Below are 576,716 nucleotides of genomic sequence, written 5' to 3' on the forward strand. Positions count from 1 at the left end.
GTTTTGAGTTTTTGGGTCATGTGACCGATTTTGTCTTGGTTACAGAACATTATATGTAAACCATAAACAGCTTATATATATATATATATATATTTTGATTTTCGGGGTTTCATTCTGGTTGAGTTATGTGATCCACATGTACAACATTGATGATGTGTTTCTTTTTATAAATGTCGCAAATGTCTATCTAACACATAGTTTGCTAATGAGTCGGTTAATGTGTTTAAGTTTCTGGAAATGTGTTGGTATTGAATTAAATCAAAGTGTCTCTCCAAAATCTTAACCCTTAGGAACATGCGATAAATAGCTGGGTTGCGGACGGAATATATACCATTGAGTTGTAGTATTACGAGTTGTGAGTCTAGCCTGACGATTAGTCAGCGTATACCATGGGTGATGGCATCAGAGAGCAGTTCTACCAACGCGCTATACTCAGCGATGTTATTCGTTGATTGCCCAATACATACACCTCTGAAACTTACTAACTCGCCGCTTGGATCAAAAATGGCCCAGGCTGCGGAGGACAGGTTCCGCGAACTACGACTCGCTCCGTCGGCATATCCAACACATGTCTCCAAAAGGTTTGACATCTGCAATAAATGTAAAAAGGTGGATTACTCGACCAAAACAAACACTTTAGCGAAAACAAAATACAACAAAAGCATACTGGTTACTATTTAAGCATAGTAACGCTTGAGGTACAACCCATTACGGGGTTGCGCCAGTGGAAATCCGTCATAATCCATTAACTCGTAGGCTCCTTTCGCTAACACTCGTTTGACAATATAGGGGCCCATCCATAAAGAATTAAATTTACCTGCTCCCAATTTATCGGATTCTTGGTCGTAAAGAAAGACCAAGTCACCTTCTGAGAAGACACGGGGTTTGACATTTTTGTCGAATTGCGCCTTGACTCGTTTCTTATGGGCTTCGTTAGCCAAAGTGGCATCACGACGGGTTTCATCCAATTGGATTAATTCCAAGAAACGGGCCTCTTCTTCTGAAGTTTCGGGGAGGAGATCAATTGAGAGTTTAAGAGACGATATTTCACACTGGACTGGTAAGACTGCGTCCAGGCCATATACCAGTTGGAAAGGCGTGAACCCGGTCGCATTCCTTACCGACGTTCGGTAAGACCACAAGGCTGAGTACAGGATTAGGTGCCACCTTCTTTTGTGAAATCCGATCATCCTTTGCAACATACGCTTCAGGACCTTGTTGATCGCTTCAACTTGTCCGTTGGCTTGCGGATAATACGGGGTAGAGCTGTCGTGAGATAGCCCTAGCTTGGCAGCTAATTCAACCATCATGTGATTGCGAAAATGCGATCCATGATCCGTAACTATAGCCTGTGGTACACCGAATCTGGCGACTACATGATTGAAAAAGAAAAGGGCAGCTGTTTCACCAGTGTTATCTAATGTAGGCATCGCCTCGGCCCATTTGGTAAAATAGTCAACGACGACTATAATATACCCATGCCCCCCGGTCGAGGTGGGGTTACATGTCATGAAATCGATGCCCCATTTGGCGAAAGGCCCAACAGCAACTATTGGCTGTAAAGGTGCGGGTGGTCTTCTGGTTTTGTTATCAAAAATTTGACAAGCATGGCAACTTCTGACTGCGGTTATGCAATCTTTGAACATGGTTGGCCAGAAGTATCCTGCTCGTAAGATTTTTTGTGTTGTAGCATATCCAGATTGATGCCCCCCACACGCGCCTGAATGACACTCATTCAAGGCTTTTTCGGCCTCCTCATGAGTGAGGCACCTTCTCAGAACTGTATCGATACCACGACGGTAAAGCGTATCACCGACGATCATGTAGTCTTTTGCTTGGTATCGTATACGTTTCTGTTCTGAGTGAGAGGTGTTAGGCCTAAAATTTTGGGTTTGGAGATAAATTATTATATCTCCATACCACTCATTGCTTGTAGATATCAGAAACAAATTCTCGTCCACGATTGATTCTTCGGATGTTTCATCGTTGGACGACGATGGGAGATCGCACAATAATTCTGCGAAAACTAGAGCTTTCTTTGATTTGGATTTTACAAATTCCAGATCAAACTCTTGAAGGATTGCTATCCATTTTGAATATTTGCCCCCCAGCAACTGTCGCGACAATATATAAGTCATGGGGTTGCAATCAGACAAAATGGTAGTTTTCCAAAAGAGGACATAGTGTCGAAACCTTTGTATCGCTTGAACAGCTACAAGCGCTAGTTTTTCAACATAAGAATATTTACTTTCTGTATCATTTAAGTTTCTACTTAAATAATATATAGGGTGTTTGATTCCATCGACTTCTTGAACTAAAACCATTGCGATGGTCGTATCTGCTGCAGCCAGATACAGGTTAAAATCTCTTTGATAATCGGGTGCGTACATTAGTGATTCTTTTATTAAGGAATCCTTTAAAGCATCAAAAGAAGCTTGCGCAACCTGATCCCAGACGAAGGGTACCTCCTTTTTCAAAAGACGTGTATAACCTTTAGCAAGTTCGGCGTAATTTGGAATGAACCTCCTCAGAAAGTTTGCTTTCCCTTGGAGTTTCTGAATCTGAAGCAAATTTGAAGGTGGAGGCAAATTGATGATTGCCTGGACCTTGCAAGGGTCGAGACGAATCCCATCCTTTGAGACTACAAAGCCAAGTAAACGACCAGAACTGACGCAAAATACACATTTGTGCGGATTGAGTCGTACCTTGTAGTGTCGGCAACGTAGAAATATCGCTCTTAAATGCTGCGGATGATCAGTCCGCTTTCCCGAATGAGCCGGAAGGTCGTCGAGGTATGGTTGAACGATGTTCTTGATGTCATGGAAGGCATAATTCATTGCCCTCTGGAACGTCGCCCCTGCGTTCTTTAAACCAAAGGGTAATTTTCGATATGCGAATGTGCCTCACGGACAAATGAATGCAGTCTTTGACTGGTCCTGTGGGCGGATATTTATTTGATTATACCCGTAAAATCCATCCATGAATGAAAAGATTTCACATCCGGCGCATTCATCAATTATCTGGTCGATGAAGGGTGTAGGGTAGTTGTCTTTTGGACAAGCTTGGTTCACATCCCTATAATCGACACACACTCTAATTGTCCCTTGTTTCTTCATAACAGGGACAATATTCGGTACCCAATCGGTTAGAGGAACCGGGTAGATGAAACCAGCATGGAGAAGTTTTTCAACTTCTGCCTTAATGGCAGCGGCTTTCTTGGGGTGCACCTACCTGAGTCGTTGTCGTACCGGTTTGATATCTGGATACATCTTAATTTCGTGTTCAACGATACTCGAGTCAATGCCTGGCATTTCATCATATGACCAAGCAAAGACATCTCTGAACTCGCGAAAAAGAGCGTTATATATTTCCAGTTCTGAAGGAGAACAACCTTTGCCGACATAAATATTCTCTACAACATTTGTTTTAGTCGAGATATTTATGGCTATGGTCTCTTCAATATTGGATAAGTTTCGCTCGGAATCCACCGTATTTACAGTATTTGATAGGAATTCAAAAATTGTAGGGTGATAAAGGTCATCTTGAGTACCTTCTTCATAATCTGGAAGAAGGGAACGATGGTGGAAATCATTCCATGGTGCCCCTTCAATCAACATTGATTGTAGAATTCCTTCGTCGGTTCCATGCACTCTCGACCAAGGATCTAAAGGGGTACCATATTCCCTAGACCTATCTACCCAAACACTTGATGAGCGTTGATTTGGGTTCGCCTCCCATGCCAGAAACATTGATTGCTACAATATTTCTATTGGGCTTGGGGGCAAAACCATTGCATGGTCCATGTTGATATCGTCTTCTGAGATCTTCGTGGAAGATATCATATTGCAGGTACCTATCGACGCTACTTCCGCCAAGTCGATTGGAGGTGGAAGAGCGAAAGTTCCCATTAGTATAGGATCTTTTAGTAGGCCTACTCCGATATTCTGAAGCGAATGGGGGCTTCCATGGATCATGGGAATGCTTCCTGTAACTTGTGAACCATTAGGGAGGAAGTTTTGTTGGTCGACAATCGTAATCCCCCCTTGAAAGGGGAATGCAATCTTTCTAAAATAGGTCGACACAACAGCTGCCATGGCATAGATCCATGGTCTTCCTAGTAGGATGTTGTAATCAAGATTCCCATCGATGACTTCAACATCTATTTCTACTGTTTTTCCCCCTAGTTCAACCTTCAAGTTATTTAGGATACCATACGGGGTATATGTCCTTCCGTCGAATGCTTTTAATGTTGTCGAGGATCGCGACAAGGTCGGAGATCCTAAAGTTTTCTAGCAACTCATCGACATAATACATGTAGATGCCCCCTCATCAATAATTGTTCGGTGAACAGTTTTGTTGAGGGCTTTCACTTGGATAAGGAAAGCTAGTTGAGCTGGTAACTGAGGATCGTATCCTTTGTGGTCGAAGGATACAAGATTGGAATCCTTAGGATCAACCCCACCAATGGCTGATAACAAAGCCTGCCTTTGGGATGGGCAATTTTGTAGTACTTCAAGAGTCGACATAGCGGATGGCGATTGGGCCAAATCTTCCACTATGTTATAATGCTACGCTGCTCTGGCGCGAGGATTAAATGTCGACTTATGTACTACTCCCTTTGGCGGTTTTATTGTTAATTCAGGAATCATGGGTGGTACAACTTCTGTCGAAGTTGTTGTTGAACTGCTTGGTTGATCTTTTTCCTTGCCGTTCGACAGCTGCGGATTCCCGTAATCTTTGTTTCTTATCGAAATCAAAGCATCATTTTGTTGCTTCGAAATCGACAACATTAGCACTTGCGACGGGGGAGCATTTCCACTGTCAACCAGATTTGTGCCTGGATTTGGAAACGGATCAGTCAACACGGCTGAGGTTTGCGAACTCTTAAAGAATCTTTTAAGCTCAGCTTTGTATGGACATTGTGAGGTCCAAAGATCTTCATCACATATGTGACATCCCGTTGAGGGTGGTTTCCTATTTCCAGGAGGATTTGAAGAAGTTTTTTCAAGAGATGACTCACCTGTTTCTTCTTCTTCCCCTTGTTTTGCTTCTTCTTGCTTCCTGGTTGTTTGGTTTCTTTGCCCTTATCTGCTGATACGGCATTTACCTCCGAAGCAAGAATTTCGTCTTTTGCATTTTGATCCGAAATCTTACGGGCCTTCTTGGAGTTGGCCTTTGTCGATTTCGCGTTTGTCGTGCCAATCACGCCATCACCGGCATGAGAGTCATTGTTTGATTTAGGAGGAGGAGGAATTGAGAATTCCGGTCTAGGGGAGTCAGGTATTTTGTCGTAGAGCGTGCCAGACTGAGTATAGACCAAGTCTAGATATTGCGCACGAGCGATAAATTGCTCTTCCGTTACGACCCCCCCCCCCCTTCGCCACATCTTCCGTTATGGCAGGAAGTAACGACTTGATAAACCATTCAGCTAATAGCTGATCGGGAACGTATGTTTTTACCATCCTACGACGACGTCGCCACTCATGTATATGATCAGATATGTGAGTGGCCGTTGTTTGTTTGAAGTTGGTTAAGATTTCCATTCCCGTTTCATACCTTATCGGTAATTGAAAATGGGTTAAGAAAGTCGTGGCTAAGGTGCTGAAATTGTTGAACGAAGCTCTAGGCAATTCAATATACCATTTTTCCGCTAGAGCCGTTAACGTCCTCTGAAAAAGGCGAAGCCTTATCGAATCATCGTTTAGGGTGTTCGATGAACACCATAGATGAAATGTCATCACGTGATTCGATGGGTCCTCACCTGGATTTCCATTAAATTTAGGAATATCTGAAGGAAGTTTGTGAGGAATCGCTGGCCACCAAGGGGCGTAAGCAATTGGATCGTTTGTTAACCGGTGTAAATCGGGTAACTCTAAAGTTGCCACGAATGGTAACTGTTGATTCAGGTTAGGTGAAGCATACCCAGGATATGATGGAATTGCCTGAGCAGTTGGCCTTTGCATACCAGCATAATGTAATTGATGCTGGTATGACTGATACGGTTGGTGGACATGACCACCGTAAAGTGGTTGATTTTGACCGTTTTGAATGTACGGTTGTCCACTGTTCGCAAAGATCTGCTGCTCAGAACCTTGGTATACTTGTTGGAATTGTGGTTGTTGATATTGCACCAGCCACGGTTGCAAAGCCATGTTCTGTTGCGCTATACTAACCGTTGGACCAAGGTGTGGGGTAATTGTACCCGTTTGGACCTGTGTCGCCCCACCAGTAGGCGATTGTGGTTGAGTCACAGGGTCAAGGGGCTGTTGCATCACAACCTGAGAAATCTGAGGTTGACATACAACAGGCAACGTTTGAACTTGCGACACGGTCACAATAGCTGGTGTAGTTGGGATGTTCGACATAGGTACACATTGTTGCATAGAATACACAACCCTTGGTTGTTGGGGTAGTATAGGTACCTAACCACTTGATGTAACTCCAATATAACCTGAATACTGTTGTGAACTCCCGTATGGATATCCTCCTGGAGGGGGTAATGAAAGGGCATACTGCCCCCCATACAGTGGCAATCCGGAACACAAGGGGATTGTCTGCCCTTGGGGATTGGATTGCCCAAATTGACCTCCAAAAGCATCAATTTGGCGAGTCTCAACATAAGAGTTGCTGGATATTATTCCGGAGGAACAAACAGGAACGAACCACACTGTCGAAATAGTCCCTGGGTGGACTCCTTCTAGCGGTTGTGAGCTAGTCGGGACAGATGGTATGCCGACAAACATTGTCGGAGTGACGGCAGGGAGTTCTGTTGTCGCTGTGTCATTCGACACAGTCCTAGATGTTGACGGTTGTTTAGACATTTTGAGTCTATCCAAAATATTACCTAGCGATTCTACAGGAACTTCCACTGGTAGTAGACTAACTTCTGATGTCGAAGGAAATAGAGTGACCCCGACTCCAAAATGTGTTGGAGTACTTGCTTGCGGATCTTCTACAATTTCCTCTATCGCAATCAAACCAGGTGGAAGGGGAAGACCGTCAGGTCCGTAAAATATTTCTGGTGTCGAAGAAGGTGTTGAATCAACAACGACAGATGTTTGAGGAACAAGACTCTCTGAACCGGTTACAGATGGAACTGGTTCAGTAACACAAGTGTTTGCTCTCAGACTAGGATCAGTATCACTGTCCCTCTGTGGCTGTTGAACTTCTTCTGTAGAGGCAGGGTTTCCAGAAATGTATGGAGTAACAGGAATCTCGGACGTTGTTGGAACACTTGTTCTAACTTTGATAGGAGATTTCGAACTGGTTAAACGAGTTCGCTTTGTCCGTACTGTTTTCGATTCCGAGACAAAGATGGTTGACTCGTAAGCCTCCGCGAACGAAGGGGTTTCAATTGACTTTCTTCCACGATTGCGTATTACTCGATCAACCAAAATACAAAAAGGGGAAAGTGTGTTTCCAAATTAAATGAATTTTTAGACGCTTTAGACACAACTTGCTTTTTCAATTTTAAAGAGTCGAGAAAAAGCTAAAGATGACTCTAGTCTCCTTCGATGTTTTAACGAGCCCGAAGTGACAAATGCTCGGATGGACTTTTTCCGTTATAGAGTCTGAAAAAGGCCAAAAGGAACTGCTCTGGAGTTCTAGGTAGAGGGTGTGCCAAACTTTTCGCAAAACCGCAGAATACTTTTTAAGGTACGAGCGGTCAATCTTCCCGAATGCTGTGTTCAGTGCATTGCGATCAGTAGGGCGGCCGACACGGCTTCCTAAGGATAAAGGTTTTATGCCTATAGGGGTCTCCCAATATATACTCGACGGTACGTGGGAGCACAATCCATACTGGCGCTATCGTCCCTCAGGAGGAATCACCCAACCATCAGCGAGATCGACAGTCACCAGGTTTTACGACGCCGGAACACGTCTCTAGCTTAGACCTCTATGTTGTGCGTTAAGTTACAAAGCGTTGTTAAGTTCATTCAATTTATTTTAGGTTGATCTTTCTTAGAAGTTTGCCTTTTTGGATCACCACGAGATGTATGATACAATTCCTAAATGCAGTCTAAAGATGATAAGCAAGCTTTTATATCTTTTCAACAATGAAAATCCTAGCTACAAGGGGAAAAGAAAGACACAATCTTTTCTCAAAGAGCATAGAGCACACTGTAATGCACTTTTCCCTAAATCAAAGCATGCAAACTATCAAAATGCAAATGCACATATGTATGTATTTGTTTTCGCTTCCTTAATATTGATGCCTAAAAAGAAAGCTGTTGTATAAATTTGAATTCGATTTCAAGTAAAACATAAACATGTTCCTTTTTCAAAATCAAAAAGACGATTACGACACTTTATGACTTACTTGTTTCGACACTAGAAATGCATAAATTCAAACCAAACGACAAAAGTAAAAGCTCAATCAACTGTGAACAGCAAACAAACTCACTCCTAAGATCAAAACGACACTTATGACAGGTCTAGATCTAAGGGCGACAGTATGACTAGTTTACTTTTGTAATGGGAAACTGCAAATGATGTAACAAATACACAAAGAACAAGTACAGTTTCTTTATACAACTGAGGCGGAATTGAGGCAAAGAAAAGGGGTTTCAAATAGGTACACTGACTGATAACAGGCTGCAAAAGACAGAGATAAAACTGAGCAAAAGGAAGCAGGGTACCACAGCTGCACAAGGCAAGGGCTGATCAGCGCACCCTCAACACAGAGAAACTGAACTTCAGCACAGGTATCCTTCACGGGACCTGCGTTGAAATGCAGAACCTCTTCACAAAGTCTGCGCTGAAGTAGAAACGAGAGTTGTTTCTGGGTTCTGGATCACGGTTTGCAGTTAAATCTACAGTTTTTGGCCGGATAAAAGCTATCAATTAGGTACAATTAGGAGGATGATCTAAAGGAGGACTAAGATCTATCACAAAGGGCTGTTAGAGCACTTGTGGATCAGCTTGTTCAGATCATAAAAACAGGCCTAGTGAGTGGACTAGAGTGGCAGATCTCTACTTTGCATTTGAAAATGGCAAATGCATTTCGATTCAGCACTCCTGAGTTTATGAGAAGAACAACAATAGAAACACAAATAAACTAACAAGATACTCTCCCCAGCGGAGTCGCCAATTTGTTGTTGGGAAAAGTATCCAATTCGGAATGCCCCTATCCCACTCTAAGAGGTGATAGTGCCTTAGCAACAAACAAGGAAACTTATTAGAGTATTCTTCTTTATGAAATGTAAATGAGGAAGAAGGATCTAACTAACCTGTGTCTTCTGCTAGTTTTTCGATCCAAATCACTCCTCTCTTCAGTAACTCCCAGCTTCTTGCTCCTTCACCGGCCCAGCTTCACCGAATTCCTGCAAGATCACAAGAGAGAGAAACTACACAAAGATACAGATATACATTCATAAAAAGCTCAAGATCAGATTAAGCTAAACATGTAAGCATAACAAAACATCATTGGTACACAGCATGTAGGAGAAACTCAAATAGTTTATTGATGAAATAAGAAAGTCCAAGAGGAGATACAACCAAGCGAGTTCTGATCCAGCATCTACCTCCCGGCAAAGGAATCCCTTCCTCTCCTCCAACAAAGCATAAATCACCCAATGTACTAATCTCAATCTCAAACCAACAACAATTCTCTGCAAAGTACAAAATTCCAGCCTCCTGAACCTCTGGGTGAGAGATCCATATATAGATGTAAGCAGAGAGGATGAGTCAGCTTATGTTTTGACTTGTGGCTTCTCTCTGTCAGTTCTTGCTTCCACTTGGAGGTTGAGAACCTCTTACTCATCACTAGTCGAATTAGTCGAATTCATTGAGGCAAGTGTCATTGGAGAAGATTCTGGAAGCTTCCAGGGTCTTTCCACCTCGTTGAATGAGCTTGCCATTTGTCATTTCCCGCTCAGCGCACCCTGGTAGTGCTTCCACCTGCGTTGCAGTGCACCTAGCCAGTGTAGTCTCTGCATTTCAACGCAGGCAACTAGTGGAGCCTCTGAATTGATCCTGAATTGACTGTTTCTGAGTGGTTTTTGGTGGAGAACTTCTGGGAGAAGCTGTCATTGGTTGACTTTGTTCCTTTAGGAGTTGTAACAACATCTTTAGGGACTTTGGATCCCTTGAATTATGGACATTTCATGCTTATAGCTGTAAGGCACAAAAATGTCTATAACAGTTGCCCCCTAAAGTATGAGGTCGTTTATCGGGTGAAATGCTTTATTAGGAGGATCTGAAGTTCATTCAATGCTGGGAGGAGACCTGTAATAAGATACAATACAATACATTATTTTTCATATTGTTTTCATCATCTAGCTGAGGCGGGCATTCCCATGCTTAACTTTATAAATTCATTTTTATGTACATAGGACAGACAATTGTCTGATGATAGACTGATGATCTTGCTGAAATCATCATCTTTTCATCTGACTCGTAAAACATGAAAAGATTACCGAGTTTTGGCCTTCCAGCTCGTTAAAGTGACCGGAAGTGCTATCCCTCCTCTAGATTTTAATCTTTTTGGACCTGAGGGATTATTGCACAAAAAGATCGAGCACTTGTTTTGTTCGGCTCGTGAAAACTATCAAAAATTCATCCCTTCTGTATTGTTTTATACTTTTTCGGACTTAAGGGATTAGATGACGAAAAAGAACTTTCAGAGTTGACTTTACGCACCATTTCTGACTCTCTAAAAATGAAAAGGACCGAGTTATCTTTGTCGTTAGACTCATTAAAAACATTAAATAGCGACAAACTTGTCTTTAGACGAGAACGAGTTTCACTATCGCTAGGTTCGTTAAAACATAGCGATGGGTTTGCCCGAAGGGCAAATTATAGAACAAGCATATGTTATCCTCCTCAAGCTTGACAAAAATAAAGAGGTACTGGTCAGCAATGACTGGGGAAAAATTGGGAAGAAACTCAAAGAACTTTATTGGTAGCAAGTCGCTCTTGAACATGACACTTCCACTCCGTGCCTGAGTCGTGTTGGGTTGTTTCATTCACTGGTCACATCGCCATGGTCTCGCCATACCATCCACCTTTGGGGTAAATGCTACCAATCCATCACACAAGTGTCGCCGATATGTTCAAGAGAAGTCATCCAGAGAAGTAAACCGTGTCCCATCCACTACCATACATTATCCTTCATTCTTTCATGACCGCCACCCTGAACCATATATCATCAGATCGTTTTCACCTCCATCAAAATCATTTGCTCCGTTCCGTGTCACTGATGTGGGATACATTAAGGCCCTCCTTTGACGGATTGCTTCTTGTCGACATCAGCTCATTATCCAAGAAGTTGATCTAGGGACACCCCCTCCAGTACTTTGAATCTTGCATGCCTCAATGGCAAGTTTCTCACTTCCGGCGACAGGTATACATCAATGACCTTCGACCGAAAGATTTTGCGTGGTGTTCGACGCCAAGTCCTTTATTCACACCACGTGAATTGTACTGCAGTACCTTGAGGGTCATTATCATTATCGGTGATTCCTCTCGCGCTTGTTAACGATTTACCTCATTGACTGGTAATCAAGCGATGTCTTTCCATGTTCGACTTCAGAACATTTCTCACATGGATCGACTTGTACTTAGAGTGAAGATCGAACGAGTTTGAAGACCCCGGATCTAGTTTCATCCATCCGGGCTGCGATATATATTCAGGAAAAATAAAGACATTGACATGTACAGCATTGCAGCACAGACAATCATCCTACCAAAGGATGATGATTTCAGCAGGATCATCTGTCTGTCATCAGACAATTGTCTGTCCTATGTACATAAAAATGAATTTATAAAGCTGAGCATGGGAATGCCCGCCTCAGCTAAATCATGAAAACAGTATGAAAAATAATGTATTGTATTGTATCTTATTACAGGTCTTCTCCCAGCATTGAATGAACTTCGGATCCTCCTAATAAAGCATTTCACCCGATAAACGGCCTCATACTTTAGGGGGCAACTGTTATAGACATTTTTGTGCCTTACAGCTATAAGCATGAAATGTCCATAATTCAAGGGATCCAAAGTCCCTAAAGATGTTGTTACAGCTCCTAAAGGAACAAGGTCAACTAATGACAGCTTCTCCCAGAAGTTCTCCACCAAAAACCACTCAGAAATAGTCAATTCAGGATCAATTCAGAGGCTCCACTAGCTGCCTGCGTTGAAATGCAGAGTCTACACTGGCTAGGTGCACTGCAACGCAGGTGGAAGCACTACCAGGGTGCGCTGAGCGGGAAATGACAAATGGCAAGCTCATTCAACGAGGTGGAAAGACCCTAGAAGCTTCCAGAATCTTCTCCAATGACACTTGCCTCAATGAATTCGACTAGTGATGAGTAAGAGGTTCTCAACCTCCAAGTGGAAGCAAGAACTGACTGAGAGAAGCCACAAGTCAAAACATAAGCTGACTCATCCTCTCTGCTTACATCTATATATGGATCTCTCACCCAGAGGTTCAGAAGGCTGGAATTTTGTACTTTGCAGAGAATTGCTGTTGGTTTGAGATTGAGATTAGTACATTGAGTGATTTATGCTTTGTTGGAGGAGAGGAAGGGATTCCTTTGCTGGGAGGTAGATGCTGGATCGGAACTCACTTGGTTGTATCTCCTCTTGGACTTTATTATCATATCAATAAACTATTTGAGTTTCTTCTACATGTTGTATATCAATGATGTTTTGTTATGCTTACATGTTTAGCTTAATCTGATCTTGAGCTTTTTATGAATGTATATCTGTATCTTCGTGTAGTTTCTCTCTCTTGTGATCTTGCAGGAATTCGGTGAAGTTGGGCCAGTGAAGGAGCAGGAAGCTGGGAGCTACTGAAGAGAGGAGTGATTTGGATCGACAAACTAGCAGAAGACACAGGTTAGTTAGATCCTTCTTCCTCATTTACATTCCATAAAGAAGAATACTCGAATAAGTTTCCTTGTTTGTTGCTAAGGCACTATCACCTCTTAGAGTGGGATAGGGGCATTCCGAATTGGATACTTTTCCCTTAGGAGTTGTAACAACATCTTTAGGGACTTTGGATCCCTTGAATTATGGACATTTCATGCTTATAGCTGTAAGGCACAAAAATGTCTATAACAGCTAGGTTGTAGCTCGGAGATGCTCGGGAACATTACAAACTCAACTCAATGTTGGAAATGGATGAATGGAAGGAATGATGCTTGTTGAAGCCAGATAACCACTTCTACTTTGCTTGACTCTAGACATGCGTGAACACCCCCAGACTACAAGGCTTTAGACCACCAATTACTCACAGTTCAGAGATCGGGTGAATATTGAGAATACTAACCACACCAGCAGATGCACAGGACCTTGTGATGGCTGGCTGCAACCAGTAAAAAGGTCTGCAAATCTAATTCCCTAGTGTACAAACAGGATGACAACTCTCTATCACTAGGTTAAAAGAAACCTGATTAACACATTCAATGATACATGCAATATTTAACCACGGAGGTAGGATGACAACTCCTCTAATGATAAACATCAGGAGTTCATGAATACTGCATATCAGGCACAACCTAGAACATAATAGAAATGGAAAGTGAGAAATTAACAACAAAATCCGTTTGTATTAGCTGAAAATGAAGATGAGACGCTGCAAGTATCAAAGCAGTTACAATCTCCAGAAGTTGAACCTTACATCAAAGCAACAACCATCAACCCTGATTACATATACTTTTTGGGTATATATAGAGTTTCATTACAAAGACGTTCTGCTATTCTAGGCGTGGAGGAGTCATAATTGACCACAACCGCTTTAACTGCTTGATGGAGTCTCTGGTGCAATCTGCTTGCTTCAGTGAACGAATTTGATTTTCTTGGGTGCTCTGTTCTACTTCTCGCGCAGGTGGAGTGTTGTATGGATGAAATTCCATAACTGCTAAATGCATTTAATTGCTCGAGGCTTGTCCTTTTTTCCTTCTCGACCATCCTTCCTGTTGAATGTGGTTTTTGAGGATCTACTGTGCCGAGTACTGGATGCAGGCTGCTTTCGTCCTTTCGGGTGTATGGGACAGGTCAAAGACGTGGACTACACAACATATTGATGAGCTGGATGGAGGAACAAATTGTCCGCTAGATTGAACAGATGGACGACGGATACAGCTTGGTAGGGGCTATCAGGAAGGTGAGGTGGAAGATGATCGTGAGCCATTGGATCTCGGGCGGACAGATCCAACGGTCGCCGGGCGTCGAAGATGTGCAGAGGTTATTGGGCGGGAAGAGTGGTTTCGGCGGTGGGTGGTATTGTTCGCACCGCCGTTGGAGGTTAGGCGGTAATCGTACAACGACATGCGAGACCACCCGGAGGGCGACGCATGGCGAACGGGGCAGGATGAAACCGCTTTTGATCGCAAGTTATCATGTGGTCAGTTTGCGGGTGCGGGTGGAGCGAACGATGTTGGATCGCTTGGTAGGCGATCGGAAGGTAGGGTTTAAACCGCACGGTTTCGTCAGATGTGATAGGGAAATGTTAAGTCGGGGTTACGTTGAAGGTTTTATGGAGGCGCAATGGTCGTGCGGGTGCGGATTTTTATAAGGTTTTGTGTATTGCTACCCGGGGCTTTGAAAAGAGCTTTTTAATATGATTTTCAACATAAGCACGGGAAGTTAAGAAAAAAGGAGGGTGAGAGAGGTAGAGGGGAAGGTGAGGGTAACCATTATAAGCCCCCTTTTTGAGCATGACCATGGACAAAGTGGCCCCCAGCTTTAGAAAATCCTGATTATATAGCAAACACTGGCTCCTTCTGGGGATGAGATCCTCCCTGTGAGGTTTCAAGAACTTGCAGATCAATGCCTTTCATGTGAAAACAAATTAGCAAAATTTCCTAGTGTTCCATTGGGCATGGAGTCTAGCTGAGCTTACACTAAAACTGATAAGCAACATATTTACAATTTTAAGGCCAAAAGACCTTAAATAACAAAAAATTTCAGAAAACGCCCATTAACCGGGCCATCAAAAACTGTCTCCCCTTCCATACTTTGTAGCATGAAGGTATTGTTCCCTTGAATCCGAGAAATGATAAAAGGCCCTGTACAGAAAGCATCAAACTTCCCATGGTTGCCTTTCTTCTCTTTCAGTGTGTCCCACTTCAGAACCAGATTTCCAACCTGAAAATTATCTGCTTTTGTCCTCCTGTCAAAGACTTCCTTGATCTTCTTCTTATGTGCTGCAAACTTTTCAACCAGTTGTTCCCTGATTTGGTGTACCTCTGCTAAATCAGTGATCTTTTTTGCCATATCTTCTTCTTCGTCCTGCTCTTCTTGTAGGAACTTTGCCACAGGTAGAGTTAATTAAATGGGGAACACGGCCTCAGTGCCATATACCAGCTTGAATGGAGAATTCCCTGCGGATTTCTTGGTGGTCACTCTGTCAGCCCACAGTGCAAATTTGAGCTTAGAATCCCAATTCTTTTTGTTATCTTCCAATAGATTTTTAATTATCCTTATAAGGCTTTTGTTGGAAGATTCTACTAGACCATTGCCTTGAGGGTAATATGAGGTGGAATGAACCAGTTTAATGCCCATTGAGTCACACATGTCCACCAATTTTTTTGCCCTGAAGGCTGCTGCATTGTCTATAATTATTTTATGTGGACAACCAAATCTGCTAAAGATATTATCTGTCAAGAACCTCATGACCACATGATGATCAACCTTTCTAGAAGGGATTGCTTCAATCCACTTAGTGAAGTAATCAGTGGCTACTAAGATCCATCTGTGCTGGCCACTGGAATGTGGATTGATTTCTCCAATGAAGTCTAAACCCCACTGCTAAAAAGGGCCATTTGCATATATTGGTTTTAGGCACAGGGACTTCAATTGTTGTTTCCCTTCAAATATTTGGCACCTGTCACAAGATTTAACAAATGAAAAGACATCAACAAACAAGGTGGGCCAATAATACCCAGCTCTAAGGATTTTGTGCGCTGTAGTTTTACAACAATGATGCCCTCCACACAGGCTGGAATGAAATTGATGCATTACCTCAATGGATTGTTCTTTGTCCAGACACATTAAAATAATTCCAGAGGGGTCCCTCTAGTAAAACAGATTTTCATGAATGCAATACTTTGCTACCCTGAGCTTAACAGTTCTGACTTGTCTTGCACTAAGACCTGGAGGGATTTCTAACTTCAACGAGAATTGATCTATTGCAGAGTACCAATCACAAGAAGCTAGATTTTTTTTCCAATGACTGATTTTTTCCTGGTTCAACTGTTTTTTCTTCTGTTTGGCCATTTTCTGAAATTGTGCCCATGAGATTTATGTCCAGCGTTCTACAATTTTCTTCTGCCATCAGTCTAGCAAGGCCCTGACCTCTGACAAGCTTGGTGGGCTTCAGTTCTATATTAAATTCAATAAGCCTTGCAATCCACTTAGCCCTTCTTCCATCAGCATCAGGCTGCGTTAGAACATTTTTTATTGAAGCATAGAGTTCATATGCAATTATCTTGGAATGCAGAATGTAAATTCTGAAAGCTTTCAAAGACTTGATAAGAGCATATGCCTGTTTTTCAATGATATCATAGTTCAGCTCAGCATCCCTTAATGTTTTGCTGAAAAATGCCACTGGATGCTCTGAGCCTTCTTCGTCTGTCTGTAATAAAACTGCTGCAAGGGTGTCTTCAGAGGCAAATGAAAATATATGGAACTCCTTGCCGTAATCCAGACTTTTTAAAGTGGGAGCTTCCATAATAGCTTTCTTAATGGACTCAAAGGATCTTCTTGCTGCATCAGTCCATTTGATCTCTGACCCCTTTTTCAACATGGAGGTAATATGCTTTACAAGTTCTGCAAAATTTGGGATAAACCTCCTCACAAAATTTATTTTGCCCAGAAAGGACTGGATATCCTTCTTTGATCTTGGGACAGACAAGGTCTGTATTGCTTTTACTCTTTCTGGGTCAATTCTAACACCCGCAGCAGAAACGACATGTCCTAATAGCTTGCCTTCTTCTAAAGCAAACTGTGACTTTTTAGGATTGACTGAAATCCCAAACCTTCTGTACTTCAGGAACACTTTCTTCAAATGATGTAAATGGTCATGATGGCTGCTGGAATACACTATTATATCATCAAGGTAAACAAGGACAAACTTATCCTTCTCCCCCACAAATGCTATATCCATAGCTCTCTGAAAGGTGGCTCCAGCATTCATCAGTCCAAAAGGCATCTTGGAATACATAAAAGTACCCCAAGGAGTGGTGAAGGTAGTCTTCTCTTGGTCATCTGGATGTACAACAACCTGATTATAGCCTGAAAATCCATCCAGGAAAGACATTACTTTGGCCCTTGAGACCTTCTGCAGCAAATGCTCCATCTTGGGCAGAGGACAATTGTATTTCTTAGAGCATTTGTTCAAGTTTCTGAAATCAACGCAAAGCCTGATTTCTCCACTTTTCTTCCTCACTACTACTAGTTTGGCTACCCACTTTGAATATCTGAGAGGAACTATGATTTTGGTAGCTAGTAACTTCTTTATTTATTTCTCAATCAAAGGAAGGAGCAAAGGATTTATTGGTCTCAGCTTCTGCTTGAAGGGAATGGTGTCTTTCTCTAAAGGGATTTATGTTGGATGATCTTTTTGTCATATGTTTTCAGGTCACTATATTCCCAAGCAAAGACATCAGCAAATTGCTTCATTAAATTGTAGTATTCAGTACTTTAAGCAGCAGACAGATGAGTGGACAGATTTATGTATCTGGGTTGATCTGGACTTCCTATATTATGCTTACAGACTGCAGATTGGTCTTCTTTTTGGGCAGCCTTATAAAGCACATCATTTTGGTCAAACAACTTTTCTAATGGAACCAAACCTTTAGGTATATGATTTCTGAGCAGTTGGACAATGCTATCTTTGCCAATTTTGTTTCTAAGTTGGGATTAGGGACTTTCTTCCAAGGCTTCATTCTCTTGGTTAGTTTGCATTTCAGAAAATTCATCAATGACTTGCAGAAACCTGTTCACTTCATCATCATCTTCAAAGACTTTCCAATGCTGGACATTATCAGGTAAGGATGGTCTATATTTCATTTGAACTTCATAAACTAGTCTAGGAGGCATGGGAGGGATAAACATGTTGGCAGAAACAGCAAGGGAATTGGTAAGCTGATTTTTTACTCTGGGGATATATGAGATACAAAAATTATCAAAAGAATCTTTAAGTCTCCATACCTCATCTCTGTATGCTTTTAGCCTTGGGTGCTTTGCTTGAAATGTTTTTTTTACTTGCTAAATGATAAGATCAACATCTCCAAACACCTTTATGTTCCTGATCCCTCTGTCTTTGGCTACATTAAGGCCCAATAACAGAGCCTCATACTCTGCTATATTGTTTGTGACTTGAAAAGCCAGCTTAAAAGACAGATGTGTGCTTTCTTGTTCTGGAGATATCAGCACCACCCCTGCTCCTGTAGTCTCCCTGGAACATGCTCCATCAAAGAACATCTCCCAAACCTGACTTCCTTGCTCTCCCTCGGCCTGGTTTACTGGTTTCTTGATCTGCATTGAGGCCTTCTGGGATTCTTCAATTTGGAGAATACAAGCTCCAAAGTTTGTGTCCACGGTATATATGGGATGATTAAAAGGATTACTCTCATCACTGATGATGTAGGCCAGCTGTGCTTTTTTGTACAACCTTCTGCTTTCCCCTCCAAAGACTGGGACAGTGGCATAAGATAAATCATTTTGTAGTGTCCCACCTAGTCTCTTAATCCACCCTCTGGACAACAGCATGCCAAACTTGGGAGGGACATCTGCTACCACAATATCCATCATCATGCTCTTCATGGGCAACTGAGTTAGGGTAATAGCTAAATCTTTGATCAATCCTAGGCATTTTACCTTTCTTGAATCAAATGAGAATAAGTCATGATATGGTCTAGTGATATCAAGGCCTAACTCTTCCATGACAGCTTTAGGCATCAAATTGTGGCTGGCCCCTGTGTCTAGTAGGCAATTGTGGAGGATTTTGTCATGAATGGTCAAGGAGACATAAAATGATGGAGAATTATTATCAGCAGGTTCGATCATTGGGCTAAGCACAACTGCAGGCTTATCATCTTGCAAATTGACATAGTCAGTGGAGGTTTGTGTGGCTTTCAGCTCAAGAGCATCAAGGATAGGCTTTCTAAAAACTTCATGCTTTACAAGTTCTATCAGAGGTACATATATTTTTAACTTCTGGACTTCTGATTCGAAGCTGAAAGGGGAAGGGGACTTGTCAGGACCTCTTACCTCTGGAGCTGGTGCTTTGAGGATGATTGGATCAGCTGCTGGTCTTTTCTGTCTGACATTCTATTGCTCTGTCTGGACAACAACTCTCTAGGCAGGATTCTCCTTGACATTGTTTGCTTTTGACCTCAGATTATATCTTTGTTGTTCTCCAGTTTGCAGAACAACCTCTCTGTCCCACTCTTGACTGGTTTGGTCCTGTAGCAATGGTTCTTCATATGCAGTCAATGTCAAAAAGGCAGCGCTGCCTTTGTCTTCTATGCAATGGATTTCATCCTCTTCTTCAAACTGTTCTTCCTCCATGACCACATTCTGGAAAGGAGCCTTAACTTTTTGTTCTTCATTTGTCTCTTTACCCCTTTGAATGATTTGCAACTGTTCATTTGCTCTTCTGAATGGGTTTGGATTTCTTGGAGCAAATGTGTTTTGAAACCTTGCTTTCCCAGAACTCTGCTCAACTTTCAGCTTAGATATCTCAGCAGCCAATGACTCTATCATTTTAGTCATTTTATCTAATTTGGGTTCTGAAGATGAAGCAGAGGAAGAAGAAGCCTCACCTCTTTTCCTCCTTCTATCGGCATGACTTTTAAGATTTTCTGCTGCCATAATATTTGATTCCACCTCCAACGCTGCATCTTGCATATCAGCGAGAGTGGCACATCTTCTTTCTCTCAAAAGCAGGCAGAAATCAGAGTCAAAAGCATTGGCATAAGTGAGTTTGGCAGAGGTGGGGGTAGGCTTTACTTCAATTGGTATCTTACTATACATACGGTTAAATCTTTTATTAAAATCAGGCAATGATTCCCCATTCTCCCTCTTCAGGTTTCCAAACTCTGTATGGTAATAGAGAAGATCTTTCCTATCTCCCCATTGCTTCAGGAATGCATCATCCAATGCTTCAATGTCTGCTATGGACCTATGGGGCAATTCTCTGAACCACTTTCTAGCCTCTCCATCAAGGCTCTAGACAAACACTCTCATCCACACATCATCTTCACTGATATCTAAGTTATCAGCATAACTATAAAAAGACTCAAGGTGTTCTTCAGCTGTTACTCCCTCTGTACCAGTGAATTTGGGCATATATTTATGATATTCTCCTATAGGCATGGCATTCAAAGGAACAGGCAAGACCAGGGGTCCATACCTAGCAGCTATGATTCTTTCCATCTTCGTGGGAGCTTGCTGACCTGCCATGACTGGGATAGGTGGAAGGATACTGGCAGATTGAATGGTAGGAAGTAATGAAATAGATGACAGACACAAAGGAATATGATGGACTGTATGGGAGGCTTTCTTTGGACTGAGATCCAAAGGGGAACTGACTGAACAAGGAGCTTTATGAATCTTTGAAGGGATTCCTTTACTAACAAAGCTAGGCTCTAAATCTTCAAACTGTATATCCTCAGCTGTAATATTTTCTTTCAGAGATGCATAAGATTTCTTAGGCTTACCTGATCCTGATGCTCCTTTCTGTGATGTTTTCTTTTGCTTAACAATCTTCTCAGGGTTAGGCACTGAGTCAGCTGGTGATTTCTGAGGATTTCTCTAGGTATGTCTCACAAACTGAGCCAGAACTGAATTGTGGAGTCGCCACTAGGTAAGTTCTCCAGTAGAGTCGCCAAATAGATGATTACAACCAAAAATGTGTCTAGACTTTGTCTATCATCAAAGCATGGAATTGTGTCATTTTCCTAGGGAAGCTGAGCTTCAATCTCCTCTCCCCAGCTACGGCGCCAATCAACGTTATCACCCCAAGAAACTCTCCTAGGTTGTAGCTCGGAGATGCTCGGGAATATTACAAACTCAACTCAATGTTGAAAATGGATGAATGGAAGGAATGGTGCTTGTTCAAGCTAGATAACCACTTCTACTTTGCTTGACTCCAGACATGCGTGAACACCCCCAGACTACAAGGCTTTAGACCACCAATTACTCACAGTTCAGAGATCGGGTGAATATGGAGAATACTGACCACACCAACAGATGCACAGGACGCTGTGTGGCCGGCTGCAACCAGTAAAAAGGTCTGCAAATTTAATTCCCTAGTGTACAGACAGGATGACAGCTCTCTGTCACTAAGTTAAAAGAAACCTGATTAACACATTTAATGATACATGCAAGATTTAACCACAGAGGTAAGATGACAGCTCCTCTAATGATAAACATCAGGAGTTCATGAATATTGCATATCAGGCACAACCTAGAATAGAATAGAAATGGAAAGTGAGCAATTAACAACAAAAGAAGCTTGTATTAGTTGAAAATGAAGACGAGACGCTGTAAGTATCAAAGCACTTACAGTCTCAAGAAGTTGAACCTTACATCAAAGCAACAACTATCAACCCTAATTACATCTGTTTTTTGGGTATATATAGAGTTTCATTACAAAGACGTTTTGCTATTCTAGGCATGGAGGGGTCATAATTGACCACCAACCGCTTTAACTACTTGATGGAGTCTCTGGTGCAATCTGCCTGCCTCAGTGAACACATTTGATCTTCTCGAGTGCTCCGCTGTACTTCTCGAGCAAGTGGAGTGTTGTATGGATGAAATTCCATAACTGCTAAATGCATTTAACTGCTCGAGGCTTGTCCCTTTCCTTCTCGGCCATCCTTCCTGTTGAATGCGGTTGTTGAGGAGCTACTACGCCGAGTACTGGATGCAGGCCGCTTTCGTCCTTTCGGGTGTATGGTACAGGTCAAGGACGTGGACTACACAGCAGATTGACGAGCTGGATGGAGGAAAAAATTGGCCGTTGAATTGAACAGATGGACGGCGGATACGGCTTGGGAGGGGCTATCGGGAAGGTGAGGTGGAAGATGATCGTGAGCCATTGGATCTCGGGCGGACAAATCCAACGGTCGTTGGACGTCAAAGATGTGCAGAGGTTATCGGGCGAGAAGAGTGGTTTTAGCGGTGGGTGGTATTGCTCACACCGCCGTTGGAGGTTAGGCGATAATCATACAGCAACGTGCGATACCACCCGGAGGGCGACGCGTGGCAGATGGGGCGGGATGAAACCGCTTTTGATCGCGAGTTATCGCGCGGTCAGTTTGCAGGCACGGGTGGAGCGAATGACGTTGGATCGCTTGGTAGGCGATTGGACGGCAGGGTTGAAACCGCACGGTTTCATTGGATGTGACAGGGAAATGTTAAGTCAGGGTTACGTTGAAGGTTTTATGGAGGCGCAATGGTCGTGCAGGCGCGGGTTTTTATAAGGTTTTGTGTATTGATGCTCGGGGCTTCGAAAAGAGCTTTTTAATATGATTTTCAACATAAACACAGGAAGTTAAGACAAAAGGAGGGTGAGAGAGGTAGAGAGGAAGGTGAGGGTAACCATTATAAGCTCCCTTTTTGAGCATGACCATGGACAAAGTGACCCCCAGCTTTAAAAAATCTTGATTATATAGTAGAGCTAACAGTGCCTATGAATGGATCTGCCTTTTTCTTCCTTCTTCACGAAAGCTCTGATACCATGTTAGAAAATCAGAAAGGCAATAAATTTTTTCTTGATCTTAATAATTACTAGTGATGTTTCTTATTATTATTATTCTTTATATCTTCTTTCTTTAGTTCATTAAGCAATTACCAAAAGCAACAACACATGAAACAATAAACACCAGATGGGTACTCATTGGATGTAGAATCTAATCCACATCCAAGGACTACCCACTTTTCATATCTTTGGGTAGATCCACACTAAGAAAAAATCAAAGTGCATGAAAACTTGTGTTTCTTTTGTTATACCTTATGAGGCTTATTTTAGACCTTGAAATTCCCCTAATGTTGATGTTTATTTTCTTGGGCCACCTTGTGTATTTGGTTAAGAACAATAAAGTATTTGCTATTGTAAATTAATATTTCTTATTCATCACTTCAATTAAAATCTCACATGGAATATATCTGGAGAACCTCAAGGTTAGGATGAAAAATCTGAATTTTCATTAATTTCCCTACAATTAAATTTCTACAGGTAATACCTTGCTCTCGCCAACCTAGTTAAACTCAAGTGGATAAATCAAAAGGACTTTGACTACAAAGTGTACATGATTTCTCTATTGCCTTAGATGATGAAGAGTCATCGAATTTGGAGATTTAAATTTAGAATATACAAATTTTAACACGACACATTAGGGAATTTTACTAATGCAGTGTGGTTATCCACAATAGGTTAGACACCAAATCAAAGGGTTTTGGCTTGAAATAATTATTAATTAATTTGTGTATTCATAGAAATTGTTAGAAGCAATGATTTTCTCTTTGAATAACCTCAATGGGAAACTTAACAATTGTGAAGAGAAAATATAGTAAACAACTCCATCAATTTATGTTTCTTTGAGTAAGAAGTGTACCCAATTTGCTAGTTGTAAGAAAACTAGAGTATTTAAGTGTCAAGTTCATTTATGATATCTTTGAAAACATAGTTATTAGTTCATTGAAAAAGATAATTTTTCTAAATATTTTGTGTAATTAATAATGATTTAGAACTTCTTTGACGTCTTATAAATTCATGTAATTGTGTGATCCATTTTGCATAATATTTCATTATGATGTAAATCATAGTTAGGGTTTTAATTGTCAGAACAAGAGAAAAATACGTAACACATATATTGGTTATAATTTCAATTATTTCCACGAGGTTGATTGAGATTATAGACTTGCAACACATTCCAAAGAAATAGGAATCAACTAACTTTTCAAGAACCTATTTTATCAAGCCTTTATGTTTTTATTCTTCTCTATACATATATTTCTTTGAGATTCTTCTTGAAAAAACTCTCATTTTCGTTTCTTTAATTCCTCTTCCCCTCTATGTTTTATCAATTATGAACCAACTAATAAAATACATACTACAAACTCCAACTATTTCTTTGGAGCTAATCTGATTGGGCAGATAGAGAATGCAATTCTTCGAGCTGCAAATGCTAGTGTAAATCGTTCATCCTCTGTTAAAGGCCTTTCAATCACTTTAATGGTGGTAGGATCCTGCAAAAGAGATAAAGGGGTTAAGCTCTCCAATTGAAGTAAACTAGATCTCTACAGTTTTATTATAAATCCACCATAATCATAAGATGACATTATAGAGAGGTAGATTGGGTAAACAATGAAAAACATTTATCATTATCATCATCATTTCTCTCACACAAACATAGACACAATGACACTCATTCAAAGTCAAATTATTTGCTTCTTATTGATTCTTATTAACTTATTTAATTGTTAATTTCTATTAAAAAAAAAGCAATAAACACCCTATTAAATTATAATTCCTTAAAAATATTATTTTCCTTTATTAAATAAATATTAATAACATTGTAATCTTGTAATTTTTTACTATAATTTCTTATATACCTAACAAATTTATATTATTCACCTAGATTTTCTTTATTTATTACTTTCCCATATATACTATTATTATTATTTTCCATATCTGTATAAACCTAGTTTTATACTAATATTTTAATATAAATTTAAAATTTAAAAATATATAGATTCTCTTTGTTTATTACTTTCCTTGCTATATACTTTTCTTTTCCATATTTATATTAACCTTAAGTTTCAAATGTCTCCATAATTAAACCAATTCTCTGCCTTATACTTTATATTAATATTTTAATGTAAATTTATAATTTAAGAATGAAAAATCAAAATAAACTCCTCATCAACTTGACTTTTACATCTGCCTTTTCTTTTTTATTAAAAAATGCATTAGATTGAATGAATTTAAGATCAATATAATTAGTTAAAATAAAACTTGTGGTTAAAGAATCCAAAAGTGAAAGTAGCATTTTATTAAGTTGTAGCTGTGATTTATATTGGAATCCTATTACGTTGGAGGCATGGTTTACATTGGAATTGGGTTTGAGAATTTTTTATTTTTAAATAAATAAATAGACAAAATTTGATTTTAAAATAATATTCTTGGTCTATATTCAACCGATCACATAAAAAAACATTTTAAAAAATCAGTCACAAATAAAAAAAAATACCAATTTCATTTATTTTTACCTGTTAAACACTGTGGAATCAAATAGTTTCATTTGGAATTCATAGCGTTAGGCATACTGTCGTTGAATATGACAGTTTAGAAGCATATAGCCAAGGAGATATAACAAATGCTCATTTTATATTGTGGGAATTCCTCTATCGTTCATTCAAGTAATTGACACTTTGTCGACCAATTCTTTTAAAGAATAATTTCTTTAGGGCCGGTGATGGAAACACTTCTTGGTTTGAAATCAGATCAATGATACCACTTGTTGGTCACGTCTTATTCATCTTACATTAAGACAAATATCATCCTGAACAAGAATTGTGAACTTTTGGCGTTAGGGTTTGTTGTCAACTCTTATTAACGTCAGATTTTTCTCGTTAGGGTTTTAGGTTGATGTTTTAATGGTTTTAAGTTAAAGGCCTACGTTTTATATTTTAATATTTTAGGTTGAGATTAAATCTTTTAGGTTTGATGTGTGATGGTAATGGTTAATTTTTTTTAATATTTTTTAAAATAATATCTTTAAATAAAATTTAAATTTAAATAGGAGTGCATAATTATAAATTCAAATATGTTGAGGTTTATGAAATATATTAACTATATTGATTAATGTGGTTGTGTTAATATTTAATATTTTCATGTAGATATTTTTTTTATAATTATTTTTATTCTATCATATGTACTATACTTATCATGCAGATTTTTTCTCTATAATTACTTTCATTTTTTAAGTATAAATGGTTCTGTTTTGATGTTAGAATTTTTAATTCTTGTAGAAAGAAGAAATTATATACAAATATGGTAGAAGTAGAACTCCGTTAAAGAATCCAAAAGTAAAGGTAGCATATTTTCAAAGACAAAATCCCATTACCAAATAGGACAAATATATGGGCAATCCATATTGTCTTAACCTAACAAATTTTGATGATTTCTTTGTTAATTCAATGGAATCCAATAGGAAAAAAGCATGAAAGAAACTAAATTTGTATCAAATAAGGAAGTGGGCTTTGCGGAAGTGGAGATTCCTAACATGCATGCACTTTTACAGTGTCTAATTCATTATCTTTATCTAGTTCTACATTAACGTGCTTTGATAGCTTTGATTTTAATACTATTATATGAGGCAATGGCATACTTCACTTTGTCATGCATGCATAAAAAATGGACATCACTGAAGATTGAAGAAAAATGATTTAGGTTGTACAAGGAAAAGAATCAAAATGCAAGAAAGGAAATGAAACACACACATAAATATAATAGAGAGCATGGTGATATAGTGAAAACCCAACTTCTATTAATAAATAAAATAACAAAATATAGTGGAACACAAACTAGCTAGAATGGTGGTAGCTATCTCGTAAGAGAGAGAGATGGTGGATACATGCATTCTCAAAACCTATTACAAGAGGTCAAAAGAACAACCTTTTAACATTAAAAAAGAACCTTAGAGGTACAAAACCATCACCTTAGAAGATGAAGCACCAAAAGGTTTCAAAGCCTTGAGGTGGCTACTTGATACATCAAGCTCTAGGGGGCACAACTTTTGCATATTAAAATCTTTGTTTGGGGCACATAGTGTTGAAATATGTAACTAGGTTCGATCTTCACAATGACATATGTAATCATAATTTTATGTATTTAATGAAAAGAGAAAAATATATTTATTATTATTCTTGACGCATGGTTTTCATGCTGAAAGGAACTTTATTTTTAGGTCAGGCACCCATTGAGTGCTTCTACGTTTGTCATAAAGTTAAGTGAGTCATTGTCATGTATTCAAGACCCATTTGGGCATGTTACATATTGTAAAGAAAAAATTATTGAGTCAAAATAAAGTCAGAAGACCCTCCAAGACCTCGTCATGGCATAAAGATTAGGTCAGCCTACATGAAGGGACAAATTGGCCTAAAGATAGCAATTTATACCCTACAAAAGCCTATATATAAGAAGGAACTCGACCTCATTTGGAAAGACTCTCAAGCAAGTTTCATCTCCTCAAGGTAGAAGCTGAAAAAGGACGAAGAAGGAGAAGAAGAACAAGTTCGAATTTTTGGGTCTCCTCTCTCTCTCTCTTTAGGGTTTCTACAGTTACTGAGCAAGACAAAATTATGAAGCTGCATTGAAGGTGTGAAGCTGCAAGGTCAAAGTTGTGAAGCTGCTTCTAGGTTGAAGTTGTTGAAGTTGCATCAAGGTCAAGGTTGTTGAAGCTACTAGGTCGAAGTTGCATAAATTATTGATGGGGTCAAAGTTATTGTAGAAGTTGCTAGAAGGTTGAATTTTGCTGTTAGCAGTTGTTCAAAAAATAAAGTTGACTTGGTCTTGGAGGGCCTTGGTCAAGGGTAATAGGTCTTGGAATTCGTCAATTGAAATTGTATAAGAAGAGAAGAATTATGGTGGGTTTTCATCTCATTTGGAGAGGTTTTAGCCCTGGATGATCACCTACATTTTGTGTCCCATTGTCTCATTGTTCTTTATGATTTGGTAGTTGTTTGATGATAGAAAACGCTAATAATAATAAAGGAAAGAAGAAGTTAATCAAGTAAAGTAAAAATACATCACAAGCACTTATCAAAGTAAGAGAAATCCCCTACACTTGCTACCCCTAGATTTCTCAACATTGTATCAAAGCTAAGGTGACAAGACAAGGAAAAGCAACTTAAAGAAGGACACTTAAGGGCCAAAGCACCAAAAGATCATCAATATTATCAATCGTCAAGAAGATAAAAGGATTGAAGTAATTTTGGGTATGTTTTGGGCTATTCTTGTTCACACGTGCAAGGAGATTAGGGCTCATTTGTTGCAACAAAATTTGAATTATTTTAGTCACCTAAGTAGGTCAAAACAAGTGGAAGACAAGCCATCTTGCAAAAGAAGAAGCCTTTGTCCAAGTGAAGAAGAGAGAAGGGTAAAATTTGTCTTTCTCTCACATGTGACCGAAAATTGCAGTGAAATTGTAGGGGTTGAAAAACAGGTCGAATGAGAAGTTGCAACTACTGGAAGGAAAATTTGACTGAAGTTGACTTTGAGAAAGGGAAGCTCATCAAGGAGAAGGCGTTGGCATCATCATCAAGGAACCAAGGTGATCTCCCTGTCTTTGAAGGAAGACATCTTATACTATCAACATCATCATCAAAATCAAGAAGTCATCAAGCTGAAGATATTGTCATCAAGAAGTATCTTCACAAGTAAATATCTTTATGTTCACATCTGAATCTATCAAAATGACTTCATTTTGCAAGGAAAACAACAAATTGGTTGGGCAATCAAACTTTCTTGCATGGAAGAAGAGGACAAATTTGATACTCATAGAAATCAAAGTTATTGATCATGTTAAGAGTTCAATCACTAAACCTTCAAAGGAAGAAGTTCAAGCTCTAGAAAAGTACATGAAAGGGGAAGTAAGGGCTCAAAGGATCCTTATAGAATCCATCAAAGATACCCTCATACCATATGTATCAAATTTGGAGACATCAAAAGAAATATTCGAGAATCTAGTACTGTTGGAGAAGTGATATCATTAAGACAATAATTCTACAAGATGAAGATATCAAATGAAGATGGAATAACCTTATACTTTATGAGGATATCAGAAATAAGAGACCAACTACAAGGGTTGGGAAAATTAATGTCTGATAAAGAAATGACCACCATAGTGCTCAATACACTACTAGAGGAATGGGGCAACTTTACATCAAGCATCTATGGAAAGAAGGAAGCTACCCCATTCAATGAACTTTGGTCATTATGTAAGATTGAAGAAACCAGGTTGAAGGAAAAAAGTGACGTGGGATCAAATGAACAAGTTCAAGAATTTGTCACCATGGCTAAGAGAAAAGGAAAGTTTGGGAAGTTTGGTCCTCGAAAAAAAAAATTACGACAAAGATCCAACGCTATGGTTGTCAAGAATATGGGCACTACAAGAGAGATTGTCCAAAGTTCAAGAAGGACAACAAGAGGAAAGAAAAAAATGAGGCTCATATCATTGAAGAAGCAGAAGAACATGATGAGAATAAATCTAAAGGAATAGATCTTCACTATTAGTGTTTCTCCAATACATAGCAAGGAGAAGTGGAAGGTGAAAATACCTCCACCATGGAAGTCAAGATGAGAAGCATTATGATGAGATGCATCTTAGTAGAAGATGACATCATATTAGAAGCATACGATTAAAGCAAGAGCTCGAGACATCCTTATAAAAGCTTGAAAGATAGTTGAAGTAGAAGTCTACATGGTTGTAGCAGTCATCATAGAAGGAAGTAGCTCTTGGTAACCTCATTGAAAAACATAAATAGTACTTATGGTTAGAAGAAAGTCATCTAGTGTAGAGCTCATCATACATCATAAGGAAGAAGCATTTGCAGGATGAAGATAGTCAAGATCCTCTGTTGGAATCTTCATTCAAACATTCACCTCTTGAAGGAAGCAAGTGCCTCACTAAGAATTCCACATTGTATGGGATTGATAGTTTGGAAGAATGACAATATGATGACAAAGGAATGCAGCATGTCAAGATGGTTGAAGTACTCTCAATCAAGGAGAGGAAGTTGTTGAAGGAAGCCTAGATGATCAAAAGAAGGAAAGAGGTATGTATGCATATGTTTAATTGAGTCATGTTGTCATATGGTTGCATGGGTAAATGTTTTATCTCATGAGCATGGTCAAAGAAAAGGGATCTCCTCCTTTGGAAAGATGCATGAGGGCATGGTTCACATATTGACTAGACGAAATCAACATAATATGTCCTCGTGTGGAATATGAGGTGGTTGACAAAGATGAAGGAACTATGGATGAAAGTTCCCGGGGAGCAATATGTGAAGAAAAGAAATAAGAGATCGTGAAAGATGCAACTATTAGCACATAGAAAAAGGAAATCAACATCCGATGACTAGGAGAATTGACCATGACATCTCCTTGCAAAAGGTCTAAACACTCTGATGAAGTCTAGAAAGAAGGAGACCCTTAACATTGAATATCTTGGAGATGTGTCAATATGTATGTAAGATGTTGATGTTGCTACAAGTAGATGTCATGATGAAGGGCCATCATAAAGGTAACTTTGATTGATGTTCATTTTTTTATTTTTGAACAACATCTGGATGGGTTGATAAAGGGTTATCGAAAGAGAGTTGTAGATGTCACTTATAACTAGCACTCATGTGGTCGGATGAAAGATCCTAAACAAAAACATGAATTGGAAGAGGTAGCCATATGGAGAAAAGCCAGATGTGGATTAGAAGACCACTTTCCGATGAAGAAAAGGATGACATGAATGACATAGTTCATGAAGGAAAGTGATGGATGGTTGATGCCCTATGAAAAAGTCCCAAAAGATGAAGGCTCCATAATGATGAAAATGAAACTCATGACATCAAAAGGAGCTCTTCAAGCAGCTGAAGGTACCATGATCTCCACTGAAGAACAAGTGGGTTGTTGAAAACAAGTCCCTAGTTAAGAGGGAGCTTGGACAAGTCCCTAGTTAAGAGGGAGTACATTCCTTTCATAGGAATGGGTTGGTCATCCCTGGTTAAGAGGGAGTGACAAATATGGTTCTCTAATTCATGTGTCATGGATTAGACTAGGACTAACGACCGTAAATCTTAGTGAAGGCCATGAAGAGAGATAGACACATCATTCTTATCTTCACTTTGGAAGAAAGAATAGAGGATTGGGTAAACATCTAGCATCCAATACTCTTTGAGGATGAGGTAGGGCATCCATGATAAGAGTAGTCGTAGAGGACTAGTATTCTTTGAGGACTGTGAATCAAAGATAAGAATAGTCTTGGGAGGACATACCCTATGAACACCCGGGTGGGTATGTGCCTTGAGAGACAATGATGATGGTGTCTATCAGTCATTGGTCTCACCAACATTGTGCTCTAATCTTATGGAGAGATCGAGTTATTAGTCAAGGCCTTGCTACGTGACAATGTTGGATGATATGAAGCTAAACAGATGGATTACCAATCCAACTCTTCTTATGAGAATTCTTCAGATTGAGAATGTCTAAGTACCTTGTATGGATTATGAATACCTCTCTGGTTAAGAGGGAGTGTTGAAATATGTAACTAGGGTTGGTCTTCCTAATGATGTATGTAATCATGATTTTATGTATTGAATGAAAAGAGAAAAATAAATTTATTATTATTCTTAAGGCATGGGTTTCATGCTCAAACGAAATTTATTTTTAGGCCAAGCACCTATTGAGTGCTTCTAGGTTTGTCATAAAGTCAATTGAGTCATTGTCATGTAATGAAGACCCATTTGGGCATGTTACATATTGTAAAGAAAAAATTATTGAGTCAAAATAAAGTCAACGGATCCTCCAAGACTTTGTCATGGCACAAAGATCAAGTCGGTGTACATGAAGGGACAAGTCAACCTAAAGATAGCAATTCATACCCCTCAAAAGCCTATATATAAGAAGGAACTCGACCTCATTTAGACAGACTCTCAAGCAAGTTCGATCTCCTCAAGATAGAAGTTGAAAAAGGACGAAGAAGGAGAAGAAGAACAACTTCAAAGTATTGGGTCTGTTAGGGTTTCTACGATTACTGGGAAAGATGAAATTCTGAAGCTGCATCGACACTGTAAAGTTACAAGGTCAAATCTGTGAAGCTACAAGATCGAAGTTGTGAAGCGGAAAGGTCAAAGTTGTGAAGCTGCAAGGTCAAATTTGTGAAGTTGATAGGTCGAAGTTGTTGGAGTTGCATCAAGGGCGAAGTTGTTGAAGCTACTGGGTCGAAGTTGTAGAAATTATCGCTAGGGTCGAAGATATTGTAGAAGTTATTGGAAGGTCGAAGTTTGCTACTGGAAGTTGTTCAAGAAGGAAAGTTGACTTGGTCTTGGAGGGTCTTGGTCAAGGGTCATAGGTCTTGGAAATCATCAATTGAAGTTCTATAAGAAGAGAAGAATTATGGTGGGTTTTCCTCTCAGTTGGAGAGGTTTTGGCCCTCGCTAATTGCCTACATCTTATGTTCTATTGTCTCATTGTTCTTTATGATTTGGTAGTTGTTTGATGATAGAAAACACTAATAATAATAAAGGAAAGATGAAGTTAATCAACATCACAAGCAGTTATCAAAGTAAGAGGAATCACCTACACTTGTTGCCCCTAGATTTCTCAACACATAGTAGCTCATTGGATAGAACTGATCAAAACTAGTGTTTTAAAAACCGGTCGATCTGAACCGATAACTGGTCAAACCGGCCGGTTAGCTAGCCCATCAGTCAAACCGTCAGAAAAAATCGGTTTGACCCTCCATTTGACCAAAAAAGTGGACAAACCGGTCCTAACTGGCTAGTTTAGGACGGAATCGGCCAGTTTGTGGTCAACCGGTTGGTTCCATCCTAAACCGGTTGGTTCGTTGCCATGGTCGCGGATGACCCACTCAACATTATTTTCCAAGTGTTTAGAGTGTTTTGGAGGGAAAGTAAGGGTTCTTTCCCTCCAAAAACACACTCTCCAAGCCTTTAAAAAGCCTTCTCCGTCTCATTTGTCTCACACATCTTATTTGGAGAATTTGTGACTTTGATTGGGAGTTTGGAGAGTGTTGAGTTTTTGTTGTAGTAGTCATTTTGGAGGCTTGGAGTTGGAGTTGGAGCTATTTTGGAGATAGTTTGGAGCTATCAGTGAAGTTGGCATCTTCAAGAGGAGGCTAAGGAAGCTAGTTTGCATTTCCAGGTAAGGATTTTCACTTGAAAATTCCTCATTTGACTACTGTCCATGTATTAATTTTTTTATATGTTCTAAACTTCTAACTTCTATCATCTATGCTATCAAATCTCTAGTTATATGCATCAAATTTTGTAGGCTACATGTGCATTTGTTTTCCTAAATTTAGCTTTGGTTTTCCATGTTTCTTAGCTTCATTTTTTTTAAATGGCAGATTTCTTTACAAATTTTAATTATTTCAAGCAAACATGGCTCCAAAAGGCAAGGACAGTGCATGGGCTCATTGTGATGTGATTGATGGAAAAAAGATATGCAAATTATGCCATAAACCTATTGGAGGTGGAGGTATTCTCAGATTCAAACAACAATTGGTTGGGGTAAGAGGCCAAGTAAAGCCACGTGATGCACCAAATGAAGTCTTAGGTCGTATTAGGGTAGAATACCTTTCCAAGCTTAAAAGTTTCATGAGGATAAGGATAGGGAGAAGGCCATCCAAGATGACATTACAAAGAAGAGGGAATTATTAGAATCCATGAAAGAGAGTGGGTATGATGATTATGAGATTCAAGACTCCTCTTCTATCCCTTCCACCAATGACACCTTTCACTATGTTCATCCTTCTTTTGGCCAACTATCAAAAGGAACAAAGAGAACAAACATCCAAAGTTATTTCTTATCCTCTGCCAACATTGCCTCTTCTAATCCCACTTCCTCTCAGCGAAATCATCAACCCACTTTGGATCAACATTGGAAAAAACAATGCAAAGAAACTTCTCATCAATACATTGCTAGATGGTGGTATGATGCAGATATCCCATTAAATATTGCTCACTCACCTTATTACCAAGCTATGTGGGATTCTGTTTTAGCTGCAGAAAAGGGATTCAAAGGCCCTAGTATGCATGACTTCAGGGGAGCTGTTTTGCAAAAATAGATTTCTTCCATTGATGAATATTTGGCTAAGTATAAAGATTCATGGCTCAAAACAGGTTGTTCCATCATGTCAAATGGATGGACCGATGGAAAGAAATGCACTATCATTAATTTACTTATTTCTTGCCCTCGAGGAAACATGTTTTTTTATATCAGTTGATGCATCTGATTAGGTGAAGGATGCAACCCTTCTATTTGAGCTTTTGGATGACATTATTCAGGAAGTTGGGGAGAAGAATGTTGTGCAGATCATCACTGATAATGCCTCAAACTATGTTCTTGTTGGATAGATGCTTGAGTCCAAATATAGGACCATATTTTGGACTCCATGTGCTTCACATTGCATATACCTCATGCTTGAGGACATAGGCAAAGTGGAGTGGGTAAAAAACATTGTAGAGCATGCCAAGTGCATTACAAAAGACATTTACAACCACTCATGGGTATTGAACCTAATGAGGAAAAATACTGGGAGAAAAGAGCTTGTTAGGCCTACAATTACGAGATTTGCAACTCACTTCCTCATGTTGCAATGTCTCAATGCTCAACATAAAAACTTGCAAAAAATGTGTTATGATGATTGGACTGAATCTCGGTGGGCTCGTAGACAAGATGGCAAAGACACCAAAAAGAAAGTGTTTGACAATTATTTTTGGAAAAGGTCTACAAAGCTTGTGAAAATTATCGAGCCCCTTGTTAAGGTGCTAAGGATGGTAGATGGGGAAAAATTGGCCATGGGCTACATTTATGAGGCTATGGATTAGGCAAAGGAGCATAGACGAGCAACTTACAAGGACATGTTAGCTAAATATGGTCGTATATGGGAGATCGTTTGCTAACAAATGGAACAATCAACTCCATTGCCCTACACATGTAGTTGGGTATTTTTTGAACACAAAGTATCATTATAAAGCTCATCTAGGAGATCTGCAGGATGGGGAGGTCAGAGATGGATTGATTGATTTCTTGGAGTGCATGGTCCCTAGCCATGCAAACCAGTTGGAAATACATAGACAACTTACTCTTTTCAGTATGGCAGCTGGTATCTTTGGAAAAAACTTGGAAAGATGGCAAGAGATGTGGATAATCCAGGTAGGCAATTCCAATTTCCAATTTGTTTTTCTTTTCAAGTTAAATTGTTTACAAATTTACAATTCAAATTATCTATAAATACTTGTAATTTGTAAATAAGTAATGAAATGAACTAAGTTACTAAGTAATGTATTTTTCTTTGCAGCACATTGGTGGGAGTCATTTTGCCGCCAGTGCCCTCAATTGCAAAAGTTTGCAATTAGAGTCCTCAACCAAACTTGCAGTGCTTCAGGTTGTGAGTGCAATTGGTCTGTTTTTTAGTGCATACACACGAAGAAGAGAAACCATTTGGAACAAAAATGGTTAAATGATCTTGTTTTCGTGCAATACAACCTTCGACTAAGGAGGAACCAAATGATGAAAAAAACACCTGATCTAGATCCCATTGTCTTGGACGATATTGATCCAACATCAGAATGGGTGGAGGAGACTGAAGATCATGTGTTTGATGCTAATTTTGATATTGACATGGCATTAGCAGGGGAAGAACCAGATTTGGTGGCGCCATTAGAACCAAGATCAATAGAGGCATCAAGGAAAGGCAAACAACCAATGGAAGGCACTAGTCGTGCAACTCAACCAACTCGTGCTTCCATTAGGTCCACTTCTATTGTTATTGGTGGCATTGCTACTGAGGTTGTAGATGAGGTTGAGGCATCCTCAGACTCTGAACCAGATGATGTCTATGTAGCTCCTGATGATGATCCTGTGTCTAGTAGTGGTGATGAATTTGATGATTGATCATGTGTAGGCTTGTAGTAGGCCAATGGCCTCATAGCTTGCAACATTATTTTTTGACTTTATAGCCATTTAGAGCCTCATTGCTTATGTATTTTTTCGATAATATGTATTGCACTCAGTGCCATTTTGATATTTCACCTTTACATGGTATATAAATGAGAAAACTTTGCATATTTTGTCTCTATTGGCTTGGAATCATGGTTTTAAATCTTAAAAACAATTTTTTTCATTAAAAAATAATTATTTTATGTACTTTTTTAAAATCGGTTTGTTTAGACCTGCCCAGTCCCGGTTCCACTGGTTCCGGTTCGAAACCTGATTCATTAGGTGGACTGGTCCGGTCACCGGTTCCAGTTTTTAAAACATTTTTCAAAACACACATGCAATCCATATTGTCATGCAATGAGAACACTCACAATAATAACAATAGGGAGAATACACTAATAATAACAATAAGGGGCACATTATGCACTCAGTTCGATACTTATGGTTTTGTACTAGGTTCGGTACTTTCGGTTTCACACCTAGTTCGGTACTTATAGTTTTGTACCCAGTTTGGTACTTTTGGTTTTGCACTCAGTTTGATACTTATGGTTCCACACCCAGACAAGAGAGAGAGAAGTGATGATGTCCAAATGAGCTTTAGGTCACTTGTATTTATCGTCTTCTAAGGGTGTCCAATTTGCTTTAGGGCTGACCTAATCAAATATGCACATGTGGGTTTTAATTCAAAAATACACTTTCTCATTGAATTCACAAAAACAAAAACCCAACAGCTACAGAATTGATTAATTTCAGAGTATCTCATTAAGTGGAAGAACTTACCCGCTGAAGATTCCACATGGGAGGATGAGAATTTTATACAGAAGCATCCAAAACTACTCAAACATTGAGGACGACACTTTTTCGAAGGAGAGGGGCATGTTAGGTCCCTATAATACTACTGTATTCCCCTTATTTTTATTGTTAGTGTAGGCCTCTATTGTTATTGTTGTGCCCGTGCATCCAATGAGAACACCTAGTTCGGTACTTACAGTTCCGTACCCAGTTTGGTACTTACAGTTTTGTACCCAGTTCGGTACTTTCGGTTCTGCACTCAGTTCGGTACTTATGGTTCCAAACCCAGACAAGAGAGAGAGAAGTGATGATGTCCAAATGAGCTTGAGGTCACTTAATTTATCGCCTTCTAAGGGTGTCCAATTTGCCTTAGGGCTGACCTGATCAAATATGCACATGTGGGTTTTTAATTCAAAAATACATTTTTTCATTGGATTCACAGAAACAAAAACCCAACAGTTACAAAATCGATTAATTTCAAAGTATCTCATTAAGTGGAAGAACTTACCCAGTGAAGATTCCACATGGGAGGATGAGAATTTTATACAAAAGCATAAAAAATTACTCAAACATTGAGGACAACACATTTTTGAAGGAGAGGGGCATGTTAGGTCCCTATAATACTAGTGTATTCCCCTTATTTTTATTGTTAGTGTAGGCCCCTATTATTATTGTTATGCCCATGTATCCAATGAGAACACTTAGTCAAAACACACATGCAATCCATCTTGTCCTCATGTATGGGAGGTTGTGATGCCAATTGTTGGAAGTTACAGTTTCGATTGTTGTCCATTTGGAGGAGAGAATAGTTGGTCTCACCTGCTGCTTATAAGCTAGCCAAAAGGCTGGTTGAGCAGAACATAAATTTGCTTAGGGGGCAATTGACCAGGGAGGAGCAACTAAGAGTTGATGAGACATGCAACAAGAATGAGTTAAGGAGAAACGATCTTTGCTTCATCTGCAAGGAACATTGGGGACTTGACCACTCATCCTTGAGTGACATCGAGGGGATGACATAGGTAGATTAGGGGGGACTCATTCTGACCTTCTAGATGAGGACTCTTCTGAAGAGCATGATCAGACCTATAGAGATCCTGACAACAACCCAGCTATACATCCATGTTTGATGAGTCAGCATGTGCAACACAAAGTGGAGAACAATATGCATGATGGGACATATTTGGAGATTCAACTAGTGGCTCATATTGAGCCCATGATGGAGGAGGATGAGTAGCAATCCCTGGGACCAACCATTAATGAGGGGTATACGAATGTGCAGGATGCTCGCAGGGAGGTAGTATTCATAGACATTGGTCATTAGGAGGTGTTGGGACCTGACAATATAGTTTTGCAAGTGACGAGCGGACCGACCGAGCATGGAGTTTTCAGTCAAATGAGGGAGGCTCTTTTGGAGATAGTGATGCATCCATTCTTGGGTCTACCCATTGACGAGGTGCAGGTATATGCAGCAGAAGCTAGAAAAGTTGCAGTATTTCCAGGCAGCAACCCTCTCCAAGAGTACTCAGAGAGAGCGTGCAACATGGGTTTCCCACTTATAGGGGAAGAGGGAGGGATTCCTAGACGTATCTAGTTGATTGGTTGGGCAGAGTTGTATGAGTTGAGCATGGTGCAACATAATGGACTCGTACCATTATAGGTGCACATGTATCTGATCCTTCCCACAGGTTGGATTGACTAGAGCATTGGAGAAATTTTGAGGTCTAAAATGGGCCTCCTAAGAAAAATGTACAACCAAAATAAACTTTATAAGAACCAATAGAATTCAAGATGATGATGTCAACCATGGGGCATGATTCACTATTTTTGGAGTAAAAAAGTAAAAAGACAAAAAAATAATAAAATTATTTTTTCAACTCGTATTTTCAACTTAGCTCCCTAAGTTTTTACTCAAATTTCGAGTGGGAGTACTCATTGGATGCAAAATTTAATACTTCATCCAAGGAGTACCCATGTTGCATACTTTTGATGGACCTTGCTACACGAAAAATGAGAAATACATGAAAAACGTGATTGCAATCATGTTTTTCGTGTATTTCTCATTTTTCGTGTAGCAAGGTCCATCGAAAGTATGCAACATGTGTACTCTTTGGATGAGGAATCAAATTATGCATCCAACGAGTGTTCTTGCTCCAAATTTGAGTAAACCCATAGGGAGATAAGTTGAAAAATGGATCAAACTAGTTGAGACTTCTAACAGCAGTGGCAAGGCTTCCCATGTTGAGAAGGAGGAGGAAAATCTTGCTATTGTAAGAAAAGTGAAAGGCAAGAAAGGCAAAGGGAAGAGAGAGAACAATCAAAAGGGTGACAAGAAGAAGACGAATCTAAGTAAGATCAAATGTTTCCATTGCCATGCTTTTGGACACTATGCTTCTAAGTGTCCTATCTGAAAGAAGAAGGGGCCGAATAAGGAGCATGTAGCTACACCGACTAAGGTAGATGAGTTTGCCTCTCAGTTTGAAAAGGACTTCTCATTGATAATTTGCATGGCAAGCTCAATAGGGAGCAGTACATGGTATATTGATTTAGGAGCCTCTTCCCATATGAATAGGAACAAGGAGTATTTCAGCCAGTTGGATGAGAATGATATGCAAGTGAATATTGAGCTTGGAGATAATGGCAAGTATGCTACCAAGGGAGTTGATACGTTTAGCTTTGAAAGGGATTTAGGTAGTCCTCTTCATCTCAAAGATCTTACAAGTTGCAGGTAGAAATAGATGCAACCTTGAGCAATGAGGCAGGATGTGCAGATGTTGGTGAACTTTGGCATAGGTGCATGTGACACTTGCATCATGGGGCGTTGAAGATTCTGTAGTAGATTGCCGCAAGATTACCAACAAACATCCTTAACAAGAGTGAAGTGTGCAAGGGGCACACACTTGGCAAGTATGCCAACTATTCTTTCCATGGTAAGGATAATCGAGCCAAAGGGATTTTGGAGCTAGTGCATTTAGATGTTTGTGAGCGCTTTTCTTCTCCATCACTGATGAGACACATGTATTATGTTACTTTCATTATTGATTTTTCTCGGAAAACTTGGATTTATTTTATGAAAAAGAAAGATGAGGTCTTAGATAGGTTCATGCAGTTTAAGGCCTTGGTAGAGAAGCAGACTGGGAAGAAAATCAAGACAGTGAGTAGTGACAATGGTGGAGAAAATATCTCCAATGCCTTCAAAGAGTTTTGTGCAAACAAAGGTAGTAGGAGAGAGTTGATATCACCTCATAACCCTCAACAGAATGGGGTGGGTAAGACAAAGAACAAGAGTATTATTGGAGCAGTTAGATCTATGTTGCATGATCATGATCTGCCTAGGTTCTTGTGGGCAGAAGCATGTAACACTACATAATTTCCACAGAACAGGAGTCCACACATGGTGCTTGGACAAGTCACACCATAAGAGGCTTTCACATGCAAGAACCCTAATGTTTCACTTTTAGATCTTTGGCACAAAGGTCTACTGTCATGTGTCCAAGGATAATAGGAAGAAATTGGATCCCACAACAAAGAAGGGTATCTTTGTGGGGTATAGTGAGACATCTCAAGCATAAAGGGTGTATCTTCCAAGACTTAGGAAGATAGTTCTTAGGTGAGATGTGAGATTCCAAGAGGATTAGGCTTCGAGAGTTTCTTTAAAGCATGAACATATTGCAGTGTCTGAGGAGGAGCCACTTGCTCCCAAACAAGAGTCACAACCAACAACTCAGATTTAGCCACAACCACAATCTATTGGCAAGAGGGTAGTGTAGCAATATTTGTAGTAGGATGAGGAGGAAAAGACAAGCCGAGAGTAGACAGATTAGCAAGAGCCACCCACCACAAGGAGGAAGAAGGCCAAGTGGGTTGAGAGGTTGATTCAGGAGGCTTAGGAGTAGATTGAGGCTCCTAACACCATGTTTAGGTAGAGTAAACAACCACATAGATACACATGTTATATGGCACTAACGACAAAATTGGTGGACATTGAGCCTTCTTCTTATAAGGAGGCAACTTCTCAACAGGTTTGTCATGATGCCATGATGCAAGAGTATTCCTCTATTATGAAGAATGATGTTTGGGAGGTTGTTCCACGACCTGAGGGGAAATCAGTAGTTGGATCCAGATGGGTGTACAAGCTAAAGCATGGAGCAGATGGGAGCATGGAGAAGTTCAAGGCCAAGTTTGTCACCAAGGGCTTCTCACAGATTGAGGGCATGGACTATGAGGAGACTTCTGCCCCAATAGCACAATATTCATCCATCATGACTATTCTAGCACTTGCAGCACAAATGCGGTGAAAGATCCACCTCTAGACATGAAGACAACATTCCTCAATGGAGTGGTTGAGGAGGACATCTATATAGAGCAATCAGAGAGGTTCGAGCAGTTCGGTAGAGACACACATGTGTCTAGGATGAAGAGATCTCTTTATAGGCTCGAGTCGGCTTTAAGAGCATGGTACACTCAGCTCAACGACTACCTTCGAGGATTGGGCTTCACTAAGAGTGAGGTAGATTCCGACCTATAGTACATCTTGGTTGGAGGGCTTTCGCTCATTCTAGTTCACTATGTCAATGATCTTATACTGATTGAAGATGAGAGCTTGATCTAAGATTGCAAGGAGGACCATGGAAGGGAGTTTGAGATGAAGGATATGGGGCTTATGCATTATTTCCTTGGCTTGGAGGTTTGGCAGGATGATGGTGAGATCTTTGTGGGACATCGCAAGTACACAACAAAGATTCTCTAGAGATTTCATATGTAGGATTGTAGGCCCATGACCACACCTCTAATCACAAATTGGAGGAAGGTGGATGCTGGAAGAGGAGAGCAAGTGGATCCTATAGTATATAGACAACTCATTGGGTCATTGATGTACTTGGTGAACACACGACCTGATATTTGTTTTGCTATCAACTAGTTGAGTTTGTTCATGGTGGAACTTGTTATCCTCCACAATGTCCCAGGCTGAGAGGAGATCGATGAAGGTAACCACATACCAAGCTTTCAGTTTGGTAGCTAGCCCTACCAAACCAAAGAGGGTTGTCTCTGATCACAACCAATGAATTGACTAGAAAAGGAATAGATTTTAGGTTAGGTATACTAGGCTCAGATAGGGTTTGATGCTGGATAAGTGAGAAAAACTAGGTAGCCAGGTCAAAGGATCAAAGGGTTACAACAACAAAGATATGGAGGAGCAAGGTAGCAATAATTATGTGATGGATTTAGGGTTTGTCTATTCTGTGTAGTGTTTGGAAGATGCAAAAGGGTCTTAATGAGCATGAGCACATGAATTCATTAAACATGAAGGAAATTAACATAATGATATTCCCATAAAAACATAGCTTTATGCAACGAATTATGTTTATAAACTTTAAGGAAAACCAATGAAGAACTCATGAATGGAAAGAGAAGATGAATATCTTTCATATAAAGCTATTACAGAGAAAAAACAACATCACAAAATTATTACACATGAATTCCTAGATAATAGCCGCAAACTGTATCTTTTGATTTCCAAAAAATGTCCAAGTACAAGCTACAATGTTCTCTCTTCTGATGTCCAACCTATTCTATTACTGAGAAAATGATACATAAATACCAAAATCTCCCCACTCTCAGGGGTCAAATCCATGACTTGTGGAGTTGTTCCCAAAAGGTCTCAACCAAAACCCTAATGACTAGGGAGGTTAACAAACTCTCCCTCAATTCGAGAAACTATTTCATTTGACCAAAAACAAGTGAAATTTGCATGTATCTACCTAATTTGACATTCATCTAGCATAATTACACCTCAATTGCTCAATTACATCATTTACATAGGTAAAAAGTCAAACCAGGTCAAACTGATGAAGAAAAGCAGCGAATCTAGAAAAAGCGCAGCATGAGATTGCATGCCACTTTTGGAGGACTTCATATACTCGAAATTCAGCTCATGATAGCTCATTGGAAATCTCTCTCTGTGTAGTTACCCATAGAGCCCTCAAGCACTGAAAATGATGAAGTATAGCTCCTCAAAAGTGGCTTCTCCCAAGACTAGTCAAAAAGCATAGCATGGCCTCCAAAAGCAGGGCAGAAAGGTGTTTTTTAGGTGGGTTTTGGCCTTTTTCACCCTGTAAAAGTTGATGACTTGGGTTGCCAGGTGTCCAAAGTTGATGTAGGGGTCAAAAGTTATCCAACCATGTAGAGTTTTTTCCATTTGGAGCTCTCCAGAAAAAGCGCAGCATGGCCCATGCTACGCTTTTGGCAAGGTGACTATGCCAAAAATTGCCAAATTTGACCAAAAATTTGCAAATGACCAAAATGTTCACCAAAACTTCTCAAAATTTGTGTATAAGGTCCTAATATGTTGTACTACACTATCATAGATGCATCAACCAACAAATCAAGCTTACCCTTATCCATAGTAAACTTGTGAGTGCAAACCCTAGAGGGAAAACCGGGGAATGAGGGGATAGGATGAAGGGGTATAGGGAGAAGGAATGGCTGTAGGACAAAATTATGAGATGGGGAGGGATGTTAGGGAACTTAGGGAAGTGGAGGGAAGTGAAAAGAGTGAGGGAATAGAGCTAGATAATTTATACACAGTCCCAGTTATGAAGGTTGCCAAAAACGCAGCGTAGGGCTTGAGACCAATTATTTGGAATGTCTTTGGCCATAAAAATGTTAAGGAAGTGGTTGGTGATGAATGAGATCTCTTTAGCAATGAAATGAGTGAGGAAATGAGTTATGATGGTCTATTATATCTTGTAGAAGTCAATTCCTTTTCATAGTAGTGGGGTGCCCCACACTATGTCTTTTTCACTTTTGCTTTGGAAACTATGTAGCTTAGGAACATTCAATGTAGTTTTGGAGCATTAGAGCTTATTACATCATATTTGAAATGATTTTCACTTTGAAATAAAACATTTTTGACAAATTCCCTATTACTACTCCTTTGTTTGCCAAATCTATGAGTGAAATGACAAATTTTGATGATTATGACCCTAATGACCTAATGGTGACACTTAGCTGAATGAGGACCATGATGGTGTGATTGAGATGATGATGATGATTTTTTAGTGATGGCACATCCAACTGAGTGATGGCGGTGTCCGGACCATGAAAATTTTGAAGGAGAAGTAATAGACCTAGACACACTAGCTAGTGACCGAATTCTATTCTAAAATCCTAGTGACATGATAAAATTTGACTTTGAGACTCTAACAAAACTTGGTAAAAACATATTTGATCACTGGTGACAGGCAAAACTGGTTGCCACTAACAAAACTAACCAAATTGCACTGGGTTGTTGCAAAACGTGTGTTGAGATATCTCAAAGGCACATCGGACTATGGATTGTGGTACAAATAGGTTGATGGAGTGAGGCTTGAGGACCTCACGGATGCAGATTAGGTAGGGAGCTCCACAGACAAGAGGAGTACTTCATGTGGCATCTTCAACATTGGGTCAGGAGTTGTTTCTTGGTATGATAGGAAGCAGGGATCAATTGCATTCAGTTTAGCAGAGGCTGAGTACATGGCTGCCAGTTAGGCATCTTGCGAGGTTATTTGGATGAGGAATTTGCTTGTGGGACTTTTTAGACAGAGGATGGAGCTTCCCATGATACATTGTGATAATTAGAGTTACATCCATTACAGGAAATTTCAGCCTAAAAGTGTCCATGAAAATTTCACGTACATAACATGTAAACTAATCAAAATCCTTTAAGTTTAAAAAGAGGTACATCTTGTGAGGCTATTTAGATCACTGTTTTACAACCCGCCCGTTTCGACTCCGACTCGGCCGTTTCGAACCGAGTCATTACCCTGAACATCGACCCGGCCAGCTACCCGGCTCGGTTGACCGAGTCACATATGACTCGGCCGAGTCATCCAATGACTCGGCCGAGTCATATGTGACTCGGTCAACCCGGCCGGGTCCGTTATGACTCGGCTGAGTCAATGCATTCCGGCTGGGCAACGAAACAGTTAGAAAAAATTCACTTTTTTTGTGATTTTTGATAAAGTTAAATTCAGTTTATGGATTCCAAAGGGTAATGGTAAATTGTTAAATGCTTTTGGGGTCCATTTCCCCCTCCCAAACCCTATTTAAGACAACCAAATGCTCTCATTCACTCACAGCAGTCTTATGCATTTGAGTGAGAGTCTTCTTTGAGAATTAGTGAGCAGTTCTTGAGCTTGTTTTGGAGCAGCAGTGAGGAGTCTTGGAGGAGCTTTGTAGCTGGAGTGACGAGCTTCTTGGGCAGCCATTTGGAGCAGCATTGAGGAGCTGATTCTTGGAGCAAGCTTGAGGAGGGAGTTTGTGCCTGGAGGTATTTTTTTCAACCTCTATAAATCTATTTTTGCTTAGTAAATTTTAGGTGCATATCAAGAAAGCTTAGAGAGTGTTTTTTGTCAAATAAATGAACATTAAATCAATTTTTTTTTTTTTTTCATTTTCAGATTGTTTTCCTAGTCAAAAAATGGCACCTAGAGCAAAAGATCCTGCTTGGGCATATGTTGAAATGGTTGATAATCAGATGCATTGCAAGTTTTGCCATAGGAAAATTAAGGAAGGTCCTGGGGGGATTAATAGGCTGAAACAACACTTGGCAGGGATTAGAGGCAAATTTCCGCATGTACCTCTGATGAAATTGATGAGATTAGAAAGAATTTGTTGGCCAGCTTTGAGAAATTTAAAGAAGATAAGGCTAGGCAAAAAGAGATACAGGCTGAGATTGGGAGGAAGAGGGAGATACAAAGAATGATGGCTACCAACCCCCACTATGATTTTGAGGGTTCTTCCTTTATCCCTCAAACTGAGGCATCCAACCCTTTCCGTTATGTTCCTCCCTCTTTTGGTTCTGTTCAAGATAAGGGAAAGGGTAGAATGAAGGGTGATGTGACTATCAAAAGTTATTTCACTCCCTCCTCTCCATCAGATGCACATGGTCCTAAAGTTAGTAAAGGTCAAATTCAGCCCACTTTAGATGACCATTGGAAGAAATAATTGAGGGAGACTGCTTGTGACTACATAGCTAGATGGTGGTATGATGCTGATATCCCCTTTAATGCTGCTCGTTCACCATATTATGAGCCTATGTTTGATGCCATACATGCTGCTGGAAAAGGCTTCAAAGGCCCTACTATGCAAGAGCTAAGGGGGTTTCGTTTGCAGAAAGAAATTCAATCCATTAATGAGTATTTGCAAGAGTTCAGGGACTCATGGGCAAGAACAGGGTGTACCATCATGTCAGATGGATGGACTGATCAAAGAAACCGTACCATCATAAACTTTCTTGTCTTCTGCCCACAGGGAACCATGTTTTTAAAACCAGTTGATGCATCTGATAAGGTAAAAGATGGCCACTTGTTGTTTCAGCTATTGGATGAGATTATTGAGGATGTGGGGGTGGCTAATGTTGTTCAAATCATCACAGACAATGCCTCTAACTATGTTCTTGCTGGTAAAATGTTAGAGGAAAAACACAAGACCATCTTTTGGACCCCATGCGCTGCACATTGCATAGACCTCATGCTTGAGGATATTGGAAAATTAGATTGGGTCAGAAACACTGTAGATAATGCCAAAAGCATAACAAAATTTATCTACAATCATACACTGGTTTTGAGTCTCATGAGGAAACACACTGGAGGCAAGGATATTATTAGGCCTGCCATCACTAGATTTGCTACACATTTTTTGACATTGCAATCTATGCTTTCCCAACATAGAAACTTGCAAAAGATGTTTTCCAGTGATGAATGGAATCAAAGCAATTGGTCTAACAAACCAGAAGGCAAAGAATTGAAAAGGAAAGTCCATGATGAAACTTTTTGGAGAAAGGCAGCAGAGATTGTGAAGCTTGCTGAGCCAGTAGTTAAGGTGTTGCGGTTGGTGGATGGGGAAAGGTTGGCTATGGGCTTCATTTATGAGGCTATGGATCAAGCAAAGGAGCAAATAAAGACAGCATACAAGGATAGAGTGGCAAAGTATGGGCCCATTTGGGCAATCATTGATGAAAGATGGAACAATCAACTCCATCGCCCTATACATGCAGCTGGGTATTTTTTGAACCCACGGTATCATTATAAAGCTAAGGAGTCAGGAGCTTTGAGGGGGGAGGTCAGAGATGGACTGGTTGATTGCATTGAACGCATGATCCCATCGGAGTCTGATCAGCTGGAGATACATCAACAGGTCACATCCTTCAGCAATGCAACAGGTACCTTTGGGAAGAACCTAGCAAAGATTGCAAGAGAAGCAGATGAGCCAGGTAAACAAAAATTTCAATTTTCAATTTCTTAATGGTTTTACAGTTTTACTTTTTTTATTAAAGTTTGTTAAATCATTTATAATTTGAAAGTTAGATACAATTTGTAATTTTGTTGAGCTTCAGCCTTCATCTAACTCATAATTCATTACACTCCTATGTTTTTTGCAGCACAATGGTGGGAGGCCTTTGGTGGCCAGTGCCCTCAATTGCAAAGGTTTGCAATTCGTATTTTGAGTCAAACTTGCAGTGCATCTGGGTGTGAGCGCAATTGGTCTGTCTTTGAGAGGATTCACACAAAGAAGAGAAACTGTTTGGAGCAAAAACGGTTGAATGATCTAGTTTTTGTCCAATACAACCTTCGGCTCAGACGGAACCAATTGTTGAACAAAAGACCTGATTCAGATCCCATTGTGTTGGAAGACATTGATCCAACATCAGATTGGGTAGTGGAGAGTTGTCAACCAGAGTTTGATCCTGATGAGGATCTTGATGAACTTGAACTGGAACATCCACTTCAGCCTGTTCAGTTGAATGCAGATCCTAATCCACCAGCCTCAGTCTCACAGCCAGCAAGGAGTAGGACTCCAGTTGTAGGTGCTTCCTCTACTCAGCCACGACAGAAGCGCAGCCGCATATCTACTCTATCTCAGCTTGCATCTGCTGCACAGCCTGCTAGTGGTACTGGCACCACTTCTACAGTTGCAGTTGGAGACGATGATGATGAGGAGGAGCCATGGGGCCCCTTGTCTGACTCTGATGATGATGATCCAGAGATTGGTCGAGATGATCTTGGCTCCTCTGGCAGTAGCTACTAGCCAGTAGTACTAGTATTGGAGTCTGGTCACCATCACAGTTTACTTTTGTTGTAGAGGCCATTTCTAGCCTCCTTGGTTATTTGTATTTTGTTTTGAGTCTTTGATCATGTATGACAGTTGACTATGTATTGCCATTGGGTACCATTTTGATATAATGGATTGGTTCATGAGCCTACTTTGATCATATGTTGTCTTCCATCTATATTATAATGCTGTGTGTTTGGAAACATGAATGAAAATCTTTAAAATTATGTTTAAAATATTTAAAATTATGTTTTTTTATAAAAAAAATAAATATTTAATGTATTTTTTACAACGACCGAGTCATTGAAATCGAGCCGGCCGAGTCATTACCGAGTCGGAGTCGGAGTCAGAGTCGATCCTCGGCCGAGTCGGAGTCGGAGTCGGAGTCGTAAAACATTGATTTAGATGAGGAATTTGCTTGTGGGATTTTTTAGACAAAGGATGGAGCTTCTCATGATACATTGTGATAATCAGAGTTACATTCATTAGAGGAAATTTAAGCCTAAAAGTGTCCATGAAAATTTCACGTACATGACATGTAAACCAATCAAAATCCTTTAAATTTAAAAAGAGGTACATCTAAATATTTTGGAGGGAAAATAAAAAAACTACTTTTTTAATTGTATTTTTCGCTTATCCTTATAGGTTTACTCAAATTTCAAGTGTAAACACTCATTGGATGCATAATTAAATTTCTCATCTAATGGGTACCCATTATGCATACTTTTGAGAAGACCCACATTGATAAAATTTGAAGATACATTAAAATACATTTTTTTAATGTATCTTCAATTTTTATCAATGTGGGTCTTCTCTAAAGTATGTATAATGGGTATTCGTTGGATGCATAATTTGATTATGCATCCAACAAGTGCCTACATTTGAAATTCGAGTAAACCTACAAGGATATAAGCCAAAAATATAATGAAAAAAATAGTTTTTCTTTTCTTTTTCCTCCAAAATTCATAATTGTTATTTTATTATTTTCCTATTATTTTATTATTTTTCCGTAGGAGACCACTTTTAGGTTGAAATTTCCTCTAATGAAGCTCTTTAAAAACCCAATGTTTCTTGATCATTCAAAGCATATTGAGATCATGTATCACCATCTTAGATATTACGTGCAGAAGAGGTTGGTGAAGCTACCATACATTCCAAAAGGGGAGTAGACATCTTGACCAAAGCATTGGCAAGAAACAATTTTGTTCATCACAAAGATAAGTCGGGAGTTGTACAAAATCCCTTCCTCGCTAAGAGGGAGTGTTGAAAAGTAGCGTAGGAATGGATTCCTTGATTTGTTCCTTAATTCAAAGAATCGATCTTTTGATATTCTTAATCATGCACGAGTCCCAATGATGTGGACGAGTTTAGGAAGCAATTTGACTAGTGCGAATTTGTGGAGGATCTAGTTATTTGTCTTGTAGTGTGAGTTAAATTTGGAACTGAAGGAACAAGTGGAGTTAGTCTCCTAAATTTTAGGAGAATCCAGTTAACTAGTTGTGTTGACTTTTGTTAACTAGAAAAGCTCTAGTTCGACTTCCTAACTTAGAAACTCACTAACAATAGCCTAATCAAAGAGCTTATAAGGAGATCAAAGGCACACACATTGAAACAAGATTGTATTTGTATGAGACCTATTGCTCATTTCTCCTCAATAAAATTCTAAAGCAAGCGAGGGTTTTCCCAGTTGGGTTCCCTAGAAAAATTGTGTTGTTTATTGTGTGAAATTGTGTCTTTTATTTATGTTCTATTCAACTGTTATTTGGTAAAGAAATTTTGAGTCTATGTGAAAAGAAAAATTGTTTTCAGATTCTTCATATTAGCAGATAATAATTTTAAGGAATTCTACAACTCTCAGGCATTCGACGAACTCGTGGACACTCAGCTGGTACTCAGCCCTATCCCCAAAACTAATTTTTTCTTTCTCACCTTTTTTTCCTTGTTAAAGTTGGCATCTTTTGTGCTTGCTCACACTCACCTCACTTGGAAATGAGCTCTATTCTATCATCCAACCTTCAAGATCCAACATCCAACCTTCACGATATGGCAACAAGCCTTCAGGTACGCATCGATTCCCTAGTATTTCGTTTCATTTTGAATTTTTTATTTTTTTTTATTTGTTAATGGAGGTCATTGTAGAAGCATATTGCAGGCTCTGTGGGGTTGACTCAGGGTCGTAGAGGCCTGCAACAGGCCCCTTGTCTAGGCAAAGGGCCTGTTGCAAGCCTCTGCAACCCTGAGACAACCCCACAGAGGCTTGTAACAACCACACTGTGGCCGTTACAAGTCATTGTGGGGACTTTTTGTTGTTGCATTTCCTATTACAACCCTTAACAATTAAAAAAAACTACATTTTCTTAATACAATTTTCTTTCCGAAATCAAATTGTCATCTTGTTCATAAATTCCATGGATCTTGAATCAAAGTCTAGAGTGCCTCTTGATGAAGCCTGGGAATATGGTTCCTGTGAATTTCTCGATTCTAACACGAGAGTCAAATGCAAATTTTGTGCCTTTGTGGTGTCTGAGGGCATAAACATAATGAAATATCACCTGGCTAGAATAATATACAAGGATGTGACATTTTGTGATTATTTCCCTCTAGAAGTCACAGGAAAAATGCAAGCTAATTTGGATGCCATTAAGGAACATAATGATAAGAGAGCAAAAATAAAGCATGAAATAACAAGAAAGGGTGGATCTCAGACACAGACATAGGGTTAGCATGTTCATACAGGTACTAGCTCATCAAATGTTGTAGGAAATGCATCTCATATAACCTCTCATTCCTTCCTTCCTCACGCTAGTCTAGAATCTTAGCCAAGCTTGGAAAGCTTTAACAAAAAAAGAAAGGAGGAAGATATGGTAGTGAGGAGGTTTTGATATCACGATAACCTCCCATTTAACTTTGCAAAGTCATGTTTCTTTTAGCCCATGGTAGATGCACTTGCATGTGCTGACACTGGCTACAAAGCACCTTATAATTCACTTATGGAGAAAGACCATAATGAGGATTTTGAGTGCGTCAAAGCATAGTTTGTGAGCATTAAAAACTCATGGAAGACCATTGGGTGCACAATTATGTCAGATGGGTGGACAGATCAAAGGGGTAGAACAATCATCAACTTTATTGTTGCTTGCTCTTAAGGAACAATTTTCCTAAAGTCCATTGATGCATCTTCACATGTAAAGGATGTAAATATGTTTTTTTCAATTTTGTCAAAGGTTGTGGAGGAAGTTGGAGTAAAAAATGTTGTCCAACTAATCATGGATAATATTGCAAATTATGTGGCAACTGGAAGAATGCTAACCTAAAAGTATCCTACCATTTTTTGGAGCCCATGTTGTTCTACCCATTGCATAGAATTGATTTTGGAGGACATCGAGAAGTTGTCGTGGGTGCATGATGTTGTTGCAAAGTGCAAAAAATAACAAAGTACACTTATAACCATGCTTGGGTGATGAGTGTTTCCCTTCAGGCAACTCCCACAAGGACACACTCAGTGCAATTTGTTGTTGTTTGGATGAGATTTCTTATCAGCTTGGACCTACTATTCTCCACTCATTAATTACATTCTTGGTGCTCATCAATCAATCACAATGGTGTTGAATTTGTAATTATGCTCAGTCTTCATAATGTATAATTGGCCACTTGATGTATTTGTATTCATTATTGTAAAGCATATTTTTAAATGCTAGAGTCAAAGGAAAATTTATTGAGTCAAAGTCCCATTACGACTTATAAAAAGAAAATTGACTTTTCAAATTGTAATTTTTGGCTCCAAAAGTTGTCAAGTTGCCCTCCCTCCAAGTCAAGTCAACCTAGGGTGAAGGACACACCCATTCGACCCAACAAGGCACTATATAAAGGCAACTCAACACCCTCCAAAAGGGCAATTTTTGCATCTCATATCATAAGCATTTTCTCGGCAAGAAAGCAAAAGACAAGAAGGCTGAAGAGGATGAAGAGGTCGAATTAGCTCGCTTTCTCTCTCTCTCAAGCTTGCACATGCCGATAATATCTCTCTTTTCTCGCTCATAGTTTTTTCTGGGAATTTTTGTTACAAGGCACCAAAATTCTAGACAGTTGCAGGGGCCAAAATTCTTAGGTAATTGGCAGCTGAAGCGAGGTTAAAATTCTAGACCAATTCATGTAGAGTGAAGTTTTGGATCGGATTGGGAGGCTTGACTTGGAGGGGTTGACCAGGTTTGACCATAGGTCTAGGTGTGTCTCTTGTTGAACAAGATAATTTTTCTATTGAACCCCTTGGTGGGGTTTCCCAGGGTAACTATTGTCTTGTCTTTGTGCATTGTGATTTATATTGTTCTATTGTTCTTGTATGGTTGAATTTATGAAGTATAATTGTTGAATGATATATTAGAATAATTTAAAAGAAGATCTACATAAAAAATAATTGTTAGTGTTTCAAAAATATTGTGCTAATTTATATTGCACTTAGAAAATCAACAAGTGGTGCATCATTCCCCATGCCCCTGATATCAAATGTGCTAGATGATGTTTCATGCTACTTTGTTTGATGGTCGGTATGTTTTTATTTCTTAGCCTCTTCTCGCTGAAAATGATGTCAAGGTTTCATCTTGTTGTTTAGTTGTTAACATCAAAGGGATTCTTTCTCACTTTTAACTTAGTAAAAATGTTAACATGTTATTACTTCTAACCATTGGGACTTATTACTTTTGGATAAGTATACCATTAAGCTAGACCATTGGGTACTACCGGGAGTTCGAGTTTGGTAGCGTGTTCATATCCTTTCCATACTTAACCCTTTCCATTAATGCCTTCCATTTTCTATTCCAACCACAATTCCCTTAACATATGGTTAACACACCAAAGATCATCCAAAGAGGGTCAAAAAAAAATTTGCAAGCCTCAAAAAATTCAAATTAAGCCAAATAAAGGGCTAAAGAGGTCAAAGAGCAAAATAAACTCAAGAAAAGAAACTACTTCATCATGCCCCCCATTCCCAACACCCACCCTCCCCACTTTCAAAAGTCCCAAGAGCAAAATGTCTATCCAAAGAAAGAGGACTTAGAAAAATCAAATGAAAAAAAAAAAAAAGTAAAACGAAGGGAGAGTGAATGTAGGTTGAAGTGGTAAGAGCTCCCTCTTACAAGGCTTTGCAAATACAAATAAAGTTCCTATCCATAGTTTGATCTGCTGGTTGAACCATAATTATACCCTCAACACACTTTATGAATTTGGAAGTTAATCGATACATTATCCCTTATTCTCCTAAAACAAAAAAAAATCATCATCCACCTACTTGAGCTTAGAAAACTTAGGAAATACTTTGTGTTTAAGCCCAAAGGTATGGTTATCTCCTTGGTCCGGTTCTTAAGTAATTTGGTTACATTAGCTAAGTTTCTTGTGATTAATTTATCATATCTATGTTGGTGTCTAACCACTTGTTGAAGCTAAATTTTTTGTTGAAAGTATTTAGGTACGCATTTTCATCTTATCAACCAATATGAAGCACTACATGATATTCCTGGTCTACATCAACATTTGTTTGGAGCATTTGTTCCTTATGTATGCAGTTTACTAGCATACACATGGGAAATTTTAATAACCCATATGCAATAAGAAAAATGAGAAGGGGAAGAAAAAATTAATGTAAAAGAATCAGTCAAATGAACACAACTAATTCTATTTTTCTACGTGTTTTTATTATTTAAAATTTATCTTTTTGAAAAAATATAATATTTTATTATTATTTTATTTTGACCACATCAAAAGGTTTGGTTACCATTGGTATTCTCACATGGTATTTGAATGACTTATTAAATTATAACTAATGAGTTAGAAGCCTCCTAACTCTATAAAATGAATACATTATATCTCATTCAACATGAAATCTTTCATATTTTTAGAGGAATAATATATTATTGCCAACATTCTTCTTTACCTCTTCCATTTTATCCTTTTGAGTATTCTGATTTTTCTTTCATTCCTCCCGTGAGAGGGATTCATAATATCGTATTTAGAATAAATGAGTGTGAAGAAAGGATTTATTACTATGACAAATATTTTGTACGTCTCTGATTTTTCTCCTATACCTTAGGTGGGAGAAATTAGTGATATTGATTTAGAACTGAATAATTTCAAAGCGATTATCACCACAAGGATTGTTTCATTAATTGTTTTTTTGTAAACTTGGTAGGACTACATTTTCATCATGTCCAACTTCTCATCTCGATCAGGGGAAGGATTGTTTCATTAATTAAGTACACAATGAGGATTGTTTCATTAATTAAGTACACAATGGTTTTTATTTTATTTGCTATAGATTTTTTAGACTTTAAGTTTATTAAAATTAGATTTTAGGATACATTTAAATTTTGAAATATTTTTATATTTATATCAAATTAGATTTGATTAGTAGTTTTGGGATTTTGTTTAGTTTAAGTTATGTTCTAGTAGTTAAGATTTTAATATTGTTATTTAAAAAGAGTATTTTTTTTTGAGTTTAGACTTCTATGATCCATATTAATAATAACAAAATCTTTTGGAAAAAATCACATAGGAGTAATATCGTCGAAGCGTTTCGAACCAACCAGTATGGTTCATCTTCAGGACAAGATGATGAATCAAATCCAAGCAATGAAATAAATAGATGAAAAGAGCATATTTATTTTTTTATTTTTATTTTTTAGGTTTTTATCCAGATTAAAAAGAATTTTAATTATTATTTTTTGAATAAATCAATTTAAGTTATAATGCTATAATAAAAAAAAAAAAAAAATATATATATATATATATATATATATATATATATATATGGGAAAGTTTGAATTTTAAATAACATCAAATTAAATAATATTTATATTATAATAAAAATTAATATAACTATGGAGGCACTATTAGGGATTCGTATTTTAATAACTAATCAACGAAGTGGCTAAGATGTTAAAAACTTAATAAAGAGATTTAAAAAAAAATGAAAATTTTAAGAATTCAGGGCAGATCCAACACCTGTTGATGCTCCAATTATCGTCTCTGTTTAGATTAACGAGCCTTTTTCCAATTTTTAAGACCTCTCTAAATTGAGGATAATGAAAATGGTCAACCCTCGCTATGACTTTAGCCTCTTCTATACATATGTGATGATTGGTATTTTTTGCATGCTCTGCCAAAGCGGAGGAGTGAGACCTCCCATGTTTGGTGTCTGCAGCGTGTTCACAGATACTCTGATTTATTGATCAACCAGTCTCACCAATATAAGGGGTCCACAGGAACAAGGAATAATATAAACCCCCTTAACATCCTTGGGGTTAAGGGCTCCTAGTCTCACCAATATAAGGGGTCCACAGGAACAAGGAATAATATAAACCCCCTTAACATCCTTGGGGTTAAGGGCTCCTTGACTGAACGAAGAGAACTTCGAATAGTGTGAAGGGGTATAAAGAAAAAAGGAAAATAAAAATAAAAATAATAATAAATAAATAAATAATTATTTTTAGTCAAACTAGCTGTTTTTTCTTAAGGCTAGTTCGCTACTCTCTTCATCTATTTATTTCATTGCCTAGATCTGATTCATTATCTTGTCCTCAAGATCTTCATCTATTTATTTCATTGCCTAGATCTGATTCATTATCTTGTCCTCAAGATCTTCATCTATTTATTTCATTGCCTAGATCTGATTCATTATCTTGTCCTCAAGATCTTCATCTATTTATTTCATTGCCTAGATCTGATTCATTATCTTGCCCTCAAGATGAACCACACTGGTTGGTTCGAAACACGTGGAGGATATTACTCCTCTATGATTTTTTCCGAAAGATTTTGTTATTATAGAGTATATTTTTATTTAAAAAAGAGTTATTTCAAGTTAAATTTTATTTTAGTTTTACATTTACATTTTTTTTAATCTTATTTTAGTGTTTTTTTAATCTTATTTTAGTTTTAGGGTTGGATTTTTTTTAAAGATTTAGAGTTAGATTAATTTTTTAGTTAGAGGTAAAAAAAATAATTGATTAGAAGTAAAAAAAAATAAAAAATAAAAAATAAAAAATTATAACATTTCTTTTTTAAATAAATATTTATAACACTTATTTAAAAATGCTACATTTTGGACTTCTTTAGTGTAATATGGTGAAAATTTCTTTAGTTAAATTTTTTGTTGTTTAAAATGAATTTTATGAGTTTTCGATAATATATATAGATTAAGCATCTAGAAAACCCTTTGATCCAAAAAAAACCTTTTAATATTCAACTCAAACCTATAATTCCAAAAAAAAAATATATCCAAAAGTTTCCCAAAAAATACATACCCAAAAATAAATGGCTGAATATTCAACCCAAAAAGGATAGTCGCCACTCAAATTTGTAATTCCAAAAAAAAAATAACCAAAAAATTTCGAAAATTTCTAAAAATATCGCAGGTACCCAAAACATACACCCAAAAGTTTCAGCACAGGTACTGTGCCACACTACGGTCTTCATAAGGTGCATCGACCCCTTCCATTTTCTTTCTTTCTTCCACGGCCATCGAGCCACTGTTTATCCGCGGACTTCTCCCCCGCATCGACCACCATTTCCTCTGCAAGGCACCTTACTGGTCGGGCTTTCACCCTATAGAGCCAGTAGGCGGCATACCCCTGTCATTCTCCACACTTTTGGCATTCTGCTCCCATAATTTGATTCACGGCCACAGTTGGCAATACATTCCACGTTACAACAGCGCACCAAGGCCACAAGCGTCCCACAAAGTCCACACTCGCTTCAGCAGTAAGAGAAATCCTGCAGTTTCTTTGTGACTCGGGTATTTCGCCGCTTCATTTTCGTGCAGCACTCATTTCCATCTCCAAGCCAAACACGACGGCACTCCAAACCGCGGCCAGGCCCCTCCGAGTCACCAACCAGCGTTAGATCTTGCCAATGCAGCCAAGGCCATTTTGGTGCAAAACATAGTACTCTGTTTATATGCGATTTTGGTGCAAAACATAGTACTCTGTTTATATGCGATTCAGATTCCGGCAGAATGAAACCCCACTCAGTCCAAATCCAAGCCACCGCTTCATATGATGAGGGAAAGATCATAAATTTTGCTTTGGCTGTACAGATAATTTTACTTGGCAAACGAAATTCTGGTAAACTCTCATTGATTAACTTGCCGAAATTAGCTTTAATGCCGTATAGAATTTGAACCCTAGCCATAACATATCAAAACCTAAAATTTTAAAAAAGTGCGATATTTCCTGAGCGATATCTTTTGCCTGGGCATTTTAATGTCAATAATTTATGTACGAAATATTATTCTCTGATCGCTGAAAGTGATCTGAGGTATTTTCTGCTTATGTGTCATTATTGAGACAGTGCTAATATACGCGAAATGTTTTGGTACCTTTGAGCTTTATGCATCGATTTGCATACTGATAGTAACATCGATAGCATTCAGATTTGATTTAGCGAAAACAAAAAAATCGAAACAATTACACATGCTTCAATCCATTGAAGACACGAATACAAAAGGAATAACTCTTTGCTGCGTGGCACGGAGATAAATTCGCTTATATTTTCTTGATGACCAATGTGCCCCATTTTATATCATGTCAATAGCATCGCGACAAGACAAGACATCCTTAGTTACAATTTGCATGTATTGGGGATGGTGTTATAAAATAGTTTCTTGGACCGAATAAGGTTTACTTAAATTTAAGCATATGCATGATGGAATGAGCTTTGCATTAAATATTAAATCATGAGAACTTTGATGGTGAGGTCCATAGTATTGTATAAATGACTTTCCTACTCATTATCAAGTACACGAAGGAAATATTAAATTGGAAAATCAGCTTGGTGTATGTAAAACATATTAATTCCTTGGTAAAACTTCATGTCATATATTCTAACCTGATACGATAAATGGATAAAATGCTAAATGATTGGTTTTAAAAGGTTTCTTGGAACATTTTCAATTGTAACAGTCATTTACTATTTCATTTGAGTGATCATATTTGGTGATCAAGCATATTTTTTTAAATGATGATTATACATGATAATTTGCAACATTTTAAGTCATGGGGCTGAATGAACACATTTTCGTTTGTACTATAATGCCTTTTGTTGGAAGAAATAATTGAATGAACCATCATTATTTGAGGAAGCAATCATTATCCAATCTAAGACATACTATCACTTCTACAACTATAAACTTAGAATTAGAATTAAATGCAGAGAAACCCCCCGGTTAGAAGAACTAGCCTAGAAGTGAGGGGCAAGATTGTAAATTTTGCCCATTTGTGTCCATAGTTTTTCCCCTTTGATAAGACGGGACTTTGTTTTAGGGAGAACTTGTGAGATAACACAGAGTCTTATGCGAGAATTCATAGAGGGTGAGCTCAGTCAGCCCACTGTCACACAGTTTGCCACTAATTTCCTCCCCCTCCAAAGCCTTTCGAATGAGTACCAAGCTTTAAGACAAATGTTTTGTAGCCAACAATGGCTATTTTGGAAAGATAGCACAAAACAAGATGCCATGGGTGTGAAGGTGTTTCTCTTCAAAGAGGACTTGTGGGAGAAAGTCACTGCAATTGTTAGCTTAATTAAGCCCCTTGTGTAAGTCTTAAGGATCATGGATGGAGACAAGCCTCCAATGGGCTACATCTATGAGGGCATGGGCAGGGCCAAAGCGGTCGTCAAAGCTTTTTATAGGGTATACTCATCTAAATATCTCCCTATATGGGAAATTATTGATTGCAGGTGGAACGTGCAACTACATTCACCGTTGCATGCAGCGGGAGCATATATAAATCCAAGCATAATCTAAATGAGGGGTCTAATATTTAAAAAGATCCCGAGGTGATGAAGGGTGTCATAATATACATTGAGAGGATGTTCCCAAGCCAAGAAATTCAAGACAAAATTAGTTTGCAACGAGACATGTACAAGGAAGCGTTTGGTATGTTTGGATTTAGCACATCCATACTGCCTAGGGACAAGAAAATGCCATGTAAGGTTCAATTTTTAAATTTTATAAATTCTTTAAGTTTGACATTGCAATTTGCAACACTCTATAAACTTTTTGTTGTTTTTTTCACAGCCAACTGGTGAATAGATTGTGGCACTGAGGCACCAAAATTGCAAGAATTTGCAATCAGAGTTCTAAGCCAACCTTGTAGCACTTCAAGATGTCAGTGCAATTGATCAGTGTTTGAGCACATCCATAGCAAAAGGCATAATAGATTGGAGCATGAGCGGTTGCAGAGTCTGGTCTTCATCTATTACAACCTTCCATTGCTCACTAAACAAATGCTTCTAAAGGATTTAGATCCAAATGTATTTGATGACATTGATCTAGAGTTTGAATGTATTGTGGTGGAGTTGCCTACTAATGTTTGAGTTGGCTTTGTTGAGGAGACACACGATCCCTCTAGTCTACCATTTTCTCAAATGGAAACTCCAAACACACATGCCTCACATTTATTGTTTCGACCCACTGATGTTGGCACTAGCTCCTCGAGGGCCTATTCTAGGTGTTCTCATGTTGATGCATGAGACATGACATTGCACATGGAGAAATTGTCTATTTTTGGTTTTCTAATTATGTTATGACTCATGGAGAACTTGTAAATTGCTACCATATGTGATTTTGTTTATGAAATCATTTTTCAGTTTACTTTTAAAAATTTTGAATACAAATATCACTTGCGTTGTGTTGTATGACCATATTTTATGAGATGATGTTATGAATTCTTGTGTAAACCATGGTTTTATAACTTGTATGTGTTGGAAATGCCATTAATTTATCTTTTATGCAAAAAAATGATATATTTTTTTAATTTTTTGCTATTTTCCAAGTCTTTTCCGAGTCTTCCCAAGTTGACAAGTGATATGCCAACCAAGTATTTGTTGAGTACTAGTCGTGCTCATCTAGCAAGGTTGCTAGGACCTTAGCAACCCTACTTAAAGATTGGTAACGTCCCATTGAAGGGCAAGGAAATACAAAAGATGTAGTTGGTGGACAACCTGATTCTGAAGGTAAATCTCAAGACAACCTAGTTGATGAACCAACCAATTCTGAAGGACCTACTCATTCCAACAAGTCAAGATCTATGGAGAAACCAAACCTTTCCAAGACCAATATGGCAAGAAAAGGTGATGAAGAGGTAGCCTCTAATATGATTTTTAAATTTCCAATTAGACATATTGAGGGGGAAGCCCCGATGAAAAATAGTCCTCTTTCAACTCTCCCCAACTTTCATCGGTTATCAAATGAAGATCTTGATATCTTTCTGTTTGAGTTTGATGTTTTGTGTTGAAGCTATGACTATGTTTCAAATGTTGAAAAGTTGACACTGCTTCCTACCACCCTTAAGAATGCCACATTATGCTCGTTTATAGGCCCTGATGGACAATCTATTAACACATGAAACGACGTGAAACAAAAATGCCCTTAAAAAATACCAAGATTATTGAAAGGCAAGAGATCTTGGAGAGGAGATATTTAAAATGATTCGAAGGGAAGGTGAAAGCTTAGAAGACTATGTAGAATGATTTTAGTATAACCTACAAAGTTCCAAAGATTATATTGGGAATAAAATATATTGGGAATATCCCTCATAAGGGGATAAAGGATGAATGTATGAATCTCTTGAACATAATGAGTGGGGGAAGTCATTTCCCAAGAATAATATGCTAATATTTGTGGGGTTCGCAAAATGTATTCAAGAGGAATCTCCAAACATGAGAAAGGATCAAGACATGTTTCTGCTAGAATCATAAGGTCAACCATAGAAATAATTACTTGTATATGTTAGTTTTTGTAGCATCGGAGGTGTTATAGTCTCGAAACTTTGTGGAGAGGCTAAAACACAAGAGTTCAACAAAACCCAGAAATAGTTTCTGGAAATTCCACATAAAAATGTCCCAATTATGTCAGGCCAGGAGGTAACTCCACAATGCAAATTGTGTTTTTGCATTAAGATTGCTCATGGAGGGAGAGACTCTTGGGCTTCACCTTTTAGTGTCTCTTTATATTCATAATTTCTTTATTTTTTATTTAGATTATTTACATAAATTTCTTAATCCCAAAGATACGGTGTCAACATTCCCCCCCTCCCCCCCCCCCCTTAACCTAAAGGGATGTTGGTGAGTCTAAGCATCATTCTGAATCTTCCAAACTTTTCTCTTCCAAGCGCTTTGGTGAAGATGTCTGCAATCTACTCATTTGTGGAACAATGGCATAGATGGATTGTCTTGGCCTCAACATGATGTAGAATTAGATGGTATTTTGTATTGATGTGTTTCGTTCGATCATGGAACATTGGGTCTTGACCAACTTTATTGCAGTAGTGTTGTCAATTCTGAGTGGAGTTGAATGCACTTGTTTCACGTGCAAATCTTCCATAATTTTCCTGAGCCACAAAATTTCCTTTGTTGCTTCAGTTGCTGCGACATATTCTGCCTCCTTTGTGGAATATCTTGGAACTACTTGTTTGTGTGACCTCCAAGAGACAGCTCCCGATCCAAGACTCATAGCATAACTTGAAGTAGATACTCCAGTTTCTTTATCTCCATCAAAGTTTGAACCAGAGTATCGAATCAAGATGAAGTCGCCCACCTGTGTATACTTCAGTGCAAAGTCTTGAGTTCCCTTCAAATACTTTAGAACTCTTTTTGCACCAGACCAATGTCCCTCACAAGCCTTTTGCATAAACCTGGAGAGGATTCCAATAGTAAATGAAATGTCTGGTCTGGTAGTAGTCAGGTAGTTGAGACTTCCTACAAGCTATCTATACTTTGTTGCATCCTCAAATTCTTTTCCTTCTTTGGATGTGAGCTTCAAGTTCTGTTCCATTGGAGTAGTCACGGAATTGCACTCCTATTCAACAGATCTCCAATGTACTTCTTCTGAGAGAGGAATATAAACTTCGGATGTTGAGTTACTTCAATACCAAGATAGTAGTAAACATAGCCCAAGTTAGTCATTTCAAATTCTTTCATCAATTCTTTCTTTATGGATGCAATGTAGCTCTCATTGTTCCTTGTCATCAAAAGATCATCTACATACACCACAAGATATACAATTGTTTTTCAAACTTTCTTGACAAACACAGTTGCATCATCAAGATCATAATGTTTGAAGTTGAGTTTCAAAATATGCTTAGTTAAATTTTCATACCAGGCTCGCAGTGCTTGCTTGAGGTCATACAAGGATTTCACAAGCTTGCATACTTTGTGTTCTTGGCCCTACACAACAAATCCTTCTGGCTGGGACATAAAAACATTCACTTTCAAATCTCCATTCAAGAAAACATTTTTTTACATCCATTTAATGGACTTTCCAACCGTTCCAAGTTGCCAAGGCAAAGAGTATCTGGATGGTAGCCCATTTTGTTGTGGAGGCAAAAGTCTCCTCATAATCGACCCCTTCCTTCTGTGTAAAACTTTTTGCCACAAGCTTGGCTTTGTGCTTGTCAAGTGAGCCATCAGCTTGATACTTGTTCTTGTAGACCTACTTGCAACCAATCAGTTTGGTTCCCAATGGAGGATCAACTAGCTTCCAAGTGCCATTCTTTATCAAGGTATCATATTCAATCTGCATCGCTTCTTTCCATTCATCATGAGAAGTGGCTTCTTTGAAGGAAGTTGGCTCAAAATTTGTAGACAAATTCTGTTCACAATCATAAGAAACATCCATATCAACAGGTGAATTAGAATCGTTTACATCACCTCCATTTTTCCTGGTTGAATTTATTGTTCATGTCTTTCCAACCTCATCAGGATGAACACTTTCAAGTGTCTTTGTTAGCCATTTTGGAGGACCTTTATGAGATGGCCCTCGCTGCTCAGTTGACTGAGTTGGGATTGAATCAAGATTGTCAATCACATCACTCAAATTGTCATCAGTGGTTGGAGTTTCATGTGGGGGAGAGAGTACTTCAGAAAAAGATTCCACAGATTGAACCAATATAGGAATCCCCCCTTCAAGATGTGGAATCTGATTATCAAATTCTTGAAATGACTTTGCATGTCTGAATCTATCCAAGTGATCAAGCTACCGCTCAACAACATTGTCAGCCTTGGAAGATTCAAGAAAGATCACATCTCTAGATACAACGAACTTATTATTAAGTTCATCATAAAGACAATATACTTTGGAGATATTTGAATACCCCAAGAAGATACACTTACGACTCCTTGCACCAAGTTTGTTTCTTTGTTCCTTTGGAATCAAGGCATAACAAGTGGAACCAAAGACCCTGAGATGCTTTACCAAATGGGTGTGGCCATACCACATTTTATAAGGAATCTTATTTCTAATAGCATTAGATGGACACCTATTCTTTACATATACAACACATAGAATTGCATCAGCCCAAAACATCAATTTTACATTCTTGAAAAGCATCATGGAACGTACCATATTTAAGATTGCCCTATTCATTCTTTCAGCGACTCCATTTTGTTGGGGATTATAAGGCACAATTGTTTGATGTTTGATCCCATGCTGGCGAAGATAGTTTTCAAATTCATTTGAAGTGTACTCTTTTCCATTATCAGTGCGAATAGAGCAAATATGAGATTGTGCATCATTTTCAATCCATGCATGAAAGTTTTTGAATGTTTGAAAAGCATGAGATTTGTTCTTCAATAAATAAACCCAACACATTCTAGTGTAGTCATTAATAAATGTCATCACATATTTATTTCCATTTGCAGAAGGAACAAGTATTGGGCCACATAAGTCTGAATGAATAAGTTCAAGTTTTCTATGTGCTCTGGGATGAGAATCACGAAAACACTGTTTGCTATGCTTTCCTAGGAGACAAGCATCATATTGCTTAAGTTTCCTAGGAATTGTAGGCAAACCAGTAACACCACTTTTCTTCAACATACGAAGGTTGTCATAATTCAAGTGTCCAAATCTAGCATGCCATAAAAGACTTGATGGAAATGTACCTTCATCATAATGAGAATTGTATGAGAAGTTTTGTGCACGAGCAGAGGTACCTTGCAGCTTCAGAAGTCTTTCTTCTTCTATCCCCGTCATGACAAGTGAGCGATCTGATGCTTTTTTGACCTCAACCTTGCCATCAAACATATGAATGGAGTGTCCTTGCTGGCAGATGTGGACCAAAGACAACAAGTTTCTCCTCAGCTCTGGGAGATATAAAACATCATGCAAAAGAAAGTTTGGAAGACCAGGCAATTTTAGCCTGATGGTGCCAAGCCCTGATGCATTGACTTTTGATTTGTCTGTAAAGTATACTTCTTCATCAACATTGTCAGTAAATTCCTCAAAAAAATTTCTTCTAAAAGTCATGTGGCAAGTTGCTCTGAATCAAGCAACCAATCATTTTTCCAAGAAGCAAGTGAAGCATTAAACAACTTTTCAGTTACTCCAATATTACAATGTGCCACAACATAGTGAGCGGATTCAGGTGCTTTACCTTTCTCTTTGTCATGGGTTTTACCTTTGGCTTCATTTCTTTCCTGCTCAATTCTGTCCCAAGGCAACTTACATGTGGATGCATCATGCCCATCTCTATTGCAACATATGCAATGAAGATCAAACTTTTCTCCTTGAAATTGTCTGCCCCCCTGCCTCTAAAATTTCTTCTTCCTCTTCCTCTTCAACCACAACTTCCTCTAGAAGAATCTTGAGCATGATTCTTCTCTCTATGTGCAAGACACAACTTCTTCAGAAGACTGAGGAGTTGTCTTCTTCCCAAAATCCTTCTCTCTCTCAACAAATGTCTTCTCAAGGGAGTCAAAGGTAATCTCCTTGAGGTTTCCACTTGCTTGCAATGACTTAAGATAATTTGAATAAGTGGGATATAGTGCCTTGACATAAGCTATGAGAGGAATGTCTATTTGAACACCAATGGTCTTGCGTCTTCTCAAGGGAGTCAAAGGTAATCTCGTTGAGGCTTCCACTTGCTTGCAATGATTTAAGATAATTTGAACAAGTGGGATATAGTGCCTTGACATAAGCTATGAGAGGAATGTCTATTTGAACACCAGTGGTTTTGATATCATGCATAATAGATCTTACTTCTCATGCTAAAGCAAGAGGGTCATCATTTTTCAATTCAAGACTGAACAATTTAATTATTAATTGGACAACTTCAAGTTCAGAGTGTGAATCATAGAGTTCCTTCAACTTTTGTAAGGCTTCAAAAGCATTTGAAAATGGTGAAATATGGCAACTCAACTCTTCATTTACAGATGTTGCAATCAAGGCATAGACCTTGTTGTTCTTGTTTTCCCAAATGGTGATCTCCTTATCTAAGGTGGGTTTTGCAGGTTCATTATCTCCTCCTACACAAACTCCTTTCCACAACTCATTGAAAACGAGAGTGTGTTTTATCTTCCGTGACCATTTAGGATAGTTCTATTTTCCAGAGAGAACTACTCCAACAATAGATATCAATTAATGCATTTAAAAATGTCTACTGCAAAAACAAATAAAATGTACTTCTGGTGTAAAAAATTGCACTCTGATATATGGGACAGAGGTATTACTTGGGGGAGTTGTTATAAGGGCGAGGTTGTATGTGGGGGAGGTGTTATATGTTACGGGAGGGCAGAGGTATCAATATAACCGGGGGTATCAATAAAACTGGGAGGAAGAGTTATATGGCGGAGGTATCCATATAACCAGGAGGAAGAGTTATATGGTGGAGGTATCGATATAACCGAGGGTAAGGGTGTTGTGCAACACGGTAAGTAGTGAGAAGTGTCAAAGATGACAGTTAGAAGGAGAAATGTGCAGCTGAGATCGGTCAGGCCAGTGGGGCCGAGGCTCGATGGAGAGGGCCATGTTGAAGGAAATGTAACTGGGCCAGGTCTTCATAAATGTAATTTTGATATTTGTATTTATTCAACAAAAGGGAAATTATTTTATATGATTTGTCAATGAATTTCTTGCTCATTGAAAATAGGTCAAGCACATTTTAAAGTGCTTCTAGAAAGTCAAAGTCAAAATGTAATTATGATGAGACACTTTGAGGACATGTTACATCATATATGTCAACATACAAGGTCATGGGAACACCTCCAAGCATAGTCAAATCCTCTCCTAGCATCAACGAAGCCTCCAAGCAACAAAATAATGAATAAAAGATGAATTACAGCGAAACTGTCAAGTCGGCCTAATGGACGATCAAGTCGGCTTGAAGAAGAGGGACAAACCTTTATTTATAGAGGTTGTCCACTCAAAAGTATAACAAATTCACTCTGAAACCCACAAGCAAAAACAGGAATAAGAAGGATGAAGAAAAGCCAAAGAAAAGGGTTACAAGGACAACAAGATAAGGACGTAGAACAACGAAGGCAAGGAGACGTTTTCTAGGGCATCAACGACCACACATGAGGAGATAAAGGAGGCTTCCTACAGCAGGAAATTACAGTGACAAGTATCTTGGTTTTGGGCTAAGAGACTAGGACTATAAGGCCTCCTCAACCAATGAAGAAGGAAAAGACAGCGAGAAGGACACTGTTTTTAGGATTTTTGTCCACATGTGCGAAGATTTCAGAAGTCAACTTTTGCAGATTTGACAACAGTTGAAGGCAGTACACTTAGAGGCCTCAATTAGATATGTATCTAGGCCTAAAAGGTATCCAAAGGAAAACGAAGAAGGTTCTCCCTATAACGAAGTAAAGAGGCCCTAATATTCTAGGGTTTCTCCTAAGAAGAAAAGAAGTCTAAGCAACAGAAGAAGGACGAAGTGTTGAGGAGAAAAGTGCCAGAAAATAGAGGTCCATGTGCCGAAAGATATAGTGCAGAAAAGGGAAGGATTTGACTTATGCTTAGAGGATATCCTAGTCAAGGGTCTAGGGTTTCACAGTTGTTTAAATAAGAAGATTCAATAAGAGAAAACTTACCAAGGGTTTTCCTCTCAAGAGTGGAGAGGTTTTGTCCCTGGCAGAGAGCCAAACTTTGTGTTCTTGTTATTTTGTTTTGGTAGCAGTTTGATGAAGTACACACATATGCACTAATAATAAGAAGAAGCATAACCTAACAAGAAAAGTAAAATGACTCCAAATTATTATCAAGTAATGAAGAATCACACTACACTACTTTGCCCTAGATTCTTCAACATGGTATTAGAGCGTAGGTGACACATCAAGGATAGGGAAACTCAAGAAGACTCATCAAGGGGAAGTATTTACAAAGTTGAAGCATCAAACCTAGAAGTCTCAAATCACTTCAAGGACAAGAAGGGTCTACAATCCATCATTCATCAAGGAGGTCTACAAAGCTAAAAGAAGAGCCTTACATAAAGGAACATACAAAGAAGAGCAGATTAAAGCAGGACCTACATCAAGCTACAAGTCTTCAAGCAAATCTCATCATCAAGCAAGTCCACTTGGAGAAGGCAACTTGAAGAACATCAAGATCCAAGGAAGACAAGCCATCAAGCCTTCAAGGAGGAAGCAAATCCATTACATCTTAAAATATATCAAGTAAGTACATGTCCCCTTCTAAATATGCATCAATGTCTTTTTGCAAGGAAAGCAATAAATTGGTAGGTACCAATAACTTTCTTGTTGATTTGGGGTAGCATCAGATATGCTCTAGCCACGAAATTTGGTGGAGAGGTTGGAGCACGTGAGTTCTCCAATACCTAGAAAGGGTTTGGGCAGATTCTAAACAGTTCAGGGGATTTTTAAGACATGGATCAAGCCAACTCTAATCTTAGCTGTTGATAGGGACTTAATCTCGGCTATTGATTTGTCAACGAGAAAAGTATAAGTGGAGGCTTGAGGGTAACTTGGAGAACACACTGAGGGAGACTAGTCAGTTCAATTTCTGGAGGGGTTAGCTGAGAAATTGAACCAGTGGTCTGGAGAGTAGTCAGGAGGCATCAAGTACAGAACAGAGAGACGGGAGATCAGCGCAGAGGTAACAGAGATTGCGCAGAGCCAGCAAGTCCTGTCATCCCCACGCAGAGGCTGCACAAGTGATGCAGAAGGCAAAGAGCTCGCAAAGCCCCAGTAGGCTGACGCAGAGGATTTCAGGGTGACACAAAGGTTAGTAGGGCCTACGTCGGGTTCAGTAGAAGTGCTGGAGAATTTGTCTATCTGTGGGTAAGCCAGTTTGGCACCCTATTGTACTAGAAAATTGCTGAATAATAAAATCCTCCCTTGCTGCACAGGTTTTCCCACATTGGGTTTTGTTGGGTACATTAGTCCAAAATAACTGTGATAATGTATTGATTCTTGTGCATATGTTTGTTTCTATATTACGGTGTGATATCTGCAGCAGTGTTTATTTTAATGTTTGTTGAAGTAATTTCATGAATAACTTATGGTGAAATAAGTAGGAAAAGTAAATCAGTTGCTGTAGTGATAGAATTTTCACATAGTATCAGAGCGAGTAATTAGAGACAGAAAGGGAAAATCAGTTATGGGTCGAGACCACGATGCAGAGGCATCTACCTTAGGGGACTCACACAAATTTTCAGAAGATTGCACAAGAGGAAGAGATTTCAATTTCTCTATGTTGGCTTCCAAGTTGGAAGAAGAAGTGGCATGCATGACTAGTGTTGCATCATCAGAAGTATGGTATATAGATAGTGGAGCCTTGTGGCATATGACGGGAATCAGGGAGTGTTTCTCAGAATATCGAGAAGAGAAGATGAACTTTCATATCACCATGGGGAATAAAGAAATGTGTACTCCAGTAGGAAAGGGAACCATAGTTTTTCAGACAGAATCGGGAGAGCAGTTCCGTGCCACAAATGTGCTGCATGTACCAGGTGGGGATGAACTTACTTTCTGTGTCACAACTACAAGGCAACGACTATGGCGTCTACTTCATCAAGGAAAAGGTATACGTCAAACACCTGAGCTGGAAAAAGAAAGTGCAGATTAGGATCAAAAGTAATCGGTTGAATAGATTACAACTAGAATCTCCAATGGCACTAATAGACAGTCATGGGGATAAGGACTTGAACGAACTATGGCACAAAAGGATGGGTCACTTGCACCATGGAACTCTGAGAATTCTCAGGAGCACTATAACAGGAGTTCCAGATCTGAGTACGGAACAAGATGATGTATGAAGGGGATGCACTCTAGGAAAGTATGCCAGGAGGCATTTCCTAGGAGCAAACACAGGGCCAAGAGTGTACTAGGATTGATACACTCAGATATCTGCGGACCTTTGTCCGTCAAAGCTCTTAGTGGTGCCGAGTATTTCCTTACCTTCATTGGTGACCACTCGAGGAAAACTTGGATCTATTTTTTGAAAACCAAGGATGAGGTTTTTTGTCAATTCAAGGAGTTCAAGGCTCTAGTGGAGAATCTGACTAGTAAGAAAATAAAAGTCTTGCGCTCAGATAATGGTGGAGAGTATGTCGATAAGAACTTCACTGATTATTGCACTAAGGAGTGCATCAAAATAAAGTGGACAACTCCCTACAATCGGGAGCAGAATGGGGTGGCAGAAAGGAAAAACAGAACCATTGTAGAAGCAACTAGGGCCATGTTGTATGATCAGAATATGCCAAAATTCCTGTGGGCGGAAGCACGCAACACAACTGTCTCCGTTCAGAACAAGACTCCTCATCGGGCATTGAGCAAGATTACTCTAGAGAAATTCTTAACTGGGAAGACGCCTGAAGTCAGTGATGTCAGGATATTTGGGAGTTTAGCATATTATCGTATACCCAAAGAAAAGAGGAAGAAGCTGGATTAGATTGCAGAAAAGGGGTATCTAGTGGGATATAGTGAGAACGCTAAGGCATACAGAATCTATCTTCCAGGGAGCAAAAAGGTAGTAGTACGACGAGATGTAAAGTTCATGGAGGACAGAGCTTTCAGAAGATCTCGCGAAATGCCTTCCAAAGAGCAGTTGAAAAAGGATCCATTGGTCATGCCTCTCAAACCAACGGAAGTGAAGAATCCTTCCTCAGATCAGGAAGACTCTTAGGATGAGGAGGAGAAAACAGAAGCACCTGCTAGCAGAGGAAGAACTAGTAGAGAACTTCATCAGATTCTGCGTGATGCAGAGAACTTCATCGGTGAGCCAAGGAACAGTAAGAGGGAGCGAAAACAACCAGACAGGTATCAAGCGTTAGTAGCTCAGGATGGGGAGCCTGCCAGTTTCATGGAGGCAGCTTAGCATTAGGTCTGGCTAGATGCGACGGTGGAGGAGTATAACTCCATAATGGTGAATGATGTCTGGGAGGTGGTGTCAAGGCCTCAAGACAAATCTATGGTAGGTTCAAGATGGATCTACAAGATCAAATATGCTGCAGACGACAGTGTTGAGAAATATAAGGCAAGGTTTGTGGCTAAGGGGTATGCTCAAAAGGAAGGGATTGACTATGAGGAAACCTTCGCCCCGGTAGCCAGGTATACATCTATTAGGACCGCGATATCTCTTGCAGCCCAGATGGGATGGGAGATCCATTAAATGGATGTCAACACATTTCTAGACGGGGTAATAGAAGAAGAGGTATACATTGAACAACCAGAGGGCTTTGAAACTCATGAGAAGAAGTCTCATGTATGCAGACTGAAGAAAGCCTTGCATGGGTTGAAGCAGGCACGAAGAGCGTGGTATGATCGAATAGATTGCTACTTGCAGAAGATGGGGTTTGTCAAGAGTGACGCGGATTTGAAACTCTACTATCTAGTCGTAGAGAACGAGCCACTTATCTTAGTATTATATGTGGATCATTCTTTCTGACAAGATCATCCAAACTCATTGAGGACTGCAAGAAGAATCTAGCCACAAAGTTCGATATGAAAGATCTGGGACGAATGCACTACTTCCTAGGGTTGGAAGTTTGGCAGCAGAAAGGAGATATCTTCCTTGGGCAATGGAGATATGCTACAGAGATCCTGAAAAGGTTCGGGATGGGACACTGTAGACCTATGGCTATGCCAATGATCACCAACTGGAAGAAGATTGATGCATCAGAAGACAAGGATGTCGATCCCACCCTATACCGACAACTCATAGGGTCCCTGATGTATCTAGTCAATACCAGGCCAGATATTTGCAACGCTGTCAACACCCTATGTCAATTCATGGTGAAACCAAAGAGGGCACACTGGGCAGCAGCCAAACACGTTTTCAGATATTTACAGGGAATAGTTGATTATGGGCTCTTATACACCAAGGGGAAGGATATCAGGTTGAATGGATTTACTAATGCAGATTGGGCAGGAAGTTCAGTGGATCAGAAAAGTACCTCTGGGTATTGTTTCAACATTAGATCAGGAATGACCTCCTCATGCAGTAGGAAACATAAGTTCGTGGCTCTGAGCTCATCTGAGGCAGAATATATGGCAGCAAGCACAGCTTTATGTGAGGCCATATGGCTTAGAAAACTATTGGTGAACCTATTCAGAAGAAATATGGAGGTGACCAGGATCATGTGTGACAATCAAAGTTGCATCAAACTCTCTGAGAATCCAGTATTCCACGATAGGTCGAAACATATTGATATTCGGTGTCACTTTGTCGGAGACTGTGTCCAACGAGAAGCTGTACAATTGAGCTACACTCCTACAGGAGAACAAGTGGCAGATATCCTCACTAAGGCCCTTGGGAAGTCAAAATTTGACTACTTCAGGGAAAAGATGGGGATGGTAAAGAACCCCTTTTAGAAGTAGTGTGTTAGTAGCACGAATGAAGAGGGAGTTGTAGTGCAGATGCAGCATTGGCAGAAAGGACCAGCAACAACATAGATGCAGATGGAGTTGCAGTGCAGATGCAGTGTTGGGAGAAAGGACCAACAACAACACTGATGTAGAGGGAGTTGTTGTATAGATGCAGTAGTGGCAGTAGCAGAGTCATGGGCAGTAGTACAGGATGCAACAGTGCAAAGGATGTTGGGCAGAGAGGTTTAACATCAACACAAGGACCGATGTCGGATGATCAGGGTGATACTCAGTGAGGAGTATTACTAGAGCACAGTCTTCACTAACAGGGAGTGTTGATTTGGGGTACCATCGGATGTGCTCTATCCACGGAATTTGGTGGAGAGGTTGGGGCACATGAGATCTCCAATACCCAGAAAGGTTTTGGGCAGATTCTAAACAGTTCAGGAGATATTAAAATAATTAATATTTTTAATGGAGTCCCTAAGTCTAAACTTAGGGAAAATAAAATATTAATGTGTATTAATATGAAACTGTGTTAGAATGGTCCAAAAGACATGGATCAAGCCAGATCTAATCTTAGCCATTGATTAGGGACTTAATCTCAGTCGTTGATTTGTCAACGAGAAAAGTATAAGAGGAGGTTTGAGGGTCACTTGGAGAACACCTTAAGGGAGACCAGTCAGTTCAATTTCTGGAGCGGGGTTCGCTGAGAAATTGAACTAGTGGTCTGAAAAGCAGTCAGGAGGCAGCAAGCATAGAACAAAGAAACGAGAGATCAGCGCAGAGGCAGTAGAGATTGCACAAAGCTAACAAGTCCTACGTCATCCACGCAGAGGCTACAGGAGTGACACAAAAGGCTAGAGAGGTTGCACAGAGCCTCAGTAGGCTGACGCAGAGGGTTTTAGGCTGACGCAGAGGTCAGTAGGGGCTACGCTGGGTTCAGTAGAAGCGCTGGAGAATTTGTCTATCTATGGGTAAGCCAGTTTGGCACCTTGTTGTACTAGGAAATTGCTGAATAATAAAATCCTCCCTTGCTACACCGGTTTTCCCAAAATGGGTTTTTCCAAGGACATTAGTCCAAAATAATTGGGTCAATGTATTGATTCTTGTGCATATGTTTGTTTTTGTATTACGGTGTGATATCTGCAGCAATATTTATTTTAATGTTTGTTGAAGTAATTTCATGAATAACTTATGGTGAAATAAGTAGGAAAAGTAAATCAGTTGTTGTAGTGATAGAATTTTCACGTTTCTTGCATGGAAGAAGAGGATTGACCTACTACTCAAGGAGAATGAACTCCCAGAGCATGTCAAAGGGAATATCACTATCCCTGCTAAGGAACAGACTCAAGGCTTAGCCAAGTACAATAAGGATGAGACAAGAGCTCAAAGGATTCTAATAGAATCAATAAAAGACTCTATTCCCTATGTCTCCAAGTTTGAGACATCAAAATAAATTTATGATAAGCTAGTAGAGCTATTCTTGGTATCCACCACTAGAGAAGTAATATCTCTAAGGAATGAATTGTACAAGATGAAAATCTCTGAAATGAGAGATCAACTTTAAGAGCTTGGGGAAATCATGTCTGAAAGAGAGATGACAATTGTAGTACTCAATGCTCTACTTGAGGAGTGGGGAAACTTCACATCAAGCATATATGCCAAAAAGGAAGCAACCACTCCCAGTGAAATGTTGTCTCTATGTAGGACAGAGGAAACCAGATTTAAGGCAAAAGAAGAGGTGGGATCAAAGGAGAAAGCATTTGCTACCATGGCCAAAAGAAACGGCAAATTTGGCAAGTTTGGTCCACGAATAAGAAACAACAAAGACATGTCCAAGATCCAATGTTTTCGATGCCAAGAATATGGACACTACAAAAGGGATTGTCCTAAGCCTAAAGAGGACAACAATAACAAAAGGAAGAGGGAAGAAGCTCACATAACTCAAGAGATGAAAGAAGAAGGAAAGAAGCAAAAGAAGGAAGATCCTCTGAATCTCTACTATGACTAGGCCAAACTCTTTACTTCTAGACTTCTTTCAAAGTTTTGAGTAGATAGGAGAAAGTAAGAATAAATTAAAATTGCATGGCTAGAAACATCCTCTAGAATCCAGCAACATAATGTACATAGAGTTCTAGATACTCATGAAGATGTAGGATTTAATAATGAGAATAAAAATGCATGGGTAGAAATATCTTCTAGAATATAGGAGCACGTTAGACATAGTTCAAGATATTCATATAAAAGGAGCATTCCTAGATTAGGACCTCATACATGATGAAAGAAAATTTGATCATGATAAGAATCTTAGAAGACCTACAACATCAAAAGAAAAGAAACATTTGCAAGGCAAGGATCTTTAAGATCCTATGATGGAATCTTAGAAAAAAAGGTTCATGGACCAAAACAGATGTCTCATTGGGAATCCTGTGACCCTAAGTAGGAATACAAGTGATATTAAACATACAATTTGTTCAACAAATATAAAAACGAAATATATATTAAGCACCCATGGAAATGCTAGAAATAATGAACTATTGAGCCATTTTATTACTTCTTTGAGGGAAAAATACAATAGATAATAGAGTGGTGCACCTGGGCTTGTCTCAATGGACAAGCATGACCAAACCTAGGTGAGAAATGGCTGAATTGATGGTTGCCTCAACTGCTGCACCAATCTGCACTGCGCTGCCCAAAAAACTGCCCTTTCTGCTGACTTCGAATGGCTAGAAACACCACTTCCCGTGCTCAGAAAATTACGGAAAGTTAACCCCAGCCTCTTCAACAAATGCCCAGAATAACCCATGAAGGAATTGGCCAAACGTTGACTTCAAAATTTTGGCCCAAATTCCCCTTAGCTCCTCTAGCTGCTTGATGAGTTGGGACCCCTATTTGACCAATTAGATTTGTCCAGAAAATTCTATAAAATTAGGAGTGTGATCCTTGCCCAAAACCCAGAAAACCCCAGAAAGGGTTTTCCTTGGTTCCAACCTTCAAAGATTGACCCTTCACAGCTTAGCCCTCCAATTTCGAATTCTGTTGTTGTGAATGATCTTGTCAATCTTTGCTCTTCTAGCTCCAACAATCCTCCTCAAATGGCCCTCCAAGTGATCTCCTACTCCCAACCAACTCCAGCTCTACAATTCCTTCCTCTAACTCCCACGTGAGCCCAGTGATGGCTCTTTGTGCAAGCCCAAGTTACTGTAAATTGAACTGCTCCAATGCAACAACTTCCTACTCCAAAACTCTCCCGGAAGGTTCATCCTCCACTGTAGCTTCAATGCCGAAACTCCCTCGGCAGTTGCTAACTGAATGAACCCACAAAAAACACCTACATGTTCCCCTTCTACGTCCTCCAGAAACACGCACTGGCTGAGACAAATGCTGAATGATATGACTATGAAACTCCACTGGCTCTCCTCCATGGTAGTACAAATTGCCTTCATAGGGTGGCACTCGAAGTCCACCGAAGCAAAGGTTGAGATCATTGCTCGGAGACACTCGTGTGCTAAATAGCACAGTAACCCAACTAAGTAGCTCGAGCAACTAAGGTTGAGTTCAATATGTCAAAAGATAAGATGCTGAAATGAGGAGAGTTGCCTTCTTAATATAGGATTCATGGAGCACCTTTCCCTCCATCGTGGTTCCCTCACTTAACCATCGATTTCCCCTCCATGCAAATCGAACTAGGGAATGCGTGTTCTCCTAGTGTGGGGGCCCCCACGTACAAATTAACCAGATCAAAATAACTTCTACTAAGTCTAGCCTCCCAATAAAATTGAATGGGCCCCGTGACCTCCAAAATCAGCCCCAAAATGTAGAAATTAATCTTGTTCCAAGATAATTTAGGAAGGGACATTACAGTCCTTCCCTCCCAAATGTTGCTTGTCCCCAAGCAACATCAGTGTTGGATGCTCAGGTATTCGCTCGCTCTCCCAAGTAGCATCCTCTTTCGGCAAGCTCCTCCAATGCACCAAAAATCACTTGTCCTCAAGCAAGGCCTGAGAAAGTATCCTCTCTAATTGTTGCTTCCTACTGTCACTACAAAATGTACAAAGGTCCCAGATGTGCCACTGGATCGTGCCTGACTTCTGCACTATCCTGATATGAAAGAATCCTTTAATACCAGGATCCCACGCAATCCTGTCCAACATGAAGCTCCCCTCGCTCCACTCGCTATCCTGCCCGGTGACTCGCTAAAGCCAAGTGGAAGATCTCTATCATCTCCCCCTGTAGTAGACGGCACATCCCTAAAGTTTATTGAGCTGTGAAGAGTTGTGATGCCCCAGTGCCCTACTAGTCCCAGGGTGGTGTCACCATGTTGACGCTACGCTACTCTGACTATATCATACTCCCCATCATGTGTAGTCAGTATCATCCTCTCATGGAACTCGATGGTGGAATACTGAAAGAAGCGAGACACATCCTGCCTGGGCATCTCCACGGCATCAAGGCCTACCCATCCAAATCTAACTCCAAGCCTCTGCAGCAATAGAGAATGTTTACCTCCCCATATGATGAAACCCTTTGTGAACCCCCATGTGTCATCCCAAGATCGAACTATATCACTCTCTGCCATGACTCTGTTCATCACAAGTAATACTGGAACTGTTGAGCCATATATTATGAAATATGAGAGCATGAGTACAATATATAAATGGAGTAGTGCACCTAGGCTTGTCTCAAGGACACGTTAGACCAAACCCAAGTGGTAGAATAGCTGTAAAGATGGCTACTCAATTGTTGCTCTACTATGCTCTGCGCTGTCCTAGTAAACTACTGAGATGCTAACTTCGGCCTACTGGGAAGTGCCCAAAGACCGCCCAGAAAATTATGCTTTTTCAGCCTTAGACTCCTTGGACAAAAACCAAAAAAACCCAGAAAAGAATTTCTTTGATTTTGGCTTTTGATTTTTGGCCTCTTGGGAGCTGCTCTTCGGCTACTGCTACCAAATTCAATTTGCAGGAAACACCCTGCAAATCCACCTAGAAACACCCCTCAAATGTTGTTTACCCCTGTACTCTCTGATCCCTTGCTTCCCGGATGGTCCTTGGCCCTGGTGGCTGCACAATCAAGCCCCACGAATTTGCTGCTGGAGGCCACTGCACAGTCTCTCTGCCCAGAAATGTGTACTGTTGCATGTACTGGCTGCAAAACACTGAAAAAATACGCTTAATCCTCCATCTTCTTTGCTCCCAAAAGCTTCAAGCAAGTTAGTGGCCCCTTGGCTAGCTGAATCAACCTCTGCGTATTTCTGGCTGCCCATAAAACACGCAGTTCCTTCCTCTGCATGAATGGCTAAGATGTGAATCATTGCTGGAAACTCCTGCAATCTCTGTGGAACGACCTCCCTAGGGTGGGCACAGATAGTCCCTTGAAGTAGAGGTTGAATCTTCCTTGCAGAAGACTCGCAGCTAAACAGTCCGTAGACTCGCTAAGCAGTAGAGCGTACAAGAGTGAGTTTGTTTGTTAAATGTTCAGAATGCTGGAAAATGAGAGCTCCATCCTCTTTTATCACCTTGGCCCCTCTTAGCCTCTTGTGGGCCCCTCCTTCCACTAGCTCGAATTCCCTCCAACGTCCTCCTTGGCCAAAATCGAATTATGCATGTGGTGGCCCCCACATCCACTAATTGCCAAAAATAATTCGAACTGCCTATAGTTCTTAAGTTTTTGCGTGTGGGGTCCTCCTAAACCAAAATTGCTACCAAAATTGTGTTGCTGCATCCCGTGACTAATTCTTTTGAGAAGGCACAAGACAGTCCTCCCCTCCCAAATGTTGCTTGCCCTCAAGCAACCTCAAAGTTGGGTCCACTAGTATGTGCTCACCCTCCCAGGTGGCATCCTCATCCGATAAGTTCTTCCAGTGTACCAAGAACTCCCTAATGGTTCTGCTCAGTTTCCTCTCCCTGCTCTCCAATATGGCCTCTGGGTCCAGCACCAAATGGCCCTCATCATCCAATGGGGGTAGATCAGTTGCTTAGTCACCTGCTGTCCTAGCACCTTCTTCAAGCGTGAGACATGAAACACGTTGTGGATCCTGCTCCCCGGAGGCAGTGCTAGCTCATAGGCCACCTCCCCACCCTTCCTGGTCATCTGGTAGGGCCGATAGAAGCGTGGTTGTAGCTTCTCGGCCCCCTTCTATTTCAGCGTGGACTATCTGTAAGGCTACAACCGGAGGTACACTAGGTCCCCCTCCTCAAAGTGCCCCTCCTCAAAGTGCCTCTCTATCTTGTGCCAATCTGCATTCAGTTTTTGCTGATTCTGGGTTGTCGCTAGATTATCCTTGAGAGCTTTGAGGATATTTTGGCTCTCTTGGACCCAATGTTTGGCCTCTGGGGCCCGACTGTCTCCGAAAATAATATTAGCAAAAGTTAGAGCATCATAACCATAAAGGGCACGGAAAGGAGCCATACCAATAGACATGTGGTGCATGGTGTTGTAGCAGAACTCGCCCAAGTGCAACCACTGAATCCACGTCCTCTACTGACCCATCACATAGTTCCTCAGGTACCCCTCCAACCACTAGTTGACCCTCCCTGTCTGGTCGTCCATCTAAGGGTGGTAATTGGTGCTAGGAGTAAGCTCTGTCCCAACCAACTTGAAGAGCTCTTGCCAAAAACCACTCATAAATCTGTTGTCTCTGTCGCTAACAATGTTCTTGGGGAGTCCATGTAGTCGGAAAACCTCCTGGAAGAACAACTTGACAACCTGGGTAGCCATGAATCTAGTGGGGATGGCAAAGAAATGGGAAAATTTGGTCAGTTTGTCAACCACCACATATATGCAATCTTTCCCCTGTACTGTGGGGAGCCTTGTGATGAAATCCATCGAGATACTTTCCCATTTCCCCTCTGGAATGGGAAGTCATCTCCCCCTTGTTCCGCTGGCAGGCCTCACACTCCCTTACGTGCTGCAGCACATCCTCCTTGAGGCCTTTCCACGTGAACCTCTCCTGAACAGCCATGTAAGTCTTCCGGAACCCTTGGTGTTCGGACAATGGTGAATCGTGAATTGTCTGGAGTACTCTCTCCCTCAACTGCGAGTTGGGTACTAAGTCAATGCGCCCCTTGTAATAGATGACCTCATCCATCACACGGTAACGCTCATCTGCATGTGTCCCCTCTAGCACCTCGCATGCCTTCCTGTCCTTAGAGTACTCAACCAACAACTGAGCCTTCCGATCCTAGCAGATGCTCATAAGAGATAACCCAACTAGTCTCCTGGATAGAGCATCGACCACCACGTTGTGCTTGCCCCACACATACTCAATATCAAAGTCGTAGGCCTGCGCCTTGCTGACCCATCTCTGTTGCCTGTCACTGAGGACCTGCTACGCCATGAAATGTCGAAGACTATTGTGATCAGTCTTCACTCGGAATTGGTTGCCCACCAAGTACTGGTGGAACTTGGCCAATGCATGCATGATGGCCAGCATCTCCTTGTCATATATAGAATATGATAGTTCATGCAATAGGAGCTTTGGACTCTCGAAACCTATGGGGTGCCCCTCCAATGACAAAAGGGCCCCAACTCCCACCCCTGATGCATCACCCTCCACTGTGAATAGCTGGGAAAAATCTGGGAGTGCAGAAACAGGGCAACTGCTCATCACCTCCTTGAGGCGATCGAAAGCAGCCTGTGCTCCCTCAGTCCATTCAAAAGACCCTTTCTTGGTCAAGTCGGTCAAGGGTGCTGCCAGCGGCGAGAAGTTGAGAACCCTTCGACAAACTTCCTATAGTAAGTGCAAATGCCCAAGAAGCCTCTCAGCATAGTCACGTCTCGGGGAACTGGCCAATCCTGGATGGCCCTAATCTTCTCCTCATGAACCTTCACCCCATTTGCTCTAATGATATGTCTGAGATAAAGCATCTCTATCAACCCAAACTCGCATTTGGAGAGCCTGGCATAGAGCTGCTGCTCCTCCAGAATGCGCAGTACCTCCTCTAAGTGCTAGAGGCATTCCTCCCATGTCCGACTATAGATCAAAATGTCATCAAAAAACACTAGCACGAACCTCCTCAGTTGCCCCCTAAAGATGCGGTTCATGCAAGACTGAAATGTGGCGAGAGCGTTGGTCAGCCCAAATGGCATGACCAGAAACTCAAAGTGCCCATAGTGGCACCAGAATGTTGTCTTCGGGATGTCCTGATCCTGAACTCTGATCTGGTGGTACCCCAAACGCAGATCGATCTTAGAGAAGTACTTGGCTCCTCTAAGCTCATCCATCAGCTCATCAATGCAGGGAATGGGGTACCGGCTCTTGAGGGTCTAAATGTTAAGGGCTCTGTAGTCTATGCACATCCTGAGCATCCCATCCTTCTTCTTCACCAGCACTACGGAAGAAGCAAAAGGACTGGAACTAGGCCTGATGTGACCCAAAGCAAGCAACTCCTAAATAGCTTTCTCTATCTCGTCCTTATAGGCTTTGGGGTGCCTGTAAGGAGTAGTGATGATTGTCTGTATACCCGGCTCTAGCTCAATGGTGTGCTCAAACCCTCTATCCATTGGCTGCCCTGGTGGAATGTCCTCGAACACCCTTTCGTACTTGTCCAAAAGAGCTTGTATTTCTGTTGGTGGTCACTATGCCTGACCCCCAGCCTCTGAGATCCTCAACTCGATTGCCCATGTGATGTCGCCATGTCGAAGATATGCCTCCATCCTGTGGGCCGAAACTATCTAAGGCAGATAAGACTACATGCCTCTCAAAACCACCAATTTGTCGTCTAGCCACATGAACTCCATCTCAGGGTTCCACTAATCAGTTGTAACTCTCCCAAGGAAATACAGCCACTGGACACCCATCACCACATTGGTGTCTGGCACATTGACCACAAAGAAATGGTCCGCCATCAAGTAGTTTCCCATAACTACTGTCAAGGAGGGCACGTATCTGGTACACTAGATGGTACGGTCACTTGGCACTAGGATGGAGAATCCCTCAAACTCTGCCATGGTGAGGTCCCTCCTTTGGACCAGTTGTGCATCTATGAAGTTGTGGGTAGCCCCACTATCCACTAGTACCGACACTCTCCATCCCTGCACCGTACCTTTGATCCGTAGTGTCAAAAACTTAGGAATCTTGCATAGAAAAGCAAGGATCCCCCTGATGAGGCAAGAGATGCCCCTCCCTGTGGAGGTGGTGGTGGTGGTGGCACTCTATCCCCGGAACTCTCTCCATCTGTCCCACCAAAATCTTGCTCCATCTCGTCCTCCTGGTCACTGTCAGAAAAGACCTCAATATAATGTTCTCTACTTGTTGTGCACCTATGACATGGTGCCCAAGGCTTTCTGCATGTGAAGCACAGCTTCGTCCTCCAGAGGTCCTTCTTTGTCTCCTCATCTAGCTGCCCCCTCCCCTGTGTGGCCCTCAGTGGCGGGGGTCTAGACTCATGCCCTTTCTGTGGGAAAGGGGTCCGTGCAGGGAATGGCGCTCTGGTCTTGGGGATGCCCCCCTGCAAATCTCTGGCGCACACCACCACCTCCTGCAGCATAGAGGGTTTGCGTGAATTCACCAGTCCATGCAAAGGCTCAAGCAAACCCTCAATGAAGGTGTATACCCTCTTGGCCTCGGACAGATTTGGGACCATCACTCACACACAAAAAATCAGAAAAATACTGCTCTAGGTTGCCTGTCTGGCGCAGTTGTGCTAGCTCCCTGAAGGATACCTCTAATCAAACCGCTCCACCACCCTCTTGTGAAGTCCTCATATGAAACTATCTGGGCATGCCCCAAAGTGGTTAGGTCATGAAACCACCAGTCATGGGCTTCCCCCTCCAAGTGCAGTGTTGCCATCTTAATGGCCTCTTGTTCTGTCATCTGGTTGAGCTAAAAGTATGTGTCCATCTTTTCAACCCAAGCCCTGGCTGTGCACTTGGCAGTGCCATCAAATGTAGGGAAGTACTTCCTCCCTGTGGTTCTCTGCAACTCATAGTTTTTGGTCCCCTATCCTCCGTACCCCTTGTTCCTCTCACTCTGCTTGAGCTTGCAGTAATCTCTGAAGGAGAGGGCTTCTTTGAAATCTTTGTCCATTGCCTGCCACTCTCTGAAATGATCCCCTATATAGGGAGTGTCTTCCTCCCTTGCTGGTTCGATCTGTGCTATTGCCATGAAGTAGGGTAGTGTGGCCCTAGTGGCGACACTCACTAAAGGGCGTTGTGCCGTTGGTGAGGGATGATTGAAGGGCTGAGAAGCCCCGGAAGTCTCTCCACACAAAAATCCTCTAGGTGTGGTTGTGTCTCAGCTCTGTGATTTGATCTCCTCTAGCATGTTTTTCTGCCCCTTGGCCAAGTCACTCAGATCCCTCAAGCGGCTATCGAAAGCCATCTCCTCCCTACTCTTGGGCTCTATCGTTTCCTCCTCTCCGGCCACTGTTTTCCCTCTTTCCTCTGTGTCTGGAGTAATTTCCAGCTCCCTTTCTCTGTACCTCTACCTCTGCCTCTGGTAAGTGATGTTCTCCCAGTCTTCTCCTCTCATAGGAACCCAACCCCACAATTGAGCCAAGAATTAGGCTATGATACCACTGTAATGTTCCTAAACAGGAAATTAAGTGATAATCCAATTAAAAAAATAGTGCGACAGTGGACAATTAAATACATTTAGCAAACACCCATGAGATACTGTAATACTTGAACTGTTGAGACATATATTATGAAATATGAGAGCATGAGTACAATATATAAATGGAGTAGTGCACCTGGGCTTGTCTCAAGGACAAGCTAGACCAAACCCAGGTGGTATAATAGCTGGAAAGATGGCTGCTCAGCTATTGCTCTACCATGCTCTGCGTTGTCCTAGTAAACGGTTGATCTGCTGACTTCGGCATGTTGGAAAGTGCCCAAAAACCGCCCAGAAAATTCTGCACTTTCAACCTTAGACTCCTTGGACAAAACCTAGAAAAACCCGGAAAGGAATTTCTCATATTTTGACTTTGGATTTTCGGCCTCTTGGGGTTGCTCTCCGGTTACTTCTGCCAAATTCGATTTGGCAGGAAACAACCTACAAATCCACCTGCAAACACCCCTCAAATGCTTCTTTCCCCTGTACTATTTGATCCCTTGCTTCTCGGATGGTCCTTGGCCCTGATGGTTGCACAATCAAGCCCCATGAATTTGCTTTTAAAGGCCACTCCACAGTCTCTCTACCCAGAAATGTGTATTGTTGCGTGCACTGGCTGGTTGGCTGCAAAACACTGATAAAATACCCTCAATCCTCCATCTTCTTTGCTCCCAAAAGCTCCCAGCAAGTTAGTGGCGCCTTGGCTGGCTAAACCAACCTCTGTGTATTTCTGGCTACCCAGAAAACACGCAGTCCCTTCCTCTGCATGGCTGGCTGAGCTATGAATCACTGTTGGAAACTCCTGCAATCTCTGTGGAACATCCTTCCTAGTGTGGGCACGGATAGTCCCCCGAAGTAGAGGTTGAATCTTCCCTGTGAAAGGCTTGGGGCTAAACAACTGATAGACTCACTAAGCAGCAGAGCGTACAGGAGTGAGTTTGTTTGTCAAATATTCAGAATGCTGGAAAATGAGAGCTCCATCCTCTTTTATCACCTTCGGCCCCCTTAGCCTCTTATGGGACCCTCCACTAGCTTGAACTCCCTCCAATGTCCTCCTTGGCCAAATTCGAATTATGCATGTGGTGGCCCCCACATTCCACTAACTACCAAAAATAATTCAAACTGCCTATAGTTCCTAAGTTTCTGCGGGTGGGGTCCTCCTAAACCCAAATCACTGTCAAAATTGTGTTGTTGCATCCCGTGAATAATTCATTTGAGAAGGGACATGACAGGTACCATGAGAGACAATGACGAAGGTGTCTATAAATCATTGGTCTTGCCAACAGTGCAGCTCATGGTCTCGTAAAGAGATGGAGTTGTTAATCAAGGCCTTGCACTATGACAATAATGATCGATATGATGCTATAACCAATGGATTGCAAATTCGGTTTCTCTTATGTGAATTCTTCAAGATTGAAAATTGCCAAACACCTTGTAATGTTGTATGAATACCTCCCTAGTTAAGAGGGAGTGTTGAAGGAAATGTAACTAGGCTAGGTCTTCATAAATGTAATTTTGATATTTGTATTTCTTCAAGAAAAGAGATTATTTTATATGATTTGTCAATGAGTTTCTTGCTCATTGAAAATAGGTCAAGCACATTTTAAAGTGCTTCTAGAAAGTCAAAGTCAAAATGTAATTATGACGAGACCCTTCGAGGGCATGTTACATCATATATGTCAACATACAAGGTCATGGGAACACCTCCAAGCATAGTCAAATCCTCTCCTAGCATCAACGAAGCCTCCAAGTAGCAAAATAATGAATAAAAGATGAATTGCAACAAAATTGTGAAGTCAGCCTAATGGACAGTCGATTCGGCTTGAAGAGGAGGGACAAACCTCTATTTATAGAGGTTGTCCACTCCTCAAAAGTATAACAAATTCACTCTAAAATCCGCAAGAAAAAAGAGGAATAAGAAGGACGAAGAAAAGCCAAAGAAAAGGGTTACAAGGACAGCAAGATAAGGAGGCATAACAGCGAAGGCAAGGAGACGTTTTCTAGGGCATCGACAACCACACATGTGAAGATAAAGGAGGCTTCCTATAGCAGGAAATTACAATGACAAGTATCTTGGTTTTGGGCTACGAGACAAGGACTATAAGTCCTCCTCAACCAGCGAAGAAGAAGTAAAAGATAGCAAGGACACTGTTTTTAGGGTTTCTGTCCACACGTGCGAAGATTTCAGAAGTCAACTTTTGCGGATTTGACAACAGTTGAAGGAAGTACACTTAGAGGCCTCATTCGGATATGTATCTAGGCCTAAAAGGTATCCAAAGGAAAGCGAAGAAGGTTCTGCCTATAACGAAGTAAAGAGGCCCTAATTTTCAAGGGTTTATCCTAAGAAGAAAAGAAGTAAGTAGTAGAAGAAGGACCAAGTGTTGAGGAGCAAAGTGCCAAAAAACAGAGGTCCATGTGCCGAAAGATATAGTGCAGAAAGAGGAACGATTTGACTTATGCTTAAAAGATACCCTAGTCAAGGGTCTAGGGTTTGGCAGTTGTTCAAATAAGAAGATTAATAATAGAAAACTTACCAAGGGTTTTCCTCTCAAGAGTGGAGAGGTTTTGTCCCTGGTAGAGAGCCAAACTTTGTGTTCTTGTTATTTTGTTTTGGTAGTAGTTTGATAAAGTACACATGCACTAATAAGAAGAAGAAAAAGCATAACCTAAGAAGAAAAGTAAAAAGACTCCACAAATTGTTATCAAGTAACGAAGAATCACACTACACTACTTTGCCCTAGAGTCTTCAACAGGCCAAGAGGATGAGGCCCTGAGCAATTTTGGAGGGGAGTCACTTGTGCCAACTGAAGGGAGGTAGCGTTGTGGGAGGCCAACCGAATGTGGTATGGCTAGCTGCAATGACTTGAACAGAGCTTGATAGTGAGGGGTCGATGTGTATTAATAGTGAGGGGATTGTCGGAACAGTGAGGAGCATAATGTTGTGCAGTGAGAGGGAGGGTGTCAAGGGAGGTGTGGGAGTGAGGTGAGGAGTCACCTGTGCAGGGAGATATTGAAGCCGAGTGTGGTATGCCGAGGGACCGGAGCATAATCCATCGATCCGTCTTCCCTACTCAGATTTCCACCTCGATTAACCACCAATTAGACTTCCTCAACTCGTTCCAGTGATCTTCCTTATCACAGAGCCACGTGAATAGTCATCTCATTGCTCCCCTCTTTCTTGTTTTAGGTATGTTCACCGACCTCCCACTTCCTTTTCACTCTATGGAGTCGGACCTGGGTGTGCAACTGGAGTGTGACAGTGGATTGCGAGGGCCGAGGGAGTGGTATACTGAGGGGTCGATGAAGATATGCGAGGAGGAGAACCGTAAATGTCGTGTGTGTATTGCATTAAACAAAACTAACGCAAATACAAAAGGACATAGAATATGGTAGACTGCAGAAATGGCAGAAGGGAGTTACAAAGGCAGAAAAGCCAAAATGGAGTTGGCTCTGATACCATGTCAGGCCAGGAGGTAAACTCCCCAATGCGAATTGTGTTTTTGCATTAAGATTGCTCATGGATATATACATGGAGGGAGAGACTCTTGGACTTCACCTCCCAGTGTCTTTTCATATTCCTAATCTCCTTATTTTCTATTTACATCATCTACATAAATTTCCTAATCCCAAAGACTAGGTATTAACCAATTTTTAAATATTTGTTAATTAATCAATATGAATTGAGAAAGGTGAGAATTCCCTAGAAACTCACACGAATCGACCAATGAAAAATAGTCTTCTTTCAACTCTCCCCAACTTTAATGGGTTATCAAATGAAGATCTTGACATCTTTCTGTTTGAGTTTGATGTTTTGTGTCGAAGCGATGACTACGTTTCAAATGTTGAGAAGTTGACACTAATTCCTACCACCCTTAAGAATGCCACATTATGCTCGTTTATGGGACCTGGTGGAGAACCTATCAACACATGAAACGACGTGAAACAAAAATGCCTTTAAAAAGACCAAGATTATTGGAAGGCAAGAGATCTTTGAAGGGATATATTTAAAATGATTCAGAGGGAAGGTGAAAGGTTAGAAGACTATGTAGAATGATTTTAGTATAGCCTACAAAGGTCCAAAGATCAGATTGGAAAAAAAATACATTGGGAACTGTCCCACATAAGGGTATAAAGGATGAACGTATGAATCTCTTGAACATAATGAGTGGGGGAAGTCATTTCCCAAGAATAATATGATAATATTTGTGGGCTTTGCAAAATATATTAAAAAAGAATCTCCAAACATGGGAAAGGATCAAGACATGTTTCTGCAAGAATCACAAGGTCAACCATGGGAAGAGTTACTTGTATATGTTAGTTTTTGTAGCATTTGAGGTGTTTTAGTCTTGAAACTTTGTGGAGAGGCTAAAACACAGGAATTCTCCAAAACCCATAAATCCTTTCTAGAAATTCCACCTAGAAATGTCTCAACTAGATTATTAACCAATTTTTAAATATTTCCTAAGTCTAAACTTAAGAAAATTGGTTAATTAATCAATATTAATTGAGAAAGGCGAGAATTCTCTAGAAACTCACACAGATCGACTAGGAAATAATCTTAGCCATTGATTAGGATTTAACCATGGTCGTTGGAATCCCACAACGAAATTATAAGAACACACTTGAGATCAATTTCCTTGGGCAGTTCGATTTTTCAAGAGAGCAGCAATAGTTGCCGAAAGATTTTGAGCCAGAGTAGGGAAGCAGAGACAGAGAGGGGCAGAGACAGTGAGTCCGGAGGAAGTCTTCCAGTTCCAGAGAGTCAGCTACAGGAAGGTCAAGTTTCCTCAGTGAGACTGCGCAGTGCTGACATAGAAGCTTCAGAGGCAGAGTTTGATTTGGCTAGACAAAGGGTCGATTCAGTGGTTGGAGGCCGGGATAATTTTCGGAAGAGGCCAACGAGTCATTCTCAGAGGTTGGATTGGGCAAACGACTTGACCAGTTGCAGTTCCAAGTAGAGCGTACAAGTGCCTGTGTAGATTTGATGCAGAGGATGACATTGGGGTTTCGTGGAGCCCATTTGGAGCTAGTTTCGAAGCTGGGCCAATGTCGGGTGAGACAAAAATTGTCTCACTAATTTTTGTGGCTAGTGTTCCTATAATGGGTTGCCAGTTTGGGCATCTAGTTGTACTCAGAATTTTCTCATTGCTGCTTAATAATAAAAAACCTACGCTGTTGCAACTGGTTTCCCAAGTTGGGTTTTTCAACGACTTTTGTCACAAAATAACTATGTTAAATTTCTGTGTGTTAGTGTTTTTTCTCAATTTCCAATTTATCTTCTGCAATATATTTATTTGTGAAGATTGCAGTATGATTAATTCGTTGTTTCCGTAGAAATAAACTGCATAATTAATTTATCAGTTAGAAGAATTAATTTCAGATGCTACAGTAGAATTTCAGTAGTGAAATTTTCACAGTATATGGATAGGTAATATGTTGGACAATTTTAAAACTGACTTTCTAAGTTCATTGGATTCACAAATTGACACCTTGTAGGTTCAACAAAGGCAGGTTGAGTCTAAGCAAATATTATCTATATTTTCTCTGAAATGTATACAAAAGCACCCCTTAAGGAAATGCCCACTTATTACAATTGAAATTCGTGGCATTTGTAAACAAGATCACTTGACCAACAACTTCCCTTCCCTGCTAGGATTAAAAGAATCCTACCAAGGTACTAATGAAGGGGCGAAACAATTTTTCTTCACCTCTCAAAAATGAACCTTGGCAGTGTCAACCACCTAATATGGATCAGGACTCTTCTCCAATTTTTATTGCTTAATGGCTTAATCAGCAATTGCAGTATCCTTCCCAATCCCAACCATGATATCCTTATATACCTTGGCAACAATGACCACGACATTCAACCCAGGATCTCAATGATCGTAAGGATGGAAGGGATTTATTCAAGGAGGACAACAACTTCCTCACCACCAATAAGTCCTTCAAGGAGGCCAACAATTTCCCCAACAATTACAATTGCCCCAACAAAAACATTTAGAATCTCCTACAAATAATCCCCCTCCAAGACTTCAATTTCCAGCACAACCCTTGCTAACCCCAACAATAAAGCCACCCAACCCGCTTACAGTACTGAGTGGCCTAAATATCCCACATACTCTATCTCCCCTATGGAATGTCAATACATTCAATTACGATTGGGGAAAACAATAGGTAATAAGGCTTCCCCAATTATTACTAGGCATGTTGAAGAGGAATCCAATGAATTGATGGCAAATAATTGTCATGAACGACCCATGGATTGTTCTTTTACCAAACCACACTCCACTACACTTCATGTTTCTTTATCAAGCATTTATGTTCAACTAGTTTTTAATATTCCTAATTAGCCATGGCTAGTTGGAATATTCGATTTTGCTCAATTTTGCCTTCTATAGTTATTTATAAATAAAAGGGTGAGGAATGGGGGACATAACTCACTTTTTGAATAAAGTCACTCCCTAGTAGCACAACGTTGTAACTTAAAAGGGGAGCCAAGGGGGCCAAAGGACCACGTAGAGAATGGGGCCCACGTAGACACTTGGAGGGACTGCGCAGATGGAGAAGGACCACGTGGCAAGAGAGAGGCTACATTGGAGGAGGTGGGCCTTAGGGTTTTGAGAGAGGCCAACGCTATAAAGGAGAGAGGAGCCTCATCATTTGGGCATTGGATTATGTTGCATTTGAGCTAGTCACTTCGACTTAGAGTACGTTGGCTGTTTAGCCTGTCTGCAGCACTGTTTAGTGCATTGATTGTCTCCGTTCGGAGATCTCGCCCTTCGCCCTGGGGGACTTCGAGTGCCTGCTCGGGCAAGGTAGTTTCATCAGTATTTTGCAGGAGGAGTAATCTCTGGAGTTGAGGACGAATTGGGCATTTTGATGACTGCACAATCTTGAGAGGGGAGGGCGTAGTCTCTTTTGGTAGGAGCTCCGGATTGAGGTTATGTGGAGGATTTGAGCTTGGAGATTGAGCAAGGGATCAGCCCTTGCATATTGGAGGATTTTGGCAGAGTCTCGGGTAGAGTTTTGGAGAATTCTCTTTAGGGGCATCGCAGAGCCTTGAGGGATAGCATAGATCCTCAAGGGGGTGATTTTCGGGGGTCAGCTATTTTAGAAAAGCTTTCTGGGCTTTTCTGGGTTTATTGAGCAGAGGCTGATTCCAGAGTTTCAGCATTTTCTGAGGAGGGGAACAGCCCCAAATTCTCACTTGATTCCAGTAGTAGTAGCAGCACAACAGTTCTCCGGTAGCTTGGACGCAGTTCAGAGAGAGGCCATTACCTTACCATTCTGAGTGTATTTCTCCACTTGCCTTGTGCAAGTCGAGGTGCTACCTTTCTGATCACCTCTTGTACTCTTTCCATTACTCAATATAATAAAATGGCTTAACATTTCTCTCTGCATTTCTCGAGCGTCTGCTTATATTCCATGTATACATTATTGTATGTTGCACTACTGTTATTTTTATCTCTTTGAGTTCCTTGGCTACTATACCACTTGGTTGGAGTTTGCTTGTGTTTGAGGGATACCCTTGGTAAGGGATATTACAGTGGTATCAGAGCATAGATCTAGCTCAGCCTGTGGAGCTAGCAGTCTATGACACCGAGGGAGAAGCCCTACATCTGTTACAGAGGTAGGAAATACAGAGATATTGAGCGTAGGTTGGAGAACACCTACGGAGAGGGAGATTGTGTTCGGGTGGTGGACATAGAACAGGAGGAGCCTGTAGTGAACACAGAACAGGAGGAGCCTGTGGTGGACGCAGAGCAGGAGGATCCGATGGTAGATGAGGATGGGAAGAGATTTGCGGACATGCTCCTCAAATCAGTGCAGGATTTGTCAAGGCCGATTGAGGTGATGGGGCAGAGATTCACAGCGATGGAGGCTAGACAGCGTGAGAACCCACGGGTTTTCCAAGTTGGTGAGGGCTCAGGTACACCCACCATTTGCCAGAGCAGGGTGCCTCTCAGCGTGATACTACTCAGCAGATGGCCTCACATGCCCCTACACGCTCTACCATGCCCACTATCCTAGGAGCAGACACGGCGGCCGGAGCCCAGCAGGAGGCAAAGCCCGGTCATATGGGCAAATTATTTTGCAGAGTACCAAGCCTATGGGCAGGAGTTCAGGGATTCTCTCTCATTCAGAGACTTTGTTCAGCTCTAGTGGGATAGTAGACCCCGCGACCATCACAGAGGATACTGGGATTATCAGGATGGAGACATCCACCGCGCAGCTAGTAGATTCCACTTGCCTATGTTTGATGGCTCATCAAACAGTTCGACAAAGTCTTGGGTGGAGAAGCTGGACATCTATTTCCAGCTTAACCAGATGTCAAAGACAGAGGCCATCAAGGTGGTGACATTACATTTGGATGGTGAGGCCCAGGACTAGTGGTTCCATGGGATGGTTACACTCGGACACTCCACAGTGATGATATATGCCGAGTTCACTAGGAGATTGATAGAAAGGTTTGACCAGGGGGATCTGGAATAGCAATTTGTTGAGCTAACAAGGCTCAAACAGACCGAGAACCTAGAGACCTACATTGCAGACTTCTTGAGGGTTTCAGTGATGGTTCCAGATCTATCCGCGGCACGAAGGATCTACATGTTTGTTGAGGGGTTAGCAGAGCCACTTCGGGCTCTAGTCAGATCCACTAGACCAGCCACACTCCAGGATGCTATTAGCAGGACCTGGGACTTACAGGATGCCTTACCCAGGACCCAGACATCTTACCCCTAGAGACAGGCTTTCCAGCCTAAGGGGAAGGATGTGAGGATTCCACCTCCAAAGGGGAATCCAGGACGAGCACAGATTGATGATGATGCCAGGAGGGAGCTGAAGAAGAAGCGGTTGTGCTTTACTTGTCAGGAGTCGTGGGCACCGGGACATAGATGTGCTACTGGCAAAGCACATTTTATTGAGGTCTTCTCTGAGAGTAGCGGAGAAGAGGATGAGGAGGATGACGTGGGGGCAGGAGATAGTCATGCCGCACAGGATCCTTTGCCACCTCCACCACCACCAGCAGATGGTGCAGCTTTGGCACCTACCGGAGGGGCCCTTGCAGCATTGCGAGGAGTTCCCAAGTATTTGACGCTGCGCGTACAAGGGACAGTATGTGGCAGTATCAGTTTTGGTTGACAGTGGGGAAACCCACAATTTCATCGATGCAGAGATGGTTGAGCGGAGAGGTATACAGACAGAAAGCTTCGATGGCTTTTCAGTTTTGGTCCCAGGAGATTAGACCATGGTGTGTGTTCGTTATGTCCCAGAGTTATCAGTGACAATGGGCACCTATACACCGACTGACCACTTTTTCGTGGTCAATACTCCCAACACCAACATGATACTGGGTGTTCAGTGGCTTATTACTCTAGGGAAGGTCACGACAGATTGGAAGACCCTAGAGATGGAGTGGGATGATGAGAAGACAGGGAGGCATGAGAAGATACGAGGACAGCACACATATCTGCCTCAGACTGTTTCGGCTCATCGGATGGAGGCAGTCTTCCAGAAGGGAGACGTAGAGTGGGCAGTGGAGTTGTGTGCATCAGAGGCAGGGGCTATAGGGCAGACGGTGCACCCAGAGATACAGTCCATCCTTGACCAGTATGCCACAATGTTTAGGGAGATTCCACCGGGGCAGCCACCAAACCGGGGGTTTGAGCACACCATTGAGCTTGAGCAGGGCATACAGGTAGTCATTACTACCCCCTATAGGCATCCCAAGGCCTTTCGGGATGAGATTGAGCGAGCCATTCAGGAGTTGCTGGCTCTTGGGCACATTCGGCTGAGCATGAGTCCTTTTGCTTCTTCCATGGTGTTGGTGAAGAAGAAGGACGACACATTGAGGATGTGCATTGACTACAGGGCCCTGAACAAGAAGACCCTGAAGAACAGGTACCCCATACCCAGGATCGATGAGTTGAGAGGAGCACGGTTCTTCTTGAAGATTGATTTGAGATCTGGGTACCATCAAATTCGCGTGAGGGAGCAGGATATTCCCAAGATCACCTTCAGGTGTCACTATGGGCACTTTGAGTTTTTGGTGATGCCCTTCGGGCTAACCAACGCCCTAGCTACATTCCAGTCCTGCATGAATCACATCTTCCGCAGTCACTTAAGGAAGTTTGTGTTGGTGTTCTTTGATGATATTCTCATTTACAGCAGGACTTGGGAGGAGCATCTCCAGCACATTGAGACAGTGTTGCGCATCTTGGAGGAGAAGCAATTCTATGCCAAGCTCTCCAAGTGTGAGTTTGGGTTGACGAAGATGTTGTACTTGGGACACATCATAGGGGTGGATGGAGTGAGAGTCCACGAGGAGAAGATCAGGGCCATCAGAGATTGGCCGGAGCCGAGGAACGTGACAGAACTTCGAGGATTTGTACTTACTACCGGAAGTTCGTCAAGAGTTTCTCACAGCTTGCTACACCCTTGACAGATCTGATGAGAAAGGGTGCATTCAGTTGGTCGGATACAGCGCAGCGAGCCTTTGACAGGCTCAAGGAGGTTATGAGCAGCTGCCTAGTGATTGCATTGCCGGATTTTTTGCAGCCATTTGTTTTGGAGTGTGATGCGTCGGGAGAGGGGATCGACACAATGTTGATGCAGGGAGGTCACCCTATAGCCTTTGAGAGCCGGAAGCTCCTTTCACATGAGAGGTTGTATTGTATATACGACAAGGAGATGCTGGCCATTATGCATGCATTAGCCAAATTCCGGCAGTATTTAGTGGGTAACAGGTTCAGGGTGAGGACTGATCACAACAACCTCAGGTTCTTTTTGGAGCAGAAACAGCTACAGGAGAGGCAGCAGAAGTGGATAAGTAAGATCCAAGCGTATGACTTTGACATTGAGTATGTCAAGGGTAAGAAGAACGTGGTAGCAGATGCCCTTTCACATAGACCAACCACGTTGTCTCTTATGAGCTTGGACACAGACTGGAGGGCTTGACTCTTAATAGAGTACTCCAAGGATAGATTTGCATGTGAGGTTCTGGATGGGCAGGTGGCGGATGACAGGTACAGGGTAATCAATGAGATCATCTACTATAGGGACCAGATCTTCTTGACTGAGGGATCTCAGCTCAAGAAGAAGAGACTTCAGGCATCACATGATTCACCATTGGTCGGCCATCAGGGGTTTACCAAAACCTATAGGGCCATTAGAGAGAGGTTCTCATGGAAGGGCCTCAAGGAGGACGTACTCCAGCATATCCGGGAGCACGATATTTGCGAGAGAAACAAGGGGGAGATGAGCCATCCCGCAAGATTATTGCAGCCTCTTCCCATTCTGGAGGGGAAATGGGAGTGTATTTCGATGGACTTCATCACAGGGTTGCCCATGGTGCAGGGCAAGGATTGTATCTTTGTCGTCGTTGATCGACTGACAAAGTACGCACATTTTTTTGCCATATCCGCACACTACACAGTAGCGCAAGTGGTCGAGTTGTTCTTCAGAGAGGTCTTCAGGCTACATGGTCTTCCTAAGACCATCATCAGTGATAGGGACAGCCGTTTCATGAGCGGGTTTTGGCAAGAGCCTTTCCGGTTGGTGGGGACGGAGTTGACACCGGGTACCAGTTATCACCCACAGATAGACAGGCAGACAGAGATAGTTAACAAGTGGCTGGAGGGCTACTTGCGTAACTATGTGAGTGGGCAGCAACAAGCATGGCTGAAGTGGCTGCATCTGGGGGAGTACTGCTACAACACTACACATTACATGTCCATTGGTATGCAACCATTCTATGCTTTGTATGGATATCATCCTTTATCTTCTGTTGACGTGATGTTTGGTGATAGCAAGGCTCTGAGAGCCAAGATTTGGGTCCAAGAGAGTCAGGATATTTTGCAAGCTCTCAAGGATAATATGGCTACACCTTAGAACTAGCAGAAGTTGTATGCTGACAGGGGTCGGGTGGAGAGACAGTTTGAGGTTGGGGACTTGGTCTACCTACAATTACAACCATACTGACAATCATCATTGAAGCAGAAGGGAGCTGAGAAGCTCAAGCCCCACTTTTATGGGCCATACAGGGTGATACGCAGGATTGGACAGGTTGCGTATGAATTGGAGCTGCCCCAAGGCAACAAGATTCATAACATTTTTCATGTATCATGCCTGAAGAAGGCATTGGGGCAGCAGGTGACAGTGACCAATGAGCTACCACCATGGATGATGAGGGGCATTTGGTGTTGCAGCTAGAGGCTATTATTGATACTAGGGAGAGGCAGCGGTGGAGCAGGACGGTCTGGGAATTCTTGGTGAGGTGGAAGAATTTACTGGATGAGGATGCCACTTGGGAGAGTGAGAAATTTTGCAGCATCCATCACTTCAGTTGCTTGAGGACAAGCAACATTTTGCCGTGGGAGACTGTAATATTCCTAATTAGCCATGGCTAATAGGAATATTCGATTTTGCTCAATTTTGCCTTCTATAGTTATTTATAAATAAAAAGGTGAGGAAAGGGGGACATAACTCACTTTTTGAATAAAGTCACTCCCTAGTAGCACAACATTGTAACTTAAAAGGGGAGCCAAGGGGGCCAAAGGACCACGTAGAGAAAGGGGTCCACGTAGACACTTGGAGGGACTGCACAAATGGAGAAGGAGAACGTGGGAAGAGAGAGGCTACGTTGGAGGAGGTGGGCCTTAGGGTTTTGAGAGAGGCCAACGCTATAAAGGAGAGAGGAGCCTCCTCATTTGGGCATTGGATTATGTTGCATTTGAGCTAGTCACTTCGACTTAGAGCACGCTGGTTGTTTAGCCTGTCTGCAGCACTGTTTAGTGCATTGAGTGTATCCATTCGGAGATCTCGCCCTTAGCCCCGAGGGACTTCGAGTGCCTGCTCGGGCAAGGTAGTTTCATCAATATTTTGCAAGAGGAGCGATCTCTGGAGTTGAGGCGGAACTGGGCATTTTGATGACTGTGCAGTCTTAAGAGGGGAGGATGCATTCTCTTTTGGTAGGAGCTACGGATTGAGGTTATGTGGAGGATTTGAGCTTGGAGATTGAGCAAGGGATCAGCCCTTGCATATTGGAGAATTTTGGCAGAGTCTCGGGTATAGTTTTGGAGGATTCTTTTCAAGGGCAACGCAAAACCTTGAGGGATAGCGTAGATCCTCAAGGGGGTGATTTTCGGGGGTCAGCTATTTTAGAAAAGATTTCTGGGTTTTTCTGGGTTTATTGAGCAGAGGTTGATTCCAGAGTTTCAGCATTTTCTGAGGAGAATAGCCCTAAATCCTCACTTGATTCCAATAGTAGCAACAGCGCAGAAGTTCTCCGGCAGCTTGGACGCAGTTCAAAGAGAGGCCATTACCTTACCATTTTGAGTGTATTTCTTCACTTACCTTGTGCAAGTCGAGGTGCTATCTTTCTGATCACCTCTTGTACTCTTTCCATTACTCAGTATAATAAAATGGCTTAACATTTCTCTCTACATTTCTCGAGTGTCTGCTTATATTCCATGTATACATTATTGTATGTTGCACTACTGTTGTTTTTATCTCTTTGAGTTCCCCGGCTACTATACCACTTGGTTGGAGTTTGCTTGTGTTTGAGGGATACCCCTGGTAAGGGATATTACATAGTTATCATATTGTGCCATTCTCATTCACACAAGAAATAGTTACTCTCAAATATTCAAAATTTTATGGACTAGTTAAGGGGTAGCTAAACATGATTTTTCCAAGAAAAGGGTTGACCAGCAGAACATTTGTAAATGTTTAGTGCGGAAACAACTAACGCAAGTAACCCACTTCTACAAAAATTAGCAAGAAATCAAAAAGGAATTTTTTTTCCAATTTAGAAAAATCTTATAGTATGTTTAAAACATTAAATATGGAAAAAAAAAGAAAAAAACATCAGATAGAATAAAATTTATTTAGCGTGGAAAGGGAATATCTCCACTTCGTCTCGCACATATTTTATGGACTGATACATCATAAACATATAACTTAAGAAGGAAAAGAAGCTTTGAGATTCAAATTAAAGACATTTTCAAAAGAAAAACGCTTGAAAATGATAAATATTATGCAATGACATTACAAAAATAAATGTCATACCTTCACTTTTTTCTGGGCAGGGGATTCAAACTTCACACTAGCGACATCACCGATCCAAATAACATTATTTACATTTCCCCATTGATCAGTTTCCGTTGGTAAAAGAGTTGAGTGTCGCCATTGCCCACCAACAATGAACTTGTAGTTGTACCTATACATCATGAAAATCATAAATCACTAAGAATAATATCGCTTAAATACTACAAGTAAACAAAGGAAAGCAAGATGTTTCTTTTCATTTTTTTGTAAATATGTCAAATGTTACAGAAAAATATATACATCAGCAACACAAAGGAACGGAAGGGTATATAAAATGGAGCTTATAGCATTCTCCATGTGATTAAAACAGAAACAAAATCAGTGTATGAGGCTGCATCTAGAGACATAGCATCCATGATGATAAAAACTCATTTGGTTAGCTGCTGCATACAAACCTCATCCTGCAATAGATTGCAAAAAGACAACATAGTATTGACCTCATGATAAAAAATAGACTTACACCATATCTTCTTGAAGGAAAATAGAGCAAAGACATGCAAACAGTGCCATATATCCAGAAAGAACATTGGACCAAATAGTTGGATCACCAAGAAGAGCTGCACACCAATGAACATTCTACTGTAGGAAGACTGAATATTGAGTTGGAACATAATGCCAATAGCACCTGGCAATTGACAATCCCAAGACATCTGCTTCACCATTTAAAAACAATTACAAACAGGTCGAAGGCCATTATCAAATTTTTACCAATGAACCTTGGAGGGGAGCCCCTAATAAACAACAAGCCATGCAAACACCCTAAACTTGTAGCACAACCTGTAATGTCCTAAATGAGAAAATTATGCTCACTATGCAGAAATTTACTCAACCCAGAATTTCACCATAAAATCAACATTTTATTAACAAAAGATTGCCATGTAAAATATAACAGTTAGAGTACATGCAATTTCATAACACGATAAGCAAAAAATAATCTCATCATTTATTATGATAGATAAACTGGGTTACATGCAAATACAACCAATGTAGCTGAGATGAAAAGCGGGCTTCGACAAATCTGCTCCAATGCTGCACTAGCCTCCCAAAACTGAACTGAAATCAATCACTGCACCCGTGAACTCTGGCTGAATCCACCAAGAAGATGAGATGGGTTTCCATCCACTCTCACCAAAGTCACCCGAGGGTTTCCGTCTTAGGGCTACCCATGAGGTAGAGAACCGGGTTCTCAACCTCTCATACAAGAAGTAATGTCAAATCCAAGATGCCCTCCAATAGTCTCCTCCTCCTCTTTTATAGATTTGATGGACTCCTCTAGAACCTCCTATATTATTATTTCAATCATGGAGCACTTTTCCCTCTTTTATTTTAATTAAAATATTCTTTTTAACATGGGAAAAGGGTAAATTGACCACCATGTCTCCTCAGGGCACTGAAACTCATATCTAACCATCTCATCCTATAAATCTTCTCATTCTGGTTCCAACGAGCTATTACACTAAGGTGTTTTGTCACATATTCCTCCCGAAATGCCATTTTAAGTGTAATTAATTGAGTCAGGCCCAATAATAATTTTGTTTTTTTGAAAGTTGTCGGAATGGATTGGAACGGAAGGCAAATTGTGCGGATGATGGAATATACCAAGAGAATGCCATCAGACCCCATAGAAATTCCTCAAAACCCCTCCAAAAGCCTCTGGGCCGGTTGATGACACCAACTTACACCTGTGATTTGTTTGCCCCCAACTCTAAAAGTCCATCATAACCATGTCATAAGGAACACCAAAGAAAGGGACATTACACAACCACACAGACCATACACTATGCAAGCAATAAATCCACATATTTTCTAGATATGAAGCCACCCAATGTGCATTTAGAATAGGAGTTAGATCTTGGTGTTGATGCAAGATGGAGTAGAAATTTTGGGAGTCATGTTCTCAAAGGGGATTGTTACCACAAAATCTAGCAGGCCTAGTGCAACGCCTCACTAGGGGACCTAGGTCCTATGATAACAACAAGATCAATCACCGCTATCACCTTAGTGGCCTCTCTCCCACTATTGAGTGGTGGATATTATTCCCACAAGGAAGGCTTCCCATGCAAGTTTTTAGAGGATAGATGACCTAGGGATCCTAAGGCCAATGGTTTTCCAAGGGACTTGCAAATAAAATCACATAGACAAATCTTCAACAAAGGAGGGTTCGTAAGGGATGATAATCTAATGGTTTATGGGAGGAAGTATCAGAAAAATCTTGAAGGAAAAGATACAAGTTAAAAGTGTTCAATGTAATATCCTAAGGAAACTTGACAATGATAAACAAAGCATGCATAGGAAAAGCACCCACAAAAATCACACACAAATCAGACACCATGAAATAAGCTGAAAATTGTGATGCTCTGAGCCATTTTATTAGCAAAGTATGGGATTACAATAGATGTTTGGAAAGTGTGCACCTGAGCTTGCCCAAGGCAAGCTAGCAAAGCCCAAGTGATGGAAGTGTAGAAATTTCTGTTTTCCCACCCCGGTTTTCAGTTTCTCCTTATTTCTCCCATATAGTTAAATGCCCTTTCCCATAACCATACATTTAACAAGCTGAAAAAAATAAATTTGTTGAAAACACAAATTCTGGAAATTTTACAAAATGCTGGAAATTGCAGAAATAAAAATCAGCAGTAATAAACAGCCATTAGAACACATTCAAACACTGAGATTTTTGGTCAATGTGACCCTGGAAAAACCCCCTACAACTCCTGGGGAAAACCAGTTTGAGAGCTCTTCTTTATTTCTGAAAATTGCCTTTTACAGTGAGAAATTTTCAGCAAAAAATCAGCAAGCAAATTTACAACTTATCTCTTTTCCCATGCTTCACAGCAAACTGGAAATTACAGCAAACAGGACAGCAATAAATGCTGTACGGTCTCCTCGATTTTCGTGCCCACTTTCAACATTAAATGCTGTTGTATGGCCCTCGTTTTGCGTGCAAAAAAATCAGCAAACTGCTCCTCGATTTTTGTGCAAACCTCTCCTCGAAAATCGTGCCAAAATCTGCCTTTCACTGTGTGCTGAATCAGCTATACAAATCTGCTCAACTGCTGCCTTGGAATGTGTGCCAAGCTGCTGTCTCCTTCTCCTCCCTGCTCAGAAATCTCTCTTGCTCTCTTGCTCTCCTTCTCCCAATCTGCTCATGAAAGAATTGAATCGAATGTGATCCTTTCCTCCTTTTCCTTCCTTAATATAACTCCAAATGACTTTTGGGTGACCCAAGCGACTTTTGGGTGATCTCTAAATCCAATGGCTGAAATAGATTTAGATCAATGGCTGAGATTAAATGCTCATTTAATCTCACTTTTTATTTTTTTAATTCACCCCACTTTAATAAAGACCCACTTAGTCATTTATTTCCAAAGTCACTTTTCCTTTCTAATTTTTCATTGACTTTATAAAAGTCAATTTAAAATTAGACTTAGTAACTTTATCACTTAAAGTCACTTTTAAATTAGCTTTAACTTTATAAAATTATAAAGTCACTTTAGGAGAAAAATTAAATTCTTTTGGACACTTTTCCCTAGGCCAAAGATCAAAGCCTAAGGGAACCACCTGTCCTCCGGTACCAAATTTCAACACTCCCTCTTACCGAGGAAGGTGTTCCTCACCACACCCATCTTGTCTCTGAAGTAGACATGCTTGCCCCGTGGTAAGGCTTTGGTAAGGATATCTGCAACCTGCTCATCAGTGGAAATATACTCAAGCTTCACAACTCCCTTCTGAACATAGTCTCTGATGAAATTATATCTGATCCTGATATGCTTTGACCTGTCATGAAACACTGGATTCTCCGTGAGTTTAATGCAACTCTGATTATCACAGTAAATCACTGAAGGTCTCAACGGCTGACCAAATAAGCCAAACAACATCTTGCGAAGCCAGATAGCCTCACAACTAGCTAGACTGGCTGCCATATACTCTGCTTCCGCTGAACTCAGTGCTACTGACTGCTGCTTCCGGCTGAACCATGACACTACTGCTGAACCCAACCCAAAACAGCACCCTGAAGTGCTCTTCTTATCAGAAGCACAACCTGCCCAATCAGAATCAGTGTATCCTGCCAATCTCACTCCATCTCCCTGCCTGTAGTCCAAACCATAATCCACTATCCCCTGCAAGTACCGCAAAATGTGTTTTGCAGCCACCCAGTGAACCTTCCTAGGCTCACACATAAACTGACTCATCGTGTTGACTGCAAAAGAGATATCTGGTCTAGTGTTGACCAAATACATCAAGGAACCAATCAACTGCCTGTACAATGTGGGATCCACCAACTCGGAATCCGAAGCATGAAGCTTCTTCCAGTTGGTGATCATTGGTGTCGACATGGGTCTACAATCCTCCATGTGGAATCTACTAAGGATGTCCACAATATACTTCCCCTGCCCCAGGAAGAAATGCCCCTCCTCCTGCCACACCTCCAAACCCAAAAAGTAATGCATCAAGCCGATGTCCTTCATCTCAAACTCCGTTGCAAGATCTCTCTTGCAGTGCTCTATGAGTCTCTCTGCACCTGTAATGATCAAGTCATCCACATACAGCACCAGAATGAGAGGCTCCTCACCAATCACAATAAAGTAAAGGTTCGGATCTGCCTCACTCTTTGTGAAACCCATCCCCTGCAAATATGTATCTATCCTGGAGTACCAAGCTCTGGGAGCTTGCTTCAGGCCATAAAGGGCCTTCTTCAGTCTGCACACATGGGACTTCTTCCCATGCACCTCAAAGCCCTGTGGCTGCTCAATGTACACCTCCTCCTGTATGAAGCCATTGAGAAATGCGGTCTTCACATCCATCTGGTGGATCTTCCAACCCATCTCTGCTGCTATCAATATAATGGAGCGGATCGAAGTATATCGAGCCACGGGAGCGAAGGTCTCCTCATAATCAACTCCCTCTACCTGGGAGAACCCTCTAGCCACAAACCTCGCTTTGAATTTCTCAATGCTGCCATCTGCAACATGCTTTACCTTGTAAAGCCATCTGGAAGTAACCACGGATTTGCCCTCAGGCCTCAGCACCACCTCCCAAACATCATTCTTCATGATAGAAGAATACTCCTCCTGCATGGCCTCTCTCCAGACCTGCTGGCTAGCTGCCTCCTCATAGCTAGAAGGCTCAGAGTCAAGGATGCTGGTAACCATCGCCATATAGCTACAAAACCTCTCGGTGGTCTACTCTCTTTGACCGGCCTCTTCGGCTCAGCAACAAATGTGGCATCTCTCAAGGTGTCCTGAAGTCACTTGGGCTTTCTCTTCCCTGAGCATGCTTCTCCCATAGGAGAATGAAACTCCTCCTCCTCATCACCATCAGTAGCCTGAACTCCTGACTGTCTGTCTGCTGTCCTCCTACCTGCACCTGAACCTGTAGAAGCTGAGGTACCGTGTGAACTGTCCATCAATGGACTCCCTAGTGAACTGCTCTGCATGCTGCCCGGAGCACCACCCCTCTGGCTCGGCGAGCCACTGCTCACTGACGGACCTAACATCCTCATAGATGTACCTCCGGATCCTCCTGATCCCTGCCCACTGGATCCCTGCGACTGACTCAACTGCTGCTGAGGGTCTGGCTGATCCTAATACTCTAACTCCCGTGACCTCCTAAAGGCCCTGTCCTCCTTGAACTTCACATCCCGTCTGACAACAACTCTCCTCCCTGCAGGAATGTAAATCCGAAAGGCCTTTGAGGTCTCACTGTAGCCCACAAAGATACCCTTCTCTGCGGTGGGCTCTAGTTTGGTCCTCTTCTCCTTGGGTATATAGGAGTATGTAATGCATCCAAAGATATGAAGATGACCAATATCAGGCTTCTTCCCAGAGAAAGCCTCCTCCGGAGTCATATGCCCCAAGGCACGATGCGGACTCCTGTTCTGCAAGTAAACAGCTGTGTTGCAGGCGTCTACTCACAAGAACAATGGCAACCCCTGATCATGTAACATGGCTTTGGCAGCCCCTATGATGGATCTGTTCTTCCTCTCCGCAACCCCGTTCTGCTAGGGGTTGTGAGGAACAGTGAACTACCTCCTAATGCCTGCCTCCGCACAATAGTCAACAAACTCTCCAAGGGTGTACTCTCCTCCATTGTCCAACCTCAAGGACTTGATCTTTCGACCTGTCTGAGTCTCCACAAAAGCTCTGAACTCCTGAAACCGCTTGAAGACCTCACTCTTGGTCTTCAAAAAATAAATCCAGGTCCTCCTCGAGTGATCATCAATGAATAAAACATAGTACTCATATCCACTCAAGGAAACATGAGACATCCGACCGCTCACATCGGAATGAATCAAATCAAGTATCCTCGTCGCTCTGCTGTCACTGCTGGGAAAAGGGGATTTGGCAAATTTGCCCATCGCACAACCTCTGCAAGTATCAAAGTGAGCAGTACTGAAATCTGGCACACCTGTAGTGATCTCCCGCAATGTCCTCAAGGCTCCATGATACATATGTCCCATCCTGCGGTGCCAAATCTCACACAGCTCAGAACTGCTAGCTCTGCTGTCGGTACTAATGCTCAATGCCAAAAGGGGCTGGAATGCAAACTTGTACACCTTTGCATGGCGTACACCTATCACTCTAGCTGAATCAGCTGGAGTGCCCCTGGGATACATCAACACTTGTCCTCCCCTGAACAGTACCTCATATCCTCTGTCCTCCAAAGCTGGAAATACTCCAAATCTTCAGCAAATGGAGGCCCTAGGTTGTCCTGGAAAGCCCAACAAAATCCCCGCTCCACAACCAACTTCACCAAGAGCAGCGTATTCCTCTTCTGTGTCCCACCTGTTCTCCCAACTCCACAAATTCAATGGATAAACTCCCTGGACAGATCTGAATGGATGCAAAACACCTCCTAGGGCTAGCACTCTAAGTCCACCGAAAGTAGGGTGAGATTCTCACTTGAAAATCTCAAGTGCTCAGCAGCACATGCAGACTTGGCTCACAGCTCAAGCGTGTTAGACAAGAGTAAGTGTTCAAATCATCAAAGATGCCCAGGAATGAGTGAACCCTCCTCTTTTTTCATTGCGCCTCCAATTTCCCCCATGTGGGACCCATCCATCAATTTCCTCACTTTCCCTCCAAGAGTGCATCTTGCCAAGAGGAGAGCATATCCCCTTTTTGAGGGTGGCCCCCACTATCCACTAGCAATCCGATTTTCTCCCTTTCTCATATGTTGGGCCCTTAATTTAGCTCAAAAATCCTAGGCCCCCACAACCCACTTTTCCTAAGTATTAGTACGAAATATGACAAAATTGATATTTCTTCTTAGCAATATTGCTAAGTGGGAATATCACAGTCCTCCCCGCCAAAATGTTTCTTGTCCTCAAGCAACTGCAATGTTGGATGCTGAAGAATCTACTCACCCTCCCAAGTGGCATCCTCCTTGGGTAGGTTCTTCCACCTGACCAGAAACTCCCTGATGATCCTAATCCTCAACCTCCTCTCCCTGCTGTCCAAGATGGCCTCAGGCTCTAAAACTAGATGCCCATCATCATCTAATGGAGACAACTCTGGAACTGTTGTCATCTATTGGCCCAGTACCTTCTTGAGGCACGACACATGGAAAACATTTTGCACTCGACTTTCGGGTGGAAGCTCTAACTTGTAAGCCACCTCACTGACCCTCCTAATGACTCGGTAAGGCCCATAAAACCGTGGTTGCAACTTCTTGGCCACTTTATGCTTCAACGTAAACTGCCAGTAAGGTTGGAGGCACAAAAGGACTAGGTCCCCCACCTCAAGGTGTCTCTCCACCCTGTGCCTTTCTACATACATCTTCTGTTGGTTTTGGGTTGTTCGTAAGTTATCCATGAGAGCCTTGAGAATGTCTTAGTTCTCCTGGATCCAATCTTTGGCCCTTGGGGCTCGACTGTCTCCAAAAACAATTTCAGCAAAAGATAAAGCATCATAACCATATAGAGCGCAGAAGGGTGACATACTAATGGACATGTGATAGGTTGTATTGTAGCAATATTCCCCCAAGTGTAGCCATCTCGCCCATGCATGTTGCTACCCTGTCACGTAGTTCCACAAGTAACCCTCTAGCCACTTGTTAACGATCTCAGTCTTCCTGTCAATCTGGGGATGGTAACTGGTGTTGGGTGTAAGCTCTATTCCCACTAGCCTGAAAAGCTCCTGCCAGAAAGCCCCTACTGTAAGGTATAGCAGTGGATATCCCCTTTAAGGTAGGGTGGTTCATTGCCCACCAGGGATTGGGACAAGCATGGGTTCTTGAATGATAAAGAAGGCTCATCTTGAGCCTATAGGAATCAAGGTGATGGCCATGAGAATGGGGTAGAGCTCATGCATTGGCTTTTGCCCATGTGCTAAATGTGTTTGTCCTGGCCGTCTTTTGCATTTTGTGGTACATTTTCTTGTTGAATGTGGCCAATTATGCTTTTACTTTTCTTTTCAGCTACATCAATCTCCAGGGCATCATTCCAAGTCCGACCCAAGGTGTTAGCAAGGGGAGGGGGAAGGCATAACCCTATGTGGACCCACCAAAGGGATGTGGACCCAGGTGGGAGAAATGATGAATGGGGTTATAATTAGTGGAAGGGGAGTGATATATGTGGATGAGGGAGTGGGCACTAGGACCACGCAAACAAAATCAGGGTTTCCCATGTAGTACCATCCTTGAAGCCCAAAGGTCAGTAAAAGAGATCCCACGGGACTAGGGTCCAAGGTTAACATCCAAAAGAGGTCTGGGGGACAAGAGCACAAACCTAGCCCACTCTTTCCGCCAAATCTACCCATTATTCCATGCCTAGAAGTATCCATGATAAGCAAACTACAATACTCAATGACCAAATGACAAGGCACACCTTTAGGTTCGAGATGCCCACCTTCAAACATATGATCATGACAAATGGGTGACAGAACACATGGTTGGCTCAGGTGGCGGAGAAATGATACAATGGGCTAGTTGGTGGCTGCAAGGGGTTGCTAGCTACCAGTTGAGGACCATCTTGGAGAAAAATTTTCTCCTAGGGATATCACCCACAAAATGGTGGGTAACATCTAACTCCAACTGAGACGTGATCTCTTGAAAAAGTGGACGAAGATACTTGAACGGGACGTCACGAGAACTCCAACAATCTCTTGGTTACCGCAAACCTGTTACCTGCAGATATAATAGATGAAAAATATAGGGCATCATGCTTCGTGGTGTCTTATGATAGCAAATGCCTGGATTAGACCCATAAAATCAACTCATATAAATAAATTTTCAAATGTAGTCTTTAAATCTAAATGCAGCTAATCTATCATGAGAAATATCATATGACATTAGTTCTAATGCAAAAATCAGCATGCAATGCATCCTACTCTAACATGCATATGGTGCAAAACTAATACTAAGTGTAATCATAAAGCCAGTGCAACCAACATATCATCAAAACAATATAAATATGTCGGCCTATATGATTACTCATGTAGCAAATGCCAAAGCAAATGTGGATAGAATCACATGGATGATAAGGTTGGTGGGAGGTAGGAAAATAGAATGCCAACACATAGGTAATCATGCGAGAAGAGGTAAGAAAATGATGTAATCTAGTCCATGAGATCCTCTCTTCTAACCAAAATATAGAGATGTCAATGATTAGGCTCATAAACTTTTGATGGATGGCAACCTCGGGCATATTATTATGGTCCTTATTATTTATGTCATATTTCATGGCCTCTACAGGGTTATGATTAGTAGGGAAGGGAGACTGATGAGATGGAGAGGCACAAGTAGGTTTCCCATGATGATCACACTGGAAAGGGGAGATTATAGATTGATCATGATCCTAAGGGGGTGCCCAAGGAGATAACGAATATTCAATGAGGGGTTCTTCATCGACACTACATTCAAAAAGGGGAAAGGGATCAAGATCACTTGAAATCATATGAGAACAGGTGCGAGAATCACTCTCAAAGTGACGAACAAGAGAAGAAGGCAAAGGGGAGGGTGGAGTGTTATATCCAATAGGTTTCTCTTCCCCAACAATTTCCCATTTCTCCTTTTCAATATGGAAGTAATCTCCAATGTCATCTTCTAAGGGGAAAATGGGATCACCTTCCTCAAGGTTCTCAAAAGGAGAGTCATCAGGAGTAATATCCCCGAGAAAGGTAAGGTTGGTCTTCATCCTTTTTGTCATGTGGACCCGAGAGGACTCGTCTTCATTACTTAGATTCTCAATGTTTTGATGATGGTCACTGAACACTTCCTCTTGGATGCTTAATGTGGGGCATACTTGAAAATGCCTAAGAAAGCCATCAACGAACTCCTCAATAGATGAGATGCTCTTAGGTTCATGATCATGCAACCATGAGTTATGACCACCGAGAGATCCCATGAACAACAACATAAGGACATCTTGGTGAACAACCTCCTCTCTTGAAGCATGTACATTAAATCTTTCTATGTGGTCAATTGCGGAGAGTGGATCACCATCAAACACGGGCACCCCATGTACCATCCTTCCCGTGACATGATTAGGGTGCCCAAGGATGCTAGCAATGTCCAAAGTGGGAAATTTATCAAAGAAAGACAACCTATTTGAGATATACATGAAAAATATGTAGGAGTCACCAGGGTGAATTTAAAGATGCCTAGAAAAATGCTTGCTTCACCCTACAAGCATTGACCTTAAAGTTCAATGAAGAACTAGGGCTTCGTTCTTCCAATGGAGTCGCCAATAATGTTATATCAATATGTCGTATGGGGAACAAAACACAATTGAGTACAACTGGATGTCGAAATCTGGAAATCCTACAGAGAAAAACACTGGCAAAAATCTAGTGAGGAATTTTCCTCACCCCACAAGCAAACTCCTAGCACAACTTGCCTTTAGAAATTCAGCCCTTTGACCCTCTGAGTTAGCCTCTACGCAGCCTGTTGATCATCTAGCCTCAAACTGGTCTCTGATGAAGTCGTTTTTCCTCCTGTTGACTGGAAAGATGCTTCTTCGACACTCTGGGACTCCTTCTTGGCCTTTGGAACTGAAGACGTCTCTTCCTCTCAGCGAATCGATCTTTCCTCTAGAGGTTACTGCGCTGCCCCATCATCAACCTATCTGTGGCTCTTTTTCCTTTCTGCAAATGCACTCGCTAGATCTGGAATGCCTCCTCCAGCTTTAGTGTCTTTGTTCCTCTCTCACTGCTTCAATCTCTAGCTCTCTCTCCGGCAACTGGATGTTGCTACTTTGGAAATCAATCTTCCAAGAAATTGAACTGCTGAAGTGTCTTCTCCATCACCACATCGACCTCCTCTTATAATCCTATGTTGGAGCACCAACGGCCAAGATTAAAACATAATTGATGGCTAGGATCATCTCTGGAATGGTCCGTGTGAGTTTCTAGATGATTCTCGCATTATTACTTTGTTGTTTTATGTTTGTTATGAGTTGCTAATTTGGAAGCAACATCTTTTAATTTTCTGCATATTGAAGAAGATGCATGTGGTTGGTTGGAGCATATTGTTAACAGCTTAACCATGCCATTGATCCATTCAAACCCTCTTGCTCACTGATCTTGACTCCATGGCCCAATTGGATAATCACTAGTATTGATAAATTCCACAATCCATTTTATTCTAAATAAAATCTTAAAACAATCTTTCCTAGGGGAACCCTCCTTGCAACAAAATGGACCAGCCTAAAGTGAGAGGAGTATAGTAGTGCTGACATCGGGCAATCTTCCTAAGTACCCTTGTTGTTGCACTTTGTTAAAGGACTTTGTAACATTTAAAGTATAGGTTCGGGAGGTAACAAGTTACAACACCCACAATGCTTTCAGATATTTATCTCCTTCAATGTGCCTTCCAGATGCCAATTATTCAACTAAGCTTTAATACCACTATAAAATCATGCACATACACAATAACAGAAATATGCAGAGAGGAGGAGAGAGATTCTATATGATATTCAATGTATGAAAGTCAATACATAATAATAGTCTCAGATGAGAGACATGGTTAGTTAAACTACCCATGTAACTACAAAAGTAATGTGTGACTAATTAAGCATTAAGTTACTTTATTGAATCGACATGACATAGAGTCATAAGGAATATTGCATAATATAACTATTATGTAATATTAAACTTATCACATGTAGAGAAGGTAGTGCAGCAATGATCCTTAGGCCCATGGTAATTTGAAATGACTGCAATTTGCCTCTTATTAAAATCTACATTAATATGGCATGTTCGCTAAAAAAGAGAACCAATCTGAGTGTGTTTGCAAACAAAGGAGTGAAAATGTCAAAGTGTCATTTGCATATTTTCCTCATTAAAATCTAAAACATTATCATAGCATGCTGCATGTGCACATAACAAGTGAGGCAATCAAACTAAAGTAAGTTTGCAAACAAAGGAATGAGAATGAAGAATGTCAAAAGCATTCTTATGCCACAACAGGTTTTATTTAATTCTACAAAGATGATAGTGAAAGTGTTATGAGCAGGAGATTGCTTATTCCTTCTCCTATCCTCCAAGAGTAGAGTATGGAATAGGTTACTAATTATGATGAATATGCCTTGTAAGTCAATTGAAATAGATATATTTATAGCAAGAAATATAAACTGAGCATGTTTTTAATAGGAGTTAAGTTATTCGTCCAAGGTCACAGTTTCAATTCCCACTAATGCCCATTCAACCTTTAATGGAACTTAAGTATCTTATGGTTTCAAAAATCAATTCCAACTATAGTCTTTATGCCTTCTAGCCAGTTTCTTTAGTTCAACGGATTTCTATCCATTATATAGGTCATCAGTTTCATACTCTCTGCCAGAAGAACAAAAATTGCATTAAAACATTCACCTAGTCTAATTGGATATATATCATGCTTATTGAGGCATTTTACTTGGTCTCCATTTCACAATTTTTTTCCATTTATATGTCCAAAATGGGGGTGAGGCTTATTACTTGCACAAATGAGTACACAAAATTGATATGGTACCTGGGTCCCCCACTCTCGTGGAGTCTCGGCTCTTGCTAGGTCATAAAATTCCTGGTATATCTGGCTTATGGGTTGTTGGATATACTCTTGGTGTTATAGTGGCAGCCACTAGTTATAATCTTGGGCCTCACCCAGATTACTCCAACAAGTTACCAACTCACCATGGTAATATTAAAAAAAAAAACTCGATATGGTACCCAGGGGTCCTGAAGATGATAAAAACTTGAGAATATGAAGGATTTTAACAAGACAAAGATCTGAGAATCAAATAAAAATCACACCAACATCTCACCACCATAAGAGAAGCTGTCAAGCACCACAAAAATATAGCCAGACTTAAAGGACCAACAAGTCTAAATTTGGAAGTATCATTCTCCAAATGCAAGCCGGCCAGTCTCGGCTAGCAGGACAGCTTTCCACATCTTTGCTTATAACGTTATGTTATTTTATATGTTCATACAGAGTGTTATAGAATATCAGCCATTAGCCAGCATTATAATTTGTCCAGTCTGTAAGGCAATCAAATTTAAGAATTCTAAATTATTAAATGCCTACCTGCTTTTATCCAATAGACAAGTTAACTATCAGACAAAATAAATAGTAATACTGCTACAATCCAGACTTATTAGTGAGAAAGCATACTTTCCCTGAGGAAGCCGGAGATCAATAGCATACTTTGGTCCTGTTACATGAACTGCTTTGATGGGTTCATTCCAGTTACCTTTGAAATCTCCAACCAACTGTACTTCTTCTCCCTGATCCATTAAACGACACATAATAAGATAATATGAAAGATTTTTGAGTTTTAAATATTTGTAGTTGTCAAAAGCAACTTACTTATCAGAATAATATTAATTCTAAAATCAGTATCAATTTTCTTCCATGCTAAACAGAATATCCATAAGAATTGATATGTATCAAAGCATAGAACTGAAAAATAGATACAATAAATGCGGTTACCCCTCCTTTAGGCAGGATTACCTTTTAAAACATAAAAAATAGCCATAAATAATGAAAAATCAGAGATTTTTTCTTGAAGTTGGTAGCAAGGAAACCAAGGACATGCAGCTGTTGAGGCAGATTTTAAGGACAATTTTTGCATTATTCTTTCAGATCAATGTTCCAAGAGTAGGTCTGTATTTTAATCAACTTCAAAAAAACAGTAAAGATCATATAAAATGGCTGGGAACAGTGTTCTATTTTCTTATTTCAGCTTTAAAGTCTGGGCAGATTTCAGTTTTGGCAGATGTCAATGTTGGTCTTCTGTATCCTCTTATTTCTCTGTGGGAGACATCACATACGGAATTATCTACTTTAGCTAAAGAGATTTAGCACTATTAAAGTGGCAGATAATTTCACAGCCACAACTGTCAACATCCATCACTGTACTTATATCTGCAAGTAATGACTCCAGTTAGCATACCAGAAGTTGCAACATGCAATCCTTCACCTACAGGCATAATTTCCTCTTGTACACCTCTGAGACAAAAGCTGTGTGGATCAAATACAAAAGCTTCTAGTAGACAATCAAGTTGAGGTTAGAGAGCAAGCAGCCTTTGTGCTTTCAGGTTTAATGAGAGGACGCAGATTATTATTTCTATTTTTATTCAAAATGGTGGCAAAAAGTCTCAAGATGGAAAATGGACCCCACCAATAAAATAATCGGAAAAAGGAGTCTACAAGCTAGAGGAAGACTCATTGGAGAATTATAAAAGAAGGATAGGCTCAATTGCAAACCATTCTATTCCTATCTATCTCTTGACATAGAAAAGAAGCTCAAGCGAGTTTCAAGCGAAACTCAACTTAATTTCTGTGGACTCCGAGTGCAACCCTAGTTAGCTCTTGGAAAAGATTATCTCAGATCTTCCATTGTGCTTACTGCAGAGATCTCACTACTATTGTTGCAGGAGACCCTAGCATTGTGTTGTTTACAAGATCCCCAAGAAGGCCAAGTTTCCCCTCTCAAGTAGGAGGTCGACTTATTCATCATTAAGGGGACCGAATCTAGAGGTCGAGTTCCTGCACTATTCACATTACTTAAGGTGGAGTTCCTGCACTGAAATTTTCAGGTCCCAATTCTCTTATTATGGTGTGAAGGAGGTGCTCCAATCAGTTTGTAGAAGGACTGCATAGTGTATGCTTGCATTAAGATTATGGTTCCAATCTCAAAAGAAAGGGCCGAATTTTGGGTTAAAAAGAGATAGCTAGCTGATAATAGATATATATATATATATATATATATATATATATATATATGTGCCCATAATGATTCTAGTGCCAAGACCGAATCTCTTTCTGTACAGAAGAGACGAGTTCAGAGCTGCAGGCCCTTCTTCCTTGGTTTCATGGGTCGAAGTTTCAGTTGAAGAAGGACGAATTGTCTACTGCTACAGAGGTCAAGTTTCTATTATTTACCTTGCTAGCTGTGCACATCATTTCTGGGTCAAATAACCAGGATAAAGAGGGGACTGAAGTTTGCTATTCAAGTGGGATTGTGGGGCAAATATATTCCTAGAAAAAGGACTGTGTATACCTGTTCCAAAGGGGTCGATTTCACTGTGGTTTGATGTTAGAGTTTGGCTGTTTCTCATTGCCACGTCCTCTTTGTTCTGGGTCAATTTTATGGGTTAATTCAGCTAAGGATAGTTGTTGGTAAATGCATAGAAAGGCGACTGGTTAAAGAAATTCTGGGTTGTATTTTTCCATCAGCAAGTGACATAAGTTTCCTCTCCTGCGTGGTGACTGTAGTGGCTAGAAAAAGGGGCAGACCTCTTGTCATCTTGGTGGCTGAACTTAATATCTTGTAAAGGCATGTTTTGTTCACATGGAACTCATTTGATACCTGTAGCCATCCAATATAAATCAGGTTCCTCTCATTCTGTTGTTATCACTTATTTATACATGTATGCTAGCTTCTAGATTCTTATTATCTCTGGTATAACTAGTATAAATTCTGAGCTTTAATGAAAGAATATATGATGTACTGAATGCGCTCCATGAGCATTCAAGTGACGGGACAGTATTCGATCAAACCAAAAATATTAAGTTACACCTATAGCAGTATGTTCCCCAAGTGTTTGACCAAATACCCACTAAAGACTCATTAAAACTCACTTAAAACTCAGAAACTTAAGTGCAAATTTGGAATATTTTAGCTGGGAATATTACAAAATTTCTCTGCCTACAACGAGTAGGAAGCTACTCCCTAATTTATCAGCTACAACTGAAAGGAGCAACAACCCCTAGTTTATCAGCTAACATTGAAAGGAGCTCCAACCCCTGATTGTTTATCAGCCACTATTGGAAGGAGCTACAACCACTGATCTACAAACTGCTACTTGCTTGACCTCCTTGATTCATCTTTCATACAATTTTCAAACTCAAATCATGAAGACAATTTTAAATAGTAGTGATGAGGATTCATTTTAGCATCATCACTTGGATTTGGAACTAGTATCTCTTTAGAGATTTTCGCTATCCTTCTTGGAGGACGAATTTTTGGAGCATGGAATGAATTTTGATGTTTGAATGATTTTCATGTCTTGGAGCTTCTTGATGGCAAGTTTTTTGGATGGTTGGATACATGTAAGTATATTTTAGTGCTATACTTTCTTTCTAATTTGGTCACAGACATTGTTGCTAGGATTTCCCTATACTAGGGGTTATTTGCTGCATCTCTTATGCGAAGTTGTGGAAATTTTGTTTCTAGATAGTGAATGCTTCATGTATGGGCCATGTATAATGAACGAATGTTCCTAGGGATGTTTCATTACTGAAATTCATCTTGACAAGCCATTTAGCTTGCAAAACAAAGTATAAAGTCTTTGAAGCTGCTTTTGTTTCTGCCCTAATGCCAAGCAAAGTTGTCTTTGAGGTCTCCTTCACCTAGAAAATTCAAAGGTCCATACTCATAATTATACATGACTCCAATCTCCCCAAAGGATTAGGGACTGGTCCACCCAAAGGTGATCACCTTAAACCTATTCTCCTTCTCCCATTTCCTCTTCTCTAGGTCTAGTCCTTTAGGTCACCTAGGGAATCAATTATCTCATGATCTAGCCATCCAAATGCTTTGATTTTTAGTCCACAACTGCTTTGGTGTCCCTCAAGAAGCCCTCCAAATTTCATGGGATTCTGATGCGGGGATCTTGAGATATCGCAAGCCCTAGCTCGAAGACCAATTCTTGCCCTTGGTTTCCCTTAGGCTAGAAACCTCACTAGGATCCTTGCAATGCCTTTTATTGAAAATTCATTCCTTGATCCCTTTCCCCTTCCTAATTAGGTCAATCATATCAGTCATTGCTAAATCCTATCCCCTTGACCTAACCTCGGGTCCACTTGGTCCTGTGTGGTCCCATGCACTATCAAGGTTAATTCTTCAAAGATCACCTGAGACCCAAGTTTGCACAAGAATTATAGGGCTTAGGGATCTCCTTTAGAAGGCACATACTCAAAACCTGACCCTTGAAATTCTCCCCAAGACCTTCCTTGAGAGCCTTCCATCTTCTCTTCCAAGACAGGCAAGCCATACATTTGAGCCTCTCTTGTCAATAGGCTTCCAGAATCACCCCTTGCCCTATCATTGGTCCATCCATTTCGTGATCCTTATCAGAACAGGTCTCCTCCCATCGATGAAAGTCCATAAAGAGTAGAGAGCCTTAACCGAGGTAAGAATGAGTTATCGCTCCATTGTTTCCCTTACCCTAGTAGTAGCCCTTCAAGGATCCCCTTTTAGGAACCCTGCTAGTTTGAGCCGTAACATTTTGGCGTTGCTACCAGGGACACGAAACGTGTGCTTTGTTCCCCATACGACATATTGACATAATACTATTGGTGATTCCATTGGAAGAACGAAGCCCTAGTTCTTCATTGGACTTTAGGGTCGATGCTTGTAGCATGAAGCAAGCATTTTTCTAGGCATCTTTGAATTCATCCTGGCGACTCCTACATATTTTTCATGTATATCTCAAATAGGTTGTCTTTCTTTGGTAAATTTCTCGCTTTGGACATTGCTAGCACCCCTGGGCACCCTAATCATGTCACGAGAAGGATGCTATGTGGGTTACCCATGTTTGATGGTGATCCACTCTCCGCAATTGACCACGTAGAAAGATTTAATGCACATGCTTCAAGAGAGGAGGTTGTTCACCAAGATGTCCTTATGTTGTTGTTCATGGGATCTCTCGGTGGTCATAACTCATGGCTGCATGATCATGAACCTAAGAGCATCTCATCTATTGAGGAGTTCGTTGATGGCTTTCTTAGACATTTTCAAGTATGCCCCACATTAAGCATCCAAGAGGAAGCCTTCATTGACCATCATCAAGACATTGAGAATCTAAGTAATGAAGATGAGTCCTCCTCGGGTCCACATGACAAAATGGATGATTGTTGGGAAGGATGACTTTGAGACTAACCTTACCTTTCTCGAGGATATTACTCCCTATGACTCTCCTTTTGAAAACCTTGAGGAAGGTGATCCCATCTGCCCCTTAGAAGATGATATTGGAGATTACTTCCATATTGAACAAGAGAAATGGAAAATTGTTGGTCCTCAATTTGATTGTGCTCCCATTTACGACACCGACAAGGAGGATGAGGCTAAAATTGGTCCTCACTTTCTGTCGGATATTATTTATGATGACATATCCATTGATGCCCTTGGAAAGGAGAAAATTTATTTTCCCTTGCATAAGGAGGGGCAGTTGGAAGTGATCAATTTTCCTGTTAGGAAAGGCCCAATCTATGATACTAAGGAAATCGATAAGGCTCCTCCTTATGATTCTATATTCAAATCACCTGAGCTTTTAGATTATGATTTTGGGGAAGAGAAACCTATTGGATATAATGCTCCACCCTCCCCTTTGCCTTTTTCACTTGTTCATGATTTTGAGAGTGATTCCCACGCTTGTTCTCATATGATCTCAAGTGACCTTGATCCTTTTCCCCTTTCTGAGTATAGTGTCGAGGAAGAACCCCTCATTGAATATTCTTTATCTCCTTGGGCGCCCCCTCAGGATCATGATCAATCTATAACCTCCCCTTTCCAGTGTGATCATCATGGGCAACCTACTTGTGTTTCTCCATCTCATCAGTCTCTCGTTCCTACTAATCATAACCTTGTAGAAGCCATAAAATATGACATAAATGATAAGGACCATCATATGCCCGAGGTTGCCATCCATCAAAAGTTTATGGGCCTAATCATTGACATCTCTATATTTTGGTTAGAAGAGAGGATCTCATGGACTAGATTACATCCTTTTCTTACCTCTTCTCACATGATCATCCATGTGTGGGCATTCTATTTTCCTACCTCCCATCAGCCTTATCATCCATGTGATTTTGTCCACATTCGCTTTGGCATTTGCACCATGAGTAATCATATAGGCTGGCATATTTATATTGATTTAATGATATGTCAGTTGCACTGGCTTTATGATTACACTTAGTATTAGTTTTGTAACATATGCATGTTAGGGTAGGATGCATTACATACTAATTTTCGCATTAGAACTAATGTCATATGATATTTATCATGGTAGATTAGCTGCATTTAGATTTAAAATTGCATTTGAAATTTTGTTTTTATGAATCGGTTTTATGGGTCTAATCCAAGCATGTGCGATCATTAGACGTCGCAAAACCATGCTGCCCCGTGCTTTTCATCTATGTGTAGGTAACATGTATGCGGTGTACTAAGAGGTTGCTAGTGTTCTCGTGACCTCCTGTTCATGTAGCTTTGCCCATTGTTTGATAGATCACGTCCTAGTTGGAGCCAGATGTTAACCACCATAAGGTGGGCGAATCCCCATGATACATAGGAAAAATGGGAGGCGATTTTATCAATAATATAAATGTATATATAATTTTTTTGGCGAATCTCTCTCCAGATTATATTATCTTGTAAAGTCATGGCGAATCTTTCTCTGAACTATAAAATCTTGTAAGATCTTGGCAAATCTTTCACTAAATAATAAAACATTGAGAAGTCTTGGCAAATGTTTTGTTAAAGTATGAAACCATATATGATAATAGGAAAACATATTCACTAAATTGTAATATACTAACATACATGTTTGGAAAAAATAAACATAATTTTCTCTTCCTACAAACAATGTTGCAAGTTTCAGTGGCCGTGTTGTCAAGGTTCTTACTGTACACTCTTTCATATCCTTCTATTAGTTTTGATAATATTCCACAACAAGGTTCTTGCAGGGGTTGATCTTGACCACTAGTTCTATCAAGGTAGGAGAGATTAATCTTTTCTCTACCACTTTTGTCAAGCTATGAGAGATTAATGTTTGTACAAATTTTGTTTTACTTTTCTCCCAACTTTTGTTTCCTTGAGTGTTTCCATCACTACCTTGTTGATTCCATATCAAACCAATTTCTCAAATGCCAGCCTAACTGTGACAAAGGACTTTCTTGCTTCTACAAATTTGTAGCCTCATTGTAAGGAGAAGTTGTTATATTTGCAGGGGCAATTTATAAACACTTTCATTCGCTCTCCGGGTAGTTTTTAAGCCATCGACCTTTAGGTAGTTCATCCTTCCATATGATATTTGGTCATTACACTCTGTTCTTCAAGAAATATATATGTTATGTAAGTCATTCTACCATGTCATGAAGTGTTCAATTGAGGGAATCCCATATCCATGAACCTTACCTATGGTCTTATGATGCAATCTTCTGTTTTGAGTCATTGTATTAAAGTCCCTCCCCTTCAAGCAGGATTTATGCAAGTAGGAAAATGAAACAAGGCCCCCTTACTTACGGACCTTCCTTTCTCTTACCTAAATAGTTGTATCTTACCCAACCAACAAATGGTTCCTACCTTGAATTATGGAGTTTAATAGACCAAAAATAAAAGATTTATGTAACTCTGGTCCCCACCACCTAAACACCTTATGGACCAACATGAATGAAGGCATGTTAAGGATTTCTTCATTAGTCTTCGTAAAGATCATTTCAATTCATATTCATCATGGCTTCCGCTAACCACTCATGTAGGGTCACTTGGCTTGGCAATGCAAATTGCTCATTAATGCTTCCCATCACTCGACCACCTTCAATCATATTCATTTCAACAATTTCATTTTGATTAGCATTTGTAAAATTTGTATGTGGTTTTTGTCATCAACAACTACTATTTTTTCTTGAATTGCTCCATCATATTCTTAAGTAGCATTTCCATGTTCATCATCATCACCTAATAGATGATAACATCCTTGAGGTAGACTCAACATGTTTATAACAACTTTTGCATCTTTATCACCAGGTATTTCAAAAACTTGGCTACAAGCCTCATCATTGGTAAGAGCATCATAATTGACTAGCCAAATTCCATTGCACCTACATTCCACATTAATATTAGAGGGTGTCAAGGTCCTTTCAATAGATATGCTAGCAATTTCAACTGTTTCAAACCTTTTTACCTCTCTCCATGGGTTCTTTGCCATCCAATTTATTCTCTCAAACCTTAAATAATTCTTAAAAGGCCCAAACATACTATGTATGCCTATCGTGTTTTCCTCTATGGTTTGTAAAACTATGTTGTTGTGATGGCCATAAAAAATTAACAAGTATATTTTTGTAAGATAGACGCTTCTAGGTAAAAAGTGACAAAATGGTATAGCCAAATCATAAACAATTATTTAGTCATCCATGCATTAGGATGTGCAACCACGGATATTCCTTGCTCACAATTCTTGACATGGTTCTTCATATTTTTATTTCCCTAAAACAAATATAGCCTAGACATTGATAAACCAATTGTAATTGCACAACAAAATATAGTTATCCACGCTATTGTTAGGAAACACTTTAGCACATATTCACTCATCCTCTTGGCATTTATCCACATGCCACAGTTCCTTCCAACTTGGAAAGGAAACTCATCACAATTGCATATATATTTTGTAAACTGTATGAATGATCTTTGTATGCCTTGGATAGAGTGTAATAGAACTTGGTCAGAATTGTAGGGTGTAAATCCATAGCTTTGTCTCTATTTAGGATTTCAATTGTTCATAATGCCAACTCTTGATATATTTTCTTAACTCCTGCACACCTTGATTTCCCCAAAATCCATCTTTGAATGGACTCAAAGTGGAGCAATGTTAGCCTTAAGTTGTATCAACTCCAGGTCATGGCCAATTTCAAGTATCTCCTTACACCAATCAACTATTTCCTCCTTTTGTTCAATTAACACTGTAATAACTCCTTTCTTCTTCTTCCTTGCATGAGGTATTTAGCCAATAATGTATTTACGCTGGTGAGTTCCATATTTTCTCATAGCAACTCTTATTAAGCATCCATTGAAGTCAACATCATCAATTTCCTTCAGCATATCCTCTTTAGTTTGACCTCTGTTAACACTAATATTCTTGGTTAAACTTGCACCTTGCACTATAATTCATGTAGAAGCAACACCTTCAACATCTACATCATATGCTCTCCAGCCTTTGTATCATTATGCTCTTCAAAACCTAGCGGATTTAACTCCTCATTTGAGGAAGAGTTTTGTAGATGATCAACCCTTGTCACTTGCGAGCAACACTATTTCCTCGTGCATGATAGAAAAACATTAAACAAACAAATATTGTAGAATAATAGAGGTTGATGCGGTGCATAGCAACAACTAAATGAAAAAATTTAAGGTAAACATAGGTGACAATGAACAAAAATTTAAAAGGAGAGAGTTTATGATATTAGAATTACGGCCAAGGTTCGATTTTCTGAAGCCAATAGGTTGAGGTCGACGTCATTATTGTTGCGACGACTGATCCATCCTCCATGCGAAAGTCTTGCCTAAGTAAACCCGCAAAAGACGTCGGATTCGGTTTTTTAATTCCCGACCAATTTTTAATTCAACGGTGGACGCAGGCAACATCGATGTTCTGGTGACTTTAGCGTGTTGTTACTGTTGTTGTAGCAGGAGTCTGAGCAACTGACGGATCACCGTCTGGCGGCATCTTTTGACCGATTCGAGTGTGTGGAGAAAATCGAACCCCCGACGTGTTTTTTTTTTGCGCGTTTGGTAGCGGTATTTCGTCTGGATGATCGACATAGTATCCAGAAGACAAACCACTGAAGTCGTATCAGATCGGTTTTGTTCGATTTCTCAAAATTCGATTTTTTTTAAGCCATTTTGATTTCTGCAAGTGATCAACTTTTGAAGGACAAAACCTAACGCAATATTGGCCTGCGTTTGTCACTATTTGCAATTTCTCAGATTTTTGTCATTTTCTTACAACTCGATATTTGCTAGCTGTTCAGGATAAAGTGAAGTCAAAACAGGACAAAGAGTACTTGGACGGTTTACCTCTGCAAATCAATCTGTGGCAACGTCCTTATTTGTGGCAAGCACTATGGCAGCCTTGGAGATTAGAGGCTAATAGAGGCAGCAGATTCCTTTTGGGTCACTTTGTGACAGTGGATCCCAACTGAGGGGTTACTGGAAACAGCAGATTTTTTTTTAGGAGGTCAGCAGAGTCTTGCTGAGGCAAAGGTCAGGATACGCAGAATTCTACATCTTCCAGCAGGGGAGCACCTATCAGATTTTTGTCCAAGATCAGCCGGCATCTGCATTAAAATCCGTGCCAGATTTCTTTGGTATTTTCTGTGTCTTGGGAAACGTGCAGATGGCTTCGCTAACCAATATGATGTTGGAAGGCAGTCAACGCTTTAATGGCACAAATTATAACATCTGGAAACAGAGAATGTTGACCATTTTTTAATATAGGCGTCTTGACCAGCTTGTTTTGGCCAAAGAGCTCCGTCCTGGTACAGCTGGTACCGATCAAGATAAGTTTGATGATCGAAATCGAGAGGCTGTTATGCTTCAAAAACTTTTTGTAACTGATGATCAGTTACCGCAGATTCCTTCCGGCAAAACAGCTGCTGAAATTTGGCAACATCTTAAGGAATTGCACGAGACATCCGACAAGAGCAGAGCCTTCTTTCTCAAGAATCAGCTGTTCTCCATCATGATGGATGAACATATGTCGTTACAGGAACATCTTAACAGGATTAAAGACATTCGAGATCAGCTTGAAGCCATTGGTCGGACCATGGAGGAAGAAGATATGGTAATCATTACTCTTAAAAGTCTACCGAAATCTTATGAACACTTCATAGAAACACTCAACATTACTACCACAAATGTTGATCTGAAGTTTCCAGAGTTATGCACCAAACTCCTGCAGCAGGATCAGTGGAAACAACAGTTTGGTAGTGGTGCTTCATCAGTGTCCTCGGAAAATGCTTTTGCTGCCAAATATCAGTCCTCTCAGTCCTTTCAGTAGAAAGGTTCTTCGCAGTCGTTTGATCTGGCTAGGAAGAAAAGTGTGCAGTGTAATTACTGTCACAAATTTGGCCAAATGAAGAAAGATTGCCGACAGAGGATTGCTTCTGAACAAAAGAAACAGGGAGGGCCCCATCAGACAGCAAATGTTGCAGAACATTCCGAGCAGACAGATTCTGCCTTTTATGCCTTTATGGCTAAAAAGTCTTCAGATCATGTCCCGTCTTCTGCCTGGTACATTGACTCTGGTGCATCACGCCATTTCTCTCACAGGCGTGACTGGTTTATTGACTTCTCACCTTTTAGTGATTCTGTGGTATTTGGCGGAGGTGAAAAGTACACAGTGGTTGGCAGAGGTACAGTTCAGATCTAGTCTGGTGGGCGCACACTCATCTTCTTGAATGTGTACTATGTTCCTGGTATGGAAATTAATCTGTTGTCTGTCAGCCAGATTATGAGGAACTCTCCTCAGCTTGATGTAGTGTTCAGTGCGCACAAGTGCTCTATTATCGACAGGGAGACTAGTCTTACGGTTGCTGTTGGCCTCGAAGATCATGGTCTATACAGGCTTCTTGACACTGGTGATTCTCCAGAAGTGGCTCTAGTGGCTCGTGTTTCTCCAATCAGCACTCTGTGGCATCAGCGATATGGGCATCTAAACATGCAGTATCTCTCTCAGCTTTCTCGGGAGGGACTTGTGTCAGGGTTACCTGATATTCAGACTCAGCAGTTGGGCGTATGCGGCGCCTGTCAAGCTGGCAAGCAACATCGGTCTTCATTCAAGGATGGAGAATCTTGGCGCGCATCTAAGGTACTCCAGTTAATTCATGCTGATATTTGTGGTCCTATGAATACATCTTCTATCACTGCTTGCAAATATTTTTTGCTTATTGTAGATGATTTTAGTAGAAAGATGTGGGTGTATTTTCTAAAATATAAATCTGATGCATTTAGTACCTTTCAGAAGTTTAAAACCTTAGTTGAAAAAGAGTCTGGCTGTAATATCATGACTCTTAGGACAGATAACGGGGGGGAATTTTGTTCTTCTGCTTTTTCCAACTTCTGTGATACTCATGGCATCAAACACCAGTTAACTACACCCTACACTCCTCAGCAGAACAGTGTTGTCGAACGTCGCAACCGCACGGTTGTTGAAATGGCTCGTTCCATGTTACAACACAGGAGTGTTCCGAACAAATTCTGGGCTGAAGCAGTATTTACTGTTGTTTATCTTCTTAACCGATCACCCACTCAGGCTGTTAAGGGGAAGACCCCCGAAGAGGTTTGGTCTGGCCGTAAGCCTACGATCAGTCACCTCAAAGTATTTGGCTCAGTTGCATATGTTTGGATTCCAGCTGCTAAGCGTTCTAAGTTGGATTCCAAAAGCCAGAAACTCATGATGACAGGGTACAGTGATCATCACAAGGCCTATAGACTAATAGATATAGCCACTGGTCGTCTTAGCTTCAGTCGGGATGTAGTATTTGATGAAGACAGAGGATTCTTTCAGTCTTCTTCTTCTGAGCAGTGTTCTGAGGATCAGCCTCACAGTGTTCTTCTTCCGGTAGGTCCACCTGATGGGAGGGATGATGCAACATCAGTGTTTGATAATACACTATCTGAGCTTCCTCCGGAAAATAACCCTCCTCTTGCTGCACCTATTGTTCTTGAGCCTTCTCCACCTCCTCCCGATATTGGTTCCTCTACTCTTCGGCCAAAATGGTGGGCTAAAACCATTGGTGATCTCCGGGATGATGAGCTCCTTGAAGGTAGAACTTCTAGACATAAGAGCAAACAGCAGTCTACAGTAAATTTTGCTCTTATGGCTAACCTACACAGTGTTTTTGAGCCTCAACCCTATTCAGAGGCTAAGGGTACATCTCAGTGGGAACAGGCTATGGAAGTTGAATTCCAGAGTCTTCAGAAGAATCACACGTGGACCCTTTCTGATCTTCCTGCAGGGAAAAAGCCCATCAACTGCAAATGGGTGTATAAAGTGAAATACAAAGCTGACGGAACCCTAGACAAGTATAAAGCTCGTCTTGTGGCTCGAGGGTTCTCACAGAAGGAAGGCATCGACTATGAGGAGACTTTTGCTCCTACAACCAAGATGAGTACCATACGGCTTGTCCTTGCTCTAGCAGCTCAATTCAATTGGAAAGTTCATCAGATGGATGTAAAGAGTGCTTTCCTAAATGGTGACTTACAGGAAGAAGTCTACATGATGCAGCCTCCAGGATTCAAGATTGTCGGTCAAGAACAGAAAGTGTGTAGATTAGCTAAAGCACTCTATGGATTGAAACAAGCTCCTCGGGCTTGGTACATGAAAATTGATCAGTACCTGACAGATCATGGCTTTCAGCGGAGCCCATCTGATGCAAACCTGTATATCAAGCATACTGGTGATGATATTTTGTTTGTGGTTGTCTATGTGGATGACCTTATCATTACTGGGAGCTCTGCACATTTGATCCATGGGATCAAACAAGACTTATGCAGCACCTTTGATATGACAGACTTGGGACTTCTTCATTACTGTCTGGGGGTTGAAGTTTGGCAGACTGAGAACAACATTTTTCTCTCTCAGTCCAAGTATGCCAAAAATCTTGTGGACAGGTTCAGAATGCAGGATTGCAAACCGGCCACGACTCATATAGAACCAGGGCTCAAACTTTCAACTCAGTCATCCTCCCCCCTTGTGGATGAAACTTTATTCAGGCAATTAGTGGGCAGCCTCATCTACCTTACTGCCACTAGACCTGACATCAGTTTTGCAGTGAGCTACATTTCCCGCTTCATGTCAGCCCCTAAGGCTGATCATTGGATAGCAGCAAAGCGTGTGCTACGATATGTGCGTGGCACTTCTGATTATGGACTCCTATACACTCGAAGTTCTGATCCTATACTCAGTGGTTACACAGATTCTGACTGGGCCGGTTCGGTGGATGACCGTAAATCTACAGCTGGGTATGTATTTAGTCTAGGATCCGGTGCTGTCACCTGGACTAGTAAGAAGCAACAGGCAGTGGCTCTCTCCTCAACAGAAGCAGAGTATCGGGGAGCAGTTAAGGCATCCTGTGAGGCAGTTTGGCTTCGACGTATGCTTGTGGATATGCATGTTTCCCAGACTGGTCCTACTCCCTTGTTTTGTGATAATCAGGGAGTGCTCAAACTTGCCAAGAATCCAGTCTTTCATGAACGAACAAAGCATGTGGAAACTCATTGCCACTACATTCGCCAGCTTGTTGAAGACGGATCCGTTCAGTTGCGATATGTCCCCACAACAGAGCAGCCCGCAGACATCTTCACCAAGCCTCTTGGTCCTGATAAGTTTGTAAAATTCAGAGGGTCTATTGGTGTTGTAAATAGATTGAGCATTAAGGGAGGGTATTAGAATAATACTATTTAGTGTTTAATGCTCATTCTTATTAGCTGTTGCTATTTTTATCTTTTTAGCAGTTTCTTAGATGAAACTGATTGTTTCTATTTCCTAATAGAAACTTGATGTTTCTATTACTGTAAATATCTCTGTATTATTATTGAGCTTCATTTTTGTTCATCAATTCATTCATTGGAAATCCATATGCATGTTTCGCACTATTTTATATGAAATAGTGTTGATCCCTAACTAAAGATTCGTGGTGAGAGAAATGTTTGCAGTGACCTATAGAGCAGTATTGTAAACTGAGTTGAAGAATTGGTGCTTCATTTAATGATGGTTTAGATTTATAATGCTCCATTGGAAAACTTGATTGATGAGTCCTAAGAATAAAGATAAATTTTATGAAATTCTAACGGTGATCTTGAGAGCAGTATTGTAAACTGAGTTTCCGCAATGGTGCTTCCATGAATTATAGATTAAATGTATAACATTCCATTGGAAAGTTGAGTGGTGAATGGTCATCGACATGGATTGCATATGCAGAATGATGATATCTATGTCTAGGATTGATTTGATTATGATCTAGGGGCTCTTAGTTTCTCCTAGCCAATGTTGGTGCTTCTAAAATGTTTAATGGCCCTAGAAGATTGATTTGATTAATGGTCATTTTGAACATAGTTGAATAAGTTACTCCTTTGCATTATAGATTGCAAACTTAGGGGTGGGTCATGGAAAGCATTGAATGATAAGCATTACCTATTCATGTCTGATCAAATGCACAAGGGGAAAGAAGCATTGGGCTCTATATGGACTTGAGGTTATACATATTGGAACATCATTTACTGCAGACATTCTCCAGCAATCAACCTCTCTGTCAGATGTGATAGGTAATCTGTACATCAAAACTGAACCTTGTTGGACTAAACATTTGATGGTTCTTAATGTCTAAGGATTTGAAGTGTCTTTACGTTAGAGCATTTAAAGATGTGTTTGGACATGATGTTTTGTATGGTAGTGAACTAAGAGTCACTTTCTAGACAATTGTATGCCTAGTGATTTTATGGACTATTTTTAAACTTGTGAGCATTCTTCATTATTTTAATACCACTTTTATAATGTGTTATCGGTGTGCTGTGTTCTGATTTGTTATAGCTTCAGAGGTTAGGTTCTATCTCCACTATTGGTCCCCATTCCACTATTGGCTTCCCTCCCTTACTTTATCAGTTGCTCTAGAATCACAAACTCATGAGGCATTGATTACAATTGAATAGAACCAATGAGAACTTGACAATAATATCAATGGAGTTGCAACAATAAAAAAACATAATTAGGTCACTGTATCAGGACAATACATTAAGCATGCAATAATTCTTGCGAGAACGATCTCCATTACAGCAGGAACGACTAGGGATCATGACATCAAATACAAAAAGATTCAAAGCATTGATCAACAAGAGGTGCTACTTAAGAATAATGTATTACCCCACAAACAACACCTCATGTTTAATTTCAAATGTATTACAATGAACAATAGAGGAACTGCCAACATAAAATCCCAAGAATCAAATACATGCATAACCCAGCAGAGACTTCTGTGGTTTGGCAGCGAAGTAATGAAAAATAATCCAGACTGAAAAAAATGTTATCTTTTGATCAATGATGTATCACAATAGTTGTGTAGGAATTAAAACAAATCATGTACAATCACCACATTATCAAACATAAATTCCCATTGAAAAATCAAAGTAGCTGATCAAAAGCAAAAAACTCTCAATTTTGCAGTCTGCACCAAAAAAACCAAGCACAAGAATTTGAGATGATGACTAGACACAGGAAAATCATGGCTGCTATGCAATAACCAAGTTGCCTAAATAATGTTACCTTATTCGACCAATAATACTCAAAACACAAAAGTACATTCTACCATTTCTGAAAGAGTCAAGTTGGAATGTACATGCAGATGAAGGTTTCTCATTAAAACACCATTACTATTTGATAAACCACCACGGTTGTAGACGACTTTCAATCCTAATCTTCAACACTTGACCTAATGAAAACTTGAGCTAATTAAATCATATTACTTTATGCCATCCATGACACAACAACAAAAGTTTTATATTCTGCCATTTTCGAGAGAGCCCAGCTAGGATGTATATGTAGATGAAAATTTTGCATTGAGAAAGAAATTATTACTAATTCAAAACATGCCAAGTTTTTACCTGTAACCTGACACTCAATCATGATGTTCAGAACCTGAGTTAATGGAAACATCCCAATACACCATGCCCACCATTCACAAAAGCTTTTACATCCTGCTAATTCAAGGAGAGATTAGTTGGAATATATGTATATGCAAATGAAAGTTCACCAAGGTATAGAAGCAGTTACTCATATGTTTCACAATCCTAGTTTGGCAAACTCCCATTATGTTTCGCAATACCAAGTGGAAAGAAGAAACTGCCAAGCAGCTCAGACACAATCACAATCATGATGGTGCCATTCTTCACATTCCAAGTTACATCTTTCGGCACTTACCCCTTACCAGGGAGTCCTTCTGAATACTTGTTTGTTAGACATGATCCAACAGCTTTCATAACCACCCAGGATGTAAAATTTTCATAAGAAATAAGTTCCAAGCCACTGAATTGTGACTGCTTTTCTTTCTCAATTATCAAATTCATTTCAGGATTGAGCTCACTCAGAGGAGGATCTACAAAGCTCTGCTTTCCCTTTGCACGGAGTAATTTACAAACTAGATAAAGAAATCACAATAAATTTAGTAGCCTCGGTAACTGAGGCACGGTTTGATAGGAGCATGAATTGTATTATTGAGGTCTACAATTTCTGTTTGTTGGCATCCAAGGGGAATCCAGATCAAGAACAAAGTCTTTATCAATCCATTCACTAACCATTAGCTCAACAAAACTATAAATAAAATCGAGGTATTTGACATAGTTCATTAAATGAAGATAAGAAGCTTATTTGCAGTAACTGAATTCACAAATGAATCTTCTAAACCAATGTTGCACGAAGCGGGAGCGAAGCGGAAACGGTTTTTGGAAGCGGAAGCGTCATTTTCCAAAAATCTGGGAAGCGAAGCGTCTGCTATATATATATATATATATTTTTATATTTTTTTGCATTTATACTCAAAACAAACATCCCAAATAGCAAATTAATTGTAGAAGACATGAAAACATGCATATTTTTGCATAAATCAAGATAGATATGGCATCCATTGTACATTAATGATTAATTATTCGAGCATCAACCATTTAGAATCTAGATTCTTCTCCTCTTGTCTAGCCTTTGCCTCTACCTCGATTATCTAGGGATATTAGTCAACATTGCCCAATTTTGATCAAACTACCTAACTCAAGACTTAAAATATGGTAGAAAAAGCTTAAGATGCTTGATCGATGATTTTGACTTGATTGAAAGGTAATTTTTTGCTAAGGGCGTACCACGTGATAAAGGAGTTCAACAATTAACACCACCAACACTAGGTACATATAGGGCTTGGTGCTCTTGATTAAATGCTAATCTCATACCTTCATACTTGATATAATCTAATGAAATGCCACAATCCCATTGATCCTGAATTCCTGAAAACTATTAAGTCTGCTGAATTTTGAATAGGATATGAAATTCTATTTTCTCCATATGAAGTCCAATGAGGCTGGAACCACTCTCAAACATCCTGAGTCATTTCATGGTAATGTTAAAAATTTAAGTAAAAGGATGAAAATGAAAAATAAAGGAGAATGCCACTTTTACTTTAAGAATTTAACATTACCATGAGGGAGCATCTGCTATATTTATATTTTTTTTTGCCTTCATTCATCACCCTAACCCAAGGTGGACCCACCTGGAACCACTCTCAAACATCCTGAGTCATTTCATGGTAATGTTAAAAATTTAAGTAAAAGGATGAAAATGAAAAATAAAGGAGAATGTCACTTTTACTTTAAGAATTTAACATTACCATGAGGGAGCATCTGCTATATTTATATTTTTTTTTTGCCTTCATTCGTCACCCTAACCCAAGGTGGACCCACCCCCAACAAGCAAACTCACCAAAAATAAAAATAAAAATTGAAAAAAAAACGATTTCCTAAACGCTTTTCCGGAAGCTTTTCCAGAAGCGTACGAAAAGCGTACGGAAGCGTGCGCTTCCCCCTCCGAAGTGCCACGCTTCCGACGCCCGAAGCGTCGTACAAAGCACGCTTCGGCGCTTCGGAAGCGCCACGCTTCCGAAAAGTCCAGGAAGCGGCAAAAAATGCCGAAGCAGCGCTTCTGAATTCGGAAGCGCCGCTTCCGGCCAAGCTTCCTAGGCGCTTTCGTACGGGACGCGCTTCGGGGCTTGGAACCGTGGGGGGGGGCGCTTCGTGCAACACTGTTCTAAACACCTCCAAGTTAAACTATATTCAACTATGATATGTGCTTTCTTCACTTGGTCTTCAAATGGCAAGATTATCAAGGATGTCACATAGGCTATCTATACATGTAGCAATTTCAACCAAAAACAAATACATAAATAAATAAATCGTAGCGTGAATTGTGAACAACATGCACACCTAGGAGGTTGCAGGGTTGCGCTAGCATGAAACCCAAAGGATTTCCCATTGTCAAGCTTGTTGTGATACAAAAAGGTTTATATGATGAGCGCGGCCTCAAAGTTCCAAACCTCCTAATTTATTTCTTTTCTATTGCCAGGGAACCCCCAAAACTAGTTGTGAAGTTTTGGGCATCAAATTTGCAGTTGGATTCAAATTATATTGACCCAAAAAATCCATCCCTACTGCTCCACTGCCCATTATGACCTACAATGAATATGTTTGCACCTAAAACAAGAGCTATCCTCTGTACCCACTTCAAAATGTGAAAAGTAATCAAATATTGGGAAACATGTGAAACTAGAACTTGATGTATTGTGGATAATTCTCAGGCAGAGATAGACATGAAAGACACCAAAAGCAGCACCAGTTCGAATTTTCCTCCTGCATGTTGTTGACTTGGGTTCGAATCGCAGATAATATACAGAACAAGAATATCACACATGCAGGAGCAGCTGACTTGGGTTCAAATCGCAGATAATATATAGAACAAGAATATCACACATATTTGCAGATAATATATATAACAAGAATATCACCTTGGCAAGCACCAACAAATAAAGGCCATGGATAAGTTTTATCAACCTCTACATTGCAACCCACCTTGGAACTTTAACCTTTGGAGTCATTTTTATGCCTTCATATACGTATTTTATTTGATGATGTACCTGAAAACGAGGGATCTCCTTGTTTGCAAAATTGTTATTCCTTCTTTCATGTCCAAATGGCTCTAGAGGCAATCAGGGGCAAGAAAGAAAGAAGAAAGAAAGAAATTATTTTAACATCCACAAGGCTAAAGATATCCTATGGGACAGATTGCTTCTTCATCTGCTTGATGTATTCGGCCCTTTTTTTGTGAAGCTTCATAATAAATGCTTCCAGCGTCTCGAAAAACCCCTCGCTAAATAGATTATCCCAAGAGCTAGCTGCTAGCATATCTGCATAACTTTCCCTGTTGTCTTTGAAGGCCTCACATTCTAAAATGAAATGTTTTTCTGTTTCCACTTTTCCGGAAGAACAAAAAATGCATACCCTTTTCTCCCACACTTCCTTTGGCCTTTTCCAACACCCTGTTTCACAACAGAGTTGATGAGAATTAGTCCTTAACTAAGCAATAAGAATTTTGGCTCTCCAAGAGATATTGGCCTCTATGCATGCTTTTGGTTGATGATTATGAGTGGGATTAAACACTTCAATATAGTAATTTTTCTTTCTTCCTAGCTCCTTATCCCAAGTATGTTTGTGGAACTTTTCCATCACAAAAGCTTTTATCTCTTTGTTGTTTATGGGACACGCGTTCAAGCAAATACCCCATTTACTAAACCATTTGTTATTTTGCTGCATCCAAATTTTTTGCTCTTGCACAATCTATCATTAAAGACAACCTTAGGCCATCTACCCTCTTCCATTTGCTCAATTTTTTTTAAATACCTTATGACTCGCACCATAGCAATTGCTTCAATAGGAGCAATCCCTGTTTCACTTAACAAGATATCATAAGGAACTGCACTTTTAATCTTAAATTTGTTTGTAATCAAACACTTCTGAATTTTCTCAATTTGTCTCCACTACATGTCGAAGGCACTGCTAGCCCACAGTTCACAACCATAGAGAATCACCAGAATCACTAGAAGCCCAAAAAGAGTTTGAGTGGTCTTCCAGTCCCATAACTCTGCCACTCTGCACCTATTTTGAAATGCATAAAATGCTTTCCAACCGCCCAAAGTTCTTTTCTTTCTACAACCATTCCAGCTTAGATTTTTGTTGAAGTCAATTCCGAGGTACTTGTAATCCGCAACTTCTTCCAAAATGTTGCCTTGAAAGTAGAACTTACGCTGGTTATGTTTTCTTTTCTTAGAGAAGACCACTACTTATGTTTCGCTGATATTGACTTGCATCCCCACACTTCTACAAAAATGCTCAAGGGATAGTAAGTGCTCTTGCAAACCAAGAGCTGATTTAGCAATCAGAATAAGGTCATTTGCATACAAAAGAAGCCTTATAACAAACTTGCACAAATAGATACCATCACCCCCTTGCGAATTTAACCACTCCTCAAGCTTGTCGATATATAAACCAAAAAGGGTAGGAGACAGTGGGCAACCTTGCTTAACCCCGATATCACTTCTAAAACTTTCAGAAATGCCTGCTAAAGTTCTAATTTTGACTTTCACCTCTTCATACAGCCTATGCACAGCTGCTCTCAAATGATTAGGAACCCCAAGTTCCTCCATTCTCTGCCAAAGTTTATCCCTAGGAACCGAGTCAAACGCTTTTTTGAAATCAACAAAGCAACAAAAGACTTCTTCCTTTTTCTCCCAAACTTTTTCAATAATGTGTCTTAAAGTTATGCAATGATCAACTATGGAATGTTTAGGTCTAAAACCTGCTTGCCCTTTAGCATTTGTTTTCTAGCATGCTTCCAAATAGCTTTGCAAACAAAGGGTTTATCATGATGGTCCTATAATTGGAGGGATTATTGACGTCACCGCCCTTGAAAAGAGGTATTGCCAGACTAGTTGTCCAATCTGTGGGGAGCCCTTGTTGTATGATGTTGTTGAAGATTTTTGTAATGTGAAGTGCAAGAATCTTTGAGCCCCACTTTAGAGATTCTGCTTGGAGTTTAGCTAAGTCTTTTGCTTTTCCAACACCCAACTTCTTGATACCCATCTCTACCTCTTGTATCGTGAAGAGTTCAATATCAGTGTTGACCAAGGGAGGAGGGTCAACCTTGGGAACCTGCTCATAGAGTTGTCTTGCATAGTCAAACCATTTAAAAGCTGTAATATTATTTCCAATTTATATCTTTTTTCGGTTGGAGTTCCTTCCAAAATATTTTGGGATTATTTTTCCCAAGGAAGATTAGTTCTTCCCTCCTTGAAACCATGAAATCAACTTTTTTCTTGCTTAATAACTGCTTGTAAGATTTGAGCTTTATGCTATCCTTGTTTGACTCTTTCCACATTCTCCTTGCCTTTTTGCATTCATCGTCAAACCAAACATTAACCGGAAAGCAATTTGTTTCAGAGTTCTTAATTTTTGTTCTTTTGCACTTTGCAAGTGCGCATTGAATTAAATGTATTAATTCATGACTATGAAGGCTGTGAATTGTAATTTTCTCCTTCTCAAAGAGCCTCTCTAGCGTCATTTTGAAGGTATTACAATTTTCTGGGGTCAAAAGAATTCTGCCCTGTGGGAGATTTTGTTGGACATGCTAAATTTTTTACTCTAATTGTTTCTTTCCAATCCAAAAGAAACATAAATAAATTGGCTTGTGATCTGATTTCAAATCCCACAACTGATCTCCAACCAAAACTTCTTCCATTTTCTCTCACAAACCATGCGAGCAAATTACATACTCTACCACACTTGCTCCATTGTAAGTATTGCAAGTGAAATTACCGGACTTTGCCCATCTATTCAAGCCATTACAAATGACTAAATCAAAGGCCCCACATAGAGTAAGCAATTGTTCACCAAAGAGATTGCAGCCCTTGTCCTCTGAAATTCTTTTCCGCTGATGATTACTTTCTTCTGTAAGCCAAATAGGGTCACAATCATCTTTACAACAAAGAATGCTAGCTTGCTCACTTGCAGTCCTAGCATTGAAATCACCCACTATAAGGACTTCACCTAGCTGCGAATATGTTGCAATATGCGCTTTTAAAGTTGCAAATGGGTCTTTGTGGTCAGGCCATCTACCTTTGTAGATTTTTGAAACTTGTGGCGAAAAATAGCATGCTGCAATTCTGATGTGGTTTCCATTTTTTGATATTTTAAACCAAATGAATTGCTTAATTGAGTCTTCTTTTTCTAATTGAATGAGAAGACCTTCTTTCTCTCTTACTAAAACCATGATACCCCCATGCCCTTTGCCATTCCCTGTTGCCTTGTTCCACACTGCCATCTTCCAATATCCTTCAAACAAAGGTGTCTTGCACCCTTCATGCTCATGTGTTTCTATGAGGCAAATTATTTCTCTATTTTCCACAATAGGCCCTAACCCAAGTCCTCGTCTCCATGGGTAACCTTTTCAATTCCAACAAATTAATCTTAAGGAAACCTAGGTATGACTTGATTGCTATTTATTTTGATATGCAAGACTCACATTTGAGTCTTTGTCCCTGTTTTCCCATACCAACTTTGCTTTCTGATTTCCTGTTGAAGAGTTTGTTGCCTCTTTTTTATTACCATCTTGCAGCTCTGTTATGGAAGGAGGTCCAAATTGCGCTATCACAGCTTTGCCTTTATAAATCCATGCTCTCTTTCCTTCATCTCTTACTGCCCTAACCTTTAAAATTTCCTCCCTTCTTTCCTCCTGTTGTTTTACTATTAAATCTTCTTCTAGGAAAAAACGAGAACCCCTCAAGAGATGTTTCTTGCTTAGAATAATATATTTATCACGCAAGCTAGGCATAATGACTTTTATGGGCCTGGCTCTCTCCCCGTTAAACTTACCCACCCTCCATGCTTGGCATATTTGTCCTTGCCATAGCAACTTGTCTTTCAAGAAGTCTCTTGCAAGGTCAAGAGTACATTTATTTTTCCCATAGTCTTTCACCCCTTTAATAATTTTGTTTGTTCCCCTATTTTGTCTTTCCCTGCCTTCACTATCTTGCATGTTGTCAACCTGAATATTTGTTTCTCCTTCCTTATTAGTAGAATGGCTAATAACTTGAGCCCAAGTTTTGGAAACTTTGGTGGAATCTCCTTTCTTTTCTTCTCTTGCGTTCTCTTCATGGTTGTTTATTCGGGCAATCATTTTCCCTTTATCCTGGGATGATTTCACATTCACCGCCTCTGTACTTTCCACTACACATTTCTTTATGTTTTGCACATCTACCTTTATGCGTTGCTATTCTGTCTTCCCTATCAGGAGAGCTTCTTGTAGCAATGCCACTTGTTCTTTTAAAATTTTATTGCTTTCTGCTAACGCCTTGTTCTCAGTGGTTATTATATGAATTTTATGATCTCTTTCCTGCCCTTTAGCTTCTAAAACCTCCAACCTTTGTTTTGCATTTAACATTTCTTTCACATAAAGATCAGATGACAAGGTGAGAGGTGTGGATGTGGGACTATATAAGACAGAATCATCAATGACTTTTCCTTTGGAATTCTTGTTGCCATGTTCTTTTTAGACTATTTCTTCCTTGTTTGCACCCATTTTAGACGGGCTATTCTTCATTTTAAAATGCCCCGATATTTTTGGCATTGACCCAAACCCACTTCCCAACTTTGGCTAATGAGGCAATTTTTACTTGTCCTAAATCATTTGTCTCCACATGTTCTGAAATTTCTGGTTCGTTTGTCATGTTTGAATGCATTTGTTGTTGCTTGTTCACTGCTCGATACTTCTACTGCATAAAAACTCCCTGCTCTCACACTGCTCACTGTTCACTACTCGTTGCTCTCACTGCTGCCCACACTGCTCACACTGCTATGCTCATACTGCTGACCACACTGCTCACCACGTTGCTCTGCTCATAAATGCCCTAAAAATTTCAACTGACATATAATCACTATGTATAGCGCTTCACCTAGAAAAACCCTCGTAATGTGTTCTCCCATCAATCCGTCTTGTGTCGCACTTCCAACCACGCTGAAGATAGCTGAATATATGTTGTTAACCAGAATTCACTCAAGAAACTCACACGAACGCCCCATTGAAGTGCAAAAATAGAACACCTTACCTGTTGGACAAGCTAATACTCTGCAATTACAACTTGTTGGCTTTTCGTTCGTTATGGCATCATTTGTTACTGGCAAGCTACTTATTGCTACGATTAGAATTGTTCTTTACATGTCAAATCTTTTTGTTCGGTCTTAGAGTATTAGAACACATTACCTGTTGGACAAGCTAATATTCTGCAATGACTGCTTGCTGGCTTTTCGTTGGTCTTAGAGTCTCAGAAGTAGAATGCATTTAATTCTAGCAGGATCCGACTCCTTGATGGGACTCGTCTGATACAACTTGTTGATGTCTTCCCATCAAGCACTTAAGAACAGGGGCTGCTGCAAATGACGACAAGCGTTAGTCAGATTTCATAACTCAAAGCTCGCAGGAACACTCTTCCCTCTTATGCATAACTGTCGCCCACTCCCCTGATCTCAAACCCCCGACCTCGCTTTACACCCCAATGATCTATGTTATTTGAGTGCTCTATCATCAAACAGTCCAACAAGGAAGCCTCCTGCCAAGTACCCTATCCTCAAATAAGGGGAGAATAACACCCCATACCTCCTGAGCAAAAATACAAATGAACACCAGCACGTGGTCTATTGTTTCCCCTTCACATTTGCATAGAGTACAAATTCCAGGACCCTACCTTGCCCTATTTTGTAGAACCTCTCACGTCAAAACATTATTCATTAGGGCCAACCACATAAAAATCATGGATTTCATTGAAGATTTAACTTTCCAAATCTTCCCCACCACCAAGCTACTACTACTGCTTCATCATCAAAGATAGCCTTGTACCGCAAGCTAGCTGTCAACAGTCATATGGCAGGATCGTTGGACCATACAACTTTCTTGCGTGAAGAAGACATGGAGACAACTCTTTGCTCCTAAATGCAACCAATGTTGAGTTTTAAAAAAAAAAATTGCTTGATTTTGTACTGAGCAACAACAAAATATACAGAATTTCCTTGTGACAGAGTTGCTAAGATGGAATCTTCATCTACAAACATTTACCTATCAGGATGAGAAAATGCAAATCAAATTTCTTTCTTATTCCATAGACTCCAACTACGAGATAAAAAAAAAACACATCAAGTTTGTTTACCCCAACACGCCAACAAGTAGCAAGCCCCAACTATATAATATAAGAAAGTAGTAGGTATCCCAAAGGCCTAAAGGGGATCTAATGGAAAGAAGTGATCGTTGTCAGAAGCCTTCCAATCAATATATATATATATATATATATTTATTATTATTTTAATTGGAAATCTTCAATTCAATAATAAAATTTAATTACATCTCTCCCAATCTAAATTTCTTATTAGCATAATTCACTACCTTCACAGGTCTTACATTTTTTAACAGCGTTGTAACATGTGGATTAATTTCCTTTTTGGTGCACAATCTCCTCCTTTTAGGACAATATGGTGCAGTGGCCCAACCCCTACAGATCATTATGACAAAGTAAGAATAACAGAGAAGATGAAAGGTTGTACAAACCAACATATTTTTCAAACATCAGTACCTTAAATTTTTCATGAAGATATCATATTGAGAATGTTTTGAAAATGGTGGGAAATCTAGGCAGTGAGTATCTCTCTTCTGCGAGGGTGATCCGGAAAGAGTGATAAGATTTCACTGTCTTGAATTTTTTTTCGTTAAATCAGAAAAACCAATATTAATGGAAATATTGGTATTTTTTACTAAATTTTGTGAAGTGACTAAATGTGGCTTTAACCATTCACCTTAAGATGTTTTTTACAATATAATTTCCTAAGTCTATTTAATATCTTCATTATCATAAAAACCAACCTATATCCATCTTAACTCCACATCTACCACTCTTAGAGGGATGAAATCTATTTATCCCTCTTAGCACTTGGTAGACCCGGAATTAAGATGGATCTAAGCTAATAGAATTTCCCCTTTAAATAGTCTATGCTCACATGAATACCATGGGTCAATACCATGGGTTATCATAAACCTGGAGCTTAAAAACTACTATTAGTAATTTATAAAAATTAATAAAATTAATAATTGATTTTTATTTTATTTTTTTATTTTAACCGAGTTAAAATGTTTAAGTGACATTAAATTACAAGATCCATTTTTACTCTTGATCTACCAAGCCCCGAGAGGGATCAAATATTTTTTCACTCTATGCTAGTTTGCATATCACGATATTTGATCCCTCTCGGCACTTAGTAGATCCAGAGTAAAGATGGATCTATGTTGGTTTAATTCCCCCCTTTAAATAGGCTACATTCCACGTGAATACCATGGGTCAATACCATGTGCCATCTTTATTTTTATTAATACTAATATTAGGGTTAATAATGTTTTTTTGCATGGTATTAATAATAATTTGGCCCATGGTATTTGGCCCATAGTATTTGGCCCATAGGCTTCACCTAAATATAACACATTTTTTGAGTGTTCGTAAATATAAGGTGACTTATGGAGTAAATATAAAAAAATGTTTTATTTATTTACCATACCTCTCGTTTATTTATATTTTTATTAATTTACCATACCTCTTTTATAAATATGGTATTTGGCCCATAGGATTCACTTAAATAAACCTCTTTTTCTAGCTTTCTTAAATAGAAAGAGGGTTATGGACTAAATATAAAAAGAGGTTTTATTTATTTACCATACCTCTAGTTTATTTATATTTTTATTTATTTACCATACCTTTGGAGTAAGTATAAAAAGAGGTTTTATTTATTTACCATACCTCCACTTTATTTATATTTTTATTTATTTACACCCTTGCGTGTTCGTAAATATAAGGTGACTTATGGAATAAATATAAAAAAATATTTTATTTATTTACCATACCTCTCGTTTATTTATATTTTTATTAATTTACCATACCTCTTTTATAAATATGGTATTTGGCCCATAGGATTCACTTAAATAAAACCTCTTTTTTGAGCCTTCTTAAATAGAAAGAGGGTTATGGACTAAATATAAAAGAAGGTTTTATTTATTTACCATACCTCTAGTTTATTTATATTTCTATTTATTTACCATACCTTTGGAGTAAGCATAAAAAGAGGTTTTATTTATTTACCATACCTCCACTTTATTTATATTTTTATTTATCTACACCCTTGCCATCGATGAAAACCAGATTTGAAAATAGGGAGTCGTTCACAGAACAAATCAGGGCGATTAGGACCAAATACAGCGTCCCAAACCAGAAAATGGGCGATTGCAAACAAATTTAACATTGCAAAGCAGAAAATTGGGTGATTGTAATGGAATATAACCTCCCAAACTAAGCAAATCGGGTCAAATGAGTCTTTTCATAGTTTATCTGCCCCTTTTTTTGGGTAAAATGAAAAAAAAAAATTATTTTCTAAATAAAAGTTGGCTAAATATATGAAATGGGTGTTTTATAAAACTTTCGCCCCTCTAAAATGAAAAACCCCTTAAATTTCGCCCTTGGGCTAAAATTTGCTCCTTAAATTTACCATGCCCACCATTTTGTGGGTGATATCCCTAGAATTGCTTTTCTAGAAGATGGTCCTCAGTCGACAGCCAGCAGCCCCTTGCAACCACCAACTAGCTCATTGTGCCACTTGAGTCAGCCATGTGGTCCCTCACCCATTTGTCATGATCGTTTGTTTGAAGGTGGGCCTCCCAAACCTAAAGGAATGCCTTAACATTTGGTAATTGAGTATTGTAGTTTACTTATCATGGAAACTTTTGGGCATGGATTAATGGGGGGATTCGACAGAAAGAGTGGGCTAGGTCTATGCTCTTTTCCCCTAGACCTCTTTTGGATGTTAAACTTGGATCCTAGTCCCATGGGATCTCTTTTACTGACCTTTGGGCTTTAGGGATGGTACTTCATGGGAAACCCTGATTTTGGTTGCATAGTCCCACTCCCTCATCCACATATATCACTCCTCTTCCACTCATTATAACCCCATTCATCATTCCTCCCACTTGGGTCCACATAGGGTTAGCTTTCCCCTTCCCCTTGCCCACACATTAGGTCAAGCTTGGAATGATGCCCCAAAGGTTGATGCAGCTAAAGAGAAAAGTAAAAGCATAATTGGCCACATTCAACTAGAAGATGTACCACAAAATGCAAAAGATGGTCGAGACAAACACATTTAGGACATGGGTATAAGCCAATAGATGAGCTCTACCCCATCATCATGGCCATCACCTTGGTTCATATAGGACCTAGATGAGCCTCCTTTATCATTTAGGAACCTGTTAGCACTTGAAATTTCACCTCAGGCTGAGAAAGGCAAACTCCAAGGCAACATCAAACCACTTAGCCTCGTAGCTAGCCCTACGGGGCAGGAGAGGGTTATCTCCGGTATATCTCGGTAAAGATCTTCAATGGGCAAGATAACCAAAAAGGGAACACTGATTTTAGGCTAGTAAACTGATAAAAAAGTTTGAATTGGGAAGTTTTAGGATTTTGGTGGAAAATCAGGGTAAGGCAATTTTGGGTGCGGGGATTGGACACAGTTTTTGCAGGGGGTTCTTTGGGGCAAGGTAGGAGACTGTATTGATGCCTTTGAATTAAGTGAATGGATAGGAATGACCGGTGAGGAGCTAAAGAGAGCAAGAAACCTTCAAGAGTTCTCTTTAGACAGATGAAAACATAAATATTAAGCAAACTTAAGAGCAGAGCATGAAAATCATGAATTCTACTTTAACACTTCATTCGCCTAATTTGCAGAAGGAAAAGTAAGATGATGAATCACATAACAAATTTACAAGTACAAAGAGATACACACCATCAATACATGTAACCACAAGAATCCCAAAAAAGACTGCAAAACCCTGGTCTTTCTTCTTTTGCCAAAACTGCAGAGATACAATGAATAATACAATAGTAGCTTCTCCCTCAAGAGTCCAACCCTCCAACCCCTGAAAATGACTAAGAAAATACATAATATAGGCAAGCTAACACCTTTCCTTGCCTCTAGGGGTCGAGCTCATCCTTCTAGGAACTGTTTCAACCAATTCTAAACTGAGTACTAAAAACTAGGCAGTCAAAACAACTTGCCTCTACAAACTAGGAAACCAATTCATTCATTAAATTTTTACCTATCACATGAGTGAATCTTCTAGAATAGGTAAATAAGTGTCATGTCATCATGAAAATACATTAATTACATCAAAAAGGGTGAAAAATCCCATCACAAGTCAAAACTGGTCAAAGCTGGGTGAATTCCTGAGCTGTAGATGAATTCCTGTGAAAACTGCCCAACGGATCGCGCCCTCTTTCTGAACGGGTCGCGCTACTTTGGAGCTGATTTTGAGGTACTTCCAGGTGTCCAAATGAGGCAAAAGTTGGCTTCTTGGAAAGGTCTGGATGTCTATTTTCCAACCCAAGTGGAATTTCTGAATTTGGTGGTCATTTGCCCCTCCAAAATTGCAATCTCCCAAGACTGCTTCCTGTGTGTCAAAAAGGTGGCAGAAAGTCATTTTTTGCTTGTTTTTTGACTTTCTGGAAGCCCAAAACTTGGTGAAATTTTTTGGCAATGGCTGAGCAAGTGTATCTTTGCATGACAAATCCAAAAATGTTGAGTTTTCCCAAAAAGGAGTTGCCCAACGAAAAGGTCGCGCGCCGTTGGTGGAGAAAACCTGTGTTTGACACAAAAAATTCACAATTGACAAAATTTTCTCCAAATTTCTTGAAATTTGTGCTGGGAGTCCCCAATAAAGTACCATGCTCAGTCAAAGAGGCTTTGGCCAAAATTTGGAGTGGATCGGGCATTTTCCGTCGTTTTAGTGCCTTGGCCAACCTTCTTGGATCTGGCGATTACAATTTTGACATTTCTCTAAAACCATGACACCTGTGCAAAAAGTGAAGGAGATTTTTCTTCTTTTGCATGTTATGGACAAAAACCTCTCTCAGTTTTCCAAAATTCATCTTTGATTGCTCTGAAACGGCCTTTGAGTGAAACTTGTCCCGATGTGTGGAACAAGGGATTTCGTGGAAATGAAGCGAACTGAAGGGGATAGGGGGCTTCTAAATTCTTGGGGAAATTTTTGGGAGTGGGGAGGGATGTTAGGAAGCAGGAAAAAGTGAAATCTCAGAGATTGAGCGAGGGGAAGGGGTCCAAAAAATCAAAACACAGGCCCAACTTAGAAAATTGCCAGGTTGTAGCTAGAAACTAGGGTTTGTGCAAAAATGAGGATTTTGGGGGATCTCAATGATGGAAAGCATTTGATAAGGTATATGAAGGATAGGGGAAGGTGTATGAACATCTGGATACAAGTTTTGCCGATGATTTGACCGTCCAAGATAAATTGCCTTCAAAACCCTAGGAGAGGGAAATGACCTTACCTAGGCGCAACTGAAGCATGAACAAGGTGTACAATGACTCATTAGACACTGAGATGATAATGACAACCCTATGAATGATGATAGACTCAGCTGAATGATGACATGGACTGACATTTGGACAACTTTAGAAGGAGTGAAAGCAAACCCTAGACCTAATGCCTAGTGACCAAATTTTGCTTGAAGACTCACTGAAATGACAAATTTTGACCTTGACACTTTAAAATCACTTTGTAAGAGCATATTTGATCACTGGAGGAAGGCTGGAAAGACTGACACTAACATTGGCTCCAATGGGGATGGTAGCTCCTTGGAGGTGCCAAGAACCGCAGATCTCTGCAATAGCTAGACAGTGCCTTTATGCATTGGGCGATGGAGTCATTATTTGACAAACAATACAAGACTTTGACTCATTTATTGACTGAAACCTGACTCAAGCCGACACAATTATGAAACCAACATGACTGAAAACTGACTCATAAATGACTCATGACTGACTTAACTAAAACAAAAACTTACAAAGCTTATTGAAGGGCAGCAGTACATCAAGATTTGAAATCATGATGACAACCACCTATGTTTCTTACAAGACAATATACATCAAACTATATCAAAATGCCAATGCAACCAATCAAGAAGATGGCTTCTTGACTGATTCTTCCTATCAGAACTTCTGGTCAACAATACAAACCTATCACTGGGCATCCAAAAACATAGTTGACCATATTCTCCTTCATCACTGAATAATGCAATAATCACCTTCACTGTTGACTGCAACAGAGCTGCCATTGGATCTTGAAAAACATGAAGTTTTGCCACTGCCACCTCCTGCTGAAAGATCAAGGTGTCCTTTGTTTCAAATTCTGATCTGCCTTCATCATGTGCTTCAGTAAAAGTATGCTCATAAGCTTCAAAAAACTCCGAACAAATGGATGAGCAGATCTCTTCTTGGAAAAACATTTCAACACATGAAACATATGAAGAATCTGAAAGGTAATCCTGTATGCTTTGATCTTCTGTAGTTTGACAATATGGTGGGTCATCTTCAAATGATATGACAGCCGGATTATCATCTTTGTGAAGGAAAGCATTATCTATTTGCTGATCTACAAGACAGTCATCTTTTTCAACAGAGGAAGAAGTTTCCCCAACACTTTCCTGACTATGTGTGCATTGCAAATCTGCTGTAGCTTGGGCTGTAACAAGACCTTTCAAAAGCTGATCTATCTCCTCTTCAGACAAAGAAGACAATGCCTTTTGTTTTCTTCTACTTAAACAGTAATTATCTTCATATGATAGGGCACTCAAACTATCATTTATTACTGAATTATTGAAATGAGATTCATCACTTACTTGCACAAAGATCTCACCTTGCTGTTCATGAACATCTGAATCCAAAACTCTGTCTATGATCTCAACAGTAGAGCTCTCTTTGATGGGCTTCAGCACAAGATATTCCTGGTCACCATAATCTAAATGTTGTTTTGAAGTAGTTGTCCTAACATTATCACATTCTGCAATCTGGTCTTCTTCTGTGGGCAGATCTGAAACAAGCTCTTCTCTTTCATCATCTTCCACTATATGACCATCTTCAGCCTGCTGATCTTGACAAGTATCCTCTAAGATTTTTGTGTGCTGCTGAAATGGATTCTCATACAGAGCCTCCATGATCTCACCATCCATAAAATTATCATCTTCATAATATTTCTCAAGGCTTTCAATAAAACTATAAGCATGCTTGCAACAGTCTTGAACTAAATTTAATGATGGATAAGAGTCCATATATCTTTCAATTAACATAGCATGAAAATCCTTTAAACAGTAAATACAAGCAGGCGGCAAACTTTCATACCAAGATTGGGCTTCACCTTCCAGAGTGGCCAGGAATATCTTCATCAAGCAATCTTCAGGAAAATCCACCTTCAACTTGCGAATATGCATATGAAATCTAACTAGATGTAAAGCAGCATCATTCTTACCATCATCATTAAATGTAGGCAAATTCCTTGACCAATCTACCTTCGGAACTTTATTTGGAAAACCAGGGATGTGATCTCGGCTCAGGGGAGCGTATCTTCTTGCAATCCAATCCATCTTGAAAATCTCACAGCTACTAATCTCTCTGCAATGAAGTCACCATGAAGCATTGATCTCTGGAGTTTTCCGTGAAGGAGTCGCTAGTGAATGATTTCAGCCTTGTCAGTGTCTGATCGTTGTCCACTATCAACAATCAGATCTGAGCTTGATACATGTACTGGGGTGAAATGCAAATGAAGTGCTGTATTCACAAGCTCACGGAGATTGACTGAAGCAGCGTTTATCTACTTCCGCTAATGCAAAAAAAAACGTTTCGAAGGCTACCTGGCATAACTTCAGGCTCCGTCTAAGACTTATGAAACAAACACATCAACCCACAAACAAGTTTGTTCTCCTCAGTATGGTCGCCAATATGTTAGCGCTTGAAATTTCACCTCAGGCTGAGAAAGGCAAACTCCAAGGCAACATCAAACCACTTAGCCTCGTAGCTAGCCCTACGGGGCAGGAGAGGGCTATCTCCGGTATATCTCGGTAAAGATCTTCAATGGGCAAGATAACCAAAAAGGGAACACTGATTTTAGGCTAGTAAACTGATAAAAAGGTTTGAATTGGGAAGTTTTAGGATTTTGGTGGAAAATCGGGGTAAGGCAATTTTGGGTGCGGGGATTGGACACAGTTTTTGCAGGGGGTTCTTTGGGGCAAGGTAGGAGACTGTATTGATGCCTTTGAATTAAGTGAATAGAAGGAATGACCGGTGAGGAGCTAAAGAGAGCAAGAAACCTTCAAGAGTTCTCTTTAGACAGATGAAAACATAAATATTAAGCAAACTTAAGAGCAGAGCATGACAATCATGAATTCTACTTTAACACTTCATTCGCCTAATTTGCAGAAGGAAAAGTAAGATGATGAATCACATAACAAATTTACAAGTACAAAGAAATACACACCATCAATACATATAACCACAAGAATCCCAAAAAAGACTGCAAAACCCTGGTCTTTCTTCCTTTGCCGAAACTGCAGAGATACAATGAATAATACAATAGTAGCTTCTCCCTCAAGAGTCCAACCCTCCAACCCCTGAAAATGACTAAGAAAATACATAATATAGGCAAGCTAACACCTTCCTTGCCTCTAGGGGTCGAGCTCATCCTTCTAGGAGCTGTTTCAACCAATTCTAAACTGAGTACTAAAAACTAGGCAGTCAAAACAACTTCCCTCTACAAACTAGGAAACCAATTCATTCATTAAATTTTTACCTATCACATGAATGAATCTTCTAGAATAGGTAAATAAGTGTCATGTCATCATGAAAATACATTAATTACACCGAAAAGGGTGAAAAATCCCATCACAAGTCAAAACTGGTCAAAGCTGGGCGAATTCCTGAGCAGTAGATGAATTCCTGTGAAAACTGCCCAACGGGTCGCGCCCTCTTTCTGAACGGGTCGCGCTACTTTGAAGCTGATTTTGAGGTACTTCCAGGTGTCCAAATGAGGCAAAAGTGGGCTTGTTGGAAGGGTCTGGATGTCTACTTTCCAACCCAAGTGGAATTTCTAAATTTGGTGGTCATTTGCCCCTCCAAAATTGCAATCTCCCAAGACTGCTTCCTGTGTGTCAAAAAGGTGGCAGAAGTCATTTTTTGCTTGTTTTTTGACTTTCTGGAGGCCCAAAACTTTGTGAAATTTCTTGGCAATGGCTGAGCAAGTGTATCTTTGAATGACAAATCCAAAAATGTTGAGTTTTCCCAAAAAGGAGTTGCCCAACGAAAAGCGCGCGACCCGTTGGTGGAGAAAACCTGTGTTTGGCACAAAAAATTCACAATTGACAAAATTTTCTCCAAATTTCTTGAAATTTGGGCTGGGAGTCCCCAATAAAGTACCATGCTTAGTCAAAGAGGCTTTGGCCAAAATTTGGAGTGGATCGGGCCTTTTCCGTCGTTTTAGTGCCTTGGCCAACCTCCTTGGATCTGGCGATTGCAATTTTGACATTTCTCTAAAACCATGACACCTGTGCAAAAAGTGAAGGAGGTTTTTCTTCTTTGGCATGTTATGGACAAAAACCTCTCTCAGTTTTCCAAAATTCATCTTTGATTGCTCTGAAACGGCCTTTGAGTGAAACTTGTCCCGATGTGTGGAACAAGGGATTTCGTGGAAATGAAGCGAACTGAAGGGGATAGGGGGCTTCTAAATTCTTGGGGAAATTTTTGAGAGTGGAGAGGGATGTTAGGAAGCAGGGGAAAGTGGAATCTCAGAGATTGAGCGAGGGGAAGGGGTCCAAAAGGGCAAAACACAGGCCCAACTTAGAAAATTGCCAGGTTGTAGCTAGAAACTAGGGTTTGTGCAAAAATGAGGATTTTGGGGGATCTCAGTGATGGGAAGCATTTGATAAGGTATATGAAGGATAGGGGAAGGTGTATGAAAATCTGGATACAAGTTTTGCCGATGATTTGACCGTCCAAGAGAAATTGCCTTCAAAACCCTAGGAGAGGGAAATGACCTTACCTAGGCGCAACTGAAGCATGAACAAGGTGTACAATGACTCATTAGACAGTGAGATGATAATGACAACCCTATGAATGATGATAGACTCAACTGAATGATAACATGGACTGACATTTGGACAACTTTAGAAGGAGTGAAAGCAAACCCTAGACCTAATGCCTAGTGACCAAATTTTGCTTGAAGACTCACTGAAATGACAAAATTTGACCTTGACACTTTAAAATCACTTTGTAAGAGCATATTTGATCACTGGAGGAAGGTTGGAAAGACTGACACTAACAGAACCCATGATTGTCCCAATCCCTAGTGGGCAATGAACCGACCTACCTTAAAGGCAGTATCCACTGCTATACCTTACACATCATGCTCTTATCCCTTGAACCCCGAGCAGTTAATTAACGAAAAATTATAAAAGGCAAAAGGCATATAAAGAAGGGTGGAAAAATCAAGGTCATGGCACTTCATGCACCATGATTGCTCCCTCCTATACATTATATACCCAAGTGTGCGCTTCCCTTTTATTAGTTACCCTTGTACCCCAACATGTGGCCCAGGGCTACCCCTTTCATTCCCTACTCTATTCATCTCTTTATCACATGCCACCACCTTTTGAAGGATGTACCTTGAACATACTATCCCCATTAAAAGTAGAAACCACCTAATAAGATACTTGGTTAAACCCATTTGGAGCTTGGAGACATTAACATATGCCAAAGCCCATTATGGAAGGGCATGCCATTATGAAGTGCCCACCTGTTGTCCATGGTTTATAGGCCCTTTAACTCGATTTCCTTAAATGACTTGTTGTACTAGAAGGTTGGGGGATGCATTGGATCTTATGAAAGATTGCAGATGGTCTCTATATTGGGTTTCGTCTCCCTATACAGGGTCCTAACCCTCCAGAGAGTTGCATTGGCACATGTACGGTGTGTGTTGAGAGCCATAGGCTTCCACAGCAATAGACAAAACTCCATGGATCCCCAAAGATGTTCAAAGATTGCTTGAGATTCACCTATTGGATGAGGAAGATGCACCTGGTTCACCATGCCCAGCTTGCCCCACAATTGTAGCATGCACTTGGCAGATGACCCATGACCTATATGTTGATGTGGCATCCCTTACATCATCATTTGAGCCATTACAAATGGTCTACAGGAATCTTCTATAACGTCCTCACTACAACTTAAATCTAACAACTGTAATTTTTTAAACAGGAACTCATCACTTTGATACACAGAGACATACCTTGCTTTCGAGTTTGAAGTCAATCCCGCATTGTTATTGCTCCAATTTGCTTCGGTTACCAAATGACCAAAACCTCCCTGCCAAACTGGACACAATTTGTGTACCCAACTCCAAAATATTTCCAATTTGAAGTAATTTGGCCCCCATGCCCAAAAGCTTCAAGAATAATTGCTCAAATCTCCAGTTCTAGATTCCAATCTCTCAACTTCGAATTCCAATCTCCAGTTCAAAATTCCAATCCTTTGTTCCCTTCCTCCCCCTTCCAGTTATCTACGTACTTGTATAAGTACCTTTCACAGGTGGTCACTGCCTTTTTCCACCGCTCTCGACAGATTTGATTTAGAGAATCATAATCAATGTTGCACAGGTACCGCTCTCGGTCATTGGAGAGAAAATACCCCAAGCTCTGGCGCTCTTGGGTGTGAAAATTCTATTACTACAACAACTAATTTATTTTACCTACTTATTTTCCAATAAGTTATTTCCGAAAACCCTTACGTAAATATTAAAATAAATTCTACTACAAATACACACCATAATACAAAAACAAATACATGCACAAGAATTAAACATATCAACACAGATATTTTTGTACAATTGTCCCCAGAAAAACCCAATGCAGGAAAACCGGTGCAGTAGAGGAGGAATTTCAATTTATTATTAAGCTTTCCTCGAGTACAACTGGGGTGCCAAACTAGCTCACCCAACAGAGACAAATCCTTCGGTGCCTCCCCTAGGCTCAGCGTCTGTCCAGCTAGCCTCTATGCGGCTCCTAGACCCTCGGCGTCAACATCTACCTCACTGCGTCAGCACTTGGGATCTCTATGTCACCCACGCAGGCCCTCCAGTGACTACGCAATCCATCTGCCTCTGCGTCTGCCTCTCTGAACTCTGCGCTGGTCCTCTAGCACTATTCTTGCCTCTCTGTTATGTACTCACTACCTCTTGCTGCAATCCGGACCTCTAGTTCGAATTTCTCAGCAAGCCACGCTCTAGAAATCGAACTGACAGATCTCCCTCAGTATATCTCCAACTGACCCTCAAGCCTTCTCTTAGACTTTTTGATCTGAAAATGGGGCACTTAGGCTTCTTTTTCAACTTACAAGAACCTCTCCCACTTCCAAAGCTTTAAATTTTCCCAAGTCTTAATGATTAACCAATCCGGAATTAAGAAATGCTTCAAAATATGGGTGTATGCTTGTATTTGTTTTCAACTGATTACTTGTTTTAATTTTTGTTGTTGTGCTGTAAATTAGTGTGCTGACACTGACGTATCAATACATATAACAGTAAATAAAACAGCAGAAATAATGCAGCCATAAAACACACACAGAAACGACAATTTAATTAGGAGTTCACCCACACTTCTTGGGCTACCTCTTCGTGAGCTCTAGTCAACTCAACTAGGCTCTCTGAGATTATGGTATAAGTCTTTTTACAAGCTCTTTGGCTCAACTCCTGCTGTTCTACACATAAATAGTGGGTTCATACACCATTTTATCCCTTAGCTCTTGAAGCTCTGGCTCTTGGCTCTTGGTTCTGGCTCTTGGCTCTGACTCTGGCTCTTTGGATCTTGCCTCTAGTTCTCGGCTCTTCGCTCTTCGCTCTGGCTTCTTTCTGCCTTTTATCAAGTTACAGCTCTCTCTGGGCTTTTCACTTGAACTCCAAGTGACTCCCTTGGCTGCCTTTTGCTTCTGCACTGCCTTTTTGGCTTCTGCACTGCCTCCTTCACCTTGGCTTCACTTTCAGCAACAAAAACCCCCAACAATCAACAACAGCAACCATCAACAACTCAGCCAGCCCCTCTGTCTTTGACATCCATGGCTTTTAAGCCAAAACGGCGTTGTTGATTCATTTCCCTCTCGGGCTCTTCGTCTCCCTGTTTTGGTCTGCTCGAATCCCTTCTTTGAGCGTTAGCAATCATTGCTAAATGCCCTCGGGGATGAATGCCACCTATTCCACAATGGAAGGAGCCACCGACGCTTTGAATCCTTCAGAAATAGTCGCTCTGTGTTTACACAGAGAACGTTGTAAAACACGGGAAAGTTTGCAGAAAACACAGTTCCGGACTTCAAAGTTTCATAACTGCGCCTTATTTTCCTATCGGGTCTGCTCGTAAGTCACCATTGCATGTCGCAATGCCTGCTCCATGGTTTCCCCTTTGTATTCAAAAATACACTAAAACATGGAAAAATACCGCTTATCGGACTTGAATATATATGCAACAGTGTTGATAAACCCTTTCGGGACTATAATAATGCATCGGGGCTTTACCCCTTTGTATTTCGTTTAATAAATGAATTACGCAATTACAAAGGAAATTGATGTTTTTTGGATTTAAAAATATATAGAATGCAGTCTATATTTCCATCGGGTCCGGCCATCACCGATACCGATTCACCGATACAATCATCGGCAATCGACATATCGCACCGCATATATACATAGAGCCCGCTCCATTATATTCGCCGATTGTGATCTGCCGATATCGGTGATCGTGGTATCACATCGGCCCGGTTCCATCGTGTTATGCCTCCGACTACCTCCGCTTGGCACCGCCGACTGCGATTGCCAATCGGATCTGGACCATTGATCGGCCAAATCCGACAGCCCTTCTGTAAACACTGTTCAAGCCTCCAATTGCCTCATTTTTGTTGTTTTCTCATGTTTTTAGGGTTCCGATAGTGTAATCCGATATCCTTAAAACTTCCCCTTTTTTGGTGGTTTTGAACTTTTAGGAAATTGATGAAGACTTAGAGGGTTTTAGGACCCATTATCAAGGGATTTTGCCTCTTTTTCCTTTAAAAAAGGGCAGCTTCATTTTATGATAGTTTTTGCATCTGAAGTCCGTTTTTGCCCATTCAAGTTGCAATAAATTCAGAATGAGACGATCTATGCAATGGGGCTAGTTCCAAGAACTTCTTTGGACTTTCATTTTCTTCAATGAGGAACACTTAGACTTAAGAGTCTATCCAAAATCCATTTTGGATCACGCCTTCCCACTAAAAGAACTTTTGGTCTCCAAAAGATTGATATACTGATCTGAACAATAAATGAGAGTGACTCACCCTCTTCTTTCAGCCTCTCTTCGCTTGCCTTTGCATAGTGCCTCTGAACCAATAGTTTCTACCACTTCCCTTCTTAGATGGGTTGTCTTCTTGGGAAGAACTGTCTTCCTCCTTGCCTCCCTGCAGAACTTTTGCTGAGATGGTCATAGAAGATAGTTTGAACTTCTTTGCCTTGATCATTGATCCAAGGTGGCTCAAACAAATGTGAAGTTCATCTGCTCCACAAAACTTTCATTTCTATCTATTTGACAAGCTGTCAACAACAACAGAAATATAGACAACAACTGGAATGGCCTAAACTCCTGCTTCAACAAAAGAAACAGATTTTCACATCTTGTGAACACCTCCATGTCTTACATCTGCATACAAATGATGGACTAGATAACAAGCCCACAAAACATGCCTTTAAACAAATGACTCTTCAAGTTAAGCATGTAGAAAAGACCATTAAGACTCTTTTCAAAAGATGAAACACTTCATCATTATCTCCATTTGGAGACCAAGTTAACTTCTTCCAAGTCAACATGACATCACATGCATGTCAAAGCAATCAACCCTGCAAGTTAATTACACATACATGTTCAAAAACAAGGAAATCATCAACATCCTGTATTCATGCATCTCATGCTCATGCATGCATTTCATCCTTCAATTTTCCCTTAAGCACACTGTACTTTCGAAGCTGAAATGAAATATAATGTAGATGCATCAATAGACATGCAATCTTAATCGAATAAGAACTCTAACCATTTCTTACCAATCCCTTCCACGTCAGCTTCATCATGTGAATCACTTTGAGACACATCATTCATGGAATCTTCACTTCCATTTCTGCCATCTTCTCTTTCCACTTTCTTCAGTTTTTGTGGAAGAATTGTTGTATTCAAAGTCCAACATTTTGCAGCAAGATGTCCTTGCTTATGACAGGAAGTGCACTGCATGTGCATCCTCTTGATAGCATGATTTGCCTTGTCCAATGGACCTTTGGCTTCTTTCTTCTTTTCCTTCTTCTGCTTCCTGTATGTGGCCATTCTCTTCCAACATCTAGAAACATCATGGTTATCCAAACCACAAAAGGAACATGCAATTCTTTTCCCATATATATGTGGAAATTCATCATGCTTTGCAAAATCAAAAGGAATATGTTTAGAACCAGATTTATACCTTTCTCTTTCACCTTTATTGCCTTCATCCGGAGGTGAAGCAAATGAAGAAATGGCTCCCTTTGGAACACCATCAATCTCTTCAAGGCTGTTGGAGTCTCCCCAACTCTCTGGTTCAAGTGTGTGCTTCTGAACACCTGCATCCTGCAAATGATGTTTCAAACCATTGCATTCTTCTTGAATACAATCTTCACACTTTGTAATGCAACCCCTCCTTGGAGATTTTTCAATGGCCTTCATGGCAGCCTTAGAATTTTCTCCATAAGCTTGTCCATAGCCAAGACCCAAATACTTAGGCCTTTCCTCAATCATTATTGGCTCAACAATACCTTGTGCATGTCTACCCAAGCCTTTTCCTTCATAGCTCATCGTGGACATTAGCTTGGAACCTATGCCTCTAGTATGTTTCTCAAAAGAACCAATATAAGCATCCTTAGAGGAATTTGAAGACAAACTGGAATGGTTTACCTCTTCTTCAAGTTGATACTTGATCAAGGCTTCTTGGGCAACAAAGAGTTGTGTCTCCAACTCATGCATCCTTTTCAGGGTCATATTTGCAATAAGAAGTTGCCTCTCCATTTCTTGCAATTTGTCAGAAAGCAACTGCTTCTCTTCCTTTATGGAATTCAGCTGCTTTCTAAGCATGCTGCTCTTCCTTCCATCCTCATACATTTCTCTCACCATATCCATCATGGTGGACAATTCTTGCTTCATGTCTTCATCAAGGAATCTTGTGAAGAACGCAGAATTTGAGGACCCACTTGTAGAAGTTGTCATTATGCCAATGAACAAAAAAACTTCAACAAGATAAATAAAGAGCTTATTTAAGCAACCTCTTGCAACAAACCTCTTGTGCTTTGGATTGCCTTGAGGTCCTTGGGATAGAAGAATGCCTTCAGCCCTTCTTCCTATTTGTCCTTCCTGGACTGAGCTATCAACAACTTTCCCTTTACCTCTGCAAACTCAGAAAATAGTCAGTCTGCAAAACAAGCATACAATCAGCCTCTTGCTGTTCAAACACCTTTCAGACAAGCAGTCTTTGCTTTGTCAATCAAGCATTCTGATATAACCTTCTTTGAAGGTGAGGTCAATCAATCTCAAGCTCTGATACCACCTGATCTGAAAATGGGGCACTTAGGCTTCTTGTCCAACTTACAAGAACCTCTCCCACTTCCAAAGCTTTAAATTTTCCCAAGTCTTAATGATTAACCAATGCGGAACTAAGAAATGCTTGAAAATATGTGTGTATGCTTGTATTTGTTTTCAACTGATTACTTGCTTTACTTTCTGTTGTTGTGATGTAAATTAGTGAGCTGACATTGATGTATCAATACATATAACATTAAATAAAAACAACAGAGATAATGCAGCAATAAAACACACACAGAAATGGCAATTTAATTAAGAGTTCACCCACACTTCTTGAGCTACATCTCTGTGAGCTCTAGTCAACTCAACTAGGCTCTCTGGGATTATGATATAAGTCTTTTTACAAGATTTTTGGCTCAACTCCTGTTGTTCTACACATAAACAGTGGGTTCAAACACCATTTTATCCCATGGCTCTTGAAGCTCTGGCTCTTGACTCTGGCTCTTAGCTCTTAGTTCTGGCTCTTGGGTCTGACTCTGGCTCTTTAGCTCTTGGTTCTGGCTCTTTGCTCTGACTCTAGCTCTTTGGCTCTGGCTCTCGGCTCTTCGCTCTTCGCTCTGGCTTCTTTCTGCCTTCTATCAGGTTACAACTCTCTCTGGGCTTTTCACTTGAACTCCAAGTGACTCCCTTGGCTGCCTTTTGCTTCTGTGCTGCCTCTTTGGCTTCTGCGCTGCCTCCTTCACCTTGGCTTCACCTTCAGCAACAAAAACCCCCAAAAATCAACAACAGCAACCAACTATCACTTAGCAGCGATCAACAACTCAGCCAGCCCCTACTGTTTTTGACATCCATGGCTTTTAAGCCAAAACGGCGTTGTTGATTCATTTCCCTCTCGGGTTCTTCGTCTCCTTGTTTGGTCCGCTCGAATCCCATCTTTGAACGTTAGGAATCATTGCTAAGTGCCCTTGAGGATGAATGCCACCTATTCCACAACGGAAGGAGCCACTGACACTTTGAATCCTTTAGAAACAGTCGCTCTGTGTTTACACAGAGAACGCTGTAAAACATGGGAAAGTCCGCAGAAAACACAGTTCCGGACTTCAAAGTTTCATAACTGTGCCTTATTTTCCTATCGGGTCTGCTCGTAAGTCGCCATCGCATGTCGCAATGCCTGCTCCATGGTTTTCCCCTTTGTATTTAAAAATACACTAAAACATGGAAAAATCTCGCTTATCGGACTTGAATTTATATGCAACAGTGTTAATAAACCCTTTTGGGTCCGTAATATCGCATCGGGGCTTTATCCCTTTGTATTTCATTTAATAAACGAATTACGCAATTACAAAGGAAATTGATGTTTTTCGGATTTAAAAATATATAGAATACAGTCTATATTTCCATCGGGTTCAGCCATCGTCGATACTGATTCGCCGATCCGATCATCGACGATTGGCATATCGCACCGCATATATACATAGGCCCCGCTCCATTGTGTTCGCCGATTGCAATCCGCTGATATCGGCGATCGCGGTATCGCATTGGCCTTGTCCCATCGCATTATGCCTTCAACTGCCTCTGCCTATCACCGCCAATTGCAATTTCCGATCGGATCTGGACCGTTGATCAGCCAGATCCGACGGCCCCTGTGCAAACACTGTTCAAGCCTCCGATTGCCTCATTTTCGTTGTTTTCTCATATTTTTAAGGTTCCAATAATGTAACCCGATATCCTTAAGACTTCCCCTTTGTCGGTGGTTTTGACCTTTTAGGAGATTGATGAAGACTTAGAGGGTTTTAGGACCCATTACCAAGGGATTTTGCCTCTTTTTCCTTTGAAAAAGGGTAGCTTCATTTTATGATAACTTCTGCATCTGAAGTCCGTTTTTGCCCATTAAAGTTGCAGTAGATTCAAAATGAGATGATCTCTGCAATGGGGCTAGTTCCAGGAACTTCCTTGGACTTTCATTTTCCTCAGTGAGGAACACTTAGACTTAGGAGTCTATTCAAAATCCATTTTGGATCACTTCTCCTGTTGATGGATCAACAGTCGAGATTAAGTCCCTAATCAATGGCTAAGATTAAAATAGACTTGATCTTTGTCTCTTAGAAGCTTCTCATCCTTATCTTTATTAATACCCATTAATAATTTTGTTTTCCTATATTTAGACTTAGGAACTCATTAAAAATATTAATTATTTTAATAACTCTTCATCCGGATGGAATTTTCCAAAACGATTTATGGGCCTTGGAGATCTCATGCGCTTTAGCCTCTCCACCAATTTTCATGGTTAGAGCACATCCGATGCTACTCCAAATCAACACTCCCTCTTAGCGAGGAATGTGCTCTAGTAATACTCCACAACTAAGCATCACCGTGATCATACAGCACCGGTACTTGTGTTGATGTTTGGCCTTCCTACCCAACATCCTCTACATTGCTACATCTTGTACTGCTGCCCATGGCTCTACCACTGCCACTGCTACATCTGTACTGCAGCTCCCTCTGCATCTGTGCTGCTACTGGTCCTTCCTCCCAACACTGCCTCTGCACTGCAACTCCCTCTGCATCCGTGTTGCTGCTAGTCCTTTCTCCCGACACTACATCTACCTGCAACATCATACCCATTTCTACTACTGAAATGGATTCTTTATAATCCCCATCTTTTCCCTGAAATAATCAAACTTTGTTCTTCCAAGGGCCTTGGTAAGGATGTCTGCCACCTGTTCTCTTCTAGGAGTGTAGCTCAACTGTACAACTCATCGTTGGACACAGTCTCTGACAAAGTGACGCCGAATATCAATGTGTTTTGACCGATCATGAAATACTGGATTCTCAGAGAGCTTGATGTAGCTCTGATTATCACACATGATCTTGGTCACTTTCATCCTTCTTTTGAATAGGTTCACAAGCAGCTTTCAAAGCCATATGGCTTCACATGAAGTTGTGCTAGCTGCCATATATTCTGCTTCAGCTGAGCTCAGAGCTACAAATTTCTGTTTCCTACTGCACCAGGAGGTCATTCCGGATCCAATGTTGACACAGTACCCAGAGGCCCAACGACAAGTATTATTGACCATTCGACCTCTTAAGACGCTTATTCTTTTGTTTATGAGCTAGTTTGGTGGGCTTGTCACCAAAAGTTAGCTATTTTGGACATTATTTTTACTTTAGGGGCTAATGTAGGCCCAAGTAGCTAAATCAAAATCATGAAAAGTGTATAAATAGTAGTAATTAGAATTCATTTTAGCATCATCACTTGGATTTGGAACTAGTATCTCTTTAGATATTTTTGCTATCCTTCTTGGAGGACGAATTTTTGGATCATGGAATAAATTTTGATGTTTGGATACTTTTCATATGTCTTGGAGCTTCTTGATGGCAAGTTTTTTGGATGGTTGGATACATGCAAGTACATTTTAATTCTATTCTTTCTTTATAATCTTTTCACATACATTTTTGCTAGGATTTCACTATAATAAGGCTTATTTGTTGCATCTCTTATGTGAAGTTGTGGAAATTTTGTTTTTGGATAGTGAATGCTTCATGTATGGCCCATGTATAATGAATGAATGTTCCTAGGGATGTTTCATTAATGAAATTCATCTTGAAAAGCCATTTACCTTGCAAAACGAAGTATAAAGTCTTTGAAGTTGCTTTTGCTGCTGCCCTACTGCCAAGCAAAGTTGTCTTTGAGGCCCCCTTGACCTAGAAAATTCAAAGATCCATAGTCATAATTCTACCTAACTCTAATCTCCCCAAAGGATTAGGCACTGGTCCACCCAAATTTGATCACCTTAAACCTATTCTCCTTCTCCCCTTTCCTCTTCTCTAGGTTTAGTCCTCTAGGTCACCTAGGGCATCAAATATCTCATGATCTAGCCATCCAAATACTTTGATTTTTGGTCCACAACTACGCTGGTGTGTCCTCAAGAAGCCCTTCAAATTTCGGGGGATTCTGATGGTGGGATCTTGAGATATCGCAAGTCCTAGCTCGAAGACCAATTCTTGCCCTTGGTTTCCCTTAGGCTAGAAATCTCACTAGGATCCTTATAATGCCTTTTATTTAAAATGCATTCTAATCCCTTTCCCCTCCCTAATTAGGCCAAGCATATCATTGGTTGCTAAATCCTATCCCCTTTACCTAACCTCAAGTCCACTTGGTCTCGTGTGGTCCCATGCACTATCAAGGTTAATTCTTCAAAGATCACCTGGGACCCAAGTTTCCACAAGAAGTCTAGGGCTTATGGATTTCCTTTATAAGACACCTACTCAAAACCTAACCCTTGAAATTCTCCCCAAGCCCTTCCTTGAGAGCCTTCCATCTTGCCTTCCAAGACAAGCACGCCATATATTTGAGCCTCTCTTGTGAATAAGGCTTCCAGGATCACCCCTCACCCTATCATTGGTCCATACATTTTGTGATCCTTATCATAATGGGTCTCCTCCCATCAATGAAAGTCTGTAAAGAGTAGGGAGCCTTAGCCGAGGTGACTGTGGGCTATCACTCAATTGTTTCCCTTAGCCTAGTCGTAGCCCTTCAAGGATACCCTTTTACGACCCTTGCTAGTTTGAGCAGTAACACTACCAATAGCAGACCTCCTACTATTATCCCTCGAGCGGCCATGCCCCCCTGCATTTTCTATGATGACGTTAAGGAAATACATGGCGCGCATCCATCACCAAAGTTACCCTTAGGTTAATGATCACTCTACTCTGCCAATCTTCGGGCAAATGCCAAAATTTCACCATTTTGGCAAGCTCCACCAAGTTTAGTTGCAACCTTTGAATTTAGGGCTTCTGATCTTTGACTGGCAATAACTTCTAATCCAACAGGCCATTTGCAAACTTCTATATACAGCTAGAAAGCTCTTTCGGTGCTCTATCCATATGAGTAGTTTCCAAGTGCACTTGAGATGATTTGTTATACTGAAAATGGCTCCAAAGTCTCTGCACCTTGACCATTCTTCTTGCAACCACTTGTTCCTTTGCCATCATCTTCTTTGCCTTTTCCATCAATGACAACATATTTCTAACATTCTCCCCCTTTGGTATTGATGGAAACACCACAAAACACAAGCATAAAAAAAAAAGAAAAGCAAAGTATACTTCTTACTTCTCCTTCTTCTTATCTTTCTTCTCCCCTTATGGATGTTGCTCCCCCTATGATGCACTTCTCCTTTGGTGTACTTATATGATGGGTTGTCGATGGAGGAGCAGTTGGGGACTCAAGTTAAGGTCGTGATGGAGGAGGATGTGCAGCCGTACTTGGAGCTAGACATTGACGAGGGGCAACGCGAAGAACACACGTTGCGATTTCAGCAAAGTTCGCTTCAGAGGCACACTAACAGGGTCCATAGTGTTATTATCTCACCCTTATGCATTGGATTGAGAGAGGCGGAGTTGTCGAGACATATCGTAGGGGATGATCGTGTTAGCAGGGGCTAGTGGCTTGAGTTGAGTATGGCATAGCGTCAACATGGAGGGCTCGTCCCATACTTAGGAGATTGTACATTCGATCCCTCATTTGGGATTGGGTGGCAGAGGTACTGAGTTGGTACCTGATGGAGTAGGTTAGGTGGTTGGGTACATTCATGGCCGCATTTCAGGAGAGGCCATGGATTACCAGAGGAGTATGAGGGCCAAATTGTTGTAGGGATCCAGTTGAAATTCCCCATCACAACATGGGTTGGGTTAGTGATGGTATTAGCAGTGTGATGGATCTGGTGACCGAGCACCCACACACTTTCAGCTCTCTATCAACACTAGCGTCGGGTTGGATTAACATGGGGGCAGGCAAACTCTGTGGGTTGTCCAGGGAAGTTGGGCGTACATGGGACTATAGGATGTTCAACATACTTTGGCAGGGGCTAGTCGGAGGAGGTGGCATTAGCAGGCTGTCAGACAGGGCATTGTATGGAGACAGGGCTCTCTTATTGGCATATTGGATGGAGAGGCTACCAAGGCTAGGGACAATATTATCATTCCCGTTAGCATGTGAGGAGCTATGTCTCTCAAGTCTACTAGGGCAGAGGAGGAGGTGTAGCCCACATCATGGTGGATTCACTAGCAAAGTAGTGGATGCATTGACGCGTCTAGGATGGTTGAGGGTGTACGGGGGTGCGGCAGTTGGCGTAGGTGTTCAGTGGCGAATAGAGTTGTTCCACAGATTTTAGTGTTCTGAGAGGAGCACAAAAGTGCATGGAGTGTCGTGTTGTGCGGGCTTGCACTGCGAAGTAGGAGGAGAGATTCACACCACCTCGAGGTTTCGCATGGCATGACAACTACTTCGTCACAAGAAGGATACCACATGATTCAGGATGATATGTTGACTAGTAGTGGTGTCCAACAGTGCACAGAGGTGTGCAATTGGGTGTAGTTATGTGCCAAGGGGCACGGAGATACATGTTCTTATGCAGGGGAGCATTGGGATGCTTGGCTGTATGTAGTGATGTGTGCTTCCCATCGGGATTTTGGAGTGTTACAACCAGGGAGACCGCTTGATAGAGACGACAGGCATGCCATTGGGTATAGTTCATCCAGGATAGATGAGGATGCAGATGAGCATCATTTGATGATATCCATTGGAATTCGCGTGCCTCTCTCACTTCTACATTATTTGCAGGCATAAAAGAGTTGGATGTTGCCCGTTGATACTGTTAGTGTCAGTCTTTCCAGCCTTCCTCCAGTGATCAAATATGCTCTTACAAAGTGGTCTCAGAGTGTCCAGGTCAAATTTTGTCATTTCAAAGAGTTTTCAAGCAAAATTTGGTCACTAGGCATTAGGTCTAGGGTTTGCTTTCACTCCTTCTAAAGTTGTCCAAATGTCGGTCCATGTCATCATTCAGCTGAGTCTATCATCATTCATAGGGTTTTCATTATCATTTCAGTGTCTAATGAGTCATTTTACACCTTGTTCATGCTTCAGTTGCGCCTAGGCAGGGTCATTTCCCTCTCCTAGGGTTTTGAAAGCTAATTTCTCTTGGACGGTCAAATCATCGGCAAAACTTGTATCTAGATGTTCATACACCTTCCCCTATCCTTCATATACCTTATCAAATGCTTCCCATCACTGAGATCCCCTAAAATCCTCATTTTTGCACAAACCCTAGTTTCTAGCTACAACCTGGCAATTTTCTAGGTTGGGCCTGTGTTTTGCCCTTTTGGACCCCTTCCCCTCACTCAATCTCTGAGATTCCATTTTCCCCTGCTTCCTAACATCCCTCCCTACTTCCAAAAATTTCCACAAGAATTTAGAAGCCTCTTATCCCCTTCATTTCGCTTCATTTCGACAAAATCCCTTGTTCCACACATCGGGATAAGTGTCACTCAAAAGCCGTTTCAGAGCAATCAAAAATGAATTTTGGAAAACTGAGAGAGGTTTTTGTCCATAACATGCCAAAGAAGGAAAACCTCCTTCACTTTTTGCACAGGTGTCATGGTTTTAGAGAAATGTCAAAATTGCAATCGCCAGATCCAAGGAGGTTGGCCAAGGCACTAAAACGACGGAAAAGGCCCGATCCACTCCAAATTTTGGCCAAAGCCTCTTTGACTGAGCATGGTACTTGATTGGGGACTCCCAGCCCCAAATTTCAAGAAATTTGGAGAAAATTTTGCCAATTGTGAATTTTTTGTGCCATACACAGGTTTTTGCTCCCAACAGGTTGCGCGCCGCGCACGACCTATTCGATGGGCAACTCCATTTCGGGAAAACTCAGCATTTTTGAATTTGTCATGCAAAGATACACCTGCTCAGCAATTACCAAGAGATTTCATCAATTTTTGAGCCTCCAGAAGGTCAAAAAACATGCAAAAAATGACTTGCTGCCACCTTTTTGACACACAGGAAGCAGTCTTGGGAGATTGCAATTTTGGAGGGGCAAATGGCCACCAAATTCAGAAATTCCACTTGGGTTGGAAAGTAGACATCCAGACCTTTCCAACAAGCCCACTTTTGCTTCATTTGGACACCTAGAAGTGCTTCAAAAGCAGCTCCAAAGGCGCGCGACCTGTTCAGGATCAGGGCGCGACCTGTTGGGAAAGTTTGCCAATTTTTCATCTACAGCTCAGGAATTCGCCCAGCTTTGACCAGTTTTGACTTGTGATGGGATTTTTCATCCTCTTTGATGTAATTAATGTATTTTCATGTTGACATGACACTTATTTACCTATTCTAGAAGATTCATTCATGAAATAGCAAACATTTAATGAATGAATTGGTTTCCTAGCTTATAGAGGCAAGTTGTTTTGACTGCCTAGATTTTAGTGCTCAGTTTAGAATTGGTTGAAACAGCTCCTAGAAGGATGAGCTCGACCCCTAGAGGCAAGGAAAGGTGTTAGCTTGCCTATATTATGTATTTTCTTAGTCATTTTCAGAGGTTGGAGAGGTTGGACTCTTGAGGGAGAAAGCTTCTATTGTATTACTCATTGTATCTCTGCAATTTTGGCAAAGGAAGAAAGCCCAGGGTTTTGCAGTCCTTTTTGGGATTCCTGTGGTTACATGTATTGATGGTGTGTTTCTCTTTGTACTTGTAAGTTTGTTATGTGATTCATCTTCTTACTTTTCCTTCTGCAAATTAGGCAAATGAAGTGTTAAAGTAAAATTCATGATTGCCATGCTCTACTTTTAAGTTTGCTTAATATTTATGTTTTCATCTGTCTAAAGAGAACCCTTGAAGGTTTCTTGCTCTCTTTAGCTCCTCACCGGTCATTCCTATCCATTCACTTAATTCAAAGGCATCAGTACAGTCTCCTACCTTGCCCCAAAGAACCCCCTGCAAAAACTGTGTCCAATCCCCGCACCCAAAATTGCCTTTCCCCAACTTTCCACCAAAACCCTAAAAATCCCAAATCAAACATTTTATTAGTTTACTAGCCTAAAATTAGTGTTTCCTCATTGGTTATCTCGCCCGTTGAAGATCCCTACCGAGATAGACCGGAGAGAGCCCTCTCTTGCCCCGTAGGGCTAGCTACGAGGCTAAGTGGTTTGATGTTGCCTTGGAGTTTACCTTTCTCAGCTTGAGGTGAAATTTCAAGCGCTAACATATTGGCGACCATACTGGGGAGAACAAACTTGTCTGTGGATTGATGTGTTTGTTTCATAAGTCTTAGACGGAGCCTGAAGTTATGCCAGGTAGCCTTCGAAACGCTTTTGCTTTGCATAAGCGGAAGTAGATAAACGCTGCTTCAGTCCATCTCCGTGAGCTTGTGAATACAGCACTTCATTTGCATTTTACCCCAGTACATGTATCAAGTTCAGATCTGATGGTTGATGGTGGACAACAATCCGACACTGACAAGGCTGAAATCATTCACTTGGCGACTCTAAATCATTTTCGAGATCAGATCCAAAGACTCCACTGGAGGATGATCCCGACCAGCAAAAACATGAAAGGACAACATGGACAGATCAGGTATTCAAGTTGGAATTTCATCCAAGACATTTTGTTCTTTGTCATAAATTATTTCTTCTCTTTTCCCAAGAATGTAAAGAAGGCTTTGCAAAGTATACTATGCTTGAGAAAAGATCCCAGGCCTGCATTTGATTCCTTCCCTTTGAAGATTGTAAATGCCAAAGATTTGCATGCCTTTGAGCTTGATCAGGATCCTTTTTCCGAATTTTGTGATGACCATCTTCAAATTGATGAACCTCAAAAAACCAAGACTGATTCTATACCTGCTGTACATACCCCTACACCTTGTAAAATTCCAGATCGGTATAAACCTCTTGTTTTACCTTCTGTTCTCCATGCTTTCCCCAAAAATTATGATCTATACTTGCCGAGGTTTGATGGTGAAAGTAAGAATGTCAACGCTTAGCAACATGTGCAGAATTTTGAGAATTTTCTAGATCTTTTTGAAGTTGATGAAGAAGATGTTAGTATAAGGCTTTTTGCTCTTTCTTTGCAAGCCAAGGTCAAGAGTTGGTTCAAAGCCTTGCCTGATGCGAGCATCTCAGATTTCCAGCAGTTCATCAAAGTTTTTCTCGACAGGTGGATGATCGGGCAAAACCTTTTCTTGATTGTAGAAGAGTATAACCAGCTGAAAAGACTACCAGGGGAGACAGTACAGCAGTTTTCGGCCAGATTTAACCAAGTCTATTATTCAATGCCAGTTGATATAAGGCCTACTCCTAGATCGGCTCTCTTGCACTATCCGGGTGCCTTTGATCCGGAGATGGAGTTTGAGCTGAGAGAAAGGGATATTGCAACGCTTCATGAGATGCAAAACAGTGCAGTAAATGTAGAGGCGCATCTGCTGATCCGACGGGCAAGGTTGAAGGAAGAAGAGATGAAAAACATAGATCCGGAAAAATCAACATCTCTAGAGGTGAAGCTTGACATTTTGGTAAGTGCAGTGGAAAAGATGATGGACAAGATCAATGCAAGGAATGATTATGATGTTCAAGGCTTGCTGATTGAAGAAGAACAAGTTGTTGATCCAAAACATTTTGTTTCTTATCCTAGTTGTCATAGATCTGATAATGATTGTTTTGTAGATCACCTTGGAGAAGAGAGATTTGTTGATATGACATGTATGCTTGATGATGTCTTTTATACTGATGATTTGCCTCAGTTTGATCAGTATGAAGATGATTATGTTCTCCAAACAGAAGCTAATCTTGCAATCAAACAAGTAGCTAGTTTGTGGGAGGAAAAAGTTCATTTTCAGCAGCTTGAATACAATGTTCAGCCATCACATATCAGCTATGACATTGACGAGGAAAGTGCAGCAAATTTTGAAGTGAAGGATCTTTGCCTTTTTGTTTTGATTCGTTTCAGTTCATCAGAGATAACTACCATGCAATCAGAAATCAAATGTCAACAAGTCTTGATTTGAATCATCTTGAGAGCAATGAAAATTTTGTTCAAGACTTCTCATATTCAGATATCCAGCCCCCGAAAGCCATTGATTGTCAAGTTGCAGCTGAAGACTTGGAAGTGGACACGCATGATTTAATGATTCAAGGTGAATCCGTACCATTCTGTTTTGAATCATTTCAGTTTTTGAAGGGTAGATTGCATAGTAAATCTTCAAATGAACAGCCTATAACAAATCAGCAATCTCTCAGTGTTAATGTTGAGGATGAGACAAACAACAAAATTCTTGAGCAGCCTATAGCATCAGATTTGCAACCACCAAATGAAATTGAAGGGCAGATTACAGATGAAGTTGTGGAGGATGAAATACATGATTTGATGATGCGGGAAGATTCTATACCCTTTTGTTTCGAAGCATTTCAGTTTATAAGGCAGAATCTTTGTAAAATCTCTCAAGAAAAAGATGAACAGCTAGAAGGATGTCATGTGTTTTCAATGGATACATTATAGCAGTCTTTTCAAGTTTTTTATGATCCAATAGCTGATGTTTTGGATGAGGTTTGCAGTCAAAGTCTTTCTCCATTGACTACATGTGAGCTTGAAAAATGTGCTGATATGAATTTGATCCGGCAGCCGGTTTCTTTGTCATTTTCAGCAGAGGTCTCGTCACAAGGCTCAGATCAAAGTTTGCATTCATGGTATGAGGAGAAAAGAAGTAATCCATTGGATGAGCTAAGTTCCAGTGTGCTTGAATTTCAAGATCCTTATGCAGTGTTTTTGGAGGCGGATAGAGAATTCATATCATTCTACGGATCTGTTTCTAAGTTATCATGGGAGTTGCCTTTCAGTAGTTCTCTCTTGTTGTTCATAAGTGAGCACTTGTGGAGAATTCGAACAGCAGATGGGATACTTACTTGGTTGCATTGGTTGTTTCATTTCACTTGATCAGGTGATGAATGAAACTGTTAGAGTAGGTTTTGATGAATAAGCTCCCCTTTGAGCATCATTTCCAGTTTGTCGGTTGTGTTTAAGTATTGAGTCAGTTTTTAGTTGAGTGAGAGTCAATTTGTGTTGTCAAGTCATCAATTTTCAGTCATGCATTTTAGTTTGAGTTTTTGACTCCATTGCCCAATGGACGAAGGCACTGTCTGCTCTCCCAAAGATCTGTCGTTCTTGGCACCTCCAAGGAGCTACCATCCCCATTGGAGCCAATGTTAGTGTCAGTCTTTCCAGCCTTCCTCCAGTGATCAAATATGCTCTTACAAAGTGGTCTCAGAGTGTCCAGGTCAAATTTTGTCATTTCAAAGAGTTTTCAAACAAAATTTGGTCACTAGACATTAGGTCTAGGGTTTGCTTTCACTCCTTCTAAAGTTGTCCAAATGTCGGTCCATGTCATCATTCAGCTGAGTCTATCATCATTCATAGGGTTTTCATTATCATGTCAGTGTCTAATGAGTCATTTTACACCTTGTTCATGCTTCAGTTGCGCCTAGGCAGGGTCATTTCCCTCTCCTAGGGTTTTGAAAGCTAATTTCTCTTGGACGGTCAAATCATCGGCAAAACTTGTATCCAGATGTTCATACACCTTCCCCTATCCTTCATATACCTTATCAAATGCTTCCCATCACTGAGATCCCCCAAAATCCTCATTTTTGCACAAACCCTAGTTTCTAGCTACAACCTGGCAATTTTCTAGGTTGGGCCTGTGTTTTGCCCTTTTGGACCCCTTCCCCTCACTCAATCTCTGAGATTCCACTTTCCCCTGCTTCCTAACATCCCTCCCTACTTCCAAAAATTTCCCCAAGAATTTAGAAGCCTCTTATCCCCTTCATTTCGCTTCATTTCGACAAAATCCCTTGTTCCACACATCGGGATAAGTGTCACTCAAAAGCCGTTTCAGAGCAATCAAAGATGAATTTTGGAAAACTGAGAGAGGTTTTTGTCCATAACATGCCAAAGAAGAAAAACCTCCTTCACTTTTTGCACAGGTGTCATGGTTTTAGAGAAATGTCAAAATTGCAATCGCCAGATCCAAGGAGGTTGGCCAAGGCACTAAAACGACGGAAAAGGCCCGATCCACTCCAAATTTTGGCCAAAGCCTCTTTGACTGAGCATGGTACTTGATTGGAGACTCCCAGCCCCAAATTTCAAGAAATTTGGAGAAAATTTTGTCAATTGTGAATTTTTTGTGCCATACACAGGTTTTGCTCCCAACAGGTCGCACGTCGCGCGCGACCTATTCGATGGGCAACTCCATTTCGGGAAAACTCAGCATTTTTGAATTTGCCATGCAAAGATACACCTGCTCAGCAATTACCAAGAGATTTCATCAAGTTTTGAGCCTCCAGAAGGTCTAAAAACATGCAAAAAAATGACTTGCTGCCAACTTTTTGACACACAGGAAGCAGTCTTGGGAGATTGCAATTTTGGAGGGGCAAATGGCCACCAAATTCAGAAATTCCACTTGGGTTGGAAAGTAGACATCCAGACCTTTCCAACAAGCCCACTTTTGCTTCATTTGGACACCTGGAAGTGCTTCAAAAGCAGCTCCAAAGGCGCGCGACCTGTTGGGAAAGTTTGCCAATTTTTCATCTACAACTCAAGAATTCGCCCAGCTTTGACCAGTTTTGACTTGTGATGGGATTTTTCACCCTCTTTGATGTAATTAATGTATTTTCATGTTGACATGACACTTATTTACCTATTCTAGAAGATTCATTCATGAAATAGCAAACATTTAATGAATGAATTGGTTTCCTAGCTTATAGAGGCAAGTTGTTTTGACTGCCTAGATTTTAGTGCTCAGTTTAGAATTGGTTGAAACAGCTCCTAGAAGGATGAGCTCGACCCCTAGAGGCAAGGAAAGGTGTTAGCTTGCCTATATTATGTATTTTCTTAGTCATTTTCAGAGGTTGGAGAGGTTGGACTCTTGAGGGAAAAAGCTTCTATTGTATTACTCATTGTATCTCTGCAATTTTGGCAAAGGAAGAAAGACCAGGGTTTTGCAGTCCTTTTTGGGATTCCTGTGGTTACATGTATTGATGGTGTGTTTCTCTTTGTACTTGTAAGTTTGTTATGTGATTCATCTTCTTACTTTTCCTTCTGCAAATTAGGCAAATGAAGTGTTAAAGTAGAATTCATGATTGCCATGCTCTGCTTTTAAGTTTGCTTAATATTTATGTTTTCATCTGTCTAAAGAGAACCCTTGAAGGTTTCTTGCTCTCTTTAGCTCCTCACCGGTCATTCCTATCCATTCACTTAATTCAAAGGCATCAGTACAGTCTCCTACCTTGCCCCAAAGAACCCCCTGCAAAAACTGTCTAATCCCCGCACCCAAAATTGCCTTTTCCCAACTTTCCGCCAAAACCTTAAAAATCCCAAATCAAACCTTTTATCAGTTTACTAGCCTAAAATTAGTGTTTCCTCATTGGTTATCTCGCCCGTTGAAGATCCCTACCGAGATAGACCGGAGAGAGCCCTCTCCTGCCCCGTAGGGCTAGCTACGAGGCTAAGTGGTTTGATGTTGCCTTGGAGTTTACCTTTCTCAGCCTGAGGTGAAATTTCAAGTGCTAACAGATACCTTCATCACGAGCAGTAGGTCATGGGAGGCTTGCTCAAGACAATTAGTTGAGACACAGAGTATCTAGGGAGAGACTTCTCAGTGGTGGCATTTGGTCAGGGCACAAGCTAACGGGTGTAGGCTTAGGGAGGTGACCGTGAGTCAGCTGCAGGGTGCATTATCAACAGGAAAGCCCGAGGTGTTATGCGAGCATGAGGTACAGGGGATGGTATTTCTAATTGGCAAGAGGATGCCTAGGCTCCAGGCAGTATCCAAGTACATCATCAGAAGCTAGGATAGCATCTTTCACTATGTGGTCTGGCAGGAACAGAGCAGTTTGTCATACGCGGGATAGATTCTTGATGCTTGGTGCCCATCTATTGGATACATACAATTGTCAAAGACAAGGCACAGAGGATTCCCAATAGCTAGTTGCATGTCACAGTAGCAAGTAGTGAGGATTGGCAGTTGTGGACCTCTAGATGGCTCTGGGATCTAGGGATCCAGTTGATTGGTAGGACACTCCATTTCTTAGTGAGTATGGTTAGGATGGCAGTTGATCTGGTTCATTTTCAGGTTGACACATGAGGTATCACCAAGGTTTTCATCATATGGCGAGGTAGGTTGTTGCTCAGGATTGGGGCTAGCAATGGACTGATAGGCTCTAGCATTGCTAAGTCGCTTGGGTATAGCCTTGATCATCACATATATTATGGTCAAGAGTAACAGGACAAGAGACTCTGGTATGAGCGTGTTCGATAGTCAATTATGACCAGTTCCAAAGGCTCAGAAGGATAGTTTCTTCCTGCAATGGGCATGGGACCTTAGCGTCACAGTACTTGATAGTTCAACTACCTTTAGAGATGAGTTGGTTTCAATAAGGAGAGATCATTCCGATCTTCCATTGGATTTTAGTAATTCGTTGTTGGCATGGGGGATTTCCCCAGCATGGAGGGATGATCAGCAGGACGAGATCAAGGGAAGCTCATGCGAGCGAGGATTCATCTCCATAGGGGTTGGATTGTATCTTCAGGAGTTCACCCTGGGAGTGCATGAGATGGATGACACAATAGAGCAGCTACACGACGACTTGATCAAGACTTTATATTATCATGATGCTCTATTTATTGACAGTATGCAAAGGACTTTGGGTGCTTGTACCAGGTTAGACAGCAAGTGGAGCAAGGGTTACTTCACATTGATCAGGATGGCTTGGGACCCTGGTATCGAGGGACTCCTTCATGACAAGATAGTGCTAGGGATAGGGATGACTCAATGGCACATTTGGGACCCCGGTATCATTTGCAGTAGCCATTTGGGTCAGTGGATGGAAAGAGTGCTTGTTCGGGCATTGCTTGAGGACAAGCAATTTTTGGCGGGGAAGATTGTAATATCCCCAATTTTGTGAGCATGGAAATTTTGCCCAATTTTTGTAATATTAATTAAAAAGGGGCAACTAGTATTTTGGAGAGGACGACAAGTATTATTTTATTGCAGATTAGTGGCAAATTATTATTTTATTAAAATGGTGGAAAAAGTAACTAAGTGGAAAATTGCCCTCATCAATAAAATAATATTAAAAGGAGTCTAGAAGGATGGAAAGAAAACATAAAAGGAGGGACTCATTTTGTGGATCATCTTCTAAGTATTACATTTAACACTTCATCTTCTCTTGGAGTTGTTTAGAGTGTTGTTTCGCACAGGAATTCCAGGCGGGATTCCACCTCATCTTCGGAGGACTTCGAGTGCCTCCCTAGTTGGGAATTCAGAGAGTCCATTGCTAGGTTTTCATAGAGATTTATTGACAACAATATTCACATCTTTGCGTATTTCCTAGGCATAGAGGCAATTCAATTTATTCATTGTGGTCTAGCATACAGTGAGTTGGAGTCTGGGCTATTTGCAGGAGGATTTTCCTAGTTGGAGCCAGGAATTTTGTGCTGATTTTTCAGGGAAAAAGAGCAACAATTATGTTGGACGAAATTCTCTTCATTTGGTAGTGCGTAGGGGTTTCTGGCTTAGCCTACGCAAGGAAGGGAGATGAATTGTGGAGCGATAAGGGTCAAAGATTTGATGTAAGCGTTACGGAAAATATAGCCAATGGTAGATTTTGGCATAATTCCGTAATATCAAACTATGGGGTGTTTTCTAGCCAGATTTGGCAATTTGCACTTATTGGGGGTCACACGAGGGTGGTGGATTCATCCCAAGCCCTTTCTAGGTTTTTGTGGGTTTGGTGAGAGGAGTTCAGGGCTAATTTTGTAGAATTTTCTGGGCAATATTTCTGGCAGAAATCAGTGTTCTAGTCAGCGGTCAGTAGCAGCAATTATTGGAGAAAGGCGCAGTTCACTCTAAGACCATTTCCACCACTTAGGTCTTGGAGGATTTTCTGGGTTATTATGGTTTCCTTGTGAAAAGGCTCTAGTTGATTTCCTATAATTTTCTGAGCAATTTAGAGGCCCGAAACACCAATTCCATTCTAGTCAGCAATAGCCGAAATTACTAGGCCAGCACAGAGACTTGGGGTAAGCAGTTTCCATCACTTGGGCAGCTCCATTTTCACCTGGGACTTGACTAGCTTGTTATAGCAAGCCCGGGTTCTCCTTCTTCATTTATATGTACCTTGTTTTCTCAGTTAATGAAATGGCTCAACTCTTGGTGCAATTTGTCATTATGCTGGTGTGTTAGTTTTATGGTTGCATTTTTATGCTTTATTTGTTGTTATCACTTAATATTTCCCACTAGGAATATTATAGCAACATGCTTGATCTTTTATATCCACTTGGAAGTCACCACTACCTTCCCGTCATGCCTTGGCAAAATTTCCTAGACATCATTCTTCATGATCAATTGATATTCTCCATTCATAGTTTCCTTCCACACTTGCTGGTTGGTTGCTTCTTCATAAGTGGAAGGTTTTGCATCAATCAGGTTAGTCATGACAGCTACATAGCTAGAGAAGCTCTTAGTTTTCTTAATTTCTTTGGATGTGCCATCAGGAGCTGTATGTCATTCTGCTTCTTCCAATGTAGATTTAAGCCATGTTGGTCTTTTTCTAATTCTCTAGAACAAAAATCAGTTTCACTGGTTCATGAGGCCCTTCTAGCTCTACATGACCTTCTGTATAACTCGAATGCTCATCCTCATGCTTTACCTCATCAAGGGAATCCATGTAAACTTCCTTGGACTTCCAATATGCCACTTTCTCATCAAAAGTGACATCCCGACAGACCTCAACCAGTGGTTGCTCTGGAATGTAGATTCTATAGGCCTTTGATGATTCATTGTAACCAACAAATATGCCTTTCTTTCCTGAAGGCTTAAGTTTGTTCCTCTTATCCTTAGGAAAATGAATATAGATCGGAAAACCAAAGATTCTCATGTGCCCAACCTCTACCTTCCTTTCAGAGAATGCTTCTTCAAGAGTCATACCTTCCAAAATATGATGAGGACTTTTGTTCTACTATCAACGAGGCTTCTCCCCATAAGAATAATGGCAAATCATGGCCATGCATCATCGCCTTGACAGATTCTTCAATGGACCTATTCTTTCATTCTGCTACACCATTTTGTTGTGGATTACAGGGAACAATCAGCTCCCTCTTAATCTCATCTTTCTTACAGAAAGCCACAAGCTCTTTCAAAGTGTATTCTCCCCCATTCTCAGATCTCAAAATCTTGATCTTTGTAATATTCCTAATTAGCCCCAGCTAATTGAAATGTTCGATTTTGCCAAAACTTGCCTTCTATAGTTATTTTGTAAATAAAAAAGTGAGAAAGGGGGACATAACTCACTTTTAGAATAAAAGTCACTTCCTAGTAGCACAACGTTGTGACTTAAAGGGAGAGCCAATGGGGCCTGTTGTCGCGCAAATTGACACGACAACGCTCAGACCGGGGGCTGTCACTCTGATCCCCGATCCCTCCGTTTAAGCCTGTCTCCCGCGGCTAAGGGGGGTAGACCCTGTGAGATGATGTGACCAACTGTCGACCAGTTGGTTGGGAGACACGAGACACGATGTAAAAAAAAAAAATCACGCGATGATTTGGTTAATTTAACAGACCAGTGCCTTATGGAGTCAATTTTTAAATGATTACTTTTTAAATGATAAAGAAACATGGACCATGAACAGCAACCATCTATCATCAGCTAAATCATGATGCTCTTAGAATGACAAACACGATATCCAGCAGCTAAAAATTTGAAAAGATGAATGCTTTAAATCACCACGAGAATCATACACCATCAACCAGATATCAATTTTGCATCTCGGCTTGAAAACTTTAGATCTCAGCAATAAAGATATAACGTGAAAGCAACTGAAACCTGGCAAAAATAATTTCCCAAAAATTTTAATATTTTTTCAATTTTTTTTTTTTTTTTTTTTTTTTTTTTTATAATTTTTTTTGGACCCCAAAGTCTTCCTTTATTAACCAGAAACAGATTTACAAGAGAGCTTCTTTAGCCTTAGACTCACAGATCAGATGATCTGAAATGACCACCTAAGACCCTATATAAAGGAAATGATCCCAACGGCTAGTTTTGGGTGATCCATGTAGAACTGATCTCGACCGTTGATGAGGATCAAGACATCTCTTGATCTCATCCGTCGATTTATTAACTTAAAATATTATTATTTTATTAGTTAGGGTTTTTGCTTCATTTTTTAATTTTTTATTATTTTTTATTATTTTATTATTTTTATTCATTTTTTTTTTTTAATTTTTTAATTCATTTTAAGATGGATCATCAAACTGAGCCGTTGGAAACATCACCTAGGACCTAGGACCTAGGACTCATGAGGGGATTTACAACATTTCTCGACCCTCAGGACACATTACATCATGACTTTTACAAAATTACATCTTAAGGGACAAGCCCATTTAACACAGACCCTCACAAAACACCCAGTTCTGCGACACAACGATAATCTAGCAGATCAACACACTAGGATTCTCCTAAAGTTCTAATGACAAAATCAATCCCGGCTTTGGGGTCAGGTTTGAAGGAAAACTCTGCCGATCCGTGGATCGGTGAGACAAAAAACCTTCCGGGACATAGATTATCATAGAAAGTTAGGTCCACCTAGGCAATTTTACATACATGACTCCGATCTGCTTAGATTATTTACAATTTTTTCATGCAGACTGGGTTTACAACAAAAATGATAAAAATGTTGATGACTGTAGGCTGGCACGGACACGTCGCTCAGGAGCTCCCCCTTTCTGCCAAGCAAAGGGGGGAGTACTGCATGGGTAGTTGACCAGTAGTGGTCAACATCTGGCTCCACTTGGGGACACGTTGCTGCTTGCAGGAATGTGAGAATCCAGAATCTGCATCCATACAACACAAAAATAAGTAGCGTCCATCCAAAAATCATCATATAACATTAAGCACAATAAAGATAAAAGCTCTTCATTTATTAACTATCTAAAGCAGAAATGAAACTCTAATCCTAAAAACAGAAATGAAATGCTGAAAAGACAAGGAGTAGAGTTAGAAATACGATACAAAGGATGCCCTACGGCATCAGATGTGTTCAATATAGTGCATACTGAGCATTTGCCTGCTTTCAGGCAAATCTGTGGGCTGCTTGTCGAATGTACCATGTCCCATTTTGCATATGGTAGGACTCCTTCCTATCCGAAAATCAAGCTGCTCACGGCCGTCTGATGCATCAAATCTTCGTCTAATCTTCTTCCTCTTGCGCTTCTTCTTTCTGATAGGATGAATTACTGATGATCTGGAACTTTCTGTTTCAAAACTATCAGATGAAGTGTGTAAGATATGCATGCTAAGTCTTTTTGTGTCTTGCATCTGATTTTTATCATTCTTAAGTCTGTCTGGATTACCCTCAATCAACCGTCTTTCAATCGAATCAACAACCTCCCAATAATAAGATGAATCTTGTTGCAGCAAATGAGAAGGCTCCTGATCTGTTGATGTTCCCTGGTTTCTCTCATTTTCCAATTGCTGAAACCTTTGAACCTGTATTCTAATGTCATCTATCTGACTAGAGTGTTCAACCTTTATATCACTGATTTGTCTGGCATGGTGTTCTTGCATATCTTTTATTACTTTAACATTTTCTTCCTTTATGTCCATCAAGCAATGCTGCATAAAATTTATTTCTTCTCTATGATTCGCTTGCATGTCAGCCAACTGATTATTATGATTGAATGTCATGATAGTCATTTCCTCATCCATAGTGAATAACTTGTTTTGCATAGAGTCAATTTCCCTATCATGATCAGTTTTAATGGTCACCATATTTTCCTCTAAGACTGACATCTTGCTTTGCATGATTCTGATTTCTGTTTCATATTTAGTTTTCATGGCCTCAATTTCCTTAGCATGCTGATTTTGCGTGACTTCAATCTCCCTATTACGTTTTTCCAGGTGGGTGCATAAAGTTTTCACATCATTGACATAATTAGTTTGATTGATTTCCATATTTCTCACCAGCATCATTAAATCTTGTATTATTTGCTTTTGCTCCTCCTTTTCATTGTTATGAACTTGATCTGCAATATTTTCGGTGGATGACACATTCTGACATGAAGAATCGTCTTCAACAGCTGAACCTTTAATATGATTACTTTTATTCTGTTGCACAATTTTAGAGGCAGAAGGCAAGCTGCTTGGATAACCATATCTATTTTCAAAAGCATTTATAATGTCTTTTAAAGAAGTAAAAGAATCGTTAGGAAAACTGTTAAACCAATTCAAAGCATCATCTTCTAGAGAAAGGACAAATAGACGCATTTTGATATCACCGTGACTAAACTGAGGGGGTCTGCAATATATGATCATGAAGCGAATAAACAAGTCTAGATGCCTTTTAGCAGCAATTGGATCACCATCTGAAAAAATAGGTAATTCAGGAATGGCCTCCTCCGGAAGATCATGGAGACGGTGAGTAAAACGACATGGTTTAAATGAATAATCCATTATGAACAATAAGGGATCAGATGGATGATAGAACTAGCTCTGCTCAAGAAAATCAAAGGATGCAAGAAGTGGAGTCGCCACTTGAACAATAAAACTGATTCTAAGATCCAAGAAGAAACCACAAGCAAATACGAGGAAAGATTCTTGTCTGGGAAAAATGAGAAAAGTGGAGTCGCCACCCAAACAAGAAACAAAACCGAAGAGATGCTGCTGATATATGATGAAAAGATGCCAGAATATTGAATCTGCCAGCTCAAATGAGAGGTGAGAAGATGAGAAGCTGAATGTCGATGAAACCCCAAGAACAGAAAAACTCTGTCCCCGGCAACGGCGCCAAAAAATGTTGGCGTTGCCGGGCCAGATGAAGAGATAAGAAATGAGAAAAATGATTTGTCGTTTGAAACACCGAGAAAAAGTATCCCCGGCAACGGCGCCAAAAATGTTGTCGCGCAAATTGACACGACAACGCTCAGACCGGGGGCTGTCACTCTGATCCCCGATCCCTCCGTTTAAGCCTGTCTCCCGCGGCTAAGGGGGGTAGACCCTGTGAGATGATGTGACCAACTGTCGACCAGTTGGTTGGGAGACACGAGACACGATGTAAAAAAAAAAAAGCACGCGATGATTTGGTTAATTTAACAGACCAGTGCCTTATGGAGTCAATTTTTAAATGATTACTTTTTAAATGATAAAGAAACATGGACCATGAACAGCAACCATCTATCATCAGCTAAATCATGATGCTCTTAGAATGACAAACACGATATCCAGCAGCTAAAAATTTGAAAAGATGAATGCTTTAAATCACCACGAGAATCATACACCATCAACCAGATATCAATTTCGCATCTCGGCTTGAAAACTTTAGATCTCAGCAATAAAGATATAACGTGAAAGCAACTGAAACCTGGCAAAAATAATTTCCCAAAAATTTTAATATTTTTTCAAATTTTTTTTTTTTTTTTTTTTTTTTTTTTAATATTATAAAAATGAAAAAAAAATCTAAAATAATTAAAATTCTAAAACTAAATTAAACTAAAACCTAAATTACTTTAAATTAAAATCTAAAATTAAAAGCTATAAAACGATAATTACAAAATCTAATTAAATGAAACCTTTTTTATTTTTATTTTTTTTATTTTTTTATAACCAAACTAAAATCAAAATTAAAATCTAATTAAAAATTCTAATCTAAACCAAAAGAAATAAATGAAAACTAATTACAAACTGCACATTAAAATGAAAATCTAACCCCTTTTTTTTTTTTATGTGAGACTTTATAAAGGAAAATGACAAACCCTAACTAAACATTATCACACCTACACCTACGCATAACAAACACATCGAATTCATTTTTTAGTTTTTGATTTTTTCATAATATAAAGAAAACTAAATGTAATGAAACGAAACTACGACTATGCTAGCCTACGCTACAGAAAACCGCAAATATCCAATACGCATTTTTTATTTACCTGTTACGCATTTTCGATTTCGATACCTGGAGTCCACTGTGGCTTGAGACGTGTTTTCCAGATCCGGACGGCGGAGGTGAATGCTGCAACGAATCTGGCGTGTTTTGGATTGGTGCCGACGATGAAACCGGCTCAATGCGAGGGTCATCAAAATCGAATTTGCATGCGTGATGGCCTGCGATGACGGGCTTAACACATGATACCTCCTGCGTAATCTTTCCAGAATTCTGACGGCGGTTGATTTAGAAGCTCGCTCCTTGCGTGGATGCAGTGATAGCCTCACGTGCAGGATACTAGAAACCCCGGCGTTCGATATAAAATATTTGGCAATCGATTTTCACCTGATACACAAATCGAGAAGAGTTCATCTGCTGCCAATGCCCTGAGCCTTTGATACGCAGGCTGCCTGGCTTCGAGACCTGGATCTCCCGCTGCTTTGATACCTCCACACACAACGGGATTCTACGGCGGCCCCTTTTTTAGAATTTATGTACCTCTGATCGCAATTTGTTAAGGCTCCATCGTCAGTATATCACCTTCCCACCAGGCTTTTGATGATTTGACAAGGGTAAATGCGGAAGGCAGAGCTGAGGGTTTGCAAATGGAACGAAGAGGCTGTAGGAGATACGTTTTTGAATGAACGGGTTTCTTGACTGTCGCAGCAGCGTGAGTTTTCTGTAGGTTCACGAATTGCTCTGACAGTGGCAGCGTATGGCAACGATTTGAATCAGATTTCTCCACTTGATGCTCACAGGATAACACAATTTCGAATTTTTACTTGATAATGCTCAATGCAGTGAGGGTCAAGGAGATGGACTGCGGTCCTGCAAAAAAAAACAAAACCCTATATCAAAACTGTATAAAGCAAACTCTTGAAACCCTAATAAAAATTTGTGAAAAGCAGAAGTTTGAAAACCCTAATAAAAAAAATGATTAATGTACAGATTTAGCCCCTTAGCAGCCAGATTTAGCAGTAAACACAGAAAATTTTTAAAGATAAGAAATTTCAGATTGTCACTGTGAAAAAGCTTCAGAAATTTTCTCATGCAGATCAGAAACATAAAACCGAATGATAAACCCAGGATCAAATCCACTGGGCTCAGCAGAAAATGCTTGCGGGAGTTGGCTGGTTCAGCCGAGAACTTCCCCGAACGCCCACAAATTCCTTCAGAAAATGTTATTCTGCACAGCTCAAAACAATCGTCAATAAAGAGGGCAAAATGCTGCTAGATCTCAAACAGTAATGGAGATACCTGCCATTACTCCTGAAACCCTAGCAGCACCCAAACCCTAGCAAGTGAGCAAGATACCTGTACCCACAATACTCTAGAAAAGCTCTTATTAACAGCTGAAAATAACATATGCAGAAAATGAAATGATCTCACAGCATTCCAAGAGAGTAACACCAGCAAGATATGGACCCCAAAGTCTTTTTATTAACCAAAAATCAAATTACAAGAGAGCTTTTTCAGTACAGACTCACAGATCAGATGATCTGAAATGACCACCTAAGACCCTATATAAAGGAAATGATCCCAACGGCTAGTTTTGGGTGATCCATGTAGAACTGATCTCGACCGTTGATGAGGATCAAGACATCTCTTGATCTCATCCGTCGATTTATTAACTTAAAATATTATTATTTTATTAGTTAGGGTTTTTGCTTCATTTTTTAATTTTTTATTATTTTATTATTTTTATTCATTTTTTTTTTTTTTTTTTTTTTAATTCATTTTAAGATGGATCATCAAACTGAGCCGTTGGAAACATCACCTAGGACCTAGGACCTAGGACTCATGAGGGGATTTACAACATTTCTCGACCCTCAGGACACATTACATCATGACTTTTACAAAATTACATCTTAAGGGACAAGCCCATTTAACACAGACCCTCACAAAACACCCAGTTCTGCGACACAACGATAAATTAGCAGATCAACACACTAGGATTCTCCTAAAGTTCTAATGACAAAATCAATCCCGGCTTTGGGGTCAGGTTTGAAGGAAAACTCTGCCGATCCGTGGATCGGTGAGACAAAAAACCTTCCGGGACATAGATTATCATAGAAAGTTAGGTCCACCTAGGCAATTTTACATACATGACTCCGATCTGCTTAGATTATTTACAATTTTTTCATGCAGACTGGGTTTACAACAAAAATGATAAAAATGTTGATGACTGTAGGCTGGCACGGACACGTCGCTCAGGAGCTCCCCCTTTCTGCCAAGCAAAGGGGGGAGTACTGCATGGGTAGTTGACCAGTAGTGGTCAACAGGGCCAAAAGGGGAACGCAAAAATGGAGTCCACGCAGACACATGGAGGGACTGCAGAGGAGGGGAGGAACACGTGGCAAAAGGGGAATCACGCAGGAGGAGGTGAGCATTGGGATTGAGAGAGGAAAAAGCTATAAAAGAGAGAGGAGCCCCCTCATTTTGATCATTCGATTATGTGCATTTGTGATAGTCGTTTTGGCTTAGAGCATGTTGGCTGTTTAGCTAGTCTGCAGCACTGTTTAGTGCATTGAGTGTCTCCGTTCAGAGATCTCACCTTTAGCCCCGGGGGACTTCGAGTGCCTGCTCGGGCAAGGTATTTTCGTTGGCATTTCAGCAGTAGTATCTTCATCATTTCAGCAGTGGTTTTATCAGTGTTCTAGAGGACTGTGCAGCACTGGGAGAGGGACACAGTTCTTTTGGGAGCAGTCTGGATTGAGGGTTTGTGGAGGATTTGCGCTGAGGGATTGAGCAAGAGATCAGCTCTTGCATATTGGAGGAGTTTGGAAAAGTTCTGGGCTGAGCTTCGGAGGGTTCTATTCAATGGCAACGCAGAGCAGTGAGGAACTGCGCAGAACCCCAAGGGAGTGATTTTCGGGGGTCGGCCATTCTAGGAAAGCTTTCTGGGTTTTTCTGGGTTTCTTGAGTAGAGTCCGATTCTAGAGTTTCAGCTTTTTCTGAGGAGGGGAGCAATCCCAAATCCTCGTTTGATTTCTAGCAACAGCAGCGATGCAACAGTCTTCCCAGCAACTTGGATGCAGATCAGAGAGGGGCCATTCCTTTGCTATTCTGAGTGTATTTCTTCACTTGCCTTGTGCAAGTAGAGGTGCCATCTTCCTGATCACCTCCTGTACTCATTTTATTACTTAGTATAATAAAATGGCTTAGTATTCTCTCTGCATTTCTTGTGTATGTTTATGGTTTATTTGATATATATAGTATCATTGTCACTTGTATCTCTATGAGCATTCTTGGCTATTACACCACTTGTGTGTTTCTATTATACTCTTAGAGAGAGTCTGGAAAGGGCCAGGTAGCCTCCGGATCTCGTCCTCTTTTTAGAGGCGACATATCTGGTAAATGCCCTCCCAGTCCATCTCTGGTTGGAGTTTGCTTGTGTTTGGGGTATATTCCTGATATGGGATATTACAGTGGTATCAGAGCATAGATCTGGCTCAGCCTGTGGAGCTAGCAATCTATGACACTAGGGGAGAAACCCTATATCTGTTACAGAGGTCAGAGATACAGAGACGCTGGGCGTAGGTTGGAGAATACCTACGGAGAGGGAGACTGTGTTCCAGTGGTGGACGTAGAACAAAAGGAGCCTGTCGTGGACGCAGAACAGAGGGAGCTGATGGTGGACGCAGAGCAGGAGGCTCCAATGGCAGATGATGACGTGAAGAGATTTGCAGATATGCTCCTCAAATCAGTGCAGGATCTGTCAAGGCAGATTGAGGTGATGGGGCAGAGATTCACGGCAGTAGAGGCCAGACAGCGTGAGAGCCCACGGGTTTTCCAGGTTGGTGAGGGATCGGGTGCATCCCACCATTTGCCAGAGCAGCGTTATACTGCGCAGCAAGTGCCTCACACGCCCCTACACGCTCTACCATGCCCACTTTCTTAGGAGCAGACACGGGGGCCGTAGCCCAACAGGAGGTAGAGCCTGGACACATGGGTGATTATTTTGTAGAGGCCTATGGGCAGGAGTTCAAGGAAGCCCTCTCATTCCGTGATTTTGTTCAGCTCCAACGGGATAGTAGACCCCGTGACCATCATAGAGGGTATCGACATTATCATGATGGTGACACCCACCGTGCAGCGAGCAGATTCCACTTGCCTACATTTGATGGCTCATCAAACAGTTCAGCAAGGTCTTGGGTGGAGAAGCTAGACATTTATTTCTAGCTTAACCAGATGTCGAAGACAGAGGCCATCAAGGTGGCGACATTGCATTTGGATGGTGAGGCCCAGGATTGGTGGTTTCATGGGATGGTTACACTAGGACACTCCATGGTGATGACATATGTCGAGTTCACCATGGGATTGATGGAGCGATTTGATTGGAGGGATCTAGAGTAGCATTTTGTTGAGCTGACAAGGCTCAAACAGACAGGGAGCCCAAATACCTACATTGCATATTTCTTGAGGGTTTCAGTGACGGTGCCAGATCTATCCACAGCACGAAGGATCTATATGTATGTTGAGGGGTTAGCAGAGCCACTTCGGGGTCTAGTCAGATCCGCTAGACTGACCACCCTTCAGGTTGCTATCAGCGGGACCCAGGACCTACAGGATGTCTTACCCAGGACCCGGACACCTTACCCCCAGAGATAGACTTTCCAGTCTAAGGGGAAGGATGTGAGGATTCCACCTCCAAAGGGGAATCCAAGACGAGTGCAGATTGACGATGATGTCAAGAGGGAGCTGAAGAAGAAGCGGTTGTGCTTCACATGTCAGGAGCCATGGGCACCAGGACATAGATGTGCTGCTGGCAAGGCACATTTCATTGAGGTTTTCTCTGAGAGCAGTGGAGAAGAGGATGACAAGGATGGTGTGGAGGCATGAGATAGCCATGATGGACAAGGACCTTTGCCACCGCCACCGCCACCGCCAGCAGCAGGTGGTGCATCTTTTGCACCCACCGGAGGGGCCCTTGCCGCATTGCGAGGAGTTCCCAAGTATCTGACACCACGCGTGCGAGGGACAGTACGTGGCCAGCGAGTGTCAGTTTTGGTTGATAGTGGGGCGACCCACAACTTCATCGATTCACAGATGATTGAGTGGAGAGGCATACAGACAGAGAGCATCAATGGGTTTTCAGTCTTGGTCCCAGGAGATCAAACCATGACGTGTGCTCGATATGTTCCAGAGCTTTCAGTGATGATGGGCACCTACACATTGACTGACCACTTTTTCGTGGTCGATATTCCGGACACCAACATGATACTGGGTGTTTAATGGCTCATCACTCTAGGGAAGGTCACGATTGATTGGAAGACCCTAGAGATGGAGTGGGATGATGAGAAGACAAGGAGGCAGGAGAAGATACGGGGATAGTATACGTATCCGCCTCAGACTGTTTCGGTTCATCGGATGGAGGCGGTATTCCAGAAGGGAGACATAGAGTGGGTCGTAGAGTTGCGTGCATCAGAGATAGGCACAACAGGGCAGACAGTGCACCCGGAGATACAGTCCATCCTTGACCGGTATGCCATAGTATTTGGGGAGATTCCGCCGGGTCAACCACCAGACCGAGGGTTTGAGCACACTATTGAGCTTGACCAGGGCATACAGGCAGTGATTACTACCCCCTATAGGCATCCCAAGGCCTACCGGGACGAGATAGAGCGGGCCATTCAGGAGTTTCTGGCTCTTGGGCACATCCGACCAAGCACGAGTCCTTTTGCTTCTTCTGTGGTGTTGGTGAAGAAGAAGGACAATACATTGAGGATGTGCATTGAATACAAGGCCCTGAACAAGAGGACGCTGAAGAACAGGTACCCCATACCCAGGATCGATGAGTTGATGGATGAGTTGAGAGGAGCACGGTTCTTCTCAAAGATTGATTTGAGGTCAGGGTACCATCAGATTCGCGTGAGGGAGCAGGACATTCCCAAGACCGTCTTCAGATGTCACTATAGGCACTTTGAGTTTTTGGTGATGCCCTTCGGGCTAACCAACGCCCTAGCCACATTCCAATCTTGCATGAATCACATCTTCCGTAGTCGCTTGAGGAAGTTTGTGTTGGTGTTCTTTGATGATATACTCATTTACAGCAGGACGTGGGAGGAGCATCTCCAGCATATTGAGACAGTATTACGCATCTTGGAGCAGCAGTTCTATGCCAAGCTCTCCAAATGTGAGTTCGGGTTGACGGAGATGTTATACTTGGGACACATCACTGGAGTGGACGGAGTGAGGGTCCACGAGAAGATTAGGGCCATCAGAGATTGGCCGGAGCGGAGAAACGTGATGGAACTTCGAGGATTCATTGGCATTTGTACTTTCTACTGGAAGTTCGTCAAAGGTTTCTCATAGCTTGCTGCGCCCTTGACAGATTTGACGAGGAAGGGGGCATTCAGTTGGTTGGATACAGCGCAGCGAGCCTTTGACAGGCTCAAGGAGGTTACGAGCAGTTGTCCAGTGCTTGCATTGCCATATTTTAGGCAGCCATTTGTTTTCGAGTGTGATGCGTCGAGAGAGGGGATCGACGCAGTATTGATGCACGGAGGTCACCCTATAGCCTTTAAGAGCTGGAAGCTCCTTCCGCACCAGAGGTTGTATTCTATATACGACAAGGAGATGTTGGCCATCATGCATGCATTCGCTAAGTACCGACAGTATTTGGTGGGGAACAGGTTCAGGGTGAGGACTGACCACAACAGCCTCAAGTTCTTTTTGGAGCAGAAGCAGTTACAGGAGAGGCAGCAGAAGTGGATCAGTAAGATCCAAGCATATGACTTTGACATTGAGTATGTCAAGGGTAAGAACAACGTGGTAGCAGATGCCCTTTCACGTAGACCAACCACGTTGTCTCTTATGAGCTTGGATACAGACTGGAGGGCTCGACTCTTAGTAGAGTACTCCAAGGACAGGTTTGCATGTGAGATTCTGGACGAGCAGGTGGCAGATGACAGGTTCAGGGTGATCGATGAGATCATCTATTACAGGGATTAGATCTTCTTGACTGAGGGGTCTTAGCTCAAGAAGAAGATACTCCAGGCATCACATGATTCACCATTGGCAGGCCATCAGGGGTTTACCAAAACCTATAGGGCCAGTAGAGAGAGGTTCTCCTGGAAGGGCCTCAAGGACGACGTACTCCGGCATATCAGGGAGTGCGATGTTTGCTAGTGGAACAAGGGAGAGATGAGCCATCCCACAGGTTTATTACAGCGCTACCCATTCCGGAGGGGAAATGGGAGAGCATTTCGATGGACTTCATCACAGGATTGCCCATGGTATAGGACAAAGATTGTATCTTTGTCGTCGTTGACCGACTGACAAAGTACGCACATTTCTTTGCCATATCCGCACACTACACAGCAGCACAGGTAGCCGAGCTGTTCTTCAAGGAGATCTTCAGGCTACATGGTCTTCCTAAGACCATCGTCAATGACAAGGACAGTCGTTTCATGGGCGGGTTTTGGCAGGAGCTTTTCCGGTTGGTGGGGACAGAGTTGACTCCGAGTACCAGTTATCACCCACAGACGGATGGGTAGACAGAGATAGTTAACAAGTGGTTGGAGGGCTACTTACGTAACTATGTCAGTGGGCAGCAGCGAGCATGGCTGAAGTGGCTGCATCTGGGGGAGTATTGCTACAATACTTCACATCACATATCCATTGGTATGTCACCATTCTATGCCTTATATGGGTATCATCCTTTATCTTTTGTTGACGTGATGTTTGGTGACAACAGGGCTCCTAGAGCCAAGATTTGGATCCAAGAGAGTCAGGATATCCTCCGAGCTCTCAAGGATAACATGGCTACAACGCAGAACCAACAGAAGCTGTATGCCGACAGGGGTCAGGTAGAGAGGCAGTTCGAGGTGGGGAACATAGTCTACCTACGATTACAGCCATACCGACAGTTGTCACTGAAGCAGAAGGAGGCTGAAAAGCTCAAGCCCCGCTTTTATGGGCCATACAAGGTGATACGCAGGATTGGGCAGGTTGCATATGAGTTGGAGCTGCCCCAAGGCAACAAGATCCATAACATTTTTCATGTATCATGCCTGAAAAAGGCATTAGGGCAGCAGGTAACAGTGACAGATGAGCTACCACCTATGGATGATGAGGGGCATTTGGTGTTGCAGCCGGAGGCTATCATTGATACCAGGGAGAGGCAGTTGCGGAGCAAGACGATCTGGGAATTCTTGGTGAGGTGGAAGAATTTGCCGGATGAGGATGCCACTTGGGAAAATGAGAAGATCTTACAGCATCCATCACTTCAGTTGCTTGAGAACAAGCAACATTTTGCTGGGGGAGACTGTAATATTCCTAATTAGCCCCAGCTAATTGGAATATTCGATTTTGCCAAATTTTGCCTCTTATAGTTATTTTGTAAATAAAAAAGTGAGAAAGGGGGACATAACTCACTTTTAGAATAAAAGTCACTTCCTAGTAACACAACGTTGTGACTTAAAGGGAGAGCCAAGGGGGCCAAAAGGGGGACGCAGAAATGAAGCCCACGCAAACACATGGAGGGACTGTGCAGGAGGGGGGAACACATGGCAAAAGGGGAATCACGCAGGAGAAGGTGAGCATTGGGATTGAGAGAGGCAGAAGCTATAAAAGAGAGAGGAGCCCCCTCATTTTGATCATTCAGTTATGTGCATTTGTGATAGTCGTTTTGGCTTAGAGCACGCTGGCTGTTTAGCTAGTTTATAGCACTGTTTAGTGCATTGAGTGTCTCCGTTCGGAGATCTCACCCTTAGCCCCAGGGGACTTTGAGTGCCTGCTCGGGCAAGGTATTTTCATTGGCATTTCAGCAGCAGTATCTTCAGCATTTCAGCAGTGGTTTTATCAGTGTTCTGGAGGACTGCGCAGCACTGGGAGAGGGACGCAGTTCTTTTGGGAGCAGTCTGGATTGAGGGTTTGTGGAGGATTTCAGCCAAGGGATTGAGCAAGAGATCAGCTCTTGCATATTGGAGGAGTTTGGCAGAGTTATGGGCTGAGTTTCAGAGGGTTCTATTCAATGGCAGCGCAGAACAGTGAGGAATTGCGGAGAACCCCAAGGGGGTGATTTTCAGGGGTCAACCATTCCAGGAAAGCTTTCTAGGTTTTTCTGGGTTTCTTAAGTAGAGTCCGATTCCAGAGTTTCAGCTTTTCCTGAAGAGGGGAGCAGTCCCAAATCCTTGTTTGATTTCTAGCAGCAGCAACAGCGCAGCAGTTTTCCCAGCAGCTTGGACGCAGATCAGAGAGGGGCCATTCCTTTGCTATTCTGAGTGTATTTCTTCACTTGCCTTGTGCAAGTAGAGGTGCCATCTTCCTGATCACCTCCTGTACTCATTTTATTATTCAGTATAATAAAATGGCTTAGCATTCTCTCTGCATTTCTTATGTATCTGTTTATGGTTTATTTGATATATATAGTATCATTGTCACTTGTATCTCTGTGAGCATTCTCGGTTATTATACCACTTGTGTGTTTCTATTATACTCTAAGACAGAGTCTGGAAAGGGCCAGGTAGCCTCCGGATCTCGTCCTCTTTTTAGAGGCGACATATCTGGTAAATGCCCTCCCAGTCCATCTCTGGTTGGAGTTTGCTTTTGTTTGGGATATATTCCTGATATGGGATATTACAATCTTCTTACCTGTCAAGTTCTCTACTTCAACTTTGAATTCCTGAAACCTTGTGAAAGAAGCAAGGTTGCACGAAACGGGGAAACGCGTACGAGTTTCCGAAACGGGAAGCAATACGAAACGCGACCTCCCCAAATTTTGGAAACGGGGAAACGCGTATATATATATATATATATATATATATATATATATATATATTAGGACATTTAAGAAATATGTGCAATCATAAAGCATATATGATACATTCTAATTTATTACATTATGATAAAATTGTCAATTGTCAATGCATAAACTATAAGTATCTAAATTTACATCACATTTACTCATGAATAATCACATAATGAAAATAGAAATATCCAAAATCAGCCACGAGAAATTTCTAATTTTTTGTCTCGTGCTTGATTGGGAGTCTCCTCCTACATAGTCGAATGACCTTAGTGCTCTTGATTAAATACAAGTTTCATACCCTAGTACCCTACAATCTCTTGATTATTGGGAGTCTCCCATGCATAGAGGGCTTTGTTCTCTCGATTAAATACAAGTTCCATACCCTAGTACATGATAAAATCCAATGGAAAAATTGCAATCCCCCAATCCTGAAATCCTGAAAAACAGATAAGTCTGCTGGATTTTGAGTGAGATCTAAAATTCTACTTTCTCCATATGAAATCCAATGAGGGCGAAACCACTCTCAAACATCCTGAGTCATTTCATGGTAATGTTAAAAATTTAAGTAAAAGGATGAAAATGAAAAATAAAGGAGAATATCACTTTTACTTTAAGAATTTAACATTACCATGAACTGCATATCAACACTAGGGCAAAAGTTCACTTTTATAACTTTAGACAGGCATCTGGAAGCAACTAGAAGTCACTAGGCTAACGTAAAAATAGATTAGAAAACAAATAATAATAAAAATAAATAAAAAACACAAGTAAATGCTGAAACGTGGGTCGTACGGCCCTGAAACGCGTTTCAGGCCGTACTGGCCACGTTTCAGTTTCGTGAAACGTGGCAGTACGGCCTGAAACGCGTTTCAGGGCCGTACCAAACACGTTTCAGCGTTTCTTACTCATTTCCGTACGGAAACGCCCTCCTACCCCACGTTTCCTGCAACATAGGAAAGAAGTCTTCAAAAGTTAACTCCATGTCTTGTGAGAGAAGTCGCCAATAAATGTCACATAGTACAGTGAAACTCCAAGTGGTCTTATAGACACCACACACATCAGAGTGTACCAAATCCAAGACTTCTTTAGATCTGTTGTCACTGTTTGGAAATGGCTTCTTAATATTTTTCCCAAGAGCACAACCTTTACAGACACCTTCATGATCTATATGCAATTCAAGGATGCCTGAAATTATTTGATTCAATTCAGGTAACGCTCTATAATGAAGATGTCCATACTTTATATGTCATAGCTCACTTGGTTGAATTTCATCATGAACTAGGGCTTGAGCTAGTTGACTCACAAGCCTATATATATAATCTTCCTTCATGAATCCCAATAACCCTGGCATCATCAATACTAGAGCCCTTGGACCATACAAGTACTTTGTCATTGACAAAAGCAACTCTATCTCATTTATCTTCTAAACTTGAAATAGAGACAAGATTCTTTTCAAACCTAGTAAATGTAGGACACTGTTGAGATGCATATTATTACCAAATTCCAGCTCTATGGATGCCATTCCAACTCCTTTGACTGCATAGTTGTGATTGTCTCCAAGCTCCACCCTTTGGGACAACCTCTTTTTCGTTATGCTAGAAATATTTCCACGTGCATCAGTCATATGTCTTGATGCTCCATTATCTACTAGCCACATATCGTCATCATATGTAATAGAACCTATTAGAGTAGAAAAGTAGAAGAAATCCTTGTCACCTTTGAGCTTCTTTGGGTGTTCATCTTCAACATCAGTTGCAGAAGGATGTTGTTTTCCCTTTTTATTTTTGTTGTTAGCCAATTCAGGACAATCCTTCTTGAAATGACCATATTTATGACAACCATAGCATTGAATTCTTGACATGTCCTTCTTCTTTCCTAATCCTTTGCCTTGAGAGCCACCCTTCTTCTTCGAAGAAGACAAGGACAAATTTCCTGAGATATGGTTTGAGAATGTGGTTCATAAGGCTTTGAAAAGTAGAGGGGGAGTTACAAAGACCGAATGGCATGACCAGGAACTCATAATGGCCTTCATGAGTTCTAAAAGCAGTCTTTGGAATGTCAACTTCCTTCATGTGAATTTGGTGGTAGCCCGAGCGAAGATCCGGCTTAGTGAAGAATTGAGCCCCATTGAGTTCATCCAGCAAATCGTCAACCACCGGGATGGGAAATTTATCTTTGACTATCAACTTATTGAGGGCCCTAAAGTCTGGACACATCCGCCACTCCCCATATTTCTTGAGCATCATGACCATCGATGATGAATAAGGACTAATGCTGGGACAAATGACACCTGCTTCCAAAAGTTCCTTGAATATTTTTTCTATTTCATTCTTTTGGGTGAACGGATATCTATATGGGCGCACATTTGAGGGTTGGGCCCCTGGAACCAAGGTGATGCCATGATCATGTTCCCCTCTCGAGGGTGGAAGCTCATGAGGCTTGTCAAAGACTGGCAGTTGGTTATTTAAAATCTGTTGCATCTTAGGATGAATCGGCAGAGACTTGGTTTCGACTGCCTGGATGGCATTAAATTGAGCTATAACTCCATGATGGCCCTTTTTTAGCAATTTTTCCATCCTATGCGAGCTGATGATAGAGGGAGCTCTCGCCTGGAGTCCACGGAGGGTATGTGTGGAGTTGTTCTGCTTAAAACTCATATATAACTTCTGGAAATCCATTGTGAATGGCCCAAGAGTGCGAAGCCATTCAGCACCGAGGACAATGTCACACCTTCCCATGTGTATGGCAAACATGTGGGTCTTCAACTGATAATCCCCCATTTGAAGTTTGACATTTTCACAGCAGCCTTCACATTTAATTGTGCCCCCATCCGCAATTTGGACTTGGAAGTTAGAAACTGCTCGTACAAAACAATGCACTGCTTCCGCGACTTTTTGATGGATGAAATTATGTGTACTTCCACTATTAATCAAGACTACTACTGGGCGATGTTTAATAAAACCTCTAATTTTGAGAGTTTGAGGTGAAGAAACCCCTGCCAAAGCATGCAGCGAAATAACTGGTTCGTCAGGGACATTGTCCTTTTGTTTGTCCTCTTCCACTGCCTCATGTTCCTCCAGTGGTGGATCTTCCTCCGATGAGTTGTAATCAGTGGCATCAATTTGAAAAAATTTGGGCTCCTTGCATTTATGACCTGGGGAGTATTTTTCATCACAGTAGTAACATAATCCGTGCTTTCTTCTTTCGGCCATTTCTGCAGGTGACACCTTTTGAACCTTAAGTGTTTGAGTCGTGCTGTGAGCCTGTGGGGGGCGACCCTTAGCGGTGAAATTTGGGCGATTGTACTGGGCTGCTAACGCATGTTCCACGTTACGAGCTACCTTACAAGCCTCCGTCCATGTGGGAGGGTGGTGCAGTAAGACGTGGGCTTTTATGGCTTCTTTAAGACCGCTGATAAAACATTCCGTGTAGAACACATCTGAGAGACCCCTAGTGCGGAAGGCTAAGGCTTCAAAGGCTGTAATATATTCATCCACTGTGCCAGTCTGTCGGAGCTTAGTAAGACGACCCAAAAAAGAAGATTCCTGGTCAAAGCGTTTTGTAAGAGCTTTTTTGAAGGAGTTCCAAGTCCTAAAAGGTCCATTGCAACGTTGATGCCATTCCCACCATTGCCACCTTTCATTGTCCAAGTACATGCTCCCCAAAATAAGCTCAGTCTCATTATCTAAGATGTTATTCAGATTGAAACACTGCTCCATTTGTGCTATCCATGTTGCCGGGTGAGAACCATCAAATTTATGCATATCCAACTTGGGAGGTCGCGGACGGGATTGTTGGTGGGGGCCCCCGAGGTGAAGAGAGTGGCTAGACTCACCCTCACTGTGTCCATTGCCAATATACGCCTCCTCATGGGCTTCCTCCTTGCCCGTCGGGATTATGCTCGGGATCATGCTATTTAGTCGGTCAAGCTGAATGTGGAGGGATTGCAAGGATTCTTCAAGTTTGTCCATCCTTTCATTGGCCATAGCTTGAGCTCTAGTTTCTACCATGCATCGACCTGATGTTCTTGAAAATTGGGACCGCCTAAAAAAAAATTTTCACTAAGAATTGAATGGTACCACCGTGCTCAACTCGTCGTCCTGATTCTGATGGGCTAGATCACCAATAAGCGCCCCGGGAGATTTTTTTTTTTTCTCTGAAAACTCCTAACGGAGTTTTACTCCTTCCTTATGAATACTGCAGTCGCCAAATCCTCAAAATGTCAATGCGGCCAAAAGTCCTGCGAAAATTATACCCCAGTATAGGAACCCCACACAACTACTCAGATCTGGTGGATCTGAGAGATCTGAATGGCGGATCGGATAGCTCTGGGCGGCGGAACAGACTGTTACTGCGGATCTGATGGATCTAATAGATCGGAATGGCTAGTCTGCTAACTCGAAACTGCGGGACTGATGTCTGCTGCTGTTGCACCTCTTTGCACGCTGATCTGGCAGAGATGATACGTGATCCCCAGATAGAAAAGGGAACTATGGTCTCGAGGAGTGTCAGGTGCTACAGATCGCAATATACATAAGGGTCTGAGAGTAGTACTCGGCCCAATGTTTTAGGGCTCTAACTAAGGAGGATCAACCGTACCCTTAGCCGTACAACCCGACTACCTTATCGTAAGGGCGAGTAATCTCTCCGAGTGTTGTTCTCAGTGTACTGTAGCAGCAAGACGGCCGACGATTTATCTATGGCGAGGTTGCAGAGGAGCTAAGGGGCTTCTGATATACCCAGAAGGTACTTGGAAGACAATCCGTATGCGGTTCTGTCTAATGCGCTACTACTCGAAGGGGTACCCATAGGGGTTACAAGGGAGTCCAACAAGCGTAACCACCTCTTGTATTTCCTGCGTGCATGCCTCCCCAAATTCGCAGGTTTATGCGCTCAACGACAAATCCCATGGTTTAAAGACGCCGGAACACGTCTCTAGCCAAAAAAAAAATTGCTAAGAAATGGAGATCCCACTGGCCCTGGAAAGTGCTCTGATACCACTTGTTATGCTCTTAACCAGCAAAAAGATACCCAAATACAGAATATGCGAAGAAAGATACCGAGAACATAGAATAGTGAGAGACAACAGCAAATATTTTATTATTCAGAAAGCAATGTTCACTGGCCTCTTCGAGGGGGCAACCTCCAATAGAGCAGACACAAATAAGACACAATGCTCCTCGCAGGGAGTCTCTATCCTTTATATATGACTCATACATGCAATACCAAGGATCAATACCATGGGTTTTATTAATACCATCTATCTAATACTACGGCCCATTTGCAACTAACTGTGGTCCCGTCATTAATTGCGGGTTAATCACTTACAATTATTAATATGGGCTTTATTGACTCTTGACTGTGATTCGATCCCATTACATAAATAAGGGGGTTAGGGTGGGACCCTAACAGATGCATATTATTACCAAATTCCAGCTCTATGGATGCCATTCCAACTCCTTTGACTGCATAGTTGTGATTGTCTCCAAGCTCCACCCTTTGGGACAACCTCTTTTTCGTTATGCTAGAAATATTTCCACGTGCATCAGTCATATGTCTTGATGCTCCACTATCTACTAGCCACATATCGTCATCATCTGTAATAGAACCTATTAGAGTAGAAAAGTAGAAGAAATCCTTGTCACCTTTGAGCTTCTTTGGGTGTTCATCTTCAACATCAGTTGCAGAAGCATGTTGTTTTCCCTTTTTATTTTTGTTGTTAGCCAATTCAGGACAATCCTTCTTGAAATGACCATATTTATGACAACCATAGCATTGAATTCTTGACATGTCCTTCTTCTCTCCTAATCCTTTGCCTTGAGAGCCACCCTTCTTCTTTATTTTCCTTGAAGCAAGTTGCAAATGCTTGAGTAGTTTCTTCCTTCCTATCTCTTGATATGATCCTTGATTCTTCTTGAGCACAAGACGTCCATAGTTGTTCAAATGTAGGAGCTTCTTTCCAGCTACTTATACCAATTGCAAATGCATCCCATGATTTAGGTAGGCCATTGAGTGTTGTAGTCACAAGTTCGCTCTCAGATATAGTTTTTCCAATTGCTGAAAGTTGGTCTCTTATTTGTGAAATCTTATGAAGTATGAAGCCATGGTGTCATCATCTGTCATTCTTACATCACAAAGCTCATTCCTTAGACTCATGGCTTGACCAACATTTTTGATAGTGAATAGATTAGTTAGGGCTTCATATATCTTCTTGGAAGTATCAAGCTTTGCAATGTAGGGAATTAGATGATCTCTAATGGAGTCTACAATAAGACTCATAGCAATGATGTCATCTTCCTTGAACTTCCCCTTTCCTGTATCATATGTTGGCTCTACAACTTTTCCTGTTACAATATCTAAGACCTTGTTCTTTGCAAGAATAAGATCAATCCTAAGATTCCAAACTCTAAAGTTGGATGCTCCTTCCAACTTGTTCTCAGATTTCATAGAGGAAGCCATGGATGTCAATCAACAAGAAGGTCTTCAACAATAGAAGCTCAAAGTAGGGTTTCTTCAAAGGTGATCTTAGTGTTCCTTCCTTCACCAAACCTCGATACCATGTTGATTTTCTAAGTGCAATAGAAACTAGAACATTGTTTCTGGAAAACTAATAATTACTTTTGATGCAAATCTTCTTTTAGTTTTATTCAATATATCATTTGGTAATTATACTTCAGAAATTCAACCATAAACAATAGTGCAACAGTAGCGATCACAATGCAAAAAGATGTAATATCCCCAATTTTGATTTTCCACATTAGAGACGATTTTTGGAAGAGGAGGCATTTCCGACATTGGGACTTAGGAGGAAAAAGGGAAATTGCAGCTCTATTGGAACGTAGGGCCCACAAGAGAGAAATTTGGCCCAAGAAGGGAACTCGCACTCTTGGAGGAGAGAGAGAGAGGAGGGGGTGCAAATTAGGAGAAGGAAAGAATGAAGGCCACCAAGGGAGAAAAGGAGGCCAACAATTATAAATAAGGAGAAAAGGCCTTCATTTGTATCTTTTGTCCACTTTACTTATGAACTCAAGTTCTCTTGAGTTGTTTAGCACAAGGAATTCCCAAGCAGGAATTCCACCTCTACCTTCGGTGAACTTCGAGTGTCACCCTAGGAGAGTAAGGGGGAGTTTGTTCCGGGTGTTTGAGGAGCTAATTTGCAGATCATTCATCAGCTTGGGCATGTTTTTTCTTAGGGCACAGAAAGGGAATTCATGGGTTGAGAGGAGCTAGCAGGAAGTGGAGATTGGGTCAGAGATTTTGCAAGAATTTATCCATTGGAATGGAAAGTTTCCTCTTGGTATTTTGTAGGGCTGAGACTGTTGTATTTTGGAGGGCCAAATTGTTTAAAATTTGGGCTTCCGCAGAGATCATTGGATATCTACTACACAGCTAGAAAGAGCAAGGAAATTTCATGGGAGTTGGGAAAGGAGAGATAAAGAGATTTGGAGGAATGGTTGCAAGGGTTGGAGGAGATTTTCCAGGAACTGATTTGGCTTCCTACAACAGGATTCTTCTATAGGGCGTATTTCCAGCAAGTTGGAACCACACACACTTCTTGGGGATCACAAGGGCATGTTGGATTCAGCTTGAAGCTTTTCTGGGTTTTTGTGGGTTGGCTGAGAGGAGGCTAGGATTAATTTTACAAAAAGAATTGAGCACTTCGGGCAGAAATCCTAGTTCCATTCAGTAGCCAGCAACATAAATTGTTGGAGGGGGCGCAGTTTACCCTGGGACCATTTCCACCACTTGGGTCCGTGAGGTATTTATGGGTTTGGTTGGAGCTGGTGTGAAGAGCCTACATTTAATTTTGCAGAATTTTTAGAGCAGAATTGAGGGTGGAAATCCCAGTGCGCCTATAGCAACAATGGCAGTAATTTTCTAGGTCAAAGAAGAGATTTTTTTGTCGAGTCATTCCAACACTTGGGCATCACAGTTCTAACATGGGTCCTTGCCATAGCTTGCAGTAGCAAGCCTAGGTTCCTCTTATCTCATTTATTGAACTCATATTTTTCAGAACTAATAAAATGAATCAGAGTTTTTAACCATATTTGCGTGTTCAAATGTGTATGGTTGTGCATTTTTTAATTTAGTAGTTGTAGCTAGTTCATTTCTTCTATTATCTATGGTGTTTTTTCATTTGGAATATTACATAAGACATAAGATTTACCTTGGGAAAAATCACCAAGGGGAAAAGCCCAGCAACCTTTTCAATAGAAAAATTATTTTGTTCAACAAGAAACACACCTAGACCTATGGTCAAACCTGGTCTTCCCCTCCAAGTCAAGCCTCCCAATCTGATCTAGAAATTCGCTCCTCCTGATCTGACCTAGAAATTTCAGCCCTCCTGCAGCTACCAGTTTCCCCAAAATTTCAGCTCCCTGCAACAAAATGCCTAGAAAGATTGCAAACTAGAAAGAAGAGAGTATATTCACACATGTGCAAGGGAGAAAAAGAGAGCCAATTCTTCTTCTTCGTCATCCTATTCGTCCTTCTTGTTCTTCGCTTGCTTGCTTAGAAGATGTCTTGTGAGAGGGATGTGAAATGCCCTTGAGGAGGAGGTCAAGCTGCCTTTATATACCGATCTATCTTGCCCGAATGGGTGTCCTTTGCCAAGGCCAACTTGACTTGGAGGGCGACTAACTTGGACTTCTTTTGGAGCGAAAAATTACAATTCAAAAATTCAGTTTTTCTTTTAAAAGTCATAATGGAACTTTGACTCAAGACTAAATTTTCTTTTGACTCTAGCATTTAAAATATGCTTTACAAGAATAAATATATGTACATCAAGTGACCAAATATACACTATGAGGATTGAGAATGGTTAAAAGTTCAACAGGACAGACTTGGTCAAACTTCAGACTTCTTTTTCTCTCTCTCCTTCATATGGACGAACAGAAAATCAGATGATTTTGTAATTTGAATTGGCTCCAAGTGAAGAGAATGAATGGTAATACATAGTGGATGAATGAGCCTGAATTGGTGTGTCTTTAGGGTGGAGGAAAAAACTTAATATTCCTTCTTTTGGAGCCCACTTGAATTCAATTTTATATTTTCATTTTCTTTTAATTTTGTGGGCTATTACAATTAAGCAATACCAACCATAGCTACCAAAATTGAACATTTCATTCATAGCTATGATATTTATTAAAAACGGAGTGCTTGAAATTATGATGTTATGACTCATTCCACTATGGTGCATGCATTGTAAACAGAGGGAAAAGATTCATAGAACTTTAAGTGTTAGGATAATGGTCAAACATTCATCAATCTTTGTTAAAATTGGCAACTAGGGCCAAACTCTATGTGAGTATACTTATTCATGGCAGCTGATATTTGTCTTGGATTCATCTCGTCAAGAGGTGTAGGATTGATCTAAAGATCATCCAATTATGATTGTAATATTCTTAGCCCAGAATATTCCTCAAACCCCAGCAAAAACTCCAACCAAATATATGCAAATGATATAATAACCCAGAAGTGATAAAATAACAGGGGAACAACATATAATAATGTAAACCAGAAATATAAGCAGATATACGAGAAATGCTAAGCCATTTTATTATACTGAGCAACAAAATGAGTACAAGAGGTGATTAGACAGATGGCACCTCGACTTGCACAAGGCAAGTGAAGAAATACTCTCAGAATGACAAGAATGGCCTCTCTACGTGGATGCTACTGCTGTGCTACTACTGCTGCTAGGAAACAAATGATGATTTGGGGTTGCCCCCCCTCCTCGGAAAAAGCTGAAACTCTGGATTCGGGCTCTACTCAAGAAACCCAGAAAAACCCAGAAAGCTTTCCTAGAATGGCCGACCCCTGAAAAACACCCTCTTGGGATTCTGCGCAGTTCCTCAATGCCCTGCGCTGCCACTGAAGAAAACCCCTCTAAACTCTGCCTGAAACCCTACAAAAAATCCTCCAATGAGACAAGAGCTGGACCCCTGCTCAATCTCCCAACATAAATCCACCTGCAAAACCCCAATCCAGCACTACAACCAAAAGGAACTGCGTCCCTCTCCAAGTACTGCGCAGTCCTCCAAAAATGTTGATGAAACTGCTGCTGAAATGCTGATAAAACTACTGTTGAAATATCGATGGAAATACCTTGCCCAAGCAGGCACTCGAAGTCCCCCGGGGCTAAGGGTGAGATCTCTGAACGGAGACATTCAATGCACTAAACAATGTTGCAGACCAGCTAAACAGCCAGCGTGCTCAAAAGTCGAAACGACTAGCTCAAAATGCACATAACTGAATGATCCAAAATGAGGGGGCTCCTCTCTATTTTATAGCCTCTGCCTCTCACAATCCCTAGGCTCACCTCCTCCTGCATGCTTCTCCTCTTGCCACGTGTTCTTCCCTCCTGCGTAGTCTCTCCATGTGTCTGCGTGGGCTCCATTTCTGCGTCCCCCTTTGGCCCCCTTGGCTCCCCTTTAAGTCACAATGTTGTGCTACCTAGGAAGTGACTTTTTATTCTAAAGTGAGTTATGTCCCCCTTCCTCACTTTTTATTTACAAATAACTATAGAAGGCAAAAATTGGACAAAATTGAATATTCCAATTAGCCATGGCTAATTAGGAATATTACAGTCTCCCCCGGCAAAATATTGCCTGTCCTCAAGCAACTGAAGTGATGGATGCTGCAAGATCTTCTCATTCTCACAAGTGGCATCCTCATCCGACAAATTCTTCCACCTCACCAAGAATTCCCGAACCGTCCGACTCCGCAACTACATCTCCCTAGTATCAATGATAGCCTCCAGCGACAATACCAAATGCCCCTCGTCATCCATGGGTGGTAGCTCATCTGTCACTGTCACCTGTTGCCCCAATGCCTTCTTTAGGCATGATACATGAAAAATGTTATGAATCTTGCTGCCTTGGGGCAGCTCCAACTCATATGCAACCTGTCCAATCCTGCGTATCACCCTGTATGGCCCATAAAAGCGGGGCTTGAGCTTCTCAGCCCCCTTCTGCTTCAGTGACGACTGTCTGTATGGCTGTAATCGTAGGTAGACCAGGTCCCCTACCTCGAACTGCCTCTCCACCCGACCCCTGTCGGCATACAGCTTCTGCTGGTTTTGTGTTGTAGCCATGTTATCCTTGAGAGCTCGGAGGATATCCTAACTCTCTTGGATCCAAATCTTGGCTCTAGGAGCCCTGCTATCACCAAACATCACGTCAACAAAAGATAAAGGATGATACCCATATAAGGCATAAAATGGTGACATACCAATGGACATGTGATGTGAAGTATTGTAGCAGTACTCCCCCAGATGCAACCACCTCAACCATGCTCGCTGCTGCCCACTGACATAGTTACGCAAGTAGCCCTCTAGCCACTTGTTAACTATCTCTGTCTGTCCATCCGTCTGTGGGTGATAACTGGTACTCGGTGTCAACTTCGTCCCCACCAACCGGAAAAGCTCCTGCCAAAACCCGCCCATGAAACGGCTGTCCCTATCATTGACAATGGTCTTAGGAAGACCATGTAGCCTGAAGATCTCTCTGAAGAACAGCTCAGCCACCTGTGCTGCTGTATAGTGTGCAGATATGGCAAAAAAATGTATGTACTTTGTCAGTCGATCAACAAAGACAAAGATACAATCCTTGCCCTGTACCATGGGCAATCCTGTGATGAAGTCCATCGAAATACTCTCCCATTTCCCCTCCGGAATGGGAAGAGGCTGCAATAATCCCGCGGGATGGCTCATTTCTCCCTTGTTTCTCTGGCAAACATCGCACTCCCGGATGTGCTAGAGTACATCCTCCTTGAGGCCCTTCCATGAGAACCTCTCCCTAATGGCCCTGTAGGTTTTGGTAAACCCCTGATGTCCTGCCAATGGTGAATCATGAGATGCCTGGAGTATCTTCTTCTTGAGCTGAGACCCCTCAGTCAAGAAGATCCCGTCCCTGTAATAGATGATCTCATCGACCACCCTGTACTTGTCATCTGCCACCTGCCCATCCAGAACCTCACATGCAAACCTGTCCTTGGAGTACTCTACTAAAAGTTGAGCCCTCCATTCTGTATCCAAGCTCATAAGAGACAACATGGCAGGTCTACGTGAAAGGGCATCTGCTACCACGTTGTTCTTACCCTTGACATACTCAATGTCAAAGTCATATGCTTGGATCTTGCTGATCCACTTCTGCTGCCTCTCCTGTATTTGCTTCTGCACCAAAAAGAATTTGAGGCTGTTGTGATCAGTGCTCACCCTGAACCTGTTACCCACCAAATACTGTCGATACTTAGCCAGTGCATGCATGATGGCCAACATCTCCTTATCGTATATGGAATACAACCTCTCATGCGGAAGGAGCTTCCGGCTCTCAAAAGTTATAGGGTGACCTCCCTGCATCAATACTGCGTCAATGCCCTCTCCCAACGCATCACACTCCAAAACAAATGGTTGCATAAAATCTGGCAACGCAAGCGCTAGGCAGCTGCTCATAACCTCCTTGAGCCTGTCAAAGGCTCACTGCGCTGTATCCGACCAACTGAATGCCCCCTTCCTCGTCAGATCTGTCAAGGGTGTAGCAAGCTGTGAGAAACCCTTGACGAACTTCCGGTACTAAGTACAAATGCCAATGAATCCTCGAAGTTCCGTCATGTTTCTTGGCTCTGGCCATTCTCTAATGGCCCTGATCTTCTCCTCGTGGACCCTCACTCCGTCCACTCCTATAATGTGTCCCAGATACAATATCTCTGTCAACCCAAACTCACACTTGGAGAGTTTGGCATAGAACTGCTGCTCCTGTAAGATACGCAATAACGTCTCAATGTGCTGGAGATGCTCCCCCCAAGTCCTGTTGTAAATGAGAATGCCATCGAAGAATACCAACACAAACTTCCTCAAGTGACTACGGAAGATGTGATTCATGCAGGCCTAAAATGTAGCCGGGGCGTTGGTTAGCCCAAAAGGCATCACCAAGAACTCAAAGTGCCCATAGTGACACCTGAAGGCAGTCTTGGGAATGTCCTGCTCCCTCACGCAAATCTGATGGTACCCAGATCTCAAATCAATCTTTGAGAAGAATCGTGCTCCCCTCAACTCGTCCATCAACTCATCGATCCTGGGTATGGGGTACCTATTCTTCACGGTCTTCTCGTTCAAGGCCCTATAGTCAATGCACATCCTCAATGTACCATCCTTCTTCTTCACCAACACTATAGAAGAAGCAAAAGGACTCGTGCTCAGTCGAATGTGCCCAAGAGCCAGGCCTTGGGGTGCCTATAGGGGGTGGTGATCACGGCCTGTATGCCTTGCTCAAATTCGATGGTGTGCTCAAACCCCCGATCCGGTGGCTGTCCTGGTAGAATCTCCCCAAACACTATGGCATAACGATCAAGGATGGATTGTATCTCTGGATGTACCGTCTGTCCTATAGTCCCTGCCTCTGATGCCCGCAGCTCCACTACCCACTCTATGTCTCCCTTCCGGAAGACTGCCTCCATCCGATGAGCCGAAACAGTCTGAGGCGGATATGTGTGTTGTCCCCATATCTTCTCATGCCTCCCTGTCTTCTCATCATCCCACTCCATCTCTAGGGTCTTCCAATCCGTCGTGACCTTCCCTAGAGTAATAAGCCACTAAACACCCAATATCATGTTGGTGTCTGGAATATCGACCACGAAAAAGTGGTCAATCAATGTGTAGGTGCCCATCGTCACTGAAAGCTCTGGAACATAGCAAGCACACGTCATGGTCTGATCTCCTGGAACCAATACTGAAAACCCATCGAAGCTCTCTGTCTGAATACCTCTCCGCTCAACCATCTGGGCATCGATGAAGTTGTGGGTCACCCCACTGTCCACCAAAACTGATACTCGCTGGCCACGTACTGTCCCCCGTACGCGTAGCATCAGATACTTGGGAACTCCTCGCAATGCTGCAAGGGCCCCTCCGGTAGGTGCAAAAGATGCACCACCTGCTGCTGGCAGTGGAGGTGGCAAAGGTCCCTGTATGGCATGGCTATCTCCTGCCTCCACATCATCCTCGTCATCCTCTTCTCCACTGCTCTCGGAGAAGACCTCAATAAAATGTGCTTTGCCAGCAACACATCTATGTCCCAGTGCCCACGGCTCCTGACATGTGAAGCACAACTGCTTCTTCTTCAGCTCCCTCCTGGCATCGTCATCAAGCTGTACTCGTCCTGGATTCCCCTTTGGAGGAGGAATCCTCACATCCTTCCCCTTAGACTGGAAAGTCTGTCTCTGGGGGTAAGGTGTCCGGGTCCTGGGTAAGACATCCTATAAGTCCTGGGTCCTGCTGATAGCGTCCTGGAGTGTGGCCGGTTTAGTGGATCGGACTAAACCCTAAAGTGGCTCTGCTAACCCCTCAACATACATATAGACCCTCCGTGCCGTGGATAGGTCTGGCACCATCACTGAGACCCTCAAGAAATCTGCAATGTAGGTCTCTGGGCTCACTATCTGTTTGAGCCTCGTTAGCTCAACAAAATGCTGCTCTGGATCCCTCCGATCAAATCGCTCTGTCAGTCTCTTGGTAAATTCGGCATATGTCATCACTGTGGAGTGCCCCAGTGTAACCATCCCATGAAACCACCAATCCTGGGCCTCGCCATCCAAATGCAATGTTGCCACCTTTGATGGCCTCTGCCTCCGACATCTGGTTAAGCTGGAAATAAACGTCCAGCTTCTCCACCCAAGACTTTTCCAAACTGTTTGATGAACCATCAAATGTAGGCAAGTGGAATCTACTCGCTGCACGGTGGGTGTCACCATCATGGTAATGCCAGTACCCTTTGTGATGGTCGCGGGGTCTACTATCCTGCTGGAGCTGAACAAAATCTCTGAATGAGAGGGCTTCCCTGAACTCCTGCCTATAGGCCTGGTACTCTACAAAATAATCGCCCATATGTCTGGGCTCTGCCTCCTGCTGGGCCACAACACTTGCGTCGACTCCTAAGAAAATGGGCATGGTAGAGCGTGTAGGGGCATGTGAGGCCACCTGCTGCACAGTATCACGCTGCTCTGGCAAATGGTGGGATGCACCTGATCCCTCACCAACCTGGAAAACCTGTGGGCTCTCACGCTGTCTAGCCTCTACTGCCGTGAATCTCTGCCCCATCACCTCAATCTGTCTCGACAAATCCTGCACTGATTTGAGGAGCATATCTGCAAATCTCTTCCCGTCTTCGTCTGCCATCTGATCCTTCTGCTCTGCGTCCACCACAGGCTCCTCCTGTTCTGCGTCCACCACCGGAACACAGTCTCCCTCTCTGTAGGTATTCTCCAACCTACGCTCACTGTCTCTGTATTTCCTACCTCTGTAACAGATGTAGGGTTTTTCCCCTGGTGTCATAGATTGCTAGCTCCACAGGCTAAGCCAGATCTATGCTCTGATACCACTGTAATATTCCTAACCCAGAATATTCCTCAAACCCCAGCAAAAACTCCAACCAAATATATGCAAATGATATAATAACCCAGAAGTGATAAAATAACAGTGGAACAGCATATAATAATGTAAACCAGAAATATAAGCAGATATACAAGAAATGCAGCGAGAAATGCTAAGCCATTTTATTATACTGAGCAACAAAATGAGTACAAGAGGTGACTAGACAGATGGCACCTCGACTTGCACAAGGCAAGTGAAAAAATACTCTCAGAATGACAAAAATGGCCTCTCTGTGTGGATGCTGGTGTTGTGCTGCTATTGCTGCTAGGAAACAAATGATGATTTGGCGCTGCCCCTCTCCTCGGAAAAAGCTGAAACTCTGGATTCGGGTTCTACTCAAGAAACCCAGAAAAACCCAGACAACTTTCCTGGAATGGCCAACCCCCGAAAAACACCCTCTTGGGGTTTTGTGAAGTTCCTCAATGCCCTGTGCTGCCACTGAAGAAAACCCCTCTAAACTCTGCCTGAAACCTTGCCAAAAATCCTCCAATGAGACAAGAGCTGGACCCCTGCTCAATCTCCCAACATAAATCCACCTGCAAAACCCCAATCCAGCACTACAACCAAAAGGAACTGCGTCCCTCTCAAAGTACTGCTCAGTCCTCCAAAAATGATGATGAAACTGCTGCTGAAATGCTGATAAAACTACTGCTGAAATACCAATGGAAATACCTTGCCCGATCAGGCACTCGAAGTCCCCCAGGGCTAAGGGTGAGATCTCCGAACGGAGACACTCAATGCACTAAACAGTGCTGCAGACCAGCTAAACAGCCATCGTGCTCAGAAGTCAAAACGACTAACTCAAAATGCACATAACTGAATGATCCAAAATGAGTGGGCTCCTCTCTATTTTATAGCCTCTGCCGCTCACAATCCCTAGGCTCACCTCCTCCTGTGTGCTTCTCCTCTTGCCACGTGTTCTTCCCTCCTGCGCAGTCTCTCCATGTGTCTGCGTGGGCTCCATTTCTGTGTCCCCCTTTGGCCCCCTTGGCTCCCCTTTAAGTCACAACATTGTGCTTACCTAGGAAGTGACTTTTTATTCTAAAGTGAGTTATGTCCCCCTTCCTCACTTTTTATTTACAAATAACTATAGAAGGCAAAAATTGGACAAAATCGAATATTCCAATTAGCCATGGTAAATTAGGAATATTTCACTGATAAGTATTCATGGAGATATGAATTTATTTGTGTTATGGGACAATTCGTCAAGGTCGGCCAGCAACCAAATTGCCCCAACTTGTGCTCAATGTTTTAGCATAAAAAGAGGTGGCTTGCTAGTCATTTGCACACACACTCTTCTTGTAATCTCTTCCTCTCCACTTGTCTTTGGGTTTTGGTGGGAGGAGAGATCCTAAGAGAATACACTGCCCTAAGAGGAGCTGCCCTAGATGCTGCCATGGGAAAGAAGGATCTACACTACCCTAAGATGAAGATGCCCTAGCTCTACGCTGTCATGGAGAAGACATGCCCTAGATCTAGGACACAATCAAGCAGGTGACTAGAATATGTTGGTTGCAATAGCCCTCAACGCTGAGATGAAGCTGCCCTAAACACAGTCATGGTGAAGACCTTAACGCTGTCCATAAAAGATCTACACGCTGCCTTATCTAGGCCCTAAAAGAGATCCCTTAAACGCTGTTCTAGGCCGCAGTTTGAGGAGGGTTTTCATGTGCCCTAACTGCTGTGAGTGCAAGCCCTAGCTGCAGTCCTATTGGGAGGACTATAGGCTTAACCCATCCCTAGATAAGGAGAAGAGATAGCGCAGTCCTAGGGGATCTCTAGCCGTCAAAGAGAGTAACCAGACGCTGCCTAAACACTGTCCTAGTGGCGACATAACAGCAGAGAATGAAGGGATCTAAACCACAGCCTCTGAAGGCCCTAATGCTGCCATAAGAGATGACCCTAAAGAAATCAAGGAGATGACCTTAACGCTGTAAATAAAAGGCATAACGCAGTCCATGGAGAGGCCTTGACACAGGCAAGAAGACACCCTAGTCTCAGCTCTCATGACTGTGCAGAAATAAGAGGAAGACATTGCTGTTCAAGGGTAAAGATAGCTGGGTTGTCAACCTTACTTGCTGCTGGGCTAGGCCGTAGGCCATAGCCAGCAGCATAGAGGACTGAAGTTTGATATGTCAACTTGCTTAGGTACAGCACAATGGATGCAATGTCAGGTGCAGCACATGATGTAATGAGATGCAGCATGGTTGTATTGTCAACATGTGCAGCAGTTGGATGCAGTATGGTTGTATTGACAGTATGTTTGGATGCAGCATTCTTGTATGGATGCAGCATAGTATGGTGCAGCACAATGATACAGCATGGTAATGATGGGCACGGATGTCTAGCAACAGCACGATGCATTGCAGCAGCTTGTTGATGATGGGTACAACATGATGATGAGGTACTGCTCAGTGATGGGACCAACATAGTGATGAAGTGTAGCATAGCAGATGTGTGCAGCACAAGTGTAACAAAGTGCAGCACAGTGATGATGAATGCTGCAATGAGATGCAGCATAATGGGTACAGTGAGGTGCAGCATGATGATAAGGTGCAGTAGTATGATGAGTGCAGCATAGTAATGAGGTCCAACATGATGATTGGGTGTAGCATGGTGATGGAGTCACCTTGTAGGATCAGTTGAAGCAGTATGTCTTCACCGGAGTTCAGATCAGCTACCTCATGTGTTATCTTCATAAAGAAGATCTCTGCTCTTATCTTGTCAAGTCAAAGTGTTGACTTCTGATGTATATGTACTATCTCTCTCTCTGCTGAACTATTGAAGAATATATAAGAAGAATTGATCAAGGGTTTCTCCACATTGGGGTTTGTCCCTGGCTGGCGCCACATCTTGTGTCCTCTTGTCTTGGCTTGTTTTCTGATGTTTACGTTTATGTTCTATCTGCAATTTACTATCACGCTGATGTGATTGCTAATCTGGAATTGATATTGAGCTTAATGAAAAAATTGAAATAAATTGCTTTAAGCATAGAACATACCCAAAAATTAACAATCTTTGCACACATGAAATATAATAATCTTACCTCTCGACAGCCATGGTTCCAAATAAATTGCGCTGCATGTGTTGGAGGTCCTTTGTGATTTCCTTCAACAGCCATCGCGATAACATCCCAGGTTGCCCAAACAAGAGCTGGCCTGAATGAAATAAGCACTGCATGTTTGTCATTCAGGTTAAGAATATTGTGTCCAGCACTATCTAGCATATCTGATATCTGAAAATTATCTTAAATTGACATTTAAATGAACAAGGACGAAACACTACCAGAAATTATTTTCTCTAAATTAGTCGATGCTTTTATAATGAATGTCAAATAAAACTCCTGATAGTAGAATATGAGAATTTGGATCTATTGATGGCATAAATCAAATACAGTTAACCATAGTAGAATAATTGGAAGCATTATTTTCTTCGTTTCTTTGGGATCATGATTTGTCAGCATTAAAGATGAGCAGCAAATGAAGAATGGAAAAATCATGGAAGCCAAAATATTAGGAACAATCATCAAGTATATATTGATGATTAAGATAGTATACTAATTAGCAGAATAGAGAGTACTAATGTTTCTTTGGAGAAAAAGCAGATCAAGGATTGACTAGGACATATTTTGCTCAAACTCCTTAAAACCATAGCTGTGTATTGTGTGTTATGACCATTGTTAGCCCTCAAGGCTAACAAGTGTGATTTTACTCACACATGGGTCATTTTTCGTGTTGGTTCTATGTGCGTTTAAGGTGGTGCTTATTTCTTTTTTTGTTTGAACCCTGCAGATGGTGGCCATGGTTGGTTACCTTTTTCACGGTTAGACAAACTAGAAGAGTAGATCAGCATATCAGTAAGAACCTGTTGATTTATGCTTTTCTGTTGTCCTCATAGCACTGCTGCTAAAAAATTTTTAGGAAAGCATGTAATGAAATTTGTATAGGATAAGTCGCAGCAGCTCTGAAGGAGATGCATTTCTCCAGATTACTTGAGAAGCAATATAGACAGTTATTTCCAGCATGATTCAGGTTTTTATAATGCCAAAAGATCTGTTTCTGTCTTCCCTTGAGAATCACCAGTTTCACACTGTATTGCAGACTTATAACATGATTAACACTGAAAGAGAAAATTATTCCACATCTGTTCATCAACATGATCGCTCATATAAGAAGACATTTTCAGATTTGGTTGCAGACCTAAGAAGGAAAGCTACAGAGGAATTCTTAGTAGTTTAACAATGAGGGCTTTGAATTTTGTTTCCCGAGGGTACTGCAGCATATAGACCAGCATCAGTCTCAAGGAAAACTCTTATCAAAAAGGGATTTTATCCCAGATTCATGGCATACATTTGTAACAGGAATGTATGATTTTATGACCTGCACATAATATAAGATCATAAACCACCAGTTTTGAAACTCAGAAAGGGCACATATCAGACAGTGAAGAAACTCTTCAGCTGTAATATCCCTTGATATTATTTGTCTAAATTTTTCAGAAATTTGCTTTAGAAAAATATACCATGAATTTCTTTCCAAGAGGCAAAATAAAATTTGCACAATTTCACACGATAGAAATTACCAACATTTCAAATAAATTTGCAAATGCAAAAACCCATAAATTAGAAAGATGCTGCAAATCCAGCTATATATTATTAATGGAATTCTCTTGAGGAAATCTACATAACTATTCATAGCAAAACCTGGGGAATATCTCTTGAAAAATATGGCCCTTGATCCTTGCTAATTTGGACTCCCAATAGTCTTAAGAAAATCCTCAGCCTCAACACAACCCATGCCTCCTTAACAATTAGAACTCGGCCCTCTTTACTGAGCAACTCAGCCTGCAATTTGACCTCCCAAAACCTTGTCAATTTCAGCCTCTTGGATTGATTATTTTTCTCTCTTCCTGCTGATGTGATCCAGCCTCGACATTAGGATTCGATTTGGGCCCTCACCTAATGAAATTTGGCCCCATCTGAAAGATAGAAGCTTGTTCCTCCAATACAATCAATAAGCTGAAATTTCAACAATTCAACCTAAGAACTTGTCCCCCCCTATCACAAGAATTCATCCCACATAGATTGATGGCAAATTAACCAACTTGACCTTCAACAATTTCACTCCTTCAGGAACTGGCAACTTGCACCATTGAATTCAGATTTCAATGGATGGTGTTGCTGCCTAATCCACACCTTGGGTTACGTGGAAGAAAATCTTTAATCCACTAAGTGTGGCTTTGGGGGCAAGTCTCAAATTGAGTTGCTGTCACTCAAACTCGACTCCTTCATCTAGGCTAACTCCTAGCGAAACCAAGGGGGGTAGACACTAAGAAGAAAAGCTAAAGCTAAATAAGCTATTAGCAGTGATAAATGAATTATTCTAGTAGTTTTTTATTTAATTACCAAAAGCATGAAATGACAACATATAACTTATAGTCATACAAGTAAACCATTCATAAACAAAAAACATGTAATGATAGTAGAGACCAGCGTCAGAAAAGAAATACTTGCATGAAAAGTAAATGCGGGCAAATGGAGTCATGGCCCAAAAATGTTGTCACGGATGTTTTGAGTTGTGCTCTTAGTTAATTTCATTAATTTAAATTTTCACTTGGATTATTAGTGAGTGAAAAATGGAGAACCGGGTATGTGACTGTTGATTGCAAATATATATGTATATATATATTCTAATGTTTGTTTCCTCTTTCACTTTTATACTTCGAATGGGATTGAGAAAGTCACTCAAAGATCCAACGGGAAGAAGCTTAGCTTCAATGACTATTCCCCTGATTTCACAAGGCAACATTCTTTCCCCCAAACTTAATATAAATGGTTAAGAGGGCCTCCCTATTAGACTATTCAACCAAGGAAAGTATTCTCTAAATCATGCCAAGGTTCAAGCTTTGTTAATTTTCCACTGTTTTCCGCTATTACAATCACTTAGCCCAATCTTTTTCTTCAATTAGCAATCAAATTCAATCGTTCAATGATAAATAGCAATTGTAGATAGAATAGTAAATGAAAAATACAATAGAAGACAATCAAGAGCAATAACAAGAGACATAATATTTGGTCAAAGACTAGGGAGAATCCCCACAAGGGGAAAAACCCTTTCAAATTCTTCTTCTATTAGATTGTCATCAAATGTTCAGCAGAGAGATACAATGATTCAATTCATCAACAAAAGAATCAAAGGCAATTCTTTGACTATCTAAGAGATCAACCAACCAATATCCAATATATGAGCTTTGTTGTCACTCAAATTGTACACCAGAATGCGACAACACTAAGAGTAGGCGTTGTCACTCTGATCCTTGCCCTCTCCATTTAAGTTGTCTCCTAAATGCAGCGTAAGCGGGGTAGTCCCTGTGGATGAGATGATCAAAAACTTGTTGGGAACCAACAAGTCCAGCAGACATGATTGAATGACCTAGCATGTGATATTCCTACTTAGTCTTTCACTAAGTGAATATCGAATTTTGCTCAATTTTGGCGTATTGCATTGTTTCACTTAGGAGAAGTGGGCCTAGGGGACCCACATTTGATTTTTGGCATGAGAAGCACCCCAACATTAGAGTTAGATGGAAAGATTGCGGCTTTGGTGGAGTGTGGGGGCCACCACAAAGGATTTTCGACCCACATGGAGAGTACGCTCTCATTGGTGCGAAATAGGTGAGGGAAATTCGATGTGGGCCCACATGGGCAGCCTTGGAGGAAAATCGACAAAAGGAAGGAGGGGCTCTCATTTTGCTCATCATCTATCATTTTCAGAATTTGTCTTTTGACAAGAGCATGCTTGAGCAGTGAGCCAAGTCTGCGTGTGTTGTTCAGTACATCAGGTGTTTACGAGGGAAATCCCAACCCTTGCTTCGGTGGACTTCGAGTGCCAGCCCAAGGAGGAAGTTCTACTTCATCTCAGTTCGTAACAACAACACGGAGTCGAGTTACGACAGCAGTAAGTTGAGTTCCAGTAGCAAGGAGAGTAACAGCAGTGCAGGGATTGCGCAATCATAGCTTGAGGCACTCCAGGAAGTTGTGGAGATAGGGGAGTTTACGGAGGAAAGTAGGAGGGAAGGCTTGGCAAGCCTTCTAACAGGGATTTCAGGCATTTTCAGAGCATTCAGCAGCAGAATTTTCAGGAGAGTCGAAATACCCAGCAGGAGAGCCAGCGAAGCCCAAGAAGGTCGAAATTTCGAGGTCAAGCTTTGGCCAAACCCTTCGTGGGTTATTCCAGGTTTCTTGTGTAGAGGTCGAGATTAAATTCCTAGAATTTTCTGAGAAGTGGGGAAGGCACTAACATCAAATCATTTCAGGCAGCAACACCTTTCTGGGTATTGATAGCGCAACTCTTGGGCAGGATGAGTAGTAGGTTGGAGGAGGGTGTCCATTGTTCATTTTGGGCTTTTGCTAACTTGCCTAGAGCAAACCCAAGTGCACACATTCCAGCACCTCATTGTACACCTCTTTCCATTTAATAAAATGAGTAGACAATGCAATTGAATGTCAATTTTGTGGTCTGATGGTTTGTTTTAATTTCATGGTGTGTTTGTCTATTTCGCTTTGCATATTTACTGTTCATTTTCCCTTAGGGATATTACATAGCAAATTAGGTTAAAATTAAACGGCAAGAGAGATTATTAAGCACAATGTGATTAGATTCTTTAAGATTATGAATAAAACACCAGTGCCTTTGAGTTAATTACTCCACAATACAGATTAATGCTCCAAGGTACCAAATGAATAGTTGTTCCGGAATGCAAATTCTATCCTAAACAAAGTGCATGATCTAGATCTAATGTGTGACGCAGGATCTTGGTTAATTTTAATTAGATGCCTTATCTAGATGAATCCTTCTTCTCAATTCTTTTGGAACTAGTCTCGAACGCAAGTTGTAGAGAGAAGCCAAAAGGAAGGAAGCTAAGGCCTAATTTGTTGGAAAATCATTAAGGCAGAAAGATTTTCTTTATATTGATAATTACTTGTGATATTATTATGTTTTCTTATGTTCTTCTTTTATCTTTAGTTCATCAAGCAATTACCAAAACAATAACACGAAGATCACAGAGACCGAATGTAGGCAGACAACCAAGGCAAAACCCCTATCTAGGGGAAATCCCAATCAACAAATCTTCCTTTAATAATTTCACGAGATGATCCAAGACTCCTTGACCTATACACAGACTTCCTCCAATCACCAAGTCAGTGTAATATCCCCAATATTGATTTTCAGCATTAGAGATGAGTTTGGGGAGAGAATGCAATTCCGGCACGAGGACTTAGGAGGAAAAGAGAATATTGAGCTCTTGTGGAAAGTGGGGAAATTAACAAAGAGAAATTCGACCCAAGGAGGAAACTCGCACTCTTGGAAGAGCGAGGAAAGAGAAAGGAGTTCGAATTAGGGGGGAGAGAGAGAGAAAGAGAGAGGGGACCACAAGGAGAGAAGAAACCACGTATTATAAATAGAGCAAGAGGCACTCATTTTGGTCATTCATTCATCTATTCATAAACTTGTCTTTGACATAGCACGCTTGAGCGGAAGCCAAGTCTACAAGTGTTGTTTAGCACACAAGTGTCTTCGAGCGGAGATTTCAACCCTTGCTTCGATGGACTTCGAGTGCCAGCGCAAGGAGGGAGTTCCATCCTTTTCCGATTGTTTCAACAGTGGGAGTGCGAGTTTGTGTGGAGGACACACTAGCAGCAGCGTAGGGACTGCGTAATGCTTGGAGGAGACACACTTGGGAGTTGAGGAGTGAAGGGAGTTTGGGCCTAAAACTTGAGGTGGAGTCCAGGGAAGTGTTTTGGGGCCTTTTCCAGCATTTTTGCGAAGCAGCAAACACAACATTTGCTACAAGTTACATCTTCTGCTTGTGGAGGAGGGCCAAGCATTTGGCGTCAATTTTGGAGCGTCAAAACTAGGACAAACCCTTTCTGAGTTTTTTTGGATTTTTTACAAGGGCCTCAGAAATAATTTGGTAGAATTTTCTAGACAGATTTGTGGGGACAAACAGGGGTCCCAATTCAGCCAACAACTAGAGGAGCTAGGGGAAATTTGGGTCAAAATTCCGAGGTGAACATTTGGCCAATTCCTTCATGGTTTTTTGTGGGTTTTTGGTAGATAGGCCGAGGTTAATTTCCCAAAATTTTCTGAGCACCAGAGGAGGCCCTAGCGACTATTATTTGTAGCTAGCTGTGCAATTTTCACTAGGACAATGCAGAGTTTGTTGGGGACATACATATCGCATGTTAGAGCAGCTGATTTAATCACCTAGATATTGTTAGCTTGCCTTGAGCACACCCAGGTGCATGCTTTCTGATTTTACCTTTGGACTCAACAATTATATTAATAAAATGGCATAGCACAACGTAGTTTATGGAGATTTTTGGTTGTTTGATGTGCTACAAATTTTTGTATATGTTTTTACTATGTTTCTTTGTTTATCATTCTAAATTTCCATTAAGAATATTACAGTGGTACCAGAGCCATAACTTGGCTCAGCTTGTGGGAAACCCTTCATTCTATGACAAGACTAGAATTTAAAAAAAAAACACTAAGAAATCATGGGATCCAAAAGAAGGCTAGAATCAAACAACATGGTGGTAACCTTAAATGCGCTGATTAGGATGCAACAAATGATGATTGATGTCGGGGAGAAGTTGATTCATTCCGCAATTCGGAATCCAGACATGATTGCAACTGATGTGGAGTTATTGGGAGCAAACTGGAGGGCATACCAATCATTGGGTCATGGAATTCAAGCGTCCCTCTCTTTTTGGGAGTTCTATGAACTAAGAGGCATGCACAAACCAATGGAGATTCAGTGGAATTTTGCAGGGATGATGAGGAGGATTAAGGAAGAAGACGACAGAGTAGTTCAAGGAGCCATGGTTGGCAAGGAGACAGTTGAGCATACACCCATTGATGAGATGCCATCCATTGTTGAGGTATCCATTGATGAGGTATCTCGGGTTGTGACCGAGTTCTCAAGTGATAGTAGCGCACCACAGGTTGATGAGGTGCCGGGAGACATCTCCATTGTTGATGAAGAGCCAATAGGTACAGAGGCATCCATATCTATGACAGGGTTATCAGACGACAATCACCTACAGCAGACTAGCAAGCATGTCTTGCATGTTGGGTTGTCTATGGAGGAGTGATTGGAGATGCATGTCGAGCCCATGATGGAGGAGGATGTGCAACCATCCTTTGGGCTAGCCATTGATGAGCGGCAGCATAGACACCACATGTTGGGATTTCAGCACAGTTCGCTTCAGAGGCACACTGACAGGATCTACAACGTCATCAGCCCATCCCTACGCATTGGATTGAGAGAGGCAGAATTGTCTAGACATACCAAAGGGGATGACCAAGTTAGCAGCACTATTGGGTCACCTTTGCCCATTGGAGAGAGAAAGACAAAACTACCTAGTCAGATCTCATGTGTTAACCTGGGTAGCAGGATAAGACGATCAGACTTGCACAGGGTGCAGCATCCGCATGTTGGGGTTGTTCTATGTGCAGGAGTTTGTGCATTAGATCTCTCTCTTGGGGTTGGATGGTGAGAGATTCTGAGTTGGTACCCTATGGAGTGGACTATGGAGATGGTGCTCGATGTGGGTGTAGCTCAGTAGGAACTTCTAGGCAATCGGGATACCGGCAACACAAATTGGCACTGGGCTTCGAGTGGGACTTCCTATCATTTCCCGAGTATGCCAGTTGGCTACAACCTGGATGGTACAGTTGACCTAGCAGTTGAGCATGCATATTCACTAGGGGAGTCTCGATCAGCAACAGCGGCCAATTAGTTTATGGACAAACTCCTTTGGTTGTGTTGGTATGATGTTTCTACACGTGATCACGAGGTGATCAACATACTCGAGCAAGACTTTGTCAAAAGAAGTGGCATTGTCAGGCCACTAGATGGTGCCTTGTATGAAGCTGGGGACTCTTCACTTTTGTGTGGGGCACAAAGGATGCAGAGGAGCAGCGCAATGGTAGCATCACTGTTGACACAGAGAGATTCACTTCTCAAATCCCTCAGGGGGGATTTGGAGTGAAGATCCATTCTTCGATGGGTATAGTGACACGATGGTGGAGGTGATGATACCGATCAGGTGTGGGTCGACACATAGAGACACAGTTGTAGGCCATCACATCCAGGGATGTGTGGGAGCATCTAGTATTAAGCAGTAAACTGAAGGTGGACATGGAGATGCAGGGTGGTGTACCATAGTGTGTTGGATCACGTTGTGGATTAGGAGTTCCTTACATCACATTCAGTACATGTAGGGAGTGACTGGTGCCTTGACGCAAATAGGACGCAGGGCAGTACAAGATGGTATAGCCTTAGCCAAGGTTATCCAGTGGCATACAGGATAGGCTGTGGCTTACAGTGGCATGTCGAAGAGTATAGCCATACTTGGTGGTATGCGGTGATACATGAAGCAGCATAGCAGACTCTTGGAGCGTTGGCCCCACGGAGACTTATGGATCGGGGTATTGCCTGTCCAATTGGATGCAGCTCACCTAGGATCGATGGGGACATTGTTGAGAATGTGGGGACACCATGTTTAGCAGAGACAGGGCTTCATGGGAGTTATCAGTAGATCTGAGGCAGAGAGAGTCTCGTCCGTAGGATCACGCTTGAGCATTCCGGCAAACTTTTGATCATACCCTTTGTGACATACCCGCCCATCATCATCCAATGTTGCATACAGTCACAGAGCGTTTGGTTGTTTTCCCTTGACACTCTCCATTTAGGCAACTGTACCTGGGTGGCTCAGGCTACACAGTTGGATGAGACACCATGTGTCATGAGCCCGGAGGAGACTCTCCAATTGAGACCCTTGGTAGGTGCACGAGTTGCCGGATACAGGCTTAGGGATGACATGGTTGATAGCCGAGGTAGCATATGTTCCACCCTTGAACTCACAGTTGAGGGACAATGGATGGTAGACATCGTCTTCAGGAGGGTACCCAGACTCCGAACAGTGTCCAAGTGTATCGTCAGGAGTTGGGATAGCGGATTTCTCTGCATGGTCAGGCAGAAATAGGGCAAGTTTGCATGAGTGGGACATGTTACCCACCATTTTGTGGGCGATATCCCCAAGAGTAATCTTTTCTCCATAATGAGCCTCAGTCGGTAGCCAGCAGCCCCTTGGTGCCTCCTGCTAGCTCCTTGTGCCATTTCTTTGCTACCTGAGCCAACCATATGGTCCCTCACCCACCTGTATTGATCCTATGTTTGAAGTGGGCCTCTCGAATCTAAAGGTATGTCTTGTCATTTGATAATTGAGTATTGGGTTTATTTATCATGAATACTTCTAGGTATGGATTGATGGAGGGATTTGGCAAAAAGAGTGGGCTTAGTTTCTACTCTTTTCTCCTTGATCTCTTTTGGTTGTTACCCTTGAATATTAGTCCTGTGGGATCTCCTCTATTTGACCATTTGGTTCTAGGGTGGTACTACTTGGGAAACCCCGACTTTGGGTAAGTGGTCCTGCTCCTTTACCCGCATACATTACTCCCTTCCCACCCATTATACCCCATTCATCATTTCTCCCACCTAGGCTCACATTCCCATATTTTGGGTCCACATAGGGCTAGCCTCCCTATCCCCTTGCCCCCACCTGGGGTTAGGCCTAGAATGATGCCCCGGAGGTTGAAGCAACTAAAAAAAGAAGAAAAAGCATAATTGGCCACATTTAACAGGGAATTGTACCACAAAATGCAAAAGATGGTTGGGACAAAAATAATTAGCACGTGGGCAAAAGCTAATACATGAGCTCTACTCCAATCCATGGCCATCACCCTAGTTCCATAGGCCCTAGATGAGCCTCCATTATCATTCAGGAACCCATGATTGTCCCAACCCTTGGAAGGCAGTGAACTGCCCTACCTTGAAGGGGGTAATCACTGCTATATCTTACACAGCATGCTCTTGTCCTTTGAGCCTCGAGCAATTAATTAAAGAAAATTCATAAAAGGAAAAAGGCATATAAAGAACGGTAAAAACCAAGCCCGGGGCACCTCATGTACCACAACTGCTCCCTCCTGTACACTACATACCCAGGTGTGGGCTTCCCCTTATCTAGCTATCCCTATGCCTCGTTATGTGGCCCAGGACTGCCCCTCTCATTCCCTATTCCATCTCACTTATTTGTCACTTTCTACCCCCATTAGAGGGTTGTACCTTGGACATACTATCCCCTTTAAGCGCTGAAACTAGTGTGGAAAAAGTCTCGAAAAAATCGGGATTTATTCCTAAAATTATGATTTTTTGGGCAAAAGGATTAAATCAGGTGACTTTTTGGCGATTTTTTCATAAACGAAAAAATCGCGATTTTATCGAAATAATCCCGATTTAATCGCGAGTCGATGGAAAAAATCGGCATGAATTTTTTTTCGTGGATAAAGAGCCGCAAAGGGTGATTTCAGTTTAGTTTTTGCTGTGCGTTTTCATTGTTCGCTGTTTTGGCTGCTATGGAGAATCGAGAGAACGAGGGTTACATTCCAAATTCGCAAATCCAACTTCCATTTGCAACTGCCATTGCGTGGAGAGGAGCCGGCAAGGTATGTAAATTGTGACCTCGTTGATAGCATTTGCCAAGTATTCAACATTGCCGGTAGTAACACCTGCATATTGTTTTAAAAAGAAGCCACTTAAAAACATTTTAGCTGTAACAAGAGGCAACATATTAAGCATAAAGAACAAAGGAGGAGCAATGTAATAACTTAAAACACTCCCAAATTACCAAGTCCATTACAATACATGCCCATGCCCTAGATGATAACTTATATTCTTATCATTTCCTGAGGTACATTTGATTATTTCCAAAACAAAACAAAACAAGAAAACAAAAAACCAGTGTCTTACAGTGCTAATTCAAGAGCAGAGGTTAAGGAGTATTCGTACCTCCCTATCTTAATATATAACCCTGAAGCTTATCACTGTAATCTATGAGAGGAGTCGTTCTATTGAACTTTGAACTTGGGCAGGGATTTTATTGACAGCAGCCTAGTCTTGCAAAAGGGGTTAATTGTCAGCAGTAAGGGTTTCACAGTTAGTTGTCTCATCATCATGCAGCAGTAAGGGTTTCATCCACATATCATCTTACAGCAGTCTAGCAGTAAGGAGTACATTGTCTTATTATTGAAGTTCTGCAGTCAATGGTTTCTTCATTTGCAGTAAGGGCTTTATTATCATGATACCAAGAGAGAGGTATAGAAAGTTAGAAACCCAACTATTGATTTGCACTTTTAAAAGTGCTACCGCTGCCAGCATCGAACTCTGCACAAACTTATCCACAGCAATCTGCATCCCATGCCAGTAAACGTACCTCTACCAATTAGCCAGATTTATTCACAGTAATTATTTAAATAAATTCAAGAAAAAACTTATGATAACCAATTAATTTTTAATTCAAAAGCAAATTTTCTTTGATGATTATGGCAAATCAACAAAAGTCTATTCAATAAGTTCTGCCATCCATCTTAAAATACCTGAAGGAAGACTTCATTTATTTCATCCACATATTTTAAAGGGTTATTAAATAACCAAGCAACCTGTCCCTGTTAAATCCATTGTTTTCTTTAAAAAAAATCTCTTCTTCTTACAGTGACATTTTGTTTTGTCATTAAATTGATGGATCATTGCTACTATTTTGATGGATCATTGCTAATTTAATTTGTTTCAATTTTTTTGTGCCCAGGTTTAAACTTTAAATTCAAACTCAAAGTTTAAAACAAAATGCCAAGGATTTTGGATGCTATGTGGGAGTTTGGTGAGCCTAATATTACACCCGAAACTTGGGGGGTCAATAGAATGTATTTGACTTGCAAGTTGTGTGGCAAGCATATGTCAGGAGGCATCAACAGATTAAAATTCCATTTGGGGCAAATTCCAGGGAAAAATATTGAACTTTGCTCAAAAACAACTCCAGAAATCATCCGACGGGCCATTCAATCATTGATGGATAAAGAGGACGGAAAAGACACCAGGGCAGCACTAAGAAACCAACTTGTAGGGGGCTCAAGAGTGGGGGGAATTGAGAGTGGCAGTGCTTCTACAACAGCATCACCTTCCTCACCCATGGGTACTCATCCTTCTATCTCATCTTTTTTTGTTCCTAGAACAACAGCTGGTTCACAACCTGTGATCAAATCATCAATGAAAAACAGGAAAAGGCAAAAGCTGACAGGTTGGTTAGTAGGTGTCTTCTATGGAGTGATGTTCCTTTCAACATTGCCAAGACAAACCCATTCTACCAGCCTATGTTTGATGTTGTTGCTGTCGTTGGCCCGAGGTACAAAGCCCCCACCTTTGCAGAGTTGAGAGGGCCTCTTCTTCAAGATGAAAAGACTGATTGCACTGCTAGATTGGCAGAGTTTAAGGCATCATGGGAACACACTGGATGCACAGTCATGTCAGATGGTTGGACTGACCAGAAGGGTAGGACCCTTCTTAACTTCTTGGTTAGTTGTCCCAAGGGGACAATGTTTATGAAATCTGTTGATGCATCTGCACACATTAAAGATACACGTACATTATGCGAGTTGTTGGACTTCTTCATTCAAGAAGTAGGCCCACGCAATGTTGTCCAAGTCATAACGGAAAACGCTGCAAATTATGTTGCAGCTAGCAAGATGCTTATGGAGAGGTATCCTAACTTGTTTTGGACACCTTGCGTTGCTCATTGCATTGACTTGATGTTGGAGGATATAGGTAAGATTCCTATTGTGAGGGATATTGTTGAATCATCCAAGAGCATAACAAAATTTATATATAATCATTCATCTGTGCTTAGCTTGATGAGAAGATTCACCAAAAACAAAGAGTTGGTGTGGCTTGCCATTACACGATTTGCCACTACTTTCATATCTCTTCAGTCTCTGTTGAATTCTATGTGGGAGGTGAAGAGCATGTTTCTCTCAGCGGATTGGCGTTCTTTAGCTATTAGCCGCAAACCGGAGGGAGAGGGCATATGCAGACTAGTTTCATATGATCAGAGCTTTTGGGCAGGAGTAGAGGAGGTGTGTGCCATTTCAGAACCTTTGGTAAAGGTTCTTCGGTTGGTTGATGGAGACAAGCCCGCAATGGGCTACTTGTATGAGGCCATGGATAGGGCCAAAGAAGCCATTCATGCTTGTTATGCAAATAAGAGAGACGAGGGGTTAGAAAAACAACAGGTCATATGGAGAGTGATTGATCAGCGATGGAACAATACCCTCCATCGCCCCATTCATGCTGCAGGTGTCTACCTCAACCCTGCATTTTCTTACGCTTGTGGTTTTAGATTTGATGCCGAGGTGATGGATGGATTCTTCACTTGTGTCGAGAGGATGGTGTCATCTGACCAAGAACGTGAGGAGATTTCTAAAGAAATGGAGGTCTATAGGATGGGAGGTGGCACATTTAGTTTTAACATGGCTATTAAGAATAGGACGACCAAAATGCTAGGTAAGCTTCAATTTGTTTCAAACTTTCAATTTTAGAATTTCAATGTTTTTTTTTATGTTTCTCATTTTTTCTTTTAACTTGTAGATGCTTGGTGGACAAGCTATGGTGCTAGAGTACCCCATCTCCAAAAGCTTGCCATTCGAGTGCTCAGCCAAACATGCAGTTCCTCTGGGTGTGAGCGCAACTAGAGTGTATTTGACAAAATACACTCCAAAAAGCGCAACAGTTAAAAACTAAAAAGATTTCAAATTAAATTTTTTGAATTCATTTGATTAATTTTAATATTTAAATTTTCTAAGTACTAATTTACAATCTATGACCCTAATACAGATTGGAGTCCCAACGCCTCAATGACATGGTCTACGTCTACTACAATCTTCGATTATGGGTGAGACAACTTCAGAAACCTACTGATGTGGATGCAATCTCATTGGACAATATTGATACCACCTCTTCATGGAGAGTCGAGACTGAGAGGCTGATCTTGGACTCGATCCCGGATTGGTTAGGTGTGAATCTAGAGGATGTAGCAGTTGCAGAGGAGGGAGAGCCAGAGATAGAGGAGGAGGAGGCGGAGCAACATCAGGGTCAGGAGGCAGTAGCAGAGCTGGATGAGGATGCTGAGGAGGAGGTAACACCATCTAGGATGGGCAGCAGCAGCAACATAGCACAGAGGCCACCTCTTCCATCGACTTCTAGAGGACGATTGAGTCCATTTGATTTTGTATCCCTAGGGGCAGGGTCTTCTTCCTCTAGAGGAAAAGGCAAAGCCATTCCCTATTCCCGTAAAAGGGGGAGAGGGTCTCAGTGACTAATTACTTGATGACTTTTAGATGACTCAAGATGTACATTTCTTATATTTTTTTTGTTGATATTTTGACTCTTGAGAGTTGAGACTCAGACAGGACTCAAAATTCAGGAGTTGATTCACTATTTTGATATGTGATGTAGCACTATACTTCATATACATATTATATATTAGCTTTCTTTACATGTTTATGTGGAAAAGCATTTATTTGATGTTGTGGATACTCTAGATGTTAAAAAAGAAATTAAAAAATGAATAATTTTGTGTTTTTTTAATTTTGCCGACTTTTTCAAAAAACTCCCGACTTTGCCGAGTTTTTCAACTTTTGGACCCTTGCTAAATTAGTCTTGACTTCGACTTTTTCCACATTAGCTGAAACCACCTAATAAGGTACTTGGCTAACCCCCTTTGGAGCTTGGAGACACTAGTACATGCCAAAGCCCACTACAGAAGGGCATGCCATTATGAAATGCCCACTTTGTTATCCATGATTTGTAATCTCTTTTACCCTATAATTTTAATGACTGGTTGTATTGGAAGCCTAGGGAATGCATTGGATCTTATGTAGGATTACAAGTGGTTTCCATTTGGGTTTGGTTTCCTTATATGGGATCCTAACCCCCAGAGGTCTACGTTGGCACATGTAGGGTGTGCACTGAGAGCCATAAGCCTCCATAGCAGCAAACAGTACTCCACAGATCTTCATGGATGTTCAGAGATTATTAGTGGTACACTATGCCCACCAAGCCCCCACAGGAGCCCCACACTCTTGGCAAGTGTCCCAAAACTTGTACGATATCATGGCAGTTTTCATTCCACCACTTGGACCAGCGCAAAGGATCTACAAGTATTTCTGATCCATATGGAGACCCATGGGATCATTGATGTGCCCTCAAACCCACTAAAAGCACCACAGGTCTACTACTTGGAGAGTAAGGGGCCACCCCCTTGTCCCTCATATTCCAAGGAATTTATTCCTCAATATGGCACTACAGGATATTATTGAGCCTTTGTAGGGCCCTACGACATGCACATATTATTATTTGGCCCCTTGTGAGGCTTATTTTTACGTTTGGTGGGCTTGTCACCCATATGGGTTTTATTTGCACATTATTTTATCATTAGGGGCTAATGTAGGCCCATAGGCTAATTCGAACTCTTTAGGAGGCTATATATTGATGATAGATATATTAATTTGTATCATCACTCAACTTGGGATCTCTCTAATCATAGAGAATTTCACACTTTTTCAATGGTGGATACTTTTGGAGATGGATGAATTTTGATATATGGATTTGGGCTATTTATCTTGTCTTGGAGCTTTGTCTTGTGAACGAAATGCTGGTTGGATATACTATATAACGTTGTTTTGATGTTACTATTATTGTTGCTGCATATTGCTAAAATTAGGGCTAGTCACTGCATAATTGAAATGTGGAATTGAGCATGTTTTAGTTTAACGTATGGGTCAATGTTATATGAATGAAATGTCCTAGAGATTATTTGTCTCGATAAGCTTGCATCATTTGCTTTGAAGTATAAATGCTTGAAGGACACTTTTCTTGTCTTTCCCTCAATATTGGATGAATTTGACTTTCTAGGCCTCCTTGATCAAGAAACCAGGTCTTACTCATTATCATCTTTGACTCCATATCCCCAAGTGAATTAGGCACTAGTTCCTTAAAGGGGTGATCATTTTAACCTTCATTTTTACCATTTTCCCCTTTTTCCCCAAGTCTACCCATTAGGTCACCTAGGGCATCACTTTCCCGGGAATTGACCCAAGGAAGAACTTCGATCTCCTATAGGCTACTGCATTATTGGGTCCCCTCCCTCTCCTCCAAATTTGAGGCAATTCTAACTGTGGAATCTCTGGGAATCCCAAGCCCTAGCTCTAAAAAAGAATTGTGCCTAGGCATCCCCAAGGCTAGACCTCAATAGGATCAATTCAACCTTTTGAAGCAAGTATTCTTGCTTTGTCCTTTCCCCTCACCTATCCAGTATAGGAACATCATTGGTTGCTACATTCCATCCCCGAACTGGGACTGGGTCCACTTGGCCCCATGTGGTCCCACTTCTCAATAAAGATTATTTGTCAAGGACCATTTGGGAAACCAAGTTTCCCAAGGATTATAGGGATTGCAAAACTTGTTCATAAGCCTATCATTTATCCCTCAACCCTCCTGTTGATTTGGGGTAGCATCGGATGTGCTCTAGCCATGAAAATTGTTGGAGAGGCTAAAGCACATGAGATCTCCAAGACCCATAAATGGTTTGGGCAGAATCTAACCGATTCGGGAGATATTAAAATAATTAATATTTTTAATGGAGTTCCTAAGTCTAAAATTAGGAAAAATAAAATATTAATGTGAATTAATATAAAACTGGGTTAGAATGGTCCAAAAGTCATGGATCAAGCCAAATCTAATCTTAATTGTTGATTAGAGATTTAACCTCGGCTGTTGATGGACCAACGAGAAAAGTATAAGAGGAGGCTTGAGGGTCAGCTGGAGAACATATCGAGAGAGATCAAAAACTCGATTTTCTGGGGCAGGGTTTGCTGAGGGGCATGAATACATAACAGAGAGGCAGAGGTTGATGCAGAGCCAACTAGAGGCCATGCAGAGGAAGCTAGAGGCCACGTAGAGGCAGCCAGGAGCTACGCAGAGCGAGAGAGGGCCAGCGTGTGAGACGCAGAGGCTCCAGAGGCTGACGCAAAGCTCCGAAAGCCTAAAGCTGGGCCAAATAGGTTGATGCTAGGCCAGAGAGGCTGACACAAGCCCTAGAGGTAGTGTTGGGAGATTTTCGTGGGACAGATTGGAGCTGGAGAGCTGGATAGGGTGACACAGTGCCTATTAGAGTGACATAGAGCAGCAAAAGCTGCATTGCTGCTGTGAAATCGTTCATCCGGTGATTTAGACAGAATATCTATCTCCGACTTAGAGGTACTACTGCCGAGGGCATTCTCTGTTGGGTGAGCCATTTCTGGCACCCTGATTGTATTCTGAAACTGCATAATAATAAAACCCTCTAAATAGCTGCACCAGTTCTCCTGCATTGGGTTTTTCTGGGGACATTAGTCCAAAAAAAACAGTGTCACTTGTGTACTTGTTTCTTTCTGTTGATGATCTGTATGTGTTGATATTGTACTTGTATTTATTTTCAGTGTTTACATGGTAAATAACTTGTTAAGTAATTGAACAAGTAGGAAGAAATAAATCAGATAGTACAGGAAGAATTTCTAATAGTTAGACTTAGAAATTCCAACATGGTATCAGAGCGTGGTTGCAGATCACAGATAACTGAAGGCATCAATCGAGCAGAGCAGCAGCAGCAAAAACAGTTGTCCCGAGTGACAGAAGTTGTTCCTAGCAGAAAGCAGGAAGGGGTGACGCAGAGAGCCTGCGTCATTAGTTCGAGCCAGGAGGAGGATCGGCGCTGAGGCAGAGAGGAGCAGACCTGACCTACACAGCACTTGGTCATCTATCTCAGTTAGGAAGGATCGACGTTGTGGCCAGGAGGTGCAGATTTTGTTGGTGTCGGGATTGCGCAGAGCCTAGAGGCTTAGACCTTCAGATTGTTGAGGCATAAGAGGTTGTGGGTGAGTTGCAGAGCGAAGCTGGTGGGGTACTGTGGTCAGAACAGTACCTAACAGGGTAAGACCAAGGAGGAAGGAGTTGCTGTCGAGGACTTCTAGCCAAGAAATCTAGATCAGTGGTGCAGTTGCACAAATGATCGGAGTGGGGCATCTCGACATTGGCAAAGGGGTTTCCAGAAGTGAAATCGAGGCTCAAAGGGAGTCAAACCGATAACTTCCAGGCGAGAAGTTAAGAGACTCAGTAGGAGTCGATCAGAGGACTTCCGGGAGGGAAGTAGAGAGACTCGAAAGAGTCAAAAGAGGAGCAACGAAATGGCAGTGAATGGGCTGAGAAATCAGGATAGATTAGATGGAGCCTCCAACTTCGTAGTCTAGAAGGCCAAGATCTTGTCCATTCTAGACAGGTATTGTTGATTTGGGGTAGCATCAGATGTGATCTAGCTACGAAAATTGTGGAGAGGCTAAGGCACATGAGATCTCCAATACCCAGAAAGGGTTTGGGCAGATTCTAAACAGTTTGGGAGATATTAAAATAATTAATATTTTTAATGGAGTCCCTAAGTCTAAACTTAGGGAAATTAAAATATTAATTTGAATTAATATAAAACTGTGTTAGAAATGGTCCAAAAGTCATGGATCAAGCTAGATCTAATCTTAGCCGCTAAGTCACATGACACAAGGACACGTAAATACGAGTATTTGACACGAGACACAATGGCCCCGGAAACAGGACACGAGGGTCACGTCATATATATATATATATATATATATATATATAGTGCTTGATCCATATAGATATGAATCATGATGATATCTATTTAGTATTTAGTATACACTATTTAATAGTTAGTTTATTAATTTACTACATCAATGATGTTCATAGTTCTATGTTCATCGTTCATGTTATAGTTTTTGTTATTATCTTCAAACAAGTTTGATCGTGTTCAAACTTCACATAAGGTAGTTTATGAACTATAAATTTATATGTGTTTAAACTTCATTGTTAACCAGAGCATTAATCGAGCTTTCCCTCCCTTTAGACCTCAAAAGTGTAGTGACCAATGAGCACATGACGGGGAGTATGGATTTTTATTTCAACACACGATCTATACATGGTCACTCGTGTATAATTAAGTTAAGTTTTGTAGCAGTGTTGCAGGGGAGCGCGCCCCCCCCCCCCCCCCGAACCCGCTCCCTGGTCTGTTAGGGAGCGACACAGGGAGCGATCGCTCCAGCGCTCCCGGAGCGATTCGAGCCGGGCCGGGAGCGGTTCGGCGGAAAAAAAAATCCGCCGGACCTGAAAAAAAAAAAATTTAGAAATTTTTTTTAGTTTTATAAGCCCAATGGACCAAAAAAATTCATTATAACTTCATTGAGCTTGAGTTTGGAGCTGGAGCAAGAGCAAAGGAGTGAAGAGAAAGTGCTGAGGAGCGAGGAGCAAGTGCCAAGGAGCGAGGAGCAAGCCTGCAGAGGTAAGTAACTTAGTAATTTAGTTAGTTTAGCTGGTTAGGTAGTTAATTTAGTTAATTTAATTTAGTTGTTTGAGTTTAAAGATCATGTATTTAAATTAAATTAATTAATCCCAATAAATTAAATTAATTTGCAGATTCAAGAATCAAAACCCTACAAACATCAAACACCATGGACCTGGCTATATTTATTGGCATTTTCCTCTTCCTGGTCCCTTTTATGGTTATTATGGTGCTGGAGAGTAGGAAACGGAGGGGGCCCCAAACTGAAGAGGGGGATGAAGAAGCCGGAGAAAGTCAAATGGGTGAAAACCCCAGTGAGGAGGAGCTGGAGGAGGGTGAACATGACCCTCAAAAAACTAAACAAGACCAAACTCCATTGTGGAAATATGTTCACAGGGCTGAAACAGGGAGAGGGGGTGGAACCACTAAATTTCATTGCCCCCATTGCAACACTGATTACACAGGTTCATACACCCGTGCTAGAAGACACCTCTGCGGGAAAAGGCCATGGGATGGAGAGAAACAAATAGGAATCAAAACTTGTACAGCGGTGTCAACAGCAGATAGAGCCAAATACATAAGGGAAGAGGAGGAAGCCCAATACAGAATAAAAAAATCAAGGGGTTTCTTTGAACCAAGCTCACAATCACAAAGAACTCCTTCAGCATCCCCAAGGCAGTGGATATGGACATGGAGGCACAGGGTCATCATCTTTAAGGCGTAGAACCATATCAGATTTCCTTGATGAGGGGTGTAGGAATGATGTGGATTCAAAAGTTTACAGGTTTCTCTATGCATGTGGGATACCATTCAATGTTCTACGCTCACCTTATTGGCACGAAATGGTTTCTGCCATAAATGATGCCCCTAAAGGATACAAGAGCCCTAGGTATGACAAGGCAAGAACCGTTGGCCTTGATCATGAAAAAGCAAAAATATCATATTCTTTGAATAAAATGACAAGTTCTTGGACTGACCATGGGGTGTCCATTGTATCTGATGGATGGACAAATGTAAAAGGCAAGCCATTGATAAGTGTTCTTGCTGTGTCTGTTAGTGGTCCCATCTTTCTAGCTACACATGATTACTCAGACAAGTTCAAGACCGCCATCAACATTGCAGAAGCATTACTTGAAACAATTGAGCGTATTGGCCCATACAATGTCATCCAAGTCATCACTGATAATGCTCCTAATTGTAAGGCAGCGGGAGCAATTATTGAGGATAAATACCCGAACATATTTTGGTCTGGATGTTTGGTTCACACATTGAACCTTCTGTTGCATGATATTGTCAAAAACAAAAATGAACAATACCAATGGATTGGTAATTTGTACAAGAAAGGAAAACAAATGATAAAATTTATTACAAATCATAGCAATACCCATGGCCTTTTCCGCAGTCACTCGAGATTGGAGTTGCTGAAGATTGCGAGGACTAGATTTGGTAGCTATTACCTCACCTTCAGGCGCCTTTTGAAGGTAAGAGAGGCATTAGCTAGCATGGTATCAAGTCCACATTGGCAGGTGTTAAAGGAAAGGGCTACAAATGTAGCTGACATGCTAGGTTTTGAAATGGTGGAGGAGGCCGCTCTTGATGGGCAGTTTTGGACAAGTGTGAGGCAGGTATTGGATTTCACCAAGCCAATTTATCACATGATTCGGTTTGCAGATACAGACAAACCAGTGATTGGCGAGGTGTATGAGCAAATGGATACCATGTTGGGGGAAATAAAAGACATTGTTCATAATAGAGATCCCAACTTGTACAAACTGATTCATGATTGTGTGTGTGAACGGTGGAATAGGCTTAACCTTCCACTACATTGCTTGGCGTAAATCCTTACGCCAAAATACTACTCTACATCTTGGTTGGGCCAACCTGCAGCAGGGGGTGGGGTTAGGACCAAACCCCATTTAGATCAAGAGGTAACTAAAGAATATTTGGAAGCATTAGAAAAGTTGGTACCTGACAGGGAGGAATGTGCAGCTGTGCGCCTTGAAATAGGCAGATACTTCAGTGGCACTGGTTTGTATGGTAACTTCCATGAAATGGATGACAAAGATAAATTTGATTCTCTCACATGGTGGGAAACATATGGCGGCCACGGACTTTTGCCAAAATTGGCAAAAAAAGTTCTTTCACAGGTTGTAAATTCGTCTTCTGCAGAGAGGTGTTGGAGCACCTACAGTTATATACATAATGTGAAAAGAAATAGACTCAATGAAAACCGAGCGGAAAGCTTGGTTTATGTGCACTACAACTTGAGGTTGTTGAGTCATTACTGTGATCGGGCTAATGAGGATCCCACATATAAAATTTGGGACAATCACCCAGAGGATGACAATTTGGAGGATGGCATTGTACATATTGAAGAACTAGAAGAGGAACTTGTAAGGGATGAAAATGAAGCAGCAGCCATGCCACCTCCACCTCCACCTCCACCATCCAGTAGCAGTGCTCGAGGTTCGAGTCTTGTTCCTTTGCTGTCGCCACCTCCATCTACACCCTCACGTGGAGGTTCTAGTTCTGGTCGTCGGTCTGTGCGGGAGACTCCTAGAAGACCACCACGACCTGCTTATACTCCTGGAGACTCTCGTGGCAAGGGCCACATGTAGATTTACAGTTTACTTGTCTTTTTTAGTTTCTATTAGACTTTAGTTTTCATAACTGTTGAGTTTTGAGTCCTTGACTCTTGACTCTTGACTCTTTCATATCATTATGATATTTTTTGTAAACATTATATCACTGTGACAATGAAAATTTGAAGTTTGAATTTGGGCCTTGGCAGTTATAACTCATTGGTAATGATTGTGAATTATGAATATGATGCTTTGTGAAAGACTAAAGTTGTTTCATTTCATCTCATTTTTCATGTTTCATTTTATAAATTTTTAACATTTCATATCATGTTAACAGTTAGAAGTTAGGACTTAGAAATATCTTCGATATTACTTCTTGTAATGGTTAAACTTAGCTTACAAGTACAACTTTGGTGATCAATGATGACAAATGTTATTGAATTTTCAATTCTGAAAGCTTGAAGTTGAAACTTTAATATTGAATTTGATGAATCATGATTTATAAGACTCAATATGTTGCAGTTGTAATATGTATTTTACTAACTTGTGGACATGGTTGATGACGATTATAATTTCTAGATGATTGATGTGATATGGTTCAATGATCAATCTATGTTTTTTTATGTTTTTTATGTCTAATTCATCATTCTACATGTTTTTGTTGACATATATGTATCAAAAATTAAAAAATATAAAAATATATATATATTTTTAAAAAATCGCTCCCGGATTCGCTCCCAAACCGGGAGCTTCTGAAAATGGTCGCTCCCGCTCCCGCTCCCCGCTCCCAAGTAACATGGTTTTGTAGGCTATAACACAACTTACAGGAAATTTAAGTGCTCCAAACTCTCAACAAAGCATCCAAACACTCGTCTCCTGCATCTCCAAGTCCAGCTCGATGTGAAGTTGTGAGCATTGCGCTCGAATCTGATGGAATTCCTCACACTGCACAACAAATTTGATTTTGGCGGCGAGCAAACTCGACTTCGATGGCGAACAATGACAAAAAACCCCAAAAATAAACCATGTTGCAGGTTTTAAATGTCACTTTTCATAGGACACGTGTCCTAAGAACCAAAAATGTTAGGGCACATTTTCGCCAGGTCCAAACCATGTGTCTCGATTGGAGGACATGAAGAAAAATGTTTTCGACACGTTTTAGGGCACGTTTTGTGTCCGACAAGTGAAATACGGGACACGAAACCCTGAGGGACGTGTCCTGTGACTTAGCTTAGCCATTGATTAGGGACTTAATCTCAGTCGTTGATTTGTCAACGAGAAAAGTATAAGAGGAGGCTTGAGGGTCACTTGGAGAACACACCAAGAGATCAAGATTTCGACTTTCTGGGGCTGGGTTTGCTGAGAAAATCGAGAGAGTGATTTGGAGTTGCAGCTGAGGGGCAGTGAATACAGAAGCAAAAAGGCAGAGATAGTGTCAGGAGGATCAGCGTAGCAGTAGGGAAAGTTGATGAAGAGGGCAGAAGTCAGAATTGTCGGGAACAGCCGGAACTACCAGAACAACCGGTAAAGCCGACGCAGAGGGCAAAAGTCGAAACTACCAAGATTTTTCTCTGTTGGGTGAGTCGGATTTGGCACCCAAATTGTATTCTGAAACTGCTTAATAAATCAAACCCTCAAATAGTTGCACTGGTTTTCCCGCATTGGGTTTTTCTGGGGACATTAGTCCAAAAATAACGGTGTCATTTGTGTGCTTGTTTCTGTTTCCTTCAGTTGATGATCTGTAATGTGTTGAGCATGTACTTGTGTTTATTTTCAGTATTTACATGGCAAATAACTTGTTAATTAATCAGAACAAGTAGGAAGGAATAAATCAGAAAGTACATGGAGGGTTTCTAATAGTTAGACTTAGAAACTTCAACAGATATCGCGTCAAGCACTTTGTCTTGAAAACGATAGCGATCCCAGTTGACTTGGCTGAAAATGAGAAGTACGAAGAGGCAATGGCCAGGGCTAAGTGCATCATCCTTGACGAGGTCAAGGATCATGTGGTACCACATATTGCCGAGAAGGGTACGACAAATGAGATGTGGGATGCCTTGAAGAAGTTGTATCAACATACTTTCGTGCAAAGGAGGATGCTTCTAGAAAATAAACTGTGGTCATACCAGATGCAGAGGGGAGAGCAGATAAATATCTTCCTCGAGCGATTGACAGAGATCCGAGACCAGCTGACTTCCATAGGGGCCATGCCGGATGAGGAGATGTTGGTGAGGACCGCACTGAACACAGTCTTAGAGGACTGGGAGGTATTTGTCCAGAGCTTACTGGGCAGGTTGAAACTTTTGGATTGAGAGGAACTGTGGGTGGCTCTTCGTCAAGAAGAGATAGACGACTAACCAAGGCAGCGAGTAGCGGTAAGGGGGTTAGAATCAAGAAAGACGAAGAGAAGGATGTTGTTCTAGCATCTGCGGGAAAGCAAGAGAAACGGAAGAAGAAGGACCTCTCCAAAGTCAAGTGCTTCCGCTCTGGGTAACGGGGTCACTATGCGAAATAATATCAAAGGAAGAAGAGCAAGGGAGAGGCTTCTAAGACCAAGGCAGCGCCAGCGAGCGTGATGAAAGAAGTGGAGAGAGATGATGATTGTACCATGAGTGCTCATGCGCCACTTGAGAAGAAGTGGGGAGACATCGAGCTGTAGTCAGACGAACTACAGGAGATGAGGGGCAGGATCCTCGAGGTACCCAACTTCTTGGATTATACCTTGCTATGGGATCCCCGAAGAGGAGTAGCAGGATTGGTAGATGCCGGTAGAGACGGATGCAGATTGAGCAACAGAGGATGCTACAATGCAGGAGTCCCAAGATAACGTGAGGCAACAGTGCAAGATGCATGGAGTTGTTGCAGCAGCGCAGAGGTCAGTAGAGGGAGCACTAGTTAGCGATAGAGGGAGCTTCAACATCAGGAGTGTTTCTAGCCTAACAGAGATGTTAGAGTTGGGAGGATCAGTTACTCACTTCTCAGTAATTGAGTTGCAGTGCAGCAGTTAGTAATGGCAGTGCTATGGGCAACACGATGCAGCATGATGAGAGGGGATGCAGTGGCAGTGGCAGGGCCATGGGCAGCAGCACGGATGCAGAGGTAGTTGCCATACAAATGCAACAGTGGCAATGACATGGCCTTGGGTAGCAGTACAGGATGTAGCAGTGCAAAGGATTTTGGGGGGGGAGGCCTAGCTTCAGCACAGGGACCGATGCTGGATGATCAAGGTGATACTTAGTGAGAAGTATTACTAGAGCACAGTCCTCGCTAAGAGGGAGTGTTGATTTGGGGTAGCATCGGATGTGCTCTAGCCATGAAAATTGATGGAGAGGCTAAAACACATGAGATCTCCAAGACCTAGAAATGGTTTGGGCAGAATCTAACCGGTTCAAGAGATATTAAAATAATTAATATTTTTAATGGAGTTCCTAAGTCTAAACTTAAGAAAAATAAAATATTAATGTGAATTAATATAAAACTGGGTTAGAATGGTCCAAAAGTCATGGATCAAGCCAAATCTAATCTTAGCCGTTGATTAGAGATTTAATCTCGGTCGTTGATGGACCAACAAGAAAAGTATAAGAGGAGGCTTGAGGGTCAGTTGGAGAATATACTGAGAGAGATCAAGAACTCAATTTTCTGGGGCAGGGTTTGCTGAGAAAATTGAGTGAAGTGATCTGAGTTGCAGCTAAGGGGCAGTGAATACATAACAGGGAGGCAGAGTTAGTACCGGGAGGATCAGCACAGAAGCCAGGAGACGTTGACACAGAGGCAACTAGAGGCCACGCGAGGCAACCAGAGGCCACGCAGAGGCAACCAGGAGCTGCGCAAAGCCAGAGAGGGCCAACGTGTCAGACGCAGAGGCTCTAGAGGCTGACGCAGAGCCCCGAGAAGCTGACAATGGGCCACAGAGGCTGACGCAGGCCCTAGAGGTAGTGCTGAGAGATTTTCATGGGACAGATTGGAGCTAGAGAGCTAGATAGGGTGACGCAGTCCCTATCAGAGTGACGCAGAGCAACAAAAGTTGCATTGTTGCTATGGGATCGTTTATCTAGTGATTTAGCCAGAATATCTGTCTCCGACTAAGAGGTACAACTGCTGAGGGCATTCTTTGTTGGGTGAGCCATTTCTGGCACCCTGGTTGTATTATGAAACTACATAATAACAAAACCCTCTTAACAACTGCAGTGGTTTTCCCGCATTGGGTTTTTCCAGGGACATTAGTCCAAAAACAACATTGTCACTTGTGTACTTGTTTCTTTCAGTTGATGATCTGTATGTGTTTATATTGTTCTTGTATTTATTTTCAACATTTACATGGTAAATAACTTGTTAAGTAACTGAACAAGTAGGAAGAAATAAATCAAATAGTACAAGAAGAATTTCTAACGGTTAGACTTAGAAATTCCAACACCTCCAATCCTCGCCCCTTATCCCTGGGAACCAAGTCCCTTGCTTAAAGAGCAATAAAGTTCTATTCTTCACTCCACACTTGGGAAAGGGTTGTCAGGATCACTTCTCACCTATTCATTGACATATACTTTACAAGTGATCCCTACACTACCGAGACTCCTACCATCGATGAAAGTTCGTAAATAGCAGGGAGACTTAGCTGTGGTGAAAGTGGGCTAAGCCTCCACCATTATTCTTAACCTAGCAATTTCTCTCTTAGGAACCCCTCTAGGTCCCCTGCTGGTTTGAGTGGTAACATGACATATTCTTGATACTTGGGGTCCACCTAGGGGATACAAGGGTCAGAGATGAGGACCAAATGGGTCCCAGCAGATAGCAGTGCTACGTACTGACATGTTGTGAGGAGAGGGAGTTATGAGCTCCCCATATGTTTAGGGGATCAAAGGACCTAGTTGGCGGGTGGATCATTCCCCTTTGAGATGAGTGGGGTCATGGCAGAGGGTGATCCAATTCACTTTGGGTTTGACACATGGGGGATCACTGAGACCTCCATGGCATGGCGAGGCAGACTTATCTTGTTATGACTCATGGTCAAGATTGGCAGTGGAGGGGTAGATATTGGCATCATAAGGATACTTGGGCAAGATGAACTTGGCTCTCACAGATCTTTGGCCACTAGGCCACATGAGAGGAGGATACAGTCCGCACACAATGGGATGTATGTCATAATCAGAGTAGCGCAGCTTCAACATGGTCGCACCACTCTAAGATTAGTAGGGGACCTGATCATCCCCGCCCTTCATATCTCAATAAACTTTAGGGATGAGTTGGCTACTATAGGGGGAGATCATGTAGATCTTCCATTGGGCTCTAGCAAGTCACCGATGGCGTGGGGGACTTCGTTAGCATGGTTAGTGGGCCAACAGGATGATATCAGGAAAAGCTCACGTTAGAAAGACATTATCTCTACAAGGATTGGGTGGTATCTTCGAGATTATACCCCTGGAGTGCATGGGATGCCTACGTGGTAGGACAACTTCACGAGGAGTTGGGATGGTGCCGCATTATCATGATCCCCCACTCATTGATGGTATACAGGGGACTTCTGGTACTTATACTGGGTAGGATAGTGAGTGGAGCGAGGGGAGCTTTAGGTGGGACAGGATGGATTGGGATCATGGTATTGAGGGATTCTTTCATGTCGGGACAGTGCAAAGACCCGAGATGACTCAATGGCATGTTTGGGACCCCAGAATTACTGATGGTGATAGGGCTGATCAGCAGACAAAGGAGGCAAGGACAAGCAATTTTTGGCGGGGAGGACTGTAATATACCCAATTTTGATTTTTAGCATTAGAGATGAGTTTGGGGAGAGGATGCAATTCCGACACCGGGACTTAGGAGGAAAAGAGAATCTTGTGGCTCTAGTGCAAAGTGGGGACCACAAGAAAGAGAAAGCCGACCAAGGAGGGAACTCGCACTCTTGGAAGAGAGAGGAAAGAGAAGGAAGTGCGAATTAGGGGAGAGAGAGAGAGTGGGGGCCACAAGGAGAGAAGGAGCCACGAATTATAAATAGAGTAAGAGGCACTCATTTTGGTCATTCATTCATCTATTCAGAAACTTGTCTTTGACATAGCATGCTTGAGCGGAAGCCAAGTCTACAAGTGTTGTTTAGCACACGAGTGTCTCCAAGCAGAGATCTCATCCCTTGCTTTGGTGGACTTCAAGTGCCAACCCAAGGAGGGAATTCTATACTTTTACGATTGTTCCAGCAATGGGAGTGCGAATTTGTGTGGAGGAGACACTAGCAGCAGCACAGGGACTGCGCAATGCTTAGAGGAGACACACTTGGAAGTTGAGGAGTGAAAGGAGTTTGGGCCTAATACATGAGGTGGAGTCCGGGGAAGTGTTTTGGGGCCTTTTCGAGCATTTTTGGCGGAGCAACAAACGCGGCATATGCTACAAGTTACATCTTCTACTTGTGGAGGAGGGGCTAAGCATTTGGGGTCAATTTTGAAGCGTCAAAACTAGGACAAACCCTTTCGGGGTTTTTCTAGGTTTTTGACAAGGATCTCATGAATAATTTGGCAAAATTTTATGGGCAGATTTGCGGGGTCAAATAGGGGTCCCAATTCAGCTAGCAGCTAGAGGAGCTAGGGGAAATTTGGGCCGAAATTCCGAGGTCAACATTTGGCGAATTCCTTCGTGGGTTTTTGTGGGTTATTGTTGGATAGGACGGGGTTAATTTTCCAAAATTTTTTGAGTACCGGAGGAGGCCCTAGCGACTATTATTTGCAGCCAGCAATGTAGTTTTCACTGGGACAGCGCAGAGTTTGTTGGGGACAGCCATATTGCATGTTAGAGCAGCTGATTTCACCACCTGGATATTGTTAGCTTACCTTGAGCAAGCCCAAGTGCATGCTTTCTGATTTTACCTTTGTACTCTGTTGTCACACAGAGTGTCTAGACACCGCGACAATGCTCAGACAGGGGGCTGTCACCCTGATCCCCAATCTCTCCGTTTAAGCCGTCTCCCTAGGCTAAGGGGGGTAGACCCTATGGGATAAAGAAGACCAACTGGGAACCAGCTGGGTTGGGAGACACAGCGAGGCAAACAAGCACTTGATTGATTTTAAAACTTGATTCGATCTTGTTATGTTTAGTGCCAGTGCCTTATGGAGTTAATGAAAACCAAGTAATTAATTAGCTGTTGCTTATGAAGTAATTTAATGATTGCTTGAAAAAAAATTACAAAATATCCAACATGTAACCAACATTATATAATCCAAGCAATGATTAATATCACCAAATGCAAGATATTCGAAAAAATGCACAGAACTCTAGCAATTAAATTTCAAACAATCAAAATTCACTACACAACCCTGAAATTCAAATGCTGACTAGTTCATAAAATGATTCATCACTTTCAGATAGTTAATCTTTAGATAAAACTTAAGCGCATTTAACTATATAAAAATGACAAATATTAATCCCACAACAGAAAAAAGACATCAAAAAGAATTTTCAATTTTTAATTAGTCATTTTTCAAGATTATTTTTTGTGATTAAAATATAAATCAAGATCAATGACTAAATTCTAAAACTAAAAAACACCTCTTTCTGTTTTTTTATTTTTTTTCTTTTTATGATTTTTTTATTTATTTTAAAATCAAAATCAAAACTAAACTAAACTTAAAAATACCTAAAGCAAAGAACTAAAAAGCATACAAATCAAATAAACATGAAAAGAAACCCAAAATCGAAATTTTTATTTTTTGTTGTTGAAATCCTAAGTTAAAGATTAACAAATTATATTCATCCTAAATAAAACTAAAACAACGCATATATATGAAAGTAAAAAAATATACACTATGCTAATCCTTGCCATACGAAACACATACAAAAAAAAAGGAGAACATCGAATGAAATCCTAAAAATTACATATGTACTAACCCTAACTCGTTAAAATACAAACCGAATAAAAAGAACTGACCAACCCAACACAGAACTATTTTTGCTTGTCGTGCAAGTGAGTTCGACGAAAGGGTTCGAGGTTGAGTCTGCTTCGCAGCGGAAGACGCAGCGAGGAATGGAGCAGTGGATTGCAGGTGCGGATATGGTTTGGAACAATGCATGGGCAGCGTAGGCAGTGAGAGGATCGATGAGGAAGTGAGGATGTGGAGTAACCTACTGCGTGAGAAAAACCGCAACGAAGAGGAGGACTGCGGTGGAGAGAGGATAGGTATGGATGTTGGTTGTGGAAATGAAAAGAGGGATCCGTTGCAGTTTAGGAATGGCAATGAAAACAGCGTGGAATATGGGAGCGTTGTGATGCAGCGAGGTAATGGAAGGGCAATAATGAAATGAGAACGCAGGACCTCAGATGTCTAAGGACGGAGGGAGCTACCACAATGAGTGAGGAAAAGGGATGATACAGGTAGCGTAGAGGTTGAATGCAGATTTGCTGAAGGGAGGAGAAAACAACGCCGACAAGGGTGGAGCAGCACGCAGAAGCTTAGGCAGCGTTGGAGAAATCAAGGAAAGACTGTGTAAAGGATGAGGGCAAATAGAGGAATGATGAAGCAATTCGTGTGAAGAATGGCAACAGTTGAGGAGAATGCGATCTTGATAGTCGTCGGCAGAAAATAGATCGAACAACGAAGAGAAGAATGCTGGCAACAAAACCTTCATCAAAATTTTGAAATTTCTTCAACAAAAATTGCAAATAAAGACCCCAAGCAGTGGACCAAATAAAAGCCCAAAAATTTTCAGATTATAACTCTACTTGAAATTTAGCAGTGAGACCCTCAAAGACTTCTGAATAAAAATTATATGTTCTGCTTTAGAAACCCATGTAAGATCGCTTCTAGATAAACAAAAAATTTAAAACATTGGACTGCAAAAATGATACCCCTGCAAAAACTGGTTCTAAAGCAAATATTCCTGCTATAGCTAATCCTGAGGCCAGATCTTACCCTCCAGGGCCTAGATCTGGCTTCAAGATTGAATCTCACCTTCAAATCTGCAACCTGCAATGACAAAAACAAGCACCCAGAAACAAAATATACGAGAACTAGAACTAAAAACCCTAAAACCAGCTAAATAATTACAATATTCACAGTTTAAAGGCTCTAAGCAGCGAGATCTGTCATTATGCCACAAATATATTTTCAGAATTTTAAATTAAACATGAGATGCTTCAAAAAACCCTTCATGCATTCACAAGAAAAATTTCAAATGATAAGCCTGGGATCAAAACTGGCTGGGATCAATGAAAATGCCCTTTTTGGGAGTTCGCTAGTTCAGCTGAGAACTTCCCCAAACACCCGTTGATCTTCGAAATCTAGATTTTCTTGCATAGCTTACTTCAACCATTAATGAAGAAGGCGAAAACAATAATAAAATCCAAATGTAATGGAGATACTAGCCATCATATTCAGAAATTTAACTACCATTCAAACCCTAGCGACTAAACAAGATACCTGTGTTTGAAATCACTCTTCATAAAGCTATCATCAATGGCTGAAATTAAATTTATGCAGAAAAATAACATCTTACAGCATTTCCAGAAGAGTAACACCAGCAAGATTTCAACCCCAAAGTCTTTCCTTATTGCACATGAAAAACGATTACAAGAGAGATTTCTTTAGCACAAGACTCACAGATCCAATGATCTCAAATGACACCTGACACCCTATTTAAAGGAATATTTCCCAACAGCTAGTTCAAGTGATCCATGTCAAAGTAATCTCGACCGTCGATGAGGATCAAAATCTCTTTTAATCTCATCCGTCGAAATTTCAAATGCATTTTAATATATTAAAGAATTGAAATTTTGCATTTATTTCCTAAAAACTTTGACTTATTACTATTTTATTTTATTTTTTATTTTTTTATTTTTTTTAATTATATATATATATATATATATATATATTTTATTTATTAGTTATTTTTTTAATTTTTAATTTTATTATTTTTTATTATTTTTATTGGACCCTCAAACTTAGCCTTAGGAAAAATCACCTAGGACCTAGAACTTATGACGGGATAAAACATTTTCTAACCCTCAAGACACTTTACACCATGACCTTTACAATTTTACATCTTAAAGGGGAAAACCCATTTGACATAGACCCTCATAGACAACCCAGTCTTGCGACACAAATATAATCCAGCAGATCAAGCAATTTGTAATAAAATAACTTAACCAAATAGTTAAGATTATTCTCAAATCACTTTTACATAGACTCGATATAGCACACTAAGACTCCCCTAAGATTCTAATGACAAAATCCATTCCGGCTTTGGGGTTAGGCTGAAGGAAAACTCTGCCGATCATGGATCGGTGAGACAAAAAACCTTCCAAAACGCAGATCATCACTAGAAAATTAGGTTTACCTAGGCAATTACATACATGACACAGATCTGCTAGGATTATTTACGATTTACACATGTAGACTGCGTTTACAAAATAACGTGATCAGCCTGATGATGATAGTCGAATGGCACGGACACGTCGATCAAGCACTATCCCTTTTGCGAAAAAAGGGGGTGTACTGCTATGGGTCATTGACACGTAGTGGTCAACATCTGGCTCTACTTGGGGACACGTTGCTGCACTGTAGGAATGTGAGAATCCAGAATCTGCATCCACACAACACAGAATAAAACATAAGTAGTGTCCATCCAAAAATCATCATATAACGTTAAGCACACGAAATATATAAGCTCTTCAAACATGAAAAGTAAATCTAATCCTAAAACAGAGATGAAAATGCTGAAAAAAACAAGGAGTAGGGTTAGAAATACAGACGATGCCCCATGGCATCAGATGCGTTCAATATAGTGTATACTGAGCATTTGCTTGCTTTCAGGCAAATCCGTTGGCTTCTTGTCGGATGTGCCATGTCCAATTCTGCATATGGTAGGACTTTTTCCTATCCGAAAATCAAGTTGCTTGCAGTTGTCTGATGCATCAAATCGCCTTTTCGTTCTCTTTCTTTTGCGTCTTTTCTTTGTGGCAGGCTGTATCACTAATGATGTGGAACATTCTGCTTCAAAACTCTCAGATGAAGTATGTAAGATATGCGTGATATGTCTTTCTTCATCTTGCATCTCATTTTTATAGTTTTTAATTTTATCTAGATCACCTTCAATTAACCATTTTTCAATCGAACCAATGACCTCCGCATAATAATATAGAGCTTGCTGCAGCAAATAAGGAGTCTTCTAATCTATCAACATCTCCCTATTTCTTTCATCCTCTGACTGATGCTGAAGCTTTTGTACCTGTATTGTAATAGCATCCATCTGGCTAGAGTGTTCAACCTTCGTAGCACTGATTTCCCTGGCATGATCTTCCTCCATGCTCAATAACTTATTCTGAAGACACATTTGATTGGCTTCCATATCTTTTATTACTTTTTCGTCCTTTGCCTTCATGGTCATCAAGCAATGTTGCATAGAGTTTATCTCTTTCTTATGATTTTCTTGCATGGTAGCCAACTGATTATTATAATCGAATGCCATGATAGTCATTTCTTCATCCATACTTAATAACTTGTTTTGCATAGAATTATTTCCCTATCACAATTAGCTTTCATGGTTTCCATTTCCTTATCTCGCTTTTCCAGGTGGGTGTATAAAGTTCTCATATCATTGGCATAATTAGTTACAAATTTTTCTTCATTGATCTCCATATTTTTTACCAGCCGCATTAGTTCTTCTATAATTTGCTTCGGATTTTCCCTTTCATTGTCGACACTAATTTTACAATTTGTCCCTGCTTTTCCACTATCATGGATTTGATCTACAACGGTATAGGTGGATGGCACATTCTGACATGAAGAATTGTCTTGAAATCTTTCATCGACAGGACCCTTCATAAAATTACTTTTATTCTGTTGCATAATTTTAGGGGCATGAGGCGAGCTATCTTGATAACCATATCTATATTTAAAAGCATTGACAATGTCTCGTAAAGAAGTGAAAGAGTCTTCAGGACAACAATTAAACCAATTCAAAGCATCACCCTCTAAAGAAAAGACAAATAGACGCATTTTGACATCTTCATGATTATATTGAGGAAGTCTACAATATATGAACATTATACGAGAAAACTTGCATAAATGCTTTCTAACAGCGACTGAATCACCACCTGAGAACAAAGACAATTTAGAAATGGCCACTTCCGGAATATCATGGAGAACATCAGTAAAATGACACGGGGTAAACGAATAATCCATGATGAATAATGAGGGACCAAATGGATGATAGAGAGAGATCTCTGCTCAAGAAAATCAAGAGATGAAAGAAGTGGAGTCGCCACTTGAACATGAATCTAACTCTAGGATCGGATATAAGGAGGGCTTCCTATCTGGGAAAAACAAATGAAAAGAAATGGAGTCACCACCCAAACAAGAAATGGACTGAGAAGTCCAGGTGCTAAAGGTTCGATTAAACGATATGACAAAAGATAGGGTGATGAAAAGATCAAAATGATGCCAAAAGATGTTGGACGTTTGATAGGCTAATGAATGGTGGAAAATATGAGATGATTGAAAAGATGAATGTCAAGTGGACCAAGGACAGAAAAACTCTATCCCCGGCAACGACGCCAAAAAATGTTGTCGCACAAAGTGTCTAGGCACCGCGACAATGCTCAGACCGAGGGTTGTCACCGTGATCCCCGATCTCTCTGTTTAAGCCGTCTCCCTAGGCTAAGGGGGGTAGACCCTATGGGATAAAGAAGACCAACTGGGAACCAGCTGGGTTGGGAGACACAGCGAGGCAAACAAGCACTTGATTGATTTTAAAACTTGATTAGATCTTGTTATGTTTAGTACCAGTGCCTTATGGAGTTAATGAAAACCAAGTAATTAATTCGCTGCTGCTTATGAAGTAATTTAATGATTGCTTGAAAGAAATTTACAAAATATCCAACATGTAAAAAGCATTATATAATCCAAGCAATGATTAATTTCACCAGATGCAAGATATTCGAAAAAATGCACAGAACTCCAACAATTAAATTTGAAAGGATCAAAATTCATTACTCAACCATGAATTTCAAACGCTGACTAGTTCATAAAATGATTCATCACTTTTAGATATTTAATCTTTAGATAAAACTTAAGCGCATTTAACTATATAGAAATGACAAATATTAATCCCACAACAGAAAAAAGACATCAAAAAGAATTTTCAATTTTTAATTAATCTTTTTTCAAGATTTTTTTTTGATTAAAATATAAATCAAAATCAATGACTAAATTCTAAAACTAAAAAACACCTCTTTATGCTTTTTAATTTTTTAATTTTTTATGATTTTTTTATTTATTTTAAAATCAAAATCAAAACTAAACTAAACTTAAAAATACCTAAAGCAAAGAACTAAAACCTAATCTAACACAACTATATACAAATCAAATAAACATGAAAAGAAACCCAAAATCAAAATTTGTATTCTTTGTTGTTAAAATCCTAAGTTAAAGATTAACAAATTATATTCATCCTAAATAAAACTAAAACAACGCATATATATGAAAGTAAAAAAAATAAAAACTATGCTAATCCTTGCCATACGAAACACATACAAAAAAAATAAAAAGGAGAACATCAAATGAAATCCTAAAAATTAACATATGTATTAACCCTAACTCGTTAAAATACAAACCGATAAAAAGAACTGACCAACCCAACACAGAACTGTTTTTGCTTGTCGTGCAGGTGAGTTCGACGGAAGGGTTCGAGGTTGAGTTTTCTTGACGGCAGAAGACACAGCGAGGAATGGAGCAGCGGATTGCAGGTGTGGATATGGTTTGGAACAATGCATGGGCAGTGTAGGCAGTGAGAGGATCGATGAGGAAGTGAGGACGTGGAGTAACTTGCTGCGTGAGAAAAACCGCAAGGAAGAGGAGGATTGTGGTGGAGAGGATAGGTATGGATGCTAGCTGCGGAAATGAAAAGAGGGATCCAATACAATTTAGGAATGGCGATGAAAACAGTGTGGAAGATGGGAGCGTTGTGATGCAGCGAGGTAATGGAAGGGCAACAATGAAATGAGAACGCAGGAGCTCAGATGTCTGAGGAAGAAGGGAGCTGCCACGATGAGTAAGGGAAAGGGATGATACAAGTAGCGTAAAGGATGAATGCAGATTTGCTGAAGAGAGGAGAAAACAATGCCGACAAGGGTGGAGCAGCACGCAAAAGCTTAGGTAGCGTTGGATAAATCAAGGAACGATGAAGCAATCTGTGTGAAGAATGGCAGCAGTTGAGGAGAATGCGATCTTGATAGTTGTTAGCAGAAAATAGATCGAACAACGAAGAGAAGAACGCCGGCAACAAAACCTTCATCAAAATTTTGAAATTTCTTCAACAAAAATCGCAAATAAAGACCCCAGGTAGTGGACCAAATAAAAGCCCAGAAATTTTTAGATTATAACTCTGCTTGAAATTTAGCAGTGAGACCCTCAAAGACTTCTGAATAAAAATTATATGTTCTGCTTTAGAAACCCATGTAAGATCGTTTCTAGATAAACAAAAAATTTAAAACCTTGGACTGCAGAAATGATACCCCTGCAAAAACTGGTTCTGAAGCAAATATTCCTGCTAGAGCTAATCTTGAGGCCAGATCTTACCCTCCAGGGCCTAGATCTGGCTTCAAGATTGAATCTCACCTTCAAATTTGCCACCTACAATGACAAAAACAAGCACCCAGAAACAAAATATGTAAGAAACAAAACTAATAACCCTAAAACCAACTAAATAATTACAATATTCACAGTTTAAAGGCTCTAAGCAGCCAAATCTGTCATTATGCCACAAATATATTTTCAGAATTTTAAATTAAACATGAGATGCTTCAAAAAACCCTTCATGCATTCACAAGAAAAATTTCAAATGATAAGCCCGGGATCAAAACTAGCTGGGCCCTTCAGAAAATGCCCTTTTCGGGAGTTGGCTGGTTCAGCCGAGAACTTCCCCAAACGCCCGTTGATCTTCGAAATCTAGATTTTCTTGCACAGCTTACTTCAACCATTAACGAAGAAGGAGAAAATGATACTAAAATCCAAATGTAATGGAGATACTTGCCATCATATTCAAAAATTTAACTACCATTCAAACCCTAGCGACTAAACAAGATGTGTTTGAAATTTGATGAAAAGAGATCTTAGGGTATTGCCAAAATCCCCTTTCATATATAAATCTCGAACCTGGACCTGTGGGTTATGGCCCACGATCGGAACTAAAAAGTTCACTACGCAGCAATAAGATCGTTTTAAGAGGTTCAAACCATATATTCCACAACAAATCAATACGAGGTCTGCGCAACACCATTTGTTTCACGGCGAACTAATATCAATGCCCTTGCACACAAACTTCCATTATGGCAATCGATTCACATAAAACTCAGACTTAGTTTAAAAGCTGAATGCCGCAAAATTAACATTCTTCCACACAATTTCAACAGCGCTCCTCTGCACTATGAATCGACCATCGACTGGATTAAATCCCTGCACCGTTTCAAGGTCCATCTGTAATTATAATGATAACAAAATCGATTTAAAATTATTTCAGTCGAACCCGTCAACGCACAGCTTCAATTTAAGAACTAACATACGCGTATACATAATAAAAGAAACTCATAACCACAAACCACACGATTTATACTATTTCCGAATTCAGATTACAATACGTTTCTATGAGCCAGGTTGCCTTGGCAGCACTGGATATACCTACGTCTGGCTACCCCTACGAATGAACAAAGACTAGTTTATAAGAATGGAGGAAAATAGATTGGATCATTCCAGATCCGTTATTCCTTCATAAGATCCCTAAACTCACTCAACCGAGTCACAACAAACGCTATTAATAATATGAAGGTAACGAAAATATGGTTTTTGTAGCCACGTCAACTTCTGGAAGGCATGAAAAATAAATTTGATTTCTGCGGGTTGATGCTCCTGCATCAGACTCCCGAGTACAAAAATTTATGACCTCCTGGTCATATGCTTCTCCTGGTCCTTAGCAATTCTACCCACTGCATTTCTTCAGTAGAACTGCTTTCATGATCTTCTGTGAGCTGCAACCAACCTCTGCAGTAACAGTCTCCTCTGTTACACGATACCTCACCAAGCCCTCCGCACTCGGTCTTTTGGCATCCTTCTGGTTCTCTTCTCTGGAACCAATTGAGCACACCTTGCTCTAGGTTGCTGCAAATCTTCTCACCTTCCGCTGCCGCCATCTGCACGACAGTAAGACCATGAACTCTCCAGCTTTAACACAACTGTACCTCTTTCCCCTTCCGCTTGCATTCTTCTTCCTTCTCGCAGGAAATCCTTTCCCTGCTCTGATACCACTTTGATGAAAAGAAATCTTGGGGTATTGCCAAAATCCCCTTTCATATATAAATCTCGAACCTGGGCCTGTGGGTTATGGCCCACGATCTGAACTAAAAAGTTCACTACGCAGCAATAAGATCGTTTTAAGAGGTTCAAACCATATATTCCACAACAAATCAATACGAGGTCTGCGCAACACCATTTGTTTCACGGCGAACTAATATCAATGCCCTTGCACACAAACTTCCATTATGGCAATCGATTCACATAAAACTCAGACTTAGTTTAAAAGCTGAATGCCGCAAAATTAACATTCTTCCACACAATTTCAACAGCGCTCCTCTGCGCTATGAATCGACCATCGACTGGATTAAATCCCTGCACCATTTCAAGGTCCATCTGTAATTATAATGATAACAAACTCGATTTAAAATTATTTCAGTCGAACCCGTCAACGCACAGTTTCAATTTAAGAACTAACATACGCGTATACATAATAAAAGAAACTCATAACCACAAACCACACGATTTATATTATTTCCGAATTCAGATTACAATACGTTTCTATGAGCCAGGTTGCCTTGGCAGCACTGTATATACCTACGTCTGGCTACCCCTAGGAATGCACGAAGACTAGTTTATAAGAATGGAGGAAAATAGATTGGATCATTCCAGATCCGCTATTCCTTCATAAGATCCCTAAACTCACTCAACCGAGTCACAACAAATGCTATTAATAATATGAAGGTAACGAAAATATGGTTTTTGTAGCCACGTCAACTTCCGGAAGGCATGAAAAATAAATTTGATTTCTGCGGGTTGATGCTCCTGCATCAAAATCACTCTTCATAAAGCTATCATCAATGGCTGAAATTAAATTTATGCAGAAAATTAAAACATCTTACAACATTTCCAGAAGAGTAACACCAACAAGATTTCAACCCCAAAGTCTTTCTTTATTGCACATGAAAAACGATTACAAGAGAGCTTTCTTTAGCACAAGACTCACAGATCCAATGATCTCAAATGACCCCTGACACCCTATTTAAAGGAAAATTTCCCAATAGCTAGTTCGAGTAATCCATGTCAAAGTGATCTCGATCGTCGATGAGGATCAAAATCTCTTTTAATTTCATCCGTCGAAATTTCAAATTCATTTTAATATATTAAAAATTTGAAATTTTACATTTATTTCCTCAAAACTTTGACTTATTAAAATTTTATTATTATTTTTTTTAATTTTATATATATATATATAGATATATATATATATATATATATATATATATATATATATATTTTTATTATTATTTTATTATTTTTTATTATTTTTATTGGACCCTCGAACTTAGCCTTTGGAAAAATCACCTAGGACCTAGGACTTATGAGGGGATAAAACATTTTCTAACCCTCAAGACACTTTACACCATGACCTTTACAATTTTACATCTCAAGGGGGAAAACCCATTTGACATAGACCCTCATAGACTACCCAGTCTTGCAACACAAATATAATCCAACAGATCAAGCAATTTGTAATAAAATAACCTAACCAAATAGTTAGAATTATTCCCAAATCACTTTTACATAGACTCGATATAGCACACTAGGACTCCCCTAAGATTCTAATGACAAAATCCATTCCGGCTTTGGGGTTAGGCTGAAGGAAAACTCTGCCGATCATGGATCGGTGAGACAAAAAATCTTCCAGAACGTATATCATCACTAGAAAATTAGGTTTACCTAGGCAATTACATACATGACACAAATCTGCTAGGATTATTTACAATTTACACATGCAGACTGGGTTTACAAAATAACATGATGAGGCTGATGATGATAGTCGAATGGCATGGACACGTCGATCAAGCACTATCCCTTTTGCGAAAAAAAGGGGTGTACTGCTATGGGTCGTTGACATGTAGTGGTCAACATACTCAACAATTATATTAATAAAATGGCTCAGCACAACATAGTTTATGGAGATTTCTGGTTGTTTGATGTGTTGTATATTTTTGTATATGTTTTATGTTGCTCTGTTTATCATTGTAAATTTCCATTAGGAATATTACAGTCAACCCTTCCTTTCTTCTGCAAGTTATAAGCTTTCAACAATTCAACCTAGCACTTTGATCTCGCAGTAGCAGATTTCCGACTTTCCCAGCAACAGAACTTTGACCCAGCATCAACTTTGACCATGCAAAATCCAGAATTTTGATCTTGCCAGCAGAATTTCAACCCCGTAAATAGCCTAGTAAATCCATACATGTGAGGGAGAGACAACCCAAATTTTCCTTTCCCAACAAATCTTCTCCTTCTGCAACTTCGCACTTTTTCTGCTTCCTCTTCTTGGATACCAAACTTGTGAGAGAGTGTGTCTTCCAAATGAATCGAATTGCTTGTATGTATACCCTTTTCTGGAGTTCAATGTATCCTCTTGTAGGCCGAATTGGTGTGGATGTGACAAATGACTTATTTGACTCAATATTAATTCTTTTTACATGATTCAAAAGCCCCAGAAGGGTCTCTTTAAATGGACAATGACTCTAATGACTCCAGACAAGACCTAGAAGTCCTCAATAGGGACTTTGACCTAAAACATGATGACCCAAGCATGAAACCCATGCTTTAATAAGTCACAACAATAATAATAATAGAATCATTTTTCTTTCTTTTCATAGATACATTTCATTATGACTCAAATAGGATTATGAAGACCAAACCTAGTTACATTTTTCAACACTCCCTCTTAACTAGGGACGTATCCATACATACAAGTACATAAAACCCATGCTTTAATAAGTCACAACAATAATAATAATAAATTCTTTTTCTTTATTTTGATAGATACATTTCATTATGACTCAAATAAGATGATGAAGACCAAACCTAGTTACATTCTTCAACACTCCCTCTTAACTAGGGAGGTATTCATACATACATATACAAGTACAAGTATAGTGCCACAAACTAAATTCCTAACCAGGGCAATCTATCCCGATGGGTCTAAGATGGACTAAAGCTTTCAACTTCTCTAGGTACCATTAAGCTTACTTGCTAACCATCAACCCAGGGAACTAGGTACATAATGAAAGGTCAAAGCTCTATGACCAACGCCACCCTCCCTACTACTTCGGGAACTAGACATCAACTGATATGTCGATCAGATGTCCTCCCAGGCATTTTACACACACAATGCCGCAACACATCAAATCTCTCTAACCATCAACCCAGGGAACTAGGTGCATAATGAAAGGTCAGAGCTCTATGACCAACGCCATCCTCCCTACTACTTTGGGAACTAGACATCAACAGATATGTCAGTCAAATGTCCTCCCAGGCATTTTACACACACAATGCCTCAACACATCTCTCTAACCTCAAGCATGCTATTCAAAAAATTCGAGAGATTTACCTTAATATTCACAACCCTAATCAGTAAGAACTTTTCAAATACTCATGAGTAAACACAAACCTTCGAGGTCTTGGGACATCTTGATGTTGCTTCACAATTTATCATAGTAGGACCAAACAAATTTTGACAGAAGATTCTCAATCATATAGCTTCCTTTCCTACTTCACATGCAACATCCAAACCCTACTTTCCTTTATTCAACAACACCTCAATATGCCTATAATATGCCATCCCTCTCAACTTGGGAGATATCTTTCCTTTTATTTCGACTTCCTCTTAACTTAGGGAGATCAGCTTCTTTCTATGACATCGAAGAATCTTGCATGGCTTCCATCCTTCTTAATCATCATCATTCATATTACTTTATCATACTTTATCAACCAAATCAACTTTACTTGCGAATATCTTCAACATTTTGAAGATTATGTACCTTCACAACTTAGATAACAAGTACAACCAAATACATATATAGAAGCATGAACTTAACTATATCATAATCATACAATAATGGAAGCATTAGACTTTAGACTTCAAATACCTAAACCTAGTTAGGTTCACAAACAACAATAAACACACAATTTTATACTTCAACTTCTTACTAAGATTTTGTCATAAACCCTAGACTTAATCATCAACTTTGAGCAACTCAATCAAGATAACAATCTTCCTTCTATCTACGTTCTCAATATTTCTTCGAGAAAAATGACATACTCTACTATAATATATTGCAAACCCTAGAAGCAATTCAAACAAGTATATTTCTACAATGCATCCAATAACTTTAGAATTCATATGTTAGACTTCTACTAGGATTTAACGCAAACCCTACATTCCATCTTCAAGACACTGAGCCTTAGATGTCAACAATCAAAACCAATCACAACACAATCTAAGGTTTCAACAATAAGACCAACCTTTCTGTAAACCCTAGATTTTACAATATCATCACATCATATCCTAGAATATCAAACTTCTACTAGGGCTTAGTTACAAACCTTAGAACTTATCAACAAATAGGTTAGCACATATACATATCTAGGATACTTATGTACAAGCATATCATAACATATATAGGACAAACCCAAGATGCAAATATCAATACATTTAAAGTCATATATATAATGATCTTGATTAGACTAGGGTTTTGATTAGATGGACAAACATACACCTAGGGTTTCATTCCTAGGAGCTTACACTCGATACATAAGGGTTTTAGTCATAAACCCTAATTTACCAAAACCTCAAGGCCTAGGAACACTTCACCATCCAACCCTAAAGGACTAGGGATTCCATAACAATATTAAAACTCCAAACATGACATTCACCATCAAAACGCCAAAAATCAAAAGAATAGTATTTTCTAGATTTCATCAGTAACCTAAGTAGATTAGGGATTTCACATTAGCATTGGCATACCCTTAGGTTAGGGTTTTACAAAGAACCTATTAGGGTTCCACAAACATGATGTTTTTAATGAGGGTAGATTCAATCTAATGATTAATCACCCAAACAAGAATCTCTATGATTCAAAGGTCCTAGACATAACACTTGTTAGTAATGTCAAGCAAATTTAAATGAATATACCTTTATCACGAAGAGAACAAAACTTATGATCTAAAACATACCTTTGAGTTGTTTTCTAGACAAACCTTATAGGACATCAATTCCAATGCTTTGTCTTGTGAGATCTTCTCCATAGCCCTTGAGCATATCAACAAGCTTTTCTTAAACAAGGAAAACATAAAGAAGTGTTATTAGCATCTAATACAGACACATCTAAATAAGAAAAGGAAAACCAAATATAAAAGATAATACTAGGAGTAAGATACTTATCTTTGGAAAATGGTGAGGGCTCCCTCTTAATCCAATCTCGAGGGATACCTATAACTATAACAAAAACAATTCAATAGTGTTTTTCCAAAGCATGTTAAACCTATAAGTACTAAAAATCAAAATAAAAAACAGTTCAAAAACTTAGAGTAGAAGGACTTACTAGTACAAGTCCTTTATTTCCAATTCTTTGGTTTTGTTCTTCTTTGGAGATCCTTCTTCGGAAACATTTGCTTGATCCCTATATCTCCTTCTATTCCTCGGATTCTCGGGACAATTGCTTCTAGAGTGACCCATCTTGTGACAATTCTAGCGTTCGACTTTGGATAGGTCTATCTTCCTTCTAGGCCCTTTAGTCTTCTGGAAGGGTCCTTTGTTCTTGTGATGAGCAGAATAGGCATTTGAAACTTTCTCCTCTTCATTCTCTTTGTTGCTTACTAGAGAAATTCTGACTTCTTCTTGACTACATGCATTCCAAAATTGTTCAAATGTAGGAGTTTCCTTCCAACTGTTGAGACCTGATGAAAATGCACTCCAAGATGTTGGTAATCCTAGAAGTGCAGTGATTACAAGTTCCTTTTCAAGTATTAGATCATCGGTCACCTAGAATTAATCTCTGATTCTAGCTATTCTCACAAAGAAGGATGCCACAGTGTCTTCCTTTGTCATATTTATAGATCTCAGTTCATTCTTAAGACTTGTTATTTGACCAAGATTCTTTATTGTGAATAATTTGGATAATGCCTCATACATCTCTTGAGCAAAATCTATGTTGGATATATATGGGATGAGGTTATCCTTTATTCCATCCACCATTAGTGTCATGGCCAATATCTTTGATTCTCTGAACTTTGTCTTTCTTGCGTCACTTGACTCATTTGTAGGATTCTTTACTTTTCCTTTGACTAGATCCAAGACTTTATTCTTTTCGAGGATGAGGTCTATCCCCTTCTTCCATGCCCTATAGTTGGATGCTCCTTCTAATTTGTTTTCTCCCTTCATTGAGTTATATATTGTCCTTGAAGATGGTAGGCTTGACTTCTTATATGACCCTTTTGATGACCCTTATTCAAACTTCTTAAAATTCCTTATTCTTCTTTCAATAGATCTTCAAGATGCTTTTTTCCTCCTTCACCTTAGCTTTAATAACATGTTGGAAAATCAGAAAGGCAGAAATATTTTCTTTATATTGATAATTCCTTGTGATATTATTAATTTATTATGTTTTCTTATGTTCTTATTTTATCTTTAGTTCATCAAGCAATTACCAAAACAATAACATGAAGATCACAGACACGGAATGTAGGTGGACAACCAGGGAAAAAACCCTATCTAGGGGAAAACTCAGTCAACAACTCTTCCTTTAATAATTTCACAAGATGATCCAAGAGTCCTTTACCTAGACATCGACTTCCTCCAATCACCAAGTCAGCCCTTCCTTTCTTCTGCAAATGATAACCTTCCAGGAACAACGTCAACCTACCACTTTGATCTAACAACAATAGACTTTCGACTTTCCCAACAACAGAACTTTTACCCAACAATAACTTCAACCCAGCAAAAAACTTCGACCCAGCAAAATCCAAAATTTCGATCTTCCTAGCGGAATTTTGACCCAGTAAATCCATACGTGTGAGAGGGAGACAACCTAAAAAACTTTGATTTTCCTTTTCCAACAAATCTTCTCCTTCTTCTGCAACTTCGCACTTTTTTTGCTTCCTCTTCTTGGATATCGAACTTGTGAGAGAGTGTGTCTTCCAAATGAATCGAACTGCTTGTATATATACCCTTTTTTGGAGTTCGATTTACCCTCTTCTAGGCCGACTTGATCAAGTAAGAGTCGACATGGTGTGGAGGTGACAAATGACTTATTTGACTCTATTAATTATTTTTACATGATTCAAAAGCCCAAGAAGGGTCTCTTTAAATGGAGAAAAATAAAAAAAACTCTAATGACTCAAGACAAAACCTAGAAGTCCTTAATGGGGAATTTGACCTAAAACATGATGACCCAAGCATGAAACTCATCATTTAATAAGTCACAACAATAATAATAATAATTTATATTTCTTTTTTTCGATAGATACATTTCATTATGAGTCAAATACAATTATGAAGACCGAACCTAGATACATTCTTCAACATCATTAACAATACCTCCCGTGGGGTTCTAACCACCTAGGTGCCTTCATTCCTAAAAGGGATTTCCCACAAGAGAACTGCAAGATCACCTATGTTAACTGTGAATGAGGGTCTAGACTCCTCAAATTGTGTGAAGAAGGTGGTCCTATCTTTCTTTCAACCAAGCTTATGCTTGGAGGTAAATTTTAGAAATGCACTTCTAATCCTAGAATGAAGGTGTAAGATATAAGTGATTGCTTCAATGAGATTATTAATATGATCAAGATTAAGTTACTTGAAAACAAGATGCTCACAATGATATTCAACACAAGATGACAAGAGCAATCAATAGAGCACTTAGAGAACAATTTAGAAATTATTCCAATGAAACAAGATTAGCAATATCAATAATACAAGACGCTTACGCTTAATTAGATGTGTCAATTAGATCTCACTTAACTTCTCTTATGCAATTAGAAACAAGAGCAACTTTAGAGCACAATGATGAGACAATATCTACTTATCACTTAGATTATGAACTGATTAAACACAAGAAAAAGATTTTGCAATTTTAACCACTAAGCATAAGAAAAAATGAGATTGCTAAAAGTAATATGCAATGTGTTATGCAACCAGCTCATGAAATAGAAGAAAAGACAGATCAACGACATGAGAAATTATTCGAGGGGGCAAACTCATTTACATCTCATAAATGAACAATTGTTGGATGATACAAATGACAAGACCTCCTTCATATATATAGGCATCTAAGGGGCCACAATATAATTAGAGCCTACATAATAATAATAATGTAAGGACACAACAATAACAATAGTGAGCTTCTATCGAGTACAACAACAACAATATGGGGGCTATATGGGCACAACAATAACAATAGAGAGCTAAATGTTGATTTTGGGTAGCATCGGATGTGCTCTAGCCACGAAAATTGGTGGAGAGGCTAAGGCACATGAGATCTCCAATTCCCAAAAAGGGTTTGGGAAGATTCTAAACAGTTTGGGAGATATTAAAATAATTAATATTTTTAATGGAATCCCTAAGTCTAAACTTAGGGAAAATAAAATATTAATGTGTATTAATATAAAACTATGTTAGAATGGTCCAAAAGTCATGGATCAAGCTAGATCTAATCTTAGCCGTTGATTAGGGACTTAATCTCATCCGTTGATTTGTCAACGAGAAAAGTATAAGATGAGGCTTGAGGGTCACTTGGAGAACACACTGGGAGAGACCAGTCAGTTCAATTTCTGGAGTGGGGTTAGCTGAGAAATTGAACCAGTGATCTGGTGAGCAGTCAGGAGGCAGCAAGTACAGAGAAAAGAGGCGGGATCAGCCACTGGAGATCAGCGTTGAGGCAGGAGAGGTAGATGTAGAGGCAACAGAAGACTGTGAAGTCACTTGTTGGGGTTGTGTGGATGACGCAGAGAGGCCCAGGGCTGACGTAGTCAAGAAGGGGCTGACACATAGGGTTTGAGAGCCACGCAGAGGTCAGTCGAGCTCACGCTGGGATTCAGAGAACTGCTAGATAATTATTTCTCTCTGTGGGTAAGCCAGTTTGGCACCCTATTGTACAGAAAAATTGTTGAATAATAAAATCCTCCCTTGCTGCACCGGTTTTCCCACATTGGGTTTTTCCAAGGACTGTTGTCCAAAATATCTGTGTCAATGTGTTAATGCTTGTGCATATGTTTGTCTCTGTATTACGGTGTGATATCTGCAACAATATTTATTTTAATCTAAGTTGCAGGAAACGTGGGTTTAGAGGGCGTTTCGCCAGGGGAAACGAAACGAAACTCGTTTCCCCGTACCGTACGGCCTGGAAACGCGTTTCCGGCCGTACGGCCACGTTTCCCGAAACGGAAACGTGGCCGTACGGCCGGAAACGCGTTTCCAGGCCGTACGGGCCCTGTTTCCCCAAAAAAAACATTTGTTTTTTAATTTTTTTTTTCTAATTTGTTTTTAATTTTTTTTAGGGTTTCCAGGATGTTCTAGAAACCATTTCTAAAGTTATAAAAGAACAGTTTCTCTCATTCTCTCATCACACTATTCAGCAAGTCGTTTCTCTTGGAGATTGGCAGTTGTTTCAGCTAGGGTGTTTTGAGCAGTGAGCAAAGTAGATTTCAGCAGCGGGAGAAAGAGATTTCAGCAGCAAGAGAAAGAGATTTCAGCAGGAGATTTCTGTAGCAGCAGATTTGGCTCAGCTACAGCCATATTTCTCTTCTCTTTTCTGGCATTTCGGGGTAGTTTCAACCACAGAAAATTAATTTGGGTAAGCCACATTCATTTTGTTAGTTTTTTCTTACTATTTCTTCAATTTTTCTAGGGTTTATGCAGCCAAAAATATGAAAAACGTTTTTTATTTATAGATTTGTTTTTTAAATTTATTTTTGCAGCAGATTTGGCTCAGCTACAGCCATATTTCTCCTCTTTTCTGGCATTTTAGGGTAGATTCAGCCACAGAAAATTAATTTGGGTAAGCCACATTCATTTCTTAGTTTTTTTCTTACTATTTCTTTAATTTTTCTAGGGTTTATACAGCCAAAAATATGAAAAACGTTTTTATTATTTACAAATTTGTTTTTTTAATTTATTTTTGCAGCAATGGCTTCCAGCCAAAGTGCAGCTGCAACTTCAAACCCTAGGGCCAACCCAAGGGCTGAATATTATCCTCTTTGGAGGCATGTGACGAAGCTTCAAAGATGTGGAGGTGGTGGCTCATGGGAATGGCGATGCAATCTTTGCAATAATACGTACAAGGGCTCCTACCCAAGAGTGAAGGCGCATCTATTGCATGGAGGAGGACAGGGGATTTCAGGTTGCACAAAAACATCAGATCCATTGGTAAGGAGGGCATATCAAAGGGAGCAAGATGAGGCGGATGGTACTAAGAGAAGGCATGATGACCTTACTCAAGCTCCATCTAACATTGAGCCAAGGATTGTAGCTGAAGCAAGAAAGAGGAGAGCTGGTCACACTCAAGAACATGAACAACCAGCACCCAAAAATACCAGAGGCTCAGGGACATCCCATTCAGTTCAGGATAGCAGAATTGCTAGATTGGTGAATGTGCAAGCAAGAGAAGAAGCTGATTCCAGAGTGGCCAGGTGCATTTATGCATGTGGTATCCCATTCAATGTTGTTCGCTCTCCTTACTAGCAAGATATGATAAGGGCAGTTAACAAAGCTCCTCAAGGGTACAAGGGGCCCAACTATGAGAAAGTCAGAACCCAGCTTCTCAAAAATGAGAAGGAACTTGTGGAGGACATTTTAGCTCCAATTCGTTCTTCCTGGAGTAGCTCTGGGGTTACCATAGTCTCAGATGGTTGGACAGATATGAGGCGCAGACCATTGATAAATATCATTGCCACTTCCCCCAAAGGAGCAATGTTTATCAAGGCAGAAGACTGCTCAGGAGAGGTGAAAGATGCACAGTTCATTGTTGATGTTATTATAAAAGCTATTGAACAAATAGGGCCTAACAGGGTGGTGCAAGTTATCACGGATAATGCACCAGTTTGCAAAGCTGCAGGTTTAATTATTGAGGGGAGGTATGACCACATCTTTTGGACACCATGCATTGTCCATAATCTGAATCTGATCTTACAGGAGATCGACAACAAAGTTTCCTGGATAAAGGAAGTCACAGGGGAAGCAAGGGAGATTATCAAATTCATCACCAACCACCACCAGTCTCAGGCCATATTTCGAGAGTACTCCAAATTGGAGTTGTTAAAAGTTGCTGAGACAAGATATGCCTCAAACTTCGTGATGTTGCGCCGCCTTGTTGAGGTTAAGCATGCATTAGTTTCTATGGTGGTGATTCAACTTTGGATTGAGTGGAGACAAGCAGATTCAAAGCGGGGATCTATGGTGCGTAGATTGTGCATTGATGAGGATTGGTGGAGCAAGGTAGATTTCTTGCTAAAGTTCACAACCCCTGCATTTGAGCTTCTCCGGAGTGCTGACACTGACCAACCTTTCTTGGGAGAGGTATATGATGGCATGGATTCCATGGTTGAGAAAACTATGGAAATCATTTCGCAGGAGTCTCCACAACTTCTGTTTGTTGATGATCATTTTGCTGGTTTGATCAAGAAAATCATTGTTGACAGGTGGAACAATTTCAATACACCATTGCACACTTTAGCACATGCTTTGAACCCCAAATTTTATGATGAGGAGCTTATTGCTAAAAGCAATGGGAAGAGGAAGGCACCCCATAAGGATAGAGAGGTGGCTACTGGGGTGAAAAAAGCACTTATGAGAATGTTTCCTTCTCATCTACATAGGGAGGTAAAGGAGGAATTTGCCAGTTTTGCTGCAGGAATAGATGATTATGCAGATATATCAGCTTTGGAGGAGAGAAGCACCATGAATCCAGTTAGGTGGTGGATTTGTCATGGAGCAAATGGTGTACATTTGCAAAGCCTTGCCATTCGTATTCTTTCACAAGTGGCAAGCTCTTCATCAGCAGAAAGGAATTGGAGCACTTATGGTTTTATTCATTCTGTGAAGCGCAATAGGTTGGGCTCACAGAAAGCAGAGGATCTTGTTTATGTGCACTCCAACCTTCGCCTTGCATCTCGTAGGGGTCCAGAATACAACAGTGGTCCTTCTAAAGAATGGGATGTGGATGCAGAAAATCCTGATTTGGATCTCTCTCTTGCTGCCCTGAATATTGAGGACGATTCTGGAAGTGGAATTGGTGCATCATCTTCTTCAGCACCACCATCCACTGTTGAGCATTCTGCTGCTTCTATTTTTGATGAGGATTGTTATGATGAGGATTAGTCTTTTGTGACTTGTCTCTATAGTTCTTGCAGCCTTATAGTCTTTATTGTACTTGCAGCCTCATATACTAATATAAATAAAGGCTGATTTTGGATTTTCCAGTTCCTATATTTTTATTTTCATTATGTGATTATTCATGACTAATGAGTAAATGTGATGTAAATTTAATCTTAATGTTTAAGTAAATGTATCATTAATGCTTTATGATTGCACATATATATATTAATAATTTTAAAATATTTTAATATATATATTCGCGTTTCCCCGTTTCCAAAATTTGGGGAGGAAGCGTTTCGTTTCACTTCCCGTTTCGGAAACTCGTTTCCGTTTCCCCGTTTCGTGCAACTTAGATTTTAATGTTTATTGAAGTAATTTCATAAATAACTTATTGTGGAATAAGTAGGAAAATTAAATTAGTTGCAGCAATGATAGAATTTTCACATGGTATGAGAGCAAGTAATCAAAGACGGAAAGGGAAAATTAGTTATGGATCGAGACCACGATGTAGCGGCATCCAGGTCAGGGGACTCACACAGATTTTCAACAGATTGCACAAGAGAAAGAGATTTCGATTTCTCTATGTTGGCTTCCAGGCTGGAAGAAAAAGTGGCGTATATGACTAGTGTTGCATCATCAGAAGTATGGTATATAGACAGTGGAGCTTCATGGCATATGACGAGAATCAGGGAGTGTTTCTCAGAATATCAAGAAGAGAAGATGAAATTTCAGATCACCATGGGGAACAAGGCAAAGTGTACTCCAGTAGCGAAGCGTACCATAGCTTTTCAAACAGAATCGGGAGAATGGTTCCGTGCTACAAATTTACTGCATGTACCAGGATTGGGGATGAACTTACTTTCCGTGTCACAACTACAAGGCAAGGGCTACGACGTCTACTTCATCAAGGAGAAGGTATACGTCAAACACCCGAGCTAGAAAAAGAAATTGCAGATCGGGATCAAAAGTAATGGGCTATATAAACTGCAACTAGAATCACCAATGGCACTAATAGGCAGTCATGGAGACAAGGACTTGAACGAACTATGGCACAGAAGAATGGGTCACTTGCACCATGGAGCTTTGAGAATTCTCAAGAGCACTATAACAGGAGTTCCAGATCTGAGTACGGAACGAGATGATGTACGCAGGGGATGTGTTCTAGGAAAGCATGCCAAGGCAGCATTTCCTAGGAGCAAACACAAGGCCAAGAGTGTACTAGGATTGATACACTCTGATATTTGTGGACCTATGTCCGTCAAAGCTCTCAGTGGTGCCGAGTATTTCCTTACTTTCATTGATGACCACTCAAGGAAATCTTGGATTTATTTTCTGAAAACCAAGGATGAGGTTTTCTGTTGATTCAAGAAGTTCAAGGCTCTAGTGGAGAATCTAACTGGGAAGAAAATAAAAGTTTTGCACTCAGATAATGGTGGAGAATATGTCAATAAGAACTTCACTAATTTTTGCGCTAAGGAAGGCATCAGAAGAGAGTGGACAGCTCCATATAATCCGGAGCAGAGTGGATAGCAAAAAGAAAGAACATGTATTGTAGAAGCAGTTAGGGCCATGATGTATGATCAGGATATGCCAAAATTCCTATGGGCAGAAGCATGCAACACAACAGTCTATGTTCAAAACAAGACTCCTCATCAGGCAATGGACAAGATTACTCCAGAGAAAGCCTTCACAGGGAAGACACCTGAAGTTAGTCATTTCAGGATATTTGGGAGTCTAGCATATTGTCGCATACCCAAAGAAAAGAGGAAGAAGCTGGAGCAGACTGTGGAAAAGGGATATCTGGTAGGATATAACAAGAATGCTAAGGCATACAGAATCTATCTTCCAGGGAGCAGGAAGGTAGTAGTATGACGAGATGTAAAGTTCATGAAGGACAGGGCTTTCAGAAGATCCCGCGAGATGCTTTCTGAGGAGCAGTCGAAAGAGGAGTCATTGGTTAAGCCTCTTCAACCAACAGAAGTAAAGAATTCTTCCTCAAGACAAGAAGATTCTCAGGATGAGGAGAAGGAGCGAACAAAAGCACCTGCTGGCAGAGAAAGAACTAGCAGGGAACTTCGTCAGATTCTGTGAGATGCAGAGAACTTCATCGGTGCACCAAGAAACAAAAAGAGGGAGCGAAAACAGCCAGATAGATATCAGGCATTAGTAGCTCAAGATGGAGAGCCTGCCAGTTTCAACGAGGCAGCTCAACACCAGTTTGGCTAGATGCGATGGTAGAGGAATACAACTCCATAATGGTAAATGATGTCTGGGAAGTGGTGCCCAGACCTCAAGACAGATCAGTGGTAGGTTCAAGATGGATCTACAAGATCAAATACGCTGCAAATAGCAGTGTTCAGAAATACAAGGCCAGGTTTGTGACTAAGGGGTATGCTCAAAAGGAAGGGATTGACTATGAGGAGACCTTCGCCCCAATAGTGAGGTATACGTCTATTAGGACCGTGATATCTCTTGCAGCCTAGATGGGATGGGAGATCCATCAGATGGATGTCAAAACGGCATTTCTGAACGTGGTAATAGAAGAGGAGGTATACATTGAACAACCAAAGGGCTTTGAAACTCATGAGTAGAAGTCTCATGTATGCAGATTGAACAAAGCCTTGGTTGGGTTGAAACAGGCACCGAGAGCATGGTATGGTCGAATAGATGGCTACTTGCAGAAGATGGGGTTTGTCAATGTTGAAGTTTCTAAGTCTACTTAGTTAGAAACCCTCCATGCACTTTATTTGATCTATTCCTACCTACTTGTTATGTTACTTAACAAGTTATTTACAATGTAAATACTGAAAATAAACACTGGTACATGCTCAACATATTACAGATCAACAACTGAAGGAAACAAAAACAATCACACCATATGACACCATTATTTTTGGACCAATGTCCACTAAGAAAACCCAATGTGGGAAAACCGGTGCAGCTATCTGAGGATTTTCTTATTAAGCAATATCAGAGTACAATCTCGGTGACGAAACTGGCCTATCCAACAGAGAATTTCCTTGGTAGTAATACCTCTCAGTTTGAGACAAATCTCCTGGCTGAAACCCTGGATAATTCTTCCGACAGCTCCTTAGCACCAATCTGCCCCAGAAACCCCAGCGTTAGCCTTTTCTAGACTGCGTCAGCCCCTCTCTGCCCAATGCTGGCCCTGCGTCCCCCGGATGGATCTACGTCAGCCTTAGGAGGCCCTAAGTCAGCCTTCTGGCCCTCTGTGTCACCAGCACTGGCCTCCCTGAGGCTCTGCGTGAAGCCTTGGTTGGCTCTACGTCACTCTCCCCGGCTACTGCACTACTCTCCCGGCACTATCTCTGCCTCTCTGTCTCTCTATACTCAATGCCCCTCAGCTACAACACTCGATCACTAATTCTATCTCTCTTAGCAAACCCCGCTCTAGAGAATAGAATGACTGATCACTCTGGTGTCTTCTCTAAGTGACCCTCAAGCCTCCTCTTATACTTTTCTCATTGACATATCAACGGCTGAGATTAAATCCCTAATCAAAGGCTAAGATTAGATCTGGCTTGATCCATGTCTTTTGGACCATTCTAACACAATTTTATATTAATCCACATTAATATTTTAATTTCCCTAAGTTTAGACTTGGGGACTCAATTAAAAATATTAATTATTTTAATATCTCCTAAACTGTTTAGAATCTGCCCAAACCCTTTTTGCGTATTGGAAATCTCATGTGCCCCAACCTCTCCACCAAATTTTGTGGCTAGAGCACATCCAATGCTACCCCAAATCAACACTCCCTCTTAGAGAGGACTATGCTCTAGCAATACTCCTCACTGAGTATCACCCTGATCATCCGGCATCGATCCCTGTGCTGATGCTAGGCCTACTGCCCACCATCCTCTGCATTGTTGTATCCTGTACTGTTGCCCATGGTTCTGCCACTGCCACTGCTGCATCTGTATGACAACTCCCTCTACGTCCGTGCTGTTGTTGGTCATTTCTCCCAGCACTGCATCCGCACTGCACCTCCTCTCATCATGTTGCATCATGCTGCCCACTGTTGCACTGCAACTCAATTATTGAGAAGTAAGTAACTGCTCTCCCAACTTTGACCTCTCCGTTGGGCTAGAGACCCTCCTAATGCTGAAGCTCCCTCTGCCGCTGACAAGTGCTCCCTCTCTGACCTCTGCGCTGTTGCAACAACTCCCTGCATCTCACACCATTACACACCTCCTCCGTGCCATCCTGCACTGGTGCAACACTCCCATGCCTCTCGCACTGCTACAACCTGCTAACCTCGGGCTATATCAGAACTCCTGCACTGTAGGTCGCTCTGCCGCTCCATCCGCATCCATCTCTACTCGACTCAGCCAATCCTGCTACTCCTCTTCGGGGCTCCAGTAGCAAGGTTTAATCCAAGAGGCTGGGTACCTCAAGGATCCTGGCCCTCATCGCCTATAGTCCGCCTGACTACAGCTCGATGTCTCCCCACTTTCGCTCAAGTGGTGCATGTGTACTCATGGCACAGTCATCGTCTGTCCAAACTTCCTTCTCTACCCTTCCTAGCACTGTCTTAGTCTCGGAAGACTCTCCCTTACTCTTCTTCCTTGGGGACTGGGTTGCATAATAACCGAAATCCCCACAGTGGAAACACTTGATCTTGGAGAGATCCTTCTTCTTCCGCTTTTCCTGCTTTCCCTCAAGATGCTAGGGCAACATCTTCCTCCTCCTGCTTGATTTTGATCCCCTTGCTGCTACTACCCGTCTTTGACTGTCATCTGATCTCTCCTTGGCAAAGAGCAACCCACATCTCATCCCAAGGTGGAAGTGTCCCTTTGCCCAATATACTCTGGACAAATACCTCCCAGTCTTCTGACACTGCATTCAGGGCCATCCACACCATCAATTCCTAATCTGACGTGGCTTCTATAGCAGTGAACTGATCTCGAATCCCATTCAGTCCTCCGAGGAAGGTGTCAATCAGTTCTCCCTTCTTCATCTGATACGACCTCAACTGATTCTCAAGTAACATTCTTCTCTGCACAGAAGTATGCTGGTACAATTTCTTGAGGGCCTCCCACATCTCATATGTCGTTTCCTTCTCGGCAATGTGTGGTACTACATGGTCCTTGACCCCGTCAAGGATGATGCTCTTGGCCCTCGCCATTGCCTCCTCGTACTTGTCGTTATCATTGGGGTCGACTAGGATAGCTATAACCTTCAAGGCAAAGTTCTTGACACGATTTCTGTCAAGTACATATAAGATTCTAGCCTTCTAGATGGCAAAGTTTGACGCTTCGTCCAGCCTGTCCTAGTCTCTTACTCCGTGTAGTGACATGATGCTCTTCTACTTCCCTCCTGGAAGTTCTCTGTTCGACTCCTCCAAGTCTATACTTCTCGTCTGGAAGTTCTCTTCTGGACTCCCTCTGGGTCCCGATTTCCCTCCTGGAAATCCTTCTGCCACTGTCGAGATGCCCCCTACTCTGATCGCCTTGTGTAACCGCACCACTGATCTGGGTTCCTCGGCTAGAAACCCTTGGTAGCAACTCCCTCCTCTTGGCCTTGCTCTGTCAGGTACTGTTCTGACTACAGTACTTCACCAGCTCCACTCTGCAATGTTCCCACAGCCTTCTAATCCCCAGCAACCTGAAGGTAAGAGCTCCTAGGCTCTGCGCAATCCCGGCACCAGCAACCCGACCTCCTCAGCCAACTGCATCAGCACTCCCAGCTTCTGCGTGAAGCTCCCTTTGCCTTCCTCAACCTCTGCACTACCTCTTCCCGACTCACCCTTGATGACGCAAGCACTGTGTCACCCTTCCCTTGTTGCTGCTCTACTAGAAACAGATTTTGTCACCTCGGGACAACTGTTTTCTGCTACTATTGCTTCGCTCGACTGATGTCCCTAATCCTCCTGTGATCTACAATCACGCTCTAATACCATGTTGAAGTTTCTAAGTCTACTTAGTTAGAAAACCTCCATGCACTTTATCTAATTTATTCATACCTACTTGTTATGTTACTTAACAAGTTATTTACAATGTAAATATTGAAAATAAACACTAGTGCATGCTCAACATATTACAAATCAACAACTGAAGGAAATAGAAACAATCACACCATATGACACCATTATTTTTGGACCAATGTCCCTGGAAAAACCCAATGTGGCAAAATCGGTGCAGCTATCTGAGGGTTTTCTTATTAAGCAATATCAGAGTACAATCTGGGTGCCAAAACTGGCCTACCCAACAGAGAATTTCTTGGCAGTAATACCCCTCAATTTGAGACAAATCTCCTGGCTGAAACCCCAGATAATCCTTCCAGCAGCTCCTCAGCACCAATCTGCCCTAGAAACCCTAGCGTCAGCCTTTTCTGGACTGCATCACTTCAAATGGGTCTGCGTCAACCTTAGGAGGCCCTGCGTCAGCGTCTGGCCCTCTATGTCAACAACGCTAGCCTATATGAGGCTCTGCACAGCTCCCGACTACCTCTGCGTGGCCCTGCGTGAGCCCTGGCTAGCTCTGCGTCACTCTTCCCGGCTACTGCGCTGCTCTCTCAGCACTATCTCTGCCTCTCTGTCTCTCTAGAGTCTATACTCAATGCCCCTCAGCAGCAACTCCCAATCACTAATTCTATCTCTCTTAGCAAACCCCGCTCCAAAGAATAGAATGACTGATCACTCTGGTGTCTTCTTCAAGTGACCCTCAAGCCTCCTCTTATACTTTTCTCGTTGACATATCAATTGTTGAGATTAAATCCCTAATTAACGACTAAGATTAGATTTGGCTTGATCCATGTCTTTTGGACCATTCTAACACAGTTTTATATTAATCCACATTAATATTTTAATTTCCCTAAATTTAGACTTAGGGACTCCATTAAAAATATTAATTATTTTAATATCTCCTAAACTATTTAGAATCTACTCAAACCCTTTCTGGGTATTGGAGATCTCATGTGCCCCAACCTCTCCACCAAATTTCGTGGCTAGAGCACATCCAATGCTACCCCAAATCAACAGTCAAGAGTGATGCGGATCTGAATCTCTACTATCTGGTTGTAGAGAACGAGCCGCTAATCTTAGTGTTGTATGTGGATGATCTCTTTCTGATAGGATCATCCAAACTCATTGGGGACTGCAAGAAGAATCTAGCCACAGAATGCGATATGAAGGATTTGGGATGAATGCACTACTTCCTAGGGTTGGAAGTTTGGCAGCAAAAGGGAGAAATCTTCCTTGGACAAGGGAGGCATGCTATAGAAATCCTGAAAAGATTCGGGATGGAGGACTATAGACCTATGGCCACCCCAATAATCACGAACTAGAAGAAGATTGATGCATCAGAAGACATGGATGTCAATCCCACGCTATACAGGCAGCTCATAGGGTCCTTGATGTATTTGGTCAATACCAGGCCAGACATTTGCTACTCTGTCAACACCCTCAGTCAGTTCATGGTTGAACCGAAGAGGGCGCACTGGGTAGCAGCCAAACATGTTCTCAAGTATTTACAGGGAACAGTCGATTATGGACTCTTGTACACCAAGAGTAAGGATATCAAATTGAGTGGATTTACTGATGCAAATTGGGCAGGAATTTCAGTGGATCGGAAAAGTACCTCTAGGTATGGTTTCAACATTGGATCAAGAATGACATCTTGGTGCAGTAGGAAACAGAAGTCCATGGCTTTGAGCTCATCTGAGGCAGAATATATGGTGGCAAGCACAGCTTCGTGTGAGGCCACATGGCTTAGAAAACTACTTGTAAACCTATTCAAAAGGAATATGGAAGCGACCAGGATCATGTGTGATAATCAGAGTTGCATCAAGCTCTCTGAGAATCCAGTGTTTCATGATATGTCGAAGCATAATGATATTCGGTGTCACTTTATCAGGGACAGTGTCCAACGAGGAGCTGTACAGCTGAGCTACACTCCTACAGGAGAACAGGTGGCGAACATCCTCACCAAGGCCCTTGGAAGGACAAAATTTGACTACTTCAGGGAAATGATGGGGATAGTAAAGAACCCATTTCAGTAGCAGAAACGGGAGTGATAACTGCATGGATGCAGAGGGAGTTGCAGTGCGGATGCAGTGTTGGGAGAAAGGACCAGCAACAGTGATGCAGGAGCATTCAACCCAAGAGAAAATCATTGTAATTAAGTAGACATAGGGGGTCATGTATTTTTAGGAAGTTGGATTCCTAAGTGATGAATTAATGTAATATTAGGCTTTTGAGTGCATAGAATAGGAATTAAATTAGATAATGTGAGGATGTTGTAAATGCTCTCAAATAAATGAGAACATGAGTGGATAATAAAGACAAAAGAGTTAAAAGTCAATTAGGACTCTTAAAACAGTTCCATGATGCGAGGAACTAGAGAGAGCACTTAGGAATTAATTGAAGTAGAAGTGGACATAGAGGATTTAGGAATCAGTTCAGTAGATTTAGGAGGGGAACCAGAATTAGTTCAACAAAGCTTTCTGGTATAAATGTAAGCCTACAGGCAGAGTAGAGAAGGAGGCCATTGATATCGAAGATCAGGCCTGTGAGAGACAGAGAGTCTCGAATGTAATCAATTGTTCATATTTATATATAGAGGTTCATTTTGGTACTGTGTAAATGTGTGAAATAAGTGTGTAATGATTGATTATGCTTGAATTCGTAGGTTCTGTAACAGAGGTTGCAGGCAGAGTTCTGAAGAAATACGCAGAGGAGAAGAACGATTCGGAGGAATCGTAAGGGATCATTGAATCCACTTGGATGATTAGAGTGAAGCTCTGAAGAGAAGGCGATGTAAGAATTCACAGAAGACAAGCTTAGGAAGAGTGTGCAGTGAAATACCAGAAGACCCGGAACCTTTGAAGAAACTTGAATCACAAAGGGAAATTGAAGAAATAACGTAAAAATGTAAGTAAACAAAGTAGCGGAGAAGTGAAGTATGGTTGCACAGTAGCCATTGGATCTTTAAGATCAATGGTTGGGATCAAATCGGAACCAGAAGGTCACATCGCAAACATCCAAAGAGAAGAATGAACCTTGGGCAAAGGAAAGAGTGAATTGTGATTTGGTAGCCGGACCCTTATCAAACGTAACCGATAATCTTATCGGGTCCGTAAGACATATCGGATCAGGTTTCAAGTGGAAGAGGTCAGATAGTGGACATGTCGATACGCCGATAGCGATAAAGAGCCGATCAGCGATCGAAGGTCAAGGCGATTGGAGCAGCGCTGAAGAATGGTTGGAAAGTGCAGACCCGATGGAGTGATAGTAGTGAGTGTATAATATTTGAGATCCGCTATATGTGTTCGGAGCGGGTTTCCTGTGTGTTCCATGTATTTGCGTTAAAGTGTTGTGTCGAGTCTTTTAAGGCTAAAATATATATTATCGTTCTGATAGTCGCATATCGAAAGGAAACGGGTGATGATATATATATATATATATATATATATATATATATATATATATATATATATATATGGTGTGCCCGCAGAGGAGCGATCCCTGATTGCGATAAAGGTAATCTTGGGATCTATGCAGAGGCCGTATAAAGGCAAAAAGGTATGTTTATGCCTATATTTCCTTTGTAAACGAGTTATAAAGGATTAAGCGCGGTAGGAGGATTTTATGTGGAAGTCCACTTATAAATGGGGGTTAAATATATATGCGGGCTTAAGGGTTAATAAAGGTTAACGAAGGTTTATGTGGGGTGATAGAGTCCCGATAGAAGTGAATGAGTCCCGATAGGAAGAATTTAATGAAATGCTTTAATAAAGTCTTAAATGAAGGCTTGAAGGTTGATTTAAGTTCCGATAAGTGGATATTGCCTAAGGTTAGGCTATGATGGGTTTTTAATGAATTATTCCACAGAGATTGAGAAAGGGGCCTTAACCATTGATGGTTGTAGATTTGACTCCTTAGCGAGTTAAATTCCTGGGACAAGTGTGCTTATGCATTTTATATGCATACTGTGGGTGTAAGTGGGGTAACCCGGCCATCAAGCAGCACGGATGCAGAGGGAGTTGTCGTATAGTGGCAGCAGTGGCAGTAGCAAAGTCATGGGCAGCAGTGCAGAGGATGTTGGGCAGAGAGGCTTAGCATCAGCACAGGGACCGATGCATCAGAGTGATACTTAGTGAGGAGTATTACTAGAGCACAATCCTCACTAAGAGGGAGTGTTGATTTGGGGTAGCATCGGATGTGCTCTAGCCACGAAAATTGGTAGAGAGGCTAAGGCACATGAAATCTCCAATACCCAGAAAGGGTTTGGGTAGATTCTAAACAGTTTGGGAGATATTAAAATAATTAATATTTTTAATGGAGTCCCTAAGTCTAAACTTAGGGAAAATAAAATATTAATGTGTATTAATATAAAACTATGTTAGAATGGTCCAAAAGTCATGGATCAAGCCATATCTAATCTTAGCCGTTGATCAAGGACTTAACCTCGGCCGTTGATTTGTCAACGAGAAAAGTATAAGAAGAGGCTTGAGGGTCACTCAGAGAACACATTGAGGGAGACCAATCAGTTCAATTTCTGGAGCGGGGCTAGCTGAGAAATTGAACCAGTAGTCTGGGGAGAAATCAGGAGGCAACAAGTACGGAGCAGAGAGGCGGGATCAGCCACTGGAGATCAGCGCTGAGCCAGGAGAGGCAGACGCAGGGCTCTTCAGGCAGATGCAGAGGCAGCAAAAGACTGTGCAGTCACTTGCTGGGCCTGTGTGGGTGACGCAGAGAGGCCCAGGGCTAACACAGTCAAGCAGGGGCTGATGCAGAGGGTTTGAGAGCCACGCAGAGGTCAGCCGGGCTGCCGCTGATATTGGGAGAAGTGTTGGAGAATTATTTCTCTCTGTGGGTAAGCCAGTTTGGCACCTTGTTGTACAGAAAAATTGCTGAATAATAAAATCCTCCCTTGCTGCACCGGTTTTCCCACATTGGGTTTTTCCGGGGACTGTTGTCCAAAATATCTATGTCAATGTGTTAATGCTTATGCATATGTTTGTTTCTGTATTACGGTGTGATATCTGCAACAGTATTTATTTTAATGTTTATTTAAGTAATTTCATAAATAACTTATTGTGGAATAAGTAGGAAAAAGAAATTAGTTGCTGCAGTGATAGAATTTTCACACTACATTAATAATTGCTTCTAGAGTTCAAGAAAATGCATCTTTCTTTAGTAATGTTGTTAGAGACACTGCTATTATCTTATAATTCTTAACAAACTTGTGATAATACCCTGTCAAACTGAGAAATCCTCGAAGATTCTTTAGGGTTATGGGGATTTTCCATTCCTTAAAGGCTTTAATTTTGTTAGGGTGTACCTTAACACCCTCATGAGATACAATATGACTCAAATATCCACCTCTTGTACTCCAAAGAAACATTTTGAGGTTTTTGCATTAATTGTTTCTCCTCCAATAGTTTGAGCACCCTGTCAACATGTTGAACATGATCCTTCCAAGACTTGTTGTAGATTTGTATATCATCAAAAAATACTAACACAAATTTTCTAAGGAAGGGTTTGAAAATGGAATTCATCAAACCTTGAAATGTGGAAGGTGCATTAGTAAGGCCAAAAGGCATGACCAAAAATTCATAATGACCTTCATGAGTTTTAAATGTTGTTTTTAGAATGTCTTTAATCTTCATTCTAATTTGATGATATCCTAAACGAAGATCCAAATTGGTAAAGTAAATTGCTCCATGTAATTCATCCAACAATTCATCAATGACAGGAATGGAAAATTTATCTTTAATAGTGTGCTTGTTGAGTTTCCTATAATCCGGACACATATGCCATGATCCATCCTTCTTGTGCACCAATACTACTGAAAGGGAGAAAGAACATTGACTAGGTTGAATTATACCAGCCTCTAGCATTTCTGCAACCACATGTTCAACTTCACTCTTTTGGGCATAGGGATATCTATAAGCCCTGATATTTGGAGGAACACTTCCTAGAATCAAGTCAATAGCATGATCATAATCTCGAATATGTGGCAGAACTTTGGGAGTCTCAAACACCTTGGAATGGTTGTCCAATACTTTTTTGAGATCTGGAGAAATAGATGATTTCGATGTTTGAACCTCTAGTGAGCATAATTGTGCAATTACGCTCCATTGTTCTTTCTTCAAAAGCTTTGTCATGCCATTAGAGTTGATTATCTTTTCTTATTTCCCTGTACTACCCTTTAATTCAATTTTCTTTCCTTCCCAAAAAAAATCAAGAAAATTTCTTGAAAATTAAAAGCTATCGTCCCCAAAGATTGTAACCATTGGACTCCTAGTACAACATCAACACCCCCCATTGAAATGGAAAGCATTGGACTATTCAATACATATTCCCCCATGGTTAGCTTGATATTATGGCACTTTCCAGAGCAATTTATCGTTCCTCTATTTGCAACCATCACTTGACACTCTGGCGCTGGATATAGAAAGCAATTTAATTCCTTGGCTATCTTACAATGAATAAAATTATGGCTACTACCCGAATCAATCAGCGTTATTACCTTTTCCTTCTTGATACATCCTTCTATCTTGAGAGTTTGAGGAGTGGTAATTCTCACCAATGCATTACAAGATATGGTTGGATTCATTTATTCTTTCTCTGGGGTTAGTTCCTGGTGTATATCATCTTCTTTTGATGTTTCTTGTTCCTTTTCTTCCTCCTCTTCACAATCTATGTAAAATAATTTCTTCTCAACACACTTATGACCTTTAGTGTATTTAATATCACAACTGTAACAAAGTCCTTTTGCTCTTTCTTCCTCCAATTGTTGAGGCGTCTATCTTGTAGGTTGTGGGAGGCTAGGAGCAGCCACACTTCCATCTTTATAGTTGTGATTAGTAGACTTCCTTGTTGCTATAAATTTGCTTTCAACTTTCCTTGCCACCCTGGATGCCTTCTCCAATGAATCAGGTTCCCAAAGGAGAACCTCATATTGGATGTTATCCTTCAAAGTCCCTATGAAGACATCAATCCTGTGCTCCTTTGGAATATCAATTACCCTGATATTCAATTTTTGGAAGTCCTCAATGTGCTCCGCCATTGACCCCTTTTGTTTGAGATTTATCAATTGGCTAAAGAAGGTGTTGCTCTTTGTATCCTCATAATGTGCTACCATTTCCTCCGTAAAAATTGACCAAGTGATAAGTTGTTACGAGAATAGAGCCATCGGTACCATACAAATTGATTGGGTTCTAAATATAAAGATGCAATGCGTACCTTTTGTGCGTGTTGCAAATAATGTAGATCAAAATATTGCTCCATCTGTAGTATCCCTGTTACCAGGTCCTTGGTTATTTGGGGTAGCATTGGATGTGCTCTAGCCACAAAAATTGGTGGAGAGGCTAAGGCACATGAGATCTCCAATACCCAGAAAGGGTTTGGGCAAATTCTAAATAGTTTGGGAGATATTAAAATAATTAATATTTTTAATGGAGTCCCTGAGTCTAAACTTAGGGATATTAAAATATTAATGTGAATTAATATAAAACTGTGTTAGAATGGTCCAAAAGTCATGGATCAAGCCAGATCTAATCTTAGCCATTGATTAGGGACTTAATCTCAGCCATTGATTTGTCAACGACAAAAGTATAAGAGGAGGCCTGAGGGTCACTTGGAGAACACACCGAGTTGATCAAGATTTCGATTTTCTGGGGCAGGGTTCGTTGAGGAAGTCGAAAGAGTGATCAGAGTTGCAGCTGAGGGGCAGTGAATATGGAATTAAAGAGGCAGAGATAGTACCAGGAGGATCAGCGCAGAAGTCGGAAGAGGGACGCAGAGCCAGCTAGAGGTTCATGCAAAGCCAACCAGGGCTCACGCAGAGGCAGCCAGGAGCTGCGCAGTCCCTCAGAGAGCCGGCGTGGGTGACGCAGAGGCTCTAAGGGCTGACGCAGTGCCTCCAGAGGCTGATACAAGGCAAGCTAGGGTGACATTGGGCAGACGTTGGGCTAGAAAGGGCTGACGCAGTCCCTAGAGGCTGATGTTGGAGTTTCGTAGGGCAGATTGGAGCTGTCGTAGTGTTTATCCAGAGTTTCAACCGGAATATCTACTTCCGAGCAGAGAGGTACTACTGCCAAGATTTTTCTCTATTGGGTGAGCCAGATTTGGCACCCAGATTGTATTCTGTAACTACTTAATAAATCAAACCCTCAGATAGCTACACTGATTTTCCCGCATTGTGTTTTTCCAGGGACATTAGTCCAAAAACAACGATGTCACTTGTGTGCTTGTTTCTGTTTCCTTTAGTTGATGGTCTGTAATGTATTGAGCATGTACTTGTATTTATTTCCAGTATTTACATGGTAAATAACATGTTAATTAACAGAACAAGTAGGTAGGAATAAATCAGTAAAGTACATGAACAGTTTCTAACAATTAGCCTTAGAAACTTCAACTTGGTATCGGAGCGTGGTTGCAGATCACAGGAGAACTGAGGACATCAGCCGAGCAGAGCAGCAACAGCAGAAAACAGTTGTCCCAAGTGACAGAAGTTGTTCCTAGCAGAGAAGCAGCAAGGAAGGGGTGACGCATTCCTTGCATCATCAAATTCGAGCCAAGAAGAGGCAGCGCAGAGGCTGAGGGAGGCAAAGACAAGCTCACGCAGAGGCCAAGAGGGCTGACGCAGTTGGCTGAGGAAGTTGATTTGTCGGTGTAGGGATTGCGCAGAGCCTAGGAGCTCTAACCTTCAATTTGTTGGGGTTTAGGAGGCTGTGGGTAAGTTGCAGAGTGGAGTTGGTGGGGTACTGTAGTCAGAACAGTACCTAGCAAGGCAAGGCCAAGGAGGAGGGAGTTGCTACTGAGGAATTCTAGCCGAGAAATCTGGATCAGTGGTGCAGCTGCACTAACGATCAGAGTGGAGGCATCTCGACATTGGCAGAAGGATTTCCAGGAGGGAAATCGAGGTTCAGAGGGAGTCATACAGAGAACTTCCAGGAGGGAAGTAGAGGAGCAGCGAGATGGCGGTGAACGGGGTAAGAGTCCAGGACAGACTAGACGGAGCCTCAAACTTCGTAGTTTGGAAGACCAGAATCCTATCCGTTCTAGACAGGAATCATGTCAAGCACTTCGCCTTAAGGATGATAACTATCATAGTTGACCCAGCTAATAACGACAAGTACGAGGAGGCAATGGCGAGGACCAAGAGCATCATCCTTGACAGGGTCAAAGACCATGTCGTACCACATATCGCCGAAAAAGGAAACGACAAATGAGATGTGGAAGGCCCTAAAGAAATTGTACCAGCATACTTCAGTGCAGAGAAGGATGTTACTAGAAAATTAGTTGTGACCATAGCAGATGCAGAAGGGAGAAGAGATCGACCCCTTCCTCGGTCGATTGAAGGAGATCCGGGATCAGCTGACTTCCATAGGGGGCCACGTCAAATCCAGAATTGATGGTGAGAACAGCCCTGAACACAGTCTCAGAAGATTGGGAGGTGTTTGTCCAGAGCATACTGGGCAAGGAGACCCTTCCGGATTGGGAGGAAATGTGGGTTGCTCTTCGCCAAGAAGAAATCAGAAGGTTGAGCAAGGCAGGAAGCAACGGCAAGGGGATCAGAATCAAGGAGGAGGAGGAAGTGGATGCTGCCCTAGCATTTGAGGGAAAGCAGGAGAAACGGAAGAAAAAGACCTCTCCAAGGTCAAATGCTTCCACTGTGGGGAGCTCAGTCATTATGCGACCTAGTGTCGAAGGTAGAAGAGTAAGGGAGAGGCATCCAAGACCAAGGCAGTGCCAGCAAGGGCAGAGAAGGAAGTGGAGACAGACGATCATTGTGACATGAGCACTCATGTGCCACTTTAGGAGAAGTGGGGAGACATCAAGTTGTAGTCAGCGGGACTACAAGCGATGAGGGGCAGGATCCTCGAGGTACCCAACCTCTTGGATCAGACCTTGCAGCAAGAGCCCCGAAGAGGAGTAGCAGTACTAGCGATGTTAGTAGAGACAGATGCAGATGGAACGACAGAGGGAGCTATAGTGTATGATTCCCAGGACAGTGCGAGGCTAGCAGGCTGCAATGGTGTGAAAGGCACGAGAGTGTTGCACTAGTGCAGGATGGCACAAAGAGGTGTGCAACAGTGCGAGATGCATGGAGTTGTTGCAGCAGCGCAGAGGTCGGAGAGGGAGCACTTGTCAGCAACAGAGGGAGCTTCAGCATCAAGTGTGTTTCTAGCCTGATGGAGATGTCAGAGTTAGGAGATCAGTTACCTACTTCTCAGTAACTATGTTGCAGCGCAGCAGTTAGTAGTGGGAGTGCTATGGGCAGCACGATGCAGCATGATGAGAGGGGTTGCAGTGCAGATGCAGCGATGGCAGTAGCAGGGCCATGGGCAGTAGCACAAATGCAAAGGGAGTTGCAATACGAATGCAGCAGTGGCAGTGGTAGGGCCATGGGTAGCAGTACAGGATGCAGTAATGCAGAGGATGTTGCGTAGCAGGCCTAGCATCAGCACAGGAACCGATGCCGGATGATCAAAGTGATGCTCAGTGAGGAGTATTACTAGAGCAGAGTCCTCGTTAAGAGGGAGTATTGATTTGGGGTAGCATCAGATGTGCTCTAGCCACGAAAATTGGTGGAGATGCTAAGGCACATGAGATCTCCAATACCCAGAAAGGGTTTGGGCAGATTCTAAACAGTTTGGAAGATATTAAAATAATTAATATTTTTAATGGAGTCCATAAATCTAAACTTAGGGAAATTAAAATATTAATGTGAATCAATATAAAACTGTGTTAGAATGGTCCAAAAGTCATGGATCAAGCCAGATCTAATCTTAGTCGTTGATTAAGGACTTAATCTCGCCGTCGATTTGTCAACAAGAAAAGTATAAGAGGAGTCTTGAGGGTCACTTGGAGAATACATTGAGTTGATCAAGATTTCGATTTTCTAGGGCGGGGTTTGATGAGGTAGTTGAAAGAGTGATCAGAGTTGCAGCTAAGGGGTAGTGAATACAAAAGCAAAGAGGGAGACATAGTACCGGGAGGATCAACGCAGAAGCCGGGAGAGAGGGACGTAGAGCCAACTAGAGGTTCACGCAGAGCTAGCCAAGGCTCATGCAGAGGCAGCCAGGAGCTGCGCAGTGCCTCAAAGAGACAACGTGGGTGATGCAGAGGCTCTAAGGGCTGATGCAGTGCCTCCAGAGTCTGACGCAGGGCGAGCTAGGGTGACGTTGGGCAAACATTCAGCCAGAAAGGGTTGACGCAGTCCCCAGAGGTTGATGCTAGGGTTTCATGGGGCAGATTGGAGTTGTGGTGTTGCCGAAGTGTTTATCTGGGGTTTCAGCCGAAATATTTGCTTCCGAGTAGAGAGGTACTACTGCCAAGATTTTTCTCTGTTGGGTGAGCCGGATTTGGCACCCAAATTGTATTCTAAAACTGCTTAATAAATCAAACCCTCAGATAGTTGCACCGGTTTCCCGGATTGGGTTTTTCTGGGGACAATAGTCCAAAAACAATGGTGTCACTTGTGTGCTTGTTTTTGTTTCCTTTAGTTGATGATCTTTAATGTGTTGAACATGTACTTGTATTTATTTCCAGTATTTACATGGCAAATAACATGTTAATTAACAGAACAAGTAGGTAGGAATAAATCAGTAAAGTACATGAAGGGTTTCTAACAGTTAGACTTAGAAACTTCAACAGTCCTTGCCATCAAACTTCCTCATATCCATCTTTGGAATGTGTTGGCTCTTAAACCCCACATTGGAGTCTCTAAAATTAGAATTCATATTCATTTTGTCATCATCATGATTTTCACCGATTACCTTGTCACCACCGAGAAGTCTTTCTTGCAGCAACTTCGTCAACCCTTCCAAGTTGACATTCATCGCGTCCGTGTCTACTTTAAAAACCTCCATGTTGACTTTTATACCATCCATGTCATCTTTGGTTACTCTTTGTGAGAGCGAAATTTGTTGCACTCGGTCTCGTAATTTTGACATATCATGATGCAATTATTCTTCTTCATGCGTCATAGTAGATCTTTCTAAGCGCTTAATGGGTGTAAAATTCTTTAGATTTGGAGACATTTTAGAACCAAATACTAATATATAAGCCTCAATATGCCCTTTGAATCACTTCAAACTGATTTTTCAAACAAAAGTTATGCAAAATTTTAAAAAATACACACATTTTTCTTGCTTTTTAGGAGCTCGATGTTGCGATTGTTGTATCTCTGTAATTTTGGATTTCCAAGGTTTGAAATTCAATCTTCTTTAAAATGCCACAAGTCAAACCAATATTGGATTCTTCAATATATAGTTATGTCAAATCTACCACAATGACCTGATTACAGATTGGTTTAGTATAACGAAGTTTCACAGGATGTCACGTGTCACTATTTCAACATTCGGACCTGAAATTGCTACAAGAAAAACCAAAATCCATGCACTTTCACTGAATTTTTACAGAATCCAAATTCGATGCTTGAAATGAAAGTTATGACAATTTTTCCTAGGTCATCTGTTTGAGACTGAATTCTGGAGCCTGTAGAAACTTTAACTTCCCCGGATCATATCTCAAAAAATATAGCGAACCAACATCTGAAATTTGTACACAAAGTTCACGAGGATTTGGGGTCTATGTGATCGAAATTTCAGCTTCTGAAGCCTCGTAGGAAATTTTTTATAGTGAAAATGCCACGATAACCTGTTTGAAGAAGTGAAACCCTAGAATCCAAAGATCTGATACCAAATGTTATGCAACCAGCTCATAAAATAGAATTAAAGATAGATCAACGACTTGAGAAATAGCCTCTTAGAGGGGGCAACCTCCTTTACATCACATAAATGAACAGTTCTTGGATGATACAAATGACAAGACCTCTTTGATATATATGGGCATCTAAGCGGTAAACATATAATTAGAGACTACATAACAATAATAATGAAAGGACACAACAATAACAATAGTGGGCATCTATGGGTCACAACAATAACAATATGGGGGCTACATGGGCACAACAATAACAATAGGGGACTACACTAACAATAACAATAAAGGGGATACACTAGTATTATAGGGACCTAACACAATGCAAGAGAAGACTAACAAATGCATTCAACTACTAATGAAATGCTCACGCGAGAGAAACCCAATGCAATGATGCAAAATGCAAAGAGGGAATGGAACTATCAATGAAAGTGCAAAAATGCAAGAGACAAGTTACTGAACTAACTTGCTATCCTCAAGACGCAAGAATTATATAATTAATTTACCAATGATTCCTCACAATGCTATCACTTTAAAAATGCACCAGAATTGAACAAGTTAGATCAGATTGCTTTCACCATGAAATCGGTCCCAAAACTTGAATGACAAGTATGCAAAAACAAGTTATTTAAGCCCTTAGTTGATGTGTGTTACTTCTTAAAGTTGTTAGGCTTATTTAGAAGTGTTTTTAGGCTTCTTTAGGATGATTAAAACTTGATTATGCCACTATAGATTAGTCTTCAGATTTGGTTATTTATGAAAGCCAACAAAAGAGAGGGGAGAGAGAAACAAACCCGTTAGGCCTGCAACTCCCAAGAACTAGGTGTGATGCAAGGATCTTGGTTAATTTTAAATTAAATGCCTAATATAAGTTGAACCTTTCCCTTAGTTGTTTTGAGAAACAGTTTTCAGAGTAGGTTGTGAGATGGAAGCCAACGGGAAGCAGGCAGTGGCCTGATTAATGATACCTCCCCCTGTGTTGCAACCACCCAATGCCTTTGGTGTTGCAGAGACTGTGGCTCTGATGACTGCATGGTCATTGTATTAACCGCTAAGAAGGGTTGAATCCCTCAAGTTAATTGGAAAAGGGCTGCCCTCGGAGTCTATCAACCAAGCTTATGCTTGGAGGTAAGTTAGTAATGCAAACTAAATCCTAGGATGTTTGTTCAATGGTTATTAGTGAAACTATCTTGAGTTAAGCTTAGTTTATGTTATTTAAGTACTTAATGTGAATTATCTTATAGCAAGAGTACTTAGCAATGGTTAAATAACAATCTTAAGACAAGATAAGTTTTCAAGGATAAAGTGCAAGCTTCAAATATGGATTAATCCACAAGATACTTAACCAATTCATGACAAGAATGTAGAGCAATTTATCTACTTATCAATTAGCCCAAAAATTATAAGACGCCAATCACAATTGCCAAGATGATCCCAAACAATATTATGTGTGATCTTATTATTCAATACCAATTGTTAAGAGAAACTCAGTCAGATTCACAAGATCCCAATATGACCAAGAGACTTATCACCAAGATGATTTATGATTTAAGTGCTTTAGTGAGTGAGCCTATTAGATGTGAAATATGAATTCTTATAGCACATAAACTCACAAAAAAAACGGAATGTTAGCCACTTCCACAATGTAAATGCTAGGAACAAATAACCATAAAATGTAGAGCTTGTGAAAACACTTATGCACTTTATGTTCCAATGATCCTTTTATGAGCAATAAGTGACTATTATGACAGCAATAAGAGACTTATGGCAGCAGCAAGTAAATTCGCTTTAGATATCAAATTCAAAGTGTATATGCTTGCCCAATGTCATAAAGAGAAACCCAACTACCAAATTAACTTAGCCAACTCAAGAATCAGATGTATTAGTCTTCTTAGGATGTATTTTGCCACTGTTATATCAGATCTGAAATGTTAATTACAGCAGTAACAAAATTGTGTGAACAGTGAGCCATTAATTCTTGAACCAATGCCAAATTTGACCCAAAACTTGCAAAATTTTACCAAAAAACTGAATAATCAAGTTTTTAGGCCCTTTAGAGTGTGTTATTCATAAAACTTCAGATCTGATTCAATGATTTATGTAGAAAATTCCAGCAAACCAAACTTTAGATCTAGGTTAGATCTTTGATGCTCTATTGGCCAAACTTTAAGAAAAATCATATTTTGCACTTTTAAGTTATTTTGACCAATTTAAATGTGATTTTAGGGCTTATGATATCACTGTTATAAACTCAAAATTACAGCAGTAATAAAACAATGAAAATTAGGGTTTAGAGAGAAAACCCTATGCCCAAGGCTTTAAAGATCCCTTGGTCAAAAAGATCCCTTGGTCAAAATTTGTTGAAACTTTGGGATCAAGTTGCGACCTGAAAAATTGATTCATTGAGGCCCAAAACCTGCAAAACCACAAAGTATTCAGTCCAAAAAAATTAGAGATGAATTTAGGGCAAATTAGGGTCAAGGAGGGCCAATGTTAGTCCTAATAGGGCTATCATTGAGGGCTAAGGAGGCTAGGAGGCTGAAGAAAGGGTTGATGAGGAAGGAGAAGGCCAAGAAAAGTCAATGCTGGAGGGAGAAAGGCCTACAAATCTGGACGACTAGGGTTAGAGGGCCAAAATGGCTTACATACCAAGAGAAGGAAGACACTGACCCTAAGAGGGCTCGATTTGGGCCCGGGAGGCCTAAAATATGAAACCCTTGCCTCAAAAAATAAATTCTCTTCCAGATCTGAATTTTGCTGTAAATTTTCAATGGTTGGCCCTGCAAAAAAATTCTAGAGACTAGATCTTACCCTTGAGGGTCTAGATCTAGCTCTACTTCAACTTCTTCTCTTGGCTTCACCTACAAAAATGGAAATAAAACACCCAAAACCCCAAATATATATAAAATCTCAAAACCCCAATTAGCAAAAATAACTTACAAATTATTTTACAAAATATACAAGGGTTTTGAAAAAAAAAATCAGAATTTTTTTATGGATTTTTTTTTGATAAATGGCTAAAATATACTTTAGTAACCCAATGTACACTATAGCCTTAGCGAAGATTAAATCCACCACATAAATATTTAGGATCCAAGAAAAGTTGATCGTTGTCCATAGTTTGTGAACTTGGAAACCAAGGACTGAAGTACCTGCAAACACTATGTATTTATCTCAAGAAAATCCGTTAATCATATGGCGAATCAAATCACCTAAGATTAGCCCAAAACTATCTAATGAAAAACAAATCTTACCATTTATCAACACAACATAGGAAAGCCCGTAGTCAATACATACCACAAATCAATAAACATGGAACACCTTGAATTGCACCCCAAAGTCTTTATTATGATAAAAATAAAAGTTCCTAGCGAGACAATAATGTTACATCAATGCTTCAGCAACAATTTCTTGGCCAGAAAATCAGATGGCTAAAGACTCAAATGACTCTCTAATTTATGGATAAATCCTCCAAGTGGAAAAATAACAGCTAGTTAACTTGATCCTTGTCAAAATAATCTCGTTCGTCGAAAAATACTTGATCATCTTTTAATATTAGCCGTTGAATTTTTATTTTTGAGGAATTTTCGAATTTATCATTTAGTTCCATTTTTATTAGCTCAAAATTAATTGTTTTGAGTTAATTTCCTCAAAAATTCAACTTTGACTTAACCACCAAGTTCCAAGGGTCCAATTTTTCTTGAAATATCCAATATTCCTTGGTGGAAGACCTCCAAAAATTTATTCTTTTAAGACCCACGAGTTTTTCCACTTGAAAAATTTAAATCCTCTATGAATTTAATTTGAACTCACTAATTAAATTTTTGGCTTAAGATTTTAATTTAATTTTGCAAAAAAAATTAATTAATTGACACTTGAGGGTATTAATTATTTTTTCCACCCTCTAATATTTTAACCATGGTGTTTAAGTATGAGGGACTATGCATTAAAATATCTTTTACATAAGCCTTTTTACAATTCAACCCTCAAAGGGGGAATACCTGTTCGGCTTCGACCCTCACATTACATACCCAATTTGCGACACAATATGATCTAATAGACCAAGTGATTTGTAATAAAATAATTTAGCCAATTAGCTTAAATTATCCCTAAATCATTTTTACATAAGACTCGACTAAAACACTAGGACTCACCGAAAACTTTGACGAAGAATTCCACCCTAGCTTTAGGGTGAGGCTAGAGGGAAAAACTTTGTCGACCATCTGTGTTTAAAAACAAAAATGCATCAGTGAGACAAAAAGTCTTCTACGATGAAACTCTCACCAAAATAATAGGCTTACCTAGGTTGTTACATACACTCACGGTCTTACTAGCATCATTTACATTACATAACTTGTTGAACATGTTTACTATAACACATAAACTACTGATAGATGATTTGATCTTGTTGAAAAAATTGGTACCTCCACTTCATTGGAACTTTGACAAAAATTGTGCATTAGAAGAGAACTTCTAGAAGATATGTGGTGAAGCTGAGGGACCAAATCTTTTAGATTCTTCTTTGTACTAGCAGTTGATTGGGGCTCTAATATTTCTAGTCAACACAAGACTAGACATGTTTTTCTATTAACACCTTGAGCCAACTCATGGTGGAACCTTTGTATGCTCACTGGGTGGTCGCAAAACATGTGTTGAGATATCTACATGGGACGATCAACTATGGACTGAGATATACCTCCGATGATGAGTTAAGGCTGCATGGATATATAGATGCGGATTGGGTTGGGAGCGTTACTGACAAGAAGAGCACATTAGGGTGTTGTTTTAGCTTGGAATCTGCAATGATTTCTTGGATGAGCAAGGAGTAGAAATATATCACTCTCAATACAACCGAGGCAGAGTAAGTTGCAGCTAGTATGGGTAGCTGCAAGGCAGTGTGGTTGTGAAAGCTCCTTGCAAAGTTGTTTGAGCAGGTGCTTAGTACGACCATGATGTATTGTGACAATCAAAGAAGGATCCGACTCTCAAAGAATCCATTATTCCATGACAGGTCGAAGCACATCGAGATCAAGTACCAATTTATCAGAGATATGGTACTGCGAGGAGCAGTGAGGCTCCAACACATCTCGACTAATAAGCAAGTTGCAGACATTCTCACCAAGCAATTGCCGAAAGCGAAGTTCTTATTCTTCGAAGAGCAGCTTAGAGTCCAAGAGAATGTATCCCTCCTCGAGAGGGAATACTATTGATCGATGTTAAAATTGGCAGCTAGGGCCAAATTCCACCCTGGGGCAGCTCATTTGATGGAGACCAAAATTGATATAAAGATCATCTAATTTGGACAAGCAGAAGTGTTTTTTTGAATTTATGCCCACACATGTGCAAATTGTTCAGGTCAGCCACATCATCATGTAGACTCATGAAGCCCAATGGATGTGTCACTTCACCCTCAACGACTTGTATAAATACCTATTTTGCACTAGTTTTGGGGACAGGGGAATAGTGGGGACGAGGGGACGAGTCCCCGGAATGGCTAGAGCGCACCCACAGATTTCCAGGGTATGACGAGTTGGGGACAGCATATATGTGTGTGTATATATATATATATAGTCGTTTTAATTTTGTAAGGATAACAAACTATACTTTATAGTATTATGCACAACCCTTACCCTCACCAATTAAAATCTTAAACAATTTAAAAAAGAGTTGAATGACATTCCATTATTAGCCACTAGACATAAGCTTTAGCTTTAAGAAACTTAAGTGTAACTATATTAAATTTGTAATAAGGTCCATGAACAATCTAACACATAGAATTGTCCTTATAGCAGTTTTTTCCCTCATATTTCTTGTTAATGATGACTATGTTAAACATAAAAAACATTTCCTTTTCAATAGGTTTTGCAAACTTTTACAGCTATGTTGAAAACCACTATAAAATACTTTGGTTTTCTAAAGATATTAAATTCATATTTCAAATTAAAGGATTGAATAGGAATGTATTTAAACTCTTCGTATCCAATCCAATTCAATATTATCTAATTGATTTCACAACGCTTGGGGTTGGAATGATGGAAGCACTGAACTTGAACGAGTCCTCAAAATCCACATAAAATATATAAAAGTTGAGACGATCCAAAAAGCGAAAAAACAAGAAAAATAACCACAAGGATCAGTCTTTTAAAACATTGTATTTTTCGCTTTCTTGACATCTACACTGCTTTTTGTAATTTTACAATTGAAAATACAATATCTAAATCACAAGAAATCCAAAATGAAACCCATCATACAAAACCCATGTTTTGAGTTGCAATTTGTACAAAATATTTAGATTCAATGCATTCCAAAAAAAATGAATGGTAAAAATAATCATATTGTTTAATCGTCAATGTCCAAGATTGTCAAAACTAAAGCTATGTGCTTGGATTATCCCTAAAACCTTCCCAAAACTTCCTTGAAATCTTCCGAAAAAACCCTTGAAATCTGCCAAAGACATCCTTGAAATCCATCAGGAACAATCCTGAAATTTGTTTGGAACGTCTTGGGGATGGCCAGCAAGTCCCCAAGTCCGTGATGGAGTACCCAACAGTTCGGGGATGTTTCCTAAGGCTCCAAAAGTCCTCGAAACGTGGGGAGGTAGGGTGGGGAGGGTAGTGCTACATAGTAGTGCACCTCATTTGGCATCATCACTCACATATTGTCCTCTCTCATTCTCTCATTGGTTTGAACCAATGTTGCAGTTATCGTTATTCGGATATTATCAGCGAGGGGAAAAATTCGTAAAATACAAAAATATTCATTTTTTTCAATTTTCTAATATCTAAAGCATCTACAACATAAAATAAATACATTAACACATAATATGAAAAAGAACTAATATAAAAGATGTGTAATATCATTTCTAGAGCTACATCACACAACATTGAAGCATGTCTTGATAATAAGTCCTGACTCCTGAGCCCCAACTCAGCGTCAAAATATCAACAAAAAATATAATAATGTATCTCATATCATGAGTCATAATGTCACATACAATGAAATGAACCAAATAACTAAAGTCTAATACTATTGATTTCCTCTGCCCCTCTTGCGAGAAAATGCAATAGTTTTCCCTTCCCTCTAGATGTAGATGCCAGTGGAGTTGGCAATGGACTCTACTGTGCTCTAGAAGCTGAAGAACTAGGAGCTATAGGAGGTAGACCACGTCCTCTACTAGTGGCAAGGGTAGCTTGGGTAGGTGGTGTCACCTCCTCCCCCTGTTGCTCCGCCTCCTCCTCCTCCTCCCCCTCCACTACCTCCTGCTCTAACCAGTCATCGGTAGACTTCCTGAGAGGCCTCTCAGCCTCAATCCTCCATGCAGCAGCGGTGTCAATCCCATCCAATGAGATGGCCTCCATATCAGGCATCCTCTCAAATTGTCTCACCCACAATAGAATATTGTAGTAGGCGTAGACCATGTCATTAAGTCGCTGGGACTCCAACCTATACAAAGATCATGAAATAATAATTATAAAAAAAATATTGTTTAATGAATTCAAAAAATTATTTGGTAATTTTCAATATTTTAAGTTTTAACTTTTAAGTTTAACCTGTTGCACTTCTTGTTGTGTATTTTTTCAAATACACTCCAGTTGCGCTCGCATCCTGAGGAGCTACATGTTTGGTTGAGGATTCGAATGGAAAGCTTTTGCAGAAGGGGTACCCTGGCACCATACATTCTCCACCATGCATCTACAACAAAATTACAAATAAAATTTCAAATAAACATAAGAAAAAAATGAAATTTGAAAGTTGAAGCAAAGTATGAAGTTATGAACTTGAAGAGACAATGAAATTTGAAACAAACTAAAAAATACCTGGCATTTTAGTTGTCCTATCAGTCATAGCCATGTCAAAGCCAAATGTGCCACCCATCCTGTATGCCTCAATTTCTTTGGAGATTTTTGTACATTCTGCTAGAGATCACACCATCCTCTGAACACAAATAAAGAATCCATCCATGATTTCAGCATCAAATACGAACCCACATGGGTAAGAAAATGTGGGGTTCAGGTAGATCCCTGCAGCATGAATGGGACGATGGAGTGTGTTGTTCCATTGTTCATCAATCACTTCCCATAGGAGGAGTTGTCTTTAAAACCCCTCATCTCCCTTATCATCATAATAGGCCTGAATGGATTCTTTGGCCCTGTCCATGGCCTCATACAAATAGCCCATTGCGGGCTTCTCACCATCAACTAATCGAAGAACCTTTACCAAAGGTTCAGTAACGATGCACACCTCCTGCATTACCGGCCAGAAGTCTTCCTGGTATGAAACCAGTCTGCATATGGCCTCTCCCTCTGGTTTGCGGCTCATTGTCAAAGCACGCCACTCCTCTAAAAGAAACGTTCTCTTCACATACCACATAGAATTCAAAAGGGATTGAAGAAATATGAAACTGGTGGCAAACCGTGTAATTGCGGGGCGCACCAACTCTTTGTTGTTGGTGAATTTTCCCATCAAGCTAAGCACAGATATATGATTATATATAAACTTTGTAATGTTTTTTGATGACTCAACAATATCTTTGACAAAGGAAATTTCCCCTATGTCCTCCAACATCAAATCAATACAATGTGCAGCACGAGGTATCCAAAATAAAGTAGGATGCTTCTCCATAAGCATCCTGCCAGCAACAACATAATTTGCAGCATTGTCCGTTATGACTTAGACAACATGTTCTGCACCCACCTCCAAAATAAACACATCCAACAAATCACATAAAGTTTTTGCATCTTTGATATGTGAAGATGCATCAATAGATTTCATAAACATTGTCCCCTTAAGACAACTAACCAAGAAGTTTATAAGAGTTCTCCCCTTTTGGTCGGTCCAACTATCTGACATCAAAGTGCATCCTGTTTGTGCCCATGATGCCCTAAACTCCTCCAATCTTTTGGTGCAGTCAACCTTTTCATTTTGAAGAATCTAGCCTCTAAATTCATCATAAGAAGGCATTTTGTACCCTGGGCCAACAGTTGCAATAGCATCAATAGCAGGCTGGAAAAATGGATTATACCTTGCAACGCTGAAAGGAATATCACTCCAAAGGACAAATTTGGCCAACAACTTGTCAGTTTGTTCTTTCTCAATTTTTTTAAGCATTGAAGTGATAGATGGTTGTGAACTAGGCATGGTTCTAGGAACAAAAAAAGATGAGGCAGCTACCGGGTTGGTTGTCGATATTGATGCTGAAGTAGAACCAGTGCCACTTCCTTGTTCACCTGAGCCTAAAACCGTCTTTGCTAGTTGCTTCTTCATTTCTGCTTTGGTCTCTCTATTGTGTTCTAAATTTCCAATGATCTCATGGCTCTTCGAATGATTTCCAGATTTGTATTTAAGCAAGGCCCTACATCAAATCCAGGGATTTGTGCAAGGTGATACTTCAATCTATAAACCCCCCCTAACATATGTTGCCCACACAACTTGCAAGACAAGTTTATTCTATCAAATCCTCCATCAGGTTCACCAAATTCCCACAAAGGGTCCAATTTCCTTGGCATGTTTGTAACTTGGTTGAAATCTTGACTTTTGAGTTTTAAATTTGTAAGATGAAGTTTGAACTTTGAAGTTGAATGGTGAACCTATGGCAAAATAAGGATCGCAAATTAAAAAATTAAAAAAAATTACATACATGAGTAACATGACAAAACACATTGAATTTTTGACAATTTAACAAACAAAAACACCATCAAATCAACTCAAAAATATTTGATAAACCAATGGGTTATCCAAACCCAACCAAAAACAAAAAAAAAAAACAAAACAAAACACATAAATTTGGTGCCCATACCGGTTTGCCGGAGAAAATTGATCCTCTCCTCCTCAGCTCTCAATCCACCGGGGGTTTTGAGTCGTTTTCTCCTCCAATCAGCGCCCAATTGACCAAGATTTTTCTCCAAGCTCACTCCCAATCCACCGTTGCCGCTGTTTGATCAAATGAATAAAAAAAATTGCTTTTTTGGTGTTTATAACTCACTGTCCGTCGGCTCGATGATAAAAACACATCGAATCACTATAACAACGATTTTATCGCGATAATTTCAAAACTCCTGATTTTTTCGAAAAAAAATCGCCAAAAAAAACCCATGTAAAAATCGGCCAATTTTATCGTTGTTTTGGAAAAATCACGATAAAACGATAAAATCGCGATTTTATCGCAAGTTTCGCATCACTGGTTTGTACAACTATTGGTCATTCTCTCTCTCTCTCTCACACACCTATGGCACAAGGTGGTTGAATTTTTGGACAGAATAGTCGGGACGAAAATTTTAGGAGTTGAGTTTGACCATTGTTTACGAGGGACTCTATGACTAGCTTTCACTGCGATTTTTGGAGGATGATTTTTGTTTCTCTAGGCCGCATTTTTGGGCACAAAAATCGAGAAAATATGGGCACTTTTACCAGCATTGGCTTCATGGTTGACTACAACTTTGACCGCAAAAAATTATAGTAGACTCTCTCTTCTTTGAACGAATTTGATTGAACTTTGAAGGACTATTTTGGGTTGACTTTGACCAGCAAGGAAAGCCAAAATTGACTGGGTTTGACTGAGCTTCAAGTGGACTATTTGACTGTTGCATTGACCATCTTTGACTTTCTGGTTGTGAAAATCTCTGAATCTTTACAAACAGAAATCCTACTCCAGTTACTGGTTTAACATCCCCTACTAGTTATTTCATTCAACAAGTTATTTAATTAGATAAACAGTGATGTAAACACTACTGCAGACTACACTGACATACAGATCATAAACTGAAACAATAAATGAGACAAACACACAAGGGACACCGTTATTTTTGGACAAGACATCCTCGGAAAAACCCAATGCGGGAACAGTGGTGTAGCAGATAGAGGGTTTGTATTGTTAAGCAAGCAGAATCTGAGTACAACAGGTTGCCTCTCACACCGGCTAACCTTTCAGAGAGATCACGGAAACAAGAAATACAATCGAGGGTCTACCTCGTTCCCCAAGTCACAGCTGATCCAATGAGTGATCTGACCCTCCCGACAAACACTGCGAAGTCCCTGCGCAATCACTGCATGGGTCAGCGTCTTGCCTCTAGAAGACTACGTCACCCTTTCTGCTGGATCGATTTGCTAGAGGATGACTGTTGTTCAGCCCTCCTGGCTCAGAAGCTCGCTTCTACAGCAAAATCTTGGACTTCTGACGAATACTCTGCACTACTACTGCAAGAGAACCTCCTTGCCTGCATCAGCTCTGCGTGTGCTCCTCCTACGCTGTGTAGGCCTCTGTGTTGCCTCATTGATGCTCAAGCTGCCTCTCTACTATGGACTCTTTGGCTCAGAACTTCCTCTCCGATCCAAATCTCTGCTTCTGCCCTCACTGCAACTCAGATCACTGGTTCGATTTTCTTAGCAAACCACGCCCCAGAAAAATCAAACTGACTGATCAACTTGATGTATCTCCAACTGACCCTCAAGCCTCCTCTTATACTTTTCTTGTTGATGAATCAACGGTCGAGATTAAGTCCCTAATCAACAGCTAAGATTAAATTAAACTTGATCTTCGTCACTTAGAAGCTTCTCACCCATATTTTCATCAATACCCATTGATATTTTTATTTTCCTATGTTTAGACTTAAGAACCCCATTAAAAATATTAATTATTTTAATAAAACACAATCCGGGTGGATTTTTACCAAATGATTTTTGGGTCTTGGAGAGCTCATGTGTTCTAGCCCCTCCACAAAATTTCGGAGCTAGAGCACATTTGATACTACCCAAAATCAACATTGGGTAGGGATGAGTTTGACTGTAGTTGACCGCAGATTTGACAGGGCTTTTTTGACTTTGGTTTGGCAAGTCAATTTTGACTTTTGTACTCTCCCTCTACTGAACATTTGATATGATAATAAGAAAAATTGATCAACGGGTTTTCCACACATTGGGGATTTTCCCTAGCCTCTGACAAATCTGGTGTCTTCTTGTCTTATGCAATTTTATTTTATGTTCTATCTACAGTTACTGTCAATGTGATTTATGGTTAATGTGATTGCTATTGGAAACTAATTTGGAAATTGTCATTGGGTTGCTTAAATGTACATTGAAGTAATTGTGCTAAGCATAGAACATACCATTGTTATCTAAATTTAACATGGTATCAGAGCCCAGGTGAAGACAAAGCCCAAGCAAGAGAGAGAAAAGCAATCACCAAGAAAGGTTTATTGGACAAGTTTCAATGGCTTCTTCATCTTACTTCAAGACTGAGGACAAGCTCAATGACAAATCTGACTATCATGCATGGAAAATGACTTTGGACCTGACTTTGGAGGAGCATGAAGTATTGGACTATGTGCAGGGAAAAGTGGTGGAGCCTCCTTCAAATGCATTGATTACTGCTAAGATGAAGTATAGAAAAAGTGAAGTCAAAGTAAAGAAAATTTTGGTTGATTCTATTCAAAAGCATTTGGTTTCCCATGTTTCTAATTGGGGAACTTCTAAGAAAATATATGATAAGCGAGTTGGGATGTTCAAAGTGAACAATGCAAATCAAATCCTCTTTCTCAAAAACAAGTTGAAGGACATCAAGATGGATAAAAGGGAGTACATCCAATCCTACTTCATGAGGATCACACAAATCAATAATGACCTTTTATCTATTGGAGAAGTTATTGCTGACAGGGAGCTCACTCTCATTGCACTTGGGGGTCTTTCAAGAGCATGGGATGTGTTTAGCACCACCATTATCAAAAATGACAGGATTATTAGTTTCGATGAATTATTGGCTAGATGCACCCAAGAAGAGACAAGGATGATGGAGAGAGACAAGCCTTCAAATGGAAATGAACCCACTGCTTATTCTGCTCATGAAAAGAAGAAAAATAATGTTGGTCCAAGGAGACAAGGTCAAGGGTTCAAATAGGGATTCAAAGAAAGAAGAAAACAAAGATGCTTCAATTGTAATAGGTTCGGACACTATGCTAGAGAGTGTCCTCACAAGAAGAACTCTCCAAGTGATGATGGCAATAACAACAACAACAAAGGCAATGGAAATCAAAGGAACAATAGGTTCAATAATAAAGGAAAAAATAATGCTCCCGCTGCTTGATATGGAAATGGTCGACCTCTCAAAAGATCAAGAAACTCTAGGTATGAGGAAAGTAATGTTGTAGAAAAACAAAAGGAATTTTCTTATTTCCGCTCTATATATTGCCTCTCCTCCCGACACTTTGGGTCATTGGTTGATTGGTAGTGGAGCCTCAAGCCACTTCACCATGTACAAAGAGGCCCTCTCAAATTTGATTGAAAAGAAGACTAATTTGGAGATCATTCTCGGAGACAATGCCACCTACCACATGAAAGGGATAGGTACTGTTACTCTTCACTTGAATCAAGGTCAAACCATTCATCTACAAGAAGTATTGTATGTACCTAATTTGAAGAAGAACCTAGTGTCTATTTCTGCGATGGAAGACAAAGGCTTCAAGGTAGCATTCATTGATGGAAAGGTATGTTTTGGTAAAGAAACCCTAAAAATGCATTCACACTTGGATTTAGGGTTGATATGTAATATTTTTAATGGAAATTTACAATGATAAACAAGCAAACATAGCCAAAAACACACAGAAAATTACTCAAACATCAAAACACCATTTTAAAACCAAAAACTGCGTTGTTGAGCCATTTTATTATAATATGAAGTGGGTACAAAAAGGTGCTCAAAAGAGTCCACCTGGACTTGCTCAAGGCAAACTAGCTAAGCCCAAATGAATAATAAGAAGTCCCCCTCAAATATGTTGCAGCTCTATCTCCTGGCTCTGCGCTAAAGCCCCTGAAATATGTTTCTAGGTGGGAAGATCTGCTGCTAGAGCCTCTTTTGCTACTCAAAAAATTTCCGGAAATTAACCCCAGGCTCTCCCCCAATAACTCACGATGGAATTAGCCAAATGTTGACCTCGGAATTTCGGCCCAAATTTCCCCTAGCTCCTCTAGCTGCTAGCTGAATTGGGACCCCTGTTTGACCCCTCAAATCTGCCCAGAAAATTCTGGCAAACTATTTCTGATGTCCTTGTCAAAAGCCCATAAAAACCCAGAAAGGGTTTGTCCTTGTTTTGATGCTCCAAAATTGACCCCAAATACTTGGCCCTCCTCCACAAGCAGAAAATGTAACCTATAGCAAATGTTGTGTTTGTTGCTCTGCCAAAATGCTGGAAAAGGCCCCAAAACACTTCCCAAAACTCCACCTCAAGTTTTAGGCCCAAACTCCCTTCACTCAACTCCCAAGTGTGTCTCCTCCAAGCACTGTGCAGTCCTTATGTTGCTGCTAGTGTCTCCTCCACACAAACTCACACTCCCACTACTGGAACAACTAGAAAATGATGGAACTCTCTCCTTGGGCTTGCACTCGAAGTCCACTGAAGCAAGGGTTGAGATCTCCACTCGGAAACACTTGTGTGCTAAACAACAATTGCAGACTTGGCTTCCGCTCAAGCGTGCTATGTCAAAGACAAGTTTATGGAGATATGAATGAATGGCCAAAATGAGTGCCTCTTGTTTATTTATAATCGGTGGCTCCTTTCCTTGTGGTCCCCACTCTCTCTCTCTCCTAATTCGTACTCCCTTCTCTTTCCTCTCTCTTCCAAGAATGTGAATTCCCTCCATGGGTCGAATTTCTCTTTCTTGTGGTCCCCACTTTCTACTAGAGCCACAATATTCTCTTTTCCTCTTTAAGTCCCGGTGCCGGAATTGCGTCCTCTTCCCAAACTAATTTCTAATGTTGAAAATCAAAATGTGGGGATATTACAGTCCTCCCACCCAAAAATTGCTTGTCCTTGAGCAATGCCTGAACCAACGCTTCCTCTATCTGTTGATCACCCCTATCAACATCAGTAATACCGGGGTCCCAAACATGCCACTGAGGCATCCCAGGTCTCTACACTGTCCTTCCATGAAATAATCCCTCAAAACCAGGATCCTAATCCATCATGTTCCACCTGAAGCTCCCCTCTCTCCACTCACTATGCTACCCAGTATACCATCAATGAGTAGGGGATCATGATAATGCGGCACCATGCCCAACTTCTCGTGAAGTTATCCTACCACATAGGCCATCCCATGCACTCGAACAGTATACTCTTGAAGATACCACCCAATCCCTACAGAGATAGCGTCTCGCTCACGTGAGCTTCTCCTGATATCATCCTGCTAGCCCACCTACCATGCTAATGAAGTCCCCACGCCATCGGTGACTCGCTAAAGCCCAATGGAAGATTTGCATGATCTCCCCCTATAGTAGCCAGCTCATCCCTAAAGGTCATTAAGTTGTGAAGAGCAGTGATGATCGGGTCCCCTGTTAATCTAAGAGTGGTGCCACCATGTTGAAGTTGTGCTACTCTGATTATGACATACTCCCCACTGTGCGCGGACTGTATCCTCCTCTCATGAGGCCTAGTGGCGAAAGATCTGTGAGAGCCAAGCTCATCCTACCAAGGCATCCCCATGATGCCAATATCTAACCCTCCACTGCCAATCTCGACCCTGAACAATAACAAGATAAGTTTGCCTTGCCATGCCATCGAGGTCTCAGTGATCCCCCTTGTGTCGACCCCAAATTGAACTGGATCACCCTCTGCAATGACCCTGCTCATCACAAAGGGGAGTGATCCACCCGCCAACTGGGTCCATGGATCCCCCAAACATACAGGAAGCTCATAACTCCCTCTCCTCACAAGATGTCGCTACGTAGCATTGCTATCTACTAAAACCCATTTGGCCCTCATCTCTGATCCCTATATGTATCCCCTGGGTGGACCCCAAGTATCAGGAGTATGTCCCACACATGCGAGCCTGCGCTTCTCCTACCAAACCATGCAGAGAAATCCATTATCCCAACTCCTGACGATACACCTGGACATTGTTTGGAGTCTGGGTACCTTCCTGAAGACGAAGTCTACCATCCACCGCTCCTCAAGTGTGAGCTAAGGAGTGGAACATATGCTACCTCGGCTATCAACCACGCCATCCCTAAGCCTATATCCGACAACTCGTGCACCTACCAAGGGTCTCAACTAGAGTCTCCTCCCGGCTCATGACACACATTGTCTCATCCAACTATCTAGGGTGAGCCTCGCATGCCCTGCTGCATGAATGGAGAGTGTCAAGGGGAAACAACCAAACACTCTGTGACTGTAAGCAACACTGGAAGATGATGGGCGGGTATGTCCCAAAGGATATGATCAAAACTTTGTCGGAATGCTCAAGAGCGATCCGACGGACGACACTCTCTCTGCCTTGGATCTGTTGATAACTCCCTCGAAGCCTTGTCTACGTTGAGGCACCAATCACTCCCCATGTGTAGTCAATGTGATGTAAGGCACTCCTACTCCAAAACACGATCCAACACACCACAATATACCACCATGCATCTCCATGTCCACCTGTAGTCCACTGCTCAATACTATATGCTCCCACACAACCCTAGATGTGATAGCCTAGAGTTGTGTCTCTACGTGTCGGCCCACACCTAATCGGTATCATCACCTCTACTATCATATTACTATACCCACCGATGAATGGATCTTCACTCTAAATCCCCCCTGAGGGATCCGAGAAGTGAAACTTCTTATGTGTCAGCAATGATGCTACCACTGCACTGCTCCTTTGCATCCTCTGTGCCCCACACAAAAGTGAAGAGTCCCCAGCTCCATACAAGGCACCATCCAGTGGCCTACGAATGCCACCTCCTCCAACAAACTCCTGTCAGAGTATGATGATCACCCCGTGAACCCATGTACAAACGTCATACCAAGACAACCAAAAGAGTCTGTCCATAAACTAGTTGGCCATTGGTGTTGACCGAGACTCCCCTAGTGTAGGTGCACGCTCAACTTCTACGTCAATTGTACCATCCAGGTTGTAGCCAACCGAAATACCTGGGAAATGATAGGTAGTCCCACCCGGAACCAAATGCCAGTTTGCGTTGTCAGTATCCCCAGTACCTGGCAGCTCCTGTTGAGCTACACCCAAGTCCACCACCATCTCCGTAGCCCACTCCACAGGGTACCAACTAAGAATCTCTCACCATCCAACCCTAAAAGAGGGATCAAATGCATGAACTCCTGCACATAGGACAACCCCAACATGCGGATGTTGTACCCTGTGCAACTCTAATCGTCTCATCCCGCTGCCCAAGTCAACACATGAGATCTGACTAAGTAGCTCTCTCTCTCTCTCTAATGGACAAAGGTGACCCAACAGTGCCACTAACATGGTCATCCCCCTGGTATGTCTAGACAACTCCACTCCTCTCAATCCAATGCGTAGGGATGGGCTGATAACACTGTAGATCCTATGAGTGCGCCTCTGAAGCGAACTGTGCTAAAATACCATGTTGTCTCTATGTTGCCCCTCATCAGTGGCTAGTCCAAAGGATGGTTACACATCCTCCTCCATCAGGGGCTCGACATGAGCCTCCCATTGCTCCTCCATACACAACCCAACATGCAAGGCATGCTCACCAGTCAGCGATAGTTGACTATTGTCTGGCAACTCTGTCATAGATCTGGGTGCCCCTATACCTATTGGCTCCTCATCAACGGTGGAGATATCTCCAGGCACCTCATCAACCTGTGGTGCGCTACTATCACCTAAGAACTCGGTTACACTCATCAATGGACACCTCAACAACGGATGGCATCTCATCAACGAGTGTATGCCCAACCGTCTCCTTGCCAACCATGGCTCCTTGAACTACTCTCTCGTCTTCTTTCTTAATCCTCCCCATCATCCCAGCAAAATTCCACTGAATCTCCATTGGTTTGTGCATACCTCTTAGTTCACAGAACTCCCAGAAAGAGAGGGATGCCTGAATGCCATGACCCAATGATTGGCATGCCCTCAGTTTGCTCCCAATAACTCCACATCAGTTGCAATCATGTCCAAATTCCCAATTGCAGGATGAATAAACTTCTCCCCCACATGAATCATCATTTGTTGCATCCTAATCACCTCATTCAAGGTTACCGCCATATTGTTTGATTCTAACCTTTCTTTGGATCCCATGATTTCTTAGCTTTTTATTCTAGTCTTGTCATAGAACGAAGGGTTTCCACTGGCTGAGCCAAGATTATGACTCTGATACCACTGTAATATTCCTAATGTAAATTTACAATGATAAACAAGCAAACATAGCCAAAAACACACAGAAAATTACTCCATCAGAACACCATTTTAAAACCAAAAACTGCGCTGACAAGCCATTTTATTATAATATGAAGTGGGTACAATTAGGTGCTGAAAAGAGTGCACCAAGGCTTTCTCAAGGCAAGCTATCTAAGCCCAAATGAATAATAAGAAGTCCCCTTCAAATATGTTGATGCTCTATCTCCTGGATATGCACTAAACTACCTGAAATATGTTGTTGAGTGCGAATATCTGCTGCTAGGGCCTCCTTCGGTACTCAAAAAATTCCAGGAAATTAACCCCAAGCTCTCCACCAATAACCCACAAAAACCCACGAAGAAATTGGCCAAATGTTGATCTTGGAATTTCGGCCCAAATTTCCCGTAGCTCCTCTAGTCACTGGCTGAATTGGGACCCATGTTTGACCCCTCAAATCTACCCAGAAAATTCTGCCAAAATATATTTGAGGTCTTCGTCAAGAAGCCAGAAAAACCCAAAAAGGGTTTGTCCTAGTTTTGACGCTCCAAAATTGACCCCAAATGCTTGGCCCTCCTCCACAAGTAGAAGATGTAACCTATAGAAAATGTTGCGTTTGTTGCACCGCCAAAATGCTCGAAAAGGCCCCAACACACTTCCTAGGACTCCACCTCAAGTTTTAGGCCTCAACTCCCTTCGCTCCTCAACTCCCAAGTGTATCTCCTCCAAGCACTACGCAGTCCCTGCACTGCTGCTAGTGTCTCCTCCACACAAACTCGCACTCCCACTGTTGAAACAACAGGAAAAGGATGGAACTCCCTCCTTGCGCTAGCACTCAAATTCCACTGAAGCAAGGGTTGAGATCTCTGCTTGGAGACACTCGTGTGCTAAACAACCCTTGTAGACTTGGCTTCGCTCAAGCGTCCTATGTCAAAGACAAGTTTCTGAAGATATGAATGAATGACCAAAATGAGTGCCTCTTGCTCTATTTATAATTCGTGGCTCTTTCTTTCCTTGTGGTTCCCTCTCTCTCTCTCCTAATTCGCACTCCCTTATCTTTCCTCTCCCTTCCAAGAGTGTGAGTTCCCTCCTTGGGTTGAATTTCTCTTTCTTGTGGTCCTCACTTTCCACTAGAGCCGCAATATTCTCTTTTCCTCCTAAGTCCCAGTGCTGGAATTGTGTCCTCTTCTCAAACTCATCTCTAATGCTCAAAATCAAAATTTGGGGATATTACATGATGGTCTTTATCAAGTTGGAGGAAGTCCTTTGGGAGTCTTGACTTGCGATGCTTCACTTCAACCTGAGCTATGGCATCAAAGGTTCACCCACTTACATTACAAAGCCTTACCTGGGGTAAGGAATATGGTCACAAGTATGTCCGATTTCAACATGAATCATGAAGGAGCTTGTCAGGGTTGTGCGGCTAGGAAACTCACAAGGGGACCATGGCCTTCAAGTGAAAGCCAAACTATTGATATTCTTCAATTAGTCCATTCTGACTTATCTGGGATGTTGCTTGTAACATCATTGGGAGGATACTTATACTATGCAATTTTTATGGATGACTTTTCTCATAAAACATGGATCTATTTCTTGAAAAAGAAGGATGAAGTGTTCAAATGGTTTCGTTCTTTCAAAGCCTTGGTGGAGAATCAAACAGGGAAGAAGATCAAGATATTGAGGACCGACAATGGAACTGAATATGAATAAAATGAATTCAATGACTTTTGCAAAGAGGCTAGCATTTAGAGGAAGATAACCATTCCATACTGTTGGAATTTCTAAGTCTAACCCGTTAGAAACCCTTCATGTACTTTCTGATTTATTCCTACCTACTTGTTATGTTAATTAACAAGTTATTTACCATGTAAATATTGGAAATAAATACAAGTACATGCTCAACACATTACAAATCATCAACTAAAGGAAACAAAACAAGCACACAAGTGACACCGTTTTTTTGGACCAATGTCCCCGGAAAAACCCAATGTGGGAAAATTGGTGCAGCTATCTGAGGGTTTTATTATTATGTAGTTTCTGAATACAATCTGGGTGCCAAAACCGGCTCACCCAACAGAGAATAATCTCGGCAGTAGTACCTCTCCTTCGGAGACAGATGCTCTGGCTGAAACCCCGGATAAACACTTCGGCAGCTCCTCAGCTCCAATCTGCCCCACGAAAAACCCCAACGTCAGCCTCTAGGGACTGCGTCAACCTCTTCTGCCCTCTGTGTTAGCTTTCCCAGCAGTTCTAGTAGATTCGGCTTCTGCCCTTTGCATCAACATTCCCGGCATTTCCAGCAATTCTGGCTGTTCTCGACAGTTCCGGCTTCTGCCCTTTGTGTCAGCTTTCCCGGCTATTCTGGCAATTTCAGCTGTTCCCGGTTGTTCTAGCAGTTCCAGCTATTCCCGGCGGTTCCGGCTTCTGCCCTCTGCGTCAGCTTTCTCGGCTACTGTGTTGATCCTCCCGGCACTATCTCTGCCTCTCTGCTTTTGTATTCACTGCCCCTCAGCTGCAACTCCTGATCACTCTCTCAACTTTCTCAGCAAACCCAGCCCCAAAAAGTCGAAATCTTGATCTCTTGGTGTGTTCTCCAAGTGACCCTCAAGCCTCCTCTTATACTTTTCTCGTTGACAGATCAACGGCTGAGATTAAGTCCCTAATTAACAACTAAGATTAGATTTGGCTTGATCCATGACTTCTGGACCATTCTAACACAGTTTTATATTAATTCACATTAATATTTTAATTTCCCTAAGTTTAGACTTAGGGACTCCATTAAAAATATTAATTATTTTAATATCTCCCAAACTGTTTAGAATCTGCCCAAACCCTTTCTGGGTATTAGAGATCTAATGTGCCTTAGCCTTTCCACCAAATTTTGTGGCTAGAGCACATCCGATGCTACCCCAAATCAAAACTCCCTCTTAGCGAGGAATATGTTCTAACAATAGTCCTCACTGAGTATTACTCTAATCATCCGGCATCGGTCCCTGATGCTAGGCCTACTGCCCATCATCTGTACTGTTGCATCATGTACTGCCACCCATGGCTCTGCCACTGCCACTGTTGCATCTGTACAACAGTGCCCTCTGCATCCCTACTGCTGCCCATGGCCCTGCCACTGCCACTGCTGCGTCTACACTGCATCCCCTCTCATCATGCTGCATCGTGCTGCCCATAGCACCGCCACTACTATTTGTTGCAATGTAACTCAGTTACTGAGAAGTAAGTAACTGATCTCCCAACTCTGACATCTTTGTCAGGCTAAAGACACTCCAAGTGCTCCCTCTATGACCTCTGCGCTGCTGCAACAACTCTGTGCATCTTGCACCGTTGCACGCCTCTCTATGCCATCCTGCACTGGTGCAACACTAACATGCTTCTTGCACTGTTGCCTCGCGATGTCCTGGGAATCCTGCACTGTAGCTCCCTCTCTCGCTCCATCCGCATTCGTCTCTACTGACATTCGCCAGTACTGCTACTCCTCTTCGGGGCTCCCGTAGCAAGGTCTAATCCAAGAGGCTGGGTACCTCGAGGATCCTGCCCCTCATCGCCTGTAGTTCGTCTGACTACAGCTCGATGTCTCCCCACTTCTTCTGAAGTGGCACATGAGCATTCATGGCACAATCATCGTCTTTCTCCACTTCCTTCTCTGCCCTTGCTGGCACTACCTTGGTCTCGGAAGCCTCTCCCTTACTCTTCTTCCTTGGACACTGGGTCGCATAATGACCCAGCTCCCCACAGTGGAAGCATTTGACCTTGGAGAGGTCCTTCTTCTGTTTCTCCTGCTTTCCCTCAGATGCTAGGGAAACATCCTCCTCCTCCTCCTTGATTTTGATCCCCTTATTGCTGCTTCTTGCCTTTCTCAACCTTCTGATCTCTTCTTGGCAAAGAGCAGCCCACATTTCCTCCCAATCTAGAAGGGTCGCCCTGCCCAATATGCTCTAGACAAACATCTCCTGCATCTGTTATGATTGCAGTTGATTTTCTAGTAGCATCTTCCTCTGCACGGAAGTATGTTGATACAACTTGGTCAGGGCCTCTCACATCTCCTGTGTCATGTTCTTCTCGGCAATATGTGCTACTATAAGATCCTTGACCCCATCAAGGATGATACTCTTAGCCATCGCCATTGCGTCCTCGTACTTGTCGTTATCAGCCGGGTCAACTGGGATAGCTATCATCCTCAAGGCGAAGTGCTTGACACGATTCCTGTCTAGTACGGATAAGATTTTGTCTAGTATGAATAAGATTCTAGCCTTCCAGACTACGATGTTTGAAGCTCCGTCCCATCTGTCCTAGTCTCTTACTCCGTGTAGTGCCATTTCGTTAATCCTCTACTTCTCTCTTGGAAGTTCTCAGTATGACTCCTCTGAGCCTCAATTTCCCTTTTGGAAACCCTTCTGCCAATGTCAAGATGCCCTTCTCAATCGCCTGTGCAACTGCAACACTGATCTAGATTACTTGGCGAAAAATCCACCTCGGCAGCAACTCCCTCTAACTTGGCCTTGCCTTGTTAGGTATTGTTCTAACTACAATACCCCACTAGCTCCACTCTGCAACTTACCCACAGCGTCCTAAACCCCAGCAAACTAAAGGTTAGAGCTCCTAGGCTCTGCACAATCCCGCCACTGGCAAATCAGCCTCCTCAACCAACTGCATGGCTCTGCGTGAGCTTGCCTTTGCCTCCCGCAGCCTCTGCACTACCTCTTCCTGGCTCAATCTTGATGACATAAGCACTGTGTCACCCCTTCCTTGTTGCTACTTCACTAGGAATAGCTTTTGTCACTCAGGACAGCTGTTTTTTGCTGCTACTTCTCTGCTTAGCTGATGTCCTCAGTTCTCCTGAGATCTGCAACCACCCTCTGATACCATGTTGGAATTTCTAAGTCTAACCCGTTAGAAACCCTTCATGTACTTTCTGATTTATTCCTACCTACTTGTTCTGTTAATTAACAAGTTATTTACCATGTAAACACTAGAAATAAATACAAGTACATGCTCAACACATTTCAAATCATCAACTGAAGAAAAGAAAACAAGCACACACATGACACTGTTGTTTTTGGACCAATGTCCCCGGAAAAACCCAATGTGGGAAAACCGGTGCAACTATCTGAGGGTTTTATTATTATGTAGTTTCTGAATACAATCTGGGTGCCAAAACTGACTCACCCAACAGAGAATAATCTCGGCAGTAGTACCTCTCCTTCAGAGACAGATGCTCCGGCTGAAATCGCAGATAAACACTCGGCAGCTCCTCAACTCCAATCTGCCCCACGAAAAACCCCAGCGTCAGCCTCTAGGCACTGCGTCAGCCTCTTCTTCCCTCTGCATCAGCTTTCCCAGCAGTTTCGGCAATTTCAACTTCTACCCTTTGCGTCAGCTTTCCCCGCTGTTCCGGCAGTTCCAGCTTTTGCCCTCTGCGTCAGCTTTCCCAGCTGCTGCGTTGATGCTCCCAACACTATCTCTACCTCTCTGCTTCTGTATTCACTACCCCTCAGCTGCAACTCTTGATCACTCTCTCAACTTTTTCAGCAAACCCAGCCTAGAAAGTCAAAATCTTGATCTCTTGGTGTGTTCTCCAAGTGACCCTCAAGCCTCCTTTTATACTTTTCTCGTTGACAGATCAATGGCTGAGATTAAGTCCCCAATCAACAGCTAAGATTAGATATGGCTTGATCCATGACTTTTGGACAATTCTAACGCAGTTTTATATTAATTCACATTAATATTTTAATTTCCCTAAGTTTACACTTAGGGACTCCATTAAAAATATTAATTATTTTAATATCTCCCAAACTGTTTAGAATCTGCCCAAACCCTTTCTGGGTATTGGAGATCTCATGTGCCTTAGCCTCTCCACCAAATTTCGTGGCTAGAACACATCCGATGCTACCCCAAATCAACACATACACTCCTAAGAAAAATAGAGTTGCTGAAAGGAAGAATCGAACAATCATGGAAGCCACCCGTGCCATGCTCCATGATCAAGGTCTAACAAAGTTCTTATGGGGATAAGTTGCCAACACTGTTGTGTATGTTCAAAATAGGAGCCCGCATCAAGCATTGGATTTCAAGACACCCAAAGAAGTTTTCACTAGTAAGAAACCTGGTGTTTCTCATTTTAGAATATTTGATTGTCCCGTGTATTTTCATGTGCCTAAAGAGAAAAGAAACAAGTTGGAAGCATTTGGAAAGAAAGGTATATTTGTGGGCGACAGTGAAAATTCAAAGACATAGAATCTATGTGCCTGGTCAAAGAGACATGGAAATAAGTCGTGATGTCACCTTCGATGAAGACACTACCCTTGGGAAAGCCAGAGATCTCCCCATTCCAACAAAGGATAATGATGATGCTGCAGAAAAACAAGATGAACCTCCGACAGATGAACATATGCTCAATGTTGAAGGCCTAATGGATCCCATTGATCCACCTCCTAGTGATCCCTCTACCTCAAGGAAAAGACCTTTATAGCTCAAAGATAAGAAGTCGAACATGTATCAAGGGTACTTAATTGCTATGAGTACTATTGTTCAAACTGAGCCATGTACATTTGAAGAAGTCATAAAGCACCAAGTCTGGAAGGATGCGATGAATGAAGCGTATGAATCTATCATGAAAAATGATGTCTGGGATGTGGTGCCTAGACTGAAGGACAAGTCTGTAGTCACCTCAAAATGGCTATACAAAGTCAAACATGGAGCAAATGGGAGTGCTGAGAGATAAAAGGTCGAGTTCATTGCTCAAGGCTTCTCTCGAAAGGAAGGAGTGGACTATGACAAGATATTTGCACCAGTTGCCCGATATACAACTATCTGATCTATTATTTCTCTTGCTTCCTTTCAAGGATGGAACCTACATCAAATGGATGTGAACACTACTTTCTTGCATGGCTCGCTTGAGGAGGAAGCCTACTTGGAACAACCTTAGGGGTTTGAAGTACAAGATCGAAGGACATAAGTATGCAGGTTGAAGAAAGCCCTTTATGGGTTGAAGCAAGCCCCTTGGGCTTGGTATGAGAGGATTGATAACTATCTTATGAAGTTAGGATTTACAAGGAGCGATGTTGATCCTAACCTATACTTCAAGGTTCAAAAGGACATGCCACTCATCCTGGTCCTTTATGTAGATGATCTCTTTTTGATAGGTGCAGACCCTCTCATTTATCGATGCAAGAGGGAGTTGGCTTTCGAGTTCAACATGGAGGACCTAGGACTGATGCACTGCCTCCTAGGCCTGGAGGTCTGGCAAAAGACAAGTGAGATTTTCCTTTCTCAAGGAAAATACATTGTGAAGTTTCTTGAGAGATGTGGGATGGTGGATTGAAAGTCTATGTCTACTACGATGGAACTCAACTTCAAGAAGCTATTGGGAAGTGTTGTTGGGCCCGAATTGGCAAACCCTTCTGAATGAAGACTTTGACCAGCAAGGAAGGCAGAATTTGACTGGGTTTGATCGAGCTTCAAGTGGACTGTTTGATGATTGCATTGACCATCTTTGACTTTTTGGTTAGGGTTGAGTTTGATTGAGTTGACTGTAGAGTCTATAGGGCTGATTTTGACTGAGTTGACTGCAGAGTTGAATTTGGCAAGTCAATTTTGACTTGTGTACTCTCTCTCTCTCTCTATTGAACATTTGATATAATAATAAGAAGATTGATCGAACAATTTTCCCCACATTAGGGTTTTTCGCTGGCATCCGCCAAATCTGGTGTCCTCTTGTCTTGGCTTGTCTTCTACATTTTTATTTTATGTTCTACCTACAGTTACTGTCAATGTGATTTATGGTTAATTTGATTGCTATTGGAAACTAGTTTGGAAATTGTTATTGGGTTGCTTAAAAGTACATTAAAGTAATTGTGCTAAGCATAGAACATACCATTGTTATCTAAATTTAACAATCGAGAACATCGAGCTATGCTCAGGCCCCATACTTTTGACTAGCCATGGACTCAGTGGAGGGGGAAGAGCAAGAGAGCTCTTGGGTGTGAGGGCACTCCCTAAAGCCATGGACTTGGTTGAGTACATACCCTAGTATGCATCCTACCCACAAGTCACCCTTATAAAGGGGTTGTGGACTCAATTAATCTTGTTGAGGTCGCCTCCCATCTTGGCCACATGGGAGAGGATACTTAAGTGTGTGTGATCTTTAACAAGGGTGAACACTCTTGCCATGGACTTGGTTTTGGTAAATTGATCTCCCTTAAGTATTGGATGCACGTGTTCTACCACTTAATCATTGAGGATCAAGTTGGGTGAGAGTAGTTAATAGACAGGGTGTGTGATCTTTACCAACGTCATTTATGACTGCCATGGACTTGGTTGTGGTAAATCGATCTTCCCTATTGTCATGTGGATCATTCCTTTTCTTCTATGGATCGAGCCATCATTGTTCAGCTAAGACGAGACGAGATGAGATGAGACATGTAAATCTGAGATGAGACTTATGGTGCAACTAGAAATTCCTCCCTAGCTGAGAGGGAGTGTTAAAATTGGCAGCTACAGGATGAATTTTCCCAAGGAGAAGCCCAACTACCCCAAGGAAGATCCATTCTTCTTCAAATGAAATTTCAATTTGGTCAAAGGAATTTTTCTATCTTGTGTTTGACAAGTCGTCTTAGTGGAAGATGACAAGTTAGCCCCACCAAGGGAAATTACCCCTCCTCAACGACATACAAATAAGCACTCGTTGACCTCACTTGGAGACATATCCATCACATCACACATCTCATCAAAAGGGTTCGATCTGATATGAAAATCGTCGGAGACATTCACACATGCGAAGGAAGAGAGAGAAGCTTTTGTTGACCAGCATTGACTTTTTGTTTTTGGGCTACTTTGACCAACGTTCACTTGCGCACTTTGACTCTATTTTTAACCAAATTTCTTTATGTTTTGGGAGTCTACATTGAGGGAGACTTTGACCGAAATATTTTGGGCACTTTGACTAAGGTTGACTATAGGGCTGACTAGGGTTTGACTACAGATTTGACTATGGAAGTTGACCAAATTGCAAGAAAAATTTTAGGGCATTTTTTACAAAGTTTGACTTAGCAAGGAAGGCCAAGTTTACTGTTGAGTTGACTGAACTTTTCTAGGCAAGTTGACCATTTACTTTCACTGGTTAGGGCAGACCATTGACTGCTATTTATTATTCCTCCATAGACTTAAATATTTCACACTGGTATCTTTGACCATATTTGACTTTCTCTCTCATTATTGACTTATTTTTGATTGGTTGATTTGAGAAATCAAGGCTTTGACTTTCACTGGTTGTTGGATGTACTATATGGACTATGTATCTCATGCTGAACATTGATTGACTAATAGAAGAAGAATAGTTGATCAAAGGGCTTTCCCCCTTGTGGGGTTTTTCCCTAGCCTTTGACCAAATCTTTGTGTCTCATTATGCTTGGCTATCTTCTATTGTGCATTTATTTGTTATTATTTTATCTACAATTACTTATCTGTTATTGGGGTGATTGAAGTTGGAAGAAATTTGTTTAAAGTGATTATAACAACATAGAACCTAAGTTGTACAAAACGGGGAAACGGGTACGAGTTTCCGAAACAGTCACGGGTACGAAACGGGACCCCCCCAAATTTTGGAAACGGGGAAACCTAATATATATATATATATATATATATATATATATATTAGGACATTTAAGAAATATGCACAATCATAAAGCATATATGATACATTCTAATTTATTACATTATGATTAAATTGTCAATTGTCAATGCATAAACTATGTCTCTAAATTTACATCACATTTATTCATGAATGATCACATAATGAAAATAGCAATATCCAAAATCAGCCACGAGAAATTTCTAATTTCTTGTCTCATGTTTGATTGGGAGTCTCCTCCTACATAGTCGAATGACTTTAGTGCTCTTGATTAAATACAAGTTCCATACCCTAGCATCCTACATGCTCTTGATTATTGGGAGTCTCCCCTGCATAGAGGGTTTGGTTCTCTTGATTAAATACAAGTTCCATACCCTAGTACATGAGAAAATCCAATGGAAACATTGCAATCCCCCCAATCCTGAAATCCTGAAAAACAGATAAGTCTACTAGATTTTGAGTGAGATCTAAAATTCTACTTTCTCCATATGAAATCCAATGACGGCAAAACCACTCTCAAACATCCTGAGTCATTTCATGGTAATGTTAAAAATTTAAGTAAAAGGATGAAAATAAAAAATAAAGGAGAATGTCACTTTTACTTTAAGAATTTAACATTACCATGAATTGCATATCAACACTAGGGCCATAGGCTTGAACATTAGGCTGCCCCACTCAAAAATATCCTCTTTTTATAACTTGCAAGGCATCCAGAAGATATTTTAGTCGCCCAATAAAAAATTAGAAGCAAAAAAATTAAAAACAAATACAAGAAAAAGTCAAGTTGGAAGAGGAAACTCCGTCATATGGTCTGGAAACGCATTCCCGGCCGTACTGGCCACGTTTCCTCCTCGAGAAACGGGCCAGTACGACTGGGAACGCGTTTCCAGGCCGTACGGTATGAGTTTCCTCGTTTTCGTTTCGTTCCTGGCCCGAAACGGACCCTTCTCCAACGTTTCCTGCAACTTAGCATAGAACACTATGAAAAATTAACACTTCACCAGAGACCAACTCGCTTTCTGAGGAAACACAATTCTGGAATGTAACATTCCAAACTAGGAAAAAATAGTGCTATGCAAAGCGAACAATAAAAAGAACACCATAAAATTAAATCACACCATCAGACCACAAAATTGGCAACCAAACTACATTGTCTACTCATTATATTAAATGAGAAGAGGTATACAACAAGGTGTTGGAATCTGTGCACCTGGGCTTGCTCTAGGCAAGCTAGTGAAAGCCCAAAATGAACAATGGAACACCCTCCTCAAATTCGCTGGTAATCCAGCCCAAGCGTTGTGTTGTCACTGCCTAGAAAGGTGTTGCTGCCTGGACTGATTTGTTGCTAGAGCCTTCATTATTGCTTAGAAAATTCAGGGAAATTAATCCCAACCTCTACGCAAGAAACCCAAAATAACCCACAAAGTAATTGACCAAATGCAATGTTTTAAATCTCTGACTCGGCCGGTCGACTCCGAATCCGACTCCGGCTCGGTATCGACTCGGCCGGATCAATTTCAATTACTCGGTCGTTGTAAAAAATACATTAAATATTTATTTTTTATAAAAACACATAATTTTAAAGATTTTCATTCATGTGTCCAAACATACAGCATTAGAATATAGATAGAAGACAACATATGATCAAAGTAGGCTCATGAATATATCCATTATATTAAAATGGCACCCAGTGCACTGTCCAATACATACACGATGATGATATAGAGATCAAAACAAAAACACATAACCAAGGAGGCTAGAAATGGCCTCTACAACAAAAGTCTGTGACCAGTACTACTGGCTACCGCTAGAGTTGCCAACATCATTTGGCTCAATGTTACTTGGGAGCGAGAGCGAAAGCAGGGAGCGGGAGCGAAAACGGGAGCGGGAGCGACATTTTCGGAAGCTCCCGGTTTGGGAGCGAATCCCGGAGGAGTTCGACAACCAATGTCACTAACATCAAGGTACATAGAGGGATTGGTGCTCTTGATTAAATACAAGTTCCATACCCTAATACATGACAAATTCAATGGAAACATTGCAATCCCCCAATCCTGAAATCCTGAAAAACCGATAAGTCTGCTGGATTTTGAATGAATCTAAAATTCTACTTTCTCCATAGGAAATCCAATGAGGCCGGAACCACTCTCAAACATCCTGAGTCATTTCATCCTTTTACTTTAATAATTTAACATTACCGTGAATAGCATAGCCTTAGTAGGGCAATATGATCAAATACTAGGGTTTGGGGGAGGGGAATGGACCCCAAAGACCAGCAAACTAATTCATAAACCCCTTTGGAGTCCCCCACACTTAGAAAAATTTTAAAAAAATAAAAAAAAGACGTGTTTTTATGGTTCACTGGCCACTGTCAGCTACCCGGCCGAGTAGTTATGAATCCGGCCGAGTTATGACTGACTCGACCGACCGAACCGAATTTTCTGCCGGGTTGAAATATTTTTTCCGGCTCAGACCAACTCGGCCGAGTCGGTTCCGAGCCAGCCGGATCTTAAAACAATGGCCAAATGTTGACCTCAGAATTTTGGCCCAAAACCTAGAAAAACTCAGAAAGGGTTTCCCTTGGTTCCAACTTCAAAAATTGACCCTTCACAACTTGGCCCTCCTCCAATTTCAAATTCTATTGCCGAGACTGATCTTGTCAATGTCTGCTCTCCCAACTCTAGCAAACCTCCTCAAATGGTCCTCCAAATGATCTCCCAGCATCCCAAATCCAAACTCCCCCGGATGGTGCTGCCCCAAAGAGCCTCACTCCATTCACTGCGCAGTCATGGAGGAGATGATGCAGTGCTGCATGTGATGAAATGAGAGTTACGTGTAGGATGGCCCTCTTGTCTATAGTTTCCCTCTATACTCTTGAAAATGATGAAAGGATGCTCCTATCTCCCCAACTTCCCGAAGTGTCTCAAGTTGTGACTACATAATCCCTACGCTGTTGTTAGCCCCCCTACTACTGGTACTCGACTTACAGTTGTTGTAACTCGTCTCTCTTATTGATTTGGGGTAGCATCGGATGTGCTCTAGCCATGAAAATTGAAGAGGCTAAAGCACATGAGATCTCCAAGACCCAGAAATGGTTTGGGCAGATTTTACCTGGTTAAGGAGATATTAAAATAATTAATATTTTTAATGGAGTTCCTAAGTTTAAACATAGGAAAAATAAAATATTAATGGGTATTGATATAAAACTGGGTTAGAAGGTTCTAAATGACATGGATCAAGCCAAATCTAATCTTAGCTGTTGATTAGAGATGTAATCTCGGTCATTGAAGGACCAACAGGAAAAGTATAAGAGGAGGCTTGAGGGTCAGTTGGAGAACGCACTAAAGTGATCAGTGATTCGATTTTCTAGAGTGGGGTTTGCTAAGAGAAATCGTAAGAGAAATCGTAAGAGAAATCGAATCAGTGATCAGTTTGCAGCGAGGGGCAGTGAGTACAAGGCAGACTCGCAGAGAGGCAGAGATAATGCCAGAAGTCCAACGCAGAGGAAGAGAGGCAGAGATAGTGCCGGAAGTCCAACACAAAGGCAGAGATAGTGCCGGAAGTCCAACGCAGAGGCAGAGAGGCGGACGCTAAGCCAAAGGGAGCCACGCAGAGGCAGAAGAGACTGCGCAGAGGCCAGAAGGGCCTGTGTCATCCATGCAGAGGCTACAGGGGTGACACAAAGGGTCGTAGAGGTTGCGTAGTGCCTCAGAGGGCTGACACAGAGGGTTTTGAGTTGACGTAGAGGCCAGAAGGGCTGACGTTGAGCTTCAATTGTGTTGGAGAGGGTTACATGGGGCAAACTTTCCGAATATCTACTTCCGAATAGAGAGTTATTACTGTTGGATTATTTTCGTTGTCGGGTGAGCCAGTTTGGCACCTAGTTGTAGTCAGAAAGACTGCATAATAATATAACCCTCAGAATTGTTGCAACGGTTTTCCCAAGTTGGGTTTTTCTAGGGACGATTGTCCAAAAATAACAGTGTCACTTGTGTGTTTGTTTATTTCTTCCAGTTGTTGATCTGTAGATGGTTGAGACTATATTGTGTTTATTTCAGTGTTTATATGGTTAAATAACTTGTTCGTAATTAATAAGTAGGAGAAATAAACCAGAGAATACAGATAAAATTTCTAACGGGTAATACTTAGAAATTTCAACATCCCTACTGCTACTACGAACTGAGATGAAGAAGAACTCCCTTCTAGGGTTGGCACTCGAATTCCACCGAGGTAAGGGTTGAGATCTTTGCTCAGAGACACTCGTGTGCTAAACAAAACAGTAACCCGGCTAAGCAGCTTGACCAACTAAGATTGAGTTTAATATGTCAAAAGATAAGATATCCAAATGAGGAGAGTTTCCTTCCTTACAATAGATTTCGTTGAGCACTTTTCCCTCCATTTTCAATTTTTCCCTCCATCATGGGTCCCTCACCTAACCATCGATTTCCACTCCATGCAAATCGAAATAGGGAATGTGTATTCCCCTAGTATGGGTGGCCCCCACGTATACTTAACCACATCACATTAACTTCTACTAAGTCATGCCTCCTAATAAATCGAATGGGCCCCCGTCACCTCCAAAATTGGCCCCAAAATGTAGAAATTCATACTGCTCCAAAATAATTTAGGAAGGGATGTGACAGTCCTCCCCTCCCAAATGTTGCTTGTCCCCAAGCAACTTCAATGTTGGATGCTCAAGTATGTGCACGCCCTCCCAAGTAGCATTCTCAACCGGCAAGCTCCTCCAATGCACCAAAAATTGCTTGTCCCCAAGCAATGCCTGAACGAGCATCATCTCTAACTATTGCTCCCCATTGTCACTGCAACATGTGCCAGGGTCCAAGATGTGCCACTAAATCGTCCCTGACCTTAGCACTGTCCTGATATGAAAGAATCCTTCAATACCAGGATCCCAGGCCATCCTGTCGAACATGAAGCTCCCCTCACTCCACTCACTATCCTGCCTGGTGCAAGTACCAGAAATCTCGTGCTCCATTAGTGACTCGTTAAAGCCCAATGGAAGATCTATATGATCTCCCCCTACAGTAGTCAGTGCATCCCTAAAGGTTATTGAGTTGTGAAGAGTTGTGATGCCCCAGTTCCCTGCTAGTCCCAGAGTGGTGCCACCATGCTGACGTTGCGCTACTCTGACTATGTCATACTCCCCATCGTGCGCAGACAATATCCTCCTCTCCTGGAACTCGATGGTGGAATACTGAAAGAGGCGAGACACATCTTGCTTAGGCATCTCCATGGTGCCAAGGCCTACCCATCTAAATCTAACTTCGAACCTGTGCAGCAACAGAGAATGTCTGCCTCCCCATATGATGAAACCCTCTGTGAACCCCCATGTGTCATCCCAAGAGTGAACTATATCACTCTCTGCCACGAATCCGCTCATCACGAGTGATCTATCGATCAACTAAATCCCTGCATCCCATAGCGAGACATGTTGTGGCATAGCCCTAACAACTGATGGAATCCCTCTGGCCCTCATCTCTAGTCCCTGCATGCCACCCATATATACGCTCCATACATCATGAACTAATCTGAGGCATGCTAAATTGTCCTGTGCCTGCCACTGTGTAGTACTGATAACCACTAGAAGCCACGTGTGCCAAGTAGCCACCCCCTGAATGCAACCAATAGATGGGCATTTGATACGCTCAATCGAATCAGTGTATGCGGATCCATCCTACTCCTACCAACCATCGCCACTGGTTCGGCTACCCGCCTTCTAGAGAATGTGTCGATACAATGTCGGGAACCCAGATACATATTGGACAATTGTCTCAGTCGTACACGTATCCTTTGCTCATGCATGGTCCAGACATGCCCTGTGGAAAGAGTGACACATGTCTCCCCTGTGACCAACTCCCCAGGCATAGGATCCGTGATGAATGATATGCCATCCATGTTGGTGATCACCTCATCCCTTGACCAGTGGATGTCAACTCGCACACCGACTCGATGCCCCTGCTAAGACATCTCCTATCTATCGCACCAAGTGTTATCCAAATATCTTGGGTGAGCTCCCCGTCCCATGTTGTTCGTGCCCAGAGTGTCAAACGACAACAACCAGAATGCCTGTTCCTGTAAGTGAAGTAGAAAAGGGTCAGGCATGTGAGTCCCCGCGGATACCATCAAGTATCGTTCCTCTGTGTCCCCATCGATTCTGGGTGAACTACACCCAAAGGTATGCCCGGTATCTCTGTCCATGGGTGTCCCTAGAGGCAACACTCCAAGACTTCTATGTGCAACACCATACACCTCTGCATACCCCCGATCATCCCAGTACTCATGGACATGCCACTGTACACCTCTGCATACCCCCTTAGCTCCTCTCGCTGCTAGCTGAGTTGGGACACCTGTTTGACCCCTTAGATCTACCCAAAAAATTCTACAAAACTACAAGTGTGATCCTTGCCCAAAACTCAGAAAAACCCGAAGAGGGTTTCCCTTGGTTCCAACCTTCAAAAATTGACCCTTCACAGCGTGGCCTGTTGTTGCTTTGACTGATGCTGTCAATCTCTGTTGTCCCAACTCTAGCAATCCTCCTCAAATGGCCCTCCAAATGATCTCTCAGCATCCCAGCTCCAAACTCCCCCAGATGGTGCTACCCCAAAGAGTCTCACTCCAATGATTGCACAGTCATGGAGGAGATGTTGCAATCCTACGTGTGATGAAATGAGAGTTGCGTGTAGGATGACCCTCTTGTTTGTAGCTTCCCTCTATACTCCTGAAAATGATGAAAGGATGCTCCTATCTCCCCAACTTCTCGGAGTGCCTCACATTGTGACTGCGCAATCCCTGCGTTGTTGTTACCCCCCTTCTGCTAGTACTCAACTTACAACTATTGTAACTCGTCTCCCTGTTGTTGCTATGAACTGAGATGAAGAAATCCCTTCTAGGGTTGGCACTCAAAGTCCACCGAAGCAATGGTTGAGATCTCCACTCGAAGACACTCGTGTGCTAAACAACATAGTAACCCGGCTAAGCAGCTCAAGCAACTATGATTGAATTCAATATGTCAAAAGATAAGATATCCAAATGAGGAGAGTTGTCTTCCTTATATATATTTCGTGGAGCACATTTCCCTCCATTTTTCCTCCATCGTGGGTCCCTCACCTAACCATCAATTTCCCCTCCATGCAAATCGAACTAGGGAATGTGTATTCCCCTACTATGGGTGGCCCCCTTGTATACCTAACCACATCAAATTAACTTCTACTAAGTCTTGCCTCCTAATAAAATCAAATGGGGCCCCATCACCTCCAAAATTGGCCCCAAAATGTAGAAATGAATACTGCTCCAAAATAATTTAGGAAGGGGCATGACACAGAACCTGCAATTGTTCTGTAGTTCGTCCTCGTGAAGCACAATAATTTGGCCCTCTTTTTGTAACCTCCTTGTTGTATCACTTCAACTCCATGTGAGATCAATGATTAGCTAGGGTGGTTTTACAACCACCAAAACCAACTGCCACCAACTAGGGTGTATATTCCAACAGCGAAACTGGCAAATATTGAGGGTTCCTCCTTCACTAGTAAGGTGCTCAAGCTACTATTCAATTCACCAATAATTCTTCCATCTCCCCCTTGAGTCTCTTTCTCTATTTAATAATATTTTCCTCCTCCAAAAACCATGACTGGTGAGCAAAAATCATGGGTCACTTTATTTTTTCCAAAATGACTTTTACCAACTTTATTTAATTATTTATTAATTTATTAATTTATTCTATTGACACCCTTTTTCTATCAATAGCCCATGGGGATCCAAATAGGCAATGACTCCAACCCTCTCCTGCTCCTATGGATTAGAAAGGGACATGTCACATTACAGTCCTCCCTTCTTCTGGACTTAAAACTTTGACCGATGCCTTGTCCAACTTTGATGCTTCTCTTCCTTTATTCGCTAGGTACATCTAGCAAGTAACAGATGGGACTCGACTTCCTTTATTGATCAATAGTTTGACCTCTTCATCAGAGACCGACTCGCTCTTTGAGGAAACACAAATCGGGAACTTGTAATTGTTCTTTATTTCGTCCTCCTAAAGCACAATAATTCAGCCCTCTCTTTGTAACCTCCTTATTGTATCACTTTGACTACCTACAATATCAATAATTAGCTAGGGTAGCTTTACAACCACTAAAACCAACCGCCACCAACTAGGGTGCATATTGCAACAGCAAAACTAAGAAATATTGAGGGTTTCTCTCACACTCAAGAAGGTGCTCAAGATGCTATTCAATTCAACAATAATTCTTCCATCTCCCCCTTGAGTCTCTTTCTCTATTTAATAATATTTTCTTGCTCTAAAAACCACGGGTGGTAAGAAAAAAACCCTAGGTCACTTTATTTTCTCTATTATCAAGTTTATTTAATTATTTATTAATTTATTTTATTGACCCCTTTTTTCTATCAGTAGCCCATGGGAATCAAGATAGGTTATGACTCCAACCCTCTCATGCTCCTATGGATTGGAAAGAGACATTACAATCCTCCCTTCCCAGATTTGTTGGTCCTCAAGCAATTGCAAGCTAGGATACAACAACACTTGTTCAGCTTCCCATGTAGCACCTTCCACTGGCGAGCCCCTCCATCGAATTAGATAATCCCGGATGACTCTACTCCTCAACTTCCTCTCCCTCATTTCTAGGACCTCCTTTGGAGTGAAGACCAATTTCCCTTCCTCATCAAGTGGTGGAAGATCTATTGTGGCCTTGACTTGTTGTCCAAGCACCATTTTAAGGCAAGATACATGGAAAACATTGTGAATCTTGCTTTCTTCCAATAATTCCAGTTCATAAGTAACCCCCCAATCTTCCTAATCACCTTGTAGGGCCCATAGAATCGCGACTTTAGTTTCTCAGAGCCACTCTTTTTCAAAGATGATTACCTATATGGCTAAAATCCCAGGAAAACAAGATCCCCCTCCCAAAAGCTACGCTCCATCCTATGGCAATCTGCATACATATTGGATTAATTTTGGGCTACCTGTAGGTTCTCCTTGAGGATTATAAGAATGTCTTAACTCACCCGCAACCAATCCCTAGCCATTTGTGCCCTGTTGTCTCCTAGTGCCATCTCAATGAATGTAGAAGCATCATACCCATACATGTTCTGAAAGGAGTCATCCTGATAGACATATGGTAGGTGGTTTTATAACAGTACTCACCCAAGTGCAACCACCTAATCCAAGTTTTCTGTTGCCCGACCACATAGTTCCTCAAATATCCTTCCACCCATTTGTTGGCAATCTCTGTCTAGTTGTTTGTCTGCAGATGATAATTGGTACTTGGGGTCAGCTCTGTACCAAATAATCTAATTAGTTCCTGTGAAAATGCACTGAGAAATCTACTATCTCGGTCACTGACAATGTGTTTGGGAACTCCATGCAATTTGAAGAGCTCCTAAAAGAATGTCTCTACCACCTGTGTCGTTGAGTAGTCAGAAGATATGGCCATGAAATGAGCAAATTTTTTTAGCCCATCCAACACTACAAAGATACGGTCTCAACTTGTACCTTTGGAATCCCTGTAATGGAATCCATCAAACAGCTTTCCCATTTTTTATCTGGGATCTGCAACAGTCATAGTAGACTTGCCAGATGAATCTTTTCTATTTTATTCTCTTGGAAAATAGCACATTCTGCTACATGTCCAAACAGCCCCCCTTGAGGCACTTCCACACAAATCTCTCTCGTGCCTGTATGTATGTTTTGAAGAAACCTTGGTATCTGGCTAGGTGAGTCATGGATGACCCTCATGATTCTCTCCTTGAGTCGTGACTCAAGGACCAAGAATATCTGTCCTTTGTATAAGATAATGTCATTGGCAACCCTATACCTTTCATCCTGAATTACTCCATCCATCACATCACATGCAAGTTTATTCTTTGAGTACTCAACAAGTAAAAGTGCCTTCCAATCACTATTGATTTCCATGAGAGTACAAGCCACTGGTATCCTAGAGAGAGCATCCTCCACCACTTTCTTCTTCCCCTTCACATACTCAATGTTGAAGTCATAGGCCTAAATTTTGCTGACCTATTTCTATTACCTCTCGCAGGGATCCTTTTGTTCCAAAAAGCAGTGTTGATAATATCGCCGAGATATCGGCGATATTCGGAAATATCGCGATATTTTCGGCGAGCCGATATATCGCCGACAAAATATCGCGATATTTTAGGCTTTTGAAAATATCGCGCAATTTCCGAAATATCGCGCGACGATCGAAAATATCACCCGGTGACTGTAAAATTTTTATGCATGGCCTATAAAAATCTGATTTTGGTTTTTTTCATATCATTTTCATTTTTGATTGCTGGAGAAGGAAGGGGAGAGCTATGTGGTTGCTGCCAAGGAGGGTTTGAGCGTTCTAGGCCCTAGTATTGATATGCTATTCATGGTAATGTTAAATTCTTAAAGTGAAAGTGACATTCTCCTTAATCTTCATTTTCATCCTTTTACTTAAATTTTTAACATTACCATGAAATGACTCAGGATGTTTGAGAGTGGTTCCGGCCTCATTGGATTTCATATGGAGAAAGAAGAATTTTAGATTTCGTTCAAAATGCAGCAGACTTATCAGTTTTTTAGGATTTCAGGATTGGGAGATTGTAATGTTTCCAGGTGACACCGCCTACCCGGGCTACCCCTGCCACCAGTAGAGGACGTGGTCTACCTCCTATAGCTCCTACTTCTAGTTCTTCAGCTTCTAGAGCATAGCAAACTCCACTGCCAACTCCACCAGCACCAGCATCTACATCTAGAGGGAAAGGGAAAGCTGTGGCATTTTCTCGCAAGAGGGGCAGAGGAAATCAATAGGATTAGACTTTAGTTATTTTCTTATGTGCTTGTAAGTTGTACATGAACAATGAACATTGAATATTCAAGAATCAAGACCAAGCATATCACATTCTGATTTCTAAATAGTAAATTTTGATTCTATTTATGTTTTTTAAGTGAACTATGAACTTTGAGAAGAAATTATATTTTAATTTGATTAGATAAGCTGCAACCTGCAATTTAATATGGATAAAAAACTATATTTCGGTATATATATATATATATATATAAAACGTGTCCCCCGTGTCTTGTTTCCAGGTCATTGCGTTTCGTATTGAATACTCGTATTTATGTGTCCTCGTGTCATGTGACTTAGCTTAGACAATATTGACGTATTGTCTCCGTGCAGGGTGGAGTCTGAGGAGCCCCTCTTGGAGGAGTCACCTTCATGGTTAGAGCAGTGGCAGATGATCCATTAGAGCAGGGGCAGCAAGAGGAGGACTCAGAGTCAGAGGAGCAACAACGCTCAGAGGAGGAGGAGGAGGAGGACACTGCGGGAGCATCAACATCAACACCATCTACTATAGATATAGGAGAGCATTGCCCCATACCTAGTGTTGACCTCTACTGGTCAACTAACCATGCAGTGCACCCCGTTTTTCTCGACAGAAAGAAGCAGCCCCTGATCAGCATGTCCGTGCCATCCTGCCATCATCAGCAGCTTGATCTTTTTGATTGTAAACCCAGTCTGCATGTATTAATTGTAAATAATCTTAGCAGACATGAGTCATGTATGTATTTTGCCTAGGTGGACCTAACTTTCTGATGATAATCTACGTCCCGGAAGGTTTTTCGTCTCACCGATCCACGGATCGGCAGAGTTTTCCTTCAAACCTGACCCCAAAGCCGGGATTGATTTTGTCATTAGAACTTTAGGAGAATCCTAGTGTGTTGATCTGCTAGATTATCGTGGTGTCGCAGAGCTGGGTGATTTATGAGGGTCTGTATTAAGTGGGCTTGTCCCCTTGAGATGTAAATTGTAAAAGTCATGATGTAATGTGTCCTGAGGGTCGAGAAATGTTTTAAATCCCCTCATGAGTCCTAAGTCCTAGGTCCTAGGTGATGTTTCCGAAAGCTTAGTTCAGTGATCCATGTTAAATGAATTAAAAATTTAAAAAATGAATAAAAATAATAAAATAATAAAAAATTAAAAAATGAAGCAAAAACCCTAACTAATAAAATAATAATATTTTAAGTTAATAAATCGACGGATGAGATCAAGAGATGTCTTGATCCTCATCAACGGTCGAGATCATTTCTACATGGATCACTCGAACTAGCCGTTAGGATCATTTCCTTTATATAGGGTCTTAGGGGGTCATTTCAAATCATCTGATCTGTGAGTCTGTACTGAAAGCTCTCTTGTAAACTGATTTCTGATTTATAAAAAGACTTTGGGGTTCAAACTGGCTGGTGTTACTCTCTGGAATTGCTGTGAGGTTTTCATTTTTTCTGCATATTTCAGTTTTCAGCAGTTAATAATAGCTGGTTTTCAGAGCATTGTGGGTACAGGTATCTTGCTCATGTGCTAGGGTTTGAATGTTGTAGGGTTTTTGGAATAATGGCAGGTATCTCCATTATTCCTTGAATTCTAGCAGCATTTCTTGCCCTCTTTGCTGATGTTTGCTTGAAGTGTGCAGGAAACCTTTAGGTGCAGGGTATTTGTGGGCGTTTGGGGAAGTTCTGGGCTGAACCAGCCGACTCCCAAACGCTGTTCTGTGCAGAGCCCAGCTGATTGTGCCCTGGGTTAATCCTTTTTAAAAGTTTATTTCATAATTTACATTGAGAAATTTTCTTTCTGCTCACAGTAAAGTTCAAGTTTTTCTGATATTTCAAAAAAAAAAAAAAAAAATTACTGCAATTATTGTTAAATTTGGCTGTCCAAAGCTGTAAATTTTGTTATTCTAGCTAACTTTTCGAGGGTTTTACTCTGAAATTCTGCATATATCTGCGAGATTTTGTTGTCTGTCTTTCAGGATTATAGTGTTGCTGTCCTGAGAATAAAAGTGCTCTCTTTGGAAGCTGGCATAAGCGTGAAATTTTTTTTTTGTGTCGCCGAGTAAAAGGAACCAGGTACTTCATATGTTCAACGTGGTCGATTAATGTGAAATGAGCAACACGTTATCTCATGCAGGCATCAGGTAAGTCCGTCGTGAACGCTGATATATCTCTCAGAAAGTCGATTTACAATTTCGAGCTTAACTTATTAAGGGTTTGGTAAATGCATAGAACAGATTTCTCGATTTTTCTTTCTCTCAGAACGCAAATCTCGATATATTTTGAGCCATATTTATCTCCGAAATCTTAGTTTCTGGTCCAAATCTTTTCGATTTCGTATTTCCGTCAGCGTATGATCGTGTTTGTCTGGCGTGTTTAAATTTTTTTTGTGTTTCGAGCCTTTCCCCTGGACGTCACCTATACGCAGAAATTCTGAAGCATAGCCTGATTAGCTTTCCACCCAGCGCTCCTTCTCTCAGTGATACGAGTTAGTTGCTGTTTCATTTCACTTGTCCCCTCCCTCGCAGGTTTGCTTTTTTCGGTTTCATGGTCCTCGACTGGTTGCATCACCTGTTGGTTTCATGCTAAATACGCCGCCGTCAAGGTTTTTCGCAGCAGATAAAAACGTCTTCTCTCATCGACAATCGATCAGCAAGTTCTCAAATCCGTCACCCGTCCCCTCCTGCAAAATTTCTTCACGTGTCCGATCTTTTCCTTGGCGTTGGGGCTGGTCACGGTTTTCCCTTCATTCATTGGTGATACATTATCTTGCAACGTGCTTTGTTTTGGTCGTTTGAGCCAGTCTTAGGATATACATCCGCCGTCTCAGCGTTTGCATTGTCCGGCCTTCGTTGCATATCTGAAACCTGTCACCAGGCATAGCCTTTCGCGTTTCTGAAGCCGAGTTTCATCTCATTGCAGTCGTCTTCTTTTCTCGTGGGCTGTTTGTTATGCGTGGATAGGGAGGCGTGCAGTTAGGGTTAGGTCTCCATACGTTTTTCGCTGCCCATCGCGTGGTTTTTTTTGATGCGTTCCCTTTTCAGTTTTGTTCCCATTCAATTAGGTTTCAAATAGATTTAGATTTAAATTTTTATAGTTTTGTTTTAGATTTTAATTAGTCTTTAGAATTAGGATTTTAATTAGATTTTAATTTTCCTTCTAAATAGTTTCAAAAAAAATAAAAAAAAATATTTTTAAAGTTAGATTTTAATTTTTTTTAGGAATCAGGTTTTAGGAGATTTTAAATTTTTAGATTTGATTTTTATTTTTATTTAAAAAAAAAAAAAAAAAAATTGAAAAATAAAAAAACAAAAAAAAAAAAAATATTCTGGAAAAGTTTCTTGCTTGCCAGATCCAGTTACTTATGTTCAGATTCAAAAGTTGTTGATGCATGAATTATAGCTGCATATCCTGTCTAGTCAATAACTGCTTGGTTGTTTAAAGCACTCATTTCTTTTAAGTTGCTGGATATTGTTATTTGATGAACATTGTGTTTTACTGGATATTTAAAGCATTGTTCTCTTTATTTGATGTTAAGTGATTGCTGCCTGTGGTTCATATTCTTATATCGTCCAGTTAGTAATCATTTAAGCACCAAATCTCTTAAGGCACTGATCTATCAAATTAATAAAATCATCGTAGTGCATCTCGTCTCCCGGCCCAACTGTTTGGCAGTTGGCCTTCATCTTTCCTCAGGGACTACCCCCCTTAGCCGTGGGAGACAGGCTTAAACGGAGGGATCGGGGATCAGGGTGACAACCCCCGGTCTGAGCGTTGTCGTGCCAGTTTGCGCGACAACATTTTTTGGCGCCGTTGCCGGGGACAGAGTTTTTCTGTTCTTGGGGTTTCATCGACATTCAGCTTCTCATCTTCTCATCTCTCATTTGAGCTGGCAGATTCAAATATTTTGGCATCTTTTCATCACATATCAGCAGCATCTCTTCGGTTTTGTTTCTTGTTTGGGTGGCGACTCCATTTTTCTCATTTTTCCCAGACAAGAAGCTTTCCTCATATCTGCTTGTGTTTACTTTTTGGATCCTAGAATCAGATTTATTGTTTCAAGTGGCGACTCCACTTCTCTCATCTCTTAATTTTCTTGAGCAGAAATCTCTTTCTATCATCCATTTGATCCCTTACTGTTCATCATGGATTATTCATGTAGGCCATGTCATTTTACTAATAATCTCCATGATCTTCCGAGAGAGGCCATTTCTAAATTACTTAAGTTCTCGGGTGATGGTCCGGTCGCTATTAAACATCATTTAAACATGTTTACTTGTGTAAAGATCTTGTATTGTAGATTTCCTCAGTATAATCATGAAGACTTCAAGATGCGTCTATTTGTCCATTCTTTAGAGGGTGATGCCTTGAAATGGTTTAATAATTTTCCTAATGATTTTTTCACTTCTTTACAAGACATTCTCGATGCTTTTAAAGATAGATATGATAGTTCAAACAGCTTGCCTTCTACCTCTAAAACTGTGCAAAAAGAATAAAGTAATCATTTAGGCACCAATCTAACAAGGCACTGGTCTGCTCAATTAATCAAATCCATCGAGTCCTTTTCATATCGTATCTCGTGTCTCCCAACCAACTGGTCGCCAGTTGGTCTCATCATCTCACAGGGACTCCCCCCCTTAGCCGCGGGAGACAGGCTTAAACGGAGGGATCGGGGATCAGAGTGACAGCCCCCGGTCTGAGCGTTGTCGTGTCAATCTGCGCGACAACACCTAGCACTCATTATTTGACATTAGGTGCAGAGGCAGGGTCAGGGCCTCCTACTACTAGGGGCAGGCCTGGCAAACAGCCCATCATGTTTTCCCGTAAAAGGGGGAGAGGGCAGTGATTTCAGATAGATAGCTGCTAGTTTTATTTGTTATGCTACATATAACTCATGATGATGAGATACTTTTATATATGTGATGTTATTTTGTATTGGTTCTCCACATTTGAGTCCTTGAATGGACAATTATCAGGGATTAGCAGGATTTGGTATCGCCTTTGATGTATCATTTCTATTTGACATCATATATATTAGTGTTTTCTTCATATTTATGTGCCAATGTGTTTATTTCATGTTGTTATTGCTTTATATGTTTAAAAATCTTTAAAAAATGAATATATTATGCATTTTTTATGCTTGCCGATATTTTCGCTGATATTGCCGATAAGATATTTTCTGGAGCCTCGTCGATATTTTCCCGATACCGATATTATCAACACTGCCAAAAAGTATCCCAAGTTGTTGTGATCTGTCTTGAACATGAACCTTCCTCCCACCAAGTACTGCCTACTTTGTTAGTGCATGCAATATGGCCAACATTTCCTTGTCATATATCGAGTAGAGCCTCTCCGGCTAGTGCCACTAAGATGGACCTCATGCATAGTCTCATTAGACCCACATTTCTTTACTACTGGAAAGACTGGGGGGTGGTGTAATTTTTGGAGTCAAACAGGGCCATCACTAGGACAGTTTAGGTTATTGCTGCATCATCAGATGCAAGGGAGCTATTCCCTGGTCCATTGTTCAAGCAAAGTTTGTGGCCCTCCCCTTCATGATTCAAACCATCTTTGGACAAGTTTCCCTCTTGCATTGAGTTCAATTATTTGTAGACTCTTCAGTAAGCAAAGACCGCTTCCCTTATCTCACCTACTGCTCTTCAAAGCCCATAGGCACTCTAGTACCTCTATTCAATCTCATTGTTGGTTTGTCAAGGCCTCCTACCTACTTCAATATATTTGTATCTCGATTAATTGCCTCCCCCCATTCAAATACTCACTTGATGCCCCCAAATGACTCTTGTTGAATAAGCAAGAGTTAAATAAGATCATCAAAGAGGATATCATCAGACAGTTCATTCAGGCTGTATGTGTTGATCCTCCAAAAGGGCTAAGTCCCAAGATGGCATTCTATGCAAAGCACTTTCTGGAGCTAAGAGATGGTCTTATTGTTTGTCACCCCTACATGCTCAGACATTCGATCCATGTTCTGCATATACCTCTTGGACAATTTTGGGTTGGTTCTCATTGTTTTTGGGTGGAAACTGACCATCACACCATCTGGGAGGAGAGGATCCACCATCTCTACCATCTTCATGAGACCAAGATAGAGGAAAACCTCATCTTCAGATACCCAATCTACTACAAGATTAGAAGATGATTTTACTACCTTTTCAGTGAGTCCCAAAACTCTCTATCTAGGTTTGTCCATTTTTTGACCCTGGAATGTTCGGCCTTGTACATGAAGGAGGCCCTTGAACTCAAATCTCACTTAATCCACCCTTCTGAACCTGATCTAGAATCAATATGATCAATTACAAAATTCCTTTTGATGTTTCCAATAGATATAGTCACCCAAGAGGCAGGGAAACAACCGTGTTACATCAGATATCATATTTGTGAGACACTGGGAGGGCATTGGCACTTAACCAGGTAGATCCTTACAGTCCTATTCCCTCAACTCCAAGGATAACTCACACCACACCAATAGTCTAGCTACCTCATCCAAACCACAATCATGAAATCGTGCATCAAAACAGCAACACATATCTCATACCTTATCCCCCAGCTCTTATAGATTATCCAATCAATCATCTATCATGCATTGGCTCCCTTTGGTCTTGGATGCCAGAAGAGAGGGCTTCAGGGGATGCTGATCATCCCCCAGGAAAGACATCCCCCAAGGAGTGTCAATGGCTCTCGACCTTTGGCTCTCCACTGCACTTGCGTGCATCTACATCATTGCTTTGTTTCACTTCATCATATTATCATGATTTAGGTTTGTTATACTTCTTTGTATGGGTTAGATTTGCTTATTTCATGATTCACCAAGAGCAGCTTTACCATTCCCACTGTGTCCTCTCCAATGTACATAGCAGTCCCATTGACCTATTTGATGTTGCTCGTTAGACATCAATAAAATTATTTTATCTTATCTCTCTTCTTTTCTAGTTTTTTTTTCTGATAAGCAATTTGTTCTGTAACAGCTATCTCATGTTCTCAGATTACAAATTTTGATGTAATCTTGAAATTGAGAATATATAAGAACTACATTTTTTCAAATAATGTTCTGCTGATAGTTGTCTGATGTAAGCTTCTTAAAAACTCATCTTAAGAATCTTTCATTGTAGTACAGCTACCTGTGCTGCACTGCTGCCACTGTAAATCACCTAACTATTTTGTTTGACATGATGTAGAAACTAGAAGACAACTTTTCATCCCGAAATGCTTACTGTATAAGACACTCCGTGAATAAGGACACTCTGCAAGCATATATCTTCATTTGTATCACAGGCCATACACAGTGCATAGAATCAACCTAGTTTCCTTTCAAGGCCCCATCCTGATCTCGCCTACCATACAAAATTTAAGCAAAATCTTACAGAAGGTATCAAACACCAAAAATACATTAAAGTGACAGCTTCTGACCTGGCATTTGACGCATGTGACATGTCTAGCTTCAGATCCTTTAACACAATAGTAATCATTCGACCAAACCACATAAAAAATTTGAAATTGCAAACTTGCAACTGGATATATTTTGACAAACCATGCAGCTTAGGTTTGGGCCAGTTAGCTTAACTTGCAATTTTCTGTGTACCACCAAAATTTGAATATCTACAAAACATTACTTGCTACAGAACTTGAGCATTGCCGAGAGTGGTCCACCATTCCTTGCCTTGTCTGTCAAACAACATGCTCTTTTATTTTCCAGCTAAACACCCTAGCTGCTAAAAGAATCCCAAACAGAGGTCCAGCTTTAAGATATCTGCCATTTTTGTCCCCTAATGCAGTATATAGGATACGTCACCAACTCACACGTTGCCTAATAGTGTTTTCCTCGCACTAATCAAATGGATGCTCTGTACAATACAAGTAATTGTAACTAGAAGAACCTAAAATCCTGCTGCATGAAAATAATAAAGATAAACACAAACCTGTCTGGTACACATGGATGCAAACTGGTGACAAAATTTAATGCTTCTTGCAGGACCACATCTTGAATCCAATGTAAATAAGCAATCACACAAGCAGGTGAGCGATCAAGCCCAGTTGTGCATGTGACAAATACACGGTGATTCCTCCTCAGAAGTCGATATAAAACTCCCACAGAAAAAGGAAGCTTGCGCCGCAAGTCAACAGAGTCAACCTCCCTGTAAGAGGAAACAATTACTCTCAGTATGAAGGTGATGGAAAATTACAACCTACATAGAAGTGGGGGTTCTTTTTCAAATGCAGAGCTTTAACATGAGATGTTGAAAGAAGAAATATAAATAAGACAAGGAACGCAAAATAAGGATCAATCAATCACAGTACATGTTTGACAATGCTGGAACAAACTGCAGCTATTTCCACTCCAAAAGCATATGTTCAGAAATACAACATGAAAGATGCATCCACATATATTATATAGTAACCCAATATGGCCATTCTCTCAAGAAGGCTTCTGTATATGAGTTTTATTGCAAATGGGATGGCCTAAAAATGAATACACAGGTAGCTGTTTTGCATAATCTAAATCGTAAAATGTATGCTTATTCCATTCAAACATGGACAGTGTTACCGCTCAATTTGTATGAGGCCTACACTTCTGGTGATTTTCATCACACATCACAGGTTTGCAGGATGACATAGATGAAGCATTTGGTAGACTACAGACATATGTGCTGTAATATTCATAATTAGCCATGGCTAATTGGAATATTCGATTTTTGCTCAATTTTTTCCTTCTATAGTTATTTATAAATAAAAAAGTGAAGAAGGGGGACATAACTCACTTTTAGAATAAAAGTCACTTCCTAGTAGCACAACGTTGTGACTTAAAGGGGAGCCAAAGGGGCCAAAGGGGGACGCAGAGATGGAGCCCACGCAGACACTTGGAGGGACTACGCAGAAGGGAAGAAACACGTGGCAAGAGGGGAAATATGTTGTAGAAGGTGAGCCTTGGGATTGAGAGAGGCAAAGGCTATAAAGGAGAGAGGAGCCACTCATTTTGATCATTCATTTATCAGCATTTGTGATAGTCACTTCGACTTAGAGCACGCTGGCTGTTTAGCTAGTCTGCAGCACTATTTAGTGCATTGAGTGTCTCCGTTCGGAGATCACCCTTAGCCCCGGGGGACTTCGAGTGCCTGCTCGGGCAAGGTATTTCCATTGGCATTTCAGCAGTAGTTTCATTAGCATTTCAGCAGCTTTTTCATCAACGTTTTGGAGGACTGCGCAGCACTGAGAGGGGTGACGCAATTCTTTTTGGCAGGAGTTCTGGGTTGAGGGTTTGCAGTCAGACTTGTGTTGAGAGATAGAGCAGGGGATCAGCCCTTGCATATTGGAGAGTTTTGGCAGAGGTTTCAGGCAGATTTCTGGAGGGTTTCATTTAGTGGCAGCGCAGAGAATTGAGGGACTACACAGAACCCCAAGGGGGTGATTTTCGGGGGTCGGCCATTTCAGAAAAGCTTTCTAGGTTTTTCTGGGTTTCTCAAGTAGAGTCCGTTTCCAGAGTTTCAGCATTTTCTGAGGAGGGGAGCAGCCCCAAATCCTCATTTGATTTCTAGCAGCAGCAACAGCACGACAGTTCTCTAGCAGCTTGGACGCAGTTCAGAGAGGGGTCATTCCTTTGCTATTATGAGTGTATTTCTTCACTTGCCTTGTGCAAGTCGAAGTGCCATATTTCTTATCACCTCCTGTACTCATTCTATTACTTAGTATAATAAAATGGCTTAGCATTTCTCTCTGCATTTCTTGAGTATCTGCTTATGGTTATATTGTTATATGTTGCACCATTGATATTTTTATCTCTTGAGCTTCTTGGCTATTATACCACTTGTGTGTTTCCTCCTATACTCTTAGACAGAGTCTGGAGAGGGCTAGGTAGCCTCCGGATCTCGTCCTCTTTTCAGAGGCGACATATCTGGTAAATGCCCTCCTAGTCCATCTCTGGTTGGAGTTTGCTTGTGTTTGAGGAATATTCCTGATAAGGAATATTACAGTGGTATCAGAGCATAGATCTGGATCAGCCTGTGGAGCTAGCAATCTATGACACTGGGGGAAAAACCCTACATTTGTTACAGAGGAGGTCGGAGATACAAAGACACTGGGCATATGTTGGAGAACACTTACGGAGAGGGAGACTATGTTCCGGTGGTGGACGCAGAACCAGTGTTGCACGAAGCCCCCCCCCCCCCACGGTTCCAAGCCCCGAAGCGCGTCCCGTACGGAAGCGCCCCCCCCCCCACGGTTCCAAGCCCCGAAGCACGTCCCGTACGGAAGCGCCTAGGAAGCTTGGCCGGAAGCGGCGCTTCCCGAATTCGGAAGCGCCACTTCGGCATTTTTTGCCGCTTCCTGGACTTTTCGGAAGCGTGGCGCTTCCGAAGCGCCAAAGCGCGCTTTGTACGACGCTTCGGGTGTCGGAAGCGTGGCGCTTCGAAGGGGGAAGCGTACGCTTCCGTACGCTTTCCGTACGCTTCTGGAAAAGCTTCCGGAAAAGCGTTTAGGAAATCTTTTTTTTTTCAATTTTTATTTTTATTTTTGGTGAGTTTTCTTGTTGGGGGTGGGTCCACCTTGGGTTAGGGTGACGAATGAAGGCAAAAAAAATATAAATATAGCAGATGCTCCCTCATGGTAATGTTAAATTCTTAAAGTAAAAGTGACATTCTCCTTTATTTTTCATTTTCATCATTTTACTTAAATTTTTAACATTACCATGAAATCACTCAGGATGTTTGAGAGTGGTTCCAGCCTCATTGGACTTCATATGGAGAAAATAGAATTTCATATCCTATTCAAAATTCAGCAGACTTAATAGTTTTCAGTAATTCAGGATCAACGGGATTGTGGCATTTCATTAGATTATATCAAGTATGAAGGTATGAGATTAACATTTAATCAAGAGCACCAAGCCCTATATGTACCTAGTGTTGGTGGTGTTAATTGTTGAACTCCTTTGTCACGTGGCACACCCTTAGCAAAAAATTACCTTTCAATCAAGTCAAAATCATCGATCAAGCATCTTAAGCTTTTTCTACCATATTTTAAGTCTTGAGTTAGGTAGTTTGATCAAAATTGGGCAATGTTGACTAATATCCCTAGACAATCGAGGTAGAGGCAAAGGCTAGACAAGAGGAGAAGAATCTAGATTCTAAATGGTTGATGCTCGAATAATTAATCATTAATGTACAATGGATGCCATATCTATCTTGATTTATGCAAAAATATGCATGTTTTCATGTCTTCTACAATTAATTTGCTATTTGGGATGTTTGTTTTGAGTATAAATGCAAAAAAATATAAAAATATATATATATATATAGCAGACGCTTCGCTTCCTAGATTTTTGGAAAATGACGCTTCTGCTTCCAAAAAACACTTCCGCTTCGCTCCCGCTTCGTGCAACATTGCGCAAAACAGGAGGAGCCTGTGGTGAACGCAAAACAAAAGGAGCTTGTGGTGGACGCAGAGCAGGAGGCTCCGATGGCAGATGATGATGGGAAGAGATTTGCGGACATGCTCCTCAAATCGGTGCAGGATCTGTCGAGGCAGATCGAGGTGATGGGGCAGAGATTCACCGCAGTGGAGGCAAGACAGCGTGAGAGCCCACGAGTTTTCCAGTTTGGAGAGGGATCGGGTGCATCTCACCATTTGCCACAGCAGTGTGATACTGCGCAGCAGGTGGCCTCACATGCCCCTACACGCTCTAACATGCCCACTTTCTTAGGAGCAGACATGGGGGCTGTAGCCTAGTAGGAGGTAGAGCCCGGACATATGAGCGATTATTTTGCAAAGTACCAGGCCTATGGGCAGGAGTTCAGGGAAGCCCTCTCATTCAGAGATTTTTTTCAACTCCAGCGGGATAGTAGACCCCACGACCATCACATAGGGTACCAGCATTACCATGATGGTGACACCCACCATGCAGCGAGTAGATTCCACTTGACTAGGTTTGATGGTTCATCAAACAATTCGGCAAAGTCTTGGGTGGAGAAGCTGGACATTTATTTCCAGCTCAACCAGATGTCGAAGACAAAGGCCATCAAGGTGGCAACATTGCATTTGGATGGTGCGGCCCAAGATTGGTGGTTTCATGGGATGGTTACACTCGAGCACTCCACAGTGATGACATATGCCGAGTTTACCAGGAGATTGATGGAGCGATTTGATCGAAGGGATCCAGAGCAGCATTTTGTTGAGCTGACGAGGCTCAAACAGACAGGGAGCCCAGAGACCTACATTGCAGATTTCTTGAGGGTCTCCGTGATGGTGCCAGACCTATCCACGGCGCGGAGGGTCTATATGTATGTTGAGGGGTTAGCAAAGCCACTTCGGGGTTTAGTCCGATCCACTAGACCTGCCACACTCCAGGACAGTATCAACAGGACCCGGGACTTACAGGATGTCTTACACAGGACCCGGACACCTTACCCCCAGAGACAGAGTTTTCAGTCTAAGGGGAAGGATGTGAGGATTCCACCTCCAAAGGGGAATCCAGGACAAGTACAAATTGACAACGATGCCAGGAGGGAGCTAAAGAAGAAGCGGTTGTGCTTCACCTATCAGGAGCTGTGGGCACCAGGACATAGATGTGCTGCTGGCAAAGCACACTTTATTGAGGTCTTCTCCGAGAGCAGTGGAGAAGAGGATGATGAGGATGATGTGGAGGCAAGAGATAGCCATGTCGTACAGGGACCTTTGCCACCTCCACCACCACCAGCAGGTGGTGCATATTTTGCACCCACCAGAGGGGCCCTTGCAGCATTGCGAGGAGTTCCCAAGTATCTGACACTACGCGTACGGGGGACAGTACGTGGCCAACGAGTATCAGTTTTGGTTGACAGTGGGGCAACCCACAACTTCATCGATGCACAAATGGTTGAGTGGAGAGGCATACAGACAGAGAGCTTCGATGGGTTTTCAGTCTTGGTCCCAGGAGATCAGACCATGATGTGTGCTCGTTATGTTCCAGAGCTTTTAGTGACGATGGGCACCTACACATTGACTGACCACTTCTTCATGGTCGATATTCCGGACACCAACATGATACTGGGTGTTCAGTGGCTTATCACTCTAGGGAAGGTCACGACGGATTGGAAGACCCTAGAGATGGAGTGGGATGATGAGAAGAGAGGGAGGCATGAGAAGATACGGGGACAGCACACATATCCGCCTCAGACTGTTTCAGCTCATCAGATGGAGGCAGTCTTCTGGAAGGGAGACATAGAGTCGGCAGTGGAGCTGTGTGCATCAGAGGCAGGGACTACAAGGCAGACGGTACATCCAGAGATACAGTCCATCCTTGACCGGTATGCCATAGTTTTTGGGGAGATTCCACCAGGACAGCGACCGGATCGGGGATTTGAGCACACCATAGAGCTTGAGCAAGGCATACAGGCAGTGATTACCACCCCTATAGGCACCCCAAGGCCTATCGGGATGAGATTGATTGGGCTATCAAGAGTTGCTGGCTCTTGGGCACATTCGACCGAGCACGAGTCCTTTTGCTTCTTCCGTAGTGTTGGTGAAGAAGAAGGACGGTACATTGAGGATGTGTATTGACTACAGGGCCCTGAACAAGAAGACCCTGAAAAACAGGTACCCCATACCCAAGATCGATGAGTTGATGGATGAGTTGAGAGGAGCACGGTTCTTCTCAAAGATTGATTTGAGATCTGAGTATCATCAGATTCGCGTGAGAGAGCAGGACATTCCCAAGACCGCCTTCAAGTGTCACTATGGGCACTTTGAGTTCTTGGTGATGCCCTTTGGGCTAACCAACGCCCCCGCTACATTTCAATCCTACATGAATCACATCTTCCGCAGACACTTGAGGAAGTTTGTGTTGGTATTCTTTGATGATATTCTCATTTACGGCAAGACTTGGGAGGAGCATCTCCAGCACATTGAGACAGTATTGCATATCTTGCAGGAGCAGTAGTTCTATGCCAAACTCTCCAAGTGCGAGTTTGGGTTGACGGAGATGTTGTATCTGGGACACATCATAGGGGTGGACGAAGTGAGAGTCCACGAGGAGAAGATCAGGGCCATCAGAGCATGGTCGGAGCTGAGAAACGTGACAGAACTCCGGGGATTCATTGGCATTTGTACTTACTACCGGAAGTTCATCAAGAGTCTCTCCCAGCCTGCTGCACCCCGGACAGATTTGACAAGGAAGGGGGCTTTCAGTTGGTCGGATACAGTGCAGCGAGCCTTTGACAAGCTCAAGGAGGTTATGAGCAGCTGCCCAGTGCTTGCATTGCCAGATTTCATGCAGCCATTCGTTTTGGAGTGTGACGCATCGGGAGAGGGGATCGACACAGTATTGATGCAGGGAGGTCACCCTATAGCCTATGAGAGCCGGAAGCTCCTTCCGCACGAGAGGTTGTATTCTATATACGACAAGGAGATGCTGGCCATCATGCATGCATTGGCCAAGTTCTGACAGTATTTGGTAGGTAACAGGTTCAGGGTGAGGACTGATCACAACAACCTCAGATTCTTTTTGGAGCAGAAGCAGCTACAGGAGAGGCAACAGAAGTGGATCAGTAAGATCAAAGCATATGACTTTGACATTGAGTATGTCAAGGGTAAGAACAACGTGGTAGCAGATGCCCTTTCACGTAGACCAGCCACTTTGTCTCTTATGAGCTTGGATACAGACTGGAGGGCTCAACTCTTAGTAGAGTACTCCAAGGACAGGTTTGCATGTGAGGTTCTGGATGGGCAGGTGGCAGATGACAGGTACAGGGTGGTCGATGAGATCATCTATTACAGGGACCGGATCTTTTTGACTGAGGGGTCTCAGCGCAAGAAGAAGATACTACAGGCACCACATTATTCACCATTGGCAGGCCATCAGGGGTTTACCAAAACCTACAGGGCCATTAGAGAGAGGTTCTCATGGAAGGGCCTCAAGGAGGACGTACTCCAGCATATCCGGGAGTGTGATGTTTTCCAGAGGAACAAGGGAGAGATGAGCCATCCCACGGGATTATTGCAGCCTCTTCCCATTCCGGAGGGGAAGTGGGAGAGTATTTCGATGGACTTTATCACAGGGTTGCCCATGGTACAGGGCAAGGATTGTATCTTTGTTGTCGTTGATCCACTAACGAAGTATGCACATTTTTTTGCCATACCCGCACACTATACAGCAGCACAAGTGGCCGAGCTGTTCTTCAGAGAGATCTTCAGGCTACATGGTCTTCCTAAGACTATCGTCAGTGATAGGGACAGCCGTTTCATGGGCGGGTTTTGGCAGGAGCTTTTCCGGTTGGTGCGGACGAAGTTGACACAAAGTACCAGTTATCACCCACAGACGGACGGGCAGACAGAGATAGTTAACAAGTGGATGGAGGGCTACTTGCGTAACTATGTCAGTGGGCAGCAGCGAGCATGGCTGAAGTGGTTCAATCTGGGGGAGTATTGCTACAACACTTCACATCACATGTCCATTGGTATGTCGCCATTCTATGCCTTATATGGGTATCATCCTTTATCTTTTGCTGACGTGATGTTTGGTGACAGCAAGGCTCCTAGAGCCAAGATTTGGATCCAAGAGAGTCAGGATATCCTCCGAGCTCTCAAGGATAACATGGCTACAGCACAGAACCAGCAGAAGTTGTATGCCGACAGGGGTCGAGTGGAGAGACAGTTTGAGGTAGGGAACATGGTCTACCTACGATTACAGCCATACCGACAGTCATCACTGAAGTTGAAGGGGGCTGAGAAGCTCAAGCCCCGCTTTTATGGGCCATACAGGGTGATACGCAGGATTGGACAGGTTGCATATGAGTTGGAGCTGCCCCAAGGGAGCAAGATTCATAATGTTTTTCATGTATCATGCCTAAAGAAGGCATTAGGGCAGCAAGTGACAGTGACAGATGAGCTACCGCCCATGGATGATGAGAGGCATTTGGTGTTGCAGCGAGAGGCTATTACTGATACCAGGGAGAGGCTGCTGTGGAGCAGGACGGTCCGGGAATTCTTGGTGAGATGGAAGAATTTGCCGAATGAGGATGCCACTTGGGAGAGTGAGAAAATCTTGCAGTGTCCATCACTTCAGTTGCTTGAGGACAAGCAACATTTTGCCGGGGGAGACTGTAATATTCCTAATTAGCCATGGCTAATTGGAATATTCGATTTTGCTCAATTTTTGCCTTCTATAGTTATTTATAAATAAAAAGTGAATAAGGGGGACATAACTCACTTTTAGAATAAAAGTCACTTCCTAGTAGCACCAACGTTGTGACTTAAAGGGGAGCCAAGGGGGACGCAGAGATGGAGCCCACGTAGACACTTGGAGGGATTGCACAGAAGGGAAGAAACACGTGGCAAGAGGGGTAATACGTTGGAGAAGGTGAGCCTTGGGATCGAGAGAGGCAAAGGCTATAAAGGAGAGAGGAGCCCCTCATTTTGATCATTCAGTTATGAGCATTTGTGATAGTCACTTCAACTTAGAGCACGATGGTTGTTTAGCTAGTCTGCAGCACTGTTTAGTGCATTGAGTGTCTCCGTTCGGAGATCTCACCCTTAGCCCTGGGGGACTTAGAGTCCCTGCTCGGGAAAGGTATTTCCATTGGCATTTCAGCAGTAATTTCATCAACATTTCAGCAGCAGTTTCATCAACGTTTTGTAGGACTGCGTAGCACTGAGAGGGGTGACGCAGTTCTTTCTGGCAGGAGTTCTAGGTTGAGGGTTTGCAGTAGGATTTGTGCTGAGAGATAGAGTAGGGGATCAGCCCTTGCATATTGGAGAGTTTTGGCAGAGGTTTCAGGCAGATTTCTAGAGGGTTTCATTCAGTGGCAGCGTAGAGCATTGAGGGACTGCGCAAAACCCCAAGGGGGTGATTTTCGGGGGTCGGCCATTTCAGAAAAGCTTTCTGGGTTTTTCTGGGTTTCTCGAGTAGAGTCTGATTCCGGAGTTTCAGCATTTTCTAAGGAGGGAAGCAACCCCAAATCCTCATTTGATTTCTAGCAGCAGCAGTAGCACGACAGTTCTCCAGCAGCTTGGACGCAGTTCAGAGAGTGGCCATTCCTTTGCTATTCTGAGTGCATTTCTTCACTTGCCTTGTGCAAGTCAAGGTGCCATCTTTCTGATCACCTCCTATACTCATTCTATTACTCAGTATAATAAAATGGCTTAGCATTTCTCTTTGCATTTCTTGAGTATTAGCGTATGGTTATATTGTTATATGTTGCACCATTGATATTTTTATCTCTTGAGCTTCTCAGCTATTATACCACTTGAGTGTTTCCTCCTATACTCTTAGACAGAGTCTGGAAAGGGTCAGGTAGCCTCCGAATCTCGTGCTCTTTTCAGAGGCGACATATCTGGTAAATGCCCTCCCAGTGCATCTCTGGTTGGAGTTTTCTTGTGTTTGAGGAATATTCCTGATAAGGGATATTACATGTGCTTAGCTTGTAGCACTGTGCTACCAGTTGATGAAAAGATGACAATCATCTTTCAATTGATTATCATATATGTGCTTTTTCTATTGGTTTTCTTCTCTGTGATATTCCCACTTAGCAACATTGCTAAGCGAAAATATCAATTTTGCCCAATTTTGGATAAATTCACACTTGCACTTAGGAAATGTGGGTTTAGAGGCCCCACATGAATTTTCGAGTAAAGTGAAGCCCAAATATTAGAGGACAGAAGAGGAAAATCGAGCTACTAGTGGTACATGGGGGCCACCCATAGAGAAATGCAGCCCACAATGGAAACACACACACATTGGAGGGAGTTTGGTGGGGGAAAGTCAAAGTTGGGCCCACATGAGCATTTTGGAGGTTCTTTGACAAAAAGAGGAAGAGGCACTCATTTTGGTCATTCATGATTATTTGAGACTTGCCTTAGACTAGCACGCTTGAGTTGAAGCCAAGTCTGCAAGTGTTGTTGAGCACAAGAGGTTTCCGAGCGGAAATCTCAACCCTTGCTTCGGTGGACTTCAAGTGTCAGCTCAAGGAGGGAGTCCTATCCTTTCCAGTTCGATCCAAGAGCAGCAAAGTGCAAATTTGGGGAAGCACCAGCCACAGCAGCGCAGGCATTGCGCAGTCCTTGGAGGTGTCACACTTGGGGCTTGAGGAGAGAAGGGAATTTGGGGTTGAAACTTGGGGAGGAGTTTTGTTGGTGATTGCAGTCATTTTGGGGCTTTTAGCAGCAGGATTATCAGGTGGGTCGAATTACCCAGCAGCAGTGCCATTGAGGGAAATTGGGCCGAAATTCCAAAGTCAACAATTAGCAAATTCCTTCGTGGGTTTTTGTGGGTATTTGGTGGAGAGCCCGGGGTTAATTTCCCAAAATTTTCTGAGCACCAGAGGAGGCCCTAGCAGCTATTCTTCATAGCCAACAGCTCATTTTCTGGGCATTTCAACGCAAAGCCAAAGGGAGATCAACCAGTACGCTTGGGGGACTTCACATTCATCACTTGGGCTTAGCTAGCTTGCCTTGGGCAAGCCCAGGTGCATACTTTCCAAGCACCCATTGTAACCTCATGCTTTATCAATAAAATGGCTCAGCAGCGCAGTTTTTGGCTCTATTTCGTGTTCTGATATTTGGGCAAATTTTTTGTGTGTGTTTTGTCTATGCATGCTTTGTTTATTACTGTAAATTTTCCTTAGGGATATTGCAGTGGTATCAGAGCTCATAGTCTTGGCTCAGCCTGTGGGGAGCAGCATCAATCTATGACACTAGAACACCAACAAAATGTAACTTATAGGTGGAAGAGGTACAAAACTAGATAGAGGCAGCTACAAATCACCCCAAATCCAGAGGTTGTTGAATCAGAGGTCGAAAGGCCAAACATGGGGGATAACATGGGAGACAGGGGGAGTAAAGAGGAGTTTTCCCAATATCTTCTCAAGGTTGTGCAGGATTTGTCCAAAGCTATTGAGGAGATGAGGCAACAAAATTTCAATAACAACAGGGGCAAAGGGATTCAGGGGGGATTCCAAATTGGTGAGGGCTCCAGTACTTTGCATCACCAAGGGGGTCATGGCCCCAACACACTCCTCATTCCCAGCACACCACCCAGGTCCACCATTCCTACATTTATAGCATCCAGTGTTGGAGGGCCACAAGGGTAAGAGGAGATCCCCATGGGGGACTATTTTGTAGAGTATCATTCATATGGGCTTGACTTTAGAGAGGCCATTACCTTCAAGGACTTTTGTCAGCTGAAAGGTAATAACAGGGGAAAGGGAAAAGCGCAAAGGTGGAGGAAGCTACACTCATGTCACCGATTTACAATGCACCATGGGGAGATTGTTCCTTCCAACTTTCGATGGGTCTTCCAAGAGCTCGGTGAAAGCGTGGGTTGAGAAGTTGGATGTCTATTTCCAGCTTAATCATGATGACGGAAGGAGAGGCAATTAAAATTGCCACTTTGCATTTCGAGGGAGAAGCCCATGACTAGTGGTTCCATGGGCTAACCACGATGGGGCATGCCGGAGTGGCAACCTACGAGGAGTTCACTAGGAGGGTGCTGGAGCGTTTCGAGAGGAGAGACCCGGAGGAGCATTTTGGGGAGCTGACAAGGCTCAAACAGACGGGAAGCACTGAGGCCTACATTTCAAAGTTTTTGAGGTTGTCAGTGATGGTGCGTGATCTATCAGAGGCCAGGATGGTCTTCATATTTGTAGAGGAGCTAGCAAAGTCATTCAAGGGATTGGTGAGGTTCAACAGGCCCACTACCTTGCAAGACGCAGTGGGGAGGGCCGGAGATTTGCATGATGCCCTACTCAGGGCTAGAGCACCGTTACCACCTAGACAAGGATTCTAGCAGAGGGGAAGAGACACGAGGGCTCCACCCCCGAGAGCCAACCAGGGGCGAGGGCAGCTGGATGAGGAGACCAGGAGGGACCTTCCAAGGAGGAAGTTGTGTTTCACCTGTTAGGAACCATGGGCACCAGGTCATAGATGCACAGCAAGCAAGGCCCATTACAATGAGGTCTTTTCCGACAGTGACCTGGAGGACGATGTAGAGCTGGAAGTGGGTGGAGATGATAGGGTAGTTCATGTGGAGAGGGGACCACCACCACCACCAGGGGGAGCTCCTTCCGCACCAGTAGGAGGGCAGCTGGATGGGGAGACCAGGAGGGACATCTAGAGGAGGAAGTTGTGTTTAACCTATTAGGAACCATGGGCACTAGGTCATAGATGCACAGCAAGCAAGGCCCATCACATTGAGGTCTTTTCCGACCGTGACTTGGAGGACGATGTAGAGCTGGAAGTGGGTGGAGATGATAGCGTAGCACATTTAGAGAGGGGACTACCACCACCACCGGGGGGAGCTCCTTCCGCACTAGCAGGAGGGGTCCTTGCATGCTTGCGAGGGGCACCCAAGTTTTTGACCTTGAGGATCAAGGGCACGGTGCATGGGCAACATGTTTCAGTTTCGGAGGATAGTGGGGCTACCCACAACTTCATCGATGCACAGATGGTTCAAAGGAGGGGCATCATAACCGAGGATTTTGAGGGATTTTCAGTTCTTGTTCTGGGAGGTAAAACCATGCAGTGCACTCGCTATGTTCCCGCATTGACAATCACCATCGGGAACTATTCAGTGACAGACCACTTTTTTGTGGTAGATGTATCGGGCACCAGCGTGGTGATGGGTGTCTAGTGGTTCTATTCACTTGGCCAAGTCACTACAGATTGGAGGAAGCTAGAGATGGAATTCATAGGGCCGGATGGCACATTGGTTTTGCTGAGGAGTATGCACCCTTGCCCTCCACAGACTGTTTCATCCCACGGGATGGAGGTTGATCTGAGACATGGTGATATTGAGTGGGTAGTGGAGTTGATGGTTTCTGAGGCTAGGGGTCAGCCCAAGCTACCACACCCAAACATAGAGGATATTTTAGATAGGTACCCGATGGTGTTTGGAAACATACCGCCCGGGCAACCTCTTGATCGAGGTTTGAGCATACTATTGAGTTGGAGTTGGGGGTACACGCCGCGATTAGCCCTCGCTCCAGTGCTTTTGCTTCGCCAATTGTCCTGGTGAAGAAGAAGGATGGGTTCCTATGCATGTGCATAGATTATCGGGCCCTCAACAAGAAGACCATGAAGAACTATTACCCCATCCCACGCATAGATGACTTGATGGATGAGCTGAGGGGGGCTAAGTTCTTCTCTAAGATTGACTTGCGCTCGAGGTACCACCAGATCAAGGTGAGGGGCCAGGATGTCCCTAAGACAACTTTAAGGTACCACTATGGGCAGTTCGAGTTCTTGGTTATGCCGTTCGTGTTGACCAACGCACCAGCCACCTTCCAGTCTTGCATGAACCACGTATTTCGTGTGCAATTGTGGAAGTTTGTGTTGGTGTTCTTCGATGATATATTGATCTACAGTCGAACTTGGGAGGAGAACTTGTAGCATTTAGAGACAATATTGCGTATTCTAGAGGAGTAGTTTTACGCTAAGTTCTCCAAGTGTGAGTTCGTTTTTTACGGAGATGCTCTATCTAGGGCACATTATTGGAGAGGATGGTGTGAGAATCCTTTGAGGAGAAAATCAAGGCCATCCAGGATTGGCCAGAGCCTCAGAATGTGACAGAGTTGAGGGGCTTTGTGGGCATCTGTACCTACTAACAGAAGTTCGTGAAGGGCTTCTCGCAGTTAGCAGCCCCTCTCACTGCTTTAACGAAGAAGGGGGCATTTGAGTGGACAGATGGGGCGCAAGAGGCTTTTGAGCACCTCAAACATGTCATGAGCAACTACCTAGTGTTGGCACTCCCTAATTTCGCACAACCCTTTGTGCTTAAGTGTGATGGATCTGGGGAGGGTGTACGAGCAGTTTTGATTCAGGGGGGCCACCCGATAGCTTTTTTGAGTTTGAAGCTATTGCCCCAGAGAGATTGTACTCCATTTACGATAAGGATATGCTAGCCATCATGCATGCGCTAGCCAAGTTCAAGTAGTACTTGGTGGGAAACAGGTTCTAGGTCAAAAAAAAAATCACAATAGTCTCAGATTCTTCTTGGAACAGAAGCAGTTGCAGGGGAGGCAAGCTCCAGGCATACGACTTTGACATTGAGTATGTCAAAGAGAAGCACAACGTGGTAGCTGATGTGTTCTCCAGGAGGCCAGCTACCCTTTCATCGATGAGCATTGCAACAGATTGGTGGGCACAGTTGCTAGTGGAGTATTCCAAGGACCATTTTGCATGTGAACTCCTTGACGGTGCAAAGGTGGATAACTGGTACAGGGTGATGAATGAGGTGATTTACTTCCGAAACCGGATTTATTTGGTACCCAGCTCCCAGTTGAGGGAGAAGATCCTACAGGCAACCCATGACTCACCATTATCAGGGCATCAAGGGTTTACCAAGGCATACATGACCATCAGGGAGTGATTTGCATGGAAGTGCCCCAAGGATGATGTTCTGAGGCATGTTCAAGAGTGTGACACATGCCAAAGGAACAAGGGCGAGCAAACACACCCTGTTGGGTTACTACAGCCTCTTCCTATTCCTGAGAGGAAGTGGGAGAGTGTGTCGATGGATTTTATCACCAGGTTTCCCACAGCGCAAGGAAATGACTGCATATACGTGGTGGTAGACCAATTGACGAAGTTTGCACATTTTTTCACCATCTCAACCCGGTCCTCAGCCTCACAATTGGCCAAATTGTTTTTCAGGAAGGTATTTCGACTCTATGGTCTCCCGAAGACCATTGTCAGTGATCGGGACAACAAGTTCATGGGAGGATTTTGGCAAGAGTTGTTTCGACTAGTGGGCACAAAGCTCACTCCGAGCACCAATTATCACCCCTAGACGGATTGGCAGACGAAGATCGTCTACAAATTGTTGGAGGGTTACTTGCGTAACTACGTGACGGGTCAACAGCGTGCATGGATATGGTAGTTGCACTTGGGTGAGTACTGCTATAACACCACGTACCATATGTCCATAGGTATGTCCCCATTCAAAGCCCTTATGGTTACGATGCATTATCTTTTGCTGACGTGATGTTTCGAGACAGCAAGTGTCGTAGGGCCAAGGATTGGATACAGGAGAGCCAAGATATCTTGAGGGCTCTTAAAGATAACTTACAAACACGCAGAACCAACAGAAGCTCTATGCAGATAGGGGCCGAGTAGAGAGGCAATTTGAGGTTGGGGACTTAGTCTTCTTGAGGCTCCATCCGTACAAACAGTGATCACTCAAGCAAAAGGGACCTAGAAGCTCAAGCCTCGCTTCTATGAGAATTGCCTTAGACTAGCACGCTTGAGCTGACACCAAGTCTGTAGAGCTCTAACTGTGCAATTTTAACCAGACAATGTAAAGCCTAATGTAAAGCCCTAATTGTGTAACTGAAACAAGACAGTGTTGATTTCTGGTAGCATTGTTGAGGAAGAGCTAGGGGGACGCAGCGTTTGAGCAAGCAGATTATTGGGCTGAAAGTCATCAGAAGAGAGAGGAGAAGCACAGTGAGGGAATTCTTCCTCAGTAGCCTTCCCGCCAAGAAGTATGTTTTCTTATTGGCTAAGCAGCAGCACTAAGAAGCAAAGAGGAGCAGTTCGACATTTTCGTGGCACAGATGGCAACCAGTGGGTTGAGAGATCAGGACAGGTTGGATGGGGCATCTAACTATATCATCTAGAACGCAAGGATGTCATTCCTTGTAGATGAGCATTCTCTCAAGACCTATGTCGACAACGTAGTGGATGTGCCTACAGATCCAGGTCCGCTGAAGAAGTACCAAGCAGAAAAGGCGAAGGCCAAGAGGATGATCCTAGAGGGAGTAAAGGATCATGTGGTTTGTCACGTCGCTAGCAGAGGGTTGCTAAGGAGATGTGGGCAACTCTTAAGCAAGAGGAGTTAAGGACAGACTTGGTCAAGTGTAAGCTTGACAGAAGCAACAGTAGTGGGTCGAAGCCCAAGGAGGAAGAGAATTCAGCCCTTGCATCCAAGGGGCAGCAGGAGCAGTGGAGGTGGAAGGACTTCTCGAAGATCAAATGCTTTAGGTGTGGTGAAATGGGTTACTACGCAACATAGTGTCCTCTCAAGAAGAAGGACAAAGATGAGAAGCATGATCCGAAGGCTACACCCACGAAGATCGAGGAGGAGTTCGCCATGACAACTGAGATACCTCTAGGAGGGAGGTGGGCTGATTTGGAGTTGTAGTTCGAAAGAGCTACAGATGGGCAAGATCCTTGAGGAACCCACCTCTCGGATCAATTCCTTGCTACGGGAGCCCAGATCAAAAGTAGTAGGATGGACCAATGTCAGTTTGTGCAAAGGAGTGTTGGAGCGACAAATGTAGTGGCTATAATGCCAAGTCCGAGCAAGCGTAATGCAGAGTTGCAGTAGTGCAGGGAGGCACAGTGCAGTATCAGCAGCAGCGTAGTGGCTTCAGAGGTATAGCATGGGACTAGCAGCAGTCAGATCTTCAACATCGAAATGCATCTATGTTGAACACTTGTCCAGTAATTCAAGATGTTTTCATGTTGTTGATGCAGTAGCAGCAGCAGTTTGCAGTGCAGGGGCAGTAGCAGCAGCAGTTGGCAGTGGCAACAGTAGCACGGATGCAGAAATTCAGAGGGAGTTGTAGTACAGATGCAGTGTTGACATTGAGAGTATCAGCGACAGTATAGTTGTACCAGCAGCGCAGTAGTTGGTTGACAACATGTCAGACATCAGCAGCATAGAGGACGATGTTATGAAGTCAAGGTGATGCTTCAGTTGGAGACATTGTTAGAGCACATTCCTCGCCAAGAGGGAGTGTTGATTTCTAGTAGCATCGGATGTGCTCTAAGTCTCAAATTTTGCAGGGAGGCTTGGGCACATGTATTCCAAAGAACCCAGAAAGCGTTTTGGGAAATTCTACCTAGAGACAGTTTTATTAAAATAATTAATTAAGTCTAAACTTAAGAAATTAAAATAATTAATGGGTATTAGTCTAACTGTGGGTGTAACTTCTAGAAAAAGACGAGGATCAAGCAGAAATGATCTTAGCCATTGATTAGCTTCTAATATGGGTTGTCGAATGTCAACAAGAAGATTATTTAAGGAGGGTTGAGGGTCTTTTGGAAGACACACAAAGAGTTGATCAGTCATATTGAAACGCTAAAGCTAGAGGCGATGCAATGATTTCGTAGTAATCACGTAGAGAGGGGCAGAGAGAGTTTTGGCTGGAGGATCTTCTCCGGAGCCAAAAATACTCAGCAGAGGCAGAGAGACACATAGAGGAGGCAGCGCAGAGGCCAGAGAAGGTGACGCAGAGCTAGGAAGGGCTCACACAGGCCCCACGCATGCCCCACGCAGATCAGCGCAGAAGCCTTCCACGCAGAGGTCCAAATTTGTTGAGGAGGATGACATTCTGAGCCAGGAGGGTTAGAATCAGCCCCTGTGAGAAAATCGATTCCCAGCAAAGGTGACGTGGGCCCGCGCAAGGGCATCGCAGAAGTAGCCGTGGAACTCGTTGGTTCAGTTGCTGAATCAACCGGGACTTGCAGTGTAGAGTGAGGTAATCTCACTAATTTCTTCTGCCAACTGGTATTCTTTGTATTGGATTGCTAGCACGGCATCTAGAGATTGTATTCAGAAATACTTCTGCTTAATAATAAAAACCCTCAAATCTGCTGCATCGGTTTTCCCACATTGGGTTTTTTCGGGGACGTTTGTCCAAAAACAACTGTGTCATTTGTGTTGTATCTTTCTCTATTGTTCAGTTTCTTGTTTCGGCATATTATTTTAAATGGTGTAGGTTGCAATGTATGTATTTTGATGTTTGTCGTAGGAAACTACAAATAACTTGTTCATGTAAATCTAACAAGTAGGAGAAATATCATCAGTTATTGTAGTAAGGATTCCAATTTAAGGAATTTTCACAGACAGTAACTGGAATTTTAAAAAAATTAAATGCAGGAGAATACCCGGAAATCAGTTGAAGGTGTTTTGAACGGTGGTTGTTCCCGTTGCTACAGTTACCAAATTGCCCTTTTCCTCCCAGCCTATCTGGGGTCTACCTATATGGTCCCCAGATCCAGAAGACAAATCTTTCGGCCCCCGTGTCCAAAATTCCAAGAACAATTACTCAAATATCAAATTTCTCTCTACAAACTCCCTCTATCCCTCTATCTATTACTTCTCAGTTTAAGCTCCATCGTTTTCCCTTCACTGTGAGACTCTGAAAATCCTCCCCTGCCTTGAGAACCCCTTTCATATATTTATATCTGCCAAGGTACTTTCTCATTCAAACCTCTCTTCACCGCCTTCTAATAAAATATTGTTCCAAAATACCAAGTGGTCACCGCCCTTGTTGCCATTTATACTAATGTTTTCACTTTGTTATAAAAAAAAAATTATGATTTTATGGCATGCTCACTTTTGATTACTTAATGTATATATTATAGATTCTTCTTTAATATATATATATATATATATATATATATATATATGATAATGACACATTTTTAGTTTGTATAATAATTAATGTATTATAATTCCTTTGTATATTATATACTGCATTAATGCCCTTGCTATTTTGAGTTTATATTATAATTCTATTTTATTTGCATATGCCATTTCTTTTATTTTTCTTTGAACAATATACTAGTTATATTATGATGGTGGTAAATATAACAAGTACCTCACAATATATTCATTATATTCTGGAGAGTTAGGTATTTACTCAGTACTTTAATAATTAATTTATTACCCTATACTTCGACTTTTCATAATTAGTTAGTACGTATACTAATGCAATACATGTGATGCATGCATATTTAGTTATCATATGCATGCCTCGTATGAATGCTAATATTCCTATGTTCCCTATAATTCGATGGGTCATTACAAAGTCTGCAAGTGTTGTTGAGCATAAGAAGTTTCCGAGCGGAAATCTCAACACTCGTTTCAGTCGACTTCAAGTGCCAGCCCAAGGAGGGAGTCCTATCCTTTCCAATTCGATCTAGGAATAGCGAAGTGCGAGTTTGGGGAAGCACCAACAATAGCAGCGTAGGCACTGTGCAGTCCTTGGAGGTGTCACACTTGGGGGTTGAGGAAAGAAGGGAGTTTGGGGTTGAAACTTGGGGAGGAGTTGGGGGAGGAGTTTTGTTGGTGATGCAGTCATTTTGGGGCTTTTTGTAGCAGGATTGTCAGGTGGGTCTAATTACCTAGCAACAGTGCCATTGAGGGAAATTGGACTGAAATTCCAAAGTCAACAATTAGCAAATTCCTTCATGGGTTTTTGTAGGTATTTGATAGAAAGCCTGGAGTTAATTTCCTGGGCATTTTTTAGCACCCGAGAAGGCCCTAGCAGCTATTCTTCATAGCCAACAGCTCATTTTCTAGGCATTTCAGCGCAGAGGCAAATGGAGATCAGCCAGTGTGCTTCGAGGATTTTACATTCATCACTTGGGCTTAGCTAGCTTGCCTAGGGCAAGCCCAGGTGCATACTTTCCAAGAACCCATTGTAACCTCATGCTTTATCAATAAAATGGCTCAGCGGCATAGTTTTTGGCTCTATTTCGTGTTATGATATTTAAGCAAATTTTCGGTGTGTGTTTTGTCTATGCATGCTTTGTTTATTACTATAAATTTTCCTTAGGGATATTACATTCTCATATTGCATATTGTTTATTGATGGATCAACCTCCTAGAGGAGATTTTGGTGATTTTTCATGGGATTCCTATTTGGGTTATGGAACACCCAATATCACATGGTGTTTCATAGCATTACGGTGTTATCCTTGGTATATTTGTTCATCGCCTTGAAAGAATGCTCTATTAGTTTTTAGTAGCAACAGGTAGGTGTTATAGTCTCTATGGTGTTTAAGAGGCTAAGGAACACAAGATCTCCAAAACCCAAAAAGCTTTTGCAAGAAAAGCCTTAGAAACACCTCAATTATCTTAATTAGCCTATAATTAAATATTTCCTAAATATAACTTGTTGAAGTTTCTAAGTTTACTTAGTTAGAAACCCCCCATTCACTTTATCTAATTTATTCCTACCTAATTGTTATTTTCCTTAACAAGTTATTTACAATGTAAATACTGAAAATAAACACTAGTGCATGCTCAACATATTACAGATCAGCAACTAAAAAGAAACAGAAACAAACACACCATATGACACCATTATTTTTGGACTAATGTCCCTAGAGAAACCCAATGTGGGAAAATCGGTGCAGCTATCTGAGGGTTTTCTTATTAAGCAATATTAGAGTACAATCTGGGTGCCGAAACTGGCCTACCCAACAGAGAATTTCCTTAGCAGTAATACCTCTCTGTTTCTGACAAATCTACTAGCTAAAACCCCGGATAATCCTTCCAGCAGCTACTCAGCACCAATCTACCCCAGAAACCCCAGCATCTACCCAATCTAGACTGCATCAGCCTCTCCTAGCCCAGCATTGGCCCTGCGTCAACCTATCTTGGCCTGTGTCAGCTCTCTAAGCCTCTGCGTCAGCTACGCTAGCATCTCTGGTGCTCTGCACAGCACTTAGCTGCCTCTGCGTGGCCCTATGTGAGCACTAGCTGCTCCTGCGTCACTCTCTTTGGCTACTTTCCCAGCACTATCTCTGCCTCTTTGTCTCTACTCAATGCCCCTCAGCTGCTCTCTGATCATTGATTCTATCTCTCTTAGCAAACCCCGCTCTAGAGAATAGAATGACTGATCACTCTGGTGTGTTCTCCAAGTGACCCTCAAGCCTCCTCTTATACTTTTCCTGTTGACATCTCAACGGCCAAGATTAAGTACCTAATCAACGGCTAAGATTAGATCTGGCTTGATCCATGTCTTTTGGACCATTCTAACATAGATTCATATTAATACACAATAATGTTTTATTTTCCGTAAGTTTAGACTTAGCGACTCCATTAAAAATATTAATTATTTTAATATCTCCTGATCTGTTTAGAATCTGCCCAAACCCTTTTTGGGTATTGGAAATCTCATGTGCCCCAACCTCTCCACCAAATTTCGTGGCTAGAGCACATCCGATGCTACCCCAAATCAACATAACTTAGGAAAACTGGTTAATTAAATCTGATTAATTGAGGGAAATCGATTTTTCTCTCTAGACTTCCGGAAAAGTGAATTCATGGAGTCAAGATGATCTTAGCCATTGATTGAGATGTGATCATGGTTGTCGGTTGCCCAACAGAAGATTATAAGAGAAAATCGATGGGGTTTGGAGAAGACATGGAAGAGAATTGAGCAGTTCGATTTACCCAGTTGCAATGATTCAACAAGGGCGCAGATGAAGCTAGGGAGACATCGAGCAACAAGGTTTTAGCAGAGATTTGAGAGGAAATTTTCCAAAGAAAATTTCCACGGTGATTTCCAGTGTCCAGAGTCAAGAAGGAGGTCAATTTATCTACAAAGGAGTTCGTATTTAGCTAGTGCGAGTCGCTGGTTTAAAAGTACGAGTGGCAGAGGAGATCGTTTTAGTGAGCCAGAGCTGGATCTATCAACCAAAGGCAAAGCGAATGGGCCAAGAATAGTACTAGAGGCAGAACGACTTGCAGGGAAGCATTCCCGGAGGCTATGCAAATTTCCCAAAGCAGGCAGTGCGCATTTCTGGCAAGTAGTGCAAGTAGCCAGAGGGAGTGCAAGTTTGCTAGACGAGGTCAAATCAAGTTGTAGAAGACACAGTGTGTCTCAAGTCTATTTTGTACAGTGGAGATCAGTACTTCGCCAGTGAAAGGCAAGCAGATCATTGTACTCCTAAATCGTTGAAGATTAATAATAATCCATGTTATCAGAACCGAACTGATGACCGAACCAAAAAAAATTGTGGATCAAGAACCATCCAAACTAGACTAGAACCGGTAAAAAAACTAGACCAAAAAACAGGTTGGCCAAAAACACATAAAATATTCAAATTTTAAAGAAAAACATATATGTGTGTGTGTGTGTGTGGATCCATATGAATCCAAACCATTTAAACACAAATAAGTTCTCATTTATATAGCATGTAAGGGTGCACATAACCAAAATAGCATCGAGTGCAATCCATCTTTGAACCAAAAATACATCAACAAATAGGCTTTATATTGCCTCTAGCATCCAAAAAAAATCATGCTACAGCAAATGCCTACAGATCATCAAAATCATTGCCTAGATTGGGATCTTCGTCATCAATATAACCCTCTAGGCATTAAAATAAGATAGAAAAAATGTAGCATGTCATGTCAAGATTTTGTTTGAGTGATGGGTACATTTTTAGTAGAGTCCTGATAGAGGAGTTCAACAACCAATGCCACTAACATCAAAGTACATACAAGGCTCGGTGATCTTTCTTAAATACTAGTTCCATACCCTCGCACATGACAAAATCCAATGGAAAAGTTGCAATCCCCCAAATCCTGAAATCCGGAAAAACTGTTAAGTTTGTTGGATTTTGAGTGAAATCTCAAAGATCCTGAATCATTTCATGGTAATGTTAAAAATTTAAGTAAAAGGATGAAAATGAAAGATAAAGCAGAATGTCACTTTTACTTTAAGAATTTAACATTACCATGAATTGCACAGTGATACTCGGGCCATAGGATTGAATATTAGGTTGGCCTAGGGGACAATTAGAAGTAGGCTAACCAACTGAAAAAATAAAAAAACAAAAAAAGGAAAAAAAATTACGTTGGGCCCCGCAAGTACAGACCGCACAGAACTGGTCCTGAACCAATTGGTTCCTTTACAGAGTCAGTCGATTTGGTATTGCACTCACATATTCTGATTCTGAAGGTCGGTTCCAGTCTGGTTCTAATAACATTGATAATACTAAAACTCTCATCTATTGCACTGGTTTTCCCTTCGAAGTTTTTCCAAGGACATTTTGTCCAAAAATATTGGTGTCAAAATTATCGTGTGCATTTTTTTCTCAGTTCCAGTATTTTATTTTCTGCAACGTATTTATTTGTGAAGAATTGCAGTGAGTTATTTGATATTTGTCGTTAATAATTAATAGAAGACAAATAAATTGCATAAGTTAGGACAATAACTTCCAGTTGTTGTAGTTCATGGAAATTTCACATGGTAACAAAGCAGATCAAATCAAAGAAGTTTTAAAGCGAAGTTGGTGCAGATCAAAGGGAGATCATTGCACAAAGAAAAATCAAAATACAAAAGATGGTTGGGACTTAAAAATTACCACGTGGGCAAAAGCCAAGCATGAGCTCTATCTCTATCATAGGCCAATGTGCCCTACCTCATAGAAGACAGGGAACCTTTGCATCTCCCAACCCCTAATGTGCGATGAACTTCCCCATCCTAAAGGGGGTGATAACTACTATATATCATACAAACCAAGTTCTCATTTCCTGAGCTATGAGTAGTAATACAAGGAAAAAAATCAAGAAAAAGTAAAAGGCAATATTGGGTGGTGGTAAAACAAAGGTTGAGGTAGCTCATGCATCCACGATTGCTCTCTCCTCACCTCTATACACCCAAGATGAGGTATTTGTAGGAATTTACAGGGTAAGTTCCTCAGAAAGAATACCAAAAGGACACCGCTCACAACCAGATCTCAAATCAATACACCAGTATTTTTGACGTTGTTAAAACCCTCAAAGTGCAAGGAGGGAAACAGTCCACGGCCTGTCCCAACGTGGGTACTACAGGCAATTTATTAATCAAAGAATGAAAATTTACATAAGCTTCTCTCATGCACGGATTACCCGAACAATGACCCTCCATGCGCTTTAAATAGAACTCATGGACCAATCGGGTGTCAAGCCACGGATCAAGTGTCGGTAATACCGAGGTGAGAGTGAACCGTCGGATCACTACATATCGTGACCGTCGGATTGTAAGTTACAAATTGTACAACGGTAAAGAAACACACTTTACCTAACTCTAACCTAACTCTATACTAGACCAAGTTGAACTTAACTATATCCTATGTGTCGGAATATCCTAACATCCCCCCTTAAGAACAACTTGGGATAGGATTGAAGGATTTACAAATATGACACAATAGGAGAAGGAAGGAGGCACTAGAGCCTATCCCCCCTTAGTGACAACTTCCTGAACTCCAAGCATATATCGAAGTTTAGTGAACTTCGCCTCTGTGAGAGCCTTTGTGAAGATGTCTGCAACCTGATCATCTGTTGGACAATATTGCACTTCAAGAACATGGTCATGAATGAGCTTTCTGATGAAGTGCATGTGTAGTTCAATGTGTTTGTTGCGCTGATGCTGGACTGGATCTTTGCATAGCTGAATGGCACTTTGATTATCACACCAAAGTGTGGTTGGATGCTGCTGCTCAAAACCAAACTCTGATAGGATCTGACGAAGCCACAAGGCTTCCTTACTAGCTTCCACGGCACCACGATACTCTGCTTCTGCTGACGAAAGAGAAATGGCAGCCTGTTTCTTACAAGCCCATGTAATAGGTCCTGAACCAAGAGTGAAGACATAACCGGCAGTAGACTTCCGATCATCAGGGTCACCAGCCCAATCAGAATCAGTGAAACCAACTAACAGAGGAGCTGCTTTGGCACTGTAATGAATCCCAAACTGTACTGTACCTCGAACATAACGAAGTATTCTTTTAGCTGCTTTCCAATGACTTTCACGGGGGTTTTGCATAAAACGAGCAACAAGGCCAACAGCAAAGGAAAGATCAGGACGAGTATGGGTTAAATACAAGAGTTTTCCGACAAGTTGACGGTATAAGGTAGCATCAACTTCAGGAGAAGTACAAGAGACTGAAAGTTTGACTCCAGACTGAAAGGGAGAAGGGGCTGGCTTACAGTCTTCCATGTGAAAATGACGAAGAATATCACAAGCATACTTGGACTGGGAAAGGAAAATACCCTCTTGGGATTGCAAGACTTGAAGACCGAGAAAATAGTGTAAGTGTCCTAAGTCTGTCATTTCAAATTTCTTTTTAAGGCTGGACTTCACATGGTTTATAAGGTTGGGATCACTACCAGTAAGAATAAGATCATCAACATAGAGAACAAGGATGATAAGAGAGTTGCCCACTTTCTTGGTGTAGACAGTATTGTCAGAATGACACCTAGAAAAGCCAGATTCTAAAAGAAAGCTATCCATTTTGGCATACCAAGCCCGAGGAGCTTGCTTGAGGCCATAAAGGGATTTCTTAAGTCGACAAACAAGGCTGGAGTCTGTTTGTATGAAGCCAATGGGTTGTTCCATATAGATTTCTTCTTGCAAGTCCCCATGCAAGAAGGCAGATTTAACATCCATCTGATGGACTTCCCATTTTAAAGAGGCAGCAAGGGAAAGAACAAGGCGGATAGAGTTCATTTTGGCAACAGGGGAGAAGGTTTCAGTGTAGTCAATGCCTTCAACCTGTGAAAAGCCCTTAGCAACGAGACGAGCTTTATGTTTATCAACTTTCCCATCTGGTCCATACTTGGTTCTGTAAACCCATTTACATCTAACAAGTTTGCGTCCCTTTGGTAGAGGAACAAGATCCCATGTATCATTTGTCATCAATGAATGATATTCTTCATTCATAGCTGCTTCCCAATGTGGATGGCCTGAAGCTTCTGCAAAAGTGTCAGGATCATGATTTACTGGAGCTTGAGCCAGTAAAGAAGAGGCTCTTTCAAACTGAGAACGTGTACGTCGCTGATCTGTAGGATCACCGGCAAGATCACCTGCTGCATCCCGAGTAGCACGGACCCATCTTGGAAGTTGAGGATCCTGAGAAGGTGGGGGAGGATTATCATCCTCGCTTTCATCATCTGAAGAAGAAATGTTTTCAAAAGTAGAAGAGATAGGAAGAGGTGGCACATCCGCCGGACTAGGCTCGCAGGCCGATTTATTTTCATCAAATTTTACATCTCTTCTAATGATAACATTTTTGGACTTAAATGGAATAAGTCTATAACCTTTTACATCTTCAGAATATCCAACAAAAGTACATTTCTCACTCTTAGGTTCTAAAGCTTTATGCTTTTCATCTGGAATATGGGCCCATGCTTCACTTCCAAACACACGAAAGTGACTTACATCTGGTTTAATGGAACTCCAAGCTTCTTCTGGAGTGATATTCTCTAGAACCTTAGTAGGAGTGCGATTGATTATATAATTTGCACAATTAATTGCTTCGGCCCAAAAACTAAGACTGAGTCCTTTAGATTGCAGCATACAATTAGCCATTTCCTTTAAGGTGCGATTTTTCCTTTCAGCTACACCATTTTGTTGTGGAGTGTATGGAACAGTATGTTGCATTTGAATTCCATTTTCGGTGCAAAAGTTGATGAATGTGTTTTTAACATATTCTCCACCATTATCAGTTCTTAGCTTAAGAATTTGATGTCCAGATTGTTTTTCAACAAAGGCTTTGAAGGCCAAAAAAGTGTTAAATACTTCGCTCTTGAGTTTTAAGAAGTATACCCAAGTGCGTCTGGAGAAATCATCAATGAAAGTTAAGAAGTACTTGCAGCCAGAGAATGAAGCAACAGGAAGAGGACCACATAAATCACTGTGCACAAGCTGTAAAGGGGCTGAGGCGTGCCAAGAGGCACGTTTGTCAAAACTGTCCCGATGATGTTTTCCGAGTACACATCCGGAACAAACACCATCTCTGCAAGATACCATAGGAAGACCTGTCACCATATTTTCTTTACATAGATGCTGAAGGGAGCGATAGTTTAAGTGACCAAATCGCTCATGCCAAAGTTTGCTCACTTCATCATTATGAGCAACAAATACTGAGGGAAGATTTGATGACCCAAAGTTGTGAAACTTATACAACCTTTTGGAATCATCAGCAAGACCAGTAGCTAGAATCTGTTTAGGATCTTTTAGATCCTTGATTACAACATCATGAGGTGAAAATTCAACAATTTTACCTTCACCTGAATGAGTTATCTGATAGACAGATAGAAGGTTGCAGGATAAGGTTGGAACACATAATACATCATTAAACTGACCATTGTCTAGATGAACAGTTCCAGTCCCTACAACATTAAGAGATCTATCATCACCAATATATATATTTTTGGTGTTACAATCATTTAAAGAAGAAAACATGGCTTGGTTTTTGGCCATGTGACAAGAGGCTCCAGAATCAATGAGCCACTCATGAGAATGAGAAGAAGAAGAAGATACATTTAATGCATAACCAGACTGAGATGATTGACAATGACATGCAGAAAGTGCCATTCCGGAAGTTGAAGTTGAAGTAGGCTCCACATGGATGTTATGTTTCTTCATTGCGGCTTCCAAGGCTTCCATCTTCTTAAAGCATTTAGATTCTAAGTGGCCATCTCGATTACAAAAGTTACAATGTCTATCAGTCTTCTTCCATTTGTTTTTATTGGTCTTATCATTTTGCTGAAATGATCTTTCATTTTGAGGCTGAGATGGTTTAGGACCATTCTTTTGAGGATATGACTTCTTAGGATTCTTTGAATTTGGTTGCTGCTGGGCGGCTAACGCTTTCGTGGAAGAGTTTCCAAGATTAAGAAGACCAAGGTGTAAGAGTTTTTCTTGTTCTCTTATTAAGGAATCACAAAAGGAGTCAAAGGAAGGGGCCTTGTAGTCTTGTCCTTGACAAATGAAAGCTTCCCTTGTAGAATGGAAAGTGGAAACAAATACAGAGTAGGCTGGTCCCAACTTAGTAAGGATGGAATAAATAAGGTTACCATCTTCTTTCTTAACTTTAACACCTTCCAAGAGATATCTAAGGGTCTTGAATTTGGACAAGAAATCTTCAATGCAAGAAAAATTATTAGGATCCAAAGTAAGCAGCTCATTTTCAAGTTGATGGGCTCTAATTTCATTTTTAATCCCAAAAACTTTAGCAAGTTTTTCTAATGCTTCATGAGGAGTCTCAAGTTCTGCAATGTGGAATCTAAGATCAGGAGAAATAGACATCCCTATCAAACCACGTGCTTGATCTTGTCTATTTTCCCATTTTGCCGCATTGTCTTCATCTTTTGGTTTCTTCTCTTGGTCTGTGGCTATTCTGAAGAGACCTTTACTTCTAAGTAAATCTTCCATGTAGGCTACCCATTGGAAGTAGTTAGTGCTGTCAAGAATGACTTGGCATGGACTTTCCATTTTAAAAAAAAACTGAAGCTGAAGATGCTGAAAGTAAGTGTTCCAATGGATAGATCTCGAAAAAATAGGCGGTTTAAAAAAAAACGGCTCTGAAAAAGGCTTCCGGATGAAGAAGTTATGGCTTTTTGAAAAAAAATTGTTGACGTTGCCGGCAAAGTGCGCGAATGTGCGGGAATGAAAAAAATCCGCCCCCACAAAATGGAGACTTGAACCCAAGACCTCTACTCTCTTAAAATAGCTTTGAACCAATTGATCTATACAAAAAATTTGAGAGAGAGAGAGAGAGAGAGAGGGGGGGGGCCTTGGTTTGCGTGCTTGCCTTGAGAAAGCTCTTTTTCCCTACAAAACACAAAACACAAAACCCAACACGAATATGCAAAGAAAAACGAACCTTGCGGCTCGAAGTTAGCTTTAGCCAAAAAACTAGAAATTTAAAAAAAATCTCAAAGTTAACTTTAGCCGAAATACTAAATATTTTTCTCAATGTTTCTGATTTTCCGAGATCACACTAAGGTGCAGGGAAAAGAGCATACGCATGAGAAAAATCCTTCCTTTCTGTTTCTGATTTGCCCAGATCGCACAGAGTCGCAGGGCAAAGAGCATACGCAGAAATGAAAGGTATAGATCCGGTTAAAAAAAAAGGCTAAATAAACTGAGACCGAAATAAGCAGAGAGAAAATAACAGTAAACTGCAAAAAACACTGTATACCTCCCGATCTGAAAAATGACGCAGCTAGGGCTACCGGAAACCTTTTCGCGTGAAACGAAAGGGGTTCCTCACTGGAACAGATGCTCCGAACGCAACAGAGCAGTCCTCTCGGCCCGAAAGCAGTCAGAAACAGCAGATCTAGGAAACGACAGCCGCATGCAGTTCTACCGGCTTCAAATTTGGATCACCAACAGACGCGGCCCTCAAATAGCTCTGATACCATGTAGGAATTTACAGGGTAAGTTCCTCAGAAAGAATACCAAAAGGACACCGCTCACAACCAGATCTCAAATCAATACACCAGTATTTTTGACGTGGTTAAAACCCTCAAAGTGCAAGGAGGGAAACAGTCCACGGCCTGTCCCAACGTGGGTACTACAGGCAATTTATTAATCAAAGAATGAAAATTTACATAAGCTTCTCTCATGCACGGATTACCCGAACAATGACCCTCCATGCGCTTTAAATAGAACTCATGGACCAATCGGGTGTCAAGCCACGGATCAAGTGTCGGTAATACCGAGGTGAGAGTGAACCGTCGGATCACTACATATCGTGACCGTCGGATTGTAAGTTACAAACTGTACAACGGTAAAGAAACACACTTTACCTAACTCTAACCTAACTCTATACTAGACCAAGTTGAACTTAACTATATCCTATGTGTCGGAATATCCTAACAGTATTTAATCATAGTTGGTCCCTCTGACCATGGCACTTGGCCATGAAGTTCTTAGCCCCCTCCATCCATCATCATTCACATGGCACCTATTTATTGAAGGGTGGACTGAGGATGTTAAGAATAATTAGTTCATTAATAAATAAATAATTATAAATAATGATGAATAATAATTAGATTAGATAATTAAATACATTATTATTAGGTATTTTAATTATTATTAAATTATAAAAGGTTATGGTCAAAAGTTGCGACCAATCAACCTCGTGACGAATCACTGCCTATTTAGGCATATCATCTGAGGGTTTGTAAGCATCATTGACTCGTTAATAAAATATATATGTATACATTTCAGTGTGAAAATATGAATTAAATTCAAGCATATAGTTATGGTTTCAACAATGGTATCAGAGCTACGATAACCTTCCGCCCCACCTACTCCGCCTTTAAGCCACCATTCGCTCTCTTCCGCTATCCCTGTCCCTACCACTCTATCCGCTATCGATATTCCATTCCAACCGAACGTATCCCTTCACCACCGTCAAAATTCCATACAAGTTTGCATCCTACTCTCTCGGTCGCGTCCTATTCCGCATCACCCGACCCATCGACCAACTCCAGCTTTGTTTGTCTGTCCGTCCTCGGTTCCGACATCACTCTTCTCTGTCGCCGAACTCAATCCACTGCATTCGTTGTGTCAACGCCACCATGCCATTTTCCATTCCGACAAACGCCAACAATTTTCTTCGAAACTGCGTTTTTCAGGTCAACGTTTGGGCATATCTCTATGGGTAATTTCACCGATCGCACTGTTCAATTCCTCCATCACGCCGTTTTCCACATTTATCATATAACCTAAGGTTTGAAAATCAAAGTTAATTATATAATTTCATATAATTCAATATATATATATATATAATTTAATTAATAAATATAAATAAATAAAATTGGTTCCGCTAGGAAAAAAAAATAAAGCTAAGATGGGGAGTAATAATGATGACGCCAATTCAACGAAATTCCAAGAACAACTAGACAAAAAGTGACGGCACCTCGATAATGTCGAAAGGAAGCAGACAGCGTTAGGAGAGGGTCAAGGCAGGATAATTGTAACTCAAGAGAAAATGGAAAACGAAGGCAACGTGGTCCTAGTTGGCCCACCTAAGCCTGGTGGGTGAGTGGTTGGTAAAGGGTGGTCATATTGTTGGGAGGCCCCAAAAGTATTCCCAAATAGAAATCTCAGTGGATGCTTCGGTCCCGGTTTTGCTGTTTGATCTCATCCAACATCTCCTTCTGCCTCTTCACTAAACTACTAAGGGCCTTCAAGAGGCTGTCAAAGGCCATATCCTCCTTACTCATGGGTTCCACCATGTCCTCTACTACCACAGCCTTCCCACGCTCCTCAGTGTCTGGTGTAATCTCTAACTCCCTCTCCCGGCTCTGGTACCTCTATCTCTTGTAGGTGATATTCTACCTGTCCTCCTCACTCATAGGAAAAGTCTCCCACCGTTGAGCCAAGATCTGGGCTCTGATACCATTGTAATGTTCCAAACTAGGAAAAAACAGTGATAAGCAAAGAAACAATAGAAACAACACCAAGAAATTGAAACATTCTGTGCACACCCATTGAAAGTCCATAAATATCCAACAGTTGAGCCATTTTATTATAATCTGGGAGAAAACTACAATAATGTGGAAGAGGTGCACCTAGGCTTTCCTCAAAGGCAAGCGTGATCAAGCCCAGGTGATAATATGTCAAGCCCAGATGGCAGAAATAGCTATCGCAATGATGTGTTGCACTGTCCTTGTGAAACTGTGTTGTCTGCTGCAAAAATGTTGTTGGAAACTCCGTCTCCGGTGCTCAGAAAATTCTACCAAATTAGCCCCATACTCCTCAAGCAAAACTCATCAAAACCCAAAAAAGGTTTGGCTAAGTTTTAACCTCAGAAATTGGACCTCCCATGAGTTGCGTCCTCCTCCAACTACTATAATGTACGATCTGCCCGTAACTCTTGAATAAGCCCTCCCAAACACACAAAAATGGTTGAGATAATCCTTCCTAAACTTTCCCTTATCTCTCCCGACAAATACTCACTCCACAAACTAACCCACGAATTCCCACGTGTGTCGACTAAGGAAATCCTGCGTTGGCACTAAGTGCTAGCAATCACGCTGCTCCCAAACAGAAATCTCCAGCTCCCAAAATCCTCCCAAAGGCTAGTCTTCCCCTGTACTTCCTTCACCAAAACTCCTCCAGCAATTGCTCCCCGGAAGGCCACTAAATTATCTACTATGTGTTCCACTACTGCATCCTCCTGGAGTATGCACTTGTTGAATGATAGTTGAGTTGGGGGCCCTGAATATTCACCTACAATCTCTCAGAATGATCAAAAGAAACCTCACTAGGGTGGCACTCATGGTCCACAAAAGAGATGGTGAGTTCTCCGTTTGGAGAGCTCGTGCTAAACAGCAAGTGACCGGCTAAGCAGCTCAAGCAACTAAGGTTGAGTTCAATATGTCAAAAGATGCCTTTGTGAAGATGAACTCCTATTTATAATTTTGTGGGCCTTCCTTCCCATGTGGGCCTCTCCACCTTACCATTCGACTTCCCTCCAAGGCTATTATTCAAACTCTTCCCTTGGCCAAGTGCATTTTTCCCATGTGGGTGGTGTTCGAAATACTGAGAGGGGGGTGAATCAGTATTTCTTTTCACTTGTTATTTTTACCAATTAGATCACTTATATTTAGAAAACAAATATGAACAATGATAGAATAAAATATTTTATTAATTTCTTCTTTACAATAATCAAATACAATATATGTGTAGGGCTTCAACCCTAGATGAAGACACCAATCTTCAATCTCCCAGGCTCCAACCTGTATTTGCCAAGCACTGACTTGGACTTCCAAGGCTCCAACCTTATCAGTTTGGAGGCACCAACCTCAAGGGCTCCAACCCTATATCTAGTTAAGGCTCCAACCTGGTTTCTTGAGGACTCTGATCCTCTAGGGCTCCAACCTGGTTTCTTGAGGACTCTAATCCTCTAGGGCTCCAACCTGGTTTCTTGAGGACTCTGATCCTCTAGGGCTCCAACCCTATCCTCCAAGGCACCAACCTTGTCTTTTCGATGCTCCAACCTCTTGGGGTCAAACCCTTAGCTTTACTTCGTCAATATATGTTTGGTTATACTTCACGGATCCCTATGTCTTCTTCAACGAGCCCTTTTAATCTTTGCTTAGTCTTCACTTTAGTCTCCACGTCTAGTCATCAATGAAAACCCTGATCTCTTAGAAGGTGTCACCACTGCTCTTCATCGTTCCCAAATGATTTATTCAAGTCACCTCATTATGTCATTAGCAATGCATCATGGTCTTCAATGATCTCCACAAATATTCAATAGGATGCTTCACAAAGTTCTCCAACTATGCCTTATTATGTTCTCAAGAGAAGACTTCAACAAGCTCTATTTGTCCAATCCCAATAAATCAACACTTCGACCACGACAACTTCGACTATGGCAGCTTTGAACACTGTAGCTTCAACCACAGCAACTACCGTACTACGACAGCTTCAACTACGGCAGCTGCAACAACTTCGACCATGACAACTACGGCAGTTTCAACTACAACAACTGTGACAGCGTCAACCACGACAACTATGGCAACTTTGACCACGATAACTTCAACCACGGCAACTACGGCAGCTTCAACTACGACAACTTCGACCACGCCAACTACGGTAGCTTCAACCACGGCAACTTCGACCACGGCAACTACTGCAGCTTCAACTACAGCAACTTCGACCATGACAACTACTGCAGCTTCAATTACAACAACTTTGACCACAACAACTACGGCAACTACGGCAGCTTCGACCACGACAAGTACGGCAGCTTCGACCACGGAAACTACGGCAACTTCGACCACGACAAGTACGGCAACTTCGACCACGGCAACTTCAACCACGACAACTATGACAACTTCTCTGCTCCTAGCTCAAACCTGTGGGAGGCTATTTAACCCAAGAATAATTCCACAAACTTGTCTTCCTTGTTTTTCTAGGTTGCGGCTGCTTCTCTACCTCTTGTCTTGTCTCCACCGAAAAATCTGAGCTTGAATGGACGAATTTAGGTTTATATTTATAGTGGTTTTTCCATATTCTAGAGGGACACGTCTCATGCCAAGGTCTATGATCCTACTCAAGTCAGCTTGGACAGTTTGACAATTTTTGACATATGTTGATTTCAAAAATTTATTTATCTTCAATGGTAAGGAATTTGGGGGCGCGTAATAGCTCGTTAGAAAGAGGAAAAAATCCTCTATACTCCTATACCAATCCCATCCTTAAATAGGGTCATTTTGCCACCAATAAAATTATTTTTTTGAGACTGTCATTATTATTTTATTTATGGCAACCATTAGGATTTTAGTTTTAGGCATCCAATGTTTAGGGCTCCTTCTTTATAGAAGTAGGTCATTAAGCTGATTAGGATTAAAGCTTCTTTAAAGGTATCATGGGCATCAATAAGATTAGGGTGTCTTTTCAATATGTATTCATGGGCATCTTCATTTAAGGCTTCATCATCAATGATCTAAAGCTTTTCATGGGCATTAGGGCAAGGGCTTCTTCATTAGGATTAGGGCTTCATACACAAACTTCCATTCATGTATCTTAAGGGCATCATAAGTGCTAGAACTTGCAACAATGTGTTAGGGCTAAGGCATCTTCTAGAGTATTATGGGCATTTAGATCATGCATCACCAATCTAGGGCATAAATGTAGTTAGGGTTTTGTCATTTAGTTAGGGCAACATCATGAAAGGTTTTAAGGCATGTATCACAAGAATATTTGCCATCTCCAACAATGCCATATTGACATCAATGACAACCTTGACCAACAGGTGGCCCCCACATTCCACTAACAAAGTAATTCGGCCTCCTTTTCTTTCCTAAGTCCCTATGTCAAAATTGAGTGGGTTCCATGGTCTCCAAAATTATCCAAAATTGTGGGAAATTAAACCTGTAACAAAATAATTTAGGAAGGGACATTACAGTCCTCCCCTCCCAAATGTTGCTTGTCCTCAAGCAACTTCAGCACTGGATGCTCCAATATGTGCTCACCCTCCCAGGTGGCATCCTCATCCGACAAGTTCTTCCAATGCACCAAAAACTCTCTACTTGTTTTGCTCCTTAGCTTCCTTTCCCGAGTCTCTAGAATGGCCTCCGGTTCCAAAACCAGATGCCCTCATCATCAAGCGGGGGCAACTCTATAGTTGTCGTCACCTATTGGCCCAGCACCTTCTTGAGGCACGAAACATGGAAGATGTTGTGAATCTTGCTCCCCGGGGGAAGCTCCAGCTCGTAGGCCACCTCTCCAACTCTCCTAACCACTCTATACGGCCCATAGAAACGTGGTTGCAGCTTCTCAACCCCTTTCTACTTCAAGGTAGACTGTCTATATGGTTGTAGCTGTAGGTACACCAAGTCTCCCTCCTCAAAATGCCTCTCAATCCAATGCCTATCAGCATACATCTTTTGCTGATTTTTTGTTGTCAATAAGTTGTCCTTGAGAGCCTTGAGAATGTCTTGGCTCTCTAGGATCCAATCTTTGGCCTTTGGGGCCCTGCTATCTCCAAAAACAATATCAGCGAAAGATAAGGCATCATAACCATATAAAGCACGGAAGGGTGACATACCGATGGACATGTGATGAGTGGTGTTGTATCAATACTCACCCAAGTGCAGTTATCGAATCCATGCCCTCTGTTGCCCGGTCACATAGTTCTTGAGATAGCCCTCCTACCATTTATTAACTCGCTCTGTCTGACCGTCAGTTTGTGGGTGGTAACTAGTGCTTGAGGTGAGCTCAGTACCCACTAATTTGAAGAGCTCCTGCCAGAATCCCCCCATAAACCGATTGTCTCTATCGTTGACTATGTTCTCAGGGAGTCCGTGCAAACAAAAGACCTCCCTAAAGAACTACTCGACCACCTGTGAGGCTAAATATTGGGTCGAAATGGAGAAGAAATGGGCATATTTGGTGAGCCGATCAACCACCACATAAATACAATCCTTGCCCTACACCGTGGGAAGCCCCATGATGAAATCCATGGAGATACTCTCCCATTTCCCCTCAGGAATGGGAAGAGGTTGCAACAACCCGACTGGATGGGTCAACTCCCCTTTGTTCCTCTGGCATGCCTCACACTCCTACACATACCTCAACACGTCCCCCTTGAGGCCCTTCCAGGTGAAGCGCTCTCTAACTGCCATGTACGTCTTCCTAAACCCCTGATGCCCTGATAATGGGGAATCATGTGTTGCATGGAGTACCCTCTCCCTCAACTGTGAGCCCGGTACCAAAAATATGCGCCCCTTGTAATATATGACCTCGGCCATCACCCGGTAGCGCTCGTTTGCGTGTGTTCCCTCCAAGATCTCGCATGCCCGTCGGTCTTTAGAGTACTCTACCAACAACTGTGCCTTCCAGTCATGGCAAATGCTCATGAGTGAGAGGCCTGCGGGTCTCCTGGATAATGCATCGACCACTACATTGTGCTTTCCCCGCACGTACTCAATATCAAAATCGTAGGCCTGCACCTTGCTGACCCATCTCTATTGTCTGTCATTGAGGCCCTGCTGCCCCATGAAGTGGCGAAGACTATTGTGATCTGTCTTCACCCAAAATTGGTTACCCACTAAGTACTGCCGAAATTTGGCCAACGCATGCATGATGGCCAACATCTCTTTGTCGTATATAGAATATGACCTCTCATGTGGTAGGAGCTTCTGGCTCTCGAAAGCAATGGGATGCCCATCCTGGGATAATACTGCCCCAATCCCCTCTCCTAATGCATCACACTCCACTGTGAACGGCTGAGTGAAATCCGGGAGTGCCAACACCGAACAACTACTCATCACCTCCTTGAGGTGATCAAAAGCTGACTGGGCTCCATTTGTCCATGCAAAAGCCCCTTCTTGGTCAAATTGTGAGGGGTGTCGCCAACTGCGAGAATCCCTTGACGAACTTCCGGTAATAGGTGCAGATGCCCAAAAACCCCCTCAATGTTGTCACATCTCTAGGCACCGGCCAATCCCGAATAGCCCATATCTTCTCCTCATGCACCTTCACCCCATCTGCGCCAATGATGTGCCCCAAGTAGAGCATCTCAGTCAGCCCAAACTCACACTTGGACAATTTGGCATAAAACTGTTGTTCCTCCAAAATACGCAACATCGCCTCCAGGTGTTGCAGGTGCTCCTCCCAGGTTCTGCTATAGATCAAGATGTCGTTGAAAAACACCAATACAAACCTCCTCAACTACCCCCGAAACACATGGTTCATACACGACTGGAAGGTGGCAGGTGCATTGGTCAACCCAAAGGGCATGACCAGAAACTCGAAATGCCCATAGTGGCATCTGAAGGTCGTCTTAGGGATGTCCTGATCCCTCACCCTGATTTGATGGTACCCCGAGCGCAGATCTATCTTAGAGAAGTACTTAGCTCCTCTAAGCTCATCCATCAACTCATCAATGCGCGAGATGGGGTATCGGTTCTTCAAAGTCTTCTTGTTGAGCGCCCTATAATCAATGCACATGCACAAGGTTCCGTCCTTCTTCACCAACATCACTGAAGAAGCAAAGGGGCTGGAACTCAGCCTAATGTGGCCCAATGCCAACAACTCCTTGATGGCCCGCTCAATCTCGTCCTTATAGGCCTTGGGTGCCTATAAGGGGTGGTGATAACTACTTGCACACTTGGCTCCAACTCAATGGTGTGCTCGAATCCCCTGTCTAGTGGCTGCCCCGGTGGGATGTCCCCAAATACCACTGAGTATCTGTCTAATATGGCCTGTATGTCCGGGTGTGGTGGTTGGGCCTATCCCCCAGCCTCTGAAATCCTCATCTCCACGGCCCACGCTATGTCTTTGTGCCTCAAATCTGCCTCCATCTGATGTGCTAAAACTATCTATGGAGGATACGAGTGCATGCCCCTAAGGACTACCAGCTTGCCATCCGGCCCGGTGAACTCCATCTCTAGCTTCCTCCAATCGGTGGTGACTCAGCCAAGGGAGTATAGCCATTGGACACCCATCACTACGTTGGTGTCCGGTACGTCCACTACAAAGAAATGGTCCATCATCGAGTAGTTCCCCATGGTCACTGTCAAAGCGAGAACATACTGAGTGCACTGCATTGTCCTATCCCCCAACACCAGAACGAAAAACCCCTCAAACTTTGTTGTGGTGATGCCCCTCCTCTGGACCATCTGAGCATCAATGAAGTTGTGGGTGGCCCCATTGTCTACTAGGACTAAGACACGCTGCCCCTGCACTGTGCCTCTAATCCTCAGGGTCAGAAATTTGGGGACCCCGCATAAGGAAGCAAGGACTCCCCCAAATGGTGTAAAATATGCTCCCCCATGTGGTGGTGGTGGTGGTGGTCCCCTCTCTACCGAACCCTCATTGTCTCCCCCACCATACTCCAGCTCCACATCATCCTCCTGATCACTATCTGAAAAGACCTCGATATAATGGGCCTTGCCCGCTATGCACCGATGGCCTGGTGCCCATGGCTCCCGACAAGTAAAGCACAGTTTCCTCCTCCTGAGGTCCCTCCGAGTCTCCTCATCTAGTTGCCCACGTCCTTGGGTTGCTCTCTGTGGTGGTGGTCTAGTATCACTTCCCTTCGATCATAGGGAGTATGTGATAGAATAGGTACCTGGGTCTTTCGGATGGCCCCCTACAGGTCTCTAACACACGTCACAGCCTCCTGTAGAGTAGAGGGCCTACGTGACTTCACGAGTCCATGCAGTGGCTCAAGCTAAGTTACAGGAAACGTTGGAGAAGGGTCCATTTCTGGTCGGAAACGAAATGGAAACAAGGAAACTCGTACTGTACGGCCTGGAAACGCATTTTCGGCCGTACTGGCCCGTTTCTCGAGGAGGAAACGTGGCTAGTACGGCCGGAAACACGTTTCCAGGCTGTACGGTGGAGTTTCCTCTTCTAACTTGACTTTTTCTTGTATTTTTTTTTATGTTTTCACTTCTAATTTTTTATTGGGCGACTACAATATCTTCTAGATGCTTCTATATGCCTCTCAAGTTATAAAAAAAGAATATTTTCTGTGTGGGGCAGCCTAATGTTCAAACCTATGGCCCTAGTGTTGATATGCAGTTCATGGTAATGTTAAATTCTTAAAGTAAAAGTGACATTCTCCTTTATTTTTCATTTTCAAGGAGAATGTCACTTTTACTTAAATTTTTAACATTACCATGAAATGACTCAGGATGTTTGAGAGTGGTTTCGCCCTCATTGGATTTCATATGGAGAAAGTAGAATTTTAGATCTCACTCAAAATCCAGCAGACTCTATTTTTCAGGATTTCAAGATTGGGGGGTTGCAATGTTTCCATTGGATTTTGTCATGTACTAGGGTATGGAACTTGTATTTAATCAAGAGAACCAAGCCCTCTATGCAGGGGAGATTCCCAATAATCAAGAGCACGTAGGGTACTAGGGTATGGAACTTGTATTTAATCAAGAGCACTAAGGTCGTTCAACTATGTAGGAGGAGACTCCCAATCAAGCATGAGACAAGAAATTAGAAATTTCTTGTGGCTGATTTTTGATATTGCTATTTTCATTTTGTGATCATTCATGAGTAAATGTGATGTAAATTTAGAGACTTATAGTTTATGCATTGACAATTGACAATTTAATCATAATGTAATAAATTAGAATGTATCATATATGCTTTATGATTGCACATATTTCTTAAATGTCCTAATATATATATATATATATATATATATATATTGTGTTTCCCCGTTTCCAAAATTTGGGGAGGTCACATTTCGTACCCGTGCCCGTTTCGGAAACTCGTACCTGTTTCCCCGTTTCATGCAACTTAGGGCTCAAGCAACCCCTCTATGAACATGTACACCCTCCTAGCATCCAACAAATCTAGCACCATGACTGAGACCCTCAGAAACTCCGATATATACTGCTCTGGATGACCCGTCTGTCTGAGTTGGGTCAGCTCCCTGAAGTGAGCCTCTAGATCCCTCTGATCAAAACGCTCCACCACTCTCCTTGTGAAATCCTCATAGGAAGTCACGTTGGCATGCCCCAGAGTGGACAAGCCATGAAACCACCAATCGTGTGCCTCCCCCTCCAAGTGTAGGGTAGCCATTTTAATGGCTTCCACCTCCGTCATCCTGTTGAGCTGGAAATAAGTATCCAGCTTCTCCACCCAAGCCCAAGTTGTGCACTTGGTAGTGCCATCATATGTAGGGAAGTACATCCTCGTAATAGTACGCTGCAACTCAGAGCTTTGCGTGCCTTGGCCTCCATAATTCCTGCCCTTCTCATTTTTCTTGTGCTGACAATAGTCTCTGAAAGGCAGGTCTACCTTGAAATCTTCCCCCATGGATTGCCATTCCCTGAAATACTGTTAGGGTCCAACCCTAACCTCTTTATTTATATAATAAACCCAATCGGGCCGAGTCATAGTCGTAGTTAGTTAAAGAGTCAATAAAGCCTGTATTAATAATTGTAAGTGGTTGACTCGCATTTAAGAAAGGGACCACAGTTAGTTGCAAATGGGCCATAATTAATAAATAAAGTGGTTAACCCATGTTATGCAAAGGACCACTAGTCATTAGGTTGTTGGAGGTCATTTATCTATAAATAGTCGTAGTTAGAAGGGAAGGATCATCGAGTCTTATTTGTAATCGAGCTCTGCTCTACTGGAGGTTGCCCCCTCGAAGAGGCAAGCGAACATTGCGTCTATCTCTGAATAATAAAATACTACTTGTTTTTTCTTATTTTATTTTGTATTATGGGTTGTATTTCTTCGCATATCTGGTATTCTGGAATTTCTTGCAAGTCTAGCCGCTATTTGGGTGTCACAAAGCTGTTGTGTGTTGGGGTTGCATATTGTCTCTATAGGTGTTCGATTTTGTGTCGATTTGGAGCTGCATTGGGATGAGAGCCTCTGCTGGTGATTTGGACAGGCTGTGGACTCTTTATGGTGACCAAATCTGCTTGTTATAACCATCTATCAGCTGCTGGTTAAGTGTGTCTTTATACCTTGGAGTTCTGGTTTGATTTCCTGTACCTGGGCATTATCTTGGTCTTCCAAGAAAGCTGGTATATTATTCAAAGAGGGCTGATATCTATTTATGTGCTGCCTACTGATTGCTGCCACTACTTATCAGGTTCTTACTTCTGTCTAATTCACTATATACTCAAATCTTGAATGTGAGAAGGCTGTTTGTGGATTACATTATTATTGTATCAAGTTATCAACTGTGTAATTATTTATGAGTTGCTATAAGGAGTATGTTTGTGATTTCAGAAATCTGTTGGTTCATGTTAGTCATTGGATGCAATGCCCATAACTTAAAAAATTTACAGTGAACACCTACAGCAGAGTGTAGACAACATGTTTGAAGAAATTCATCACTGAAAACTCAATCCAAAACTCAGAAATTTTTAAGAAAAACTAGCAGTGTTACAGTTTGGTATCTTACATTATGAGCTATGACAATAATCAATATATCAAGGCAAAATGCAAGTTTCCTGTAGACACTCATGCATCTGAAGTAATGGTGTTTGAAGATTTATGGCAATATTATCTCTTTGGAAGTAATTACCTTATAGGGCAATTGACCACCACAAAATTATTTTGATGAAATGCAGTGTTGATAGCTTGAGAATCAATGCCCCAATTTTCCCGCTCACTTTCACATTGTAAATTCAGCACAGCTGTTATGCCCTACACCAAAGTCAATTTATAAACCTAACATACAAGCAAATATTATAACCATAACATATGGCATAAAATATATAATTTTTGTGAAAATTTTAACTCATGCTTTTAGTAAGATAAAAAAAAAAAAAAAAACTGCAAATTTCTCTTGTTCTAAAATACAAAGGCAAAACCCATTATAGAACTGAAACCCAAACAAAACTAGTGAGTTTTAAAGCTAAAACATAAATTGTAGAAAACTGCTAAAATGCAATTTCAGCTTCAAATGAATAAACTATAAACAATCTTCATATTTCAAAACAATAGAAAATTTATTTCTATAAAAAATGCTTTTATGAAAGAATACTTATACTGCAATCAAAGGCCACTGCCTTTTAAGACACGTGCATTTAGTACCTTTGAGCTATTTATGGGTTTTGTTGCAGAGGAGACATTCCATTAGATATATAACAACAAATCACATTATAACACAATAAATGGCTATTGTTGTTCATGCATAAGTCATGGCTGTGAAACCCTGGCCATAGGTATCTGCCCTAGGTGTCATTAGGATTAGCTTAGGACCTAGTCCCATTGCTGGAACTATTGACATCAAGCATGTGGTGCAAACTTCCAAGACGAAGGAAATAAATAATGTAATAGCTCAGCCACCCTCTGCCTGGATTAATTGGGTTTTTTGACTGATCTTCTTCTTTTGGGTCTGGTATTTTGTTTTGTTTTCTTTATTTTGTTTTTATTTCTTCGAGGTTTTTTGGAGTTTAATATTGAATGCATGCAATTTCTGATCTTCACTACAGCAAAACACATAATGCACAACCACAGAAATTTTATTCAAGAATTTAACTGCATGGACACGCCTGTTACAGTCTCTATTGAGTGAAGCCAGTAATTTGAAGCTGCCAGAAATTCTGAGACCTGCAAGACCCCTCAACGATGTCCTCCCTGCTCTACCTTCTTGGATGTCCAATTGTCTGCCTGGGATTGGGTATTTTTTGATCACTGTGATGACTCAATGGCATGCGGCAGTTAGCTTGTAAGGGAATACTCTCCTCAGCTATTCTCTTCGATCATTGGCTGCTGGTGCACTTCAATAATAATGGATCAAGGCAGCCTGTACTTCTCCTTATGCCCACAATGTCCACATCCTAGCCACGGGTTGGTTGGCGTTCACTTCACCCTAAAAACTGTTGATTTTTGGTAGCATTGGATGTGCTCTAGCCATGAAAATTGGTGAAGAGGCTAAGCCACATGAGATCTCCAAGAACTAGAAATCGTTTAGAGAAATTCCACCCAGATGAAGAGATATTAAAATAATTAATATTTTTAATGAGACCCTAAGTCTAAACTTAGGAAAATTAAAATATTAATGTGTATTAATATAATATGGGTGAGAAAGTTCTAAATAACGAGGATCAAGCCAGATCTAATCTTAGCCGTTGATTAGGGACTTAATCTCGGCTGTTGAATCGTCAACAGGAAAAGTATAAGAGGAGGCTTGAGGGTCAGTGGAATATACACCAAGACAACAAGAGAAATCAATCAGTTCGATTTTCTGGGGCGAGGTTTGCTGAGGAAATCAAACAAGTGATCAGTTGCAGTGAGGGGCAGCTCGGCAGGAGGTCGAAGAATACATATCAGAGAGGCAGCAGAGTGTCGGAAGAGGCAGCACAGAGCCTAGGAAGGCTAACGCAGAGGCAGCAAGTGTTGACGCAGAAGCTAAGGAGTCCAGCGCAGAGGATGCAGAGGGCCAAAGGAGCTGATGCAGAGGTAGTAGAGGCTAACGCAGTTGACGTAGAGGGCTTCAGAAGCTGTGTTGTCGCGCAGATTGACACGACAACGCTCAAACCGGGGGCTGTCACTCTGATCCCCGATCCCTCCGTTTAAGCCTGTCTCCCGTGGCTAAGGGGGGTAGTCCCTGAGAGATGATGAGACCAACTGTCGACCAGTTGGTTGGGAGACACGAGACACGATATGAAAAGCACTAGATGGATTTGATTAGTTTAGCAGACCAGTGCCTTGTGAGATTGTGGTTAAAACGATTACTTGTTAAATGATATAAAAAATATGGACCATGAACAGCAATCATCTATCATCAGCTGAATCACAATGCTCTTAGAATGACCAAAACGATATCCGGCAATTGAGAATTTTCAAAAAAAAAAAAAAAAAAAAAATGCTTTAAACCACCACGAATCATAAACCATTAACCAGATATCAATTTCGCATCTCAACCTGAAAATCTTAGACCTCAGCATGAAAAGATATACAATGATAAACAACTGAAGCTGGTAAAAGTAATTTTCCACAAGAAGAAATTTTTATGCTTTTCAAAAATTTTTATTCCCTTTTTTTTTTTTTTATAAAGAAAAACTAAAAATGAAAACTAAACTATATCAAAAATAAATCTGAACGTAAATAAATCTTTTTTATTTTTTATATTATAAGCAAAAACTAAAATAAAACAAAAATTTTAAATCTAATTTAAAATCTAATTAAAGTTAAAAAAAAGGAAAATCTACGTTAGCCTTTAATCTAAACCCTAAACTAAACTAAAGGAAATAAATTAAAACTAATTACAAACTACACATAAAAATGAAAATCTAAAACTTTTTTATTTTATTTTTTATATTAATCAAAACTAAAAAAAAGAAATTCTAAATTTTAAATTAAAATCGTAACTATATCGAACTGTATCTTAGCAAAAATTTAGTTCTAAACTAAACTATGCAAACATTTTAAACGGAATCATTACGTTAACCTATATCTACAGCTACGTGACATACAACAAATAAAAATTTTAAAGCCAAGACTGCAATACGTATTACGAAACTCGTTCTACCTGATGCCGACGCTAAAACCTGTTTTGATGGCCTGCTACTGCCCGGGATTTGGAGCATAACGCTGGACAGATGACCATCAAACGCTATTTCGTTTACGCCAAACGACGGGTTTATCAAAACAATTACGCTAAGTCTATTACGGAAGTGAAGAACGCAAATATAACCAGCGTGTTAGAAAAGGGGAGCAGGGAATATCCGTAAACCCTGATGCTCACACTTTATAAACGCTTCAGAAATCACCCTACGCTAATATGCACGACGATCCCAACATTTAATCTGCAACGATGAATCGTATCCCCTGCTGCCGGCGAGGATTGGAGGACGACCTGATCATTTAACGATTGCAGAATCCCGGATGATTGGCGTGATGGAATGGGCACGTTTCTGAGCAAGTTCTGGCCCGAGGATGACGGCTTCACTCCGCAGATAATGGTGAGGAAAAGCGTTTAGAAATCTGAGCGCTGAGCAGTTCTGTTACCATGGATTGCTTGACCCGCAAAAAAAAATGATTTGTATGCAATGTAGATGAAGCCGCCGAAAGAAAGAGGGTCGAAAAAATTCTGGTGAAGACGGCGGCTTGGCAATATTTCGTAGGTAGGATTTCTCTGCGTGTTTGTATGCAGAAAAATCATCGGATGTTCACAACAGGGTTTGCCGACAGATATCATCACCCACACATGCAGCCTTTGAAAACTGATTTGCAGCTATGCCCTGACAGATGGTTTCTGAAAACCCTGTACAAGAAAACAAAACCCTAATGAAAACTGTAAAAATCAAAAATTAAAAATAAAACTCTAGACAGCTGATTAATGTACAAATTGTGGCCCCTGAAATGCCAGATTTAGCAATAACAGCAGTAATATTTTCGAAATATCAGAAAACTTAAATTCTGCTGTGAACAGAAAGAAAATCTCTCATGCAAAACAGGAAATAAACTTTAAATGATTAACCCAGGGCCAAAATCAGCTGGGCTCTGCAAGAAAAGCCTGTGGGAGTTGGCTGGTTCAGCCTAGAACTTCCCCAAACGCCCACCAATATTCTCTACTAAAAGGTTTTCCTGCACATCTCAAGCAACCATCAGCAAAGAGAGAGAGAATGCTGCTAGATCTCAGGAAATAATGGAGATACCTGCCATTATTTCAGAAACCCTAGCAACACTCAAACCCTAGCAAGTGAACAAGATACCTGTGCTCACAATACTCTAAAAAACAAGCTATGACTAATGGCTGAAAACTGAAATATGCAGAAAATTAAAGATCTCACAGCAATTCCAGAGAGTAACACCAGCACGATTTGGACCCCAAAGTCTTCTTTTATTAACCAAAAATCAGATTACAAGAGAGCTTTTTCAGTACAGACTCACAGATCAGATAAACCTGAACTGACCCCTAGCACCCTACTTAAAGGAAATGACTCCAACGGCTAGTTCGAGTGATCCATGTAGAAATGATCTCGACCGTTGATGAGGATCAAGACATCTCTTGCTCTCATCCGTCGATTTATTCACTTAAAATATTGTTATTTTATTAGTTAGGGTTTTTGCTTTATTTATTTATTTTTTTTTTATTTTTTTTTATTTTATTATTTTTATTCATTTTTTAATTTTTTAATTCATTTTAAAATGGATCATCGAACTAAGCCTTCGGAAACATCACCTAGGACCTAGGACTTAGGACTCATGAGGGGATTTAAAACATTTTTCGACCCTCAGGACACATTACATCATGACTTTTACAATTTACATCTTAAGGGAGAAAACCCCTTTAACATAGACCCTCACAAATCACCCAGTTCTGCGACACAACTATAATCTAGCAGATCAACACACTAGGATTCTCCTAAAATTCCAATGACAAAGTCCATCCCGGCTTTGGGGTCAGGTTTGAAGGAAAACTCTGCCGATCTGTGGATCGGTGAGACGAAAAACCTTCCGAGACGTAGATTATCATCAGGAAGTTAGGTCCACCTAGGCAAATTACATACATGACTCATGTCTGCTAAGATTATTTACAATTAATACATGCAGACTGGGTTTACAATCAAAAGATCAAGTCACTGATGATGGCAGGATGGCACGGACATGCTGATCAGGTGCTGCCCCTTTTTGCCAAGAGAAGGGGGATGTACTGCAGGGGTAGTTGACCAGTAGAGGTCAACATCTGGCTCTACTTGGGGACACGTTGCTGCTTGCAGGAATGTGAGAATCCAGAATCTGCATCCATACAACACAGAAATAAGTAGCGTCCATCCAAAAAATCAGCATATACATTAAGCACAGGAAAGAAAAAAGCTCTTCATTTATTAACTATCTAAAGCAGAAATAAAAATGCGGAAAAAACAAGGAGTAGGGTTAGAAATACGATACAAAGGATGCCCTACGGCATCAGATGTGTTCAATATAGTGCATACTGAGCATTTGCCTGCTTTCAGGCAAATCTGTCGGCTGCTTGTCGGATGTGCCATGTCCAATTTTGCATATGGTAGGACTCTTTCCTATCCGAAAATCAAGCTGCTCACGGCCGTCTGATGCATCAAATCTTCGTCTAATCTTCTTTCTCTTGCGTTTTTTCTTTCTGGCAGGTGGAATTACTAATGACCTGGAACTTTCTGTTTCAAAACTATCAGATGAAGTATGCGTGATATGTCTTTCTTTATCCTGCATCTGATCTTTATCATTCTTAAGATCTGGATCACCTTCAATCGACCATCTTTCAACTGAACTAATAACCTCCTCATAATAAGATGGAGCTTGTTGCAACAAATGAGAAGGTTCCTGATCTATTGATGTTACCTGGTTTCTTTCATCTTCCAATTGCTAAAACTTTCGAACCTGTATTCTAATGGCATCCATCTGTCTAGAGTGTTCAACCTTTATAGCACTGATTTGTCTGTCATGATGTTCTTCCATGTCTTTTATTACTTTAACATTTTCTTCCTTTATGTTCATCAAGCAATGCTGCATGGAATTTATTTCTTCTTCGTGATTCGCTTGCATGTTTCCAATTTCTGTTTCATATTTAGTTTTCATGGCCTCAATTTCCTTAGCATGCTGATTTTGCGTGACCTCAATCTCCTTATTACATTTTTCCAGATGGGTGCATAAAGTTTTAACATCATTGATAAGATTAGTTTGGTTGCTTTCCATATTTTTCACCAGCATCATTAAATCTTGTATTATTTGCTTTTGCTCCTCCTTTTCATTGTCATTTATCCCTGATTTTTCACTATCATGAACTTGATCTGCAATAGTTCCGATTGATGACACATTCTGATCTTGAAAACTTTCTTCAACAGCTGGATTTTTTATAAATTACTTTCTTTCGTTTGCACAATTTTAGAGGTAGAAAGCAGGCTGTTTGGACTATCATATCTATCTTTAAAAGCATTGAGAATGTCTTGTAAAGAAGTGAAAAAATCATTAGGAAAATTATTAAACCAATTCAAGGCATCACCCTCTAAAGAATGGACAAATAGACGCATCTTGAAATCTTCATGATTATATTGAGACGGTCTACAATATATGGTCATTACACAAGTAAACATGTTTAAATGATGTCTAACAGCGACCGGATCATCACCCGAGAACTTAAATAATTTAGAAATGGCCTCTTTCGGAAGATCATAGAGATTATTAGTAAAATGACATGGTTTACATGAATAATCCATGATGAACAACAAGGGTTCAAATGGATGATAGAAAGAGATTTCTGCTCAAGAAAATTAAGAGATGAGAGAAGTGGAGTCGCCACTTGAACAATGAATCTGACTCTAGGATCCAAAAAGTAACCACAAGCAGATATGAGGAAAGCTTCTTGTCTGGGAAAAATGAGAAAGTGGAGTCGCCACCCAAACAGGAAACAAACCCAAGAGGCGCTGCTGATACGTGATGAAAAGATGCCAAAATATTGAATCTGCCAGCTCAACTGAGAGATGAGAAAGATGAGAAGATGAATGATTGTCGTTTGAAACACCGAGAACAAAGTATCCCCGGCAACGGCGCCAAAAAATGTTGTCGCGCAGATTGACACGACAACGCTCAAACCGGGGGCTGTCACTCTGATCCCCGATCCCTCCGTTTAAGCCTGTCTCCCGCGGCTAAGGGGGGTAGTCCCTGAGAGATGATGAGACCAACTGTCGACCAGTTGGTTGGGAGACACGAGACACGATATGAAAAGCACTAGACGGATTTGATTAGTTTAGCAGACCAGTGCCTTGTGAGATTGTGGTTAAAACGATTACTTGTTAAATGATATAAAAAATATGGACCATGAACAGCAATCATCTATCATCAGCTGAATCACAATGCTCTTAGAATGACCAAAACGATATCCGACAATTGAGAATTTTCAAAAAAAAAAAAAAAATGCTTTAAACCACCACGAATCATAAACCATTAACCAGATATCAATTTCGCATCTCAACCTGAAAATCTTAGACCTCAGCATGAAAAGATATACAATGATAAACAACTGAAGCTGGTAAAAGTAATTTTCCACAAGAAGAAATTTTTATGCTTTTCAAAATTTTTTATTCCCTTTTTTTTTTTTTTTATAAAGAAAAACTAAAAATGAAAACTAAACTATATCAAAAATAAATCTGAACGTAAATAAATCTTTTTTATTTTTTATATTATAAGCAAAAACTAAAATAAAACAAAAATTTTAAATCTAATTTAAAATCTAATTAAAGTTAAAAAAAAGGAAAATCTACGTTAGCCTTTAATCTAAACCCTAAACTAAACTAAAGGAAATAAATTAAAACTAATTACAAACTACACATAAAAATGAAAATCTAAAACTTTTTTATTTTTTTATATTAATCAAAACTAAAAAAAAGAAATTCTAAATTTTAAATTAAAATCGTAACTATATCGAACTGTATCTTAGCAAAAATTTAGTTCTAAACTAAACTATGCAAACATTTTAAACGGAATCATTACGTTAACCTATATCTACAGCTACGTGACATACAGCAAATAAAAATTTTAAAGCCAAGACTGCAATACGTATTACGAAACTCGTTCTACCTGATGCCGACGCTAAAACCTGTTTTGATGGCCTGCTACTGCCCGGGATTTGGAGCATAACGCTGGACAGATGACCATCAAACGCTATTTCGTTTACGCCAAACGACGGGTTTATCAAAACAATTACGCTAAGTCTATTACGGAAGTGAAGAACGCAAATATAACCAGCGTGTTAGAAAAGGGGAGCAGGGAATATCCGTAAACCCTGATGCTCACACTTTATAAACGCTTCAGAAATCACCCTAAGCTAATATGCACGACGATCCCAACATTTAATCTGCAACGATGAATCGTATCCCCTGCTGCCGGCGAGGATTGGAGGACGACCTGATCATTTAACGATTGCAGAATCCCGTATGATTGGCGTGATGGAATGGGCACGTTTCTGAGCAAGTTCTGGCCCGAGGATGACGGCTTCACTCCGCAGATAATGGTGAGGAAAAGTGTTTAGAAATCTGAGCGCTGAGCAGTTCTGTTACCATGGATTGCTTGACCCGCAAAAAAAAATGATTTGTATGCAATGTAGATGAAGCCGCCGAAAGAAAGAGGGTCGAAAAAATTCTGGTGAAGACGGCGGCTTGGCAATATTTCGCAGGTAGGATTTCTCTGTGTGTTTGTATGCAGAAAAATCATCGGATGTTCACAACAGGGTTTGCCGACAGATATCATCACCCACGCATGCAGCCTTTGAAAACTGATTTGCAGCTATGCCCTGACAGATGGTTTCTGAAAACCCTGTACAAGAAAACAAAACCCTAATGAAAACTGTAAAAATCAAAAATTAAAAATAAAACCCTAGACAGCTGATTAATGTACAAATTGTGGCCCCTGAAATGCCAGATTTAGCAATAACAGCAGTAATATTTTCGAAATATCAGAAAACTTAAATTCTGCTGTGAACAGAAAGAAAATCTCTCATGCAAAACAGGAAATAAACTTTAAATGATTAACCCAGGGCCAAAATCAGCTGGGCTTTGCAAGAAAAGCCTGTGGGAGTCGGCTGGTTCAGCCTAGAACTTCCCCAAACGCCCACCAATATTCTCTACTAAAAGGTTTTCCTGCACATCTCAAGCAACCATCAGCAAAGAGAGAGAGAATGCTGCTAGATCTCAGGAAATAATGGAGATACCTGCCATTATTTCAGAAACCCTAGCAACACTCAAACCCTAGCAAGTGAACAAGATACCTGTGCTCACAATACTCTAAAAAACAAGCTATGACTAATGGCTGAAAACTGAAATATGCAGAAAATTAAAGATCTCACAGCAATTCCAGAGAGTAACACCAGCACGATTTGGACCCCAAAGTCTTCTTTTATTAACCAGAAATCAGATTACAAGAGAGCTTTTTCAGTACAGACTCACAGATCAGATAAACCTGAACTGACCCCTAGCACCCTACTTAAAGGAAATGACTCCAACGGCTAGTTCGAGTGATCCATGTAGAAATGATCTCGACCGTTGATGAGGATCAAGACATCTCTTGCTCTCATCCGTCGATTTATTCACTTAAAATATTGTTATTTTATTAGTTAGGGTTTTTGCTTTATTTATTTATTTATTTTTTTATTTTTTTTATTTTATTTTATTATTTTTATTCATTTTTTAATTTTTTAATTCATTTTAAAATGGATCATCGAACTAAGCCTTCGGAAACATCACCTAGGACCTAGGACTTAGGACTCATGAGGGGATTTAAAACATTTTTCGACCCTCAGGACACATTACATCATGACTTTTACAATTTACATCTTAAGGGAGAAAACCCCTTTAACATAGACCCTCACAAATCACCCAGTTCTGCGACACAACTATAATCTAGCAGATCAACACACTAGGATTCTCCTAAAATTCCAATGACAAAGTCCATCCCGGCTTTGGGGTCAGGTTTGAAGGAAAACTCTGCCGATCCGTGGATCGGTGAGACGAAAAACCTTCCGGGACGTAGATTATCATCAGGAAGTTAGGTCCACCTAGGCAAATTACATACATGACTCATGTCTGCTAAGATTATTTACAATTAATACATGCAGACTGGGTTTACAATCAAAAGATCAAGTCGCTGATGATGGCAGGATGGCACGGACATGCTGATCAGGTGCTGCCCCTTTTTGCCAAGAAAAGGGGGATGTACTGCAGGGGTAGTTGACCAGCAGAGCCAGGAGAGGCCAGCGTGGGTGACGCAGAGGGTCTAAGGGCTAAAGCAGAGGTTTTGGTAGCTGCGCAAAAGCTAGCAGATCTGATGAAGGGCCAAGAGGCAGCGCTGGGAAGATTTTCGTGGGGCAGACTGGGTGTTGGTGAGCCGGGAAGGGTGACGTAGTCCCTATCTAAGTGACGCAGAGCAATGGAAGCTACAATTGTTGCTGTGGGTTCGTTCATCCGATGATTTATCAACCGGAATATCTGTCTCCGAGAAGAGGTACTACTGCCGAGGGCATTCTCTGTTGGGTGAGCCATTTCTGGCACCCTGGTTGTATTCTAAAAACTACATAATAATAAAACCCTCTGAATAGCTGCACCGGTTTTCCTGCATTGGTTTGTCTAGGAACATTGGTCCAAAAATAACAATGTCACTTATTTGCTTGTTTTTTTTAAGTTGATGATCTGTAGATGTTGATACGATACGTGTGTTTATTTCCAGTATTTACATGGTAAATAACTTGTTAAGTAATTGAACAAGTAGGAAGAAATAAACCAGAGAGTACATGAATAATTTCTAACTAGTTAAACTTAGAAATTCCAACATGGTATCAGAGCGTGGTTGCAGACCACAGGATAACTGAAGGCATCAGCTAGCAGAGCAATAACAGCAAATTCAGTTGTCCCGAGTGACAGATCTAATCCATGCAAAAGGCGACAGAGGAAGGAGTGACGTAGAGAGACTGCATCATCATTCTAGGCCAGAGAAAGGCAGCGCAAAGGCTAAGGGAGGAAGAACCAAGCTCACGTAGAGCCACACAGAGGCCAGGAGGGCTAACGCAGTTAACTAGGGGAGCTGATTTGCTGGTGCGAGGATTGCGCAGAGCCAAGTGGCACAATCCTTCAGTTGTTGGGGTATAGGAGGTTGCGGGTAATTTGCGGAGCGAAGCTAGTGGGGTACTGTGGTCAAAACAGTACCTAACAGGGAAAGACCAAGGAGGAAGGATTTCCAGAAGGGAAATCGAGACTCAGAGGGAGTCAAACAGAGGACTTCCAGGAGGGAAGTAGAGAGACTTAGAGGAGATCCGTGACAAGCTAACTTCCATAGGGACCACACCAGATCAGGAATTGATGGTGAGGACCGAAGTGAACGTAATCTCAGAGAATTGGGAGGTATTTGTCCAAAGCATACTGGGCAGGATGAGCCTTCCAGAATGGGAGGAACTGTGGGTGGCTCTTCGTCAAGAAGAGATCAGACGGGTGACCAAGGCGGGGAATAGCGGCAAAGGGGTCAAAATCAAGAAGGAGGAAGAAGAGGATGCGACTCTAGCATCTGCGGGAAAGCAAGAGAAAAGAAAGAAGGACCTCTCCAAGGTCAAGTGCTTCCATTGTGGGGAACTGGGTCATTTTGCGAACCAGTGTCCTAGGAGGAAGAGTAAGGGAGAGGCTTCTGAGACCAAGGTATTGCCAGCGAGGACGGAGAAAGAAGTCGAGGAGGATGATGATTGTGCCATGAGTGCTCATGTGCCACTTGAGAAGAAATGGGGAGACATTGAGTTGTAGTAAGACGGACTACAGGCGATGAGGGGCAGGATCCTTGAGATACCCAACCTCTTGGATTATACCTTGCTACGGGAGCCTCGAAGAGGAGTAGCAGGACTGGCGAATGTCAGTAGTGATGGATGCAGACGGAGCAACAGAGAGTGCTACAGTGTAGGAGTCCCGGGACAGCGCGAGGCTAGCAAGCTGCAACAGTATGAGGGACACGGGAATGTTGCACCAATGCAGGATGGCAAAGAGAGGTGTGCAATGGTGCGAGATGCAGGGAGTTGCTGCAGCAGTGCAGAGGTCAGTAGAGGGAGCACTTGTAAGCGGCAAAGGGAGCTTCAACATCGGGAGTGTCTCTAGCCTGACAGGGATGTCAGAGTTGGGCTTACTTCTCGGTAACTGAGTTGCAGTGCAGCAATTAGCAGTGGCAATGCTATGGGCAGCACGATTCAGCATGATGAGAGGGGGATGTAGTGCAGATGCAGTGCTGGGAGTATGGACCAACAGCAGCACAGATGCAGAGGGAGTTGTCATACGGATGCAGCAGTGCCAGTGGCAGGGCCATGGGCAGCAATACAAGATGGAGCAGTGCAGAGGTTGTTGGGCAAGGAGGCTTAGCATCAGCACCAAGACCAGTGCTGGATAATCAGGGTGATACTCAGTGTGGAGTATTATAAGAGCACAGTCCTCGCTAAGAGGGAGTGTTGATTTCAGGTAGCATTAGATGTGCTCTAGCCATGAAAATTGTTGGAGAGGCTAAAGCACATGAGATCACCAAGACCCAGAAATGGTTTGGGTAGATTCTAACCGGTTTGGGAGATATTAAAATAATTAATATAGCCAAATCTAATATTAGCCGTTGATTAGAGATTTAAACTCGGCCATTGAGGGACCAATGAGAAAAGTATAAGAGGAGGCTTGAGGGTCAGTTGGAGAACACACCAGAGTGATCAGTCATTCTATTCTCTAGAGCAGGTTTTGCTAAGAGAGATAGAATCAGTGATCAGCAGCGAGGGGCAGTGAATACATAGCAAAGAGGCAGAGTTGGTACCAGAGAGACAGCGCAGAGCCGAGAGAGGTTGACGCAGAGGCAGCTGGGGGCTACGCAGAGGCAGCTGGGAGCTGTGCAGAGCCAGGAGAGGCCAGCGTGGGTGACGCAGAGGGTCTAAGGGCTGACGCAGAGGCTTCAGTAGTTGCGCAGAGGCTAGTAGAGCTGACGCAAGGCCAAGAGGCAGCGCTGGGAAGATTTTCGTGGGGCAGACCAAGTGCTGGTGAGCCGGGAAGGGTGACGCAATCCCTATCAAAGTAACGTAGAGCAGTGGAAGCTGCAGTTTTTGCTGTGGGATCGCTCATCTGGTGATTTATCAGCCAAAATATCCGTCTCCGAGGAGAGGTACTACTGCTGAGGGCATTCTCTGTTGGGTGAGCCATTTTTGGCACCGTGGTTGTATTCTAAAAACTGCATAATAATAAAACCCTCTGAATAGTGGCACCGGTTTTCCCGCATTGAGTTTTTCTGGGGACATTGGTCCAAAAATAACGGTGTCACTTTTGTGTGCTTGTTTTCTTTCAGTTGATGATCTGTAGATGTTGATGTTGTACTTGTGTTTATTTTCAGTGTTTTCATGGTAAATAACTTGTTAAGAAATTGAACAAGTAGGAAGAAATAAACCAAATAGTACAGGAAGAATTTCTAACGGTTAAATTTAGAAATTCCAACAAGCAGGAGATAGTAAACCAGATTTTGTCGTAGGGGTTTCTGATGTGTTAGATTCAGAAATTTTGACAGCAACAATCTGTTCTATTTCAATCATGGCCTCCTTCCGCTTCAGTTTCGACCCTTCTATGCTTGCATGCAGCCAACAACTAGTGTATCAGCCTCCTCTACATGTGCAACTAGCCAGATGTGGGTAGATCAATCCCCCTACACGTCAACAGTCCCCACGACCGAACATTGCGTACACTGTCCCTGTCAAACAATGCATTGACCTTCACTCAGCCACAATTGAGCATTAATCTTCCTGGTGACCATACGATGGGAACAACAGGCGTGGTTTTCTCAATTAAGGTTGTGATGGCACTCTCGGGATCCCAAATATTCTCGTCTAGCCTACATTCATCTCATCGGGCTTCCACGTGAGATTTTGGAGTGGGGATCAAACTGCAGTTGACTTGTACAAACGTATGCGTTGACTCTTTGTTTTTACCAGTTGCCTTTATCCAATGTTGCTACCTCTCCTGCGAGATAGTTCACCCACAATTGCTTTTTTGACACCATTGTAATATGAGCGAGTTGCCTCCAATACACAGTTCGAACACCCCCCTTCTACATGACAATTGTAGCCCCACGCTAGCTCCTCTTGATCCCAACGGAGTCTCAACCCTCAACCCTATCTTATCCTACCTTGTGTATGCTCCCTTAGCTAAAGACAAATCACTAATGGTCGAAACTGGCCCACAGTTATCCCTTGCACACAGTTGCCCTATGTGATAGTGAGTGTGGCCCCTCTCAATATGCGTGGCCAACTCCTGTAACAAATCAGCGTTTTCTGCCTCATTCTCAGCTAAACGTGATCCCTTCCAATGCCTTGTGCAATCACCAAGCGGCCAAATGAAACAATCCATAAGATGTATTTGAAACCTCTTGCATGAATGACCCAACCAACAGACCTGCATATGGATAGTGACCTCTTGACAAGGTGACAGATCCACTAAGTTCTTAATGAGCTAAGTTGCTTCAGCAATCAAATCTGATGAGAGATCTGGTTGATCCCTCCTCCAATCCAGCAAGGGTGGATGATCGTCCACTAAAACCAGTTCTTCTTTCCAAGGGTTTTCATCCGAGCAAGAAACAAACTTGAACTCTCCAATATGATCTCCAAATTGAATAATGCATAATGATAGATTGAAACCTATTTCCCTTTTTAAGACTCCCTTTTCTTTATTTCCCCCTCTTTTCCAGAATTCAAATTACCTTACCGCTCATTTTGATTTTTAAGTGACTCCTAAAGCTTTGCAATTTTTCTCAACGTCACTTTATGATGTCTCCTTTAATAATTATTTGACGTCACTTAATAAAATTCACTATAGCCCCATTGATATTAAATAACTAATTTATTCCTTAGTCTTTTCCATCACCTTGCACAATGCTCAAAAATGGGGACATTACAATCCTCCCTACCCCAAAGATTGCTTGTCCTCAAGCAATGCCATCACAACATGGTACTCCATAAAATGGACCCAATTGAAACCAATAAGATACAAGGATCCCAAACTAGCCTAATAGATGTGAAGCATCCTCTGCTCTGCTCATGGTTTGGCAAGGTACTGACATAAGAGACCTCCTGAATAGTGTCGATGAGAAGAGCAACTTGATACTGCAATATCTCAATCAATCCCTCAAAGAACTGCTCAACTAGGGAACCAATCCCATGCAAAGTAAACTCCTGAAAATAACAATCAGCCCACGCAAAAAACGATCTCGGCCTCCACGACATTCCCAAGTCAAGCACGGCCACATACCACCACCCAAGTAATGTAAAACCCCAACGAATACCTGAAAACTTAAAAGTGAAAGGCTCCCCTCAACATGGAAGCCCAATGGAATATCCAAGTGACTTCCCCTGTAAATATTTGTGCATCATTATCTGTTGTTAAACTACCAAGCCCTGTAATGTCACGGTCCCATGTTAACCTCAAAAAGAAGTCGTTATGTTGATGTTGCGCCACTCTAGTCCTAACTACCTACCCATTGTGCTCATACTAGGTTCTCCTTTCTTGGAACTGTTGAAATTTCCAAGTCTGACATGTTAGAAATCCCTACTGCATTATCTGGTTTATTTTCTCCTACCGAAAATAAACACAAATGCAGCCTTAACACATATGCAAATCAGCAACTAAAATAACTGAGACAAACACACAAGGGACACCGTTATTTTTGGACAATCGTCTCCGAAAAAACCCAATGCGGGAAAACCGGTGCAGTAGATATGAGGGTTTTATTATTATGCAGTTTCTGAATACAACTAGGGTACCAGAAATGGCTCACCCAACAGAGAATGCCCTCGGCAGAAGTACCTCTCCTCGGAGACAAATATTCCATTTGATGAGTCACCGGATGATCGATCCCACAGGAACTACAACAGCTCCTTAGTTAGACAGCGAAAGCTGCTCCAAGCTTCTCTACTGTTCTGCGTCACTCTGCTAGGGATTGCGTCACCCTCTCAGCTCCAATCTGCCCCACGAAAATCTCCAGTGCTGCCTCGTGGCCCTGCGTCAGCTTTTCGCAGCTACTGATGCCTCTGCATCAGCGTCTTGGCTCTCTGCATCAGCCCTCTACGTCACCCATGTTGGCCTCCTCAACCTTCCCGGCTCTACGTTGTCTCTCTGGCACTATCTCTGCTTCTCTGCTATACATTCTCGACCTTGTGCCAAACTACCCCATGATGCAACAGATCACTAGTTCGATTCTCTCAACAAACCCCGCTCCAGAAAATCGAACTCACTGATCAATTTTGGTGTATCTCCAACTGACCCTCAAGCCTCCTCTTATACTTTTTCTGTTGAGTCTTCAACGGCCAAGATTAAGTCCCTAATCAACAGCTAAGATTAGATTTGGCTTGATCCTCGTCTCTTGGAACCTTCTAACCCAAAATTATATTAATACACATTAGCATTTTAATTTTCCTAAGTTTATACTTAGGACTCCATTAAAAATATTAATTATTTTAATATCTCCTCATCTGGGTAGAATTTCTCCAAACGATTTCTGGGTTTTTGTAATTTTCCTAAGTAGGAATATTAGTGATATTTAAACAAATAAACAGTGTAACAGCATAAAATTAAAAACAGGGATTACACATCCATGGAAAAATTGTAAATCTAGAACGGCTGAGCCATACATTATAATATCTAAGAGCAATGGGTACAATATAAATGTAGTGGTGCACCTACGCTTGTCTCAGGGACAAGCTGGACTAAACCCAACTGATGGAATAGCTCAAATGATGGTCGTTCAATTGTTGCACCACTTGCATTGCGTTGTCCCTGCAAAATTGTTAATCTGCTAACTTCGACCTGCTAGAATGTACGCAAAAACCGCCCATAAAATTATATCCTTTCAGCCTTAGACTCCTTGGACAAAACCCAGAAAAACCCAAAAGGGAATTTCTCTGATTTTGACTTTGGATTTTCGGCCTTCTTGGAGCCTCTCCCCAGCTACTACAGCCAAATTCGACTTGCAAGAAACAACCTGCAAATCCCTTTGAAAATAACCTTAGAATGATGGGTTCACCTATACTGACTAACTCCTTGCACCCCAGATGGCCCTTGGTCCGAATGACTGCTCTCCTAGCACCACGAATTTGCTGCTACAGTGGCCTCTGCACAACACCTCCATCCAAAATTTCAACTGACTGTTGCGCTGCTCTAGCTAGCTGCTACTCCAGCAAAGTTGCCTTTCCTATGCTGCCTCCTCAACTCCCGGCTCCCCCAGCGAGTTGTGAATCCCTTTGCTGGTCTATTCCCAGCTCTCCCAGCAAGCTGTGAATCCCCCTTGTTGATTTCCATCTTGTTCTCTGGCTGCCCAAGAATATGCAGTTTCCTCCCTGCGCTGATCGCTGAAGTGTGTGACTGTACTGGACTCTCTGAAAACCCCTATGTAACGGCCTCCTTAGGGCGGGCACGGATGGTCCCCCGAAGTAGAATATTCCCTGTGGAAGACTCGTGGCTAAACAGCCAGTAAACTCGCTAAGCAGCAAAGCATACAAAGGTAAGTTTGTTTGTCAAATGATCAGAATGCTCGAAAATGAGAGCTCCATCCCCTTTTATCACCTTGGGCTCCCTTAGCCTCTTGTGGGCCCCTCCTTCCACTAACTTGAATTCCCTCTAACGTCCTCCTTGGCCAAATTCAAATTATGAATGGGTGGCCCCCACATTCCACTAGCTGCCAAAAATAATTCGAACTACCTATAGTTCCTAAGTTTCTGTGTGTGGGGTCCTCCTCTTAAACCAAAATTGTTGCCAAAATTATGTTGTTGCATCTCGTGACTAATTCATTTGAGAAGGGACATGACAATCCTCCCCTCCCAAATGTTGCTTGCCCTCAAGCAACCTCAAAGTCAAGTGCTCTAGTATGTGTTCACCCTCCCAGGTGGTATCCTCATCTGGTAAGTTCTTCCAGCATACCAAGAGCTCCCTGATAGTTCTGCTCCTCAGTTTTCTCTCCCTGCTCTCCAATATGGCTTTTGGTTCCAACACCAAATGGCCCTCATCATCTAATGGGGGTAGATCAGCTGCTGCGGTCACCTGTTGTCCCAACACCTTCTTTAGGCATGAGACATGAAACACGTTGTGGATCTTGCTCCCCGGAGGTAGTGCTAGCTCATAGGCCACCTCCCCAACCCCCCTGATCACCTGGTAGGGCCCATAAAAGCATGATTGTAGCTTCTCGACCCTCTTCTGCTTCAGCGTGGACTGTTTGTAAGGCTGCAACCGGAGGTACACTAGATCCCCCTCCTCAAAGTGCCTCTCTATCCTGTGCCGATCTACATACAGTTTTTGTTGATTCTGGGTTGTCGCTAAATTATCCTTGAAAGCTTTAAGGATATCTTGGCTCTCTTGGACCCAGTCTTTGGCCTTTGGGGTCCGGCTGTCTCCAAAAATAATATCAGCAAAAGTTAGAGCATCATAACCATAAAGGGCACGGAAAGGAGTCATACCAATAGACATGTGGTGCGTGGGGTTGTAGGAGAACTCGCCCAAGTGCAACCACCGAGTCCACATCCTCTGCTGACCCATCACATAGTTCCTCAGGTACCCCTCCAACCACTGCTTGACCCTCTCTATCTGGTCGTCCCTCTGAGGGTGGTAAGCTCCGTCCCAACCAACCTGAAGAGCTCCTGCCAAAAACCACCCATAAGTCTGTTATCTTTGTCGTTAACAATGTTCTTGGGGAGTCCATGTAGTCGAAAAACCTCCCGCAAGAACAACTCGGCAACTTGGGCAGCCGTGAACCTAGTGGGGATGGCAAAGAAATGGGCAAATTTGGTTAGCCTGTCGACCACCATATATATGCAATCTTTCCCCTGTATTGTGGGGAGCCCAGTGATGAAATCCATCAAGATTCTTTCCCATTTCCCCTCTGGAAGGGGAAGTGGTTGTAATAGCCCTGCAGGGTGAGTCAGCTCCCCCTTGTTCCGTTGGCAGGCCTCACACTCCCTTACATGCTGCAACACGTCTTCCTTGAGGTCTTTCCATGTGAATCTCTCTCGAACAGCCATGTAAGTCTTCCAGAAACCCTAGTGTCTGGACAGTGGTGAATCATGAGCTGTCTGGAGTACCCTCTCCCTCAACTGCAAGCTGGGTCATAAGTAGATGTGCCCCTTGTAATAGATGACCTCATCCACCACACGGTAACGCTCATCTGCATGTGTCCCCTCTAGCACCTCGCAGGCCTTCTTGTCCTTGGAGTACTCAACCAACAGTTGAGCCTTCCAATCTTGCCAGATGCTCATAAGAGATAACCCAGTCGGTCTCCTGGATGGAACATCGGCCACCACGTTGTGCTTGCCCCGCACATACTCAATATCAAAGTCGTAGGCCTACACCTTGCTGACCCATCTCTGTTGCCTGACATTGAGGCCCTGCTACCACATGAAATGTCAAGGATTGTTGTGATCAGTCTTCACTCGGAATCGGTTGCCCACCAAGTACTAGTGGAACTTTGCCAATTCATGCATGATGGCCAGCATCTCCTTATCATATATGAAATATGACAACTCATGTGGTAGGAGCTTCTGACTCTCGAAAGCTATTGGGTGCCCCTCCTATGACAAAACGGCTCCAACTCCCACCCTTGATGCATCACACTCCACCATGGATGGCTGGGAATAATCCGGGAGTGCCAAGACAGGGCAGCTACTCATCACCTCCTTGATATTGAAAGCGACATGTGCTCCCTCAGTCCATACGAAGGCCCCTTTCTTGGTCAAGTCAGTCAAGGGTGTTGCCAGCTGCGAGAACCCTTTGACGAACTTCTTGTAGTAAGTGCAAATGCCCAAGAAGCCTTTCAGTGTAGTCACGTTTCGGGTTACTGGCCAATCCCAAATGGCCCTGATCTTCTCCTCATGAACCTTCACCCCGTCTGCTCCAACGATATGCCAAGATAAAGCATCTCTGTCAAAACAAACTCGCATTTGGAGAGCTTGGTATAGAACTGTTGCTCCTCCAAAATGTGCAGTACCTCCTCCAAGTGTTGGAGGTGCTCCTCCCATGTCCAACTATAGATCAGAATGTAGTCAAAGAACACTAGCACGAACCTCCTCAACTGCCCCCGAAATATGTGGTTCATGCAAGACTGAAATGTGGCAGGGGCATTGGTCAACCCAAACAGCGTGACCAAAAACTCAAAGTGCCCATAGTGGCACCGGAATTCTGTCTTCGGGATGTCTTGATCCTGAACTTTGATCTGGTAGTACCCCGAATGCAAATCGATCTTAGAGAGGTACTTGGCTCCTCTAAGCTCATCCATCAACTCATCAATGCGGGGAATGGGGTACCAGTTCTTGAGGGTTTTCCTGTTAAGGGCTCTGTAGTCTATGCACATCCTGAGGGTCCCATCCTTCTTCTTCACCAGCACTACGAAAGAAGCAAAAGGACTAGAATTAGGCTTTATGTGTCCCAAAGCAAGCAGCTCCTGAATAGCTTTCTCGATCTCGTCGTTATGGGCTTTGGGTAGCCTGTAAGGAGTAGTGATGACTGCCTATATGCCCAGCTCTAGCTCAATGGTGTGCTCAAGCCCTCTATCTGGTGGTTGCCCTGGTGGAATATCCCCAAACACTGCTGCGTACATATCCAAAAGAGTCTGTATGTCTGTCAGTGGTGACTGTGCCTGTCCCCTAGCCTCTAAGATCCTCAACTCGACTACCCATGCGATGTCCCCATGTCGAAGATCTACCTCCATCCTATGGGCCGAAACTGTCTGAGGCAGATAAGAATGCATGCCTCCCAAAACCACCAATTTCTCGTCTCGCCCCATGAATTCCATCTCAAGTTTCCTCGAATCAGTCATAACTCTCCCAAGGGAATATAGACACTGGACACCCATCGCCACATTGTTGTCTGGCACATCGACCACAAAGAAAGTGGTCCGTCATCGAGCAGTTTCCCATAACCACTGTCAAGGAGGGCAAGTATCGGGTACACTGGATGGTATGGTCACCCGGCACTAGGACGAAGAATCCCTCAAACTCTGTTGTGGTGAGGCACCTCCTCTAGACCAGCTGTGCATCTATGAAGTTGTGGGTAGCCCCATTGTCTGTTAGTACCGACACCCTCTGTCCCTATACAGTACCTTTGATCTGGAGTGTCAAAAACTTAGGAATCTCGCATAAAGAAGCAAGGACTCCCCCTGATGAGGCAAGAGATGCCCCTCCCTGTGGAGGTGGTGGTGGTGGTGGCCCTCTGTCCCTCGAACTCTCTCCATCTGTCCCACCGCAATCCTGCTCCACCTCGTCCTCCTGGTCACTGTCAGAAAAAACCTCAATGTAGTGTGCTCTACCCGTTGTGCACCTATGGCCTGGTGCCCAGGGCTCCCTGCATGTGAAGCATAGCTTCCTCCTCCTGAGGTCCTTTTGTGTCTCCTCATCTAGCTGCCCCCTCCCCTGTGTGGTCCTCGGTGGCGGGGGTCTAATCTCATGCCCTTTCTGTGGGAAAGGGGTCCGTGCAGGAAATGGCGCTCTAGTCTTGGGGATGGCCCCCTGCAAATCTTTGGTGCACACCACTACCTCCTGCAGCGTAGAGGGTCTGTGTGACTTCACCAGTCCACGCAGAGGCTCAAGCAAACCCTCAATGAAGGTGTATACCCTCCTGGCCTCGGACAAATCCGGGACCATTACTAACACACGCAGAAATTCAGAAAAATATTGCTCTTGGTTGCTTGTCTGGCGCAGTTGTGTTAGCTCCCTTAAGGATGCCTCTGAATCCCTCTGATCCAACCACTCCATCACCCTCCTGGTGAAGTCCTCATATGAAACTACCTGGGTATGCCCCAAAGTGGTTAGGTCGTGAAACCAGCAGTCATGGGCTTCCCCCTCCAAGTGCAGCGCTGCCATCTTAATGGCCTCCTATTCTGTCATCCGGTTGAGCTGAAAGTATGTGTCCATATTTTCAACCCAAGCCCTGGTTGTGTACTTGGTAGTGCCATCAAATGTATGGAAGTACATCCTCCCTATGGTTCTCTGCAGCTCATAGTTTTGTGTCCCCTGTCCTTCGTACCCCTTGTTCCTCTCACTCTACTTGAGCTTGCAATAATCTCTGAAGGAGAGGGATTCTTTGAAATCTTCGTCCATCGCCCGCCACTCTCTGAAGTAATCCCCATCTGGGGAGTTTCTTCCTCCTGTGTTGGTTCAATCTGTGCCATCGGCACGAAGGAGGGTAGTGTGGCCCTACTTGGCACACTCACTGAAGGGCGTTGCGCTGCTGGTGAGGGATGATCGAAGGGCTAAGAAGCCCCAGAGGTCTCTCCACACAGAAACCCTCTAGGTGTGGCTCTGTCTCGACTCTGTGATTTGATCTCCTCCAGCATGTCTTTTTGCCCTTTGGCCAAGTCACTCAGAGCCCTCAAGAGGCTATCGAAAGCCATCTCCTCCCTGCTCTTGGGCTCTGTCATTTCCTCCTCTCCGGCCACTGTTTTCCCTCTTTCCTCCGTGTCTGGTGTAATTTCCAGCTCCCTTTCTCTGCTCCTGTACCTCTACCTCCGATAAGTGATGTTCTCCCGGTCTTCTCCTCTCATAGGAAACCAACCCCACAGTTGAGCCAAGAATTAGGCTCTGATACCACTGTAATGTTCCTAAGTAGGAATATTAGTGATATTTAAACAAATAAACAGTGTAACAGCATAAAATTAAAAACAGGCATTACACATCCATGGAAACACTGTAAATCTAGAACTGCTGAGCCATATATTATAAAATCTGAGAGCAATGGGTACAATATAAATGTAGTGGTGCACCTGGGCTTGTCTCAAGGACAAGTTGGACTAAACCCAAGTGATGGAATAGCTGAGATGATGGTCGTTCAGTTGTTGCACCACTTGCACTGCGTTGTCCCAGCAAAACTGTTGATCTGCTAACTTTGACCTGCTGGAATGTGCCCAAAAACTGCCCAGAAAATTATATCCTTTCAGCCTTAGACTCCTTGGACAAAACCCAGAAAAACCCAGAAGGGAATTTCTCTGATTTTGACTTTGGATTTTCAGCCTCCTTGGAGCCTCTCCCCAACTGCTACAACCAAATTCGACTTGTAGGAAACAGCCTGCAAATCCCTCTGAAAATACCCCTAGAATGTTGGGTTCACCTGTACTAACTAACTCCTTGCTCCCCGGATGACCCTTGGTCTGGATGACTGCTCTCCCAGCACCACGAGTTTGCTGCTACAGTGGCCTCTGCACAACACCTCCGTCCAGAATTTCGACTGACTGTTGCGCTGGTCTAGCTGGTTGCTACTCCAGCAGAGTTTCCTTTTCTATGTTGCCTCCTCAACTCCCGGCTCTCCCAGCAAGTTGTGAATCCCTTTGCTGGTCTATTCCCGGCTCTCCCAGCAAGCTGCGAATCCCCCTTGCTGATTTCAAAATCCTCCTACTTGTTCTTTGGCTAGCCAGGAATATCCAGTTTCCTCCCTACGCTGATGGCTGAAGTGTGTGACTATATCAGACTCTTTGAAAACCCCTGTGTAACGGCCTCCCTAGGGCGGGCACAGATGGTCCCCTGAAGTAGAGGTTGAATCTTCCCTGCGGAAGACTTATGGCTAAACAACTGGTAGACTCGCTAAGCAGCGGAACGTACAAAGGTAAGTTTGTTTGTCAAATGATCTGAATGCTCGAAAATGAGAGCTCCATCCCCTTTTATCACCTTGGGCTCCCTTAGCCTCTTGTGGGCCTCTCCTTCCACTAACTCGAATTCCCTCCAACGTCCTCCTTGGCCAAATTTGAATTATGCATGGGTGGCCCCCACATTCCACTAGCTGCCAAAAACAATTCGAACTGCCTATAGTTCCTAAGTTTCTGCATGTGGAGTCCTCCTCTTAAACCAAAATTGTTGGCAAAATTGTGTTGCTACATCCCGTGACTAATTCATTTGAGAAGGACATGACAGTTTTGGAGATCTCATGTGCTTTAGCCTCTCCACCAATTTTCATGTCTAGAGCACATCTGATGCTGTCACAGATCAACAGGAACCCCATGCCAAAATATCTACAAGTGACGAAGCTTGTATGAATAAAACCAACTTGCTTAGCCTGAATCTCGAACAACCTTTCTGCAACTTCTACTTCTGTAAAAAGCACTTTCTCCTAAACAACTCTTGTCACTGAAAAAAATATTTGGACTTTTGTGTGATTCTTCTCTTTGGTTTACCAATGATGGATATGAGATTGTTTCATGTTCATCAGTGCTTCTACTTTCTATCTCATTTCGATCTTGTATACCACTTATATTTGTTCCAATTATAGTGGCAAGTCACTTAACAATTTATGTTACTCCATGTGTATCTATATTTTGATTTATTTCTTGACCTTGTTTCACTATAGCTAGCAGAGAGTGTAATTGTTCCTTATAGACAAAGGGACGTGTTGGCCCTTGTGCATTTCAACATCATTACTTTCAAGTTTGGTGGCTTCACCCTTTGCTACTCCATTGATAGCTATAGTGTTATTCTTTGGTAGCAGCAGACTAGTGTTCTAATCTCTATGTTGTCTATGAGGCTAAGGAACACATTTTCTCCAATACCCTGAAAAGGTTTTGCAAGAAACACGTCAATTAGATTAATTAGCCAATTATTAATTATTTCCCTAAGTCTAACTTAGGAAAATCCGTTAATTAAATCTGATTAATTGAGGAAAATCGATTTTGCTCTAGGGACTTCCAGAAAAGTCACTTAATGGGGTCAAGATGATCTTAGCCATCAATTGTGATTAGATCGTGGTCGTTGGTTGCTCAACGAGAGATTGTAAGAGCAAGTTGATGGGACATTGGAGATCATTCAAGCAGCTCGACTTACCCAATTGTAGTGATTAGAAAGGGCACAGTTGAAGCATAGGGAGACACTAGTAGCAGGGTTTCAACAGAGAATTTGGGAGAAGATTTCCAGAAGAGATTTCCACAGTGATTTCTAGTTTCCAGCAGCATGAAGGAGGTCAATTTTATTTGCCAAAGAGGAGGTTGAATTCAATAGTGTGAGTAGCCAAATAGCCAGTGTGAGTGACAGAGAGGAACTCGATTTAGTGTGGAAGTGTCGGATCAATCACCTAGAGGTAGAGCGAGTGTGTCAAGAGAAGCGTTGGAGGCAATTTTACTTGGAGGGTCATTTTCCCAGAGGCTAAGTGAATTTTCTAGAGGATCCAATGCGCATTTCTAGTCACCAATGCGAGTTGCCTAGAGGAGATGTGAATAGGCTAAGGGAGGCCGAAATTATTTTATAGAGGAAACTTGTGTTTCCAAACTATTTTGCATCGAGGAAAATATTTGTCGGAGCTTTGCCAATGAGAGGCAAGCAATTGTATTTCTCAAGTTGTTGAAGATTAATAATAAAACCCTCATATACAGACTGGTTTTCCCCACATTGGGGTTTTTCCAAGGACTATTTTCCAAAAATACCGATGTCAAATTTTTATGTGTGCATTATTTTCTCAGTTCTTGTATTTTATTTGTGAAGATTCCAGTAGTGAATTAATCGTTATTTGTCATAATAATTTCTGAAGACAAATAAATTGCATATGTTAGAAGATTAATTTCCAGTTCTTGCAATTAAGGAATGTTCCATAGTTCCACCAAGTTTCCGGGACGTGGGGACGAGGGAACGGAGAAATGCATGAGCGGCCTATGCAAAAGTGCCCCACCAATTTTTAGGAAACGTGGGGGGACGTCGGGGTCTTTAACACAAGGGACCCAACAAAAATACTAAAATACTAAAACATTATAAATATATCATTGAAATTTTATAATTTAACTGTCTTTATCATTATATAACACTTACATCATGAAGGATAAATCGATGAATCATATAACTGAAACAAATTTAAAATGAAAAGCATGATACAATCATACATGTAACTATAACATTGTACAATGAAAATAAAATTTTAAACCATATTGAAGTTCCAACTGTGAATACTGAATATTGAAATAAAAGTCAAGTCTGATACATCAAGATTCAAATCTAAATAGAGTCAAGTCTAATATATCATATATCAAGATTCAAAACAAACTAAAGTCTACAACTGAAGTCTGAAACAGAAAAGAAGATAACATAAGAACATATCAAATGACAAATGAGCATAATTGCTCAAGGTAATGCCCCGCTAGTCTCTGCATCCAACTACTGCATGAATAAATCAGGATCAACCATGTCACCATCTGAATCAAAATCACTTGCATTCTCAAACATGCTAAGTGGCACACCAACCAACCCCATTTGTGTCTCATCAAGTCCCTCCTCCATATCTACCTGTGCATCATCCTCTGGATCAACATTCCACCGTCTTGTTGGTCCCTTCAAATATGAAATAACCAAAAAATCCCTTCCCCCCCATCGATTCATACTAATTTAAAATATTTTATAATAAAAAAATAGGATTTGACTTTTTTTTATGATTTGACCTCAATGTTTTTTGCAAATGCAAGAAACATTTCCTCTTTTGGGAGGAAATGTCCACCATTCGAGTTTCCTCATGTTTCCATTTTTGGGGGACAAGGGGAAACGTACCCCAAATGTCCCCACATCCTCGAAGTGCAAGGAAGCGCGAAGACGTATTTCCCAGGTGGGTGGATGTGTGTGCCCATGCAACACTGGAAATTTCACATGGTACCAGACCTGATCTGGGCGCAGAATACTTCAGAAGTTCAGTACTCTGGCCCCCATGCCCAAAAGCATCAAGAACAATCAAAGCTCAGTGATTCTCACTCTGTAAGTACTCTCTGTTGGAAGAATTCCTCCTTTTGCACTTCCACCCTCCAAAGATCCCAAAATATCCTTTCAGTGGCATCCCCTTCTCCTTATATTTCTCTGAGCCACCGCCTTCCTCCCGTCTCTGTCTCTCTGTCTGAGTTACGTGGAATCTCTACATACCTTCGAATCTTATTTGATTTTCATGAGATTTTATCAAGTGAGTTCACCTTTTAAAAAAGTATGCTAAGTAGGATTTAGTTTAGTTAAAGTTTATTTTATTAAACTAATTTATTTTATTTATAATTTTAATTAAATTATATTATTATTTTATTTATTTTAATTAAATATAATTTGTAAATTAAAATTAAAATTTTCTTTTAATTAAATATTATCATATATATGTACATAAGGGTGGTATATGTATCAAATACCTAACTTGATATATTCATTATATTCCGGTGACATAGGAATTTATTTCGATAATCAATTCATTACCCTAATTTAGACATTTCCCTGTATTAGCCAGTATATATATATATATATATATAGTGTGATAAATGCAGGCCCATGCATACATAGCAATCATATGGATGTCCCATACGTATGCTAATATTCGTATTTTGTTGTAATTGTAGGTGGGCCATTACATTATCATTCACCTTATGAGCTATTTGGTGGACTTGTCAACAAAGACATGTTATTTTTTCACATTAAAATATTATTAGGGGCATTTTTAGGCTAATTCGAATTAAAGGAGGCTCCTATAAATAGAGCTTATCCTCATTCATTTGGATCATCATCACTTGAGCTTGGATATCTCTTCCTGAGAATTTTGCAGTGCTTTCTTGGTTGTCTATTCAATATTGTAGATCTCTTGATGCATTTCGATATTTTTGGAGCTGAAATTTTGTTCTCTCTTGGAACCATCTTCTTGATCTTGGAGTGGATATATCACTTGTTGCCTTGTAAGTAATCTTGTTAAATATTTTTACATGAAAAATGTCTAATTTGTGGAAATTTTGTAACTAGCTCTTTCTCTTGTGCCCTAATTATTGAATATCATTGTAACGAATTGGTAGATTGCAAATTGTACATGTTACTCATTGATAAAAGTAGATGAATGTTCCTAGTGGAATAGAACTTGTTTTCTTTCCATGAAAATCTATAAACCTTGGGTGGGTAAATGCTAGAAAGTGCTTGCTAGGGCATCATTTTCTAGCTTCCCTGAACACAATTTCAGCCAAATTTTGAATCACATAGACTCCATAGCCTAAGGACAAGGTACTGATCCGAGTAAATTTGGTAATCACCCCTTCTTCCCTTCTCTTTTTCTCCTCCAAATTTTTCAACCTCCAAACATAGACAGCCTAGCCAGGGCTTCCTGTGAAATTCATTAGGGAAGGAATTTTTCACATCCACTTGGATAAAGTACCGCCTTAATGTCTCCCATAGGATTCCTCAAGGTTTCACGAAATTTCGACGGTTCATTTGCAAGAAATCAGAAGCCCTAGCTCTAACCTTGGAAACTCATCTTGAATGTTTAGGTGTGTTGCCTTTCTTGAGGATTTTGGCACACAGTAGGGTGAGCCTCCCATGCCCTGCTGCCTGAATGGAGAGTGTCAAGGGGCAACAACCAAACACTATGTGACTGTAAGCAACACCGGAGGAGGATGGGTGGGTATGTCCCAAAGGGTATGATCAAGAGTCTGCCAGAATGCTCAAGAGTAATCCTACGGACGTCCCTGTCTCTGCCTTGGATCTGCTGACAACCCCCTCAAGGCCCTATCTCTGCTAAACATGGTGTCACCAGATGCTCAACCATGTCCTCATCGATCCTAGGTGAGATGCATCTAATGGTACACCTACTGCCCCTGTCCATAAGTCTCCTTGGAGGTAACACTCCAAGTGCCCACTGCACTGCATCATCTGCCACTGCATACCACCCAGTATCACTGCACTCATCAACATGCCACTGTATACCGCAACCTGTCTCTGTACACCATGGAATACCCCCGGCTATAGCCATACCATCCTGTATCGTCTTGTGTCCTGCCTGTGTCACTGCACCTGTCACTCCCCGCACATCCTCAATGCAATGCGAGTCACTCCTCCTACCCCACAGTGTCAATCGGCATGTTGTGGTATACTACCATGTATCTCCATGCTCCTCTGCAAGCCACTACTCCTCACTGCATAGCCCTGCACACCACTGGGTGTTATGGCCTAGAATTGGGTCTGTATGCATCAGGCCACATCCCTCTATATAAAACTGGATGCTACGACCTGACTCTGTGTAGTCTTGTGTACCACTGCCTACTATCATACCACCCTGTAACATATGGTATCCCGCATGTGCCAAAGTGTCCGCCACTCTAATAGTGACCCCACCATGACACGCGTCATGTCCCCTCGTCCATCCTGGTAGACCTGAGCACCCTAACTCCACTCCTGCTAGGGGGGATATCTCTGCTGTGCCAATCCTCTGTGACCCCTGAGTCCTAAACCTCAATGGGAGAACATCGTCTCCATACAATATCCGGTCTGGTGGCATACCCATGCCACCTCCTCCAACCAACTCCTACCAGAGAATGCTAATCATCCTGCACCCCCATGCGCAACCAACATGCCAAAACAACCAATGGAGTCTGCTCACAAACCACCTGGCCACTAGCATCAACTGGAACTCCCCTAAGGAATGCATGCGCTCAGGCACGGGGTTGACTACCTCATCAATGCCATAGCCATCCTACATGTTTGATATCGGATAGGAAGCCCCGCCTGGATCCCAATGCCAACCTGAGCCTCCAGCACCCTCAATGTCTGAGAGCTCCCACTGAGCTTTACTCTGGACTACAACCATCTCCATGAGTCTAGCCCACTCCACTAGGTACCAACTCAGAATCTCTTGCCATCCAACCCCAAGAGAGGGATCGAATGCACAAACTCTAGCACATAGAACAAGCCCTCCATCCTGCGAGTGTTGCACCCTGCGCAACTCATGTCGCCTCAACTCACCATCCTGGTCAACACATAAAATTTGTCGAGGAGTCTCTGCATCTCTCTCTCCGTGGTGCAAAGGTAGTCTAGCAATGTTGCAAGCCCCATCTATATAAGCCTAGAGAGAGCTATTATCTGGAAGTACTGCAACTCTGTTGACGGTCTGTGCATCTAACAACTCTAAGTCAGTGGTGGGCCCCAAAGAAGACTGCTTGTCCTCCTCCACCATGGGCTCAACATGAGTCACGAACTGCCCCTCCATGACTAGCTCACACCCCTCTATGTGCTCTCCATGTTGTTGTAGGTGGTTTTCATCCCGCAACTCTATCGTAGATTTGGGTGCCTCTGTACCTATCGACTCCTCATCAAGGGTGGTGATGTCTCTCGGCACCTCATCATCCTGTCGTGCGCTACTATCACCTGAAAACTTGGTCACAACCCCGGATATCTCAACAACAGATGTCACCTTCTCAACAGTGGACATGTCTGTGTCTCCTGGCACCTCATCAATGGATGGTCCTATGGGTGTATGCTCTACTTTCTCCCCCAAGGTGTCAACTGGTGCTATGAAAAAGGTCTCCAACAATGGTGGCTCTTGTGCCACACTAGGTATACCAATGTGATCCTCACATTCCCGCGTGTTCTCTGCCTCATGTTCAATCTCCTCCTCAGGCCCCCATGTTTAAGACCAGGTCTCCAACAGCAAAATCGTCTCCTTGACTCATCCTCTAACTGTCTCTAATCTGCCTACTCCTTTTCAAGAGATCTGGTGCCCTAATTCTGTCGGCTTTCCCCACATCGTGTAGATGGTTGTACTCCCACGGCTTGTGCACCTCTAGTGTCTATGTTGTAAGGACAAGATGGATCTGGTCTAACACCTTCCTCAGCTGAGCCAACCTCTCATCGCTCCAGCGGATTCCATCCCAAAATTCATGCATACTGAATCTCCCTTGAGCCATGGGTAGTGTACGGTGTAACTCGTCACTGTGCATACATGCCCAAATCTCCCATGATCTTACTGGTTACCCACAGCTAGGCCAAGATCATGCTCTGATACCACTGTAATGTTCCTAAGTAGGAATGTGAGTGATATTAAGCAAATAAATAGTGCAGCAGCATATAAAAATAAAAACACACATTAGACATCCATGAAAACACTGCCAATCAGGAACTGTTGAGCCATATTATTAAAAATCAGAGGGCTAGATACAATATGAAATGGAATGGTGCACCTGGGCTTGTCCTAATGAACAAGCAAGACCAACCCCAGGTGGGAAAATAGCTGAGTTGAAGGTTGCCCAGCTGCTACACCACTCTGCATTGCACTGCCCCAATAAACTACTGCCCTGTTGAACTTCGACCTGCTGGAATGTGCCCAAAAGCTACCCAGAAAATTATATCCTTTTGGCCATGGACTCCAAACCTAGAAGGGAATTTCGCTAGTTTTGACTTTGGATTTTTGGCCTCCTTGGAGCCTCTCCCTAACTTCTGCTACCAAATTCGACTTGCAGGAAACAACCTGCAAATCCCTCTGAAAACACCTCTGAAATGTTGGTTTTACATGTGCTATCCAACTCCTTACTCCCGGATGGCTCTTGGCCAAGATTAACTGCTCTCCCAAGCCCCACGAAATTGTTGCTACAGGCCTCTGCGCAATCCCTATGCCCAGAAATTCGTATAATTGATGCACTGGCCTAGCTGGTTGCAAACCCCAACGAAAATGTCCTCAACAAGCAGCTTCCTCAGCTCCCGGAACTCCCAGCAAGCAATGAACCTCCTTGTTGGCTTCCAACTCCTCCTGCGTGTTTCTGGCTGCCCAGGAAATACGCAGTTCCCTCTCTGCGTTGTTGGCTGAAGTGTGTGACTGTGTTGAACTCCCTGAAACTCCTGTGGAACAGCCTCCCTAGGGCAGGCACGAATGGTCCCCCAAAGAACAGGTTGAATCTCCCGCGTGAGAGATTCGTGTCTGAACAACCGGTAGACTCGCTAAGCAGCAGAGCGTACAAAAGAGTGTTTCTCTACAAATGTTCAAGCTGAAAACAAAATGAGAGTTGATCTCTCTTTATAACTCCTTGGGCCCCCTTAGCCTCATGCGGGCCCCTCCATCCACCCATTCGATTTTCCCTCCAAGCATATTGAATGGCTAATTCAAACTCTTATGTGGTTGGCCCCCACACTCCACTAGCAACTAAATAAAGTCAATTTGGCCCCTAAGTCCCTAAGTCGAAAGTGTGGGGCCCTCTTCCTTAGTCAAAAATGTGCAAAATTATGTAGCAGCACCCTGTTTACTAATGTGTTTGAGAAGGGACATGACACAACAGATACTCCAACAAGATAGAATCATCACTAGCAAGTCCTTCACCTCATGCAAAGCATCTTCTTTTCTTTGTTGATTTGGAGTAGCATCGAATGTGCTCTAGCCATGAATATCACATGAGATCTCCAAGACCCAGAAATGGTTTGGGGAAATTCTGCCCGGTGAAGGAAATATTAAAATAATTAATATTTTTAATGGGTTCCTAAGTCTAAACTTAGGAAAATAAAAATATTAATGGGTATTAAATTTTAATATAAAATTGGGTTAGAAGGTTCTAAAGGACATGGATTAAGCCAAATCTAATCTTAGTTGTTGATTAGAGATGTAATATCGGTCGTTGAAGACTCAACGGAAAAAGTATAAGAGGAGGCTTGAGGCCTAGTTGGAGAATACACCAGAGTGATCAGTCATACGATTTTCTAGAGCGACGTTTGCTAAGAGAAATCGAATCAGTGATCAGAGTTGCAGTGAGGGGCAGTGAGTACGAGGCAGAGAGGCAAAGATAGTGCCGAAAGACCAACGCAGAAGCAAAGAGGCAGACGCAGAGCCAGAGGGAGCCATGCAGAGGCTAGCAGGGACTGCACAAAGGCCAGAAGGGCCTGCGTCATCCACTAAGAGGCTGCAAGAGTGACGCAAAGGGCCAGAGAGGTTGCGCAGCGCCTCAGAGGGCTGACACAAAGGCCAGGAGGGCTAACGCAGTGCTTCAGATTCTCCTAGAGAGGGTCTCGTGGGGCATACTTTCAGAATAACTGCTTCCGAAGAGAGGTATTACTACCATATTTTTTATCTCTGTCGGGTGAGCCAATTTGGCACCCAATGTACTCAGAAACGCTGCTTAATAATAAAAACCCTCAGAACTATTGCACCGGTTTTCCCAAGTTGGGTTTTTCTGGGGGCGACTGTCCAAAAATAACGGTGTCACTTATGTGTTTGTCTATTTCTTTCAGTTATTGATCTGTAGATGGTTGAGACTGTATTGAGTTTATTTTAGTGTTTATATGGTTAAATCACTTGTTAGTAATTAAACAAGTAGGCGAAATAAACCAGAGAATACAAATAAAATTTCTAACGGTAATACTTAGAATTTCAACATGGTATCAAAGCGAGGTTGCAAATCACCGGAGAGCTTAAGGCACCAGCTGAATCAGAGAATTTGCAACAGAAACAGTTGTCCTGAGTGACAGAAGTTGTTCCTAGGCAGAAAGCAGCAGAAAAGGGTTGACGCAGATGGACTGCATCATCAGTTCGAGCCAGAGAGAGTTCAGCGCAGAGGCAGAAGAAGGCAGAAGAGGCTCACAAGAGCCACGCACAGACCAGAAGGGTTGACGCAAATGGCCAAGGGAGAAAATTAGCCTTCCCTGGATTGTGCAGAGCCTAGAGGCTGAGTCCTTCAGTTGTTGGGGCATAGCAAGTTGTGGGCAGATTGTTGGAATTTCTAAGTCTAACACGTTAGAAACCCTTCATGCACTTTATCTGATTTATTCCTACCTACTTGTTATTTTTCCTTAACAAGTTATTTACAATGTAAATACTAAAAATAAACACTAATGCATGCTCAACATATTACAGATCAGCAACGAAAAGAAACAAGAACAAACACACCATATGACACCATTATTTTTGGACTAATGTTCTCGAAAAAACCCAATGTGGGAAAATTGGTGCAACTATCTAAGGGTTTTCTTATTAAGCAATATCAGAGTACAATTTGGGTGCCGAAACTGGCCTACCCAACAGAGAATATCATTAGCAGTAATACCTCTTTGTTTCAGACAAATCTACTGGCTGAAACCCCGAATAATCCTTCCGACAGCTACTCAGCACCAATCTACCCCTGAAACCCCAGCGTCTGCCCAATCTGGACTGCGTCAGCCTCTCCTAGCCCAGTGTTTGCCCTGCATCAGCCTCTCCTAGCCTAGCATTTGCCCTGTGTCAGCCTATCTTGGCCTATGTCGGCCTCAGGAGACCCCGCGTCAGCTCTCTGAGCCTCTGTGTCAGCTACGCTGGCCCCTCTGGTGCTTTGCGCACACTTAGCTGCCTCTGCATGGCCCTGCGTGAACACTGGCTGCTCTTGCGTCTCTCTTTATGGTTGCTTTGTTGCTGTCCTGGCACTATCTATGCCTCTCTGTATCTCTGTACTCAATGCCCCTCAGCTGCTCTCCCAATCATTAATTCTATCTCTCTTAGCAAACCCCGCTCTAGAGAATAGAATGACTGATCACTCTGGAGTGTTCTCCAAGTGACCCTCAAACCTTCTCTTATACTTTTCCTGTTGACGTCTCAACGGCCGAGATTAAGTCCCTAATCAACGGCTAAGAGTAGATCTAGTTTGATCCATGTCTTTTGGACCATTCTAACACAGATTCATATTAATACACATTAATATTTTAGTTTCCCTAAGTTTAGATTTAGCGACTCCATTAAAAATATTAATTATTTTAATATCTCCTAATCTGTTTAGAATCTGCCCAAAACCTTTCTGGGTATTGGAGATCTCATGTGCCACAACCTCTCCACCAAATTTTGGGTTAGAGCACATCTGATGCTACCCCAAATCAACACAGATTGCAGGGAGTGAAGCTGGTGGGGTGTTGTTGTTGCCGAGACAAAACAGTATCTAATGGGGCAAAACCAAGGTAGAGGAAGTCGCTACCTAGGCAAATTTCTAGCCAAGAAATCCATATCAGTGTTGCAGGTGCATAGGAGATCAGAGAGGTGCGACTCGACAGTTAGCAGGCGAGTTTCCAGGAGGGCAATTAAGACTCAGAGGGAGTCTAGCAGAGAACTTCCAGGAAGGAAGTAGCGACTCAGAGGGAGTCGAAAAGAGAACTTCCAGGAGGGAAGTAGAGACTCAGAGGAGTCGAAAGGAAGAGCAAAGAGATGGCCATGAGACTGAGGGATTAGGACAGGCTGGACGAGGCATCCAACTTTGTCATCTGGAAGACCAAGATCTTGTTCATTCTAGATAGACATCGCATCAAGGCCTTCGCCTTGAGAACCGTGGCTATCCCAGTCGACCACGCTGACAATGAGAAGTATGAAGATGTGATGGCCAAGGTGAAATGTATAATCCTTGATGGAGTCAAGGATCATGTGGTCCAGCATATTGCCAAGAAGGAGACGGCAAAGGAATTGTGGGATACCTTGAAGACATTGTATCAAGGCACTTCCGTGCAGAGGAAGATGCTAGTGGAGAATCAATTGTGATCGTACCAGATGAAAAAGGGGGAGCAGGTAGATCACTTCCTCAGCGGGTTGCAAGAGATCCGGGACCAACTGACTTCCATAGGGGCCACGCCGAATCAAGAGTTGATGGTGAGGACCGCCCTAAACGCAGTCTCCGAGGAGTGGGAGTGTTATGAATATAATTCATAACAATTAAATAAATAATAATAAATGTAAATATTAAATAATCAAATATTGGTTATGTTAAATAGTCATTAAGTTAAGTGAAAAGGCATGTCTAAAAGACATGCCCAGTCACGAAAGGACACCTGCTTAGGTAGATATGTCGGTCCTCATCGTAACATTCGAACATCACTTTTACCTTTTATATATATATAAAATAAATTATCATTAAAATACCTCTTGTGTATTTTTATGTTTAAGTCAACAAGCTATCAATTTTTATGCTTCAGTGGTATCAGAGACATGGCTCACAATATAATCATGCAGGTCTTTGAACGTTGTTCGCCGCACAATGGGCCATTACATTCACATCCAGAATGTGTTGAGCAGTTTAGTAAAATTCAAGAAGCATTTCAGCATTTAGAAAAATCATTTGCAGAAGTTAAAGCATGTCGAAAGGAAATCGATAATAAGGAAGGTAATAGCGACAGTGAAGAAAAGAACCTTAGGCGAAGCAGGGAAAGCAGATTTTGATCAAAATAATGATAATGACCATGAGGATGTGAATATTACTAATTCTGATTCTGATGATAAAAGGGAAGTGAAAATGGCTAATTCTGATAAGGGAGAGAAAGACATGAATTCACATAGTAAAAGTGGAGGAAACAATGCCAATTATGGTGAAGGGGAAGATATCAAAATTTTTGAGTTGGAGGGTGTTGACCACTGGGGTGGCACCTGATGATTATATGAAGACTCCATGCCCAAGGATGATCCAAATGACACTTGTACCATCAGATATCGTCAGTCAACAGAGTCTTTTAGCTCTACTTCTATCTTCTCATCATCTTTCTTGTACCTAGATTCCACACCCTATGGGGAATTCTAATATGTGATACTAGTAATGATGAGTTTTGAGTCTGTAACAGGCCTAGGATGTTGGGACTCGATCAGCAAACGAATACACCTTGGAGTGTTTTTTTTATCTGGTTAATTATCCCTTCTTTTTCAGAGGCGGATAATTTTTTAGGTTTTTTCACTCACGTTTTACCCCAAAGCCGGGGTGACGGTTTGAAAGTTGAGCCCCTGACACATCTTAGTGTCTAGAGTCGATGTATATTACCATACTAGATCACACAAAAAATTTCGTGGAATTTGGTTAGGTCTAGGTAGTCATTTTTTAATTTTTTAGATTTCCCGCAAGTCAAAAATTGCAAATAAAATTGTATTTAAATTGTAATAAGTGTAGTCTAGAGAAGTTGTATGGGGTATGAGTAATCAAAATTACACCTCTCACCCTCAACTTTCTACTATGACACACTTTGAGGGGTTAATAATGTGTTTTGGACCCTCAAAACCCACTTTTCCTAAGTTTAGTGGGAAATCTAGCAATTAATTAAGCCAGAAATTAAATAAATGGAGAAAAATAAATATCCACACATGCTAAATGTTGTGGAAATGAGGTGGAAAATTATGGGGGAGTTAAAGTGAAGTCCCAAAGTGATGTGGACTCCTAAAATCAAGGAAAGGACATGTGCTCAAATAAAATCGAATTTCTAACATTAAATGAAAAAGCTGCTTGGAAATTCGAATTTGTGAAGTTAATGCACATTTGGGAGGATTTGGGAGAATATTTGGTGGAGATTTTTGTGGGAAATTGTCCCCACATGGGTTACCACCCATATACACTTGTCATTCCACCATAAAATTTGAATTTGGCACATAAGGGAAGAAGAAAATGATGTCCACTTGCCAGAATTCGATTTTTACACTTGGCATTGGAGCTTCATTCAACAAATTCGAATTTCTCTTTGGGATTGTCACCCAATGCCATTTGTCATTGTCATTCTTCATTGGGATTTGCTCCCAACTCTCTATATAATAGAGCCATGCGCTCTCACATTGATAATATTGTTACTAACTGTTGTGCTTGCGGAAGCACTGCTGCCTTGTACACTTTCAGAAATATCAATAAAGACTTTGGGGTTTCATTCATGAGGTGTTCCTCATTTTCGAGTGTGATGAATTATTGAGCATTGGTATAATTCCTTTTACTCATGCTTTGATCTAATTTGCTTCCATATGCTCTTGTAGATTTGTTAAAGTAGAGCCATCTTGCATTTACATTTGATTTAGAAGTATGCTTTAGGTATAGAATGCTCTAGTTGGTTTTAAATAAATCTCTAGAGTTTCTTATCATTGTTTATTGCTAAATCTATATGGAACTAATTCTTGATTAAAGTTTTGTAGAGGGAACATCTTGTTGGGATTACAAATTCAAGCTTGAGGGGAAGTCTTTGGAGAGGCCAACCCACTCTTGATACATTCTTAAAGGAGCTCTCATTTGTTCTTTGAACTTTCATAGTCTTATCTTACAAAGTGGTTTTGCAGGGATTTCGGCACATAGCTTGTACACAAGCCGAGAACTTCTAAATTTAAATCTCTTTTAAAAAAAAACATTGTCTTCATTTCTTTCATTTGCTATCTAATAGCTCGAAGATGGCTAAACAAAGACGAGAGTTTACTCTCACTCTTTAGCTTAGCCTTTTGTAAATTATAATTGTACATGTACATTTTATCTTGCTGATTTTTCCATTAATACTTAACTTATTTTGCAGCCATTGTTTGGATTGTTTGCTAACTCTTGTGTGGCAGATTTTGAAGAGCAACAACCCGCAACCTCTAACAAGTGTTTGCAGGACCTTTGGCAAGTGTTGGGAGTTCGATTTCCAAGGATGTCGTGAGCCCTTTTGAAGCTTATTTTGGCCAAGTCGAGCTCACTAGAGGGCTGCTTATTTTCCTCTTTAAGCCTGGGCATTTGGAGGAAACTCACACCTTGTTTCCCTTGCATAAGTTTTGTGAGATCTTGTCACTACTTTCTCAAGAAAAGAGGTCTAGTGTCCAAGTTTCAAGCAATTATTGTGAGGACTCTCCTTGAAGTATAGTTGAGAACTTTGAAGGGCCCTCTTCTCATTGTAATATTAATAAAGGATCTAATTTGCTTGTGGGAGCTTGGGATTTCTCCCATGGTATCCTATCTCTCCATTTAGGGGAAGGCTTCTCTTGGGTGGATTGACATTTGCATGGTTTAAGCTTTCATACTTCATTCACTTACATGCATGCTTTAATTGGGAATTAACACAACCTCACTATCACATTTCATTAAGTTAAAGTTTGTTACAATTTCATTTGAGCTTTGCATTTTCTTTCTCATTGTTGCTTGGAGCTACAAGCTTACACTTTACTTTGGGCAATTCATCCTTTACATGCAAGCATTTTATATTCTTAACAAACTTTGATTCGTTTCCATTTACCTTGGTAAATTGTTTCATGAGCACTTGAATACATGCTTCAATTTTATGCTACATTGTTATCTTGAATATTGGAGCAATTTATTGTCATTGTCTATTTGAAACAAATTTTACTTTCAAGCAAATTACTTGTATCATTTTAATTCATTGATGAAACACATGCAACACTTGTAAGCTAATTTTATTCCTCCAATTGAAGTTCTAATTGCAACTTATGTTGAACATAATTTCATTTTCAAGCATTGCAAATCAATCTCTTTGAAGCATTTGCATGTATCATTATTTTAATTTGGGGATTTAACACAATTTGCATCTCATCTAGGCATTTTAGTGTAGGAAGGCCCCAAGCCTCATTAAAATTTTACCTCCAACATAAATTGGTTGAAATAGACATTTCAGGGATCCTCTACTCCTCTATTGACTCCTCACTGTGAGATCCATATCATTGGGCAAGGTTGAGGTCTGAGGATTGAAGAGTTAAATTGTAATCTTGTTGTAAAGCTAATTGATAAAATTAACCAAGAACACTTTCCATTACATTTACTTTACTTGTCTCTTGATGGTTTGAGTCTTTATATGCAAAGTCTATTCCAAAAGCAAGTATTGTGTTCATTTCAAACAAGTGTTTCTTTTCATGTTTCAAGTCCAATTGCATATTGATGTCTTGGTTTAGCACTTCCTTTCTTTTACATTTCCATGTTAATTACTAATTTTTGGGTTTTGGCAAGATATGTTTCACATGTTTTGATTTATAAAGTTGATTATCTCAAAAGCATTTTGTATCTTACATATCTTGTGCTAATAATTTTTATTTACATTTCAAGGTTGCTTTGTTTTCTCTTTTGAGAGCATTGCATTTTACTTTGAGCAAATATATCTTTAAATTGTTGAGCAAATTCCTTATAAGGCACTGGTTTTATGGTTTTTTTTAATCATATTAATGATTAGCATTTTTATTTCAAGTTGCTCACTTCACATTTGCTCATAAATCCTTAAAAGTAATCGATTTTCACTATAACACTCTCCTAGAAACTCACATCTTTTAACTTAACTTTTCATTAGGGACCACCCCCCTTAGCTAACCTAGGAAATAGCTCAAACGGAGAGAGTCGGGATTAGTGTGACAGCCCCTTCTTTGAGTTCCCTGCCACCAACCACACCTTGTGGGGTTGAAGGCTTTTCTCACTAACTTGTAGGTAGGTGTAGGCTGCAGGGTCAACAGAGGGGAACAAAGAATCTGAAATTGATAGTGAGAGTGAGGAAGCTTTACCCATGGTAAACAACACCTCTTCTCCTATTGATGGCTCAGATGGTGACATTGAAGGACAGTTAGAAGATAGGTCCTCAACGGGAAAGCAGGAAGATGATGTTCCGGCAAGTTCACAGTCAAAAACATCATCAGAAATTTTAAACAATGAGACTGAAGACATTAATTGTATTTATGGACCAATGGATTGTCTCAAGTACATATCCAATCCAAATTGCAATTCAATATCACTCCGTGATACCTCTACCAACAAAAATGATGATTCTCAGTGGAGGAACCAAAAATTGCAAAATGATTCATTCTATTCATCATGTGAGGAAGAGTATTTCCCACATATTCCTGAAAAATTATACTTGGCTAATAATGACTATTTGCTTGGGGAGCAAATGAATTCTTTTGCATGGAAGGTTCTGTAGGGTGCAGTTGGTGTTCTGGTATTAGAGGACACTGTCTTCATTAGAAACATCAACAAGAACTAGACCAAAGAGGATGTTTTCAACAAGATGAAGGAGCTGGGAGTCGAAAATATTAATGATGTCAATGTGGTTGAAGACCCCAACAACGCAGGAGTTAACCATGGCTTTGCATTTATAGAACTGGAAACTCATAAAGATGCTCTAATTGCATTTAGAACATTGCAAAAGGATAGAACTATCAAGGTTGTTTGGGCTCAACCTTCGAATGATCCTGATGGAGATGTAATGGCACAGGTAAAGTCAGTGTTCGTAAATATCTTGCCTCCTACATGGAATGAGGAACATGTTAAAGAACACTTTGGCAAATCTGGTGAGATAGAAAAGGTTGTTCCTTCATGCAATATGCAATCTACGAAGAAAAAAGCCCTGGCGTCTGTGAACTACACTACTCGAGAAGCTGTTACTGCATGTATCGAGGCATTCATCAAGGAAAACGAAGGCCAGGTTGTTCGAAACGAGATCGCTCAGCAGCCCGGACAGTTTTCCGACGATATTTCGTCCTCTGGGACCATCCGGGATAACCCTGAAAACCTTAACCTCAGTTCTAATTATTTTTCTAGTGCAAATCCAGGTGCAATGCCTATCAATCTCAATAGCAATACGAATGTAAATTCATCTATTGTTTTTTCTTTTTCTTCTAGGAGTAACGATACATGCTTTCACGTTGGATTCTCAAGGGTAGATAGAACTGAATCAGAGGTTAGTAATAATGCATTTAAAAATCCGAGCAAAGACACTGCGGGAATGGTTCAAGCCGAAGCCTCCACGAGCGCTCAGAGAAATAGACGTGTTGCTACTCAAAGGCCCAAGGTGATGAAGGTACGAAGAGTGTGATTCCTCTTTAAAAAAAAACGTATCATTAATAAGAGCCATTGCAAATTCTCGAACCCTGTTGTTGCATTTGTTAAACGACTGTGTCCACTACTCCCTATCTGCGATTGTTGCTCCACGTCGGCCACAGTGCCGAAAGACCAGCGCAGAAGCAGAGAGGCAAACGCAGAGGATAGCAGGGACTGCGCAAAGGCCAGAAGGGCCTGTGTCATCCACACAGAGGCTGCAGGAGTGACGCAGAGGGCCAGAGAAGTTTCGCAGAGCCTCAAAGGTCTGACACAGAGGGTTTCAGGCTGATGCAGAGGCCAAGAGGGCTGACGCAGTGCTTCAGATTGTGCTGGAGAGGGTTTCGTGGGGCAGATTTTCAGAATATCTGCTTCCGAAGAGAGGTATTACTGCCAGATTTTTTATCTCTGTCGGGTGAGCCAGTTTGGCACCTAGTGTACTCAGAAAAGCTGCTTAATAATAAAAACCCTCAAAACTGTTGCACCGGTTTTCCCAAGTTGGGTTTTTCCAGGGACGATTGTCCAAAAATAACGGTGTCACTTGTGTGTTTGTCTATTTATTTCAGTTGTTGATCTGTAGATGGTTGAGACTGTATTATGTTTATTTTAGTGTTTATATGGTTAAATAACTTGTTAGTAATTAAATAAGTAGGCGAAATAAACCAGAGAATACAGATAAAATTTCTAACGGGTAATACTTAGAAATCTAAACATTCTCTTCCTCCTCAACAAGTACAAATTAATGCAAAAAAATATCCTTTGAAAGCTAGTGGTGCTACTCCAAATTAAAGCCATGAAGGTGATGTTATATTAGTTAAACAACAACTTAGTTTGTTAGATGCAAGCTTAATATAGCAATAATGAATTTAAGTGGAATGAAATCATCAAGTTATATTATCCAAATGGTAGACACATCGTTACAAGGCCTTCATGACTAGTTACAAAGGTTTCCTACAAAATAAATAACATGTGAAAGAATTCCAAAAATAAAGCTTCACATAAGATAGATACCTAAGGTAAGCCTCCAATCTCCATTAAGGTTGCCAAATGATGTAAAATGTAGCCCAAGGGGAGAGCTTCTCATCCCCAAATTCCCAACAACCATTACAATGGATAGAGAGCTCATATCTATAGAGTGAATCTCCTCTCTAATACAATAAAATATTATTATCCTTCTAACTAACTCTATGAAAATTCAAACATGTAGTAAGATATTACAGTGGTTAAATCTCTCAATCCATAGTTGACCAAATCAAGACATGTGAACACTATCCTCTCCAAGCCAACATAGAGAGCAGTGTGCACCAAATAATGCTCATGAAGGGGGTGCACCACCAAAAATAGGCACCAAAACAAGTCAAATGCCAAGTGCCCACAATGAATATGCCCTCCAAGAATGCACGCATGCAAGATATGATTGCTAGATAACTATTTGGTCATGTTATTGTTGACAATTGCTAGATAACCTATTTCATTCCATATGTTAATGATGCAGGAGCATCTGACCCCCCTTAATCAAAATGCAAATTTTAAAGCGGAGAAGGAGGAGACGTGGACCATCAGAGTAAACCGGGGAAAATTTCTTTAAAATAGAGCTAATTTGATGGAATTAATAGAGTCTCTAGAGGACTTGTCATTTGAAATTATCTACCATGTATGCATTGTTGAGTCATTTGTGAGAGGAAATCAGAGGATTGATCGGATCCTTTCAGTGATCCGATCCAATATTTCTATAACGATGACCTTGCGTGTTCTATATATCGTGAGACAGATAGTTAACCAGGTATTTTCTGTAATTTCACATTTAATGCAAATCTCAGTGGTTGTGGGTTTTTTGTGTATTAAAACTAAATCGGGGTCAATTAGCATTAAGGGTTAATTTCGTGATTAAGCACTAAAATCAGTCATTAAGGGCTTTGCTTAATTATCAAATTAACGCACGTGGTTATATCCAAGAGTGGGCTCATAACCCACAGGCCTCAGGATCGAAATTTGTAAATGAAAGGGATTTTGCCTTACCCAGAAAAATCACCTTTCATCATTTGGTATCAGAGCAGGGAAAGGTTAAGGGAAAAACATTTCCTGCGAGAAGGAAGGAGTGCAAGCAGAAGGAGAAGAGGTACATTTGTTGAAGTATGGTGAGTTTATGCTCTTCACTGTTGTGCAGATAGCGGCAGCGGAAGGTGAGAAGACTTGCAGCAACCTAGAGAAAGGAGTGCTCAATTGGCTCCAAAGGAGAGAACCAGAAGGATACCAAAAAACTAAAGCTCAAAGGAGAAAGCTTGGTGAGGTATCGTGTAGCAGAGAAGACTGTTACTGCAGAGGTTGGTTGCAGCTCACAGAAGATCATGAAGGCAGTTCCACTGAGAAGTGGGTAGAATTGCTAAGGGATAAGGAGAAGCATATGACCAAGAGGTCATAAATTTTTGTGCCTCGGGAGTCTAATGCAGGAGCATCTAACCCCCCTTAATCAAAATGCAAATTTTAAAGCGAAGAAGGAGGAGACATGGACCATCGGAGTAAACCGGGGAAAATTTCTTTAAAATAGAGCTAATTTGATGGAATTAATAGAGTCTCTAGAAGACTTGTCATTTGTAATTATCTGCCATGTATGCATTGTTGAGTGATTTGTGAGAGGAAATCAAGGAGAGGATTGATCAGATCCTTTCAATGATCCGATCCAATATTTCTGTAGTGATGAACCTACGTGTTCTATATATATATATATATATATATATATATATATATATATATATATATCGTGAGACAGACAGTTAACCGGGTATTTTCTGTAATTTCACATTTAACGCAAATCTCAGTGGTTGTGGGTTTTCTGTGTATTGACAATAAATCAGGGTCAATTAGCATTAAGGGTTAATTTCGTGATTAAGCACTAAAATCAGTCATTAAGGGCTTTGCTTAATTTAACGCACGTGGTTATATCCAAGAGTGGGCTCATAACCCACAGGCCTCAGGATCGAAATTTGTAAATGAAATGGATTTTGCCTTACCCCAAAATCTCCTTTTATCAGTTAATGGTATACTTTCTATTATATGACTTAAAAATTTGTATGTTTGTTTGTAATTGATAGAATTTAGATTCTAGATGGTTGATGCTCGAATAATTAATCATTAATGTACTATGGATGCCATTTCTATCTTGATTTATGTACAAATATGCATGTTTTCATATATTCTACAACTAATTTGGCATTCTGGATATATTTTTTAAATATAAATGCAATTATATACAATAGACGCTTCCAGGACCATTTTCCTCCTAGGATTTTTGGAAATCGATGGTTTTGATGCTTCGCTTCTCAAAAATGCACCCCCTTTGTCCCTACTTCATGCAACATCGAACCACATACCTCCATCAAATGATCTTATGCCATGAAGAGAAGGGGCTACATAAAAATGTATCCCCCCAAGTCAGTCCAATGCTTAAAGAGTACCACCATCAAATATTCATCAATATAATGAAAATTAAAATATGGAACCTCATACAATACGAGGTGTAACAGCCCCCATCACCTAATGGGTGATCTCAAGTGGGTCGCTAAAAGATTGAATCTTGTTGCCAAGAGAACTAACCTTGAAGAGCAAAGATTTTGTGTTTTCAACCTAACAAAAAAATGCCATATAAAAAGAAGATATTATGATAAGTTGCAAAGATAATCAAATGCAACATTAATTTTCAGAAATGATCAAACATAGCCAATTAGACTAGATATTCCATCAGATACAATGGAACCCAGGAGAACTCAAGGCTAAGTAATATAACTAGAAGACCACAAACAAAAACAACAAAATACATATGGGAAGAAGTGACAGCCATGCTTCAACACTGCCATTGTTCATCCATGGATGGAACTATGTGCTAGACAACTATGTATAGGGGAGATACTTGTACATCCTCAACAATTGTCATAAATGCCCAATAATGCCATCGAGGGAGGATACTATAACCGTGGAACTCCATTGCAATATCTTAGGTGACCTAAATATTTCATCTGAACACGGTGAGGGAGGAGAAATTTTCTGTATCATTCAAGGAAATATTTATCATTGACCCACTGGAAGTCAATCAGCCATTAGCATGGCCTGAACTAGGAACTCTCTAAGTTTGTACCTTCAGCAAGTCATGGAATTTCTCTACAAAAAGAGGGTTGACACCTAGTAGACATGTTCACAACCAATATATGAAGGTATCAAAAAAGTTTTAAATTAGCATGTGCATAAAGATTAATGTAGGTGCCATAAAAAAATAGATATTTGTTGTGTGATGAGACCTAACTTTCTTGTAACTATCTCTCAACAAGAATCATTTTTGTTGCACAGGATCTTGAACACAAAGCGCTATACATACCCAAAGCTTGGATCAGGATCGTGCTACCATGGACAGTGGTCATCTTAGACCTTTGAACAAACCAAAATACCTGCTCCCAGTCCTATAATAAGCTAGAATAAAACATATAAACTAAGTACAAATTTGTGTTGGACAAGCTCTTGAACAAATATGCTAAACATACATCCAATTATTTCATTTAAGCTGATGAAGAATCAATGGTCTTCTAGCCAATATGAACAAACAAAAATGTTTTCCTTTCATCTCATAATAAACTAGAAAAGAACTTGTCAACCTAGGAAAGCAAAATGATTTGTGTAAAAATGACCTTCCTCAAACTCAATACAAGACTAGTAGATAGCATTACCAAAAGACAATAAAAGATCAAAACAAAAAACTCAAATACAAGTAGCTTGAATAAGACATAAAAATCGCATAGTAGAACTCATTCCTTCTACAATTTTTGCCCTATTTCCATGCCATCCAAACCAGAAAGTAATCTATATCAAACTTTTGGAGAGAAACAGTATCCAAAAAGGTAGTCCAGTAATAAGGGTTTTAGTATTTACACTAGTATATCTGCCATGTTTTAACATTTACTAATAACTTTATATATGCTATATACCAATCTTAAGTTGCCATCTTTCCATTCAATAGAAACATTGTCCAACGAACTCCTCATTAATGAATGCCATCAAAGGGAACTTTTTAACTTACCATTAACAAAGAAACTACAAGAAATACTTTAGAAGTAAAAAACAAAATTACATACTTATTCATCAAAAATCAAGAGGTGAAGAAAAACAAGCCATACGGTATTATTTGACAAGGCATGCACATCAGCTTCTGTTTGTACACAAGATCCAACATAAATATGCTCTGTAACCTGCAATATCAACAGAAATAGTAATTGGAAGTATGTTCTTAGCCTCAACAGATACACAGAATTCGCCTGAAGTAATTGTAACAATAAATTGTCCATAGTGTATCATGTATAACTGTCAAAAATGGGATCCTCAACCAAATATACATACAAACTACAGACATTACATACAACCACAATGTTAAGACTAAGAATTTGCATCATTTATCTTATTCCTACATCTAGAGGTCATGCCTACATGTAAAATATTTGCTTATAAGGGTATTAGTCCAGCAGGTATTGGCTCACTTGTACAACCAAATATTTTCTTTAGGTGAGATTAGTTAACTATGGTTTGGTTAATAGGGGTGGCAGGTGCAGGAGGGACTCTTCATGATCCTAGCAGAAACAAGGTTGCCTATTATGCTTGGGGACTTGGAAAAGTCTCTAACAGCCTTGCCAAGGCATATTCGTTGTGGCAAGGCTTTTCCAGGGGACTCCGTTAGTAATCAAAGCAATTATTGACCGATCCAACCCTGGAGGAAATAAATTGAACTCCTCCTTATGTCGAATTAAGCAACCTCTCCCTCAATTCAACCAGGTATTGTTCTACCATATTAAAAGAGAACTGAATAGTGAAGCACATCATTGAACTAAGGTGGCCTCCTCCCTATCGCCAGTGTCCTGATTGAACGTGGGATACATGGTTATAAATTATAATATAATCCCTTGATCATATGCTTAGTGGATTATTAAATGCCCCTCATACGAAGATGTACACACTCCAATCCAACAATTAGAGGTGATACGGGATGGACAATGGGAAATGGTTTCCCCAACTCCCACACTTGCTATGGCTAGCCTTGATTGTGATCAATCAATGCATCAAATTGAATTCTCCCGTTAAATATGGGATAATATCAATTCTTTAGGTCACCTAGTCTTGCTCACTGGGTGAACTGGTATGTCTCTTAAGGAGGTTAGCAACAAGGTTTCAGTATTGCAAGCGTGACTTTGGCTTTCAGGAGCAGGAACTTCAAGTCTCTTAGATGGTGTATGTAAAGGCCTTTGTGTAAAGCACCTTAACGTCGAGTCAGGTTCTCCATGAAGGAAATCCTCGTTATGTTGACCAGGCAATCCCTGGTTCCTTGGCCCTTTCCTTTGGTTTTCATTTTTTCTGATGCTTATGGTGTAATAGGTAGAATCAATTTGAATTGTTCCGCTGTTGTCTTTCATGTTCAGACTAAGAGTTATTTTATTTGTTTGGGTTTGTGTGGTCTGAGAATTTACAGTGCCTATTCATTAGAGTTTTGTTTGCCTCGGGGTGAAGGGAATAAACAGAGCAGTTATGGATAGCGTTGAGCTGAAGAAAGTCTGAAAGGTTCTCCACAGGTGCGAGGAAATATATCAGGCCAACAATAATTCCTTAATGATAATTTCCTCCAAACTTACAGAGCTCAAGCAGGCCAGCACCACCCAAAATGTGAACATCATGAATCTTGAATCTTCTTCATATGCAGAAACAGCAGACAGATGCTGCGGAGGTTGAATGCAGCAGACTTCAATCTTTGGTACTCTCTTAATGAATGGATGCTCTTTCTCTTGCTTCTACCAATCTCGAAACAGGAAACTCCCTATAGGCAGGGTTTGTCTAGGATGAATCTAATAATCTATTCATCATAATCAAGACCCAATTGAGATTGAAGATCATAGCTCCTCTCACATAGAGGGTCAGGAAGCACAGGACAATGTCCATTCATGACCAATTTTGTATGTGTTTTTATATAGTTTGTATTTTGTGTCAATTTGTGAACCAAGCCATCAGTAGAAATACTGGGAACTACTGCTTGGAAAAGGATTTAACACATAGTAGATGATTTAGAAATATATATAGCGCGAGTGCAATATCTAAGCTGTGATGAATGTGAATATTGCTAGCCTCGACACAACCTTCTTTTGAAAGAATATAAATTTATGTGTTGGTAAAAAAACTATGGTTTGGTTAATAATTGTCATTATTGTGATGAGATACAAGAAATCATAGCTAGATGGTGATGTATTCAAGAAGACTTGGATGTAAAATAAGCGAAGTAAACTAACCTTACAAGAAGCCCCTCAAGTGGTGAGATAAGTCAATTTCACTATTCTAATTAAAAATAGACACTAGAATGGCCATAGAAGATTATTTTTAAAATCTATCTCTGGAAGATTTTTCTCTTTTAGAGGTTCCATGGTTGTCAACCAAGGACATTGTAACCACTATTGAAAACTATAGCTTGGAAAGGAACTTCATCACATGTTCAATGTGAAGATGCGAGAAATAGTTTGAAATATTTTCAAAAATAAAGAATCGAAAAATAATTATATTTTTGGAAAAGTAATTCTATTTTGTAATTCACTTTAATTAAAAAAACTGAGCGTCTTATTGAGTCCAAAATTCTATCTCATGCATGACTTAAACGAGGAGAAATCTTAAAAATAGATTCTTTGCTAAAACTGTAAAGACACAGCAAGATAGAGGCTTTCTTACACACTTGAACAGTTCATCAAGAGAGAAGAAAGTAGGCAGCCAAGGAAGAGGCATTCCCAAGCAGTAAGCAAATTGAGATTGCAATTTCGTACATTCATACAAATAGTAGTGTATGGATTCATACAGTCATACAGAATCCATACAAAAGCACTGTACATTTGTACAATAAATACAACAATGTTGTACAATAGAGAATTTTTGTTGCTGATATTTTTCAGCAGTTTTACCTTCCAAACAGCTTGTAGAAGCACAAACTCAAGGCATTTTTGGTATCTATGCATGTTGTTATTTTGGCCAAGGTGTGAAGGTTTGCTTGCAAGTCCTTTTAAAGGAATGAAAAGCTGATTTGAAGGAGTAATTACCTATGTCTGTGAGATATTATTTTTTAAACTTCCGCTATTTAATTTTTAGCTATTGTGTGATTGATGCCATGGTCTGAAATTTAATTCAACATTAACTAAATTCAGCAATCTATTTGTTTGATTGTGATCATAAGGACATTAGTCACCTAGGGCTTGAAATTCTCACATGGTATCAGAGCTTGATCCCCAATTGAGATTCTCAGGGATTTGCAGCAGTAAATCTATTGCAGGAAAGGAACAATAGTGAGAGAATTTCAATGTTCAATTTTTTGATTTGAGAGTTTGTGCAACAGATCTCAGAGATGGCAGCAACAGGCCTCTAGTTTGAAGATAGATTGTATGGTGCCTCCAATTTGTTAGCATGGAATGTGAGGGTTACACTCTTAATTGATGAGACTCTAGATTGTTATGAGACAATCATTTATCATTTATGACATGTATTTGAATTTTGAACTTGCTGACATTTTTTATTTTAATTATGGAATCATGAGTCATTTTCTTATTCAGTATCTAAATGTTTTGCTTACAAAAATCGAATATGTTATGTTGTAGTTTTATAGATATGAGATGATGTTATGAATTATTGCATATATTGTGGCTTTTATAACTTATAAGAATTGGAATTGTCATTAGTTTCTTTTTTGTGCTTAAAATTTACCATATTTTAACATTTTTGTTGTATTTTGACGAGCCTTATATGAGTCTTATAAGAGTCGTTCCTGTGTCTTATACGAGTCGACGAGTCAATAGCATGACGAGTCTTATACGAGTATGAGTCGTGCAACATTGGAAAATAGCAACAAGAAATGTTAAAAATAGCATCAAGAAAAATCTTAATTTAATTTGTCCATGAATTAAATTAGGAATTAAATTGTAATTTTAATTCTCATAGCAACTTATAGTAGTTAACTAAGTTAATTTGACTTAGTTGACTCAATTAATTCGAGTTGGGAGTCTATCTAGAGTCATGTAGAGTGATCCCTAAATTTTAGGGGCCCGGGTTGAGTTCTTTTGAGTTGTAATTATTTAATTCAGTTTAACTGAGTTAAATTCAGTTAAACTAGTTCCAATTGATGGAGGAATTAGTGGGAGATCCAGTAGTGAGGTGTAACCTGCAGTAGTGGGGTGTAACCAGCACTGCTCAACTAGTAAACTGAAGATTCACTCATAATTAACTCATGCATGTCAGATCAGAAAAAAACCCAGTTGAGATTAGAGTTCAGGATCAGTCTACTATCAGTGGTAAAATCATCTAAATTAAACCGATGGTGCATGCAATTAGATGAAGGCCTATTGATGGATTACACAGTTATGGATGAGGAATTTCCCAATTAAATATGGGCTAATTCCCTAGGAAACTGCGCAAGAAAATAGGAGATTGGCATGCAACAAATTTGGCTAAGTATTGGTTGGAGCTTGTTTGTGAAGCATTGAGATAGATTGAGATAGTGCAGAGTTTGCTCGGGCTTGAGCAAAACATTGTAATCTTCTCAAATTTTCTGATTAATGCAATATACAGATAGTAGGGGTTTTTAGCTGTGGCTTTCCCAAGAAAATTATTGTTTTATGTGTGATTGAAATTCCTCCTTTTTCTGCTTCGTGATTTCATCGATCAATTATTGTTTTCGCTGATGAGTAGAGTAGATTCAAGTCAATTATTTTAGCATATTACAATCTACAGTTTGAATCTACAAGGAATTTCTACACGGTATCAGAGATGAAATCACTATAGAAGAGGAGAATACAAATTTGTCTTTTGCAGGAGAGATAGAATTTGTAGCATCATACTTCAGAGTCAGTAGGATGTCGTTCTACGGATTGAGGTTGAATATGCCCTTGAGGGTAGTTCGAACTATATTGCTTGGAAGGACAGGATGGAGACAGTGTTGGAAGACAACGAGCGTAAGGAATTCATAGACAATCATATTCCTAAGCCTCCAACAACTGATGCTCATGATCTGGCAGAGTGGAGAAAGTGTGTGACAAAGACGAGAAGGATTATCCTAGTAGGAGTTCAAGATCATATTGTCTCGAACCTCCACGGTAAGGAAACTCCATTTGCAATGTGGAATGCCATGATGGACCTATTTCAAAATAGCAGTGACCACAGGAAGCTGGCACTGAAGGACAAGCTCAGAAAGGTCAAGATGGAGAAGGGTGATACAATACCGAAGTACTTGACCAAGTTCACCCGATGTCGAGATGAGCTTGGAAGTGTCAGTGTTACAGTGGTTGAAGACGATCTGGTGAGCCTAACATTTCTAGGACTTCCCAAGAGCTGGCACAGCTACCAGGACTCGGTTAATGGGAGGGAGAAACCACTAGAGTGGGAGCAATTGAGGTCTAACTTGGTGCAAGAAGAGATTCGACAGAATAGCAAAGATGGGACCTCATCCAAAGAAGTGGAAGAGGAATTTGCATTAGTCAGCAAAGAAAAGAAAGCCAAGGGAAAGAAGTCCCAAGGCGAGGAGGGTGGTGTTGATTTGTTGTAGCATTGGATGTGCTCTAGCCACAAAATTTGGTGGAGAGGTTGGGGCACATGAGATCTCCAATACCCAGAAAGAGTTTGGGCAGATTCTAAACAGTTTAGGAGATATTAAAATAATTAATATTTTTAATGGAAACCCTAAGTCTAAACTTAAGGAAATTAAAATATTAATGTGGATTAATATAAAACTGTGTTAGAATGGTCCAAAAGACCTAGATCAAACCAAATCTAATCTTAGCCATTGATTAGGGACTTAATCTCAGTCGTTGATATGTCAACGAGAAAAGTATAAGAGGGGGCTTGAGGGTCACTTGGAGAATACACCAAATGATCAGTCATTCTATTCTCTAGAGCGGGGTTTTGCTAAGAGAGATAGAATCAGTTATCAGGAGAGCAGCTGAGGGGCATTGAGTACAGAGAAATAAAGAAGGCAGAGATTGTGCCGGGAGAGCAGCGCAGCAGCCAAAAAGGGTGACACGTAGCTAGCAAGGGCTCACGCAGGGCCACGCAGAGGTAGCCAAGTGTTGCGCAGAGCACCAGAGGGGCCAACGCAGCTGACGCAGAGGCTCCCAGAGCTGACGCAGGGCCTCCTAGGGCTGACACAGGCCTAGAAAGGCTGACGTAGGGCCAACGTGAGACAGAGAGGGGCTGATGCAGTCCAGTTTGGACAGACGCTGGGGTTGCAGAGAAGTTTTCTGCTGAGGAGTTGCCGGAAGGGTTTTCCGGGGTTTCAGCTAGGATATTTCTCTCAAACTGTGAGGTATAGCTGCCAAGGAAATTCTTTGTTGGGTAGGCCAGTTTCGGCACCCAGATTGTACTCTGATATTGCTTAATAAGAAAACCCTCAGATAGTTGCACCGGTTTTCCCACATTGGGTTTTTTCGGGGACATTAGTCCAAAAATAATGGTGTCATGTGGTGTGTTTGTTCTTGTTTCTTTTAGTTGTTGATCTATAATATGTTGAGCATGCACTAGTGTTTATTTTCAATATTTACTTTGTAAATAACTTGTTAAAGAAAAAATAACAAGTAGGTAGGAATAAGTCAGAAAAAGTGCATGAAGAGTTTCTAAACTAAGTAAACTTAGAAACTTCAACATGGTATCAGAGCGTGATTGCAAATCACAGGACTAAAAGACATCAGCTGAGTGGAGCAATAGTAGCAGAAAACAGTTGTCCCGAGGTGACAGAAGTTGTTTCTAGCAGCGCAAGAGCCAAGGAAGTGTGACGCAGAGCCAGCCAGAGCCACGCAGAAGAAGCCGGGAACTACGCAGAACCTTAGAGAGGCCAACGTTGCTGATGCAGAGAGCTAGAGGACTGACACAGGGCATCCCAGGGCTGACGCAAACCCATCCGGGGTGATGCAGCGCCAGCATGCTGCAGAGAAGGGTTGACGCAGTTCACAGAGAGGCAGTTGTTGGAGTCTAGAAGGCTGCAGAAATATTGCAGAGTGGAGCTAGTGAGGTACTATAGTCAGAACAGTACCTGACAGAGTAGGGCCAGAGGAGTTGTTACCGAGGATTTCTAGCCGAGGAACCTGGATCAACAGTGCAGTTGCACAAGACGATCAAAATAGGGGGCATCTCGACAAGCGGCAGAAAGATTTCCAGGAGGGAAATCAGGACTTAGAGGGAGTCCAGAAGAGAACTTCCAAATGGGAAGTAGAGACTCAGAGGAGTCGAACAGAGAACTTCTGTAGAGGAGTGCCATGGCACTACACGGGGTAAGAGACCAAGATAGACTGGACGAAGCATCGAACTTCGCAATCTGGAAGGCCAGAATCTTATTAGTGCTTGATAGGAATCATGTCAAGAACTTCGCCTTGAAGGTTATAGCTATCCCAGTCGACCCCAATGATAACGACAAGTACGAAGAGGCAATCGCAAGGGCCAAGTGCATTATCCTTGACGAGCTCAAGGATCATTTGGTACCACATATAGCTGAGAAGGAAACAACAGTTGAGATGTGGGAGGCTCTCAAGAACTTGTACCAGCATACTTCTGTGCAGAGAAGAATGCTGCTCAAGAACCAGATGAGGTCGTATCAGATGAAGAAGGGTCAACCGATTGACACCTTCCTCGGAGGACTGAATGAGATCCAAGACCAATTGACTGCTATAGGAGCGACACCAGAGCAGGAGCCTATGGTGAGGACAGCCCTAGATGTTGTCTCAGAAGATTGGGAAGTGTTTGTCCAGAGTATCCTGGGCAGAGGGACTAATCTACCATGGGACGAGATGATCAGACAGTAGTCAAAGACAGGTAGCAGCAGCAAAGGGATCAAAGTTCAGCAGGAGGAGGAGGATGTGGCCCTAGCATCTGAGGGAAAGCAGGAGAAGCGGAAGAAGAAGGATCTCTCCAAGATCAAGTGCTTCCACTGTGGGGAGATGGGTCATTATGTGACCCAGTGCCCATGGAAGAAGAGTAAGGGAGAGTCTTCCAAGACTAAAGTAGCACCAGCACGAGCAGAGAAGAAAGTTTTGGCAGACGATGACTGTGCCATGAGTGCACACGCACCACTTGACTGCAAGTGGGGAGACATCGAGTTGTAGTCAAGCAGACTACAGGCGATGAGGGGCAGGATCCTCGAGGTACCCAACCTCTTGGATTAGTCCTTGCTACGGGAGCCCCGAAGAGGAGTAGTAGGACTGGTTGATGTGGGTAGAGATGGATGCAGATGGAGCAGCAGAGAGAGCTACAATGCAGGAGTCCCAAAAAAGCGCGAGGCCAGCAGATTGCAGCAGTGCGAGAGGCATAGGAGTGTTGCACCAGCGCAGGATGGCACATAGAGGTGTGCAACGGTGAGAGATGCAAGGAGTTGTTACAGTAGCACAGAGGTCAGAGAGGGAGAACTTGTCAGCCGCAAAGGGAGCTTTAGCATCAGTGGGTGTCTCTAGCCCAACGGAGAGGTCAAAGTTGGGAGATCAGTTAATTACTTCTCAGTAACTGAGTTGCAGTGCAGTAGTGGGCAGCGCGATGCAGCATGATGAGAGGAGTTGCAGTGTGGGTGCAGTGTTGGGAGAAAGGACCAACAACAGTACGGATGCAAAGGGAGATGTCGTATAGATGCAGCAGTGGCAGTGGCAGAACCATGGGTAGTAGAACAGGATACAACAATGCAGAGGATGGTGGGCAGCAGGCCTAGCATCAGCACAGGGACCGATGCTGGATGATTAGAGTAATACTCATCCACTGAACCATGGGTAGCAGAACAGGATACAACAATGCAGAGGATGGTGGGCAGCAGGCCTAGCATCAGCACAGGGACCGATGCTGGATGATCAGAGTAATACTCATTGAGGAGTATTGCTAGAGCACAATCCTCGCTAAGAGGGAGTGTTGATTTGTTGTAACATCGGATGTGCTCTAGCCACAAATTTGGTGGAGAGTTTGGGGCACATGAGATCTCCAATACCCAAAAAGGGTTTGGGCAGATTCTAAACAGTTTAGGAGATATTAAAATAATTAATATTTTTAATGGAGACCCTAAGTCTAAACTTAGGGAAATTAAAATATTTATGTGGATTAATATAAAACTGTGTTAGAATGGTCCAAAAGACATGGATCAAGCTAGATCTAATCTTAGTCGTTGATTAGGGACTTAATCTCAGTCGTTGATATGTCAACGAGAAAAGTATAAGAGGGGGCTTGAGAGTCACTTGGAGAATACACCAGATGACCAGTCATTCTATTCTCTAGAGCGGGGTTTTGCTAAAAGAGATAGAATCAGTGATTGGGAGAGCAGCTGAGGGGCATTGAGTACAGAAAAACAAAGAAGGCAAAGATTGTGCCAGGAGAGCAGCGCAGCAGCAAAAGAGGGTGACGCAGAGCCAGCAAAGGCTCACTCAGGGCCACGCAGAGGCAGCCAAGTGACACACAGAGCACCAGAGGGGTCAGCGCAGCTGACGCAGAGGCTCCCAGAGCTGACGCAGGGCCTCCTAGGGCTAACGCAGACCTAGAAAGGCTACGCAGGGCCAGCGTGAGACAAAGGGGCTGACGCGGTCCAGTTTGGGCAGACACTAGGGTTGCAAAGCAATTTTGTGCTGAGGAGCTACCGGAAGGGTTTTCCGGGGTTTCAGCTAGGAGATTTCTCTCAAACTGTGAGGTATAGCTGTCAAGGAAATTCTCTATTGGGTAGGCCAGTTTCAGCACCCAGATTGTACTCTGATATTGCTTAATAAGAAAACCCTTAGATAGCTGCACCGGTTTTCCCACATTGGGTTTTTCCAGGGACATTAGTCCAAAAATAATGGTGTCATGTGGTGTGTTTGTTCTTGTTTCTTTTAGTTGTTGATCTGTAATATGTTGAGCATGCACTGGTGTTTATTTTCAGTATTTACTTTGTAAATAACTTGTTAAAGAAAAAATAACAAGTAGATAAGAATAAATCAGAAAAAGTGCATGAAGGGTTTCTAAACTAACTTAGAAACTTCAATAGGTGGCAAGAAGGACTTATCAAACATCAAGTGTTTTCATTGTCACGAGTTTGGGCACTATGCCACGAAATGCCCACAGAAGAAAGCAAGCAAGAAGGAGCCTGCAGTAGCAACAACAGGTGAAGCTCTAGCTTCACAATTCGAACTTGATTTCACTCTCATTGCATGCATGGAAAGCACTGTAATGGGAAGCATGTGGTATCTCGACAATGGTGCCTCATTCCATATGACGGGGAATAGAGATCTCTTCAGTGACTTGGAGGAGAAAGACCTCAAGCAGAACATAGAGTTTGGAGATGATGGGAGGTATAGCACGACCAGCATCGGTACTGTTACTTTTCAGAGGGAGTCTGGCTCCCCTCTCAGACTCACAAATGTGATGTATGTTCCAGGACTAAAGAAGAATCTTGTTTCCATTGCAGTATTGGAAGACCGTGGCTACGATGTGATATTTAGCAAAGGAAAATTTTTCCTTACACATTGCCATGGGATAGGTGAAAGAGATTGATGTGCGAGTCAAGAACCTGTATGCACTTGAGGTACAAGATGCATGCAAAGCCTTGAGGAACAAGGCAAAGGTTAGAGACTTGGTGGTTGAGAGGGAACATGAATTACCTCTCAACATGCAGCCTCAGAAACAACCTCAACAAGTTGTGGAGCAGCCACAATTGGAGAAGTAGACAGGAGACCGAATGGAGACATCCACTCAAGAAGAGACCTCCAATAGGGGGAAATTTCGAGCCGAGTGGACACAAGGAGCACATGCAGCCATACCTCTAGGTGTGAGGTAGGACGATATGAAACCTTAGTCCAATAGTTTCAAAAATTTGGGCAAGGTCCATTGAGGTGTTTTTTTCTCATGGATCATTACCTTGCTACGGGGACCCACAACATTCAGTAGCAGGAGGATCAGTGTCAGTCAAATACTAAGGAGTGCAGAGCAGTGTTGACAATAGAGCAGGAGGCTCAGGAGCAGAGTCAGCGACAGAACAGTTTTCCCAGTAGACAGTTGCAGACACAGTTGATTCAGTTTATTTTGTTTGGATTTTTTTTTAGTTTCAGATGTTGCAATAGCAACAACAACAGTGACAAGAGTTGCATGTAGAACATTCCAAGGGTACCAAATCGGGATAGAGTTGAATTCCTTTCTTGCTGAGAGGGAGTGTTGAAAATAACAAGAAGAAATGTTAAAAATAGCATCAAGAAAAATCCTAATTTAATTTGTCCTTGAATTAAAGTAGGAATTAAATTGTAATTCTAATTCTCATAGCAACTTGTAGTAGTTAACTAAGTTCATTTGACTTAGTTGACTCAGTTAATTCAATTAGGAGTCTATCTAGAGTCATGTAGAGTGATCCCTAAATTTTAGGGGCCCAGCTTGAGTTCTTTTGAGTTGTAATTATTTAATTCAGTTTAATTGAGTTAAATTTAGTTAAACTAGTTCCAACTTCCAACTGATGGAGGAATTAGAGGGAGATCCAGTAGTGGGGTGTAACCTGCAGTAGTGGGGTGTAACCAACATTGCTCAACCAGTAAACTAAAGATTCACTCATAATTAACTCATGCATGTCAGATCAAAGAAAGACCCACTTGAGATTAGAGTTCAGGGACAGTGTACTATCAGTTGTGAAATCATCTAAATTAAACCAATGGTGCATGCAATTAGAGGAAGGCCTATTGATGGATTGTGCAGTTATGGATGAGGAATTTCCCTATTAAATGCGGGCTAATTCCCTAGAAAACTGTGCAAGGAATAGGAGCTTAGCAAGCAGCAAATTTGGCGAAGTATTAGTTGGAGCTTGTTTGTGAAGCAGTGAGATAGATTGAGATAGTGCGGAGTTTTCTCGGGCTTGAGAAAAGCATTGTAATCTTCTCAAATTTTCTGATTAATGCAATATACAGATAGCAGAGGTTTTTAGTTGTGGCTTTTCCCAGAAAATTATTGTGTTATGTGTGATTGAAATTCTTCCTTTTTTTGCTTCGTGATTTCATCAATCAATTATTGTTTCCACTGATGAGTAGAGTATATTCAAGTCAATTGTTTTATCATATTGCAATCTGCAATTTGAATCTACAAGGAATTTCTACATGGAGATTGTCCCAACTCCACAGATGTGCTTCCTCCTCTAGACAGCAGTGTAGCATGTAACCCAACTCTTCTTCAACACTTTTTCTAGGCAACCTTCTATCTTGAGCTTCCTCCATTTGCCCTCCAGATGCTAGGAGAGATAGACCCAAATACAGCAGACTGTGAGACACTATTTCCTTTTTCAATATCCTAGAATCACCTATATTGTACATCCATCTCTCAGAGTGACCTCCAACTATGGAATCTAGACACTTTCCACATGATTTAGATTATATTTGCATTCTTGCTTTCTGCACTCTATTTTTATAGAAGTTGCTTCAGCGCTCCCACTATATATTGACATTATCGTACCAAGCTATGTTGCAGGAAACGTGGTACAGAGGTCCGTTTCCGTACGGAAACTGGTACGAAACGTGGAAACGCATTTGGTACGGCCGTGAAACGCGTTTCCGGCCGTACTGCCACGTTTCCCGAAACGGAAACGTGGCCAGTACGGCCGGTAACGCGTTTCACGTCCGTACGACCCACGTTTCCTCATTAACTTTTTTTTTTAGGGTATGTTAGTGACTTCTAGATGCGTGTCTAAAGTTACAAAAGTGAATTTTTGCCCTAGTGTTGATATGCAGTTCATGGTAATGTTAAATTCTTAAAGTAAAAGTGATATTCTCCTTTATTTTTCATTTTCATCCTTTTACTTAAATTTTTAACATTACCATGAAATGACTCAGGATGTTTGAGAGTGGTTTCGCCCTCATTGGATTTCATATGGAGAAAGTAGAATTTTAGATCTCACTCAAAATCTAGCAGACTTATCTGTTTTTCAGGATTTCAGGATTGGGGGGATTGCAATGTTTCCATTGGATTTTATCATGTACTAGGGTATGGAACTTGTATTTAATCAAGAGAACCAAGCCCTCTATGCAGGGGAAACTCCCAATAATCAAGATCATGTAGGGTACTAGGGTATGAAACTTGTATTTAATCAAGAGCACTAAGGTCGTTCGACTATGTAGGAGGAGACTCCCAATACAACAGTGGTCCTTCTAAAGAATGGGATGTGGATGCATAAAATCCTGATTTGGATCTCTCTCTTGTAGCCTTATAGTCTTTATTGTACTTGCAGCCTCATATATTAATATAAATAAAGGCTGATTTTGAAATTTGGATATATAATAAAGGTTGCTTTTGGATGTTTCGATATTTTTATTTTCATTATGTGATCATTCATGAGTAAATGTGATGTAAATTAAATCTTAATGTTTAAGTGTAATAAATTATAATGTATCATTTATGCTTTATGATTGCATATATATATATATATATATTGAAAATATTTAAATATATATATATATATATATTTAAATATTTTCATATATATATATATATATATATATATATATATATATATTCGCGTTTCCCCGTTTCCAAAATTTGGGGAGGTCGCGTTTCGTATCGCTTCCCGTTTCAGAAACTCGTACCCGTTTCCTCGTTTCGTGCAACTTAGGTACCAAGCAATCCCTTTGACATACTTTAGTGGTCACTTGTACATTAATAATATTATCTTATCACTTCCCATGGTAAGAAATTTAAGGCACCATTCAATTTATCCTAAAACCTGAGGCAACATCAAGAAAATATCAGCAATATATATATATACAAAAAAATGTCTTGGGCAGTCAATATTTTCAATATTTTCGGGTGATGTTTGCAACACTGGTGCAAACAGTTGTTCCTAACAGAAAATAGGAAGAAAATACAAAGCTAAAAAGGATATACTTGAGAACACATAACATAGCTGGCTTCCTTTATCTTTGTAATCTTAACTTCAGGTACAACGAAGAATATGTAAATTCATTGAAATAAAAGAAGCTACTAAATGTCTGTGGAGTTATAAGTGTATTGTTACAAGATTATCTTTATATAAGGATGGTTTGAACTGGAGCTATATGTGCTTGAGCATTCTTTAGAGTTTATTGCAGCTACAACAGTTTGCAAAAATAGTTGACAAAAATCAATAAGATCTGCTGCTCTATCAGGTGAAGGAAAAGGCAGAAAAATCATAATGGAATTCTGAAGAGCATTTTACTTATCATTGTATTATTCCCATACTGTAGAGATAAAAACAACATACAGCACCTTGGTGTACCGCATCCCGAGAGAATGATTATAACACAATTCCCCTTCAGCTCGATTAAGTGCATTCATATATTGATCAACAGGAAAATTACCATAGCTCCATTCCACTCCTTCCATGGACTCTTTCTCAGTAAATAAAGCAACAATTTCATCTGATGGTTGAACAGGCATTACTCTGCTCGATGAATTCATATGTACTTGTGAACCAACTGCTCCATTGTTTATGAAACTTGAAAGAGCTTTCCATCCTTTTGGCTTAAGGAACTTTGAAGAGAACAAGCTAAATCCAGTGTTTCCATGCTCCCCAGATCTTGTCTGAAGACCTGATGCCAGAATGTTTTTATCCCATGTAACAATCGGGACTCTACCACAGTTATATGTTGCTTCCGGATATTTTGTTAGGGGGAATCGTTGAATCGGGAAAGGAAATACAGGTCTTTCCAAAACCAGATTCACTGGTCCACTTTTTTCCTTAATTACTTCCCTGCATCATCAGCAGAAGGCATAATAATGTTTTTTAAAAACAAATTTTACAGAACGAAATTCTAGTTTTACTAAGCTTTATATAATTTTATTCATGCTTCACAAATACGATAGTTTCCAAAGTAACGAAATTCTAGTTTTACTAAGCTTTATATAATTTTAATTCATGCTTCACAAATACGATAGTTTACAAAGTTGACATGGGCATGTTTTGTAATATAATCTTTCATCATTTTCCCATAATCTTGTTAAACTGTTTTTGTGACAGCACTGAAACTGAATTACAGCAAAGAATTAAAGCCAAATTGAAAAGGCTTCAAGCAACAGTCCAAACATTGACAGAAAATAACCAAAATGATTCTATTTATACAACACATCTTCATGTCATTGAAGGGACTCTAACAGGTGAATTATCAATAGACAGTAGCTCCAATTAATGAACACAAAAGTTATTGTTAATGAGTTTTTGCCTAGAACTACACGAGTTTAATTAGTTTCAACGTTTCAACGTTTTATTTTATGATACATTCTGAGATTCATCATGTTTTTCAAGAGGTTTCTATGAGCCAATATAACCTATAGCTTTAAGAAAGACATCAATTCATAGAACTAGCATATCCCCAAAACAATGATAGATGTATGTCTAGACTTTACAAAATGAACACAAAGCAGATAAACAATAGCTACAAAAGGTGAACAGTTTCTTTTAGGACCTGTTCTCTCCTTAGGGCATGCAAAGGAGAGCTGATGGACTTTTATTATTCACTGTCACTTTTGGTGGAGTTGATTTGGAGAATGCCTTTGGTCACTGTAACCACTATGAGAGATATTGTGAGTGGGTAAACCACGAAGCTTGAATATTCATGAGCAACCATTGCAGACCTCCTAAACCATGGTGATATCATGGGTGCCTTATAAGCATAGAGTTACTTTTGAGCCTCATCTTTGCCAGGTCAAAATCAAAATCAAAATCTAGACATTTGTTAGCCACATCCTTTGGAAATATCTCTTATAGATGATAATCAACATGAATCATCATGGAAATTTTAAAGAGCAAAGATAGAATTATTATCATGTTTAAACATTGACTTTAGATGCTTGACAAAACACTTTCTCAATGTCTCATGTAAAAATCATTCACTTATTCTAATAGAATAAGTGTAAATCATCAGGAAATTGAAAAGGAATAGAAGTGATAGTACAACCTCCCATTTCAACTTCAAATGATGAAAGTTCGTGAAAAATTCCTCAGATTTGCAAAAGTCCCAATGGGCCTAAATTTGGACTTTCCCCACTAAATTTTGTATTTGTGCTAATCTCTTTCCAGGTAATGCATCATTGCATCCCTTATTTCAAGTTCACATCTCAAGGAGAGAAAGATGAAGGAAATGAGCTTTAGTAATTAAATAAACAATACTTTTGCTACTTTGTTCCACTCTTCCTTTTCATAATAATATTGTGTAAAAAATTCATGTCACTACTTAGTGAAAGAACTTTAACATTACATATAAGAATCATATGCATATTTTCACTCATTTTACATTGTTAAAAAAGCCTCTAAGGTCCAAGAGAGGGTCAATCCACTGTAAGCAATGGAAAGTGAGTCCCTCTTTTTTAGCGTGCCTTTGCATCAAGATTCCTCATCAAATATCAACAGTGAAGGCTTTAGACCCTTACATTGTGAGAACGAAATCCTCAACATCCATCATTCCATGACCTGACAAGTTACTTATCTTCTTCAGCACATCGCCCACCATAATCATTCTGGAATTTTCAGCATTACCCTGCCACATACGTATTCAAAAAAGCATTTTATGATTTTACCAAAATCACCACCATGATTGCAAAATTATTTATTTACAATTAACTCAAATTCACGGCACATTAAAAATGATCTCTCTATGTATTGTTCTAGCTAGTTTCAATAGACAGAACCATTCAAGAAAGTAGAGCAGAGGAATTATAGCAATTTACTAACCGGACCAAGCAATAAAATGCAGTAACAAAAACATCATTCAATCATGTAATTTTTGAAAATCAATTATGTCAAATGCCACGTAATAAATATTTTTAAAAAATTGTTGAAATACTAATACTTACCTATAGCAAGATCAACTTGAACAACACAATAACAGGTGGAGCATATCTGAAAGGAAATTTTACCATGGTTAATTATTATCAATGTTAAAAATGTTGTCAATGTTTTAAATTTTAACCATTATTGACCATTGTCAATTTTATCCACAGTGCCATGGTTAATTATGGTCAGGGGAAAGGCACTTTATGTATGTTTGTACTTACATATGGAAATCTAGCACCCCCATATGAAGTAGAGTCCCAAGCATCAAGGAGATAGTCTTGTACAAATCAGGAAGGCTACCCATTGTCACCACAGTAGCTCTTCCTCTCACTTTTGGTCGGCTCTTCTCCAACTCAAGGGGAGTTTCCCTAGGGATATATTACGAAGGCTACAGAGTGGAGGCACAAGGTGATTTATTGAAGAGTAAATGATTGTAGTATGGATGGATAAGTAAATGCTATGGGAACAAAAGATGAAGGTCAAAAGGCCCAAGACCAAGTGCCTAATCAAACCTTGGGGAAAATGGAGTCAAGGAAGTATGGATCCAAGAGGATGAATGCATGTAGATGTAAGGCAATAAGGACTGCTATGCATGCCACAAAGCAGCCTTAACTTGTTGAAAAGTATTTCAGAAAATTATTCTTGGAAAGCTAGAGACGCCATTCTAAAATATTGCTATGAAGGTGATGCCATATCATGCTAACATGTCATGTCCCTTCTCAAAAGAATTAGTCACGGGGTGCAGCAACACAATTTTGGCAGCATTTTTGGTTTAGGAGGAGGACCCCACACGCAGAAACTTAGGAACTATAGGCAGTTCAATTTATTTCTGGCAGCTAGTGGAATGTGGGGGCCACCACATGCATAATTCGAATTTGGCCAAGGAGGACATTGGAGGGAATTCGAGCTAGTGGAAGGAGGGGCCCACAAGAGGCTAAGGGGGCCCAAGGTGATAAAAGAGGATGGAGCTCTCATTTTGCAGCATTTTGAATATTTGACAAACAAACTCACTCTTGTACGCTCTGCTGCTTAGCGAGTCTACCAGTTGTTTAGCCACGAGTCTTCCGTAGGGAAGATTCAACCTCTACTTCGGGGGACTATCCGTGCTTGCCCTAGGGAGGTTGTTCCACAGAGATTGCAGGAGTTTCCAGCAGCGATTCACAACTCAGCCAGCCACGCAGAGGAAGGAACTGCGTGTTTTCTGGGCAGCCAGAAATATGCAGAGGTTGATTTAGCCAGCCAAGAGGCCCCTAACTTGTTGGGAGTTTCGGGAGCAAGGAAGGTAGAGGGCTAAGGGTATTTTATCAATGTTTTGCAGCCAACCAACCAATACACGCAGCAATTTACATTTCTGGGCAAAGAGATTGTGCATTGACCTCTAGCAGCAAATTCGTGGGGCTTGATTGAGCAGCCATCAGGGCCAAGGACCATCCAGGAAGCAAGGGATCAGCTAGTATAGGTGAAAGCAGCATTTGAGGGGTGTTTCCAGGTGGATTTGCAGGCTGTTTCCTGCAAATCGAATTTGGCAGCAGTAGCCGAAGAGCAGCTCCCAAGAGGCCGAAAATCCAAAGTCAAAATTAGAGAAATTCCCTTCTGGGTTTTTCTGGGTTTTGTCCAAGGAGTCTAAGGCTGAAAGGGCAGAATTTTCTGGGCAGTTTTTGGGCACATTCCAGCAGGCCGAAGTCAGCAGATCAGTAGTTTACTGGGACAGCGCAGAGCACAGTGGAGCAGCAGCTGAACAACCATCTTTCTAGCTATTCTACCACCTGGGTTTGGTCCAACTTGTCCTTGAGACAAGCCCAGGTGCACCACTCATTTATATATTGTACTCTTGCACTCATATTTCATAATATATGGCACAACAGTTCTAGTATTACAGTGTTTCATGGGTGCTTGATGAATGTTTTTAATTTACCACTATTGCATTGTTTGCTTAATTGGATTATCACTTAAATTCCTGCTTAGGAACATTACAGTGGTATCAGAGCCTAATTCTTGGCTCAGCTATGGGGTTGGTTTCCAATGAGAGGGGAAGACCGGGAGAACATCACTTACCGGAGGCAGAGGTATAGGAGCAACGAAAGGGAGCTGGAAATTACACTAGACAGAGAGGAAAGAGGGAAAAAAGTGGCTAGAGAGGAGGAAATGACAGAGCCCAAGAGCAGGGAGGAGATGGCTTTCAATAGCCCCTTGAGGGCTTTGAGTGATTTGGCCAAGGGATAGAAAGACATGCTAGAAGAAATCAAATCAAAGAACCAGGACAAAGCCACACCTAGAGGGTTCTTGTGTGGAGAGCCTTCAGGGGCTTCTCATCCTTTTGATGAACCCTCACCAGTAACGCAGCGCCCTTTAGTGAGTGTGCCCACTACGGCTACACTACACTCTTTCGTGCCCATAGCACAAATCGAACCAGAATGAGAGGAGGAAACTCCCCAGATGGGGACCTACTTCAAAGAGTGGCAGGCGATGGACGAAGATTTCAAAGAAGCCCTCTCCTTCAGAGATTACTGCAAGCTCAAGCAGAGTGAGAGGAACAAGGGGTACGAAAGACAGGGAACCCAAAACTATGAGTCGGAGAGGACTATAGGGAGCATGTACTTCCCTACGTTTGATGGCACTGCCAAGTGCATAGCTAGGGCTTGGGTTGAGAAGATGGAAACATACTTCCAACTCAACCGGATGATGGAACGGGAGGCCATTAAGATGGCAGCGCCGCACTTGGAGGGGGAAGCCCATGACTGGTGGTTTCATGGCCTAACCACTTTGGGGCATGCCCAGATAGTTTCGTATGAGAACTTCACCAGGAGGGTGGTGGAGCGATTTGATCAGAGGGATTCGGAAGCATCCTTCAGGGAGCTGACACAACTGCGCCAAATAGGCAACCCAGAGCAGTATTTTTCTTATTTTTTGCGTGTGTCAGTGATGGTCCCAGATCTGTCCGAGGCCAGGAGGGTATACACCTTCATTGAGGGTTTGCTTGAGCCTCTACGTGGACTAGTGAAGTCACACAGACCCTCTACGCTATAGGAGGGTGGTGTGCGCCAGAGATTTCCAGGGGGGCATCCCCAAGACCAGAGCTCCATTTCCTGCACGGACCCCTTTCCCATAGAAAGGGCATGAGACTAGACCCCCGCCACCAAGGACCACACAGGGGAGGGGGCAGCTAGATGAGGAGACACAGAAGGACCTCAGGAGGAGGAAGCTATGCTTCACATGCAGGGAGCCCTGGGCACCAGGCCATAGGTGCACAACGGGTAGAGCACACTACATTGAGGTCTTTTCTGACAATGACCAGGAGGACGAGGTGGAGCAGGATTGTGGTGGGACAGATGGAGAGAGTTCAGGGAATAGAGGGCCACCACCACCACCACCTCCACAGGGAGGGGCATCTCTTGCCTCATCAGGGGGAGTCCTTGCTTCTCTATGCGGGATTCCTAAGTTTTTGACACTCTGGATCAGAGGTACGGTATAGGGACAGAGGGTGTTGATACTAGTGGACAGTGGGGCTACCCACAACTTCATAGATGCACAGTTGGTCCAGAGGAGGGGCCTCACCACAGCAGAGTTTGAGGGATTCTCCGTCCTAGTGTCGGGTGACCGTACCATCCAGTGTACCAGATACGTGCCCTCCTTGATAGTAGTTATGGGAAACTACTCGATGACGGACCACTTCTTTGTGGTCGATGTGCCAGACACCAATGTGGTGATGGGTGTCCAGTGGCTATATTCCCTTAGGAGAGTTACGACTGATTGGAGGAAACCTGAGATGGAATTCATGGGGCCAGACGGCGAATTGGTGGTTTTGAGAGGCATGCAGTCTTATCTGCCTCAGACAGTTTCAACCCACATGATGGAGGCATATCTTCAACATGGGGACATCGCATGGGCAGTCGAGTTAAGGATCTTAAAAGCTGGGGGACAGGTACAGTCACCACCGGCAGTCATACAAGCTCTTCTGGACAGGTACGCAGTGGTGTTCGAGGACATTCCACCAAGGCAACCACTAGATAGAGGGTTTAAAACATTAAGCACACGATTGAGCTAGAGTCGGGCATACAGGCAGTCATCACTACTCCTTACAGGCACCCCAAAGCCTATAAGGACGAGATAGAGAAAGCTATTCAGGAGTTGCTTGCTTTGGGTCACATCAGGCCTAGTTCCAGTCCATTTGCTTCTTTCGTAGTGTTGGTGAAGAAGAAGGATGGGACCCTTAGGATGTGCATAGACTACAGAGCCCTTAACAGGAACCCCATTCCCCGCATTGATGAGTTGATGGATGAGCTTAGAGGAGCCAAGTACTTCTCTAAGATCGATCTGCGTTCAGGGTACCACCAAATCAGAGTTCGGGATCAGGACATCCTGAAGACAGCATTCCGGTGCCACTATGGGCACTTTGAGTTTCTGGTCAAACCGTTTGGGCTTACCAATGCTCCCGCCACATTTCAATCTTGCATGAACCACATCTTTCGGGGGCAGCTGAGGAGGTTCGTGCTAGTGTTCCTTGACGACATTCTGATCTATAGCCAGACATGGGAGGAGCACCTCCAACACTTGGAGGAGGTACTGCGCACTCTGGAGGGGCAACAATTTTATGCCAAGCTCTCCAAATGCGAGTTTGGATTGACAAAGATGCTTTATCTTGGGCATATCATTGGATCAGATGGGGTGAAGGTCCATGACGAGAAGATCAGGGCCATCCGGGATTGGCCAGTACTCGAGACGTGACTACGCTGAGAGGCTTCTTGGGCATTTGCACTTACTACAGGAAGTTTGTCAAAGGGTTCTCGCAGTTGGCAGCACCCTTGACCGACTTGAACAAGGGAGGGGCCTTCACATGGACTGAGGGAGCACAGGCCGCTTTCGATCGCCTCAAGGAGATGATGAGTAGTTGCCCTGTCTTGGCACTCCTGGATTTTTCCCAGGCATTCACAGTGGAGTGCGATGCGTCAGGGGTGGGAGTTGGAGTCGTTTTGTCACAGGAAGGGCACCCCATAGCTTTCGAGAGTTGGAATCTCCTACTGCATGAGCTGTCATATTCAATATATGACAAGGAGATGCTGGCCATCATGCATGCATTGGCCAAGTTCCACCAATACTTGGTGGGCAACCGATTCCGAGTGAAGACTGATCACAACAGTCTTCGACATTTCATGGGGTAGCAAGGCCTCAATGACAGGCAGCAGAGATGGGTCAGCAAGGTGCAGGCCTACGACTTTGATATTGAGTATGTGCGGGGAAAGCACAACGTGGTGGCCGATGCTCTATCCAGGAGACCGGTTGGGTTATCTCTTATGAGCATCTGCCAGGATTGGAAGGCTCAGTTGTTGGTTGAGTACTCCAAGGACAAGAAGGCCTACGAGGTGCTAGAGGGGACACATGTAGATGAGCGTTACCGTGTGATGGATGAGGTCATCTATTACAAGGGGTGCATTTACTTAGTGCCCAACTCGCAGTTGAGGGAGAGGGTACTCCAGGCAGCTCACGATTCACCATTGTCCGGACACCAGGGGTTCCGGAAGACTTACATGGCTGTTCGAGAGAGGTTCACGTGGAAAGGCCTCAAGGAGGACGTGCTGCAACACGTAAGGGAGTGTGAGGCCTGCCAGCGGAACAAGGGGGAGCTGACTCACCCTGCAGGGCTATTACAGCCACTTCCCATTCCAGAGGGGAAATGGGAAAGTATCTCGATGGATTTCATCACTAGGCTCCCCATAGTACAAGGGAAGGATTGCATATATGTGGTGGTCGACAGGCTGACCAAATTTGCCCATTTCTTTGCCATCCCCACTAGATTCACGGCTGCCCAGGTTGCCGAGTTGTTCTTCCGGGAGGTTTTCAGACTACATGGACTCCCTAAGAACATTGTTAGCGACAAAGATAGCAAGTTTATGGGTGGCTTTTGGCAAGAGCTCTTTAGGTTGGTTGGGACGGAGCTTACTCCTAGCACCAGTTACCACCCTCAGATGGATGGCCAGACAGAGAGGGTCAACCAGTGGTTGGAGGGGTACCTGAGGAACTATGTGACGGGTCAACAGAGGACGTGGATTCGGTGGTTGCACTTGGGCGAGTTCTGCTACAACACCACGCACCACATGTCTATCAGTATGACTCCTTTCCGTGCCCTCTATGGTTATGATGCTCTAACTTTTGTTGATGTTATTTTCAGAGACAGTCGGGCCCCAAAGGCCAAAGACTGGGTCTAAGAGAGCCAAGATATCCTCAAAGCTCTCAAGGATAATCTTGCGACAACCCAGAATCAACAAAAACTGTATGCAGATCGGCACAGGGTAGAGAGGCACTTTGAGGAGGAGGACCTAGTGTACCTCTGGTTGCAACCTTACAAACAATCCACGCTGAAACAGAAGGGGGCCGAGAAGCTACAACCACGCTTCTATGGGCCCTACCAGGTGACCAGGCGGGTTGGGGAGGTGGCCTATGAGTTGGCACTGCCTCCGGGGAGCAGGATCCACAACGTGTTTCATGTCTCATGCCTGAAGAAGGTGTTGGGACAACAAGTGACCGCAACAGTTGATCTACCCCCATTGGATGATGAGGGCCATTTGGAGTTGGAACCAGAGGCCATATTGGAAAGCAAGGAGAGAAGACTAAGGAGCAGAACCATCAGGGAATCCTTGGTACGCTAGAAGAACTTACCAGATGAGGATGCCACCTGGGAGGGTGAGCACATACTAGAGCACCCGGGTTTGAGGTTGCTTGAGGGCAAGAAACATTTGGGAGGGGAGGACTGTCATGTCCCTTCTCAAAAGAATTAGTCACGGGGTGCAGCAACACAATTTTGGCAGCATTTTTGGTCTAGGTGGAGGACCCCACACACAGAAACTTAGGAACTATAAGCAATTCGATTTATTTCTGGCAGCTAGTGGAATGTGGCGGCCACCACATGCATAATTCGAATTTGGTCAAGGAGGATGTTGGAGGGAATTTGACCTAGTGGAAGGAGGGGCCCACAAGAAGCTAAGGGGGCCCAAGGTGATAAAAGAGGATGGAGCTCTCATTTTACAGCGTTTTGAATATTTGACAAACAAACTCACTCTTGTACGCTCTGCTGCTTAGCGAGTCTCCCGATTATTTAGCCACGAATCTTCTGCAAGGAAGATTCAACCTCTACTTCGGGGGACTATCCATGCCCGCCCTAGGGAGGTTGTTCCACAGAGATTGCAAGAGTTTCCAGCAGTGATTCACAGCTCAACCAGCCACGCAGAGGAAGGAACTGCGAGTTTTCTGGGCAGCCAAAAATCACAGAGGTTGATTTAGCTAGCCAAGAGGCCCCTAACTTGCTAGGAGTTTCAGGAGCAAGGAAGGTAGAGGGTTGAGGGTATTTTATTAGTGTTTTGCAGCCAGCCAGCCAGTATACACAGCAATATATATTTTTGGGCAGAGAGACTGTGCAGTGGCCTCTAGCAGTTGATTCGTGGGGCTTGATTGAGTAGCCACCAAGGCCAAGGGCCATCCGGGAAGCAAAGGATCAACTAGTAAAGGTGAAAGCAACATTTGAGGGGTGTTTCCAGGTGGATTTGCAGGTTGTTTCCTACAAATCGAATTTGGTAGCAGTAGCCGGAGAGCAGCGCCCAAGAGGCCGAAAATCCAAAGTAAAAATCAAAGAAATTCCCTTCTGGGTTTTTCTGGGTTTTGTCCAAGGAGTCTAAGGCTGAAAGGACAAAATTTTCTGGGCAATTTTTGGGCACATTCCAGCAAGCCGAAGTCCACATATCAGCAGTTTACTGGGACAGCGTAATGCACAGTGGAGCAGCAGCTGCACAACCATCTTTCCAGCTATTCTACCACCTGGGTTTGGTCAAGCATGTCCTTGAGACAACCCCAGGTGCACCACTCATTTATATATTGTACTCTTGCACTCATATTTCATAATATATGGCTCAGCAATTCCAATATTACCGTGTTTCATGGGTGTTTGATGAATGTTTTTAATTTACCATTGTTGCACTGTTTGTTTATTTGGATTATCACTTAAATTCCTGCTTAGGAACATTACATAACACCAACTAGGTTGTTAGATGTAAGCTTAACATGGAAAAAATAAAAATAAGAGGGATTATATGCTCACATTACATTATCCCAATAACACGTGGTTCAATACAAGGCCTTTGTAACAAATTACAAGGGTTTTCTATGACAATAAGAAAAATATGAAAATATGCAAATCTGAAGCCTCACATCAGCAAGATGTTGTATCTCCAATCTTCCATAAAGCTCCACGCAAATGATGTACAAATGTAGCCCAAGGGGAGAGTTCGTCAATCCCTGCAGTCTCAACTCTGATAATGGAGAGAAAGCTCCTCTTTATCAAGGGAGTCTCTTCTTTCTTACAGTTAAAAATTATTATTTGCTAACTAACTATATGACAAGTCAAAGAATAAAATGGAGTAGTTAGATCCCTCCTCAATACATGGTTGACTATGTCAAACTAAGTAGAAACTAACCTCTGTTGGAATTTCTAAGTTTAACCCATTAGAAATTCTTCCTGTACTATCTGGTTTATTTCTTCGTACTTGTTTAATTACTTAACAAGTTATTTACCATATAAATACTAAAAATAAACACAAGTACAGTATCAACATCTACAGATCATCAACTGAAAGAAAACAAGCACACAAGTGACACCGTTATTTTTGGACCAATGTCCCCGGAAAAACCCAATGCGGGAAAATTGGTGCAGCTATTCAAAGGGTTTTATTATTATGCAATTTATCGAAGTACCACTGGGTGCCTAAATTGGCTCGCCCGACAGAGAAAAATACACGGCAGCGATACCTCTATATCCGGAAATAGGTATTCAGAAAACTTGTCCCATGAAACCCTCTTCGGCGCAATTGAAGCTCAGCGCTGGCCCTTTTGGCCACTGCGTCAGCCCCAGGACCCTCTGCGTCAGCCTTCTGAGGCACTGTGCAACCTCTGGGAACCTTTGCGTGGATGATTCAGTCTCTCTAGGCTCTGCGTAGCCTTGACTGAATACTGCTCTCGCTATCTCCGCTTTTGTGCTGGTCTCCCAGTATTGTCCCCGCCTTTCTACCTCATACTCACTGCTCCTTGCTGCTGATCATTGATTCACTTTTGCTTAGCAACCCCGCTCTAGCAAAATGAATGACTGATCACTCTGGTGTATTCTCCAACTGACCCTCAAGACTCCTCTTATACTTTTCTCGTTGGTCCATCAACGGTCGAGATTAAATCTCTAATCAACGACTAAGATTAGATTTGGCTTGATCCTGACTTTTGTAACCTTCTAACCTAGTTTTATATTAATACCCATTAATATTTTATTTTTCCTAAGTTTAGACTTAAGAACTGCATTAAAAATATTAATTATTTTAATATCTCCCAAACCGATTAGAATCTGCCCAAACCATTTCTGGGTCTTGGAGATCTCATGTGCTTTAGCCTCTCCACCAATTTTCATGGCTAGAGCACATCTGATGGTACCCCAAATCAACACTCCCTCTTAGCGAGCACTGTGCTCTCGTAATACTCCACACTGAGCATTACCCTAATCATCTAGCACCGGTCCCTGTGCCGATGCTAGGCCTCCTCACCCAACATCCTTTGCACTGCTACATCCTGTACTGCTGCCCATGGCCCTACCATTGCCACTGTTGTATATATATGGCAGCTCCCTCTACATCCATGCTGTTGTTGGTCCATCTTCCCAGCACTGCATCTGCACTGCATCCCCTCTCATCATGTTGCATTGTGCTACTGCACTGCAACTCAGTTACTGAGAAGTAAGTAAATGATCCACCCAACTTCTGACATCCTTGTCAAGCTAGAAACATTCCCGATGTTGAAGCTCCCTCTGCCGCTAACAAGTGCTCCCTCTACTGACCTTTGCGATGCTACAATAACTCCCTGCATCTTGCACTGTTGCACACCTCTATGTGCCATCTTGCACTGGTGCAACACTCTCGTGCCTCTCGCACTGGTGCAACCTGCTAGCCACGCGATGTCCGGGGACTCCTGCACTGTAGCACTCTCTGCCACTCCATCCGCATCCGTCTCTACCAACATCTGCCAATCCTGCTACTCCTCTTCGGGGCTCCCGTAGCAAAGTATAATCCAAGAGGTTGGGTACCTCAAGGATCTTGCCCCTCATCGCCTGTAATCCTCTTGACTACAGCGCGATGTCTCCCCACTTCTTCTCAAGTGGCACATGAGCACTCATGGCACAATCATCCTCATCCTTAGCTTCTTTCTCCGCCTTTACAGGGGTTGTCTTCGAGTCCAATGCCTCTCCCTTGCTCTTCTTCCTAAGACACTTGTTCGCAAAATGACCCAGTTCCCCACAATGGAAGCACTTGACCTTCGAGAGGTCCTTCTTCTTCCTCTTCTCCTGCTTTCCCGCAAATGCTAGAGTCACATCCTCTTCTTCCTCCTTGATTCTGACCCCCTTGCCGCTACTCCCCGCCTTGGTTAGCCATCTGATCTCTTCTTGACGAAGAGCCACCCACAGTTCTTCCCAATCTGGAAGACTCGTCCTGCCCAGTATGCTCTGGAAAAATACCTCCCAATCCTCGGAAACTACATTCAGTGTGGTCCTCACCATCAATTCCTCATCCGGCGTGGCCCCTATGGAAGTTAGCTGGTCATGGATCTCCTTCAATCAACCGAGGAAGACATCTATCTGCTCTCCCTTCTACATCTGGTATGACCGCAATTGATTTTCAAGTAACATCTTCCTCTACACGGAAGTATGCTGGTACAATTTCTTCAAGGCCTCCCACATCTCATTTGTCGTGTCCTTCTCGGCAATATGCGGCACCACATGATCCTTGACCCCATCAAGGATGATGCACTTCGCCCTGGCCATTGCCTCCTCGTACTTCTCATTTTCAGCTGGGTCAACTGGGATCACCATCACTTTCAAGGCGAAGTCCTTGATGCGATATCTATCTAGAATGGACAAGATCCTGGCCTTCCAAACCACAAAGTTGGACGCTCCATCCAGCCTATCCTGATCTCTCAGCCCATTCACAACCATCTCGCTACTCTTCTTTCGACTCCTCCGAGTCTCTCTACTTCCCTCCTGGAAGTCCTCTATTCGACTCCTGCTGAGTCTCTCAACTTCCCATCTAGAAGTTCTCGGTTCGACTCCCTCTGAGTCTCGATTTCCCTTCTAGAAATCCTTCTACCAACGTCAAGTTGCCCCACACCAATTGTTTGTGCAACTACACCACTGATCCGAATTTCTTGGCTAGAAATCCGCCTCGGCAGCAACTCCCTCCACCTTGGTCTTGCCCTGTTAGTTATTGTTTTGACCACAGTACCCCACCAGCTTCGCTCCGCAAATTACCCATAGCCTCCTATACCCCAGCAACTGAAGGATTGAGCCACTTGGCTCTGCACAACCCCGGCACCGGCAAATCAGCTCCCCTAGCCAACTGCGTCAGCCCTCCTGGGCTCTGCGTGAGCCTGATTCTGCCTCCCTTAGCCTCTGCGCTGCCTTTCTCTGGCCCAAAATGATGACGCAATCCCTCTGCATCACTCCTTCCTCTGTCGCCTTCTATAAGGATCAACTCTATCACTTGGGACAGCTGAATCTGCTGCAAATGCTCTGCGCGGCTGATGCCTTCAGTTTTCCTGGGATCTGCAGATTGCAACCACGCTCTGATACCATGTTGGAATTTCTAAGTTTAACCCGTTAGAAATTCTTCCTATACTACCTAGTTTATTTCTTCCGACTTGTTTAATTACTTAACAAGTTATTTACCATGTAAATACTGAAAATAAACACAAGTACAGTATCAACATCTACAGATCATCAACTGAAAGAAAAAAAGCACACAAGTGACACCGTTATTTTTGGACCAATGTCCCCGGAAAAACCCAATGCGGGAAAATCGGTGCAGCTATTCAGAGGGTTTTATTATTATGCAGTTTATCAGAGTACAATTGGGTAACTAAACCGGCTCACCCGGCAGAGAAAAATACACGACAACAATACCTCTATATCTGGAAACAGGTATTTAGAAATCTGTCCCACGAAACCCTCTCCAGCACAACTGAAGCTTAGCACTGGCCCTTCTGGCCACTGCGTTAGCCTCCTGCTGACTTGCGTCAGCCCCAGGACCCTCTATGCCAGCCTTCTAAGGCACTACGCAGCCTCTGGGAGCCTCTGCGTCACTCCCTCTGCCCTCTGCATGGATGACGCAGTCTCTTTGGGCTCTGGGTTGCCTCCGGTGGGCTCTGCACTGCCTGGACTGACTATTGCTATCGCTCTCTCCGCTTCTATGCTGGTCTCCCAATATTGTCCCTGCCTCTCTGCCTCGTACTCACTACCCCTCGTTGTTGATCACTGATTCACTTTTGCTTAGCAACCCCGCTCTAGCAAAATGAATGATTGATCACTCTAGTGTATTCTCCAACTGACCCTCAAGCCTCCTCTTATACTTTTCTCGTTGGTCCATCAACAACCGAGATTAAATCTCTAATCAACGACTAAGATTAGATTTGGCTTGATCCATGATTTTTGGAACCTTCTAACCCAGTTTTATATTAATACCCATTAATATTTTATTTTTCCTAAGTTTAGACTTAGGAACTCCATTAAAAATATTAATTATTTTAATATCTCCCAAACCGGTTAGAATCTGCCCAAACCATTTCTGGGTCTTGAAGATCTCATGTGCTTTAGCCTCTCCACCAATTTTCATGGCTAGAGCACATCCGATGCTACCCCAAATCAACAACCTCTCCAAGAGAACTCATCATCTTCCAAAACAGTAAAGAAATACATCAAAAGTCTCCAATAGAAGGCATACAATTAAAAGCATGATAACGAAGTCAACATGCTAAAGGTCCACATAGAATGCACCCTCCAAGGTGCATGCATGCAAAAATATAATAAAATAACTTCAAAATAATTGGATGTGCACCAAGGTCCACCTAGAAGAGCTCAATATCTACACCCTCCAAGATGCGTGAGGGATAAAACATTAGAATAATCCTCCTAGGAGAATGCTCCATAACAACCATCTGAAAATAGCAAGTGGTCCACAATATGCATGCAACCAATCCATGTGTGAAGCTACACTGTGTTGTCATCCACAATCCCAGGAGTCGCGATATTGAAGATTAGGGACTTGATCTTCTTGTTGGCCTCATCTAGTGACAAGGATGTTTTCGTTGCCTTGCTTTGGTCAGCATCCAAGAAAGCCACACTTTCCTCTAAGGTTTGGTTTTTGGCATTAAGGATAGCATTTTCATTTCACAAGTAATTAACTTCATCAATCAATTCCTATGTTTCCTCCACCATTTGCTAAGTCAAAGGCGTTGAATTTTGTGGCTATGGTTGGTCTTCATAATTAATATTTTATCCCTTGAATTATGTAAGACATGTTATTCATGTCATTTTATTTTAGCCTTTGAAATACATATAATGATTAATATAAGACATCTTCTTCATGTCGGCTTCAAAAGAAGGAAAATTTTGAATTTATAATATTGAATTTTTGGCTCCAAAACATAAAGTCAACCCTCCAAGAAGTCAAGTCAGCTAGCCCCTATGGTCACGCCCATTTGGTTTACTAGAAGACTGTATAAAGGTTTCGTCCTCCTCCTCAAGCAAGCAATTCGGATCTCCTGAGGCAGAAAAAAAAGGGCGGATCTAAGGCAGAGCATAGGACGAATTTGAGGCAAAGTAAAAGAAGAATCTGAGACAAAGATCTGTAGCAGAGTTTATGGGCATACCAAAGCAGCAGAACTGAGATTCTTGGGCACAGTAGGAGGCTGAAATTCGGCCCTAGCATATCAAAACAAACCAAGTTCATTGGGCATCAGAATGACTTGTCAAAAGGGAAGTTTGACCAAGTGTGTCTAGGGCTATGTTACTAGTCAGTTTGACTTTGTATTTGACTTAGATGTATCTCTTGTTGAACTGAATAATTTCTCTAAGGAAAAGGTTGTTGGGTTTTTACCCCATGTGGGTTTTCCCAGGGTAAAATGTTTGTGTTTTTTGTCAGGCTGTCTCTTTATGATCCTATTGTCAATTTTGTTCTACTGTTGAAGATATTTTGTGTGATTGCTTAATGATGAATGTTAATACAAGAGGATTTATAGTAGAAAACCATTAGAAGTAATTATCAACTTGTAATATTCCTAATGAAAATATTAAGTGGATAACAATATCATATACTATGAACAGCAATAAAAATTTTGGCATGCACACAAAATATCAGATAACACAATGAGTTGCTTCAAAAATCAGGGTAGTTTTATTAGTATTGAGCAGAATAGGAGTACAATATAGAAATGGAAAGAGGAACCTGAGCTTGCTACCGCAAGCAAGCCAAAACCCAAGTTGCAATTTTGATGCCACATGCTAGAAAATCTGCCCACAATAGCTCTGCACTGACCCAGTGATTTTCTGCTTCTGCTGTTGAAGGGAAATGGGGAAATCTGCCTCAGATGTGCTCAGAAAATTTTGCCCTTTGAGTTGGTGCCTCTCCTCAACAAGCCCAACAAAACCCAGAAAGGGTTTAGCTCCAACCCAACTCCCCCGGAAACCCGCGAACTGGTGCGAGTGGCTCAAGTTCTCCTCTTGTAGTCAAACCCCTGCGCAGGCCCAAGAAGACACAAATCCAGCCTGTGGAATTGCCCCAGAATTATATCCTGCAGCCACCCCAACTCTTTAGCAAATAACAAAACCAAACACTCCCGAAAGACCCGGAATCTCACAATCACTACAGCTGACTCCCCAAGAGGTGTGAATTCTTCGACTGCGCCCTCCCACACACTGAACAGGTTGAACGCATTCCTACAAGCAACTCCAGAATGACTCCAAGATGTAGCAAATAACTCTCCTAGGGTGACACTCGAGGTTCACCGAAGAGAGAGCTGGAATTTCCGCTTGGAAATCCCTTGTCCTAAGTAGCACAATGTTGATTTGGCTAAGCAACTCAAGCAAACTATTGTTCAGTTATCAAATTGACAAAAAGCCCCAAATGTTGGCCCTCACCTCCTATCTATGCTTGAGCCCTCCTCCTATTCTTTGTGGACCCCAATCTCCACTAGTGCATTCCTTCCTTCCTTTCTCTCTCCTCAAGTGTGTGCTACCTTAGGTAGGGAGTGCAAATTCCTTGGTGTGTGGCCCCCACAACCCATGAAAATTTTGATTCTTCCCTTCTCCTAAGTCAAAATGCCAAAATTTGTTGCAAAAGGACTCCTTGGTAGAAGTGAAAATCCTAAAATCAAATTCATTTTGACTCCATTCTCCATAATTGGCTAGGCATTGGTCCCAATCCTTGGTGATCACCCTAGATTCTTCTTTTCCTTTCCACAATTTTCTGCCCTAAACCTAGACAGCCTAGCTAAGGCATCAATCGATTTTCTTTACAGCCATCCATTTGAGGTGCAAGTTGGTAGAGAGATGCGTTGGTGTCTCCCCTTCTAGCCCTCCAAGTTTGAAGACAATCCCACGGTTGGTTTTAGAGAAACATCAAGCCCTAGTTCCAATATCGTTTTGGTATACATCTCCTTAGGTTAGCGGCATTTCAAGGGGTCTATTGTGCTTGAAAACTCAAAGGAAGTTCATCTATTATTGATACCTTGGCATTTAGTTGATGATCACCCTAAACCCTACGTCTTGTACGGGTATCCTTCGTCTCTTTGTGGTCCCATTCTTTATACGACAAAATATCTTCCAAAGTTACAATAGAGATCATTTTCCTCTCCTTGGGAAGCCTTGATCTAGGCATATCCATCATACTAGTCAATCTTCACTTAGGTCTTGACTTTCCCAAATTAGCCTTTCTAGGAGAGCCCTTTCACCTTGCTTCTAAAGAAAACAAGCCCTTACTTGAGATCCTCTTGTGAATGGGCCTTAGGAATCACTACATATCATTGACTTATCCCTTCTTGTGATTTCCTTCATACTGGGACTCCTCCCATCGATGGAAGTCTGTAAAGAGTTGGGGACATCGACTAAGGTGACAGTGGGTCCTTGTCCCATTGTTGTCACTTAGTCTAATATTAGTCCCTCTGGAACCCCTCCTAAGACCCCTACTAGATTGAGCAGTAACATCTCCCTAGTGAGGTAATTAGGGAATCCAATTTAGGGCTTCCATTGAGATTTATTGCAAGAGTTTGGCCAGCTATGCGCATTTCCTGGGCGCAGAAGGATTTTGTGGAGCATTATTTGTAGCAACAACAGTGGGTTAGAGGATTCGGATTTTTGCAGAGAGATTTTCCCTCATTGTAGTTGGAGTTTGGTGGCATTATTTTTTGCAGTGCAGTGTTTGAGGAGATATTTGAGCCGAGTTTATCTAATTTTTTGCTATGCAAATAGTTCATTGGCTGAAGCTTGCGCAAGAGAGAAGAGCAGCAAATTCCGAGACAGGTTGGGGCTAGAGAAAAAACCTATTTTTAGAGGAGAATGTGTGGAGTTTGGGTGGCTATTCAGCAGCTATTTGGAGCAGATTTGAGTAGAGCATTTTCAACAGGGTGCGGAGCCTACCTGGCAAGGCCATTCGCACTTTTTGGGGTCATCCGGGTCAGCTGGAATTGAGCCGAACCTTTTTGTGTTTTGTTGGAATTGGTGTGTAAAGGTCAGCGTTAATTTTCCAAAATTTTCTAAGCGATATACAGGGTAGAAACCCAGTAGGGCGTATAGCCAGCCAGAGAGCCATTTGCACCCTTTTGGAGGGCTCCTTCATTATCTTGATTTAGCCCAAACCATTTCTGGGTTTTTATGGGTTTTGGGAGAAGAGTTCAAAGCTAAATTTTCAGAGCATTTTGAGGAGTATTCAGTCCTAAGATCAACATTTCAACCAGTAGTACGTAGCAAATTATTTATGGATAGTGCGCAAACCACTCCAAGACCATTTCTACCACTTGGGTCTGGGCCATTTTTCTGGGTTCTGCTCAGCTTGCATAGCAAGCCTAGGTTCCAAAATTTCAGCTCATTTTATGTACTCTTTTATCATAAAATTAATAAAATGGCTCATATTGTGTTGTTGGACATTTTGATGTTTTAATTGTTGTGTGAGTTCCAATTTATTTATTGTTCCTAGTCCATTGTTTGGTATTCGCTGTTAAATTCCAATTAGGAATATTAAAGTGGTATCAGAGCATGACCTTGACCAGCTATGGGGATGCTATCAGGATCATGAAGGTGTAGCTAGGTTGCACGAAACAGGGAAACGGGTACGAGTTTCCGAAACGGGGAAATGGGTACGAGTTTCCGAAACGGGAAGCGACACGAAACGCGACCTCCCCAAATTTTGGAAACGGGGAAATGCGAATATATATATATATATATATTGAAAATATTTAATATATATATATATATATATATATATGTGCAATCATAAAGCATAAATGATATATTATAATTTATTACACTTAAACATTAAGATTTAATTTACATCACATTTACTCATGAATGATCACATAATGAAAATAAAAATATCCAAATATCCAAAAGCAACCTTTATTATATATCCAAATCTCAAAATCAGCCTTTATTTATATTAATATATGAGGCTGCAAGTACAATAAAGACTATAAGGCTGCAAGAGAGAGATCCAAATTAGGATTTTCTGTATCCACATCCCATTCTTTAGAAGGACCACTGTTGTATTGGGAGTCTCCTCCTACATAGTCGAACGACCTTAGTGCTCTTGATTAAATACAAGTTTCATACCCTAGTACCCTACATGATCTTGATTATTGGGATTTTACCTTGCATAGAGGGATTGGTTCTCTTGATTAAATACAAGTTCCATACCCTAGTACATGATAAAATCCAATGGAAACATTGCAATCCCCCAATCCTGAAATCCTAAAAACAGATAAGTCTGCTGGATTTTGAGTGAGATCTAAAATTCTACTTTCTCCATATGAAATCCAATGAGGGCAAAACCACTCTCAAACATCCTGAGTCATTTCATGGTAATGTTAAAAATTTAAGTAAAAGGATGAAAATGAAAAACAAAGGAGAATATCACTTTTACTTTAAGAATAAAGGATGAAAATGAAAAACAAAGGAGAATATCACTTTTACTTTAAGAATTTAACATTACCATGAACTCCATATGCCTCAAACTTCCTGATGAACTACATATCAACACTAGGGCAAAAATTCACTTTTATAACTTTAGACACGCATCTAGAAACAACTAGAAGTCACTAACATACCCTAAAAAAAAAAAAAAAAACACAAGTTAATGAGGAAAGGTGGGTCGTACGGCCGTGAAACGCATTTCCGACCGTACTGGCCACGTTTCCTTTTCGGGAAACGTGGCAGTACGGCCGAAAACGCGTTTCTGCGTTTCGTACCAATTTCCGTACGGAAACAGACCTCTATACCACGTTTCCTGCAACATAGGTGTAGACATGCATGCACAGTGATGGGTGAAAGTATGGACATTCTAATGGTGCAAGAATGATGGAGTACACAGAGGCTCAAGGAGGAAATCAACATAAACAATGAGAAACTAAAATAATTAAAAAAATGTGGGCACAGTGGTGTAGCAGTAAGGAGATAAACCCGGACCATTTTCATTTTAATGACACAGACCTTAGAGATAAGCATGCCATGAGGGTGAAGCCATTCACATCACATAGGGGAGATCAGCCCAAGCAGGACATATAGAAGACGGTGGGAAAAATGACCCTCACCCACTTTGATGGATCAACTAGGAGTTTTGTCAGAAAATGGGTGCAGGAACTGGACACATACTTCCGGCTAAACCCCATGAGAGAGGTGGATGCCATTAGATATGCCACTTTGCATTTGGATGGAGATGCTATGGCGTGGTGGTATCGAGGGTTGATCACTTTGGGTCATGCACGCATCACATCCTACACAGAGTTCACAGGAGGCTCATAGAGAGATTAGACCGGAAAGACACCAAGCCTCCTCAAAGGGAGTGGATAAAACAAGAGCAATTAGATGATGGGACCAAGAGGAGATGTTACTTCAGATCGTGGGGCCTAGGGTGCGGGTACACTTACAGCGACCCTGAGGAGGTTGAGCAGGAGGCTTAGGGCACGCAGGATTGTGAAGGCATACATTAGCCTAGCATGACTCCAGAGTCACCGCCATTGGTTAGCCCTCTAATGGCACAGGTTTAGACATTGGCAGAGAGAGTAGAGCATGCACATGTCAGGTCATCCATTGATGAGGTGTCCAGGGCAGTGTCTGAGATTTCAAGTGTTAGCAGCGCACAACAAGTTGATGAGGAGCCCGGAGACATATCCACCATTGATGAGGGGCCAATAGGTATAGAGGCATCCGGATCTATGAGAGAGTTGTCCGACGACAGCCACCTACAGCTAACCAGTGAGGATGGTTTGCATCATGGGTTGTCGATGGAGGAGAATGCGCAATCATCCTTTGGGCTAGCCATTGATGAGTGGTAGCGAATAGAACACAGTTGGGACTTTAGCGCAGTTTACTTCAGAGGCATGTTGGTGGAGCTTTCAGCATTATTAGCCCACCTCTATGCATCAGACAGAGGTCGGCGTTGTTGTCTAGACAGATCATAGGGGATAACCAAGTGAGCGGGAGCGAGCAACTGGCGCTGAGTATGGCATAACATCACATGGAAGGTTTGTTTCGTACACAGGAGCTTGTACACTAGATCCCTCCTTTGGGATTGGGTGGCGAGAGGTGCTAAGCTGGTACCTAATGGAGCAGGCTAGGAGGTTGGATACATCCATGGCCACAGCTCAGTAAAGGTTGTGGATTACCAGAGGGGCTAGAGGGCCAAATTGTTGTTGTGATCCGAGTGGGATTCCCCGTCGCATCATGGACTTAGTTAGTGATGCTGTTAGCAGGGTGGTGGATCCAGAGACTGATCGCACCCATGCTTTCAAGTCTTCATTAGATGCTCAAGCAGCACTATTGATAGGATGGATTGACTAGACAGTGGGTAGACACCGTGAGTTGTCATGGCAGGTTGGTCGTACGTGGGGTCATAGGAGGATCTACATACTCCAACTAGCGTTGATCGAAGAAGGTGGCATTGGCAAGCCACTAGACAGAACGTTGTATGGGAATGAGTATTTTTCGCGAATATGTGGCGTGCAAAGGTCACGAAGCAGCAACACCTTAGTGACACTGCCACTGGCATTTAGGGAGGTTTGCCTATCAGATTTCATAGAGAGGATCAGGAAGGGAGGAGTACTCATCCGATCTTATGGAGGTGTGGTAGTGGAGATGATGACCCTAACAAGATGCGGGATGATGCCTATGGATTCAGTCTTAGACATTGATATCCAAGGGTGTATAGGGGTATGCAACGATGTGCAGCAGTATGCAGAGGAGCACGGAGGTGTGCAGTGGTGTGCAGGGTAGCACCATGGTGTAGTAGGAGCAGTTCACATCGCAATGCATTTTCTCATAGAGTGACAAACACATCAATACAATAGGGATACCAACTGATCTGGGATGATGAACAGCATGTAGCAAGGTCCGGCGATGCATAGAGATGTGCAACTAGCTGTAGTTGTATACCATGGGACACAAGGATACATGGTTATATGCAGTAGTGTGCAGGGTTGCACTACGGACTAAGGGAGTGCTACTAGCAGGGAGATTCCTTGACGAAGATGTCAGGCATGCCCTTGTGGTGGACATACCCAGGTTGGGAGAGCAGATCGATCACATGATAGGCCAGGAGCGCCACATGGGTTCTTGATCATACCAATCGGAATCCACACATCTTCCACTAGTTGGCACCACGTGCAGTTGAGGGGAGCCTTGTTGTGTTTGATCTAGACTCACAAGGTGGATAGCAGGACTTAGGGGATTTTCTTGAGATGGCACTATGAGATTTAATGCCTTAGGGGCACGATAGATATTCTCCAGTGGAGGAGCAGGGTCGGTGCGCGAGTTGACAGCCACAGGCTGGGGGATGAGGTTTTCTTCTGCAGGGGTGGCATACAGTTCATCACTAAGCCTAAACTTGAGGAGTTGGCCCTAAGAGAGACATGTGCCACTCTTTCAGCGGGGCATGTTAGGACCTTGCATGAGCAGAGGACATTGTGTACGACTAAGGCAGTTTTCCAGTGGGTGTCTGGGCTCCAGACATTGTATTGGGACATTATCGAGAGGGCAAACAGTAGACTTAGCGGTGATGGTTGGCAGGAGCAGGACAAATCCACATACATAGATTCGACTATGAGTATTGGATACCCATCTATTGGTTGCATTCAGGGGATATCTATTTGGCACTTGTGGTTACCAGCAGTCATTGGTACTATGCAGTGGCAACCACAGGGCAGTTTAGCATGCATCAGATTAGTTCATGATATATGGAGCCTATATATTGATTGCATGCAGGGACTAGAGACGAGGCACTAATGGATTCCAGTAGTTGTCAGAGTTATGCCGCAGCAAGTCTGACTATGGGATCTAGTGATTCATTTGGTTGATAGATCACTTTGTCCCGTGATGAACGAAGTCGTGACAGAAGTGATCTAGTTCACACTTGCGTTGACACATGGGGGTTCGTGGAGGCCTTCATCACATGGTGAGGCAGGCTTTCCCTGTTGCTGCATAGGATCAGGGTTAGCTTTGGATGGGTTCGCTTTGGCATCATGGAGATGCTTGGGAAGGATGTATTTGGTCTTTACCGGTATTTCACCATTGGCTGCTAGGAGAGGATACGGTATGTGCACGATGGGCAATCAATTGTAATCAGAGTGGCGCAGCGTCGGCATGGTGGCATCTTTTTTAGATTAGCATGGGACCCTGGTATCGAGGGATTCATTTATGACAGGATGGTGCACAGATTCAAGGTGACTCAGTGGCACATTTGGGACCCCAGTATTGTTTGCAGTGACAATTTGGGTCAGCAGAGAGAGGGAGTGCTTGTTCGAGCATTGCTTGAGGACAAGCAATTTTTGGTGGGGAGGACTGTAATATCCCCAATTTTGTGAGCATGGGAGTCACTAAGGAATTTTGCCCAATTTTAGTAATATTAATTAAAAATGGGCAAATATTATTGGAGAAAGGTGGCTAGTATTATTTTATTGGAGAATAGCAGCAAATTATTATTTTATTAAAATGGCGGCAAAAGTAACTTAGTAGAAAATGGCCCCCATCAATAAAATAATATTAAAAGGGAGTCTAGAAACACGAGGAGAAATTATAAAAGGAGGATAGACTCATTTTGTGGATTTTTTTTGGCTATTACACTTCATATTTCATCTTCTCTTGGAGTTCTTTAGCACAAGGGTCAGAGTGTTGTTTAATACCACGAATTCCAAGGGGAATTCCACCCTCATTTTGGAGAACTTCAAGTGTCTCCCTAGTGAGATAATTTGGGAGTCCAATTCAGGGCTTCCCTTGAGCTTTATTGCAGGAGTTTGGCTAGCTATGCGCATTTCCTGGGTGGAGAAGGATTTCGTGGAGCATTATTTGTAGCAACAACAGTGGGTTAGGGAATTTGGGTTTTTGCAGAGAGATTTTCCCTGATTGGAGCTGGAGTTTGGTGGCATTTTTTTGCAGGGCAACCTTTGAGGAGATATTTGGGCCAAATTTATCTATTTTTTTCTATGTGCGGAGCTCATTGGCTGAAGATTGTACAAGAGAGAAGAGCGGTAGATTCTCGGAGAGATTGGGGCTAGAGAAAAAGCCTATTTTTAGAGGAGAATTTGTGTGGAGTTTGGGTGGTTATTCAACAGTGATTTGGAGCAAATTTGAGTAAAGCATTTTCAGCAATGTGCAGAGTCTACCTGGCAAATCCATTCGCACTTTTTGGGGTCAACTGAGTCAGCTGGAATTGAGCCTGTTACCCACCATTTTGTGGGTGATATCCCTAGGAGAAAAAAAATTCCAAGATGGCCCTCAGCTGGCAGCCCCTTGCACCCACCACCTACCTCATTGTGCCATTTCCCCGCCAGCTGAACCAGCCATGTGGTCCCCGCTCATTTTCCATGACAGTATGTTTGAAGGTGGGCCTCTCGAACCTAAAGGTATGCCTTGTCATTTGGTAATTGAGTATTGTAGTTTGCTTATCATGGACACTTCTGGGCATGGATTAATGGGGGGATTCGGCGGAAAGAATGGGCCAGGTCTGTGCTCTTGTCTCCTAGACCCTGTTTGGATATTAACCTTGGATTCTAGTCCCGTGGGATCTATTTCGCTAACAATTTGGCTTTAGGAATGGTATTTCACAAGAAACCCCAAGTTTTCTTACGTGGTCCCACGCCCTTATCCGCTTATATTACCCCCTTTCCACTCATTATTACCGCATTCATCATTTCTGCCACCTGGGTCTACATAGGGTTAGCTCACCCCTTCCCCTTGCCCTCAATTTGGTTTAGCCTAGAATGATGCCCCTAAGGTTGATGCAGCTAAAATGAAAGATAAAAGCATATTTGGCCACATTCAACAGCAAAATGTACCACAAAATGCAAAATATGGTCGAGACAAACACATTTAGCACGTGGGCAAAATCCAATACATGAGCTCTACCCCATCATCATGGCCATCACCCTAGCTCCTACAGAGTCTATGAACCGCCCTCATCATATAGGAACCCATGCTTGTCCCAACCCCTGGTGGACAATGAACCACCCTACCTTTTACCATTAAACCAGGGTATTCACAGCTATATCTTATGCATCATGTTCTTACCCCTTGAGCCCCGAGCAGTTAATCAAAAAAATCATAAAAATGCGAAAGGCATATAATAAAGGGTGGAAAAATCAAAGCCGAGGGACCTCGTACCACGATTGCTCCCTCTTATACATTATAAACCCAAGTTTGGGCTTCCATTTTATTAGCTACCCTTGTACCCCAGCACATGGCCCAAGGCTGCCCCTTCTCATCCCCTACTTCATTCACCTATATGTCACATGCCACCACCTTTTGAAGGATGTACCTTGAATATATTATCCTTTAGAAGTAGAAACCACCTAATAAGAGACTTGGTTAACCCCACTTGGAGTTTAGGAGACATTGGCACACCCCGAAGCCCATTATGGGAGGGCATGCCATTATGAAGTCCCCACCTGTGGTCCAAGATTGGTAAGCTCATTTACTCGATTTCTCTAATGACTTGTTGTAGTGGAAGGCTAGGGGACGCATTGGATCTTATGCAAGATTGCAGATGGTCTTCATCTTGGGTTTGGTCTCCCTATATGGGGTCCTAATCCTCCAGAGAGCTACATTAGCACATGTAGAGTGTGTGTTGAGGGACATGGGCCTCCACAGCAGTAGACAGCATTCCATGGATCCTCGAGGATGGTCATAGATGCTCGAGATGCTCTTATTGGACGAGGAAGATGCACCTGGTTCACCTTTGCCCAATCGGCCCAATAGATGTACCATGCACTTGGCAGTTGACTAAAGACTTGTAGTATGATGTGGCATCCCCTACACCATCATCAAAACCCTTGCAAACAATCTACAAGCGTCTTCGACTCATTTGGAGACCCATGAGGTTATTATTGTGCCCCCACACCCATTAGCAGCACCACAAGTTTATTGTTTAGAGAACAGGGGGCCAACCCCTTGTCCATCACTTTTGAGAGTCCTACTCTTCATTATGGCACTCATGGACCTCATTAGGCGTCTAGGAGGGCCCTACAACATGTATTATTCATCATTTGACCTCTTAAGAGGCTTATTCTTTCATTTGTGAGCTAGTTTGGTGGGCTTGTCACCAAAAGTTAGATCTTTAGCACATTATTTTATTTTTGGGGCTTATGTAGGCCAAGGAGGCTAATTCGAACTCCTCATTAATGTATAAATACAAGTGAGATGAGTTCATTTTCTCATCATCACTTTGGATTGGATCTCTTATCTCTCTTGAGAATTTCACACTTTTTCTTGGAGGATGAATTTTGATGTGTGGATTTGGTTTATCTTGTCTTGGAGCTTCTCTATTGTCAAAATGTGGATGGTTGGATATGTCCTATTACATGTAAGTACATGCTTTTAATGCTATTCTTGTTTTACTTTGTCATATACATTGGATTGGGATTTTCGCTATTTTTAGGGGTAATTGTTGCAAGCATTTACTGCTTAAATTGTGGATTTTGTCTCTTTATAGCATCTCTAAATCTATGGGCCATGTAATTTGAATGAAATTTCCTAGGGATAATTCTATCAACAAATTCATCTTGATAAGCCATCTCCTTTCGCAAGTCAAAGTATAAAGGTTATAAGGTTGCTTCCCTTTGCCCTAAAAGGCTAGCAAGGTAGTCTTAAGGCCTCCTTGACTAAGAAACGAAGTCCTCATTCATATTTATCATAGACTCCATTCTCCCAAGACTAAGGCACTAATCTATCAAGAGGTGGTCAACCTAAATCAATTCTTTTTCACTTTTTCCTAGGTCTAGCCAGGTTGGGTCACCTAGGGCATCATTTTCCCAACAAAATAGCCCTCCAAAAAGTTTGATCTCCTAGTATCCCCTGCATTGGTGTCTCCTCAAGGCCTCCTCCAATTTTGAAGCCATTCTGACGGTGGAGTTGTGAGAAAAGCCAAGCCCTATCTCTGAGATCAAATTTTTCCCTAGTATCCCCAAGGTTAGTGCCTCAAGATCAAATCAACACCTTTAAGTGAAAATCCTTTCTTTGATCCTTTCCCCCTTCCCGTCTGGGTTAAGAATATCGTTGGTTGCTAAACTCTTACCTCCTAACCTACATTGGGTCCACTTGTTCCCGTGTGGTCCCATTCCTTTGAAAAGACAATTCTTCAAGAACCATCTGGGATACCAATTTCAATAAGGATTTCAGGGGTTGGGAAACTCTCTCACAAGTCATATTCCCTAAACCTAACCCTCAAATCCTGCCATCCTTCTCCTAGAAGACATTGTACCTTGCTTAGAAAGCAAGCAAGTTCCATTCTTCAAACTCTTTTGAAAAGGGATTACTTGGAGCACTCTATATCCATTTGTTGATTTATCCTTCACTTATGACTCCATATATATCGGGTCTCCTCCCATCAGTGAAAGTCCGTAAATAGTAGGGAGCCTTAGCTGAGGTGACAGTGGGTTAAGTCTCCATTTGTTGCCCTTGGTCTAGCATTTGCCCCCCTTTAGGAATCCCCTTAAGGTCCCCTGCTAGTTTGAGTGGAAACATTTTGGGGTTGTTGTCAGGAACACAAAACGTGTGTTTTGTTCCCCATACGACATACTGACATATCATTATTGGCGACTCCACTAGAAGAACGAAGCCCCAGTTCTTCATTGAACTTTAAGGTCGATTCTTGTAGGGTGAAGCAAGCATTTTTCTAGGCCTCTTTAATTTCACCTTGGCTACTCCTACATATTTTTCATGTGTACCTCAAATAGGTTGTCTTTCTTTGATAACATTGCTAGCGTCCTTGGGCATCCTAATCATGTCGCGGGAAGGATGGTACGTGGGATGCCCGTGTTTTATGGTGATCCACTCTCCGCAATGGACCACATAGAAAGATTTAATGCACATGCTTCAAGAGAGAAGGTTGTTCACCAAGATGTCCTTATGTTATTGTTCGTGGGGTCTCTCAGTGGTCATAACTCATGGCTGCATGATCATGAACCTAGGAGTATCTCATCTATTGAAGAGTTCATTGATGGCTTTCTTAGACATTTTCAAGTACACCCTGCATTAAGCATCCAAGAGGAAGCCTTCATCGAGCACCATCAAGACATTAAGAATCTAGGTAATGAGCAAGAAGACGGGTCCTCCTTGGGTCCACATGATAAAAATGATGATTTTGAGGACACATGCACTAGGAAGGATGAGTTTATGGAAATTGAGACCAACCTTACCTTTCTCAAGGATATTACTCCTAATGAATCATATTTTGAAAACCCTGAGAAAGACGATCCCATTAGCCCCTTGGAAGATTACATTGAAGATTATTTCCACATTTAAAAGGAGAAATGGGAAATTGCTAGCATTCAATTTGATTGTGCTCCCATTTACAACACCGACAAGGAGGGTGAGGATGATATTGGTCTTCCCTTCCCCTCAAGCACTATTTATGATGACATACCCATTGATACCCTTGGGAAGGAGAACCTTCATTTTCCTTTGCATAAAGAGGGGCAGTTGGAAATGATCAATTTTCCTTTTGGGAGAGACCCAATCTTTGATACTAAGGAAATTGATAAAGCTCCCACTTCTCCTAAGTATGATTCTATGTTCAAATCACTTCAGCCTTTAGATTATGATTTTGGGAAAGCAAAACCCGTTGAATACAATACTTCTTTCTCCCTTTTTCCTATTGGTCATCATCTTGGGTCTTCATCAAGTGATTCCCTCACCCCTGGTCATATGATCTCAAGTAATTGTGAGCCCTTTTCCCCTCCCGAGTATAGTGTCAAGGAAAAGCCCATCATTGATTATACTTTTCCTCCTTGGACACACCCTCAGGGTTTTGATCACTCCATAGTCTCCCCTCTCCAGTGTAATCATCATGTGCAACCTACTTGTGTTTCTCCATCTCGTCAGCCTCCCTTTCCTGCTAATCATAACCCAATGAAGACCATAAGCCATGACGTAAATAATAAGGACAATGATGTCAGTGATATGCCCAAGGTCGCCATCCATTGAAAGATTATGAGCTTGGTTGTTGACATCTCTATATTTTGGTTGCAAGAGAATATCTCATGGACTAGATTGCATCATTTTCTTACCTCTTCTCACATAATCATCCATATGTGGGCATCATATTTTCCTACCTCCCGCCCACAGCATCCTCCATGTGTTTGGGTTTGCATTCACTTTGAGACTTGTTGCATGAGTAATCATATAGGTAGGCATATTTATATTGACTTAATGATATGTTGATTGCACTGAATTTATGATTACACTTAATAATAGCTTCGTCATATGCATGTTAGGGTAGGATGCATTGCATGCTCATTTCCGCATTAGAATTAACGTCATATGATATTTCTCATGGTAGATAGATGCATATTTGCATATTTTATTTTTTGTTGATTTTATGGCCTAACATATAGCATGTGTGATCATGAGATGCCGTGAAAGCATGTTGATTCGTGTTTTTCATCTATCATATGTGTAGTTGACAGGTCTATGATAACCAAGAGATTGTTGGAGTTCTCGTGACCTCTCGTTTGAGTAGCTTCGCCCACTGCTTCGAGAGATCAAATCCCACTTGGAGCCAAATGTTACCCACCATTTTGTGGGCGATATCCCTAGGGGAAAAAAATTCCAAGATGATCCTCAGCCACCAGCTAGCTCATTGTGCCATTTCTTTGCCACCTGAGCCAACCATGTGGTCCCTCACCCATTTGCCATGATCGTATGTTTGAAAGTGGGCCTCCCGAACCTAAAGGTATGCCTTGTCATTTGGTAATTGAGTATTGTAGTGTTGATTTGGGGTAGCATCGGATGTGCTCTAGCCACGAAATTTGGTGGAGAGATTGGGGCACACAAGATCTCCAATACCCAGAGAGGGTTTGGGCAGATTCTAAACAGATCAAAAAATATTAAAATAATTAATATTTTTAATGGAGTCCCTAAGTCTAAACTTAGGGAAAATAAAATATTAATGTGTATTAATATGAATTTGTGTTAGAATGGTCCAAAAGACATGGATCAAGCCAGATCTAATCTTCATCGCTGATTAGGAACTTAATCTCGTCCATTGAGATGTTAACAGAAAAAGTATAAGAGGAGGCTTCAGGGGCACTTGGAGAACACACTGAGGGAGACTAGTCAGTTCAATTTTTGGAGCGGGGTTTGCTGAGAAATTGAACCAGTGGTCTGGAGAGCAGTGAGGAGGCAGCAAGTACGGAATAGAAAGACGGGAGATCAACACAGAAAAGGCAGACGCAGAACCAAAGGAAGCCACACAGAGGCAGCAAAGACTACGCAGAGCCATAAGGGCCTGCGTCATCCACGCAGAGGCTACAGGAGTGACGCAGAAGCCCAGAGAGGCTACACAGAGCCTCAATATGTTGATGCAGAGGGTTTCAGGTTGTAGCAGAGATCAGTAGGGCCTACGCTGGGTTTAGGAAAGTGCTAGAAGTTTGTCTATCTGTGGGTGAGCCAGTTTGGCACCCTGTTGTACAAGAAAATTGCTGAATAATAAAATCCTCCCTTGCTACACCGGTTTTCCCACATTGGGTTTTTCCGGGGACATTAGTCAAAAATAACTGTGTCAATGTGTGCATATTTTTGTTTCTGCATTACGATGTGATATCTGCAATAGTATTTATTTTAATGTTTGTTGAAGTAATTTCATGAATAACTTATGATGAAATAAGTAGGAAAAGTAAATCGGTTACTGCAGTGATAGAATTTTCACATGGTATCAAAGCAAGTAATCAAAACAGAAAGGGAAAATCAGTTATGGGTCGAGACCACAATGCAGAGGCATCCACCTCAGGGGACTCACGTAGATTTTCAGAAGATTGCACAAGAGAGAGAGATTGATTTCTCTATGTTGGCTTCCAGGTTGGAAGAAGAAGTCATGTGCATGACTAGTGCTGCATCATCAGAAGTACGGTATATAGAGAATGGAGCCTCGTGGCATATGACGGGAATCAGGGAGTGTTTGTCAGAATATCGAGAAGAGAAGATGAACTTTCAGATCACCATGGGGAACAAGGCAAAGTGTACTCTAGTAGGAAAGGGTACCACAGTTTTTCAGGCAGAATCAGGAGAACGGTTCCGTGCCACAAATGTGCTGCATGTGCCAAGATTGGGGATGAACTTACTTTTCGTGTGACAACTACAAGGCAAGGGCTATGACGTCTACTTCATCAAGGAAAAGGTATGTGTCAAACACCCGAGCTGGAAAAAGAAAGTGTAGATCAAGATCAAAAGTAATCGGTTGTACAGATTACAACTAGAATCTCCAATGGCACTAATAGGCAGTCATGGGGACAAAGACTTGAATGAACTATGGCACAGAAGGATGGGTCACTTGCACCATGGAGCTTTGAGAATTCTCAGTAGCACTGTAACAAGAGTTTCGGATCTGAGTACGAAACGAGATGATGTATGCAAGGGATGCGCTCTAGGAAAGTATGCCAAGGCGACATTTCCTAGGAGCAACCACAGGACCAAGAGTGGACTAGGATTGATACACTCAGATATCTGCGGACCTATTTCCGTCAAAGCTCTCAGTGGTGCTAACTATTTCCTTACCTTCATTGATGACCACTCGAGGAAAACTTGGATCTATTTTTTGAAAACCAAGGATGAGGTTTTCTATCGATTCAAGGAGTTCAAGGCTTTAGTGGAAAATCTGATAGGTAAGAAAATCAAAGTCTTGCACTCAGATAATGGTGGAGAATATGTCGATAAGGACTTCACTGATTATTGCACTAAGGAGGGCATCAGAAGAGAGTGGACGGCTCCCTACAATCCGGAGCAGAATGGGGTGGCAGAAAGGAAAAACAAGACTATTGTAGAAGCAGCTAGGGCCATGCTGTATGATCAGGATATGCCAAAATTCCTACGGGCAGAAGCATGCAACACAGTTGTCTACGTTCAGAACAGGACTCCTCATCAGGCATTGGGCAAGATTACTCCAGAGAAAGTCTTTACTGGGAAGACACCTGAAGTGTGTGATTTCAGGATATTTGGGAGTTTGGCATATTGTCGCATACCCGAAGAAAAGAGGAAGAAGCTGGATCAGACAACAGAAAAGGGGTATCTGGCAGGATATAGCGAGAATGCTAAGGCATACAAGATCTATCTTCCAGGGAGAAGGAAGGTAGTAGTACGACGAGATGCAAATTTCATGGAGGACAGAGCTTTCAGAAGATCTCGCGAAATGCCTTCCAAGGAGTAGTCGAAAGAGGATCCGTTGGTCATGCCTCTTCAACCAACGGAAGTGAAGAATCCTTCCTCAGATCGGGAAGATTCTCAGGGTGAGAAAGAGGAGCAAACAGAAGCACTTGTTGGCAGAGGAAGAACCAGCAGGGAGCTTTGTCAGATTCTGCGTGATGTAGAGAACTTCATCGGAGAGCTAAGGAACAGTGAAAGGGAGCGAAAACAACCAAACAGGTATCAGGCTTTAGTAGCTCGGGATGGAGAGCCTGCCAGCTTCAAGGAGGCAGCTCAGCATCAGGTCTGGCTAGATGTGATGGTGGAGGAGTATAACTCCATATAATGGTAAACAATGTCTGAGAGGTGGTGTCAAGGCCACAAGACAGATCTGTGGTAGGTTCAAGATGGATTTACAAGATCAAATATGTTGTGGACGGCAGTATTGAAAAATAAAAGGCCAGGTTTGTGGCTAAGGGGTATGCTCAAAAGGAAGGGATTGACTATGAGAAAACCTTCACCCCGGTAGCCAGGTATACATCTATTAGGACCGTGATATCTCTCGCAGCCCAGATGGGATGGGAGATCCATCAAATGGATGTCAAGACGACATTTCTGAATGGGGTAATAGAAAAAGAAGTATACATTGAACAACTAGAGGGCTTTGAAACTCATGAGAAGAAGTCTCATGTATGCAGACTGAAGAAAGCCTTGTATGGGCTGAAGCAGGCACCAAGAGCGTGGTATGGTCAAATAAATGGCTACTTGCAAAAGATGGAGTTTGTCGAGAGTGACACGGATCCGAATCTTTACTATCTAGTCGTAGAGAGCGAGCCACTTATCTTAGTATTATATGTCGATGATCTCTTATTGACAGGATCGTCCAGACTCATTGAAGACTGCAAGAAGAATCTAGCTACAGAGTTCGATATGAAGGATCTGGGACAAATGCACTATTTTCTAGCGTTGGAAGTTTGGCAATAGAAAGGAGAAATCTTCCTTGGGCAAGGAAGGTATGCTACAGAAATTCTGAAAAGGTTCGGGATGGGAGACTTTAGACTTATGGCTACGCTAATGATCACCAACTGGAAGAATATTGATGCATCAAAAGACAAGGACGTCGATCCCACCCTATACCAACAGATCATAGGATCCCGAATGTATCTAGTCAATACCAAGCCAGATATTTGCTACGCTGTCAACACCCTCAGTTAGTTCATGGTGGAACCAAAGAGGGCTCACTCGGCAGCAGCCAAGCACGTTCTCAAGTATTTACAGGGAACAGTGGATTATGGGCTCTTGTACAACAAGGGGAAGGATATCAGATTGAGTGGATTTACTGATGCAGATTGGGCAGGAAGTTCAGTGGATCGGAGAAGTACCTCAGGTTACTATTTCAACATTGGATCACGAATAACCGCCTGGTGCAGTAGGAAACAGAAATCCGTGGCTCTGAGCTCGTCTGAGGCAAAATATATGGCAACAAGCACAACTTCGTGTGAGGCCATATGGCTTAGAAAACTGTTGGTAGACCTATTCAGAAGAAATTTGGAGGCGACTAGGATCATGTGTGATAATCAGAGTTGCATCAAACTCTCTAAGAATCCAGTATTTCATGATAGGTCAAAGCATACTGATATTTGGTGTCATCTTGTCAGAGATTGTGTCCAACATGGAGCTGTACAGTTGAGCTACACTCCTACAGGGGAACAAGTGGCAGATATCCTCACCAAGGCCCTTGGAAAGTCAAAATTTGACTACTTCAAGGAAAAGATGGGGATGGTAAAGAACCCCTTTCAGAAGTAGTGTGTTAACAGCACGAATGAAGAGGGAGTTGCAGTGCAGATGCAATGTTGGGAGAAAGGACCAACAGCAGCACAAATGCAAAGGGAGTTGCAGTGCAGATGCAATGTTGGGAGAAAGGACCAACAACAGCACAGATGCAGAGGAAGGTGAAGTGCGAATGCAGTGCTGGGAGAATGGACTAGCAACAGCACGGATGCAGAGGGAGTTGTCATACAAATGCAGCAGTGGCAGTGGCAGAACCATGGGCAGCAATACAGGATGTAGCAATGCAGAGGATGTTGGGCAGGGAGGCCTAACATCAGCACAGGTACTGATGCCGGATGATCAAAGTAAAACTCAATGAGGAGTATTGCTAGGACACAGTCTTCGCTAAGAGGGACTGTTGATTTGGGGTAACATCGGATGTGCTCTAGCCACGAAATTTGGTGGAGAGGTTGGGGCACATGAGATCTCCAATACCTAGAAAGGGTTTGGGTAGATTCTAAACAGATCAGGAGATATTAAAATAATTAATATTTTTAATGAAGTCCCTAAGTCTAAACTTAGGGAAAATAAAATATTAATGTGTATTAATATGAATCTGTGTTAGAATGGTCCAAAAGAAATGGATCGAGCTAGATCTAATCTTAGCCGTTGATTAGGGACTTAATCTCGGTCGTTGAGATGTCAAGAGAAAAAATATAAGAGGCTTGAGGCACACTTGGAGAACACACTGAGGGAGACCAGTCAGTTCAATTTCTGGAGCGGGGTTTGCTGAGAAATTGAACTAGTGGTCTGGAAAGCAGTGAGGAGGCAGCAAGTACGGAACAGAGAGACGGAAGATCAGCACAGAAGAGGCAGACGCAAAACCAAAGGAAGCCACGCAGAGGCAGCAGAGACTGCGCGAGCCAGAAGGGCCTGCGTCATCCACACAGAGGATGCAGGAGTGATGCAGAAGCCCAGAGAGGTTGCGCAGAGCCTCAGTATGCTGACGCAGAGGGTTTCAAGCTATAGCAGAGGTCAGTAGGGCCTACGCTGGGTTTAGGAAAGTGCTGGAAGTTTATCTATCTGTGGGTGAGCCAGTTTGGCACCCTGTAGTACAAGAAAATTGTTGAATAATAAAATCCTCCCTTGTTGCACCGGTTTTCCCACATTAGGTTTTTCCGGGGACATTAGTCCAAAATAACTGCGTCAATGTGTGCATATTTTTAGTTTCTGCATTACGATGTGATATCTGCAACAATATTTATTTTAATGTTTGTTGAAGTAATCTCATGAATAACTTATGATGAAATAAGTAGGAAAAGTAAATCAATTGCTGGAGTGATAGAATTTTCACATGTAGTTTGCTTATCATGGACACTTCTGGGCATGGATTAAAGGGGGGATTCGGCGGAAAGAATGGGCCAGGTTTATGCTCCTGTCCCCTAGACCCTTTTTGGATATTAACCTTGGATTCTAGTCCCGTGGGATCTCTTTTACTGGTCATTTGGCTTTAAGGATGGTATTTCACGGGAAACCCTGATTTTGGTTGCATGGTCCCACTCCCTTATCTGCTTATATTACCCCCTACCCACTCATTATTACCACATTCATCATTTCTCCCACTTGGGTCCACATAGGGTTAACTCGCCCCTTCCTCTTGCCCTCAACTTGGGTCAAGCCTGGAATGATGCCCCTGAGATTGATGTAGCTAAAAAGAAAGATAAAGCATATTTGGCCACATTCAGTAGGAAAATGTACCACAAAATGCAAAAGATGATCGGGACAAACACATTTAACACGTGGGCAAAATCCAATACATGAGCTCTACCCCATCGTCATGGCCATCACCATGGTTCCTATAGGTTCTATGAACCTCCCTCATCATATAGGAACCCATGATTATCCCAACCCCTGATCGGCAATGAACCACCCTACCTTTTACCCTTAAAGGGGAGTATTCACTGTTATATCTTATGCATCATTTTCTTACCCCTTGAGCCCCAAGCAGTTAATCAAAGAAAATCATAAAAAGGCAAAAGGCATATAAAGAAGGGTGGAAAAATCAGGGTCGAGGTACCTCATGTACCACGATTGCTTCCTCCTATACATTATAAACCCAAATGTGGACTTCCCTTTTATTAGCTACCCTTGTACCCCAGCATGTGGTCCAGGGCTACCCCTTCTCATCCCCTACTTCATTCACCTATATGTCACATGCCACCACCTTCTGAAGGATGTACCTTGAATATATTATCCCCTTTAGAAGTAGAAACCGCCTAATAGGATACTTGGTTAACCCCATTTGGAGTTTAGGAGACATTGGCACATCCCAAAGCCCACTATGGAAGGGCACACCATTATGAAGTCCCCACCTGTGGTCCAGGATTGGTAAGCTCATTTACTCGATTTCTCTAATGAGTTGTTGTACAGGAAGGCTAGGAGAGGCATTGGATCTTATGCAGAATTGCATATGGTCTTCATCTTGGGTTTGGTCTCTCTATGCAGGGACCTAATCCTCCAGAGGGCTATATTGGCACATGTAGGGTGTGTGTAGAGAGCCATGGGCCTCCACAGCAGTAGACAATATTCCATGGATCCCCAAAGATGGTCAGAGATGCTCAAGATACTTTTATTGGATGAGGAAGATGCACCTAGTTCACCTTTGCCCAGTTGGCCCAACAAATGTACCATGCAATTGGCAGTTGACCCAAGACTTGTAGGATGATGTGGCATCCCCTACACCATCATCAAAGCCCTTGCAGACGATCTACAGGTGTCTTCAACTCATTTGGAGACCCATGAGGTTATTATTGTGCCCCCAAACCCATTGGGAGCACCACAGGTTTATTGTTCGAAGAACAGGGGGCCAACCCCTTGTCCATCACTTTTGAGAGTCCTACTATTCATTATGGCACCGATGGACCTCATCAAGCCTCTTGGAGGGCCCTACAACATGTATTATTCATCATCTGGCCTCTTATGAGGCTTATTCTTTCATTTGTGAGCTAGTTTGGTGGGCTTGTCACCAAAAGTTAGATTATTAGCACATTATTTTATTTTTGGGGCTTATGTAGGCCAAGGAAGCTAATTAGAACGCCTCATTAGTGTCTAAATACAAGTGAGATGAATTCATTTTCTCATCATCACTTTGGATTGGATCTCTTCTCTCTCTTGAGAATTGCGCACTTTTTCTTGGAAGATGAATGGGAGCTTTATGGATGAATTTTGATGTGTGGATTTGGTTTATCTTGTCTTGGAGCTTCTCTATTGTCAAAATGTGGATGGTTGGATATGTTCTATTACATGTAGGTACATGAATTTAATGTTATTCTTCTTTTACTTTGTCAGATACATTGTATTGGGATTTTCGCTATTTTTAGGGGTAATTGCTGCATGCATTTATTGCTTAAATTGTGGAATTTTGTCTCTATATAGCATCTCTCAATGTATGGGCCATGTAATTTGAATGAAATTTCCTAGGGATAATTCTATCAACGAATTCATGTTGATAAGCCATCTCCTTTTGCAAGTCGAAGTATAAAAGTTATAAGGTTTCTTCCCTTTGCCCTAGAAGACTAGCGAGATAGTCTTAAGGCCTCCTTGACTAAAGAAATGAAGTCCTCATTCATATTTATCATAGACTCCATTCTCCCAAGACTAAGGCACTGATCTACCAAGAGGTGGTCACTCTAAATCAATCCTTTTTCACCTTTTCCTAAGCCTATCCAAGTTGGGTCACCTAAGGCATCATTTTCCAGACAAAATAGCCCTCCAAAAAGTTCGATCTCCTAGTATCCCCTGCGTAGGTGTCTTCTCAAGGCCTCCTCCAATTTTGAAGCCATTCCGACAGTGGTGTTGTGAGAAAAGCCAAGCCCTCGCTCCGAGATCAAACTTTGCCCTGGTATCCCAAGGATAGTGCCTCATAGAATCAAATCAACACCTTTAAGTGAAAATTCTTTCTTTGATCCTTTCCCCCTTCCCATCTGGGTTAAGAATATCGTTGGTTGCTAAACTCTTACCTGCTAACCTAGCCTGGGTCCACTTGGTCCCGTGTGGTCCCATTCCTTTGAAAAGACAAATCTTCAAGAACCATCCGGGATACCAATTTCAATAAGGATATAAAGTTTGGGAAACTCTCTCACAGGTCATATTCCCTAAGCCTAACCCTCAAATGCTCCCATCCTTCTCCTAGAAGACATTGTACCTTGCTTAGAAAGAAAGCAAGCTTCATTTGGATCACTCTATATCCATTTGTCGATTTATCATTCATTTGTGACTCCACATATATCGGGTCTCCTCCCATTAGTGAAAGCCCATAAATAGTAGGGAGCCTTAGCTGAGGTGACAGTGGGCTAACTCTCAATTTGTTGCCCTTGGTCTAGCATTTGCCCCCCTTTAGGTCCCCCGCTAATTTGAGCGGTAACAGGGCCAAACCCTTTCTAGGTTTTGTTGGGATTTGTTTGTAAAGGTCGAGGTTAATTTTCCAACAAAAAAAATGAGCGATATACAAGGAAGAATCCCAGTAGGGTGTATAGCCAGCCAAAGAGCCATTTGCACCTTTTTGGAAGGCCCCTTCATTATCTAGATTCAACCCAAACCATTTTTGGGTTTTTCTGGGTTTTGGGAGAGGAGTTTAGAGTTAAATTTTCAAAGTATTCCAAGGAGTATTCAGCCCTAAAATCAGAATCTCAGCCAGCAACCAGTAACAGATTGTTTATGGATAGTGCGCATATCACTCTGGGACCATTTTTACCACTTGGGTCCAAGCCATTTTTCAGGGTTCTGCTAAGCTTGCATAGCAAGCCAAGGTTCCAAAATTTTAGCTCATTTTATATACTCTTTTATTATAAATTAATAAAGTGGCTCAGATTGTGTTGTTGGACATTTTGGTGTTTTAATTGTTGTGTATGAGTTCCAGTTTATTTATTATTCCTAGTCCATTGCTTGATAATAGTTGTTAAATTCCAATTAGGAATATTACAAACCTCTTAAAATGTGGTATCATTACAAAAAGTAGAAGCCCTTACATTGCTCATGTGATTTTGGTTTGAAAGAGAGATAGATCGTTCATACTTGTAATGTTCCAAAATAGGAAAAATAGTGATATGCAAGCAAATAGCAAATTTACACCACGGAAAATTTTAAAACCATTTACTAAACACTCAGAACAATCAAAAATATGGAATCAGTTGAGCCATTTTATTATAACTAGTGCAAGAGTACAAATATATGGAAAGAATACACCTTGGCTTACCTTTTTTGGCAAACAGAGCAATGCCCGGGTGAAGCAATGATAACCCAGAAACTGTCCAACTACTGCTCTGCGCTGCCCCAACAAATATGCATTGTCTACTGCAAAGATGTGGTTGAAAACCCCACCTCTAGTGCTCAGAAAATTCTGCAAATCTTTTTATGAGATCCTTGTCAAAACCTAGAAAAAATCCAGAAATGGTTTGGCCTGGTTTTGACGTGCCAAAATCGACCCCCAAAAGACCCTACGCCCTCCAAATCTGTTGAAGCACGTTGCCTGCTAATACACCAGCAAAATCCTCCCCAAACACTCCTGAAATGTAGCAATCAACTCCACCAATACTTCCCTTATTTCTCCCGGCAAGCAATAGCCCCAATGGTTGAAACTCTATCTCCCATGTATGCCCAATTTCTCTCTTATGCACTAGCCACAGAGTCTGCAAAATCATTCCTGAATAATGTTGCCACTTCCAGCCTCAAACTCACCCAATAGCAAACAAATCTATTGAGCCTTCTCCAAATTTCTCCCAGCAATAGCCCTCTAGAAGAATGTTACAATGGCCATGCTAGATCCACTATTGCGTCCTCTAGAAATACGCATTGTTGGGGCGAACTGAATACAAAATGCTGGAAATCTCTCTACAAATCTCCTCCAGATGATAATGGACGAACATCTCTAGGGTAGCACTCGAAGTCCCCCGAAGAAAGGGTGAGTCCTCCGCTTGGAAAACTCTTGCTAAACAGCAAGTGACCCGTCTAAACAGCTCGAGCAATGGAATCAAATTCAATAAGCCAAGAATTCCAAATGAAGTGTGTGGCCTTCCTTTTATAACTTTCGTGGAGCCTTTCTTCCCGCCTTTTCTTCCCTCTCATGCATTTCAAATCATTGGCTTAGGGAGTGTGTATTTCTTATGTGGGTGGTCCCCACATATCATTAACAAAACAAAATAATATAAAATTAACTTGCCTCTAACTCCTAAGTCTTCTATCAAAAATCAAATGGGCCCCATCTTCACCAAAATTGGCCCCCAAAATGTAGAAATAAATCTTGTTCCAAAATAATTTAGGAAGGGACATTATAGTCCTCCCCGCCAAAAATTGTTTGTCCTCAAGCAATGCCTGAACAAGTGCCCTCTCTGACTGTTGATCACCATTGTAACCACCAATAATACCAAGGTCCCAAATGTACCATTGAGTCATCCCCAATCTCAACACTATCCCAACATGAAGGAATCCCTCGATACCAGGATCCCAAGCCATCCTAATCAATGTGAAGCACACCTTGCTCCACTCGCTATCCAACCAAATACAGGTACCAAAAGCCCTCTGCATACTAGCAATAAGTAGAGCATCATGATAATGTAGGACTATGCCCAACTCCCATGAAATTTCCCTACTGAGTAGTCCATCTCATGCACTACAAGAGTATTGAATTGCTTCTTATATCCAGCACCAGAGTGTCAAGTGATGGTTGCAAATGGAGGAACAATAAATTGCTCGGGAAAGTGCCATAATATCAAGCTATACATGGGAGAATATGTATGGACTAGCCCAATGCTTTCCATTCCAATGGGAGGTGCTAATGTTGTACTAGGAGTCCAATGGCTACAATCCTTGGGTACAATAGCTTTTAATTTTCAAGAACTTTTCATGAAATTTTCTGTGGAAGGAAAGGAAGTTGAATTAAGGGGTATTGCAGGGAAACCGGGAAAGATAATCAGCTCTAACGGTATGACAAAGCTTCTAAAAAAGGAACAAAGAGGTGTAATTGCACAATTATGTTCGCTAGATGTGTCCACAGTGGAATCATCTATTTCTCCAGATCTCCAAAAAGTCTTGGACAATCATTCCAAGGTATTTGAGACTCCCAAAGGTCTCCCACCTATTCATGATCATGATCATGCTATTCATCTGATTCCAGGAAGTGTTCCTCCAAACATCAGGCCGTACAGATATCCCTATGCCCAAAAGAGTGAAATTGAACGTATGGTTGCAAAAATGCTAGAGGCTGGTATAATTCAACCAAGTCAAAGTTCTTTCTCTGCTCCAGTCGTATTGGTGCACAAGAAGGATGGATCATGGCGCATGTGTCCAGATTATAGGGAGCTCAACAAGCTCACTATTAAAGATAAGTTTCCCATTCCTGTCATTGACAAATTACTGGATGAATTGCATGGATCAATTTACTTCACCAAGTTGGATCTTCGTTCAGGATATCATCAAATCAGAATGAAGATTGAAGACATTCCGAAAACAGCATTTAGAACTCATGAGGGTCATTATGAATTTTTGGTCATGCCTTTTGGCCTTACCAATGCACCTTCAACATTTCAAGGTTTGATGAATTCAATTTTCAAACCATTCCTTAGAAAATTTGTGTTAGTATTTTTTGATGATATACTAATCTACAGCAAGTCTTGGAAGGATCATGTTGAACATGTTGACAGGGTGTTACAACTATTGGAGGAAAAACAGTTATATGCAAAAAGATCCAAATGTTTCTTTGGAGTACAAGAGGTGGAATATCTGGGTCATATTGTATCTCATGAAGGAGTTAAGGTAGACCCTAGCAAAATTAAAGCCATTAAGGAATGGAAAATTCCCACATCCATAAAGCATCTGCGAGGATTTCTCGGGTTGACAGGGTATTATCGCAAGTTTGTTAAGAATTATGGGAGAAAAGCAGCACCTCTAACAACATTATTGAAGAAAGATGCATTTTCATGGACCCCAGAAGCAACAAAGGCATTCGAACATCTTAAAGAGGCAATGTGCCAAGCACCGGTCTTAGCTACACCGGACTTCACAAAAACCTTTATTGTGGAATGTGATGCTTCAGGAAATGGAATTGGTGCTGTTTTAATGCAAGATGAAAGACCCATTGCTTTTGAAAGTAGTCCAATCAAGGGAAAGTTTTTACAAAAAGCTATGTATGAGAAGGAAATGTTGGCAATACTCCATGCACTTAAGAAATGGCAACCCTACCTAATGGGAAGACACTTCAAGGTAAAAACGGATCATGATAGCCTTAAATACTTTTTAGAACAAAGATTATCCTCTGAAGAGCAACAAAAGTGGGTCACAAAGATGTTGGGTTATGAATTTGAAATCATCTACAAAAAAGGGAAGCAAAATGTGGTGGCAGATGCACTCTCAAGAAAGGATGAGGATGTGGAAGCATTGTTGTGCACCATTTCTATTATCCAACCAGATTGGATAAACGAAGCAAGGGATGAATGGAAGAAGGACGAAGAAGTATGGTCACTTATTCAAAAGTTGCAAAAGATCCCAATTCAAACAATATTGCTAGAAATTAAAGAGGAAGGAAAAATCATATTGGAACCTGGAGCAGTCACAGAAACAAGAACCCGACAGCTACGAAATCGATCAATTTCAGAGTATCTCATCAAGTGGAAAAACTTACTCGCTGAATATTCCACATGGGAGGACAAGAATTTTATACAGAAGCATCAAGAACTACTCAAGCGTTGAGGACAATGCTTTTTGAAGGAGAGGGGCATGTTAGGCCCCTATACTACTAGTGTAACCCCTTATTGTTATTAGTATAACTCACTTATTATATTGATGTACCCATGTAGTGCCCATATTGTTACTATTGTGCCCCATAGAAGCCCACTATTGTTATTATTGTGCCCTTACATTATTATTGTTATGTCGGCTCTGATTATGTTATGACCCCTTAGACTCCTATATATAGAAAGGAGGTCTTTTCATTTGTATCATCCAAGAATTGTTTATTTATGTAATGTAAAGGAGGTTGCCCCCTCGAAGAGGCTGAATTCTAAGGCGTTGATCTATCTTTTCTATCTTTTCTTGAGCTGGTTTCATAACATTTGGTATCAGAGCTTTGGATTCTAGGTTTTCGCTGCTCCAAACAGGTCATCGTGGCATTTTCGCTATAACTTTTTTTCTGTGACGTTTCAGAAGTCGCAAAAAAAAAACCATTTGAGAAGAAATCGCGCTGAACCTTGGGTCCGAATTTCAAATCTTTTCGCGCGATATTTGCGGAGATATGATCTGAGGAAGTTGGTCTTTTTGCAGACTCCTGAATTACATTCAAAACAGGTGACCTGGGGAAAATCGTCATAACTTTCTCTCTGGGGATCGGATTGAAGTTTCGTAAGAAGTTACAGAAAGAGGACGGACTGTAGTTTCTTGTATATGTTTTTCAGATCCAAGGGTTGAAACAGTGACTCGTGGCACGTCGTACAAGTTCGCTCTACTGAACTAGTCTATAATCAAGTCACTGTGGGAGATTTCGCATAACTCGTCCTTGGAGAATCCAATTTGGGTCAGACTTGTGGCATTGGAAAGAGGACACGGAGGGCTACTACAAGTCACAAATTCAGAACTAGATAATCAGAAAGTACAAAGATACATCAGAGGCAATATTGAGCTCCTACAAAGTGAAAAAAGGTGTGTAGATTTTCTTTAATTTTTGCTTAAGCTTGGTTTGAAAATTTATTTTGAAGGAATTCAAAGGGCATATTAGAGCATTATTATCGGTAACTGATGCCCCAAGGAAAGAAAATGCAAACACCTAGTAAGGAACCTGAAAGCTCTAGCATGACTCATGAAGAAGAAGAAGAAATGCTATATGATATATCAAAATTACAAGAACAAGTGCAACAAGTGTCACTTGCACAAAAAGCAACAGAATCTAAGATGGATGGTTTAAGGAAAGATGTAGAAGCTAAGATGGATGGTTTAAAGAAGGGTGTAGAAGCTAAGATGGATTGTTTAAAGAAAGGCGTAGAAGCTAAGATGGATGGCATGGAAGCTAAGGTGAATGGCATGGACGCTAAAATTGATGGCATGGATGATAAGATGGAAGAATTGAAGATAAATATGAATAAGTTGCTATAAGAAATGGTCACTAAGGGTGAAAGGGTACTAAAGGAAACTCATGATGAGAACAAAAGAAATGTTAATCATGATTCCATAGACTCTAATGTTGGATCGAAGACTCACCATATTCCAAAAATCGATATGAGGAAGTTTGATGGCAGGGATCCCGCCACATGGATATTACCAGTGTTGATAATATCGCCGAGATATCGACGATATTCGGAAATATCGCGATATTTTCGGTGAGCCGATATATCGCCGACAAAATATCGCGATATTTTCGGCTTTTGAAAATATCGCGTGATTTCCGAAATATCGCCGATATTTCGGAAAATATCGCGCGACAATCAAAAATATCGCCCAGTGACTGTAAAAAATTTCTGCACGGCCTATAAAAATCCGATTTTGGTTTTTTTTCATATCATTTTCATTTCTGATTGCTGGAGAAGGAAGGGGAGAGCTATGTGGTTGCTGCCAAGGAGGGTTTGAGCGTTCTAGGCCCTAGTATTGATATGCTATTCATGGTAATGTTAAATTCTTAAAGCAAAAGTGACATTCTCCTTAATCTTCATTTTCATCCTTTTACTTAAATTTTTAACATTACCATGAAATTACTCAGGATGTTTGAGAGTGGTTCCGGCCTCATTGGATTTCATATGGAGAAAGTAGAATTTTAGATTTCATTCAAAATGCAGCAGACTTATCAGTTTTTTAGGATTTCAGGATTGGGAGATTGTAATGTTTCCAGGTGACACCACCTGCCCGGGCTACCCCTGCCACCAGTAGAGGACGTGGTCTACCTCCTATAGCTCCTACTTCTAGTTCTTCAGCTTCTAGAGCATAGCAAACTCCACTGCCAACTCCACCAGCACCAACATCTACATCTAGAGGGAAAGGGAAAGCTGTGGCATTTTCTCGCAAGAGGGGCAGAGGAAATCAATAGGATTAGACTTTAGTTATTTTCTTATGTGCTTGTAAGTTGTACATGAACAATGAACATTGAATATTCAAGGATCAAGACCAAACATATCACATTCTAATTTCGAAATAGTAAATTTGATTCTATTTATTTTTTTAAAGTGAACTATGAACTTTGAGAAGTAATTATATTTTAATTTGATTAGTTAAGCTGCAACCTGCAATTTAATATGGATAAAAAACTATATTTTGGTATATATATATATATATATATATATATATATATATAACGTGTCCCCCGTGTCTTGTTTCCAGGTCGTTGTGTTTCGTATTGAATACTCGTATTTACGTGTCCTCCGTGTCTCGTGTCCTCGTGTCATGTGACTTAGCTTAGACAATATTGATGTATTGTCTCCGTGGAGGGTGGAGTCTGAGGAGCCCCTCTTGGAGGAGTCACCTTCATGGTTAGAGCCAGTGGCAGATGATCCATTAGAGTAGTGGCAGCAAGAGGAGGACTCGAAGTTAGAGGAGCAGCAGCACTCAGAGGAGGAGCAGGAGGAGGAGGAGGAGGAGGACACTGCGGGAGCATCAGCATCAACACCATATGCTATAGATATAGGAGAGCATAGCCCCATACCTAGCACTCATTATTTGACATTAGGTGCAGAGGCAGGATCAGGGCCTCCTCCTACTAGGGGCAGGCCTGGCAAACAACCCATCATGTTTTCCCGTAAAAGGGGGAGAGGGCAGTGATTTCAGATAGATAGCTGCTAGTTTTATTTGTTGTGCTACATATAACTCATGATGATGAGATACTTTTATATATGTGATGTTATTTTGTATTGGTTCTCCACATTTGAGTCCTTGAATGGACAATTATCAGGGATCAGCAAGATTTGGTATCGCCTTTGATGTATCATTTCTATTTGACATCATATATATCAGTGTTTTCTTCATATTTATGTGCCAATGTGTTTATTTCATGTTGTTATTGCTTTATATGTTTAAAAATCTGAAAAAAATGAATATATTATGCAGTTTTATGCTTGCCGATATTTGCCGATATTTTGTTGATATTTTCGCCGATATTGTCGATAAGATATTTTCTGGACCCTCGCCGATATTTTCCCGATACCGATATTATCAACACTGGATATTACAGATGGAGCAATTCTTCGATCTCAATAATGTGCAAAACACACAAAAGGTATGTATGGCAACTTTATATTTGGAACCAAATCAGTTTGTATGGTATCAATGGCTTTGCTCTCGTAAACAATTTATCACTTGGGCAATTTTTATGGAAGAATTGATAGCACATTATGAGGATACAAAAAGCAACACTTTTTGTAGCCAATTGATAAGTCTCAAACAAAAGGGTTCAATAATGAAGCACATTGAGGAGTTCCAAAAATTGAACATAAGGGTAAAAGATATTCCAGAGGAGCATAGGATTGATGTGTTCATAGGGTCTTTAAAGGATAATATCCAACATGATGTTCGCCTTTGGGAACCTGATTCATTAGAGAAGGCATTCAGGTTAGCAAGAAAAATGGAAAGCAAAATTATGGCAACCAGAAAGCATACCACTCACAACTATAAAGACGGAAGTGTTGTTGCCGCTAGTCTTCCACAACCTATAAGGTTGACACCACAACAATTGGAAGAAAAAAGAGCAAAAGGGATTTGTTACAGTTGTGATAGCAAATACACTAAAGGTCATAAGTGTGCTGAGAAGAAATTATTCTACATAGATTGTGAAGAAGAAGAAGAAAAGGAGCAAGAAAGGTCAAAAGAAGAGGATATACTCCAGGAACAAAGCCTAGATAAAGAAGAAATGAATCCGACCATATCTTGTAATGCATTGGCGGGAATTACCACTCCTCAAACCATCAAGATAGAAGGACAAATCAAGAAGAAAAAGGTAATAGTGTTGATTGATTCAGGAAGTACCCACAATTTTATTCATTGTAAGGTAGCAAGAGAATTGAATTGCTTCTTATATCCAGCACCAGAGTGTCAAGTGATGGTTGCAAATGGAGGAACAATAAATTGCTCGGGAAAGTGCCATAATATCAAGCTATCCATGGGAGAATATGTATGGACTAGCCCAATGCTTTCCATTCCAATGGGAGGTGCTGATGTTGTACTAGGAGTCCAATGGCTACAATCCTTGGGTACAATAGCTTTTAATTTTCAAGAACTTTTCATGAAATTTTCTGTGGAAGGAAAGGAAGTTGAATTAAGGGGTATTGCAGGGAAACCGGGAAAGATAATAAGCTCTAAGGTATGACAAAGCTTCTAAAAAAGGAACAAAGAGGTGTAATTGCACAATTATGTTCGCTAGATGTGTCCACAGTGGAATCATCTATTTCTCCAGATCTCCAAAAAGTCTTGGACAATCATTCCAAGGTATTTGAGACTCCCAAAGGTCTCCCACCTATTCGTGATCATGATCATGCTATTCATCTGATTCCAGGAAGTGTTCCTCCAAACATCAGGCCGTACAGATATCCCTATGCCCAAAAGAGTGAAATTGAACGTATGGTTGCAAAAATGCTAGAGGCTGGTATAATTCAACCAAGTCAAAGTTCTTTCTCTGCTCCAGTCGTATTGGTGCACAAGAAGGATGGATCATGGCGCATGTGTCCAGATTATAGGGAGCTCAACAAGCTCACTATTAAAGATAAGTTTCCCATTCCTGTCATTGATAAATTACTGGATGAATTGCATGGATCAATTTACTTCACCAAGTTGGATCTTCGTTCGGGATATCATCAAATCAGAATGAAGATTGAAGACATTCCGAAAACAGCATTTAGAACTCATGAGGGTCATTATGAATTTTTGGTCATGCCTTTTGACCTTACCAATGCACCTTCAACATTTCAAGGTTTGATGAATTCAATTTTCAAACCATTCCTTAGAAAATTTGTGTTAGTATTTTTTGATGATATACTAATCTACAGCAAGTCTTGGAAGGATCATGTTGAACATGTTGACAGGGTGTTACAACTATTGGAGGAGAAACAGTTATATGCAAAAAGATCCAAATGTTTCTTTGGAGTACAAGAGGTGGAATATCTGGGTCATATTGTATCTCATGAAGGAGTTAAGGTAGACCCTAGCAAAATTAAAGCCATTAAGGAATGGAAAATTCCCACATCCATAAAGCATCTGCGAGGATTTCTCGGGTTGACAGGGTATTATCGCAAGTTTGTTAAGAATTATGGGAGAATAGCAGCACCTCTAACAACATTATTGAAGAAAGATGCATTTTCATGGACCCCAGAAGCAACAAAGGCATTCGAACATCTTAAAGAGGCAATGTGCCAAGCACCGGTCTTAGCTACACCGGACTTCACAAAAACCTTTATTGTGGAATGTGATGCTTCAGGAAATGGAATTGGTGTTGTTTTAATGCAAGATGAAAGACCCATTGCTTTTGAAAGTCGTCCAATCAAGGGAAAGTTTTTACACAAAGCTATTTATGAGAAGGAAATGTTGGCAATACTCCATGCACTTAAGAAATGGCAACCCTACCTAATGGGAAGACACTTCAAGGTAAAAACGGATCATGATAGCCTTAAATACTTTTTAGAACAAAGATTATCCTCTGAAGAGCAACAAAAGTGGGTCACAAAGATGTTGGGTTATGACTTTGAAATCATCTACAAAAAAGGGAAGCAAAATGTGGTGGCAGATGCACTCTCAAGAAAGGATGAGGATGTGGAAGCATTGTTGTGCACCATTTCTATTATCCAACCAGATTGGATAAACGAAGCAAGGGATGAATGGAAGAAGGACGAAGAAGTATGGCCACTTATTCAAAAGTTGCAAAAGATCCCAATTCAAACAATATTGCCATAAATTAAAGAGGAAGGAAAAATCATATTGGAACCTGGAGCAGTCACAGAAACAAGAACCCGACAGCTACGAAATCGATCAATTTCAGAGTATCTCATCAAGTGGAAGAACTTACCCGTTGAATATTCCACATGGGAGGACAAGAATTTTATACAGAAGCATCAAGAACTACTCAAGCGTTGAGGACAACGCTTTTTGAAGGAGAGGGGCATGTTAGGCCCCTATACTACTAGTGTAACCCCTTATTGTTATTAGTATAACCCACTTATTATATTGATGTACCATGTAGTCCATATTGTTACTATTGTGCCCCATAGAAGCCCACTATTGTTATTATTGTGCCCTTACATTATTATTGTTATGTCGGCTCTGATTATGTTATGACCCCTTAGACTCCTATATATAGAAAGGAGGTCTTTTCATTTGTATCATCCAAGAATTGTTCATTTATGTAATGTAAAGGAGGTTGCCCCCTCGAAGAGGCTGAATTCTAAGGCGTTGATCTATCTTTTCTATCTTTTCTTGAGCTGGTTTCATAACAAACAATCAAGCAAAGAGTTACAGTCTCTTAAAAGCTTGTCAAATTGCGAAGGAGCTAGGTTATAAAATAATTCAAATTTTTGGAGACTCGGAGCTTCTGATTAAACTTTTAAACTCTGAAGATCATTTTTGTAATCCTGCATTAAACAAAACTCTATAGCGAATCCGAAACACTTTGAAAGATTTTGACAGAGTTGACTCTTACCACATTCTGCGAGATTTAAACAAGCAAGCAGACTCTGTGGCAAATAAAGGTTGTCTACTGCCTCAAGGAAACCTTAGTCTCAATGGAGGACCCTGCTCGCTTCATCCTCTGCCTTAACCAAGCTACAGCAGGCAGATTTGCATTCATTGGCCTCAACGCTCAAATTGAGCATTGTACTCGAATTTTGAAATAAAACCCAGATACGGAGGAGATCTTCATTTCAGGGCTCTCTTGAGAGATGTCAAGCTTCCAGCCATCTGCACTGTGCAAACCTCCAGCCATCATCCTCTCTCCCCCTCTAGCGACCATTTCCGCCTCTTTACCTCCCCCCCATCAGCACCTCTCCTCCCTATCAGTCACACTTAGGAACGCCAAGCAGCAAGCAGAAGGAACAGCAAGCAGCTGCAGCCAACAGAAGGAACAACACAACAACAGAAGGAACAGTTGCAACCAGCAAAAGGAACAGCACAACAACAGAAGGAACAGCAAGCAGAAGGAACAGCACAACAACATAAGGAACAACACAACAACAGAAGGAACAGCAAGCAGAAGGAACAGCACAACAACAGAAGGAACAGCAAGCAGAAGGAACAACTATAGCCAACAGAAAGAACAGCAAGCAGAAGGAACAACACAACAAAATAAGGAACAGCCAACAGAAGGAACAGCGCAACAACAGAACGAACAGCAAGCAGCCCAGGGGGAAAAAGAAAAAAGCAAACCAAATGGAATTCAAGACAAGAAGAATCAGCCCTCTCAGGAGTAGTCAGTGTACAAACCATGAAAAAATACCAAAGAATCAATGTTATGTAAATTTGCTTTACTAGTAGGACAATATGTTAGACAGTATTCAAGAATAGCTACAAAAATCTATGAATTTTTGAATATAAGCACAGGAGAAGGGACTGCATTCCCAGCACATTCTCATGGCTTAGTTTCCATTTATGCTACAATTGATTGTAATAGGAGCTTGCTCCATCACAACTTTTGGTAATATATCCACTATCCGAACTTGTTAAAAAAAAGAACCATCATTCATTCTATCAATTATTTATTTATAAATGCATTTATACACATATTGTTTGTAAAATAGAGAGACAACAAAAGAGCAATCAGGGGTCTACCAATGAAAATAATGTGGAAGAATGCGATATTCCTGCCATGCGTACAGGAAGTAACAAATCAAATTGACAAATATCTTTGGAAAAATAACAACAATACAGTCTTCTCAACACCGAACAACATTAAGAAACTCCTCGGATCAGTGAAATACCCTATTGAAGTGACAATGCAAAACACAGTTTACCGAATTCCGTGTGTTTGTGGGGAAATATATACATTAGTGAAACTGGAAAGTCCATCCAAACAAGAATAAAGTAACACTACAATACAGGACTCGGAAATCAACATTGGCAGAGCACCCACACAATACTAAGCACCCTATTAAAATTGAGGAAACAAAAATCCTCACCAAGGTCAATAATTGATCCAAAAGGAGAATAACAGAGGTAATTGAGATTGTCAATTGGGTGTAGCTGGAGTGGCTGACAGGAAAAGGTGTTTCCTTGCCCGGCGAGCTCAATTCCTACTTTATGACATTTTTACTCATCATGAACTGCTTGTTATTGAGAAGTTGACCCAGCCTTGGGCCCTAAAATCCTGTTTACGTTAGTTACCATCCTTGGAATGAAGGGAAGTACCCGGTCAGTTTCCCCGGGAAATGCATTACACACATAAAAAAAGGCAATTGAAATTGTGAAGAACAACGATTGTCTAAAGCAGGGTGATGGTTTGACAATCAGTAGAACTTGGCTGCCATCTCTCCTTAAATAATAATAATTAATTTATCGATGGATTTGATTCCCTGCTAATTGATTGTAGAGGGAACGAACTTTGAAGTAAATACTCTACTGAAACATATATTGAAGATCGGCCCGAAATTTATTGCTCGTTATAATGCTGTTTTTGTATTTATTAATGAAAAGAATGGTGAACAAACTGGGCATAGATTTGTCCTGAAGATGAGCCTAAGAGGAGGCTTGAAACGCTGACTTTAAAATTGACAATCCCAGCTACCTCATGAATGCTAGCAACAATAACTACTTCTCGGCGAATACAAACACTTGGAATTGTCGGATTCCAAACGTAACAAGCATCACCTCTGCTATCAATCTTGGCGGTGTATCCCAACGAGGTGTGGAACGGCACAGCAGGGCAGTGGCAGTTATGAGAAGCTAGTACTGTCCCATTTTAGTTTGTCTACATTTTGAATTTCTAAGTGTGACTTGTTGGATTTCAGAAATTTTTTCTCCATCGCACAAAGCTAGTGGCGCTTAGCAAAATATAGCGATCAGGTATTCCCAATCTTGCAGAGCAGAAGAAGTTCACCCATTGCAGATTTGATTGATTTATGGGCCATAACGAATCTAAATTATTTCAAACCCAATGCTCGCTCATCACCTGCTCTACTGATAAAATTTTGAACTTGTTGGATTATGGGCGATACGAAATTAAAAGCGAATCCGAAACTTACCCCTTTTCTTAAAGCGTGGACGTAGAGTGTACCATTGATAGAGAGGGCAAATCTGATGCCCAAGGGCTTCTCAAGAGTGATCATATACTCGTTTAAACTTATCTTATTTGCATTGAGGGTAAGGGTGCCAACGCCGCTCTCCGACAGTGCATTTGCCTTTCGCTGCACTCTTCTGGGCGGTGTAATTGGCCCTCCGTGTCTAAAGCACATATTTTCTGCTGATTTCGGTCCCGATCTCAGGTGGGTACCCATTATACTGCGTCTGATGACCACCGCGTTATCCAACTGCCTGCTGTTAGGACATCCACGAACAGCCTCCGTGGGGATCCAACATGGGAAACTGAGCAGCACCATGGTCACTAGTCAGACTGGTCAGACTGGTCTGTGGATGGATGAGCAAAAGATGAAGATGCGAATATGATTGCAATCATGATGCTGCTGGTTCTTCTTATGAACTATTCCAGCTCAGCAAAATCACAAAGACAAAGCAGAGCATCATCTCAATACTGGGCAGAGATTCATTTGCCAACTCGGTCCAACGTGTCATGTACACTGGTTATAAGGATGCGGGTAAGAATTTTTTGAGGCCCTCTCCAGTTTTGTAGGATTTGTAATACATTGAGATAACTTTGAAAAGGTTTGAATATAACGAGTTTGTAAAGATTGTGTTGTGATAATATCAGCCTAGGGGCTTCTGAAATATTAAAATGAATATATGATATTTATTTTATTATAAAAAAATTACGATCGTTTTCTAGTTTGCAGGTAAAAAAACCTATATAATATATTTATTTTTGAGATTATTAATAATTTAGATGTTTTTAAGAGGTTAAAGGTCTAATATTAAAATGGTGGAGTATGTATGTCTTCTTAGATTTAGTAGTGGGTACCTTATCCTACAAACAAGAGGGCCTCATATACTAATTCGTTGTCTAATTTGGCCATGGCCTTAAAATTAAATAATAATAATAATAATAAACTTTAAAAAATGACACATTTAAAATTTGATAAATTCTTTCGAATTAATCACATCATGAGTTTTTGGTCGACATTTGGAACCATCTAATGTGATTCATCCTCAGGACAAAGGTGAAAAAATTAGCCACTCAGAATGTTTAAATAACAAAGATGCATCTGTTCCAGAGTTAGTCGTTAAGATGCATCTGTTCCAGAGTTAGTCGTTAAGAAATAGTTGTTAGGAAATAGCTGTTAGGAAATCAACTAATTTTTTAACGGCTAATTCCTAACAGCTATTTCCTAACGGCTAATTCTCTAAGAGATGCATATTTGCTATTTAAACATTCTCACTGGTTTTTTCACTTTTGTCCTGAGGACGAACCACATTAGATGGTTCGCAACCTCCACCAAAAACTCATGATGTGATTAATCCGAAAGAATTTATCAAAATCAGTATGGATCACAAAAGTCTAAAATCAAACATTTAAAAATGTTGATAATTTAAATAACTTATACTTTAAAATTGTTAATAATTCAAATTGTTAAATAACTTATACTTTAAAATTGTTAATAATTCAAATTGTTAAATAACTTATACTTTAAAATTGTTAATAATTCAAATGGTTAAATAACTTATACTTTAAAATTGTTAATAATATTTTAAAATTTACATTTTTTAAAGTATAAATTCAAGAAATTAGTACATTTTTTACAATTTTAAAGTATACATTATTTAAATTATCAATAATTTCAAATGTGTTATTCTTTTAAGTTTATTATTATTATTATTTAATTTTAAGGTCACGGCTAAGTTAGACAACAAATTGGTGTATAAGGCCTTCTTGTTTGTGGGATAAGGAACCCACCTCTGTACAATGATTTGACTGTTAATTCTAAGAAGGCATACATACTCTACCCCCTCTCTATTAAGTTTGGAGAGGAATCAAATGGAGTTGGACAGCTTTGACAACCCGATACAGTTGGATATTTGTTGGTGAGTATTCTTGATTAGTGTCTCCATGATTCGATCAGTTGTGGCTTGTTCCATGCAGTCTGGGTTTAACTATGTTGGTGTGAGTTGTTCTGCAATGTCTGATGTGTATAGTAATGGTGGAAAGTATGGTCGAAGGCAATCCACATTGAACATTCGGTGCAAGCTAAGGAATGGTGGAATGCTGAGCTCGAAATCATTTTCCCCTACAGCCTTAGTGATGGTGTAAGACCCATATCGGAGCGAGTGAAACTTGCAGTGGATCCCAGTGAGACGCTCCTTCTGCAAATGCAACTAAACTTTGTCACCCACCTGAAACTTGTGTGGCACCTGATGTTGATCATGACGTTGCTTGTACTTAGCATGGGCTCTGTCCAATATGTCATGGACCTGTTGGCGGATGTGTTGAATGTGCTCAATGAAGTTGTTAGCCCTGTCAGCTTCAGACTGGACACGAGTCAAATCTGTTGGAGTAGCTACAAATGGTATGGCCACATCAATGGGACATAGTGGCTAGAATCCCAATCCCACCTGAAAATGGGTTGTGGCCAATTGAGTTATGCAGAGATATGTTGTAGTTGTGTTGGACATAGGGGAGGCTTTCATCCCATGTGCATGGATGCTTCAAGTTGTACATGAGCAGAATGTGTACGATCATCTTGTTGACAACCTATGTTTGGCCATAAGTTTGGGGATCGAAAGTCGTGGACTTAGTGAGCTTGGTATCCAGCATCGACCAAAGACTTGACCAAAATGTACTTAGGAACCTATTGTTCTGATCTAAGATAATGGACTATGGGATCCCAAAGTGTACCCATACCCGTAGCTTCTGTTGTGATACTCTTATTGAGCCCTATCTGGAGGTCATGGCCACAATCTTCTTCTTTCCCTGAGGGCGAATCGTAAGGAAAAAAAAATCTCGGTATGGGAAATCATCTTACTACATCGCTTCGTAGTGAAAAAAAATGGTGGCACGCGGTGCTACCTTTGGTATCTTGTACAACTTATCACCCACAGTAATAATAATAGTGTGAGGTCTAGACTCATACACAACATGTCGCTTCCACAAGTATCGTTGACCTAATAATACATCACAAACTTCAAGAGGAGCAACATCACACAGTACCTCATCTGTGAAGGGCTTGATGTTGTAGGGAAGGTGGCACTATTGGATGATGTGGAGATCTCGCCCTTGGTGAAGCCAACTGATGGTTTACTACTGTGGGTGTGGTGTGGTCAATAAGCCCAACCACTTCACAAACTCTACTAAAATGAGGTTCTTTTGGTTCCCACTGTCGACAATAAACTGCAGTGGTGAACCCTTCACCCACATCTGTCAGTGCAAGAGTCGCTTCCCCTCCTCTGGATCTTCGGGCTCATCCTTTTGGATCTTGGTGGTGGCAAATGTGGCACTAGGCTCCACATCGATAATATGCTTCCCTTTGTCAATCCCCTTGACTCAAAGTCAGAACATGCATCTGATTTGGAAGCCTTCAGCTCGGCCACCAATGATTTCTTGACTCGACACTCACTTGTGTTGTGAGTGGGGCTCTTATGGAACTCACACCATTTCCCTGTGTCCTTCTTTGTCTTTGTGGTGTTGTTCTTCTCTTGTGGCTTCAGCAGGTTGTCCTGGGTCACCCCGCCTTGGCTTTGTCCTTTATTCTACAACTTGGGGTGCCTTTCCCTTACTTCAAATTTGTAGATCCAAAGTCTCGCTTCTTCTAGTTAAAATTTTTCTCGATCTTGACAATGTATCAATAGGCGGCACCAAGAGAGGAGATGTCCAGGAACTCCATCTCGTCTTGGATGTACTTGTGTAGACAGTCGCGATACTTGAGTACCAAATGCCACTCAGAATCCTTGATACCTAACTTCGTGCGAAGGGTATGGAAAATATTTGTGAACTCTGACACATATTGGTCCCTTCCCTGTCGCAATGTGGTCCACTTTATGTATTTATCTTCATAGCTCTCGACAGGGTAATATTGTTCCTTGATGGCATCTTGGAAAGAATTCCAAGTGGGTGCGGCTAAAAACAGTGAGGATTCCCTCTCATCCTTTTGTTCATAGTAGGTTTCCCACCATTCCTTGACATGTGAGGTGGCTTTGAGAAGTGCAAAAGTAATATTTTCCCAATTGGAAAATTCATAAGGTGAAAAATATCCCTCCAACATATTTAACCATCTATCTACAACGTCTGCATCTATCTCACCCTTAAATATGGGAATATCAAAGTTAACTTGTATCTTAAAAGGAGTGGCACCTTCAGAGTGGGTAGTTGACGAAGGATCTAGGCAAAGTTATTCATCATCGTGTTCATTTGTCGCTCGAAGGCTTCCTCGAGCAATATTTTGAAAGGATCTCTTGCCCCCTCATTTTTCTTTTCTTCTGTCATTTGAGTTCATCGGGGTTTGTGGGGTAGGTCTTGCAAAGGTTCAACCAATTCGAGCCCTAACTCCTTATACCCTGACCTCGATGGGGACATGCAAAGAAAATAGGGAAAGAGTAGACCGCTCTGATACCACTGATCCAGACTTATGCAGCGACACAACAAAATACATAAATACACATATGCACAGAGATGTAGCACAAATAAAACTTCATTTCATTAATATTAAAGAACTGAAATATGCTTACACACAGAAATGGAAATAAACTAGCTCGGGCGATGGTAGCTTATCTCTAAGAAGAGATGTGGTGGCTACATGCCTTTGAACTGCATTACAATGAGTCTCAAAGGCCTATTTATTATTGAGAAACAATGGAAAACCCTAAACATCCAAAAATCTAACCCTAGGAGATGAAGCAGCAAAACTATGGGCCCCGTTTGGGTAAATTGTTACACCAACTTCCCAAGGTCATAACTTTGGCATACGATCTTCGTTTGACGCGCATAATACCTCATTACAAATATATATACGAGGACTACAAATTTTAAATGAAAACATAAGCTGCAAATTCACCTTTTCTCGTTTTCCAAAAAAACATCGTTTAGGGCCTCAAAACTGCTCCAAGAGTTCAAGACCAGAAAAACTTCCAAAAATAGTAAACGGTGCTACAACTAAGGAAACTGAAAAAATAGAAAGAAACGGTGATGGGGGCCCAAGTGGAATAGGCGGGTGGCCACCAATATCCACTTGGATCACCTAACATGATAAGTCATTTCCCAATTTTAGATTTGTATCAAAGGTTTGCCAAATTGTTAGCTACCCCATTCATTACCAATATTTTGTAATTAAATCTCTTGAAATCACTTCAATAGTTAAATAAAATTTTTGAATAGTTTTTCAATATATAATAACATGTCATAATCGTATTAGTTTCATCAAAACTCTAAATTTAATATTATTTTCAGAGGGGATGTGTTTTACACTTCATTAAACTTAAATTACTTAAATTATCAAATTAAAAATAGTAATAAAAAAAAAAATTAATGTTTGTCATAAATAAAGTACTCCAATTTCATTTTAATTTTATCTCAACTTTATAAAGAGAAGTAAAGTAATTGAAAGTATAAAAAAAATGTATAAGTGAGAAATGTAGTTTCTTCACTCCTTAATATGGAGTTGACACAAAATAATACTATTGATATTACATAATGTGTAATTCATTCTATGTTCAGTTTATATGTAATATTAAAAACAAAAAATATTTGAACTTTAGCTATAAGTAAAATATTAAAGTTAAAATATTTCGATGTCCATATTAAACAAGTGTTGCAGGGAAGTTTAGTCCATGTCACTCAAGTTAGTCTGTCTCATTCAAGTTATAAATTATGCCAAAAATTGCATACAAAATTATAACCTATATTGGTCAATGTTAGAGTAATAATAGTTAATAAGCAAGTCTAATCCTATGAGCTTGCTTTGGAAAGAACTAATAAACTGAGAAGTGAAGTGGATAAATTAATTGTTTGCTTAGAATCAAGGACTTGCATAAATTTTGGTGGGTAGTAACCACGAGTAAAACTACATACTGACAATTTTACTCCTACATAAGTGTTGAGGAAAACATAAATAATGGTGGGGGTAACTCTTGGTAGGTATATTTATTTACATCTTATTTCAATCAATTTGTTATGATAATAAATATGTTATTTACCTAAGTATGATAATAAATATTTTTGTTGACTTAAGAATAAAAAATATCTTAAACTCATGCATGAATATTGCAACCATGTCCATAAATTATGGATGTGTGGGTGAAGAGAGAATGAATATTAATAACAAAAAAATTATAGTTAAAATGTTTTATTTGTGTGTTGCTCAAAACTAGCATAGGTCCATCTAACTTCAAGTCTACAAAAATTGAGAGCAATCAAATCTCTTGAGGTGTGAACGTTTCGTCAAGTTTTACACTCAAAAAGAGATTTATATCATAAGATATTTGATCCCTTAAATTTTACACTCAAAAAGAAATTTATATCATAAAATATTTGATTCTTGGTAAACCCTAGATTAAATAGATCTTCTAATTTATTAATTATGGTATTAAAATCTCAACAATAATAAAAGTCACATCTCTAATTTTATAACTATTAATAATAATTTTTTTATAGCCAAAATTTATAATAATATAAAATATACACTCACCTACAATTTTTTTTATTAAAAATTATTAGTACATATATAAGCATAGATAATTCCCCATTTACCTACTATGCTCTAATTACCTCTAAAAGCACCATTAAAAAATAATTTAATGGAAGGTAAAAGAAAGAATCTACCATTAAAACTAAACATTATTATGATTTATTTGGTGAAGAGAGACTATATTAAAGTTTAAATTGATAATTGGCGTAAATTAAAGGCTACAATGATCCCCTAAAACTCTATCAAGGGTTTATTTTATATACTTTTTAAAAGACATGGTTTCATATATGTTCATGGATATTCTATGTTAAATCTAAAATCGGAAAAAATTAACATCTCGGGAGAATTTTGCATTCATTAATAAAAAATTTAAAAGATTATTTCCTAAAATCTAACTCTTATTTTAAAGCGGAAACTTCCCTGGAAACTTCCATTGGTTGACATGCAAAAGATTCAAGTGACATCATCATGTTGTGGGATACCATATCTAAAGCTCCAGTGCACTCATTCCCATATTTATGTGAGAAAATGGATAGTTGAGAAAGAGATGATGTAGAGATTTAAATTATCATAGTTTGAGAAAGAGATGATGTAGAGATTTAAATTATCATAGTTTAAGTGCATGACACATTGAGATGGGGGCATTAAATATTTTTTAGAAAAAAAAATTCTCATTAAGGTTAGTTAATCTAAATGGATCATTATGGATCATTATATAATGTTTTTTTTTTTTATGGTTTTTTCTAGGGAAAAATTGGAGCTATTGACTTGTAGACCCATTTTAGATGTATGTATTATTTTGTTGATTTGAAGTCTTCAAACTTTTAAGGACTCATTTGAGGCATTCATTTGCACACTCTCAATCTTGTTCTACATATTAAGACATTCCAATGGTGAAAATATCACCCCAACTAGAGTTCATGTGAGGAAATTATGTCTCCCAAAAGTTGACCTATCTTGTTGGCCACCATGGTGTAAAGTGGATGCCACATTGGCACCCATTACTCACACATGTGGGGATGGTCATGTGTGGACTTTCAAGAAGATTTTAGTGGGTCCAAAATACTAATCCTAATTAGGAGTTGAGGCATGCAAAACACTCACCCTAATTATTTATAGGAAAATCTCTAGTAAGGTTGATCTCACTAATATAAAAAGTAAAGATAACTACTGAATTTCCCAAATTCTCGAGTTATTATATTAAATACACAAGAGGAGACAGAGAAAAAGTGTTTGGTATGACAATGTGAATCCCCTTGATCATTATGAGCAATCCAACAAGATGCTTACAATCAAGATGCTTATCTAAATCTGCACACCCATCAAGAAACAAAATCATTCTCTAGCCACATCAAACATATAAATAAAGAGCATAAACTAAAAGATATGAATTCAAACTGAAGTAATGTAAATTAGTTTCATCCATAATTCCTAAATTCAAACACAATAATGATAAATAAGTCTGGAATGAACTAGGTGAGGGAAGAAGAGAGATATTTAAATTTATAATTCAAGCATAACTACAAGACAATATATGTAACTCATGTTACTTTCACTTTTGTCACCCTAGCTTGGGTTACTCCTACTTAAACCATTTATCAATCTCAACTCTACCAAAAGGTCATGGTTTTTCTTTGAAAGGTAGTTTGATAAGGATTACAAACCAAGAGGTTCCAATCATCAAGAGACCATAAACACCTAGGCTAGTAAATCTATACATAATTGTCTCTCATGAAAGCCTAATATTGATCATGGTCCTTTCCTCCAAAATAGAACTCTTATTTATATGATTTTGAAGTATTTTTGGTCATTGGGGCATGAGATTCGGGTGCATAAGTGTATAATCTCTATGTATCCACTCATGATTGTGCAAAATGCGCAATTTTTTCTTTTGTCATTTTGAAGGTGCGTATGGGTTGCTAAATGGTAGCTTACATGTTGCTAGAAGGAATCTAGCAAGCATCTAAGAATTGCCTCAAAAAATTGTTGAAAGGACAAACAAGTCATTGAAAAAACATAGTAAAATGCCCAAACTAAGTATAAACAATCAAGAGTGTCCAATTGTAGCTATGAGAAATTCCCCCTAAAGCATGAGGTAAGAAGGCGAATGGATGGATGAAATATATTTAAGGCATGGAGGAATCTGACAAGTGAAAACTAGGTGGAGTCTAGCAAACCAAGGATCTAAAAGATACTTGCGAATAAGAGTGAAGTGTCACATCACTATCTTCCTAAAAGTGGGCATACCCATGCTTAGGTGAATAATAAGTATGTTCACCAAATCAAGTACAATGAAAATCCATCAAAGTATATAAAATGTAATAGCATGGCCATGAAAGAATACATAGTGAATCCATGTGAAAATGAGATTATAACCACGAGCAAATGCAAAGTAAATCTATACCTTAGTGTACATCATGGGAACGATTAGAACCATGAAGAGTACAAAATTGATTCTCCAAAGATACCAATGCAATATGGGTAAGTGGAACTATATAGTAAACTTGGGTACTTGCATCAAAGGAAAATGCCACCACAGCCAAGGTCATCAATCCAAACTCCTTGTATGTATGAACCTACACCATGGGAATATATGATCTGAAATAAAACATGGGAGAAAGTGCATGATCACTAATGATTTATGTGAATCATTAACAATTGTGTGGTACCCATTTATAATGATAAAGAGAATTAAGATAGCTAGAACATCCTATCATGTGCAAATAGATGTGTTGATGTCAAACACTTGTATAATCAACTAACCTAGGGACATTGAGGTATACTTATTGTTGAGTGTGAGGGAAGTCACCACTAATGACACTAACGCCTAAGGTACTACAAAGTCTCTAAATCTAATTTCCAAAGTAAATGAATCCAAGTCAATAGGAAGAGAACCACTAGAAGGAAGGAATTGAAGCATCCCATATTAACCAACATGAGAAGTATTAGAAACATGATTTGCTTTGAGGTATTGGACACTAATTGGAAATAACATATCACCAAGTATGACTTTTAAATTCACTAGATGAAAATTGTACATGAGGAAGAATATTACTTGATAAGATCTAAAAGGACAAAAAGATAAGTCCATTGTGGAAGCCCTAGCTCTCTATAAATCTTGTATCTAGCTTTGCTCCTTCTAGTGTGGTTCGTTACTCTTTGGAGGGAGGCAACACTCCTATAAGACTTAATCCATATCTAGTGTCTTTTTAATATTTGCTAGCATCTTTGGGAAAATTAATAAAACACACCCCATCTAGCTTTGTCAAAAATCTAGATGAGTTGCTTGAGATCTCTTTACCATTTGAGTCATGTAAAATGGTTTGAACCCCAATATTAAGGGCCTAATTGAGCAATTAATAAGGTTGTGGCCATCCTTGAAATCCATTTCAACTTGGTTAAAGAAGAGCCAGGAGCCTTTGGTATGAGGCAATATCTCTTTTCAGTTTTGTGGCTATGGATACTTCACTTTTTATTCGATCACAAGGACATAGATATAATTTGCAATCCATACTTCTATGGAGTGCAAGAGATGTATATGAATAGGTGGAAACCAAACTTCAACCATGAAAATTGTAATTTTTATTATTATTCCTATATGGTTTAGACTTCCTCACATCTCTCTTTACTGCTGGAATGACAATACCCTCAGATCTATTGGAAATGCTCTAGGTAAATTTATTGATTTTGCAACACCCAAGAATTGGACTTCTTGTTGGCAGCATGGTGTTGGCATTGATGTCAACAGTCATCGATGATCCAACCACATTGGAATTGATGTCAATAGGCCTTGCAAGCTTGTCATGATGATTTATTAGTTGCATAGGTTTTTAAGATGTGATGATGTCCATAATAAAGTGTTGAAGAAGTTGCAGTAAGTTTTTAGCAATGATATTTGAATTTTCCCTCATTAAAGGTATGGACATTGTTTAAGAAGAGCAATCTGCGTCCACAATTTTTGAGTACCAGAGTTGCAGTGTAAATTCTGTGTCTGTAGCCCAAATTAAGTATGAATTACCCGTGTCCATGCCTGTAGGTGAAGAAAAATAAAAAACCAAGGGCCAAACCGCCAAATTTCCCAAGGTAAATCTTGCGATCAGGGGGGTTCAATGTCTATTTCATTTTGTCAACAAAATACCATCAAATAAACTATCATTTTTTCCCATGGTCATTGAAGGGCAGAGAGATTATAAATTAGCAAGATGATTTGACATCTGTGTGCACTTTAGGAGTTTGATATGGCACCATCACTCATTGAATATATCTTGTGTATCTATTTGTTTCATTTATGTTCTAGTTGAGGGTCAAAGGAGTGCGTGGATGAGTATTAAGCGACCTTAGGAGAGATGTTTCATCTGGATTTTATGGTGCAGAGATATGATGCATTGAATTAATTACTCTATGTTCTGTTACAGGTTTGGTTGAGCCATGTGAGCTGGTTCTACAATAGACACGGTGAAGGTGTGCTTAAAATGTTTATGTGTTCTGGTATAATGCTTATTTATCAATGCAGATAATCTGGTGTGATTAATTATAATTTGGTGTCTCCTCTATTTTGCACAAAGACAAAGTAATCACATTATATAATATTATTTTCTTCCCTATCTTGGGTTTAAACAATGATGTCTTCTAATTGATTAAAGGAATTTGATTGATTTTTAGTGATCTTTGAACTAATGTGTGGATCATACAATGAGTAATGAAATCTCTTCCTCGATTCTGAGTGATTCCACAGTGATTGATAACAATAAAGTGCACATATAACTCTAACAACGTAAGAATTGACGTCTAGGTGTTAAAATCTATGGTGATGCATTATGTTGTGTGTATAAAAGCTTGTAATTGCACTGTGTTGGACTAATATTACATGGTGAACCTTCTCTAGATTTGTGATAGGCTATACCTAATTTGGTTTAATTATAGGATTTGGTTGAATGTAACAATGCTATTGGTATAAGGGTTTGAGTATGGGTATGCAAGTGGATTGCTTGTATTTTAATATTGCCTTGTTTTTGTTGTTGGTATAATTGGAACTTCATTTTCAGGTTCAAAATATGCAGAAGACTTGATCCAGAAACAGAGTAGCAGAACATATGTTGGTTGATCCCCTATCATGGTGTGTTCTAATAGTCTAATTGCAAGGAGTTAAGGCAGAGCATATGTAGCAAAGAGCTTATGGGAGTATTCATAAATGTCATGTCTATGTTGTTGATGTCAAGGTATGGTGTGCCTTGTATTTCTACTATGTTTTGTACCTTATTTCCATGCTAAGTATGTAAGGTAATGATTAGTACTAGGAGCAAGGATTTGAAATTCGTTGATGTTGTTATTGTATGCTGAAATGTACTTTCATGGTGATATATTGATGGAATATGTATGATTGTATGGTTAAGAGTATTGTTTTGAGATGAAATCATGGTTTGGCATTGTATTGATGTTTGTTTAAGCATATTAGATTGTATGAACAATATTTGTGAAAAGATTCATTATTGTGGAGGTTCCAGTTGAGATTTGTTGTTGAGAATAAATTTTATGTAGGCTGAGTTTGAAAATTGGATGAAACGTGGCATACATGATTTGATTTTTTTGTAGGTGGATCTAGTGTGAAAGATTATGAAATGAGGTCCACAAGAGTCTGAGGGTTGGAGCCTTTAGTAAGGGAGTGGTAGATTCCTTCTGGTGGTGGTCGAAGAATTTGATCAGGGAGTGGTAACTTCCTTCCAGTGGTAGTTGGAGAAACAATTGCAGGTGGTAGCCTCTAACAGGTAGGAGTTTGTGCACTGGTAGAAGTCTACACCAATTTAAGATGTAATAAAATATTTTTCTAACAATAATAAGAAGATAAAGACAATGATAATGGTGGTTTTTCCCAATTGGGTTTTCCACGAAATATCTAGTGTCCTTGGTGATGTTCTTATGTGCTTGATGATGTTTATTGTTCATGGCTCATGATTTATTATTTTCATCTCTCTCTCTCTCTCTCTCTCTCTCTCTCTCTCTCTCTCTCTATATATATATATATATATATATAGATATATTGTGAAATTCTAATATGTTGTTACAATTACTGATTCTTATTCTCCTATCTTTTCAGATTATTTTTCCATTGCAAAATACTTGCAATAAATACTGAATAAAACACAATTGCAACTTCAATGAAAAATAAATACCACAAAATTGAGAAAATTATGCACACATAAATAATGAACACCAATATTTTGGACAAATGTCCCTGGAAAAACCCCAAAGGGAAAACTAGTGCAACAAAGGAGGGTTTTAATTATAAGTTCTTCAACAAAAAATTATAATTGGTTTCCATAAGATGGAAAACCTCTAGAAAAATTTCTACTCACTTTTGCAAGTCTCGCTGACCTCTTGGAAGCTATTCGACTCACCAAAACCAAATTTTCCTCCTTCTAAAGCTGGATTTGGCTCACATGTGCATCATGGATGAGAAACTCGGCCCTCCTGGCAACTCGCACTGGTTGGGTAAACAATCTTGGCATCTACTAGAAAATTATAACCTCAACTCGATCTCTCCTGTGCAAATTTTCTTGTTCTATAAATGCCCCTCTTTAAGAAATTCACACTTCTTGTCTGGGTAACTCACACCCCTTACTATAGCAACTCGCAAAATACTTAGTTAGACTTAAGAAAATTAATTAAATGCTTAACTAAATATAATTAGAGCCTTTTCTTGTGAAATCAATCATGGGTATTGGATAAAAAGTTTTCCCTAGCCTCGTGGACACAAACTGAGACTAGAACACCTATCCAAGCTACAACAACTAACATTCCCTCTTAGCGAGGGAGGTGTCATGCACAACACCCAACTTGTCTCTCTAGAATATGAACCTTTCCTTCCCCGAAGCATTCTTCAAAATATATGTTACCTACTCATATGTAGGTATTTAATATATCTGGATAATTTTGCGTTGCACACAATCCCTAATGAAGTGGTACCTGATGTCTATATGCTTGGACCTGTCGTGAAACACCAAATTCTCTGACAACCTTATGCAAATTTAATTGTCACAATGTATCATTGTAGTCTATATCCTTTGACCAAATAAGGATGCCAGCAACTCTTGAAGCCAAACGGCCTCGCATGTAGCCATTCTTGCTGCTACGTACTTTTCCTTGGCTGAACTCATTGCCACCAACTTTTGCTTCTTGTTATACCAAGGAACAACTCCTAATCCCATTTTGAAACAACACCCTAAAGTGTTTTTCCAATATTTTTTGTTCCTTGCCTAATCCACATCAATATAGCCCACCAATCTGACACCATCACCTCGAGCATACTTGATCCCATACTTGATTGTGCCACAAAAATACCTTAGCACATGCTTACCTATTATCCAATGCACTCTCTTTCTCCACCATCAAATGACTCAGAGAGTTAACTTCATAGGATATGTTTGGGTTGGTGTTGACCAGATACATGAGAGAGCCTTTTAACTACCTATACAAGGTGGGGTATACATCCTTCTCCTTGGATGCATGTATCTTCCTCCAATTCATGATCATGGGAGTAGACATGGCTTTGCAATCCTCCATCCCAAGTCTCCTTAGGATCTTTATGAAATATTTATTTTGACCAAGGAAAATCACGTCATTCATTTTCCATAACTCCATGCTGAGAAAATAATGCATGAGACCCAATTCCTTTATCTCAAACGATGCTACAATATCCCTCTTGCATTCCTTGATGAGCCCCAGTGGACTTGTCAAGAATAAATTTTCCACATATAGGACAAGAATGAGAACATCTCCCCCAACCATAAAGTAGTAGAGGTTACTGTCATCCTTGCTCTTCATAAATTCCATGCCCTCCAAGTATCTATCGATGCGCTCATGTAATGCCCTAGGAGCCTGGTTGAGCCTGCATAAGGCTTTCTTTAACCTACACACGTGGGTCTCTTTGTTATGTTCCATAAAGCTTTTAGGTTGTTCTATATACACTTCCTCCTCCAGTTCACCATTCATGAACGTCATCTTGACATATCTAATGGTTCTGCCATGTCATTTGTGTTGCTAATGAGATCATGACTCATATAGAAGTGTACTTGGCTAAAGGAGATGTAACAGCCCTCGTGAAAATTCCATGTAAAAATATATAAATACCACGGATGATGGGACACGTATTCCAAGCTGGATGGTGGGCAAGACATCCTAGGGGGTGTTCATTTGGTTGTTTATGGCTAAGGAAATTGGCAAAGGTAATGGCTAAGGCATTAAAGAGGCAAACAGGTAACTTAGCACATTTATTTATGCAAGTAATGGAAATTAGGAGAAAAGGAAGGTGAAAGGTCACATTTTGCATGCGAGGAGGAAATTAAAGGAAAACAATGGAAAATGAAGAAAATAGAGGCCTCATTATAAAAAGGCTTATGAGGATCAGTGGGCAAGACTTGGTCAGTTCAGTTTTGGAGCTCTCTCATGATTCTCTCTCTCTCTCTCTCATACTCTTGGTTACTTAGAGTTTTCTTGGAGCACTCTTGGAGGGTGTGGCATACTTGGATTCTTGGAGCAAGAAGGAAAAGGAAGAGCAGGAAAGCACAAGAAGGCATCGACATCAATAACTACATCAGATTTTCTTGTAGGTACTGAGTGCATGTATGATTTGTTCACTAGTTTTGGCATGCGTGGCACATGCATGTGGTTTCTTGGTTATGATCTGTCATTGGCATGGAGGATGGTCGGGATTGATAGTGGATTTCCTAGCCTTGACATTTCCTAGAAAGCCATGGTGATTGTGGGTTTACTTTCATTGCTTTGTTTTGGTTGGTTCTCATTTTTCCATAGCTTTGGTTGAGTTACTAGTACTGGAAGCCCTGGTTGAACAAATGCTCTGGAGGCCCTGTAACAGATTGGGTTGAGTTACTACTTGGAAGCACTGGTTAGACAAACGCTCTAGAAGCCCTTGGCGGGTTGAGTTACTAGTCTTGGAAGCCTTGGTTGGATAAACGCTCTGGAAGGCTTGGATGGAGACCAATATGATGATGGTTTTTGGTGATGTCCGACCGTGAGGTGGAATCACTATTTGATGGGTTGAGGTGGGTGGCCTCTGGAAGCCCTAGATGAGTTTTGATTGATGTGTTCTATGAGATCCCACATTCATGCTTGGAATATGGCACGGGGGTGATTGGCTGAAGAGAGACTTGGCTTAGCCAATATATGGTTGGGTGGAACGTGGTAGTCCCATCTCCGGTTGGTTCATTTCATTTATTAATGAAAAAATTCATTCCCTTGATTTTCATGTGCAAATGTACTGATGTATATATGGATTTTTATGGCTGACATGTTTGTTGTATTTTTGTTCCTACTATGTTGATTATATGCACATTTACCCCGAGGAGTGTTACAGGAGAAAATATCTCATGATAATATATTCCTTCCTTCTCATAGAACCCCTTGGCCATGAACCTAGATTTGTATTTCTCAATGCTTCCATTTGTGTTGTGCTTGATCTTATAGATCCAACATAATCCAACCACCATTATGTTTGTCGTTCTCTGTACAACCTCCCAAACATCGTTTTGCATGATTGAGGAATTATCCTCAACCATTGCATCTCGACACACATGTTATTGAGTGGCCTCCTTATAACTGTAAAGCTCGCTATCGACCAATTGACTAACCAATTCCATGGGGCCAGTGTACCTATCTAGTTGTATCCTCTCTCTCTTGCTTGTCCTAAGAGTCCCCACAAACTCCTGAACATCTTTGAATGTAGCTTGAGCTTCTCGGTTCCTTCACCCAACAATGGAGTTAGGAATATCTGCCTCCATGTCCTTCTGATGCATCTCCCTAATCTTATACTCCATGCTCTGTGAAGCCTCAAGAACCCCTGCACCTAAGCTAGTGCTCGTACTAGTGACTGTACTCTTGCTCTGTTGTTGCCCTTGATTCTGTTGATCTACTCTGGGAGCTTCTATTGTCTTCTCACTCTGTTCTTCAAATTTTGGCAACTCTTTGGGCCTTTTCTATGCCTTGTACTCCATGAACTTGACATCTTTCCTGACTGTAATCCTCCTAGATCCAGGGATGAATATCTTGTATGCCTTTGAGGTTTCATTGTAACGAACAAAGTAACCTCACTTTGCAGTTTGATCTAGCTTCGAATGTTGGAATGTGACAACATGCTAGGCAACCAAATATCCTAAAGTGACTGGCATCTGGCCTTTTCCCAGTAAAATCCTCCTCAAGAGTCATCTTTCCAAGTGCTCTATGTGGGACCATGTTCTAAATATAAATGATTGTATTACACGCCTCTACCCATAAATAGCGTGGGAGATATAGTTCATATAAAATTGTTATCACTGCATTTGAAATAAACCAATTCTTGCTCTCAGCAATCCAATTCTGCTATAGGTTGTAAGGAACCATCCTCTCTCTCCTGATTCCTGCCCTGGTACAAAACTCCTAGAAGTCCTTGCTGGTGTATTCACCTCCATTGTCTGACTAAAGAGTTGGGATCTTTCTGCCTATCACATTCTCCACTAGAGACTTAAACTCTTGAAAGCAACTGAAGACCTCATCCTTGGTCTTTTAGAAGTATATCTAAGTCTTCCTGAAGAAATAATTGATAAAAGTTCAAAAGTACTCATACCCCTTGAGAGAATTTGATGAAGTCAACCCACAATATATTTGAATTTACAATGTTTATAACCCCTGTGATCTACTATCATTCCTAGGAAAAGATGCTTTCACAAACTTCCCCAACACACATCCTCTGCAGACATCATCATGCTTTATGCTCACCTATAACTATCTCATGAAGCAATCTAAGTGCTCCATGATTAATATGGCCTACCCTCCTATGTCATAGCTCCCCTTGGTCTAGCAGACTACTATTGCTAACTAGTGCCTTGGGAGTGTCCATCTGCAACATGTATAATCGGTTGCTCCTCACCCCAACTGATATAGGTGATCTCCACTCCTTGTGTTGTAACAACACTCTAGCCCCTATAGATAGAACATTGTACCCTTTTTCTTGAAGGACTGATACAGAGATCAAGTTCATCCCTAAGCCTGGTACATGCAACACATCATGGATCGTATTTGCTTACCATTCTCCCTCTGAACAATCCCTCATGCTATAAGATTGTACTTGGAATTGTTCCCCATCTGAATTTGGAACCTAATGTCCTCCTCCTCATAGCTAGAGAAGAACTCCCTAACTCATGTCATATGAAATGACACTCCACTATCTATGTACTAGACACCCTGTGAAGTTGAGCTAGTTAGCCAAGCGATCAAAGCTAACTCTTGATCCATCCTATTGGAGAGATCTTCTGCATCTACTGAAGCTGCAACTTGCTTCTCGACCTTCTTCTTCCTTTGTAGGAAATCATTGACATAGTGGCAAAATTCATGACAACCATAACACTTGCACTTTGATAGGTCCTTCTTCTTCTTCTCCCCTTTTGAGCTTGGTCCCCTACTAGAAACCTTCTTCACCTTTTCTTTCCCTGTTAGAGAAAAATTCTCTTGTTCCTCCTCACTTTTGGTGCCTTCCCACTGCTATTGGTGCCATTGACTAAGTTGAGCCTCAGCTCCTCCTAAGTAAATCACTCCACAGACGATCCCAATCTGGAATCTCGTCTCATCCATAAACCACTTGAAAGAACATATTCCATTCCTTGGTAAATCCATTGAGTGTTGCACACACTAGCTCATCATCACTCAACTTTTCTCCAACTACAACTAGTTCATCTCCAAAGGATCGAACCTTGGTCAGATAGGAAGTTACATCCTCACCCTTTTGCATCTCGATGATTCTCAGCCTCTCCTTGAGAATCATTTTCATATTTTTGAAGGGTCCTGATACAGTTTGATGATGGAATCTCACATCTACTTCATTGTATCCTCCTCTGTTATATGTGGAACAATGTGATCCTTGACTCCATTAAGAATCATCCTCTTCACTTTTGAATTATCCCTCTTGTATTCATGTATCAAGATAGGATTTGATGGTACAACAAAGTTTATTGTAGCAAACTCCTAATCCAGGTGGATATTGGTGGCCACCCGCCTATTCCACCTAGACCTCCAGTTAGTTTTATCAATTTCCTTAATTATAACAACATTTACTATTTATAGCAGTTTTTCAGGTCCTAAATTTATGGAGTTGTTTTGACCCCCTAAACGACATTTTTCTGAGGTTCGCCCAATGTATCCCACAAATCCTGCAGTACTTTGAGAGATGTTTCCAATTAGGTATCATATGTGCCGAACGAAGATCATATGACCAAGTTACGACCTTGGGAAGTTGGTTGCCCAACTAACCCTAATGGGACTCGAAAGCTTGTGGGGTTCCATCTCCTAGGGTTAGGGTTTTGGTTGTTTAGGGTTTCTCTTTATTGTTCAATAATAAAAAGGCCCTTAAGCCTCATTGTAACACAGTTCAGAGGCATGTAGCCACCAATTCTCTTCTCAGAGATAAGCTACCATCGCACAAGCTAGTTTATTTGCATTCTTCTTCTAAGCATATTTCAATCCTTTGATATTAATGAAATGAGGATTTATTTCTACTGCATCTTTGTGTTTATGTTTATAGTTTTATTTTTTTGCGTTCCTGCATAAGTCCGGATCAGTGGTATCAAAGTGCTCCTTTTTTCTCTATTTTTCTTTGCATGTTTCCAACGAGGTCAGGGTATAAGGAATTAGGGCTCGAATTGGTTGAGCCTTTACAAGACCATCCTTGCAAACCTTGATGACCTCCCATGGCAAAAGAAAAGAAATATGAGGGAGCGGGAGATCCTTTCAAAATATTGCTCGAGGAAGCCCTTGAGCGATAGAGAAATGCGATGATGGATAACTTTGCTTAGATCGTTCGGCGAAAACCCACATGTGACACATCTTCATCCAAAAGCCACTTTGGAGGCACCACTCCCTTTAAGCTAAAAGTCAACTTTGACATTCCCATATTTGAAGGCCAAATAGATGCAAACGTCGTAGACAAATTGTTGAATCTTTTGGAAGGATATTTTTTGGTTCATGACTTTTCCAATCGGGAAAATATTACTTTTTCACTCCTCAAAGCCTCCCCCCATGTCATGGACTAGTGGGAAACCTATAGTGAATAGAAGGGCGAGAGAGAACCCTCAATTTTTTCAACCGCACCCACTTGGAATTCGTTCCGAGATGCCATCAAGGAATAATATTACCCTTTCGGGAGTTATGAAGACAAATACATAAAGTGGACCACGTTGCGGCAGGGAAGGGACCGAGATGTGTCAAAGTTCACAAACAATTTTCATACCCTTCGCACGAAGTTAGGTATCAAGGATTATGTGCAGAATTTGGTACTTAAGTACCGCGACTATCTACATAAGTACATCCAAGATTAGATGGAGTTCCTAGACATCTCCTCACTTGGTGCTGCCTATCAATACGCTATCAAGATCGAGCACAAATTTAAACAGAAGAAGCGAGTCTTTGGATCTGTGAATCCGAGCAAGGGAAAGGAGCCCTCAGACCATAGAAAAAAAGAAAAATCAAAGGCAGGGTGACCCAAGACAACTCATCGAAGTCAAAAGAAAAGAACAACACCACAAAGAAAAATAGGGACACAGGGAAATGGTGTGAGTTCCATAAGAGCCCCACTCACAACACAAGTGAGTGTCAAGCTAAGCAGTCAATGGTGGTCGAGGTGAAGGCTTCCAAATAAGATGCATGTTCCGAATCTAAATCAGAACTCGACAAGGGGAATGAAAAATGGAATCAAATTATTGATGCAGACCCTAGTGCCACCATTACCACCACCAAGATCTAAAAGATTGAGCCCGAAGATCCAAATGAGGGGGAGTGACTCTTCCACTCATAGATGTGGGTGAAGGGTTCTCCGTTGTAGTCCATTGTCGATAGCGGAAGCTAAAAGAACCTCATTTCAGTAGATTCCATGAAGCGGTTGGGCCTACCAACCACACCACACCTATCGTCGTACACCATCGGGTGGCTTCACTAGGGAGGAGATATTTGCGTTAGCCAACAGTGTCACCTTCCCTATAGAATCAAGCCCTTCAATTATGAGGTATTGTGTGATGTTTCTCCTCTTGAAGTTTGTGATGTAATATTAGTCCAACCATACTTGTGGAAGCGTCATGTTGTGTATGACTCTGGGTGCACAGTTATTATTTCTTTGGGTAATAAGTTATATAGGATACCGAAGGTAGCATCTCTTTGATCTCTGTGAAGCAATGTAGTAAGATCATTTCCAAGACCGAGAAATTTTTCTTCCTTATGATTCGCCCTCAGGGCAAGAAGATGATTGTGGCAACATCCATGGCCTCCAAATAGGGCTCCTCTGCATGGAAGCGACAAATGGACAAGGTCGTGGAGTAGTACAGGGACATCTTCACCTCAACCATAGGGGTATCCTTGCATTATTAGATCAAGCACTCCTTTGATCTGACCCCGGGCACACCACTATGCAACAGACCGATCTACCAACACTCTGTTATGGAGAATGATGAAATTAAGAGGTATATTTAAGAGTTATTGTAGAAAGGGCACATCAAGCCAAGTTCATCACCTTGTGGGACCCCGATCATGTTGGTACAGAAGAAAGACGACTCCTAGAGACTATGTATTGACTATCGGGTGCTGAATAAGATCACTATCTGAAATATGTATCCAATCCCATTGATTAATGGCCTTCTGGACTAGCTCAAGGGGGGCAAATATTTCAGCAAGATTGATTTGAAGTCTAGTTATCACCAGGTGCCCATTGAACCCTCTGATGTGTGGAATACTACCTTCAAATCCAAGGAGGGCCTTTTTCGAATGGCTAGTCATGCCTTTCAAGTTGACGAATGTCCCAACAACCTTCATGAGGTTGATGGATGACATCTTGCAGCCCTTCACCAACTCATTCGTGGTAGAGTATTTGGATGACATCCTGATCTTCAACAAGAGTTGGGAAGAGCGCCCACACCATATTCGAAAGGTCCCCCAAACCTTGCGACAACACAAGTTTTGTGCCATTTTGGAGAAATACACTTTTGGTATGACCCAGGTGCAATATTTGGGGTGCATCATTGATGAGAAGGGTGTGCATGTGGACCCAAAAAAGATAAAAGTGTTGAAAATGGCAACAAGAAATGCTAAAAATAGCATTGCTATAAATAGCAGTTTGGGTACCAGTGTTGGACTTAGCAACAAGGATTGAAAAATGGAAGTGCTAAAAATAGCATTGCTATAAACAACATTTCAGGATGGATTCCAATTTTAGTTAGTCCTTGAACTAAAATTGAGAAGTAAAAATTCGAATTTGATCTTAGCAGCTGTTTGAAAAATAATTATTTAATTCATCTTGAGTTAATTAGTTGGAGAAAATCAAACATGAAGTCTATGTGAAGACATGCAACAGTTTCTCCATTAATTGAGAAATTTATCCCTTAGTTAAAGAGATAAGGATGAGTTGTAATTTGAGTTGTAATTAGTTAGCTCAGTTAACTGAGTTAAGTCCAGTTAGATTAGTTCAAATAGTTTGTTGAACTAATTGTGAGTTCAGTTAGTTAATGCTTGCATGCATGTAACTGCTGCTCTCCAGATAACTGAATATTCTCTCATAAATAACTCATGCATGTCAGTTCAGTCAGGGACCCAGTTGAGATCAAAGGAAGGGACAATGTACTATCAGTTGGAGGATTTTTCCTTCAGGTTTGTGCAATTATTTCTGAGCCAAGTGAGTAGTGTGAGGTGGGAATTCACACAAGTGGAAGCATTGGACCCCAAGAAAAACTATGCAAGGAAATAGGAGGCTTGGAGGGCAGAGGAGAAGGTTTGTGAGAAGCCTTTGACTGTCTATGAGCAGCAGTTGGATTGCAGAGAGAGTAGGATAGATTGTGAGCTTATTCTTTTTGTAATCTGAACATATTTTCCACTTGTATGATAATACAAATATTGGGGTTTTAGGTTGAGGCTTTCCCCGAGTTATTCTTCTGTGTTATGTGTGATTGATTTCTCATTCTCAGTGTTATGTGTTCTAAATTGATTGTGCTCATATTCGATTAAGCTTCCACAAAGTTTGTTGTAGAAGTAGATCTTGTATTTTGATTTAATATATTGCATAATCTATTGATCTACAGTGGGAATTTCTACATGTTATCGGAGCAAAGGTGATCAAAGCCAAGAACAGTATACAAAGAAGGGAGAAGGGAGAAGTTTAAGGTTCCTGAATATAGAAATCTAGTTCTTATCACATCTTAATTTCACCAATGGCATTCAATGGTTTAAGACTCAAGTATGCCCTTGATGGCAGCTCGAATTATACAGCCTAGAAGGATCACATGGAAGCAGTATTATAGGATAATGGTCTAAAGGACTTCATTGATCAAGAAGTCCCCAAGCCGACAACATCTGATGGTACAAAATTGGCGGAATGGAAGAAATGTGTGGCTAGAGCAAGGAGAATCCTCTTGGAGGGAGTTCGAGACCACATTGTCTCGAGCCTCCATGGGAAGGAGACACTGTTTTTGATGTGGAAAACATTGAAAGATCTATATTAGAAAAACAACGATCAAAGGAATCTGGTGCTGAAAGACAAGCTTCGGAAAATCAAGTGTGAAAAGGGCGACACGATCTCTACATATCTGAACAAGCTCACCACCTGTAGGGATAAGCTTGGAAGTGTAGGGATCACGACAGCCGATGATGACATGGTGAGTCTTGCTCTCCTCAGTCTTCCTAAGAGCTGGCATAGCTACCAAGACTCGGTAAATGAAAGAGAGAAACTGCCAGATTGGGAACGACTTTGGTCCGATCTCATGCAGGAGGAGATAAGAAGAAGCACTAGAGATGGTTCTTCATCCAAGGAGGATGAGAAAACTGTGCCTTAGTGAGTAAGGAAAAGAAAGGGAAGGAGAAGGATTCTCATCCCAAATCAAGTTCTTCCCATGGTGGGAAGAAATTTGACAAATCGATGCTTTCGTTGTCATGAGGTGGGCCATTTTGCTACAAATTGTCCACTGAAGAAATCCAAGATGGGATCCAAGGAAGGATTTGAAGGTGCGGCAGTAGCCTCACAGTTCGAGTTGGATTTCACCCTCTTCGCATGCATGGTTTCACCCATGGTGGGATGTGGTTAGTTTCTTGACAGTGGAGCTTCTTTCCACATGACCGACGACAAGAGTTTGTTCAGTACCTTGGAGGAGAAAGATCTCCAGATACTCATAGCGATGGGTAATGATGAAAAGTATAGTGTCTCAGGTGTAGGCACGGTTGTTTTTCAAAGGGAGCATGGAGCTTGCATTACCTTGACCAATGTCAAGTATGTTCCACGACTGAAGAAAAATTTGGTGTCGATCGCTATGCTGGAAGACAAAGGCTATGATGTAGTCTTCAGTAAGGGAAAGGTTTTCCTTAGACACGTCACCACGGGACAGGTGAAGCAGATTGGTTCACGAGTCAAGAACCTATATGCTCTTGAGGTTCAAGATGCACGCAAAGCCTTGAGGAGCAAGGCAACTGTTGGAGACTTGGTGGTTGAGAGGGAGAATACATTACCTCTCAACATGCAGTGCCAGAAGAAGTCTTAGACAATTGTGGAGGAGCCACAATTGGTGAAGCAGCTTCAGGAGGTTGTGGAGCAGCCACAATTAGAGAAGCCGAGAGGAGACCGAGTGGAGGCATCTACTCATGCAGAGACCTCCAGTAGGGGGAAATTTCGAGCCAAGTGGGCATAGGGATCACATACATCCATACCTCCAGCTAGGAGGTGGGGTGATGTGGAGTGACAGTCCCAAGAAGGCTGGAATAGGGGTAGGATCATTGAGGTACCCAACCTCTTTGATTAGACCATGCTATGGGAGCCCCAACGAGGAGTAGTAGGACTGGCTAAGTGGGTAGAGACAGATGCGGATGGAGCGGCAGAGAGGGCTACAGTGCAAGAGTCCCAAGACTGTGTAGAGCTAGCAAGCTGCAACAATTCGAGAGGCACAGGAGTGTTGCACCAGTGCAGGATGGCATAGAGAGGTGTGCAACAGTGCGAGATGCATGGAGTGTTGCAGCAGCTCAGAGGTCAGAGAGGGAGCATTTTTCAGTGGCAGAGGAAGCTTCAGCATCGGAGGATGTTTCTAGCCCAAAAAAGAGGTTAGTTGGGAGTTTTTTTTTGTTTCCAAAGTTGTTGGAGCAATAACACTTGAGAGAAGTGTTGCATGCAGAACATTCCAAAGGTTCAGGATCAGGTTCAAGTTGAATGCCTTTCTTGTTGGGAGGGAGCTTTGAAAATGACAACAAGAAATGCTAAAAATAGCATTGCTAAAAATAGCATTGCTAAAAATAGCATTGCTATAAATAGCATTGCTGTAAATAGCAGTTTGGGTACTAGTGTTGGACATAGCAACAAGGAATGAAAAATGGAAGTGCTAAAAATAGCATTGCTATAAATAACATTTCGAGATGGATTCCAATTTTAGTTAGTCCCTGAACTAAAATTGAGAAGTAAAAATTCGAATTTGATCTTAGCAGTTGTTTGAAAAATAATTAATTAATTCATCTTGAGTTAATTAGTTGGAGAAAATCAAACATGAAGTCTATGTGAAGACATGCAACAATTTCTCCATTAATTGAGGAATTTATCCCTTAGTTAAAGAGATAAGGATGAGTTGTAATTTGAGTTGTAATTAGTTAGCTCAGCTAACTAAGTTAAGTCCACTTAGATTAGTTCAAATAGTTTGTTGAACGAATTGTGAGTTTAGTTAGTTAATGCTTGCATGCATGTAACTGCTGCTCTCCAAATAACTGAATATTCTCTCATAAATAACTCATGCATGTCAGTTCAGTCAGAGACCTAGTTGAGATCAGAGGAAGGGACATTGTACTATCATTTGGAGGGTTTTTCCTATAAAGGAAACTCATCCATGCAGAAGCATCTCCTTCAGGTTTGTGCAGTTATTTATGAGCCAAGTGAGTAGTGTGAGGTGGGAATTCACACAAGTGGAAGCACTGGACCCCAGGAAAAACTGCGCAAGGAAATAGGAGGCTTGGAGGGCAGAGGAGAAGGTTTGTGAGAAACTTTTGACTGTCTATGAGTAGCAGTTGGATTGCAGAGAGAGCAGGATAGCTTGTGAGTTGATTCTTTTTATAATCTGAACATATTTTCCACTTTTATGATAATACAGAGATTGAGGTTTTAGGCTGAGGCTTCCCCATGTTATTCTTCTGTGTTATGTGCGTTTGATTTCTCGTTCTCAATTATATGTGTTCTAAATTGATCGTGCTCATATTCGATTAAGCTTCCACAAAGTTTGTTGTAGAAGTAGATCTTGTATTTTGCTTTGGTATATTGCATAACCTATTGATCTGCAGTGGGAATCTCTACAAAAAGTTATTCAAGATTGGCCAAACCTAACCACTCTAACAGAGTTACACAACTTTCTAGGTCTTACCAATTTCTACAGCAGGTTTGTGTTGGGTTTTTCTCTAACAGTGTCATACAACTTTCTAGGTCTTATGCAATAAGATCATTTCCCAGAAAGGGAAATGTGTCTTCCTTATGATTCTCCCTCGGCGAAAGAACAAGACTATGGCCACATCCATAGCCTCCAGACAAGGCTCCTCCACACGACATCAACAGATTGACAAGGTTGTGGATGAGTATAAGGACATCTTCATCTCACCCACAGGGATACCCCTAACTATCACGTCAAGCAATCTATTGATCTGACCTTGGGCACATCGCTACCTAATGGACCAATCTACCAACACTGTATTTTGGATAACAATGAAATTAAGAGGCAAATTTGGTAGTTGTTGCAGAAAGGGCACATCAAACCAAGTTCATCACCCTATGGGAGCCCGATCGTGTTGGTATAGAATAAAGACGAGACTTGGAGACTCTTTATTGACTATCGAGCGTTGAATAAGATCACTGTCTAAAATAGGTATCCAATCCCACAAATTGATGATCTTCTAGACCAGCTCAAGGGGGCTAAATATTTCAACAAGATTGGTTTGAATTCTAGTTATCACTAGGTGCCCATTGAACCCTCCGATGTATGGAAGATTGGCTTCAAATCCAAGGAGGCCCTTTTCAAATGGTTGGTCATTCCTTTCGGGTTAACGAATGTCCCTGCAACCTTCATGAGGTTGATGGAAGACATCTTGTGGCCCTTCATCAACTCATTCATGGTAGCATATTCATACGACATCCTGATCTTCAACAAGAGTTGGGAAGAGCACCTACACCATATTTGACAGGTCCTCCAAACTCTGCGACAACACAAGTTGTGTGCCAATTTGGAGAAATGCACTTTTGATATGACCTAGCTGCAATATTTGGGGTACATCATTGATGAGAGGGATGTTTCTAAACACATTTCATGGTGAATACATTGTTTTTTATAGCTTTCATCACTCTACGACACTTGCGACATTGACAAAACAAAGTGTGACACTTAGGATATGAGACTGGGAGTGTGACAAAATACTGTATAACACTCCTAGCAACTCGCACTAGCTAGGTAAATAATCTCAACCTCTATTGGAAAATTTTGACCTTAACTGGAAAATCGATCTCTTCTATGCAAATTTCCTTGATCTGGAAATTTCACTCTTTAAGAAATTCACACTGCCTATCTGGGTTACTCGCACTCCCTATGGAGCAACTCACACTGTTCGAAAATCGTCCTCTCTCTGCAGAAAAATTGATCTCCAACTCTCCTTGGAAATCTCTGTGAAAAATCTCTCCAAAAATCTGTACTAAAACCCCTATTGTTGATGTCCCTGTGATGTCTTTGCATTGTTGCTACCACTGCAACTTAGTGTCTATATGTCTCCATCAAATGGCCATAAATTTCCTCTTATAATCTCTCATTGAAAAATCAATGGCCATGATTTAATCATAATAAATGGCTAAGGTCATCTTGACCCCATCAAATGAATTTTCTGAGAGTCTGTCGAGGAAACTATATTTACCCCAAGTAATATTGATTAATTAAGCTATTCCCTATGTTAGACTAAGGAAAATTAATTAACCGCTCAATTAAATCTAATTAGGGCCTTTTCTCACAGAACCAATTTTGGGTATTGGAGAAAATGTGTTCCCTATCCTCATGGACACAAAATGACACTAGAACACCTATATGTATGTGTGCTCATGATGTTTATGTGTATTATGCTAATTAATCATTGGTTCAGTTAATGATTGTAAAGAAAAAGTAAAATTAGAATAAAGTTGATTTTGTTAATCTAGGTTGTCATTGATGTCAATATAGCAATGCTTGTGATGGAAAATTCTTTGATACATGATATTGCCTATTGATGCCCATTGATCATAATGCTCATAGTGATGAATGTTTGATATATGATGATATGATGAGATGGAATATCCAAGTTGATTAAATACATATATACAGACATAATAAAAGCAGCAGACCCAAGGATGAAATTTATTGGAATCCATCAAAGAAGAGCTATCAGAAGTCATAGGAGTGAAGAGAAGCGACAGGAGGGACAAGCCAAGACAAAGCAGGTTATCGCATATTCCCAAGGGTAAGCGCTATCGAAAGAATAAAGAGGAACATTATGTTGGAGGAGTAGAGATATCGGAAGAGGAGCCATAACGGAGGAGTTAACAGTAAAGACCACAAAACACATCGACAAATTTACATCGGCGCTTTATCGACAAATTTATTATATGCCACCACAAAAACCTGCGATTGCAATTTGAGCTATGGACCCGACTGTTCCAGTAGAACAATCTTTAGAGTAATAACGTATTTGTCACATAAGAAGTTTCATATCGCAAGTCTTAAAGGGTTTTCACCGCATAAAACCCCGATTGCAATATTACTATGGACCCGAAACAAGTTATGGTAACAACCATATACAATATCACATCCACCACGTCGCAAGTCTTGAAGCCTTGTTACATTCAAATCCTCTGATTTCGATATGTGTTGTAGACCCGATGGTTCCATTGCAATACACCTTAATACAATATCTCATCTGTCGCAAATCGCAAACCATAAAAGTTTATTATGTATCACCACCCCAAATCCACTGATTGCGATATGTGTATTGCAGACCCACCGGACCATTACAATACACCGTTATGTTATATCATATCCGCCTCATCGAGAGTCATATCACAAATATTAAGAGTTAACACGACCCAACCACCGATTACGATAATATTGCGGACCACCGATTGTGATAAGGGTGTGGACCCCGGACCACCGATTGCGATAGACCCGACAGACCACCGATTGCGATGAAGTTGTGGACCTGATAGATTTATTAATTGTTGTTTGATACTATATTGCATCCACTCCATCGGCAGTAGGGGAATCACTATGTTATGAGTATGCTTGTAAGAGACCTCCAAAATTTGCGATTGCGGGACTTTCACGAATTGCAATTGTGGGATTTCAGAAGATTGTGATTGCGATTAATAAAATAACATGTGGGACCTCCATGTGGGCCTTGGATGAATATTGAAAAGGGCCTCACCAATGTATTGTGTAGTAAGAGACCCATGAAACGTTGCGATTGCGATTAGCGGTGACATGGCATGTGGGGACCGCCAAAATTCTATTATAATATGGTTATAGCCTCTCTGTTTTCTCCGTAAATAAACAGGTTGGCCTTCCTCCAATAAACATGTCTCTCAGTCATTGGTGAAACTCATATAAATACAAGTTAAATCGTTTCACTAAAGGCATCGATATCAATACGGGATACACAAAAGAATAAAAAATTCACAACTCGTGAACTTAAAGAATTAGAGAGAGCCAAAGGTTGAAAATAGAAGCTGAAGATCTAGTGTTGAAGAAGAAAGCCAAAGGTCCAGCAAAAGGAAGGAAGCCAAGGCCGAGGAAGTTTGTTGGTTGGGTTAATTTCTATAAAGGGCTCGTGAAGAAGCAATTACTCCTGAAGCAGTTACCGAGACAATAAGAACAGAGGGTTGAAAAATAGAGAATTGTTTTGTTCAGGCATTGAGGCGTAGCGCAACTAATCAAAGGTATCCCACTGAAAAGCATTAGTATATCTTGAAGAAATTATTGGAAGATCATGATGCCTATTTTAAATCATCATCAGGTCAATTTTGCAGACTTTGTTTGGATAATATGAAGAGTTTTGAAGATTCCTTCATATGAAGATAGGTTGTCATGAATATAGCAGTGAAGCTATAGGTTAACAGAATTCAGTGAAGAAGATTTTGGGAGCAGAGAATTACTATTAGACATATCTAGACAAAATATAGCAGTGCGTTGGAGCCTAGAGGGTTGGTGCCTTGAAGGTTGGAGCCTTGAACAATATAGGGTTAGTGCCTTGACAAGATAGGGTTGGAGCCCTTAGGGTTGGTGCCTTAGAATTGGAAGGATTGGTGTCCTTGGAGTCGATGCTCCTAAATCCAAGGTTGGTGCTTAGACAAGATAGGGTCAGAGCCCTTAGGGTTGGTGCCTCAGAATTGGAAGGATTGGTGTCCTTGGAGTTGGTGTCTTGACAAGATAGGCTCGGAGCCCTAAAGGTTGGAGCCTCACAAAAAAGCAAGTTGGTGCTTGGAAATGGGTTGGAGCCCTATATATATTGTAACTGATTTATTGTAAAGATTATATTAATAAAAGAATTTATTCCTATTGCTCATTTTGCGTTCTAAATAAAATTGATTTAACTTGTCAAAGTAACAATTGAAAATAAATATTGATTCACCCCCCCCTCAGTATTTCCAACAATTGGTATCAGAGCCAGTACCTTCACTCAAAGTCTAACAACTTGAAGGTTGATCAATTAGAACACAAATGGAAATTCCAGGGAAGAAAGTCTCCAATCCTCCTAAATATGTGTCTCCCTCAACCATGGAAGTTGAAATCAATCAATTTGTAAAGGCTCCATGGTTCAATGGAAACTTTGATATATGGGAAACAAGAATGAGGAATTTTTTAAGGATTCGAGGCATTGAAATCTGGAAATCAGTGATTTCTGATAGATGATAGATGGAGAATCCAAGGAGTACAATGCAAAAGCAATGAAGGCAATCTTGAATGGGCTACTAGATTCTATAAAGAACAATTTAGGAAAATGTTCGTTAGCAAAGGGTATATGGGACAAACTTCATGACCTTCACTTAAAAGGAGCATTGACCATGACCACTAGTCAAGAAGATGATGGAAACCAAGAAGTAAATCCAGAACCCATCATAGAAGCTGAAAATGAGAATGATGACATCAAGGCTAAAGAAGACCTAGAAGATGAAGAGAATGAAAAATATTTTGAAGAAGATATCCTCACTAAAATTATGGCTGCCATGGAAGAGATTATCAGTTTGAAAAATGAAAAGGAGGAACTTAAGAAGAAAACACTAGCTGGTGACAAAGACCAAACAAGGAAGAAAGTTGACCTTGTCAAGCTTTAAGTACAAGAAAGGTATGAAGAACTTGCCAAGCTTAAGAAGGAATTTCATCAAATCAAAATAAAGCATCATGAAGAATTCATATCCATGACAAATCAGTTGGATAAAGCAAAGAAACAGGAAGATAACTTGTCAAGCCACCTTGAACAAAGGCACAAGAGCTTGAAAAAACTTGAAGCAGAGATTGGTGAATATAAGGAAGAGGTCTCCTCCCTTAGATCACAACTAGAAGAAGCAACTAAACAAGCACAAGGAACTAATAAGACAATGGAAGCATTGGTAATCATAGAAGGATAGGTTGATGAGGCATAAAAGGAGAAAACACCATGATATGCCAACTAAAAGCAAAGGATGAAGAAATATTCAAACTAAAATTCAACCTTAGCCTTCTCAAGGCTGAAACATGTAAAGCTACAAGGATCATGGAAGAAATGGAGAGCAGTCTAGCTAAGGAAAATGAAGAATTCTCCAGAATGAAATGAGATATCATCTCCCTTAAAACAGAAGAAAATGAAGCAAGACGTATCAAGGAAGAGTTTGAGAAACAACTTGCTAAGAAGAATAATGATTGTGAAAGATTGGAAGAAGAGATTGTCTCCCTCAGGAAAAAGGTTGAATGGATGGACAAATTTTTGAAGAGCTTTCAAGCCTTGGATGACATGCTCAGCCGTCAAAGATCCCCATTTGTTAAATGAAGTCTTGGTTATGAAGGAGAATTCTCAAGCAAGAATGACAATTCTTCAAACAACAAGGATGCGAGGAAGCTAGAAAGAAATGTTGATCCTCACAGTTCCAGCAAAGGCAAGGATAAGAGTCAAGGCAACAATGAAGGAAATCCTATTCCAAGAAGAAATGTAGATGATGTCAAGTATGCAAGAAGCAATGGTTATAATCAAAGGATCTCAAGGCAGAAAGACTTCAAAAGTACATCAAGGAAACTTTATTCTCCCAGGTACCAAAGTATATTTCTTGGTTATTGTTATTCTTGTACAAAATTTGGATACATGGAAAAATATTGTAGGGCATACCACAAAGATAGACATTATGGTCCTTGACAATCTCCAAGAAGCAATTTTGCAAGGAGAAATCATGAATTCTTATTCATGAACAACATAGAATGCCTCAAGTGTCATAACATTGGTCATATGGCACATGATCATAGCTTAACTTGGGATCCTACACAAGCTAGAACCATGCTAGAGAAGAGAATTACACAAGTATGGAGAAGAAAGCAAATACGATCCGAAAATATCCTGAACTCTCCAGCCAACAACACATGTTGTTGACTTGATGACGATATCATTGATATTCTGAGTGTTTGATGATGGGATTCTGCCAAAAAGAGACCATGCATACAATTAGGGAGCTTTTGATTCTTGATCATTATTGTAAAAGTTATCCATGAAAGGGTCCTTATGAAATCCTTGATGAGCTATATTAACAATCATTCTTTGATAGATCATTTCTCAGGAACACTCCTTTGAAAGAACACGATCTCCTATCTATCCAATGGTCTGTTGTTAAAAATATTTTCCACTTGATCTCTAAATAGAAATTGGAGCAGCAGAAGGCCATCTAATGCTAATAAGCGAATAACTATGTTGTTGTTATTACAGAAGTTGAATATTTTGACTCAGGGATTTGATGTGAGAACAGGTAAATTATGGACACAAATAGAGGCAACCTTCAAACAAACAGATACATCTAGGAATGAAGCTTGAAGCAAGAGCAGTTGGTAGCATCTAACAAAACTGAAGCATTGCAAAAAGTTGCCAATCAGTAAAAAGAATTTAAAAGACAGTCACAGATTGGATGTCAAATTTGGCAATAGAAAAAACTTGCAAAAACTTTTACTAGAACATAAGGAAAAATGGCTCATCAAAAGTACTATAGAAAGAAGAATGTTGCACAATCGAATATAAGCTCAGTTTAATGTTGGTGACTTTGGAAAATAGAAACAATGAGGCACAATCTCTCACTGTTTCATTCGAATGCAATAATGTTAAAATATTAAATGGAAATGACTTAAGGAGAAGCGCAAAAATACAAAGGAACTCATATTTAAAGAAAGATAGCGAGAAAGACAATTTCAGTGGTTTTTTTCTCTTGGTTCGGACTATGAATACCTCTTAAATATGACTATGGAGACAACAGAATACAGACAACAATCCTTATATTTTGAGCAATAAGAAGAGCACCATGACATGGGGAGCAGTTTGATAAGAGGCGCAGCTCGACAAGGGGAGTCCTTGTGCACTCCTTTTCCATTGATGTCAAAGGGGAAGAGAAGAAGAATATTTCCATTAATGACAAAGGGGGATATTGTTAATCTAGGTTGTCATTGATGTCAATATAGCAGTGTTTGTGATGGAAAATTATTTGATACATGATGTTTCCTATTGATGCCCATTGGTCATAATTCTCATAGTGATGAATGTTTGATATATGATGATACGATGAGATGGAAGATCCAAGTGGATTAAATACATATATACAGACAGAATAAAAGCAGTAGACCCATGGAGGAAATTTATCAGAAGTCATCAAATAAGAGCTATTGGAAGTCATAGGAGTGAAGAGAAGCCACGAGAACGACAAGCCAAGACAAAGAAGGTTATCGCATATGCCTAAGGGTAAGTGTTATCAGAAGAACAAAGAGGAACATTATGTTGGAGGAGTAGAGCTATCGAAAGAGGAGCCATAACGGAGGAGTTAACAGTAAAGAACACAAAACACATCGGCGACTTTATATCAGCACTTTATCGACAACTTTATTATATGGCAACGCACAAAACCTGTGATTGCGATTTGAACTGTGGACTCGACCATTCCAATAGAACAAGATTTAAAGGAATATCACATCCTTCACATCGGAAGTTTCATATCACATGTCTTAAAGTATTGTCATTGCGTAAAACCCTGATTGCAATATTACTGTGGACTCGAAACAATTTATGGTAACAACCCTATACAATATTGCATCCACTGTTTCGCAAGTCTTGAAGCCTTGTTACATTCAAATCCTCCTATTGTGATATGTATTGTGGACCCGATGGTTCTGTTAGTGTCAGTCAGTTCAGCCTATCACAAGTGATCAAATATGCTCTTACAAGGTGTTGTTAGGGTGTCAAGTCAAATTTTTGTCATTTCAGTGAGTCTTCAGATAAAATTTGGTCACTGGCTATTGATGTCTAGGTCACTGTTGCTCCCTTCACTTACTCATGGTCTTCATCACTCATCATGGTCATTGTCTTCTTCGAGGTATCATATCCTCATTTAAGTGTCTTGGCTCATGAAATGTTTAACTCCTCATTTTAGGTCATGGTCTAGGTTTTCACTCCATGTGTCATCATGATACCATATGTCAAAACAAAAGCATGTCCATCATGTGATTCATTGGGTAAATGGAGTTAGTAGCTTAGGGAAAGAAAAATAAAGGTAAAGGTAATGCTTAATTTCAAATAAGGCAATGCTATAGTACACTACCTCGTCCCATCATTTCTCATAGGGACAATTTTTCTTCAAAATATGTTTATGACCCAATGGAGAAGAATTTTACAAAAGTGAAATAGTTTTTTGTAAATTATAGTCCAAGGAACAAAAACCTCCTTCAGTTTATGCATAGGTATTACGGTTTGAGAGAAATTCCCAAACTACACTTGCAACAAGAGAGTTGTTACAATTATGGATAGATTAACTTAAAGATAGTTTTTTAGGGATTGTAGAAGGTGTTGGCAGTGGTTAAGAACTCTATTGTGTAGCAGACATAAGAAGATTTCCAATGGTACCTTCAGATCATGATTTGGATTAGTGGAAGGCATCCAAAAGTTCTCTACAAATTGGCGTTGGGCTTTTGTTAGAGACACCCTGGGTTTTTGGAGTGACCTTGGGAGAATCAATTTTTCTCCCTGATGGAGTGTCCAAATTACATGCTTGATGTGTGCATCGTCTAGAAAACTTCAATAGCTCTCTAACGAACTATCAATTTCACAATTTGAAGCTATTTAAGGCCTCCAAAAGTGGTTTGCAAGTCGGCGCTGCGCTTCTAGAGACTGCACTATGCTTCTAAGGGTGGCGCTGCACTTTTGGACACTGCGGTGCGCTTCCATGAACTGCACTGGGCTTTTGCCAGAGCAGCCTGAAACTCATCCAAACTCACCCAAATTTTGATTTTGAGCTTGCAATCCTACTTCTTTCTATTCTAAGCTTGTTCACAAGTAAGTATCATCCTTTTGATCACCTTTTTCCTTTGGCAAGATGAATGCAAATGCAAGTTCTCTTCATCTAGGGTTTAGGTGAAATTTTTACGCTGCAAGCACTTGTGTAACTAATGGTTTAGTTAGTTTTGATATTGAAAACATGTAAATATTGCACCTCATACCTCTGTACATGTTTAAAACACCCTTTGATTCACTAAATAACTTATTAATCATCATATTGCCTCATCCTTACACAAACCCTAGCTCATACCTATCATTTTGGGCAATTTCCTAGAAAGAGCGTTTTTCATATTATCCTACTCATCTCTTTCTCATTCCACTCCATTCAAACTTCGTAAGTTTCCTACAACCCCTACCTATCTCCCAAAATTCCCCTGGCATCATTTCCCTTCCCTAACTCCCTCATTTCATCATTTCCTTCCTTGAGCAAGAAAACAATCAACTTAAGGCTAGACAACTCATCATGGAGAAAGAGAAATCTAAGGTGTTGTAGAAAGGAGGAAAATGAAAAGAAATGTTGGAGCCTAGTGAACATGAGGAAACAGAAAAACAAGTTAGGAAAAAAAGGCCAAGGGCCAAGGGACTTAAAAATGCATTGAAGGAGGAGAAAGGACACAATTTGCTAGATGAAGACCTATACATGGAGGACATAATTGCCTTGGAGATCAATGAAGATAGAGAGTATTGGATAAGTAAGGTCAATGACCACTTAGAATAGCTTCTTGACAAAGCCAACAAGGATAATCATCTATTGAGACACATGGCCCATCATTATCAGACCAGAAACATGATATCCAATATCAAGCTCAAGCAGTTGAAAAATAAGCTAAAGGAAACCCTAAAGGACAAAAATGAGAGGGATAAATTGGATATGCTTGTTGAAGCGTCCATGAGGGCTTGACATACCTCATTTTTCACTTCATGACCAATTTTGAAGGTTTTTTGAGCATTTTTGGGTTTTTGAGAATTTTGGTACCAAATTCATAAATTGAGCTAGTCATAGAAGCGCAACACCTTGGCGCTGCGCTTTTTCCTCAGGAATCCAAATGACAAATGGTTTGTAGTTTTGGAAATCTCATGGCATCCTCTCAAAACCCATTTTATCATATTTCTCAGAGAGGGCCTAAATTTTGAGAAAAAGGAGAAAAAGGGGTAAAAAACCAGCATTCTGCCCCTCTTTTTGACAGGGGCTATGCTTCTCGAGACACCTTGGGAGAATGAGTTTTTGAAGGCCCTCCGATGGGTCATTTTCAAAAATTCAAGGTCTTATGGAAACCATCCTTGAAAATATAGTTTACCTTTCTTTCGTATATTCATTTGAACCTCAGGAAGGCACCTTAAAGTGGGCTCAAAGTCGGCGTTGCGCTTCTGCAAATTTTTGTGTTTTTCATTTAAATTTTCACTGTGTAAATTTCTTAGTTTTCAGTTTGACTTGGTCAAAATAAAATATCTTGATGTAATTGAAGTTAGTTCGAGGTTATATGATGTAATAATGAATAAATAGACATGATATGTTGTTTTTATGGTTTAATAGGCCTTATTAAGGAAGCAAAGTCAAAAAAAAAGTCTACAAGAAGTGTTTGTATTTGACCTTCTCACTCTCACCTGTTGGTTGAGAGAATCTTGGAATTAGTTCCACCACATAGGAATTCGACTCCTGAAGGTGGGGAAATGGTTCAATTGAGTCTATATGTATTATTTCTCATTCAGAGAGAGGGGTTGGACTTTGTGGGGCAGAGTTGTATGTTTATGTTTTCTTCAGCGAATATAGGAGCAATTGCAGCTATATTTCAGGAACTCTAGTTCAGTGAGTCTATGGTGTTTGTTTCCTCTTACTATCAGTTTATAATGGATAAATCATCTCCCTTTACATTCTTTATCTTCTTCCTATGAATTTCCTTGCAGTTATATAGACATGAATCTTGAATTTAAGCTTTGTTTATGTGGAAGTCATACTTGTATTTCCTTTCTTCTAAAGCTAATGAATTCATGCTTTCTCATGCTCATTAGTTTCTTTTAAACCCACAATATATACTACATTGACAAACACTATAAGTGCACCATAACACACTAATATCTAGCTCCTATTTATACTTGTCTCTGCATACTTGAAGCCTAGACCTAATTACTTGCTCTAAACCCTAGTCTAACAAACCCAAAACCCCCTAAATTCACAAATACTCAAACAAGACTTGTACATCTAGCCTAAAACATATTTCTTTTCAATTATTCATTGAAAAATCCTTAGAGAGATCTCTCTCTGGTTCAGTAGGGCTATCTATTGAACTAAAAGTGGTTCGAGGTTACCTATTTTGATCTCCTCCTCAGTCTAGGAAATTGTAGAGGATAACAGGTTCCATTGCAATATGCCTTAATACAATATTGCATCCGTCTCAAATCGCAAACCATAAAAGTTTATTATGTATCACCACCCCAAATACGCCGATTTTGATATGTGTATTGCGGACTTGCAGAACCATTACAATACACCGTTATGTTATATCGCGTCCACCTCATCGGGAGTCATATCATAAATCTTAAGAGTTGACACGGCCAAACCATCGATTGTGATAGTATTGCGGACCACCAATTGCGATAAGGGCGTGGACCCCAAACCACCGATTGTGATGAAGTTGTGGACCGACAGATTTATTAACAGTTGTTTGATACTATATCGCATCTGCTCCATCGGTAGTAAGGGAATCACTATGTTATGAGTATGCTTGTAAGAGACCTACAAAATTTGCGATTGCGGGACTTTCACGAATTACAATTGCAAGACTTCGAAAGATTGTGATTGCTATTAATAGCATAACATGTGGGACCTCCATGTGGGCCTTGGATGAATATTGAAAAGGGCCTCACCAATGTATTGTGTAGTAAGAGACCTATGAAACGTTGCGATTGCGATTAGCGGTGACATGGCATGTGGGTACCACCAAACTTCTATTATAATATGGTTATAGCCTCTCTGTTTTCTCCGTAAATAAACAGGTCAGCCTTCCTCCAATAAACGTGTCTCTCAGTCATTGGTGAAACTCATATAAATACAAGTTAAATCGTTTCACTAAAGGCATCGATCTCGGTACGGGATACACAAAAGAATCAACAATTCACAACTCGTGAACTTAAAGAATTAGAGAGAGCCAAAGGTTGAAAATAGAAGTCGAAGATCCAGCGTTGAAGAAGAAAGTCAAAGGTACAACAAAAGGAAGGAAACCGAAGGCTGAGGAAGCCTATTGGTTGGGTTAACTTCTATAAAGGGCTCGTGAAGAAGCAGTTACTCCTAAAGCAGTTACCGAGACAATAAGAACAGAGGGTGGAAAAACAGAGAATTGTTTTGTGCAGATATTGAGGTGTAGCACAGCTAACAAAGATATCCTTTTGAAAAGCATCAATAGATCTTGAAGACATTATTGGAAGATCATGATGCCTATTTGAAATCATCATGAGGTAACTTTTGCAGACTCTGTTTGGAAAATATGAAGAGTTGCGAAGACTCCTTCATATGAAGACAGGCTGTCATGAATATAATAGTGAAGCTGTAGGTTGACAGAATTCAGTGAAGAAGATTTTGGGAGCAGAGAATTACTATCAAACATATCTATACAAAATATAGTAGTGGGTTGGAGCCTCAAACAAGACAGGGTTGGTGCCTTGACAAGATAAGGTCGGATCCCTTGGGGTTGGTGCCTCAGAATTGGAAGGATTGGTGTCCTTGGAGTCGATGCTCCTAAATCCATGGTTGGTGCCTTGACGAGATAGGGTCGGAGCCCTTGGGGTTGGTGCCTCGGAATTGGAAGGATTGATTTCCTTGGAGTTGGTGCTCTTAAATCCAAGGTTGGTGCTTTGACAGGATAGGGTTGGAGCCTCACAAAAGACCAAGTTGGTGCTTGGAAATGGGTTGGAGCCCTATATATTGTAATTAATTTATTGTAAAGATTATATTAATAAAATCATTTATTCCTATTGTTCATTTTGTATTCTAAATAAAATTGATTTTACTGGTAAAAGTAAAAATTGAAAAGAAATATTGATTCACCCCCCCCATCAGTATTTCCAACAGATTCATCAAGAAATATTGATTCACCCCCCTCCCCCCTTTAATATTTCTAACATTTCTCTTGTTCCAAATTATGCGTGAAAGAAAATATAGAAAAGGGACATTTATAGGTAACCCGGATAGCTCTAGGAGAGTGAAATCACGTGAAACAAGTGGATTGTGAACAATTACCATTCAAATGTATACACTTTCATGAGTATAAATACTTTGCCAAATAGTGCCCTTATCTATCCCATACCAAGATGTGTAAGAAAATCCAAATCGTTGGCAAACAATCAAACATCATTGTGGTGGAAATAAATAGTTTGATGTGGCCCAAGATCCCACTCCTATCTCAACCAATGAGGGATCCCATCCTCCCTTACACATGGGTCCACCAACAACCACAGAGAAATCAATTGAGCAGTGACATGATAAAAAAATCCATGGGAAAAAAAATTCAAAGCTAATGAAAGTAGAGAGATGAAGCCCTTTTAGAATAAAAAAGTGAATGTCGGGAAAAACAGAATCCTTTCACAAAATATTTTTGAAGCATTAGCATAGATTGAGGGCATTATGGAATCAAAGGAAACTCACACTAAAAATATAAAAGAAGTTTCATGTAATCATTATATTGGAGATAATATAAGTCCCATCTTAGCTTCCCAACATAACCTTGAATCCTCAAATAAGGCATTTTCACCATGGCATGGCATTTTCTCCTACATGAATGACTCAAGAAGAAATGCTCGTAGCAATCCCAAGACACCCATAAAATTTTGGGACGAATCTATTGTTGGTAATCTCTTTGACCATTGTGATCACCATACCTCTAGAGGGTGAGAAGAGCAATCCACAAAACATGATAAGAATATTGAAAATCAAAGCGTATTAGATAGTTATGGCTATGGAACTAGATCCATAATTTAGAGTGGAGTCACCCCTTGCAAGGGATCACATAAATCCAATGATAAATGATGAAGGTAATCTCTTGGAATTGTAGGGGACTTAACTTAAGATAAAAAATAGAATCACTTATAAATGTTCTAAGATAAATAGTGATGTCAAATTTTACTTTTGCAAGAGATTAAATGAGGGGTCAATAAAGCCCTGAAACTGGGTTATCAAATTTGAAATGGAAACATAGGGAAGGTAGTAGACTCGATAGGAGAATTAAGAGGAATAAACATTTTATGGAATAACTCCATACTATCTCCAACATACATTATTCACACTAAAAAATGGTTAATGACTAATGTCAAGCATCTTCATTAAGTTGAAATATTTATTATTGTTAACATCTACATGCTTGTTAATAGTGGGAAGTAGATATGCTCAGATTATTTATAAGTACTATATGACGAAGGTATAACACAAAGGATCATTCTACGAGGATATTTCAACACAACCCTCATTTAAGTGAAAAAATGGTGGGAGTATAGTGAGAGACCCATTCATGGAAAGACTAGAAGACTTAAAAATCTCATAGTATTTGGATAATAAACCTCTCTATGGTTCTTTCACTTGGTCCAACAAAATACAAGGGATAGGTCATATAGTATCCATTTGGATCATTTTAAGTACATCATTTTTTTTTATGATCCTATAGTTGTTACCTTGATGATTGTTCCACCTTTAGCTTCAGATCACAAACTAATTAATCTAGAAATTAATGAGCTCCCAAAATATGGCCCAATTTCATTATGGTTTGACACTCTTTGGCTTTAGGAAAAAGAGGCCATGATTGTTATGCATAAAGCCTAGAGTACATGGATCTCTGGCTTGTCGATATTCATATCGTAGAAAATAAGTAAGTCTACAAAAATCCCTTAAAGAATCGGTAAAACATTATTTTACTCCTCTTCATCGAGAAATCCTTCACCATAAGGAAAAATTGGAGCAAATTCAATAGTAATTGGAATAACAATAGGTTATCTAGAAAATTCTTTAGCAAGAAAAGGACATCTTCTATGATCACCATAAAGAAATATGGAAGAAAGAATTAAACTCGAGGCTGAAATCTAGAAGCTTATAGATATCAGTTGCAACAAAAACACTTATTATTTCCACAAGCAAGCTTGAGCTAGACAATGGAGAAGTAATGTGTGGAATCAAGGTAGATAAAGAAAGGGAACTAAATAATTTTAGTGAAATCAAAACAAAAGTGATCTTACACTTTACAAATCTATGAACCGCTAAAGAAAAATTAGATGTAATAGCCCCATGTTAAAAGTTCATGTAATAAAGTTAATAAAGGAAAAATAAGACCAAGGTCATGGGACACATATTCCAAGCTGAATGTTGGGAAAAGCATCTTAGCAGGTTTTCATTTGGTTTATTATGGCCAAGGGGAAATTGGAAAATGCATTGAAAAGGAAAGATGCAATAATTGGCATTTTATTTATGAAATAATGGAAAATAGGAGAAAAGGAAGTTGAAAGGTCACATGTTGCATGTGAGGAGGAAAATGAAGGAAAAAATAATGGAAATTGAAGAAAATAGAGGCCTCATTAATAAAAAGGCTTATGAGGATCAATCACAACTTTTATTAGTGCAACCTTTTGTCAGTTCAATTTTGAAACTATCTCTCTCTCTATTCTCTTATACTCTTGCACATTTAGAGCATTCTTGGAGCACTCTAACATTGGAGAAAGGAAAGAAAAAGAAGGACAAGGAAGGAAAAGGAAGGAAAATATCAAGCAAGGAAGAGTTGGATCAAGCAGCTACAACGAGATTACTTGCAGGTATCAAGTTGCATGTATGATTTCCTTGCTAGTTTTGGCATGCATGGCTTATGCATGTGTGTATTTTGTTCTCTTGTTGTCATTGACATGGGTTTTGTGAGGTGTGACAGTGGTTTCAACCTTTCCTTTCCATTTTTAGAGAGCCATGATGTGATGGGGCTCTTTCATTTGGTTTAGCTAGATTGCTAGATCATTTCGAAACCGAGTGAGGTGGTATCAGGAAAATTCCCAAAGGCCTAGAAATCCATGGACTGGTAAAGGTGGGATATGCAGTAAATCTTGAGGGTGGAGAAAGGAACATTCCTCATGGTTTAGGTGGAGATATTCAAAGGCATCCATGATTTATTAGGACCTAGTGATCACTGGACTGGTAATGGTGGGATTGTGATAAATCCTGGTAATGTATGTTTCTTGTTTGGGCCTAGGAATCCTTGACTAATATATGGAAGGATATACAGTAAACTTTGGTTGTATAGGTGATTTCTTTGGTCTTAGAAATCTTTGACCTGTTCTGGTGGGATATGTGGTAAAGTGTGAGAAGCATGGTCAGTTTTTTTGTGAGTCCCACATTCATGTTTGGAATATGGTATGAGGGTGATTGATATAAAGAAATATTTTGTTCAGCCTAATCTATGGTTGGGTGGTACGTGGAAGTCCTGACTTGGTTGGGTTTGCATGTATTAATAAGAGTTGTTTTCTTCTTGTGTTCTATGTGTAAATGTACTTGTCATGATGTGGCTATGATGGTTGTTCTATTATTGTTGCTTATTTCATTATATGTTCGTTACAAGCATGGTTAATGACATATTTGGGTCATGGCTCTTATCATGTTTTGATTAGTAGAGGAAATGTTAATGAATGAATGACCTAATAGATGATATTTCATCTATTGTGAGAGGGAATCAAGCCTTATTGACGATTCTCATATAAGTATGAGACCCCTATGATCAGATATGTAGTTATGGCCTGTAGACTACATTTTCATGATGTGTTTGATGAAATTTCTATCATGGATAGACCTATTTAGGTCAATTTATTGTCTAATTTTTGTGTGAAAGGCTTAGTCCCTGTGTAATTTATCATTCTTGAGAGTTTTACAAAGTTCTGGGCAGTGTTCTGGAGGCTAGCTTGAAAAAGTGGCTTAAATCTCATAGTCACTGGCACAAAATTGGGTGAAAAAGTATTCAGTGGCATGGAGGCCTTGTTATGGGAGTGACTATAGAGTCACCGTCGCATGGAGGGCTTGTCATGGGAGCGATTGGTGGTTTAGTTCAGTTAAAAAGCAAGTTAACTTAGGGCTTGGGCACTTCGAGTGGTTGGTTAGCCCTTGGGGGTCCTGTAGCTCCCGAGGAAGGTCAGTTTGTTTTTTGTTTATCGATTCCACTTCCTTAATTGTACTTGGGGAGTTGAATCACATCATGGTAACTCTTTGTCACATATTTACCTCGGTGGACCGGTTAGCTTGGGTAAGTGTGGGAGGATGGTGTTACATAGTGGTATCAAAGCATGGTTCAATCCTTGGATTGGATGGGAAGAATGTGTTTGTCATGCATACATTTTTTTATACATGTCAGTGTCTATGTATTTGTTACACATGTAGTGTTATGGTTATGCTTATGATTGTCATGTATGTGGTCATTGTATGCAGTTGGTGCTCTCATGCATGATGTTAGTATGTTTGATATGTTGATCTCATTATATATATATGTACATGTATCATGCTAATCTCGTTGACATTGTAGGAGAGATATCCTCCCCTGAACTGTACTGAGGTATGTTTATTATGTTTATATTTTGGTTTAGCTGACATGGTATACTTTCAAGAAGAAGACAAAGATCAAAGATGACTAGCAAGATGGTGGATTACAATTCACAAGATTCTTCCTATATATCAGATGAGCAACATGGTGATGGATACCCTCCTGACATAACAAACACTTTGAGAAGTTTGAAGGTAGAAATAGGAAGTTTCAAAGAAGATAATGACAAAATCATTTAGTCACAAGAGAGACTTTCCAGGGCACAAGAGAAACAAGCAGAGGTCAATGTAGTTATCCTTAAGATTTTGTCAGATTTGCAGAGACAGGGACTGCTTAGGATTAGTCATGGATAGGAGGATAGGACTAATGGGTCATACGGAAGTAGGTCTCATGGTGGGCACAGGTCAGATAGGGAGGACATGATTAGAGATGGAAGGTTCTTGGATATGCTATATAGGAGAGGTGATGGACACATGCTCTATTCTAGTTTGGGTTCCGACAGGTATCATGGTCATCATCACTATCATCCTTATAGGAGGAGTGGCAAGTGATATTTTCCAGATGATTTTAAGAAAGCCAAGCCACCTACATTTGATGGAGATTTGAAGAATCTAGAAGATGGAGAGGCATGATTACTCAGGATGAGGAAGTTATTTGAGTTGCATGATTACACATAGAATATGGAGGCCATAATAACTATCTTCAACCTCAAAGGGAAAGCAAACATCTAGTGGGAAGATGTGAGGCGAGTTAGAGACATTAGGACAAAGGAATTGAGTTAGCATGAATTCAAGGGACATTTTAGGAAGAATTACTTGTCAGAAAGGTCCTATGACAGTAAAGCCAAGGAACTCTAAGAGCTAAATATGGGATCGATGACAGATGAGGAGTATACGACCAAGTTCCTGGAATTTTTGAAGTATGTATCGTATATTAAGGATGAGAAAGCCAAATTTCAGAGTTTTTTAGTGGATTTCCATTGGCATTTAGAGATCGGATTGAGTGATGAGCCTCGGTCACTTAAAGAAGTCATTGGAAAGTTGAAACTCTATTATGAGAAATCAAGGCGTAAGATAAAATATTAGAAAGGTGGAAAGGGAAAGGCAAGACTAAAGGTAAATGGAATCCGAAAAGAAAAAGACCCTAGGATGTAGGTGAGAAAGAGAATGTTGTACCTTGCAATAATTTTAATGGAACTCAACCTCGAGAACAACAGAACAAAGGTGATGGTAGGAGACAATTGTAGTTTTGGACATGTGGTAAGGAGCATCTTAAGAAATATTGTCTACGAAATCGGGGTGGTAGTCCTCAGATCTACCGTGCTTAGGAGGCATGGACAGTTGGGGATGTTGGGTAGAGAATTCCTCAGATTCTATGTAGCATTGGATAATAGGTATGCGGATCACTAGACATCTTTGTTTTAAAAACCGGCTGGCTCGGAACCGACTCGGCCGAGTTTGTCCGAGCCAGGCCTTAAATTTATGACTCAGCCATGGATTCGGTTCAATCCGGCTGGCTTGGCCAAGTTAGTGATAGCGGCCCAATGAAACCGGAAACAACGATTAAAATAAAAATAAAAATTGGGGACTCTAAACCAGTTTCAATTTTTCCTATTTGGTATTTGGGGTCCATTCCCCTCTCCCAAACCTATTTGACCCACTCAACCCCTCTCATTCTCTTACAACCATCTCATGCATTTGAGTGAGAATTTCAGTGAGAGTTTGTGAGGAGTTGTTGAGTTTTTTTTTGGAGCAACAATGAGGAGTCTTGGGCAAGCATTGTAGCTAGAGTGAGGAGCTTATTGGGCAGCCATTTGGAGTAGCATCGAGGAGTTGGTTTCTTGGAGCAAGCTTGAGGAGGCAGTTTGTGCTTGGAGGTATTTTTTTTCACTTGTAAAAATATGTTTTTGCTTATTAAATTTTATGTGCAAATCTAGAAATCCTAAAGAGTGTTTTTTGTGAAAGAAATGAAGATTGAATCAATGTTTTTTTTTTGGTTTTCATTTCAGATTGTTTGCTTTCATTTCCAAGTCAAAAAATGGCACCTAGAGTGAAAGATGTTGCTTGGGAATATGTTGAAATGGTTGAAAGTCAAATGCATTGCAAATTTTTCCATAGGAAAATTAAGGAAGGTCTTGGGGGCATTAATAGGCTAAAACAACATTCAGATCCCATTGTGTTGGACGACATTGATCCAACATCATATTGGGTAGTGGAGAGTCATCCAGAAGAGTTCGATTCTGATGAGGATCTTGAGTTGGACTTACAAGTGGAGGTAACACTCAAACATAATGTTAGTTGAATGCAGATCTTGATCCACTTGTACCAGCCTCAGGGCCATCCCCAAGTCCTCCAGTTGCATGCACTTCTTCTGTGGAGCCACGACAAAAGCGAATCTCTCGTCTATCTCAGCTTGCAGCTGCTTCACAGCCTACTAGTGCTACCACTTCTACAATTGCAGTTGGAGATGGTGATGAGGAGGAGCCATTGGGCCCCCTGTCTGACTCTGATGATGATCCAAAGATTGATCCACATGATCTCGTCTCCTTCGGCAGTAGCCAGTAGTACTGGTCACAATTTACTTTTGTTGTAGAGGCCATTTCTAGCCTCCTTGGTTATGCGTTTTTGTTTTGATCTCTATATCATGATCATGTATGTACTGGACAATGCACTGGGTGCCATTTTGATATAATGGATATTTTCATGAGCCTACTTCGATCATATGTTGTCTTCTATCTATATTCTAATGATGTGTGTTTGGAAACATGAATGAAAATCTTTAAAATTATGTTTTTTTATAAAAAAATAAATATTTAATGTATTTTTTACAACGACCAAGTCATTGAAATCGAGTCGGCTGAGTCGATACCGAGTCAGAGTCAGAGTCGGAGTCGACCCTCGGCCGAGTTGGTGTCGGAGTCGGAGTTTTAAAACATTGCCAGACATATATTATCGAGATGGATGGTAAGATTTGTAATCAAGTTGTTTCTATTTTGATTGACCTTAGATCGAATTATAGTTATGTTAACCTTGACCTCTTGGATAAGTGTGGTTTGAAAAAAGAAGTGCATGTAGAGTCTTGCTTAGTGTAGTTGGATGCAGGTGCTAAGAAGAGAGTTCATCATTGGGTAAGAGCTTGTGCATTTGAGTTGAATGGTATGCCTACATCGACGCATCTCAATGTATTTCCATTGGGATTATATAGTAAGCTTTTGGGTATGGATTGGTTGTACCTTCATAGGACCAAAGTAGATTGTTCTGACAAGTCTATTGGGTGCTTGGATGAAAATGGAGAACACAAAATATTGCAGGGTAAGAAGAAGGCTACATTAGTGAGAATGGTTACAACTATGCAGGAAAAGTGCAGTCACGGGAAATGGTGTGCGTTATTTGCAATGCATATTTCTAGTGGTAAAAGTAAGTATATTGAGGATGTGAAGGTATTGAACAGGTTCTCAGTTTTACAAAAGTTTCAGGATGTATTTCCACAAAGATTTCATATTTTCTGCCTCACAGGAAGTGGAATTTTCTATTGAGTTGGTACCAAGGGCAAGACCAACATCTAAGGAACCTTACATGATAAGCACTCTAGAGCTAGTAGAATTGAAGTTGGAGTTGAAGGAAATTCTTAATAAGGGATACATTAGGCCAAGTGTATCTCCTTAGGGTGCACCAATATTGTTTATGAAGAAGAAGGATGGAACCTTCAGGTTGTGTATTGATTACGGTCAACTGAACAAAGTGATGATTAAGAACATGTATTTGTTGCTGAGGATTGATGACTTGTTTGATCGGTTGAAGGGAGAAACAATGTTCTCGAAGATTGATCTAAGATTAGGATACCATCAAGTACAAATCAAAGAAGAGGACATCTATAAGATTGCTTTCTCGATCAGGTATGGGTATTATGAGTTTTTTGTAGTTCCTTTTTGTTTGACTAATGCTCCAACCAATTTTATGTGCTTGATGAACAATATATTGCATCCTTATCTGGACAAGTTTGTTATTGTATTCATTGATGATATATTGATATATTCTAAGAATGAGGAAGAACATGTCGAACACTTAGAAACAATGTTGAGATTACTCAGCGAACATCAGTTGTATGCTATGCTCAGTAAATGCAGTTTCTTTAAGATAAAGGTATGTTACTTGGGGCATGTGGCTTCCAAGGAAGGCATAGCAGTGGATCTGGAAAAGATAAGGGATATCATGGAATGCACATATCCTAGGAATATGGATGAGGTAAGGTCATCTATGGGGTTAGCAAGTTACTACAGGAGGTTCATTAGGAACTTCTCATGAATTTCATATCCTATCACATCATTACAATGAAAAGGGAAGAAATTTGAATGTACAGAGGAATGTGCAGCAAGTTTTGAGAAGTTGAAACAGTTATTGACAAATGCTCTAGTTCTAAAGATTGTAGATCTAGATAAAGAGTTCATGTTGTGTACAAATGCTTATAAAATAGGACTTGGTGGAGTTTTGATGCAGGAGGGATAGGTGGTATGTTACGAATCAAGGAAACTAAATGAGCATGAGCATAACTATGTGACACATGATCTTGAGTTAGCAGCGATCATCCGTGCTTTAAAGATGTGGATACACTATCTTCTTGGAAGGCGATTCATCTTGATGAGTGATCACGGTGGATTGAGATATTTATTTGACTAACCAAATTTGACTGCCAAGTAAGCTAGGTGGTTGGCCACGATTGGTGAGTTTGACTTTGAGATCAGATACATTAAAGGAAAGGAAAATAGGGTTTCATATGCTCTTAGCAGAAGACTGCAGTTGAATCATATAACAATTATGATTTATTATGGGACAAATTTATAGGATCAGATCTTTCAGGCAAGACAATAGGATGACATGTATAGGGAGCTTAGGTACAGGCTATAACAATAGGGTACAAGTGATCAGGATGTGGAATATCATCTTGCAATAGATGGTTTGATCAGGTTTAGGAACAATATCTATATGTTGGACAATAGTGAGATCAAGAAGCTTATCTTGAGGGAATTTCATGTTAAGTTGTATTCATCTCATCTAGGATATCAGAAGACATTGACAATGGTGAAGAAGTTCTAATATTGGTCGAATATGAAGAAGGAAGTGGCATAGTTTGTGGCTAGATGTTTGGATTGTCAACAAATAAAAGTAGAGTGTAAGCATCCAAGTGGTTTACTACAACTGATTCCAATTCCAGAGTGGAAACAAGATTTCATTTTTATGGATTTCATCACAGTTTTGCCGAGGACACCTAGACATCATGATTCCATCAAGATTGTGGTGGACGTGTTGACAAAGGTAGCACACTTCATTATGGTGAATTCTGCGTATTCAACTAGTGATGTAGAACATGTCTTCATCAAAGATATAGTGATATTGCATGGTGTTTTGAAGAATATTGTATCGGGAAAAGATACCAAGTTCACTTCTCGGTTCTGGAAAGAGTTATTTGCAGGGCTGGGTATAGAGTTGGGCTTCAACACAACTTATCATCCACATACAAATGGACAGGCATAGAGGGTTAACAAGACAATGGAGGATATTTTGAGAATGTATGTTATGCATCAACAATGAAAGTGGGAAGAGTATCTTCCACTAGTTGAGTTTTCTTACAACAATGGGTATTAGGAGTCATTGAGGATGAGTCCATTTGAGGAACTATATGAGTGGAGTTGTAATATTCCTATTAGTTGGAGTGATATAGTGAATAGGGTATTGATAGGGTTGTACATGTTGGCAGACATGGAACAAAAAAAAATGGCTATCAAGAAGAATATGAAGGCAACTTAGGATAGACATAAGAGTTGTGCAGATCAAGGCAGAGTGTTTAAGAAATTTCAGGTTGGGGAACATGTGTATTTGCGCATCAAGCCCAAGAAGAGATCCTTGAGGACTGGGTCATGTGCGAAGCTAACACCTTAGTATTGCGGGCCTTTTGAGATCCTTGAGAGGATTGGACCAGTGGATTACAGACTTGCACTACCTCCGACAATGAAAGTCCATGATGTTTTCCATGTTTTACTGCTTAAAATATATGTAAAGGATGTTGATCATGTTATTTATTGGTCTATGTTGTAGTTAGAGCCAAAACGAGAATTCTAGGTGAAACCTTAGTGCATTTTGCAGAGAAAGATGCTCTTTCTTTGGAACTGAGAAATCGAGCAGGTTAAAGTGCAGTGGAAGAAATTTGGGCCCAATGAAGCCACATGGGATATGGTCAATCATATGCGAACTATGTATCCTTTATTATTTGTCGTTGAAGGAAAATGAGCTTTGGTATATGCACATATTTATGTATGTTTGTCAATGTAAATACCGTAAAAAACTATGTTATAAATCTCCAATAAGCGGTATGGGTGTCTTGTTGTTATGTTTTTTCATGTTGGTGTTTCTTTTCAGCAGGTTGTTCATTGTAAATATTACATCGAGCTAAGCTATAAAGCTCCATGGGTAGTATGTTTTGGTCTTCAACGGTATTACTTGTTGTATGTGTCATTTAACACAGAGGATGGTGTTACCCTAAGGGGGATGGGTTTGTAACAACCCCGGGATAAAAGCTCATGTAATAAAGTTAATAAAGGAAAACTAAGACAAAGGTCATGGGACATGTAAGCTGAATGTTGCGAAAAACATCCTAGCAAATGTTCATTTGGTTTACTATGGATAAGGGGAAATTGACAAAGGCAATGACAAAGGCATTGAAAAGGCAAGAGGCATTAATTGGCATTTTATTAATGAAATAATGGAAAATTGGAGAAAAGGAAGGTGAAAGGTCACAAGTTGCATGTGAGGAGGAAAATGAAGGCTTCTGAGGATCAATTCATAACTTTTGTTAGCATAACATTTTGTCAATTCAATTTTGGAGCTCTCTATATTCTCTCATACTCTTGGACACTTAGAGCATTCTTGGAGCACTCTAGCATTGGAGAAAGAAAAGAAAAGGAAGGACAAGGAAAGAAAAGGAAAACAAATATCAAGAAAGGAAGAGTTGGATCAAGCGTAAATTATATCGAGATTACTTGCAGGTATCAAGTTGCATGTATGATTTCCTTTCTAGTTTTGGCATGCAAGGTATATGCATGTGTGTATTTGGGTCTCTTGTTGTCCTTGGCATGTGTTGATAGTGGTTTTCAACCTTGCCTTTCCATTTTTGTATAGTTATGGTGCTATGGGGTTCTTTCATTTGGTTGAGCTAGATTGCCGGATGGTTTCGAAATTGAGTGAGGTAATCTTTGGAAAATTCCCAAAGGCCTAGAAATCCCTGGATCGGTAAAGGTGGGATATGTGGTAAAGCCTGAGGGTGGAGATGGGAAAATTCCTCATGGTTTAGGTGGAGATATTCAAAGGAATCCATGATTTCTTAGGGCCTAGTGATCCCTGGACTGGTAATGGTGGGATTGCGGCAAAGCTTGGTAGTGTATGTTTATTGTTTGGCCCTAGGAATCCTTGACTGGTATATGGCAGGATATATGATAAAGCTTGGTTGTATAGGTGATTTCTTCGAGCTTAGAAATCCTTGACCAGTTTTTGCGGGATATGTGGTAAATCCTGAGAAGCATGGTTGGTTTTGTTGTGAGTCTGACATTCATGCTTGGAATATGGCACAAGGGTGATTGGCTGAAAGAAAGATTTGGTTCAACCCAATTTATGGTCGGGTGGTATGTGGAAGTCCCTAACTTGGTTGGGTTTTCATATGTTAATAAGAGATATTTTCTTCTTGTGTTCTATGTGTAAATGTACTTGTTATTATGTGGCTATGAGGGTTGTTCTATTATTGTTGTTTATCTGGTTATATGCTGGTTACAAGCACGATTAATGAAAAATTTGAGTTATGTTTGTCATCATGTTTTGATTAGTAAATGAAATTATAATGAATGAATGACCTAATAGATGATAATGCAACTATTGTGAGAGGGCCTCCGACCTTATTGAAGATTCTTAGATAAGTATGAGAGCCCTATGACGAGATATGTAATTATGACATGTAGACTACATGTTCATGATGTGTTTAACGAAATGTCTGTTATGGATAATCTTGGTTAGTTCAAGTTCTTGTCTAATTTTTGTGTGAAAGGCTTAGTCCCTATGTGATTTATCATTATTGAGAGTTTTATAAAGTTCTAGGTGTTGAAAATAGCAACAAGAAATGCTAAAAATAGAAGCGCTAAAAATAACACTGCTATAAATAACATTTCGGGATACATTCCAATTTTAGTTAGTCCCTGAACTAAAATTGAGAATTAAAATTCAAATTTGATCTTAGCAGCTATTTGTAAAATAATTAATTAATTCATCTTGAGTTAATTAGTTGTAGAAAATCAAACATGAAGTCTATGTGAAGACATGCAACAGTTTCCCCTTTGATTAAGGAGATCAAGATGAGTTGTACTTTGAGTTGTAATTAGTTAGCTCAGTTAACTCAGTTAAGTCCAGTTAGATTAGTTCCAATAGTTTGTGGAACTGATTGTGAGTTCAGTTAGTTAATGCATGCATGCATGTAACTGCTGCACTTTAGATAACTGAATATTCTCTCATAAATAACTCATGCATGTCAGTTCAGTTAGAGACCCAGTTGAGATCAGATGATGGGACAGTGTACTATCAGTTGCAGGAATATTTCATTGAGGACATCTCTTGCGCGCAGAAGGAATTCATTCCTTGGAGATTGCACAGTTATTTCTGAGTTTTGTGAGAGGCCAATTCTTTCAGGTGGCAGCATTGGACCCCAGGAGAAACTGCGCAAGGAGATAGGAGGCTTGGAGGATTAAAGGAAGGCATATGTTATGTCTATTCAGTTTGTGATTTGAATTGAGGGATTGTACTGAGAGCTGGATAGCTTGTGAGCTAAAGCTTTGTGTAATCCAGACATATTTCCACTTATATGATAATACAGAGATCAGGGTTTTTAGCTGAGGCTTTCCCCAGAGTATTCTTCTGTGTTCATGTGTGATTGCTTTCTCATTATCTTTTATATGTGTTCTATTTGATCTTGCTCAAAATCAATTAAGCTTCCGCAAGTTTGTTTGTAGAAGTAGATCAAGTATTTTGTTTTAGTATATTGCATTATCAGGTGATCTAGAGTGGGAAATTCTACATTGTATCGGAGCAAAGGTGATCAAAGTGAATAATAGTATACAAAGAAGGGATAAGATCCAAGTTTGAAGTTCCTGATTATAGTTTCGAATTCTTATCACATCTCAAATTTCACCAATAGCGTTCAACGGTTTAATACTTGAGTATGGCCTTGATGGTAGCTCGAATTATATAGCCTGGAAGGATCACGTGGAAGTGGTATTAGAGGACAATGGTCTAAATGACTTCATTGATCAAGAAGTCCCCAAGCTAGCAGCAACTAATGCCCAAGAATTGGCGGAATGGAAGAAACGTGTGGCTAGAGCGAGGAGAATCCTTCTGGAGGGAGTTCGAGACCACATAGTCTCGAGTCTCCATGGGAAGGAGACACGGTTTCCAATGTGGAAAACATTGAAAGATCTATATCATAACAACAATGATTAGAGGAAGCTGGCGCTGAAAGACAAGCTTCGAAAAATCAAGTGTGAAAAGGGCGACACGATCTCTACATATCTAAACAAGCTCACCACCTACAGGGATGAGCTTGGAAGTGTAGGGATCATGACAATCGATGATGACATGGTGAGTCTTGCTCTCCTCGATCTTTCTAAGAGATGGCATAACTACCAAGGCTTGGTAAATGGAAGAGAGAAACTGCCACATTGGGAACGACTTTGGTCGAATCTGATGCACGAGGAGATAAGAAGAAGCACTAGAGATGGATCTTCATTAAAGCAAGATGATGAAGAAAATCTAGCCTTAGCGAGTAAGGCGAGGAAAGGGAAAGGGAAGGCGTCCCATCCCAAATTCAGTTCTTCCCATGGTGGGAAGAAGTTTGACAAATCGAAAGTGCAATGCTTTCATTGTCATGAGGTGGACCATTATGCTACGAATTGTCCCAAAAAGAAATCCATGAACAGATCCTCGAAGGGATTAGATGGTGAGGCACTGGCCTCATGGTTTGAATTGGATTTCTCTCTCATCGCATGCATGGTTTCATCCATGGTGGGATGTGTTTGGTACCTGGATAGTGGAGCCTCTTTCCACATGTCCGGCGATAAGAATCTTTTCAGTACCTTGGAGGAGAAGAATCTCCAGATGCGGATCGAGATGGGCGATGATGGAAAGTACCGTGTTTCAGAGGGAGCATGGAGCTCCTCTCACCTTAACTGATGTAAAGTATGTACTGGGTTTGAAGAAGAATCTTGTGTCCATTGCTATGCTGGAAGACAAAGGCTATGATGTAGTATTTAATAAAGGAAAGGTATTCCTGAGGCATATCGGCACTGGACAGACCAAGAGGATTGGGATTCGGGTAAAGAATCTCTACAAGATGGAGGTAGACGACTGTGCTGCATTGAGTTCCAAAGTAGAGTTGGTGCAGAGCCAAGATGTTGGTGAGATATCGCATAGAAGATTGGGCCACTTGCGCCATGGGGCCTTGAAGATCATGCAATAGATTTCTACTGGACTTCCCAAGGGAAAACTGGAGCAGATGGATACATGCAAAGGTTGTACCTTGGGTAAGTATGTGAAATATTCATTTCAGGATTGAGACAGTAGAGCTAGAGCAATCCTGGAGCAAGTTCACATAGATGTGTGTGGACCATTCTCTACAGCCTCCATCACTAAACAAAGGTACTATGTTATTTTTATTAATGATTTTTCTCGTAGATGTTGGATCTAATTTATGCAGAAGAAGGATCGGACCTTCTCAAGGTTTTTTGAGTTTAAAGCCTTGGCAGAGACAGAATCTGGAAAAAAAATAAGGGCCTTGCGTAGCGACAGTGGTGGAGAGTATGTCTCCCAATAGTTTAAGAACTTCTGCGCAGTAGAAGGAATTAAATGGGAGTTGACAACACCCCATAACCCACAGCAGAATGGGGTGGCCAAAAGGAAGAACAGATCGATTGTGGGAGTAGCTCGAGCGATGTTGCATGACCAAAGCCTACCACTTCATTTGTGGGCTGAGGCATGCAATACAACATTATACTTGCAGAACAGAAGCCCACACCATATACTGGGGATGAAGACACCAATGGAAGCCTTTTTTGGGAAGTGACCAGATGTGAGTCACTTCAGGATCTTTGGATCATCGGTTTATTGCCATGTGACCAAAGATGCCCGGAAGAAGCTAGATCCAACAGCTGAGTTGGGGATACTTGTGGGGTACACTGATACACCCCGCAACTATCGGGTGTTCCTGCCTACGAGTCAGAGGACAGTGGTACGTAGAGATCTGAACTTCGACGAGCAGAAAGCCATGCGAGTATCACTCGAGAGGGAGCTCAAGTTGTATGCAGAGGAGGAACTTTTAGTTCCTAAGGAGGAGGAGCCTCATACTAATTCAGAGGATCCAGGAGTGTAGACATCCACTCATGCAGAGTCTTATAGAGATGGGTAGAAATGCTCAAGGGAAGCTGACAGGTTGATGATGGATGCGCGAGAGAATGTGGGACAACCATCTTCTTAGCATAGACATAGGAGGTCACCCGAGCAGTACACTGGTTACATGGCCCTGGTTGGGGAGTGTGTAGAGACCGAACCTTCTTCTTTTTAGGAAGCAGTGCAACAACTAGTCTGGGTTGATGCTATGGTAGAGGAGTACAACTCTATCATTCAGAACAGTGTGTGGGATGTTGTCCCAAGACCTCAGGACAAGTCAGTGGTGAGTTCCCGATGGCTTTACAAGGTAAAGCAGGCAGCTGATGGCAGTGTTGAGAAACATAAGGCAAGGTTTGTTGCCTGTGGTTTCTCACAGGTCAAGGGGATCAACTACAATGAGACTTTTTCTCTTGTAGCAAGGTACTCATCTATCAGATCGATGTTGGCACTATCAGCTCAGATGGATTGGAAGATCCATCAGATGGATGTGAAGACTGCGTTCCTCAATGGGAAGATTGAGGAAGAGGTGTACATTGAGAAGTCGGAAGGTTTTGAAACCTTTGATCGTGAGTCGCATGTGTGCCGACTCAAGAGGGCTTTGTATGGGCTGAAGCAAGCACCTCGTGCTTGGTACACCAGGATCGACAGCTATTTCACTGGGTTGGGCTTCACCAAGAGTGAAGCAAATGCGAACCTTTACCACATCATGGTAGAAGGTAAGCCATTGATCATTTTTCTTTATGTGGATGATTTGATTTTGACAGGTGATGATCAGTTGATCAAGTCTTGCAAGGAGGAACTTGCAAGAGAGTTCGAGATGAAAGACATGGGTCTTATGCACTACTTTCTAGGCATGGAAATGTGGTAGAAAGATGGGGACGTATTTGTGTCTCAAGGCAAGTATGCTAATGAGATACTCAAGCGATTCCACATGGAGAAGTGCAAGCCCATGCAGACTCCTCTAGCTGGTAACTGGAGGAAGGAGGATGCTACTTCTGGTGAGGCATAACTGCTACTGTTTATCAGCATCTTGTGGGTTCACTGATGTATCTAGTGAACACACGAATATATATTTGCTTTGTAGTGAACTAGCTGAGTTAAACTATGGTTCAACCTACCAAGCTGTTTTGGAAGGTAGCGAATCATGTGCTGAGATATCTCAGAGGCACATCTCAGTATGGATTGCGGTACAGACAGAGAGAGGGAGTGAAGCTTCAAGGCTTCACAGATGCAGATTGGGCAGGGAGTCCATCAGACCAAAAGAGCACTTCTAGAGGAATCTTCAACCTTGGTTCAGCTGCAGTTTCCTGGTACAATAGGAAATAGAAGTCAGTTGCACTTAGATCCATAGAGGATAAATACATGGCTGCCAGTTAGGCATCATGTGAGGCCATTTGGATGTGGAAGATTCTAGTGGGATTGTTTGGTTAGAGGATGGATCCAACAATGAACTATTGCGATAATCAGAGTTGTATTAAACTCTATGAGAATCCAGTATTTCATGACAGGTCCAAGCACAATGATATCCGGTACCATCATCTTCGAGACTGTGTGGTGAAGAGGATCATGTTGTTGCTGTATGTTTCGACCAAGGAATAGGATGCAGATATTTTGACTAAGGCATTGTCAAAATGCAAGTTCGAGTTCCACAGAGGCAGGATTGGGGTCACTGATAACCCCTTTATTGTTGAGAGGGAGTGTTGAAAATAGCAGCAAGAAATGCTAAAAATAACACTGCTATAAATATCATTTCAGGATACATTCCAATTTTAGTTAGTCCTTGAACTAAAACTGAGAATTAAAATTCGAATTTGATCTTAGCAGTTGTTTGTAAATTAATTAATAATTCATCTTGAGTTAATTAGTTGTAGAAAATCAAACATGAAGTCTATGTAAAGACATGCACCAGTTTCCCCTTTGATTAAGGAGATCAGGATGAGTTGTACTTTGAGTTGTAATTAGTTAGCTTAGTTAACTGAGTTAAGTCCAGTTAGATTAGTTCCAAAAATTTGTGGATCTGATTGTGAGTTCAGTTACTTAATGCATGCACACATGTAATTGCTGCACTTCAGATAACTGAATATTCTCTCATAAATAAATCATGCATGTCAGTTCATTCAGAGACCCAGTTGAGATCAGATGATGGGACAATGTACTATCAGTTGCAGGAATATTCCATTGAGGATATCTCTTGCATGCAGAAGGAATTCATTCCTTGGAGATTGCGCAGTTACTTCTGAGTTTTGTGAGTTGTGTGAGAGGCCAATTCACACAGGTGGCAACATTAGACCCCAGGAGAAATTGCATAAGGAAATAGTAGGCTTGGAGGATTGGAGGAAGGAATATGTTGTGTCTATTTAGTCTGTGAGCTGAATTGAGGGATTGTACTGAGAGCTGGATAGCTTATGAGCTAAAGTTTTGTGTAATCTGGACATATTTCCACTTTTATGATAATACAGAGATCGAGGTTTTTAGCTGAGGCTTTCCCCAGAGTATTCTTCTATGTTCATGTGTGATTGCTTTCTCATTCTATGTTATATGTGTTCTATTTATCTCGCTCAAAATCAATTAAGCTCCCACAATTTTGTTTGTAGAAGTAGATCAAGTATTTTGCTTTAGTATATTGCATTATCAGGTGATCTACAATGGGAAATTCTACACTCGGAAGTGATCTAGAGGCTAGCCTGAAAAAATGGCTTAAATATTGGAGTTGTTGGCACAAAACTGGGTGAAAAAGTCTGCAGTGGCATGGAGGTCTTTCTGTGGTAGCAACTATAGGGTCATCGTTGCATGGAGAGATTTTCATGGGAGCGACTGGTGGTTTAGTTCAATTAAAAAGCAAGTAAACTTAGGGGTTGGGCACCTGGAGTGGTTGGTTAGCCCTTGGGGGTCCTATAGGTCCTAAGGAAGGCCAATTTGGTTTTGGTTTTCTGATCCCACCTCCTTAACTGTACTTGGGGAGTTGATTCACATCATAGTAACTATTCGTCACATATTTACCTTAGAGGACTGGTTAGATTGGGTAAGTGTGGGAGGAGGGTGTTACAATAGACCCCATGGAGGTTGAGGAAATGATAGAAGACATTACAAATCTCATAACCATGGAATATAATCAACATATCAACAAATAAATCAAGCAAGAATATGTGGTGATTTCCATAATCTGAAGCTTGGATATTGAAAAGGAACCACAAATAAATGGACTTGGCGTTTGTTGTACCATTCTTGATGGAATATGGTCAAATTTGATTTAATCAAGATATTGAGGTGAATCCATAGATCCTTTAGAATGGGGTGAGCAACAAACTCCTATTTTTTGGATTTAATCCCAAAGGAGTCAAACTCTTCATCTTTTTTATATTCAAGCCAGTTTCTTTGTGCAATGCTTCATACAAAATTATTTCTAGAATAATAGCTCTTATGTCTCTCCTCCTTTAGATTAACTCAGAGAATCAAGGAGGATTCATGTTAAATCGACAAATAATTGACAACATTATTATGGTTATGGAGGCCATTTATTCAAGTAAATTAAGGGAAGACAAAGAGATGGTTATAAAGATTGATATGACAAATGCATTTGACATAGTGAGTCATTCCTTTTTAATCAAGGCACTTTCTAAGTTTCATTTTAGCTCCTTCTTTGTCACATGGATCACGCCCTGCATTAGCACTCCATGGATTTGTTCACTACATTAGTACAATAAAATGGTTGAACTCTAACCAAAAAAATAGTTTTTGAAATAAGAGTAGGGAACCTTCCAAGGATGAATATCATAAGAGGATTCAAAAGAATAAACCATTCTCGATTCATTGATGACATAATTATTTTTGGTGGAGCTTCAAACATTATGGATTCTAGATGCAAAGTTGTTTTGGATTTGTTATGAAGGTTTTAGGGGGTCAGATGAACAATCATAATTCTCACATTTATGGCTGAGCACAAGTAAAAAAACATTGAGTAGAGTGGTGAAATTCCTCTCCTCTCCATTCTAGGAATAGTGGGATAATTTTATATATTTGGGCATGCCTATTAGTCTTTAATCTTTACCCTCTATACTCTGGAATTGTATTATTTTCAAGGTAAAAGGAAATATTACTCTTTGGAGGGCACAATATTTAATCCCATCTGATAGATTGGTATTATTGTAACCAATTTTGGCTTCCCTCCCCATATTTCATTTCTTTTCCCTTCTTGTCCCAACTAGCATAAAAAATCAAATGGGTCAATAGTTCCATGGATTCCTTTGGGAGAGCAAGAAATCTAGTGCAAAGTGATTCTACTTAGAAAACTAAAAAAAAATTGAGCTCTTATTCTCCATGGATGCCTACACATCAAGAGCCTTATCTAATAAATCTAGCTATGGGAGCCAAAATTCTTTAAAGAATCATCACAAGCACATTTGAATGATGGAAGAAAATTCTTCATAAGAAATATTTTTCTAGGTAGAATATGCTATATAAAAAAGGGCTAATTATCTCTTCTTTTCCAAATGGCCCTCCTCCAAAAAGTTGACTATGGGGGTTTATTTGGAATGCAGATGGTCTACCAAAGGTCAATATTTTTTATTGGACTCCCATGCACAATAATATCCTCACAATAGAAAACCTCCACAAAAGAGGAATTTGTGGGCCATCAGGATGTCCATTATGTGTCTTTTAACACCCCTGTCCACCATATATACCATCCTAAAGGTAGAAGAAGGTGTTACTATCATTGATAATATCTCCATAGTCCTATCATGGAAAGGGGGACATAAATTTTCTCAATTTTTAACCTCTTTAAAACTTGGATAAAAACAACCATGACATCCGACTTGTCGAGAGATTTCCAACGATATAAATTTTATCGTGATTTGAGCTATGGGTAAAAATTTATGGTCATTTTAACTTGGCCCTTTTTTATCCCCTACCATGTCAATATGGATGCCACATGGCACTCACTATGTGGTCCACGTGGATTTCCCCATCAACATTAGTGCCCCATGTGGTGGCCACGTCCTCCCGGGCCCTACCTCCTCATCGTTGCCCTTTAAGTTATAAGTGACCTCGCCATGGCTTATTTCCTCTGGTCCTTCACGCATTGGAACTTTACAAATGGCCCTAGGTGTGATGGAATTTTCCATGTCCAATGGCGGGAGGACTTACCGTCTCGGTCCTTGTCAATATTGCCCTGTCGTTACCATTGCAACCGCATATTGTAATTACAATCGAGCTTGAGGCGAGATGGAAATCCTTCCACGTCAATTGACGAGGATTCCTTGTCTGAGCCCTTGTCAACCTCGCCTTCCATTTTCACCCACCCGCATTACAAAAGAGAGGCCCTGAGGTCGGAGACGTTGACGTTTCGAGACACAGAACTCTCCATCAAGTTCAACATTAATTCTCATGTAAACGCTTGTCAATATCACTCTCTTCTCAACATTACTATAATGAGATACAACAAGGTCTAAGATGATGTCACCTATTCATCATGATGATATCATCTCGAGATGACATCACACTGGCTACATGTCTTCCATGTGGCACTCTCCAAGGTTACCACATGTCCCCCATTTTTTGGCTATTTGGCCCTCTGATATGGTCATTTGTGGCTTCCATGTGGCACACCACCCACGCGCCACATCGACCTGATCACACATCACTATGTCATGTGCCTTACTATCAGTGTGCTAGATCAATACCACCTCCACATCTCTATGCCACCTCTGCCCTTGACCTAGGTCCCACTAGGGTCCTGTTGTCTCTGCTACAACACCCTCCAAAATTTTGGCCTATATCAAAATTTGGAGCCTACTTTGACTCTATTTGTTGTCATATCTAGTATTAAGAGTCATTACATGAGTTTCCTCTAAGTGTCCCAGTCCCTTTTGAAAGAAAATGTATGAGTCCCTTTTGAAATAAAATTAAAGTGTCGTATTTTAGCATGGTAAGCGTCGCATATCACACAAATGTAGTTTTGGTTTTTTTCAAGGGGTAATCTTGGTGCTAATGAGTGATACTTATCATGAATACACGTATTACACTCCTTCCTAAATTTTCAAGCGATGTCACACAAGTGTCGTCACTATTGTCGTAAAGTGTACCTTTAGTATCACACTTGGGGAAAGATATCACAATGTCGTCACATTGGGGGAATTATGTTGTTCATGTGTTTTGAGTGATCAATGTTGTATCATCAACTATTCTAAGTGTGTGACCATGATCATGTTTTTTTCTTATTCACTTTGTCCTTACTAATCCCACACTTAGCCACATCTAGAAAAGTTCCTTCGTGAGCAACTTGACCTCACTCATCCTTTCTGAATAGTGCACTACGTAGTCTTAGGCCTCAAGCTCAGACCTTGTCTCTTGGAACTACATGATGCGTAGTTCCCGCCTTCTAGAATTGTGCAGACTTAATGCTCGACCTTGACCCTTGAGCTCCAAAACTACGGAACCCTTGTCTTCCAGTCATCTTCTTCTGCACACTGTGCAATCTCAAGCAATGAGCCCCCATCTTGAGCTCTTAACTTGTGCAACTACACAAGCCCTAAGATTTTGTCCCTCCAAAACTGTGTAGTGGGAAACCTCAAGCCTCAACCCTTAGGCCTACCTCCTTGAGCTCCTCAACTACGTAGTTGTCTTGCCTTGGCTTGCTTGAACTATGCACTGCACAGTCTTAAGGCTCAGTCTTGGCCCTTGACCTCCTGAGTTGTGCAATTGTGCAATCCTTGAGCCAATCTCTTATCCCAACACCCAATTCCTACTTAGTTGATGGTTGTCATGAAACATTTTATACTAGGGGTTTATTGGACTAATGTCCTCTTGTCCTGAGTGGATTTCAGTTGCAGTTATTATATCATGTTATGACAAGATGATGATGAAGGAGATGTAGAAGGAGACCCTGCTAGAAGACACCTTTGTAGTTGCAAAGACAAGTTGATTAATAAACAAAAGATAAAGTAACACCAAATTGCAACAAAAAATGAAGATCAAGATCATATTGAAGACTCCCTACATTCAAGCCTTATGGAGGAGGAGAAGAAGAACATGTACCATATTTCAAGAAGGCACAAATATAGTAGCAACAAGAATGGATTGACATTTCCATATCATCATGCAGTCCATGTCATTAATTTCATGTCATGTTTTGTCAAGGTGTCATGTCATCATTTGCCACATCATTTGTGGATTATGTAATTTCAATGTATGAGAAATGTAATGTAAATTCAAAGTCCAAGAGCCATATATAGAATGAGAAAATTCACAAAGGAGTCAAAAGGTCATAGAGATGTCAAACAATCACGAGGGTAGTCCAAGAGTCACAAGGGAGATGAATTGTCACCCCATTTGTTATATATACACCCTCAAATCTCATGAAAAGGACTTTTCACCTTGACTCCTCCTACCGGGCATTAGATACGAAGATAGTTCTTTTGGAGGAGTAAGTGGTTTCTCTAACACTCCACTATTGGAGCTAGTGTTGTTCACTGTACTGATGTATCTTTGAAATATTTATTAATTTTGAAGCTTGTTGAGCCAACACACTTCATGCGTATGTCGTAAATATTGTATGTCTATTCTTTGAATGTTTGTGATGTATGTTGTTTTCTTCTGTACTAAGGAAATATAACTATTTCAGTGGATTTGGTACTTATCTTTTTGGAACTGTGTTGTATGTGTTTTAGCAATCATTGCTTCTATGTGAACTATTTCACTAGTTGATCAACAATTCTCTTCATATATATATGCTCATGTGCCTTTACTAGATTAGTGCTATTACTTTTCTTTTGAAGGCTTATTTTTCTCTCCCCTCCGGTAGAAGAGACTTGATACATTCAGTAGTTGAACATTCCACAAGGCATACTCACTTGTTCATCTGAAAGTACATGTAGATTACTCTCTTGTGCTGACTATTGTAGCCAAGGCAAACCTCTAAGAACATATGGCATCCAGGCCTTATTTTCGAAAGTTCTCCCACACCAAAAGGTGCGAAGTCTAATTGGTACTTTTCGTCTGGGAGACCCCCTTGCATGTTTGCAGTATCTAGTACCGTCAACATTCTGGCACTAGACGGAGGGAAACCACCTTTTTATGGTTGAAAACTCACCACATCCTAACAAAGAACCTTTTGTGCAAGGTAGTAGCATTACCATTTCGACTCCTACTCACACTCCTAAAAATGAAGAAATTGTTCAGTCTAGCCCGAGACAAGCCTTTGAGGTTACTTACGACCAACATAGGACTATACAACCCATCACTCATCAGTTTGCGAGAGGTCTTGGTTTTCTCCCTATTGCTATGATTCTACCTCATAAGGATGTAAAGAAAGAAATAAATCCTAGCGGTGTACTGGTTTCGTTGGTGGAAGATTTTGTTATCGCAACCCTTGAGGAGTTGGTTGAACCTACAAAAAATCAAGGGTAACTTCCACCCATTGAGGAGAATCCTGATAGTGAGGGGAATATTTTTGGTTTTCTGATGAGGAGCACCTTGATTACAATGCAGATCTGAATGGTGAAGTAGAAGCTTCTTCAGATTCAGAAGAGGAGGAGGAGGAAAAAGACACAGACATGGATAACGCATATTTGGATTGGATGGCCCAAGGGCCACTCGTTCTTCCGGAAAATCTTCACAAGATGCCTAAATGTTCGGAAAAGTTGTTATCAAAGTTCTTTCCAGATAAGAAGATCAGGGCTGAAGACCATCTAGATGAGTTATACATGCATTTACGGATGCTTGAGGTATGTTTTGACAATGTTTCTTGCAGACTCTTTCCATACACTTTAGAAGGTAGAGAATTTGTATGGTATCATAGTATTTTAGCCAATTCAATCGATAATTGGAGGGAGTTTAAGAAGCTATTTCTTGAAAAAAAAATTGACGATGAGACTCCCACCATATTGTTGAAAGAACTTGCGAATTTGAAAGTGGTGGACAAAGAAAGAATTAAATATTTTAATTATACATTAATTTATTTGTTGAACAAGTTCCCTGTCGATGTGAAACCTCACGATGATATCACTAAGGATTATTACACAACTGCTTTTCCAACTAACATTTTCATATTTGTTAAAAGAGCTATGAAGGAAACATTGGAATTAAACTTTACAAAATCTCTTGTTGTTGAAAAATATTTGTGATCTATTGGAGTCATTGAAGACATCGCTGATCCGAAAGACTCCAAGGAAAACAAGCCTCTTCCAGTAAATCTAAAGACAGACTCTTTCGATATGGAAAGTTTGACCAAGTCTCTAAAGCTTCTCACAAATGAAGTATCAGAGTTGAAGAGATGGTCAACCGAGGCATCTACTATCAACAACAAGTATTTCAGGCTTCTATATTTTAAAAAGAACACTAATTCACAATTGACCAAATCTACTTGGAGTTCTAACGAGGTGTTCAATATTGAAAGCATGGGAATAGATATTTTTGGTACCTTTCATCAAGAAAAACATTTAGAAAATTCATGCCTACAATGGAACCACAATATGAACACCGTGATGGCTAACCTCATTGATACGCTATAAGCGGAAGAATAACCTAAGTATAGTGAAGAAACAAATGAACATGTGATGCAGGAGCATTTAGACCTAGTCAACAATGTCATGGGATGATGACATGTTGTGACTAACAAAGGGTTGGAAGGCAAGAGTTTAGTTAATTTTATTTTGAGAATGTTTTATCTTGAGAAAAAGGGTATAGTGGCTGATTGATCCTCCCTGTGTGGAGATCAAGCCAAATAGTTAGATTTACTTGGTTTGAATAGAAAATGAGGAAGCTAAAAGCTTGATTTAGCATTTGTTTAGAAAAGAGTGGAGTTGAAGAGATTCTTTAGGAGAGAGTGAGAGATTTCTGGATCTGAACCAGAATTGGTTCATGAATCCACTTTGTATAAATTGTGATATTTTTGTATAATTCAAGAGTTAGACATGTGAGATAAAGGTTAGGCAGATAGCTGAGATTTTGTTTGCCTACGGGCATAGTCGAAATAGAGGCCACTAATGTGAAAAAATCAGGCCGAGCGATAGAATAACCTGATTTGTAATCTTTCTTTATATATATGTCCAATGATTTGATTCCAGTTCGTATAACTATGTTATTCACATATAGAATGATAATTTAGGTATGAACAACCATTCTGTGTAGATATGTATGTAGGCGAGTTCTGCGGAATCCACAGAAGAAAAGGAGAGACAGAGAAGCATGAGGAAGCTTTGAATCCATTAAAGGGCTCAAGGGAGACAGCTCAGGAGAAAGCGCGCATTGGAGAAAAACCAAGGAACCAGAACTTTTAAAAGAAAACTGTGAGCCACAGACAACACTGAAAACAACGTAAAATTGAGTAAAAAGACAGAGCGTAGGAGTATAGTGTCCATGCACAACAACCATTAGATCTAAAAGATCAACGGTCGAAGATTTATCGCATCAGCGGAAGTCTTTATGGATGGATCGACCTTTACCCTTTGTAACCTCTGATTGCGACATCGCCGATGAAATGAGGGCCATTGGATCGAAAAGGGGATTGGCGATGGAGAATCGATCGCATATCGTAGGATAGGAGGGCTGATGGAAAGTGTAATGGAACGATTATATACTGATTGCCGATAATCGGAGATCTGGGCAATTGAAGTTCGGACCTATCGGAGGAGTGGAGCAACTTAAGTGCGGACCGATATATTTATATATGCGGGTGTATAACCTTTGAGATCTGACTTTATGGTAAAGCGGAGTTTTCCACGTTTTTTTATGTAATATGGTCGCATATCGGATGCGATAGAGGCCGAGAGATGACTGCGGGGTTGTGTGGTTTTGATTGCGATTGTGATGAGGTTAAACCTCGGGAAACGTGACAGAGCCGTACAGAAGGCAGAAAAGGATGTTTTTGCGGGGATTTCCTTTTAATTGATTTATAAAGGAATTAAGCACCGATTGAAGGTTGTAAAGGGATTTAAGGGTTCAAGTAGGAAGGAATTAAAAGAAGGCTTTAATAAAAATCTTATTTATAGGTTAAGGGGTGATTCAACTCCCGATAGGGGGTATTGGCAGGGTGATTGGGTTCCGATGTAAAGGCACTATTATATAGGGCCTTATCCATTTGTAGTTTGAAGATTTGACTCCTTGAGAGTCAAATACCTGGGACAATTGTATTTATGCATTGTGGAGCATACTATGGGTATGTGCGGGGTAACCCTGCGTCATTTTGGTATCAGAGTAAGACTAATGCTCTGTGGAGATTGATTGAGGGATTGAATTTTATTCCTAGTATATATATCATTCGCATTATAATGGATCTGAAACAGAGGGAGAATAGAGTACAAGGATTCATGCATAGAAGAATTCTGACATGTTATAGGAAATGAAGACTTCAGTTGGTTATTCAAGAGAGATTGTGGAAAAGGGATTTGAGGAAGATAGGATCAGAAAGGATCTTATCAGTTTTAAAGCTTTAATGGTATGTGTAGGTGAATGCAGGTAATGAAATTGCAACAAAACTATTGTAAGGAAAGAAAGTGAATATGGATGTACTCAACAAGAACAAAAATTCATTTGAAAGAAGGATTGAAGTGCAGACAACGAAAGGTAAAGCAGCATGTGTATTGTCCAGCCAATGAAAGATGAAAGAGATAGATCAGCAGGTATGAGTTGTATTTTGATGTGGTTCATTTGAATTGTTTTTATAAGGGAAGAGAGTGATAGCAGCAACACACAGTAGCAGACTGTGTAAAGAAAGAGAGGAGTTGTGTTAGTGGCAGTGAACCTAAATATTCCAGCTGAAAGTTGGACAGGGGGGATAGTTAAAGTGTTCTCAAGAGAAAGTGAGTTGAGGATACAAGCCTAAAGAGAGCAAAAGAGAATGCTCAAGAGGTTCCAAATTTAGAGAACCAATGCTTGCCAAAAGACCAAGTCCATAGAAGGGATTGGTGAGGTAAGTGACAACAGGAAGGACTTGTTGTCGCAGAGGCTTAGTACAGCTCACAGTGAGTGAGAAGCTCATAGAGATAACGAGGAAATGACTACTGATAGTCATAGTGGGGGTTCAGATAGAAGCCACAACAGAGGAAAGGAGGATGTCAAGGAAAAAGGAAAAGGAGAGAAGATGAGTAAAGAGGTATTTGACAGAGAAATTACAGAACTGAAGATAATTATGGATAACATGATAGTGCTTCTAAAAAAATGTGAAGGGAACCAAAGATATAGTTGGACTATGAAAAGAAAGAAGATAAAGTGGAAGCTGTTGCAGAAACAGATAAAGAGAAGAAAGTATATCAAATTAAGAGAAGAAATCAGAGTAGTTGAGTTAGAGATGGAAGATAGCTATTGTAGACAGAAGCAAGAGGTTTACCCTACTAAGGAAGGAACCATTGATGATTTCTTGAACTGTTGGACAAGTTTGAATCAGCAGAGAGATGTGATGATTGAAACATCGAAGAAAAATGAGCCTAGTATTTGTGAAACTAATGATTTGTACATGTATGCAGGTGATGAACAACCTTCAGAAGATATGTTTATGTAAGTTGTTGAAGAAATGAAATTGTTAGAAGAGATGGATGTCATAGAACAATTCTTGATGAACCATGTGTTCAAGGACACTGGAGATGGACAAATGTTGAAGACTACTAAAGAAGATGAAGATGATGAATCTAGTAAGACTTGGCAGAAAGATGGCAGACAGTCTGAAGACAAAAGGAAATTGCAGATTGCCAAGGGAGAAGTAGAAAAGAGGTATGAAGACGACCTTATGGAAGGAGTGAACAAGAGTGAAGAGGCAGTACAAACACTTGAGGTAATGGAATTATCTCTTTAATTTTTATTCAAAAATTACGAACCTGTATTGATAGTTAATGGGCAAGAAACTATCTTGAAAGGACATAATGGATCATTAATGGAGAGAACTATTACTAAAGAGTGTATTATGGAAGATGATAGAACCAAGGTTTTTAAAGAAAATTCAACCCAAAGAGGTACAATTAATCCATTCAAGGTTATGAAGAAGAAAGGAAAAGAGGATAAATAGGAACTCAAAGAGAGGTTGGTAGACACTGATGCACAACTGGAAATTGAAGACAATGTTATTTGTACAAATTGTAAAAAGAATAAAGGTGAGTGTAAACAACAAACTGAAAATATATAGGAAATCTTAGAGGATGAAGGTAAAGATGCTTTTATGAACTATGTGTATGCAGTGAGCAACCCAGGGGAACAATGGAAGGTGATATTCATGGTGTTGACAATAATTTTCACTGTCAATACGTGAATGACTTACTTAACGCAGTTGAATCCCAAAAATGATATCCAAAGTAATTTTCACTGTTGTGAAAGGGACTCAACAGTGGAATGGAAAACCTATGGTATATGGTGATTTTGTTTCTTGCATGGAAACAAATACAACTTTAGGTTCTAAACTCAGAGATTAGTAGATTTTGATTGAAACAAAGGAGGAATGGAAAATACAACTTAGTGGCTTATAGATTTGTAAGGAAGGAACACGAAAAATGAAAAGGAGTGTGAAAGGAAGGAAGGCCAAAGAGAAAAGTAGAGAATAGAATTCAGAACTTAGACAACATTCAGAACAAAGTGAAGACAAAGAAGACTTTTTCAAGAGAAGACAACATGACAAGTTTGATATGTCATATATACATCAAGAGGATGACAAATCAGAAAAATTATGGAGTAGAGTTAATGAGGACAGAGACGGGAAATGTAATATATTATCTGATTTTGAGTTATTAATTGTTGAATGTGGTTTTCAGGATGGAGGACAAACTACTCTTGGAGATATGTTTGCACAAGTAAACATGAAGGAAGGTGTAAATTCCAGAATTGCAGGAAGTCAATTTTCCTTATGGAAACAGGAAGATGAGAGTAAGCGACGAGTTGATTCAGAAGCTTGGAATAGAGGAAGGAGAGTTGGCATAGCTCTTAAACAAGTCATTGCAGAAGAGAAAGAAGATTGCAGAGGATGTGAATGTGCAATTCACAGACAGATTTTGTTCTTGATACAAAGGGGGTTTAAATGTCAAGAGTTTATCTTGAGGTTACAATTGGAAAATTGGGTGAGCAGTTCAGTTAAAATTGATAGGAAAATGGAAGAAATTGAACAACGTTCAATAATTAAAATATTTGCAGCCAGAGAAGAATATATAGTTGAAAGGCTATATGTTATTGTATTAACCAAAACCCAATCTTCTTTTGAGATTGGAAGGACTCTACTTAAGCTATTTGATAGATGGATGATGAAAACTACAAAGATAATGAGTATAAGGAATTGTCAAAGTCAGCAAATCAAGGGAAGATGGAAGGATATACAGGACAACATAAAGAAATTGGTTTATCGACAAAAGGAGATGCTGGGGATTGAGTCAGAAGTCAAAAGGAACAGTCAAGTACAGGACAGGAGGAAATACATAAAGATGGAGATCAATTCTATTGAGATGATGACAAGATAACAGTGGACAAAGAAGCAGAGATTTATGTTGTTTGAGGAGGTATTTATGCAGAGTGTCAACATCAAAACATTATGCAAAGGAGATGCTTATGAATGCAGAGCAAAAAGACATCCACAACACAAAGTTTGGCACCCAAGAGAAACAAAGGAGGCAGGAAATACACTTGCAGATGAAAGGGACCAGGTAGCCAGTTGGGAAATGAAATTTGATGAATTTTTACAACAAAGGAAGTAAAAAGACTCATGAACAAGATTCCATGAAATATTTCAACCTTGGGAGTCTGATGCACGAGCATTTAGACCTAGTAAGCAATGTGATGGGAATCATGGGATGATCACATGTTGTGACTAACAAAGGGTTGGAAGGCAAGAGTTTAGTTAATTTTATTTATTTAATGTGTGAGAAAGTTTCATTTTGAGAAAAAGGGTATAGTGGTTGATTGATCCTCCCTGTGTGAAGATCAGGCCAGATAGTTAGATTTATTTGGTTTGAATAGAAAATGAGGAAACTGAAAGCTTGATTTTTCTTTTTGTTTAGAAAAGAGTGGAGTTGAAGAGATTCTTTAGGAGAGAGTGAGAGATTTCTAGATCTAAACCAGAATTGGTTCATGAATCTACTTTTGTATAAATTGTGATCTTTTTGTATAATTCAAGAGTTAGACAGGTGATAGAAAGGTTAGGCAGATAGCTGATATTTTTTTTTGCCTACGGGCAGAGTCGAAATAGAGGCCACTAATGTGAAAAAATCAGGCCGAGCGATAGAATAACCTGATTTGTAATCTTTATTTATATATATATATATGTCCAATGATTTGATTCCAGTTCGTATAACTATGTTATTCGCATATAGAATGATAATTTAGGTATGAACAACCATTCTGTGTAAATATGTATGCAGGCGAGTTCTGCGGAATCCACATAAGAAAAGGAGAGACAAAGAAGCGCGAGGTACCTTTGAATCCATTAAAGGGCTTAAGGGAGACAGCTCAGGAGAAAGCGAGCATTGGAAAAAAACCAAGGAACCAGAACTTTTAAAAGAAAACTGCGAGCCGTAGACAACACTGAAAACAACGTAAAACTGAGTAAAAAGACAGAGCGTAGGAGTATAGTGTCCATGCACAGCAACCGTTAGATCTAAAAGATCAACGGTCGAAGATTTATCGCATCGGTGGAAGTCTTTATGGATGGATCGGCCTTAACCATTTGTAACCTCTGATTGCGACATCGCTGATGAAACGAGGGCAGTTGGATCGAAAAGGGGATCGACGATGGAGAATTGATCGCATATCACAAGTTAGGAGGGCCGATGGACAGTGTAACGGAATGACGATATAGCGATCATCGATAATTGGAGATTGGTGATTGGGCAGTTGAAGTTCGGGCCTATTGGAGGAGTGGAGCAACTTAAGTGCGGACCGATATATTTATATATGTGGGTGTATAACCTTTGAGATTTGGCTTTATGGTAAAGCAAAGTTTTCCACGTTTTTTTATGGAATATGGTTGCATATCGGATGCAATAGAGGCCGAGAGATGATTGTGGGGTTGTGTGGTTCTGATTGTGATTGCGATGAGGTTAAAACTCGAGACATGTGACAGAGCCGTACAAAAGGTGGAAAAGGATGTTTTTGCAGGGATTTCCTTTGTAATTGATTTATAAAGGAATTAAGCACTGATTGAAGGTTGTAAAGGGTTTTAAGGGTTATGGTAGGAAAGCATTAGAAGAAGGATTTTAATAAAATATTATTTATAGGTTAAGGGGTGATTCAAATCCCGATAGGAGGTATTGGCGGGGTGATTGCATTCCGATGTAAAGGAACTATTATATACGACCTTATCCATTTGTAGTTTGAAGATTTGACTCCTTGAGAGTCAAATACCTGGGACAGTTGTATTTATGCATTGTGGAGCATACTGTGGGTATGTGCGGGGCAACCTTGCATCAAGATGTTGTGACCAAAGAAAGTTTGGGTGTTGGACATTCAGTGAATATGTTTAGTGTCATATACAATGCTTATAAATAGAGCATTGATCAACTGTCAACAAGAAAATCTCATCCCAAGCAGTCAACTGACTATTATAATTTTAGGAACAAGAGCCCTATTTATGATCAGGAACTTAAGAATTAGTTGTTGCGAAGGATTCTACTACCTTCCAATCGAGCTCAAATTTCATAGAATAAGTTTGGAGGTGCTCCTTTTTCCAAGAACACTTCCAACAATAACAAGAATAAGTCCACCACTCCCGCTGTAGCGGATAAAGTCATACCATTTGACTCATTAGCAAAACCCGTTAAGACGAAAATAATTGATTATAAAATTGTGGAAGATATGAAAAGAGCTTGTGCTAACATTTCACTTTTCAAGCTCGCAAATGTAACGGGCCAACATAAATTGATTCTACAGGCACTCTCATTACACAATTCGACAGGTAAAGAGGTATATTCTCCTCATGTAATGTCCGGTAACTCTCGTGACATCATCGAACCTATTGTAAATGCTATAAATTTAAGTTCTAACACTCTCTTCCCTCCATTTATATTAACTTTTGAAATATTTAATTATAATGTTCACAATTGTTTGGTTGATTCTGGTGCATCCGCAAATGTTAGTCCATTGTTGGTTGCTAAGAAAATAAATGCAAAGTGGTATAAAAATGATGCACAAATCATAAACCTAGACATATCACTTGTCCTATGTAACACCCTCCTCCCACATTTACCCAAGTTAACCAGCCCGTTGGGGTAAACATGAAACAAGAGGCTACTACGACTTGATTCAACTCTCCATGCACAGTTAAGGAAGTGGAACCAACACAACACAACCAATATTCCCTTCTGCACACGTCACAAAACCTACAGGAGGCAACAAACCCTTCCAGGTGATCAACCCCTAAGAAAAATTGACACTTATTTGCCCTAGAGCCTCAGCTCTCCCATGACATGGGCATGCGTTTGACTGGGGCCCTCCAGTAGCTCTCACAGTAATGGCATGCGAGCAACTGAGGTATTTTTCAACTAGTTCAAAGCCAACGATCCTAGATTTGTGCCACTTTTTCAGGGCCAGGTCTTAGGCCACTGTCCAGAACTTCATGGAACTTTCAGAAAAGAAAAGTAACATTGAAACAATGATACAAATGCAAGAAATTGAATGAGGACTTGAATGGACCCCTACTATCCATGACATACATTTCATCAAACATGTCACAAATATGCATGCTACTGGTCATAACAACAAATATGAGCATAGGGGTCTCATACTTATCTGAGAATCACTAAGAAACATTGCTGCCTTATCACATTAAATGCATTATCATCTATTAGGTCATATATTCATTGTTCATTCATTTACAAATCAAAACATAATGAGAGCCATACATCATCACTGTCATAAAACATGCTCATAAACAACATATAGTCAACATAAATAATAAGAATATAATAACCATAAAATCCACATATTAACAAGTGTATTTACCCATCTCTTATTAACATATGCAAAATGAAATCAGGTATGGACTTCCATGAACCTCTCGACCATAGACTAGGTTGAACGAAATATCTCCTTCAACCAATCACCCCCATGCCATATTCCAAGCATGAATGTGGGATCTCATGGAACACATACAACAGAACCAAACCAGGGCTTCCAGAGGCCAAACTACCTCAACCCTCAACCAATGATTCCACCTCATAGTTGTATATCACTAACCATCACCAAATTGGTCTCTACCCAAGTTGTCTAGGGCTCCAGAGCGTTTGTTCCATCCAGGGATTCTAGCACTAGTAACTCAACCCACAGATGTCACTGAAATTCAAGAGTGTTTGTCCAACCAAGGCTTCCAGGACTAGTAACGCAACCCACCAAGAGCTTCCAGAGTGTTCTTCCAACCAAGGCTTCCAGGACTAGTAACTCAACCCAAGCTGTTATAGGGCTTCCAGATCGTTTGTCCAACCAAGGCTTCCAGGAACTAGTAACTCAATCCAGAACCAAAGGAACATGAGAACCAACCAGAAAACAAATGAAAGAAATCCACAACATGACCATGGCTATCCAGGAAATGTCAAGGCTAAGAAATCCACTGTCAATCCAGGCATTCCTCCATGCCAATGACAGATCATAACCAAGAAACCACATGCGTATGCTATGCATGCCAAAACTAGTAAGGAAATCATACATGCAACTCGGTAACTGCAGGAAAAACCCACTATAGTTGTTGATACCTATGTCCTCTTGTGCTTTTCGACTCTTCCTTTTCCTTCTTACTCCAAAACTCCAAGTATGCCACACTCCTCTAGGAGTGCTCCAAGAAAACTCTAAGTGTCCAAGAGTATGAGAGAGAGAATAGAGAGAGCTCCAAAACTTAATTGACAAAAGTATGTCAAATAATACTCAGAAGATTTTTTTATTAACAAGACCTCTATTTTCTTCAATTTTCCATTATTTTCCTTCATTTTTCTCCTCACACGCAACCTATGACCTTTCACCTTCCTTTTCTCCTAATTTCCATTATTTTCATAAATAAAATGCCAATTAATTCCTCATGCCTTTGCCAATTTCCTTAGCCATAAATCATTCACAAGTGATCCCCATCACTATGCTTTTTCCCAACATGTAGCTTGAAATACGTGTCCCATGACCAAGGTCTTATTTTTCCTTTATCAACTTTATTACATGGAATTTTCACCAGGGTTGTTACATCTAGGTCATTGGTGAACTTAGTAATGTTATTATTTGTTTGTCATCTCATCATAGAGTTAACTAGTGCATAAACATCGTAGTTGTGGACATTCCCAAAGCCTATGGTTTACTACTAAGCAGAGGGTTGTCCAACAAACTCCAAGGATACTTTGCGATGGATTGTTCTCATTTATGACTACCATAAAAGGGTAGAAATAACCAGATTCGAGTTAAAAGTGAGCCCTACTTGAATCATACCATGACATAACCTGAGGAAAAAAATAAACCAATGGGCTTTGCAGAGGTGATATTCAGAAATTGTTTTATGGAAGTAGATCATGGATGTTAACTAACACAACCTTAACCCATACCACCTGATACACAATTGGAACTCCTTTCTTGAAATCCAACTAGTGCTAATGACTTTTGTGAAGTAGATGTAGATAGTACTAATATTGGACGTAGATCTAATATTTCTATAACTTGGAAATTATATTTTGACGGTTCAAAAATGCAGGAGGGCTTTGGAGCTGGTTTCATTTTATTAGACCCGCAATAGAGAAAACATCTGATCTCAAGTTGCTTGGAGTTTCAGTGCACTAACAACATTTTTGAATACAAAGCACTCTTCCTGGGTTTGAAGAAAGGCATTGACCTCAAAGTTGAGGTACTCAATGCAATGGGTGACTCTCAAATCGTCGTACGTCAAGTACATAATACAATACACTGTGTTTCACCTAATCTAAAAGGCTATCAATAAGAGGTATGGTATTTCATTTCATAATTCCAAGCTTTTAACATTATGTTTGTTCTTAAAATATGTAACATTGCTACCGATACATTAGCAAATTCTACTGCTAGGTTATCACCGCGTAAGGATGAATTTTCTGTTGAAATTATTTATAGGCCATCCATTCCATATAATATTACTAATTTTTGCATTTTCAATGATGACCAACAGATACTGGATTTTATGGTGAATGCTGATGTGTTCAAAGACACAACCATCAATGAAGACGAGCATGACAAAGCGTTGCAGGAGGCAGCTCAAGCAAGTAAAGGAAACCCCATGCCCAAGGGTGTCGTATCATTCTAAAAGTTTTATGACTTGCAAAATCACTTTAAGGGAATTTTTTACTATGAAACAACCCCCCAATTTATATATATTAATAGCTAATGTTAGACGTATAAATGGGGACCCTTTTTTTTTTTTTTTAGTCTTTTTAAAATAAATCCTAACTCTAAGAAATTGCCTTGAAAAAAGCTTAGAACGACCCAAGTTTAGGATCCCCATTGCAAATCACAAATCACATTTTTCCATGTGATGATCATAAACACCTTAAAGAAATTGCGATATGCGATCAAACCTCTCGCTACGACATACCAATCAAAACCCCTTAGGAAATCGCATTCGCATTTCATAGGAGTCGCAAGTAAATAAGACCTACCACTATGTCATCCACCAATGATTTGCGAAATGCGATATTCGCAATCACATTTCGCATTATGAGCAGGTAACGCTATACAACATTGTTTTAAAAACTGTGATGCGTGAATCAACTAGCAAGTGTGGGAAGTAACTGTGTTTTAATATAATAAAGAACATTTTGACATGGTAATTAATGTTTAGCGGCCCAAGGAGAGGTAATGATTTTCCAAGTTATGTCTAGTTAATGTCGAGTATCTCATTTGAAATCATCCCATGATTCAAAGTCTTTTCACAAAGCTTTCAACCTTAATTGCCTAATATTTTCTGCGCTGATATATCTCATCCATTTCAGGCAAGCTACAAAAGACATGTCATTGCGGAAGGTGATGCAAAAACAGAAAAAGCAGAGCATTACAGAGTCCAAGCTAACAAAAATGTCTCCTGTATTCTTTGATAGGGTCTGCAGCGATGATGGGGGAGAAATAGCTTGGGAGGTCATATATAATAGTCTTGAGGACGAGCGTCCCAAGATTACTGTCATAAGAGCAACAACTGACTCAATAAGACCTTCCAGAATCCAATTCAAGGATGTTGCCTTTTATTTCCTTCATAGGATAGGAGCGAGAGAAAAATCCTCCCATACATTGATATGATTAGTGGGTGGTGGAAAACCTCACCATTGAAGATAGGAAATTTAGGAACGCGAGAATGGAACTCATGGGGCCATTCAGAGCAGAATACCTGAAGCAAATGTACCATATACCTAATCCTCAGGATATATATGATAAAACATACATGGCCAACTTCACAAAGAAGAACGAAGAACCCCTCAAGATGATTCAGGACTGTAGAGTATTGGAGAACACATTTAAATTTGTTAAAATGGGTATGTATCCTGTAGCCTCTTTGGCAAACCCCTACAACTATGCAGCTGCTATGTTATGTAGACTATACAGGTTACCTAATAATGCTAAGTTTTCCATAAAATGGATTCCTCGAATTGATGCTTGTGTTAATTTCCACATTATGAATTGGGCCACCATCCTATTTGATAACCTAGCTACAGTCATCACCGAATATCGACAGAAGAGATCCTCCTCTCTAGAGAACCTTCCTCCATTCTATTTTAGTGCCTACATTATGGATGCCATCTGTTTTTGCACTAAATTTCCAATCATGGGTTGGAAATGGACCTTACAGGACGCCTACCATATCCATCTCAGCCATAAGAAAATTTGGGAAATCCCATTATATACCTCATTTCTATAAAATATGTAATGTTGTTATTTTTCCATTGCATTAATTAGTTTTCAATAAGAAAGTCCCCAGGCTTTCCCAAGAAGTCGCTACAGGCCTTCTGGCTGTCGGGAAATATTTTTTTGAAGAATGGTTCACCTACATTAGGGTTTTTGGTAGCACATCAGACCCACATGTCCACCCTTTGTGTGTTTCTGATAAATTGTTAGCAAGAGAAATGCCCACCAGACCGTGGGAAAAGGCCTGACCAAAGTTCTGAAAGAAAGAAAGAAGTTATTATGGCCATATTTTCCTATCAGGTGCGGTTCCTTTTCATTAGAAAATTTTAGTCATTCGATAAAGGAATCAATAAGCCTGGAAAGTCTCAGGCTCCATACTTTGCCCAAAAGGAAATTTGCTCCAGACAAGATATCATATAAAATCACCACTTTAGTAAAGATCAAGCCTTATAACCATGAGGCTAATAATTTTGAAGACCTTTTACAGTTGGCTCAATCCTTCGAACAATCATTCAAATGGGCGAGGAAAAATCTGAGTCCTGGAGATTTTGAGAGCTTTCAGGAGTTTGGAAACAAAAGGCTCGAGGTAGTCCCACTACATTTGTTGAAAATTGGGGAAAAGTCTACCCCCAGTGTGACTGTCAACAATGAGGGACCTAATTCTTGCATAGAGTCTCATACAGATACAATGAAAGAACTAAATACCAAGAAAGCCCAAGACATCGAGACTACTACAGAATCCAACAGGAAATCAGCCAAAAAATAGGGTATGGGTACCCCACCAAAATATATTGTTTCAGAGATCAAAAGCAGTAGTCTGGAGCAGGAGTGGGATCAATTCAATAAGAAACTACAAGACACTCCCAAGACAACAGATGCCTAGGAAACTATGGAGTATCAAACTCCTCTGCATGTTCAGAAGAATATAGACTCTGAACCGATGGATGAGTAAGCGACGACGTCTCAGCAGACTGAAATCATCTCCACTCTGCCCACATTATAAATTGTCTTGAAGGTGACTAAAATCCGTCCTCTTGACGTGTTCTACAGCCCACTAAACAAGGCTATAGTAAGGAGACAGAGAAAAAGGAGAAGGATAGAAACACCTGAACTCCCACCTGGGAATGAGAAAATGGACATAGTTTAGAAGGACGTCTCTTCCAACCCTGCTGAAAACTTGACTAGACTGTCACAATTTACAGGAGCATACACAACTGCTACCATGGAAAAAGCTACTGAAATATCTATTTTTTTGAAAGAAAAATAAGAAAAGATTTCACAGCTTGAGCAACAGCTCGAAATAGAGAGGGAAAGTGTGAACATGCAGGCCGTTGAGTGTTACACAACATTTTGTCACTGTCCTTGTACTCCCCATTCCTTGATCCTGGAGGACCTCTACAGTGAACCCCACATGCTTTCCCTTCATGAGCAGATCAATTCCCTTTTGCACCATTTCCCCTGAAACTTCTATTTTGCTCAGTTGACAAGACTGATGCTAATGGCCTTTGTCTCCCTTGTGCCGATGTGCAAAGATTAGCACTATCCCTAGCACCAAATGGAGCGACTGAGCTATGTTCCAGTCATGCTGGTCGTGTTATTGAAAGTTTTTTAAATTAGAAGCTGAAGCTTCGTAACAGAAGTCTGGTAAATAGTTTGGCTAGATGGGGTTGAGGATGTCAGTTTGGTCTCCTTTCCCCTATAATGATGGAACTACCTCAAGGGATAAGACCTTCTCCCATGAGAAGAGGATCCATTTCCCATCCATTCATCCTATATAAACCTCCCTTCTTTCCAAGCACAAGCTAATGTTAATGTTGGGGTGCTAGTGCTATTTTGGTTTGGAGTAAACAACAAGCTATTCATAATTGTAGCTAACTAGTTGTGTGAGGGAGAAGTGTGATTTGGTTTGGAGTGAAGCCTAAAAGGAAGAGTCTTAAAACTATTGTTGATTGAGGCCATCATGGAATGCTAGTAGAAGTGTGTGGGAACGTGGTCTTGTCAGAGGGGAACCACAACGTCAAGACAATGGTTGTAATCTCTCTTTGACATCAATATATATGCAACTATTGATTGATTTCCTACATGTTTTGTCATCTTACATATTCATGGCTTAATGTTTCTTGACTTGTTAAGGAGGTTGAATTACAATTTGTCTATTATCACAGTTGTTGTTTGCTGTTGTTTACTTGTTTCAGGTGCTTAAAGAAGGAAGTGAGAGATGGTTAGAGTAAGCGAGCAAGGACATCATCAAACAGGATAAGCGTACTAAGAGGTAGGCCCTCTTAATTGGTTCTAACCTAAGGAAATCTTCCATAGAATGTATCTGTTGTGGCTAGAACGATCATTGGGTTAGAGGAATTTGTTTGTGCCCGCACTTATAATTTTACTTCACCACAAATTGGCTACCATACTCGGGAACCAATCCTTTTGTTTGTCTTGGATTTCATGATTTCGTGAGAATGTTTCTAGTTCCACTTTTTCCCTTTTGTTCTATTTCTTTTCTCCTGCTTACCAGCCCGAGTTTGAAATTCATAGTAGCAGATTTAGTCCCTTATTTTGTTTTTATTTTTTTCTTAGCTTCCTCGATCAATGCGCTTAATTCGCTGACAGTTGCATCGATCAGTGCGATATGCTGAGGAACAGTTGCGCCGACCAGCCTCTGGTGCTTGTTGTCAGTTAGGCAATCGCATCAATGCTCCTAAGTGAAGATTAGGGTTTCACCCCAATCTTGGCCAATGTGTTCTGCTCTTATGATTTTGACCTCGTAAGCCTTTTAGACAGTCTTCTCCCTGACTAGAAAGTTGCTTTTCATTTGGTTTTGTTTTCTTGTTGGTTTATCATCCTTCTGCTCGATTGCTTGAGTCATTGGATGGTCAGTGACACTAGGGCATCTAGTGTGTCGTCCATTCAACTATTTTTGAACTTAGTAAGTTGGGTTGTAGGTGTACTTACTCCTTGCATTTTCATTTTCGGTCCTTTTACGACTTTGACCTCTATTACACAAGTTTGAAAAGTTTCCGTTTGCTTGTCTAAATGTTTCTTTTCCAGCATGGATTACGTTGCTTGTCTTGTTGTTGGTAAAGTCGATGTTTCAGTGATCTGAATGAGCTTCTCTTTTCATGTTTTCATCTGCTTGAAGAGCTTATTGTCTCAAAAACTTTTTCATCGAAGAATTGTATGCGAAAATTTTATTTCGTTGTTTCATGAAAAAGTGTGAAATTCTAGTTTGTTGCATCATTGAAAGACTAGAATTGCATTGGCATTTGGAAAAGGAAAATAACTCTTTTTGCTTTCAAAAGGACTGTTAGATATGTGCTTGTTAGGAAATTAGGAATTGGAATGCATTTTTCATTAGTTTATTTTCAAAAAGTAAGGTAGTGAAAGATCATTTCGTTTTCAGTTTCTTGTTTGTTTGCATTTGATTGAGTAGTTTCTACCCTCTCTAGTGTAGACATTTCATTGAATTAAAAGGGTCTTGTATCATTTAGTTGCATTTAAGGTTTTTTTGAGTCGCATCGCTAAGACCTGAAAACTTAACCATAACTCAAGATAAACTTTAAAATGAATTCAATCAACCTAAGGTGCATTTGAAATTTAACGATCATATCTAAAAGGTCTAGGCTAGAGACGTGTTCCGACGTCTTTAAATCTAGCATCTATCATTAGCTTCGGCATTAGACAACACTAGTACGGATTTGTGCTCCCTGTACCATCGAGTATATAGTGGGAGACCCCTCTAGGCTGCAATCCTTTATCCTTAGGAAGCCAAGTTGATTGCCTTGCAAACGTGATACACCGAACACAACATTCGGGGAGATTACCTGCTCGTACTTCTTGCTTCGCCGGGAGGTATTCTGCAGTTCACAGTTGCCTGGTAATCCTATTTACCTAGATCATCTAGATCAGTCATTTTATATTTTTGACTCATTAAACCTAAAAGATCATTCAAGCACTTTTCCTTTCAATCTTGTTTCCAATCGAAAGCGATAGAGTCATATTTGTTTCTTTCTCGACTCTTAAAAAATGAAAGAGCCCCAGTCTTTTATGCATCTTAATAATTGATTGCCCACGATCCAAAAACACCCTGTTAGTATTTTTGAGACCAAATCATGAATTTCCCTTAAAGAACATTTTAAAGCCTTGAAGTTAATTTTTCAATCGACTAAGACAAGGTCATCGTGGCTGAACCATCTGGTTCACCCAGTTCCTCTTCCTCTCCTTCATCTAAAAGATTGTCTGAGGAGCCATTTCCTGAGTTACCAGAGTCACTCGAGGACCAAGGTGTTGAACTCAGAATTGTTCTGAGTATTCAACCTTTGTCATCTCGTCCTCCGCCTACTTTCAATACTTGATCATCTGCTGATCTTGGCCCGGAATCTCCGGACAATCCCATTCAAACTCTTGAGGAATCATTGACCACTGACGGTCAGCTTGGACTAGTTATTTATCCTCTGAATCCTCTATTTCACCTTATTGTGATATCACCGCAACATCCTTACAGTTTGTACGACCAACTGGGTGTTCCATTGGAACTATCCCCTTGTACTCGTTCGTTTATTTGTCGTCGTTTATTTCCAGACATGGAACTCGAAGGCGATGCTCCAGCCACCTCTCCAGAAGAGTCCGAAGTTTCTACTCCACACACTGTTGAGGAGGAAGAGCTACCTTTTCCTCCTAAGGGTTTCCCCTATTCAGGGGGTATTTCCACCAGTTTTCCACCCAACCATGTGTCTTTGGCACAGTTGGTTTCAGCTACACCTAGTGCCTCATCACTTTACCATAATCCTGTTTGGGCGTCAGGCACCATGCCTATGTCAGGTATGTTCGTTGCGAACATGACTTCCCAACAGGTTGTTACCTTAGTGTCGGTGAAACCCACCGTTATGAATACCCTTGTATCGTCAATCCCAGTTACCCGTCAGGCACAACCAGTAGTTTCGAAGAATGTCTCTGTCAGTTCCTCCATCCCTCTAGTCAGTGGCCAGGCTATGCCACCGCCTGGGGGGAAAAACCTGAATGTTTCAATGGTGTCAGGTGCCACCAATGTGAGTGGATCATAAGCTCACATGCTTGGTATGAACCAACTGTCTTCTGGTATTATTCACAACCGTGCAGACCCTACATGATCAAGTAATGTCCAGTACCAACAAGTTCATAATCTCGTTGGTCAGTCTGGATCGAGCAATGTTCAATATCAGTAGCCCTATGCGGCTCAGGTCCAATACCAAACTCCTTATGTTCTATATGGTTCTCAAGGAATGCTTAACCAACCTTACACCCTCCAATCTGGGTAGTACATTTAGCTTGGCTATAGCCAGATTCAGTTCATAAATTTCCCGAACGCTGTTGAAGTACCCTTGCAACAACAAGGACAACCTCTACAACAACAAGGGCAAGCTTTGTTGCAGAAAGGGCTCTCCACACAACCGCAAGGGAAAATGATCCCATAGCAAGGTCAACTGCAACAGTTGCAACAAACTGTGCAGTAGCAGATGCAATATGCTCCGCACACCTCCCAACCCATGTCCTCGGAGGGCCAACCTCTGCAGCCTCAAGGACAAATTTTTCAACCGCAAGGTCAACCCTTGCAATAGCAAAACCAACCAGGGCAACAACAACCCTTGTATACATATCAACAGGGTCAACCCTTGCAAGGGCAGGGTCAAGGTCAAGTCCTACAGTAGCAGGCTCAAAATCCCAATGTCCTAGGTCAACAGGTCCAAAATCCTGCCAGCCAAGGGCATTAGGTACAAAACCATAATGCCTTAGGTCACTAGGTTCAAAATCCTTTTGGTCAAGGGCAGTAGGTACAATATCCATATGTCCAAGGGAAACAAGTGTATCAACCTTATGCCCAAGGACAACAGGTCCAAAATCCTCTTGTTCAGGGACAACAGGCTCATCACCCGTATGTTCAAGGACAACAGGTGCAATATCCATATGTCCAAGGTCAACAGGCTCAACAACCTTTTAACCCGTACGTTGCTTATCAACAACCTATGGCTAGACAATTCCAAGGTATTCAAGGTCAAAATCCCCCCTATGGTCAAGGTAATCTGCAATGGGGGCAGCCTCAGATGCCATATGGCCAAAATCCCCCATTGTGGGGCAAAAATCCTTACTAGCAGGGATGGGCTCCTCCGTTCGGACTTGTTTATCGACCCCCCATGCCTTTTAACTCTCAATTGCCATTCTTGGATACACTCGAGTTGTCAGATGTATCTCACCTTACGAATGATCCAATCTTTCATTTTCCATATTGGCCTCCGGTGTTGTCCAAGATACCAAGCGATTGTTCAAAATTTGATGGGAAAGCTAAAGAAGATCCTCAGGCCCATGTGATGGATATCACCTCTGGTGCTCGTCGAACTCATACGTTGACGATTCCATTGTCTCTGTCTTTTCCAATGAACCCTCACGAGTGCTATAACTAAGTCGTACATAGAGCTGCCTCAAAGTACTTACCATGACTTTAACTCTTTAGCCATGGCTTTCCTCACACATTTTCAGTTTTCGGTTCGCTATGAAACTGACACCTATTTTCTCACATCGCTTAAGCAAGATACTGTGACACACATCTCTGATCACATCTATGAATGGAGATGTAGATGTTGCCTAATCAAATTTAAGATTGCTGATCAATTGTTCACTGAATGGTTCACCAAATCATTCGTAGCCCCAATTTCTCGCGATATAGCTATGGGTGGATGTGTTACTGAAGAGAAAGTCATTGCTCGTGCCCAGTACTTAGATCTAGTTTACTCTCAGTCTGGCACTTTGTATGAGCTATTACCCCATGCTCCACGGCCATCATTCGATCCTGCGGCGTCAAAGTCACAAGCTGTACCTCCCGTTGATGGAGTTATTGGTTCGGTATCCCAGATCCCTACTAAAACTTCTTCCAAACAGAAGTCGGTCTCAAATACTGCTCCTAATAGTTTGTCACAAAATCCACCTGGCCCTGGTAAAACCTCAGAGTTCCACGCTGTCTAGTCTACCACAATAGAAAAATCCTCGAAAGGAAAGAAGAAAGGCAAAGGCAAGGGTAAAGCCGATGCCCCAAAATAGGGTCCTCCCAAATCGTCTGCTGGAAAATCTTCGCAATGGAAACCTAAGTATCCTTACCTCATTTGCGAGGAAGATCACTACATTAAGGATTTCCCGTGATGATCCGAAGTTAGCCGCTTGATCAAAGGGACCCCCACTATCCTCAAAGAGCCATTTCCATCTCAGCAAACCCAAATGGTAGACCAACCCTAATCTGCGTCCTCCAGATCTCAAGTGTTCATGATGAGTACGCCTATTAATATGGCTACTAGATTGAAAGATTATCAAACTCCTGCTTCAACAACTAGGAAGGAGAAAAAAGCCACACCTTCTTCTGCCTTGAGTTCTGGCCCTCTTCATATTAATCGCCCTAACCCTGACTCCGCTATATGACCACCCTCTCGAGGTGTGCTTCGGAAATCCTCGTATAATCCCAATGCCCGAGCTGCTTAGCACTATAATATTGTTGAGGATTTGGCTAAGGCGCCGTCAGCTATGTCGTCCCTCGAGGTGCTCTAAAGTTTTCCATCACAACGGAAATCTTTGCTGTCAGCTATGAGGGGCATCGATCCCACCGATTCCAATTTGATATGTTTTGATCTAGAGAACCATGTTCCCCATGTTCCCCATCTGATTTCCTTTCTTATTCAGGTAATCATCAATGAGAAGACTATCCACTAGATTGTCATCGATGAAGGTGCCTCCACCTGCATCATGTCAACCGCATGCTGGAAGGCTATTGGTTCTCCTGCTTTGAACCAATCTCCAAACACTCTGGAAGCTTTCGATGGGCATGATTCGCGACCCTTCAGTGTCTTACCTAACCTTTCCATCACTCTGGAAGGCAAGATAGTGCAAGTCGAGGTAGAAATTTTTGATGCTAATCTCAATTATAATCTTCTACTCGGTCGAAGCTGGATCCATGCCATGCATGCCATGGCCTCTTCTTTATTTTGCGTGATTCATTTTCCCCATCAAGGGAAGATTGTCACTGTCGACCATCTGTCTTTCTTTGCCTCTTCCTCCTCATATGGAAATGTTCCGTACGTCAAGCAAACTAGTGCTCCCTATGAGAGTGTGGGGGCAGGTCTTTTGAAAGATTCTGTCTTAATGGGAATTTTCCTACTCCCACCTCCTCATGTTGCCTCTGTCAACATGATCTCGTTCAAATCTAATTCTTGGGCCATACCTTCACTAGATCTTGTTGATACTTGGGGCGAGGTTATGCTGCTTAGTCCCGCTGAAGTCAATTACGTGGAAATTGTTTCAGCTTGGAGTTCTGCATCCTTTGATTCTTTTATGTTGAAGACCTCTCTCGATATGAAATCTCAATCCCCATGGCTTGGTTCTTTGGAATTTCTTGATCCCTTAGCCGAGACCTTCCTTGCTGATGAAGGTATCATGGAAGTCATGTCTCTCGAGGAACCACCTTGGATCGATACTCATCATCGCTCCTCATTCCTGCCTCGTCCAACGGTCATGTCTACCATTTTCGAAGAGTCCTCTTCTCCATTTCTGCTACTGATCATCACTCATGAAGTATGGTCGGAAGGAAATTTGGGTAGTATTACCCAAACGATGCTGATTGAAATTTCTATCAAAACCCGATATCGTTGAACACGTTCATATTGGGGTATCTTGTTCTCCGGATGAGATCAAGACATATACTCGTCTATTTCAAGAATACTGTGATGTGTTTGCATGGTACTATGAAGAAATGCCTGGCATTGATCCTAACATTGTAGTGCACGAAATCCCAACTTATCCGCACGCAAAGCCCGTCCGTCAAAGGCTTCACCCGGTGCACCCTAGGAAGGCTACTGCGATTAAGGGTGAAGTTGAAAAACTTCTTAAAGCTGGGTTCATCTACCCCATTCCCCTTATAGACTGGGTGTCCAATATTGTCCCGGTGACTAAAAAACAGGGCACGATCTGCGTTTGTGTTGATTATCGAGATCTCAATCGTGCCTGTCCTAAAGATAACTATCCTACTCCCTTCATTGATCAAATCATTGATGAATGTGCCAGGAGCGAGATCTTTTCCTTCATGGATGGTTTTATCTGTCCATGGGGTACGTTCGCGTACAAAAACTCCCTTTCAATGTTGGGGCTACGTTTCCGAGGGAAATGTCCTATGCATTTCATGATATTTGCAACATTGTCCAGCCCTACTTAGATGACCTTCCCGCTCATTGTCATCGGTGCCAAGACCACCCAGACCATCTGTTGAGTCTTGAAAATGTCATTCATTTCCATTACACTTTCACTATTATGTCCATTATATCACCCCCATTCCACCTCCATTTCACTACTATGTCACCACATTCATCTCACTTTCATTATCATTGGGCCACCTTTATGTTTTTCCAATATTTATTATTTCTAAGCCTTTTAAGTGAATTTGTGGTTAAAAATTAGAAAATAATGTGCATATGATTATACCTAACAAATGGGTTGAGGTTGTTGACATGTGTAGGTTGAAAGGAGACTTCTAGAAGACCCTTATGTGGCACTCTAAGGCCAAATTCGAATTTGGTTGGAAAGAATCATGGGATCATGAGGATATGTGTCACATCTCCTAATTGTATTGTAACTCTAAAAAGACATGTGTCTTATCAGTTCCTATTTTGATTAGGACTCTAGAGGTAGAGGGATAGATTCATGGACTATCATTAATGAGATGGCTCTCATCTTTTTGTATAAATAGGAGATCTCTCTCCTTCATTAGTTAGTCTTTAGTCCCTCGTTCTTAAGTTTGTAGTTCTTCCTTGATGGCTTTTGGAAGCTTTGAAGAACTTTGTTGTACTTTGTACTTTTGAAGAAATTGAATAAAGCTTTGATGTTCTCAACATGGAAGGAGATGTGAAGTAGATGTCATGGAGCATATTAGAATGTAAGGTAGAGTAGATTTCATCTTGTAAATATTGCTTTGTAGAATGTAAGGTAGATTAGATTTTTCATTCATGCAATTTTAATTCATGCAAGTGTGTTCAATTTTGCTTTGATTTCATGACTAGTGGCATGTGTGATCATCTTGTCTATGTTGCTGACCTCTATTTTTCTGCAGTTTGATTTTCATTAGTATCATTTCTTTAACTTGCACTTTACTTTCTGCTCTTAGATATCAAGTTGTTCATCTATTGATGGTTCTTTTTCCATAATCAAATAACTTTATTGGAGCCAAAATATCACTTAGTACAGCTTGGTTTAGTTTGCTTTAAGACTCACATTGCTGACTTGTTCATAACTGTTCTCACATGATAAATCTAGCTGAAAGGCAAAAAGGTTAAGAAAAGGTTAAAGTAGTGTGATTTGTCTCCTTTATGTAGTGTCACTTAGATTTCACATTGCTTAGATTAAGTTGAAGAGTTAAAATAGTGTGAGATAGTTGTTCTCACTTTTAATTGAATTTAATATAGATTTCATTTTCATTTTAAATCAGCAACAGAGATACTGGGCCGATGTCATTAGTCCTTTATTTGATGTCTTTATTTTCCTTTAAGCATTTGATTTCATAGGTGGTAGAGGGCCCCTGCCTTGTACAGTTGTCATTTAATTTTGCATTTTATTTCACCATGTATATTAGCTGTACATAACAAAGCTTTTTGATTATTGTTGTTTTACATTTTTCTCATGTATATTAGCTGTACATAAATTGCTTTCAAGTTGATTGTAGATTAGTGATGCACATAGCCTTTTAATGAACTAATGACGTGATAGAATCGTCTTGTCCTTTTGCTGAAGCAGCAAGGATACTGGTCTCATAGTCATTCTCTCATTATTTGATTATTGCATTTTATTTCGATTGAACTAGTTGTATATTTACACTTTTGTTTAAATACTAACTCCATCAATAACATGTTTTAAGTTGCATTAAACACTTTAGAAAAGCAACAAGAACAAAACCCCAAAAACAACATAAACTATAAAACGACGAAGTAAGAGAAAGGTTAACTAAGCACATATGGTGCACCACACTTCATCAGTTTACGATACCCGGATTGATAATTTATGTAGAGCAATTTAAGACGTTAAATTGACTAGACATTTTGGCGCCGTTGCCGGGGAAGTGTAATTAGGAGACCTTATTTCTTACATCTAAAAAAAATTAACAATTCTTGAGTATGCTCTCCTCCTGCACTTTGTGTGATCTGGAGGATCAGAAAAATGATTGTTATGTAAAAAAAAAAGGGTTAATAATTCTTGAGTATGCTCTCCTCTTGCACTTTGTGTGATCTGGAGGATCAGAAAAAGAATTGTTATGTAAAAAAAAAAGGAAAAAAAAAGGAGACAAAATAAACTTCAACATTTCAATTGATTCAATAAAAAAAAAATGATAAAAAAATGAAACTCAACTGCTTTGATAGGTTCAAATTGTCAAAAATTGTCTGGTTATGCTTTGTAGTGGTCCTCAAAACATTGTATCCTGTTCAAATAAGGTTTTGCAACTTAGCTGCGGAAACTGCCCTGATTCCGCAGCTAGCTGAGAATTCCGCAGCTGTTTCAAGGTTTAGCAGGTTACAAGCATCCAATGAAGAAATCGACCACATGGGCATCTCCAGAATTGTCCCAACATGGATCCTATCATAGTCACCCAGCTCAGATCGATGAAAAATCAGCCTAAGACCTCAGTCAAAGTCTTGTTTTTAGCATGTTTTTCTTGAAGTATTTGCTGCCTGAAATTGAAAATCATTAATCCTTTTTATAAAATTTTACAATTTCAGAGAAGAAAAAAAGAAGAGAAAAACAATCTATAGCTATCTCCATTCCTAGCTTTCACTGTGGCCTCAATAAAAAAAAAATCTGCCTCCCTGTTTAAGATTTGGCCTGAAACAAACCTGCACAATCATTAAAGAAAAAAGAAGAAAAAAGAAAAAAAATGCGTTTAGAAGTGAGTTTATATCATAAGGATGGTTGGTATACATGCAGCAAGATGTGGCACCTGCAGGTTTTTCTTTGGCTCTTCTGTACTTCACAGTCTTAAGTTTTGGTACCTTGATGACAGCAGCCTTAGAATGGAGAGGTATTCCAACCTATGTGTTGGGCCTTGCCCGTGCAGTAAGTGCGATCATTGGATTCAGTGGCTTTGGTCCATTTGGATTCAGTGGTGGATTTTGTTGCCATGTGTGGCTTCAATTTGGGTTCAAAAGCAACAACTATCATCTTGGATGTTAATGGGAGGAGTGGCTGCATCTCGCTTGGGACTATGGATGTTTGATCTTGCTGTGGTGCAAGAAATGCAGGATTCTGTCCCTGAATCAGATCGTGGTGTTGTAGGTGGTGTTCAAAACTCTCTTCAATCATGCATGGACTTGCTGGGTTATGTCATGGGAATGATTGTCTCAGACCCTAAGGACTTTGGAGTGTTAATACTTGCCTCCTTCCTATCAGTTTCATGTGCAGCGCTTCTCTATTCTCTTCATACATATCGTATATAATTGATGATGATTTTGAACTTCTTGTAATTTTTGAACCTGTGTAATACACCTGCAGAACAGTAGATCAAATAAGAAAAACGAATGCAGCAATAAAAACATCAACTCAGAAAGAATGCAGAACAGAGAATTGTTAACTCAGGAAAAATGCATAAACAACAGAAAAAACGTCAAACTTCAAATGTTCGATTTGACCAAACAGAGACGAATTTAGAAAAACTAAAACATGGGTTTTTTTGCCAGGTGGGTTAACTAGATAACCCAGAAACCCTTTTAAGAAATTTGTGGCGGTCTGGGAGAAAGCTTTGGTTCTTTGGAGACTCTTTTTTGCCGCCGCGTGAAAAAAAAACTGGATTTGAATTGATTAACTGATAGTTGAATTCTTCAATTTCGCGTGCCTGAGGAAAGGAATTCTAATTGGGAATCAACTGCATGCTAGCATCTAAAACCCAATTACACGCCTTCCATCTTATTAAATTCAAACCTGTTTAGAGACGTATTCCAATTGAACACGACTCTCTGTCATTAAATCCCATCAAGGACGCTGCTCCCTTCAAGATCTTTCCCATTGCCAGAAGCAAGGTCCTCTCGATAAGAAAATATCATCATTAATCGTAACTTCCTGAATGGAAGGAATCGTGTGGGAGAGCTCAGAATTCTGAGGGCCGTAAAAGTGAAGCCAGTTATACTGCTGTTGCTAAGTCAGTTCTAGCACTGATGGTTATGTACTTGTGAATTGTTGGTTCTTTCTTTCTACTTGAGAAAAACCAGCCTGTATAGAATCTAGATCATATTTGTTGTTTGAGATGACATCTAATCAGGAGGAAATATGTGCATATATTTTTTTTAGATTTTTATGATGAAGCAAATCAACGCATGCATTTGTATCTTCTTGTGAATTCATCTTGGCTGCTCATCCTCTGTTTCCGTTTACAGTTCTTGAACACTCCCGTATCCATCTTCCATTTTCAGCCATTGTTCTTCCATCAACCTTACAACATAACCGTCTTACCTCTGTTAAACCTTCAGATGCAGTTGAATTCCAGATTGAATTTTAAACAGAGTAAAGGATGGGTCGGTTACTAAGGGCAGAACCGAAAGGGCCAAATAGTTATGATCATGGTTATAGGCTGTTTGTCAAATTATAAATTCATCAATAAAACTGTTTTGCTCCATTCACAGAGTTCCTACATGCAGACAATGAAAAAAAAATTCAAAATTGATGATCGACTGTTTTAGCCACTTTCCGCAGCTAGCCCAACTTTCCGCAGCTGTTTTGTTAAACTCTAGGTTGCAGGTGTCATCAAGCAAAACAAGTCACATGGGTAGCTGGGGGAATGTTGGTACATGGATGGTGTCCTATTCATTCGATCAAATTTGATGAAAAAGACCCCGGTCAAAGGGAAGTCAAATTGTGTGTTATCACTAAGTCGCCACACTGAGCCACTGCATGTCAAGAAAAAATAATAATTTTGAATCAATGAAATGAATAAGTTATTTGCTCACTTTTCTGAAGGTATTGATTAATTTTGGATTGATGATGAAAGATGAATGGCTAACTTTGTATCCAAGATTTTTAGCTACAGAACTGTGCACATTCCGCAGCTAAAGTCCAATTCCGCAGCCAGAAAAAACCTCATTGTTCAAATCAGCCTAATTTTTTCATACAAAATCAGATTTTGATGATTTAAGTACCATTGGAAAGATCTCAACAAGATCTACACAATGAGAAATCAATCATTTGAGTTTGAAATGGCAAATAATGAAATAAATTGCTGAAAAGAAGCAACATTAACTTGAGGCACTAATTCCAAATCAGGTATAAATTCTTTTGATTTTTCCTTTGAGAACTTGTTTCATTAATACAAATTCTTAGTTTTGTGTGTAAATATCATAACTAGAGAGATTGGCCATCTCTCTCCTTTGATAATCTTACATTCCATTGCAGAAGAAGTATTAGTTTTTTTTTGCAGGTTCCAGGAGGAAGGACAAATGACTACAAGAGAATGGTGTCTCTCTAAGAGACCAATTTGTTTCATAAGAGGATGATCAGCAACAAAGAGGAAATATGCTGATGCAAAATCAAATCCAAACACTTGAAAAACTTTCAGATACTATTGTCTCCATCACATCCATCCATTACATCCATACTTCATAATAAACCATTCACCTTATTCCACTCCATACTTTCCACTTACATTCACATACACTTTCCATCTCTTTTTGTCCATTCATAACCCACAAATAAAAGCAAGAGGCTCATTCATATGCTTATTGCCCATTGCCATTTCTACTCTCCATTGCCATCTTCCATTTTCATCTTCCATTTCTTGTCATTTTCATTCCGCAAATAAGCCCTGCTTCAATGCAAATTATTGAGTCCATAGTCCTTTGAGTCTAAGTTCTTTGTAAAAACACCTTGAGGCTTGCATGCCTTAATGGCAAGTCCTCATGCTGACAAACAATGGGAATACATTAATGTCCATTGTTCGTTAGATCTTCTAGGTGACTCGACATCAGCAAATTCATTCGTACCTAGCAAGATGTGTTTGGGCATCTTGACTCTCATTGTCATCAATGGTGAGAGTTCTCGTGTTGACTAGTGGCATCCATTAATGGCAACTAAGCCAACAATTTCCTACTATGTTCGACATCAGAACATCTTTTCACATAGTAGGAATTGTTCCAATGAGTTTTGAAGACGTGAAGACTATTATTTTCAGCATTTTGGAGCAGATTCAACAAGTTTTAGTAGAAGCAATAAAAAGTCATCTTATCTCTCTATCCATGACTCCTCTTGTTCAGCCACTTGAAGAAGAGTATGATCAGAAATTTTCAGCCATTACACATACAACTCATCCATTCGAAAGGGTAAGTGAAGGTACAACATTTTCTAACTTTTGACCATAGAATTCCATAAAAAGCTAGAATGATAATTGTTGGAAAAACATTTCTCTTCCTCATTTCATAAAATTGCCAATACCATCAGTTGGGGGGGGGAATACATTCATATTCATATCTTGCCATGTCCATATCATATTCAGGAGCTCACATACTTCCAACATATATTAATTATTACATTGCTATTATGAGCACACAATGGCTTTTGAAAAAGTTCTTAAAGGATAAATCGGATACAAACAAAATCATGGTTGTCACACAAGAACCAACCATCATGCAATCCAATAAAGATATACTTTGCAACAATAATCAAAATATCATTATGCAAAGTTCAAAGATCAAAATAGAAGAAAAAAAAATGGTTGTAACACAAGAACCAACCATGTTACAATTCAAGTGAAACACTTTGCAGAAATATGAAGTTATCAAATGATATCATGCAAAGTTAAGCCAAAGCTCAAGGATCAAAAAAGTTAATGTAATATATATTGCATGAGGACATGCAATAGCTTCAGTTGGGGGGTATGTTGAGTCTTGAAAATGTCATTCATTTCCATTACACTTTCACTATTATGTCCATTATATCACCCCCATTCCACCTCCATTTCACTACTATGTCACCACATTCATCACACTTTCATTATCATTGTGCCACCTTTATGTTTTTCCAATATTTATTATTTCTAAGCCTTTTAAGTGAATTTGTGGTTAAAAATTAGAAAATAATGTGCATATGCTTATACCTAACAAATGGGTTGAGGTTGTTGACATGTGTAGGTTGAAAGGAGACTTCTAGAAGACCCTTATGTGGCACTCTAAGGCCAAATTCGAATTTGGTTGGAAAGAATCATGGGATCATGAGGATATGTGTCACATCTCCTAATTGTATTGTAACTCTAAAAAGACATGTGTCTTATCAGTTCCTATTTTGATTAGGACTCTAGAGGTAGAGGGATAGATTCATGGACTATCATTAATGAGATGGCTCTCATCTTTTTGTATAAATAGGAGATCTCTCTCCTTCATTAGTTAGTCTTTAGTCCCTAGTTCTTAAGTTTGTAGTTCTTCCTTGATGGCTTTTGGAAGCTTTGAAGAACTTTGTTGTACTTTGTACTTTTGAAGAAATTGAATAAAGCTTTGATGTTCTCAACATGGAAGGAGATGTGAAGTAGATGTCATGGAGCATATTAGAATGTAAGGTAGAGTAGATTTCATTTTGTAAATATTGCTTTGTAGAATGTAAGGTAGATTAGATTTTTCATTCATGCAATTTTAATTCATGCAAGTGTGTTCAATTTTGCTTTGATTTCATGACTAGTGGCATGTGTGATCATCTTGTCTATGTTTCTGACCTCTATTTTTCTGCAGTTTGATTTTCATTAGTATCATTTCTTTAACTTGCACTTTACTTTCTGCTCTTAGATATCAAGTTGTTCATCTATTGATGGTTCTTTTTCCATAATCAAATAACTTTATTGGAGCCAAAATATCACTTAGTACAACTTGGTTTAGTTTGCTTTAAGACTCACATTGCTGACTTGTTCATAACTGTTCTCACATGATAAATCTAGCTGAAAGACAAAAAGGTTAAGAAAAGGTTAAAGTAGTGTGATTTGTCTCCTTTATGTAGTGTCACTTAGATTTCACATTGCTTTGATTAAGTTGAAGAGTTAAAATAGTGTGAGATAGTTGTTCTCACTTTTAATTGAATTTAATATAGATTTCATTTTCATTTTAAATCAGCAGCAGAGATACTGGGCCGATGTCATTAGTCCTTTATTTGATGTCTTTATTTTCCTTTAAGCATTTGATTTCATAGGTGGTAGAGGGCCCCTGCCTTGTATAGTTGTCATTTAATTTTGCATTTTATTTCACCATGTATATTAGCTGTACATAACAAAGCTTTTTGATTATTGTTGTTTTACATTTTTCTCATGTATATTAGCTGTACATAAATTGCTTTCAAGTTGATTGTAGATTAGTGATGCACATAGCCTTTTAATGAACTAATGACGTGATAGAATCGTCTTATCCTTTTGCTGAAGCAGCAAGGATACTGAGTCTCATAGTCATTCTCTCATTATTTGATTATTGCATTTTATTTCGATTGAACTAGTTGTATATTTACACTTTTGTTTAAATACTAACTCCATCAATAACATGTTTTAAGTTGCATTAAACACTTTAGAAAAGCAACAAGAACAAAACCCCAAAAACAACATAAACTATAAAATGACGAAGTAAGAGAAAGGTTAACTAAGCACATATGGTGCACCACACTTCATCAGTTTACGATACCCGGATTGATAATTTATGTAGAGCAATTTAAGACGTTAAATTGACTAGACATTTTGGCGCCGTTGCCAGGGAAGTGTAATTAGGAGACCTTATTTCTTACATCTAAAAAAAATTAACAATTCTTGAGTACGCTCTCCTCCTGCACTTTGTGTGATCTGGAGGATCAGAAAAATGATTGTTATGTAAAAAAAAAGGGTTAATAATTCTTGAGTATGCTCTCCTCTTGCACTTTGTGTGATCTGGAGGATCAGAAAAAGAATTGTTATGTAAAAAAAAAAAGAAAAAAAAAGGAGACAAAATAAACTTCAACATTTCAATTGATTCAATAAAAAAAAAAAATGATAAAAAATTGAAACTCAACTGCTTTGATAGGTTCAAATTGTCAAAAATTGTCTGGTTATGCTTTGTAGTGGTCCTCAAAACATTGTATCCTGTTCAAATAAGGTTTTGCAACTTAGCTGCGGAAAATGCCCTGATTCCGCAGCCAGCTGAGAATTCCGCAGCTGTTTCAAGGTTTAGCAGGTTACAAGCATCCAATGAAGAAATCGACCACATGGGCATCTCCAGAATTGTCCCAACATGGATCCTATCTTAGTCACCCAGCTCAGATCGATGAAAAATCAGCCTAAGACCTCAGTCAAAGTCTTGTTTTTAGCATGTTTTTCTTGAAGTATTTGCTGCCTGAAATTGAAAATCATTAATCCTTTTTATAAAATTTTACAATTTCAGAGAAGAAAAAAAAGAAGAGAAAAACAATCTATAGCTATCTCCATTCCTAGCTTTCACTGTGGCCTCAATAAAAAAAAAATCTGCCTCCCTGTTTAAGATTTGGCCTGAAACAAACCTGCACAATCATTAAAGAAAAAAAGAAGAAAAAAGAAAAAAAATGCGTTTATAAGTGAGTTTATATCATAAGGATGGTTGGTATACATGCAGCAAGATGTGGCACTTGCAGGTTTTTCTTTGGCTCTGCTGTACTTCACAGTCTTAAGTTTTGGTACCTTGATGACAGCAGCCTTAGAATGGAGAGGTATTCCAACCTATGTGTTGGGCCTTGCCCGTGTAGTAAGTGCGATCATTGGATTCAGTGGCTTTGGTCCATTTGGATTCAGTGGTGGATTTTGTTGCCATGTGTGGCTTCAATTTGGGTTCAAAAGCAACAACTATCATCTTGGATGTTAATGGGAGGAGTGGCTGCATCTCACTTGGGACTATGGATGTTTGATCTTGCTGTGGTGCAAGAAATGCAGGATTCTGTCCCTGAATCAGATCGTGGTGTTGTAGGTGGTGTTCAAAACTCTCTTCAATCATGCATGGACTTGCTGGGTTATGTCATGGGAATGATTGTCTCAGACCCTAAGGACTTTGGAGTGTTAATTCTTGCCTCCTTCCTATCAGTTTCATGTGCAGTGCTTCTCTATTCTCTTCATACATATCGTATATAATTGATGATGATTTTGAGCTTCTTGTAATTTTTGAACCTGTGTAATACACCTGCAGAACTGTAGATCAAACAAGAAAAACGAATGCAACAATAAAAACATCAACTCAGAAAGAATGCAGAACAGAGAATTGTTAACTCAGGAAAAATGCGTAAACAACAGAAAAAACGTCAAACTTCAAATGTTCGATTTGACCAAACAGAGACGAATTTAGAAAAACTAAAACATGGGTTTTTTTGCCAGGTGGGTTAATTAGATAAATCAGAAACCCTTTGAAGAAATTTGTGGCGGTCTGGGAGAAATCTTTGGTTCTTTGGAGACTCTTTTTTGCCGCCGCGTGAAAAAAAAACTGGATTTGAATTGATTAACTGATAGTTGAATTCTTCAATTTCGCGTGCCTGAGGAAAGGAATTCTAATTGGGAATCAACTGCATGCTGGCATCTAAAACCCAATTACACGCCTTCCATCTTATTAAATTCAAACCTGTTTAGAGACGTATTCCAATTGAACACGACTCTCTGTCATTAAATCCCATCAAGGACGCTGCTCCCTTCAAGATCTTTCCCATTGCCAGAAGCAAGGTCCTCTCGATAAGAAAATATCATCATTAATCGTAACTTCCTGAATGGAAGGAATCGTGTGGGAGAGCTCAGAATTCTGAGGGCCGTAAAAGTGAAGCCAGTTATACTGCTGTTGCTAAGTCAGTTCTAGCACTGATGGTTATGTACTTGTGAATTGCTGGTTCTTTCTTTCTACCTGAGCAAAACCAGCCTGTATAGAATCTAGATCATATTTGTTGTTTGAGATGACATCTAATCAGGAGGAAATATGTGCAGATATTTTTTTTAGATTTTTATGATGAAGCAAATCAACGCATGCATTTGTATCTTCTTGTGAATTCATCTTGGCTGCTCATCCTCTGTTTCCGTTTACAGTTCTTGAACACTCCCGTATCCATCTTCCATTTTCAGCCATTGTTCTTCCATCAACCTTACAACATAACCGTCTTACCTCTGTTAAACCTTCAGATGCAGTTGAATTCCAGATTGAATTTTAAACAGAGTAAAGGATGGGTCGGTTACTAAGGGCAGAACCGAAAGGGCCAAATAGTTATGATCATGGTTATAGGCTGTTTGTCAAATTATAAATTCATCAATAAAACTGTTTTGCTCCATTCACAGAGTTCCTACATGCAGACAATGAAAAAAAAATTCAAAATTGATGATCGCCTGTTTTAGCCACTTTCCGCAGCTAGCCCAACTTTCCGCAGATGTTTTGTTAAACTCTAGGTTGCAGGTGTCATCAAGCAAAACAAGTCACATGGGTAGCTGGGGGAATGTTGGTACATGGATGGTGTCCTATTCATTCGATCAAATTTGATGAAAAAGACCCCGGTCAAAGGGAAGTCAAATTGTGTGTTATCACTAAGTCGCCACACTGAGTCACTGCATGTCAAGAAAAAATAATAATTTTGAATCAATGAAATGAATAAGTTATTTGCTCACTTTTCTGAAGGTATTGATTAATTTTGGATTGATGATGAAAGATGAATGGCTAACTTTGTATCCAAGATTTTTAGCTACAGAACTGTGCACATTCCGCAGCTAAAGTCCAATTCCGCAGCCAGAAAAAACCTCATTGTTCAAATCAGCCTAACTTTTTCATACAAAATCAGATTTTGATGATTTAAGTACCATTGGAAAGATCTCAACAAGATCTACACAATGAGAAATCAATCATTTGAGTTTGAAATGACAAATAATGAAATAAATTGCTGAAAAGAATCAACATTAACTTGAGGCACTAATTCCAAATCAAGTATAAATTCTTTTGATTTTTCCTTTGAGAACTTGTTTCATTAATACAAATTCTTAGTTTTGTGTGTAAATATCATAACTAGAGAGATTGGCCATCTCTCTCCTTTGATAATCTTACATTCCATTGCAGAAGAAGTATTAGTTTTTTTTTGCAGGTTCTAGGAGGAAGGACAAATGACTACAAGAGAATGGTGTCTCTCTAAGAGACAAATTTGTTTCATAAGAGGATGATCAGCAACAAAGAGGAAATATGCTGATGCAAAATCAAATCCAAACACTTGAAAAACTTTCAGATACTATTGTCTCCATCACATCCATCCATTACATCCATACTTCATAATAAACCATTCACTTTATTCCACTACATACTTTCCACTTACATTCACATACAATTTCCATCTCTTTTTGTCCATTCATAACCCACAAATAAAAGCAAGAGGCTCATTCATATGCTTATTGCCCATTGCCATTTCTACTCTCCATTGCCATCTTCCATTTTCATCTTCCATTTCTTGTCATTTTCATTCCGCAAATAAGCCCTGCTTCAATGCAAATTATTGAGTCCATAGTCCTTTGAGTCTAAGTTCTTTGTAAAAACATCTTGAGGCTTGCATGCTTTAATGGCAAGTCCTCATGCTGACAAACAATGGGAATACATTAATGTCCCTTGTTCGTTAGATCTTCTAGGTGACTCGACATCAGCAAATTCATTCGTACCTAGCAAGATGTGTTTGGGCATCTTGACTCTCATTGTCATCAATGGTGAGAGTTCTCGTGTTGACTAGTGGCATCCACTAATGGCCACTAAGCCAACAATTTCCTACTATGTTCGACATCAGAACATCTTTTCACATAGTAGGAATTGTTCCAATGAGTTTTGAAGACGTGAAGACTATTATTTTCAGCATTTTGGAGCAGATTCAACAAGTTTTAGTAGAAGCAATAAAAAGTCATCTTATCTCTCTATCCATGACTCCTCTTGTTCAGCCACTTGAAGAAGAATATGATCAGAAATTTTCAGCCATTACACATACAACTCATCCATTCGAAAGGGTAAGTGAAGGTACGACATTTTCTAACTTTTGACCATAGAATTCCATAAAAAGCTAGAATGATAATTGTTGGAAAAACATTTCTCTTCCTCATTTCATAAAATTGCCAATACCATCAGTTGGGGGGGGGAATACATTCATATTCATATCTTGCCATGTCCATATCATATTCAGGAGCTCACATACTTCCAACATATATTAATTATTACATTGCTATTATGAGCACACAATGGCTTTTGAAAAAGTTCTTAAAGGATAAATTGGATACAAACAAAATCATGATTGTCACACAAGAACCAACCATCATGCAATCCAATAAAGATATACTTTGCAACAATAATCAAAATATCATTATGCAAAGTTCAAAGATCAAAATAGAAGAAAAAAAAAATGGTTGTAACACAAGAACCAACCATGTTGCAATTCAAGTGAAACACTTTGCAGAAATATGAAGTTATCAAATGATATCATGCAAAGTTAAGCCAAAGCTCAAGGATCAAAAAAGTTAATGTAATATATATTGCATGAGGACATGCAATAGCTTCAGTTGGGGGGTATGTTGAGTCTTGAAAATGTCATTCATTTCCATTACACTTTCACTATTATGTCCATTATATCACCCCCATTCCACCTCCATTTCACTACTATGTCACCACATTCATCTCACTTTCATTATCATTGGGCCACCTTTATGTTTTTCCAATATTTATTATTTCTAAGCCTTTTAAGTGAATTTGTGGTTAAAAATTAGAAAATAATGTGCATATGCTTATACCTAACAAATGGGTTGAGGTTGTTGACATGTGTAGGTTGAAAGGAGACTTCTAGAAGACCCTTATGTGGCACTCTAAGGCCAAATTCGAATTTGGTTGGAAAGAATCATGGGATCATGAGGATATGTGTCACATCTCCTAATTGTATTGTAACTCTAAAAAGACATGTGTCTTATCAGTTCCTATTTTGATTAGGACTCTAGAGGTAGAGGGATAGATTCATGGACTATCATTAATGAGATGGCTCTCATCTTTTTGTATAAATAGGAGATCTCTCTCATTCATTAGTTAGTCTTTAGTCCCTAGTTCTTAAGTTTGTAGTTCTTCCTTGATGGCTTTTGGAAGCTTTGAAGAACTTTGTTGTACTTTGTACTTTTGAAGAAATTGAATAAAGCTTTGATGTTCTCAACATGGAAGGAGATGTGAAGTAGATGTCATGGAGCATATTAGAATGTAAGGTAGAGTAGATTTCATTTTGTAAATATTGCTTTGTAGAATGTAAGGTAGATTAGATTTTTCATTCATGCAATTTTAATTCATGCAAGTGTGTTCAATTTTGCTTTGATTTCATGACTAGTGGCATGTGTGATCATCTTGTCTATGTTGCTGACCTCTATTTTTCTGCAGTTTGATTTTCATTAGTATCATTTCTTTAACTTGCACTTTACTTTCTGCTCTTAGATATCAAGTTGTTCATCTATTGATGGTTCTTTTTCCATAATCAAATAACTTTATTGGAGCCAAAATATCACTTAGTACAGCTTGGTTTAGTTTGCTTTAAGACTCACATTGCTGACTTGTTCATAACTGTTCTCACATGATAAATCTAGCTGAAAGGCAAAAAGGTTAAGAAAAGGTTAAAGTAGTGTGATTTGTCTCCTTTATGTAGTGTCACTTAGATTTCACATTGCTTAGATTAAGTTGAAGAGTTAAAATAGTGTGAGATAGTTGTTCTCACTTTTAATTGAATTTAATATAGATTTCATTTTCATTTTAAATCAGCAGCAGAGATACTGGGCCGATGTCATTAGTCCTTTATTTGATGTCTTTATTTTCCTTTAAGCATTTGATTTCATAGGTGGTAGAGGGCCCCTGCCTTGTATAGTTGTCATTTAATTTTGCATTTTATTTCACCATGTATATTAGCTGTACATAACAAAGCTTTTTGATTATTGTTGTTTTACATTTTTCTCATGTATATTAGATGTACATAAATTGCTTTCAAGTTGATTGTAGATTAGTGATGCACATAGCCTTTTAATGAAATAATGACGTGATAGAATCTTGTCCTTTTGCTGAAGCAGCAAGGATACTGGGTCTCATAGTCATTCTCTCATTATTTGATTATTGCATTTTATTTCGATTGAACTAGTTGTATATTTACACTTTTGTTTAAATACTAACTCCATCAATAACATGTTTTAAGTTGCATTAAACACTTTAGAAAAGCAACAAGAACAAAACCCCAAAAACAATATAAACTATAAAACGATGAAGTAAGAGAAAGGTTAACTAAGCACATATGGTGCACCACACTTCATCAGTTTACGATACCCGGATTGATAATTTATGTAGAGCAATTTAAGACGTTAAATTGACTAGACATTTTGGCGCCGTTGCCGGGGAAGTGTAATTAGGAGACCTTATTTCTTACATCTAAAAAAAATTAACAATTCTTGAGTATGCTCTCCTCCTGCACTTTGTGTGATCTGGAGGATCAGAAAAATGATTGTCATGTAAAAAAAAAAGGGTTAATAATTCTTGAGTATGCTCTCCTCTTGCACTTTGTGTGATCTGGAGGATCAGAAAAAGAATTGTTATGTAAAAAAAAAAAAGAAAAAAAAAGGAGACAAAATAAACTTCAACATTTCAATTGATTCAATAAAAAAAAAATGATAAAAAAATGAAACTCAACTGCTTTGATAGGTTCAAATTGTCCAAAATTGTCTGGTTATGCTTTGTAGTGGTCCTCAAAACATTGTATCCTGTTCAAATAAGGTTTTGCAACTTAGCTGCGGAAACTGCCCTGATTCCGCAGCTAGCTGAGAATTCCACAGCTGTTTCAAGGTTTAGCAGGTTACAAGCGTCCAATGAAGAAATCGACCACATGGGCATCTCCAGAATTGTCCCAACATGGATCCTATCCTAGTCACCCAGCTCAGATCGATGAAAAATCAGCGTAAGACCTCAGTCAAAGTCTTGTTTTTAGCATGTTTTTCTTGAAGTATTTGCTGCCGGAAATTGAAAATCATTAATCATTTTTATAAAATTTTACAATTTCAGAGAAGAAAAAAAAAAAGAGAAAAACAATCTATAGCTATCTCCATTCCTAGCTTTCACTGTGGCCTCAATAAAAAAAAAATCTGCCTCCCTGTTTAAGATTTGGCCTGAAACAAACCTGCACAATCATTAAAGAAAAAAAGAAGAAAAGAAAAAAAATGCGTTTAGAAGTGAGTTTATATCATAAGGATGGTTGGTATACATGCAGCAAGATGTGGCACCTGCAGGTTTTTCTTTGGCTCTGCTGTACTTCATAGTCTTAAGTTTTGGTACCTTGATGACAGCAGCCTTAGAATGGAGAGGTATTCCAACCTATGTGTTGGGCCTTGCCCGTGTAGTAAGTGCGATCATTGGATTCAGTGGCTTTGGTCCATTTGGATTCAGTGGTGGATTTTGTTGCCATGTGTAGCTTCAATTTGGGTTCAAAAGCAACAACTATCATCTTGGATGTTAATGGGAGGAGTGGCTGCATCTCACTTGGGACTATGGATGTTTGATCTTGCTGTGGTGCAAGAAATGCAGGATTCTGTCCCTGAATCAGATCGTGGTGTTGTAGGTGGTTTTCAAAACTCTCTTCAATCATGCATGGACTTGTTGGGTTATGTCATGGGAATGATTGTCTCAGACCCTAAGGACTTTGGAGTGTTAATACTTGCCTCCTTCCTATCAGTTTCATGTGCAACGCTTCTCTATTCTCTTCATACATATCGTATATAATTGATGATGATTTTGAGCTTCTTGTAATTTTTGAACCTGTGTAATACACCTGCAGAACAGTAGATCAAACAAGAAAAATGAATGCAGCAATAAAAACATCAACTCAGAAAGAATGCAGAACAGAGAATTGTTAACTCAGGAAAAATGCGTAAACAACAGAAAAACGTCAAACTTCAAATGTTCGATTTGACCAAACAGAGACAAATTTATAAAAACTAAAACATGGGTTTTTTTCCCAGGTGGGTTAATTAGATAACCCAGAAACCCTTTGAAGAAATGTGTGGCGCTCTGGGAGAAATCTTTGGTTCTTTGGAGACTCTTTTTTGTCGCCGCGTGAAAAAAAAACTGGATTTGAATTGATTAACTGATAGTTGAATTCTTCAATTTCGCGTGCCTGAGGAAAGGAATTCTAATTGGGAATCAACTGCATGCTGGCATCTAAAACCCAATTACAAGCTTTCCATCTTATCAAATTCAAACCTGTTTAGAGACGTATTCCAATTGAACACGGCTCTCTGTCATTAAATCCCATCAAGGACGCTGCTCCCTTCAAGATCTTTCCCATTGCCAGAAGCAAGGTCCTCTCGATAAGAAAATATCATCATTAATCGTAACTTCCTGAATGGAAGGAATCGTGTGGGAGAGCTCAGAATTCTGAGGGTCGTAAAAGTGAAGCCAGTTATACTGCTGTTGCTAAGTCAGTTCTAGCACTGATGGTTATGTACTTGTGAATTGTTGGTTCTTTCTTTCTACCTGAGAAAAACCAGCCTGTATAGAATCTAGATCATATTTGTTGTTTGAGATGACATCTAATCAGGAGGAAATATGTGCATATATTTTTTTTAGATTTTTATGATGAAGCAAATCAACGCATGCATTTGTATCTTCTTGTGAATTCATCTTGGCTGCTCATCCTCTGTTTCCGTTTACAGTTCTTGAACACTCCCGTATCCATCTTCCATTTTCAGCCATTGTTCTTCCATCAACCTTACAACATAACCGTCTTACCTCTGTTAAACCTTCAGATGCAGTTGAATTCCAGATTGAATTTTAAACAGAGTAAAGGATGGGTCGGTTACTAAGGGCAGAACCGAAAGGGCCAAATAGTTATGATCATGGTTATAGGCTGTTTGTCAAATTATAAATTCATCAATAAAACTGTTTTGCTCCATTCACAGAGTTCCTACATGCAGACAATGAAAAAAAAATTCAAAATTGATGATCGCTTGTTTTAGCCACTTTCCGCAGCCAGCCCAACTTTCCGCAGCTAGCCCAACTTTCCGCAGCTGTTTTGTTAAACTCTAGGTTGCAGGTGTCATCAAGCAAAACAAGTCACATGGGTAGCTGGGGGAATGTTGGTACATGGATGGTGTCCTATTCATTCGATCAAATTTGATGAAAAAGACCCCGGTCAAAGGGAAGTCAAATTGTGTGTTATCACTAAGTCGCCACACTGAGTCACTGCATGTCAAGAAAAAATAATAATTTTGAATCAATGAAATGAATAA

The 576,716-nt window shown here is 40.9% G+C and overlaps 1 protein-coding gene and 1 long non-coding RNA gene across 2 annotated transcripts; one reads left to right on the forward strand and one right to left on the reverse strand.

Moving 5' to 3' along the window:
• Positions 1 to 23,800: 23,800 nt before the first annotated feature.
• On the reverse strand, positions 23,801 to 473,101 carry LOC149205346 (phosphoglucan phosphatase LSF1, chloroplastic). The gene is made up of 10 exons (XM_089395011.1): positions 472,507 to 473,101; positions 421,428 to 421,534; positions 419,268 to 419,751; positions 405,182 to 405,253; positions 358,858 to 358,979; positions 317,766 to 317,981; positions 202,217 to 202,328; positions 109,422 to 109,534; positions 95,796 to 95,946; positions 23,801 to 24,204 (listed from the first exon to the last, which is right to left on the reverse strand). Exons 1-10 carry the CDS (start codon positions 472,858 to 472,860, stop codon positions 24,082 to 24,084), a joined length of 1,854 nt encoding a protein of 617 aa, XP_089251137.1. The 5' UTR covers positions 472,861 to 473,101; the 3' UTR covers positions 23,801 to 24,081.
• On the forward strand, positions 56,023 to 59,182 carry LOC149205347 (uncharacterized). The gene is made up of 3 exons (XR_016252447.1): positions 56,023 to 56,694; positions 58,307 to 58,556; positions 58,647 to 59,182. It is a non-coding gene; the product is annotated as an uncharacterized LOC149205347 (long non-coding RNA).
• Positions 473,102 to 576,716: the final 103,615 nt, after the last annotated feature.

Source organism: Pinus tabuliformis, chromosome 1_2 (assembly GCF_031772625.1).
Source record: "Pinus tabuliformis cultivar Carrire ecotype Pingquan chromosome 1_2, CPIR1, whole genome shotgun sequence".
Classification (NCBI taxonomy): Eukaryota; Viridiplantae; Streptophyta; class Pinopsida; order Pinales; family Pinaceae; genus Pinus; species Pinus tabuliformis.

Coding starts and splice junctions, on each gene's coding strand:
- LOC149205346 (XM_089395011.1), bottom strand. CDS start 472,860: ATGGTGCTGCTCAGTTTCCCATGTTGGATCCCCACGGAGGCTGTTCGT. Junction 421,535..472,506: donor TCCACGCTTTAAGAAAAGGG/GTAAGTTTCGGA, acceptor CGTATGTGGCAG/GGTAATGCTGAAAATTCCAG. Junction 405,254..419,267: donor TCGGGATGCGGTACACCAAG/GTGCTGTATGTT, acceptor TTGATATTGCAG/GTTACAGAGCATATTTATGT.